General features: G+C 41.0%; 6 protein-coding genes, 3 long non-coding RNA genes, 1 other non-coding gene and 1 pseudogene across 26 annotated transcripts; 3 read left to right on the top strand and 8 right to left on the bottom strand.

Moving 5' to 3' along the window:
• Positions 1-29550: 29550 nt before the first annotated feature.
• Positions 29551-237328, bottom strand: CNIH3 (cornichon family AMPA receptor auxiliary protein 3). 7 transcript variants are annotated; one of them, XM_010992673.3, is made up of 6 exons: positions 127148-127426; positions 84750-84818; positions 79020-79067; positions 39225-39337; positions 35084-35227; positions 29551-30982 (listed from the first exon to the last, which is right to left on the bottom strand). In XM_010992673.3, the coding sequence occupies exons 1-6, from the start codon at positions 127226-127228 to the stop codon at positions 30955-30957; spliced, it is 483 nt and encodes a 160-aa protein (XP_010990975.1). In that variant the 5' UTR covers positions 127229-127426; the 3' UTR covers positions 29551-30954. The 7 variants fall into 7 exon arrangements, 1 of the variants encoding a protein (XP_010990975.1); XR_010377166.1 differs by lacking the exons at positions 29551-30982; positions 35084-35227; positions 39225-39337; positions 79020-79067; positions 127148-127426 and adding exons at positions 146377-146605; positions 147175-147276; positions 154207-154371; positions 184932-185132 and having other exon boundaries at positions 84645-84818; XR_004132155.2 differs by lacking the exons at positions 29551-30982; positions 35084-35227; positions 39225-39337; ... (1 more) ...; positions 84750-84818; positions 127148-127426 and adding exons at positions 133969-136903; positions 146377-146605; positions 147175-147276; positions 154207-154371; positions 184932-185127.
• A 222-nt stretch (positions 237329-237550) lies between these two features.
• Positions 237551-275879, top strand: WDR26 (WD repeat domain 26). Of its 3 annotated transcripts, none has more exons than XM_031438443.2 (14): positions 237555-238332; positions 240247-240346; positions 240447-240551; positions 246070-246206; positions 248573-248670; positions 250027-250183; positions 255189-255327; positions 259974-260114; positions 262841-262960; positions 264842-264987; positions 265296-265374; positions 265623-265752; positions 268553-268738; positions 271386-275879. In XM_031438443.2, exons 1-14 carry the CDS (start codon positions 237914-237916, stop codon positions 271409-271411), a joined length of 1983 nt encoding a protein of 660 aa, XP_031294303.1. In that variant the 5' UTR covers positions 237555-237913; the 3' UTR covers positions 271412-275879. The 3 variants fall into 3 exon arrangements, with proteins under 3 accessions (XP_064333340.1, XP_031294303.1, XP_010990979.2); XM_010992677.3 differs by having other exon boundaries at positions 240447-240503; XM_064477270.1 differs by lacking the exons at positions 265623-265752; positions 271386-275879 and having other exon boundaries at positions 237551-238332; positions 268553-268737.
• Positions 275880-279091: 3212 nt separating this feature from the next.
• On the bottom strand, positions 279092-300095 carry CNIH4 (cornichon family member 4). 3 transcript variants are annotated; one of them, XM_064477271.1, is made up of 5 exons: positions 299986-300095; positions 296688-296756; positions 291906-292018; positions 286858-286998; positions 279092-280890 (listed from the first exon to the last, which is right to left on the bottom strand). In XM_064477271.1, exons 1-5 carry the CDS (start codon positions 300052-300054, stop codon positions 280875-280877), a joined length of 408 nt encoding a protein of 135 aa, XP_064333341.1. In that variant the 5' UTR covers positions 300055-300095; the 3' UTR covers positions 279092-280874. The 3 variants fall into 3 exon arrangements, with proteins under 3 accessions (XP_064333341.1, XP_031294304.1, XP_031294306.1); XM_031438444.2 differs by lacking the exon at positions 279092-280890 and adding an exon at positions 283624-283817; XM_031438446.2 differs by lacking the exons at positions 279092-280890; positions 299986-300095 and adding exons at positions 283624-283817; positions 293101-293188.
• An 8295-nt stretch (positions 300096-308390) lies between these two features.
• Positions 308391-308462, bottom strand: TRNAA-AGC (transfer RNA alanine (anticodon AGC)). Its single transcript has one exon. It is a non-coding gene; the product is annotated as a tRNA-Ala (tRNA).
• A 364-nt stretch (positions 308463-308826) lies between these two features.
• Positions 308827-314916, bottom strand: LOC135318755 (uncharacterized). Its single transcript, XR_010377077.1, has 3 exons — positions 314808-314916; positions 311891-312006; positions 308827-309018 (listed from the first exon to the last, which is right to left on the bottom strand). It is a non-coding gene; the product is annotated as an uncharacterized LOC135318755 (long non-coding RNA).
• Positions 314917-315315: 399 nt separating this feature from the next.
• On the top strand, positions 315316-394622 carry NVL (nuclear VCP like). Of its 4 annotated transcripts, none has more exons than XM_010992698.3 (23): positions 315316-315440; positions 318844-318917; positions 320828-320880; positions 320966-321065; positions 324371-324428; positions 325138-325410; positions 327700-327829; positions 328036-328112; positions 328645-328779; positions 330211-330312; positions 330467-330584; positions 335273-335417; positions 345882-346146; positions 347627-347845; positions 348668-348772; positions 353438-353500; positions 358248-358367; positions 361578-361677; positions 373211-373317; positions 383346-383422; positions 384591-384679; positions 387460-387530; positions 394296-394622. In XM_010992698.3, exons 1-23 carry the CDS (start codon positions 315384-315386, stop codon positions 394338-394340), a joined length of 2583 nt encoding a protein of 860 aa, XP_010991000.1. In that variant the 5' UTR covers positions 315316-315383; the 3' UTR covers positions 394341-394622. The 4 variants fall into 4 exon arrangements, with proteins under 4 accessions (XP_010991000.1, XP_031294300.1, XP_031294301.1 ...); XM_031438441.2 differs by having other exon boundaries at positions 315400-315440; positions 320833-320880; XM_031438442.2 differs by having other exon boundaries at positions 315400-315440; positions 320833-320880; positions 325184-325410.
• Positions 338362-338950, bottom strand: LOC116148644 (ferritin light chain-like; annotated as a pseudogene).
• A 16016-nt stretch (positions 394623-410638) lies between the features above and the next one.
• Positions 410639-414918, bottom strand: LOC135318797 (uncharacterized). Its single transcript, XR_010377168.1, has 2 exons — positions 412298-414918; positions 410639-411638 (listed from the first exon to the last, which is right to left on the bottom strand). It is a non-coding gene; the product is annotated as an uncharacterized LOC135318797 (long non-coding RNA).
• A 5409-nt stretch (positions 414919-420327) lies between these two features.
• On the bottom strand, positions 420328-429428 carry DEGS1 (delta 4-desaturase, sphingolipid 1). The gene is made up of 3 exons (XM_031438438.2): positions 429234-429428; positions 424549-425291; positions 420328-420837 (listed from the first exon to the last, which is right to left on the bottom strand). The coding sequence occupies exons 1-3, from the start codon at positions 429313-429315 to the stop codon at positions 420691-420693; spliced, it is 972 nt and encodes a 323-aa protein (XP_031294298.2). The 5' UTR covers positions 429316-429428; the 3' UTR covers positions 420328-420690.
• A 111-nt stretch (positions 429429-429539) lies between these two features.
• LOC116148643 (uncharacterized) lies at positions 429540-455679 on the top strand. 2 transcript variants are annotated; one of them, XR_004132150.2, is made up of 4 exons: positions 429540-429698; positions 439707-439881; positions 446743-446852; positions 455553-455679. It is a non-coding gene; the product is annotated as an uncharacterized LOC116148643 (long non-coding RNA). The 2 variants fall into 2 exon arrangements; XR_004132149.2 differs by lacking the exon at positions 429540-429698 and having other exon boundaries at positions 434393-439881.
• On the bottom strand, positions 448009-475680 carry FBXO28 (F-box protein 28). Of its 3 annotated transcripts, none has more exons than XM_010993266.3 (5): positions 475379-475680; positions 464491-464600; positions 460648-460786; positions 454351-454546; positions 448009-452622 (listed from the first exon to the last, which is right to left on the bottom strand). In XM_010993266.3, the coding sequence occupies exons 1-5, from the start codon at positions 475643-475645 to the stop codon at positions 452228-452230; spliced, it is 1107 nt and encodes a 368-aa protein (XP_010991568.2). In that variant the 5' UTR covers positions 475646-475680; the 3' UTR covers positions 448009-452227. The 3 variants fall into 3 exon arrangements, with proteins under 3 accessions (XP_010991568.2, XP_064333342.1, XP_064333343.1); XM_064477272.1 differs by lacking the exon at positions 448009-452622 and adding an exon at positions 456209-456290 and having other exon boundaries at positions 454408-454546; positions 475379-475669; XM_064477273.1 differs by lacking the exons at positions 448009-452622; positions 454351-454546 and adding exons at positions 455784-455922; positions 456209-456290 and having other exon boundaries at positions 475379-475669.
• Positions 475681-534920: the final 59240 nt, after the last annotated feature.

Below are 534920 nucleotides of genomic sequence, written 5' to 3' on the forward strand. Positions count from 1 at the left end.
CACAACAGGAGATTATCCATATATGTATTTACATAGTGTGGATTCAAAGAGCATCAGCTGTTGGTAACACTATGGTTGTTACTGTATGAGGCTATGGTGAGACGCATGCAAACAATGTTGAGAAACACTCATACCTCACTGCTTCATTGTCACCATCCACCCTCCTCCTAGCCTTTGCTGGGTAGTCTCCAGAGACAGAAGCCAGGGCCAGGTGTCCACACTGAGCTCTTGGAGTATAAAGAGTCAGAAGCAGGGGTACCAAGCCAAGACCTGAAGAAGAGCCAAGAGTCAGGGCCAGGGGAGCCAAAGCCAAAACCCAAATCCAACCGCTGCTGGTGAGCGGGAGAGGAAGCTATGGGTGAGAAGCCAGGTAGAGCAGAGTAGAAAAGAAGCCAGTTTTGTTGCCGGAGAATAGGTTCTTGTCTCGCACAGGAAAGAATTCAACAGTGAGCCATCGTAAAGTGAGAGTAGATTTATTCAAGGAGATACACACCCCATAGACAGAGTGCAGGCCGTCTCACTCAGAAGGGAGAGCGGCCATGAGGTGTAGGAGTGGTTAGTTTTCATGGGCTGGGTAATTTCATACGCTAATGAGCAGGAAGATTATTCCAACTATTTTGCAGAAGGAGCAGGGATTGCCAGGATTTGGGTCCCACCCACTTTTGGCCTTTTCTGGTCAGCCTGAGGACTGTCATGGTGCCTACGGGTGTGCCCTGAGGTGCAAGGTCTACTTGTTGAATCTTCCACCATCTTGGGCTGGGTAGGTTCTAACCAGTCTATGTCCTGTCCTCAATTGCTATGTCATTCCTTCAATGGTTGTGCCCTGTTCCCTTCCTTCCTGTCTCAGTTTGAAGCAAATCAAGGAAGATCCTGGAACACTGTCCAAAAGGGTGCTGGAATAGCCACAGTTCACCCTTACAGGCCTCCAGGCATGGCCATGTCTAACCATTAGAAAGCTAACAAGCAAGACTGTAAACAATGCTGTAGGTCAGTGTTTCCCAACACAGGGGTCTGAGGTCCAGCAGCATTGACATCACCTGGGAACTTGTTAGAAATGCAGATTCTCAGGTTCCGCCCCAGACCTGCTGAATATGAAACTCTAAGGGTGGGCCCCAGCATCTGCAATAAGGAACTGCAGTAAGGCAAGCTTTATAAATCAGCATTTCTCTACTTCAGCTATCCTGTAAAACCCACCGAGCAACCCACCCTGCATCAATTACATCAAAATCTCTGAAGGATGGGGCCATGGGACATTCGGCTGTTTTTTTTTAAATGCCCTGGGCCACGTGAAAAGAATGTTCAACATCACTAATTATCAGAGAAATGCAGATCAAAACTTCAGTGAGGTATTACCAACACCAGTCAAAATGGCCATCATTAAAAAGTCCACAAATGATAAATGCTAGAGAGGGTATGGAGAAAAGGGAACCTTCCTACACTGCTGGTGAGAATGTAGTTTGGTGCAGCCATTATGGAAAACAATATGGAGATTCCTCAAAAAACTAAAAATAGACTTACTAAATGATTCAGCAATCCTACTCCTGGGCACATATCCTGAGGGAAGTCTAATTTGAAAAGATACATGCACTCCAATGTTCACAGCACCACTATTTACAATAGCTAAGACATGGAAGCAACCTAAATGTCTATCGACAGACGACTGGATAAAGAAGCTGTGGTAATTTATACAATGGTATACTACTCAGCCATAAAATAGAACAGAATGCCATTCGTCGCAACATGGATTGACCTAGAGATCGTCATTCTAAGTGAAGTAAGCCAGAAAGAGAAAGAAAAATACCATATAGTGTCACTTATATATGGAATCTAAAAAAAAAAAAAAAGACACAAACTTATTTACAAAAGAGAAAGAGACTCCAAGACATAGAAGACAAATTTATGGTTACCAGGGGGAAAAGGGGTGGGAAGGGATAGATTGGGAGTTTGAGATTTGCAGATACTAACTACTATATATAAAATAGATAAGCAATTTTCTACTGTGTAGCACAGGGAACTATATTCAATGTCGTACAGCAACCCATAATGAAAAAGAACATGAAAATGAATATACGTATTTATATGGATGACTGAAACATGCAGTGCACCAAAAACTGACACAACACTGCAAACAGACTATACTTCAATAAAAAACAAAACAAACAGATGAAAAAACACCCTGGGCAATTCCAGTGGTGGAAAACACTAGCTTTAAAAACTGCCCTAAGGAGAAATCCCTTTACAAATGAAAGGCATTAATACGTCATCATTTTTACCCAGGCTGGAAACAGTGAAGAGACCGTACGTTCCGATTTTATCAGCCCTCTTCTCTGGGTTTCAGGAAGCCTTAAATGAGATGGCTTATTGGAAGGACCTTTAACTTGAACTGGCTGTAGCTAGCGAGGCTTCCTCCTCTCCTGCCCAACGGATTACTCCAGAGGAGAAACTATAATCCTTTAAAGTGAGTAAGGGCAAGCTTTCCAGAAACCCGGGATCAACACAGCAGAACTGTGTCATCTCATGAAAGACCTGCTCAAGACCAAATGCTTTTTCAGCTGAAATGAAAATTAACTCCGAAGTCAATACAGGTTTATTGTGTTCATTGTAACGGAAGATCTGCTTACAAATATCATTTGCTTAAATCTTTACTGTCTGCTCAGCATTTCGATCTCTTGGTTTTTTATGCTTCTCTACTGAATTTCAGTCAGGAACATTCTTATGCCCTCTCTGGGTTTTCCTCCTTCTCGTCTTTTCTTCTCTCAGTTCCTCCTACTCTTCCCCTCCCTCTTTTCACACGTTCTGAGAAATGCTGGGTAGACTGAATGTGAATTACACATCCTTGGGGCTGCAGCCTGCTTGTGTTAAAACCACTTGCAGTTACCTCCAGCCATAATTGTCATTAAAATTTGATGCAATTATTTGCTAAGTGCACTTACAAATTTACCAGAGAGGCTAGATTAATTGCCATTCATATCTTAAAGATTCCCATCATATTAAGGGGCCGCTTAATTCCTTCCTTCTTCTAAACTAATTACTCCCTCCACAAGCAGTATGTGTTTAGTAGTCTCTGAATAAATACCAAGCCAGTCCAGTCTTTGTTAAGCTCAGCCCAAATCAGGCAGACACGCGGGGTCCCCAGGGCAGCAACACCCACCCTGATCCCTGTGTGTGGAGCTGCCTCCCTTGGCATCTTTCTCTGGCTGCCTCCTTGCCAACAGGTGAACCATGCTCTCTCTCCCCACAGTAATGTTTCTGAACATTTATTTGCTTCTTTTTTGAGTGATAAGGGATGTAGATGCAAAAATAACCTCCCACTTCTACAAAGCCAGCCTCCTCACTGAGCTGCAGGGGATGACTGTAGGTGGGTTGGTGGTAGGGAACTGTGCTGGTTGCATTAAATCCCAAGCCGTGTGCAATTAGGTGAGTGGTGTGAGGATGTCTGGGAAGTTGCCCGTCCCTTTCCTTCTACCCGGTCTGCTTTAGCTCTGCAGATTAATCTGCACCCACTCCCACTCTCCTCCCACCAGCGCTCCCGCCCCCACCCCAGGCCTTGCACTTCGCAGCCATCACCAACATAGTAAGAAAAGCACCCATTTTGGTTCACAAACACCTCCACATCTCGTTTTCACTGAGAACAATTCCATGACTTGACTTAAGAGGTGTGTTCTCCATTTTACAAATAGCAGAAATCGGGCTCTAGGAGTTTCTGTGACGTGCCCCAGGCAGAACTCAGACTCTGCCACTTCCTGCCTGCAGCTCCTTGGGGGAACTGTGGAGCTGGCTGGCACTCTGGAGTCATAAACCGCACCCCCCACTCCTGCTCCTGGGCTCTGTGTGCCTGGAGCCATTGACACCTCAGCACCTACTCCCCACTGGGAGGCCCTTCGCATACCTGCATTTTTGCAAGATATAAAACATCTTCCCTTGAAGTGTGTTTACCCTAACAAAACCCATCGCCCCAGGAGACAGCCCTGCTCACAATACCCTCAGCAGACAGGTCTCACCTCCTGCCCTTATCAAAGTCACAAATCCTATTGTTCAGGGAAGTCCCTGACAGATCTTACAACCAATCAGGTACCTGTGCACGAATTGATCATGCAGCCCCTGCTCCTTGTGTGCACAGCCTCCTCCCCACAATAAAAGACCCTGCCCGCCCACCCTTGGTGCTCACGCAGGCACCTCTCACCTGTGTGGCCCGCTGTTGCTTATAGCAGCGTACCTATTAAATCTTCCTAAACTTTTCTTGGTATCTGGTAATTCTTTATCAGCCCGCATCACTGTCGCCATGTGTGCCCACAACAGGAACTACACAGCCTCTCTGGGGCACTGTAGTCTTCTGGAAATACCCATTTCTCCTGTGAGCTGGTGCTCACCCACCCACCAGGCTCCATGTCCCAAATTAGAGACATTCCATTTGGTTGGGACATTGGGTCTGAGTTAAAATTTACTGCCTTTGAAGGATAGCACCTTAAGTTTCCATCAAATATGAACAGTACCTTGATTAGGATTCATGTTCAGAATGCTTTTAACCAAGCAGAGACTGAGGGTCTAGCAAAGAAGAGGGCAGATTTGTTGAGACCAGAAAAGGAAAGGTAGGGTGAAACAGGCAGGCCCCCAGAAGGGGGCACTGAGAACACTTTGGGATCTGGGTGGGGGACACAAAAGTGGACAGAGACAGAGAAAGGAGAGGTACCAACTCCACATCTTGTTTTAGCTTCAGGGCAGCCCCATCTCCTAGAACCCACATGTGCCATCTGACTTGAAATTTCCTCTCTGCTCAGGTCTGGAAGGCCAGGAACACAGCTCATCTCCACCATAAAAGACCTCAGCAACCAACCCCCCCCCCCCCCCCCCGCCATGCTCTCACAGACACCTCCCATCTGTGTGGCAGCTGTTTCCTATAGCAACGTATCTAGTAAACTGTCCTTTGTCTCTCGTAAATTCTTTTACCACCTGAGACACTGGCCCACCTTGTCCCCCAACAATATGCACAGACACACATAAACATTCACACAGAACAGAGATTTTAAAGCTTCCATTTTAGAATTTCAGCTATATATCAGGTACAATAATACAAAACTCACTAGTTTAAAAGAGGTTGGATCCAAATTACATTTCTGGCAGATGGACTGATTTAAAGTTACCTGCTGAGATGGGTAAAGTTTATTAATTTTTAGAGGAAGACAGATTTTTCATTCACCTAAGTTTCAAAATAACCCTTCCTCCTTTTGTTTTCCTTCTGATAAAAATCACCTCCCTGCAGTTGGTGTTTTAAAGAGATAACCTAGATAAGAGTTCCTGAGGGAATCAAGTAAAACATTTACGTCTCAAAGGCGCGGGAAAAGAATACAAGTTCCTCTAAGAAGGACTTTTGTTTCTTAAGGCTAGAATTTTTGCAATACCTACAAGACTTTCAAGATGAATAGGACAGGTTAATTGTTTAAAAAGATAGATAGACTTTGACCTGTTTCTAGAGCTGCATTTCTGGTTTTGCAAAGATTTATAAGATAAGGACAGTTGCCTTTAATTTCTCAAATAATGGGGTTGCAACTTAAATGACATTGTAATTTGAGCCACCCATCCAACCATATTATCTTCAAATTGCTTCTTTGTATCAGAGAGATTTCCACCTAAGATGGAAATCAAAAGACTTATATGTTCTGGGTTTAAAGCTTTTGTCTTTGGAATGTTTTAATAAAATCTTTCATAAAGACTTTAGAAGGCTTTTCTTTTCCTCTGGGTGCAGAGTTTTATTTTAGCATCGGGGAGGAGGCTTCAACAAAGTTCCCATCAGGTTCTGAATATCAACTTTCTGTTTGGCCATTTTCTCACTATAGAGCTACTTCGAAAAAAAATCCTTTCAAATACCTCATCAGTTTTCAGCTGGGACAAACAGTAAATATTTCTGTCTGTATTGAACAACCGCTTGGACTCAAGAAGCACCCCCAAAGAGGGTAGAAAAGATATTTTATTTTCCTCTGTCTACTGAGTAGTACAGACAGAGATCCAGGAGAGCTGGCTAGGGTGAGAATTCTCCCTCTAGCCGGCTTTTGCCAGTTTCCCAGGATCCCATCTGTAGTGGGGTCTAAAGCAGAGAGTAGCCCTGGTATCTACCAGAATTTGGCAGTTATTTTTTTTTCTCATGAATTTTAATTTTTGTTTCCCCTTGGCTATTTAAGGGAATAACAGCAGTTTACCAGAAAAATCCCTCAGAGTCCCATCAACCCTGGGAGAAGCCCATACAGGGGCCCACTTCTGAGGGTGATATGGGGGCGTCTGTAAAGCCACTAATGAGGTGGAATATTGTTTACAGTCTCTTTAGAGTGGAAAGACAGTTCAGACCGGATTACTAGGCTGAGCATTAAAATAGGGGAGCAGAGGAGTTATGACAGTCTTTTGTTTTAGATACCTCTTGTGTCTTTAATTTTTCTTTAGCCTTTTATAATCTTTCAATGAAGTTATTTTGGAATTTTGAAAGCATTTGGAATTTTCTGCTTGCCAGTTAAAACAGATACCACATTCTGTCTGATTTGGGAAAACTTGCTTTCAAGTGCACTTCTTAAATGAATGAGCTTATCTAATTAGAATGTTCCCTATAATGGCCACTATAATTCTAATTTTTTTTTAGTAAGATTTTGCCATTTTTGTAGATATTTATAGCTTCCAGGACCATAGTTCCTAGACATAAAATAGGCAAGTGTGCCAAAGGTGGAATGCTCAACTCTGGAATTTAAGGGTCCCATTGTTATTATTTATTTATTTATTCAGCTAAGACTTTGGGTCTCTCAGAACCAGTGTAATACTTAAAAGGGCTGTGCCACTGAGTTGGGAATAGTGTTATGTTTTACAGTGCATCTCATTGCATGGAAACTTTCTTGAGGTTGGTGGGTGACCTAGTGTCAATCTAATGCATTTTCCATGACCAACTTATCCTAATGTGAATATTTTTGGTTACGTGGCAAGCACTCTAACAGCTTTTAAATGCTCAACCCATGCTCACCAATTTTTGCAGCTTTTTGGCTTCTAAGATTTCCACTAGATATAGCCTTTAGCTACACAAAATGCATTGGACCCAATACAGCTGAACTCAGTCGAGTTTTTAAGTCAGATCCAATCTGACTCTGGACCTAGTCCAGTTTTTAAGTCAGACTCAGTGCAGCTCTGGTCAGTAACCACCAACAGTTCCCAATGTGGAATCTGAGGACTGGGGAAACCAGCAGACCCTAAAGAATGAGGACTGTACACTGATTTCAAACTAGTGGGGAACCGCAGTTGCCACTGTGGAATCTGGGGAAGCATTCCCCCTGCAAAATGGGGAATTGCAGACTAATCTTCCACTAGTTTTCAACACTGAATCTGGAGACAGAACCAAGAGCTCAGTTTTCCAATCAAACGGGGAACATTGGAAAGCCAATTAGAGCAGGAGCTTGACTCAAAGAGAGTACAGCTCAGAACCAAGAGGAATTTACCCATGGTCCTCAGAAACAGCAAGAAAGACAGAAAACTCAAAGGGTCCACAGGTACACCTATGTTTCTTGTTGTCCCCAAAGCCATCATAAGTCTCCTTCAATCCCACTGCTGCCACAAAATCTGTTTTAAAAAATCAACAGGGTAAATTTAAAGATCTAATTGGCTTTATTCAATGATTCATGAATTGGGCAGCAACCTACCTAGTATATAGAATGGAGCTCCAAGGAGCTGTACAAGATGGGAGATTTTTATAGACTGAAGGGGGAAGAAAGAGGAAGTTTCTAGCAAAGAGTGGATTGTTTTAGTTAAATTTACCTTGCTATGAGGGGTGGCAAGGGGATATCAGGGGGATTATCTTACTAGTGCTGACCAGGTAATTCCAGATTGACTGGTTAAAGTTCACATTCCTGGGAGAGGCTGAAACTACAGTTAGGTTACATAATAAGTCTTGGTTTGCTGACCTGGGACTTAGCACAAGTAACTCCATTTTGGGTATATTGTTTCTCTTTTTAAAACAATGCTAATAAATTTCTGGGTTTTTTCCTTCTTGTTAATCTGTCTTGTTATAGGAGCCCCAGCTGGAATTTAAAAGGATGGAAACAGAATTACTTTTCCTCCCTTACAAAAGAAATGAATGAATTTAGGCTCTCTCCCCTAATGCTGTACACTTTGGTGGTGTCTTACGGAGAGTGGGGACTGGGTTTTACTTCTCTCTGCATCTGAAGCACTGGTATGATGCCAATAGGCAATAAATGCCATTAAAACATTCATTTGATGTTGCTGATCCATGGTCCTTGTCTCATCTTCACAGTTGCTCAGGCTTTCTGCGGATTGTTTTGTGTTCTTGTGTGCATGAATTCAGGACCTGGGGGCTTGAGCCTTTCACTAGGAGGCAGCTGACATTCTCTGTGCTGCTGTGAAGCTGCTTACTGCTAACACGATCTGATGCTTCCCCTGCTTCTACTTCAAACCCCATGTAACATCCTCTCCTACAGCTCCCAATGTCTAAACTCCCTCCTTTAGATGCTTTCTCTGGGCAGTTCCTCATCTCTTACTCTAAGAGCTGACTCCTCTCCACCGCCTCAGTTTGTCTAAATCCTTTACTAACCACTCAGTCATAAAAAAAGAATGAAATATAACAGACTCACGGACATAGAAAACAAACTGTGATTACCAGGTGGGGGAAGTGGGATGGAGGGATAGATTAGGAGTTTGGGATTAACAGATATATATTACTATGTACAAAATAGATAAACAACAAGGACCTGCTGTATAGCACAGGGAACTATATTCAATATCTTGTAATGAGCCATAATGGAAAAGAAACTGAAAATATGTATTTGTATGTGTGTATATATATAACTGAATCACTTTGCTGTACATCTGAAACTAACATTGTAAATCAACTACACTTCAATCAAAATAAGAATAAACCTACAAAAAATAATTAGAATAGCTAGAAAGGAGAAAAAATCTGTACTAATAATAAAATCTATACTCATTTTAAAAAAGAATGAAATAATGCCATTTGCAGCAACATAGATGGACTTGGAGGGCATTATGCTAAGCGAATCAAGTCAGACAGAGAAAGACAAATACTGTATGGTATCACTTACACGTGGGAATCTAAAAAATACAACAAACTAGTGATTATAACAAAAAAGAAGCAGACTCACAGATACAGAAAACAAATTATTGGTTACCACTGGGGAGGTGGGGGTGTGGTTACCAGTAGGGGTTGGGAAATACAAACTATTGGGTGTAAGATGGGCTCAAGGATGTTTGTACGACACAGGAAGTACAGCCTTTATTTTGTAATACCTGTAAATGGGAAGTAACCTTTAAAAATTGTATTTAAAAACATACATACATACATACACACATAAAATCACGGTTTAACTGAGCCAGAGATTTAAAAAATGATGCAGTGCAGATCTTTAAATGTTGACTGCAATAAATAATTTTGTTAATTATTATCTGGTCAACTTAGAATCTCATGACTAATAAACACAGTATGAAATAAAGGGGAGTATTTGCAAAAAGAAAAAGTCTCCACCTCAAAGGATTGCTGTGAGGATAACTGAGGACAAGTACGCAGCATGGGGTTTGGCATAGAGCAAGTGCTCAATAAGCAGTAGCACACCCCCTTGATGTTTCCCTTGTGTGGAGGGAGCTCCGATAGCATCACGCTCGTTAGCATCACACTCCGGGCTCGTCTCCACGACATCAGTCAGGGTGGAGAGGAGTGATACCACATCTATACATGGCAGGAGCAAAATGGCCTTGCCTGGCTCTGTTGCCTTTTTTTCCTCTTAGGAATGAACCGGCCCCAAAGAGTACAAATCCTCCTTGTTCCTCCAGAGACAGACTCTGTCTTTATGGGAGAAAGGGGAGGAGGTGGGGGTGGAGGGGAAGAGGAAGGCTGTGCAACCCTGATCCACCCTGGATCCCTCTTCCCAGCCGCATCTCTGCCTAATCCAGGGTTCGGTAGTAGGAAGCTGTAGTATGTGGCTCCAGTTACTGTCACTGCCAGTGACCCACTGGAGATTTTGCGTTTCCCATCTCCTCGATTCTGAGTTTTTCATGTTTAGAAGTTCAGGTTCAGCAGTTGGGGGCAATGAGGGGAGTGGTCCATTCCCACCAGAGGATATAGCAAAAGAGCCACTGAACTGTAAGTAATGGCTACTGCCAGGGCACTTGGGGCTTGTTGTGCCAAGGAAGTTGGCAAGAAGCAGAGTTACCTTCTTGGCAGGAGAAATTGACCCTGACTGGGAGGAGGCAGGGCTGCTGTGCACAGTAGGGGTACAGAGAAATCTGGGGCCCAGGCCTTCTATTTGGCATCTCTTGACATTCCCTTGACCAGTTTCAACAGTAAACGGACAGCTTCAGCAACTGTGGCCAGAGGAAGATACGATGTCCAGGGATTAAAGTCATCAGGGATGGGAGGCTGAAACACACCACCTGGCCAGCCACTTCTCATTTTCTGAGGATGAGGGAGACGGTGAATATCACTTGTGGCCTCAAGACCAGCTCCTGTGATGAGGGCTATAGTTTGTTCCACTAACATTCTTCTTACATGCTTCTGCCAGGAAAAGAGGCCTGCCAGCATCCTGGAGAAGCTGCTTTCAGAAATTAAATGAAGACATGGATTCGTGAAGTGGACGCACTCATGAGCTGCCAGGCTCTACTTTGAGGACCAAAGGACAGTTTCCCTTCTGTTGAGAGAGCTGCTGGCTGACAGCCCTCAGCCAATAGCCCTCTCTGGGAATTGTCCTTGACTGGAATATCACTGTCTTCCAAGGCCACATCCCTTGCCAGAGGCAGCCTAAACTCCATGACTGACTGACAGAAAAGTACGAAGACCCTGCATGCTCCAGGGAGTCGGCTGAGGCCTCTGACAAGACTGCAGCATTGCTACTTTTCTCTCTGCCAGCCCTGCTTTCATTCCGCTTCCTCCTATGACTGCCGATCCCGAAAGAACTCCCTAAGAGATCTCCCGCAATATAATCTCCGTCTCAGACTTTCTTCCCACCATCCTGCGACAGAAACCCATTTTGCTCTCACTAAGCATGTTCTCCATGTTAGCCCTTATCCACAAATAAGATGCTATCTGGTTTACATCTCCCTTACTCTCTGCCTTATATCTGACTCAGAATCTGGACAGGAATGGAGGTGCTATTTATGGGACTGCTTCAAAACCCCAGTCATTATGGATAGAAAATCCAGGAAAGACCAGTGCACAGAGGCAAGCCAACGGTGTCACTATCATGTGGACCATCACTGACAGAAGAGGAACCCGGCCAAGAGCCCAGGATTCAGGGAAGCGAGGAATGGACTCAACCACAGTGAAAGGAAAGGAAATTTAATTTCAGGCTTTATCCTTCCTAAGCAGCCTCACTATAGAGCATCTTTCAGTCAAGGATCAGGTTGAGAATTTTCTGACAATAATGAGGGACAAGGTCTTAAAAAGCTCTTGATAACCTCATCATCTGGCCAGTCACTGGCAGTGGGCTCTGGTGAAGACAGCACGGCCTCGAGACAAGAGTGACCAGCGTCTGACTCTATCGCGGTTTTTCTAGCTTGATCTGCATGACCCTAAACTGCTTAACTTTGCCTACTTTCCTCATCTGTAAAATAGAATAAGAAGAAGCTTGCAGAGTTGGTGGGAGGATTAAATAAGATAATGTATGTAAAGCCCCTAGCACAGAGCCTGGCTTTCAAGAACCCATAGAATTTTTCCATAAAGAGTTTCCAAGCTTCTCAATGTGATGCGTTATGACTGGTCTCTCTTAGCCAATTCATTTACCTCCCACTGTGCCATTTCTAAATAGGGAGACTATTTACACTTGGGCAGAACAAGATGTGAGTTTGGGGGCAGCTATATAGGGCAGGGAGCCATCTAATAAGCATGGCTTATTTTTATCTGCCACTTCTACATTTGAGATGCCACGATTTTGATACAGGTCAGCCCTTCTGGTAAAATGATATTCTTGCTCACCTGCAAAGGGTAAGTTATATAACGCCACTCGGTCTCAAGGGACAGAAAGCAGTCAGCTCCAAACATAGCGACGTGTTGAAGCACCACTTAAGGACATGTGAGATCGGGAGACCAGAAGGCCAGGGCTGGATTGGACAAGATGGTGACATGGCCAGGACAAGGATCTTTGCCAGGACAGTGCCACCCTAGAAATGAAGGCTCCTTAGTTCAATTCTTGAGTCATTTCCCCCAGTCCATTGCAAGAAGACAATGTCAATGATTCAGGGAAATGCTTACCTTCAGAAGGAGGAAATGCTGAAAGGAAATATCAAAGGGATTAGATAAATCCAGGTTCAAGGTTCCCACCAGGGAGGACTCACCCCTCGGCCCCACCCTTTGGTGCCATATCTTTCAGACTTCTGCTGGCAGCAGAGTCTTTGGCTGGATCCCCCTTTGGCAGACCCAGTATGTTCCCATATCCCTGGGCTCCGGCTTAAAAAAATCCAAAAACAAGAAAATGGGTCTGGCCAAGGGAGGGAGCAAGACAAGCAAGGGGGCCTCCTGAGGAGTCCGGACCCCCAGCCCCAGCTGAGCTGGCTCCGTGGCGAGTCCGTGGGGCCTTAGAACCAGACCCAACTGGCATCTGCAAGGACAAGCCTACCTGACCAACCAGGGAGTGGCCTTGTCAGCTGCTCTGGGCTGTTTTTCTCTTCAGCGCACTGTACAGCAAGCTTTCACCAAACAAATCCAGGAAGCGGGGGAATGTGGATTCTCTGTCCCCAGCTTCCTTTCTCCTCACCCTTTCACTGTCTCTCCGCCTCCGTTCAATGCTCTGAACTGTCTTCTCTGAAATCTCCTCTGGGATGGTTTACTGGCTTATGCTCATCTGACTGCACAGTGGAAGGTTCTGTCCTTTGTGGAAGGTATCCCCAGACTCCGAGAACGGGGAGTGGCTCAGGTACTCCAGAGGGCTCTGGCGACCCTGACCTTCCCACCACCACAGCCCTGGCCACCCACACGTGGGACTGACCCCTTCACTGCCCTTCAAGCCCTTTCCTCCTATTACATCAGTGTATGCATCACATGGGGCCCTTGGGCAGAACTACCTCTGGCCATAATAATAATAATTATAATAATACCACCATCAACTGAGCACCAGGACACAAAGGGTGCCTCATCCATTATTTTGTTTAATCCTCACAACACCCCTGTGAAAGCAGGTACTATTGTTTTTCCATCTCACAGACAAGGAAGCCAAGACCTGGAAAGGACAAATAACTCACCCAAGTCTTGTAGCGAGTGAGCAGCAGAGCTGACGTTCGCCGTCAGTTCCAGTTGACTGCATTGCCTGGGCTCTTAACCACATTCCTCTGTGTAGCTCCAGATGCTTCTGAACAGGAGGAGCCAGGTGCATACTTCAGCTCCACTGCCCTCCTCCAAGAGTGCTCCTTAATCTCACCCCCCGACCCCGCCTGCAGCTCCCCACCCCAAGGCTGCACCTTGCTCACAGCTGCCCTGCTTCGCGTGCTGACGTGTCTGCTTCCCTGAGCAGAGTGAGGATGTTGGATGGCTCTTGAGAGCGGGGGCTATGTCCTACTCGCTCTTACATCCTTGTGTCCTGTGTAGACCCTGGCCCATAGTGGTGCTGAATGTAAAGGCTTCGAGGCTTTCCCAGAGAGTGGAGCAGTCACGTAGGGGCAAGTGGTGCCAGGTTGAGGAGGCAGGTGGCAGCTGAAATGGGACTGTCACTCAGCCAGCCTAGAGCCACATCCCCCCAGAGGGGGTGCCCATTTTTAAGACACCAAAGGCACCCATGGGATAACTCAGCCATTCTCAACTGGAATGAACAGTGTGACAGCTGGAGTCCACATCAGGCAGCCCCAGTGCTTCCAATCTAGTTTGTTTCAGGCATCCACTTGTTACGTTTCATCAGTGGGGATGTGTTACGGACTGAATGTTTGTGTCCCCCCCCCCAACAAATTCATATGTTGAAACCCTGTCCCCCAGGGTGATGGTGTTAGGAGGTGGGGCCTTGGGAGGTGACTAGGATTAGATGTTGTGAAGGTGGGGCCCTCATGAATGGGATTAATGCCCTTACAAGAGTCAGAGAGAACTCACGGCTCCCTCTCTCCACCATGTGAAGACACAACGAGAAGTTAGCAGTCTGCAACCCAGAAAAAGGCCCTCACCAGCACCAGCCTTGCCGGCACCCTGATTTCAGACTTTCAGCCTCCAGAACTGTGAGAAATAAGTGTCTGTTACTTATAAGCCACTCAGTCTATGGTACTTCACTATAACAGCCCGACTGAGGCAGGGTATGATCGGACCTGCCTGGTTTGGCTCAGACCACTTAAACATTTTCAATACTAAATCCTGAATAGGTCAAATGTAGCCTCCCCCATCCTGTCTGGGGACTTGAAGTCTCAAGAAGGAGCATGCAGCTGTGAGTTTCCTGAGGTGAGTTTCTTAGGCCCAAGTCACTCTCTCATCTTCCCTGACAGCCCAAGCTTGGTTCCTTTCAATTATGTGCATGAAAAATAGCATTTAAACTAGTAAACCCTATCCCAGAGTAGTCTTACATTATTCAGCACCAGAGTAATGGTCCTTTAAATAGTACCTTAGAGTCACCTCTCCGCCACTACATCCTTATCTTTACAAATAAGAACCAACCTCACCAACACCAGGATGAAATCAGCTAAACATAAAAGATGCTGGTAATTCGTTCGATTATTTATGTCAGGTAAGGGTGGAGGGCATCTCCTGGACAGCAAGAGAAAATTTAGGGTCTCTAATGCTCATTTCAGCTGCCAGGTTAGCCCAGGCCCAGCGCACAGAACGCAGGCGCTGGGGCTAAACTCATCAGCAGGGCATCGGGCTTACCACAGTGTGATCTCACTTCCCCGACCGTGGTCTCCTCACCTGCTAGTATGGGGAGGGTCTTGGCACCTGGCCTGTAGGATTATGGTGCGGGTTTAGCAAAATAGTCCCAGTGAAGTATTTAGCATGGTGCCAAGCATGGAGAAATGCTTACATGTAATTAAAACCATTCCATTTTTAAAAACATGGTTCCTGCCTGAGATAAAATTAAAATAATTCCAGAGAGATTCGACCCTTTAAAAAACTCTGCCAGCAGAGAGTTAGTCTTACTAACTGTCAGAAATTGTGCCTGACACGTCTTGCGGAAGCCAAGAGGTTGTAATTAAGTTCACTGCATAGCACGAGAAAAACAGAGGGGGCCGGGGCTCCCTCCCTTTTGTCACCCATTTGTTTCCCCAAACTGGGACAACTGGGCAAAAGAATCCATTCATTTATTACCTTTATTTTTTTAAATCTTTTTTCCCCTTAACAGAGGCACTGGGGACTGAACCCAGGACTTTATGCATGCCCAGCATGTGCACTACCACTGAGCTATACCCACCGCCCCCCATCCATTTATCGCACTGTCATCTTCCACATGCCCAGCACTCACTCACTCTCCTGTTTTTGTTCTCCGTGGTGACCTCCAGGTCCGGCAGGTGGCACAGTGGTTCCAGCTGTGCCCGGGATTCTCTGACCCAGGAGACCATGGGGTCTTGAGTAAACTCCCTCTCAGCTCAACTCACCCCTGGGACTGAGGGTCATGGGGGTCATCTTGGGGCTGTGTTGAGGGGAGCACACCTGAGCCTGGACCAGGGAAGCAGCAGAGCCAAAATGTTAAGTACCAAGAGGAGGTACTCTTGGCCCCAGTTTGCCCAGGACCATCCCAGTTTAGGACTGAAATTCCTGGACAAACTGGGGGTGGCTGGCCACCCGAAGAGAATCCTGGAAGTCTTCTCATAGGTGGTGCCTGTGCAGAGGCGTCAGTCATGTCAGGGTAGACAGTAGCCCAAAGCACTGACCCCAAACTTCCCAAAAGTGTTGAAATAGCCTTTTGGGTTTCTTCAAGTGCCTTCAGAAAAATCAGCACTAGTCACCAGCCTCTCGCTGTGTAAGACCTTTGATGTACTTAAGCATCATTTTTCTTTCACCCTTCATTATTCTTTAGTTTGAGTAGTACCTGTCCCTTCAGGCCACGCACTCGTGTCATAATCCCCTTGCCTCTCTCCTCTGAGCTCTCCCCACAGTGGCCCCAGCTGTTCAGTTTGGAACCAGAGAGGAACCAAAGGCTCCGGCCGTCGGGTCCCTCCTCTGGGCCAAATTCTCATCTTTAGAATCCAAGAGGCAGCAGGGGCTGCAGGTTCAGGGCCCATGAGATTCTAACCTGGCCTCGTCCGAACCCGAATGTTTGTCACAGCATCCAATTTCCCTCTGGACCTTCTCAGGGGACTGGGAGGGTGAGACGTAACTCTGAAAACTGTCTGACCGAGGGTGACACCAAATCAGAGTGCTGGGACTTTCTCAGAGCACCACTTCTTCCTGACCATTGGACTCCTATGCCCACTCTCAGGGCTCTTAGCAGCCCCCTTCGAGCGCACCTGCCTCTGTGACACCTCCCCCGAGAAGCCTCCCCAGCTGCTCCCTTCCACTCTTCAGCCCCTTCTATAAACTCCAGGTGCCCCCAGAGATTGTACCACAAAAATTCCCACTTAGTGACTGTCTTAAGACTCTACTTTCAGGGGCCATTCCTGTAATTTGTTACCAGAGGAATTTCTCAGAACATGTGGAACCCAGAAGAATCCACAGAAATCAAGTCTCATGATTTCGGGGAAAAAAAAGACTTTCTTGTTTTGCTTCTTGACTGTTTCATGTTAATTTTGTCTCCTCAATGCTATTTCAAGATCTTTTCAGAACAAGAAGCTCATCTCACTTATTCCCTTTTTTCTTTTTTAACCTTCACAGAAACTATCAGGGCGTCAGGAAGCTAAAAAGCATTCAGTAAATAAAATCAGAGGGTGATGAATGAATTCTGAATACAGCACCACTCAGTATGGCACCTCACCTGCCAAAGCTCAACAGGTGTTTGTTGAATGAATGAATGAACACTCCCCTGTCTCGGAGTTGGAGCCTACTTATCCACATTCCTCTATTCACCCGAATAAGAATTCACCAGAAACAGGATAAAAATATAAAAAGATGGAATGAGACAAAAATACAATAAAGTGGGATGTAGCACTTGGTAATAAAGTGATTCCTCTACTTTCGATGGAGAAATTCTGGCCCCTCATCCTCTCGTTTATCAGCAAAGGGAGCTGAATGTATATTTGAAATACACATCCACCCCTTCCTATGGGATTTTCATTTGTGTCACCTTTCAAAAACCCCTGCTTTTTCAGTAGCTGTCAGGCAAGCCACAAGATGGCAAAATTTAATATTAAAAAATAGTAGAGTACATTTAAACTGTGGATATTCTGAGAAAAAAAAAATCTTTCCTAGTACTTTGAATGCTTTCAGCTGCTGTCTGCACATTGCACAAATAGATTTCTATTTACTAATAGTGGCAATTAAGGCAGTCTTATGCTTAACAAAGTGACTGCTTGCTCTAGCAGATATGCAAATCAATTTGCCTTTCATGCTTAATTTTTTCATCTAGTTTGGTATGTGGTTCCCACAAGCTCAAAAGGAACACCCTCTGTACTATAACATCCCTTTTTCTGTCCACATATGAAAACTTAACTGGCAGTGACCAGAGATTCTGCTTAAAGAATGTGAAATGAATGATACAGAAATTCTAGCCACATGACTTTCAGTATCACTGTTCTCAGCCTCTTAATTTATAAAATAGGCACATGACTTGGAAATTAAATGTAATCTTATGCAATGCACTTACCTTGAGCATAGACTATAACTGCTCAGGAAATGTTAGCCATTGCAATAATGGTATCTGTAAGATATATTAACGAGGTATACATTGTGGTTATTACTGTTGTTGTTAATGCTTAACTGAAAAGAATGTGGGGTTGGAGTCCAAGGGGAACATATTAGGCCATGAACACTTGTAGAAGGAAAGGAACTAAAAGAAGCAGGGATGAAAGCAATCACAACTTCCTACTTTCCCATTTGTGCTTCCACTGGTTTCTTGCCCTCAGGTGTTCATAAAGTGGAATCTGGCCTGCGGCTGCCAGCCTCCAAAATGGCCCTCGATGGTCCTCACCCCTCTTGGCCACACCCATACTCCCCTCCACCTCTGAGGCTTGTTCACAAAATACATGGTGATTTCTCCGTGTCTCTAGATCACTCTGGTGGTAGCCATGTAGCACATTGTGAGACGGAGCCCATGTTATAAGGAGCTGAGGCCTCCTGCTAATAGCCACATAAGGAGCATCTCAGAAGCAGATCTTCCTTCCCAGCCAAGTCTTCCCATGACAACGGCCCTGATCAACATCTGGACTACAACCTCAAGAGACATTCTAAGCCAGAACAACCTAAGCTGCTCCCAGATTCCTGGCCCTCAGAAACTGTGAGATAATGTTATTGTTTCACACGCTTAAGTTTGGGAGGTAATTTGTTACACAGCAATAGATAACTAACACATGCCTTATTGTTTAAACTTGAATGAATGTATTTTTGTACCTGGCAGTGCATGATCTCAGGCAAAAACACTTACTTAAAAAACATTAGCTAAAGAAACAGAAGTGCAAACAAACTGTAATTGTTGAAGTTTTTCATTTTTTTTTTCTGAGGTATAGAAAAGATGATCCTTGTTTTAAGGTACGCTATTTACCTACTTATCTATCTTTCTCCCAGTCATTTCCCATCACACATTCAGCTATCCATTCCTTGCATTAAACGGGAATTTTAAGACAGACTATACGTACATAAATAATACTTAGTAGAGGGGGAAAGAATCCTTTGTCTTTCTAGAATTCCTTTTAGGACATTTTCTTCAGAAAATTGTTTTTTGACCAACTGACTTGGGGTAGAAGTTGAGCCTCCAGAGAATGATTTATTCAGTGTAAGACTGTAGAGTGTGTGCATGTGTTGGGGCAGGGGGGGTTGGAAGTGTCATGTATTTTCGTATCTTTAGAAGAAACACAACAAGAGTGAGAGAAAGGGAGAGGAGAGTGGTGAATGTCAAAGGCTTTGTGATATGACTCTTCCATTTGCTTCTCCCTCATCTGATGTAAAATGACTAAACTCAAAATAATGGAGACACAGGAATTGGAGAGCAGAAACCAGTGGTGGAGCAAGGCTTTGTGTCCACACTAAAGTGTTGGAATAACGACTATCCGGGCAACCCAAAAGCACAGAAGCAGAGAGAAGGAGGAGAAGCAAACATCAGGTTTGACATAAACACAAAGAAACTGTGGGAAGGGCTTTTAGAGTTTCAAGGAGCTATAATATTGGGGGTTTGAGACACAGCTGAATCTTTGACAGCCACTAAGGACCCAATAGGCATCTTGGATGGTTGGATGGATGCATGGATAGATAGATGCACTGATGGAGACAGAGGTAGAGAAACAGAAGGTGTGAGCTCCTTTAAGGCTGAGGGCAGCTTCAGCTTCATCTTACTCACCTTTCTATATTTGGTGCTGTACATGAAAGATATTTTATAAACTCATGGAATAAATGAATGAGCGATATACACAGAAAAACTAACTTGCAAGTACTAATCTTCTAATATACACACTCTATCTATCCATTCACTGTTACGGTTTTCCTGAAATTTGAGTTTATTTCAAGCATACACATGTTTCAGGGTTGTAGAAGATATTCCATCGGCTCAAATATATTTACCATCAAGCAATGCTTTAGTGCTTCCAGAAGGCATAATCTTTCCTTCTGGTACACCATGTTTCATCCTCACTTTCTGCCATCTGTCTAGGGGCAGGGGAGGAGACTGTAGAATGGATGTAACCAGCTAATGCAGCAACACATCTCCAGTCTGAGCAAGGCAGGAGCTACTACAAAGGAGTGGGCTTGGGTGGATGAATGTATTCTGATTCCCTTCCTCAGGTTTCTTCAGGATTCTGGAACTGAACATGTCATTCAGCTCTGCCTATCTGAACTGCTCTTGTCATTGGCTAGATGTGAGCATCTGCTGCCTGTGAAGTTCTAAGTCAGGCACAGATCCTGCCATCCCCACACACATGCACACACAGCTCTGTTGGTCTGCACTGGAGCAACAATGAGTCTGCCAAATTGCTGCTGATTTAGCTGTCTTTTTCCCTAATCACATAGAGAATTTCAATAAAAAGGAGATCATTCCTATACCAGCTGTCAGCTCCGGTGCAGTCCTGGTAATTAGCACCTTGTCAGACCTTGAAAATCCTCCTACATGCTATGTCATAGTTCTGAGTTCATCTGAATTTATGAATTATTTGCAGAGATAATGAAATCGATCAGATTATCTTTCAACTTCATCTAAAATGAAATTAACTGGCGGCAAGGAGACCATAATGACTTCTGGGAAGACTTTCATAGCCTGAAAATAGCAGGCTGATTTCCTCACTTCTTTACCGACTCTGCCATTCCTTCATTCTCCTCTCCAATTAGCTGGCTACTTCCTTTCTTCTTCTCATTGGAGGCTTAAAAGGGCAGGAGACGGGAGGGGCCAGATCATTAAAATAAAATTTTTATAAAAGTGTGTGTGTAGACAAGCTGCAGATTCTAATTCTAAAGAAATGGTATTTCACATCTTCCTGCTCAATTTCTCCCTCGTCAATACCCCATTACTGCTAGTGAGGTTCTAGGAGGCAATCCTCAAAGATGCAAACCAAACAAAAAGGAAATTACAAATAGACATTCTTTTTTTCCTTTTCCTTCCCTTTTCCCTTTTATTGCCTAGAAAGTAGACTTATAAATGTATAGCTCTAATCCAGAACTTTCTCCTCTGACCTCTCTAGCCTACTGCCTTTTAAATATCTCACCTAATGACCAATTGATATTCAAAGTCAACATATAGGTAGTGGGGACTGCTATGCATTCACCAAAACTCACCCAGATGACAGTTCCCAGCCCTCCGTGTGGGTGGCTGTGGCTGTGCACTGAGTTCTATGCAAAGGGAAGTTGGGAAGTGAGTGGACCAGTTTCAAGCCTGACCCCTCCAAAAGCCTATCATGGGAACTTTGCTGCTCTTTTCCTATCTGTTGCCTGAATGGAGAGGATTCTAATAACCACGAGCAGGGGGAGCTGCAAGATGGAAAAAGCCTGGGTCTCTGAATGAGCTCCTGGAAGGCTGTCTGACCAGGAGCTCGTGCATTGGCCTAGGACATGAACCTGAGCTAAACTTCCATTGTATTCAGGGTTTATCTGTTACCGTATTGTTTTGGTTGCCCTGGGGTGGGGGCCAGACCAACCCCCCACCCCAAAACTCGATTTGGATGTTGAGGTTGATGATGCCACACACACAGTGCACAAGAGGGCATGAAGAAATCATGGCTCAGAGAATGAGCCTTGCAGGGGAAAGCACGGCAGGCTCCCAAACAGGTCAAAAAATGGCTTGAGAGCGTGATGGGGACTGGCTTTGGCTTGTATTGTGGTTAGCCGATGGGACAAGGGAAGGCTCCAACACATGGGCCAGGTTTTATGTGGCTGAAACTTCCCTCTGGTGTCAAGGGAGGGAGCAGGCAGACTTTCTTACTGGTTTGCCCAGAAGTGGGAAGAAGGGAAAGGGGACATGATGAGGCTTGAAAGCTGTCAGCAAGCAAACAGTGGAAATGGAGCCAGACTCAATCACACCACAGCTGGAATTACCTTGACTTACACAACATCCAAACTGAACATGTTACCATCCACGACCCAGCTCAGTCCTGCCCTCTCCCTTGCTTCCCTTGAGACCAGACTGACCAACTCCCCCAGAGGTGGACATGAACAAAGGGCAACCTTTATGGACACGATAGATATTAAAGTCACTCTCCCTGTCCACCTACTCTGCTCCCACCTGCTCCCTTCCCTCCACCCCGGCCTCAGCTTGGAGAACTCCTGAGGGGGTGAGGGCAGAGTGGGGCCACAAAAGCTCTGATTCTGCCAGAAGCACCGCACAAGGGCCGAGTCAAAGATGGGCCCAGACACCTGCGTGGTACTGGGTTTCCTGTGTCTTACTCTCCCACGGCTGCTCCATGAGCCAGCCTCTTCACGTCAATTAACAACAGTCAAAGACCTGGCTTTTTTTTTTCCTCAAGGTTTTCTAAACTGTTATGGGTACAAAAGCTGGTGGAGTTTAGTGTCAGTCACTCTGTGACACTGGAGACCCAGTGGTCTTTGCTCCCTCAAGTCTTGGAGTCGTGTGTTTCAGTGATTTGGAGGAGAGTGAGCCCAGGGGGGTTGCAGTGGGAAACAACCTGCAGACATCCTGTACGTGCCTTTGCCTGTTTTCCTGCTACTGGACGTGGCAAGATGTTTCCAGGACACAGGCTGTGTGTTTTAATACTCTTCCCTCCTCCACGCCTCACGGGACACTGATTCCTACTGACTCTGAGGCTTATCTCTGCCTCCTGCTGATTCCAAAAGCAATCCAAAAATCAACTTAATTCAATGTGTATTTACAGTGGTCTGTTAAGGAGTAAGCACAGCTCTGGAGCTATCAAAAGAAATATCTGTCCTCAAAGAGTCCATCATCTGTGGGGTACTGAATTCAACCCTTCCTGTTTATTAAGGAACCCAGCCTTTCCTACATTCCTATGATGTGGATGAATTATCATCAGTGTGGTGTCCACTCTGGAGCAAGCCCAACTTTTTCACATGACCTGCAATGCCAAGTTCCATCTGTGAAACCCATTCCATCACATAATACATACTCATCCCTCGGTCACCATGGAGCCCTGAGAGCTCTGTCCCACGCCTCTCTCTGAGCCTCTGCCGCTGCATTTCAGAGAGACCGTCCTCCCTCGTGATGCTCATGATGGCAGGAGCCCTGCCCAGGTAGGTTTGGGCAAGCCTGCTGATGTGCTCAGCCAGTGGTCCCCACGGGAATTTGACACAGAGCACTCCTTCTGCCTGACACCTCTCCTGAGCCCTCCCAGGCAAGCAATTGCTCTAATTCCATTTGGAGAGGAAGGGGTCTGGGAGGGTCGCTGCCCCTCAATTCCTGCTCTCAGCGCTCTTGGAGCTTTTGGTCTTTGATTCTTTGAAAACAGTCTTCTTGAAGCTTCTCTGCCCAGTCCTGTGAGCTGGACTCTGGATGCCCTGCTCTGGACACAGTCGAAATTCTCAGCATCACTCTCAAAGACCATGACTGTAGACTGAACAGGCTCAGTCTACAGTCTCAGAGAGCTGATGGGGGCTGAGGACACTGGGGCCACCTTCTGCCACATCACTCCAGACTTTGTATAACGAAGCCTAACACTGCCGTAGCTTTCAGGCAGATCAGTTTGCTCACCATCCGCTCAGCGTCAGTTAAAACCCACTGCCCACCACGCGTCCCCCCTTCCCCCCTCCTCCGCCCTCGCCCTCTTCCAGACCCTGCTGCTGACTACTTGGAGCTCAAACTCGAGACCTTCCGTTTATGCCTGTTATATTCCCTCTAGTGAGTCTGGCTTTGTGATTTTTTAAAAAAAAACTCTTCCTTTCCTAATTTAATCCTTTTCAGCTTTGTACCATCCCAGAATTAATCCGCTGCCTTCAAGTGATGGTCACTGATAATAAATGTAGAACAGGACAGGGCCAAGGGCAAAGCCCCCCAGCACCCCTTTCAGGACGACCTTCCACCTTCCAGGCTGATGCTGGTCCAGGAACCAGCACTCCTGGGTTCCGTCTGTTTAGCTCCTGAGAAAGTGTCATCATCCGACTGGCGCTGAACACTTGGGTCTGGCGTGGGCTGGGCTTCCCCAAACTGTGAGGCTGAAACCTGTGATGGGGGGGGTCCCCAGTGACCCCCAACCTAGGTGGCAGATGTCTCAGATAAAAAATGTGATTAGGCCTCATTTTATTCTTTTTCACCTAGAAGTGGTAACTGCCACAGCTGCTACTGGGGCTTTACTGCTAAGGTGTCCACTGCGCTTGTAACCTGTGGGGTAAGGGCTCAATCTTGCGGCACAGTTGTTTTAATTCAACCGTGAAATATTAATACAAAGAATTGCTGATTTTAAAGGCTGGTGGCCCAGGGTGCAGGATTGCGAGCCATCCCTTGGGGATCTGGCCCATCCGCCGGGCATTAGATTATGCTACAGTCTCCACCCCACTGAGAGGGTCTCTGTATCCTGTGGAGTCTAGAAAGTTACTTTAGCATCAAACCCACTCTCAGTTGAGCTATGGGAGAGTAAGAGCAGCATCTCAAGATCCGTCCGCTGATGCCACCAACCCACAAAATTTCCCCCAATGCCTCTAGTGCTGCCCTGCTGTTTCCATTGCTGCAACCAAACCAGACTGTCCCAGGCATGGGGACCTGACGGATGTGCTTGACTGTAATTTAATGTGGGGACTGGTAATTACTGGGTTCTCATTTTCTCTACTTCCCCTACTCTAAAATATCAGAAGATATTCCCACCAGAAAGATGATGTCTTTCTCTCCGGCCAAGCATTTCTGAGAAGGACAGGGTTTACTACGCAGATTCCCGTGACGACACCTGAACAGAAGCACTGGAGTGGCATTTTGGGCTCTCTCCCTGGCTGTCAGGTAGTCACTCCAGGAAATAACACAATCTCCCCCTGACTGTTGGGTCTCTAAACCAAAAGGTGTGTGTCTGGCCCCTGAGGTCCCAGGGTCCCAGGCAGGAGACCAGCTCCTGGAGGAGAGAGTACACACAGAAGAGTGGTTCCCGTAGGCTGCCTAGGAGGGCACACCCACGCTGCGAACTGCCTGCAAAGCCCCGCAGAGGAAGGAGCAATGGTTACTGGGCTTGTACTGTGTGCAAAACATAGCCCCAGGCACCGCACAGGTCTTATCTTACTTATCATCTTACAATCATTCATCCACCTTAGGTGGTGGGTAACTAGTAGGGTACAGTCTGTGTTCCCCCAGCATTCAGACTAGAGGCACAGGCCTGGCTGCATGGGGACCTTGGAAGAATCCTGGGAAGGGACTCATCCTATAGGAAGAATGACGGTCCCCAAGCTAATTCAAGGGCAGTGGCGCTAGGATCAAAGTACAAAAGCATGTCCACACTCAGCAAAGTGTGTTACACTTACATCTCCAAGCCCAAGCCGTCATGGCCTACAGAGCATAAAACTGAAAGTCCCTTCCGATCACCTCTAGGAGACAAAAAGAGCTTAAGTGGCAGCACCACTGGTGTCACTGCTATGGGGTGGGTGGCAGGTCTGGGCATGACAGCAGTGGCACTTCCAGGATCTTGAACATTGGGTTCTGGTGCCCAAGCCTTCATGGAACTCTGGTCACTGGCTCCCAGGGTAGCCCTACCACATGCCAGAGCAGGGAATCGTGTGTACTGGTTGATGTGAACAATGAGTACTAGTAAGTGCTTAACAACTAGCACCAGAAGGGGAGGGGGAGGGGGGACCTAACCTGTAGCATCTGACCATTTCTGTGGTGTAAATACTCCTACTGTGGCTGATTTCAAGCTATTAACGGGATATCGCTGAATACAAAGATGGGAGGAGGTGTACAGAAGTGCCCTGTTGTAGGCTGTTCCCGCCGTCCATACAACAGACACAAGCACAAGAGCACGGATAACAGTGAAACACAGTAAATGTTCCTTAGAAGGTGCTAAGTTGTGACTATGTATTACCTTTGGTTTTAATTTAATTATAAGCTTACATAACCACTGTCGATAATGCCTGCATTTAACAACCATTTAGCAAAACCCCTAAAAATTTAACAACTGGCTCTCACAAGCCTTATAGCCACCTCCAGCACACTACTGGCTGGAAAGGAAGAAAATGTGAGCATCACAAGATGTCCAAGAGATCAAGTTCACAACACAGGAAGACACTCCTGGGGCATCCAGAGCTTTCTGGGTAGAATTTAAAAGGAGCAGAGCTCATCATAGAGAAGGTGGGGGCAAAGCCTGGAAGACACTGTTCTGTGGCTGGGTTGACCCTGTATCTACTTCCGAATTGTGAGCAGCAGCTGAAACCCAATCCAAGATGTCAGCGGTAAGGTTTTATTCCCTCTGCAAATGCAGCTGCACAAAATACCTGCATCACACAGCAGGGCTCCTGGCAACAAGACTGCTCCCGTCTCTTAACGAGGACAAAGCCAAAACCTGTCCCATCTCTCCCTGAAAACACTTGGTTGTGTCCTGAAGAATCACTTTTCTGCTCTGATCATTCTTCCCTCTGCCTGGATTAGGCGAGTCACGGGGCACATTTCAGGATGCCACCTCAAACACCTACAGGGATGACAGCCTTCTGCCTAAGCCTCGGGAGCAGAGGCAGCCCTGAGATGTAAACTTCAGTTTTCGGAGCGCGGTTTGGAAGAGAGCAGCCCAAATCCAAGAAAAGAAAAGGTATGAAACGGATCTGCACGATGACACAGCGTGAGCACAATTAATTGTTGTCAAAGCATTTTGCTGGCTGCGTTCATCTCTTACACAGAAGAGCAAAACTGTCATAATGGTGACAACTTTATTCAACACTGGTGCAATTACCAAGCCTAAAAATAGGAAGCAGAGGGGAGATTTTCCCCAGAAGGCTGAGCTCTGGTACCCACGTCACGTGTCTGAGACAGTCCGCCCCCAGGACTGAGGGAGGCGAGGAAGGAAGCTAAGATCATTGAATGCTGCCATGTGCTACTATGAGAAGCCTTTTACCATTTTGTTCTACATAATCCTCCCTTCAGCTCTGTGCAGGGAAGGGAGTGGAGTGCAGCAGAGGACAAAGCTTTGTTGAGCACCAGTTCCGAGACAGGCTCTCTGTACGAGCTCTAGGCACACAATTACTTTACCTAGCACAACCGCAATCAAAGGGAGGTCTTATTAGCCCCATTTTCCAGATGGGAAAGCTGAGTCTCAGAAAGGTTAGGAAGCTGGCCCAAGATCCTGTGGCTCAAATCCTTCTGATTACAAAGTCATTTACAAGGACTTGCTTGCTCTGCACACTGTCAGGTGAGCAGAGCCACACTTCTGGGACAGTTCCTCCCCTGTGCTCCCTTCTTCATCCCCTTTTCCACTCATCTTCACGTCCCATTGCCCTCCCTGTCCTGTGTCACTCTTTCAGGAATGTAAAAACAGCCAGAGCTAAACAACCAGGGCCTCCTGTTTAACACAGGGAACTAAATTCAATATCTTGTAATAACCTATAATGGAAAACAACTTAGTGTACAGCAAAGTGATTCAAGGGTGTGTGTGTGTGTGTGTACACCAGAAACTAACAGAACATTGTAAATCAACCACACTTCAATCTAAAAAACAGGAAAAAACAGTCAAGGGCCTGGCGTCCTTGCCTGAAGCCTAGGCTCCATGACTTCCCAGTACTTGTGACGTTCGCGCATTTATTTAACCTCTGTAAGCTTTAGTGTTTCAACTATAAACTGGGGTCAGGAATAGTTCCTACCTCATAACACCGTTGTGTGGATTAAACGAGGCCATGCTTGCCAAGTGCTTTGCACAGTGCCTGGCATACAGCAAGCATTCGACGGCAGCTGTTATGATTATTGGCCAGAGAACATGGCATTGACAAGAGGTGTCAGGTCCCAGCCTGACCTCCGCTCAGGACACGACAGATGAAAATGAGGCATCAGGAGGGTAGCTGAGTCCAAGGTCTTCACTCCCTTCCCACTGGCCAGGTGACTTCTCTCCCATCAGAGGACCTTGCCCTGGGTGGGCACCGGGCAGAGGAAGAACGGCGGATGGAGAGGAAGACTCATGTCCTACAAAGAGTTCGGTAGCGCTTACCATGTGCGGGCACCCTTCTAAGTTCTCTGCAAATATGAACTCATTAACTCATTTAATCTTAATGACAAGTCGGTGCAGCAGGTGCCAGCCCTCACCTCACTTAGTGAAGTGGAAAGTAAGTCTAAGGGACCTCCCCTGGCCCCGCTCTGACCCTTGGGGCACAGCCATGCCAGGCCCACAGCTCTGCCTCTCTAAGGGAATGGGAACCAGGTCGCCAGCACCACCCTCATGTGATGTCTGTGCTCCCCGAGAAGCTCCCTCCATGATGCCGGGCACGGGCTGGGTAGGAAGGGCTCTCCATCACCCAAGGGTAACAATTGCTTTGTGATTTCTCCAGCGTGCTTTCTCCTCCACTCTCCTCCCTCCCTTTGATTATTTCTATAGGATAAACAATGAGCGACAAAGAGATTCAAGAAGGAAAAATTACATGAGAAGAGGCAGACCTGGGTTTAGATTCCAGATGTAGTTACTGCACACCTCGCACTGGCCATGGGTCCCTGCAAGTAACTCATCTGCTGGGACCTTCTACATCTATAAAACAGAGAAAATACCAGCTTCACAGTATTCTTATGAGGAGCAGACAAAAAGCATCTGAAATATACAGAACCATGCTCGACACCTCAGTTTATAGCTACTGTTACTATCTGGCCACCTACTTACAGCATCAAGCTCTCATCTGGCTGATTCATCTGGGGAAGACTTACCTGCCCTGAGCCTCCCTGGTTTCCTGACCTGTAAAGCAGGCAGAGGAGAACACGCAACCTGTCTCGTGGGGGCGTTGTGAGAGCTGGGAGAGGTCCGGAGACGTCCTGGCGTAACTCCTGGCGCACAACACGGCTCTGCCAACCGTGCCACTACTCTTACTCTTACCATCGTGACTAGCTTCCCCCGGGAAGTGAAAATCGGCTCCAACTCTGAACAACCGCTGGAATTCCTTCTCAGTCACAGCTCATGTGGGAGAAGTATTTGGATGTCTCTCTTTCATAAAAGCTTTTAAAGCTTTTAGATCACCTTAAAGAAGAACCTCCCACAGTAAAGCAAGTCAGGCTGGCACACAAAGGAAGAAAACCAGGTACTTTCTCTATAGCTCTACTTTAAAGAAACTTCTCCTTTTCTCAAACAGTGAATGCTAATCAAACCCTAACAGGACCCTCAACTACCATGCCGGCTCTCAGGTGTGATGGAAAGGACACAGAGTTTTTTAAGGTCAGACAACCTGGGTTCAAAGGCAGGTCTGTGACTGCTGTGTGACTATAGTGACTCGCTTACCCTCTCTGAGCCTCAGCTTCCTCACTTAGAAAATGGGAAGAAAGACTAGTATCTACTTCATAGGATTCTGAAGAAAGTCAAATGAGATGTGAAAGCAATCGGTAAAATGCAAAGCACTGTGTAAATGTGAATTGCCATTATTTGTTGCTAAGAGAAATGATACTAAACTTAAGGCTCAATCACAGTAGATAAAACACCTCAGGAAGTCAGTATCTCTGCGTCCTCCTCCTTTCTAAGTCTGAATTTCCTATTTCCATTCTAACAGTCTTGGTGTACTTGTATCTGCCATTATTGCAAATCTTTTCGGAAGGAGGTAAAGTATAAAAACAAAACAGTTCCATGGTGAGAAGTAACATGGGCCATCGACCCCCTGCCTCCAGTTGCATTTGCAAGACGGCGGTGGGGTCAGATCTACTGTCTGCAGCCTGGAACCCAGGGCTTGTTTCTCTGGATGAAGGCAGCTGGTCATCTCGGGAATGCAGTCAGAGACGAGGCTAGCCAGCCGTAAAGGAAACTCTCCATCCCAACCACAGTTACTCAGCCAGGATGATGGGTACTGGCCAAGGGGAAGCCTGCTCCCAAAAATACTGCCTCAAATCCTCCAGCTCTAAACCTTCAGCCTCAGAGCAGAAGTCTGCCTTTTTGTTTTCTGTAGAATTTTTAGAAGCAAAATGCCTTTTTAAAACTTTTTCTACCTACTAGTTTACCAACTATATGGAGCTGAAGCCAGCCCGTAATGGGTTTAAATGAGACAGCCAGGTAGGTGAGACACTCAAGTGGTCGCAGCGTTTTAAACATAGCACACGTGTTACACAAACAACCATTCATAAACCTGAGTCACAGACTTCAGATAGACGCTGGTACACGTATAAATAGCCTATGTGTGTCAAACTGAAGAAAAGAAGGAAAGTTTGGGGAATAAGGTCAAAATCACTGTGCCTAATTTAAACGTAATAAAAAATTCTCAGCCTTGTCATTATTTACAACCCCCGAGCACAACTCCTACCCAAAAAGGAGAGAATGTCGAACGGAAAATTCTAAACGAGCTAATGTCCTCGTGTTGAACCGAACAGCACGAATGATGCGGCATCACAAATGAAGCTATAATTACGTTGTCTCGCTTCTTGGCTGCCGGATGCCCACAGTACAGAGCTGCCACTGCAGGTTTTTCTGGCTTTTTCTTGGAATCCTTAAGATTAGGAGGCTTTGACTAGTGTTTTGACCAGTTGGTTTGAATTCAATGGCCCCATGATGTTTTGGGATGACAACGGAATACAGTTTGTGGAGGTGAAGGAGTAACACTTTGAACACGTCATAAATGTTTTAAAAAATCATCTTTTCCTATGACTTCCCTTCTCCTCCCTTCCTCCCTCCCCAACCCATGACTTTGGCCATAACTCCTTACCAACCTACTGCCCCAAACTCAGCACATGATGTCACGGAAATCACTAAGCTGGGCTCTCATAAAGCAGAGCATGAAATAGGCACCCCTGCAGGCTCAGGGCTGGTTACAGCCGGAGGCAAATCTGCACACCTTCCAAGCCCCTCCCATCGAAGTGAAGGGCATGGCCAGGGCTGGAAGAAACAGAAGAGTCTCGGGTAGCCCATGACATCCTTGAGGCCTTCAAACGGTCCCATAGACTCATCCTCGACTCTGGGTCAGGCCGTTCCTTAGCTGGCACCTTCCAGCCTTCCAGTGTCCACCCCCACCGTCCAGGAACTCAGCGTGAACTTGCACGGAGCCGTTGGATAAAGTGGATTCAGCAAGCAGCGGTTCTCGCTCAGGGGAGCTTTAGCGTTTCGTCACCCCTCGTGCACCTGCTGCTCAGGAGGCATGGGCAGCCCGAGTGGGAGGTGTGAACAGTATGAATGGTGTGAACGCCAAGGACCGACACACAGGGCAACGACACGTGCGCGCAGCGGGCTTACTCGGGGGCTGGCTGCCGCCTGCTTCTGGCTCCCGATTCAGAGTGTCTGCCCGTCTCTTTCTCACACATCTCCACACTGGTCCCTTCTCCAATCACCAGCACAAGTGGACTTCTCAGCCTCAGGCCTCTCCCATCCCAGTCTCTGGTGATGTGCGTGGTCTTTGAGTTAAGAGCTCACTAAAGTGTAGATCATGCTGAGTGCAAAAAGAAGAGGAAAAGAAGGCATTAGTGGGAGCCTGCAAAGGACTCAGACGGCCGTCAAAAGAAGGACCTTCCAAAAGCCAGACCGCTTGTTTCTTTCTCATTCCTGTCCCTAGAGCATCTTCTCTACTCCCTGCACTGTTCCCCATCTCCTTGCCCCAACACTAGACTAAACATTTGTGACAAGAGCACACTGTGTCTCTTGGGTGAAAGATGTAATTGGTCTGAGTGCCGATTATTATTCTCATCAGGATGATTATTCTGGTTGTTATTCCTCTTTCCTACAATTGCAGGGCAGGTCCTCAGGGTTGGGGGTGCGGTGGATTCTTTATCCCACCAGCTGTCACATGCATGTATGATGGCTGTGTCCAGGGGTTCCCAGATTCTGCTGGATAATATGTCTGTGCCATGGCAATAATCTTCATCACTATTACAAGGACCGATGTGTAAGCACAGGCCCTCTGGGCGCACGAACTAAATGAATTCTTAATTGGGTAACTCTCTGGTCGTCCTGTTTTTTAACAGAATCCAGGCATTAAACATGCATTAACAGCATGTGTCCTAAGGTGGTACCCTACACTACCTGGGGGGGGGGGGGGTCACGCATCCCTGTGCTCTCAGAAAGGGCTGCAGGCTAATTCTGCAACAATGTGGAAGATGCCACACCAAAATATACACGTTGTCTACCGGGCAGAAAGAAAAACAACCACCTTTTCAAATATAGAGAGTAGAAGGGGTAATCTGGAAAACAAAACAAAAGGAAGCAGAAGCGTTTTCCTTCTAACCCTATCCAGCTGCAAAGCCCCAACGAGCTGTCCTGAGCAGCTGAAGCTGTCTTTGAGAACCTGATACATCTCGTACATCAGTGGTCAGGGCTGGAGCGAGAGGGGTCTTATTCGACACGGGGATGTCGGAGGTTATCTGAAAAGTGGGTCGCTCAAGGTCGCACGGCTAGTGACAGCGAGGCGAGGAGTCTCACCCCAACACCAAAGCCAGTGCCCTTTCCATTACAACGCTGAGCTTCAAGGTACTTGTTTACTCACTTCCATTCCCTCATTCACTCAGTACTTATGGAGTGTCTTCTCCTGCTGCCCGGCACCACTCCAGGTGCTGAGAACAACAGTGAGTGTGCGGCCCCAATCCCTGCCGTGTGCGTGCAGGTACACTGTCGCAATCACAAGGATTTAGCGAGCACTTACAATGCGCCAGGCACTGGCCCGGGCACTGTACATACAGAGGTGGATGAAACACATGGGGTTTCTGCTATCAAATAAACCATCAATTATAGAATTAGAGTGAGAGAAATGAACACAAGAGGAGGCGGGCATGGCCCAGAGTAACTGGGTAGGAGGGTGTGCTACTTCAGGCAGGTATTAATAAACATTATCCTGCTTTACACTCTTGATTTGAAAAGATCTTGACCTTGAGCAGGCAGAGTCCACACTGGACTAACCAACCTGTATTCGTATTAGTTTCAGCATTGGTATTAGTATTAGCATTAGTCTGAGTATTAGCTGGTCCCATCCCATATAACCTGCAAACACCTCCTGGTCCCCAGGGTAACCTGAGAAGAAGGTAGCTCTGGGTGCTGGAATGGTCTGCACAGGAGAGTGGGAAGAGTCCAGGCTCTCGGGCCAGATACACTGCTAACTATCAGCTAGGACCTTGGACACATTGTTCAATCTCCGTGGTCCTTAGGAACCCCTCGGGAATCTCAAATTGTAAAATGCAAACCCCACCTTTACATGGTTCCCAGCTGCTGACATTTGAGTCTTTATCACTGTGCTCAGCTCAGACGCAGCTCTCTCCACACATGGGGGTTCCCTCCCCCTTCATAAGTGGCCTGGGCTGACCTTTCCACAAGCCCTGGATGTAAGGGGCTGGAAGCCCCTGAGGTGGAAGAAACAGGGTCTTTGAGGAGCCCTGAAGAGCCCCAGGAAGTCAGATTCAACAAAGAAAGCAGAGCCCTTGGCTGTGACCCAGGGTCCCAGTGAGGCGGGAGGAGCCGTGATTTCCAATTTTGTTTTGGAAACAAAGTAATTAACAAATGTAACAAGAAGGCAGTTCACCAAAGAGAACTCAAGGACAGATAGTCAAGCAGAATGTGTGGAACATGATCAGTTACAGGATGATCACCACCATCTAATGGGCAGGAGCCCCAACACCACCCCCACAGCCCAGCAAAGCAGCTGTGTCTGTAGATTCCTGCGACCCCCAGGCCTTCTTCCCTCCAGCACCTTGGGCTCCAGCAGTCACTGCGTCAGTACTGCAGGGAGGGGGCTTGATCTGCCTCAGGCTTCAGGCCAACTAAAGCAGATCCCAGGCTAACGGGGCAGGAGCCAGGGAGCGGGCTGCCCTTGCTCTGCAGGCTTTGAGGAGGGGCAGTGCTGCCTCTGGGACAGCCCCTCCCCCACCGCCTGTGCTCAGCAGCAGGGTTGTCTGCAGCCCCACAAGGAGGCTAAGCCCACTCCAGTGAAGATATCACTAACCCCACCCTCTACAGAGTTCCCAAGACAGGAACCAGCTTGAGCCAGCTCTAGTTGCTCAGACTTGGGAGTCAGAGAGACTCGGGCCATCCCTGGGCATTTGGAAATCTCCAGAGAGGCTTCAGAGACCCTCAGGCTCCTTGCAAGGGGCAGGCAATGTCCATCAAGGACACTCCATCGAGAAAGAGGGCGGGGGTCACCCTGAGCTTGAACCAACACTTGACTCCAAGAAGAATGTGGTAGAATATTCTGAACCCCTTCCAAGTTGCATAATTCCAGACGTTACAGCCTCAGGGTCTCTGAGGCTTCTGGACACTGGAGATGCTGAGGGGAGACGAGGCGGACCAAAGCAGCAGATCTCACCCTCGGGTGTGAGGCTTAGCCCTGAGAGCCCTGAGAGAGAGCCCTGAATCAGCAGATCGAAGCTCAGGAATCTGCACTGTTAAGAAGCACACCCTCTTCATCCCGATTCTGGTGCAGGAGGTCCAAAGACCACACTTCTATAAAGACTTTTCTGTAAGTTTCCTGAGGCAGCAGGCGGCTAAGAACTCCATCTTTGGGACTGAACTTGTGATCATGGGGAAATTAATGTCTCCAATTCAGCTTCTTCATTGTTAATATTCAGACGAAGACAGCATTTAGCTCAGACACCAAGCAATCCACACCAAGCTCTTAGCTAGAAACATGGCTCAGTGCTCAAGGCTGGATAAATGCTGCTGCTTCCCAGCCTGCCCCGGCCCAACCCGAACCCTGAGGCGGCCCTGCAGTCTAACACCCCCGCCCTCCTCTTCCTTACCCAGCTACTGTCCACCAGGCCACTTTGCAGACAGCACTGGGATGCTTGGAGATACCACGGCCTGCTACAGGTGGCGACAGGATGGCAAGGAGACAAGTGAGACCCCAGGGATGAGCCCAAAGAGGAACAGGAAGGAGGAGGAGGAAAGGCGCTTTCAGAAAAGGCGCTCTCTGGGGTATCCAACCACAAGACAGTCTGTTTATAGTTAGCTGCTTAGATAGGATGTTCTGAATAAAGAGGCAAGAAGAGGGGAGATTTCTGAAGCAGAATTACAAAGTCAGCATGTTTTACTTAATTAGAATGGTGTTACATAACACTGGGAGAATTGTAAGTATAAGCATTTAATGGCTCAACATGCCCATTTAGGAAGTGTGAATGCCGCCAGGGTCTCTGTTGTGGTCCCCGAGAATGCTTACACAGAGACTAGGGGGCAGGGGATGAAGAGGCTACGCATCCAGGGCCACAGGCGACTTAATTGGCTGAGCTGCGGGAGTTGCTGGAGCCAGGGCGCCCCATAAAGAAGGAAAAAGTGCACCTCACCAATGATCTCCTAAGAGGTGTGGGTAGAATGTATTTTCGCGTGTGGCCCAAAGGACGCACCTGTCAGCAGGCAAGGCCTCCTGGGGACCTTCTGCCCCCTCGCTCCTTCATACAGAAGCCCTTGCTCCCAGACCAGCGTTAGACAGCAGGCGTCACCCTGACAGGCTGTGACTCCCACCCTCAAAGGCCACCTCCCAAAGACCAAGGGGCCGGCCTGAAACCCCCTCCATCTGCTGCAGGAGTCAGCCCCACCGGGAGGGGCAGAAACTCACCAGTAAAGGTAGTAGAAGAAGGAGAGGAGATAGAAGGCCAGCTTACACCAGGCCTCCTTCTGACAGTAGCTCAGGGTGTCTGCGTTCATGACCACCGGCGGGTCGTAGGCCAGCTCAGAACTATCTGCTGGACAGTGGAAATACCTGCAAGGAAAGAGGACACAGCATCATTGGCTCTGAGGCTTGGGCGGGACATCTGAAGTTCTCTGGGCCGAGTCCTCCTAATGCCGGACTTCCCTCTGAGGCATCTCTGCTAAGCAGCTGTCTGCCTTCTGCCAGAATCACTGGTCAGCCGCTATCTCCCAGCAGGTAGTAACTCCCCCATACTCAGATCCACGGGCATCACCGTGATTCCCCCCACAAAGCTGCTCTGACGGAAGGGAAACGTGTCACCTGGTGTTACCAGGAAGAGCCCCTTTCTCGAGGGGCGTGGGAGGGGACCACAAGTCTACCTTAAACATTAATTACTTTGGATTCAACATCTTTCTCTTTGCAGACCATCTTTTAAAATCCTGAATACTCGGGGAGGGACAGCATACTGTCACTTGAGTGTGGAGCAGTTTATAGGGAATTTTCTTCTTGACAGAAGGACCCAGAACAGGAGAAAGAACATTGGCCATCGTGGGGCGAGAGCAGCCCCAGAGGGAAACTGGGGAAGCCCAAGAGCTGGGGATGGAAGAGAGGAGGGAGGGAGGAGGCTCAGGCACTTTGTCTTCTTCAGAACATCACCTTGGCTTAACATGAACCGGCCTTGTTCGCAGGAGGAGGGAAATTGGCTGGGTGAGGCCTTTGGAAGTGGTCAGGGGCTAGGGAAGTCCTGCCCCGAGGCTGAGACTCAACAGGACACTGCCCCCATGTCCTTGGCCAGGGCCTTAGTCAAAGCTGAAGAACAAAGTGTGGCTGAAATCGCTCAGAGGGCTGCTTTTTTGTTAGTCTGGTAAAGGAATCAGGAGGCCTGGTGCAAATTCAGCGCTCCTGTGAGGCTCTGGGACAGGCCGTGGTCCTCTGAGAGCGATGCCCAGGAGAGCGGTCTGACTGGCTTCATCACCCTGCTTTGAAGAGCATCCTGTCGTGTATCAACTCAGTGCTGGTATTTCAGTTTCCTCTTCCTTGCCTTCAGAAGACTTCACTGATGTGATCTGTCATCCACTCTGTGCCAACAGGAAATCCCAAGCCAGATCCAGTGACATCTGCCTGCCAGCTCACCGCCTTCCAGGACATTCACCTCTCCTCTTCCAGGAGCAGATTTCAAAACCTGTCTGCTTTTCTGTGGCCTTATTCCCAGGTGACCTTATTAAGCAGAGGCAGGGGTCGCCAGGTGGCCAAGCAGCTCAATGTACAGAATCAGGTCTCTGATACTCACCTGTCACCAGAGTGAGCTTCCGCGGGTCAGTCATGAACCTCTCTGTGCCTCAACTTCCTCATCTGTAAAATGGGGATGAAACTGCCTACTCCAAAGGGCTGTGGTGACAGTTGTGTGAGGGGATGGATGCAAATCATCTGCAGATAACAGGCACTGAACCAAAGTTCCACAGTTTCACTTGCAGTAAAGCAAAGGAGAGCTAAGGCAGAGGGGCTTCCTGGGCACTAGAAACTTCGCTGGGCTGGACCCACTGGAAGGGGGGGAATGAAAGAAAGGGTATTCAAGATTTTAAAGGGCACTTCCCCTCCTCCTTCCTTTTTCTTTCATTTTCTGAGTACTTATGAATTGCCGGAACTAGGCTAGACCCTGTCAGTGATTCAAAAACATTAAGACAAGTTCCCTGCTGGCAAGGAGACTGCAGTCACCCGCTTCTCACACCCGAAAACGTTCTGAGAGTGAGGATGCAGTTGGCTCACCCTCCCTCCCATTTGGGGGAGCAACAGCCCTGAAAAGCAGGACACAAAAGTTTTGTAAATTAACTGCACTTTTGATACCCTGGACTGACAACACACCATTTGAAGGAACTTGGGATCAATTCCTTCTAGAGGGTGAAAAGCCAGCCCCCAGGGGACAAGGACATGGCCTGCGATTCATACAGAGGTGGCCCTGCCATGTCCCAGCTGAGTGATTTTGGGCCATGACTTAACCTTGTGGGTCTTGGTGATCCTGTGTGTGAAACAGGGAGAGGCAACTCCAATGAACCCATTTGTTGTGGATGCTGGATGAAGTGGGCGTGGACTGTCTCCTAGTGGGTATGCAATACATTTCAACCCCCTCAAGTTTCTATGTGTCTTCTCTCTAACTTTGGCTTTTAGTAGGTGACCTTTACTTAAAGCAGGACTTCCTTATGTAACTGAATCATCTTCCTTCCTCCCTAAACCTGTGACAATTTTTTTCCCTCCTCCTGCTGTTGGTCACCTCCCAGCCACCCAGCTTAGAGACTCTCTCTCCCTCAGCTCCAGCATCCCATTATTGGCCAAGGCCTGTCCAGTTGACCTCCATAGACCCTCTTTTTCTCTCCCCGTTCCAACTTCCACCCCTGGTACAAGCCTCCATCATCTCCCCCTGGAATTTCGTCATAACCTCCTGATTGGATCTCATCCTCAAAAATTTCACCCTCCAACCCACCCTTCCCACTGCTGCCAGGGTCACCTTCCTAAAAACTGATCAGATCAGGTAATGCCATTTTTCTGCCTCGAAAGCTTCTGAGCGTTATCCATTCCCTACGGAAGAAATTAATTCCAACTTCCTATCAAAGCGCTTCAGACCCTCCCTATGTGATGCCCAGCTGTCAACCCCATCTCTGCTGCCTTTCGTCTAAGAACCCTACATCTAACCACACTGAACGCCTGCTGTCCCCCAAAAGCACCGAGTGCTGTCTTACATCAGGGCCTTTGCATAAGCCAGGCCCTCAACCTAGAACATGCTTTTCCAGATTTTCCAGGGTCACTCTTTCATTTCTCTGCACTCCTATATATATTTCTCATATACCCTCAATTAAGAATATATTTCCCTCTACCAAGAGGGTGTATATTCCTTGAAGATAAAGATTATATTTTACATTCATCTTGGAATCCCCCACCAGGTCTGGCATGTATGCTAAATGTTCCATATGTTTGCTAAATGAAGGAGTGAATGCCCTAGATGTGACTAAACACAGGCTACACTGTACGGTAAAAATGACAATGATTCAATGTTTGGGGGAACCACAGCTCTGGGAGCAAAGGGTAGAGTGGGGTTAATTTATTTGCACAATTTGTATTCATTACTACTTTTGGATCCCCCCTCCCTGCCTCTTATATCCATATGGTAAGTGTATTTTACAAAAAGCCCAAATCACATGATCTGATGCATGGTCTTAGCAGGAAACAGAATATTTAAAATCAGAATGGTTCCAGAAAATCCAGCCCATCTGGTAGGTAGATTATTTTTATTAAGATATAATTCACATACCAAAAAATTCACCTTTTAGAAGTATACAATTCAGTGATTTTTAGTATATTCAAAGAGTTGTACAACCATCACCAACATCTAATTTCAGAACACTTTCTTCGACTTCAAAAGAAAACATTGTACCCATTAGCAGTCACTTCTCACTCCTCCTCCCTTCCAGCCCAGGGCAACCACCAATCGACTTTCCATTATCAATAGACTTGCCTATTCCGGATGTTTCATATAAATGGCCTTTAATTTAATTTAACTTTTTTTATTGTGCAGTCAGTTACAATGTGTCAATTTCTGTGTACAGCACAATGTCCCAGTCATGCACATACATACATATATTCATTTTCATATTCTTTAAATGGCCTTCTGTGACTGGCTTCTTCCACTTGTAATTTTTTCAAGGTTCATCTATATCGTAGCATGTGTCAGTACTTGATTGCTTTTACTGCCAAATAATACTCCATTGTAAGGATATACCACATTTTGTTCATTTGGGTCGTCTGTGCTCTTGGCTATGGTGAATAATGCTACAGCTGCTTGTAACACTGATCCATGAGAGTGGAGGCTGGGGTTAACGGAACCTATGGGAAGGGCCTTCCCTTCCTGGACGGTTGTCTGAGAGCAGCTTGGAAACAAGGCTTTGGGGAAAGGGTCTCAAAGGAAGGGAGGAGAGGAAGGCACGAAGTGGCTGGTCCATCTGGGGGACATCGTCTCTGGAGGGCAGGCTGCCCAAGTGGAAAAGGGGAAGGACAGAGCTGTCCGAAGCAGACCTACCTCCAGAAGTGATAGAAAAGTAGAGGGACATTCAGCCCCAGGGTGAGCCACTCCTGAGCACACAGGAACATGATGCAGAAGAGGCTGTGGATGGAATATTCAGGTAGCACCAGCTGAAGAAGGAGTAGAGACACAGGCCTGAGTTAGAGGGAGGAAAAGTCACTCCTGCATCTATGGCAGCTGATGTCTGCCCGGATAACGCCTCCAACATGCTGGTGACACAGAGCCCCTTTCCCCTCACAGAGCATAGGCTGGGACCCATTTCTGGGAAGTTCTCCTCTTTATGGTACCAGAGCCATGCTTTATACCCAACCCCAAGTGGACACAAGCCCTCAGCATCCTACTTACCAGAATAGGGCACTTGCTTCTGGGGCCCCCTGTGGATGACCACTGGGAAGACCCGAAAGAGGAGGTCCAGCCCCAGTGAGGTCTGACCTGAGGCAGGACCCACTAGGAGGAATACTGACTGGGTTCTAGTGATTCTGTAACTGCCCTGCTCCCGGTTTCCCAGCCCCTGTGTATCCTCCTATAGAAAGTCACAAACCTTAAAGCAAATATGTGTGTTTTGTTCAAATATAGAAGAAGGGTTGGGAAAAACTGAGAGACAGCATTTTGCTTGATGGCAGATAGATCAAGAGGAACCTAAGACAAAGAAAATGTAGTGATGATAAAAGAGGGAAAGTTTAGCCTCCAGAGGAAGGGGAAAGAAACAAGCCCAGACCAAGAAAGGTCAGATGTGGAAGGTGACCAGCAGGAAGACGAAGCCCCCGACCCCAATCCACCCACACAGGTGTAAACGGATAAAGAGAGCTTCTTAATAAGATTATGAACCTGCCACCCCCACAAGGAGGTTTACATCTTAACCAAAATCAAAGTTGTAACAGCAATCAAAGTGTCTATAAAGGAGAAACTTGGTCCCCAGGCCAGTAGCAAGGAAACCCAAAAATAGAGATGTAAATTCACCATCTTTCCCAATGATATAGGGATGAATATTTAATGAATGAATATTTAATGAATATATACATATATATATATGGAGGGTTGGGGAATAGCCTCTGTGTATTGTTTAGAGCATGATGAATGCTTTGGTGAATCTAGCAAATTCTAACTATTCTTCAAGGCCCATCTCAAAAGCCACTTTCTAATGGAAGCTCTGCCCATCCTACCCCACCTCCCCCAACCCCACCCTGCAATTCTCAGCCCCCCAGCATCTTTCTGACCCTCACCCAGGGGGACTGTCCCTTAGGGAGTCATTACCCTCTGCCCACCTCCCAACACACGTGGACTTTCTCCACTATTTCTGTAAATGAAGATGGCTAAATTCTATTCTTTTCTCGTCTCCATTCACAAAGAGCTTTTTTGCACTTAGTAGAGACTTAACAAGTATTTAATAAAATGAACTAAACTGACCACATGCATACGTTTGCAGCACAGCTGGCTAGAACACACATTTAAAATAAACACATGCAGAGGCACATGTAAGAAATGCATTTTGTAAGTAAGTGGCATCCTTTTTATTCTCAAGTCCAGTGAAGAATGAACTGCACTGACGCACATCTTAGAATTTCCAGGCAGTAACCCTGGGATCAACGTACAAGAGCTGTCATTTCAGAGGCAGGGACCTCAGTGGGTGAATCAGGCACAGCCAGCCCCTGGGGGCCCCAGCCACCTGGTGGGAGGGGTATGTCCCTATCATTTCTTCTCACAGGACCTTGCAGCCATCCTTACCAACCCCATCAGCGTCCAGCCAAGTCATCACCCTATCCCCTTCTGTTCAAAGAGAAAGCCCACATTCTCAGAGCGGGGCATGCCAGCCCCAGGGGGCGGTGGCTGTGACTTCTGCTATGCATAGCTCTCCATTTTTTAATCATCAGTTTCAGCCACTTAGGTTGAGGTAATTAACATGTTTAGAGACAGCCACCCAGGGGCCTGGATTATCCATGATAGCGCCATCTCGGTCTCCGACTCCGGCAACAAATCTCTGACTCATTTCAGTTTGGATTTCAGGTCCTACTATTAATCACCACTGCTTCCCTCTTCGGGGCCTGATTTATAGTGGAAGCTGCAACCTTCTGAGCAGGGAGGATTCATCACTGTCACCATGCAGAGGAAAACTGCTTAATGGAGGCCAGCTGGTTCCAGAGGTGCCCTGCCTGCTGGGGGTCTGTCCCTGTCACGATGCTGGGGAAGATGTAGGGAACCTGTTCCTCTTGGACCAAACAAAGCTCAGCCAGGCCATTTGCACCAGGCCTGCACAGTGGGCATTGCTGCTGCCCTCCACACACTTTCTGCATCGGGAAGAGTCACTGGGCAGGGCTGAAGGGCTGTGAGCTGAAACAGCGTGGAAAGAAGGCTGGAGCATTTGCCAGCCAATGCAAAGTGCTCCAAGGGTCTCTTTCTTTCACCTCTGACACAGCCAAACACATCTAGAGTGGAGAGTACTCCATCACCCTGAAGCCATCAGTGAGGAGAGAGGCGCTGGGGTAGCTGGTGATGAACACATAGCATGAACTGGAGAGAAACTTGTGTTGTTTTCAGCGACTGAGATTTGGGAGTTGTTTCTTACAACAGCATTATTTAACCCATCTTGTCTGGTACAGGATGAGTAATCAGTGGGGAAAGCAAAGTGGTGTTCATCCCTCTTTATCCTCCCCCTGACCAGCCAGCCCGCCCCTCCTTTCACAAGCGCCGGGCTTGCCGAGGCAGGGGCTGAGTGACCACCAGGCCGGCGTGATGCTTATTCATTCATGTGGGCAGTTGGACTAGCTGTCCTCTCCCAACCCTGTGCTTACCTAACTGTTATATAAAGACCACCCCTGGATCCACCAGGCAAACTACAGAAACACTGAGGGAAGACTGACCTACCCCCACCAAACTGAGCCAGCCCCTCACACTGAAAAACCCTGGCTTTATATATATGTAAAGACAAGCTGTTGAATGGTGTCAATCTCATTCTTTCCTACAATAAACAGAGGAACTGTGCCACACAGGCCACAGTCTACTGAGTTCCCGTGTCTCATATGCCCTGCTTTACAGTTATAAATACTAAATAAGTGGTCTCAATATAGGTGTTGTGGGACTGCTGAAAAGACTGCAATTCATTCCAACCAGGGGGTGGCTCATGGAAGGTTTTGTGATCAAGGTGGAATCAAGAGAACTTGAAAGGATGAGTAAAACCTAATCACGCAAAGAAGCCCAAAGTCAGGGTTCCAGGCAGAGGAACTGTGAGAAAAGCAGAGATGTGATCACCAGCTGGGCGCATTCTGTACAAGCCCACCTACATCACTCAGTCACCATTCAGTGGACTCAGGCCAGGCCTGACGTGAGCCGAGTTCTGGGTAAGTGTTCATTTTATTTGCCTCCTGCTGGGACCCAACCATCTCATCCCCTGGGGCTGAAGCCTTTGTGTGTCACCATCATAAACTGAAGGGTGGGGGACTGTCATAACAGTGTGATGACAACACAGCCTCCTCCTCCTCTTGCCCCCTGCCCAACTGCACAAACAGCAAGTGTAGCCCTCAGAGCCCGCTAGCAAACCTCAGACACTTGTCAGTGAAGCCCTCAAAGATTTCACCGACCCCCCCCCCCCAACTTCCTCCATCACTTCTAAGAGGATGGACGTGGCGTCTGGTGAGGGTCATTTGGTCCTGACTTCCTGCCCAGATTCTAGTCCTCAACTTCCTCTTCCTGGCAGGCATTTCCATCGGGATATTTCACAATCACTGTGTGCTGAAAACTCACTCTCCTCCCAGTACCTGTAAACTTTATCTCCAAATTTCCTATTTCTGCTAACTACAGCCATCTCTCACTTCTCTGTCTCATCTATTTCCTCATTCGTTTGTTTCCAAATCTTGCCATTTCTTCTTCACAGCCGCCTGCATTTGTTTTTTCTTTTTTATTTCTACTGCCCTCTACTGGTCTGCTCCCTCTCCTCCCAAGGCTGGTGCAAGAATATTCTAGCAGGTTTCCGCCCTGTATCCTGCTCCCTCTGTCCAACAGAGCAGCCAGCACCTCCTCTCCCCTCCCTGTATGTGCCACACTCGGCTCCGTCTTCATCCACAACCTTGCTTTTCCAGGGATTTTATTTTATTTGTGTCCAAAATAGTTTATTTCTACTTATGCAACATCTCATTCATTCATGTATCCATTCATTTGCTGCTTTAGCTCCCAAATGATTTGTAACTGACTGGTAATGGTAACCTTTACCTATTATGGGAGGATACTGTAATGATGTATCACCTTCTGTCTCGTTTCATTGTGGTGGAGAGGGGCATCAGGGGGCAGGAGGGGAAGCTCTTCTAACCCCTATAGGGAGAAGAAAGAAAGAGGAGATGCTTGGAGTTGAAGCAAAGGAATGACGCTCTGTGGGGGAGAAAGGGGATTCCCTAAGATCTGGTGGGGGGGAGGTGGCAAAGACAGAGAGGTGGTGACAAGGGCCCCGAGTGCTGGAGATCTGCGCCTGGCTCCCACCATGTATCCCAGGAGGCAGGATTTCTGAGGGGCTAGTATAAGCATGGCTGGAGCCAAACACTAAGAGCCAAGCCCCAGAAGCCACGGGGAAGGTCCCAGGGCTGTGTAGCTTGAAGGGAGTGGCAGCTCTGAGACCCATTATCTCCACCCTTCTTCAGCAAACCTCGTTGACTCAGACAACAAGATTTTTTGCTGTGATCATACTCGGCTAAAAATATTAGCCCACTATCTCGAAGTGTTACATAAATTCTTGCCAGTTACATAATGATCAACTGTGTGATACTGAGAAAAGCAGCTAACCACACTTAGTCTTACTTCCCGCATCTGTAAATGCCACCATTTACAACCTACCAACAAGGCTGCTCTAAGGGACACAAGGATGTCCTATGCATGACAGTGCTCTCAAAGGGGAAGCAGCAACGGAGAAAGGAAGATGCTGCTATTGTGATGAACGTGATCATCATTATTGTTAACAATCACACACCAGCTATTTACCATTCTCAGGCAGGAAACTTGTCGCTCTTACCCTGAAAGTCAATGAAATGGCACAGAACCAATTTTGGTTTCCTGATTCCCCATCCAGTCTCCTCTGAGACCCCTCTGATTAAACCAAACTTCCAGCTTCGCCAAGTGGGAAGAAAAACCAAGAGCTGTTTAACAGCCTGCCTCTCAAACCATAAAAACCCCAATCCTGTTTTCAGCAACAACCCAGTTCCCTCTGTATCTCCCCTAAGGTTCTCTCCAGGAGCCAGTGAATAAGAGGAAGAAGAAAAAGATAATGTCTCTATCATTTGATTCCCCCTCCCACACCAATCTGGCCCTAAAACAGAAGAGTCCTTCTGGGATGAGCAGGGCGGAGGCAATTTTCTTATGTGTCCAGCATGGAGAGCCATTCGCCATTTGTCCCCAGATGAATAATAGTGCACAGGATTCACATTAGGTGGGGGAGAGAGTAGGAAGGAGAGATGGGATGGCAGCTAGGGAACCCGGGATTTTGCTAAACTGGAAGACAATGAGAAAAACATCCCAAGCACTGTCAGGAAACCTCACTCTGTCTGAGTCCCTTTGTTCGAGGGAGGCCACTTTCTCTTTAATTGCTCTGGGCGACACTCTCCTGGAGAGAGCGAGCCTCCCCACGGCAGTCCTGCAAGAGCCTCCCAGGCCTGCCTCGCCAGGGGCGAGGGTTCCCTGCAGCCTCTGAGGCCGAGGGCCAGGCCTCCATGGGCCCTCACCACCAGCTGCGCCATGTGCTGGGGACACTGGCCAACTAGGGAAATCCTCCCGCTTGGATCTGGGAGGAAAAGTGATCATGCACAACACTATGAGGAAGAAGGCTACTTCCATCAGAATTCACAGGGGCCTCAGCTTTGCATCTGGAGAAGTAAACTGGGAAAATAAGTAACAGAACAGGCTTTGCTCACGGCTCTACCATCCTGACACTCCTACCCGGCCCCCTCCTCCACCCCGTTTCTTTCAGCTTCACCATTACCTGGCAGTGATTCTCAAATGTTATGGTACTTCCAAATCACCTGGGGGTTTTGCTAAAACACAGATTGCTCAGCCCCACACCCAGAGTTTCAGATTCAGGAGGTCTGAGTGGGGCCTAAGAATCTGCCTTTCTAACCAGTTCCCAGGGGAACCACTGAGAACCTTGTGCCTCAAAGTGTAGTCCCAGGACCAGCAGCACCAGCACCACCTGGGCACTTAGAAATACAGGAATGTTAGAAATATAGAATTTAGGCTCCATCCCAGACCACTGAATCAGAATCTGGCGGGTTTTAATAAGATCCCCAGGTGATTTATATGCACATTAAAGTTTGGGAAATGGCTGCTCAGCACTGATTCCCAACATAGGGTCCTCCAGGCACCTGCAGCAGAGTCGCCTTAGACATGTATTTTAAAATGCAGGTTTCTGGGTTCTACACCAATCTACTAAGATAGACTCTCTAGCAAGGAATCTGCATTTTCCAGAAGCATCCCAGGTGATTTTGTCAAACATTTGAGCTGAGAGGCATAGACTAAGGGTTTGAAGGGCACTCAGGACAGAGGCTTCCATTCTGAAGACCATGGGTCCCAGTCCCCCAACAGGGCTGTGACAGGCCTGCAATCACTGCGCACTGCTCACTACTGCTCAGTGTGCAGTGGACTCGAGTCTGGGCAGGGAGCACATGCAGATGAGGGCAGCAGTGTCTGGCTGCTGGCTCTCCAAGTCACCACCATAGGAGGACACAATGAGGCTCCCTTAGAACCGAGGCCGTGGTCTCTAATCTTGCAGGGCTGGCCTTGGCATCTTTTGCAGATGGAGGTCATCTCTCCAGCAACCTCCCACCCCCAGAACCTCACAGCCTCTAGTCCTCACCATCCCCTGCCTGTCCTCAGCGCCACCTCTGCCCCTCACACTCTCAGGCTCCTTCTGCCTGTCTCTGGCCTTCCTTGTGTCTCAGTGGACTTTACAGACCTGGGAGGTCACTGGCTCCTTTTAGAACCAAACCTCTGGGTTCCAGCCCTGCCCTGCCCACACCTCCCAGCCTGCCTTTATCACTGTTTTCATGCAGCTTCAAGACACACTTGAATTTCAAAAGCCTCTCTGCCAGTTTCCTCACACACTTGTTAAATTACTGAACTATCGAAGAGCCCACTCAGGGAGGAGGTGAGAATAAAAGCGCTCTCTCAAATAATGCCATATTTTTAAAGGGACAAAATTCTCCTACAACTCACTGGCAATTCAAAGGCATCTTAAGTTAACACTTGCAGCTACCCACTCCTTTCTTCCTTTCTTTAAGCCAGGGATGATTGGGGGGGGGGAGGAACTGTCATGTTCAGAACATAGGGATTGATTCGGCAAAAGTTCAGATCGTTTGAGAGAGGAGATACTAACAGAAGGGAAAGTTCTAGAATGAGAAGGGCAGAGGGGTATGTGATTCACAAGCCTTCAAGTGCTGAAGAGTCCCACTTAGGCACTCAGTCAGCAAGTATTTATTAGAAGCCCTTACTAGGTAAAGCAGTCCATCTGGGGGGAGGCTACAGTGTAAATGAGAATCCACGGAAACGATGGATTCTACCGCACAAAAAAAATGGGAGCCGAGGGACGGACAGAAGCAGACCGCAAGCAACACGAGGCAGGAAGGAAGGAGAAGAAACCATCCACTCTGAAGGAGGAAATGAAGGAGGGCTCCTTGGAGGAGAATGGACTCCAAGCTGAGATTTAGAAGATGAGCTATATTGAGGAAGGCAGGATACTGTGGCTGGGGGCATCTCCAAGGACACTGGGCATCACCTTCTTTGAGGTGTCTGAGATAGTCACTGTTTTCTTTATGTCCTAGAAAAACACCACCTCCAAATCGTTCACAGAAATGACCTTGAGACTGAAAATCCTTTCTACCAGCCTCTTCTTAAACCTATAAGACTTCCAGGGAACCATCATAACGATTTCACCTGACCAGGGAAGGCCACAGTGACAGGAAAGGGGGTCAAGGCCAGAAACAAGTCATCAATCTGAGTTCTGCCTACAGCCCGAGTTGAAAGCCCTGTGCACAGTGGATGATAATTGGTCTTGACGTTGGATCACATTCATAGAATTCATCAATTTCGGCACAGCAGCTGGCCCAGCCCGCCCATCTCCAGCCTGTCCCACCCACTTTGCCCTCCCAGCCCAGCATGAAGGGAAGGAACCCAACTCTTGTAGGGAGAAAAGGGTCCCAAAGCTCCAAGGCCGCATCTTCCTAATTCACTGCCCCCTTAGAGTGTTGGGTTCCACATAAGGCTTCTGACACCACATCTTTCGTGGAACAGGGACCTGCTGTTTTCAGCAGGAGTTTCTCTCATTGCCCCACAGATCATCCTTCATTAGAGCAAACCTAGCAGCACCCTAGGTCTTGAGCAGCACCATTCCAGGATAAAAACAGACGATTATCCTACTTAACAGCTATTAAGTGGTGTTAATTACCTATTACTTTCAACAGGTTGCAGAAATTTTACTGAAAACAAGCAAAAAAAAGGTGACTTGAATGAGAGCACAAGTATTGGCAGCTGGGAAAGGAGAGCAAATCGTCATCGTCACCATCAATTAATATTCACTGCAGAAAACTTCCCAACCTGGGAAAGGAAACAGACATCCAGGTCCCGGAAGCACAGAGAGTCCCAAACAAGATGAATTCAAAGAGGCACATACCAATAAACACTATAATTAAAATGGCAAAAATTGAAGATAAAGATAAAATCTTAAAAGCAACTAGCTACATACAAAGAAACTCTCATAAAACTATCAGTTGACTTTTCAGCAGAAAATTTGCAGGCCAGAAGGGAACTGCATGATATGTTTAAAGCGATGAAAGGGAAAAACCTACAACCAAGAATACTCTACCGGGCAAGGCTTTCATTCATATCTGAAGGAGAGATGAGGTGTTTTACAGACAAGCAAAGCTAAAAGAGTTCATCACATCAAACCAGCCTTACAAGACACGTTAAAGGGACTTCTCTAAGTGGAAAAAAAAAAAAAAAAAAAAAAAGCCACAACCAGAAATAAGAAACTATGGAAAAAATAATCTCACTGGTAAAGGCAAACATAGAATAAAGGTAGTAAATCACCACTTATAAAGCTAGTAGGAAGGTTCAAAGACAAAAATACTAAAATCATCTATATTTACAACACATAGTCAAGGGATACACAAAACAAAAAGATGCAAAATGTGATGTCAAAAACATTAAACATGGGGTACAGGAGTAAAATGCAGGGTAGGTAGAATGCACTCAAACTTAAGCGATCATCAACTTAAAATGGACTGCTATATACATAGGTTGTTATATACAAATCTCACGGTAACCACAAACCAAAAACCTAAAATAGACACACAAAAAATAAAGATAAAGGAATCCAAACATAACCCTGAAGAGAGTCATCAAATTACAAGGGAAGAAAGAAAGAAAGGAAAAAAGGGAGAGAGAACTATCCCCCCACAAAACAAAACAAAACACCCAGAAAACAATTAAAATCGCAATAAGTATATATCTATCAATAATTACTTTAAATGTAAATGGACTAAATGCTCCAATCAAAAGACAAAGGGTGGCTGAATAGATTAAAAAAGCATGACCCATATCTACGCCACCTACAAGAGATACTTCGGATCTAAAGACACACACACACTGAAAGTGAGGTAATAGAAAATATATTCCATGCAAACGAAAACAAAACAAAACAAAAAGAGCTAGGGTAGCAATATTTCTATCAGACAAAACAGACTTTAAAACAAAGACTGTAACAAGAAAAAAAAGGCATTTTACATAATGATAAATGGATCAGTCCAACAAGAAGATATAACACTTGTAAATATTTATGTACCCAGCATAAGAGCACCTAAATACATGAATCAAATATTAACAAACACAAAGGTAGAAATTGAAAGCTATACAATAATAGCAGGGGATGTTAACACTCCTCTTACCTCAATGGACAGGTCACCCAGAAAGAAAATCAATAAGGTTGCACAAGATGTAAATGACATATTAGATTAGATGGGCTTAAATATATACAAACATTCTACCCCAAAACAGCAAGATACACATTCTTTTCAAGTGCATGTGGAACACTCTCCAAAATATATCACATGCTAGACTACAAAAAAAAGTCTCAATAAATTTAAGAGGACTGAAATCAACTCCAAGAAAAAAAACTGGATAAAACACAAACACGTGGTATCTAAACAATATGCTACTACATAACCAATGGGTCACTGAATAAATCAAAGAGGAAATCAAAAAATAACTTGAGACAATGAAAATGGAAATACAATGTTCCAAAATTTATGGATGCAGCAAAAAGTTCTAGGAGGGACATTTACAATATAGGCCTACCTCAGGAAATAAGAAAAATCTCAAATAAACAACCTAGCTTTACATTTAAGGGAACTAGAAAAAGAATAACAAACAAACTCAAAGTTAGTAGAAGAAACAAAATAAGATCAGAATGGAAATAAATGAAATAATGACTAAAAAGCAATAGAAAAGGTCAATGAAACTAAGAGCTGGCTCTTTGAAAAGATAAACAAAATTGATTAACCTTTAGCCAGACTCATCAAGAAAAGAGAGAGGGCCCAAATCAATAAAACCAGAAGTGAAACAGAAGTTACAGTCGACACCAAAGAAACAAAAAGGATCATAAGCGATTACTACAATTATACATTAATAAATTAGACAACCTAGAAGAAATGAATACATTCTTAGAAACATACAATCTTCTAAGATTGAATCAGGAAGAAATAAAAATATGAACAAACCAATTAACAGAAATGAAACTGAATGAGTAATCAAAAGCTCCCAAAAAATAAAAGTCCAGGACCAGACTGACTTATAGATAAGTTCTACCAAACATTTAGAGAAGAGTTAACATCTATCCTTCTCAAATTATTCCAAAAAATTACAGAGGAAGGAATATTTCCAAACTCATTCTGAGGCCAGCATCACCTTGATACCAAAACCAGACAAAGATCCTACAAAAAAAGAAAATTACAGGTCAATATCACTGATGAACACAGATGCAAAAATCCTCAACAAGCTATTAGCAAACCAAATTCAACAATATATTAAGAGGATCATATACCACGATCAAATGGGATTTATCCCAGGAATGTAATGATGGTTCAGTCTCCACAAATCAATCCATGTGATACACCACATTAACAAATTAAAGAATAAAAATCATATGATCATCTCCATAGTTGCAGAAAAAGAGCTTTTGATAAAATTCAACATCCATTTATGATCAACACTCTCAACAAAGTGGGTATAAAGAGAACATACCTCAATATAATAAAGGCCAAATATGACAAACCTACAGCCAACAACATATTCAGTGGTAAAAAGCTGAAAGTATTTCCTCTAAGATCAGGAAAAAGACAAGGATGTCTACTCCGACCACTTTTATGTAACATAGCTTTGGAAGCCAACACAATTTTGTGAAAGAAGAACAAAGCTAGAGGTATCATGCTCCCTGATTTCAAACTATACTGTAAAGCTACAGTAAGCAAAATAGTATGGCACTGGCATAAAAACAGGCACATAGCTCAATGGAACAGAATATAGAGCCCAGAGATAAACCCATGCCCACATGGTCAGTTAATTCATGCCAAGGGAACGAAGAACGTACACTGGAGAAAAGACAGCCTCTTCAATAAATAGTGTTGGGAAAGCTGGACAGCTACATGCAACAGAATGAAACTGGACTACTTTCTCACACCATGTAAAAAAATAAATTCAAAATGGATTAATGACTTAAATGTAAGGCCTGAAACCATCAAACTCCTAGAAGAAAACAGACAGTCTGCTCCTTGACATCAGTCTTAGCAGTTTTTTTTTTTTTTTTTTGGATCTGTCTCCTTAGTCAAAGGCACCACCCTACTCCTGAAGCTAAATCTTCCCTGGAGACGCCAAGGTTACAGTAGAGACAAATGGCTTCTGTGATACCCAAGCAAAACTCATACACATATTCATTGTATTTATTCACTCACTCATTCATTATTCATTATATGCCAGGTCCTTTGTGCTGTGGGAGTTACACAAAGGGGATAAGACACCATCCCTGTCTGTACGAGGCTTGTGTCCTAGTGTGAAAAAGACATACTGTTATGAAGGAGAAGAACATGATATTGTTGGCAAAATAGATGGTCGGAGGTCTAGAGGTCTGGGGGTTTGGGATTCTGGGAAGGCTGCCCTGAAGAGGAAGAATAATCCTCTGGCCTCATCCTTTCTTTGCAGTGGTCCAGGCAAGAGACAGTGGTGGTTAGGACAGAATGGGTGCAGAGGGGATGGAGTCACATAGATGGATTTGGGAAAACTAGGAGGCTCTATCTGTAGAACTTGGTTATTGATTAGTTGAGAGGTGAGCGTGAGGGAGAGGAGGAATCAAGGATCACTCTTAGAAATCTTCAACAGCTAGTGATAGATTTATTGAGATGAGTAGTGTTGGAAGAGGCAAGGTTGTTGTGGGGGGAGATAAGAGCTCAACATCGGCTGGTGTCTATAGGAGAGTTGGGTGTAGAGGATGGGTCCTCAGAAGAGGGATTTGGAGGTTATAGAAACATTGATGGTACATGAAGTTCAGACTGCCTGGTGGGAGAGTACAGAGTGAGACGAGATCACGAACAAAGTCCTTGGGTTCACCAATAGTCAAGGGATGAGCAGACCGAAAAGGCTAAGAAAGGGCAACCAGACAGGCAGGAGGAAGACCAGAGGGCACAGGTCAGGAGAGCCAGGGATCTTGGTGGATAAAGATAAAAGGAGAAATGGGCAGCCAAACACTGCCTAGGGAGATGAACATCATGGGAAGGAAAGATACCTTTGGATTCGGGGACAGGGAAGTCACTGCCACTTCATTCTCCGTTTAGAGAAGTAAGGCTGTGAAAGGAAGGCTGGTGAAGGGCAGGAGCCAGACAGACACATGGGAATCAGAGCTTTTTTTTTGTTTTTTGTGTGTTTTTTAAAATGAGAGCACATGAGATAGACATAACTTCATGTAGAGATAGACAAACTGCGATAACAGTGATCCATCCCTCACCACGTAAAGTGACATGAATCTCTGGGTTGGCCTAAAGACTGAACACCAGGTGGGAAAAAGGTTTTTAAATCAAACAATCAACTTTCAGGTGAATTTCTGGAATGCAAACAATCCATTGATAAGTTGGGGACAGTCTGTGCTTCTCCTGTAGCCCCCGCAGCTCTCTGAGGTGTTCAATAATGACTCAATCAGCCAGTGGATAATGGAATGACCCTGAGGTCCCACAAATCAGTTCTTCCTGGAATTTTAATCGTGGCCATCTCATTCATTCCATCCATTCATTTAACAGACATTATTCAGGGCCCAGCATGTACCAGGGCCCCAGACAAGCCAGAATTTATACCACCTCGCACAGTGAAGGTGTGGGAGGTACAAGCAAGTCCTTCAAAACATGTCCTCCTTCCCCCACAGGAAGTGCAAAGCAAGAAGCTCTCCACACTCTTTGCAAAGTGAGGGTCCAAGGTGTGTTGTTTGGACCCACACTTTGCAAGGCAATGGACCAGCACATGTCTCCTCTTGACTCTGCATTATTTTTCACATTTTCCCTGGTGCCAAGGAAAAAATTTGTTTCAAGAAGGTTATTCTCAGTGAGTTTAAGGAGAGAGGGGTCTTATAAAAATACATATTTTTTTTGTGAGGCTCTGCTGATAGAGAACTCTGGAAATATTTGACTGAAATATAAAGGCTACTGGTGTCATCTTGTCTGAGTCCCAAGTTGGTTTCTGGAGACTGCTTTAATTTCAGGGGGCCCAGACCTTGTAGAGGCTGCTTGACTATATGTAACATTAATGCTATGTGTTTTAGGCCAATTCAAAATTACACTGAAACAGGAAGATCAAAATTCAGATAAAAGTATTAAAATAGACAGATTTCATACTGGGTAGAAAATAGCATATACTTTTCTCCTTTCTTCCAATCAAGCTGGCTATGTGTATATATGTAGGTTAATAATAATAATAATAGCTAATGTGTATTCAACCCCAACCACTGTGTTAAATTACTGCCTTACCTTGTAAGTTTCTGGCGGGCAGTTTGGAGATCTGCTCATCTTGCGGCTGGCTACCTAAGACCCTCGTCAGGAAGTTCCCTTGCTTACTAAACCTGCCACTTACCAGTCTGGAATGGGGCTGCCTCTTGCTTCAATCTCTCCCGGCCCTCCATATACAGGGGCCAATTTATGAACCAACACACACTGGACAACCAAACAAGGTTAAGACCTGTGATAACGACAATACTTCTGGAAACTGCAAAGACTTCATCATGACAGTCAAAACCACATGAGCTTCTTAGCAGTGATCTATTTTTTTCCCTTCATCTGGCTTTTCAGTAAAACCAGAGACATGTCTGGAAGCCATAGGTGTGGTGATTATGTTTTAAATAAACTATCAGGCAGCAGAGGGAGGTCTCCCAGGCAATGTGTTTGATGTGTGGTTAATGCTCTGCTGAAGGTCACATTTCCCTGAGGATCCAGGGTTCAACACCAATACAGAAAACAGACGGATATCCAACAACAGTGCTGCTCAGAATGCCGGGGTGCAGGTGGGGGAGTAGGCTGAAGGAGTAAGGAGATTCAGTTCATTAATTAAGATTATGATTAATCTTTCATTTTGGGCAACTGCTAAAAAATGATGTGACAGCTGGAAAATCTGCAAAGTTTGAAAACTTAGGATAAAGCTTTCCGGAGTTTTCAAGGTGGTTTCCAGAGCAACCTCAGGGGCCAGATCCTGCAAGAGCTGAAACATTCTATTTTAAAAACACCCAGCTGATCATCAGAAAGCCAGAAATGAAATAAACCAAATAATGAGGTCCACATTGGAAATTCTTATAAAGATGAGTATTTTCTCAAAACTGGAAATAATTCCACTTTGGAGCAATATTTTGACCCTGGGAGCAAACAGATTTCAAAGTGACTCCCCAGAGTTCAGATTATCACCTGCATTTTGCACAAAGTATTGAAATTGAAGGCTCCTCTATCCACTTGAGTTTCCTCTCAGCTCCCAGCTGAATTACAGGTTCCTTCCACCCTTCAAGTTTCATCTCTTTAAAGAAGCCTCTCACTCATGCACACAATCACTCATTCAGTCAACAAACACTTGTTGAGTAATTTATCCTGTCACTGTGAGTGAGATATTCAGCCAAGTGATCCAAAGGTGAGATGACTCAATGACATGGTCCTGCCTTTAGGAAGAGTCCAGAAGGAGAGATCAGATAGATACATAAATATTCACAACACAAGGCAGTGTGAGATCCTCTCATGTGATTGTAGGGCCCTGAAAGTCACTGGCTCCCAAAACTGTTCCACACCAGAATCCTTTGGTAGAGCTTTACAAAAATGCAGATTTCCAAGCCCCATTTCAGAATTTGAATCTGGATTTTAAATGCTGTGCATCTGACTCTGATGACTAACCAGGTTTGGAAACAGCTGTTTGTTGACAGTGAGAAGAACTTACTCTCAGCTGAAATGATAAAGATTTCATGGAAGTGGATGGGCTGTAGGTGAGCCTTTAGCATCTAGGGAAGAGGTGGCACTCAACTGGAGGAGGTGTTAGCTGACTGGCCTGGGTTCCAGCCAGGAAGAAACAGGACAACAGCTCAGGAAAGGCCCCTGGGAAGGCCACGAAGTCCAGTCAAAGGAGCTGGGACTGGTGATGAGAAACCATCGAAGGCCTCTGGGCACAGAAGGGACGCACATACAGCAGTATTAGCAGAAATAATTTGGCAGAGTTCTGATGGGTGGCGTGGCAAAAGCTGGCATCTGGTTTTAGCAAAATCTATCAGGACTCCTCTGGTTCTTAAGAGTAAAGAGATAAAAACCTAAGTTGGTGGCAGCAGAAATGAAAAGGGAGAGATGAAGAAACATTATTTAACGTTTTAATACATTGCTTTATTTCAAAATGGATTGTAGCTGGCTCACAAATGTATTGTTAATTAGTCATGACATATTTGTCTCTGTACAGCAATATTTAGTAATACCTAGGATCATGCTTAATTTATTTGTGTTTCTAAACATTTTTCTCTGGGTTTGGAGAAAATGCAATTGTATAAACTCCTCCGTAGACTGCCTCACATGCGCTAGGATGGCATAGGCACCATGGGGGACTCAAGGTTGAGGAACACCCTCAGGAAGCCTGCAGCCAGGAGCAGGACTCAAATACGTAACTAAGACACCACCACGTAGGAGACCATTTAAAAAGCCAGTGAGACAGAGAAGGCAGATATTATTTCTTGTTTAGTGGATTATAAAAGATTCCATGGAAGAGGCTACATTTGAGTTGAAACCGAAAGACAATATTTTAGCCAACAGAGAAGAACATTCCAAGTGATAAAATACTGTATTTCACTGTAAGAAAAAGCCACCAAGAAAGGAAATCACAGTCTTGTCTCTCTACCCACAGGACTTGGCGCAATCCCTGGCACATGGTAAGTCCTCAATAAGTGTGGGGTGAGCAAATGAGTGTTTGAAAGGAAGTAGATTTCCATAAGGTTAAAAGATAGGAAATCAAAGAGGGCCTTAGAAGCAATGCTAAGTATTGGTCACTTATTCTCTAAAATTGGGATCCCAAGAAGGCTTTAGGACAAGAAAGTTATATATGGTAAAAGTTTGCTGAGATCGCTCCAACAATAATGTGCAGGGTGAATGGAGGAGGAGGACTAAGGAGCAAACAAAGGCCAGAGGGGAACAAACCAGCTAGGAAGCCACTGCAACAGTCCAGGCGAAAGAAAACAGTCTGAGCTCTTGAGGAAGTGGCTTGAGCAAGAGAGCTGTAATTCATGAAGCACTTCGAAAACAGAATCCAAACACCAACAGCAGATGGGGTGTTAAACCTGAGTGGCATGGAAGATAGTGTCTCAATTAACCAAGACGGGTTAACAAAGATCAGGCTGTAAAGCGATAATCCGTTTACAACAGGTGAACGAAGGGAGAACCCGACGCCCTCAATTCCTTTCTCTGCATTCCTGCCTCAACTTGTAAAATAGGAATCCGGACCAACAATTTGATTCTTTACATCGTGGAGAAGTATTAGGGATGAAGCCTGTGGCCGGGCTTCTCCTGCTTTGGGGCCTGCCTATGCCTCAACTGTCTGCCTCTCCTTCTCCATTCCTGCAAGCATGTGGCAGGTGTACGTGGTCAGGCGTCCAAAGCCTGCCCTGTGGCAACACAAGCCTGGAGCCCACCCCTCTTTGGCACTCACTTTTTTTCCCCTGTGGTTAGAAATGTAAACTTTATTTTTTTTAATTTTTTATTGAATTACAATTACAATATGCCAGTTAATGGTGCACAGCACAATGTCCCAGTCATGCACATATATACATACATTCGTTTTCATATTTTTTTCCATTGAAGGTTACTACAAGACATTAAACATAGTTCCCTGTGCTATACTGGCACTCACTCCTGAAGGTGCTGGAGTCCTACCGTAACCATCTGGGGAGCTGGATGGATACGACACTGTATTTTAATCCTCATCTAGGTTCATGTCTGTTCTCAGCAGGATCAACCCAAAGTGGTGGGAAAGTATGATTCACAGCACTCCTAAACCCAATACTGAGCTTGAGGTACAAGGAGTAAAACCAGGTAAAGATGATTGATAGATGGTTTAAAATACCTGCCTGGCAGATACAAACTACTATGGACATAACAGATAAACAAGGTCCTGCTGTATATAGCACAGGGAACTATATTCAATGGCTTGTAGTAACCTGTAATGAAAAAGAATATGAAAAAGAATATATACAGATATATATGTGTATAACTTAATCACTGTGCTGTACACCAGAAACTACTACAGCATTGTGAATCAACTCTGCTTCAATTAAGAACAAGTTAAAGAAAATAAAATTAAATAAATAAATAAAAAGAAGCTACCAATAGGATTATAAATTAAATTAAAAATAAAATAAAATAAAACAAAATAAAATAAAATAAAATACCTGCCTGGAAGTCAAAAGAGAGAGCAAGCAAGAGAGAAGATATAGAGGGGGAGGGTATACCCTAGTGGTAGAGTGCATGCTTAGCATGCATGAGGTCCTGGGTTTAATCCCCAGTACCTCCATTAAATAAATAAATAAACCCCCCCAAACAAAAAAATAAAAAGAGAGAGAGAGAGAAGGCATAGGTTTGGGGGCCACTCTAAGATGAATAATGATAGAAATTCTAGTATTGGAGGAGATGAGTTAGGAGAAAGTAGAATCTTACACTCAAATGCATACAGTGCTAGGCAGATGGGGGAGTGGTCAGCATGGAGGTGATCTGAAGGCCACATCCCATAGAAAGGGGTCATCTACTACCCAACTCTAGCTGGTTGCTGCCCTGAGGAATATGGTTCCAATATTGCCAGATCCTTTGCAGTATTTTTTCCCCAAAAGAAGCTGAAAATCCAGTTTTTTTGAGTGAAATTTCCAGATTCTTAAAATGTTAAGTAAGTCAAAGCAAACAAATTTGCAAGCCATGTATGACCCACTGGCTGCTGATTGCAACTCCTAGTACAGAACAAGAAGGGCACAAGGGCAAGGGCAGAAGAGGAATGAACACCTGCATTTGGGGCAAAGAGGAGACAGGTTTGAGCGGGCACAAGACAGAAGGAAAACTAAGATGGTCTTGTGCTGGGGGAGGGTAGAGTTCAGTGGTAGAGTGTATGCTTAGCATGGACGAGGTCCTGGGTTCAATCCCCAGTTCCTCCATTAAAAAAATAAGATGGCCTTGTGCCAGAAACTCAGAAAGGAGATGACCAGTAATATCACACTACAGAAAGATCAAGAGGGGTAAGAATGAAGAAGACGGGTCTGTTGGATTTGGGAACTGGGGCATCACTGGTGATCTTCAAGATATCAGTTTCAATAGGATGAAAGAAGCATCTGGCATATTGCAGGAGATTCTGAGATGTGAGTAGGAGTGAGGAAGTGCAGGCAAAGGGTGTTGATGACTCTTCCCAGAATTTGGCAAAAAATGAAAGGAGAAATGTGTGGGTTGTTAGTATGAAGGGTTACCAAGATCAATGAAATTTTTTAGAACAAGGAAGATTAGACTTGTTTAAAAAGGGGGGAAAGAGCTGGACAGCAATAAGAGAGAAGGTACTTCAGAAAGAGAGAGCTGGTTTGGATACACTCCAGAATGAATTAGAAGGAGATAATCAAGGGAATGCATGAAAGGGGCAGAGAGGGGCCCTGAGGCAGGAGAGAAGGCTCTGAGAGATGTGGATACAAAGCAGAGCAGAAGGAGACAGGAAACCCAGAGCCCATGGCCACCACTTACAGTCATGTTGAGAAAAAACAGAGCAGTTTAGGAGAGTAAAGAGAGTCACCAGCAACCAGTGAGGCAGCATAACAGGAGCAGTGAAGGGATGAGTCAGAGGCCAGCTGCACGCAGTGAGGACCCAGCTGCGGGGAGAGGGCAGGAGCCTGGTGGGCACTGACTGATGTTCACTCGGCAGAGTGGAACTGACGAGGTGGGAAGGGCAGGTCAATGGGGCAAGGTGTTCTATCCTGCTATACCTTCCAGCAAGGTACACGGTGGGCACTCAGTAAATACTGAAGAACAGTGTAGCCAGGCAGCTCTGTATCTGACAGTCAGGGGCCTCAGCCATGCTGCTCAAAGTAATGTGCATACAGATCTCCTGCAGATCTTGCTCAAATGCAGACTGTGATCCTGTAGGTCTGAGTAGGGCCTGAGAGTCTGCATTTATCATAAGTTCCCCGTTAATGCCAGTGCTGCTGTCCCAGGACTCCCAGTGATAGCTGGCCAATTTCACACGGAGGAGAAAGAGAAGAGAAACTGCCTCCGTGAACTTGATGATACACTCTCAATTGTACACGCCAACACAGGTCCCTGAGAGGTTCCAAAGCAGCATAGAAGCCTTTATTCAAGGTTGGGGAGCGGGTTTATGACTGTTGGTTTCTATTCAACAGATTTGCTCTCCTAGTTACATCCTACTTACACTTTCATTAAAATGGACTTCTCTTCCCTGTGGTCAGAAAGGAGAGAGAGCCAACCCGAGTCTGGATATTGGAGTAGGTCACAATGTGAAGGATAATCCATCTGTGAATGATGGAAAGCCAACAGGAATTAGAAATTTGAAATGAATAAATGACCCAATGAAGTTAAGGTAAGTCATAGGGGAAAGGACTCAGGGTCAAGAAAACACAGAGTCAGACTTCACTCTGCCATTTGGGGGCATTGAGTGGGTCTCCGTCTTTCTGCACTTTCCTTTATCTTCAGTGAAGGAGCTAGACCAGAATTCACTAAGGTCCTCTCTAGTGCTAATATTCTAGGAATATTTTTAAAAGCCATGTTCAAACCTCACCACATCATTGGAAACTCAGAGGGTGGAGCCAGGGCTTCAGCATTTTATGAACACTGACCAGAGGGTACATGGTGCAGGCAGGAATGAAACCCACTGCCCTGTTTCTTGTCAGAGCTGGAAACACTTCTGATCTCTAAAAGCCAACCCATCCCAGCTGGTCAACTTTTCCAACTGTTAGAGGTGCTGGGAGATTTAGGGATTTAGGGGGAGCTAATGACTAGGTGTCTGTGCACCTGACCTGGGTCTGCACAAGGGAGGGGAGAGGCAGGGTCTAGGTGGAGGTCGGCCCCAGACCTGCTGGGCCACAGTGGCCGGGCCACATAGGGCACTTCCATGCAGTAATGTACCTGAATGACGAAGCCTGCTTGGCAAAGGGTCTCAAATTTGGCTGCATATTAGAATCACCGTGGGGAAGTTTTAAACACCTTGATGCCCAGGATTTATTTCAAACAAATTAAGTCAGACTCTCTGGAGATGGGACCCAGGCATCAAAGTTTGTTAAAGCTCCCCAAGTGATTCCAACGTGCAGCCAAGTTTGGAAACAAATGCCTTAAAGAGCACTTTGCAAATGTTAGATATCACGGTCAATAATTATGTGGGCCTGGCAATGATGACAGCCAGCTATGGACTTTCCATCATCACCAGTGTCTTTACCTGTCTGCTTGCCTCTTTCAAGTATCCTAACCAGTCCTTGAGCTAAGAACAGAGTTTCTGAAGGAATTTGTTTCCTGAAAGACAGAATCCCATCTTTTTTCATGAAGCAAAACCACTTCTAGAACTTTTTACATGTGAGCTACTTCCTAGCTCTGCAGACTCTGCCAGCCCCATCACCAGCCATGGGCCAGGTCAGCCCCAGTGGGCATTAGGCCAATTAAGTGAGGCTCTCTGTGAGTAGGACCCCTGTACCCGGATTTTGAAAGCGTCCCAGGAGATTCAAATGTGCTGTGAAGACAGAAACTCCGGTCTATGAGAACAAATTCCCAACCACTGAATTCTGCACATTCCCGGGGGCCGCACCTGCGGCTGAGGCCAGCAGGCCAGCCAGTGGGCTCCCCAGTAAAACCCAGTCATGGTGACAACGATGTTGGAAACAGGCACCCTCGTACACTACTCGTACACTACTGGTGGGGCTAAAAACTGCTTCACCCTTTGGGGGAAAGTAACCTGGCAAATTTTTAAGAAGTACAAACTCATATACTCTTTAACCCAATAATCTCACTCCTGGGACAGAAACACATTATTGCAGTTACTGATAGGAGCCAAATAAACAAAACTGAAAAGAGAGAGAATGTCCATGAACATGAACATGACTGAATAAACTGTGTGTACTATGGAATATTATGAGAGTTTGTGTGATTATTTTTAAGAGATTTAGACCTATAGCATGGCACTGACCTAGAGATGCGTCCACAATGTAATGGTATGTGAGGGAAAAAATGTTATAGGAACAATTTTTTTTCTGTTATCGGGAAAAAGAAACAAGAGGCCAACTCTGAGTATATGTTCATACACGTGTGTGTGCGCGCACAGCTGTCTGTGTTTGTGCGTGGAGACAGGAGCTGGACCGAGACCCAAGCTTTTACCATCAGTTATGCCCGAGGGTCAGGAATAGAGAGAGGTTGGGAGCTTATTAATATTCTCTTCATGTTAACTTAGCATCGTTTTCCAGTAAAAATGAGAACATACTGCTTTTATAATTAAAACAATTAATGAAGATGAACCAGAGTGAGCTCTGGGGTAAGACTATCTAGATTCAAATCCTGGCTTTGCATGGGCCAGCTTCTGTTCCTTAAGCCCTCTGCCCTCGTGATGCTCATCAGTGAATGGGGACCACTGTGATGTCCACCTCATAGTGGTGCCCACATCAGAGACAGGCATTAAGTGAGATGACCTTGTCAAGCGGTTTGCACAACTTCTGGCGTATTCTGTGCGACACACAGTAACTTCATAAACATTGTCGTTGTGGAAAAAATTTTCCTAAGCCACTAGGACCACTCTTCTCAGTCTAGGTAAGCTCACCTCCTCCAGCAAAGAAAAAGAACCCAAGCCTCCTTGTCACTCTCCCCGCTGCAGAGGGAGCCTCCTGTCTACCTTCCCCAGAGTTTGGTAATGACTTTTTGTGCAGCCCACAGGGCACTACCGGTGGGCAGTGATCTTTATTACTTTCTCCAGCCCCAGAATGGGTCATGATTTCCCGCTACCAAGTGACAATTTCTGGGCAGGAAAATGCCTGAAATCTCCTGGGAAGGGATGTCCTATAAACCAAAATAGTTACAATAATTATGTAACTTCAGCTTACCTGAGCAATTGGCCCGTCTGCAAAAGCTCACAACACAACGCATATATGGATTTGGTCCTGACCCTGGGCCTGCTGGGGTGACAGGAGCCAAAGCTCCTAATTAGAATGATGAATTATGAAAAGATACATGCACCCCAATGTTCACAGCAGCAGTATATACAATAGCCAAGACATGGAAACAACCTAAATGTCCACTGACAGATGACTGGATGAAGAAGTTGTGGTATATTTCTACAATGGAATACTACTCAGCCATAAAAAAAAGAAAAAATAATGCCATTTGCAACAACATGGATAGACCTAGAGATTGTCCTACTAAGTGAGGTAAGCCAGAAAGAGAAGGAAAAATACCATATAGTATCACTCATATGTGGAATCTAAAAAAAAAAAGGAAAACAAAGACACTAATGAACTCATCTACAAAACAGAAACAGATTCACAGACATAGTAAACAAACTTACCGGAGGAAAGGGGGTGTTAGGGATAAATTGCAAGTTTGAGATTTGCAAATATTAACTACTACGTATAAAACAGATGAAAAACAAATTTCTTCTGTTTTATATATGGAACTACATTCAATATCTTGTAGTAACCTATAATGAAAATGAATATATGTATGCATATGTATGATTGAAATATTATGCTGTACACCAGAAACTGACACATTGTAACTGACTATACTTTAATTAAAAAAAAAAAAAGAATGATGAATGACCTAAGCCTTGTCCAACATGCACTGAGTCAACTGTCTATGCTTGGGTGACTGGCTTTGCACGCTGCTCCCTGCAAGGGGTATAAAAACGTGAAGAGGCCGGGCCCTATCCCTTTTGTCTGGACCATCTGCCCTGGAGAATGATGGTAGCAATTCTTCATGGGCTTTGCTCAAATAAGTTTGCATTTTATTCTGATAAGCATGCAATAAAATCCAACAGAAAAGACCAGAGCGTTGCCTTTTCTTTCAATGAATCACGCCTGTGGGTATTAAGACAATGCTAGTAAAATCTCAATCCAGGGGCTCACTTTTTAGTCTGTTTGCTATTCGCCAAGGAGCAGAATTCAAGGTGAGGCTAATCGCTAACCAAGGGGATGTTGCTTCCATAAAAACTCTTCTCTGGTGCATAGATCCTGCGGTGGGTTGAATCTGTGTCCCCCCAAAATTCATATGTTGAAGTCCTAACCCACAGTAAATCAGAATGTGACTGTATTTGGAGAGAGGGACTTTAAAGCAGGAATTAAGGTTAAATGAGGTCATTAGTATGGGCCCTAATCCAATACGACTGGTGTCCTTATACAAAGAGGACCACGTGAGGACACAGCCAGAAGGTGGCCATCTGCAAGCCAAGGAGAGAGGCCTCAGAGGAAGCCAACCCAGACGACATCTTGATCTTGGACGTCCAGCCTCCAGACTGTGAGGAAATAAACTCCTGTTGTCTAAGCCACCCAGTTTGTGGGTCCTTTGTTTCAGAAGCCCTAGCAGACTAACACAGATCCCATGGGGACCAGTGCTAGAGGATGCAACGTCTTCTGAAGGCTCTTTCCCCCAAGCCATCCGTTTCCGTACAGTCTCTTAAAATGGAGAAGATGTCTTTAGTTAATACTTCTTAGCCTACTTCCAACTTGGAGGATGAGAATCAGCAGAGGAGGGAGAGGAGTCAGACTGGAGAGGAGGAAGGCATGCATGTGGCTGACAGTGGGTCATCTGAATGGATACACACTGGTGTGTCAGAGGGTGGTGTCCACGCGCGCTCTGCAAAACTCAAAAGTAAGGAGCTGTCCTGGGAAATGCAGGGAAACATGTTTTAATCCTGACTGTGAGAACACAGAAGGACTACTAGGAAGGAGGAGGCAGCAGTCTGCAAATCAGAGCTGGATTTGAATCCAGAACCAGCACTTTACCTGGTGAGTGATGTGGGCAAGTGAGGGCTTCGGTTCCCCATCTTCACCTCACAGACTTGGTGTAAGAATAAATCAAAGACTGCATAAAGAGCACAGCACAGTCACTCATCCCCTCCGCCAGCAAAGAATGACTGACTAGGTGCTGTTTTCTAGGTAAAGTGCTGGGCAGTGAACAAGATACACAGACCCTGCCCTCATCGACTTTACAGTTGATTAAGGAAAACAAGCATTTTACAAAGAATCCTACCAATTTTTTTTTACTGCCTTCCTTTTAAAGTCCAGAATATTGGGACTTGAAATATTTTATCAATAACTCGAACAACCCCGATGTCCAAATACCCATAAACAACCCAGTGGCCATCACTTTTGGTCTCTATTGACAGTTGGCATCACGATGATCAAAAGGTATTTGCAGTAGCACAGTCGTGTGTACTGAAGTCTAGTTTATACAAGGGGGATTATACAGACCCTCGCAGAAGATGCATTGTTTGTCCTGTCATCAGTCTGTCCTGCTGACGTAATCTGAACAGTGTATATATTCCTGGGGCAGGAAACTTGTCTAAGTGGCTCCCTTATTTAGTTCCTACCAGGGCACCAGTGGCACTGGCACCATGTTCTGCTGATGCATTGAGTGGTAACAGCAGTGACGTCACCACTGAAAAGGCCGCAATAGCAGAGCTGTTCTTGCTGTATGTTTCCCGCCCACCTCCCTGTGCTATAATCGGTGATCATTGTCCTTCAGAATTTCATCATGGCTTTGACCATTTGGCAGACGCAGAAAGGGAACAGTATGGTTTTTCTGTCCCTTTATAATAATGGCACTTTGCATTTGTATAGCACATTTCACGTATTCAGTGCATTTTCTTGTCTATTGCCTGGTCTTATCCTAATGAAACAAAAACCCCATGTGTTTTGTAATTGTCTGTACTATAAAGACAGCTTAGGAATCAGAGCCAGTGAAACTCTGTGCTGGAGAAGGACCGATGCCCCAAATTGCTTCAAAAATAACAAATCCCATATAAGTTGCAAATGGAGCCAGCAGGATAACACAGCAATACAGCTATTCCATGGGGAGAGGATACATCTGGAGCGTAGGAATCAATTCAGCACAAGCCAGGAGCCCCTAGGAATTCTCATCTGAGTTGCAGGGCTCCTCTGTCGGCGCTGCCTAGGTAGAGGCTGCTACCCGGTTCTAACTGTAGGGAGAGACAGAGACTGGAGAGTGTTACAGGGACTAAGAGGCCATTAGGATTTGGTAATATTGGCCCCTTCTGTGGCCTAGAAATGTGACCTAGAAAAGTTTCTTGCTTTTTCAGCAATTCGGAAAGAGCGAAAATGAGTATCCGGAGGGGTGAGCATCTGGGAGGCTGAAAACAGAATTTTTACTTCTAAAAGCAAAGTGCCCACACCAAGAAAAACAAGCTGTGTGCGGATTACTTGCGATGAGTTGCCCGCTGGGTTGACCATCTCCTGGGAGGCAGGAAGTTAGGCACTCACTCTTTCAGTTCACCTGGGTACCCGCTGGCAAATTATTGCTTTTGCTTTGGTACCATTTAGAAAATTATGGCTCTCTAAACCATACTCTGGGGGACTGAGAAAGAAAAAATGCCTCCCACCTGCACTGCCAAAGCCTGACCTACCCTCCAACTCTGCTTTGCAGCCTCGCCACACATTTGAACCACCTAGGGAGCTTTCAAACCCCCACCCTCACTGCAATGCCCATTCTGCGTTCCAGACCAACGAAACAGAAACTCTGGGGGTGGGGTCCAGGAGTAGTAGGTGCTTAAGCTCCCTAGGTGATTCCAATGTGCAGCCACGGTCGAGAACCAGCCCTCTAACCACACCCATCACCACGCGCACCCCCGGGCAGAGAGGGATGCACTAACAAGACAAAGCACATCACACCTGCCACGGCCCTCTCTGTGGTCTCCCTCACTTGCCTTAATCCCGTGCTCAGCAGTGATCATTCTACCACGCATGTTATCAAAATAATAATCCAAGCCATTCTGTGGTTGCCAGCCTCTCGTTCACTAATCCATTAAGCTAATTAACATGAGTCAGACACCACGCTAGGCAACGCAGCAGATACAAAAATTAGGAGGACATGATCCCTGCCTTCAAGAATACAACTGTGGAAGATACATGTCCAAGTGACTGTAATACAAGGTATTGTGTGATCAGAGCTTTGAGACTCTCGGGCAGGAAAACAGAGAAAAAAATGAAAATCAGTCCCTTTTAGCTGGACTGATGTCTTCACAACTGACACATCACTCACAAACACACACACACACACCTCGGCACATAATACAGGACTATGTACATAGCAGGTCTATGAATGAAGAAGTTCAGATTGGCACCCACTGGAACCCACCAAGGCCAACAACCAGGACTCCTCAGCTCCATTCTCCAACCCTCAGAATGCCCAGGCTCCTCCAGGTACCATCAGACATCACCTCAATCTCTAATGCCTAGTCTCTCTTATCCCCCACCCTCACCCCCCACCTCACACCACCCTTGCAGTTCTGGGGTGCACATCAGTGGCTGGGTGCCCTGCGTTGGCTGCTCTGCAGACTGAATGTCTCACTGAGACCAAGGTCTGCAGCTGTCCTCCAGTGTCTACTTCTTCTTCTCTCTGGAATAAAATGCTTGATTTGGAGCTGAGCATATGGCCCCCCAAAATACCAGATGTGGCCTTTTGCTTAAGATCCTGCCAATGAGTTAAGCTGAAGTGACATGTGCAGCTTCTGGGACATGTCCTTCACAGAGTGGCCCATCTCCTCTTCCCCCTGCCATCCTGCTGCTTGAAAGGACATCATGATGTGGCACCTTTGTGGACCACGTAGACAAGAAAATGACCTAATAATGGCAGAGCTCTAAAGACAGGAGGAGCCTGGGTTCCCCAGATGGCCCTGTGAGGCTGAGTTCCCCTCCCACCCCACCCTCGGCCCAGCCCAGACTGGCCCCTCCTCTAGACAGAGCTCCCTCCCTCTCCCCCTACCCTCCTTCTCTCTCTCTCCCCGCCCTCCTTCCCTCTCAATCTCTCTCTGGTATCTTTTACTCACGGTGGAACCCACAGCCTAACACATGTTCCTGCCTCCCTCACAATACCTGGAGTTCCTTAGTATATTAATGAGAGGAGAAAAGGGTTACAGAAAATCAGATGATCTATCAGAACGGTCAGTGATTTGGTGACTTCTCATAGCAAAACTCCTAGGAGCCCATAAATCTTTATTGCTTAGAAGGTGAGGCTTTGAGAATCTACTTTGCTGATGAATGCAGTAAGTTGACTGGCCTCCTTTTTCTGGTCCACACAGTCTACGGAGACCACAGGGGAAGCTGAGCGATCATCACTTTTGGTTAGTGGCCTGCAGAGGTTGACCCCTAGGGTCAACAGAAGCTCTATAAAAGGTGTGGAAACCTGCCAGCTCCTATGGATGGAAGCAGCAAGAGACGAAGGTAACATCTAGAATAATGTCTGACCACATATGTGGGCACTGTGGCCCAGCCAATTTGACATAAAATTCATCATCACAGGAGGTGGGCATTTATGAATCTGTATTTTCAATAACCTGTCCAGATGTGATGTGAAGCACAGCTATGTTTGAGGACCACTCTCAGGGCTGCACCCTAAGGTCACTGATAGCTTCCTGGTTTCTCCCTCCACCATCACAAGGGCCGCTGGACTTCCTTTGTGAAGCTGGTGGTGCCAGCCCCACATTTAACTCAGATGCAATCTTCCATCATGTCGTGGGTCAGGAAGATGCTCCCTCCACAGGCAGCAGTACCGAGCAGGCTGGGAGATGCGTCTCGAGCCCAGCGCACCCTGGACAACCTACAAAGGAGTCGGCTGCTGGCCACATTTGCCTGCTGACTGCCAGCTTCTCTGGGTTGAAGCTCTCCTTCTTTTCCCTTCTCCCTTAGCGGATCCAATTCTCCAGATCCTGGGAGGCCACTAATGAATCACCAGCACACCCACCAACCACCCAAGTCACCAAATAGTCCCCATGCTGTTCCTCCACCTTGGCCACCCATGTGAAGCACAAATCAGGCATTTTCAAAATATAGATGATGGCACCCTCCCAAGACCTACTAGGGCGGAACTTCTGGAGGTGGCTCCTGAGCACATGTCCCCTGGAACATCTACATGGGGGACTTGGACATGCATGATGATTAGAAACCACCAATCCCACTGACGACAAACACAACAGAACTGTGGACTCCACCACTTGTCACTTCCTGATACTATCCTAGAGTATGATTCGTCACAAGAAAGGCAGCAGAGTTTCAGCAAAAATTCTAAGCCCTCTCTCTGGACAATTAATAAGAATTCTGGGGTACAGGATCATAAGTGGAGAACAATGATCATGTTGAGAAGAGGGTGTTGTGCAGCTGGCAAGGCTCATTCATTAGCTAAGCAAGATGTTCATGCTACTCGCCTAAAATCATGCAGGGTTCACATTCATGACACCATTTCTCTGCAGGTCACTACATGTGGGTGACCTTCAGAGTAGCTCACAAATAGAATTGTGAAAGTGAAGGCCCTGAAGACCTGCAGTACAGATGAGACCATCTCCCATGACGGGAAGGAGCTAAGATACCTGCATAGTTGTCATGACAGGAAGACCACGTGGAGTGTCCACTGCACGAATGTTCATGGAGTTCTCCTCACACCTGCAATGCTGCTGCAGACAACACTACTGCCCGAGCAGGGCCTGCCTCCCACACACCTACATGGAAGAGACCACTTTGCACAAGAGAACTGCTTATTTTGAAATAGTCAAGGATCTTTTCCACAACTTTGGCCTGACCTCCAGAATATAAAGGTGTGCAGCCTTGTTCCCTGGCCTATCACATGCCAAATTGGCAAGAGACTGTACCCAGGGGAAGAGACAGGATTCACGTGTAGTAAATGCTACTCATGGTGAAATGGCCACTGACGTGGGGTAAGGATGGGGGAAAAGTCATCACTCACTGAGAGACACAGTGTTTGGCCCTATAGACACACTGGTGAGCAAGGAAAGGATGGTCCCTGCCCCCAAGAGAGCTCACAGTTGAGTCGAGTCCTGTCCAGCTTCGGTGACCCCAGACTCTGGGGACCAGAAGGGCACTGGGGCCACGCTGGCCAAGTAGCCCAGGACACACTGGTTCTGGTGTCATGTCACCACCAGCCCTCTGGGCTGCAAGGAGGGGTCTGGCCAGATGACCTCTGAAGACAATCCTAGTTCTAGTGTTTCATCTCCTGATCACATAGTGAGCACCAACCTGGTGTCCCACGTCATGCTGACTCTGGGGATTCAAAGATGAATAAGACATTGTATTCCTCCTTCATGGAACTTACAGACTAATGGGAGAGGCAGACATCCAAAGAGACAACGATACAGTGTTGTAAGCCCCACAAGAGAGGAGGAGACCCCCACATCTACAAGTCTATGTTACCCTCCCAGAGAAAATCTGAAAAATTTCCAACCTCTGAACCCTTTTATTTCCAATTTCATTGAGAATAATTGACATACAGCACTGTGTAAGTTTAAGATATATAGCATAATGATTTGATTTACATATACTGGTGAAATAATTACCACAATAAGTTTGGTTAACATCCATCATTTCATATAAACATCAAAAAAAAAAAAAAAAGAAAAGAAAAAGAAAAAGAGGGCTTTTCCCTTGTGATAAGAACTCTTAGGATTTCCTTTCTAAATTTTCAAATATAACACACAGCAGTGTTAACAGTCATCATATTGTACATCACATCCTTTATAAATTATCTTATAACTGGAAGTTTCTATCTTGTGACAACCTCCATCCAACTCCCTCTCCTCCTCTGATAACCACAAATCTGATCTCTTTTTCTATCAGTTTGTTTTGTTGCTATTGCTTTGCTTTGTTTTTAGATCCCACATATAAGTGAGATCATACAATATTTGTCTTTCCCTGACTGATTTATTTCACGTAGCATAATGTCCTTAAGATCCATCCATACTGTCAAAAATGGCAGGATCTTCTTCTTTTTATGGCTGAAATGTGAATATATTCTCTGTCTATTCATCCATTAATGGACATTTAGGTTGTTTCCATGTCTTGGCTATGGTAAGTAGTGTTGCAATGAACACGGGGGTACAGGTATCTCTTCAACATAGAGTTTTTATTTCCTTTGGATATATACCCAGAAGTGGGATTGCTGGATCATATGGGAGTTCTATTTTTAACTTTCTGAGGAATCTTCATACTGTTTTCCATAGTGGCTATACAAATTTACAATTCCACCAACAGTGTACAAGGGTTCCCTTTTCTCCATATCACCAGCATTTGTTATTTCAACTTTTTGATGCTAGCCATCCTAACAGGAATGAGGCGATATCTCACTGTCCCAACCCCTAAATCTTAATCCCTTTCCTATGGTTACATGGTAAACAGATGGCATTTAAGGTGCCAATTAATGTGGAGGCACACCCTTTGCCTTGTAACTCTGTAGTCCCTCCCACTGTGACCATGGGCGTGGCCATGTGACTTACTTCAGCCAATAGGACACTAGTAGACTTGATACAAACCAAACCTTGAAAGAGTGCTTGTATATTTCCACTTCTTCTCTTGCTTCTCTATGACACCATGAGAACAAGCCCAGATTAGTCTCTGGATGTTGAGATGTGGAGCAGAACCAACATTCCAGCTGATGCCATCCCAGCTTAGCTCATTCATGGTCTGCTGACTGCCAGACATACGAATGTGCCCCAGCCAAGACCAGAAGACCAGCCAAGACCTTCTCCCTACAAGCCCAGCCAAGATCAGTAGAACCAACAAGATGGACCCATGAGAAATACGAATCATGGTCATCGTGTCATGAGCTGGTCTGACACTCTATTGTCATGGCAGTGGGGAACTAGTAAGGTTAGTGCCACCAGCTACCCTGATTTGATTGAGGAGCCAGACCCACACATAAGGCAGCTGTTGTGAAGTCCTCCACTTCTGCAGCCTTGGGAGCAGAGTGAAGTGAGGACAGGGCTCTTGCTCCGGCCCCTCCAGCTCCTGGTTCAGCCACCCCGTGACAGCACCACTATGAGTAAAATTTTCCTTCTTCGTCTCAGACTACCAAGGAATTTGCCACAGCAAGCAACTGAAAATAAATTATACATGAGACATGGTTTCTGAGCTAGTTGCAAGTTTTGTTCCAGGATATTTTTACTTTTCTTCAAACATTCCCACCAGGAGTGAACCAAGAAGTTAAACAGAATTAGAAAAGAACCTAAAAGGAATTCACTTGGCCCCATCACTGTGAGCCAAGCATAGTAGAGGGTCCCTGAGGCCGTCTGTAGCTTTGGTATTTGTATCTTCCCTTTGAAAGAGCTGAGCGATATTTCTGTAGTTGTGGTCCTTAAAGAGAGTGTTCAAAGAGAACCAACAATTTCCCCAATCATGTGGTGGAAAATGTGAACTCTGGTCAGACACACCAGCCTTCAAATCTCAGCTCTACCAATGTAGGAAATATGAGACCCTGGGATATATACTTAACCTCTCTAAGCCTCGATTTCCTCACCTGTTAAGTGGGGCTATTCATCATGACTACTTCATAGAGTTGTAAGGATTAAAAAGAGTTAATCCTTTTAAAGGCAGACCACAGTCAATCAAGAAAGGTAAGAAGCCATTACCAGTGTCACACTTTAGAAATCACCCAACAACAGAGAATTCTAATCTGGAAAACTTCTGAGTCAAGGACAGTCTCACAAAGGCATTCCACACAACTGCCTCTGAGTTTTGGTGTCCCTCTTCTCTGCATTATGTCTCTCCACTAAAATATGCCATTTCCTCCAGAGCCCGGCAGGAAGAACTGCATCAACAGCTGAAAAGTCAATCCCTTGTGGCAGGGAGGGCCAGTAACTTGAGAAAAGGCACTGTCTTCAGCATTCTTCCAAGTAGTTAATGCATGACAAATTTTGTGTTCCAAAGTGACAGGGGTCTTTCTCTAGATTCTGGAATATAAATGCATTCAGTAGCCTCCTCTTAGGTCAAAGAAATTGGGACGGGGTTTAAAACTGTCTATTTATAAATTTATAGAGTCAGCAAATGGCTGATCTCTGGCACAGAATAAAATCTCTTTAAAAAATAAAGAATATTTTCCCACTTATAAAAGTGGCAGATGCTGACGGTATCAGTTAGCTGTTGTCATAATAATGCTGCATAACTAATCACTCCAAAATTCAGTGCCTTAAAACAATAATCATTTATACTTGCTCACACATCTAGAGGTTGACTGGGGGTCACGGGATCTTGTGGTCTTGACTCTGAGCTAGAGGTGGGCTCAGGTCTGTATCTCTTGCCTCTCATGCTCCTTGCGCTGGTGGGCTGGCCTTGGTGATGTCAGAAGTGCAAAAGGGAGAGCAGAAACACCCAGTACCTCTTAAGGCCTCAGTCCATGCTCACATGCCTGCCCACATTCCAGTGGACAAATACCATCACATGGCAGAGTCTGGCATCAGCGGGGAGGGGAATTTGCTTCTAGCAGGACAAACTGCAAAATCATATGGCAAAGGTCACAGATACAGGCAGGGCCAGCTTCAGGGACATATCACCTGTGCAGATGCATCTGGGCCCCACACTCGGAAGGGCCCCACCTTTGGCTGAATGCTCTGCTGTCAGCTTCATAACATTCTTAATAACTTTTTGTCATGGAGCCTCACATTTTCGTTTTTCACAGGGCCCTGCAAATTATATAGCCAGTCCTGGATATAGGGGAGCATGAAGAATTAGGAACAATTGTCCTATTTAACAAACTGACTTTGCCCTAGAAAAGTGTCACATCCAGATTCCCCAGCTCCCCCAGCCTGGCTCTCAGAACCACATCGTGGAATTTCTGCAGGGGATCCAGGTTCACACCATTTGGTTTCACTTCACACCATGATGCCTCCCTAAGACAGAGGTGTGGTTCTGATAAGCATGAAACCGGGAGGGGCATAAGTGGTCCTTAGTGGTTACGCTTGTGGCCTTACCACCACCCTGTTCTTCTCAGATTAAACTTGGAACACCTGCTGCCTGACTGGTTATATCGCCCCCATCAACTCAACACCCTCACAGACCCTCAATCCCCACCCACTCATCTTTCTCTTTCACTCCCACTGCGACTACTCCATAGAGAGTGAAAATTATCCATCCACTAGAGCTTTTTACATCCACAAATGTCAGAAAACCTTCAGTGAGACTACACACTCTTGGGGAAATTAGGGAGTGAAATGGAGAATCACAGACTCATCAAGCCCGAAAGGATATCTCACAACTATGCAACCAAGTACCCCATCTCGGGTAGCCTCAGTCTAACTCAAAACCATCTCAGGTATCAGTCTGTCTAACTCCGTCTAAGGGAGGTGAACATTTCTTAGTCCCTAGGATGACCAACCCCAAGGTTAAATGACAGCCAGTTATGAAGAAAATTTCTCTTTACTTTCATACCAATCTCGGGCTCTCACTCAAGTTCATTTCCTCTAACCATCCCCTGAACTTGAAGATGCAACCGGAAGGCCCTGATCAGTCTCCTCCCCACGAGGACCCTTCGTGTGCCTGAGAGCATCCAGCTAACCAACGTCTGCTCTCCACACTGTCCCTGCTCCCAAACCTACGCTACCCACTGACCTCCAGAGTGACAGCACGCTCTGCGGGGAGGGCAGCACAAGAGGCAAGTGGCTTTCGCCATGATAAAAAATGAATCAGAAGCACAAGTCGACACAAGAATCCTGCCGTTCAGACAATTACCCAAAGAACACATTTTCTGATAATTACAAGGCTAAAAACAGATCCACTTTGAAAATCCCTTCCTTTCTCCTGAGAAAGCTGAGGAGGTGGTTTAACAACAATCAGCTGCTGAGATGCATCACATTCAGGGGTGTTTAGGAGATGAGTTCCAAGAAATTTCTTGGAAGGTACAGTTTCCAGAAGGTGGTGATGCTAAGCAAACCCATTCACCCTCCCCACCACCCCACTCACGGCTTGGGAATCTGAACTCAGAAGCCCATTCAGAACGAGCCAGGAGGTGGGGAGGGTATAGCTCAGTGGTAGAGTGTGTGCTTAGCATGTCCTGGGTTCAATCCCCAGTACCTCCATTAAAAACAAAGAAACAAATAAATAAACCTAATTACCTCCCCTCCAAAATTAAAAAAAAAAAACAAAACAGAAACAGAATGAGCCAGGAAGAGGGGAGGCCCAGGCCTTCCTGCCCCCTGACTCTGCTCAAACATCAAATGACACTTCCCCAAGAAAATGGGAGGGAGCGCTAAGGGGGCTGCCACCAGCCAAAGACGACTTCAGCTTGCTTCAGCACCAAAAGTGTGCCTGGGGACGTTATAAGAAGTTTTAGGCAGCAGCTGAGAGTCAGGATAACAATAACAATAACATTTAGTATGTGCTGAGCATTTTTGAGCTATATGTACATGTATTATCTCATGTAATTCTCACAGCTCCATGAGGAGGGCGCTGTACTTACCACTCCCACTTCAGGGTCACACTGAGGGTTACACAGATAATCAGGGCACAGGCAGGAAGCAGCAGAAGCCTGTATACCTCACCACCACCCTACACCACTTTCTAGTGGAAGGAACCAGAATTGGCTGAGAGAATTTATTCATAAGGTTAAAATACAGACTACCAGGAGAGGAGAGGGCATAAACACAGAGAGAGATGGGACAGTAGAAACTGTAGGTTAGAGACCTTCTGTGTCAAAAACAAATAAAATACAGAGTTAAACTTGATTTTAAAATACAAATCTGATGTAAGTAGTAAATGTGGTAAAATACAAGTTTTGTACTACATCATGGATACACCTGAAATGAAGAAATGAAAAGACTATTCTGGGACCTAATCAAACTTAAAAGGTTTTGCACAGCAAAGGAAACCTTCCATAAAACAAAAAGACAATCTACAGAATGAGAGAAAATACTTGCAAACAATGCCACCAACAAGGGGTTAATATCCAAAACATACAAACAGCCCATACAACTCAACAGAGACAAAAACAAACAACCCAATCAAAAAATGGGCAGAGGACCTAAACAGACATTTGAAGACATACAGATGGCCAACAGGCAAATGAAAAAATGCTCAACATTGCTAATTATTAGAGAAATGCAAATCAAAACCACAATAAGATATCATCACACACTGGTCAGAAATGGGTATCATCACAATGTCTACAAACAATAAATGCTGGAGAGGGTGTAGAGAAAAGGAAACCCTCCTACACTGTAGGTGGGAATGTAAGTTGGTGCAACCACTGTGGAAAACAGTATGGAGGTTCCTTAAAAAACTGAAAACAGACTTACCATATGATCCAGCAATCCCACTCCTGGGCACATAACCAGAGGAAACTCAAAATTCAAATTCAAAAAGATACATGCACCCCAATGTTCATAGCAGCATTACTGACAATAGCCAAGACATGGAAGAAACCTAAATGTCCATCAACAGATGATAGGATAAAGAAGTTGTAAAATGTCTTCATTGGAGAATAGCTTGTTTAGGTCTTCTGCCCATTTCTGGATTGGGTTGTTTGTTCTTCTGTTGTTAAGTTGTATGAGCTGTTTATATATTCTAGAAATTAAACCTTTGTCAGTCACATAATTTGCAAATATTTCTTCCATTACATAGGTTGTTGTTTTGTTTCGCTTATGGTTGCTATGCACCAGAACTTGACACATTGTAACTGACTGTACTTCAATTTTTAAAAAAAGTTGTGGTATATTTATACAACGGAATACTACTCAGCTATAAAAAATAGTAAAGTAGTGCCATTTAAAGCAACATGGATGGACCTAGAAAATATTTTACTTAGTGAAGTAAGTCAGACAGAGAAAGACAAATACTATACAGTATCACTTATATGTGGAATCTAAAAAAAATACAAATTAACCTATTTACAAAACAGAAACAGATTCACAGACATAGAAAACAAACTTATGGTTACCAAAGGGGAGAGACAGGGGTGAGAGACAAATTAGGAATATGGATCAACAGATACAAACTACAATACACAAAATAGATAAGCAACAAGGATTTACTGTATAGCACAGGGAATTATATTCAATATCTTGTAATAGCCTACAGTGGAATATAATCAGGAAAAAGCTGAATCACTATGCTGTACACCTGAAAGTAACACAATATTGTAAATCAACTATATTTCAACTTAAAAAAGAAATTAGTGCAGCCACTATGAGAACAGTATGGAGGTTCCTTAAAAAACTAAAAATAGAGTTACCATGTGATCCAGCAATCCGACTACTGGGCATATATCTAGGAAAAAAAAAAAACCTCTAACTCAAAAAGACACTTGAAGCCTAATGTTCAAAGCAGCACTATTTACAATAGGCAAGATATGGAAGCAACCTAAATGTCCATCAACAAATGACTGGATAAAGAAGATGTGGTATATGTATACAATGGACTACTACCCAGCCATAAGAAAGAATGAAATAATACCATTTGCAGCAACATGGATGGACCTAGAGATTATCATACTGAGTGAAATAAGTCAGAGAGAGAAAGACAAATGTCATATTATATAACTTATATGTGGAATCTAAAAAAATGACACAAAAGAACTTACTTACAAAACAGAAACAGACTCACAGACATAGAAAACAAACTTATGACTACCAAATGGGAAAAGGGGGGAGGGATAAGTTAGGAGTTTGGGATTAACAGATACACAAAACTATACGTAGAATAGATAAACAACAAGGTCCTACTGTATAGCACAGGAAACTATATTCAACAGCTTATAATAATCTACAAGGGAAAAGAATCTGAAAAAGAATACATACATATGTGTGTATAACTGAATCACTTTGCTATACACCCGAAACACTGTAAGTCAACTATACTTCAATAAAAAATAAAAATTAATAAAAACAAAGAAAATGAAGGGAAAGACCATTGATTATTCCAGTGTTTCAACCAGAAGAATTTAGATTACAGAAGTATCAGAAAGTTAGCACTCATTCATCAATTTAGTTAATGAATATTTATTAAGCAATCTCAACAAGCTACATTCTACCTTCTATGTCACTAGGTGTGACTGCAAACAGTACAAAGTTGCTGTCCTTCCAGAACTTACGTTCTAGTGGGAGGAGACAGACCCACATGCCCAGGACCTAGGTGTGTCTGGGAGAATACAGAGAGTTACCAAGTTCAGCTAAAACAACGTGTAAGGGGACAGCAAGTTCTCAATGGCCAGATACTCAGACAGGCCAACAATCTGCAATTACATTCAGAAAGAAAGCATGCTGACATCAACAGAAAGGACCTCTTCAGGCACCCAGCGCACAGACACAGAGGTGGAGAACTAACAGGGCCGAGTGTCTAAAGGAAAGATGTGCTTTCAGCAAGAGGACTGGAACAGGAGCAGGTTGCCCCAAGGAAATGAAACTGCAGGCACGTGGCTTATTTCTGCCTCCAGTTAGTCGAGGGGGGGGGGGGGGCTGGCAGCCCCAGTGCACCTCCCCGTGAGAGACAGAAAACCGTTAGGTTTCCTGTGATCGGGTGCAGTTACAACCCCTAAAATCTTGAAGTCAGCATTTCGTGTCCTCTGATGTTGACCTTGAGCTTCCCTCCCTGGTATTTCTCACTAACGAGGAAGAGCTACTGCGTTCACCGAAGCAGCAGAGGCAGTAGCATGGGAAGGAGTCAATGAAAAGGGTGAAAAACAAAGGTCCTTGGAGGACAGTGCTTCCTGCAGTAAAATACCTCAGACTACTTTTTACAGAGAGTAACACAAACTACATGCAAATTTGCAAGTGGTGATGCTAATTCTTGCACTGCCTGTGTCCCTTCATATTCTTGCCTCTGACCTTTGAAAGGTCCAGGGCTACAGGGCAGGACACTGGCAGAGGCCGCCACAGGCCACTGACCACTGTCTGGACAGAGTCAATGGTCAAGCAACACAGAAGGATGAACAAGGCTCAAAGGTGATGGATATAGATGATTGCTCTGCCAGAGAATTCAGGATGGTACACTCGGGATGGTGGATAAGGGCGACCTAGAGTGTGAAGGGCACTCAGGTGTCAGTCTTAAAGTACAAACCAGAGTCTATGAAAGTGACAGCTGGAGCGGGTTATTGGTGTCCGAGATATTATCTGGGAGAATAACCGACAAATTCATGAATTACCCTGAATACCAAATGCCGTATGTTATTTTGTTAATCATTCTTTATTCCTTGGATCACTAGTATTTTCATTATCCGAGGTTACTTCCCCACTGTGACAGAGAAGTGGAACTCTAACATACTTAATTTCTTGGAAAGCACTAAAGGACATGTAATTAGCTAGAAAAATAACTGACTTCTTGATTACACTCTTTCTCCCCATGAAAGGTACAATTACTGAAATACAGAAAAATTTCAAAAGCTTGCAAAATTGTTTCCTTTCTATCAATGTTGGCATGGTGTTTGGTTTCTCTCCTATCCACATAAGGCTCATAAACTCCTTTGGGGTGGACAGGTGGCCTGTAGCCCATAGCTCTGGACAGAGATCAGGGATGTCCTTGGCTCAAGGCTACGTTTTACCTGCAAGTTGCTGTTCTCCACACGTTGCTGCAAAAACCCATGTGCTTTCCTTACTGGTGAGTGACAGACTGGTGTCTCTGCCACAGGGGTCCCCCAGCTACATCACAGAGTCATGCTAAATACTAAGCTTAAGCTGGAAGTGCACACATGAATATGTGTGCACATGTGTGCTTCCTGAATGCGTTGAGGGCAGCTGTGACCTACTGCCCATCCATTCAGAGCAATTCTTTGAATGCTCAGCTCCCCCTTTAATAATATCTCCCATCCGACCCCTCCGACGCTCCCAATGATGCTGTCAATCAAACAGCAAAGCTAAGTGGCAGGTTGAAACCTCAAAGGAAACCCAACAACCAGTTAAAAACTTCTCTGAGCCAGGCAGGAGCATTTCGGAGCACCGCACCAGATAGGAACAAAGGCTGGGAGGCAACACCAGCTGTAAATGCCATCTATCATCACGCAAAGATAAAGAACCTCTAAATTCAACCAGAGGGCACTTGCAAATATCCAGTGTGGTCCTGATACTTTGATTGATGGCCACCCCTTTTAATTAGCTCGTCTTGTCTCTGGAGGTTTCCAAAGAACGGATCACTGGCTCCCACCTCCCCTCCCCCTCCACCATTCGCCTTCCTTGGGAGACGGGACCAAAGCAGGCACCGAGCCTCACCAGCCCCATTCCCTGTGTGACCACCACGACCATGTGACCATCCACGCTCAGGGAGGGGGCTCTTGCACTGACCTTCCGCAAAAGGAAGCAGATGCGCTCGATGTTCCTCAGTCGTTCCCTCTATCAGGGCACACAAGAAAGAAAAGAGAAGTGAGGTTAGACTTTCTGTTGAAAGAACACAAGAAGCCCCATATTCATCCCCAAGTAGGGGAGACAGAACCCACCACAGACCCCTTCCAGCACATGGCCTGTGTGTTCCCACCCACATGGCTTTACCTAACAAGAGTTTCTGCACATACAACTCAAAAGCAAAAAATAATAATAGTCCAATTGAAAATGGGCAGAGGAACTGAACAGACACTTTTCCAAAGAAGACATAATATGGCCAACAGGTGCATAAAAAGGTACTTGCTATCACTGATCACGGGGGAAATGCAAATTAAAACCACAATGAGCTATCACCTCACTGCTGTTAGAATGACTAGCATCCAAAGGACAAGAGATAAGTGCTGACAAGGCTGTGGAAGAAAAGGGAACCCTGGTGCACTGTTGGTGGGAATGTAAATTGGTGCAGCCAATACGGAAGTTCCTCAAAAAGTTAAAAGTAGAACTACCTCATGATCCAGCAATCCCACTTCTGGGTATATCTAAAGGAAACAAAATCACTACGTCATAGTGATATCTGCACCCCCATGTTTATAGCAAGGTTATTTACAATAGCCGAGACATGGAAAAAACTTAAATGTCCACTGAGAGATGAATGGATAAAGAAGATGTGATATATATATGAATATTATTCAGCCATAAAAAAAGAAGGAAATCCTGCCATTTGTAACAGCATAGATGGACCTCCAAGGCACTGTGCTAAGTGAAATAAGTCAGCAGACAGAGAAAGGCAAATACTGTATGATCTCATTTACATGTGAAATCTAAAAAAAAGAAAGAAAACTTATAGAAAAAGAGATCAAGTTTGTGGTTAGCAGAGGTGGAGGATCAGAGGGGAGGTAAAATTGAAGGCAGGTGGTCAAATACAAACTTCTAGTTATAAGTTTAAAAAGTACTGGGGATGTGATAGACTACAGGATGACTGTAGTTAACACCGCCATGTGGCATATTCACTAATTGAATAAAGCCTAAAAATTCTCATCCCAAAGAAAAAACTTTATCTTTCTTCTTCTGTATCTATATGAAATGATGGATGTTAATCTATTATTTTGCAATATATATATGTCAAGTTGTTATGCTTTGTACCTTAAAGACACACTCTCAATAAAATTGAAAAAAAAAAAAGTTTCGAGCTTTTTTCCATCTTCCTTGTCACAGTTATTTGTTCTTAACAGAAACTTCCTAGCAAATAGCATGGGCTCAGTTTCCCTCTCAGCCCAACAGAGGTTTCTGTACTTTTTTCTACAGCTTTCATGTCCCTGTAAAACAGTCAAACTGCAGAACAGGCACCATGTGCTCACTGAATGTCCCAAAGTCCATGGTCGGGCCTCAAGGTGGGTTTGGGGGGCCTTCCCATTCGAGTCTCGAGGAGCATATGTGCCTGATTAGTGTGTAATGTGGGGAACTTCTCTGCCTGTTGGTTTTATTTTTCTAAAATGAGTGTATTTAGATGAAGCAATCTTGCCACTCAATTAGACACCAGCAGTGCCCCTAGGCTAAGATTTTTCAAAACACTGAAGTCCATTTCCAGAGTCTGGCTCAGGGCCAAGGGAAAGATGCCCCGTGGCTGGGCAGGCGATGATGCTCGCATCACACACAAAATGCTGCCTTCCTGCTCTTGCAATGACTTTTGTGATTTTTGAAGCCACTCTGAACACAGCTGTGGCATTTCCTGGTGCTTCATTACCGAGGCAATTTGGTTGCAGTAGATGTGATGATAATGAGATTCCTCATGGATCTGGAGAAGACAGGTGGCTGGGACACTTCAATTTCCCCTAATTAAATCATAAATACAGTGATTCCTGTGCATCCTTTAAGCACAGAGGAAAGAGCCCACATCAGGACAAATTAGTGTCCATGTGGCTAGGAAGACTGACCATGTCCTCTTCAACACATGTGTGTATACACACACACATGCACACGCAAACACACATACAGCTGGGCATCGAGCCTGCATAAATGGAGAAAAATGTGAAAAGGTGTGAGATACCAGGCATGAAATAGGGGGGTCCAGGACACATGCTAGCTCCCTCCCAGGAAGCTAGATCCTCAGAAGGACATTTCTCCTTACTTTACAGTGACATTAAACGCCAGCTAGTAAAAGGAAAGGGAAAAGATTAACAAAAGAAACTAGGAGTAAAAACATTTCTCCTTCTTCCCACCTCCTGGAAGGGGTTCCACCTGGAGGGCCCAACAATATTTGGAACTTTAGGGAATCTTAAATACAAAGGACCAGCAGACCTCACACACATTCATTTAGAAATGCATCGTATCAACTAGCAGCTGTTTGTAACATAAGACCATCCAGGGCTGGAGTTACCAACCTGTGAAGTAGCTTTTTCAAGCCACCTGAGCCTTGAAATGCTTCTCCAGAGGCTCTACAGAGGCCCAAAGAGCTTAAAGATGAGTTAAATGAGGCATCCAAACCATTTAAGTTCCTGCCAGGGAGGAACATAAAAACCTGGGGGAATGTCTAATACCCTCCCATTAAGGGTTTTTATGGATTTCTTTTTTAAATCACAAAGAGTCCTTTACCTAGGGGCTTCAGTCTGTCCATGAAATGTCTGGCCTTCAAAGCCCAGATTCCTTAATTAATTAACTAATTAGAAGTGTGTCTTTAATAACATCTTCTCTGCTCCACAACCTCACCCTTCAACAGTCCTTCATTTTTTCACCAACAAATAGGATTGAACACCTACTGTGTGCAGGTTCTGTTCCTACACTGACTTTTCACAGCAGCTCCCTGTGGAATGTGGTCTGGTCCTAATTTTCTCTGTTCTTTCTGAACTAAGGAACTTGCCATGGCAACCTGGAAACAGGCTCCATGAACGGTCTCATGGTTTCAACAAACCCCTGCACCCTAGTGTAGAATTCACATGATGGAATTGACAGGCAGGACACATTAATTCACTACCATTTACCCTGGGATCACACAAGAAACTACGGTTGTTCTAAGTGAGCCACTTTCTAATTTGAGACCAATCCACCAGGAGGAAGGAAAGCAGGCCCTTGACTCCCTGGCCTTCCAAGACAGAAGCGCCCTCTCGGTCCAGAGCAGCTCCGTGCAACTGGTAGATGTTAATAAGCCAGGTATGTGATGCTGGTGCCAAACACAAAAACCAGAAAGGGAAGAGGCCCAGGGTGCAATTCTTTCAGGCCTGGTGGAGCCAAGTTCTCATTGCTGGGTGGTGAGGCTGGCAGATGGAAACAAAATGGGCTTTAATCGTGACAAGTTTCACAAGATATAGTAGGTTTTCAAGTGGTTCTTAGGGATTCTTCCAACTTGCCACAAAATTCTGCTTTACTCAGTTGACTTGAAAAGAGTTTGGCTCTATTTCACTGAATCAAAGAATTGGATGCCAAAGGGATGATAAAATCAGGCATTAAAACACCAAATCTCTTAAAGGGACAACACAGAATAGGTGTAAGAACATAGTCAGACCTCAATTCCAATCCTGACTTCACCACTCATGAGCTCTGAGTCCTTGGATAATGGTGCCTACCGGGCAGAGTTGTAAGGATTATAGGATATATACATATATAAAATTTCCTAGCATGTAGTAAAAACTCAAAAAAACTTACAACTCCAAAAAGGGAATCTTCCTACACTATTGGTGGGAATGTAATTTGATGCAGCTACTATGGAAAACAGTACGGTTCCTTAAAAAACTAAAAACAGGGGGGACGGTATATAGCTCAAGTGGTTGAGCACATGCTTAGCCTGAATGAGGTCCTGGGTTCAATCCCTAGTACCTTCTCTAAAAATAAACCTAATTACCTCCACCACCACACCAAAATAAAATAGTTAAATAATACAATAATGGAAATAAATAAGATATAAAAAATAAACAAATTTTTTTCAAAAACTAAAAATAGAGTTACCATAATATCCAGCAATCCCACTCCTGGGCATACATCCAGAGGAAACTCTAATTCAAAAAGATACATGCACCCCAATGTTCACAGCAGCACTATTTACAGTAGCCAAGACATGGAAACAACCTAAATGTCCATCAACAGATGAATGGATAAAGAAGATGTGGTATATTTATACAATGGAATACTACTCAGCCATAATAAAGAATGAAATAATGACATTTGCAGCAACATGGATGGACCTGGAGGTTATCATACGTAGTGAAGTAAGTCAGACAAAGAAAGACAAGTATCATATGATATCATCTGTATGTAGAATCTAAAAAAATGACACAAAGAACTTATTTACAAAACAGAAACAGACTCACAGACATAGAAAACAAATTTATGGTTACCAAAGGGGAAGGGTAGGTGGAGGGATAAATTAGGAGTTTGGGATTAGCAGATAAAAACTACTATACATAAAATAAACAACAAAGTTCTACTGTATAGCACAGGGAATTATATTCAATAGCTTGTAATAGCATATAATGAAAAAGAATATATATCTATATGTGTGTGTATATATATATATATATATATGACTGAATCACTTTGCTGTACACCAGAAACTAACACAACATTGTAAATCAACTAAACTTCAATTTAAAAAAAACTCACAACTCCAGTAACAGCCCTGTACTTTATGGAGGCCTGCTCCCCTGGTCTTTGGGATCTCCCAAAGAGCATAGCCTCTTCAGGGGGCCTGCAGCTGAGGAGAACAGACCTCTCTGTCCCAGTCACTAAAGAATGCTATCATAGCCTTCCAGGTTAATAGTCACAGTAATACTCATAATATACATATGTATATTCACACTAGTAAATCCTGGTGTTCTCACCACAACTTCTGGCTGAAAATATCAACAGAACTATTCAAACAAAAACTTGCCTTAGCCCTGAAAACCAGGGCCTGGAAAGAACTGCAACTCAGTGTAGGCCCATCGAGCTTAGACTGAGACACAGACTCCACGGGCAGGTCTGGGATGAGTCTGGAAAAGGCTCTGTCCACAGGCGTGGTTGGTGCCTGTCTCTGACCAGAGGAGCAGAGAGCCAACACCCACCCCACTCAACAGAAGTGAGGTCCTCCTCCTCTCCCTGCAGCGACGTCTCTCTCTACATCCATTCCAGGGCCCGTGGGAGGGCAGCACGCGCAGCCTGGCCAGCCAGACAGAGCAGTGGGTCTCTGGGATCAACAGGTGCTAGGGCAAGGAGGTCTTTCACATACTGAACCCAGAACGGACAATCAGACGGCATCACGTTCCCTGGGGGAAGCAAGCTGACTTCAAGCCCACAGAGCCTCCCAAGATGAATGCCTCCTGGCCGATAGATATGGGGCAAGGAGCTGTGTACATCAACCCCCCTGCAAGTGTCCCTCTGAGAAACCTGGGAAAGTGCAGAGTTGGGTGGACCACAGTGATGCTCCCACACCCTGGAGCCTGTCTCCTTGTTCAAGGATGCAAGGCCAAAAACCAGTAACACGGGGCCTTAAGGACCCCACAGCCACAGCGGGCAGACCTTTCCCACTGCGTATTAGAGTGGCCACACTTGACCTGCAGACCTCAGCAGGCCTCGGGGGCGACCACCCTGAGCCAGGTGTGGAGATGCAGTCAGGGCCAGGTATGTGCCTCACTAATCCTATTCATCGAAACCTCGCCCTCCTTCACAGGCCCTGGGTGGCCCGTGGGGACAACACCCTTCCGGCCACCAGTACCCACTACTTACCGCATGAACAGGGTTGCACTGGTCGATGGGGCTCTTAAAATCTGTCCTTAACTCATCAAAGGCAATTATCTGAAATAGAACACACAGAATTGAGATGTTGGTGCGAAAAGTGAGTCAATACACCATGTCAAAAGCTTCCTGTAGATTTGATCCAAAATAACACTGGAGGCAGGAGGAGGGTATCAATGACACAAGACTGGCCAGGAGTCGGTCACTGTCAAAGCTGGTGATGGGCACTTGGGGTTGATTGCACTCTTCTGTCTACCCTGCATACGCTTAAAAATCCCCACAATAGGGAATGAGAGGGACGTTGTTTAAGGTAGATACAACTAGCAGGTAAGTCCAGGAGACCTAGTACACAGTACAGTGATTAAAGACAACAAAACATATTATAAGCATTAAACTTACTAAGAGACTAGATCTTTTTTTTTTAATTTTCTAAAATGTACTTATTTTTATTGACATATAGACGGTTTACAATGTTGTATTAATTTCTGGTGTAGAGCACAGTGATTCAGTTATACATACATATATATTCTCTTTCATATTCTTTCACTATAGGCCATTACAGGATACTGAATATAGTTCTCTGTGCTACACAGTAGGACCTTGTTGTTTATCTGTTTTATATATATAGTAGTATCAGCAAATCCCAAACTCCTAATTTATCCCTCCACCCTCCCCTTCCCCCCTGGTAACCATAAGTTTGTTTTCTATGTCTGTGAGTCTATTACTGTTTTGTAAATAAGTTCTTTTGTGTCATTTTTTTTAGATTCCACATACAAGTGATATCATATGATATTTGTCTTTCTCTGACTTACTTCACTCAATATGATAATATCTAGGTCCATCCATGTTGCTGCAAATAGCATGATTTCATTCTTTTTTATGGCTGAGTAATATCCCACTGTATGTGTATGTGTGTGCTTCTTTATCCAGTCATCCTCTTTATCCAGTCATCTGTCAATGGACACTTAGGTTGCTCCCATGTCTTGGCTATTGTAAATAGTACAGCTGTGAACATTGGGATGCCTGCATCTTTTCGAATTTAAGTTCCCCCTGGATATATGCTCAGAAGTGGGATTGCTGGATCACAGGGTAGGCTTATTTTCAGCTTTTTGAGGAATCTCCATACTGTTTTCCATAACAGCAGCACCAAATTACATTCCTATCAACAGTGTAGGAGAGCTCCCTGTTCTCCACAGCCTAAGGGACTAGATCTACACTGTTCCCAAAACTAGAAGAAATAACTATGTTATAGGACAGAGGTGTCTGCTAACCATATTGCAATATCAATGTAGCAAATCAGTATGTTGTACACCTTAAACATACTCAATGCTGTATGTCAAATATATCTCAATTGTTTAAATCCCCAAAGTAAAATTTTTTTAAGTTTCCTGTGCCTCACAAAGATGTAGAAAAAAACTCTATTACGGTGAGGGCAGATTGGGGGTTGGATGAAGGCACAAAAAAATTTAAAACTTCAAACTAGCACTTTCAGTTTCCCCCTTAAGGAAAAAGCTGTTTATTTTTTCATGTTTCTTTATCTTGGCAGAGATGTTGATTAGAAGTTAAAGGGCTAGAAGTCAAGCAAAAGGAAGAAGAGAAAATCAAGAAACAGTTGACAGGAATAGAAATAACCCAATCTCTAGCCTTCCACAGGCTGGACAGTAAGTTCTTGGACAGTCAAGTTGTCACAACTGGGTCCACTGGACTGGGGTTTTCAAGGTCATTCTGGACAGAGGCTCGGAGCTCCCCAGAGAGCAATGAGTTCCCCATTTGTCTGAAGGGCAGAGTATCGGTGGTGACTTTCACCAGTCACAGACTGAGGTAAGACCCATCTGCAGAAAGAGCTAACTAGACGTGAAGCTTCCTGACCCCAGCCACCTTGTGCCCAGAAAGGAAACTCCAAGACCGAGCAAGGTGGCATCTGGCCAGTAGAGAGTCCTCTCTTAGGATGTGGAGGTCTTAGGTCCTCTCTTGGGCTGCATACAGATGGACATAACCAACTCCCCCATGAAGGCACGTCCCAGAGAAGCTGGCACCCTTCTCCAACCTCAAATGTCCCCATTCCAGCAACATGGGGCTGAGAGTAAGTACAAAGTGGGGGAAAACAACTTACTTTCCTCTAAAAAGCAGGTATGATTTTAAAGCAGTCACATGGCATTCTGATGCAATATGCCTACAGAATTAGGGGAAAATTCTAATATAACTTGTATTAAATAGACACATTTCTGTTTCATCCCTTGCCAGAGAGTTAATTATCCAGCCTCTACTTAAGCCCTTTAGTAACAAGAAACTCACCACTTACTGAAGATGCTCATTCCATCCCTGGCTCCCACTAATTAATCATCACCTTCCTCTACTGAACTTACACATATGACTCCCCAAGGCTCCCACCCACATTCTAAGCCAGGGTTAGCAAACCACAGCCCGCAGGCCACATCCAGCCTGCCACCCATTTCTGTACAACCTGTGAGCTAAGAATGATTTTTACTCTTTTAAAACAGTTGAAAAAAATTGAAGCAGAGTAATACTTTGTGACATGTAAAAATCATATTACATTCAAATTTCAGTTCCCATAGATAACGTTTTACAGAACAAAGACACACAGGTTCTTTTATACATCGCCTATACTCTCACCCTATGATGACAGAGTTGAGTAGCTACAACAGACACCATATGGCCCGCAAAGCCCAAAACAGTTACTATCTTGCCCTTTACAGAAAACATTTGCCAACTCCTGTTCTGTTCTTTTATTTGCCCTCTAGAGCTGCACAGTCCAATACAATAGCCACATTTGGCTATTTAAATTAAATTTTAATTAGTTAAAATTAAATTTAAAATTCAATCCCCACATTTTAATTGCTCGAAATCACATTTATCTAGTTAAACAGCACAGATACAAAATATTACCATCATCACAGAAAGTTCTATTGTACAGCACTGCTTCAGAGGCACAGAGGACAGTCAAATCACTCTCCTACAAAGAATCCTTTAAGCACTGCCAGCTACTGTGAACACAGCAAATCTTTCTTCTTCAGGCTCAATCTCTCCAAACTTTATTTATATTAATTGGCACTGAATTGCCTCATCATCCTGATTGCCCTTCACTGACATTACAGGTTGTAAATGTCTGTATTAAAACCTGACTGTCAGGATGAATGGGAAGATGCGATATACACACACAATGGAATACTGTTAGCCATAAAAAAGAATGAAATAATGCCATTTGCAGCAACATGGATGGACCCAGAGATGATTATGCTGAGTGAAGTAAGTCAGACAGAGGAAGATAAGTATCATATGATATCACTCATATGTGGAATCTAAAATATGATACAAATGAACTTATTTACAAAACAGAAAGACTCACAGACATAGAAAACAAACTTATGTTACCAGGGTAGAAGCGAGGGGGTTGGAGGGATTAATTAGGAGTTTGGAATTAGCAGATACAAACTACTACATATAAATAGATAAAACAACAAGGTCTAACTATAGAGCACAGGGAACTATATTCAATATCTTGTAATAACCTATAATGAAAAAGGACATGAAAAAAGAATATATATGTATAACTGAATCAATATGTTGTACACCAGAAACTAACACAACTATACTTCACTTAAAAGTAAGTTAAAAAATAAAATAAAATAAAATGTGACTGTCAGAACTAAACATCATACTCAATGTGAGGTCAGGGGGCACGGAGAGTAAATGTATCAATCACTTCCTCTGTTCTCTAAACTATACCTCTGTTAATGTAACCAGATAGCATTAGCTTTTTTTTGTGGACACATCACATTCCTGCCTTCATACTGACTTCACATTGTCTAAAAGCCCCAGGTTTTTTATGTGCTTCAGTTAAACTGTTCACTTCATTCTACATGCCCATTGTTGGATATGGGGGCTGAAGAGCAGAAACTGAATCTGTTGAGACATGATTTATCTCCCAGCTACAAATCTTAATGAACATAGTGTGTTCAACATTCACATCCACATCCACCCTGATACAAATGCAAACCAAGCAGGACTCCTAGCTCCCATGAGGTTGAGAAAAGCAACCTTTCAGCCCATGATCTACCTAATTATAAAGACAATTCACCATGTTTTGATCCAGTGAACTGGAAGTCAGTCTCTGGATAGCGTTAGAACTCCACAACTCCTGGTGTGGCATATAGAAGTTCCCCAAAGTGCCAGGAGACAGGTCTGAGCTGAAAGGAACAAAGGCAGCTGGTGCTTTAAAGCAGCAGGAGAGGAGCCCTGGGGGTTCCGAGCTGCTGAATGAGTCTAAGAGCGGGTACCCACTGCCCACCTCAGGTTCTGACCTGGAAGAAGGCATGAAGGAAGGCCAGAATGCAGCCTACACCTTCCTGCTCCATGAGGTGATGGGTACTTCATGGGAGCTTTCTGATGATAGAGACTTAGTATTATCAGTTTGGGTTTCTCTATTTTAGCCATTCCAAAAAGTATGTAGGGTTAATTATATTTTTATAATTAATAATTTTATAAATTATAGTTTTAATTTGCATTTCTCCAGTAACTAATGATGTTGAGCATCTTTTCCTGGGCTTAATGGCCATCTGTATCTCTTGTTTGGTAAAGCATGTGTTCAAATCAGTTGTCCATCTTTTTAAAAAAATTTACGTTTGCTTTCTTATTGATGATTTTTAAGAGTTCTTTATATATTCTGGATTCAAGTCCTTTGTCAGTTATGCAAATTGCAAATATTTTCTTCTATTCTGTATCTTGTCTTTTCATTCTCAACAGGATATTTCTCAGAGTAAAAGTTCTTCATTTTAACATTTATCAGTTTATCCAATTTATCAGTTTTTCTTTGACTGATTGTACTTTTGGTGTTGGATCTAAGAACTTCTCAGGCCACAAAGATTTTCTCCTAGGTTTTGTTTTCCTAAAACCTAGAGTTTTTTTTTTTTTTAATGGGAAAGTTTAAACTTAAAATTCAACTTCATTAATAGATTTAGGACTGTCAGGTTATCTATTTCCTATTACATGAACTTTGAGAAGTTTGTAACTCTAAGGAACTAACCAGTTTCATCAAAGTTGTCAAATTTACAGGTTGAATTTATATTCAGAGCCTCTGTTTCATTTTCCTTCATGGGGTATCTCCCCTTCTTGTTTTCTCGCTAAGCTTTTGAAATGGAGGTCTGAGGGAGCACAGAAAAGGCTAGAAAAGAGGCAGCAGCAGAACAGTGGAAACAAAGCAAGAGAACTGGGTCTTCCACAAGCTGCACAGCCAGGTTGTCTGTGACCTTGCCTGGGGCTGGGCTGTGGGTGAGACACTGCTCCAGAGGGAGACAGTCAGACGCCAGGACCTAGCGGTGTGCAGAGCTGGAGACTCCAGGAGAGAAAGACCCGGGGTCCCAGGAGTCCACCCAGAAGTTGAAAAAGGAAGGGAGCTACAAGCAGAGAAACACACACTCGATATGAAGCTGTTTCTGTGAATACTGGGCGTGTCCCTGCCACCACTAGGCTTAGGCTAACTCGACCCCAAAGGTCCTGACTCAAACCCGCCAGCTGCTCCCCAGGTCCTGACCCCCGCCCCTGCCCTAGGATCCTGAATCAACAATTCACTGGCCACATGAAGCCCCTGCGAGGGGCCTCACCAAGGACTAGAGACCCGCCTGTAGCACCGTCAGCTGGGCGTAGGTCACCCTCATTCTAGACAGCCTCCATCCCATCGGGCCACATCCCCAGTGTGGAGAGCAGCCTGGACCCACCTCAAGAGGCGAGAAGTTATAGAAATCCTCTACAGAGCATCTCAAGAAGGCTTCTTTAGGCCCCCAGCATTTATAATCAGGAGATTAAATGTTATCTTGCTTGTCTGAAACAGTTATGTTGCTAAAAATAACTATGCTCTACCATGGCAAAATACCTTCCTGGAAGAGTAAGAAATAAGAGAAAATTCAACCTCCATTAGCTAATGAGTCCCCAGGGCTACCCTATCAGAGAGTTTAGCATTCAGAAAAGCCTCTTTTCTCTGGAACAGCTTCTCCCCTGTGTTCACTCCACCGTGTTCTGTGGTCTCTGAAAGATCTTTACTGGTTGAAGCCTCACGATCTTGCATTTGTATCACATTATCTCACTGCAACATTTGATCTGCCCAAGGACTCCGTGCACTGGAGAGGGATGTGCCCCTGCTGTACAGTTCGGGGAACTGAGCGTTGGAAAGAAGTCCTCGCCGGGGCACAATGGGTGAGTAACAAACCACCCCAGGACCCAGGTCTCCGAATCCTAACCAGATAATGCTCCACGCAGCACGGTGTGTTGCCTCTCTCTGACTTGCAATGGTAAAAAGAAAGTGTTGCATTACTGAAGATGCCCCAAAACTCTACGAGGCACCTACGATGTACCTGATACTGCTGTCGGCTTTGGAATACAGCAGTGAGCAAGAAGATAAGGTCCCTGTCCTCACAGATGGAGGCAGGGGAGAGAATCAACAAATAAACAAGAAAGAGATCTGAAAATGCTCAGTTATGTGAAGAAAGTACAACAGGGTGATGTGAATTGGTGGAGGAGGGTGGTCAAGGAGGGCCTCCCGGAGGAGGTGCCATTTCAGCTGAGAAACCAAATGGCCAGGAGCCAGACATGGAAAAGTTCCAGGAGAAGGAAGTTATACTGCAGAGCGCCTCATGAGGAACAAGGTTGGCAGGGGTGAGGCCCAGAAAGTCCCCGGCAGCTGAAGCCCAGTGACCGTGAGAGACAGTGGGAGGGGATGAGGCTAAGAGCAGAATTGGCCAAGAATCCCACCTGCAGGGGACTCATCTAACCAGCTCGGGGAAGAAGACCTGTGTGGTGAGACCCCACTGGGACCAGCTATTCTGTTGGTGATGTAGCCTCTACATGATTTGCAGAACTCAGCGCATTTGCTGCTGTGGTCTCACAATCTAACAAAGGGCTGTGACCAAGGGGGACACTGATGAGACAGGTCAGTGCATGTGAAAGCAGTGTCAGGTGTGCACACGGAGGAGTAAACGGGGGGCTGACAATCTTCTGGGGTTTTTTGCTGCAAGGCTGCTAATTGACCCAAATGAAGTCAGTGGTCAGAAGCAGCAGGAGAAAAGACCAGGAATCCTGGCTAGTCAGACCAGGAAGCCAGGATGAATTTGGGTTAACCCACCCTGGAGAGCGAGTGGACACTAGGAAAAGCTGTCCAAAGTTTTTTAACGGGAGGGCACGTGGCCTGAGCCCCCAGAATTTCTGCCTACGAGCCCATGTATCAAAGGCACAACCCTGTCACCAGGTGTGCAAACTCTGAGCTGCAGCAGGACCACCTGGACACCACCTCTCTTGATTTCTCCATGCTGTGGGTTGAATAGTGTCCCCCTCAAAGTCATGTCCACCCAGAACCTCAGAATGTGGCCTTATTTGGAAATAGGGTCTCTGCAGATATGATCAGTTAAAACGAGGTCACACTAGATTAGGGGCCCTAAATCCAGGGACAGTATCTTTATAAGACACAGAAAAGGACACACAGAGATGGGAGTGATGCAGCTACGAACCAAGGAGCACCAAGGATTGACAGGAACCACCAGAAGCTGGAAGACGCAGGGAAGCTTCTTCCCTAGAGCTGTCAGAGGGCCCAGGGCCCTGCCTTGAGTTCACTCTTCCAGTTTCCGGAACTGTGAAAGAATATAATTCCTACTGTTTTAAGTCACCTAAGTAATTAGTGAAGGCAACTCTGGGACACGAATGTACTCCACTTGCAAAATATCTGAAACTGTTGCTGCTGTGACCTAAGATGTTACCTGGATAGGGTAGCTTTTGGTGCCACCAGTGAATGTTAGTGAGAAAGAAACAAACAGGAGCATTTCTGACCCAAAATAAATACCTCCCCAGGGAAGCAGGCTTTTACAAAAAACTCACCACAAGCCTTCCTGCGAATTCCCTAAAGCCATGCTCAGAATACACCTCTAATTGAGAAAGAAGTCAGTTTTTTTTACTTCCTCTCCATGTCTTGACACAAGAGCAGTTCCTTCAAACCACTGCCCAAGCACTGGGACCATTTTTCAGGGTCAGGAGCGCCACTGGCTCGGAAAAAGACGGGGGATGGAAACAGCTTTATTGGTTGTAATACATATGCCTGAGGTTTAGTACTGGTTTTATGGCTAAAGCAGCAGCAGAAGATTCCTAAAGGTTCTGCTCACTGATCCTCAACTGCTCCGGCCAAGTGTTCACTAAGCCCCGTGTGAGCCAAGCAGACAGCAGCGTCAGCTCTGCACTCCTAGGAACCACAGACGCAGGCCCCACATCCCTCTCCCCTCACCTCCGCAAAATGAGCAATCATTGGCCCCACGCCTCCCTGCCTCACGACAGGTGCTGCCTCTTTAGAGGGAAGGGCCCTGCACCTGGCGCAGGTCTCCGTGACGTCTGGACCCTGCAGGACTAGCTGTGCGACCCTGGGCATGTCACTTCACTTCTCCAGCTGTGGCATCCTTATCCACAAAATGGTACTAATAACCACCCTGCCTCAACTGGTTCCTGTGACTGTGGAATGAGGAGCTATAGATCAGAGCATCAGAGCAGGAGAGAGAAAGATGGTACTGGATGAGGCGTGAACGGCCACAATGTAAAAGGCTCGACAGCACAGAATGGTTAAGCATACGCACGGGAGTCAGAATGCCTGGGTTCAAACCCAAACTCCACCTCATCTGTTTGTGCAGCTGAGGGCAAATTGTTTAACCTCTCCAACCTCAGTGTCCTCATTATAAAGAGGGACAGTAAAGGTTCCTACCTCATATTGCTGTGAGGATTAAATGAAATAATGTCCGTAAAGCACCAGGCACAATGCTGAGCACACAGCTCCGATAAATACTAACTGGTACTTTTATTGCTGGAGTTATTGCCACCATGCAGATGTTCGGGCCCCACTTCTCTGGTCTCCCGCCTTTCCTCCCTCCCTAGCCTTGAGCACAGTCATGAGCATCACACTGTCTGGATCCAGGAATCCAGGAGCACCCAGGCACTTTAGGGGAGGAGGATGTAGGTAGGAGCCAAGGACAGAGCTGCTCTGAGGACACATATGTGAGAAAGGGGCAGGGCCATCCTGTCACAGGTGGGAGACTGAGCACTAGGATGCTGGGAAGGAAACTGGGATCAGCAGGTAAGCTGGACAGGGAGGTATCAGCTGTCCCCAGACCAGCCCCTAGACCTGAATGACCAGGACAAATTGGAGAACACAGGACACGGCTTATTTGCCATTGTTGGTGCCAGAATTTGCAGACACAACTGGTTCTGACATTGCTTCCCTGGTTCCCGTCTAGTTAACAGAAAACAAAGACACCCCAGAGCCATGCTCTTTTGGGACAGGAGCCACGAGAGCAGGAAGAGTCCAGGAAGGCACAGGAGATGTGCTCCCGCTGATGCTCAGCAGGGCAGTCCTCAGTCTGGCCAGCAGGGTCAAAGCCAGAGGGGAGGAGAGAGGAGGCCCCAACATTCTGCTGACTTGTGGTGCACGAGGCAGGCCCTGTGAAGAACACATGCAGGGAGGGAGGGGGGACGGTGGGGGAGGGTGGGGTCTTCCTGGTCCCACTCAGTCAGGCCCCCACGGCCCCCTGCTCCACCCAGCCCCCAACTCAGCCAGCGCCCCCAGCACTCTGGCCCGCCACGCCCAGCAAGTCAGGCTTAGGGTCTGCTCTAAGCCACTGCTGCCAGCTCAAGTCCTCTCTTCCTCCTCCAAGCTCAGGCCTGCTCCAGCATCCTTGGTTCTCAAACATCATCCTTCAGGAGCAATTTCTGGTTCAAAGGGTTTGGAGATCCTCCAGACACCCTTTGGGTCACGGCCATCAGCCTCGCACATGGCTCGTAGAATTGCTCCCCCTTCTGGTTCCAATGACCTCTGCTCCTTGGGGCAAGTCAGGGCCTCCTCCAGCCTCCAGGCCGGCAGCAGCCCACAGCCCAAGCTTTGGGGGAGTGCACACCCAAGGGGGAGCATGACTATGCATCAGGGAGGCTCTCCCACCCCAAAGTATCTTCCAGGAAGATCCATCATTATTCATTCTTAAAAATACTTACTGAGGATCTACCACTTGCCAGGCACTGCGGTAGGAGCTGGAGACACTAAAAGAGAAAAGCAGACAAGGCACTGGGCTGCTAGTGACAAAGCTTCCGTCCTTGACCAAACTCTACTCAGGCTCTTCCGAGCCTCTTCTCACCCAGGCTTCAGCCCTGGGCATCTGTGTCCATCCTGCAGAGTCCAGTTTTACCAAGCATGCTGCTAAGTTGGTTTAGAGACACTCCCCACTCTTGATATCTGATCATCCTGGCCAGCCTCCAGCAAGAACCCTATCAAGTCAGTTTAGCAAAAATTCACCCATTCTTGATATCTCCTCTTAGTGATTTGCCACCACCAACCCCTTCACCCTGCTCCTTGGCTCCAAACCCCCACTGTCCTTGCATTCAAAATCAAGCCCAATCTCTCTCCCCTATTGCAATGGCCCTGAATAAAGTCTTTCTTACCACCTTAACAAGTGCCAGAACAATTTTTTCCTTTAACACCAACCTCTATTCATTCTCTTGCGTTAACTCTGAAAAAGCAACAGCCTCTGGGAGCAGCAGCCTATTAAGCAAGACACTGACTTTTCTGAACATGAGTGTGAACCCTTTCATCAAATTGAAGATGGAATATGTATAAAGGGAGGCCGGACTCCAATCTCTGGGCCAGAATTTAAATTTTTTAAAGTTGCTGGTGGAGGGTGGCGTTTTGGGGTTTGAGATACTCAGGGGCAGAGGGTGAATTAACCTCACTCCTTGGTTCATGACACACTACCATCAAGGATCTGAGCAAGGCTCTCTCTTACTTTATTTACTCATTCATTCCCTTCTTCCTCTCCCATGAGCCCTTTCCCTCCAGCATAGGCAATTACTGGCAAATGTTTAATGTGTATCTTTCTCTTTGTTACATTCTTACAATGTGCATGTGTTTGTGTGCATATATTTTTAATTAACCTACTTCGGTCTCATTTTCTTACTTTTTGTACTCAGCAGCATAGCCATTACAGTTTGTCTAGCCACCTCTTCATTCTTCCGGTAAGACACACAGTCGGATTCGACCTTTGCACCTCAAACAATGCTCCAAAACCCCCACGCATGTTCCCTTAAGGACTGGTCTAGCAATTTCCTTGGGATCTGTACCTAGGAGCGGAACTCCTGGGTGACGCAGTTTATGGTTTTTTAAACTGAGCTAAGTTCTCCCTGACTACCCTCCAAAATGACTGGATCCCCCCAGTGGTCCTGAGTGCAGAGCCCTCACATCCAGGCCAACACTTGGCAGTATCCAGCTTTCTCTCTAGTTTTCGCAATCTGATAGGTTTTAAGTGATCTTTTTGTTGTTTTACCTTGCACTTCTCCAGGTGGGGCCTCCCTCCATATAATGGTTAGGCTTTCAGATTTCCTTTTCTATAAGCTGCCTGCTGAGTGGCTTGGCCCATTTTCCTAAGGGATTGCTGCCATTTTGCTTTTTGATTTGCACTTGTTGCTGGTATGTTGTAGACGTGTTGAATACCTTCAGACCTCTGTTACCTGCTAATGAACTCTGTGCTATCCTTCATTGACTGGGAACCAATTTTTGCCTTACATTGTTGTTTTGTACTATATTACTGTTTCACACTTTTTGAAGATTTTTTTAAAGAAGCTCTTCCTCGCCCCTAAGACCACAGAGATAGACTCTGACATTATTTTCTATTTTCTTTGTGAGATTCTAGAACTCTGGTTGGTCCTTTCCTATCCTCCAATACCAGTACCTGGGACTATGCTGAGTCAACTCAAGGGACCAGAGTGACTACATTCACTGAATATTCAATGAGCACCTACTATGTGAGGCATTGTACTTCAAGCTGCAGGCTGAAGACAGGATATGGTCCCTGGACTCAAAGACAAGATTTAAGAACTCCACGTGACGTGACAGGAGATGAGAGAAATCAGGAAAGGAAAGGAGTCATTCTAAGTAGAAAAAATGAAATTTCAACTTGCAAACTGCCTGGAAGAGACTTGTCTCCGTAGGCATATGTAAATCATATGCAAGCTAGATGCAAATGACTATGCAAATACTTGTACATCCCAAGAATAGCCCAGAGAGGACCATCCTTGGGGCTTTAGAATTCCTTTCCTGTTCTAGAAGGATAGGTACCAGGACTGGAATGTGAGGCTTTAACCATTCAGGTCCTCAAAACCAAATGTGGAATCAACCACTAAGAAAAAACTGATCAAATGCACTCAGCTCAGCCTCCATGGTGCACGTAACAGGCTGACTCCTTCCTTCTAAGTCATTTCTGGGAGCTGTTTCCTCTAAATATGCACACACTCACGAATGAGTTTGGCGCTGGAGGGCTGAGCCATAGCTCTGTGGAAACCTACCTAGGCTGCTATGACACTTCTGGTCGCCAATGTCTGCTGTAGTCATCTCCTGCAGAGAGACTGACCCACCAGGGGAGTTCCAAAACACTTTGCTTATTAAGGTTTTTAAAGTAGCACCATCTGCTTTGAGAAGTCTTCAGAGCCAGGCACCACAAATGTAATAACTGAAATACTTCAATGGAAGAGCATTATCAAGTGAGAATAAAACCAAACTGCCCAGGCCATGCCCCTGCTGGCACTCCTTCCAGAGCAGGGCAGAAAGCGGGATGGATAATTTCACAGCAAGCATAATTTCACACCTCCCAACAATCACTACCTGTGCACCCACAGAAGGCAAATAGCCTGGGCTGATGGAATGGGCACTGCGTGGGAGTTGGGAACTTGCGTTTGGGTCCTGGGTTTGCCTTTGATTATGTAATGCTGGGCAACTTCTTTGTCCCCTTGAGCCTCAATTTCCTCATGTGCCAAATTAATGCGTGGGAGAAGACTGGCATTTCTGAAGATGGGACAGGACTGGTAAGCACTTCAGATTTCTTCAGGAAGTTGTCAAAATACAAGGAAGGGGGCACAGGCCCTGCCCTAGACTGCTAAATCAAAACTGGGGGATAGCGTTGGCAGGGCCAGCTGAGAACTACTCACCTCTCCAGCGCTAATGTGCTGTGTGTGACCTGGAGAATGTTATCATGGCTCGTCACCTGGAGCATCCCTCAGACAATAAAAGCCCAGCGTATTAGTCCCCTTGGGAGTTACAGACACAATTCTCAGGTTTATCACTAAGTCTTTGACTCTTACCTGTAGATACCGTTCTGTAATGTTGAGAGAATGAGGGAAAAGCTATAAATCTCTTTGCAGCTACAACCATCTTTAACATAGTAACTTAGATCTATAAACCCTAATTCGAAAACACAACTTTGATCTCAGAAGTTAGTCCTGGCACATGCCACAGATGCAAAGAACATAAGCAAAGAATCCCATTAGGTTATGAGTGCCTCTGGGATCACAGGTTCTAGTGCTGTGAGAGGAGACACTGTTTTGTTCATTGCTGTTGTGAGATAACAGAAAATACACATATATATATACATGTCAGTCTCTGCCCCTGTTCCTGGCCCAGAGCTCCTAAAACTCTTAAAAATCCCTAAGTGACAAGAGCACCAGTAGCATCCTTTGTTCTACTGAGGTGACTTCTGGTGGTCTCCCAGATGGGGGCTGGTCAAGCAAGCCTTAATTGGAAGCTTGGAACTTGCAGCTCCCCATTCTCCAGAGAGGGGAGAGGGGCTGGAAATGAGTAAATGATTGATCACACCTATATGAGGAGACTTCCAGAAGATCCCAAGAGTACAAACTTTGGAGAGCTCAGGTTGTTGAAGATATCCACACTGGGAGGGGGCACACCTCAACTCCAGGGGGACAAGAACTTCTGTGCTAGGGACCCTCCCAGACCTCATCTGAGGTATCTCTTCACCTGGCTGTTCATCCGCATCCTTCATCACACCCTTTAGTAAACTGGTAAACATAGAAGTATGTCCCTGAGGTCGTGAGCCATTGGAGCAAATTAATCAAACTTGAGGAGGGGGTCGTGGGAACCTCCAGTGTGTGGTCAAGCAGGACAGAAGTTGTGGTAAACTGGGGACCTACTACTTGCAATTGGCATGTGAAGTGGGCAGCAGGCTTATGGGACTGAGCCTTTAACCGGTGGAATCTGACACTATCTTCAGGCAGACAGTGTTAGATTGAGTTATATTATAGGCCACCCAGCTGGTTTCTGCAGAGAATTCCTTGGTGTAGGGGAAAGGCCACTCACTTGGTGACAGGAAGCGAAGTAGTAAAGGAAATAAAACAGAAGAGGAAAACCCCAGTTCTTCCTTATATGGCTGCCTCCCCAGCACTGGGATCAGGGCCAGGCACACAAGAGTTGCTCAATAAATGCCTACTGAAAGGATGAATGAATGATTTACTCATCTGTATCCTTGGCCCAGTGCTTGCAATAAATATAAAATGAGTGCATGAACAAATATGAAACATTTTAAACTTCTCAAAAGACTTGTATAAATACTTCCTTAATTGATCAAAACCCCCTACCCAGTGCTTCTTGCAGACAAAGTAGGGGACATCCTTCTACCCCACACTGCCTTCCTAGGTGGGTTATGTGTGCGCTTAAGGACATCTGATCTCTGTACCCAAGATGGAGCCGTGGAGGACTCCAGCATTCAGGAGGGCAGTTCCCTGAGGGCAGTCACATCATGAGGCAGGTCTTAGGCTTCGGAACCTCCATTCAGGACACTCTCCTCCAGACCTACTAATTGATCAACTGAATTTATCCAACCTTATAAAAAGTTATTTCAAGTGGTTTCTCAGAACTCTATAAAATAGTGAAACATAATTGAGAATAAAAATTAGATCCAGAAAAAAAATTCAAACCTGAATAAAAGGTTAAAGTTGAGAGAAGGAAACACACACACACACACACAAAGATCCCAAAGGAAAACAAATTAATTGGCTTAAAAATTTGGATCTAAGCTTCCAGAACAGAAGCTAAAATAGGAAAAGAAATCAGTTATGTGGTTGTTGAAGTACATAAAGAAAAAGGGTTTCTCAGGGGAAACAAACTCTCCCCAAGCCTCACATCTAAAACTTACTTCCTGCACATATTTTAACCACAGTTAAGGACACACACACAAGCAACACAGCAATAAATATTAGACTTTTCGTTGGAGCCACCCTCAAGGGTGGCTGAAAGAAGTCAACACGTGTGACCAGGTGAAATATTTTATGGAGGCAACACCAGACAATATGTCCAGATTCTGAATGCACCACAAAAAGTCTTCCACGAATCTATCTCCCAAGAAGCCATCAGAGCAGTTAGAGAACACGCGAGAAGAGGCTGGGTTCTCCAGCAGAGACCTCAACCACAGGTGATCTGTGCTTCTGGTCAGGAGCGGTGCCCTACCACATGGCACTCCAGTGGCCACCAGTGACACTGACAATTATTTATGAAAATGGAGGAGTCTAACCAGGCTCCTCCTTCCTGCCTGGATGTCCATTTTCCTTCCACCCAAAGGTGAGCTGTGCTGAGAAGTCTCCACTTACCCCTCTAGATCCCATTCCACCCTCCCACATCTTCTGCTCAGTCTCCAAGAAATGCGCCACCTGGCCTTCCTCGCCCTCTGGCTTCTCATCATGTCAGGCCAACAGGAGGCACCAGCAGGGTACTTATTTCCCAGTTCCCTTCCTGCTGGACCTTGGTTTGGCAGTGTCTCTCTCCTCCTCCTGAGGCCACAGGCCCATCGGAAGGCACCCCAGCCTCATAACCCTCATGAAGTTATGGTGACTGCCCCTCCCCTTGCCTCTCCAGACCTAGGGTGGCAGCAGCTCTCCTTCTGCTAGACCTTGGTGCTGCACCACCCATGTTGGTTTCTTAACCCTGCCCCTCCTCTGTGCATGGTCTTTTCACTGAACACTCCTCAATCATCCCCTGAATGTGCTATCTGTCTTCCACTGGGACCCTGACAGATGCCAATAAGAACCATGAAGGATAGACCAGGTCTAACTAAAAATTAAATAAATAATCCAAATATATTCCAGCACGTGAGCAGATGACAGATCAAGTCCTCAACATGCTACCTGCTGTACCGAATGGCACAGCATTTTGGCCTGGAGAAATTTCAAAGCAGTAACTGCTCGTTACTAGTTGTTCTAGTTGCTCAGTAGAGGGTTTTGTTTGTTTGTTTGTTAAATGTCAGGAACGCTCCTGTGACACAGCTGGCTTTGAACAGCTTCCTAATGAATTCTCTAGGATGAATTATTTGCAAAGCGTGTCCCTAAGCAACCAAAGGAAGTGACCTGCTATATGGAGTTATTGGATGTAACCAATTAAATTTGGCAGGACATCTGCTGATGCTGGTTTTAGAAGTAGGTTTCACACAAGGGCTAAAATAAGTGTCTACTGAGGCCACTCCTAGCTTATGACCAAAGTAAAAAAAGAAGTAAGTTGTCTCATCAGCATAAAGAAAATCCTATTTAAAAAAAAAAAAAAAGACACACTCCATAGCAAGGAGACATGCACCTAGATTATCCAAAAGCAACCTCAAATCTTTAAGCTTAGGTTAAAAAAAGGAAGAGGGGCTGGAACACAGCTGCCTTACTTTGTTCCAAATTGATATCTGACCTAGTCGGGGGCCACTAGAGTCCACAGTGACTTGAAATCATGTTAAAAAGTAACAGTGAGGGATTATGTAGAGTTTATAGAGCTTCGCCACTTACAGAGTGAAAGCTAGTCTTGTATTTCCTTTCACTGATGTCTTCATGAGAGAAGTGTGTAAAAGTGATCAGTAAAAATACCTAAAAACCCAACTGCCCCTCAAGTAAAATACTGGTCTGAGAAATGCAGACCCACAGCTTAAGGAAGAAAAACATGAAATGTCTAATAAATTCCAGTCTCTTCTAATGATGAGGGCCTTCTGGTTTGAAACATGATTAGCTAAAAAATGATTTAGAAGGAAAAGGTAACCTAATCCATCATTTTCTTTGAGCTACAAAAACATGGCTGGTCACTCAACTGGGCCAGCACAAAATGTTTTCCTTTCCTCAGTTTGGCCCTCACCATTAGCAAAGGAAATTTCTGGCAACTCCTGCTTCTGACTCATTTGCACCAGCTCTGCCCTCTCCACTCCTGCACAGCCAGAGCTGCTGGGACCTGCCTGAGTAGGTTTGAGCAGAGAACAGAAGTCCGTATCCAGAGCCAGCCTCACCAGTGACAGGAAGCACATTAGCAGCCCCAGCCCCACCGTCACAGCAACCTGGACTTAGTTTTGCTTCGCTGGGTTTGGTTTCTAAAGGAAGTCCAGAAGGAACCCTGTGGGCCATTTCTGCTTCTTTCCTGCTCCTTGCCTGTTATGATGGTTTGTACAACCAGGATCCGTCCTCAGTCACCTGCCCACTAGAGGACTTGCTTGATGTAATGGGAATGTCCTTGTTGGAGCCCCAGCTCTGCTTAACCCTTGTCTCCCCCTCTTCTAGAGGCCCTGAGTCCATTCCCCTGACCAGCCACCTTTCCTCCTAGACTGAGCAACTGGCTAGAGTCCAGCTGACTGCAAACAGACTGGTTACCCAGAACGGACATTTGTGCCAATCTAACTTTCAGCAGCACCTCCCTGCGGCTGCTCAACTCATCAAACCTGTTGGCTCCTGTGCACAAACCACCCAGCATCCTCTCGGGGACTGGAGCCACGTTATTTCCCGCCACCCTGTGTCTAGTCCCAGGCCAGGCATTAGAGTTACTCCAGTCCCCTCAATTGATCTGCTTCAACACAGACACCATATGCTTCCTCCCATCTGGTGGAGCCTCTAGCCTCAGGCAGCACACAGGGAAGAAGGGTCTGGTTGAGGTCGCAGGTCAGTTATCTGCTCTCCCTACCCAAACCGAGAAATTACAGGTCAAACTTCCACGCAATACTCCTCTGCAGGAATAGCCAACAGGTCGATAATGTTATGGAAGCTTCTCAACCTCACTGATAGACTAAGGAATGCAAATGAAGGTAAACAATGAGATATTATTTTAGATTATAAGATTGAAAAAGGAAATTTAACCATGATAAGTAAATTGCTATTGGGGAAGCAGAGGAAAAAAACCCCCACCCACTACCGGTGAAAATGTGAAGTGGTACAGGCTTTGGAAGGCAATCTGATAACCAGTCGGTTTTTGTTTATTTTTGTTTGTTTGGTTTGGTTTTTGGGGGGAGGAGGTAACTAGGTTTACTTATTTATTTTAAAAAAATTTTAATGGAGGGACTGGGGATTGAACCCAGGACCTCGTGCATGCTAAGCACACACTCTACCACTGAGCTATGCTTTCTCCTCCCACCATAACACCTATTGTTCATGAAAATATCCACATCCTTCAACCAACAGTCCTCCTTCTGGGGCTCTGACTTACTGAAATAAAGATACTACTAGTTAAGACTAGATATTTGAGCTCTGTTTGTGATGGCAGAAAACCAGAAACAGTTAACAGCCATCAAAGAGAGGATGAGGCATAAGCAATGATGTATCCAATCCATGGCTCTGATGCAGCCCTGAGCTGGGTCTACACTGATGCTGTGGGAGGGACTTCCCTGAGCTGTGATTCATCAAGAAAAGCAAGGTGCAGAAAAATGTTAAACCAAAACCAAGGCACACTCTCACAGAGTATTTGTGTTCACAAACAATTACATGACCATGAAGAAATCCATGAAGGATGGACACCAGGCTGCCAACACTGGTGACCTTGAGTACGGGAGGGGTCAGTGAGGGGAGGAGAAGGCCAGTGCCCGCAGGTGGAGGGAACAGTTGAGCAAGAACAGCAACAAAAAACAGAACTTTTTAAAGGGGTGGTTAAAAAAAATAATAATGTTATGACATAATTCCATGTAATTCCACTTACGTAAAATTATGTTATGTGTGTCCATAAAAAGATGCATGAAAATGATAGAGGTTATTACTACGTGGTTTCTTTATACCATTCCTGTATTATCTGCATTTTTATAATAAGTCTGAATCATTCATATAATCAGAAAAATAGCCCTCAAAGCTATTTTACCTAATTTACCATTAATTTTTTTTTATTCCCCTGCTTTTCTAACTCTATTGTCACTCCAAACTCACTACTTCCAACCAAATACACCATACCATAGAGGAAGCTACTCACTGCACTGGACTCAGTGTTGGCTAGTTCTGACCTGTGTGTGTGTGTTGTGTGTGTGTGTGTGTGTGTGTGTGTGTGTGAGTCCTCTCCCTCTCCTTCTCTTCGACTTACAGCAGAAGACCCCATCAAACCAGTGCCTATACTGACTACAGGCGGGGGCTGCATACCTACCTCCTCTTTGAGGGAGGAAGGAGCCCAGATCTTAAACCAGGCTTGGGGAAGAGTTGTCTGAGTTCCAGCAGCAACAACGGGGGCTCCACCAGAGAGCCAAGGAGATGAATCCTCTACCATCTCAGGAGTTGGGTTCTGACCAATCTCCTCCTAACTTCTTACTTCCAAGAAGACAGTTCATAAGGCCTCTAACACATCATGTGACTAGAAAGCTGTTTAAGCACAGCATGTCAATTTGCTAAAAGAATTTTTGTTGTGGTGGCTGTTTAAATTGGAACAGTCTTTCCTTCCAATGGCCATCCTTACCCATATTCTGCCAACACAACAGCCTCAGAGTCCCAGAGCCAAAAACAGAGCTAAATACCGGGCAGCAGGGTCAGGGCCACAGTCTGGAGAGAGGGAGCAGGGCCAGCCCGCTTGGCCCTGGCACTTATTTGCACAGATTTACATGTGCGTCTCAAGAGGTCTAATTCCAAGTTTTTAAAATCAAATTGGTCAGCGTGTGCCACTTCTTGGAAGTATGTGGCCAATTAGCCTCCCTGCTTGGTCAGGGTCCAGGGGCAACTCCATTCCAATGAAAAGTGCTGCTTCCATAGGGAGCGCCGGCCCACACTCCTGAGTCCTCCCGGAGGAGGCGCCCTCACCCTGCCCCACTCCCAGCTCCCCACCCGCCCCACCCCAGCCCAGAAGAGCTCCTCCAGCCTTGGAAGCTAGTGAGGGTGCCGCCAGCATGGCCCCGGGCCCAGCGTTGGGGGATCCACCTCTCTTGGGACACTTAGGCCATCACCCCAACACGAGTCCATGCTGGCAGATGAACACTTTGGGAGAATGACGCACACTGGCCGGTGTGAGCACCTTGGGAGCGGGAGGAACACCTGTTCAACAAGCCCTTCCACGCTGCTTCCCTCTCCTGAGCACATCGCCCATCTGACTCGGACCTCCATCGCAACCTGCTCGCTCTCATTTCTGCTCCTTCCAAGACCTCTCAGATTCCATTAAGGACAGTGTTCCCAGGCAGCCATCACGCCACCTGGCTCTTGAAACTCATCAGGAACGTCCTCGATTAGAGTTCGCGAGGGAGAGAGTGTGAAAGTGAAGGGCAAGACAGAGCGCAGGCAATGAAGCCAGCCCTCGGGGTAGGGGGCCCAGCCGACACTCCGTGGGGTGGCCTGGACTAGAGAACTGATCATTTTGAAATTAACAGAGGAGCAGTCCCTGGGAATTTCCTTGCTTGGGCAGTTTCCCCCAAGTTTCCCACTATCCAAATGAAGCCAAGTAGAGATTCCAGAAAAACACAGTAGAGAACCCTACCGTGGGGCTTAGAGTCCACTATGGGATTCATTATTCACCCAATAAATTAAACTGAGCACCTGTATGTAGATACATATTGGCATTAGGTATATAATGGTATTATTAGTTTCCTGTAGCTGCTATATCAAGTCACCACAAACTTAGTGGCTTAAAACAACAAATATTTATTATTTTACAGTTCTGCAGTTCAGAATTCTAAAATGGGTCACAAGCGGCTAAAATCAAGCGTTCATAGCTCTGCAGGCTCAAGGGAGAATCTGTTCCCATCTCTCTCCCAGCTTCTGGAGCCTCCTGCATCCCCCGCAGCTGTGGTCCTCAGCCAGCAATCGCATCCCTCTTGACCACCGCTTCTATCATCACATCCCCTCTTTGGACTCTGAGTCTCCTGCCTCCCTCTTAAAAGGGCCTCTGTGACTAGACTGAGCTCACCCAGACAACCCCCCATCTCAGGCTCCTTGACTTCATCACATCTGCAAAGTTCCTTTTGCTACATGAGGTAACACAGCCCCAGGCTCTGGGATTGGGTGTAGACATCTTTGGGGCATCTTTCTACCACAATCCATGAGCACAATAAATATGGGAAGCCCCGCCACCTATAGGCTGGCTGCAGCGGCCCCAGTGTGGCTCTGCTGGAGCATTCTGCTCTGGGGAGTCCTAAGCACTGGCCTGAGTCGTGAAGAAGTGAATCCTCATTTCCCAGTGTGCTTTACTGTTCCTTATATCCACATCTCCTTCAGAAACACCCCTGGGCCGGGGATGATGGAAAATTCAGATATTCCTGCGTCGCTAGTTCTAACATCATCTTAATAAGCAAACTTCTCCCCAAGCCAGTGCTCTTGGCTCCTAAGTGACTTTGAAGAATGAGGATCACCTATTACAGTTCCTGGTGCTACACAGACATTGGAGGAATGAGTAAATGAATGGAAAACATTCTCTCTCCACGCTCTCTCCTTTTGGATCCCTTCCCACAAGTTCTGCTACCATGTCTAGATGGATAACTCCTAGCTGGACATCTTCGCTCTCTCCCGAGCTCCAGATCCGAAGTTTCTTCCCCAGGGTCCTCTAAAACCTCAAACACAACGTGCCCAGAAAAGAACTCATCAACACACCCCACCAAAAGCTCCTCCCATTTCTGTAACCAGCACCCCTCAGAGCGGCTCAAAGACTTCAGCTACTTTAAGCTGTCTTCTCACCCACGTGCCTTAAGCCAGCCTGACTCACCCAGACCCCCCACCTGCTCATGATGCTGATCTGGGTTCTCCAGCTGATGTTCTGACCATCTCCGGAGATATTTCCTCCTCTCTCCACCACCTTGATCCTTCCAACCTGCTTTCTCTTTGACTACTCTTGGCACCAAGCCATAAACTCTTGGCTCCGGAGGTCTCGGCCCCTTCCCAGCTTTTGTCCTCTCCAGAATTGAGGTTAACACATATTCTCCCAAGTTGTTTAAGATTTTATTTTTTAGAGTAGCTTTAGGTTCACAAGAAAACTGAGTGGAAGATACAGAGGTTTCCCCTCTACCCCGACCCCTACACATGCACAGCCTCCCCCACTAATAACATCCCCCTCCAGATGGGACATTTATCACAGACAACCTACACTGACACATCATAGTCACCCAAAGTCCACAGTTGGGTTAAGAGTCACTCTTGGTGTGGTACATTCTATGGGTTTGGACAAACATATAATCAGATGTATCCACATTATAATATCACACAGAAGAGTTCCTCTGCCCTAAAAATCCTCCGTGCTCTGCCCATTCGGCCCTCCCCATCCTCAACCCCTAACCACCACTGATGTTTTTGTCTCCATAGTTTTGCCTTTTCCAGAATGCCACAGAGTTAGAATCACACAGTACGTAGCCTCTTCAGATTGCTTCTTCCACCCAGTAATATGCATTAAAGTTTCCTTCAAGTCTTTTCATGACTTCATCACTCAGTTCAAGTTCTCCCAAGTAAGTTCTGGAGCTTCATTTTCTCCTAGGGTTTCTTGTTACGGAAATGACAGGCCAGCCAAGAAACAAGCACCACTCGGAGGGTTGGAGTACTCAGATCTAGTACGCCGGCGGGCTCAGAGGGGCTTCTGCTCCGAAGCTCTGAGCACCTCCAAGACGTGCACATAAGGTTTTATAGGGTTAATTACAAGTATGGGCCATTAGCCAATAAGGTTCAAACAACAAAAAGCAAGGAATCAGTACACTGGAGCTTATCAATTTGGAACAGATCACGTTACTGACACTTGTTGAGCTTGGATTTACGAGTTAGCTTGTTAGCCCAGTAAACTGACACTAAACTTCAGATTTACGAGTTAGCCCCGCAGAACTTATATCAGTAAACCGACACTTATCACATTTAGATTTGTGACTTAGCTCGTTAGCCCATCTGGGCTTTTCCTTCACATTCTGACCCATCTCACTGCTTTGGCTCTTGTCATAACCTTCAGTCTTGGGTGAGAACTTCCCGCCACAGCCTTGGCCACACAAAACCAAGTCTCTGCCAGCAACTGCTTGGCCAGCTTCTGCCCACCCCTCGTCCCCAGGCCCAAGGACTCCTGCCTCACCTCAACATGCCCTTCTTGAAGTTCATAATCCATGGACAAGCCAAGACAGAAGACTTAAGTGCTCTCCCAAATGCATCCCAACCATTTGGACTAATCCCTCCTCGTTTTCACCTGTCAAAACGCTCCAGCCCATATAAATGCCACTTCTCCCTGGTGCCCTGGATCAGAGGTGGACTTTCCTTTGAACCTCCATCAGAGACCTCTGCTGCCTTATGTTACAGAGATTATCTTAGATGCCAAGATCCCTGAGGACTGGGCCTTTATCTTACTCTTTATATCTCCTGTAAGTCCAAACACAGTGACTGACAACGAGTGCGCAGTAACAAGAATAGAATTAAATACAATTGGTTTCCCCGAAGGGCTGCCCTGCACAGGGCTGAAAATAGCCGGCACAGGGCTGAAAATAGCCGGTACATTGCCACGGGCAAGAGACTATCTGATCTATGAATTAAACATGGTCCATGCTCCTCCTTCACATCTCCCCACTGCTTCCTGCCTGCTGGCTATTTCAGCCCTTATTAACTCCTTCAAGGAAAGAGGGAGGGCTGGGGAAAGAGAATATCGTGCTAACACAGAAACTCCTCCATTTCGGGGTAGGGACGGTGGGGAGTGGTGGAAATGATTGGGTTTTAGATGTGCTTTTTCCTTAGATTTTGAGGCTAAAATAGATGCAAACAGTCAGTGGCCATCACGGTTGCTGTACGTGCGGCCACAGCAAAGCCTTCCAGACTGTGCCCTCTCCACGAGTCAACACCCTAAACTGGACCGGAGCCTAAACCGCACTGCTCCCCCTACTCTGGAAATGGGCACATCAGGAGCACGGACGCCGTGTCACACACGTGTTTCTGGGTGAGCTGCATAGCCCTGACTTCCAGGCAGGTTGCACACACCCTACACTGCTGGCTCTGCACCCTCCACGGCAAGCTCCCTGACGGCCGTCCCCCTCAGCACAGCACTGCGCAAAGGGGCAGTGGCAGGGGGGCCACCCCAGGTCTCTCAGCCACTCCTTTTGGGACTTCCCTTCTAGAGCTGGGCGAGTACCCAGAGCAGCACCCAGCAACGTCCAGACACCAAAGAAGGCAACACCCAAGAGAGTAACAGGAGAGAGGAGGAGAGGGAGGAGCAAAAGAAGCAACAGGGAGGCGGGGCAGAGGGACAGGGCGCGAGGAAAGAGAAAAAGGGTCAAACAAGGTAGGGACACGTAGAAAGTGGTCGTACAGTTTTCCTCGACAAAGACCACAGCATCCTGAATCTTCCTTCTCCTTTAAAATAAAAGAAGCCCAGCACTCAAAGAGAAAGAGCAGTTTCAGACTGCTCACGGGTCAAAGTGGTCCAACAGGATCTAACAAAGTCCCAGTTTCTTTAGTGACACAGAGACCTCCACCTCCGCGGCACAGGGGCTGTTGGTCCGGGAGCCATCGCCATCCTCCTGCGCCCCCAGCTCAGAGGTGCACGCACTTGACTGCCTATGTGAGTTTTCAGGACTGGCACTTGCCCGCTCTCCAGATTTCCCAGACCTTTGAACTGGAGGCCTCCCAGCTGTTCCAGAAAACCTCAGCCCTCTAGCGGCCACGGATGAGCATTACAGCGTATTAGAGGGAAAAAAAAAAAAACTGGTCTCAAATTGAAGACAAGGCTGTTTCCAACAGTCAGGTGTCTGTGGCACAAAGGACAACCATCCGCTTGCAGCAGCCAGGAGAAACTTAACGAAGAATGAACGGGAACAAAGATAAATGCGTAAGAATGCTTTTTTAAAATAAGTAAATATGGATGCTTTTTTCCCTTCATAGAATTGTAGAATTCATTTCAACTCCGTTCAGCAAATACATGCCGCTGTATGCCAGGCAGCATGTTAGGGCCAAAGGTCCCTCAGACACCATCTAGTCCAACCCCTCTCTCTCTGATATTCTATAATCTATCTCCATAGTACCACCCTGAATGTGAAATTATCCAGGAGAGATATTTACAGTCTCCTCCACACATTCAGTCGCCAAGCACATGCTGAGTGCCTGTTACATGCAGAGGCCGGGGCAAGGGCTAGAACAAGGCAGACTCAGGGCCCTGCCTTCATGGGGAACGTCCAGTCTAAGAGACCCCCCCCCCCGGCCTCCAGGGTCATTAAACCTCTACCACGGTTCAAACGCCCCATCAGATTCACCAAGGCTGTACCAGTACCCACCTCCCAGCTTTGGAGACACTGGAGCTGCCTCACCTGGGGTAAGTTCTCTCCCCAGGTGCCCCGAGCATCTGGGCCACAGTGAGGAAGCTGTCTGGCCTCCTGCCTCACCTGGTCTTGCTTCCAGGACTCACTATCCTGCCTGGGTCACTCTTGTCAAGTTGATGGGCCTGCAGGGGCCAAAGCAGTACCAGTGTGCTTATATTTAACATCTTGCTGCATGGTCTCCAGTTTCTTTAAGCCTCCACGTAGATGTGGCTGGAGCCAGTATCCAAAAGTTACCACAAATAAGATGCCCTGTGGAGGCAGCAACCAGCACACCAGAGTGCAGCTGCTCATGTTACGTGCACTCTCTCCTGTGGACAGCTATCCCTGTCAGGGCAGGCTGTGTTCTGATCCTTCCTATATTCCCGAGGCCCAGGATCCTCGGTGGGGATTTGATACTTGTGGAAGGAGTAAACGCCTTTGAGGACAGGCATATAAGAGCTCAAATCAAAATGCACACCCTCCAAACGCATGCCTACAGCCACCAACAAGACCACAGAAGGCCAGCAGGTGTGTCCAAGCTGCCAGGTCACAGCTGGTTGACACAGAAATAGGGACCCTTTAGGGGCCTGGGAGGAGGGAGCATTTTGACTTTTATACCCAGCTGCACTGACAAGAACTCCCTTAGGAGAGTTTACAGCTCAGAGTAGCATCCATTTACAATGCCCCACTTCTCCCTAACCGCCAGTCTTTTACCCGAGGCTTTCTATCCCGAGATGGGAGCACCGAATCATCTTTGCATTATCTTTCATCAGAGCTACTCACACGTATGTGCAGTTTTAGGACCAAGAGAAATCAGAAACACCCATTATTCTTCAAAAAAAAAAAAAAAAAAGTCTCTACCTACAGAGTACAGAGAGCTTGAAACAGTTATCCAAAAGGTCCAGCTGGGCAGAGAGGTGGGGCAGCACATGGAAGGGAGCTGTGCTCTGGGGTCAGACTGCCTGGAATCACTCCCAGCTTGGCCATGTACTACCTGTGTGACCACGGATACACTTTCTGCACCTCCACTTCCTCAGCTGGAAAACAAAGCTAACAATAGCATGTGCATCAGAGGACACTGTGAGGGTTAAATGAGTTGCTACAATCAGAACAGTGCCCAGGAGAGTAAGTATTCAATCGATACTAGCCAGTATCCCAGTGAACACCCTCCCCACCCCCACACAAAATAGCAATACACGTTTAAGATCATTCTCTAACAAATCCTTTTGTCCAAACTGAGCGTAGCCAGCCCTCCCACCCAAACCAGAATCCCCAAGGGCAGGAATTAATCTGAACATGGTGCAAGTTTCCTGAGTCACCAGGAAAATCAGATGCACACTAAAGTTTGAGAATCCCTGTAGGGGATACCCTAAAGGGAGCCACAGCAAGATGCAGGAGGAACGAAACCTATAGCTTTCACTGGTTTTACAAAGACAACTCAATGTTCCATCTCTTGTCAATTAACCATCATCAGAGGAGGAGGCAGAGCACGGGAAGAGAGTAGACAAGATGGGCCAGCTCACATCCGCGTCTCAGGTGATGTGCAGGGAATTTGGATGTGACCGCTTCCCTAACCTGCTTGACAAATCAAAAACCACTGCCCCAGGAGTCTCACAACTGAAAACCCACTTCTTTCCATTAACCACTGACGGTAAAGGAAAGCGGGGGCCTGGCAGCTTCAGGAATCCTTGGAGGTGGGGATCGGCCAATATCCCCATCCCGTGAGAGAGATGCTAGAATGTTATAAAGAGAACACAACAGAGGAAAGGGAGAGCGTCATGGGGAGAGGCCTGTAGCCTCTGAGAGCTGGCTGTCCTTTGTTTGAGAAATGTTTCAGGGCCCAGGATAGACCCTGGAATCCAACTCAAGCTGCCAGAGCAGAGGCCATGCCTGCGAACACGGTGCTCTCAGCAACATTCCATCAGACTGCACGATATCCAGTAGTCACAGGGCCAGCAGTTCCTGGCCTCCTTTGGGGCCTAAGAAACTGGGGTCCTGAGCTGGGCCAGTGGCTGGAAGGGTCAGCAAAGGCCAGAAGGTACTACAGGACCCTGCCTCTCGACACACAGGATTGAGGAAGGGAGAGGAAAGAGGAGCTCTCCCAGGGCCTTCAGGGCTCTGAACTGGGTGCCTGGAAAGAGGATGGCATCACTGAATAAAAGCAGGACTCCAGAGAGGCAGCTGGGGAGGGTGGAGAGGAGGATTCCCGGCTGGGTCGTACATGGTCGTGTTTGGGCACTATTCCCAGGAAATGACTGGCGAGCCAGGAGGGGCATTCCCTTGGAAGGGAACCTTCTCGTCCCCTCTCCTCTTCCTCCAGAGGTGCAGCAGGCCTGTCCTGCAGGTGGAGCTCAACGGCTTTCCAAGCAGCAGATGCTGCCCTTCAAGCAGCTGCGGGCGGCGCCTGGCTCTGCAGGGGAGGCTGAGATCAGGCGGCTCCCCTCGGCGGCTGTGTCCCACGCTGTGCCTCGAAGAGGCTAACTGCAGCATCTTCACATCCCAATTACACTGAACATAAGCCTCCAAGGCCCTGGGGGAATTGTATTTGCCTGATGGAGGAAGCAAATATAGCAAACGCAAAGCAAAATAATTCGGTGCAATCGTTACAGAACGTCAACTCTTTCACAGGAAACGTCGCCTCCAACTCATCTTCACGATCTAATGCTCCCTCTTCCTTCACCTTTGGGTCTGCTGCTTCGGAAATGACAAGCAGTGGCCTTCAGCCCGGCCCTTAACGACCACTCACTGTCCCTCAGGGGACGACACGCACAAAGGGCACCCGGGCAGATGGTGGCAGAGCACCATTGTCACCTACACCTCTTGTCCCCGGGCCCAGTGCTGCCCCCGCACCACCAATTCATCCTTATTTCTCTTGCTCCTCTAGCCCCTGCCCACTCAGGGGACAGACACTAATGAGCAGAGAAGAGCTGGAAAAGGCAGTGGGGATGCTGAGGGGTAAATAAATTATTCAGATGATCACAGGAACCAAGGGACCTGAAGGGCTCCGAGAGGCTGAATCACCAGAGAGCACACATGGCTTCCCCAGACAGACTTGACACCAACATCCTTTGCAAAGAATGGGCTTTTCTAAGCAGCACCCATCAAACGCTCCTTCAGGCACCTGCTGTTAAGGGTGCAGAGCAGTGAGTGGGGCATCTCTTCGGCACAAGAGCCGAAAGGGGCTTCAGCTGTCACCATGTCCACCCCCTCACTTCACAGATGGGAAATCCACGGCCCAGAGAGGCAGGCTGAGGCTGGTGAGGTAGGAAGACAGTTGTCACAAGGCAGAGGGGTCCAGCCCGCACTCACAAGCAACACAGAGCTGGAGGAAACTGCAGGCCATGGGGCCAGCAGCAGAGCTCAATCTCAGTCCCGCTCCGGCGTCCCACTCCTACTCACCCCAGCTGGGCCTGGAGGAGGAGGGTGGACAAGTGGACCCCATCGAGGTCTGAATCACAAAAGGCTCAGATAACAGGGCATCTTGTATTTGAAAGTCCACTTCAAGGAGAGTGCTAAGGAGTGGCTGTCAATGTTCCGTAGACGACAGAGGCCAAATGTCAACTGTGTTCACTGGGCCTCCGATTACTGATCACCAGGCTCCCTGCTGGGAGGAGAGGACAGTCAGGAGTTCACCTTGTTATGGGGGAAAGAAAATCCCCAGACCAAACAGCCAAGAGAACATATTTCCTCAGCTAAACAGCAAGGACCGCTCCCCTGTGAGATACGTGTACCACCTGAGGACGTACAGGAGCCCTGAGCCAAAAGGGAAACCAGTGGGTAAGAAGTGAATCATGGGAAACTTCCTGAAGAAGGAAAAGAAATTGGAAATACAGATAAACAGAAAATAGACCTGCAAATAAAAGAAAGGATTAGATGCTAGAAGTACACACGTGGGACCAAAGGTACACATGCTGAACCCAGGACCTCGTGCATGCTAAGCACGCGCTCTACCACTGAGCTGCTCCCCCCAAAAGCAGGGTTTCTATTTTGGAGATGCTACACTAAACAGGAAATGCCACTTGCTGCATTCTTATGTCTTTCTTATTCATTCATTTGAGAGGCGTTGAAGTCCTAAGTAAATCTGACTGTCCTCTGCAAGCCAAGGGTCACACATGCCACTGGCCAAAAGGGGAGCCCCAGGGAGAGACTGGGGGTAGGGAGTGCAGATGGAAGGTGTTAACTGGCCAAAGGGATCAACTGAAAATCTAGGAGAGGGAAAAGCCTTGGTGGGGACCCCCCTCCCTGAGAATGTGACACCAAGGTGCTGTCCACACCCAGCTGAGAGGGTGGTGGTAACATGGTCAGTGTGAACCAGTCACCTTGTTCATGACCTCGTGTCCTTTGAGTTGAGAGGAGAGTGCAGCTCAGTGGTAGCATGCATGCTTAGCAACCCTCAGGACCTCCACTAAAAAATAAACAAACAAACAAACTTAATTACCTAGCCCCACCCTACACCCACCCCTCCAAAAGACTGAGTCAGAGGACAGACACCATGACAAAGGGAGAAAGGGTGTGGCTTCACTGATGGTTTGCAAAGACCTTCTCAAGGCAAGGGAGTCACCAAAGCGAAACCCAATCCTGGAAATGCGTGACCATAAGGTCTTGCACAAAAGCTGTGCTGAGGCAGGAGAGAGGGTGACCCCCAAATTCAGAACACCAAGAGGAAGAAAAGACCCCCCTACTTGGTGATTAAAGAGACTGCAATTCAGAGCAAGGTGAGCTGATGTGTGGGGTGTTTGGGCAATACTCAACGGGGTGGGGGTGGCAGACATTCTGAATCCAGACAGCATGTGGTTATGGGCCTTGCAGATGGAAACCTCGGCTCGTAAGCAGAGAATGCGCCTCTTAAAGAATTTTAAATAAATGAAAAATTTAAAACAACCCTCTAACTCACATCTACTTCAGGGTGCACATATCTTCAATATGGGGATGGGTGGACTATTACACGTGTCCCTGCTTTCTTACTGCAACGCTGTTCTCTTTAGCTCCATCTAAGAAACAACCAAATGTCACAAAATCCTACACTGAGTCGTGGAGGAAGTATGACTGTTTAGTCTGCAGAGCTGCGAAGGGCAAGCAGACACATTTTTATTCTTTATTTCAATTGCTGTGAAACACGACAGGCTGCCTGATGAAGCCTCTCAGGACTGGAGGGACTGGCCGGGGAATTCGGAAACCTAGAGGTGTGCTCTGGACTCTGCCAGAAATGGGCCGTGTGGCCTCAGGCATGTCACCTCCCCTCCACGGGTTAAAGTATCTCATTGCCCAACGTCAAGACAGACAGAAGATCTTAGGTCCCACGGGGGTGTCGGGATTCCAGGACTGTATTATTTTCTCACTCTAGCCCCTGTCAGCAGTGTAAGTCAAATGAAAAGAAAACATATCAGCAAATCATAAACCAAACCCACCCAACTCTGCCCCATTTCCAGAAGAAGCCGGGTGCAGGGCGCCGCATGCCAATGCGGAGCAGCCCACACTCCCTAACAACTGGCTGAGCCCAGACCCAGATCCTTTACTGGCTTGGGTTTTCATTTGTCTTATGGATTGTTTCTTTTCCTTGAATAAGTCGTTCCACTTGGCATTTTGATATAAGAAAGGAAAAACTGAAAAACTCAGGGAGCAGATGGACTAAGAAGTAGCTCCCAGCAACCAAATTCTCTGTGCTGTGCTGTCTGCGCGCCTCTCCCAGCGAGGTCAATGCTCCCGTCCCGGGTCCAGCACTACGCTCGCTTCTCCATGGCTCAGTGGGACTGACTTCTTGAAAACACCATGCTGGTCCCACCGTCATTTCTCCATTGGCTTTAATCATCCTGCCACAACAAACTTTATTTGGTCCCTTCCTGACAAACCCGGAACGGTGGAGGAGCTAATTTTAACAGAGGTGACAGCACACAAAGTAGCTCTGAGCCATAACATCACCTCTCGCCTCGGGAGACAATTGATGCTGCTTCCCACTTACAGAGCAAAAGACCTTACCCTGTACAGCAGCAGAAGTCACTAACTTTGCTAATTATAAGAGAGTGACTCCTGGTGGGAATGCAGAGGGAGGCATATTAAGTGGTACAGACAGGGGCTTGGGAGGAGGCCCCCTGCCCCGGGCTCCGTATGAAGCAGGGAATGGAAATTGAGCACATCTGCTCAGCACAGTCTGGTGGGCAGGGGGGTAATTTTCTCAGGAAGAGGAGGAAATTTGAGGGTAAGGGTTTGCTTTTCCAAGAGGTGTGCTCTAGAATTTGGGGCTAAACAGCCCAGAAGCCACCAAACTGGCGAGATAGCATTTTTCTTATTCTTGATTCACACAACTGCCGTTCCTCCCTTCTAGGTGAGCATGTGCTTTGCTAAATTCCAGCAAAGCCCTCATCCAAGTGGTCTATGTAAAAGCTTCAGGCTCAGAGGGCAAGACGTACACCATCCTGCCTCTGTGGAATGTTCAACCAGTGAGAAGACGGAGGCTTTATGAAGGGGCGGCGGGCAGTCATCACTCAAATGGGGGAAGCACGTTCAGGGCCACGAATCCAGTAAGGCCACCCTCCTGGTCAGGGCACAGCTGCCCCTCACCAAGCTGAGAATGAAGATAAAGAAGATCTTTTCCTACAATCACTTGGGATAATACATCACAGGGTCCGTGGCAACAAGAAGTTAACCTTTACTTTAGGGAAAATGTTGCTTTCTCTGATGACAGGTGAGGTGACAGTTAAACTGAAGAGCTCAAGTAGTGAATACCTGTCATTCTTTGGCCACTCAACATCCGTGCCCCCTTCCTAGACCAGTCTGATTTCCTCTGGAGAATTACTCTCTATCTCCGACTGCAGTCGCGGGAGGAGCGTAAACCTCATTGCCTGTCCTTCCACTGGGGAGACCTCAGAGTGCCTGACAATTTGTCACGCCTCTACTCACCACTCCGGACAGCCAGTAGGGGGCACCGACCCAGGCTCAGCCTGCAAGACTCTCCATCCTTAGAAGGAGTAGCAAGGACAGAAGAAAGAGGGGCAATGGTCTAAATCATGGAATGGTTATTCTGTGTATTTCAAGTCCTGTTTCCCAGACTTCCCATCCATTCTATGAGCACTCCAACTCCATTGCCATAAATCCCTTCTTTGATTAAGGTGGCTTGAACTGATTTTTAAGAACCTTAAGCAATACATTCCCTACACAGAAATCCAACTCCAAATGCCCAGGGAGTCCACTGGAAAAAAAAAAGACTATGACAAGAGAAAAGAAGGAGAAATACAAGATGCGCGTAGCCAGCACTGGAAGAACCAAAGGGTTCTGGAGCAGGACAGGAGCTTAGACATCACTTTGCTCAGCATCTCTGTTTTACACACACGAAAACAGAAGGCCCAGGGAGATGCAGGGACGTGTCTAGAGCCCAGAGCAGCATGCTGAGAGCACCTCTCAGCAGCAGCATTGGCCCCATTAGCTGCCAGCCCTTTATAGGCCAGGCCTTTTGGTTCTAAAACTGCCAGCCAATGAGACAAAAGGATGTCAACCCCAGACACGTTCTCTCCAGTCATTTTTCTCCCGTCAGCACATATGCTCTGCTGGCCTCCGCTCAATTTCCTCATCACTCTCAAGAACCTCCAAGAGAAATTATCCCAGGATCAGTCACGGTCCAGTCATGATGAAGTGGCTTCAAGTTCCCCGGCATCTGGTTCTGATTCCCAGCTCTGGACAGTGATGCCACGTGCTCAAAGAAGCCATCTCAACTCACCCACCGCCCCTCACACACTCCAGGCTCAGTGACAGTCACTAGTCATCCCCCAGCCCACCTCCTCCTCCATCCTCCAAAGTGGCCAATGTCAGCTTGATGCCAGCCCCAGCCCTGGCAATGCCCTGCTTAGGATACATGACAGTGAGAACAAAATTTCTGTAAAGACTTCTGACAGGCCCACGGGATTCGCTGGGCCTGTACCACCTCCCAGTGAGCAGAGGAAGGAGAGGAAAAGCAGGAGCATCTGTATATCTGTTCACGACAGAATTTAGAAACAGTTGGCACAATTGTGTTCTCTTTGGCCCTGGTCTGCCTGGAGCTGCTCTGAAGCCTCCCTGGCTGGCAGGACCTCCAGGAGGACACACAGGCCAGATGTATAGCCCCATCTCCACACACACGTCCAGACTGAGCCCCTGTCCCCATGACACCAAGGGTGGGACACTGCAAGCCTATGGACAGCACAGCACCAAGCTCTCAGAATCCATCCCCCTTCACAGGAGAGATTCCCCAGATCTGAGCCTGACCCCTCCCAGCTCCTCCTTCCTAGTCTTCATGTCCCAGGGGACTAGAATCATTTGGCCATTTCCACACCCACAACCCTTGAATGCCATGGCTGCTAATGCCTTTTCTCAATAAGGTTCACAGAACACATTTAAATATTTTTTAATCCAAGACACAAATGTCTCTATTACATAGAAGACCATCTGGGCCGCTATCGCTAGCTGGCTATGTTGCTATCAACTCTTTTTTTAGGGTTCATGAATCAGTTGCCAATAAGGGAGAAAAAAAAAAAAAGGAAGTCAGCTCCAAGACTCTGCTCTCCTCCCCTGCGTTTTTCCCCAGCAGGAGAACTATATATCCATTCGTCAAAATGGACCATGGGAACACTAAAACAGAAAAGATATCTAAAACTGATGTTCTGGAAATATCAGCCCATGGTTCTAGATGTCTTGGGGGAGGGAGGTGGTGTCAGCTAACTTCCAAGCGCTCAGGCCCTCCAGCTGGGCTAAGTAACAGCGTGCAGCCTCTGGCGGAACTAAGATATATGCAAAGGAAAAGGAATAAAAGGAGGCCACAGAGAAAGGGAAGAAGGAAGGAGAGAGAGCACAATCAAGGCCTGGGAGTCCCTGATGCCAGGGACCATAGGGTCGTCCTGAACTGGCCAGCCCAGAGCACCTGCCGGGCAGCCCAGGAGCTGAGCTCTGGGGGCCAGGAGGCCGGCCAGGGAAGTAAATAATCTAAGTGAGAAGCCAAACCTGGAAAAGGACGTGGATGGGAAAGCTGAGGAACAGAGAAGGGGACAAACCATACATTGATTCACAGTGGCCTGGCCTTCAGTTCCTCCTTGCTAGGAGGAAAAGCGTCCAGAGAAAGGAAATCAGTGTGTCATTCAGGTGGAAATGTGTCCTGAGCACACATCTACAGTTTTTACAGACCCTGCAAAGGACCAGAGGTTACAGCTGCATCCGGCCAGACAGCATCACAGGCACCCGACCTCGCCCCACGGACACTTCAGGTATTAGTCCTTCTAAGGGGCGCCCCATGCAAACAAGGGTGGGGCCCTTGGCCCCAAGCCTCTGCCTGGTGAGAAGCAGACACTGGTGGGGCATGTGTGTGTGGTTAACTGCTCCCACTAAGGCATTCAACCCAAACTGTGTGGACTGCAAATGGACACCGAGGGATTCCCTACCTCTCATACCCATCCTTACCCCAGAAAGATGGAGAAGAGCAAATTCCATCCTCCCAAAATTTATGGCCCAGAAAGTGTGGCCTTTGCCTTTATGGGGAGTATTTTTTGCTGTGGTGGATAATTGCCTGCACATGCATGGATATGTGTGTGTAAGTTACATTTTTACAAATCTGGTTTATCTTTTAAAACCACTTTGGTGACCCAAGGCAGCTTAAAGAAATGAGAAAACGAAGTCACCCTCCAAATTATCTCCCAGCGAGCTGAAACCTGCTTCATTTCTGTGCCCCAGCAAGCCCCCGCTCAGGAGCAAAAACAAACTTGAGTCTTCAGCTCCTCTGCAGCCCAGGTAAGGCTGCCTGGTCTCCCTCCCTGGCAGCCACCAAAAAAAGTGCCAGGCATATGGGCCTCCCATTGATTTGAGAACAGAAATGCAAGGAAGGTTTTAACAAACAACAACAAAAAATTTTCCCCCAAATCCCTTTGTTCTTAAAGTCAGGAGCACGTCTGCATTCTCACACACCCCAAAACAGTCTCAGGCCTAAAAATTTCTTCCTGATGAAATCCCCTGTAAGAAATGACCATGGTCATGGGGTGAATTCCCTGGCAAAGCCCAAGAGTGGTCTTGGGTAAAATCTGTTTAAGGAGCATTTATAACTTCTGACAACCCGGACCCAATGCTAAGACTTGAAGAATGATTCAACTCTATTCACCTAAAAGACCTGAGGATTCCAGAGTGATGTAGCAAAACAGAACAGATATTTAAGCAAGTAAATAAGCCTGGAATGTTTGGGACATTGCTGTCGGTCCGTCCTAGAGGAAGACAGAGAGAGGCAACCGACAGGGCCCAGAGGGTCAAGAAAGGACAAGAGTTGGTGCAGAAAAGACTGAGGGCCAAGAGAGTCCCTGCTTGTAAAATCAGAGGAGGCACAAAAAAATTAAACATAGAAATACCATTTGATCCTGCATTTCCAGTTTTGGGTACACACACCAAAAAATGAAAAACAGGGTATGAAAGAGATTTTTGCACATTCATATTCATAGCAGTACTGTTCACCATACTAGCCCAAACGTGGAACCAACAGATGAATGGATAAACAAAATGCAATATTTTTCAACCTTAAAACGTAATGAAATTCTGTCACATGCTACAACATGGATGAACACTGAAGATGTTATGCTAAGTGAAATAAGCCAGACACAGAAGGACAAATACTGTATAATTCCACTTACATACGGCACATAGAATAGTCAAATTCATAAAGACAGAAAGCAGAATGGTTGTTATCAGGGGTAAGGGGAAGAGGGAATAAGGAGTTATTATTTAATGGGTATGGAATTTCAGTCTGGAATGATGAGAAAGTTCTAGAGATGGATGGCGGTGAGGGTTGCAAAACAATGTGAATATACTTAAGCTGCTGAACTGGACTCTGAAAAATGGTTTAAAAATGGGAAATTTTATGCTATGTATATTTTACCACAATTTAAAAAAAAGCCTTAAATAATTTTAAAAATTAGAGAAGCCAGAGAGAGCCCAAAGTAGAAACTGCAGGGCTCTGTGAAATCCCTTCCTCTCTCAGGTAGCCAGGGAAACACAGAGAAGGTTGAGCAAAAGGTAACAACAGGCTAGAACTAGAGAAAAGTAGATATCTTTACAAGGCAGCCTGAGTTCAGACCTGGGCTAGAATAATTAAATGATGGAGACTGGGCAGAAATACCCAGCCCAATTCAACACACAGTTAATTAGTGTCTATACAAGTTTCGGTAAGACAGAGGTAAAGAAGACAGCCCCTGCCCCCTGTGTGCCTGGATATAACTGAGGCTATTATAAACACTTCAGCTATAGCCATTTAACTGTTCGTTTAAGACCATGGCCTCAAGAGTCGGGTGGTGATGGAAGGTTCTGTCCTCAGCGGCCTGTCACAGACAGGAATGCCCAGGGCTGTGGTGGTGGTGAGTCCCTGGTGGAGTGAAGCCATCCATCCTTACTGACAATGGTGCTTGGCCTTCACAGAGGCTGGTGCATTCCAGAGGCCGCACAACGATGACTCCCCCTGGGAGTCGAGTCTCAGAGCAGTTTGCAGGAGCAGCTGTCAGTGCACACAGCACACTGCGGACAGCCACCCCGCAGGGCCAGGTCCCAGTACTGGGCCCACAGCCGGCCACCGCAGTCCCCAGAGCCACAGGCTCCCTCCTTTCTTCAAGGGCTGAGTTCTGAGCTCGCAAGCCAAAGGAGGTTACAGAGGATGGGACTTTTGTTCCTTTCCCAGCCCGTCCAAAAACCACTCACCAGCAGGCATGTGCTCCCCACGTGGTCACCATGTCAAGTCCTAAGTTCTGCGAACGCACCAAGTGGACAGTAAGGGCCCTGCCCTCCATCAGCTTCTACTGCACTCAGAGAGCCCAGGCGCACACACATGAAAGTGTGCACTCACACAGGGTCGTACATGCACAAGAACAAGCGAGCCATGTGAGCTTTCTTAGGAGGCTGTGGTAGGTTGGAGGGAGCAGGCCTGACAATGGTGAGACTGGAGCCAGGCGGCGAAATAATGTGCAGAATTTACATCTGAGAGGTAGAAGTCGTTCCTTGTGGAAGGAGGAATAAAAGGCACATATCCAGGAAGCAATATAGTCTCCCTGTGTTGTTGGGCCCGCAAGATGGGCAGAGTGGGAGATGCAAGGGTAGGTGGACACTACCCTGCAACAGGCCCCCAACACCAGACTGATGGAGACATTATCCCATGAGATCTCGCGAGATCCCATCCTTAATCTTCAAACTTCACGCCCTGCAGCAGGGATGGTCCCAACTAAAATTCCGAAGTCTTTTAATCCCTATGACACAGGGCACACAGAAATGTCGGTGGCTCCGTTACAGTCTATCAGCTTACTCTTGGTGTAGAGAGCTTTTTTAGTGTTTTGTATTTTGGCTGTATTGTAGCATATGTAAGAACATCGCATGTTTGCCTCTTCTTCTATGCCAAATTCAAAGTATTTGCCAGCCTCAGCATTAAGTTCTGCGGGGACCGACTGAGCCCCTTCTACATGGCAGGCACTGTTCCAGGCTCCAGAGAAACCACGGTAAGCAGAAAGGGTCTCGGGCAGCTTCCTCCCATGCTAACTATGAGGCAGTGGGGAACGAGGTAGGGGGATGGGGAGAGGGGGTGCTGGAGGTGAAAACATCACGTCTAAAAGTGAGATATGGGAGGAAATGGGGGTGTCTCAAACAGAACAAAAAGTGGAGACCCGGTGAGGCAAGGCTAAGGCCTCTGCACCCGCATGTGAAGAGGCCAAAGCAGGTTCCCTAAAGGACTTGCTATTGTTAACCCCAGGCATCCTACTGTTTCACATAAACCCATTTTTTGCTTCCAGATGAATAATTTGAGAAACTAAAAAGTTTACTCTGTTCCCCGTGACTGGCAGGAACGGGCTGAAAAGCTCAACCATAAAGACATTTCACAGAGCAAAACTGCCTCCTCAGTAACTATTATTTGTTATCATCTCTTGGGGCCCATTAAAATTCTGATAGCAAATGCTGCTGGGAATCCAAAGAAATATTACTGGGAATTAATTTTATTTGAATGTTGTCAAAACTCAGAATTTTAAAAAGTGACTTATTAGATATAATTTTTTTTAATTTTAAATTAAAAACCTGAAATAACTGGTATGAATCTTTGATCTTTTCAAAGAATGGTTTCATCTGTGTTTATACAGACACGACAATCTGCAAACAGGCTCAACCAAGCTGGAGCTGAGAGGGCTCTTGCGAGTAGACACTGTTCATTTTATATTGGCTGGAAATAGACATCACTTCACATATGAAATAATTTAGAACACTTTTTTTTTCTTTCCAAACATCTAAACTATGCAGTTTTTAAAAATACACACATACACAACATTTGGAAGAAGAGATGCCCAAATCCTTTCTGGATGATAAGGTTAGTAGTGATTTTGTTCCATTATAATGTCGTATTTCAAAATGTGGGGCAATGAACCTATATATGTTACAAGCAGAAAAATTATTTTTAAAAAAATGAAAGAGAATATCCTCTTTTTAAAAAGGATATATGGGAGCTCAGTGGTAGAGTGCATGCTTAGCATGCTCGAGGTGGTAATCCCCAGTACCTCGTTTAGAAATAAATAAGTAAACCTCATTACCCCCCCAAAAACAAATAAATAAAAAGGATATATAGTATGTTTGGTGTTGTCTTCTTGTTATAACTCAAATCAGAAATTCCAACTCCAAATATTTTATTTACACAAAGAAAGGTAATCCTTTGGATTGAAACATTATTCACTATTATAAAAGTTAAACAAGCCAAAAAGATAGTGACTAGAGTTAGAAAAAGGACATTGGGCATAAGGGTCTCAGATTCAGCTAAAATCTCAGCTCTGATTACATATCAGCTGTGTAACCTTGGGCAAGTTTCATAACCTCTCTGATCCAGTTTCCTCATCTGTAAAATGTCAGTTGTGAGGATGAAGAGGCTTGCCTGGGCAGTAAGGGGCCATGTGCCTGAAGGTATGCAAAACCATTAAAAAAAAAAACCCTCAATTTTATTCTGCATCTTCCAAATGCAACAAATGTACTCAAAGACAGTGACTGATATAAATTAATTGGCAATTTGAAATATTTTCATTCAAAAACAAATGCAGATAAATTTTCAAAGTAAAAAAAAAAAAGACTTGAAAGAAATGTTGTGCTTTGGCCGGCCACATCCATCCTTGCTCCCAGACCTCCAGTGGGAAGAAGGATGAGGTAAACAATTGGAGGTACATCTAAGAGGTCCTCTATAAATGCCTATAACTGGCCTACTATAGACATTCAATAAATAGTAACTACTCTTATTATCCCTCACTAGGTAATTACAATTAAATAAGAAAACGAAGGGGATACACACACACACACACACACACACACATAGCTCTGTGATAGAGTGCATACTTAGTTAGCACGCACTAGGTCCTGGGTTCAATTCTCAGTACCTCCATTAAAATAAATATATAAATAGATACATAGATAGATAGATTAATTTTAAAAGTGCCATCTTCATATCCCACAGCCCAGACATGGCAGTGGGGTAGGTCTTTTAACTGCTATATACTGATAAGTGTCCCATTCATTATTTTGGATGTCAATATATGCTAAGCCATCAGTATGGCTTATCAGATAAAGAAATACATATGGAATATAAGAAGCTAAAAAGAAAGCAAATACAATGTCTATCACAGAACTGACGCTCTTAAATTCTGGTTGAAATAATTACCACCCCATAACCGACACCCATACATACAAAGTGTGCATGGAAATCAAGGTATCTCGGATTTCCCCTTTCAATGTTCAGGAACCAAAGCCATGTGGTAGGGCTTTGGGCTGTTTGGGAGAAAAGGAGAAGGAAAAGTCTAGGAAAGGAAAGGGGGCTGAAACTTGGGAGTTGTTATTGTAATTTGAATTCAAAGAGCACAAATTTCTTTTTATCATTAGAAACTGGAATCATACCAGGTCAGGAATCAGGGCAGGACCTGACCCAGACTTGGAATCTGACTGCAGGGGGTGAGTGTTGAAAACCTTAAGAGTAGAGGCCAACATGGGATCACAGCAATGCCCGGTTTTGATTCAAAGGTCTATTAGTCAACCAGCTGCACAAACCATCCATTTAATTAACCTGCTCTTTAATTATTTGTATTACCTTCCCAAGTGAGAGAAAATTATTCTTTCTGGTTACCTGCTTTGCTTCAGGGGCTAATTTAGAGACCTCCATGCCTGACAGTTTGATGGAGTTCTCTGGTACCTGCCACCCTCGGGCCAAGGCAGAAACGTAAAGAAACAACAAACGAAGTGTTTCTGGAAAAGAGGGGTAGTTAGCCCTCTAGAATGCAAACAACTCCCCAAAGCCGAAGAAGCAGAGAAAGCTCCTTTCAAAACACATTAGCACAGGTCTACTGCACTGTTTGGGCACCATCTGTTCTGCATCCTTTTTCCTTCTAAGTTAGGTAAAGTTTCCTTTTCCCTTCACCACTGTCAACAACTTCAAGGCTCAGTTCCTTGGTCACTGGTTAGACCCTGTATTCCTGGGCAGAGGAAGAGAGGGTGCCAAATCCCATCACCTCTCACTCGCAGGATTTTTGATCAGCCCTGAAATTCCCATGTCTGAACTCCTCCTCTCTCACCCCCAGATTCCTAAGTCAACTGATTCAGTCTTACACCATCTTAGACATAAGGGGAAGCTTGGAGACCATCCAGGTCAACTTTCTCACTTTTGAGATGTGGAAGGAAGCCCAGTAAGCGTCTCCCCTAAGGTGATATGGTTATAAGTCTTCCTCCTCTCAGGGTTCCCGCTCCTCCCAGCCTTGTAACAGGAGCTGGTTCAGCTACTTTAGTTTTATTTTGAGACAAGCTCTCTCACTCTAGAAACCATTTATACAAAACACCTGCATCTCACCCACCCTTAAGTTTTCTTCTGGTCTTCATTCCGGGTCATCGCCCACTGCATTCCTGCTCTCTGAGGCTCACCAGAACCATCCTCCAAGGAATTCATCTCAGGATCCTTTCCTGCCACCTGGACTTGCTGGTCAGGACAAGGTTCTTAATGGCGGGAGACTATGCACCGCCTTGCTCCTTCCAGAACGTTTGACCTTAGCCATTCTTCCCCCCAGTCCCAGCTCTCTGACGGTGAGGGCAGGGAGCTTAAACAACCTCAGAGGACGAAGCCCTGAGAGTTCAACCGACTTGTCCAATGTTGCACCATCGTTATGAGAGGGCGAGCGTTCCTCAGTTCTGCGCGCTCCCTCTCTTCCTACTTCTATTCAGAAGCACCCTGTCCCCACACCACGCAGAATCGGGATTCACCACGACTGCCCTCAACTAGCTGTAGCCCCAGCATGGACGGCAGGCAAGTTGGTGCCCGCTGGGGATGCTGGGGACCTGGCGGAAGGGAGACTTGCCACCTGCAGAGAGTCTTCCAGGAGTTGGATGGCTCAGACCCCAGGAGGGCAAAGGAGGAAACTCGCTCTCCTCCGCCTCTCTCTGCATGATTTTTCTCCACAGCCTCATTCACGCCTGTCTCTCGGCAGTCTCCTCGCCTCCTCGCTTTTCTCTTCCTCGCCAGCCTGCCGCCTTCACCTGGTTTTCCTCCATCCCCCTCGGCTCCGCTCCGCTCCCCGGGCCTGGCCTCTCCCTACTTCCTCTTAGAAGGCGCTCCTGTCGTTTCCACTTTGCCTCCAACTATGTCTCAATGCAGCCCACCACAGACGCTGACATTTTAAATGTTTAGTTGTTATAGTTACTTGACTAATTGCCGGGCAGGCGGTGGCGCTTCTCCTTCGCCTACCGTGTGCAGGAGAGGAGGGGGCAGAGGAAGTAGGTGGGTGGATGGGGCTGTAGACGCCACTCGCCGGGGCCCGGGACGCAAGACCAGGCCCTGGCAACGGTGTCTTGCCCCGGGAACCGGGGGTCCCTCCGCCTGCAACTAGTAGCCTGGGCACTGAAGGCGCGCCGGGCCTCAGGATGATGCGGTCTCCCGCCCGGGACAAGGGAAAGGCAGAGGGTCTAAAGTCAGGTTCGCCGCGGCTGGCCTCCCAACCGCCCACACTCGCAACCTGGAGAAAGTGAGGTGGCATTTTAGAGAAACTGGGGAAGGAGGTGCACAGGGACGCATGTGGGGCGAAAGAAAAGAGTTAGAAGCCGTTGCCGGTTACTCACGTGCCAGATGGCGAAGAAGATGAGCGCAGCGCAGAGCACCAGGGAGAGCATGTAGCAGAAAGCAGCGAAAGTGAAGGCCATGGCCGGCCGGCGAGCCGGGGGTCGCCAGCACCCAATCTCACCACTCACAAAGCAGCCCCTGGGAGGCCAACGACCCCCTTGAGGACGGCACTCTCTCAGATGGGGGGGGGGGGGGCAAAAAGGAGCCACGTCTGCACTGTCCCCTCGAGGCCAGTGGCTCAGAAAAGACACGCCAGCCGAGAGAGCCTTGAGGATCAGCGAATAGGGTCAGGATTCCCAAAGGTTCCGGCGACCTGGGACGCCAGCTTGTCGGCGAAGACGGGGAAAGGGGCGTCGAGTGTCGTTGGCGGGAACTGTCCCCAGATCGAAAAAGAAACCAAATCAGTAGAGAACTCCTGCAGATTAGTGCCAACCAGCGAGCTTCTCGAGACAACACGACGAGGGGTCCGAAGACTCCACGGAGGACCGCGTGAGAAGTTCCCGTGCCCCCGGGATAAGCCTCTGCTTTCCGCTCCTAAGCCGCAGAGGAGAGGCGAGAGCGCCGCTCAGGACCCTCCTGCGCCTCCCGGGAGCAAACCGAGAGCGTCCAGCGAGATGCCCGGGCGGACTCCGAGCTCCTCCCAAATCCCGGAGCCGGCAGCGGCTCTTTCCCGGGAGAACACGTCTTTAGGTAGACGGGAAGAGCCAGGTCCCCTTGGTCCTGCGCCCCGGACGCGGCTTCCGTAGCTGCCTTGCGCTCCCAGGCGTGCCCGGCCCCAGCTGCGGCCCCGGCCCGCCGGCCTGAGTAATCCAAGTTCCCCGAAAACTAGGGGTTGGACTGGGCCGGGCACGGGCTCCAGCTCAGCGGGCCTGCTCCCGGCCGGGCGGCTGGAGTGGCTCTCAGTGCTCGCCGCGAAGCTCGCTCCACCTGCTGCTGCTGCTGCTGCTGCTGCCGCGGCCGCCGCCGCCGCCGCCGGTGCCACTGTGAGAACTGAAGCGGCGCGGCCCGGGATCCCCTCCCGCTCGGCGCCCCACCCTCGGCTCCGGCTCCGCCGAGCACGCCCTCCCCGGCGGGCGGAGACTGCGGCGGCGGGGGCTGGAGAAAGGTGGGCGACGAAGCGCCGCAGGGCGCTCGGTCGCCGCCGCCGCTGCGCTTGTGCGCGCCGGCCTTTCTGAGGAAACTTGAGGCCCGCAGCGCAGGCGGGGCAGGGCGGCCGGGCCGAGGTGGGGCGGGGTGCGGCGGGGCAGGGACTCTTTAAACACGTGTGTCTGGAGGAGGTGGGAAGCTGCGGAAGGGTATGTGTGCACCTCGCACCTAGATGCGGCAGCCGCCCCTCCCGGTTCTCGCGGTTTTGCTGGAGTAGGAAATGTGTGGGATGAGGGGACTGGTTGGGGTTACAGGAAAAAAAGCCTGTGGCCCCCAGGGTTGTTGGCTGGGCTTTCCCAAACTGTAGCTTTCCTAATGCTCCGGAGTGCGTTTGAGCACTGCTCCCTTCCGTGCAAGATTCTCCATTAGCATCTTTCCCTCGCATCCTCCACCCTCCCCCGCCGTCTGACCTTGGGATTGGGGAAACTAGACTTTGCAGACTATTGTGGGTTCCTGGAGAGGCAGCAGCAATGGCTCTGTGTTATTGGTGTTGGTCTAGTGGAAATGGCAAGAGCATGTGCTTTTGGAGTCAGAGCCCTTTCTAGCTGCAAGGTTTTTAACCTCTTTAAATCTCGGTTTCCTTATTTGCGGAAGGGTCAGCATTTAATTGCCTCTGGGTCTACATACTTTGCCCCGCCAAGTGCAAAATGAAAATGTGGGGCTTCTTGTTTTATATATATATAAAGAGTTTCAAGGTAGCAACAGCAGAATATTAAACCAAGGGTGAGGCCCTCTGAGTACCAGACCCAGGGCTACTGTAGAAGTTGCATACCTGTGAATCCAGCCCTGCTCTGGGTTATACTTTTTGCCACTTCCTTTTTTACTTAAGCTTGTCTCCAAGTATAAATTCTCATTGAAGAAAAATTGGAAATACAGAGATGAAAAAGATGAAACAAACACCATAATCTGCCACTCTCAGACACCACCAACACAAAAGTGATGTATTTCTTTCTAGCTCTATTTTTTGCCTTTTATACCAATTATTTCTTTTAACTCTTGTAATTATACTGCATACATTTTTGTAACACCAAAATAATATGATAATCTTAACGTAAGTTGGATAATTCAGCTATGTTGAGTCCCTTTACGGCTGATCTGTTGTCATTTGTTTCTGCTGCTTCTTCCTTAAGGAGTCCTAGCACCTCATCTGTCTAGTAATTTTTTATTGTATGTCCAACATTATTTTGAAAAGTTCATTGTAGAAATTTGAGGTCTAAGATGATGTTATCTTTCCTCAGGAAAATTTTCTACTTCTTTTGCTGAGTGTCTGGGGGAAATGAGGGCTCTAGAGTTACCTTAATCCAATGTCAAGGATTGAGATTTCTGTGGGCAAGCCAGATGACTGCCATCTGTGTAAGGGCTGTTTTGTTTTGTTTTTTTCTGGTTCACCCTTATTCACATGGAGAAGTTTTTTGGATCCTAAGCCAAAGCAAGTGTGTTATCAAGTCCCAAGCCTTGGTGGCCCTTGGACTCTGACTTTGCCCCTACTCTGCATTCAAAACACTGAAAGTACAACCCAGCCTCTCAGCCATCTCCTCTAGGTTAACAAATGCCTCTAGGGCAAAACTGGCCCCAAGTGCAAGGCTGACCTCTCTGGGTTCTCAACCACTCTTAGAACTTGGCCCCAGTAATTCCTTACTGCTTACTTAAGTCTTTGGTGCTTTTAAGAAGATGATTTTATATTTCATTCAGCTTGTGTTCAGTGGAAGGATTGGTCTGAATTATCTAGTCCAGCATTACCAGAATCAGGAGACTACATCAAAAGAAAATTTCATTATCCCACCACTCAGACTTTCAAGTCCCCAACCATATCACAGCCTCTGTTTTTCCTGCCTATTCCCCACTCCTGCTTTATCTTGTTTTATCAGTTACAGAATGGTATCTCAGTAAAGGTGACTGCAGTGATAGAATTTCAGAAAATAAGAACCCCAGGCAAATACTGCTTATTCAACAACTGTTAGTACCTATATGTTGTGGGCACTGTCAGAAATTCACAAGATTCTCAGTCTGATTGGTGAGATAATAAATAACTCCGTCACAAGGCAGTGTCTTTGGGAGGGAAAAAGTGCCTGTGACACAGGATAGGAAAGCAAGGAATAAAGTGATAGGAATGGATGTTGAGTGACCAACTAAATGGTTCTGCACCCAATTCCAATGTGTGTGGGGTCGGGGTGGCTTCCCACATCACCAAGCAATCATCAGACACCAGCTGGGTATCCTACAATTCAATTCAATTCTGACATTATCTACCTGAGAATGGCACAGATTCCACAAGTTAAGGGCTCAGTCTCACAAGACAGCCCTCCATTTCAGATCCCAATCACAAGACCAGGTTGTTAACCTATGCTTCTGGCTGACTGGCTATTGATTGGAGATTCTAACGGCCCCTTCCTTGGGTTTGATTAGTTTGCTAGAGCAGCTCAGAGAACTCAGAAATCCAGTTTGCTTACCAGTTTATCACAAAGGATAATTAAAGGATACGAATGAACAGCCAGATCAAGAAATAGGGCAAGGTCTGGACGGGTCCTGAACATAGGAGCTTCTGTCCCCATGGGGTTTGGGGTGCACCACCCACAAGGTTGGGTTCTGGTTCAGCAACCTGAAAGCTCTCCAAATCTCATCCTCCTGGATTATTGTGGAGGCTTCATTACACAAGCATGATGGATTAAATCACTGGCCAGGGGTGACTGATTCAACCTCCATCCAACTCTCCGCTTTACAGCAATCAGGGAATGGGACTCAAAGTTCCAACCCTCTATTCATGGTTGATTCCCTTCACAACTAGACCCCATCATTGGGTGCTTTCCAAAAATCACCTTATTAACACAAACCCGCTTGTGCTGGAAAGGGGCTTGTTATGAATAACAAGACACCATTTCAACTTTCTGACTCTGAAGCGATTTCAGGAACTGGGGACAAGATGCTCCCATTGCTTTTATCACTCAGGAAATTTAACAAAAGATGCTCCCATTGCTTTTATCACTCAGGAAATTTCAAGAGTTTTGGGAGATATGAGCCAGGATAGTGTACGTCTGAATGGTCAAATATATATTTCTTATAGATCATAATATCTTGCCAACCTATGTTGTTTCAGCTGCTGTTGACACTGAAAAGCCAATCACTTGATTTTTTTTTCCCTAGCCACTGTGCAGGCAGGAATGGCCATGTGATTCAGTCTGAACCTGTGAGACATATACTTCTTTTTGCCTGGAATGTAAGCCTAATGCCTGGAGGTACATCAGCCATCTTGTGACCATGAGGAGGAAATCAACACAATAGGAATGGAAAAGCTAGAAAAGCTAGAAAGACAGAGGGAGCAAGTATCATTGACAACATAATTGTGCCATCCCACCAGCCCTGAACTTCCCATTCTTGACTTCTCCTTGTACGAGATAATAGAATTCACTTTTTAAGTCATGGAAAGAGGTTCTGTCACTTACAGGTGAACACCACTCTTGATGCCATGGTTTAATGGAGGCATGGAAGGGTTGTTTTCCAGCCCCTGAACCCCCTAGCCTCCTTCCTCCACTTATATACAGGTTGAGTTTGGGTTTTCTGCCTTTTCCTATCTTATGAATAGTAACACCTCAGTTTATCAAAAGTGAAGGCAAATAATGTGTCTCCACACGACTAAAGACTTGGCTTATCATAAAGCTTCTTCCAACCCTATCCTGCCCTTATGCCCCCTCTCCACCTCACCTGAAAGCACCCATTAGAGAAATAGCCAAAGCCTAAAGAGGTATGCCTTTGAATTCACAGGAAGCTTAGTTAAGAGGGCTCTGAGTTCCTTCTAGCCCAGCACTAACCCCATTCCACCCACAGGAAAATGTGACCAGAGCTTCAGTTAGCACAGAATTCAAGAGGATCTCCAGACATTTCCCCCCATAAATGAACTCGTGCACTTTTCAGTGCTGGTGTGGTATATCCAATTACTCCCTTGCTTTCCAGCCAAACTAAGTCAGAATCCCAGAAAGCTCTGCCCATCATGCATCGTAAACCCAGTTCACCAACTTCTCCCCCAGTCACCATCCCCATGTTCCTTCAAATCCCCACCAGAAAGAGGTTATGGCCAGCTAATCCATCTCACCATTTCTCTCTCTCTGGTGGGTTTGGTTATTGGAATGTCTTGATAATTTGGATTTTTTAATGGCTTTTTAATAAATATAAACTTTTCAAATATATAGAACAGTAGGAAAAAGAGGGTAGTGAAAACTCAACTACATATCACGCAGATTCAACAACTGTTGACATTTTGCTTTATGTGCTTCCTGTTGTCCCCAAATTGTACTTTATAGCTGGTTTGTTCAAACTAGGATCTAAAGATTTTCCTTTCACTCCTCATCCCCCAAGGTATTATAACGTTTTGCTTGTATATAATTTATTCAGCAAGAATTTTTTTTTTAAAGTTAAGTGCCTGTTATTGACAGCTCTGTGCTGAGCACAGTGACTTTATTCACTGGTAGCCAATGTTTGTTGCTCTGTATGCCCTCATATATCTAAGTTGGCATTGTTTAGCTTAGGGATATGTTTACTTAATTTGCTTGGCACACATTCACATGAGTGGAGAAGCTAGGTATGAACTGCAGACTCATGAGAGCTGGAAAAAAGTTACTTCTTCATTTTCTTTAAAATAACTTAAATCTAACTGGAGCCCCCTTCTTGCTTTCCGGACCAGCAGGAAATTCACTATTGCCTTCATTGAGGCTCCCCATGAGGTTGGGCAAAGCTTCTGGGGGAGCTTAAATAGCACCAAAGCATTCAGAGAATGACCTTCTGCATTCTCCTGCATGGAATGTCTAAGAGCCCCTCTGCCCGGCTCCAGCCACAGCACACTGCCATGTCTCTGAGGTCTTGCCTCTTCCATGAATCTCTAAAATGAAGCAGTGTATGGGTCACCTCTCCTCCAGAACCCCTACTTCAGCCTCTTTGCAGGCTGCAGGAAATTGTTTCCTGTTTCCCTCTTGCAATTGGTAAAGCCATCCTCTCTCCTCTCTCCTCCTCAGGAACATGATCCCAGAATCTTTCCAAAATCAGAAAGAACATTTGACTTCAAAGATCTTCTTTCTGCCTTGCAACTTATTCAGCCAATATTCATTAGTATAACTGCAGTGATTGTGATAACATTGAAAGATTTCTGTTCCAATCACTAAGTAGTATAACAGTTCTTGCAGCAAACAGGAGAATGAATAAATAATTAAAAATTCTAAATTAACTCATTCATTCAGGCCAATTGTCATAGCATGTCAAAAGGCCCATTGATAAAGAGGCTTCTCAGATACTTATTTATCACAAAGCACACCATGCTACTGACATTCTGGTTTATCACGATCCTGAAATCATGTGGTTGCCACTGATTCTAAACAGTTGTTACTTTAGTTGTATTTGTGCATTGTAACGCTTGTGTAAGTGGTAAATATAGTGTTTCGATATTTATAAACCTAAGAATTTATAAATAAAATATTAAAACAAACTCACAGAATAAAGAGACAACCAACTGTGGATACACTTATTAATGTCCATTTAAATATCATACAACTCAATCTTCTGAGTCTGCAAAGAACAAGCAATGATATTAATAGTAAGTGTAGCCTAGAATACCTTCTGTTGCTGTGTGGAAATCCAAACAACCTGAACATATTTTTCTAAGTGCAAGAATCAGTACAAATTCACACAATACTTTTTATTTCTTTAATACAAAATAATTATTTTAACAAAAATATGAACGTCTCATCAATGGTAGGAATGTAAATATGGGATGCAAATGGTGCTCTGAATTGACTATTACAAGATTTAGATATATATCGGCGTGGCAATCACATTTTACCAAAGCTCATGGTTTGATTAAAAAACTGTAATTATCAATAAAAAAATCAGTTTCACACAATAATGCATTTGAAAGAACAAAATCTTTTAAATTTAACAAAATATTGATTAAATGATTAAAAATATTAAGAAAATACCCTTAAAATGTTCACACTAGCCAGCATGAACTTAAACATAATCAAGCATTTCCAAACATGAAATATGCAACAGCCATTAAAAAAAAAGAATATCTATATACGCATACATTACATTCTAGATTTATGGTCCCACTTGCTGGAAACATATGTCCACTGAGAAAACAACTTACTTTAAAAGTTATAAATCATAAGAGTAAAATAGTCATTTTCTATGAAACTTTGACTATTTCATATAAAAGCCTATTAATAATTTATTTTAAAGTGAGAAATTTTAAATTTTGTTGATCTCGTGGAGTTGGAAGGAATTATTTTTGAAATAATGACCAATCTTTATTGTCAATGCTTCAGAAAAATGGTATCAGTGAAATGTACTTTCACAGAAACTTTTTGTTCAAACAATGCTAGTGCCTATATGTTAAAAAGTCTGGTATTTCAGCCAAAATTTTAGAAACATTTCTAAATGTTTTTAATTTGGCACTAAGTCACTGTATTCATTTACCCCTGGATGATGCAATGAAAGATGTAAATTAAATAATTCACTGTAAATCTTTTTCCTGAAGCTTTGTATTTATTATTGTATTAGTCTGCTCCAGCTGCCACGGCAAAATATCACAGACTGAGTGGCTTAAAGAACAGAAATTTATTTTCTCACAGTTCTGGAAGCTAGAAGTTCAAGATCAAAGTGCTGGGAAATTTAGTTCCTGGTGAGAGCTCTCTTTCTGGCTTGCAGATGATCTCTCACTGTCTTCACATGACCTTTCTTCTCTGCACACCCAGAAGGAAGGCAGAGGAAGAGGGGGACAGGTCTGAGTCTTCCTCTTCTTATAAGGACACCATTCCTATCTGGTTAAGGCCCCACCAACATGACCTCACTTAATTTTCATTACCTCCTTATAGTCCTGATCTCCAAATACAGTCACATTGGGGGTTAGGAATTCAAAATATGAGTTAGGGGTGAGGGACACAGTCGAGTCCACAACAACTACCATACATCAAATAAACAATTAAATAAGATCTCTGATGATCTGGGAATTGAGACTAAAACTGAAAGAATTTTTGGTCTCAATGAACAGCTTGTAATGGTATAATGCAAAAAGAATTTAGAAAAAAAATTTTTATTGAAGTACAGTTGACATACAATATTATATTAGTGTCAAGTATACAACATAGTAATTCAACAATTACACATACTATGATCACCATGAATTAGTTGCCATCTGTGACCATACAAAGTTATTTTCATATTATTGACTATATTCCCTATGCTGTATATTACATCACCCTGACTTGCTTATTTTACAACTGGAAGTTTGTACCTCTTAATCCCCTTCATCAATTTCCCCTAACCCCCCAACACCCTCCCCTCTGGCAACACCGTTTGTTCTCTGTATCTCTGAGTCTGTTTCTATTTTGTTTTCTTGTTCATGGTTTTTTTTTTTTTAGATTCCACATACAAGTGATGTGATATTTGTCTTTCTCTGTCTGACTTATTTCACTTAGCATAATAGCATCTAGGTCTATCCACATTATCACAACTGGCAAGATTTTTTATGGCTGAGTAATATTCCACTCTGTATATATATCACATCTTCTTTATCCATTCATCTGTCGATGGACACTTCAGTCACTTCCATATCTTGGCTATTGTAAATAATGCTGCAACAAACACCATGGTGCATATATCTTTTCAAATTAGTGTTTTCATTTTCTTCAGATAAATATCCAGAACTGGAATTGTTGGCTTTTATGGCAGTTCTATTTTTAGTTTTTGGAGGAACCTCTTTTCAATACTGGCTGCACCAGTTAACATTCCCACCAACAGAGTATGGGAGTTCTCTTTTCTCCACATTCTCACCAACACTTGCTTTTTGTTGTCTTTTTGATAATAGCCATTTTGACAAATGTGAGGTAATAGCTCATTGTGGTTTTGATTTGCATCTCCCTGATGATTAGTGATGTTGAGCATCTTTTCATGTGTCTGCTTAGGAGGGGCCGGCTGGAGCCAGAAGCTTGGCAAAGCACACAGCATTAGCTAGGTTGATTGAGAGTGACAGAAATGGCATCTGCCAGCACCAAACCTGCTAGGTGGAAGGAGAGTAAAAAAAATGGCACCCACAAGTGTTCCCCGAGATCCCTGCCCCTCTGGCCCTAAAATTAGCCAGTGACAATCCTTCCCGTATGACCCAGGTGCTTTCCAATATTCTGCCCCTAAAACCAGGCACAGAACAAGTGAGTTTGTGCACAAGCTCTTCAAGTGTCTTGGTTTCCCACAGCTCTTCAGATCTCCCAGATGTAAGCCCCGCTGGTTTTCAAAGCCAGACATTATGAGGGCTCATCTTCACACTGCAGGTCCCCTGAGCTAGGGAGCCCGACTGGGGCTCAGACCCCTCACTCCTTGCGGGGAACCTCCGTGGTTGTGATATCCTTCATCACCACAGGGGGGGATGTGGGTTCTGACTAGACCATGTCTCTGCCTCTTCTTCCTGTCTTGATTTGGCCTTTTGCTTGTATCTTTAGTTGTAGAATATCTGCTCTGCTGGTCTGCTGGTCAGTCTCAGAGATAGTTCTTCTACATGTAGTTGTAGTTTCGTTGTGTCCATGGGAGGAGGTGAACTCAGATCTTGCTACTCTGCCATCTTGATCCCACCCCTGCAGAATTTAGAAATTTTATGTATTTTTTTTTACTGAAGTATCATCAGTTACAGTGTGTTAATTTCTGTACAATATGTACAGCATGTTTCAGTCATACATATACATACACATATTCATTTTCATATTCTTTTTCATTATAGGTTACTACAAGATTTGAATATAGTTCCCTGTGCTATACAGAAGAAATTTGCTGTTTATTTTATATATAGTAGTTAGTATTTGCAAATCTCAAACTCCCAATTTATCCCTTCCCACCTTCTTTCCCCTAAGTAACCATAAGTTTGTTTACTATGTCTGTGAGTCTGGTTCTGTTTTATAGATAAGTTCATTAATGTCTTGTTTTTTCCTTTCTTTTTTTTTTAGATTCCATATACGAGTGATATGGTATTTTTCTTCTCTTTCTGGCTTACTTCACTTAGAATGATGATATCCAGGTCCGTCCGTGTTGCTACAAATGGCATTATTTTGTTATTTTTTATGGCTGAGAACTATTCCACTGTACAAATATACCACAACTTCTTTATCCAGTCCTCTGTCGATGGACATTTAGGTTGTTTCCATGTCTTGGCTATTGTATATCGTGCTGCTATGAACATTGGGGTGTATGTATCTTTTCAAATTAGAGTTGCCTCCAGATTATATGCCCAGGAGTGGGATTCCTGGGTCAAATGGTAAGTCTATTTTTAGTTTTTTGAGGAATCTCCAAACTGTTTTCGATAATGGCTGCACCAAACTACATTCCCACCCAATAACTTGTAAAATGGGAGCAAACATTTTGGAAAAAATCAGAGAATTAACCTTAATAAACAGGATTCTAATAGTGGTATCCATACTCTCTGTGGCTTCACAAGAAGTAAGTTTCTTAACTAAATAATAAATCAATTTAATTCAACAGTCAATAAAAGTAATTAAGCATATAAGGGTAAGTAAACGAAACTATAGAGAAACAAATATATACCACTTGAAACAAAATAAATTATAAATTCTAAGGACACTATTCAAATATCTAGTAAATTATGTAAAATGAGTGATGATAAAAGTAAGAAGCATGATGAATTATTAAGTTGTTTCTATTTATTAAATGATGCAACTTTGCCAAATGATGTTTGCAAAGCTCCATGGATTAAAATTAATAAAAACAAATCAATCTGACTCATTAAATATGGTGTTCCATGGGGACAGAGAGACTCAGCCAGCCCCCAGCTCTCCCCATACATGTGGGGAGGCCATCCTGGCTCTTCCAATGCCAAACTCATGGGTTAAGTGCAGCCAGTACCACGTGGAGCAGAGACAGCACAAAGCTCATGACTCAGCCCAGAGCTGAGTCATGAGCAAATAAAAGGTGGCTAGTGGTTTAAGCAACTAAGTTTGGGGATTGTTTGTTATGTGATGATAAGATAATTGCAGAAGTTCTTTATTTACCAAGGGGCCTTTTTAATTTGGTGTCCACTGTGGCTACAACTCATGACTTCTAGAAAGGGGAAGTGGATAATGAAAGAAACTCTTATAGCTTAGATGAGCTATGCTTCCAGATCCTCTACCTCCATTTGCTCTCATTCCTACAGCCAAGCAAGCCCCTTTCCAGACAAGCAGGGGCACAGGCTTGGGCTCCAGGGATCAGTTATCCTCGGGCCACAGAGTCCTTATCACCCTGTTTGTTTGCAGGGGTTTTTTTGGTTAAAATATACTTAATACAACACATTTTAATCATTTTTAAGGTGTTCACTTCTGTGACATTGAGTGCAGGCACATTGTTGTACGACTATCACCACTAACTATCTCCAGAAATTGCTTTATCTTCCCAAACTGAAACTCCATATCCATTCAACAGTAACTCCCCATTCTCCCCTTCCCCAGCCCCTGGCAGCCATTGTACTTTCTCTCTCTATGAACTTGACTAGTCTATAGATATTTCATATGGGTGGAATACTGCACTGTCTTATAATTCCTTACATGTTGAGTATCTCTCTCCCTCTATAAACTTCATCTTCTTCTTTGCATGGCCATATAACAAATATCCAGTAAGTGTTCATGAAACGGATGTGTATGTGTGTATATATGGATGGATGGATGCTGTTATCAGTCTGACTGATGTGGAAGTTGACTTAAACTAGTCTGTCCCACTAGATAATGAGCAACATGCAGATGGACCATGTCTACCTCTTATTTATTTACTTAAGAGCACTTACCAGTCTGCAAGCCCAATAAACATGGCACCATCCATGCCTATAAGGAGCTCAAAAATGAACGGAGATGCACAGAGCCATCTGTGACTTTGATAAGAATCTCAGCAGAGAAGTGCAAATGCTTGTAGAGCACCTAGCACAAGGCTTCGGACATAGGGTGTGTTGAATAGATGTATTTTTCACTGAACTGAATCAGATGATAAGCTAGTCAGGAAGCTTTTCAGCTTAAATTCCCACTTTCAAGCTGTGTGAATTTAGCCAAATGACTTCTTCTCTCCACGCCCTGCGGATGTGATTCTGTTCTGACATGAACACCAGGTATAAGCCAGCTTGGCCTGTGCAGCAAGCACAGAGCCATATTTTCACCAAAGATGGTGGGAGAGGGACAGAGGGGGACCAGGGAGGGACTGGAATCACAGAACTGACAATTTCAGAGAATCATGGATTAGGGAGGCAGAGTCATGGGATGTGGCTTCCTGCTTGTGTTCTGAACTCGTCTAAATGTCATCTCCCTGACAGTGCTGCCTTCTATGGAAATTAAGTGATCTTCCTATTATTAGCCTGTTAAACAGGCACTGTAAACAGATCGCAAACAATGAGGCTTTGTTAGAAACACTCCATTTAGTTCTGGGCCCTGGCTCCTTCCACACCTGGAGATGTATCAGCTATTTTAACAACACTCCCTCATCATGGTTCTGTACATGTAACTTCAGGGAAGGAGTTGTTTCTGCAGAAAGACTCCTATAAATCTAACAGGAAAATGTAATGTGTACATAAAGCCCCAGAAATCCTACCAAGCTCCAGACACGGCTGTCACAAATTCCGCCAAGACCCATCACCTGAGAAGGGAGATGGAGCGGAAAAGCCAAAGCCATGGAAAGGAAGCCTGTGTCACAAACACAGAACAAAGGTGGAGAGCAGCTACAGCAAGAGGAAGTCATAGCAGTAAAACCACCCGAAGGAACCGATAACCCAAAAATCTTTCCTACAGTCAACAGTGGAATTTGGGCTTCAATTACTTTTCCGTTTGTTTAACAAACATTTATTCATAGTCTACTGTATGCCAAGTCTTGTGTAGGCACTTAAAAGTTGATGTGCTGATTTACTGGTAATACTCAAACCTCCAGGCAAAACAGTAAGTTCCCACTGGCAAACCCCCATTTGGGAGTTGCCAGAAAGCCCCCACCCAGCCTTCGGGGGCCCCCTTCTCTCTCAGTCCCACACTGAGGCATGGAGGTGAGCCAAAGAGACTCAAACAACACCCCAAGGAGCCTCTCTCACTCAGGCCAAGGAGTCCTTCCCCGAGGCTGGGCAGCTGTGGGTGTATTCTGGGTTAAAAATCTTTTCTCCACCCTGAAACTTGAGTTGGGGGCAGAAGTATCACTTTAAGCTACAGACCAGCCATCAGAGATAAAAGTGTCCCAAAGTCGACAAAAAATCCAAGCAAAAAGCAACCCTGGCCAATCCCCCCGAGAGTCAGCTCTGCCACGGCTCACTCAGGACAAAACCAGTTTTGCCTGTACTTAGAAAGGTATGTAACTTATTTTTCATTTAACCCCAGGTATTCCATCTCGTCTGTGACTAAACTGTTGTTTTGATTCAGAATGTAGACTTAGAATACTGATGACCTGTTACACCTTCAAAGTGCCCTTGAATAAGAAACAAGCACAGAGAGGCTGGGAATTCAGCGACCTTCTGTGGCAGAGCCTGTGAATATCCATGCACTTAGCTTCTGCCACTGAGAATGATTCAGTTGCTCTAACATCCAGGCAAAGGGGAGGAAAAGCAGATCCAAACTTAGAAAAGTTTCGATTCGTGCATTTTCAAGTTTTCGGAACAGCAGTGATTGTGCTCGCTCAGCCACCCTCATCCCCAGAGCTCAGACTCTCTAACCGATTCTCACAGAGGTCTGGAAAACTGATAGATAAAATGACCTCCTGTAAAAATGGTTCCAAAAACAAAACAAAACAAAAAATGGGTCAGGAAGAAGCTAGTGGCATGGCCCAAGGCTTAATGCTAAATCAGCTTCAGAACCGAGAGCGGAAGCTTCTAGGGTTGAGCCTTTACTCTCGCAGTCGCTCCCACAGCCTGAGAAGTCGGCCAACAAAATCCAACATCTTTTTTTTTTTAATCCTAGAATCAGCACCATCAAGCCAGAGCTAAGAAATAATGCTGCCAGCAAAATGAGGAAAGTGCAAAAATTACTTAATTACTCAGGACATGTTGGCAGACACTTCTGCTTGTCAAATCCCTGGTTGCCTGTATGGTTATTTACATCTGAATTAATTTACACAGTTTTAAATACTTGTTAAGTAGCAGCAAAGATCCTACCAGAAACTTGCCGGAAAAAATCCTCTCCCTCATCCCTGGTTTATTCACCAGCATACAAGACCCTTCTCCATGGCCTCCCTTGTCCTGATCACTGACTCTTCTAACTCTGGCTCCTTCAAGGTGTCTATATTCCCACTCAGGCCCATGTAAATTCCAATTCCCACTGGCCACACGCCTCAGCTGGGCAATCAGGAGCATAAACCCCCTGCCCCTGCCTGTCCCACTGCTCCACACAGGGATCATTTCCTAGGGCTGCCAAGCAAAGTACCACCAACTGGGAAGACTTAGAACAACAGAAGTTTATTTTCCTCACCGTCCTGGGAGCTCGAAGTCTGAAATCAAGGCCATGCATCTCTAAAGTCCCTGCAGGAGGAGGAGTCCTTGCCTCTTCCAGTTTCCAGGAGCTCCTGGTGTCCCTTGGCTTGTGGAAGCATAACTCTGATCTCTACCTCCATCTTCACATGGCCCTCTACCATGTCTCTCTCTGTCCTTTCCTCTTCTTACAAGGACACCAGTCATGGGATATAGGGCCTGTAAGAGGCTTGCATTGTCCCAGAGAAGCAGAGTACATGCTCTGAAGTTCCCAGAGGCCCCAGGTGTTCTGGCTGTTACTAGATTCCCTTTAGAGGTTTGAGGTTCAGATCCTGATCCTACAAGGGAAAAGCTGATCATTTACATGTAACTGTCCCTCTCTGCCTGTTGTTTTCATGTACGTCATACACAACCCTCTCTGAATACTGCTGCCACTTCTGATCACCAAATGCAGAGATGGGGATGGGGACCGTGGGAGGATTTCCACACATCAGGCAATTCTGCAGAATATTGTCAAATGCTTTTTATGCAGCCCTTGAGATGAGCATATGATTTTTAATCCTTCTGCAGACACTAGCTGGGTGTCCCACAATTTAACTCAATTCTGACACTACCTACCTGGAGATAGTGGCAGATCCCGCATGTTCAAAGCTCAGTTCCACAACTTTCCCCATTTCAGATGCCAAACACAAGTCCAAGTCGTTAACCATTAATTTGCTAGGGTGGCTCAAGAACTCAGGAGACAAGTCTACTTACTAGATTACTGGTTTATTACAAATGACATTAAACGATATAAATGATGAGGAGATATATGGGATGAGGTCTGTAAAGATCCCAAACACAGGAGTTTCTGCCTCCATGGAGTTTGGGGTGCACATGGATGTGTTCCACCAACCTAGAAGCTCTCTGAACCCCATCCTTTTGGATTGTTGTAGTGGCTTCATTACTTAGGCATGGTTGATTAAATCATTGGCCATCAATGATTAAAGTCAATCTCCAGCCCCTCTCCCCTCCCCAAGGTCGGGAGTGGGGCTGAAAGTTCCAACCCTCTAATCACATGGTTGGCTCCCCAGGCAACCAGCCCCCAACCCTAGGTTACCAGGGGGCTTTCCAAAAGTCACCTTATTAATCTAAACTCAGGTGTGGTTGAAAGGAGCTTGTCATGAACAATAAAGCATCCATTTCACCCTTATCTCTCTGAAGCCATTTCAGGAACAGAGGACAAAAAGATGCTCCCACTGTTCTTATTGCTTAGGAAATTTCAAGGGTTTTGGGAGCCGCAATCCAGAAAGTGTGGACAAAGACAAAATATATATATATGTATTATTTTTACAGTAAATTACCAATGCCACACTTCCCCATTTCTCCCCCAGCACTGGGTGAGGGGAGGACTTTTTTCTGTGAGGAGAGAACTTCCCTACATCACACCCTGTACTCATAGTAAAAGTCCATGATCTGCATAGGTCCAGATTGGCTCTTGTTACGTGAGGTGTAGATGTGTGTCTCTAGAAAACCCTTTTCTCTTCTAGCAAAGTCTGGCTCTCAAGACTATTGCCTGCTTATAGATTCAAAAAATCTAATGTGAAATTTAGAACTGAACCATGACTCTTTTGTCCTAGGCTTTTCCTCCTCCCTTAAGACATTGATTCAGTGTATGTGTGTGTGTGTGTGTAGATACAGGACAACCAGAAACTTGGGAGTTTTAGGAATAGAAGAACTGAATTTTGATTTAATAACATTAATATACCTCCCAGCCTGTCCACTGTGTGGGCTATGGAAGCACATATGTGATCCCCTGAAGAGACTGTGTCATCCATCTATTCACAGCATCAGCATCATGCCTGGCATAGGGTGGATGCTCATTATATGTGAGTTGAATGATTGTCGGGGGGTCTGGAAGCCTTCATGATAGAGGTGACATTGAGTCAGACCTTGAAAAATAAATGAGTGGTATTCTGATCAAGGGACATGGGCAGAAAAGGCATTTCAAGCAAAGGGTAAAAGAACAAAGGCAACAAAGAGAGTGACATCTTCAAGAATGGTAAAGAGTCTGGTGTGAATGGTGGGTGGTGGCAAATGAGGCTGGAAAGGTCAGCTGAAGCGAACACTAAAGGGCTAGAGTGATATGCCACAGAGGAAGGAAATAGAGAGAGGTGATGAAGGCTGAAAGCAGAGGGTGCATCCAGACCTGTTCATATAAGTTGTCGATCAAAAAAAACAAACAAACAAAAACAAAAAACACACAACATGAGAGCTGTGAGTTAAGGTTTATTTGGGGCCTAATGAGGACGACAGCCCGGAGACAACCTCTCAGATAGCTCTGAGGGACTGCTCAGAGCAGAGGTAGGGAGAGGGTCAGTGTGTGTATGTGTGTGTGTGTGTGTGTGTGTGTGTGTGTGTGTGTGTGTGTGTGTGTGTGTGTGTGTGTGTGTGTGTGTGTGTGTGTGTGTGTGTGTGTGTGTGTGATTTTAGTGAAGTTTGGCACACATTTTGACAGAAGGTCACTGCTAGTCATGGGAAGGCTGCTGCTAGTCATGAGGAGCTGATGTCTCCGATAATGATTTTAATGCTTTTCTAGATATGAGAAGATGCAAGAAATTGGGTTCATAAAATCTTCTCCTGAAAATATCTAACTATCTGAAGGCCTGTCCTGCCTGTTTTTCCCAGAGCACAGATGCCTCATTCCTGATCTGTGCCCTGAACTCCTCTCAGGGTGTGCTGAAAGTCAGTGACTACAGTGGCTGGTGACTACGTTCTTGTAGAACCAGATGGCGAGTGACAACTTGCAGTTGGCAGAATTAATGCTCTGTTATATTAGCTCCTGTAACAGATTACTGGAGAAGCCAGCATAGCTGGGGTTCTTCCCTGACCTGCTGAGACTGATGTCAGCAGATGTGGCTGTGTGCTTCCCACTCCTAATGATGTCCCTTGGTCCTATTGGTATAGACTTAGTGCTGGGTCAACCACATGGAAGTTTCTGAGAGTCCCGTGTTCTTATCTTACCCGAAGGCTGAGGAAAACACAGTACTGTCAACTAGGCCACAAACTAGGAATATTCCAAATAAATAAATTAAATCACCAAAAAATGCTTCATTTTTTTCAAAATGGTCAATGCAAATCAAAAGGCTGAATCATGTAGCCAAATATACACGTATATATCTCAAGTGATAAATACGTCTGTTCATCAAATTCAAGTTTTGCAATCCTGATGACTGCAACGTGAACATTTTTACCAGCCTTTGTTCCACGACAAAAAAGATCAGCTTCCCAGAAAGGAAGGGTCTACATCAGCAATTTTTCTCTGTCTTTTAATGAAACAGTGTCTGCTCCGACATAAAGGATTTGTGATAAAACCGGTTTTTTCCCCCAGTCCCCAAATAAGATTTTAAATTCAGTTTGTTCAGGATCAGGAAGTACTTTCCTGTCTTAAGTATCATCAGGCGTATTATCTTCTCTGAGTCTCCCTTATTCTAAGGATGTTCAAGGACAAATAATCATACGGCATTTACGAGGATTGTGAGCCTCTATGCAACAGAATTGAGATTTTTTTTTCCTCATGCCTTTGCTCTGTATATTATAACTCTCTTTCACAGGAGAGAACTGGACAAAAAGGAAGCTGGAAATTATAATAAAATGCTTTTGAAATTGAAACATTAAGAGTGATGGTAATGTTAGCAGTAACAGTATGCAAAAATATCCTTTTTAAAAGTTGCCCATAAAGATCTCAAAGAACTATGTATGCTGTGGAATGATTTCCCAGGAAAGGGTTGTAAGTGATGCTAACTCAGGCCCAGGTGATTTGGAAAGACGAGTATGTTCTGGTTTGAAAGATACATAGATAGTGGTGTCAATGAAAAAATTAATCAGTCAACCTAAGAAAGATATAACAAATTTGATTTGGCTGTACATTAAATGACATAGTATTGACAGTTTACACAATATAGATCTAAGCGTTCAACGCGAGTAGTGGGTCATGGGTCATCATGGCCCCTACACGATTAAGAAGGAATGTTATCTTTTAAGGAGTCACCTTGTTGATATGGGGAGAATGCTGCTCTTTATGGTTAAGCAGGTATTTCTGCTGATGGGTAGGTGTGTCAACACATAATGCAGGTACACCAAACACAGAAGAGGGGAGAGAGGAGGCCAAAGGGCAGAGACAATTTTTTATATTTAAATTTTTCTTGTCTTGCCATAAAATACGAATTTTATTTCACAGTGGGGTATGGTTCAGAACATCACATATACTGGAGCAGGGAGTGGTCTAGTATCAATTCGTGTCCTCCTTATTCTTTTCCAAGTCTTTCAAATTGAACCCTTTCCACTGCCATTGCCGCTGCCCTGAATCCAAGTTCCATTACATTAAGAAGAGGCTACCTTAATTACAGGGGAGCAGAATCTGCCACCCCAAAATGTATCTCTTTGGAATGTTATTTTAAGCTGGTTATTTTCTAAGAAACAGCAGACTTGGGACAAACTCTGAAAACCAAGTAGGGATACCCTTTTGTAAGAAACATTTAAATTTGTGAGGAAAACCTCCATTTGTAACCGCTTTTCCCACTAGTGAACCAGGAAGAGGAGGATGGCAACTCTCTAGAAACTTATCAATGGAAAAGACTTAAATGTGCATAACAATCTTACCTGTGTTTATAGTGTGTTTCCTGGTAACTTCCATAACTGACTTTCCCCACCTTCAGTGTCCTCTCTTGTCTTTAGCTGAAGATGGTGTTTAAGGTGAGGACTTCAGCCATGATAATTAGCACGTTACTCAGTTCTCCTGGGTCTCTCCTATGTATGCTAGTTATTAAACTTTGATTTCTCCTGTTAATGTGTGTCATGACAATTTAATTCTCAGAGCAGCCAGAAGAACCTAGAAGGACAGAGGAAAATTTCTTTCTCCCTTATATAATCACCTCCCATTTCAGGGGTTTTTAACCAGGGAACACAACAAAATTCATTGGAAGCTTTTTCCAAATACTGATTTCTTGGGCTCCACACCAGACCTCCTGAATCAGAATCTCCAATGGTGAGTGACCCCGCATAGGTAGTTAGAAACGCTCCCGGGGTGATTCTGAAGTGCTTCTCTGATTAGGAATCACTAAACCAAATAATCCAGTCTCTAAACTCACTCTCCACTGTTGTGTAACATCTCTCCATTTACCTCCCTAGGGCATCTCTTTGAAAATGTTGAAAATCATCAGAAATTCCCAATAATGAACAGGATAGTTGATAGCTGGCTCCCACCCACTGATCTCCATATTGCTGTTCTGATCTTCTCTCACTCTTCCACAGTTTGGCCAAACTGGTCCACTCTCTTATTGGTATTTCCACCCTTGAGCTGGGACTCATGCCACCCTCTCACCTGGCATGTCTCCACCCACCCCAACACACATCCATCAATTGCTCCCTAACAAATATTCCCAGTCATTTGAGACTCACCTCAAGTCCTGCTTCCATAAAGCCTTCTTTGGTCCCTCAGGACTCTGTCCATTGCCAGAAACGTTCTTTGTCCTCTGAATTCTTCCAGCACTTTGTGCGTGCCTGAGGAAAGTAAGCACATAGCGTGATGGAGGGGGGAGTGTCTAGGAGCAATTTCTTTAAAGTTTAATGTTTTTAAATATGTATATGAGTTTTGAATTCTCCACATGCTATGAAGACCACCGATCCATAAGGAAGATGTGTCATGTTTATTCTATAGCTTCTGTTACCTCTGGGCACATGCCATGTATCCCAGCAATACATCCATTAAAAGTCACATGGCTGAGTAACAGAGAGAAAGTGAGACAGGACAGAAGGGGACAGGGCACAACCATTAAAAGAATGACCCAGCAATTAAGGATAGGACATAAACTGGTTAAAACTCAACTAGGCCTAAGATGGCAAAAAAATTCAACTTCCAGAAGAACTTGAGGCCCAAGATGGTGGAAGATTTGACTTCCAGTAGACCTTGAGCTTCATTATACACTCATCGTAATGTATCAGCATGCTAAATGATACTCCCACAGGCACCGTGACAGTTCCAAGGCTGACCATAAAAAGTCAACAAGTGGGCAGTGGCCCAATCCTGAAAGTCCCTACCTCTTCCCCACAACAGTTGGAATAATCCTCCCACTTGTTAGCATATGAAATTACTGAACTCATAAAAACTAACAACACTGTACCAATTGGCCTCTTTTTCTCTTGCCTTCTGAGAAGGCCTGCACTCTGTCTATGGAGTGTGTATCTCCCTGAATACATCTATCTTTATTCTAGTATGGCTCGCTCTTGAATTCTTTCCTGTGCGAAGTCAATTTTTTTTTTTAAAGAACATAAGCATGTTTAAGGTTGAACATTTTTCACCTGGGATCCCTGCAGGTTGAAGGTCTGAGCATTGTGACAGAACCCTCACTTGGCAAAACGCATCCCAGTGACTCGCCTGAGACCTGAGACATGACCATCCTCTCATGCCCCATTTTCCTGCAACAGAAGGACTCAATAAAGATATCTGAAATAATGAACAGATAAATGAAAAATAAAGTCCAGTTCTGCTCCTTTCTATTGTTAAGAGCTGCTCCTAACCTCTGAACCAGCAGACCTGACCATCTCAGTATTCAGAAAAACAAAGTCCTCTGGTCAGCACGACTCACCCTCCTTAGAAAGTATCTGGGACATCTTCTGATTCCGGAGCAGGCCATTTGGAGTCCCCTACCCACCTCAACAGGCTTCTCAAAATAGTTCTAAATACATACTCCTTCTCTCCAAGAGGAACTGGGGTGAATAAAGTTGCTTCCATTTCATTACATATATATGTGAGAGGAAACATCTGTGGTGATTCATCCAGGACACCACCTCAGATATTTCATTATCCATCACCACTATTTTAGATTAAAACTAATCAGTAGCTACATCAGGGAGAAAAAAATCATACGTTTCGGTTTTTTTCTATCTTTAGGTAACATACTTATCACAGCCAAACCTATGAAAGAAAAGTCCAGCCACAACTGTCTCTACCATAAGACGCTAATACTTGCCTCTAAAACTTCATGTTAATACACTAACACACTTTAAGGCCTGATCATCCATGGCTCTCTATCTACTATACATCGCAGTTAAAAGAAAGAAACGCAGGCACAACTGGAGGAGGCACAGAGAAAGGGCAGAGAAAACCCCAGGCCCTCAGGATATCAAAGCCAAGTAGTATGTTAACTTTATGAATGAAAATACAAAGATCATCTGGAGAACAACCAGCTCCCCTAATCCTCCCACATCCCCTTTGCCCAATTTTTGTCATCAATCTTCACTCCTTTTTTGTGCACACCTGCCCCATCATCTGGGTGGATAAATGTTTAATGTTATATCCTGGCATGGCCCGTCTGACCCTAGAGATCTGAAAAGGCATCCAGGACAGGCAGCTCCAGCCCCTTCCTCTCCAGGCTTCCCAGAACCCTGCTTATCCCCTGGTAATTTGGATATGACCAGTCTGTCTCTCAAATTCCAGGTTGAGAATGACTCAAATGTTATCCCTAAAGATCCTTAGCAAAGCCAATGAGCTAAATACAACCTTAATCATCTTTCAAGAAAAGAAAAATGATGCCTGTCACCTTTAAAAAGCCAACCATTCACTAACAGAATAATGGGCTCATAAGAATAATTATTTTCCCCGATGCAAACCATATACAGTAGCACTGTTTCAAAAGAGTGGTAAATTTAGGATGTAAGAACATCCTCACATTAGGAGGTAATCAACATGCTTTGGGCTTTTCATATTATAGTCTCAATAATGAGTAATTTATGAGAGCAATGAGTAATTTATGTGTCTGAATATTATTTGCACCAATTAGCAAAATACATAGTCAGATTAACTAGCAGATAGTAGAGACCTGTGAAAGTGGGACACAAAAGCAAAAGGCTTTTAAATGAGGGATAGAAGGGCATAAACTGGAGCAATGATTTCCAGTCGTTTCCCTATGATGATGCCTCTTTTATTTCAAGAAATGTTAGGACTCTGATTAGACAGCAGATTAGACACTCATAGCTCCTGCTCCCTCAAAAACCTCACAAAAATGGAAAGGAGCCTTGCAGGAAGGCTAAAATCTTGGAACAAAGAGAACGGGATAAAGACAGTAGCAACACAGTACTGGAAACTGGAAAGCAGATGGATAGGTAGTGACTGACTCTGAAGACCTAAGAAAGCTGAATCCTAAACCAGCTCCAGGTACCTCTGGGAATGGAGATGAAGTGGGGGCTAAATACAAAGGCTCTGATTGAAAGTCTATTTAAGATACAGTTAGACCCCCAACCCCCACCCCCATTCCCTCAGCACTGCCTTGGCCGAAGATGAGAGGCTTACTCTCCAGGAAAGGCAAAAAAGCAGGACCCGAGGCACAGCTAAGAATAGGGATGGCAAATTAAAAATATGAGGGGCATAAATTGAACATTTACAGACTTAATTTTGAAACACCATCACCTCCCCCATCTCAGGCCTACTTCTACTTAGTTCCTGGACACTACTGGCCAGACTTTACCCCTTAGACTGGGGACTGCAAGAGACTTCCCTTTAAAATTTGATCCTAAAGAAAAATGACCTAAAGATACTGACATCAAGAGATTCCCCAAAGACATGCTCCAGCCAGATAACACAGGGAAGCCCATTTTGACAAGCCCCATCCAACATGCAGAGAGTTTCCAATAGGCTTTGTGGAGCCCACTCATTCATATGAACAGAGGGCCTAGGATCACTGGGACATTTGAGAAGCTTTCTAAGATGAAAGAGAGACCAAAACAAACAAGCAGGAAAAAGCAACTTGCAGGAAACAAAACTTATAAAAAGAAAAAAAGAGATTACAAAAAAAAAAAAAAAAAAACCCTGTATTATTAAAAACTAAAAATATGATGACAGAAATGAAAACCCCAATAGAAGGATGAGAAGTTAAAATTGAAGAACTCTCTCAAAAATAGAGCCCAAGGCAAAGAGACAGAAGACAGGAGAAGGAAAGAAAAGAAATAAATGAAAAGACGACCAGTTTAGTAGGTCCAGCATCTCAACAGAAGTATTTCTAATAAGGAGGTGTTCTTTGCTTTCTACATGGAAAAGAAGAAACTCACAAAGAAATAACTGAGATTTCCCAGGATAGAAGGACATGAGTTTCCAGATTGAAAGAGCCTACTGAGTACCCAGCACAACAGATGGAAAATAGAAGCATTCACTTTGAAATTTTAGACCATGAGGGATAAGAAAAAATTCTACAAGCTTTCAGAGAGAGAAAAAATGAAGAGCAGGGGAATTTCAACAAAAGTGTAGATAATCAAAAAGATGTTGGGTTTCTCAACAGCAATACTGGAAACTAGGAGACAAGGAAGCAGGGTAAATGTCTTCCAATCCACATATTGATACAGTCAAACAATAATTAAGTGTGTGGGTGGAATAAAGATATTTTTAGACATTTAAGATCTCAAAACACTTACTTGGCATGCATCCTTTCTCAGGGAGGTACTAGAGGATGTGTTCCACCAAAACAAAAGAGTAAACTAAGAAAGAGAAGGACATTGGATCCAGGAAACAGAGCAAACACAAAAGAAAGACAAAGAGAAAATTTAGGGATAATGGGGGAAAAAAATGCCACCTCAAGACGGCAGCTATTTAATAACTAGCCTAGTCTGGAGAAGGTCAGGAGGCTCTGGAATCATCAAGAACATGAAACTGATAGACATACCTAATGTAGTTACATATTGAGAGCAGGTTCATACACTGGGAGCAAGTTGGAAGGATCAATCAGTGGTAAGTGCAAAGAAAGCTAACCAATCAAACACACAGGACAAAAAGGTTTTTGGAAAAGAAAAAGTAATCATAGTATACTATGTGGCTCAGTTGTGAATAGAACTTACTTAAGTCATAGGAATGCAGATACTGAATATTGATCTAACCACATGTGTGACAGAAAGAGAGGGCAGTATGTAAAGAAAACTAAATTCCTCTCTTCCTTGATGGAAAATAAATTATTCCTAACACCCAAAAATCAAGAAAGAGAAATAAAAGCATGTTATTTAGAAACATGGGGGTAAAAACCAAAAGACGGTATACACAAAAGAGCCCCAGACCCCAGAGAGATGCAGGTAATGGTGACATTTTAGTAATAAATCCTCTGACACTGGTCTTCTCCCTGCGGTTTTGCTTTTCTCCTCCAGTAACCATGAAGCAGTTTGGAAAAACAGAAAACACATACGAAGTTTCATTATTTCATCCAAACAGACTTGAGAGAAGTGACATCCAGGTATGACACAGAGACAAACATGGGATTTCTGAGTTAACTAAAATGAGGCGGAGAAAGAAACAGGCCAGGCAAGGACGGCATTTTCACTGGTGGTCTGGAAGAGCGGGCGGGTGAGTGAGGGAGAGGAGGAAAGGAAGAGACGCTGGCCAGACATCAGCTGTGTGATGGACGGAAGCAGGTGACAGCCGAGATGGTTCATCCCTTTGCTCCATCCCTGACTGCCCCCCGCATGCCAGGCTCTGTGCTGGGTCCCTGCCTCGTGGAGGATACAGAGCAGAGAGGAGTGAGTAATAACTGGTGTGACCGGAGAGGCAGGGGCTGCCACAGGCGCACACAGCACCAGGCTTGGAGACTCAGAAAAGCCTTCCCTGGTGGAGCAACACTAACCTCGGGCTTGAAAGAGGAGTTAACCTGTCACGTGGCGGGGGCCAGGGTGGTGGGGAGCCAGGGGAGGAAGCCTGAAGCTGGAGAACTGCAGGTGTGAAGCTAGATCGATGGGAGGGCCTGGAGCAAAGAAGGCAAGAGGGACAGAGCTGGGTTCACACTCTCCGTGGGGCAAGGGCCACAGGACAAGCCCAGAAAATGTACAGCCTTATCCCTTAGGAGCAGACTGCAAGGTTCCTACGCCTCACCTGTGCTGCACTCTTGCAGCGATAATTCACTTGGCTGCGGGTATGATACAGGCCAGGGGTTCGGCTGTGACCTGTCAGTGACTTGGGGACGCAGCTGGACCACGCAAACTTAAACCACAACTACAAGACTGACTTAAAATTTTGGCAAAAAAAAAAAAAATTGCGGTATGCCCCATCCCCTACACACCCTCAGGTCTCCTCCTCCTAGAAAGTCACTCCTCGTATATTGTGTATATTGAGAGAAGCCCCCAAGCATTGCGAAGTCTATGCTGGGGAATGGTTATCAGTTTGACAGCTTGCCTGTTGCAACTGAGATAACCTCTGCAGAATTGAAGAAACTGGACTTTTCATTTCCAAACCTGCTCACACACAGCCTTAGGGGCATTTGTAAGGTGAGACCTAGGATGGGAGTTTGGGATTTGCAGATACTAACTGCTGTTTACAAAATAGATAAACAACAAGGTCCTACAGTATAGAACAGGGAACTAAATTCAATATCTCATAATAGCTTATAATAAAAAAGAATATGAAAAGGAATATATATATGTATAACGAAAAAAAGAGGACTCGGAAGCAGGGTGATGTCTGCCCATCACTTGCTGAGTCCTACACGATCCCACCTGCCCCAACTAGCGCCGCAGCTGCTGCAGGCTCTCTTAGCCAGAGACCTGTCAGGAGCCAATTGAGCTGTATCCATCCAGATGTTGCCATACATTTGTTTCCACTCTAATTATTCCTTCTGGCAGACAGAGGCATCCTGGTGTAAGACAGAGCAGGCCAACGCCACCCAGGCACATGGGCCAGGCAGCAGGCAGAGTGCAGTGAGGTGGCTCTGCCATCTGGTGCTTAGAAGGAAGGGCCTGAGCTCACACCTCCACCCCCGGCCCCTGAACTCCAGACTTCCCAGAGCAAATCGCGTGGTGACGCCTCCATTCAGTTCTATTCAGCCTAATGGGTCTGTGTTGTGACTTCTCATCCTCTTCCAGTGAGCCCCTGACATTCATTTTGACCTGATTTCACCAGGATAAAAATGCTGGGTTGTCAGGCACAAGGGTTGAGAGTAGAAAGCAGAGAAAGTTAAGAGTGTAATTTGTCTTGAAGTCTCCACAAACCCTGGGGACAGCCTGGTATCTTCTATCCAGACACAGACCTGATAGAAATAATGACGGATTATTTTCCTGAAAATAATTATTGTTATGGTTAAAGCTAAATTTTCTCTATTTTTGTCATCTTAGAAAGCAAGAGGTATGTTCTAAATGCTGGTGTGACTCTTTCTTCTACTCTCTTTGTGCCACCAGTGCCCTGCAAACAGCAGGCATTTATAAGTGTTCAGCGATGCTAGATGATGGATAATTCGCACCAGGGCCTGCTTGTTTAGAGAAGGAACTTTCAGGGAACCAAAGATCTAGAAGCACAGGCATGGGCTGCCCCAGATAGGGTGCACCTCCACATCTGACTGATCCAGGGAGCCCCCTCTATCAAATCAAACAGAGACAAGACTCATATCACATGGACCCTTTCAATGTGGGGACTTACTCCTCCCCAGAACCCCACCTAGGGATCCCCTTGTGGAAAAAACATATATTCACCTTACAGATTTTGTCTGAGATTCTGTCTTCTCTCTGGGAAGGTATCTGGAGATGCCACTCGGCAGGAGAGGTTTGGAGAGACCAGATGGCTGGTAAACGAGAGGCTATTCTCAATCCAGGGCCAACAGGAAAGCGGGAAGCTGGAGCTCAAATTTAGATTGAAACCTGGTATCCAACAGTATAAAGTTAGAAACTCCCTTGAACCATCTGGGTCTTTTGAATTAATACCTGTCTGTCCAATCTGAGAATGGAAAGGAACTTGAAAGTCTAGCTTTCTTCCCAGACACAGCATCTGGACCATCAGTAGCACCGAGCCGCCACGGGAGATGCTTGATATGGACCAGCTGACTGAGCCTACATTAATGGCTGCCGATCTTAAGGATCTTAAAGTTCTTTGGAATCTTTTTGATTCCACACCTCTTTCACATTTCTCTTCCATCCACCTAATTCTTTTTTTCATTATACTACCTGAAGCTAGAACACACACACACACACACACACACACACACACACACACACACACATGCACACACCATGCAACCCCATCTAAATATTTCAATATAGCATTGTCCTTCTGCCAACCCACCATCATGGTCTTTCCTTCTCACTGACATACACCTCTCTACTGTCTCTCTCCTCTTCTCTGACAGTGACCCCCTAAAAATCAACATTCCACCCTCCTGCGTGAAGTAACCATCCCCACATGTTATGAAATATGGTGTCACCCAACCAAATCAATGTATACCCCAGCCCCTCCTCCCCCACTTCCAACCATCATATGGCCTTAAGTTCTCTCACATAGGCTTGTCATGTGCTAACACTAGCTCGACCCTTTACTTTGACTAGAAATGGCCTAATCTGACCAATTTCTTCAATTGACTCTTCAGTCCTTGGAAACAGAAGGGAAGAAAGACAATCTGGGGTGGGACGGTTGGCAGTGAAGAACACAGGAAAGGAGAGACAAATAGGACTTCCCTGACTTGTTTCTCCCTTCTCCCCTACTCAGAAGCCCCATTAAAGAGTAAAAGAGATGATGTGCAAATGCACTCAGTAAACTGTCAAGCCCCAATACAAATGTAACTTAACGTTATTAATGTTTTTCTCTCAAAAAAATCCTTTAATTAGCATAGGACTAATGTCACTGATGGTTCCCTCAAATGAGCTCCACCTCCATGACATAATCCACCCCCTCCTTTGCCCTCTACACTGTCAGGCACAGTTTCCATTCCCTCTTTTTTTCAGGAAGTCCTTCAATCCATTCTCCTCATCTACTCTTGTGCCTTGAACTTGGCCCAGTCTTTCATCACCTTGACACCAAAGTACGAATGCCTCTTACTCTAGGATCTACCCACTCTGTCAGTTCAGGGCCCCCAAGAAACAGATGCCAAGACAGGATTAAACATGCAAGATGTTGACAGGGGAGTGAGAGTAGGGGATGGGGGGATGCTTGTGAAGGATAAAGAGGGAGGGAGGAGCAGGAGGCAGGGAAAGACTTTGGACCACAGTGCAGGACTGACACCTGTGAGGGGTGGGAGGAAGACTGGGTAGGAAGAGTCTCAGACCACACTGCAGAAAGTCTCAGTTGACTGATGAGTAGTCTCTCAGCAAAGGTCCCCATTAGAGGAAACCCCCACATGGGACAGAAATGAGGCTTCAGTGCCCTCTCTGTGCTCAGGCAATGACTGGAGACAGCCTGGAAGAAGCATGGCCTCAGTGTAAACATCAGAGTAATGGGGGAGAGACAGTCTTCTCTACAAAGGTACTGGGTCAATTGGATATACACAAGGAAAAAAATTTGAGGCTTAACTCCCTCTCACACTAGTCACAAAACTTAGTTCTGGGTAGATTGTAGATGTAAATACGAAAGCAAAAAAAAAAAGACCAAGAAACATGAAAGACCAAAAAAATTAAGCTTTTAAAGAATAATACAAGAGAATGCATTTATGATCAAGAAAGGAAACCTACAAACCATGTAAGAAAAGAGGAGTTAATTGGGATATATTGAAATTAAGAACTTTTATTTATCAAAACTAAGAACTTCTGTTTTAAAAAGCAGAAGAGAGTGAAAAGACAAATCAGAGTGGGAGAAGGTAGCTGTAAAAAATACAATAAAATAAAATAAAAAATACCAAGATTTTACAAAAGAGGAGCAATATAGATAGCCCTAGCTCCTGCCCCTGGGAGTGGACACCTGATTGTCTGACAGGGACTGACCCCAAGCAACACGTAAGAAATAGAAGACCAATCACAAAGAAGTAAAGTTCATGAGAAGATAAAGCATGACCACCTCTTTTTTTAACAAAAGAAGTAGAAAACAGAAGGTGTTATTAACAGAAACTTCCTTGGAAGCAAAACTGTCATAGAACCCCAACTGTCCATCTAGCACCCCAACTATGTCGAAAGAGTCCAGGTCACGCTGCTCTCCTCCTATCAGGTAAGGACTCCCCTCTCTCCACCTGACTGGCGCTTCGAACTTCAAGGAAAAACAGCATGACTCACCCAGGCAAAAAGTGACTGAGGGCTCATTTTGCCAAGGTACTTTTGGAGCCACCTTGCAAAGTGTGCTTTCAGTACTCTGATAATTAATGGGTAAGCTGGCAGGTACTTTTTCATTCAAAGACATTTATTTCTTAATTAAAACAACATGCAAATGTTAACATTTATTAATTATTTTACTAGCTCATAGCAGTATAATTAATTGACTTTAAAAGCTGAAAATGATCCTGCCATCTTTCAGAAATTGCAGCATTGGGTCAAAATGAAAATGTGAAGTAAGAAAAGTTGTTCTTGGGGCCTCCCTTGCCCATCGCACAGTCTCCTCCCACATCTCACCCTGTGACTGCTTACAAACTGGGCTGGAATGATCCTTACCAGCCCTGTGCACGTGCCCCTCTGCAATGTGACTTTGTCACCACTGCCATCAGGGGCTCTCTTTCCCCACCAGAGGCTCACTAAGGGATAGCAGAGGTGGGAGCAGTTTGCTCCAGCGGGGAGGAGTATCCTACCACATTGTTTAGCATTACCAGCAGAGAGTGATGATAAAAAGCAGACCAACTCTTATTTTCATTTTTTTTTTCACTTCTCTCCAGCAGATGTGTCCTTTTACTACCCACACCCAGGAGTTGTATTCCCACTGCCACAGTTCCCACCCCTTGAATCTGGATGGGCCTCGTGACTTGCTTGGACCAACAGAATATGGTGAAAATGATATTTGGGGACTTCCAAGCCTAGACTTCAAGAGGCTTGGCAGATTTTGCTCTAGCTCTCTTGGAACCCTGAGACCACCAGGTTGGGAAGCTCCATCTGGCCTCCTTGAAGAAAGGAGAACACGTGCAGAGAGAGGTAGTGCAAACATCAGTTATCAAACATGAAAGTGAGGCCATCCTTACAGCATCAGTCCCGGTCCAGCCATCAGATGACTGCAGCCCCATGAGTGACCCCAGGCAAGACCGGAAGAACTATCCTGTTGAGACCAGCCAAACACGGACCCACACATTTGTGAGCAATTCAAGTGGTTGTTTGAAGCCACTGACATGGGTTCTCATCCCAGCTCTGCCTCTCTTCATGGTGTGACCGTGAACAAGTCACTTAACTTTAAGTCTTTTTCCTTTTCTATAGAATGTGGAGAATGACAGCACCTTCCACAGGTGGTTATGGCCAGGACTGAACAGGATTATGTCGTGTACCAGGGCAGAGGTACTAAGATGTCATAGGTACCAGATACCAAAGTATGAACATATTCTGCTAGAAGAATTCCCAATAGACAGCTAAGAATTAGTAAAGGACTCCTGGATCCCTCAATTCTACTTCCAGAGAGTGAAGAAAGAGCCTGGTCAAATGTAAAGCCTGCCAGTTCAGAACAGAACCTATGAGGTAGGTCCTATTATTATCACTTTACAAACTAGAAATAGAAGTCTAGGTTAAGTGATTTGCCCAAACTCATAGATTAGGTGCCAGAGCTGGGGTGAGAACCTTAGGATGTCCGATTCCCAAAGCCTATTCTTAACCACTGTGCTAGTCCTGATTACCTGGTAGAGTACCCAGTAAAGCAGAGAGGTACCATTACACAGCCAAGAGCAAGTGATACAAAAAGACAGGAAAACCTAGCTACAGGCATGGCAGGTTCTCTATAGTCATGATCCCAGGAAAGAAGGTGAATGCCCCATGCCTGCAGGCAATACGCTGGAAGACTGGAATGAGGGAACACTCTGTGATTATATCAACATTCTGTGCTTCCTGTAAGGTACATCCAATCTTCCTCATCAGTGTTGGCTGAATCCCTGTAAAACACCACCAGCAGCCAATGAATAAAGTAGTCTGAGGCAGGAGGGTCTTTACAGCCAGCCCCTTGGTGGGGGATCAGTTATTCTGCCTACTTATGGTCAGCTACAAGAACGGACCAGATGTGGGGTACGGCCAGGAACATGGCCATTTTATTCATGATGGCCACATAGCCATAGTGCTGGAGATTATGTGTGTGTACACACACACACACACACACGTGCTCAGAACTATGAAAAGAACACTGCAAAACCACAATCAATAGATGTTTAATTAAATGCCTAGAAAATATAATATTATGTCAACCTCATTTGCTAAACTAATATTCATAAAAAATTCATTACATTTTAAAAACAATCTGTAGGTTAGACGTCCTTTCTTCACAAGAATTCCAAGCGAGAATGAGAAATCACAACCAATCGTGAATTAAGTAAATTGTTCATAGCCTGATTACTTTAAAGGCAAAATTATTTTTTAAAAGTCTTCCAAGTATTTACAGCAAAAAAAAAAATTACATGTAATGTACCTTTTTATTGCTTTTAAATGATGTAGGATGGAGCCTCCAAAAGAAAGATTTCCTAGGATCTTTAAACTGCCCTGGTCAGTGTTGTCCCGAATCCACAAAGAACGGCCATTAAAGGCATCAATGAACCCAAGTTCTTTGCACCATGACTGAAATGTTATCAGTCCTCATAAAACTGTATTTGAAGGCAACATTTTCTGTGACTATGAGCACAGGATCTGGAGTGAGACTGCCTCGGATCAAATATTTGCTCTATACTTCACTATGTGTCCTGAGGGAAGTGGCTTAACCTTTCTGAGCCTCATTTTCCTCATCTGTAAAGTAAGGAGCATGACAGAGCCCACTTTAAAAGGTTGGGAGAATTAACTGAGTTAATACATGGAAAGCACTTATAATTATGCCTGGCACATAGTAAATGTTGAATAAATGTTATTTATTAACATAAATGTGGATCTGTGGTGAGAACCCCATCCCACAGCCTTGCTGTTTCATCATTTTTACATCTTTCCAAAGTGAAAGAGTGTAAAGACAGGCAGAGAGAGGCTCCTTCAACCAGGTTTCTCCCAGACAAGGTCAGGCCAGTTTCCCCGGCAGAACACTAGTGGGCGCTCAGGGCCAGGGGACAGACCGGAGTTGAGCAGAGACCCAGAGATCCAGGGCGCAAACAGGGCTTTCACAATGGAGTCCCTTGCCCTGCTGGCTTTGAATGGTTTCCTGGCCCCCGTGGTGGATTATTTATGCCTGCAGAGAGAGAAAGGAGAAATTTTGCAGAACTATATGATTGATTAATCTTCAACAAACTGAGTAGTTGACCTGCGGCCAATGGATGTTTCCTATAGAGGTACCAATTATTTGAACGCAAGTTAAGGTTTTATAGGCCCTTAGAAGATCAAGATAATTCCTTACAAACATCCATTTTGTTAAGAGGGAAAGGAAGAGAGACACAGAGAGAGAGAGAGGAAAGAAGGAAGGGAGGAAGGAGGGAGGGAGGGAAAGAAAGGGAGAAGAAAAGAAAAAAGAAAGGAAGGAAGGGAGGGAGGGAGGAAAGAAAACCTAGAACCAAAGAATTTGTGGTATGAACTCATTTGTAAAAAGAAGACAGAAAAGAAATCCAAAACTCCACTTTTGTACATGTTACTATCGTAAATGCATAGGAAAAAAAAGACTAAAAGAATGCACATCAAATAGCCTGCAGTGCTACCTCAGACAGAGGAGCAGGTTTTTGGTTGGGGGTTGTGGTGGGAGGACAGTGGGAGCAGAGGGTACCTACAGCCTGGAGACATGCCTACAATCTACAGAGCAAAACTTGGTGAATGAGCTGAGTCCCCCAGACCTCAAGCAAACTCACAACGTGGCCACCCGCGCCGCCCGCCACCCCCAACTGGAGGTCTTCCAACTAGATTTCGCTGTGCATGTGAACAGCAAGGAATCCTTGCCACGGGAGAAGAAACCCAATCTGCATCTTACAGACTAAGGAGCATCACCAGGCAAAGATGGCAGGAAACAAGCCAGCTGGCCAGAGGCCCACCTGGCCAGAAGGGCTAAACAAGCTCATGAGAGTTCCTGTAAAGCAAGCACACTTTCACATCTCTCTCCAACTGAGTATCTAAAATGACAAAAATCTCAGGGTAGTCTGAACTTGTTGCCTGTGCCTAGCATTCCAGATGTGCAGTATTTGTGGGCTGGAGAAAGCCTCAGCACCTCTGTCATCAAGGACGTGTCTGTCCTAAACAGCCAGGTGAGCCAGCGTCTCAAAGTCACCTGCTCCTGCTCTAATCCTAATGGTCTTCCTACAGCTACGCCTTGAACACTCATTCACCGCCACTTGTGCTGAGCACTTGTATGATCAGGCCGCTCAAGATGGCTGCTCTCTTGCTCTCTGCACACCCTCTGCTCCACCAGTCCCTGCTTCACCCACACCCTACTCACATGACTGACCTTTCCTCCTAATCACAGAGCTTAATCATAACTGCCCACATGCTTGCCCCCTGGACCCAGCGAGTGATTGCTCTAATCTTTAGATCCGAATGGCTCCATTACATCTGCCCCGGTCATTAACTGGAGGGGATATAAGGGATGTGCCCCTCTGCTGGTTTTCCTGGTAACCAATAAGCCAGCCTGACATCAATTCCCCCTATCAGCAGTAGCCTCCTTCTCCCTTCAAGTAGCAAAGACTGCTGCTGGGTCCAGCCTGCCATACACAGTCTGCCACACACGGAGGGAAGCTGCTCCATGACCTTGCTTCAGACATGTGAGATTCCCCACCCAATAAACCACTCGTGTCTCTGTTGCTCTCTGGGCTCTTCCTTCGGTCTTGAAGCTGGGCAATGACAGGACTTGCAGGCCTGCAGGGGTGAATGAAGAAACTAACACAACATTATAAATCAACTATACCTCAATTGAAAAAAAAAAAAAAAGCAGTAATGGTAGTGGCAGCAGCAGTGGCAGGAGCAAGTGAGCGCTCTTGGGTTCCTGCTCTGGCAGCCAGTTCCAGAGCAGCAGCCTCAGCCACAAAGCAGTCATGAGCACCCGGTGACACCGTGTTCTCTTTGTGCGTGAGTGCAGTGGCTTCCTAAAATTACCAGCTCGGTCTTCCCCTTTTTGCTCTTCCACTGTTCCAAGACATTTGTTACCAATCTCCTGGGTTAAATTCCCTCTGCTTAAAAAACCAAGAGTAGTGTTTGCTTCCCCAACTAAACTAATGCTCAGTTCCTAAAATAGCCCCAGGAAACTGACTCAAGGATAAGGATCTGGATTGGTTATCTGAGTTGACTTGGCTTGAATGCAGTGACTACCTCAATGCCAGTGGGAAATGGGATACTGGTCTCCATGGTATGCAGTGGCAAATAGTTACTTAAATTTTCACCACTGGCTGCTTGGGATGAAGTGCTTATGGAAGAAAAGGCTTGAGGAGACTGTAATTGACCATTTTGATGGGAATGATGAATATAAAGGTTCTAGATGGGCTGGCTACCACTGAACACACTGGTGAATTCAAAAAAAAAAAAAAAAAGACAAGCTCAGGGCTTTAATAGTTCAGCTAGTGTCAAGGTTATTGAACCATAAAGCTTCTTTAACAGCAAAAGATAATCTCTTGTCTCTTATAGCCACAGAGCCAATCTAGCTAAACCATCAGACCTCAGATTTGATCCTGCAGGCTGCAGAATCACAATGCACAGACTCATGCAGCTGCTATACTGTCCTGCAAGAGAAAGAGTGGAGCTTATGGTGGCATTCTAACCAGATGGTCTCCGGACAGACACCTTGGCTGTCTCTGGCTGCCTAGTCTCCCTTGGTCCCTGTCCATTCTCCAAGCCTGGTTCTCTAGCCTTCCCATTGATTCTAGGAGCTATAGAATATCCTTGAAATAAACGTTTTCTGCTTAAGTAAACCAGAGCTGGTTTTTAATGTTTTGTACCAATAACCCCAAGTCTTGCACACTCTCTCTTTCTACCACTAGTCTCTCTTCCATGAAACAGACTGTGGCTGACCCTCAGCTCCTTAGTTTACATGTTCCAGCTCTAGCACTGAGACTGGTTTTCAGTTTCATCTCCAAATTTCTTGGAAAGAGAATTTGATCATTTCATGGGGGGTAGTATATACTCTCCTAGTCCAATCAAGGGTAGCTTGGAAGGCAGGGTCATGTAGTGCTAGGGTCTCATGTGCCTAAAACTATTATAAGTAGACTAGGTCTCCCCAAAATTGTCTCCTACATAGAGGTGGAACTTAGAGAGCCGGGGAGAGAAAGCATGAATTTTAAGGAGGAAAACAGGAGTTGGTGATGCATAGAAGCTGGAATGGTCATGGCATTTTCAAAGAACAGGAAAGACTCTGGCCAAATCACAGCAGAGGGATCTGATACGAAGTGGAGGAGGCGTGGGCTTGGCTATGAAGGATGAGGCCACATTATGGAGAAGCTGGGCACTTGACAGAAAAGTTCCCACTTAAGAAATTGGGAAGCCACTGAATTGTTGGCTGGAGAGAGTTGGATTGGAGGTGATGGTGCTGGAGAGTGAGAGATAAATGCAATTAAAAAAAAAAAAGATACAGTCGTTTACTCGATGTGGAAAATGTACGAGAAGTAAATCACAACTAATGAAATCCACAGTAGTTAATGAGAGAAAGAAGTAAATCTCAAAGTTACAAACAACCAGTATATGAATGTCCCATTAAAAAAATAGCCAGTTGCACACTCTGTCCTTTCTATGCTTGTCCCTGTGATGCTCCCTGCCTTTCAGGAGGCCTGATACTGGCAGGGAGCTGTCAAATCTAACAAATAGCTCTTTTCTCCTTGTTAAGGGGGAAATCCTGAATTTTTGCTGACTCAGCGCAACTCACCAATGTGGGAAATTTGTTTTTCATATGCATACATTCCCTTTTTAAGAGCCTCTGCTCCCTCTCTCATCTCATGTAACTTTTGTTCAATTACCTCAGGAAAAATGTCCCTCCCTTTTGTCCCCTTTTACTTCCATTTGTGAGTAAGAGAAAAATGACCCTAATCATGAATGATAAGTTTAAAGTGGCATCAGTGATACAACCATGGGAGGAAAAAGGCCCTACATTCTGAAGTGAAATGTAATGTCATCAAGGACCAATAGCATCAAATTAGAAAGCCTGGGCACAAGCCCAAATTCCCCTTCAGACTCTCCGCTCCAGTACTAATCTATAATTTCATCCTTCTTTAATGAAATCTATTTTTCCACAGGCATTATCATTTAGTAAAAATGAAAACCTTTCCTAGTCAATTTCAGGGAATGAAAGATTAAATTACTTACACAAAAGCTAATGTTGCAGTAGAAGAATTTTTTTTTTACTAATTTTCCTTGCAAATATACAATATAGCATCAATATTATAAGGGCAAATGGCTTTAGTGAGCCAGCCTGGGTACCTAGTTACATTTAAATGGCATTTTGTGAGAAAATGCATTTTATCTTCAAACAAACAGACTTTCAAGTTGATTTCTGAAAATCTAGATTTTGACAGTTGAACACTTCTTAACTCAGTAAGAGTCTCATGAGAAATATGAAGTTATATAACTATTTTAAGTATAGTAATAGAGAATTCCAACATGCATGTTTAATACATGCGATTTCCTTTTCTTGCCATTTGATGTTTTGGTAAGCAGCCAGTTCTTTACTTGTTGTTCTTAAGCTATCGTTATGAATTCAGCTAGCTCACAGAGTGGGGAAAAAAAATGCTCTGGAGGTGTGAGTTTTGCTGCATGAGTTTTCTAAATATATTTATTAATGCTCCTTAAATTATTCTCAAAGCAGGATGTCTCTCTCAATTTAGAGATTCTTCCCACTTGGTTAAGCACCATCACGATCTCACTTTTATTGTCCATATAGCCAGATGCAGCTGCATTTATTTACATTTTTTAAATGAATGAAATCTTAACTTGTTGACACATTGGAGAGTCTAAAAATGTCCCATTTAAAGTCTTCCTCACAACTACATCCGCATGGGTGGCGGCTGAATTAGCTCCACTTTGTAGCAGAGTTGATTTTCAAGAGAAATGTTTACATGCAAATGAAAGGTTTAGAAAGCCTTATTACTGGGTGACACAGAAGAAACTATTTTGGTTGCATTTCAAGTTTCCAACTGAAATTTCAAGTCAAGGCCATGAGATAGAAACCACAGGAGCACAATGAAATGAGAGTGCAGCTGCGTTTCCATTCCCGACTCCCCATAGGCTGCTCCTCTGGTGACTACACTACTTTCTTTTGAACTTTTGGCTCTGGCAAAGAAAGATCAGAAATTGTGAAGCTATGAAGCATACTTCAAGGCCAAGTTCTGAAGGACCCACATTGTATGATGTGAATAGTATTCATTCATTTGCTAATATTTATTGAGAATCCACTATGTGTGAAGGCCTGTGGGATGGAGTCACGGGGAGACAGAAGTGAATAGATTCAGTGGTTGCCTTTGAGAAGCGTACAATCTGGAGGGAAGGCAACTAGCTACAATATAAAGCAATGTTAAGAGAAGCACCACAGAAGAGGAGTAAGCAAAATATCATGGAAAGATGAAGTAGGGAGTGATTAATTCCAACTGGGCGGCTCAGGGAAAGATACATGGAGAGACGGATTTGAATGGAAGCGAGGAAGATTCTACAGACTGTTAAACTTACAGGAAAAACACAGGGGTTTGAATGGCAAGTTCAGGGAAGGGTGACGAGTACACTGTGACGAGGGCAGGGGCAGAGACAGGAACAGCGGCTGAAGAACCTGGAGAGACAGGTCAGGGCTAAATCCTGGAGGGCCTTGAAGCCACAGTAGGAACTGAACCAGATACTTTGGAGAAGGAGCCACTAAAGATTCTGAGGGGGTAGAACTATCGGATCTGTTTATAAAAAGATAACTTACATGGCAATGAAGAAAATGGGCTAGAAATTTGATGTGTCAAAAAGCTACTGAAATAATCCAGAGGAGAGTTAATAAATACTTAAATGAGAGCAGAACAAAGGTATTAGGTTGGGAAGGAAGCTCAAAGGAAGGAAAGAACGGGACCTGGCAGCTAGCTGATGATTTGTATGTTAAGAGAGAATGGATTCCAGAGAGAATTGAGGAACAAGTAATGGAAGGTGACTGAGGTTTCCAGCCCAAATGACATCAGGGGAAGAAGTCACAATAGCCATGATCAGTAAATATAGCAAAAGAAGCAATATAGGGGAAAGTGTGGTGTTAAATTAAGTGTGGGCATTTTTCGTTCCTGATGAGAAATGCATCTGAAGATAACCAGGAGACCATTGGAAATCTGCATTCGCCACAAGAAATTCAGCACTGGATGTAGGTGAGACCTGCCCACACAACAAAAAAAGGGAACCTGAGCAAACAGAAAAGATGAGAATTACATTTTGATGAGAGCTACATGTTTGTTTGTTTTGTGGGGAGGAGATAATTAGGTTTATTTATTTACTTAATTATTTTAATGGAAGTACTGGGGATTGAACTCAGGACTTCGTGCATGCCAAGCATGTACTCTACCATTGGGCTATACCTTCCCTGCAAGAGCTACATTTAAAGAGTAATCAGAGAAGAAATGAGGAAGAATCATGGAGACGGCACCATTCAAGATGCAGTTAAAGAACCAGAGAATGTTCTTCTTGGGAACTAAAGGGAGAATATGAAAGCGCAGGATTTGAAACACCCCCAACTGAAAGCCTTTTGAGATTGCTACCTATTGTTGCTATGACCACACCAAAAAAATTAAACCAGGTCTCTCCTTAGGAATGGAAGTATGGCCCCAGCTCTCCTCCAGACACTTGCTCGTAAGAAACTCAGCAGCATCTCCTCTCACCAGTTAGGTACCGAAAACTACCACGTCCATGAGACTCTTGAAGAAGGAAGTAAGTAGGGAACAAATCCAGGAGTTTGGCAAAGCTGAAGTTGCAAACTTTTCCCTCTCAATTATCTTATTTTTTTCTTAGATCCGTCCTACTTTAGTTGAGGAAATGAAGTCCGTTTTGTTTATTATGGGTGAAAATGATAATGAGAAGTAATACACAATCCATCAGGTTAGGTGAAATTGTTCAGGCATCTCCCCATACCCCCCACTAGACGGCTGTTATTGTGATTGTTGTTACATATTGTCTGTCTGTCTGTCTTTCTATCTATGGTGCTTTATTTTATAGCTGAAGAGCAACTTCCCATGCTTCTTGTTTGCTTCTCACCACAACCTGGTAAGATACTATTTTGTTCTCTCTGATTCTCACACTCAGAAATTCCTTGCACGGATTTCTCTCAGGATTGAGTCCGGGTCACCTTTCCACATCTTTGTCTAGCTTGTCCTCTACTTTAACTGGAATCCACCTCTGCTCCTTTCCCCTAGCATGTGATTCTTTCTAACCCCAACCCTGGTCAATATTTTCCTTCTGGTAATCCTTAACTCTGAGCTAACAATCCGCCATTCTCTGTCCCATTTTTGTTAGGTTTCTCCTCCCTCTGTCTCTGCCCCATCACCCTTGAGCATTAAAAGAATCTGCATTAGCCCCAGTGTTCATAGCAACACTATTTACAATAGCCAAGACATGGAAACAACCTAAATGTCCATTGACAGATGTTTGGATAAAAAAAGGTGTGGTATATGTATACAATAGAATATTACTTAGCCATAAAAAAGAATGAAATAATGCCATTTGCAGAACCATGGATGGATCTTGAGATTATCATATTAAGGGAAGTAAGCCAGACAGAGAATGACAAATATACGATAGCACTTACATGTGGAATCTTAAAAAAAAAATTCTATTTACAAACCAAAAACAGACTCATGGACATAGAAAACAAACTATGGTTACAAAATGGGAAAGGGTGGGAGAGGGATAAACTAGGAGTTTAGGATTAACAGATACATATTACTATGTATAAAATAGATACACAACAAGGACCCTACTGTATAGCACAGGGAACTACATTCAACTTCTTATAATAACATATAAATCTGAAAAAAATATATATATGTATGTATATGTATAACTGAACTGCTTTGCTATACACCTGAAAACAACATTGTAAATCAATTACACCTCAATAAAAATAAATAGATTAAAAAGAATCTGCATTAGAACTTAGCATTCAAAGACAGCTATTTCTCACATAAAAATAGGTGCCACCAAGATGTAAATTGGCTTGAAAGGGGGCCTTTCATACTAGGCATATCCTTGGACAGGCAAATCAAAGCTGGGGAGGGGCAGGCTGCTGCCAACTGGCTCCTGCCCCGTCTGGCATAGTCTGTGCGCATTCCCCACCCCTACCCCCTTCTTTGTAGCCCAGAGAGGCGGACCCTCATAGGCTGCATCCACAGGTTCTCCTGCGGGCCAGCTTCTGGTTGGGTGAAACCAACAGACATCAAAGGGTGGGAGAGGAGTACGATCAGGTATTTAACCCCCTGGCTCCGTCCCTGCCCAGCTGAAGGAGGCCTCCACAGAAGGCGGCAGGTCCCGTTAGGCTGCTGCCTCCTTCAGCCACAGCTGCTGCTCTCCCTGCCCCTCCTCTGCCTCCATTGGACAAGGGGTGGAAATGGCACCCTCTGTTAGAAGCCCAAGTTGGCAGTAGTCATCCCTCACCATCCCTGCCAGTTCCCTCACCTCTGTCCACACTTTGTGCGTCCCTTCATTAAATTCTCCTCAATTACATTTGAGGGTGACCTGTCAGACAAGGTCCCTTTACAGGACACACAGTTCTCAGCAACTCCTCACCCAACCCATGATGCCATCAACAACTGTCATAATTAATTTGCTAAGTTAACCCGAGAGCACAAGGACCTAAGGAAATGAAACTTAAGACAGGTAAATGTTGGTGAAAGGAGTAGTGCCTAAGTTTCCCAGGGCTGCCATGACAAAGCACTACAAACTAGGAGGCTTAAACCAGTAGGAATTTATCCTCTCACAGCTCTGGCAGCTAGAAATCCAGATTCAAGGTGTCAGCGGGGCCATCCTTCCTCTAAGGAAGGGGAGAACACTTCCTTGGCTCTTCCGGCGTTTGCCGGCACCCCTTGGCTGTCCTTGGCTTGAGCTGTATGTAGTACTTCAGTCTCTGCATCTGTCATCACATGGCCTTGTCCCATTTTAGTCCGTGTCCAGATTCCCCTCTTCTATATGGACACCAGTCAGATTGAATTACGGCCCACCCTAATGGCCTCATCTTAACTTGATTACATCTGCAAAGACCCTACTTCCAAAAAAGGTCCCATTCTGAGGTCCTGGGGGTTAGGATTTCAACACATCTTTTTAGGGAACACAATTTAAACCCGTAAGAGATGGGTTCAGAGGCACAGGCTGCTAGGTGTTTATGCGTGCCTGTTTCTAAAGAGGCTGAACCTGCAAAGCAGGCTGCCTCCAGCTGGTGAGTGCCTGCCAGCACAGCCTCTGTGCCAGCCTTGAGGGATCAGCAGGGGATTTAAGAAGAAACCAGCCCCCTGGACTTGTTCATTGCAGATTCAGTCCTACCCGTGAACCAAAGTATCAGCCCCTCTAATGAAGCTGTGAAAAGATGGGAAATGTAATGGGTCATGAAAGACCAGAGGAAGTTCAGGAGGAAGACACTGTCTCTGTGATGATTTATCATCACGGAGGCTATATTTAGACTCTTTCATTCTAGAAAATGATACCACGTTCATGGCTTTTGCCATGTTTGCTTTCCTGAGTCCATTACTTCTATTTTCAAAGACTTTAACTCAAGAAAAATAATCTCTGTTCTGCAACCACAGATTTGCTACTTGGATGTTCCAAGCTGGCAACTGGTATTTTATTTTTAATGGAGGTACTGGGGATTGAACCCAGGACCCCTTCCATGCTAATTAGGCGTTCTACCACTGGAGCTCTTACCCCATCCCCCGCAGCAACTGGCATTTTTAAGAGTCATTTTTTTAATAGAATCAAGGGACCAAAAAAATCTGGTGACATCTTTAGATAGACTGGAGATCTAAAATTCTTAAATCTCAAACTATAAACTATAACTCTCCACTGCTTGGTCCTATAAAATCAACTCAACGTTTCAATCAAGAAGTTCTACCACCCTAAATAAAGCATTGTCCAGACTCCTCCACTTGTCATGTAAGATCCACAGTGGTCTCAGGTACCCATGTACACATCTTCTATCCAATCATATGTCATCCATTTCATTTATTTATTCAGCAAATAATAATTAGTCACCTACCATTTGCTTAGCCGGTGTTATTGGTTGAACTATGTCTCCCCAAAAGATGTGTTGAAGTTCTTCTACCTGTACCAGTACCTGTAATGTAACGGTACCCAGTACCTGGAAGTGCGACCTTATTAGGAAACAGGATCTTTGCAGGTATAATAGAGTTAAGACAAAGTCATACTGAACTAGTGTGGGTCCTAATCCAATATGACTGGCATCCTTATTAGAAGAGGAGAAGAGACACCGAGACAGACAAAACTCGGGGAACACGTGATGACAAGGCAGAGCCTGGAGTGATGAGCCTACCAAGCAAGGAATGTTAAGGATCGCTTAAAAAAAAAAAAAGCAGCTAAGAGAAAGGCATGAAACAGACTCTCCCCTGGAGACTTCAGAGAGAGCCTGGCACTGCTGACACCCTGATTCCGGACTTCTAGCCTCCAGAACTGTGAGAGAATAAATGTCTGTTGTTTTCAGCTACCCAGTCTGTGCGAGTTTGTTAGGGCAGCCACAGGAAACTCATACAGTAGGTAAACCCCTAAGTTTAGCCAGACTGTCTTCCATTCCTTCCTGAATATTTCATCTCTATCCCAACCCTGTGACTTCACAAGAACATTGCCCCCCATCTGGAATGTCCTCTTCTTTACTCTCCACCTCTACAAATGAATGAATTCTAGCCTTTTCTCAAAGCCTAATTCAGGTTTCTTGACTCCTTGAAGCTCCCTGAATGATTCCAGCCCACACAATTCTCTCCTGAATAGACTCATATAATATTTACTATGTAAATGATACTATTTAGTCCTTTCTTATAATGTTATAATTTAACACTTACTATCTACTTCATCTTCCAGAGCCTCAATTTCCTCATCTATAAAATGGGAATAATAACACTCAAGTCATAAGGTGATTCTGATGACTGAATTAGAGGTCAGGTGGGACTACAGAAAACTGAAAAACAGTAAACCTAATATATACATAGTCATTAATAGAGCAGTCAGCATGTAAGAGGTACAATTCAGTGGTGTTACTCCTGCTCCTGTTCCTCCTACTGGCTGAAGTATTTTAGATTTACGTGAAAAACTAGATCATTTGAAAGTGAAAACAAAAATATTTCTATTATCTGCCACTGTGACTATGTTAGGTGGATTCTATTCCATTTCATTTGGCAAACCATAACTCAGTAAACACCTTTGGTTGGCCTGTGAGTTCCAGGCCAGATCTCAGGCCCAGAATCCAACCACTTCTCCCACCATCCACTACCACCAGCCAGGTGTGAGCCACCATCCCCTCCCACCTGGGTAGGATGACTGCAAGAATGTCTACTAGTCTCTGCGCTTCCACCTTGTCCTCAATAGTCTATTCCTAACACAACAGCCCCTTGTCACATCATGTCACCCTTCCTCTTCAAGTCCTCTTTTGGTCCTCATTTCACAGTAAAATCCAAAGCCCTTACAACTCCACAAGGCTCACTGTGCTTAGATCTCCTATTATCTGTCTAACCTCGTCTTGTAACTCCAGCCATGGGGTCTCTGTGCTGTTCCTCAAACACACCAGGCTCACTCTTACCCAGGGCCTTTGCACAGGCCATGTCTGCTGCAGGAAATGTCTGTCCTGGCTCACTCCCTCACCCTCTCAATGAGCCTACCATGATCACCATGTTTAAAATTGCAGTCCACCCTCCCTCCCACCCTAGTCCCCTTAAACTTCCTCTACTTTGTCTTTCTGCAACACACCTTAAGGTAGACATTTTAATCAAGTATCTATTATTTGCTGTCTGACTTCCTCTCTCTACCCTACCCCCTACTCTTCTTATTAGAACATATGCCCCACAAAGCAGGAGTCTTTGTCTTTTTCACTCTGCAGCCCAAGGACCTAGAATTCTCCTAGACATGTCATGGGCAATAAATGTTTGTAGAATGAGGGATACCTTCTCCTTCTACCTTTTCCCCAAGTAGACTTCATTCATTCTCTTGGTTTCACTTATACTAAACCCACTCCCATCTGCCTCTGTACCTTTGATCTTCTCCTGAGTTCTGGCTGCCCACCTGCCCATCAAACATCTGGACGTCCCACAGCCACTCAAACTCACCAGGTCCAAAACCCATGCACATATTCATCATACACAGTGCAGCTAAAAAAATACTTTGAAAATTCAACTCTGATCATGTCACACTCTGGCTAAAACGTCATCAATTGTTTCCCATTACTCTCAGAGTCAAGATCAAAGTTTTTACATTCCTTTCATAACCTGGTCCCAACTCACTTTCATTGGTCTACACTCCTCTCTTTACTCACTGAAGCTGGACTGACCTTCTTTCAACTCTTCAAAAGTGCCTCATTCCACATGAGCTAGAGCTCTGCTTAGCTAATTCTACTCTTGGCTTGAACATCACTCTTTCTAGGAAGCCTTACCAGATACACTGAGGTTGGATCTTCCTGTCTGAGATCTCAATATTGTCTAGAGGTGCCCCCTTCATAACATTCGGTAGAGCAACTAACAACTCATTTAATACTTGTCTTCCCTACAAGGCTCTAGACTGCATGAGGGCAGGATCCACATCTGCCTTATTCCCTCTGTACCCTGCAGAGCCCAGATCAGTGCTTGGCACAGAGTAAATATTTATTAAGTGCTTATTAAATTAATGGATGAAGTAGTGTGGCTACAAATGAACTACGCTATGCTCTCATTCTCCACTCCCACAGTCCTGAATCTCTCCTTGATATGTGCAAGTCACCATGATAGGAAGATGGAAATGGAAGATGCCCTAAGCTCTGAGCCACCAATTCCATGCCTAGAAAGTCTGCCCTACCCAGCTAGCCAGGGGAGCGTTCATTTTAACGCCAAGAGGTAAAGGAGGAGGTGAATGGCAAGATGGAAAGAATGCTATGTTTACAGTAAGAAACATAGGGTTAAAATTCCCAATTCTGCCTCTTATTAGCTGTGTGGTTTTGAATGGGGATCCCCCCACCAGCTTCACTCTCTTCATCTCTAAAGCATGGATAATAATCCCTACTTCATAGGCCTGCTGTATTAAATGAGATACTGCTTATGCAAATGTTTCATAAACTCTAAAACCTATCACATACAAATGTTATTGAGTACTGATTATAGCAACTTGTGAATAATTACATTTGAAAAGCCAAATGCAGTTTGGGACTTGATTTATGGGACTTACTTTACTCCATTTCATTAAATAATTGGACAATCACCCAAGAAGAGAAGCATACAGAAACTTCTCAAACAAAATATAACAGTATACATATGCATATTTTACCACAATTTTTTTCTAAAGTCAAGGAAGTAGAGAGAACATTACAGACAGATGATGTCATCCTGGAAGTCGCTTACATTTCAGATGACGTTTTCTGTGTCATTGATTCTTTTTCCTATTATTTTGCCATTACTATAATGTTTAATTATTACAGCTTTACAATAGAAGTTAATTCCTGGTGTTTCAAGTAAAAAGAATTTTAGACGAATCTCAGGCAGTGCTGATGAAAAAAAGGAATAAAAAGGGAGATGTAACCACAAGAAAATAGTAACAACATATAAATAATTATTGATATAGGCTAGATTTTGCAGCAACTTCTCCAGCCCCCTTCCAGCCTTCCTCCTGGAAGCCACTACTCCACGCTTGGGAAAACGACAGAGGATGCATTTGGCAGAAGCTGTGCTCAAGCTCCAGACTTAACAGAGGTGCAACCTCCTCTGGCCCAGAAGAGAAACTGCTTTCTGTGCCTCCACAGCATGATTCGAGGTCAGCACACAGCAGGCGCTGACTGAGGCCAAGCTGACTCCCCTCTGTGGGTCGTTCTGTAGACATTTAGGATTCTACCTTTAACCCCTCCTTTTGCCCATCATTCCTGGTAAGGCATGAAGGTAGAGCCCATTACCAGAAAGAAGTCTTACTTTTAGCAGATTAGGCCTAACTATAGCCAAAGGATTCTTTATTTTCACCAGAGAGGTCACAGGGAGACCTCCTCCATGGGCACTGGAAAGTAATTTTCCCTGCCTCCCTACCTCATTCACCTCTCTGTTCTCTTCCACCAACTGCCCCCTCAAGGAGAGTCTGAGCGTCACCTTGGAAGGGCAGCATGAGTCACTGAGGTTCTGAGTGAATCTGGAAGAGGCACATCTCCAAGACAACACTTTCGTCTTGCCAGCACTGACCACTTTGATAGCACTCTTGCCTCACAGCAAAATCCCCAGCCTGAGAAGATGGAATAATACAATTACACATCCACCCACTGCCCAAACCTGAATTCATTTCTTCTGCCACACTTCCTCCTGCATACAGACTTTCCTGCAAATACGCTGATACATAAATACACCGGCAGACTGACGCAGATTGATGCATCAAAGTGGAAACAGTCAGTTTCTCTGTGCCAATGAACAATTCCATCTCAGTGTAACACAGGGAAAGAACAAAACTGAACAGTTGCTCTGAACTACAAGCTGGCAACCAATATTCACAAAGCCTGTGACGAATCAGACTCACCCTGCTTTCCACTGCAGGTGGGAGCAGTGAGAGCTGCGTCCCTGGAAGACGTCCACCTGCAGCTATCTCCTGTCCCTGCAAACGACACACAAGCTGTGAAATAATGATGTCAGCAGTCCTCTTCCTTAGGCACGTGGGCAAGGGCTCTCGGGAAGACAGCAAAGACCCTCACAATTCCCCAAACTTAATTCTCAGTCCCACCATTAGCTTCCTGGATGACCATAAACAAGTTGGGTAGTCTCTAAAATGTGGGATGTTTGTGATACGACCCACACGGGACATAATCAAATACACTATTTTCATTTATAGATTTCTAGTTACTATTTTTTAAAAATAATTTCGTCTTCATATTTTGATCTTAAAATATATAATCATGTAGAAAAACAATACATAATCATTATAGAACATATGAAATTACAAAACAAGAAAACCCAAATCACTTCTAATTCCATGACCTAAAGGTAACCACTATGAACACTGGACATTTCCTATTAACTTTGTTTGTGTTTTAAGTATGTAGACATAGACACAGATAAATGTGTATGCGTGTGTGGACATATATGTATAGTTTTGTACAAACTTTATGTATTTTAGCCTGTTTTATTAATTGTGGGGATGAAAAAATGTTGCCTGCCGTATCAGCAAAGGATGCTGCTGCCATCAAGCCATCCGCCACTACTGCCTGAGGGAACTCCAGATGGAGACAAATGGACTGAGCACTGCCAAGCCTTCAGCCACTGCATCCACCCCTAGTGGTGCACCTTGAGGGGACTCAGGATGGGAAAGAGCAGGATACTGGCCCTAGATAGCTAAGGTACATATCAAAGGAATGATTTCAAAGAACCCAGACTCTTGCATCTTCCTATACATAGAAAAAGCACTAAATTCATTAACCTGAGATGTCTGGTTTTCATTAATACAGTAATCTTTTGGAGGGAACTCTAATTTGAAAAGACACATGCACCCCAATGTTCACAGAAGCACTATATACAACAGCCAAGACATGGAAGCAACCTAAATGTCCATCAACAGGTGACTGGATAAAGAAGTTGTGGTATATTTAGACAATGGAATAGTACTCAGCCATAAAAAATAAAATAATGCCATTTACAGCAACATGGATGGATCTGGAGATTGTCATTCTAAATGAAACAAGCCAGAAAGAAATACCATATGATATCACTTATATGTGGAATCTTAAAAAAAAGACAAATGAACTTATTTACAAAACAGAAACAGACTCACAGACACAGTAAACAATCTTACAGTTACCAGGGGAAAAGGGGTGGGAAACGATAAATTTGTTATTTGAGATTTGCAAATGTTAACCACTATATATAAAAATAGATTTAAAAAACAAATGTCTTCTGTATAGCACAGGGAACTATATTCAATATCTTGTAATGACTTTTAATGAAAAAGAATATGAAAACAAATAGATGTATATATATGCATGACTCGGACATTATGCTGTAAACCAGGAATTTACATTGTAACTGACTACAATGGAAAAAAAAAAGCCAGTAATCTTTTCATGTTCCTACTACTTGGTCTTTGTTGAAAAAAATCTCTATATATCCTGGCTTCTCCCTTACCTCTTCAGAGTAGTCCCTCAGCCATCTGGGAGGCTGCCTCCCGGGCTTTAAGTCCTCAGAAAGTCCGCCAAATAAAACATAATTCTCAGCTTTTCGGTTGTGCTTTTTTTTTTTCAGTTAACAATTAACATTATATCAAGGATAATCTGCTATGACTTTAAAAGTCTTTTTAGAAATGACTTTGCATGAAACTCCATATAACATGCCATCAGAGGCTTTTTGTAAAACCATGTTGTTCTATAAATATATAGAGGGGAGTTACTGTGCACAAAATGTTCCTCCAACAGAACCTGCTATCAGCACCTGTTTTACCAGTACCAGCCCCTATTTGACTCAGTATTTATCAGCACCAGCCTCTGTTTTAGGGTCTGCTGCCTTAGTGACAACCATCAGGAAAAGTTCACAATTTTATTCAGCAGTCATTTCGCTGTTGCTTTTATGAAATGAAGAAAGTCAAGTCTCCTGCAGTAAGAAACAGGACTTTTTCTCTTTCTGTCAGGATTAAAAAATCATCTTAGGGGCTCTAATGATTCCTTGAACAGATGGGTGTGAAACAGAAGCAGTTGTTTGTAACGTACATCAGCCCAAGATTGGCAGCAGGAGCGGGCCCCCACCCCAACACCTGCCTGCTCAGCACAAGACCCCGGCAGGCGCATTTGTGCCAGATTCTTCATTCCCCCCCAAGCACCTACCCAACATGCAGGGTGCACAGACACGGAGGGAGCCTTCAGACTCCAAGTTTTCTGAGCACCTACTTCAGTCTACATTGTTTCAGATGCTGAGGAGTTGCAACTTCAAATTTGGTGGGAAGATTAAAAAAAAAAAAAACCACCAGAATGTTTGCATCTTAATTGAAATATAGCCAGTTTGCAATGTTGTGTCAATTTCTGGTGCTCAGCACAATATTTCAGTCATACATATACATACATATATTCCTTTTCATATTCTATTTCATTACAGATTACTACAAGATATTGAATATAGTTCCCTGTGCTATACAGTATGAGCTTGTTGTCTATTCTATGTATTAGTTAGTATCTACAAATTTCAAAATCCCAAACATTCTTAAAAAAAAAAAAAACAACCAGGAGAGGTAACTGTGGGTAAGGGAATCTGCTATGTCCCCACCCTAATCTCCTACCTAGAGCACCCTGTGACATCAGACACGGCCCATCAGCTGAAGTGGAGGACAAGAGGGACACCCGAGTACCCTCTAGGCATCTGGTGATACCTTAGTGGCAGCACGGAGCTCAGGCAGCCACCCTTTGAAATTGCCTTGAGTAGCACCAACTCCATCCCCCAGGAGATGACAGGCCTGCCCAGTGTCTCCTCAAAGCATCCCTGTCTCCTGTCTTCTCTGTCTTGCCAAATCCTGACTCCTGTTCTGTGATTTCTAGCTCCTATGCTGATGCCTCTTCTACCCAGCCTTTGGCTCCTTCGACTTGTACTCCCGGGAATCAACATTCCTTAATCTCACTATTTTACTCCCTTGTTCCTCAGCCTACAGATCCCTGACCCTGACCCTGATCACCACTGGTCTTGCTATATCCCACGTCATCCTAGATCTAACGGTGACGACTGACAAAGCTATTGCCTCCACCCCTCTAACACGGGTGGAACATGCTGCTGTCATATGTGCATGTGTTCAGAACACGCCACCATCACTGTGACATGCATGCATTAATGGACTGACTCAGCTGGAGGTTCACCATGGCGTACCTGGACTGTGGATGGTCAGATGTCACTCACCTGGGAGGAGGGGGGAAGGGGGATTCGTAGTACCAAGCAGTGCGTTAGCGATGTGCTGTAGGACAAGTCCCTCAGGCCTTGGATGCCAAACCAAAGATACCAAAGAATACATTCAACTAGGTCTTCCCTTTACTGCGTTAATTCCTGAAAGTCAGGTGTTTCGGTAAAAGCCACTGTCCCCTCATTTAGTTAAGGGAAGGTGCAGGTCACCACACATACCCAAAGTGTAGGGAAGTGTTTATGCATTTCCTATAGCCGATCATGACTGTAGGAGTCTCAGTTTCACGTGTCAGAAACCCAACTTACGTGGTCTCAGGCAGAATATGAGGTATCTGTGGCTCATGCAATGAAAAGGTACAGGAGTCTAATTGTCATCAGAGCTTGGATGACGACATCAAACTTGGCCCCTCTCCATCTCTTGCCCTGTTTTCATCTTTACTGGCTACATTTAGGCAGACATTTCCCATGCAATGCAGGAGAGCTCCCAATGGCTCTGGGCTCAACGTCCTGTCATCTTAACAACACCAGGGCAAAGGGAGCTTCTCCCAGGAGATTCTCAAAAGTTCAGAAACTGAATTTCATGGCTTGGGCCCCTGGCCTCCATCACTTGTCTATCTCTGAATCAACCACTGTGGCGAAAGGAAAAGGATACACCACACGGTCTGAGGATTCGGAAGGGGATGGTTCTCCAAAAGAAAATCAGCGTGCTATTATCATAGGAAGAGGAAATTGATACTGGAGGCAAAAATAACAAATGTGCTCTACAATCCATCCCTACGCTCTTGCTACCTCTACACAACCTTCTTTCCATTTGTACAATTTCTGTAGTATCCCTAACATAATATAAGCAAGCCACATGCATCCAAAAACTAAATCACTCCCTCTCCAATCATCGACAACCCAAAATTAGGTCCTGTTTTGTACCCAGCTCCAAACCAGGGGCTCTGGGTCATGTGGATTCTTCTCAACATGGTCTGGATAGAACACCTCAGAGTTTGACATCCTTCAGACTAAATGACAGACGTAAACACTCCCAACACATACAACAGTGTTCTCGTATACAAGAGTGGAGAAAAAACAGGATGCTACAATAAAATGGAAAGGAGAAGGGGAAACAGCACACCATGATCAGCAGCAGTCCTTCTCCTGCATTGTTCCTTTGGACAAGAACGGCAAGGACTTAACCAGCCCATCTGACAGCCCTGGTTCTGCTCTCTGAGGGGACCCCCTCTGCCCGCTGTCCTCCATCCCCATCTGAGGAGGGGAGCCTGGGAGGATCCTTTAGGACCCACCTCCAGATGGTACAGGTTGGAGAGTCAACAGCTTGCCTCAGGGCTGAGCCATCACAGGCCCTGTTAGCCATGCTGAGATTTCTCTGGCAAAATAACTCCCTCAGAAGCTCAGTACTTAGCCCTCTTTCAGTCAATTTGCATTTGGTCATTTCATGGGATATTAACCAAAGCAAGAGATACTGTCCTTAATCTAGACTCTGGCCTGGGAGTTCTGTTTCTTAGCAGCAGCTTGAGGGCTCTCCCCTCCTTCTCAACTTAATGGCCTCCACTTTGTCCTCTGCATCAGTGAAATTCAAAACTGCAGCCTGGAATGGGAAAGCTCAGCTAATCTGCCCTTGCCCTGCAGCCCAGGGGATAATTTTTTTTTTTTTTTTTTTTTTAGCAGAACACAGTTTATTTATTGCAGGGCCGAGCAAGGAGAATGGGTGGCCGTGCCCCAAAAAACCTGAATTCTGGTAATTATTATTTTCATGAATCATTGATTTGTACTCCCACAACCATCTCTCTTCTTCCATAGTCTATGATTAGAAGACTTTTTAAAAATGTTATTGACATAGAGAGAAGTGCAGAAACCATAAAGGAATTATCACAAAGTGAACACATCAGCGTAACCATCGCCAGGTCAAGAAACACGACAGCATCAGGACCCTTGGAAGCCCCCGTGTGCCCTCCCAATCGCTACCCCCTCCCCCGCTCCCCAAGGCCTCCATTCACCTCATTACTAACACCATGTATTATTTCTCCCTGTTTTCTAAGCCAACATAAATGGAACCCTACAGGATGCCTTCTTTTATGTCAAGCTCCTTTACTCAAAATTGTATCTGCGACTACTCAGCCATATGCGGCTGATATGGAGGACCTAAAGCCTGTCTTCTAAGTGAAGTGGGCCGGAAAGAGAAAGAAAAATGCTGTATGACATTACTTATATGAGGAATCTAAAAAATAGTAGCAATAATAATAATGACACAAATGAACTAAGTATTATTTTGGTTTCTTGAATATGTGTTAAGCATCTTTGTCCTTTATGATTGGATTACTGCATTCTGTTGATTCTTATTTTGTGGTTGGCTTTATTCCTTTGATAACTATGTTAAGTTTAAAAAGCTAGAGACCTAATCTGTTCTTAGAAACAATAATCAGTACATATATGAAAACCAAAAAAAAGTGCAGCATATTGTATATATGTATTTACATGCAGTATAATGTGTATGTGCAGTTGAACTGCGATAATTCTACATAATAAAACTAAAAAAGGGAAAAAATAAAGTTAGAAACACTGGAAAAAAAATCGTATCTGCGAGATTCAGTCCTGCTGTTGAATGCAGCAATAGCCTGTTAACGTACTGCAGTACAGTGTTCATTACAGTTATTTACTCAGTCCACTGCTGACAGGTATTTAGGTTTTTCCAATTTGGGACTATTAAAAACAATGCTGCTAACATGGAGAGCCCTAGAGATTACCGTATTAAGTGAAGTGAATCAGACAGAGAAAGACAAATATCATAGGATGTTGCTTATATGTGGAATCTGAAAAAGAAAATACAAATTTCATTTACAAACCAGAAATAGACTCATGGATATAGAAAACAAACCGTGGTTACCAGGGGGGGAAAGGGTGGGGGACAGATAGATTAGGAATTTAGGATTAATAGATAATATATATAAAATAGATAAATAACAATGACTTACTGTAAAGCACAGGGAACTATATTTGATTTTTCTTTTATTGAAGTATAGTCAGATACAATGTGTCAATTTCTGGTGCAGAGCACAATGTCCCAGTCATGCATATACATACATATATTCATTTTCATATTCTTTTTCATTAAATATCATTAAAGGATATTGAATATAGTTCCCTCTGCTATACAGAAGAAATTTTTTAAATCTGTTTTTATATACAGCGGCTAACATTTGCAAATCTCAAACTCCCAAATTTATCCCTTCTCACACCCTTTCCTCTATTCAATATCTTGTAATGAGCTGTAATGGAAAAGAATCTGAAATATATATATATATGTATGTATATGTGTGTATATATATATATACACACACACATATGTATGTACATGTATAACAGATTCACTGATGTACACATGAAACTAACATGAATCGACACTTCAATAAAAATTAATTTTAAAAACAATGCTAAGAATATTTGTGTGCCTTCTGGTACACGTGCACACATATATCTAGGAGCAGAACTGCTTGGTAGCAGGATATGCACACATTCAATTTAAACAGCTAATACTGTACTGTTTTCCAAAGCACCTATTTACATTCCTACCAGAAGTGTATGAGGGCGCCAACGGTTCGACATCTTCAACAACACTGGCATGGTCTGTATTTTTTTATTTTAGCTGTCTGGTAGAATCTATAGTTGGATCTCCTATTTTTTTCATTGCATTTCTCTCATGACAAGTGAGGCTGAGCATTATCCCATGTTTATTTGGATATCCTCTTTTGTGAAATGCCTATTGATCAATCCTGCCCACTTTTCTATGGGATTGTCTTTTTCTTATTGTTTCTAGGAGTTTCAGAGATGAGCACTTTGTCGGTTACACGCGCTGTAATGTCTTCTGCCATCCTGTGGCTTGGGTTTTCACTCTGCAGTGATGTCTTTTGATGACCACGAGGATGAGTGGCAGCCAGGCTCAGGCTCCTTCCTGGTTTTAGTCTTATCTTCTGTTCCGTTTCTAGTCTTCCTGCTTTTGCTGGAACAAACTTCATCACAAGACAGAGGATTCACTCTTGCAATTCTGCAAGGTGTATTGTTACCCAGCTCTCAGCGATGAAAGTCAGAAAGGACTGCTTTTATCAGACAGATTTCTCTTTTTTTTTCTACTTCTAGACGGACTGACTTTGAGAGAAGCTTTTCTCTTTCTCATAAAAGCTCACTGAGAACTTTAAGGAGTAGGCAACACACTCCACAGCCTGAAAAGTTCTACCAAGTACTTTAAAGATTCAGTCTCAGATGGCACATGCTCTGAGTCCCCAAAGAGAATGGGCAACAATTTAACTAGCTGCTTTGTCAGAGCATAACGAAGACTGCTCACTTATCAGCCAGGGATAGGAGGATCCTCCCTAACCTTCCATCCTACCTTAGATGGCACATTTTAAAGTCTATCGCTTGTACCTCCTCACTGCTCAGTACTAGCAAGTACCTAGCAGGAATCATTCACAATTCAAAACAGCCTACGTAAGAAAAGAAAAGGAAAAGGAAAATAAAGGAAAGAAAAGAGGAGAAAAGAGAAGAGAAAGAGTGGGGGGCAGATTTATTCCGTCATGTAACTGAATAGTCCCTGTATAAATCTGTCATAGCTGCATACGGGGGGGGACTCAAGCAATTTCATTTGGACCAAGTTTCTCACCATCTTTCCATTCTACTTTCCTCTGTTAGTTTCATTCATGCATTCAGGCAGGCAGGTAAAATAGCCACCAACAATTCGAGTTAGCATGCTATCAGACCCCCAGGGTAAGGAGAATGTGTCTTTTCCCAAAAGTTCAAACAGAAGTCCTGGAATTGAGCCTCACTGGCCTGCCTCAAATCACATTCCTTCCCCTGGAACTTTGGAGAAGTGTCCCTTCCCCCTCCCTCCACACCCAAAGGAAAACCAGTGTGCATCGCTGAAGGAGGCACAGGGAATGTGGCACAGGTGAAAACAAAAGATGTTCTCAACAGTCATTTACCAACTGGAAGCATCTTAACTTGTGGCAAACACTGTGACTTGTCTACCCAATGGCCATTTCCCCTACCCCTTCTTCCTGACTGATGGAATCTCAATTTGTTTGCTTGGCAAACATGCCCAGTTTCAGGCCATGAATCATACACAACTGGTTTAAACTAAGATTAATAAACACATTTCCCTTTTCCAGATTATTTTATGAATAAAATTCATAATAAGCTCTGTTCAATAAGATAGGGAAAAAACCTGCTGGGAGGTGTGGCTCTGGGAAAGATTTTCCTCCCTGAAAGGAAGAAAGGTTCATGCAGACAGCTCACAAGTCCTGGCCACCCCTGAGTTCCTGTCTCTGGATATAGTTACATGGAGCTGCTGCAGCCCTCTTGTGACCATGGGGGTAAGACCAAGAGAATAAGCAGAGATGCCAACTTAGAACCCTGGCGTCATAGAACTACTCACCCAGCTCTAGAGGTACCACATCCAGCCTGCTTGTTAGGAAAACTTACAGCTGTACAATCCTATTCCATGACTGTTCCCCACAAACACTCGTAAACCTCTCATCATGCAGCAGCCGCAGGGAAGGAACAAGCAGGCATTCAGTCTACTATCCATTGTTGATTAAAACTAGCTGTATTATTGCCAACCCACAGTATACAGAGGACCAAGAAAGGAACATGAGCCACAGATGCTCTTCCTGCCCCAGACTCTATCACTCTTTCCCTTTCCCTTGAATTAGGCTGAACCTTATGAAATTGATGATATTCAGTGCTTTCTGATCTACAAAAAGGGCACCTCGTATGGTTCAACCTAACAGAATCTTTTAACCAGCAGGGATGCCTTTTACACTCTTTTAAAAGAGTGTAATGCTCTATGTTGATGAGCATAGAAGCAGAGAAACGGTTCCCTTCATTTCCTAGCCATGGTGAATCTTTGAGCAACATTTTGTAAAAATAATAATAGTAAACGGTCTAGACGAGATGCCACAAAGGTGCAGCTGTTGCCAAGTCACCCTGGGGAGAAAGCTCCCCAGATTCAAAGATTTTTAAATGTGGTATCTGATCTTGGAAAGCTCTTAAAGAGGACAGACTAATAAGTAAATTATATTAAAGTGGGATAAGAACCAGGAACAAGGCACACAGAAAGTGGGTACCTCTGGGAGCAGAGAGAAAAAGCTTCTCAGGGGAAGCCAGCCTGAGCTAAGTCTGGGAGAATGGTCTGAAAGACTGTGCTTCGCAATAGCTCTTAACTGTCACCATGCATGAGAACCAGCTGGGAAAGGGTCAAAGCCTGAGCCCATTCCAGGCCAACTAAATAAGGACCTTTGAAGGTAAAGCCCAGACACAGGTGTTTTCTAAAGCTCCCAGGTGATTCTAATGTGCAGCCGGGGTTTAGATCCACTATTCTTGGAGGTAGAGTGACGAGCAAGTGATACCTCCTTGCTGCTGACATTCTCAGGTTAGCATGGCAGCAACACAATTAAAATGAGACAAACAAAACTGTAGTTCACATTCACTGCAATGAACTAGCACAGCAGAAGCAAATGACTGCTTCACAGCCCCAAAATAGGTATTTACATCAACAAGACCAAGACACAAGAACTTTTCAGCAATGGATGGTTTATGGGGGTGGGGGGATATGGCTGAAATTAAAAGGTTCCGGAAAAACTTGAACCCCTTAGTCTGGAGGAAGTGCTTTAAAGGATTAAATATACATTCGACTTAACCCTGATCTCAACTTTAAATCAAGACAGTATAGCACAGGGGAAAGAATCAGAAGTCCCAGCCTATTCATATACACCCTAAGTCCCACATTCTCTACCCCAGTGAGGAAAATTATACTCAAATGCAACCAAATCAAACGCCTAGAGTTTGAAAGAAGGAAAACAGGGGAAGGAATGAAGTGAAGGACATTTAAGTACAATAAGCAGTTAAATTTCTTTAATTTAAAAAAAATAGATTTTGCATGTAACCCAGCATACTCCTCTTTCTATTTTGTATCATGTACCTTTACAAAAATAGAATTTGCCAGCCGGGATCAGCTGGTGGATTATGTTGTTGGAAATCACGGTTCCTGCAGCGAGGGCCCAAGGCCTCCAGTGCCAAAAGAAGAACGAGAAGGTTCGATGGGGGTGAACCGGGCGGGCTGCAGGAAGAGCCAGCTCCTCCCTGACCCCTCGTGAGGGGCTCCTTCCCAGGCAGGGCGTCGGTCAGCCAGCCCCCATATAAAGGTGCTAATGGTCTCCTATCATTCCTTGGCTCTCTTTAAAGTACAGCTTTAATATTTACACCCTGATCTCCAATCTGTACCTGCCTCAAAGGACTACATCCAGTGAAAAAGACCTGTCATCGGAGTGTTAACTTGATTGCTTTACTTGTTAGCGAGAATTCCTGGTTATTAAGCACCTGTTTCCCCCATCTTAAATCCCGCACTAGGTCTCCGTTTTTTGTCATAAACCTTACCTTCCTGAGTGTACCACAGGCACTCAAGGCGCCGGAGGCCTGGCAGGTTCACGGATTCAGGCAGACCGAAGAACACTCGGGAACCGTAGGTATCTCCTACAAGCCTTTAGCGGAGCACACAGTCTTCAACGGGGGCAGCAACAGAAAAGCCCCGCTCACCTTATACAGCAAGGCGGACCCAGCCAGGATCTCGCCCTCTACAGGAACCACGTGGGCTAACCATTGCGCTTGCGCAGCACGTCATCGTTACATAACACTCCATGGGTACTGCGCACGCGGGATAATACTGCTGAGTCACTGGCCACAGACATCCTGCAGAGGGAGCCTGATTGACTCCACTTTCTCTGCACTGGGGTATGTTGTCTGCCCCACAGTGTTCTTTTTGCAGGACAAAGGTAAAGAGAGGCCCTCTTCCTATCAGAGAATAATGATGACCACAAATGACATAAACTCAGAATCAAAGGTCTTGAATAAAAACATTAATCTCATGTGGTCCTGATTAATTGCAGTGGTCTCCTGCCGTAAGAGGTACAGTGATGGGTAGGGAAAATTTAATAATAATATAACAGCAGTAGAACAGTTGTCATCATTGTCATAATCAGTAATAACACTGATAACTAATAATAAGGCTGCTTTGCTTTCCTCACATAAACTGCAGTCAACTGAGTAATCAGCTTTAGCAAATGGGTACATCCTGCCAGTTTTGAAGGGTTTCACTGAAGTGAGGAACATCGGAACGTGGTTAATGGTATGTTACATGCATTATAGGTATAAAGGCCCCTGGGCGCATCCCTGGTATCTCTAGATCCGGAGTCAGCGAGTCTTAACAATAATAATCATAGTAATAACTGCCATTATTAAGTGCTTACTATATTCAAATGCTGAACTAAACTGTTTCAAACCTTATTTTCCTTTGCAAAACAACCCAAGGAGGTAGGTATTATCATTAACTCCTTTTAGAAAGGGTGAAACTGAGGCCGAAGGGGCTAAAGTAACTTACCAAGGTGATGCATGTTGGATTTGGTGACGTTGAGGGATTCAGCCCAAATGGGCCACGTCTGAACTCGAGAGAAATCCATGTAGAAAGCCAAGAGAGGACTGAATTTGGAATCCGAAGGCTTGCTTCTGGCCCTGCCCAGGTCGTCTTGTGTCTCCAAACTTCAGTTTCCCTGTGGTAAAATGAGGCGAGTCCTCCTTCCCTGCCTGTGTCACAGATAACTGCAGCGACTGAATGAAAAGAAGGGCTTCCAGGGCAGGTACCAAGTCGGTCTTGCGTCCCCAGCGTTTTGCACTCATTAAATGTTTATGGAAGTTATAATGCACCCAAAAGTGCTGAGAAAGCTGCAGAGCATCCTGAAGTACAAACATGTGCGATTCACGCAGCACTACCACGGGTGGCCACCACGGGTGAGGCTGCAGCCTCGCGACGGCTCGTGGATTCATGTCCAAGATGCAGACACCTCAGGCCTCCAGCCATTACAAAAGAACGCCCTCTGCAGCCTACAAACTACAGCAGGGAACCATGATCATGCTGACTCCCTAGAGGACGGCGCCAGATCTAGTCTGTATGCCTCAGCCCCCTCCAAACGGACCCATCGACTCCAGGGCCCAGCGGTGTCATAACATCTTCACTGGGTTGTCAGTAATGACATCCCTGTGTTTCTCCTCAGATTGCTCAGGAATAGAAAAACAAGAACATATTTCTCCTCAGAGAGAAATGCCCTAGAAGCTGAGGTACCAAATGCCTATCCACGGAGGTACTTCCACCCCAGTGAAGCTGCGATAAGCCCAGCCCCAGCCTGACAAATACACCCTGTGTAGTCTGGGGTGGTGGGACAGCTCAGCTACATACATCCCCAGCCTGTCATTTCTGCACGTTCACAGGCTAATGCCCTGAGAACAAGGCTCCCTCTGAGGTCTGTTCAGCACCACCCCACTCTCCACAGCAACTCAGATCTGCAGGGTCCATGGGGGCCACCTGCACCCCACCAGCCTCCATCAGGTCAGGGGAGCTGAGAGGATCCAGGTGGGGAAACACAAGAGACTGAGACAAACGCACAAAAACCAAATAGATCCCATAGCCAGGACACTCATATTTGCCCACCACAACACGCAGGATGCCCCAGCTCCAGGATCCAGCGAAATTCTGCCCCACCCTACTCTAAAATAGCTCCTCACTTCCCCGCCCCTGAAACAGAAGCTGGGATGGGGAAGTGGGTGGAGCCCTCCAGCTTTATACCTATGTCTCCTACAACACCCCTGGGGGGCCCAGGAAGGCCTCAAAGGAAAGAGGGTGTCACCGTAGTGCTGCCTGGGGACAGATCACCTAGCAGGGATGATGCAATGACGGCAGAGGGTAAGAAACTGTACTGCAGTTTTCAGGCTGCCCCAGCTGTTCAGCGCTGTTCTGTCCAGCAGGTGCCAAACTGCCCATCAGCTCCTGCCACACAGACCCATGCCAGGGCCCAGGTGCCTGAAGAAGTCTGTGGAAACCTCCCCCAGGAGGGCCAGACCCCACTGTCTTGGGTGTGCAGAGGGTTTGCACAGCCTCAACCCAAAAGGCCGAAAGCCCATGACTCATCACAGCAGCACTTTTGCTTTGAGATCTAAGAATCTGCCAGCTGTGGCGTTGAGTTGGGCTCTGAAAATACCAGGATGAACAGGACGCCACACCCACCCTCAAAGTTCACGGTCTTCTGGAAAAACCACAGATGGGGCCAAATGGCTGGGTTTGTCGCTGAATATGAACTGAGGCTATACTGTGAAGGGCTTTCTGAGCCAACCACAGTGCTTGGATTACATGTCAACACTTGTGATCTCTAGCTTTTGTGGGTTGCAAAAGATGATCCAGGGAGTGAAGGGAGAAAATATTAACTTTTCCATATGTTTATTTTTATATAATTAGGACAAAAATAAGATTTATTAATATTCACTACAAGCCACGATTTTCATGCCTTCATTCGGTCCACTCGTCAGTGATGATCACACGTCCTCAAGGGTCTCGAGGGCTCCTGGGGACACGTGGACCATGGTTGACAGTGACAGCTTCGTTTCTGTGTTCTCTTTCAGCACAGCGAGACCCACTCTAGATGACTCTAGGTAAGTGGAATTACAGAGTGAATCTAGTTTTTAACTAAACTAACCATCCCAAAAAGGGGCAAGAGACTTAACGTTTTTCTCTAAAAAGAAAACATGGGTGGAACCCATGAAAAAAGTGAACACCAAGAAAAAGGTAACCCTGCCAACCTGTGAGTCAGCCACATTACAAGGGAAAACCAGTGAAATAGCAACAGATCTCACAAGTCAGCTGGAAAGTTTTTAAATTACCCAGAAGACGATCTGAAGTGTCACTTTGTGTTTACTGTTGGTAACGAGGAACCGAATCTTAAGCATAAATGGTGCCTGAGACATGAGTGAATGACAGTAATGAAACCATCACAATTAACAGAACATTCTAACATACTGTCTGCATTATCTTTAATATGTCTTTTTTGAATTTTTATGCATAATACATTGGTACTGTAAGGCACATATCAAATTACAAGTAAATGAGCACACGTCTGCTGGGAGTGCATACTCAACATGTTGCCCTGCCAACAGTGGGTGTTTTGAAAACGTGCTGGAAGCCACAACTTTAAAACATGCAACCCAGAGCTAGCGTAGACCCCCAGCCAGACCCCCCTGTACCTCCCGAGGACTTCCTTGACTCTCATGCTCAGCAGGAAGGAAAACTCAACAGAAGGAAAACTATTAATAAGGGACGCTAGGCACTGGCATCATCACAACTTTGTCTAAGACCATCCCAAAACAGAAGACCTACCAGTTTAACCAACTTCTTTCTACCACAGCCATGTGCCAGAGGGGAAACAGACCCAGCTAGGTCGAGCTCTGTACTCACAGAGGTTTGGGGCAATTCACATCAATTCCACACATGCAAAATAAAGGAGGTGTATTAGGTGCCTTAATTTTAATGTTAATTCTTTACCTTAATATGTAGATGAGGAATATTCATTTTCCACTTATGGTAGTGATTTTCTTTTAAAATCAATTAACATAAGTTTAATATGAGTGGATGTTAAAATACTAAGCAAATAATTTAAATGCAGTGCAGATTCATATGTCAAAAACTGGAGAGATGGGATATAAATGACTGCAGATTAGGAAACACTGGACTAGATAACCTCCATCCAGTGCCCAGGTCTGAAACTCTGATTATTCTTCTCTCATACAGATAAGCTCAAGTACTGTAAAGCTCTTATAGCAAATAATAGGACTTAGACAAGTGTGTTTCAGTTCTGGTTTTGCCCCACGTCTTAGTCCATTCAGGCTGCTATAACAAAAATACCACAGACTGGGTGGCTTAAACAGCAAACATTTATTTCTCACAGTTCTGGAGGCCAGGAAGTCCAAGATCAAAGTGCCGGCAGATCCAGTGTCTGGTGAGGGCTTCCAGGTTCTTCCGGCCACGTCCTCACCTGGTGGAAGGGGTTGGAGCCTCTTTTATGTGGGCACTAAACCCATTGGTGAGGGGTCCACCCTCATGACCTAATCACCTCCCAAAGGCTCCATCTCCTAACACCATCACATTGGAGGTTACAGTTCAACATATAAATTTGGGGGGAACACAAGCATTTAGACACAAGGACTCTAGCTCTTGATTTAAGATGAACAAATGCAAATCAAAAGATGAGGAATGACTTGGCTCTTTGTGGCGACAACTTCTTCGGCTTGGAGGCAGGGCCCCTGATCTCTGAGCCCAAGCCCCTCACGGGACTCTCCAGGGAATTACTACTATCTCTGGGCAGCTTTTTGTTTCTTTTTCCAGAAAGGGAATGGTTTGTCTGTTCTTTTAATAAAGAACACTCTCTGCTGTTCTGCTGCAGAATCTATTATAGAAAGAACTGACCAAATCCCAGGAAAGAGCAAGCAAACTAATAAAAACGTGAGCTGGAGGCCCTGTCGCTCATCCAGGCTCCATTTCCCAGCAGAACTGTGCGAGTTTGGCGCCCCCTGCTGTCCCCTTTCTGCCTGTGTCTGTGTCCTGTGTTCTCTTGTGTCCTGTGTCCTGTTTCCCATGTTCTGCCAGAGACAGGCATCCCAACCACGGGGGGGGGTGCACTGCAAAATAAGCACTAACCATGGAATGAGGGCACAGTCTTGCAAAAATGCATCTGAAACATCAACCATGTAAAATCCATGACTGTTATGAAAATCAAGTGCAGAGAGACGGCTCTGCATCTCCCCCTCCCTCACCACTACAGTGCATTGCTGTGCGATTTCAGAGGCTAGCAGGACCTGGTGAGCGCCCCCAGCTAGACTGTCCCAGTGTCATCTGGGTGGACTGAGAACACAGTCGTGCCAGCCCCTGTATGCCTCTGCACTGAGGCTGGAAGCAAGGCTAGGGCATTCCAATCATTTCTTCAAGAAACAATAAGCTTCTACACCAAGCTAGCAGGCACTATAAATAACAGAAAGGGTATTTAATACAGGCTAGGGGTAGGGGCCTGCTCTCAAAGGTTTTTCATCTAGGGGGGAAGAAAGGGATAAAAACGTAAGTGGCTAAATAATATCAGTCACCATTTACTGCCAGCCACTTTACCATTATCCCCCATATTATCAATGCTGTGACCTAATCGTTGCCAGGTTACAGATGCAGGAACTGGGGCTCAAAAAGGCCAAAGGACATACCTCAGAAGTGGCAGAGGCAGGTCTCTAACCCTGGTCCACCAGACTCCAAACTCCATGCTCTGCACGCACATCCTCTATGGCTGGTCCTGTCATATACAGGGGGAAAACTTCAGCCACCCACGCTGGTGCGCACAGGCACACGCTCAGGGACAGGGACGGCGCATAGCCACAGCAGTGTGACCTCAGGGGGTTAGAGGAAGGTAAACGGGTGGGATGGGGAAAATACAAATGTTTTATTTCTTCTCTTTTAAAAACAAACAAGGTTTAAAACCCACATAACAACTGATGTGTCGTTATATAAAAATATTTCTAAATGCTAATAAAAATTTGTTAATTATAAAAAATGTTGATTCTTGTTCACTTAGCTGGTGGGTTCATTGTATCTGTATAAGCTCCATATTTGTAAAGAGTTGTCCCAAGTAATAGTTTTAAAGACAAAGGAAAGAAACTGGAAGGGATAAGCATCCTCCAAAGATCTGAACACGAAATCATAAAAACCAGTTTACCCACTTAGCAATCACGTCTGAGCTTGGCTGTGAAACCACAGGTTCAGTCCTCGTGGAGAAAATGCAGCTATTTACACAGCCGCTTTCACTGGGGACCTCTGAGCACTTCACAAACACGAATTAATTGCACCTCCTGTCACGTCCTAAAAGATGGAGGAGTACTTTACAGATTGTTAAAGAGAGTCTGGGGAGAAGGCAGTGTCTCGTCTACCAGCACATCATGAGTTGCACACTGAATTGAGGCTAGAGATCTAGAAACCTGATGAGCAGCCCGCTGGCCTCACCGCAGCTGTGAAGGTGTCACTGATAAAGATGAAGAGGCTACAGCATCAGCTGCTCCCTCTCTTTCCCTGAGAGAGTGTAATGCAACGCGTCTTTAAGGAACAGCCTTTACGGAGAGGTCAGCCTCCCTTTCTTCATATTAAATACACTTCATCTGAAAATATCCTTCCATACATAAATAGAGATCTTTTTCAGGGACAACCCAAACCACATCCTCTGGCTTTTATTTTACATGTCGAGCCAGGCTTTTTTAAGCTCTGGGCCTATGGGAGGATGAGACAGCTCACCTTCTCCATCCTGGTTTCCCCTTCTCTCAGCAGACAGGGTGGGGCAGGAACAGGGAAACCCATGGCATCAGGCCTCCAATGCCAGGGGAGGCCCAGTCCTAGTCCCAGCAGAGCCAGTACAGAGACCACTGGCTCCAGAATCCCCTTAGGAGCCAGAGGAAATGTCTCTGTTGTTTCTGGAACCCATCTCCTCTTATGGGTTCCTCTTACCTGTCTACCTGATTCCCACAGCAAGGGACTGGCCAGGACACTAACAAGGTTCTGGTCCTTGTCATCTCAATTGCCTCAATTCTTTTTTTTTTAATTTTTTATTGGAGTATAGTTGATTTACAATACTAGTTTCAGGTGTACAGCAAAGTGATTCAGTTATACATACACATACATATATTTTTTTGTTTAGGATTCCTTTCCACTATATGTTATTACAAGAAATTGAACATAATCCCCTGTGTTATACTGTAGGTCCTCATCATTTATCTATTTTATATATAGTAATATATGTCTGTTAATCCCCACCCCCTAATTTACCCTTCCCTGCCCTTTCCCCATTGGTAACCAAAGTTTCTTGTCATCTCAATTGTCTCAATTCTTAGCCTCGGGTTAGGCCCCGGTGGCTCCAGGATGCTAACTGCAATCGTTCTAAAACACAAATCTGACCATGTGGGGCCCCCACTGAAAACGCGAGGCCTCCCCAGCAGCGGAGGGGGAACCCTAGTCCTTTGCACGTGGCGCGCAGTATGTGCACCATTGAGCCCTCCAGCCTCGCCTGCCTCTGCTTCCCCTTCCCAGAAGCAGAGCCCCCACGGAGAAATTCCTCATGGAACATCCACAGATGCCCCAGGTCAGTCAAGAGAGAAGAGTCCAGGGCTCAGTGATCAAGTTTAAGCCAGGCAGGATGAAGCAGGCAGGCCAGAAGCAAAGCCAACGAAGTCCCCAACTGTGGATGCTACCACCTTCTCAAGTCTCCTTCTGCGGGCAGGTGGTCAGGGCTTCCAGGGTTTGCCCCTGGAAGACACTGGCACAGTCTACTGAAGGTCTGAGGGTGCAACAGGGCCTCAGGACGCTCCTCAGGCCCGGACGTCGCCCTGCAGGCTCAGGCACCGCCACAACTCCAGCACTGAGACTCCTGGGCGAGGGAAGCACAGAGCGGCCCAGAGCCTGAGCATCTGCCTGGTCGTCTGCACACCTCACACTCACAGCTTTGGATTCACCTTGTGGCCAAGAGGGAGGTGTGGAGGCTCTCCCCTGGGGGAGTAACACGAGCAGATGGAGGTTTGCAGAAAGACCACTCTGGCAGCTGTTTGGGGCCAGGGAGATGATGACTGGAGTCTAGGGGGAGATGACAAGAGCCTAAACTGGGACAGGGGAGCAGGAGGCAGGGAGAAGGGTCATCCATACACAATTGGCCCTGGGTCTCCAGGGCGGGGTGATGATAGGTGGGGAGAAACGTGGAGCCAGAACAGGCAGAGGAAACCGAGAGGATACTCAGGCCAATAAACCAGCAGAGATGGGGGGGTCTGACTTACCATAATGTTTGCCCAGCAGTGGACGCTAAGGACTACCCTTCTCTTTTAATATCTGACAAATTTTACCTCCAGTTTTGGCTCAGATGTCTAGTTCTACTACTAAACTGTAAGTTACTTTATGATAAAAAAAAAATCTTATTTTATTTATCCTTAAACCCCCAGGGTCTAACACTGTACCTCACATATAATCAATGCTTAATAAATGAGGTCAATAAGGTCTCATTGCAGACAAGAATATATAGAGGTATAAAATTAGTGGGAGAAGCCGGAAAGTAGAGTGAAGCCATGTTTTAGGACGTTGAATTAAAGGGATCTTTGCGTACTGATACTTTATGTAATGGGGAATCACTGAAGTTTTATGAGAAGGAGAGTAATTTGATCAGAGCCATGCTCAGGAAAACTAAACTAGCCAAGCTGTGTTTAATAGATTAGAGCAAGGAGGGACTGGAAGTGAGATCAGTCAGAGAGCTAGAGCAGTATTTCATCATAAAGAACTCCTGTTGAGAGTGTCACTAATGGTCCATGGCCCCATTCTACAGAGTACAAGTGAAGTCACTGACCATTAAATTGAAAATCACATCTCAGGAATTCCAATTAAGACAGACACCAATACAGTATAAAACCTTATTGTGCTAGTTCGAATATTTGCCTTTGCTGGGAAAGCCTGCTCCTTCAGATGCCAAAAGCATTTACAGCTCTCCTAAGTCTGAGCCCGTGCCACCTCGGGAGTTTGAAGAGGTTCACATCTGGCTTTAATGACCACCGTCTAAAGAGAAACATAGCTAGAGAATTGGAAAGGAAGGAAAAGCTTGTGTTTGAGGGTAAAGGGGGAAAGATATGTTTTAGCTCAAACCCTCTAGCTTCTATTTTATAAAACTCTCCATCGCCAAATGCATTTCAGGCCTGGAGTCTCACAGTGCTTACATATAACATAAAATAGGGGTGAAAACTGAAATGCCTCTCGTTCGTTACTCAGGTATGGCAGATGGCCCACTCCTGATACTCAGGGAAACGGACTTTGCTTTTAGAGAGAAAAGCCTATATAACAATGAAGAGTTGTCCAGGATGTGCAGAAATGCTTAATCCCTCGTGCACAGGCATCAAACGTGTACGTGGAATATAAACAGCATTCCTGGTCCATCAGGGACCAGGCCTTGTTTCTCTTCATATCTCTACAGTGCACATGCGTAGCAAACACCTCTATATGTGAATGTGTATGTAACTAGTTGAAGGAGACATCTCTACTCAAGGTATGCATTTAAATTGATCTCTCGCACTGGTAAGCCTATGAGGTTTTTGCAGTTGAGCATGAATCTAACTGGAAACAAGAGCCAAGACATCTGCTTCTTGCAGACACTGTCAGTAAAAAAGTAGGGACAGCGGTGAGTTTTGGGGTTTAGACTGTTCTTCTCAAAGACTTTTGGTTTAGCAATGGGCGCTAGTTGACAAATCAGGCTGCAGTACCTAACACCATGGAGATATATACCAGAGAAACATCAAATATATATGTACCTTTGACAAACACTTACACAGAATTTATTATATGCCAGGCACTATTTTAATCACTTTAAAAATATTGATTCACTTACTTCAATGCTCATAGTAAACCCAGAAGACAGACAGTATTCTTATCCTCACTTACTGAAGAGGAAACTGAGGCACAGAGAGGATACTTAGCCTAACCGGGGTCACGGTGCTATTAAGCAACAGAGTCAAAATCTGAACCCAATCTATACGGACCCGAATTCTGTGTCTTATCACTAACACCTGGCCTCATACATGCCTCTTTTCTGGGTTGCTACAACCATTCTTTACTTGATTTATTCTGTCTGGACTGAAACACTCGGTATGTTTTGAGAATTGGTGCATCCCTTGTTTGATGAATAAGAGTATTTCTCATGTAGATATTGAACTTGTTGAGAATTAAAATGTGATCATCTTTCTCCCTAGACCAATGCTGGACTTAGTCTGATTGCTAAAGACGTGTAAAATTCCAGTATGGAAAAGGGTCTAATGGAAAAACAACTACTTCCATTTCCCAAGGATGCTGCTGGACTTGGTGACTTGCTGCTCCCCTTCTGGTCTCACATCGTTCTCCTAAAAGGGCTAAATCGGGTTTCATTTCAAGGAAGGCCTTGAAAGTAGGGCCGAGGCAAACCCCATTCTCATTCATCCTCCCCCTCACAAATGGCCCCCCTCCCCCAGGAGTAGCAGGCAGACTCAATCTCGGTCCACCGAGGAGCAGCAGCAGAGACCATGACCCATGACCACCAGCAGATCCTTTGCTGCTGGGGCCAGGAGGAGGGAGGAGGGTGTTATGGAGCAGAGCCCTGACGCCTGGCAGAGCAGAGGCCAAGCCTGAAGGGAGAAGGAGCAAAGACAGTAAAGACAGAATGTGCTCGCTTCAGAACTTTGCCCTGAGTGTTTCACATTCCACTGTTCTTGGACAAAGACGAGTGACTCTGTGTGGAGTGAGTGCCTGTGTGTGCAGTCAATGGGAATTCGGCCCCCGTCCCGGTGACTCACATGGACACCACTTCACTGCTGGGCTTTTGGTTGTGTTTAACACGCAGCTGCCTTTGTCACAAAGGAATTTCATTCCCAAGAGCTTTGCTAGTCCCAGAAGATTCATTCCCAAAAGATCATTACAGGTCAAAACTCGATGAACCAAGATTCTTAAAAATAAGGGAACTTCCCTTAGATCTTGGGCACCAAAAGCTTTCTGACTGGGGGATGGGAGAGAGAGTGTATTTTCAAAGTGACAAACAAGATTAAGCCTAATGTAAGCCAATCATTTCAAAAGAAATAACCAAACTTTTAGTGCAATAGGTCACAGGGATCAAAGTACTCCTTTCAGGTAAAGTTTTGATTTCTTCAAAGTACTTTGCACCTGCAGACTTTTTGTAATGAATTGACAGTTCAACTTTGTTGAACACCAAGAGTTTGTATGGTGTTAGTATAACCAGTAAATGAAATTAAAGTTCAGGATTTGTTCTGCAAAGACAATGTGACTGAAAGGCACAAACAATGAAAATAAAATAAAACAAGGCCTTAGAGTCAAACAGACCTGAGCTCAATTCCCAGCCCTACCAGTTGTGTAATCTAGGTCAACTTAATCTCTTTGAGCCCTAGTTCTCTTGTTGGTAAAGTGGAGATAATTACACCCGCCTCAGGGATTTGATCTTCCTGTGAAAGTTAAATGAGATAAACTGTAAAAAGTGCCCAACACCCTGCTACATACATGGTAGGTGTTTCTCTTCCCTGTAAAAATGCAGAAAAGCAATACACCATCATTGTGAAGTAACTTGAATCTGCAAATTTACAAACAAGTCAACCAAAATGGGGGGAAAAATGTATTCAAGGTATTTATTGATTACCCAACACGTGTACACCACAATGAGTGGTATGTGAGAAAACAGAAGACATGCCCTCTTTCAAGAGCTTACACTCAAGACAGGGAGGCAAAATGTTCCCATTAGGCACTTAGCAACAGAATAGTCATGACCAACCTCAAATGAGCCCTTACCAAGTGAGCATCATGCTGACCACTTCAGGAATTGGGTGTCATCTGATCCTCTAAACAACCCGATGAAGTAGTCACTGTTAGTCCCCATTTTCCAGATAAGCAAACTGAGGCTTAGCAAGATTCAGTTACTTACTCAAGCCAGAGAGCTCTGTATGGGCTTCCACAGATATTGACATCAACACAACTAAGTCTTGGGAGAACTGAGAGGTAGATGAAGATGGAGTTAGGCTAGTGATACAAGACTTTTGGAGGAGTTGAGTTGGGCCCCAGAGGAAAATGGGTTTTGGACTGGCAGAGGGAAGGAGAGAGGAAGCAGAGTGAGTAAATCACAGGAAAATCCTCCCACTGAAGGCCCCAAAGGACCACAGGAAGAAAGGGGAACCTTTCTTAGGGGGTAAGGAAACTAGAAAGGGAATTCCTTTACAAAATAGTGCTTGGAACCCAGCTGATCTGACATATAAGAATGATGTCCCTTATTTTTAAAGAACGCACCAGGATTTACAAAATGCTTACACAAAGTTCTCCTATTTGATGACAAGTGGTAACATTTACTGAGCTACTTAGAATAAACTAGGCACTGTACTAAGCTCATTCCAGCCTCAACACGACCCTGTGAGGTAGGAGCTATTACAGTGCTTCCCAGATGAGAAAACAGATGCCAAGTCCAGCTAACGTGCAGCAACAGCAGGGTCTGAACGCAGATCTGACTCTGGAAGGTATCATTCAACCAGAGTCCTCAGAACAACCTCTTTCGTAAGCAGGGCAAGTATCATTTTCGTTTTTCAAATGAAGAAAGTGAGTCTCAAAGAGAGCAAGTAACTTGAGTGAGTTCGCTCCATTAGAACCAGACCAGGTTTTGTGGCACCTACTCCTGGACACCCGCTTCCCGACCCCACGGGCCGCCCCGTCCCCTTCCTCCTTCCCGTGACCGGATCCCGATGGAGTGTGAACCCGGCCTCCTCTTGGAGAAGGCCCGTTTGCCTCCCTGGGACTGAGGGGTCTCCGGGCTCCCCGCGCCCCGCCCTCCTGGGGCCGGTTGCCACAGCGGCTGCCAGGGCCGCGTGTTTGTGCCTCTGGGCTGGGCCTGTTATTTCGCAGGAGCTGGCACTCCCGCCGCGGCCTCTGCCAGAGGGCTGGGTCGGTTTTCCTGTCTATCTCCTCTGCAACAGCTGTGTTTTCAATAGGGAGCGTCTCCTGCTCGCCTCTCCTCGTGGGAGGACGGCACTCCAACTCCACTTATGAAATACCAGGCTCCCGTGTGTGCGGCCCTGGCAGGGTTGTGCGAGGACAAGATTAGGAGGTGGACCCGCCCCTGTGCGGTGGATGGGCACCGAGGCGCCAGGCTGGGGCCTGAGCTGGACAACCTCGGGCACAGGCCTCCCTGGGCCGCTGCCTGCGCTGCTTTGGGGACTGGGAGGCCTCGGCTGTCAATTTCGGCGCGAGGAGGCCCTGGGGGGCTGCGGGCAGCATCGCCTTCCCACTGCGGGGGACCCCGGGGCTTTGCCCGTGCAGGAGCCTGAGACGCCAAAAGGAAGGAAATGAAAAGGGGGAGCGAGACAGAGACGAAAGGGATGAAGAAAATCAAGAAAGGAAAAAGACAGAGCGAAATTAAGGACCAAAAGACTAACACAGGAGAAGGAGGCTGCTAAATGTGCTGCTGGTCCTGACTTTCAAACACGTGTGAGGCCCATGTCTCACACTCTGCTTAACAAACAGGAATTGTAATTATACCAAATTAAGTTTTACACAAAATTTAGTACATTGTGGACTAAACAGCGTACTGGTTTTTAATACAAAATAAAGACCAACCTTTTTCATAGGTGGTCAAAATAAGGACCTCCTCCCAAAAGGGTCGTGACTTTACCCTTGCAGAAGTCTCCCAGGCTTCCCAGCCTGGGAACCCACCCCACCAAGCTGTGTGCTTGAGGACAGGGGTTCCTCCTCCTTCCCCTGGAATTGGCTCCTACCTTCCTTTCCTTCCCGTCTCTCCTTCCCCAGCCCTTATCCCTCCACCTTAGCATCCCCACCCTCCGCCCCCCCTCTACCTGTCAAACACATTTTTATCATCCATCTCACCCTTCCTGCCACCTTTTCTGTCTCTCTGGCTCTGTTCTTTGCCATTCATATAGTTTTTAAATCCACCACTTCCTTTCAGTGGTTAGAGAAGGAATAAAAGCCTTATGTTTGCCAGCGTTTAAACTGCTTTTGAAAACACCCAGTGATAAAGACTATGAACAGGGGACAGTCTTTTTCAACTGGTTGTTTATGTGGAACTTAGCAGGGAAGATAGGCAGAGGTGCTCAGTCATTACTAGACTCGATCCATCTGGCCCACATCCCGGCCCTCCCCAAACTCTTCTTGGTGGAACAGCAATCCACCTCTCCAGGGCTGGTGAGTGCAAGGTCGCCTCCACCTGGGCAAAGGCTTTCCCCTCTGCTTCCCCAAGTTGGGAGTCTCTGGAAGCAGGCAGAGTGGGCCTGGCTGTGAAGGAAGGAGTGAGCCTCCAGCCTTTCAACTCCCACTGTGCTGCTGCCACCATTCAGGAGCCCTGGGTGTTCTTCTTTTTTTTCTTTTTTTGGGGGGAAGGGGATGGTAATTAGGATTACTTATTTATTTATTTAACACAGGTACTGGAGATGGAACCCAGGACCTCGTGCATGCTAGGCCTGCACTCCACCACTGAGCTTCACCTCCCCTCCATGCCCTGGACATCTGCTCTGACGGATGCCCCTCCTCTGCTCCCTCCGCCTTCTCCACATGGTATTTCTACAAGGAGGGCCCTCCAGTGACCAGCTGTGTCCTCACAGAGCATTTCTGGCCACAGTCTCACCGCTTATTTCATCTTAGCAGATACTCACTTGGGCCTCAAATTTCCATTTCGCTGCACCAGTAAAATGGCTTGATTCCCTCAGTTTGTGAGGACTCCTAGGAGACAAGGGCCTCGCTCAGGGAGCCGCACTCAGCAGCACTTCTGGACTCTGCCCACGAGTGGTGTCCTGAAGGAAGACCCTTTTCGGCAAACCCTCCCCAACAAGACCCAGAGTTGTCGCCACTCGCCTGCCCCCCGCCCCACATTCCTGACACCGTCCGTCCAGTTGCTCGGGAAGACTGGAGCTCCTCTGCCATCTAGTCTGCCTCCTCCACTCAGTGTCACCTTAGCAGGGACTCATCCTCCAGGGAAGTGTCTCTTCACAACTTTCTCTATGAACATGATAAACGCCTGAGAAAATGAACTCTGGAGTAGGAAACATCTAGGTTCAAGTCTCTATGCTGCTGTCTGCTGACTGTGTTGTCAAGACTAAATGAGACTTAAATAAAAGGACGTGGGAAGCGTTCTTAACAAAGTGCCTTCACCCAGAAAGCTCTCAGTAATGATATTATTGTTATGACCGTTCAATGCTACGATGAACAAAGTATGACTCCACCTACCTCAAGGGTCTTTCTGGCCAATGGAGGAGTTAGACAAATGAACAATTGGATAGAATGCTGTAAAACAGTATGATACATGTATAGATATATCTGATCCTGGTTTCTGCTAATATTTGGCCTTCGACTCCTATTCCTGACATAGAGCTCCTAAAACCCTTGGAATTTCTTGAGTGACAGGAGTGGCTAACACAGAGCTCCTAAATCTCTTGGAATTTCCTAAAAGCATCTTTTGTTTTAATGAGGTGAATCTTGATGGATTCCGGGATGGGGTTTGGTCACCAAAAAGCCATGATTAGAAGCCTGGAACTTTCAGCCCCACCCTCATTCTCTGGGGAGGGGAAAAGGGCAGGAAAATGATCATGCCTACATGATGAAGCCTCCACAAAAATCCCTAAAGTACAGAGTTCTGAGAGCGTCCAGGCTGGGGGACAGATCCATGTGCCAGAGGGTGGTGCACCCCAAATCCACAGGGACAGAAGTTCCTATGCTCAGGACTGTCCTGGACTTCACCCTGTGTACCTATTCATCTGGCTGTTCATCTGTGTCCTTTACTACATCCTTTACAATAAACTGGTAAATGCAAGTAAGAGTTTTCTTGAATTCTGTGAGCCATTTTAGCAAATTATCAAACCTAAGGAGGGGGTCATGGGAACCCTGATTTATAGCCAATTGGTCAGAAGTACAAGTGACAGTCTGGGACTTACAATTAACATCTGAAGCGGGACAGTCTTGTGGGACTGAGCCCTTAATTTGTGGGATCTGACATAGTGTCAGAACTGAATTGAACTGTAGAACACCCTGCTGATGTCAGAATGGGTTGGTGTGGGGAAAAAAACACACGTCTGGTGTCAGAGGTAGTGAATGTGAGAGGACAGGTAAATATAGCACATTTTTCCAAGAAAAATGCAAAGCAGCATTAATAAATGCAATTATACATGAGATGGAAGCATGGTGTGCCCTGGGAAGGAAGGGGGATAGAAGGATTAATCTTACCAGGAGAACAGAAGAGACATAACAGTAAGAGGTAGCATTTAAGCAAGGCTTTTAAGTATATGTAGGACTATGATCAGTGGAAACAAATGGTACATTCCAGGAAGCAGCGGGGGGTGTGTTGGGGGGATGGAAATGTGAAGGTGCAGGGTATATGGAGTGAACTACACTGGATGCTTCCTTAGGTTCTAGCCCCCTGCCTTCTTCCCTACAGTCCTAATGTTCATTTAGGTGTCCATTCAGTTCTGCGGGAAATTTTTGATATAAAGAGGAAGCTTGTTGCAGGACATCCCACTGGCCACAGGGGTTGGTGCAGGGGTAAACAGATGACATAAACAAATTTAATCAGATTGAAGACAGGTGAGGAATGCTGGGGCAAAGAGTCTGTCTTTCTTTAGAGACATGAAAAAAGAAGCACAAAGCCCAAGAGTTGCTCACAATTATCTTGGGGCCATGAGAATCAGATAGAAAGAAATTGAGTCCTTGGGGAAATTGTTGAGCTGCTGGATCAAGCCGTGCCTGAAGCTCACACTAATACTGGACTTTTTTTTTATCCTGGAGCACATAAATCCCTGTATTATATAAGCAATTTGAGCTAAGCTTCTCGTTTCTTAGCTTCTCAGTTCCTGATGTTCAAGAAATGACCTGAAATCATGTCTAGCAGGAATTTTGTGGTTCCATAGAGGGATGTAAAAGACATCAAAACTTGAAAGGTATTAGAGGATTAAATCATGAGAAGCTTTCCTCGCCCCGTGGTAAGGTACTGGACTTTATGTAGTCAGTGGGAAACCCACTGAGGATTGTTGAAAAGGGGAGGTGACACGACAGACTCTGTTTTAGGAAATTAACTCTGATGGTCAGATGAATGATAGACTGCAGGGAAGAGAGATTAGAAGGAAGAAAATGTGATTAGTAATGAGTCTGGGAGAAGAACATTTTATCACGTATCCCCAGATGTCAACATAGCCGGGAGTGGGGAGGGGTAAGCAAGCAAAGATACTGACATGGCAAGCTCCCTTATCAGTCCCAAAGGGCTCTCCTTTGCCCTGAAGAGCATACAGCTTACAGCTGAGAGTCCAAATCCTAATATTGCAGTGCCACAGACGGCTATCCGGTTGTCTGAGAAATTTCAAATAACAGGAACTTTTTTAAATGTTAAAACTTAAAGTTAATTTTCACTTGCTTAAATGTTTACACTAAAAATATTTTTAAAGGATGGGGGAAAGAGTATACCCTAAAACAACAAGCTGTAACAAAGTGTCTCCACTCTCGAAAGTTTGTGAATCACTGATCTACAGCATGGTGCTCCCAGCTCCTCTTTCTGATGGGCGCATTCATCACAGCGTGAGTTCCCAGGCCCCTCGGCAGCAGCTGCCAGTGGGCTAGAGCCTTCTAGAGCGTGAGCACAGTAAGGGGGCTCCATCCCTTATATCCATGAGGAAATGCAAATCTCTCCTAGAGCAATGTAAGCATCTTCATTTTCTCATACTGTACCCAGAGAGCCCCCCTCCCGGCGCTGCCCCACCGGTCCAGCGCTGCCCTGGGGCGATAAGGCCAGGGCAGTGACGGTTCCACACCCCCACGTCTTGCCCCCTGCCTCACAGTTTCCTCCCCTGTCCTGCACTACCGCTTGACAACCTGGCTGTTCCCATCCTGACTCATTCTCCAGTCTTTCCCACAGGCAGGCTGCCACCTGCATTCCAAACCGACTGTTTAATTTACATAATTCCAATAGCTTTCATTGCCAGCTTCCTGTTTTTGTAAACTCCTGTACAATTTTTTCGTTTCATAAGGAACAAGAGCCTCGGCTCACCATCAAGCCTTACCAACCTAGTCCCTCTGCATCAAAGGGGACAGGGAAGCTCCTATTCCATGGTTTCCCTTCTTGTTTTAGAAACAGAAGCTTAAACAACACCCGGTGGTTTCCGATCCAGAGAGTTTCATGCAAGTTTTTGACTTCACTGGTTACTGGCTTCCTGTTAACAGAAAGAAGTTTCAAGCTGAGTCAGAGAGGAGAGCCAGGCCCAGCCGTGATTCATTACAGTTACTAATGACACCCCTGCCACCACCACCAGCCACCATCAACACTGCTTCTGCTGAGGCCGCTGTGGCCTCCATGTTAGCCTAACCCTAGGAGAGCAAGAAACTAAAGCTGTTTTCTTGATTTTCTCTTCCAGATGGTGTAGCAGTAGCAGCAGTCAGCACAGGCCGAGCAAGACTGGCCTTGGGATGAGGAGATCAAATGGGCCCTGAATCAGGATGATTTCAGGGATGCCCAGGAAGGCACCACTGCTTCAGAATAACTTCCCACTTCCCCCACCCTTTCTTTCCAAGGCACCTGATGATTCCTCCCTCTGAGCTTTTTGGTCTTCCTTTGAGATACAAATATGGCTTAAACAGGCCACTCACACCCTAATATGATTAATGTGATGAGCTCACTCTGGAAAACACTCATCACTTGAGAAATGCAAATAGAAGAGCCTGGCGAATGATAACCCAAAAGACAACCAGGCCAGGAAAGTGACACACATGTCAACTACTTCTCAGTGTTGCCCAGGACCAGGCGTGGCTGCAGGGTCAGCAGCTGGGAAACCACTCAGCCTTTTGCCATGACTCTGCTTTGGGGATTTCTCCTGATTCCCAGGTGCTCTCAAAAAGCCTCAGCAAAAAGCAATCCACAGAGCAATTCGTGCTTTATAAATGCACGAATAAAAGAAGGGGGCTCCAAACCATGTCATAACCATGACGATAAAGAAATTTTCCAGGTCTTCCAGCCAAGCCTATCACATGGGTTGTACTGTCTCACCCCCTAGGAAACAGAGCTTCTCCTGATTCTGGAGGATGAGAGGGAGGGTGGCTCCACAAGTAAATCTGACCCAGGTTTTCTGACTCAGAGTATCATAATCCATCACAGTATAATTGGTTAAGTCCTAGATTTATTACAAATCAAGAAATAATTCACACAACGTAAAATTCACCATTTTGAAGTGTACACTTCAGTGGGTTTTGGTAGATTCACTACCATCTCATTCTATGTGCCAGCACCTGAATGAGTAAATCACCCCCAAATTACAATCTTTTGACTAGAACAGAAAAACAAAGCACTTATGAATCACTCTGCAACTCATCTGGACACCTGGTTGAGAAACTAAATAAGGAGTTGATTGCTTTCCTGGAAAAAGAGATATGCTGGTTTTCTAGCCCATGTTGATACACTACCACTCCTTGCTAACAAAGGGGATAATCTGGCTTCTTTTCAACCTCTTTGTGGTTCTGTCTCACTTGACACAATAGCTGTGTTCCTGAAAACCTGCATGCATTTTGTGTCTTGTAATCAGTACCGTACTTGGAAGGCTCTAAGGCAGCTTCCTATTTAAAGGAATTCTACATTGAGCAAATATCAAAACTATGGCTACCAAGACTTTGTGGCAACGTGAAAAATGTTTATGACTCCATGTTAAGAGGAAACTGTCATAATCAAAATTGTGTGTACACTGTGATTAAACTTTTTAAATAACATAGATGTACATATGATAAAACTCTGAAATAAAATTTACCAAAAATGATACGAGTTACATTAGGGAGATGGAATATGGGTTAATTATTTCTCATTCTACTTTCCAAACTTTCTGGAATGATGTTTTTAAAACTAAACATACAGAGTAAAAGAATTCTGTGCTAAATCTTATTTAAAGAGTTGAACAATTATTCAGTTGTGCTATCAGTCTGGGTCTTTCCACGATGAACTTAAGTTCAGGCAAATCTGTATTGCCAAAGGTTTTAAGCCCATTGATATTTCCCATTAAAATAAATTTTAAATTTAACAGTTAGAACAACCCTAAAGTCAATCAAAGTTCAGAGGTGGAGAAGAAAATTAATGGTAAACTAGATAAGGACTATTTCACTGCGTACGGCTCCTTAAGCAGTTTTTGTGCACTGGACAGGCTAGAACAGGACTCTCTCTCACCTTTGTGCTTTGTTCTATACAGGGAACTGTCTGCTCTCCCTTCTGCCCCTCCCCAGATGTTTACTTTTCATTATTTTTGCTGACAGCAATCATACCCTCTTCCTTGAGCCTTTGGGGAAGACTGAAACCACACTCAGAGAAGCATCCCAGTTCTCTGCTCCCACTCACAAAATACATGCATAAGTGCGTGTGCGCGCGCACACACACACACACACACACACACACACTTAATGTCAAACCTCAGGTAGATTTCCTAAGGACAATTTTGTAACAGCCAAAACATGGTTTGTAAGCTCCCTTTATGCTCTGCAAATATAAAATTTCTGCATGTCTATTACACAAGTCACCTACCCAACAACCTCTTTATTACCCACCATATCAAGTTTATATACACAAACTAACCAAATAACTTTCAACAAACTGATTCCTTTAAACAAAATAAATAAATAGAAGAAAGATTTCATTACTAGGCTTAAAATGCCCTTGTCAACTGGTGACAGATAAAACACATTATATGGACTGAATTAAGGGCCCAGGGGTTAATGCCCTCACTATCCAGGGAAATCATTGACTAAATCCTTATTAATTGATTAGATGGCTCACTCTCCTCCATTCTGATACTGTTGGACATTATAATGAACTAGCCGAAGTTATTCAGTCTTGTCATAAACACATGGTGTCTGCCTTTCCTTTATACTTGCCTAAAGGCCTCTGCTACAAACTCAGAAATAAAATTGAAACTTTTGGAAGTAACCTCAAAAAGAGACGCAATAAAAACAGTAGCAGGCACTCCTAACTACTGACATTACAGTGAACAGACTCATGAGCCCAGGCTTCCCAGGTGGAGCTGACATTTCTAAGACACACGTCCAGTCTGTACCAAGGACCTCTAGGACTCTTAGCTCAGAAATGGATGATTTTGTTTAAGTAGACTGCTTAGCCCAAGATTGGCAAAATAAAAAATTAATTTCTGGGAATAAGTGAACTGATTTAATTGTGGTTAATATTCTATTTTGAGTAGGTATATGAGGAAAAATCCTTTTCTTTCTCCTTTATCTCTAACCATCAGTTTAGCAGGACATACTTTCATAAATGGAATGAAACATTCTTTAAGTGGTACATTATTCCAATATTGCTCCTTAGAATTCAGGGGGGAAAAAAACGCTTCTTTTGAAAACTCTTAGTATATATTTTCAACTAGGAAATTGAAGAAAAAACTTGAAAATATTGATTCGGTAAAATGTATTAATAGACTTCATCTATTTTATCTATAAATTACCCAAAACAATAGTAACAATGATTAAATATTATTCAAAAGGCTTCCACTAAGTTCCTTTACTTTTTTGTGATCATGTAGTTATTTACTTGGGTAAAAATCTATCTTCTTTCCTATAAGACTGAACTGGATAAATCAAATAAGACACGAACCTCATTTAATTAAATGTGACAAGCTGCTACTAGGCCCAAGGACTGTGCTTTTCTAGGCTGAAGGGAAATGCGTACAAAAACAATATGTTGGTAAACATTTAATAACTGGCTCCCAAAGGAAGAAGAAGCACTGCTTGGTAGTATTTGCCAGTGTCTGTGGTATAAATACTTACATCATGGCCAATTCGTTTTTAATTGAAGTACAGTCTGTATATAACGTTGTGTTAACTTCTGGTGCACAGCATAGTGATTCAGTTATACATATATATAAATTCCTTTTCATATTATTTTCATTATAGGTTATTACAAGATATTGAATATAGTTCCCAGTGCTATACAGTAGGATCTTGTTGTTTACTTATTTTATATATAGTAGTTAGTATCTGCAGCAAATCTCAAACTCCCGATTTATCCCTTCCCACCTCCCTTCCCTCCTGGTAATCATAAGTTTGTTTTCTATGTCTGAGAGTCTGTTTCTGTTTTGTAAATAAGTTCCTTTGTGTTTTTTTTTTTTTAGATTCCAGATATAAGCGATATCATATGGTATTTTTGTTTCTGTTTCTGGCTTACTTCACTTAGAATGACAATCTCCAGGTCCATCCATGTTGCTGCAAATGGCATTATTTTATTCTTTTTTATAGCTGAGTAGTATTCCATTGTATAAATATACCACATCTTCTTTATCCAGTCATCTGTCGATAGACTGTTTCCATGTCGTGGCTATTGTAAATAGTGCTACTATGAATGTTGGGGTGCATGTGTCTTTTCAAATTACAGTTTTCTCCAGATATATGCCCAGAAGTGGGATTGCTAGATCATATGGTAAGTCTATTTTTAGTTTTTTGAGGAATCTCCATACTGTTTTCCATAATGGCTGCACCAAATTACATTCCCACCAGCAGTGTAGGAGGGTTCCCTTTTCTCCACAGCCTCTCCAGCACTTATCATCTGTGGATTTTTTAATGATGGCCATTCTGACTGGTGTAAGGTGATACTTCATTGTAGTTTTGACTTGCATTTCTCTAATAATTAGTGTTATTGAGCACCTTCTCATGTGCCTTTTGGCCATTTGCACCATCATGGCCAATTTTAACATGACATCACTGAACTTGGAGGTGGAAAGAGACATTCAATAACACATCAGTCTATAGTCTTTCCACCACAAAGATACAATAGATACTAATAATCTCAAGAGCATACATTTTTTAAAAAAGTCATACAATAATTATGAAGTAATGGGTATTGAGTAGTTATTATTACTGATTTAAACATAATTTATTTAATTGTAAGTTATAAAATTTAATTTCCAATAATTTAATTAATTAATTAATTAATAATTAAATAATTAACAAGCAGCTTACAAAATTGCCATAAATTGAACAATGAGCTCTCATGAGCCCGTGTGAGCCAGTTCCAGTATACTGCTCCCAGGAAACTGTCCTAGAACTTATTCCACGGCTTAAAGAATATCAATCAGCTTTCTAAGTAATAAAAGTTTTCTAGCATGTCAGGAATTTCACAAACTTGAGTGTCTCAGACAGAGAGAGACAGGCTACAGCAGGTAAACCTCAAAGAAGCAAACTGGAAGGTCCTTGTTTCTTAGCTCAGTAGATGAACTGATAAAGGCAATAAAATAATTCTGATACCAAAAAAAAAAAAAAAAAAGCAAATAACGACTGTAGAGTATTTACAAGTTAGTTCTTAAACCAGAACTGTTCTGGTTTTATCAACATATAACAAGGATGTCTCTACATATTAACATCTCTTAGATACTATATAAATATTTATTTGTTAAATAAAACAAATCAAATGCATTTTGCTGAATCAGAAAATCACCAAATAATTTATGATGTCAAATCTGCATGTTAGAATGGGCCTTGACCACAAAGAATCCCAGAGACAAAACACACATACACCTACGGACACACACACACACACACAAAAACGTGATGATCACTCCGTATAATTCTAGCCCTCAAAATATAAAACCTTGAGTTTTTCCTGTAGGTTACTGCCTCCCTAACAAAATGTCCCTAACCCTAATTTTTGTAATGTTGATGTCTGAAGATATGTCTCAATCTTTGTAAATATTAAAATCATGCAAGAGAACTGTTTTTCCACCATAAACAGACTGACAGTAAACTCAGTTAATTTGGTGGGTTTTTTTCCTTTCAACACCTGCTGCATTTTTTACTTGATAAGCCTGTCTTTCTAAAGCCTGGATTCCCTGCAAACCTCTTTATAAGCAAAGTTCTTTTCTTTTCGAAATGCTTTTGTTTCTGAGTGTTTCTTTGACAGTAACTTGCTTATTAGTCCCTATGTTTTTTGATCCTACATACCCGTCTAGGTTGTGCTCCTAGTCATAGCCACGTGGCTCCTGTCAGACCAACCTTCTCATAGATAACAACCATAACTCTGAGCTAAATGTAAAAACAACTATCTGAAGACATTGAAGAGCAACCAAAAGTAAGTAGATCCTGGAAAAGAGTCAACATTTGGATGAAGAGAAAAGCACTGGTGAGTTTCCCCATTGTTATGACTTTTATCCTGAGGGAAGGCCTCATATTGCACCATGCAATGCAGCTAGAAGTTAGAAAGAAAAACCCAAGGTCTTATTGGCTTTGAAAAACAGAAGAGAATTTGAGGGAAACATAGCTGCTAGAAAGCAAAGGGAGAAATCCTTAAAAAGTAGAGACCAGACAGGAGGAGCCCCAAATTGTGTGCATAAATTCTGGCCAGATCTCTGGCTGATGCTGGAACCACACGCGTGTGAGGCAGACTTCAAGAAGCCTAGGTAAGACTAAAAGAACTGAGCAGAAATTTGAGCCACTGCTCACAGCAAAGAAAATAAAGTTCACACTTTGAATTCAGCCAAGTTAACTGCCTACTGTTAAATAAACAAAAAATACTCTTCAGGGGAACATAGCAGAACTGAGAATCTCTACAACATATCATTCACAACATCCAGGACACAGTTCAAAATTATTTAACCATCAAAAAGACAGGAAGACATTATCTATACTAAATAAAAAATAAAATCAATGAAGGTCAATCCTGAAATGACTCACATATTGAAATGAGCAGACAAGGGTTATAAAACAATTATTATAACTAAGCTCAAGGACATAGAGGAAAATATGCTTGTAATAAATAAAAAAATAGGAAGTATCAACAGGTAACTAGAAACTATTATTAAAAAAAGAACTAAATAGAAATTCTAGACTTTAAAAATACATATCTGAAATGTTAAAAATTCCTGGATGGGCTTAACAACAGAATGAAGATAACAGGAGAAAGAGTCAGTGAACTTGAATAAAGACAAATAGATTAATTATCTAATCTGAAGGGCAGAAGGAAAAACAGATGGAAAAAATTAACTGAGCTTCAGGAACTTACGGGACATTATCAAAAGATTTAACATGTACAGCTGGAGAACCAGAGGGAGAAGAAGGATAAAATGAAGCAGTCAAGATATTTGAGGGAATAACGGCCAAACATTTCTCATAATTGCTATGTCCCCGCCTAGACTGCAGACTCAGTGAAAGCAAGGAATTCTGAGTTATACCTCTTGAGTAGTCCATGTAGCACCTAACAAGGTCAGGCTGCACACTAGATTCTCAACCAATACATAGTTACACATTCAGCATCAAAAATAGTTATTTATTGAGTGCCTACTGTGTGTAAAGCATGATGAAAGGTGCTAGAGGCACCAAGATGCTTTAGTTACAGCCACTGTGCTTAATGAAGGAACAAGATTTTGAAAAAAATAAGAGGGAGAAGCCCCGTTATTTTTGAGGGTTTCCAGCAGCCTCTGTGTTTTATTTTTGCCCAGGCAATTCATCATGATCTGACTTAACTTGCTTACAGTGATCCCTGCAAAAAGGAGACTGTAATTAACACTGTAAATCCAGAGTGAGAGGGGTCTTATATCAGAGGCCGTGGTTACAGGTACATCATTCCAGAGCCTCTTCCAACAGTCCTTTCCTCTGACTTTGTTCAAATAGTCCTCTACTCCCCTAAAAGGAGAGATTCTTCTACACAATTTTCACTAATTTTTTAAGTTTCCCTTTAGCTTTTAGGCAGAACTTATGTCTTCTGAACACTTACAGATGATTAATAATAACATATTTTGATACATCAGTACAATATGGAGGAAACATCTGAGAAAGACTATTTCTCTACTTGGGGAAGAATACACACAGGTGTGCATATCTCTCCAGGACCTAGACAGTATAAATCAAAAGAATTACATGTGTGTGTGTGCGCACGAGTGAGGGAGAGAGAGAGAGAGACAGTGAGACAAAGAGACAGAGAGACCGAAACAGAGAGAGACAGAGACAGAGAAAGAAAGACAGAGTAGGACGCTTAACCTACCTTTCTCTGTGTGAAAGCCTGAAGCACTTCCCACAGTTTAAAAACTACCCACTAACAGTTTGTGATTCTGAGAACCAGCCTGTCCACAAATAAACTCAGCAAAACACCCCAACAGAGATGTACTGGTCTGATACGCTCATTTCAAATATTACTGTGGATGTAAGGACATGGTTTTGGGCACAAAGCCCGAAACTAGATGCCTGGAATCAGAAATTCAGTAAATCCTCTTGAAATGAGCTGCTGGAAATGTACTTGTTTCTGTTATAAAATAGAATTCACCCATAAAGATATAAGCAGAAATTAGATTTTGGTATGTTTGCAGGAGCCTCTGAGTCCAGGGAGTGGCATTTATGAGTTCAGTTATGGATCTGTCTGTGACTTTAGTCAGTATTCTAGTCTCTCTGGTGCCTGTTTAGTCAGTCAATTGGGGATAATGCTCTTTGCCATCCATTTCACCGCACTGCTGCATCTGTCAAAACCATAATAGCTGTCATTTACTGAGTTACTATTGTGCGTCAGGCACTATGGTAAGCACTCTACTTGCATTACTTCTAATCCTAACACTCATCCCGAAGGTGAGTGTTATTCAATTTACAGACGATGATATTGAATCTCAAGAGAGGTTTAGCAACTTTGGAAAAGGCACAGCAGCCAGCAGGTAGTAGTGCCAGGACTCTACCAGATGCCTATCACTACATTATGCTAGTTTGCTTTCATTCATTAAGCACAGTTGATGTATAAGGAACACTCTAGGTATAAATGTACTTGGAGGGGGAAGAAAAAAAGAAGAAAGCTTAGGAAATGCATTCAAGGAGTGTAAACCTAGATGAAAGATGAGATATGGTCTAAATCAACCAGAGACTATAAACAAAGCACAGAGCAAAAGCTACAGGCTACAGTTAAGGACGAGGCATAAAACACAAAGTGAGAGAATATTTGAGATGCCTGGGGCATTCCCAGGAAACCACTGGAGGCCCTTCATTTTTATGTTGTATGCATCCTCACCTGGATAAAACCCAGGAGTCCTACACACGCCCTGCCAGACAAAATGGGTTGTGTATCCCCTACCACGTGATTTCTGATGTAACTTGAAAATTCGTCTCTGACATTTGCAGGTGAGAAGCATTAGAGAAACACAGTTTATACATCAACTATACCTCAATTTAAAAAAAAAAAGAAAACACTTTTTAAAAAAGAAAAATACAGTCTGAATACAAGTTAATGACTGTCGACTGGTACACGGGATTACCACGGTGCCAGTCTCTCTCTATTTTTGCAAACGTAAAATATTCCACAATTAAAGTTTTCAAAGAAAGAAAGAGGAAAAGAGAAAGAAAAAGAAGAATAGAAAAAGAAAGCAAATGGCAGTCTGCCTGAGATGGAAGAAAAGTGATGCCTGAAAACAAAGAAGAAATTCTGAAAAAATAAATGACTTACGAAGGAACGTCTTTCCCCCAGTTCACCAAAAGTTGTAGGATTTCAAGAGGAGAAAACTCAGGGAAGGAAGTGAAAGGTCCTCCTGTTAAAACCTGAGAGTGTTCTTACAAAACACAAGGACTCTAAATGACCAAGAAAAGCCAGTATCTTGGAAGATACACCAGAGTGGCCCAATATGGAGGTGCTGAGAGTGAGTTTAGTAAGTCTGCAGAATGCAAGATCAATATAACAAATCAATTGTATTTCTATATACTAGCAAAACAAAATCAGAAATTGAAATTTTATAAAACAATACCATTTACAATAGCATCAAAAATATGAAAAAGTAGGGATAAATTTGAAAAAATGTATTCAACAGGTAAACTGAAAACTACAAAACATTGCTGAAATTAAATTAAAGAAATTAAATAAAAACTAAAAAAAAAAAAACTAGGAGGAGAAATAGACATTCTTGGAAAACTCATTATTGTTAAAACATCAATTCTCCCAGAATTGTTCTATAGATTCGATGCAATCCCAATGAAAACCCCAGTGGGATATTCTGCACATACTGACAAGCTTATTTTACAATTTATATGAAAATGCAAAGAATTTAGAATAGCCAAAACAATTTTGAAAAGGAATAACGTTGGAGAACTCACACTACCTGACTTCAAGGTTTATTTAAAGGCAGTAAGAGTCCAAAAGTGAGGTTTGGTGTAAGTAAGGCAAATAGATGAATGGAACAGAATAGAGAGCCCAGAAATAGATCCACATACACATGGGCGACTAGTTGACAAAGGTGCCAAGGCAATCCAGTGGAGGAAGGATAGTGCTGAAACAACTGGATACCCATATGGAAAACAATGAACTTTGACCCATACCTTGCACCATATATAAAAAGTAGCTCAAAATGGAGCATAGACCTAAATGTACAACCTAAAACTATAAAATTTCTAGGAGAAAATATTGGAGAAAAGTTTTGTGACATCAGAGCAGGCAACGATTACTTAGATATGACACCAAAGCATGAACCACAAAAAGAAAAATTAGTAAAGTGAACTTCATCAAAATTTTACACTTCAGCTCTTAAGAGAATGAAGACAACCCACAAGCTGAGAGAAAATCTTTGCAAAGCATATAGTTGATAAAGGACTTATATTCACACTATATAAAGCATTCTCAAAAGTTACCAATAGGAAAGCAATGTTTTTAATGGGCAATGGATTTGAACAGATACTTCACCTAAGAAAATATACAGATAGCAAAAAACGGGAAAAAAAATGAAAAGATGCATTAGGGAAATGCAAATTAAAACCACAATAAGCTCCTACTACACACCTATTAGAATGGCTAAAATTTAAAAGATTGATCATCCCAAGTGTTGGCAAGGATATGGAGGAACTACAACTCCCACACACTGTTGGGAGGAATGTAAAATGGTGCAACCACTTTGTAAAACAATTTGACAGCTTTTTAAAAAGTTAAGCATAGCACAGAGGATTTTTCAGGGCAGTGAAACTATTCTGAATGATACTATAATGGTGGATACATGTCATTAAATATTTGTCAAAACCTATACAAGAAACTACACCAAGAGGGAACCCTAATGTAAACTATGGTTGAGTGATAATAATGTGACAATGCAGGTTCATAGATCAGAACAAATGTACCATCTGGTGTGGGATGTTGATAACAGGGGAGGGTGTGTGTGTGTGTGTGGCCAGGGGATTTAGGGGAAATCTCTCGATTTTGCTGTGAACTGAAAATAGGTCTAAAAAATAAATTTTAGTTTTTTAGAAAGAAGAATGAAGTACTGATAAATGCTACAATAATGGATGAACCTTGAAAACATGATGCCAAGTGAAAGAAGCCAATCACAAAGGACCATATATTACATGATTCCATTTACATGAAATGTCCAGAATAGACAAATATAGAGAGACCAAAAGTAGATTATTAGTGGCCAAGAGCTCCTAGAGGAGATTGGAAGGAGAAAATGGGGAATGACTGTTAAAAGATATAAGGGCTGAATGCTCTAACCTTAGAGTGTGGTGATGGTTGCATAACTCTGTGACTATACTAAAGACCACTGAATTGTATACTTTATAAGGGTAAATTGTGTGGCATGCCAGTTATCAAAAATCTTGATAAATGTGTTTTAAAAATTAAAAACTCACTATGATACTTGAGAGAAGAAATTATATATATGATCATTTTGGAAGGCACATACATGTGCAGAAGAAGTATATATTCAGAAACAACCATATATGTCCACAGTCATTAAATTCCTCTTAGTTGTGATCTCAAGTCAGAGGGAGGAAAAGGGAAACAGGGGTACCTTGTGCGTGGGTATTTTTCTATAAAATAGTGATAATGGTTATCCCCCCTTGGAAGAAAGGAAAGTAAAATTCATACTGGCTACAAAAAACATCTCTTCAAAATGTATAATGAATCAGAGATAAATCTGTATTAAACATCTTTTGTTTAAAAGACACAATGAATCAAGAGTAAGTATAATAAGAATACCTGATTAGGAAAAAAAAAAGTTAGGCATACTCCTACCATATGATCCAGCCATTCTTCTCCTCCATATATACCCAGAATAATATGAAGACCTGTACACATATATGCGTAGCAGCTTTAACAGCCAAAACCCAGAAATGTTCCCAACATTCTAGCAACAGGTATGTGGATAAACAAATTGTGGTACATACATATGACTGAATATTATTCAGCAATAAAAAGGAATGAATTGATACATGTAACAAGGTAGATGAATCTTTAAAAAAATATGCAAGTGAAAGAAGACACACAAAAAAAGAATACATGTTATATGATTCCATTTATATAAAACTTTAGAAAATGCAAACTAATCTGTAGTGCTCAGTGGTTGCGAGGGGAGATGTGCTGGATTACAAAGAAAACTTTGGGGGTGATGGGTATGCTCACTCTATTGATTGTGGTGATAGTGTCACAGATGTAAACACATGGCAAAACTCATTGAATTATCCACTTTAAATATGTGCAGTTTATTGTATGTCAATTATACCTTAATAAAGCTGTTTTTTTTTTTAGATGACTCCAAGATCAAGAAATATATGGGCCATATGACACTAACAAGCTCACCTCCCCAGTGGGCAGGAGGACTGAACCAAGGACCTCATCTCTGCTTTTTCTGCACTCAGGACTAGGGCTTTTCACAAGCTCCAAATGTGCATTTAACAAAGGCAATCAGAGCAGCCTGGTTTTTCCCCTCTGCATCTTTAATGCCTTTCTTCACTGCTATCCACCAACTTTAAACCAAAGCTATGAGACACTAATGTGTGCTTATGAAACTCCAGCTCCACCCTACCCCCACTGTGAGAATGATTCCAAATCAATAATTCTAAGAGAATCAACACAACCAGATCTATTTTACTATGTGCACAGAGTCCTATCAGAAGGAACCAGAGATTCAAGTTGTATTGTTTCACTTCATTATTAAGAACTATTCACCCCTATGCCATCGTATAGATGAGAACAAAGAAAACACCTGGATATCACTGAGGGTCGCTGTACCTGTTACAAATAGGTTTGGCTGCATATAACAGAAAGCCCAGCCATATACATACGTGGATTTATGCTCTCCCTTTATTGAGGACCGGAAGTAAGCAAACTGTTTTGGCAGTTTCAGGAAGTTACTGGGGTTTCAGCCTTCTTCTGTCTCTCCAAGCATGTGGTTTCCATTCTTAAGGTTACATGGTGTCTGCTGGAGAGCTTTGATCTGGGCAGTAGGAGGGAGGAAGGAGGAAAGGAGAGGTACCCCGATTGCCCTGGAAGGTAAAAGCAGTGCTACCCAGAGGAAGGAGAGGTGGATCACCAGGAGGTCAGGTACCTGGCTGTTAGGAGTCAGAAAGATGGCAGACACTGGAACCAGTACTGCACCTTGAGGTGCTCCCTGAAAGAGTTAATCACTGGAGCTGAAACATGCCCTCTGGGCATAAGGACCAATAATTGCGATAATTGCGTGTAGTGTGGGGCTGAGATTTTCTTTCCCTGGAGAGCGTCTTCAAAAGAGCTCTACTCCTGTGTTCTGGTCCCACTCCAGACTGCATGACAAGTGCAGGCAGGACCTCTCTCCTCCCGGCAGACCAAGCCTGGCCCTAGGAGACTCTGACTGAGTGCCTTGCCTCTTCCTCTGAGGTCATGCAGCCCCGCAGTTTCTAGGCTACTGGCTGGTAAGCTGGGTGAATGGGCACAGTCAAGCCCGAGGAGTGTTTGCTGCGCCTCCACATATACTTGGAAAGTGGCTACATGCAGCACATTCATAAAAGTAAGTATGTTTTCATTAGGGAGAGTAGTGGGAAAGCAGTGGGAGGTCTGCTCAGTTGTGGAAGGAAACGCTGGTACCACACAGTAAGAGACACAGAGAAGCTAGTCCAAAGGTGGCCGCTTTTATCAGACCCGGCTCTCCCGCCAGCCAGCCCCAGGCCACATCCGCCCCCAGCCCTGCTCTCTGATGTCAGAACCAGAGCCTCGCACCCTAAGTGGCATCCCCAGCCTTGTGAAACTTGGCCCCCAGCGCCTCACACCTGTGAGGCATCAGGAACCTGAATGAGGGGTTGGCTCTCCAACTGGAGCCCCTCCACTTAGCATGACCTTGGGAAGCGGGCAGCCCACACCTGACAGGAGTGCTGCTTCCTTCACTACCATGACCACCAAGGGAGCTGGGGACTGTTCCCGGCTTCAGTGATCTGGCCACACTGCTCCCCCAGACCAGCTTCTGCTCAGCTGCTGGGCTCCCCCATCACCATCAGTGAACAAGATCAGAGGAAATGCAGCTGTACCCCACTCCCTCAAAACTCATGAAAGCTCTACAGATTCCTGGCCACAAAACCAGAGAGGGTAGGAGCCCCTGGGGGGAGTATCCTGGACTTCTGGGCCTCCTGCCCCAAGTCGGGTACTTCGGCCACAGTTAAAGTAATACATCCTTTTTATTTAAAATCAATTTCAGCGAGAACTAGAGGGTGTAGTAAAATATCCCCCCCCCCCCACCCAGATGCACCCCCTACAACATGCAGTTTCTGGTATATCTTTACAGAAATTTTCTATTCAAGTGTATTCTGTTGAATGCACTTGCAAGAATTTTACTTATAAAAATTCAACTAATAACAATAACTAATGTATAAAGTACATCTTATTTATGTTGAAATTGGAACTGGAAAAACTAAAACAACTAAAAGTGATAGAAGTGGACCGTCAATCCTCCCAGAGTGCAGTTTTTGCAGTGACCACCAGGTGTCAGAGTTATCAATAGTATTCCCCAGATTATGACTGGAAAGTTACAGGGAGGGGAAAGCGCCTGGCTGGAAATGAGATGGCGAGATCCTTAAACGCGATTATTTGGCCCTTTGGCCCAATATTTTCTCTACTTAGGGTTGGGTAGGGAGAGAGTAAAGGGAGCTGTGAAAAAAAATATTACGTTATCCCACCATAGATTCCCATTCAGTTGCGTACCCTTTGATCTTTAAAGAAGCTGTGTTAAAACGCTGTTACGTTTTACACGGGAAACATAAAAATGGCTGGGCAGAGTCGGGCCTCTTACAGCTGTGAGGCCACTTTTGGCAGCCAGAGCCATCTCTCCTCTCCTCAACTGGGAGACCAGAGTGGGGATGAACACAAGAGAAGGATGGACACATACACACACACACCACACACACACACCACACACACACACACACACACACACACACACACACACACACACACACGGAGGACATCCTCATTCTAAAAGGGAAAAACCCACTTCTGTATCAGGAATTCTTCCTGCTTAACCTTGACCATCAAGGTCTCTTATTCACTTCCAGTTTGACCTCTTCACATACACCTCCTTTACCAGGTCTGACCTGGCTATTGTCTAGAGCTGCTGGCCGGGAAATCATTCACCCTCCAAGCTTGAGAGCGGAGGGTGGGGCATCTGCCCAGGAGTGGTTACACTGCTCTTCCTCCAGGCGCCCAACCGCCTGGCTGGCACCACCCACCCGGCTCTCGGGGCATCAACACAGTGTGGAGGACTCCAGGCAATGCCCACGGCAAGCCTCAACCTTGGTTAGCGACACCAGTCCCTGCAGAAGAGAGTGCTGAAGTAGTTACAACACAGCTTTGTGCAAGGAGGCTTGACTGAGGCTCAAGAATGAGCATGCCTCTTCCCTGGGAGGGCACAGCTGAAGAGTGTCAAAAAGGAAAGAGAATCCTTGCCACATGTCCCAGTTGGCCCTTGTCGAGGCTGTTCCCTGTACCACATCCCACTTCTGGCTGTGGGTCCTGGGAAGGGTTCAGACAGGGTTCAGACCCACCACATGCTGGGGCTTTCCATGGGTGGAACTTACCATGCTAAGCTTGTAGAAGGGGTAGGAGGTGGTGGAAGGAGAGGGGAGGAAGTGAAAAGAGTTCAACATTTCCTGGACAATGTTACTGATATCTAAATACTACTCAAGACTTGTGATTTCCATGAACTCGGACAGGCAGATTAAGGCGACATTTTGTTCAATTTAAATGACATCATCTGCTAAATTGGTACATTCTATATAGGCCACATGAAGCAACAGCAATTATTTAAGTCCCTATACACCTTAAGTGCTGTATACATAATTTAAAATGATGCACCTGCAGTACCATACACATAATAAAAATACCAGTTATTATTAAAACACAGGTAGTATTCATATTCATATTCAAATATGACTATGCATTATGTTTGATGTTTCAGAATGAATATACAAGCCAAATGCTTCATTTAAAAATAAAAATAAAAAGGGATAAAACAATGTTTATATTGGGATCCATATTAATTTACCATGACTAGTATATTAACTGATGCTTTGATGTGGCCAACATTGGTATGGCAGTTGAGGGGGTTTTTTTTCCCCCATTATCCTATTACCTATGACATAAGAAGTATGAAACAGAAAGAATTTCTCATAATGCTAACCATTGCCTGACTGTTTCAAAGGCAATGCTCTCCAGACTAAGCCAAGGATAGGGAGCATAGAGCTTCACCCTAATCTGCTCTGGATTTATCTACCTGAAAGAGGCTTCCTGGATAATCCTAGATCCACCAGATTCCCATCAACTCAAAGAGCCTCCCATATCCCTGAGAAGTCTTGCGATCCATCACAAGCTGTACCTCATTAGGCCACTCAAATGACAAGGGTTTCATGAGTCCAGGACAGACCTCACTGGTCAAGGTGTATCTTGAGATGCCCAGGTCCTCTGGAAAAGGAACAACCAACAGGGGCTCCCAGAACTGGGGAAGGAAAGGATTCAGGTCCTCACCTCACAAAGTCCTGCTAGCCGCCTGCCCCCTCCAGTTTAATCATGCTTTGTGTAGGTGAGTCAGAGAGGAGGTGGGTGGTTGTGTTTGGCTTTGCCATGTGTATGGTATCCTAATGACACTGACTCCTCCCTCTACTTAATCCTTCTTCCAAGCCATGCACTCAGCCAGGAAAAAAGCCTGATTCAGAATCTTGTCTCCTCACTGGGACCCAAGGCCATTTCCCTTCAATAAAGCAAGGACATCGTTGATGTGCACACACGAAAATAGAAGACTTCCTGAAACAGACAGGAGTTTAGGTGCAGAGGAAGGCCAAGCTGAAGGCTCAGAGTCACTGACCATAATTATCCCTCCCATAGGGCAGCCTTCCTTACCTGTAGCCAAGCAGCTTCTGAGGCAGTGACAAACAGCCGCGTGCCTGTTGAAACTCTAGAGGAAACATTCCTCACCAGGTCTCCCAGCCCAAGCTTCAGAGACAGGCACCAGAAAACTAAACTGACTAAACCCATAGAAACAAGAGAGAACTGGTTCTCCTGCTCTCTACGTGGTTCATGACACTTCAGTTAAGTTCAAATGAATTATTTTTAACCTTTATGGAGCCTCCTGGCTTCACAAAAGAAGTATTAGTTGGTCAAGTTGAAGGCTAGCTAGAAGCAGAGACTGGGGAAAATTCACAGGTAGAAATGAGCACTTTATTCAAGGAACCATAAGTGCAGTAAATTTGGGTGTTGCTTATTTGTCATTTATTTCTCAGGATAATACAGCGCATTTCCTTTAAGCAATTTCACTGTGATTTTGGCAAAGAGCAGAGGAACCTCAGTGCTGACTTCCCCAATAGGTCTGCTGCCGTGATTACCAAATCATAGTTGAACAGTTCAAGATAATCCGGCCTGATGTTAATACAAAGAGATCTTAATTTGGACAACTCGACTTAGTGTCTAAACAAACTGATCTCACTTTTAATAGCTCTGCTATGGGGCAAAGGCGGAGAAGGGGCCCATTTCCTCTCTTTGTTCCACTTTTCTTCTCAGCTCCATGCTATGAAAATCTCCTTTCAAAACCTGTAGGGGGTAGGCTGCAACCTCTGACCATGGTATTAAAATTTAGCACAAGAGTTGCAACTTTCAATGCCTTATAGATGCCAAATAGATTTGTTTCATAATATCATCTTGAGCTGTATTCTTTTGGCCCTGAAATACTTTGCTTTTTTATTTTATTTTATTTTTACTGACGTGTAGTTGATCTATAATGCTAGTTTCAGGTGTACAGCAAAGCAATTCAGTTATACATACACATATATGTACGTACATATGTATTTATATTTTCAGATTCTTTTCCATGGTAGCTTATTACAAGATATTAAATATAGTTACCTGTGCTATACAGTAGGTCCTTGCTGTTTATCTGTTTTATATATGGTAGTGTGTATCTGTTAATCCTAAACTCTTAATTTATCCCTCTCCCCTCTCTCCCCTTTGATAACCATAGTTTGTTTTCTAGAAATACTTTGCTTTTTAAAATATCCATTCTTCTGGAAATTCCATCCACTTTTAATAGAGAAGTGGGTATGAGAAGTAGCTTGCTTTCCTCTTAATTCTAATATCAGAAATATAACAGCTCAAGTTTCACCATGAATGGCAGCTGACAGTCAACATCAATGCTTGGGAGGCAATACGGACTAGTGAAGATTGTGGTGAACTGAAGAGCACAAAACCTGTATAAAGGTAGAAGCCACTGTTAACGCCAACAGTTAGTCTTGCAGAAGTATGGACTCAAGTCTTTCTGGAGAAACCAGAAATCCACATTCTTATGTATAATCTCCCAATTTTTAAATCTGGACTATTAGCTTAGAAAAACAATCATCAGGTAGCCACTCTGCTACCTCCCTTCAATGACAAAAGGCAATGTGACTAGAAACAGAAAAAGCACCATGGAAGTCAGAAAACTAAGACTACTGGACCTAGTTCTGACACCAACCCACTGTCTGTCCCTGGGCAAGACCCCTAACCATCCTGGGTCTCAGTTACCTGGTCTGAAAACTTTAGAGGTCCAAAATGCCTTTCAATCCTAAATTATCTTACTGTATAGTTAAATAAGTTTTCTAGATGGTCAATTCCCTCAAGAACAACCAGAAACATAATTAAAAGAAGAAAACACACACACACACACACACACACACACAAATAGATCATTGTGCCATAGCAGGGTCTATTACACTGTCTAGACATGGCCTTGGTGAGGCCAAGCCACTTGGTTAATAAAACCACAAGAATATGAACACTTTTATCAGGCCAGATCTCCTCTATGACAGCCACCACCCATTGGGGAAGATAAAAATTGTGTATCTCCAGTTTACCATGACTGTGAAACAGAACTCTCTTGGGTCTTTTGAACCCAACCCAGAGTTTCAAGGGAATGTTTCTTGTTGGAAAACAAAGCGGGCCCACAGGCTGCCATGAGCCATGACTGCTTTTTCAAGTTCATGCTCAGCCTACCTGTGATGAGATTTGTTGTTGCCACATCAGGGCCTTCTGCATGAGCCAACTGTACTCAGAACAGCTTTTGTTACATAACCCTCGGCAGCGGCCCACGTGTGTACATGAGCACACGGCTCACCCTGCACTAAAGCACCCAGATTTTCAGATATGGCACCTTTTTTTTTTTAGCACAGGAAGGGAATTTAAAATATATATATATATTAAGCTGGAAAATAATGAGGGATGGGTAAATTAAAGGCCATTCCCCCCTGTAAACTTTTTAAAATAGGCCCATTTCAGAGCAAATAAAAGTGTTCACATTCTTGCGGTTATATTAACTGTGTGGCCTGGGAGAACTGAAGGCCCAAAGAAGAGAAAGCCAAGTGAATTACAACTGGGCAGCTCCCTCACACAGGCCATCTTGACACAGATGCTTGGCTCCAAGTGAAGTGGGGAGGGGTATTCGGCACTTACATTCCTAAGTGCATCAGTTGTGAACAACAGGGCCTTTTCATTTTGCTATTAGCAGCTGCCAATGAGCATCTAGTGTGTTTTAAAGAATGAATTACCTTTGACTCTCAAACCAGTTACGACCTCTCTCTTCAATTCTGCCTCCTAGAGACACTTTATTCACTGAGCCCCCTACTGCCCCACTTAATTTAGGTAACCAGTGTTTATTCTAAGTCAGTTTGTTCTTACCCTAAGGCCTTTGTATTATCTGTTCCCTCTTCCTGGAACGTTCTTTACTCTGATCTTCACAAGGTAGTTCATTCAGACCTCTACCTCCAGGGTGCCCCTTGGAGAGGCCCTCTCTGATGATTCAACACAAAGTATAGACCCATGTATTCTATGTCACGTGACCCTACTTTAATTCTCTGCCTAGCCCTCCATACTCACTGATTTATTTCCTGTTTATTTCTTTATTGCCTGTCTTCTCTCACTAGTATAAAAGCTCCATGGAGATAAGGATTTTGTGTTTTTTTCACTGCATATTTCCAGCAATGAGAACAGTGCCTTGCACATAGCAAGTGCTCAACAGATATTAGTCGAAAGAACGATGGATGGTTGGACGAATGGAAGCATCTATGGTGCACTGGGACTAGATGAAGAATGAAATCCTCCATCGAGGACTCCACAGACAGACACGTATACAGCGCAATATGGTGAAAGAACTGCTTATAGAGGTGTTCCATGCCTTCCGCCAAAGTTGAGCACGAGGACAATCTACAAGGAAAGTTAAGAGTTGGCCAAGAGGGCAAAGGTGAGAAGGGTGGTGCAGGGAAGGCATCCTACTGAGAAACATCACAACAGAGACAGCAAATCTGAAAACAGATGGTGGCTTCCAGGAGCCCCAGGAGGTCTGGGATGGCTGGTATCACAGGTGACAAGATGAGGGAGACGGGGCCTCGGAAGAGAGGCCGGAGTCAGTTCTTAAGGAACCTCGTACACCAGTCTCTGGATGTTAGACTTTAACCCTCTGGGCAATGGGAGCCATTGAGATAATTTTGAGTAGGGAAGTAACATGATGGTTTTATGCTTTATAAAGGTAGTTTTTGATGGCAGTGAAGACAACGCATCAGAGAAAAGAACAAAGCATTCAGGAGGTTATTGCCCAATACAGGTGAAAAAAATGTCAAGGACCTCAACTATTAGTGGCAGTGGAGGAGGAAGAGAGGAGACAGATGTGAAAGCAATTAAAAGGGCAGAATCAATAGAGCTTGGTGACACACAAAATATGGGAGGTGAAAGGATAGGGTTAAAGAAAACCCCAGGTTGTGGTTTGTGTCGTCAAAATAAATGGTTCTCCTGCTTTAGGCTCAGGAAGCCCTAAATTCATTCTATTTGTGATGTGTCTGAATCTGAGTCTTGCTTACATGAGCTCATGGACACTTGCCCAAGTGGCTATCTATGGTCCTAGCACAGAGGCTCGTTTACCTGCTTAACAAGTAGATTTGTATAGAAGTCCCTCTGCTGTGTGTGCATCAAATCTACAGTGTCAATGATTTATCAGTTCACAAAGACACGCGTGTTACTATTTCGTTGCACGGCCATTTTTGGAGGCACACACTGATCCATCACCACAGAAGCATGACTATTGGTCTAAATATAGATGTGCCTGTCACCTCAGAGAAAGAACAGACCAGAAGTCACGATTCCACTTACTCCAAGGAAATTTTAAGGTGATAGAATTGAAAAACAAATTGATGCAGTGTTTCTTAAGTCTATGAATCTGACCTAAAGATCAAATTATGATTACCTCATCTGTGCTTCACTTCTCTTGATTTTAATTGCTAATTTAGCCCCCAGACCCCTCTAAAGCAGCCCTCACCCCCACCACAAGATACTGCTCACAGTCCTCAAGGGAAAGCTCACAGGTGCTGAAAAGCAAGTAAAGTCAGCTCTCTGGCCAGACACCCTGCAAGGATCCCCAGCTTATTCCTTTTCTCCTACCCTAGCCCCCATCTGCTGCTGCCACCTGAGAGCCCATACGATGTTAGGAGATTGGGCGCTGGTACCTGCCAGCTTGAGTTTGAATGCTGGCTTTACCATGTACTAGCTGTGTGACCTAAGGCAAGTTATCTAGCCTCCCTGTGCCCCAGTTTCCACCCTTGTAAAATAGGAATAATATTATCTAATTTACCTCAGGAGGTATTGTGATGATTAAATGAGTTAATATTTATAAAGTACTTAAAATAGTACCTAGCACGTAACAAGCACTCAATACAGGTAAGCTATTATTCCTACTCCTACTACCTACTGGCACTAGGGAAGCCTCTGGTAGGTCCTGCCATAAAGTGCCAAAGCTACAGGAGTTCTGTTACAAGGTAAGGGACAATGCCTTCTTTTTGTAATATGACATCAAAGGGGTCACAAAGCAGTACAGCATATGCCTGGTGTTTTCTGAAATTACCAGTAAAAATGTTCTTTCCATTTTTCACTTACAGCCCTCCCTCCGCACGTCAAAAGACTGAGACATGAGTCCATGGGCACCCAGGCCAGAAGACACATGAGTGACAGACACCACATGGTCTCCCTCCCTGGGGGCGGAGCTTTGTTACAGGGTCAAGTGGGTCCAGCCTGGCTCCCACTCCCTTGGGATGAGTTCTTCCCAAGAGAATCCTTTGTTCTCACCTAAATAGACTTCTGGAGCCACCGTCTTCTTGATTCTTCCAAAGGAAGTACTTAAAGCTTCCAAAGAAAGTATTTAAAGAATTTAAATTCTTTAACCAAATAAAAATCCAGCCATATTGTTAAATTATTTATAAGTAGAAAACAAATATAAACTGGAAAACATATTAAATTCAAGACTAGAGAATCAGGAGGGGGGGATATAGCTCAGTGGTAGAGTGCACGCTTAGCATGCACAAGGTCCTGGGTTGAATCTCCAGTATCTCCCTTAAAATAAATAAACAAACAAACAAACAAACCTAATTACTTCCCCTCTCCCAAAAAAAACACACAAAAAAATTTTTTTAAAGACTAAAGAATCTCATGTATAACTGAAAAATTGTGCTCTACGCTGGAATTTGACACAACATTGTAAAATGACTATAAATCAATAAAAAATGTTATATTGTTAAAAAATAAAATAAAATAAATTAGGTTCCAAAAGATAAAAAAAAAAAACCTTCTTGATTTTCAAAAAAAAAAAAAGACTAAAGAATCTTTCTGATATGGACTTTTAATTTATCTTTGATAATGAAGTACCTGTCAATAGTCTTAACATTAGAACAGGGAGGAAAATCAAATTTTAAATATGATACCATTAATATTAGCATCAAAAACACCCAATACATGGAACAGAATTGACAGCCCAGAAATCAACCCACACATAAATGGACAATGAATTTACAACAAAGTAGCAAAGAACATACACTGGAGAAAGGACAGTCTCTTCAATAAATGGTGTTTGGAAAACTGGACAGCCACAAGCAAAAGCGTGAAACTAGACCACTATCTCATACCATACACAAACATTAACTCAAAATGGATTAAAGACTTGAATGTAAGACCTGAAATCATAAAATTCCTAGAAGAAAACACAGGCAGTATGCTTTTGGACATCAGTCTTAGCAATATTTATTTGGATCTGTCTCCTTAAGTAAGGGAAACAAAAGCAAAAATAAACAAATTTGACCTAATCAGACTAAAAGGCCTTTGCACACCAAAGGAAACCATAAAAAAAAAATGAAAAGGCAATCTAATGAATAAGAAAAGATATTTACAAGTGATATGTCCAACAAGGCATTAACATCAAAAGTATATAAAGAACTCACACAATTCAATAACAAACAAACAAATAAATAAATAAATAAATAAATAAATAAACCATCCAATTAAAAATGGGCAAACTGAACAGACATTTTTCCAAAGAAGACACACAGATGGCCAACAGACACATGAAAAGATGCTCGACATCACTAATCATCAAGGAAATGCAAATCAAAACCACAATGAGCTATCACCTCATACCTGCTAGGATGGCTGTTATCAAAAAGACAACAAATAACAGGTGTTGGCAAGGATGTGGAGAAAAGGGAACCCCTGTGTGCTGTCGGTGGGAATATAAATTGGTACAGCCACTGTGAAGACAGTATGAAAGTATCTCAAAACAATAAAAACAGAACTACTGTATGATCCAGCAATTCCACTTCTGGGTATATATCCAAAGAAAGCAAAAGCATTCATTCAAAAAGATACAGGCAGGGAGGTGCCAAGATGGCGGAGTAGAGAGATTCACAGCTCACCCTCTCCCACAAATACATCAAGAATTACATCTACAGACCCACTGAATTGCACAAAACACCTACTGAACTCTGGCAGAGTGTCTCTCGCTTCGAAATACAGGAGGATTCTCATAAAATCCAATAAACAACAAGTTCATACTGTATAGCACAAGGAACTATATTCAGTATCTTGTAACTTGTGGTAGAAAGAATATGAAAACAAATACATGTATGTATATGTATGACTGAAACATTATGCTGTACACCAGAAATTGACACAACATTGTAAACTATACTTCAATAAAATATACATATACACAAAAAAAGATACAGGCACACCAATGTTCATAGCAGCATTTACAAGAGCCAAGATATGGAAGCAAACTAAGTGTCCATCAACAACACAGAGCTGGATAAAGTCTGCAGTCATTAGGGAGATGGAGGCTATGGCAGATTCCTCCCAGCTCACTCTTTATCCCCACCTCAGTGTGTGTTATTTTTTATGTGGGTAGATGTTTACATACATATCAGATTTTATGGTAATAAATTATCTCTATGGCTATTTAAATTTTTTTTAAAGTATCCATCAACAGATGAATGGATAAAGATGTGGCATATATATATATATATATATATATATATATATATATATATATACACACATACACACGCACACACACACACACACACACATATATACAATGAAATACTACTCAGCCATAAGAAAAAATGAAATTTTGCCATTTGCAACAACATGGATGGAAAGGGAGGGTATTATGCTTAGAGAAATAAGTCAGAAAAAGACAAATAATGTATAACTTATATGTGGAATCTAAAAAATAAAAAAAACTAGTGAATATAACAAAAAAGAAATAGTCTCAGATATAAAGAACAAACTAATGGTTACCAGCGAGGAGAGGGAAGGTGGAAGGGGCAAGGCAGGGCTAAGGGATTAAGAGGTACAAACTACTATGTATGAAATAAACAAGCTATAAGAATGTATTGTACAGCACAGGGAATATAGCCAATAATTTTATACTAACTATAAATGGAGTATAATCTATAAAAATTTGGTACCACTATGTTTTACATCTGAAACTAATATAATATTGTAAATCAACTGTACCTCAATTTAAAAAAAGATATATGCACCCCTATGTTCATTGCAGCATTATTCACAATAGCCAAAATATGGAAACAACATAAGTGTCCATCAATGGATAAAGGATAAAGAAGTTGTGGTATGTATATACAATGGAATACTACTCAGTCATAAAAAGAATGAAATTTTGCCATTTGCAACAACATGGATGGACTTGAACGGCATTATGCTAAGTGAAATAAGTCAGACAGAGAAAGACAAATACTGTATGGCATCCCTTATATGCAGAATCTAAAAATACAACAAATTAGTGAATAAAACAAAAAAGAAACAGACTCACACATAGAACAAATTAGCAGTGACAACTGGGGAAAAGGAATAGGGAGAGGCAACATAGGAGTGAGGAATTTTAAAAGGGGGTTAATATGGGATTATATAAAATCATGTGTTTTAAACTTTTGCAAATTGTAAAGCACTATAGAATTTTTTAAATCTTTATTTTAATTTTTTAACAATCCAATACATAGGAATAAATCTAATAGAAGATGTGCAAGATCTACCCATAAAATTAAAAAAAACTTCTAAGAAAAATTAAAGACAACCTATATCAATGGAGAAACATGCCATATTCCTAGATACAAAGATTCAATACTATGTATATCATTTTCTCTCCAAATTGATCTATAGATTTTAATTCCAGCCAAAATCCCAGCAACTTTTTTTTTGTGTAAACTGACAAGATGATTCTATTTTTTTCTATGAAACACAACAGGCCAAGAATTTCCAAGACAATCTTGAAGAAGAAAAACAGAATTGATTAGATTTACACTCCCAAACGGCAAAACTTATTATAAAATTATAGCAATTAAGTCAGCAAGGTACTAGCACAAACTTGTATCGAGGCAGGCATAAAGATAAACAAATAGACCAATAGAACAAAGAGAGTTTAGAAACAGACCCACACATGTCCAGTTCTCTATAATTTATGACAATGATAACACTGCAGGACAGCGGGAAAAGGGTCGTCCTTTCAAAATGGTGCGGGATCATCTGGATATTCACATGGAAGAACACATTAACCTTGACTCCTAACTCATGCCCCAACACGAAACTGAATTCTAGAAAGCGTATAGGCATAATTTGGAAAAGTAAAACATTAAAATTTCCGGAGGGTAACTTATGAGAATATCATCATGCCCTTGAGGACATGACTGCTAAAGTAGAACACGAAAAGCACAAACCATAACGGGAACAGTTGATGAAGTGGATTTCATTAAGAACTTCTGCTCATTAAGAGAGTGAGGGCAAACCACACAGTGGGAGAAGAAATTCGCAGTACATATATTCAACAAAGGACTCATATTCAGAATATATAAAGAATTCCACAAATCAATAAGAGGAAACAATTTTTAAAGGGAGGAGTGAAAGACTTTAAAAAGGCACTTCATAAAAGAGAATACACAAATGGCTCAAAAAAATATTTAGAAAGGAATTAACATTAGTCATGAGAGAAATACAAATTAAATCTACAGTAAGGTACTACTGGGGTCCTGATACAGTTCTATTTCATGACGTGGGTGGTGACTTCACAGGAAAGACTTTACTGAGTTGTACACTTAAGGATTTGTGCTTAATACAAAACTTTATATCCTTTACTATACACTATATACTATATTACACTCACTATGTACTATATTTCAGTAAAAATGCTTTCCCCAAAAAGTGAGACTTTAGAAATCTATCAGCCAAATGCAATGTGTGGACCTTTTTAGGCTCTTGCTTCATATGAGACAACTGTTAAAAAGAATTTGCGAGACAGGGAAATTTGAACACTAACTACACATATGATGATAACCTAGACATTATTAGATTTTTTAGGTGTGATAATGGCATAGTGGCAATGTTTTCAAAAAGAGTTACCTTTTAGAGCTACATACTGAATTATAAATACATATATTATAAATAAAATATTGCCTTGGATTTGCTGCAAAATAATCAGAAGGAGGAGGATGGATAGAACAAGAACAAATGAGTTGCTAGCTGTTGTAGCTGGGTGGTGGACACATGGGAATCGCTGTACAATTCTCTCTACCTTTGTGTATAATAATAAAGTCTTTTTTAAAGCTATGACATAGCCAAGGTTTTATGCTTTGGAACTATTTATGACTCCTCTCTCCTACCCATCCCCAACCTAATCAAATAATATGCAGTGATGACGGAAACCTGAAACACTGAACCCTTAGACTACGGGGACCTCAAGAAGTAATCTGGGCCACTCCTTCATTATCAAGCAGAGTATCTGAAACAGAGGAGGACCCCTACCACATCTGCACAATGACCGGCCTAGGAGACATAGTGTGCCTACTCTCAAGAGAAGCAGTTAAAAAAAAGCAGTTTTACTGGGGACGCGGATATGACAGAGCAATCATTTACCCATATTCTTTGGGGGTACATGCCACTGCAAGGTCTCCAAGCAATCTAGCTGCCCTCTAGGAAAGATCAGACTCTCAACAGAAGCTCCTGTAACCTCCCTGAGCTGGCCCTTCCTGTCCTATCCCGGATACTAAACTATACAGCCTTGCCTCGTCTCAGTTGTCTGTCTTCCTCTACAGCTGACCTGGCTGGAGCTGCTAATGGAGTAAAGCAATCAAGTATGAATTCCTGCGTAAATCAAGGCTGGCTCTTTCTTATTCCGGTATCCTAAACGAGGAGAGGCTTACACCGTTGAAAAACCCTCATTAGACAGGTACAAGCAGTTGCAAAACAAGCTGGTTACGGCCTCCGGACTTAATGTGTCTCCAAGCCCTCTGGGTTTGGAGCTTTCCCACTTCAAAGGGAAATTAAATTATTCATTCCTTCTGGCCCTCACTCACCTTTTTAAGGTGAAGTCAGCTAAACTGATGAATCTCCAGGTTACACCTAGTTTAGTGTGCTATCCCTCCTAGGCAAAATGTTGCGTTTCAACAAGGACTCCTTGGAGAAATGAACTGTATCTTTGATAAGGAACTTGCTGGCACTCCCTGTGGTAGCTTCTGAAGGAAGGAAAACATTTTACTGACCCTCATGGGCTCATTTACCTACAACTAATTAGGCTGAGATAATGGGGGCTTTACAGGTGAAGGACCAAGATTTCATGTACACAAAAAGGGCAAAGTTCAGACATTAATTTACAGGACTTGCTCTATTTCTTCTTTTGGCCCGTAAGCATTTAAACAATGGGTACTTTTCAGACTAATACCAGCCATCTCTGACAAGTGCAGAGATTGAGCACACAGCTCTGAAGCCTGTGCACCCAGCTCTCCCACACACCAGCTCTGTGACCTCAGGTTTTCTGTGTCAGTTTATCACCTGTAAAATGGGGGTAGTAAGAGCATATAGCTCATAAGGTTGATGAAGTTAAAATAATACAATGTGTGTAAATCACTTCAAACAATGCCTGGTGTTAGCTTTTAGTATTTTTGATTATTACGGAAGCCCTGTCGTGGACATGTGCCATCACAGGAAAGGATAAGAATGGAGAGTGGACACCAGGAAACAAAATGAAAAGAGAAGTGCTGTTGAAACTCTGTGGCTAAGCCTTACAAACACATCTATTTCTATGTTCATAACATTTGTCTATCATTTAGGGATAGAGGAAAAGGTATTCTGAAATAAAGGGTCAGAGATGTAGCAGAAAGCGCTTATACTTTTATTTCAGAAATGTATAAAGAAAGGCTGCTCTTATGTAAAGATACAACCCCATTAGTATTAAAGGAACCAGCAAGATCTAAAACTCTGTTGGTCCTGATTTAGCCGAGGACCGCTCCACAAGCCACAGAAAGAAGCTAAGAGCTATGGTTTTGCTATTTTCTTGTTACTGACTGGCATTCATGAGCTCATTCAGCTTTTTTTCCCCTTAGATTTAGGCTATTATAATGTGTCACATTTGTCTATACATTTAGTATAGTTACTAGAGAGCACAATTTTAAAATAAAATTGAAGAAGTTCAGAGATTCTTTCAGTTTTTCAAACTTTATGAATAATCACCTGCTACAGTCTTTACATTTTTTAATTTGTAGTTTAGTCATCAGACCATTACTTCTAAATGGGCTGTGTATACATATTCAGAAAATATAGTTTCTTGTAATAATTAGAATGTTTCTTTTAACAATCGTAATTGTTTTGCCACTATTATTTACTATTATCATAGTCTGGAAGGATGAATGTATATATGAACCTGAGAAGAAGGAAGACTGCCCCAAGGGCCTGCTGTCCACTGTACACGGACTCCAGGGACTATTAATTATTTATCTATTTTTCAAAATTAATAAATAGGAATGTCTTTTTGCCCTTTATTCCCCTGATGAATTTAACTAAATGAGAGATGGCGGTGTATATATGCAGAGTTAGCATCTGAGAACATGGGAAGTCCAGGTAATGCAAAGGAGATGTTTTAAAAGCAAATATATTTAATGTCATCAACTAAACACAACACTGCTTTACATGGCATGTTTTTATTATGAGTAAATTCCCATGAATATTTTGATAGTTTGAGTGTATTTCTAAAAACATGAATGCTTTAAAAACATGACTTATTAACACACCAAAAAAGCAAAATTCAAATAACCCCTACTGACACTTTAAAGAAATACTTACACATAGTTAGGAAATGCAAAAAAGTATCAAACAGAAAAAATTGGAATCTCCCTCCTCAGCACCGTAGTCCTTCCACCTAAAGGTAAACCACTGTTTTATGCTTTTCTCTCCTACCAGAAAGAATAATGTATGCATATATGTTCATTTATTAACCAAAATGCGTATTATGCACACTGTTTTGTTACAGGCATTTTTTACTTAATATATCTTGATATTATTTCCGTATCAGCACATGGTGATAACCACATTGTTTCTGCTCTTAACAACGCTTCAGTGACTATCTCTGCACGCACAGTGAATGTCTCTGTGCACACGTCTTAGTGTTACATGCATTTTGTTATAGTCAGTGCAGTGAGAACAAGCAGTCTATCCCGGCTGTGTGGTGGGAAAAGAACAACCTAGTTCTCTTGGTTTATTTCAGTCCCTTCAGAAAATTTCCTGAGACCCTGTTATTTGTACCAAATGGGTCTCAGGCACAGCCTGAGATGGCACCTGAGAAAAGGACTGTATTCAGCTGAGAAGACGGTGAATATTCTTCCTCATCACTTCCGAGTGTGAAGGCTCCTGCCCTGCACTTAGATCCATGGGGTGTCCCACCCCTACCCCACTTACAGGAGGATGCTGGATGCTTGTGGCATGAGTGGAATGTTTGTAGAAGGGGAAAAATAAGCAAGCCCTGGAGAGACCTGCAGGCAAGAGTAACTTTGCCAGGTGACTGTGCCCTTCACTCTGTTACACAGGTATTAGAAACTCCTGGCTCACGGAAGCCCAACATGAAGCACGATATTCAGAGCTGTCTGCCCAGAAGTGCACACGAACACAGCTGAGTGGCAGAGTTGGGGTTAAAAAGTGATTAAGAGTCCACAGCTCAGACATGTTCATAATTTAAATCATCATATCTTTGCACTTAGTTGCTTCAAACCTTTTTTGAAATGATGGAGAATTGAAGTTACATTTAGAAAGCTTTCAAGATAGTTTTTCCAAATTTTTTTTATATTTGATATCTCATTTGACTCACAGATCAATTCTCTGAGGCAGGTAGGCCAGTGCCATTATCCCCACTTCATTCATGAAATGACTGCAGGACAGCGAAGTTAAATGACTTGCCCAAGGTCAATCAGCCGATTAAGCGCTCTGACTCCAAGAACAGTGCTCCTTCCCGAATTCTCCCAAGCCCACCCAAGTCTAACAAGTCCAGCTTGCCAGTTTGAGGACCGCCCCCCCCAAACAAAGAAACGCTAGAGATGTAAATATATCCCCCTGCAGGGATGCGTGAGAGCCTGAAAACTATCTCTTCTAATGGAAATTTAATAAATTGAGTAATAGTGATGTTGCTAAGTACCAGGTTGAGACACCAAACTTAAACGCTGACAGAAGAATAACAATCTCTTCTAGTTTTACAAATTCTGTGAAAATTGGCGTTATGTTTTATTATAAACACCCATACTATCTCAGCTTTTTAAATCTAGTAGCTTTTCATTTTTACAGCTGAGGCACTGCCTTGGACAGAACTAGTAATCTGTCATTCAGATATCTAACACCTATTTCTCGAGTTGCCTTTCTGTCAGTCAGGACTGGCCTAAATGAGTGTTTTGCAAACTTTTTCGAGAATGGCCTACAGAAGAAATGTATTTGCTTTGTAAAAGCAAACCTATGTTATCTGTCATTGAAACAAAACCTTCACAAAATAAGAATGATCCTTCCTATGGATGACTGACTTGGATATTTTCTATGCTTTTTTACTTTCCCATTTCATTATTTTTAAATTGTAATCATGACCAATACACTGATCTCTTGACTCACAGATGGATTAGGACCCACAATCTGAAAAATACTGGCTTAGATGAACAATACACAGATGCTGACTCAAAGAATTTATACACATTGGGAGTCTCATATGTACATAATTCACAGACATCTTGTAGTTGGAAAGTCCTTAGCCATCAATTAGTTCAACCATCTACTCTGTAACATCCCTGACCGAGGGTGATCTATCTGAAAGCCTTTGCTTGAATATATCTAGGACAATAAGTTACCTCTTACTTGGACCTAGCACAGGGCTGGTCATATAAAGACCTGTTAAAATAGCACAGAAACGAAGTTAAATGAATCAAATACCTAAATATACATTCAATTTTTTTCCCTAGAAGACAGCATGGATCTTTATTCCTAAATCTATCTCAGTCTTTTCCAGGAGGAAGGGGAAAGGGGAAAGTAAATCAGGGGAACAGAGGTCTAGAAAGGCTCCTCTCTGATGACTTGAAGAAGGGGTCTTAGTCAGTTTAAAAAAAACATTACAAGCAGCCTTCAAACTGGAAGCCTAAATAAGTGATACTCACAGGAGAGCTAGGAGGCTGCAAGGCAGAAAGGCTCTCCTGAGGAGGTGGGAAGAGAGCCGAGTCTTGAAAGACGGACAGAATTGGACAGCATCAGAGGCATGGAGAGAAGGTGGAAGGGTGTGAATGGACTCAGAAGTGAGTCCAGCATATTTTGGGGACAGTAATGAAAGGTTCATAAAGGGAGCAGTAAGAGACAAAGTCAAAAAGAAAGACTGAGGTCAGTCTGTGGCAAGCAAGATAAGATTCTGGATTGTATCCTGCAGGTAATATGGTATTACTGAAGGTTTCTGAGTGTGAATACGATATTACTGAAGGTTTCTGAGCATGTACAGAGTGGTATTTCAGAATTATACATCTGCACATGGACTTGAAATCTAGCTCTAAAAACACCCAGAGTTCAGACAACAGAGTCTTCAGCTGTATTTTAGTTTAGAGAAAAATGTGTGCGCACATGGACTTCATAAATTCAGAATTCTAATGAGAGCAGTCTTGGGCTCATTAAAAATAGAAAAGCTGGGATATACATATTGAGTTTAGACACCAATTGAGTTCAGTTTCTTTTTCCTTGTATCCTTTATTTTTGTTAATGAAGTGTGAGCCTTGTCTGTAGCTACCACTAAGTAATTGTTTCCTTTATGAAAGCAATAGACTTTATTCAGAAGCTTGTCCTCAATACTGCTATGGGTCTAATGCATTATTATAAATGACTCTGCAAAATTTAATTTTATATAAACAATAACAATGCTTTTAATAATAAGGTTGTCTAAAGTTAATATACAAACAAGGATCTCTGAAGTGTTTACTATCTAGTAATTCAGGCTCTGCTGGATACAGTGGCAGTGCCCTATGAACCTTAGTTGGAACTCAGGTTTGTCTCTGATGCATAAAAACATCAACTGTGAGTCACCTTGCAATTATACCTCCACTTGGAAGCATATTTAAGAGATGAGACTAAAAGCTAAATCTCTGTCAGATCTTGCATTGGTCTTCTTCTCCCTTCCTCCAGTCTGAGGATCAATAGAGTTCAGGATTCTTTAATAATTTCTCATAAGCATTTTTTAAAATTATTTCTCTAAATCTGAAATGTAACCAACGGCCTCAAAGTTACCTTGAGTTATTAATATTGCAAATTTCAGAGCTATAAGATGCATTAGTTGAGTCTATGCTTTTTCTCATGGGGAAACTACTTTAGAGAAAGGTATTTTAAATTTCTGAGAAAATGTTTGTACAGATCAGGTGTATAGGTTACCAACCACACACATGTGAATAATTGTTTGGGATAATGGAGACTATTCACCAATGATCAAGATTCAGCCCAGCTCTTTGTTGCTGAATTTCTACATCCACATAAATGGGTAAGTGACAGTGACACCGAAGCTCACATTTCACCTAAAAATTTCAAACCTGGATCTCAAGTTTAGTCTTAATTCTCCTTAATATGCATGTTTTGGAGACAACTACTTCGTCTATATTACTGCTGTCTAAACCGGGCAGTGACTCAAGAGGAAACTGGAGGAAAAAGGAGATGCTGGGCAAGAGCTAAAAAAAGAGTGAAAGCCCCTCAGCTAAGTCCCTCCCCGCCTCTCTACACCCCTAGCCTTTTGGTGACTTCTTGCCCCCATCAGATATTGCTGTCATCCATTATTCCACCTTCCCGGGTGGAGCACAGATTCTCATCATCTCAAACCTCCCGGGACGGCCCGGGCACAACAATTGCGTGTGGCACCTGGCTGTGGAAATTCGAGTTTTCCACACTCAAATGAAGAACTGGTCAATCCTGGTTACCATTAAGTGAGCCGACAGTGCCTGCCGCCGCCCAGTGCCTGGAAGTTCTCGTTACAAAACCTCGCCACCTGCTCGAGCCCATCTTCACCGACGATGGAGGATCTGCGGTCCCTCCGCACGCCCGACGTTTCTAGGTCACACTGAGGCACAGACGCACACACTCGCGCCCACGATCGCGGCCCTCCTGTGCACGCCGGGCCTCGGAGGGCGCTTACAAACTTACTCCTCGCCGAGGCAGCCCCGCCAGGGCGCTGGGAGCGAGGCCGAGCCCGCCAGGCCCGGGCTCCGGGTGGGTCGAGTCGGGTCGGGGTCGGGGTCGGGGTCGGCCCCGCCGGCCCGCCGGCCTCCCTCCCCCACGGCCCGGCCTGCCCCCGGCGCACGTGCCGGGTGACAGGCCCCCTATAGGTTCCATACCTGCCACCGGAAGTGAGTGAGGAGGGCAGTATAGGCATTTCCTGTGACGCGAGCGCCTGGACTCCATTAGGCAGCAGCTGGGGGAAGAATCAACACACCAGGGAGCAGAGCGGAGCGGACCCGAGGACAGAGGCGGCAGCTGCCTCCGCTGCCGCCCGCCGCCGCCGCCGCCGCCACCGCCGGGGCTCAGCCCAGCGGCGGGCCCCGCGCCCCCGCAGCCGCCCCGCGGCGCCCCCCGGCCCGACCCCCGGGCCGCGCTTCCGAGCTGCCTCCGGGAGGGGGGGGGGAAAGGGCCCGGATCCTCCTTCTCCCCCTCCTCCTCTTTTCCCTCCGCCTCCCCCTCCTCTCACCCCCTTACCCTGACCCCCTCCCCGCCTCCCCCGCCCCCCCTCACCCCGACCCTCTCCCCGGCCCCCGCCTCCCCTCCCCCGCCTCGCCCCACCGGCTTCCCACCACGGCCTCTCTCGGCGAGGAAACTCTGGCCTCCGCTTCCTCCTCCTCCGACTCGGACACCGGCGGAGCCTCCCCGCCCCCGCGGAAGAAACCCCGAGCCTCGGCGGCGGAGGGAGCAGGAGAGCCCGGGGCTTCGGCAGGCAGAGCAGGCCTCTCCCCTCCGTCCTCGTCGTCCTCGTCCTCGTCGTCGTCGTCGTCCTCCTCCTCCTCCTCCTCCGTGGTGGTAGTGGTGGGACTCCCCCCGGCTGCTGCCCCTTCCGCCGCCGCTGCCGTCCCCCACCGAAGTAGCAGCCACAGCCTGGTCAGCGGCAGCATCATGCAGGCCAACGGGGCAGGAGGAGGAGGAGGCGGCGGCGGCGGCGGTGGAGGAGGAGGGGGCGGCGGGGGCCAGGGACAGACCCAGGAACTCGCCTGCCTGTCGGCTCAGAACGGGGAGTCGTCCCCCTCGTCGTCGTCGTCCGCGGGGGACCTGGCCCACGCCAATGGGCTCCTGCCTTCCGCCCCCTCCGCCGCCAGCAACAATAGCAACAGCCTGAATGTCAATAACGGGGTCCCCGGCGGGGCCGCCGCCGCAGCCTCTGCCACGGTCGCAGCTGCCTCCGCCACCACCGCCGCCTCCTCTTCCTTGGCCACCCCAGAACTGGGCAGCAGCCTCAAGAAGAAGAAGCGGCTCTCCCAGTCAGATGAGGATGTCATTAGGCTAATAGGACAGCACTTGAATGGCTTAGGGCTCAAGTAAGTATCCCTTACAGGCAGCTGGTGTGGACGGACAGAGGGACGGAAGCTGGCGGGGAAGGAGGTGGCGGGGGTGGGGGGTGCTGGAAAGAGCTCAGGCAGAGAGAGAATTACTGCTGGGCCGCAGGGCCCAGGACACAGGAGGACGCAGCTCAGACAGGCCGCCCAGGGAGGAGGAGCTGACCTGAAGGGAAATAAGGGAAAATCAATCAGTCTGACAAATTGTGAGAGGAGACAGGCCGTTGGGGGTTGGGGAGGGGTCGTAGAATCCAAAAGATTCACCCCTCCCCACACACCTTTAAGAGCTTGTCTGTCAATAAAGACAGATGCGGGAGTGTGTCTCTGTATGTGTTGGGGGAGGGGTGGATTAGAGCTGGTGGAAATAATGAACCTTGGAGGATTTGTTTTTCAAGTGTATCTCAGAGGCATCTTTGTGGGACACCTCCCAACCCCCAACCATGACCGACAACCCAGGCAAACTACCAATCAGGAAGGACAATCACTTACAAGTGTTTATGGGAACTGAGGGACTGGGATAATTTGGAAGGAGGCTGCTGAATAAATCTGATGGGAATAATGAAGTAAGATACCATGTTGATGTCATTTAAAGGCCCTTCTGTGTGTACCAGAGGCCTACCACTAACTTGCCTGAGATACCAGTGTAATACTACGAAGTTGATTGCCTCTGAAAAAGAGACATCTGATCTGGTGAATCATTTATTTTCACATACAATTTGGATGGCCTTGTATACCTGAACTAGGGTGAAGGTAGACGATCTTGGCCTCAAACCCCCGTTTTGTATACACACAAAGAAAAACCAAGGGGGTGGAAGGTGGGATTGGTGGGAGTGCAGTGGAGCCCAGTGGAGGATGAAGCAGAACCAGACAGAATAAGACTAGGGAACAACATGCAACAGTCAGTTTCCAGCTTCAAAGCATAGATTAAAATAAGCCCTTAGGCTTGCCTGTGTATTTTTGGATTTATAGATTTGTTCTGGGGAGAGAGAGAGAAAGAGCACTTTTTAAAAGTGACATAAATATTTTGATTCTCAGGCAGATTATTGCACTGTTTTTTGCTGAAAAATAAATGGAGCTGCATAAGAAAGCATTGAAACGTAAACAAATATGTAAGACTCATAAAGATTCTTAGATATCAAAATATCTGATGGAAGAAACCACATTTGGTGAATCTTTTATGCTCTAAAAGAAATACACCAAAGGAAGATTTCACTTCATTCCCTAAGAAAAAGGATTAGTATGAAAACAGATTTTGTAAATGCTAACAGAACATATTACTGAGACAAGAAGCAAGCTGACAGCAGCAGGAGGAAATAACTCGTGACTGTTTGGAACCTACACCATAGTAAATTTGCTATTTTTAGTATAGAGAGAAAGGGAATGATTTTTGGTGCTGGATTTATTTCAATTTTAAAGTTTGACCTCTTAGAATTTCTTTGCAAACATAATACCTGGATATAAGGCTCTTACCTAAAACAGGTCATCTCCATCGTCTTGTATGGAACTAACAAGACTAACAACTAAAATTTTTATCTTTCCAAACGTAGTAAAGTGGTTAGTATGTAGATCCTAGTTTTTCATTTTTTTTAACCGGTTGGTTAAAAAACACGTTTTTAGAAATTTTATACTTCATTAAAGGCGTTAAATGGTAAAAGTAGGAACAATTTATTTTGATTCTGGTTTCAAGAAGGTTTTTAACTTGACTAGCTATAAATGTAGATGGCAGTTTAAAAATCAAGTTTGTTTAGCCAAGCACATCAAAGCTATTCATTTCTTTTTTCTTCATCATGAGGTTAGCTTAAGAAGTTTTGCAACTGTTTTCATAGGCCGTAGTTTATTTGGAAGAGTAAACCCTGAAGTTGGTCAGGTCTTTTTTACACTGTATCTCTCCTGCAGCCAGACTGTTGATCTCCTCATGCAAGAGTCAGGATGTCGTTTAGAACATCCTTCTGCTACCAAATTCCGAAATCATGTCATGGAAGGAGACTGGGATAAGGTAAAGTAGGGCATATAGAGCTGTGTAACTGCTGCTAAAATTATATATTTGATGTGCATTTTGTGACATTTCTGTTTTTCTCTTATACCAATTTTTGCAGGCAGAAAATGACCTGAATGAACTAAAGCCTTTAGTGCATTCTCCTCATGCTATTGTGGTAAGAGGCGCACTTGAAATCTCTCAAACGTTGTTGGGAATAATTGTGGTAAATACACTTTTGTTCTTAGTTTCACATTTATGCTTATTTTAGTAGGTTATTGATAACTCTAGGCTTCTGCCTCTTATAAAAAATAAGGCCTTAACTTTCAAATAATTAAATTTGTAAGCTAGGATGAGTGTTAGTATTTTAAAATGAGTTTAATATTTTAAAAATCATGTTTAGTAAATGTGTCATTTGAACCTAGTGTATAAATTAAGCATCTGCTGAATTATACTGAAAGATCTTTATGCTTTCAGTACTGTTAATAAGAGTTTTATATTTATAGAATCAAGGATAAATTATACTTGAATATTATTTAAAATAGTGAATGTGCTGGTAAAGAAAATGTATTTGAGTGTGTGTATATTCATATAGCCTTAAGTAGTTGACACATTATCTTTTTTTAAATCTTTGGAAAGTATAATTAATTCAGACCAAGTCCATTGGGTGCTCACCATTTTCCATTCTTGCATTCCAGTTGTGTGAATTGACAGTAGTGTCAAAGTTTGCATAGTCTGTTATCACTCTGGTGGAGGATTTGTATGCAAATTTAACCATTGGGCTCTGCTTACTTCCCTGACAAGATCAGTTTAGTAGTTTAACCTGTTAGCCTCTTTCATAAGTCTTAATGAATCTTTTATACTACTAGGCTTTAATTCTTCAGTAGTTGTTGGTGAGAGAGAGGAGGGGATAAGTTTTTTCTAAGTCCTTGTGATTGGAAACCATGAAGAATCAGCTGCTGGGCTGCTGCTGGCTTTTTAACTTCTAGCTGATTCATTTGTTGTCAAAAGCAGTTTCCTGTCTAGTGGGGGAGGGAAAGAAGGCGAATAGGAAGTGAAGTAGGGAAACCAGCTGTTTGTTAAATATTAGTAAATGGTTGTTACATTTTGATTTTTTTTTTAATTGGGTCAAACATTAATCTTTCTGCCTCTGTCTATAAACCTACTGGAGCCTCCTGTTTCTGTGTTTAGGGGGGTTTTAAAAATCTTAATTACAAAAGAGTTTTCAAATTCTTAATATGATTTTATACAAAAATGTCCTAGAGATTGGACTTCAGGTGAATGAAAGGTGCAAACAATATAAAGAAATATGGATTCATTTAAATTGACTATCATTTTTTGTTTGTTTTCAGTAAATACAATACTAAAAATTTTAACTTACTGCATCAGATGCCTGATAATAAGTTAACGCATGGAATAATCAATTCTATAGTAAATTTTAAAAATGAAAACACAGAAGTTAAAATAAATAGACATCTATATTTAAAAGGATTGCAAATTTTCCAGTACCCAGATTTTCCGTAATCAGTATGTTTGGGGTTTAAAAAAACAAATACCTAGTACTTTTAATTGAGCGGTTTTTCATAAATTGTTAGCTCTGACAAATAAAAGGTGACCATAAAATAAAGACAATTAAAAGGCCAAAATAAGAATTGGGATTCTTTTCCCATTGGACAAGTTAGCACTGCTTATTTGGTGACAGTGAAGAACTTGCCCATGGACAACTTTTAAATAAGTGTGGTTTCTTAGAGGATCATTTCCCTTTTTTAAGCTTTATCCAATTATATCTGTAATTTAGTACGAAAAATTAATAGGCTCACTTCCTATTTTTCCCTTATTTGTTCATAGTAATTTGAGACTTCCGTATTGGATTTAGATTATAACTGTCTCATTAGAAATCTTCATTAGAAGCAGCGTGTAAACTGAAGAAAGGTAGTTGTAGATAATAAGGAGGAATCCTTTCTTTTTACATCCTGTTCAGTCTATAGAATATTCTAGGGTCTAATAAGAGATGAAGATTAAATCTCTGGCTGAGCCTCACACCATCAAACAGTTTAGGTATTTATACAAAAAAAGGGGTTCCAGCTTTATCTCACTTTAAACATTAATGCTTTTAAAGATTCAGGTCAGCATTTTTACCCCTAATTGTGTTTAGATTTACTCCTTCTCCCACTCCATCTCCAGAAGATAATCTAATGGAAGTGTAAATTTGTAATAATACCTTAGAAGACAACTGTTTGGGTTTTTTTAAAACAATTATTTTAATTGTATGCCCAGATACATTTGCTGGCTTAGTTTAGACTAAAATTGTATTTACTTTTTTAGAGCTTAATGTTTTTATTGACCCAATCTACTCCCCTCTTCTCTCCCTCCCACCCTTGCCCCCCAGCCAATATTTTTCAATGGTTTCTAGTCAGATACTAGGAATACCAGAAGTTGTTCTGGGGTTTTAGGAAGTTGAGCTTACAAATCAACATATTTTAGTTTAGGTTCAAATATGCTTAGCTGTGTCTGGGGAATTTGGGTGGGTATTTGAGATCAGTAACAGAAAATTTTTATACGTCTAAAAATTTTTTTATTCTTACATTAATATAATAGAAATATGCTTAACAAAAGTGTTCAAATATTAACTTGATGTACAAAAACTTACCAGTATATTTTAAAGTTAAATAGGGAGGATCATTTCTCCTTTCCTCTGAGTCATGATTTAATTGATATCACTTGGTTATAACCTTATTCCATCGTTAGTCAGAGCCACTAAGTTAGCTGGGAGGCTGCCCTTGATAACCAGACTTCCTATGTATCATAACTTCTGAGTTTCAGAACTTCACGTTGAGCTCAGTGTAATTATATGGGAGGAAATGATAAAGCAATCCAGATACTGGGTAGGATGGGGGACATTGGCAGGATTTACCACTAAACTATCTTTCGAGTATCCTAGTCACTTACCAATTTCAAGTTTTTATTAGATAGTAAAAGAGACAGAGAATTACTACTGGGCCCAAAGATGCTGAAAAATTATCAGAGACCAGGAATAATCTCTTAGAGAGGTCTAATTAGGAGTTGGGGAAAGATAGAAAGGAGAGTCTGTTTTCTCAACCTGTTTTCTTTTCCGTTTAAGAAGCTCGTGATCTTTTAAATAAGTGTAGTAATGCCCTGCCCCAACCTCAGCAAACTTCAGTTTTGCTTGCTTCTTTTAATTTTTTCAGTAAATTATTTACAATTAACATCATTTGTGAAATGTTCATTTTCTTGAAAGTGTATTTATATTTTTCTGCATTAAATTTTGGGAAGTAAAATATAGTCTTTCTCCATCTTATCGTATATGTCAAAATACTTGAACTGCTTATTAAGAGAATAAACATTTTCTCTCTCAACCAAATCTCTAGCTGTTCTTGGCCAGCAGCATGTTAGTTGCCATGTACATTACCAGGATTTGATATCTATTTGAGGATATTCTTTGTCTTAATCTGGGTAAAATGACTCATAGAGAAATGTTCTTGCACTGCTTTTATAGCATTCCCTGTATATACAGAAATACATGTTTATGTTGGCTTCTCTCAAAGTTTTACTCTGCCTTCTTCTTCTCTCCTGCCCTGCCTCTGCCCCATAGAAAGAGAGTAACTTGTTATAGTAAGATCTTGAAGGGAATATAGGGGGAAATAACATTGGGGCACTGTCCCTACACACATTGGAATGAGAAAGGGGGTGGTGTGCATAGGACCTAATGATTGATATATGAAAAATAAAGACTTGTCCTGAACTAAAAAAAGAATTTCCCCAAATTCCCACTTACTAAGGAAGTTTAGTGAAGAAATTAAATACACATACTGCCAATGGCATTTAAGTGAAAAAATTCTGCAACTAAATGATAGTCAAGGTTGAATCAAAAACACTATGTAAAATGAAACTCTTAAAGGTATATTAATAAATGGAAATATATGAACTCTTCATTTCGTAAGGAGTTGGAAGTTTTTTTCAGAAGATAAAATGGTGAGAGTATCCAGAATAACTTTTAAATTCTTTGATCCTTAGATTTTGGGTTTTTTGCTCTTTTGTCTTTTGATTTTTGTCATGTGATGGTCTTCAAAGTATTTAATTTGGCATCTAGAGGTTAACGTTAAGTTACATGTACGGTAACATGTTTTCAGGGAATCTTGGTAGCCGATTTCTGAAGCATTCGTTAGTCAGTCTAACTTTATGTGTAAAATTTGGTAAGTGTAATTTTTCCAGAGTTGTAGGAGCTTATCTCATAGTTTGAAATTTTTTCTAATATTCTTCAGCTTTAGATTTAAGATTAGATTATTACCAAACATAAGTAATATATCTTTTAAAAGATGTATTTAAATGTATGCATAACTTATATGGAAGAGTTTGTTTTGTTTGCTTTCTTTAGAAACCATTTTTATAAGCTTGTAGGTTATGCTTTCCTTCTAAATACTCCCTAATAGAAAAATCTTGTAGAGGAATTCATTGTACTCTTAATTTTATAAATAAATGATGGTTTCTGCATACCATTTTTTGACAGCAGTGTATTTTTAATGTTTTTAAAGTAAGCACCTTACTGAAGAAGTAAAGGCTGTCATTTGGGGTTTTCTTTTAAATGGATTTGAGATCTTTACCACAATATTCCTTGGAATCTCTAAGCATGACTAACATTTCCTATCTACTAACTTTCTACCTGCATCAGTTGGCTTGCTCAAGCACCACAAGTAGCAGATAAGATAAAAGAGTCCCTCCAGGCAGTGGTCTTTAATTAGGTTTAAGGTTTAAAAGAAATTCCAAACTTAATATTCGTAAAAACTCTCCTGTCTAGCAAAAAGCTGCTGAAAGTATGATGATCACCTTCAAGTTAAAAGTAAAGTAATCGAGTAAACAGTATTAAAACTAAACACATTTCAGAAAAAAACCAAGTGTGAAAGTGCTTCACAATAATCAGGAAATAGTTTGTCCTTTGGGGGAAGGAGTTGATAATAATTATGCTTTATAGTGAGATGCATCAGTGATCAAATTGTTACCAATACACAAAGACCTTTGAATTCAACCGTCTATTTTAAACATCCCTTCATTGCCACCCAGAGAAAGTGAGTCCATCAAGCTCATGCTTGTCCACTTTGGTCATAAGAAACTTCAGTACTTTGCACAGCAGCCTCTAGTCCAATTGCTGGACAGCTCTTCTTTCTTTCGATCAGCCAAAATCTGACACTTTGTAACTTTGACCCCATGGCTTTAGTTCTTCTTTCATGGTATAGTTAGTCCTTTCATATTGTGGCATTTAAATAATTCCTCCGTGAGCTATTTTTTTCTGACATCTTTTTAAAACTTGTTGCATGAACCTCCTGTTCCCCCTGCCCCCAGTGCCCATTATAAGTCAGACTTTTTAAAAACCAAATTTAGACTACTTGGAATAGTTCTAAATTTTCACACAAGAAGGAAAATTCTAGGTAAATGTTTTGAGGATTAATAATTAATTATTTTCCTGTGTCGATGCCTTGGTCAGTAATGGTCTTGTCTAATTTGAGATTATTCGTTCAAAACAGTTATATTGTGAAATTAAGCAATAGGGTCACATTTAATCTGCTGTGACCCTCTTAAACCAAAATAATTTGAGTCATTTTAAAGCTTTATAAAAATTATTTTCAAAGGGCATAGTAGAATGGTTTCTACTGTTCTGTTTAGGCACAAACATTTTCTGAAACATCCATCAACTTTTTTCCCCTGACTGCTGCTTTCTGTCATGTCAGAGGATGAAGTTTTTGCTGCTGCAGCAGAAGTACCTGGAATACCTGGAGGATGGCAAGGTCCTGGAGGCACTTCAAGTTCTACGCTGTGAATTGACGCCACTGAAATACAATACAGAGCGCATTCATGTTCTTAGTGGGTAAGGAAGCTCAATTCTTAGACTCCAGGTTGATGAAGGAGCTATTTTTAACAAGGTTACCATTCCAGAGTTGCATTTCTTTTAACATTTTTCCAAGATCTGAGTATCACTAAATTCTTGGGTAGTATTTGTCTGGGTAAATTCACTTATGTGTGTACAAACTATTTTTGTCATCCTAGGACGCCTTCCATATTAGAATAGATATTTAAGTGGGTGAAAGGGAGAAAAAATACGTATTGACAGTGAAATGCTATTACATACTCTTCTATAAAAGCCCTTTGTCATTAATCTTCTATAAAGACACTATGCAGTGAGTATTGATGCAGACAGACATTTCTTTTAAACGTACGCTTATCATGTACCAGGTGCTTGCTAAGCATTTCATATGCAGAATCTCATTTTATCCTCATGTCAGTCCTTTACATGTTAGAGTGCCCAAAGCCTTGGTTGTGGACTTCCCTTCTGTTCTCTGTCTACACACACTTCTAGGTTACCTCATTCTGTACTGTGCCTTCCAATACCATCTGTGTGCCAGTGGCTCTTAAATTTGCCCTCTCATCCAAACTCCAAATGTGTATACCTGATAGCCTACCTGACAGTCTCCATGTGGACGTCTAATAGGTATCTCAAAGTTACATGTTCAAAACAAAAATTCTTGATTCCCATTGTCCCTCCACATGCCCCACCCCCACAAACCTGTTCCTCCTCTAGTTTTCATCTGAGTAAATGGTAAGGCCACCTACCCACTTCTTCCAACAAGAAACTTAAGCCTCATTGTTGCATTTTTATCTTTTAACTTTGACATGTATTGTTCACGTAAGGAAATGGCTCAGAGATGACAAGGTGTTGAGCTGACATCAGAGCCCTGAGTTTCTTCCTCTCAGTCCAGTGTCCTTTGACTTATACCACATGACTTCCCATAAACAGACATTCATTTGAATCCTTAAGGTGTAATGTGTATATTCAAAAGGGAACAGAAGCAATCATAGGTAACTTCTGCAAAATTTTAAAAGTAAATAATTTTTCTGTAAAATTAATAATAAATTTTACTCCCAAGAAGTTACTTTAGAAGCCAAATTTTTGGAATATCCAACATCTTTTAGAAGGTTTTATGATTCTGATAACTCGTACTATTAAAAAGTCAGTTCTTCTCATCAGTTAAGGCACTATTTATATACTAAATGGCAAGAGAACAAGTAGTTCTGCTGTTGGGTAAGAAGCTATTAAATTATTTAGATGCTAAATGCAATATGCAATTAAAAAAAGGAGGAGGTGATACTCAAGTTAACTGAGGGGTTTCTGATACTTACATCATCATTTGTTAAGCTCTGCCTATATACGCAGTTGTAGACCAAGTACTTCATATGCTCCATCTTATTTAATTCTTACTGCCCTACCTAACATCCTTTTTCACAAATGAGAACAGATTGGTCTAAGACCAGAGAATCAGACAAAATAACAGGAGAGTTATTTGCCAGGTCTAATCTCCGTGTTTGAATAATGCCTTCACTTCTTTTACTTTTAAAGCCTTCTTCTGAGAAGAGCCAGAACCAGGTCAGGGTCATACTTCCAGCAGGGGGCCCTCATGTATTCTCCAGAATCCATGAATTTAGCATTTATTCCTCCTCCAGCACATATAGTGAGTAATAAAACAGTTCCCAAATGTTCTGCTTTGGGATCTCAATACCTTTCACAAGATGACACAAGGATGATTATCCAATTACGCCATTTCTTGAATGGTATTTATGATAAACTCTTGAAGGTATGTTGTTTTTGTTTAATTAACTTAGTATAAATATCTTTGAAGGTTTTTGGGGGTTTTGTTTTGTTTTGTTTTGTTTTACTGTTGAGAAGCAGTTAAGTTAGCATAGTGGTTAAGAGCAAGTTCTACAGCTACAATGCCTGGGTTCATTTTCTTACTTTGCCTTTTAACCCTAAGTTAGTCACTTAAGCTTTTTGTGCCTTGATTTCCTAATTTATAAAAATAGAATAATAGTATTTATTTCATAGAGGATTCTTATGAACATTAAATGAAGTAATATGTGCTAAGTGCTTAGTTAGAACAGAGCCTGGCACACAGTAAGAGCTACATATGTATAATGATACATAATAGAATATATTCTTATATTTATTGTTAATAGATAGTGTGGCAATAATATTATCTATTACACTATTGCTATTATATTACCATTTAGTGATTATATCCAGGTGCCAGGTTATATTAATGAACTGGGTCCACTGTAAAAATTTCTTCTTGATATGTATTTCTTTGAACTAGATATCCAAAATATAATCAGTATTTTTCAATTACGTTTAATCCAAAGAAAAGGGTTTGATATTTGGTGCTTTCTCTTTTGTATTTTTAGGTATCTGATGTGTAGCCATGCAGAAGACCTACGTGCAAAAGCGGAATGGGAAGGCAAAGGAACGGCTTCCCGATCCAAACTGTTAGATAAACTTCAGAGTAAGAGTCTTAATTTTTGATGTTTCTGTGTTTTCTCTTAGAAGTAGATACTAGGAATCAATTAGGAAGACACTTGTGCAGACACACTCTTATTAAGTGGTTATATAGGAGTTCGGGGGCAATCCATTAAGAGGCCCTTTGAACCAGAGGCTTCAAATTCTGCCATGGAGTCTAAGGAGCTAACCTCAGGAGTCAGTGAGAGGTTGCTGCTCCCAGAGAAGTTTCCTTACATTTGTTTTATGGAGGGATGCTCCCCTTAAGATTCTGTTTTGGGGGAAAAGTGCTGTGGTTAGAGAAAAACCCCAAACCGCAGCTTTAAGCCACTAGTGTTGTAGATAGAAGCAGGCCTCGTTTTATCGCACTTCACCTTATTGTGCTTCACAGATGCTCCATTTTTTAATAAAGGCTTGTACATTTTTTTAAAGACATAAGGCTGTTGCACACTTAATACACTTCAGTGTAATGTAAACACAGCTTTTATGTACACTGGGAAATCAAAAAAAAAAAGTGTAACTCACTTTATTGCGGTGTCCACTTTATTGGGGTGGTCTGGAACCGAACCCACAATATCTCTGAGGTATTGCTGTTTTTTGTTGATTTCAACAGTATGGCCCAGATTTCTTGAGATAAATTGTTTTACCCTCCCTCCAAACATTTTATATAACTTCAAAATTAGAATAGGGGTTTATTTTTGCCACATCTTTATGATAAAAGATCCTTTTTCCCTCTCTGGTTAAACCATATGATTCTGCGTTTTCATGTTGGGGTGGGAGTGAAGATCCTAAAAATCAGAAACTGTCTGGTTGGGGAGGTATAAGGTATTTAGGGATTAGAGTAGATTGGTATCGATGATCAAAACATGAGTTATTCCCTAAAACTTCACAGTAGCCTTAGCATTAGAAGCAATTTGATGGGGTCTGGAGCGTGACTTGCTCGAACATTTCACTTGCTCTTTAAGTCTGGATTTTTCTTATACTTTAGTGATGCTTAGTCTCCCTCTGGGGCACAATTACCCTTAGATTTTCTTTTTGTCATCACTGCCTTTTTATTTTTTGTTGAGTTCATGGTGGTGATGGTGGTGGTTGGTGGGGTTTTGTTGTTCTTTAGGAAATTCACATACAAACTAAAGCTCCCCCTACCCAAGTATATTCCATTCTAGTGGCAGCATAGTTGTAGCTACTCACAGATGTTCATAAAGCTTACATTTCCCCCAGAAGTGCTCTATTTAAGGGATACTATTATTAGGGTAGGGGCAAGTGCAGCAGAACATGAGCCAAATGTCTTAAATAAAAGTATACTGTTTTGTTTTTTAATTTTGATTTTAATTTTTCTTTTTAAAAATATCTTCTATTAAAGCCTATTTACCACCATCAGTGATGCTTCCCCCACGGCGTTTACAGACTCTTCTGCGGCAGGCGGTGGAACTACAAAGGGATCGGTGCCTATATCATAATACCAAACTTGATAATAACCTAGATTCTGTGTCTCTGCTTATAGATCATGTTTGTAGTAGGTAAGAAGAAAACTTCTTATATTCTAAAGTAGGTTAACATTTTACAGACTCATTTGTTAACTTTATTACAAATTTTTTGAGTTTTATCCTGTTGCTGTAAGACAATTCATGTTTGCTCTAGTATTCACAAGTCAGCTAGAACTACTGAAGTTGACAATTAAGAGCAATGTGTATATATTTATATAGTAAGCCACACCTTGAGAACTGAAGCTGGAAAGCCAATTTTTCCTTTTCTAAGGATTTGTAAGTGATACTTTGTGGGAATGCCAGTGATCCAAGCATTTACTATCCTTGGATGCCAGAAATCACCTAGTGATTTTTTTTTTTCTGGACATTATGGCTATTTTGACTATGGCCCAAATTATTTTCTGCCCACAAAGATCATGGAAATACTTTTTTCATAATGGAAGTTCTGCTTTTCAGTTGAAGGTGACCTTTAAATTAAAAATGTTTAGAATAACAGGTATTTTCTGGTTTGGGTTTTGTTATCATACCTACTCATCTACATAATTTAACTTATAAGAATTCAGGCTTCGGTTTTGATGTTAGAAGTATTTTGAGTACAAGTGTCCCTACTATTTTAATAATGATCTCTGAAATTTCAGCAGGGCTTTAATTTTTAAGATACTAAAAAACTGAAATTTTTCAAACTCCAGGAAAAAAATTATTTGAGTCTGGTGAACAAAATGTAACAGCTACAGTGCACATGCTCAGTTTCTTTTGTCAAAGATCATTGAAGAGCTACTGAGGGTAACATCAGTAGGAGGAACTAAAGTGTTTAAGTGTGAGGCCATTGGCAGAATGAGGAGCTTCTGAATAAGCATAAAAATTACATATGTGTGCACGTATGCACTGTGATTTAAGATAATTGTTTAGTTGTGTATAAACGACTTTCATATATAGTTGAATTTCACACTTCACCCTCCTCCATTGCAATTAAAAAAAATAGTAATAATTGTTTGAACTATTGGCCTTAAATTACTTAAGCCTTATTTATCTTTAAGTATCGGACAGTTACTTGGTGCATGTCGTAAATGTTCTAAAAGAAAGTAATTAGAGATCCTTTTCCTTTATCCCTTTTTATTCTTTAACATTTTTCTTTGACTTGCTTATGAGAATTTTTAAGTCTTTTCATTTAAGTTGAGTAGAGGTAGAAGGAGATAATAGATGAGAAGGCTATATGGTTTCATATTTTGTAGCTCTATTAGTGAATTTGAGATCAATGTTAAAAATTAAGGCAATTGTGAACCTGAATTTTTTTTGATTCATGAATGTATTGCTGATGGAATACATTGAAAGGTATTTATGGTAAACTTCATGGTTCAAGAGGTGTCAGTAAGTTGAGAGCTTGCCTTCCTGTTTAGAAACTGAAATGTATGAAAACCTACATTTTTCTTAAGTGCTTTTAATTTCTATACCAGTACCTGTGAAAGTAAATGATGGACACTATTTAGCCTGACTTTTCCAACGCTCAGATCAGGGATCAGGCTTCTATAAACCTACATAGAAAGCACTCTGAAGTTCTACATAGGAATGAAAGAGTTCTTGCTCCTCAGAAATAACCATTGATGATTGGAAGGCCTTCCCAATAATCTTCTAAAAACAAAACAAAACTTTGAATCTATGCTCTTCTAGTTATTGCTGCCCCCATTCCCCACCACCTCTGCTTTAGAGCCAACTTCTTAAAACAGTTGCTACTGTGCATTCACAATACCTTCTTCCTTACTACTTCTTCACTCTCTATAGTATTAGGGTTTGTGCAGCCAACACAACACAAGAACTGTTGCTGATGTTGGTGAGGACCAATGTCTTTATTAAATCCTGTGGCTACTTTCCAGCCTATATTTTGGGCTTTCTAGAGTATTAGACTAATTTGCCTTGAAACTTTTCCTTTAACTTAACAAAACATTCCAGACTTCTGGTTTTTCTCCTGGCTGCTCCTCAGTTCCTCCTCTTTCCCTTTAATAAGTTTATTTTCCAGAACTAGGCTTTTCTCAGCCTGCTTTTCTGGTTTGGGTTATACTCCCATGGTTCTAATGATTCCTGGGTCTGGGCTAGAGCTACAGAACTATTTCCTAAGCCTTAGACTTTTAATTCAACATGGTGGTTATTGCTCAAGTACCAAAATGCAACATGTCAAAAAAGAACTTCCTTCTCCTCTCACCTATCCCTGCAAAGTCTGCTTTTCATCTTGAATCCCCTGTCAGTGAAAGGCTGCCATCTATCCGGTTTCTCCAAGTTGTAAGCCTTGACTTTTCACTTTGGGGGTAGGTTTTAAAGACACCAAGTGGGGAAGTGTCATGCGTTAAGTCAGTATATATAGTCTTCAGAGTGAGTTGTGCCCTGTGTTGCGGAACTGGGAAAACAGAACCTGAATTTGATGTAGTTACTGGTGTTACCTACTCATCTGAAGGTCTTCAAAATAAAAATTGATACTATTTTCTGTTTTACTCCCATTTAAAACCTAGATTATAGCACTGAAACTAGAAAACTTTATATTTTGCACAGTTAGTACATACATGTTTTTGGTTAAATTTGATCATTGAGGAATAGGGATTTTTTTTTCTTAAAACTTTCTGTGGGGTTTTTTTCATCAGCAATCAATGGGAAGATGTTTCTACAGGTAGCTTTATAAGTAGTATTTTTTAGTATAAGATTATTATAAAATACTCATAGAATGTTAAGATTTATAAAATGTTAAGATTTAGCTTGATTAAAGTGCTGCATTTTCAGTTTGGTTTAGGAAGATACTGATATTTTTAACAAATCTTAAATTTAAAATTTTCTTGGAAACAAAGACATAAACTGTCATTTTGTATACTCTAAAATTAGCCTTTTAATAAACTAGGAGCTGTTAGTCTTTTTAAAAGATTATTTAAGTAATGGTAAAATAGTGACAATTTAAATACCACTTTAACATTCAGATACAGCTGTCAGTAATCTGGATGATATGTGCCCTGTAATTTGGATTTTGAATCAGTCCTTTCTTAGGGATATTTTGCTGCTATTTTAGATGTATCTTTTCATTCATGATCGACTTTAGCTGTTTGAATTATTTTTTTTAATGCCTAGATATAAGGTGTTTCTCACTGAATAAGTGACATCACTATTGAATATTACCCATAGGGTAGTATTCATAGGAAGGGAGAAAAATCGGTTTTGATTTGAAAGTACTTATTCAATTGAAATTTTATCCAGCAATCTTGAAAAATACGATTTAAAAAATATTTGGAAAGAAAACTGACCCTGGAGTCAGTCATAGGTTTAAATTCTAGTTCAGTTATTTGTCTGTTTATGATATTTGTTAAATTATTGCTCTCTTTGAGCCTCATGAAAATGGGGGTGTTACTTCCCTTGCCACGTAGTTTTGAGAATTAGCTGTACTGTTTGTAAAGCATGTAGTGCAGTGCTTGGTATCTAGTAAGTACTTAATAAATGTAAATTTGATATTGATTATGTTTCAGTTCAGATATAGAATAATATTTTAATATCAAAGCAGTTTATAGTTAGACAGTCTAAAAGTTTAAAGCAACCTTCAAATAGCCAACTGCTAAGGTACATTGCCATGTATGCCAGATAAAGAATATTAGTTTATTTTTCATGTGTATATTACATATCACTCTGGTGAACTGACAAAATATATTTTCAAATTACAGATTGGTTTGGGGAAAAAAATAGGGAAGACCATTTTTAAAACAGACTTAAAAGTTTACCCACTATTGTTTAAAAACAGTAGCCACTAATTACCTATAACCATTTAAATTTAAATATAAAGTAATTCAAATGAGAATTAAATGAAAAAATCTTAAGTTCCTCAATGTACTAGCCACCTTTCAAGTGCTCAATAGCCACAGATGGCTAAGACTATCAGATTGGACAGTATAGGTATGTAACATTTCTATTATCACAGAAAGCTCAGGTGGTCCTGATACAGAAGCTGAAAAAGGAGAGAATGGTTTTTAAAAGTGAGTGTTTAATGAGGGTAGTCATTCTTAGGATAACTTTCCTCTTTAACGTGGTAAAGTAATCATAGAATTCTTTGCCTTTAATATATAATAATAATAACTTCAGCTTACACAGTACTAGCTAAGTGTCAAACTCAGTCTAAATGCTTTACATTCATTATCTCATCCTTTTATTTCATCCTTCTATAAGGAATTCTATAAAGTAAGTACTCTTATTTAATGGTTGGAAAAATTGAGATTTTGAGAGATTAAATGTTTCCCAGAATTGTAGCTAGTAAGTGGTCAGGATTTGAACCTAAGTATCTCTAACTCTGCTGCCACCATTCCTAAGTCTTTACTCTTCACCTCTATTGCCTCCCCCATACATTGCACTTCTCCTGTACTATCCCCAAAATAGTGTGAGTAATCACTTTTGAATAGCTATTGCATTCCAGGAATTTTAGGTATCTTTCTTATCCTACCAAGTACCCTAAGAACCCTGTTAGGTATATATTCACCTCATTTTATAGATAAGAGAACTGACATTTAGAGGTATTAAAAGACTTGGCAAAGACACTAAAGCTTCAGACCCAAACTCGTCTGGCTACAGTTCCAGTTCTCTTTGTTATGCCAAGTTACTTTTATACAAGTGAAAATGTACATGATTCCTTCTAGAACAGCCTGATGCCAGCCCACTTATACAGACAAACATGGAGCCTTGATTATTTATTTTTATTTACATGAATTGACTTAATCAGACCAAAAATTCTGTGATGAATACATACTTTCTCTTTAATCTTGAGAAGGGGTAAAAAAGAATAAATTGTAAATTGAAGCAGACTTTAGATTACTGATTTCCCCTAAGACTGCCTTGACTAATGTTATTTTCTTTTCAACATAACCAATACAAACTTGATTCTTAAGATTTATAAATGCATTTGTATCTTATTTTAAAAGTTTTTGATCTTCAGAGAAGTTTCATCAGTTGTTTAGCCTTTTTCATTATTATTACTCTTAATCCGTTTTGCAAGAATAATTATTTGTGGAATTATTTGTTTTAGGAGGCAGTTCCCATGTTATACTCAGCAGATTCTCACGGAGCATTGTAATGAAGTGTGGTTCTGTAAATTCTCTAACGATGGCACTAAACTAGCAACAGGATCAAAAGATACGACAGTTATCATATGGCAAGTTGATCCGGTATGTACTCCAGTATGAGTGTTTAGATTGCAAAAAGAGGTAATTTTTAATCTGATTGAGTACATATTTTTAAAGTATTCATATATAAATAGCATTCTTTTCCAAGAGCATTCTTGTCATCTTTGTCATATTTTACCTCTTTCTGTTGTTGAGATAATGTATATCGATTAATACTGTCAAAATTGTTGATTGTTATATGCTAAGTCTGTGTATGCATTATCTGGCTTAATCCTCTGAAAAACTCTGTAAGATACTAATACTCCTGTTTTCAGATGTGGAAACCAAGGTAAAAGTTAAATGTCCAGGCTCTCACAGCTTGTAAATGGCAAGAGTTAGACTTAAATCCAGGAATTTTTTTACTCCAGACTTGCTGCTCTTAATATCCTTACCAGTTTGTTATCTTTGTTAATACTTGATTTATTTGCAGATTAATACAGTGTCCATTCTGCCACATGTGAGAAAAGACACATTACCATTTTGCCTTCTGAAGGCTTCACTGTCTTCTATAATTTATGGAAAAGTATTATATTCTGGATTTAAAATTCTAAGTTCTCTCTGAACTCAGATTTGTCTTTGTTTAAAACCAGGTGACCTATAGATTTGTAGAATTACGTATTTCCATTTCTTTCAGCCAATTAAATATTTGTCAAGCAACCAAGGAAGTACATGACTCCAATAGGTTAAAGGAGATATATTTGGCTTAAGAGTCATTCACCTAAAATCAGAAAGTATAATCTTATTTTAAAATTTAGAATTAGAGTATATTATCCCACAATGAAGTTTTTAACGCCTGTGTTGAAAAAAAGAGAAAAGAGGCCTTAGAAGGAAATATTTTAAAAAGAAGAGAATCAAATTTGAGAGCATACGTCAATTCTTGTGTAGCTGCAATATGCTGTGAATGATGAAAGGTAAAGAAGATCTACTGTTTGCCTTAAAGCAGGCTTTCTTTCCCACTTTTTGTACCATGTCCTCCTCTGGCCTTCTGACAATCCTGTGGACCTCTCAGAATAATATTTTTAAATGCATAAACCAGAACACATAGGAAGCCCTATTATATATTAATTACAGAGGAAACCCAATTATATTGAAATTAGTTAACAAAATAGTACAAAAACAGATATTGTATGATAATGTTGCTTTTTTTTATTAACATATTAAGTAACAAATTCTAGCAGCAGATCTGATAACTACAAGAATTCTGAAGCAGTAACGAGCATAAATAATATTTCAGGATATCTGCAGCAACTATAGTATGAAGTGAAAATATTTGAAATTTCTATTAACAGTTGCTTGATGCTACCTAATAAATTCCTAATACTACCTTGTTAATTGGCTGCACTGAAGACTGAAGGAAACACTGAATTTCAGCCTGTGATTAGTAAAAATGAAGATGCACATTTTCAAGTTCAAGTTCAAGGACCACTGATTCTATCCCTGATCACTTCTTTAGATCCCAGGTTGAGAACCCTTATGAAAGGAATGCACAGTTTAGAAAGGGATAACAAAATATAAAAAGTGTTACGAAAGCACAAAGGAACTTCGCAGGTAGGAATACTTCATTGAGCCTTGCTATGCATCACACAAGTGGAGACAGGAAAGGGGCATTTTAGGAAGAGAGGGTTCTGTCCATCCCCAAATGAGAATAGGATGTGTAAGGCAAAACATGGGAAATATAAGAAAGTAGGTTGGGATCCAGTCATGGCCTTTGAATACTATTCTGAGTAGTTGTATTTTCATTCAGGAGTTATTTACAAGATGTCTGAAAACAAAGCAACAGTATCAAAACTAGTTTTTACTGTATTTTTGTTCTAGCAGCAGTGTGTAAGAGTCCCTTTTGTTCAAGTATTTATTGAGCACCTGCTGGATGCCAGGTCTTTTGCTAGAAGTCAGACTGGGCTCCTGATAGTACAGTGCAATTGTGCTATAATGGGTGCCACAGGAGGAGCTCAGGAGCTCAAAGAAAAGATCCTACTGTAACTGGAAAGCAAGGGGAAGTAAGACAAGTATGTCTTGGGTGAAGGAGTGAATAATTATTTAGGCAGAACTAGTTACGAGTGGCCTGTAGGTGAAATGGCTGGGCGTTTGGGCAGTTTGGGGGAACAGATTTTGGTATGAGGTTAACGAAGTAACAACCAGATCAAGGAGAATCTTGTATACTTTGCTAAGGAGTTTGGACTTTTATGCCAGTGTTTCCCTAGTGTGTTTTTGTGAGAATACTGGTTATGCAGAATATTAATAGGTGTTAAATGCAAGGGCTTTTATGGCCAGATTAGCTCGGGAAATGTGAAGTTAATGCTTATATTGAAATCTGAGATACAGGGGTTGTTAGAGTTTGGTATAATGGTAATTTTATATGTCAAATACTATTTGAAAAACTTAGTAAGAGAAATTGGTCATCTTTTTGAATGTGTACTTTGTGTATTTGTGATAGATAGAAAAAAAAAGAACTTTATTTAAGATTTGAATTGATGATTCCAATGCCTAGTTTCCTTTAATAGGTTTTCTTACCTTTGCCCCCCAAGAAAGAATTTTACCCATTCGCCTACCCAAAACCCAAGCAAAGTTAAGTGGATTCCATGAACATGGTATTACTGCTTGGAATGAGTTACTGTAGAGACACTGTACTTCTGAAGATATAATATTAATATTCTTATTTATTTGAAATTTTTTCTTTTACAGGGTTGTATTTTTTTTTAGTAATATACACAAAAAAAATTAGTTTTTGAGTTAAATACTTCCATAGTAGTTTGTCATTAGTTTAGAAGCAAATCTTTGTGTAGATCTAAAGCACCACTATGAATGAAAAGTTTCTTCCCAGAAGGCATTGAGCTAGTCCAAAAGACTTTGCTTTTTAAATTATGCAAGTCACTTTGACCTAATAGTACTGTGATGTAATACCCCATATGCCTATTACCATCCTCCCAAAGAAGAATCAGAAGTAATTGCATTGTAAGCTATTGGATTTTTTCAAAACAGATTCCCAACCTAGTTTTTATCAAACTAGTTCCAGACCCTTTTCTGTTTATGGGTTATCACCATTGGAATTTCCTCCAGGCTCAAAACTGTTTTCAATAAGTCTGTAGCCAAATTCCTGTTTCCACTGTCACATCCATCCTTAATCCCCTAAAACAAAAATTTGGGGGTTATCTTTGAACATTTCACATCTCATTCTGTTGTGTCAGTTTTATGTCCCAAATATATTTTGATCCGACCTCTTTCAGTCCTGACCATGTTAGTTTACGGCCTCCTTTCTTAGCTGTATGGCTATTGTGTTGGCTCATTATGGGTGTCCTTATCCTGTGTCTCTTCGTTCTGACTCGTCTTCCACATTGCTGTATGAGTTCTCTCCCCAAAGGCAAGTATAATGTGTATTTCTGATCTTAAAAATCATAAGTGGCTCTTCACTTGCAAGATAAAATTTAACCCCTTAGCCTAAAATAATGATGTCAGTTTTTCCAGTCTTGTCACTTGCCACTTCCACGTTTGCACTATTTATAATTCATCCTGTAGTTTTAGAGTCAGGCAGCCCAAGTTCAAATCCTCACTGTACAATAAACAAAAGTTTCTAACCTTTCTGAATCTTTATTTCCTTCTCTGTAATATAGGGGAGAAGAATAATACATAACCTTTGATGTTTCATGAGGATTAAATGTAATATGGTTTGTGAACAGTGCTAATACTGATTAGCACTTAAGTAAGTGGTAGCTCTGCTGGTGGGAATTTAAAATGGTTTAAACACTTGCAGAACAGTCTGGGAGCTCCTCAAAATGTTACGTACAGAGTTAGCATGTGACCCAGTAATTCCACTCCTTTGTATATATCCTAGAGAAATTAAGACATAGGGCTGCTCAGAAACTCATACATAGTTATAGCAGCATTATTCATAATAGCCAAAAAGTGGAAACAATCCAGATGTCCATCAGGTGATGAGTAGATACAGAAAATATGTGACCATAAAATGGAATATTATTCACCAGTGAAAAGGAATACGATACTAATATGTTCCACAGCACGGATAAACCCTGAAAACATTATGCTAAATGAAAGAAGCCAATTGAAAAAGATTACATGTTGTTATGGCTCCATTTATATGAAATGTTCAAAATAGGCAAATCCATAGAGAAAGTAGTAGTTGCCAGTGCTGGAAGGAGGAGAGGGAGAATGGGAAATAACTGCTAATGAGTATGAGGTTTCTTTTTGGGGTGATGAAATGTTCTCAAGTTAGATAGTAGTGATGGTTGCACAATATGTGAATATACTAAAAGCCACTGAGTCGTATGCTTGAAAAGGGTGAATTTTATGGTAGGTAATGTTTCACTAAAACTGTTTAAAAAGAGGGGTAGCTTTTATTATACCTGTTTTCAGTTTCCTTGAAAGCCTCGTAAGGACAAAGTCTGTGTCATCTCTATTTCCATCTTGCATACAATGCCTTTGTGTATAGTAGATGCTTGATAGATGTGATAGTGTGAATGAGTCTCTGTGAAACAAGCAGTTAGTGCTTCATTTGGGGGGGGATTGGTGAAGTCTGTGAAAACATCCTCGGATTAAAACATATTAAAGTGCATCTTTGCAGCTATTTAAGTTGTGCCTGAAAAACAGTGGCTTTAGGGGTGGGAGTTAACTAAGCTGTCTGTTTTCCCTCCTAGGATACACATCTGCTAAAACTGCTTAAAACATTAGAAGGACATGCTTATGGCGTTTCGTATATTGCATGGAGTCCAGATGACAACTATCTTGTTGCTTGTGGCCCAGATGACTGCTCTGAGCTTTGGCTTTGGAATGTACAAGTGAGAAAATTTCATCCTTGGTTTATAAGTAAAGCATAATCATACTGCACTTGTTAATTATAACTTTATTCTTGATCTATAGAACAGAATCATTCAACTTAAAGTACCATGATGTATTTCTTATAAAAGGTAATTTGTCAAATGGCAAATGTGTGTCCAGACTTACACATTTAAATATTATGTTGAGCATAATACTGTTTTTGAAAGAATGATCAATAGGTATTTTTTGGAATGTCCTAATTTGTACTATTTATTGTGGTATGGAGGACAGATGAATACTCAGATGTACCTGAAGATATGCCATGAATCTAATTCTGCCTAATTATAACAGTAAGATTTTCTTACTGTTCAGTCATTTATGTTTCAACCAGCTTTTTATTAAGAAAATTTCCAAATACTGAGAAAAGTTGAAAGATAAGCGCAGTGATGGACCTGTATGCCTACCACCCTAGATTCAACAAGTTATTTGCATTTTGTTACATTTTATATTTTGATATACACATACATACAAACATACATAGTTAGGTATATATCTGTACCCAAAACCTTTGGAAGTAAATGAAGACGGTATTTTACCCCTAAATATTTAAGCACGTATCTCCTAAAAAAAGTAACATTCTCCTACATAATCAAATGCCATTATCTTATCTAAGAACATTAACTGTAATTCTTTAATATCTAATATTGATTTTGTAATTTTAAAATCCCCAGTTGTTCCTAAAATGTCTTTATGCCATTTTTGTCAAATGCTGAATCAGTGTTATATTTGTGACTGGGTGAGAGGAGTGGCAAAGCACAGAAGAGATGAGATGGCTTCCTCTCAATTAAACAGGCTCGAAGTGAATCTGACCTAAAAGACAATAATTTTTTTTCCATTAATGTTTTTCCCCCCTCAAAGGGAGGAGAGGTATGTAGTCATAATCCTATAAAAGAGACTCAATTAATAGTGCCTGTGTAATCCTCCTTTGAGCCAATTTAAAATATTTGGACAGTTAAACTATGTTCTAACTTAACTGTTTTACTACGCGTTACTTTGTAGACTTGTTCTAAACGAGAGGTCCTTTTAAGTCAGTTTTCAAATTACTCCTTTATGTTTTTAGGTAGAGTCCTAATTACAGATTCCCCCCACTAACTGAAAGTAGAACATTCCTGTGAAATCTTTCATAAGCTGAAATGGCATAAAGAAGCAGTTACCTGAGGACATACTTTGTGCAATGGATGCACAAAATAGATCAGGATAAAGCACAGATGCTTACGTAGTTCAGGGCCCTGGTGGCCTGATGCTGGGACGCTGAGCACTGTTTCTGGGGAAGGACCTTGGTGGGTGCCGCCCTCGCTCTTCAGGTGTGTGCCGCCTCTAACAGCTCACCGTGAAACACTGTGCACTGTTTCACTTTTCTGACTTCTTTTGAAAAAGCAAAACTTTTCTGATTGCTTTTGGTTAGCAAGAACAGGTGCTAATGTAGCATAAAGCAAACTTTCAAAAAGTGGGGGGATACTTGTAATGGCCTCAAATACTCACTGTCCTGAGTATAACAGAAAAAGACCATTTCTGCCTTCAGAATTTAGTGTATTAACATATTTGTGAATAGAAGATGCTGAAAATTTAGCTACTGCGTGTGTATTTGTGCTTCTAAACTTTTATTTTTTAACTATTTATATCGAGTAATGCAAAAAGATAGTGACTTGAGAGCAGTTAATATGGGGGAAGGATTTAAGATTGCCAGAAAGAATTTTTTTCCCAGTGTAAGGAAGACATCTGGTTTTCTATTTTTGTGCCCTCTTTGCTTTTATTACTTGGCCCCATTTCCTGATCATACACTTTTTTTTTTTTTTTTTTTTTTTTTTACTTTTGATTACCCATTTTCTCACAGGAAAATTATGCCCATGTACTTTTTATTATGCCAAGGGCAGCTATTATCTCTCAGATCCTGTTTCTAATCCATGAACAAAATGGAATCAAGACTAGATTAAATGGTATGTGTCTACCTTCTAAGTTAGATAACTTAGAAAAAATAACAGGAGGATATCTGAGGGTTGTAACCAACTAAATAGTCTTGTGTAGTTGGGAATGCTTTAAAATGACTATGCTAAGCAGTACCAAAGTTCCTCTTTTCTGTTACTATTAATTTAAATAAAGTTACATATCAGAAAAATAATTTTCATTTCTCTCTTCCCATCTTTACTACTACATTTTGAGCATCTTGAATATGAAATTTAATATAATTTAGACTCCCTACACTCTTGGCCTAGTTTAAGGGCAATTTTTCTACCCATTAATCATGTTCTTAAGGAATTGCTAATTGCATGAACTGCAACTTTAGAATAAAATTTACAAAGAACTGTGAACTGAGGGGAAGTGGAAACTCAGAAAGAACAGGTTTATGTAGTGTTGGACTTTTCATCATCTTAGGAAAAATCACATAGTTTAATTTATGAATGTAATTGATTTAAAATGAGAGTTTTTTGGAGGTTATCTCCTGTCTATTCTTTGGGTCACCTATGCCAGACATTATTTGACTCTTGGGCTCTTCTTTCAAGTCCTTAATTTCTCTTCTGAGTGCTTTAGTCTCTGTAAGGCTAATTTAAGCAGTTTTTTTCTCTAATTAGGAATACTAAACTAACCAGATAGCCCAGTTACTATTCTTCTTCTTTTTTTTTTTCTTTATACATTCCCTTTAGAAGAGTATCTTGAAGATCTCATCTACAGTTTTATTTCCTTGTAGACGGGAGAGCTAAGGACAAAGATGAGCCAGTCTCATGAAGACAGTTTAACAAGTGTGGCTTGGAATCCAGATGGGAAACGCTTTGTGACTGGAGGTCAACGTGGACAGTTCTATCAGTGTGTGAGTATTTAGTGCTCTTTTCAAATGTTTGCTTGTTTAAAAGCAAATTTAATTTTGTAAAAATAAAGAATTCACTTGATACCTTTTATAAAAATATACTATTTGAAGATCTACTTTGCCATCTTTCTAGATAAGCACTGTCCAGTAGAACTTCCAGTAGGTTTTTTCTTTTAAAAAAAAATGTCTCAAAGTATAGACTTTGAGTTTAGTATAACATTAAAAAATTGTCTTACTAAACATTTTGTCCTTGTAAACAAGTTTGTAATGTATAGGGACAAAAAGATTTATTATTTAATTTCTTTCAAGGTCTTTAGCCCTTTGGATTTCTTTGTATCCAAAAAAAAAAAAAAAATTGCTGAATTTCATGAAGAGACTTAAAATATCTGAGGAATGAAAGTGATGATGAGTGCTACCAGAGAACTTTTCAGTCCTTATTTGCAGTGTCTTCTGATTGTTACCTGCTCTATTAATCTTGGTTTGGGGATTAAAAAAAATAAGTAATAGATAAAAAGTCTTACGACAAGGTAGACTATGATACAAATTCAGTGTTATTTCTCTATCTTGATTCCACATTTCATATCACTACCTAGCATGGTTCCAGTAGGCACTTCTGGATTTATTTTTTTAATTAAAGTTAAATAAGATTAATAAAAAACCCATCAAATCATTCAGTGTAGCTAAAGGTCATTTATCATAAAGACTTTTATGTAGCCATTACAGATTATCAGTGTCTTGCATTAAGATGGCCTTGAGACAAATGGAATCTAGTGTCGATATGAATCTAGTGTCAATATCTTAGCTTGGTTATAAGCCATTTACTTTTTTTTTTTTTCCAGTTGTCCCAGCACTATTTGTTGACATGTCCATGATTTTCCCATTTTTTAAAAAAGCTATTTCAAGTGGTCAATACCATTATAATACACTAATTTAAGCATTTTAACATATTTCTGTACTGTCTCGCCATGGGCTAATACTGTACTGCATTGATTGATACACTTGACATACAATATTATATTAGTTTCAGGTGTACAACTTAGTGATTCAGTATTTGTACATATTGCAAAATGATCACAATAAGTCTAGTTAACATACATCCCCATACATAGTTAAAAAATTTTTTTCTTGTGATGAAGATTTTTAAGATTATTGTCTTAGCAACTTTCACATTGCAATGCAGTATTATTAACTATAGACACCATGCTGTACATTTTTGCATGTAAGCTGTAGGTTCTTAATTCCCAGGGTTCAAGATGACCATGCATGTTTCTGCTGACTTTGCCATCCAATATAGTGTTTAAACCTTCAGGATACGGGACTTGGTAGTACCCTAATGTGTAAAATGAGAATGGGAATGCCTCTCAGAACTTTGAATATTCAATAAGATAATGATCTTAAGAGCTGTGCTCTGTAGAGCATATTACAAATTTGGTGACTTTTTGAAAAATGTCATAACAAATTCCTAAGTTCTATAAAGCCATAATTAATGTTTTAGTAATCTTTTTCCATATCATACTTTGTGACTGTTATAGGGCAAATCCCAGTGTAGCGAATTTTAAGGAAATGTTTCTTTTCCAAAAGTAGTGAGACCTTTGAACTTAAGGATTCTTTCTGTCTTCGTATTTATTGTATTTATCTATGCATCATAGGTTATTGAAGGGAAGATAGATTTACTAAGACTCCCCCACTCCCCCTTAGGTATTGTTGTAATGAAATTTGACCTATATTCAAATTTTCATGATTTAAAGACACTTATGGACCAGTTAGGTGGAAATCAGTCTCAGGAAGAGACAAACTTACAAAAAGATATGCTAAGAGATTCTTTTGGTTCTTTGCTTTGTGAGCGCTGTTCAGTAATGGAGTTAATAGTAGTTCTCTCCTCAGGATTTAGATGGTAATCTCCTTGACTCCTGGGAAGGGGTGAGAGTGCAATGCCTTTGGTGCTTGAGCGACGGGAAGACTGTTCTGGCATCAGATACACACCAGCGAATTCGGGGATATAACTTCGAGGACCTTACAGATAGGAACATGTAACTATTTTTTATATCCATTAAACAACAATTATCTGATCTATATTAAGATAAATGTATAGTGGAACTTGCTTCTTCCAAAGAAGAGTTTTTATTATGTTTTTGGTTTTGATTTGATTGGTAATTTGGGTGGATGATCAAGTGGTGCTTAGTAATTATTCAAATTCTTTTTCTTGACTGAAGTATATTGTATAATAGTAATTACAGACAAAATTTGTGGTATTTAAGCTTAGAATATTTTATATTTTGATAATTTGAATGTCTTGTACTTAGTATGTTGCTTTTGACAAATTACTTTTTGGTTACAGAGTACAAGAAGATCATCCCATTATGTCTTTTACTATTTCAAAGAATGGCCGATTAGCTTTGTTAAATGTAGCAACTCAGGTAGGTTTATTAATATAATTCTCAGAAAAATTTAGCTTAGTTGAAATTTTAATTGTGATTTAAAAATTTTACAGCATGTGTTTGATCCTTAAGTGTATAAAGTCAAAGAGAAATTTTTCAGAACATTGGCATTTTGCATAAATAGAAAATTAAAATGTTCCATCAGGCAAAGGGATATTCACAGATTATCTTTTAAAATTCTTTTGAGTTGAGTTAGAGTAAATACCTATATTCTCTTTTGCCTGCAGGGAGTTCATTTATGGGACTTGCAAGACAGAGTTTTAGTAAGAAAGTATCAAGGTGTTACGCAAGGGTTTTATACGATTCATTCATGTTTTGGAGGCCATAACGAAGACTTCATCGCTAGTGGCAGTGAAGGTAATTTGTGTCACTATCGGTTCACATATATTGATGGGCTGAAAGTTCTATTATTCTCTCAATTTGTAAAGGTAGTCGTGTCTCCAAACAAATTCAGGGTGTTAAATTTAAAATTGTATGAGTTATTTATCCAGTGCACTGTTAATTTCCCCTTTTGGAATGACTTGAGCCCTCCTTGTTACCACAGGTCAGTCGTGCCTGTTGTGGCTCTGTGGAGGTTTGTCTGGTGCATGTGTCATATCAAGATTCAGTTAAATCATTACTCTTTCATATGTTCACTTTTTTTTTTTTTTTCATGAGACTGATGGTTTTCAAAGGTTAGTGGTATCTTAAAAAAAATCAAGATTAATTATGTTTTAACTGATGTTGGGCAATATTGTGTCTACTACCTTTTGAATTAAACTTACTCTCCGGTCTGATAACATCAGTATTTCAGGAAGGCGTGTGCTAAAGTAGTTAGTCTAATTTAAAATAGAAATTTTTTAAAATATGGAAGCACAAATAAGTGAGACAAGAGAATAGTGGTTTGCTTGGTAAGAATTGTGAGTTCACTTTTTTCCAGTCAAAAAATCTTTTTTATCTGTTAGTTTAATCATGTTATTTTTTTCCAGATTCTCCACTGGTTTCTAATTTGATATGATCTAAATATATTAAGCCTTCTACTTGCTTTTTAGCTCCTCCTACTCTAAGATCTTTTTCCCCATGCTCTATTTAATCCTGCTCCTGGGGGGTTTTTTCCCTCTTAATTATGCCTCACAATCCCCTGTAGCTCTTTCTAAAAATAATACTTAGCCTAGAAGTGCTTTAAAAATATGTACGGCTGCCATTATCCCTAGTGATGCCAAGCTTTTTTTTAAGCCCAAACTAACTTTAGAACTAAGCCTGATGAATAATGTAATTAAACCACATTATATTCTGTTTATGGCTAAAAATGAAACATAACTATGAAGGAAAGAGATTAGTGTTCTCATGACTCAGGTGGTTTAGAATAGTTCTAAAATGTTTTGGACACCAAGTGGATACAGTGAATATATTATCTCCCAAGATGACCACAGTAATCCGTTTGTCATTTAATTCTAAGAAATATATTCCAAGGACCTTCCAAATCCCCAAAGATATGAATGCCAGTATAAAATGGAGCAATTAAGAAATCTTTCCCCCCAAGAAGTTAGGCCATTACTCAAGTCTTTTCATTGTGTTGGCAATGAAAATTTTTTTTTTTTTTAACCTCTGCATAAGCACTGGATTCCCTAGACTGATAGAGTAAGCAGAGCTTGATCATAAAGTCTGTCATTCTGACCTTGTCTACTTCAGACCTTAAGTTTTGGTTACTTTTTAACAAATATCCTTCTTGGATATTTGTTCACAAAAGCATTTTTCATCCACATGTAGGCAGATTTCAGTTGCATTCACATTTTTCAAGCCTTGTAACCTTTCTTTGTGGACTTGTTCTGTCCAAAGGGAAACATAGCTAATCTGCACTTTTTCTTTAATTTTATGCAAGGAAAATTATTTTCAAAAATAATTGAGAAATAAATACCTTCTAGGAACGATAAATTCAGTACTTCAGTGAGTGCAGGTTGTTTCACATACACAAAAAAATGTTCAGAAACAGTTCTAGCTTTTTACCTATGTAAGTTTTGAAACCAGGGCATGTTTTTGCCACAAGTTTACCTTTTCAGTATGCTAAAGTTTCTGCAGACGTGCTTTGGCAGCACATCCCACATTAATCACATAGTTGACTTCAGACCTTGAGATAGAACATTTTTCTCATTTACCGTGGGATTCTGCCTTCTGTCTAAGAACCATCACTTATATTTAGTTAACTCCTTACAGTAATACATAGTGTTTACTATGTGCTAGACTCTCTTCAAAACACTTTCATATACAAACTTACTTTATCCGCATAACATTAGGTAAGTGTGAATCCCCATTTACAGAAGAAGAGTTGCAAATAGTGGGTAGTGTGTCCAAAGTTATGTGGCTGGTCCACGCTGGAGGCAGTGATTGGGCGTCTGACTGCAGAGCCTGCGCTTGGAACCACTACTCGGTGCTAGTCATTTGTTTTGTTTTTGAAGATTAGTTGATCACAAAGAAACAAAGTTGTCAGGGTTTTTGGGTTTTATGGTCATTTGTGAGATTATAAACAGACTACTGCAAAGTCATATTATGATGCAGATATGGGACAGCCATCTAGCCTCATAAGTTAAGTCTTGAGCAGGGCCTCCTGGATTTTAGTCCCGGTTTTACCATCTACCAGCTGTTCACCGTGAGCAGATTGCTAAAACTTGCAGTTCGTCAGTCACCATCCATAAAAGAGAGAAGCATGGTATCCACCGCATGATGGTGGTGAAAATTAAATAATACATTTATTTAGTATCTATCACATGGTAAGCACTCTGTATTTAGCTACCGCCTTAATTACTGCTATATTTGAATTTGGGTATGTTGCTTTTCTGTCACCTCACATTTCCATGAAATTTATCGTCTCTATCCTAGATCTGTTTACGCTCAAAGATTTTGACTGTGATTATATATTACGTGTTACAGAATATTGCAGATAGATTTTTCTGGTGACTTGTGAGCTAGTCAGCCACCTTTAATGGGAAAAAATGTGTATTTTATTAAAATGGCTTTTTTCATAAGGTAATTTGTTAAACTATTCATGTTATTTTTGTTGTCCTTTTAAGTTCTAATAAGTTATATGTTCTGTGTGTAATGAGCAATAAATCTAAAGTCAGTTGGTTTCATTAATATATTAACAATTCCCTGACTTTTCTCTGAATTACTGTTTATTTAGATCACAAGGTTTACATCTGGCACAAACGTAGTGAACTGCCAATTGCGGAGCTGACAGGGCACACACGTACAGTAAACTGTGTGAGCTGGAACCCACAGATTCCATCCATGATGGCCAGCGCCTCAGATGATGGCACTGTTAGAATATGGGGACCAGCACCTTTTATAGACCACCAGAATATTGAAGGTAACACCATCGTACGGTATCCTTGTGTTTTCTCCAGATGAAATGTTGCCCTGCTTATTATAAAGTCGTGACACTTCAAGGTGTAGAATGTAATTTATTTTCTCCCTCATTTAGAGACTGTACACTTTCTCACTCCACAGGAGCTTAATTAGTTTAAGACACAGCGGTACTTTGTTTTATTGGTGACAGTGGGGCAAATAAGCTGGAATGTGCCACCTCATTTACACCCAGTTAGTATTGCCACTTTCAAAATCTTACTGAAAATCTTGCTTCATCAGGCAAGAAGTACTTTATACTTTCATACCCATGAAAGCTAGCTAGTGTACAGAATGTGAACAACTTTAGAATGATCTTGATGGTTTTACCCTTAAAAATAATTATCTGATAGTATCGTGTAGCACACTAGCATGAACTCTGCATGATGGGTAGGGAAAGAGAAGGGAGCTAAAATGTGTCATGTACCCACGTAAGAGAAGTGGAGAAGTGCTGTTACTCTCACTTCTGTGAGTGCAAAACTGAAGCATGGCAAGACCGACTTGCTGGGTGCTACCGGCTCTTCAGATCTATCTTCAGATACTTGGAGATGAAGAAAGCCCATAGCCAGAAAGCTAACAGTTAAGGACATAGCTTAATTGAATAAGATATTGGTATTAGAAAGAAGAGATAAAGAGAAATTTTATGTAAATGACTTATTGTTCTTTTTTCAAAGCAAAAATATAAATATTTGCTTAAGAAGAAGGAATTTACCTGGAAACAGATGAACAGATCTTTGTTAACAGTGTGTTCCACCTAAATGTTTTTAGTAAGAAAGTTGACCAGCTGCTGTCAGTTTAGTTATTCTCAGAGGAGGAGGGTTGTCACGGTAGCATGTATGGTTTATAAAAGCATATTCTCTATACTTTTGTCTTTGTGGGACAAACTGTAAAAGACTTGACCACCAGGTCTTACTGGCAGATGAGGACATGCAGCCAAAGATGAGAGTAAAAAGCATGCCATGTACATGGGTCAGAAAGTCTGAGAACTGCTGTTGTTCAGAACGTTCAAGGGCCTTTTTGTATTTGTAGATCACTGCATGACATTCTAACATTCCTCTGTGAAATCAGCTAAAACCAAAAATCTTTTGATTTCCTGTAGTTTGTTGTTGTCCTTTTTTGGGTTTCCAGGCCCATTCTCTTAGATGCTTTAGAGATCTGTAACTGTGATTATACGTGCTTTTCTAATTTTATTAGTCATTTTGGAAGTTATTTCTTCAAATAAACATATTTGGTTTGAAGAAGTAGGAAAGTATTAGGTATATAGTAATGATTTACCTTGTAAGTGGATTTATTTTAGACATACCTTTGAGGATATGTTTATGCCTCTACTACAGTAGGGTAAGAGTTGCACTGCTGTTTGGTAGTTTAATTAATGTGGATATCTGTTATGGTGGGTGAGCCAAACATGGCCCAATTGTAAGAACTGGGTCTAATTCTGCAATTTTCCATTGTGCTTTGCAACATAGGTATTGCCCTAAAAAGATGTCCATTTATACCTAAAATAGGAAAACAACCTCTATGTAACTAGATAGTATGTGGTTATGTGCCTTTTATGCAGGCATCTTCTGAGTTCTTTTACCTCCACTTGAAAACATTTTTTTTCTAAAGGATCCTTGTTTGGAATAGATATTTTGGGAAAATACGGATGAGGCTAAGGAAATGACATTCAAAAACGTAATACCCTAAGATACTCTTAAGTAATTTAAGTAAAAATCATCTCACTTAACTCCATTTCAAAAAAGAGACTTGCTGACCTTTTATTTTAACAGTAGAGATCTCTATTGCATTTTTTTTTGAGAAATGTATAAAATGAAATAGGATCAAGTGCCAATACATGCTACAACATGGATGAACCTTGAAAACAACATGCTAAGTGAAAGAAGCCAGACACAAAAGGGCACTTACTGTGACTCCATTTATATGAAATGGTCCCAAATAGGCAAATCCATAGAGAAAGAAAGTAGATCAGTGGTTGCCTAGAGGTGGAGGTTTGTGTATGACTGCTGATGGGTGATGAAGATGTCCTAAAATTATCTTGATGTTTGTGCAATCCTGTGAATAAACTAATAACTATTGAATTGTCCACTTTAAATGAGTGAGTGCATTGTATAATATGTGAATTATGTATCAGCAGAGCTATTGACAATTACCCCTCCCCTCACAAAAAAAAGTACAGTGATAATGCAGAATTTCAAACTGAGGCACTGAAAGGAGAGTTAAATACATAGTTATGCATGGTTATACCTTGGATTGCCAGATCTTCTTTCCTCTCTTCTTTTGTAAACAACTATAAAGATTTTTCTATTCTGCATAACTACTTCAAGATTCATTTTTAAAGTATGAGATTCTGATATGATTATTCACTTGGGCTCTCCAGTATTCAAAATAATCATAATTTTAGACTCTAATATATAGCCTAATGTGATGCAGATGCAGTTTGAATGATTATGACTAAAGTATCAAGAATTTTCCTTGTTGGGATTGTTTTTTAATATTACTGTATTTTGTAATGTCATGATGCTGATTTTAAAACTTTCTAACTGGTAACTTTTTTCTCCCCCTCCCCTCTTCTTCTTTTCCCCCAATACACATTTCATCTTGTCTTCATTCAGAGGAATGCAGTAGCATGGATAGTTGATGGCGAATTTGGAGCAGACGACTTCTGTTTAACTTAAAATTAGTCGTATTTTAATGGCTTGGGATTTGGTGCAAACAAACATGATTGATAGCTGGACAGACATGCTCGTCATGAAAAAAAGAACCATTTCTGAAGCCCGATTGGGGCCAAACATTTACACCTTGCTTCATAGTAACCAGTTGAGATGAAGCACGTCGTTAGAACGTTGTCGGACACCATGTTGAATTATCCCCCCATCGGTTGTGAAGAACTGTGCTACATTCAGGCTTACCCATTGAACTCAGTATATATATTTTTTTCCCTCCTGCCTTTTGTCTGGCAGGATACCATTCTTGTTGCTCTTCTGTGTAATGAAGTTTAAATGCTTGTTTGGAAAACTTTATTTAACAGTTTAGAAGGCTTGATAGAAAGAGTGCATTAGTCTGAAGAGTACACATTGGATAGGAAAGAATTTCCTTCTTCTGTTTCTCCAAATCTTTCCGCCTTATTTAGCTTGAGATCTTTGCAGCTTGGTTCATGGATTCTAGCCTTGCCCGTTGCGCAGTATATACTGATCCAGATGATAAACCAGTGAACTATGTCAAAAGCACTCTCAATATTACATTTGACAAAAAGTTTTGTACTTTTCACATAGCTTGTTGCCCCGTAAAAGGGTTAACAGCACAATTTTTTAAAAATAAATTAAGAAGTATTTATAGGATTAAAGTGACTTCATTTGTATACATTTGGAATCTAAACCAGCTTAAAAGAGTTTCCTCTGTGACTTAGATACGCAGTATAACTGATGCTCTTCTGGAATACCACCTGAGACATGGTCAGAAACAGTGCTTGGAAGGACATTACACAGGAGATTCAGAGTAGTGCTTTGAAGATTTTCCCCCTTTTGTTTTACTCCTGAATCAACATCAGTACCTGATCTTGAAGAAACTCAAGATTCAAAAAGAGAATTTTAAATTTATACCAACGTGAGAGATCAGTAGTCAGTTTAGGTTTTCAACAAAGCTTGTTTCAGGCTGTTCTCAGCTTGGGAAATCATTTTGGTGTGATGTAGCAAGAGAGAAGTCAGCAGATATAAGCACTTTGGAAGTTTATGGTATAATTGAGCTTGTTAGAAGAATTCAGCAGGTTATAAACATACTTAAACTGGGTTTAAACCTCATAGTCATTTCTCTTAATTGCCCTTAATATTTTGACATAGGGGATACATAAATTTAAAGAATATCTCAGTTTTTCAGATATTGCCATACTGAACCTCATTCTAAACTGGTGCTGTGGATAGTCGTCTCCTCCCCTCCCCTTTTAGTTTAAGGAAAGGTTTCCTTCGGAAAAGCACTTTTAATTTTGAGAATTTCACGTTTAAAATAAGCCAAAAGCCTGATGTTCACATTGTGCTTTTAAATCCCGTAACAGCTGAATACAACACACTTAGTCTCCTTTGAAATTCCCTCCCGCTTTCAGCAGAGGATAAGTGATAGTGACCACAGCTGTTCTGTTGGGACGAGGAATAGGAGTACCCCCAAAACAAGATTCTAGTGAAGACAAAGTCTTGTACTGTTTCCCTCTAGGCCCAGTCAAGTCTATAATATATTATTTCCATAAGCAGACTCCTTCAGGATCCACAAAGAAGGGAAAGGCTTGGATGTCAGGAGTTCTTCTGTCGGGGGGTGGGGGGCAGGGGAATGGTAGCAGGGAGAAATGGGAAAAGTCAGGGAAGGGGAGAAGAAAGAAAAACACAATTGGCCTTAAACTAGCACGGATTCTCCCAAAAGCTCATAGTAAGAGAAAATGACAGATCGTGGTCAGCAGATTATTTTATCAAATTGGTAATGTAAAAGATTTCTTTAAGCTCCATTTTGCAGAGACCACCACTTAGAGAATCAAGAATTCCTGTTTTGATACTTCTAAGTTAAAATAACTATATGTTACAGTTTATCTGGTACTTCATTTTTCTTAACTAAAATTACTTTTTACTTTAAGCTTGAATAAAATCTTCATTGGTAACTGTATATAATTAAGTGGCAACTTCTCTTTACCTCAGTACAGTTAAATCCATTCATATTTTAAGTGATTGATGTATACCCTGAAGCCGTTAATACACCCCAGTCTCTACAGTAACATCACTAACAAAAGGTGGGCATAGAAACTCTACAGCTGTTTACAAATTTGGTTACAGTGTGCCATGGTACATTTGTAACGTTCACTGAGATTTGTGCCCATTCAGGGGCAGTTTGGCACTCAGAGTCTACTGTTCTTCACCCAGCCACCCCTAGATCTGAGTTTTCAGAGTGCTTCTGAAGTACAGTTAAAAACACTAAAAAAGTGGAGTAAAAGTGAGGCACATTTTACAAGAACATAACTCCATTAAAATGGAGTAACAACTATGCAAAGGTTTCTATAGCAGCTAGGTGAGTTTGTTTTCCAAGTCTGTCTTAACTGGCAACTTCCTGTGTTTACTGGTACTTTGCTGTGCCAATTTGCTGTAAACATCGATTTCATGCTTTTGCTGTGCAGTGACAGTGCCAGAAAGGTGAAATAAACGAAACCTAGGGTTTTATGGTATAAAGAGCCTGATAGCAGACGGTCTAACTCAGCTCTGTGAACACTTCTGATAGTGCTGTAGTCTCTAATACAGGCTTAAGGCGAGAATGTATGAGTGAGAATACTATCAAGCCAGCTACAAGATACTAACAAATGTGTAAATTGAAAAGTACCAATACTTTTTGCACATAGATCAAAATAGACTGGAGATATTTGGCTCCAAAAATCAGGTTAGTAGGCTCATTTCCATGTGCTTAAAAATGTTTTTGTTATTATTCATTGATTAAGGGCTGGAGCAAGTATGAAATGTCTTTTTCCTCCAAATAATTGGTTATTACTAGAACAGTGTTGGATTTGGGGGATTCCTAAGATTGGTGTGTGGGTGGTGAATTACAGTGGGGGATTAGCTGGGAGGGATGACAAAGCTTCAGTTTTGGTTTTTGTATTTTATTAGTGTTTGTGCTAGTTATATTTCTGTTATTCTTACTGACCAGATAAATGTGTTACATTTAAACCAGGTAAGTAGTTTAAACAAAGGAAATTTTATTTGCAAATGTCCCTACAAATTGGCCCATTTTAGTGGGTGGGAGAACAAAAAAGGGATTACCTGACTTTAAAAATAAACTAAAACAAGTTGAAAGGAAAAAAATCAGTTTTCGTCAGTATTTTAAGCTGAGATCAACGCTGGTAGTAATAATGGTGATTTTTATTATTAGGCGTGTTCTCCCTCTAGAGTGGCATTCCATGACATTAATAGAAAACCCTTTTTTCCCCACCCCTCCCCATCTTGAAATTTTCTTTTTTAGGATGTTGGTTCCTGCACACAAGAACTGACCCTATCACCTCTGCTCACAGTGGTAAATATATCTATCGTACATCTCTTGAAAGGGAAATATCCATGTCAGTTTCTTTCACAGCAGAAGAATGGCTACTTTTGAATGGGGAGGAAAGAAGACCTTTTTCTTAATATCCTTTTTGTCCCATCTCTAAAATGTATAAATATCTTGATATAGTTTTGATTTCTCATTTGGATTTTAGCAACTCTTTTGGGGTTGTTCTCCAAAATATTACTTCCATTTCAAAAACCATATCTGATTTAATATAACTGCTAACTTTAAAAGAAGAGGTGAATTTGCATTTACACTAAGACACTTTCTAAAAACAGGGTGAACTTAATTAAAAATTTTCAGTATTGTTAAGCTATTGTTATAGTAGCTGCCCTATAGTTGCAAAAACAAAAACTATAAAAACCCATCCCCTATCTACTTAATCCAGATAGCCTGGATTTAATGAAACGAATAGTATAAAAGTGTGTGTGTGTGTGTGTATGTGTGTGTGTGGTGTCTGTATGAAAGAGAGAGAGTACTTAATTCACAAAAAGTCCTGGAAACAGCTGTTCTAGGTTCTTGCCAATTTTACCAGAAGTCTTGTGCACATGTGAAGTACCCTCTCTGAATTTGAGGTTTGGTTAATACTGGTATATTTTTCTAAGATTGAAATTGTATCCCCATCTTTAACTTAAACATTTCATCATCAGGGTCAATGTGCTAAAAACCGAATTGGAACATTTTTAGGCACAGATGGAAAAAAATGTTATTGGCTCCTTGAAAATGTGTGTGTGTGGCGAGGGGAATAGATCCACAAAAGCATGTATGTACTTACAAACCAAGCTGTAGAGATCAAGAAAAGAACTTAAGTGTTGATCTCAAGATTTCTAAATTGTCAAGATTTACATGGCATTGTGGTGGAACTAGTTAACACTTAGAGCTTTTGGTATGTAATAACTATTTGCTATGGACTGATTAAATGTTTCAAAGGATTGTGTTCTTAAATTTGGGGGGTTTTGTGGTTTTTTTTTAACTGCCTCAGATTATGTTTAGTAGTTTAAATTTCTTTGCTTTATTATTTCATTAAAGCATAAAAAACTTCAGGTCTCTGATATATTTATTTTCACTTGTTCTACTAATTATTTACAAAACACCCTATGTTAACTTTTATTTTATAAATGTGTAGTATATTAAATGTCTTTAAATTTTTGTTCAATTGAAACTACATTAACTTTGATTTGCTTTACTGAGTTTTTTTTAAATACACTTTTTCCATGTCGGTGCATAGCACTTAATCGTTTGTACTCCCTTTCAATCCAATAAACAGAATGAATAATTAAGTAATTGTTCCTGTGTTAAATCTCCTAATAGTCATTAATCTGAGTTTTTAAATTGTTTTACCTAATAGAATTGATTTGCTAAATTTGACATCCATAGATTTACCTGGAGTTTTTTAAGCAGTGTCTAAGGAAGCATTCCTTTGCCAGTTGAGGTATCTTTTTAAAGAGCTGTTTTGTGTAATCATGGGTTAATTTAGAAAAATTTAAGGAAGACTTGAATTTTAAAGGGATCACATGCTGCATATTGTTCAAAAATATTACTGTATCTGAAATTATGCATTTAGCCAGTGGATATGCTGACAAGGAGAGAAAATATATTTCCAGTTTGAAATTAAAATTTATTTCACAATGAATAATCATATAGTTCTTTAAAAGATCCCTTGGAAAAAGCATTCAGTGTATACAAACCTATATAGTACATTAGTATTTATGAAAGAAAGGAAAAGAAAGCCAGTTGCCCCACCAAGGTGAATTATAGAAGTAGGCTTTAAGATTTTTCCTGCTAAGAGTTCTGCACAGTGAGAGGAAGTTCAGATGTGAAAAACTAGTATTGGCAGACAGTGGAGAGAGTCAGCTTACGACAGCAGATCCACTAATAAAGCAGAGAGAGTAGTGCTTCCACACTCACTGCTTTTAAAGTTATGGTTTGCCCATTAACAGGTAAGAGAAATGTCCCTTCTACTTGGATTCTTTAAGTACAGCTATACTTAGGAGATTTAGTTGAGATTATTTGTCTATATTTAAAGTTTCGTGCCAGATACCAGCACCAGGTATAGAAAAGTTCCCAACCCTAGTAAACCTGAGTATAAAGTTGTATTTTTAAAACACAATTCAACTCCCTTCCACTTAAGCAAAAGAAAAGTTGATGGTCTTTACATTATTTCATGACTTCTACTTGAATTTTTTTTTTTCAGAAAAAACCCTTAAAGAGCATTCAACAATGACCCCATCATCCTGTCACTACTCCCAAGGATCTTTAGTGTCTGTCATTGATTTCGTGGCAGTGAACTCTCCCTCAAACCTAATCAATTAGCGTGCTTAACATGAGCTTGCTGTGTATGAAACAGTATAATCACGTAGTTAACAAAATATTAAATCGTCATGTAATTTATAGCTATTGCTGGAAACTGAAGAACAAATAATAAATTTCTAATCAAGTCTTAATTTCCTTTTCTGATGTGAGGATTGGTCTTTGGTCAGTGCATTACATTGATGCAACTGGAGTCCATATACAATTTTAAGACTTTTTCTTTTATAGCCTCAGGAAAGACATCTTATTTGGAACATAATTAGCCATGGTGATAGACCATATCTAGAATTCAAATGAACATGCTAATTGTTCTTTTAAGTCCTCCTGTGTGGTGGCTTTTTCCTCATTTTGAATATAGTTTAAAAATGCAGCTACACATTGAATTGGTAGTTGTACGCCAAATAGTTTCAAATAGTGAATCACTTTCCCTCATCCTCCATGTGGAAAAACAGCAGTTTGTGGCCTAATTCAGAAAAGAGGTCTTGATTTTATTATAAATGAAAAAAACTTCAAAAAAGTTCTTTTACACTATGTTTAAATAGGCTCTTTTTCCCCATTAATGGGTTTGCATGAAAAAATTCAGTAAGATTTTACTTCTGTGTCCACAAAGAACTGATATTAATCAACTAATATGGTTTTAATTTCCTTTTTCTTTCTATACTTCCTTCTAGTAAATATGTAATTGGAGTGTTTATTGGGTACCAGGCAGTTTATATACATTATTTAAATTTCTATCTCTGTAAGCAAGTATTGCTCACTTTTTTCAGTGATAAACACAATCTTAAGGAAACAAATACAATTAACAGATGGTAATCCCTGTTTTGATTCCAGAGCCTGTGCTTTTAACTTCTAAATCCAAGTGCATGGGAGACTCAACTGAAGTCTTTTCTAACTTTTAGATTTCTAAGCCACCTTCCAGATCACAAGTCAAGTTTGTTAACAGCAGGTAACTGTATGTTGTCAGCTGGCACTGAGCTACTTCTTGGTGGGTTTTGAGAGCCACGGGACTGCTATATTACTTCAGCAATGACACCAAGAATTAAAAGCAGGAGCATAATGGGTATTGAGAGGGAGTAACCACAACACTACACAGCTACGTGGTCTTTGAGTAGCAAGAGCACAGAACGGTTTCCTTTGGGCTAATACACTGAGTGCTTACTGTAGGCCAGTCTCTATGGATGAGCCTCATTTCATTTCATTCTCACCGAATTGAATTCTTATCTAATCCTCATGATAGCTTCATGGGGCAGAGACTCTAATTCTCATTTTACAAATGAGGGTAATAGGCTTACATAAATTAACTGGTATGAAGGAGCTGGGATTCGAAGCCAGGTACCTGGAGCTTATGTTTTCAGCCACTACACCATATAAACCTCCCTGGGTCTGTAGATGGCCGTTCACCCTGGAACAAAAATTGTTAAAAACTTGTCTCAGGTTTAAGGGCCCACTTTACTGATTCTAAGTAACGGTTTAGTTCATAGAAGAAAATGACACTTTTGGAATTACAAGCAGGAGTTTTTTCTCCATATAGTTGAAGCAATCAATAAAACAGGCACATGAAGTTTTATAGAAGATCTCCACAATAAATCTGAGTATCTTCAAATTGTTTTATAAAGTAGTGGTTAAAATCATGGATTTTGGAGTCATCAGACCCGAATATAAATCCTGTCACTTGGTGTGTCACTTTAGACAGGTTAACTTAGCCTGTCATATCCCTCATCTGTAAAAGGATCTAACAGTGTCTTACCAGACAGATGGGTTAGAATGCACATAGTGAAATTACAAATGATTTTTTAAGAGTGATTTTAAAGTTTATAATAGAGGATTCAGCAAAAGCCAGGACACTGGAGGTTCTACACAACAAATCACTCGTTTGCTATGTCAAATGAGTTTCTTCAAATTGCAAGGGGAAGAAGAATTTAGTAATTAAGAGACATTAACCAAATGAAATGTACAGATCTTATTTGGATCTCAATGTGAACAAGCCAGCTGTGAAACTTGAGCCAGTGGGGGAAATCTGAGCACCAATTGGATATTTAATACTAAGTAATTACCAATTTATGTATGACGCTGGTACTATGGTTGTGTGTGTATGTGTGTTTGTGTGTAAGAACACTTATTTTACAGAGATACATATAAAAATACTACATATGTAATGATGTCTGGTATTTGCTTCAAAATTGGGTGGTGGAGGGAGTGAAGCAGATTATGGATAAAACAAGAATGCTCAGGAGTCTGATTACTGTAGCTGGTAAAATAGAAACTTAACAGGTAACTCAGATTAGTCCTGTTATTCTCTTCCAAAAAGTATCTTTATAGAGAGCTACACCAGAAGACTACAGGTCTCCGACAGAGCAGATGCAGTGGCAGCCAAACTTGTTGCCTTTCATCGAGTTATCAGGTTCAACCCTCACCCAGTTTACATCCAATCTGTGAAATGGGCTGCTGATCAGATCAAGTGATAAGATCAGGATCTAGAACTTGATTCCACGTTATATCCTCCTTCAGAGATGATCAATTTGAATGGAGTGAGCTGTGAAAATAGACAAAGGATCCAAGCTCCTTTGTTCAAGTGCCAGCCTCTTGCCCAAAGAGTACACGGTAGTTAGAACAGCAGGTATAAGACGTGATCAGGTCCCCTAGATGAACAACAAAGTGGGGACTGTGATAAAACAGGGCGCTTAGAAGTGAGCCAGGAGTAAGAGGGCTGGCTGGAGAGTGACGGTGCGGTAGCCTGTGACTCAGGGTCTCGCTGGTCCCCGCGATACCTGCACACGAGGTGCCCCGCTGGGGAACAGCAGTTGAAGTATTTGTTAAACTGACTCACACTTTGACTAGGCTCTAACGTTCAATGGGAACTAAAACAGATGAAACCAAGATTGCTCCAGAACGGATATAGCAAGCCAAACACACAACAGAGGAAGCCACAGTCAAACCTCGGAGGCCACAGCTGATTCTGACCACCTCCCCACTCACTCTTCCTCACCCAGCTTCAGAGGAAGCAGCTGAAAACAAAAACAGCTTTTACCAAGGAATTTATTCTAAAGAGCAACTCGAGCTCAGTACCTGCTCGGCTCGTGCACAATCCCTGTAACACCTACGGTCCTGCGGGTGATGATCAGTAGGATGGCTGCAGCCCCCAGTGCTAACCCTAAGGCTCTGAGTGACCCTCAGTCCTCAGACTGTATTTATTCAGTGCAAAACAATGTGGCTACTGCGTTTTAGAATCGTCACAAAAAGTATGGCTTAAAACCAAAAGACTTCACTAACAAATGCTCAGAAAGCTGAAATAGCCCATTCTTTGAGCAGCTTGTTAACTGTAGTCTCACTACACCAAGCATGTTTCAGTCTGTTACACTACATAGCAAAATAGTATATTTGGCTGAAAGTACATAAACTCAGGTGGCAGTAATCTAGATGATAAGCACAAAATTTCAGACTTACCTTCTCTATCTCGGCCTGTTTCCACATATTAGAACAACTTTATTACATTTGGGAGGTAATTAATTATACCTGGCACACACTTTTCATCACAACTACCTGTGACAAAATACTAGCTTGTCAGTAAAGCTGACTTCCCAAGTCTCAGGCACACCAAACACACACAGCGGTTTCCTTTCCTAACCCAGCCCGTCTTAGGACATCCCACAACGTGACTGCCTCGAAAACAGACGGCGGGCTTTGATTATGTTGCTCCGTTGCTTCTTACTTCTCTGACGTAAAGGACATCAGTTAGACTTCACGCTGAAAGAGCAACAGAACAACACAATCAGATTTACTTGTTCATTCAACAATCATTTATTGTTTGTGTGTGCAGGGCACTGTGTTAGGTGCCAGCAGCAGTAGGAAGAAGACACAAATACGAGTCAGAGTGTACTCTGCCCTCCAGGAGCGTACAATCTAGTAGGAGAGATTAATTGCATACAAGTAATTGTATTACCAGACAGAAAGTGGTAAGTGCCACAGAAGAAAAGTTCCACAGGGGGCTTTCTTAGCCCTCAACTTCAAAGTAAGCCCACAGGAGAGGAAGCAGATTTGGCCTCTTATTCCATTGTCATCCGTGTGGCATGAAGAGGTGGCTGCCAGGCTTTGATGAACTGAGCTGCACCTCCTTAGATCTTGCTTCCTCAGCCCTCTCAGCTGAGAGAGTCCAGTGATTAGCGGGGCACTTGCCACCACTGAAAGGACGGAAGGAAAGGGACAAGGGAAAATGACAGAACACACAGATAAAAATATTTTGCACCAGAAGCACGCCATGGTAGTCTGCACTGCCTGGGCCCTGGGTGCTACCTTCATAGAGGGACAGGGAAGAGGCGTGTTAAGGGAGCGAGAGAGAACACTGAACTAATCATCAGGACCCCAGACGCAATCCCTAGCGCTCAGTTCTGTCTCTAAGATGAAGTTAGAACAAATGATCTCTAAAGGTCCTCTGTAACTCTCCAACCAATAAAAGCATAGAAAATTAACCTTTAGCATCTTAACCACAGTTTTTAAAGTCAGGACATTCCCTCCCCACCCTCGCCTTTTCATCATTTGTAAAAGAGCTCCTAAAACATAAAAACAAAAAACTAAAATTACCCCCTTTCCTGGCTTTGATACAGACAAACAAGAAAGGTGGTTTTGTTTTTAACCACAGTTAATGTTTCAGAAGAGCTCCTGTCTTTTGTTATCAACAAGGCACCTTTCTGATTTGCTCAGCCTTGGCAACCTGAGCCTGACAATACACAAACAGTCAGATGCTCTCAACTACACAGCTTTCTAATTTTGGTTATTAAGAATACATGTATATTCAATATCTTGTAATAACCTATAATGGCATATACTCTGAAAAAAAAAAAAAAACCAACCAAATCACCACACTGTATACCTGAAACTAATACAATATTGTAAAGTCAACTATATTTCAATTTAAAAGAAAACAATACTTGAATGAGAGGATAAAATATTTTGGTCAACAGTTCTCTACCAATTCTGAGCTTCCTAAAGTAGCTTGTTTCTCTCTCAGTTCTAAGGATTTAAATTCTCCAACAGCTTCATTGCTTTAAAAGCTTGAGCGGAATATTTAGAGGCACTGGAAGTTAGCGAGAAAGGCAGAGTGAAATGGCTGGTTTTTTTTAAACAGAGGAAGTCACCTCAGAAGGAAAAGAGATGCAGGCAAACTAACTTCTATGTGAGTTTCTTGTCTCTTTGCTTGGAAGAAATACAAGATAATCACAAGGAGCAATTTCTGAGACCCCCAAAGAGCTCAACAGAATCGAGTTTACTTTGCCATTTCACTGTCCCTTTCACATGTGACCAGGGTACCACCATCCTCAAAATGTGGGTCTGTCGTATAAGGAGTTTTGCTTAGTGGTTCTCTGGCTTCTGCCACGGGTAGATCTAGTCCAGGACTGAAAGGACATGCAATATTTGATGTTTGGTGACCACACACCTTGTGTAGTTGTCCAATTCTGCCTCAACAGAGTGAATAATTCCTTTGGACTCTGCCATAAAACACACATGTTTTTGCCTAAATGCCAACACCTAAGATAGCAACATTAAAACACAAACGAGAACTGAGAATAAACTGCCAGGTTCACTGTACCCGGCAAACAGAGCTGAAGAGGTTAACTGCTCTCATCAACTCTAAGAATTTACAAATATAACTCCAAAGAACCAAGCTTGCGTGGATATTGCTATGTCCATGAAATGGCTTCTATTGGGCCTCTCCATTCACAAAGTGGTCAGCACAGCAGGACTGAAGTGTCAGTTAATCAGGCACCAAGCAGAGCACTGACAGGCTCAATTTCACTGACACTGAATGACTGCTATTCCTGCCTCTAATCTGATGAGCATCTTCTACCAAATCACCTCTCCAAACCCATTAAAAAATACATCAGGGAGATCAAATACAATTGGATCAATCAGAAAACAGAAACAAGACCGGGCAAGAGCCAGTGGGATTGTTTGGGTTTGAGGGTGATTGTGGAGGCAGTGGCTTTTAAATGAAAGCTCTTGATAAAATTTTACTTTTTTGGTTTATTTTCCTTTCTATAAGCAGGAATAACATCGTACCTGTAATGGCTTATAGGGTTTCACAAATTCGGCAAAGAATATGTATTTTTTTAAATGTCATTTTCTGTTAACATTCTTGTGAAAAGACTTTTAGCTTACAGTCCCATAAATCTTTAAACCATATTAAATGTATGAAGCTGCCGCAATACAGGCAAAGAGGAAGTTTAGTTTCTTTCTTCCCTTGCCCAGATTAACAGCGCTGTACCGCGCTGCCTTTTCAGTAGACCTGAAGAGCCACTTGGCTCATCGATTACGTTTTCCCTTTGGAGTGTGTCCTTTATTCCTTTGGCGTGCAAGGCTGGAATGACAGGCCTGTTCCTGCACACAGATCACTATCTTCAACACACAGATGATGAAAAACACCTTCACATGTTGGGGTTCAGGCTAAAGTTGAGAACCAGAAAGCTACAAAAACTCAATTAATGTTTTTTAAATACTTTATATGGTAAAAATACAGCAAAAATACTTTTTGTTCAAAGAGGAAAAAATATACTGCTATGGTCACGGTTCTAAGGATGATTTAAGTAGTCTCTGGCTCCTCAACTGTGCACTGTAGTGTAGGCTGACTGCAACCACGGCTTCTCCGGCTTCAGTCATTTATCAAAGCTAAAATCATACTGTGGAGAGAAGAAATTAATGTTACTAATGTTTCCTCAGAAATGTCCCTGCAGAGTCTGGTCTGTCCAGACTTGCACCCCTAAGGCTCAGCAAGGGACACTCGTTTGAGTAAAAAGCAATCATTTATACCTAAAGGAAAGAACACCTATATTGGAGCACTGAGAGGCCCTAACATTTTTACTAAAAAAGAAAAAGAAAACTGGGGTAGAGGTAGGGTGGGGAGTATAACCTAAACCAACGTTGGGGTATAGTTCAGAAAAAACAAGCAATGCCAGGAAACAAACTTTAATTCTCTGTGGAGGTCTGTGCACATGCTGTCCCTACTCCTGAACGGCTCCTCCCATCCCACCGCCATCAACCGGGTCACTTCCGAGTCAGGCCTGACTATCGATCAGGCTCCAGCACCTCCTCTGGCAAGCCGGCCTCTCAGCCCAGGGCAGTCGCACAGCTTCCTTCCAGAGCTCCTCGTCCTCCCGCACGCCTTGGCTTAAGTTTCTACCCCTGGATTGTGAGCTCTTCTGACACGAGAGCTGGATCCGGGCGTCATCACTTTCATATTCCAGGATAACGTCCGAGAGCTGAAATCACCAGGCTCCCGGCTTTTACACAGGGATTCTGTGCTGCTCCTTTGTGTCACTCGCCTTACACAGTGTCTGACACACAGCAGTCACTCAGAAAACACTCTATTAAAACCACCACAGTTAACAAGAGCAACAAGACTATCATTTCTTTTTACTGGCATCAGCCTTGCTCTGCTGAGCTCAAATAACTACAGAAAAATACCCTTACATTATTAATAGTGTAAGTGATTAGTTATCCAAATTTAACGAAATTAAGTGTACTTGGTGCACAGCAGGAATTAATGGTACCAACTAATATTTTAAGTTTCTTTAGAGCTTAACCAAAAACCAAAGTGCTTTACATGCATTATCTCATTTAATCCACATCACAATTCAACAAGGTAGGTACAATTATTATCCCATTTTCAGATGAAAAAAACCGAGACACAGAGAAGTTAAGAAACTTGCCCCGAGTCACACAGTGAGTAGGTGGTAGAGCCCACATTCCACCAGGGCAGCACCTAACCAAAACACCAAAGGCATAGATTCCATCAATCTCTAAAGAAGACGGGCATTTGCTCCTTTAATTCTGTTTAACAAACCCTGAATGTCTGCTACGTGCAAGGCACCACACAAGCGGTGGCAGGTGATACAGAAGGAGCAGCATAAATCCCTGCTCTAGAAATCGGATGATTCAGAATAAAAACTACTTTTAAAAAACCGCAACCAAAGGCTAAGAGAAAAGTGTTACACAGGCATCCTCTGAGACTACTCTTCCATCCTGAGCCCTTGAGCTATGGGGAAGACCACGAGGTAAAGTAAAATATGGCTAAAAATGACAAGCTGAGAAGGGAAGAGGAAAGGAAGGGAAAAGAAAGGATGCAGCTAGTGAAGAATGCAGCTTCTCAGTCAAACCAGTGATACCAGTTGCCTACCTTTTATTTCAATGTAAAGAACTATACCTTAAACCTGCTCCCAAATTGCTTCCTGATCCCTCCAACCCCCAGTCTTCAGTCCATCTTCCCCATTGCTTTAAATTCAACAACTGAGAGCTAAGAAACTCTTGCCCATTTTTAAATCCTAAGACTTCAAGTCTACTAAGCAGGATCCTGCCCCCTAATCCTTCATTTACACCCAGACGTGTGACTGCACTGGCTGTGCCCCGACTGTCTCGGGAAGCCCATGTTATCAAGACCCAGGGAATGTCCACTCTAGTTTACTCTCCAAAAGCATGAAATCTGGAGGGGAGAAGAGGAAGAAAAAAAGGATAACCACCTTGTATTCTTAATATTAAATTTCTTTGCTATTTATTGTTCATATTAATGCTAGGGTTAAAAATGCTAGGATTTAAATGCTAGCAATGAGATAGGGTATGAGAACCAGAAACCAACACCGATGTGCTTTTTCTGTCCTATTTTTAAAATACAGCATAACAAATAAAATAAATGGTAAAAAGGAAACCATCTAAACTCTAATTTCAATCTAATCCATGCTAGTGGGTGGAATTAGCACAGCAAAAGGATTTTAGGAACCCTGCTTTTTCTGACAGAGGCCAAAATAGCTCTGAGTCCTAAACTATTTCAGACAAAACAGCAATTCTTTAAACTCTTATCTTTGCGTAGTGTCTAATTATTAGGAATCTTTTGAGTGATGCAAGTTTAGTTCAGTATAAGATTTTTCCTACTTGTCTTTTTGCCTATGTGAAAACTAAAATTTACATGTAAAAAACAGGAATGATATGATTAGCTCAGATATAAAAGTTAAGCCTGATTTTCAGCCTCTTAAAGGTTTGCTCAAATCATATACACACGACAACTTTTTTCTCCTCTTTGCTCTATTTTACGGGCCTATGATAGGTAAAAGAAAAGGTGGCATGTCATCTCTAAAACATAAGGTAATAAATTTGTTTAAAACAGGATTGCATAAAGGCTTCCAGTGTCTGATAGCCAATCCTTCATATTAATTCTGACTTTCAAACTGTTATAACTGGAAGACTGATGCAATTTTTACCAGAAGAGACCAATTGCATCCTGGAGAAAAGGCATCACACCTAAATTCCTTACTGCCATGAAAGATCAGCCCAACCTGCATATAAGCTGTTGAGAGCTGCTGCCAGTGGTCTGATCCCCAGAAGACCCATGAGTGGGAGAGGCTGTGGGCGTACACAGGCTAATGCTTGTAACAGGCAGTGAGACCTCACAGCTGGATACTAGGGCAAGAGAAGAACAGCAAAGACAGTTTTAAGCATGCTGACAGCCTTAGCAGCTAAGAAGTAACTAAGAACACTGAATAACTCTACTGCAGGTCAGACGGAAGGCTGATTCAATGACATACGTAAAAAATCTACACAATTACAAGAAATTCACATAATCTCCCAAAGCTCTACAAAGTCAATGCAAAATCCTACAGTACAGTAATATCTCACCCACCAAAAGCAGGCATGGCATCTAGGAAAACACCAGGAGGACCATAAACTCACCTATAAAGATACATAAAGAAACAGAGCAGGTGGAAACCAAGCTTGATCATGGCTTCTTTCATGTGTGACTTCAGCTGCCCTCGATTGTGTATTTCCGTTGGATCAAACACTCCCATGTTACCACTTGGCACCATAATGAGCCTGATAAATTAAAGGATGTACACACATTAGCAGAAAAATCAAGTCATAAGCGTAAATATTCAAATATAAGTAATTAATAATAATCAACCTTTAAAAGTGAACCAATCATAGCAGCCTTAAATTCAGACCAAATATGGACAGAGTATTATAATCATGTCACAGGCCAGGACTTAGCTTTCCTTTGAAAAATATAATACTGTTAATTTTTGGTGAATTTCTGCCCTCTGAAACAAATACAGTAATTCTCTAAAGAAGGGTGTTTTATGCACTGAGACCTTTTTACCCATCTTCTGTAGAAAACTACTGAATTGGTGGCATCTTTAGCTGTTTTCCATGAGACACAAGTGAAGGGTGCCCCAAAACCAAATCAACTTTATCAAGTTCTTAGAAACATCTTTATCCACAAAGTTCTAAGTTAATTAATGCAATTTCCTTCACCTTCGCAACATCTTTATAAGGAAGAGTAGGGTCAAACATAATTATTCCCATTTCAGAGATGACACTAAAAAGAGAGATTCTACGTCCAGAATAGAATCCTCACCTTTGGTGCTCCTGCTGATCAATAGATAATGTCTCAATTTGAATGGTTTATAAATGGTACCTACCTTAAAAGAGCAATTTAAAGAAGACAGAACAGAGATAACTTAGAATAAACCCCACTGTGGTAAAATCAAACTCCCTTTAAGACAGTAAGTGAATAGTTTAGACTCAAAATGCAATGTCTAACTTTACATAAGTCTTTTAAAAAATATAGATTAAATTAAATTAAAATATTAATTTAATTTAAATCTAAATATTAAATTAAGTAATACTATTTTGACAAATAAGAAATGTACTTTTATTGGTGGAAGTATGACCACAGTGGGGAGATGGGAATAGGGCTACAAAGTCAATACAGAAGATAAAGGACACTGTAAGCACACACCTACCTCCAAATCCAGGCCAATTCAACTCAGTGTTCCAACAGACTCAGAGGAGGCTCAAACTTTAAAAATAAAATCCTGAGCTACTATGTTTGACATATTATGGAGTCTTTGGGGCTCTTGAGATAACATACAGCATTTCATATTTATTCAATATCACTGGGTATATTATAGTCACGTATGAAAGTTGTCTTCTTCCCCTAATGATTCCTTTTACAAGTAAGGAAAGTGAGTTATCTTGGGAGGATCAATGAGTGTAAGCATCTGGGTTCTACACGCAGACTGTGCCATCTGCAAGACAAGCATGCCCGAACCTAGCACTGTCCATGACCTCTTCCTTCCCTGTGTCCAGGTTTCTCCTAGTCCATCCTTGGGTCCCTCACTCTTACCACACATTTGGTTTCTCAACTATGACTTCTGTGAAATGCCAATGCCTCTCTGAGTTCCGCAAATCTTAAATTCTCCCCCAAATGCTAGCAGCCCGTCTATAGTTGAATAAAGATTATTTACATATGAATACCTGGATGACATCTCAGCTCAATACTGATCTTCCTCGACTTACAGTGGTGTTATGTCAGGATAAATCCATCGAAAATTGAAAATGGATTTATACACCTAACCTACCGAACATCATAGCTTGGCCTAACCTACCTTAAACATCCTCAGGACACTTATTAGCCTACAGTTGGGCAAAATCATCTAACAATGCCTATTTTATAAAAGAGTCCTGAATATCTCCTGTAATTTATTGAATACCGTACTGACAGTGAAAACCAGAATGGCTATATGGGGTACAGAATGGTTGTAGGTGTATGGGTGTTGACCCTCATGATCACACGGCTGACTGGCAGCTGTGGCTCACTGTCGCTGCGCAGGATTACAGGAGAGTTCCATACCACATATCACTAGCCCAGGGAAAGACCAAAATTCAAAACCCGAAGTACAGTTTCTACAGAATGTGTGTTGCTTTCACACCATCAGAAAGTCAAAAAGTCATAAGCCAAACTACCATAAATCGAGGACCATCTGTTGTCTCTAGGAGTCCTAGCCGTCTCTGAATGCTAGCTTATCTAACAGGAGTGTTACCATTTCCTTGGTGGTCCTTAAAAATTTTCTCTTACTCAATTCTGACTTTTCTATTCTCCACCTTTCATAGGCAGTAGGTCAGACTCTGGCAAGGATCTAGAGAAACTGGAACACTCACATACAGTTGATGGGAATATAAAACAGTGCAGCTGCTTTTGAACACTCAGGTGGTTCCCCAATAGATCAAACCACAGAGTTACCACATGATCCACGCCATATGATCCACACAAAAGTATGCAGATAAATGTTCACAAGAAAATTATTCATAATGGGCAAAAAGTGGAAACAACTCAAATGCCCATCAACTGCAAATTGATAAACAAAATGTAGTATAGCAAAAAAAAATAAATAAATAAAAGGCAGTATAGCCATACAAAGGAATATTATTCAACAACAAAAAGGAATGAAGTACTGATACGTGCCACACCATCAATGAACCTTGAAAATATTGTGCTAAGTGAAAGAAGCCAGTCATAAAAGACCACATATTGATCTCTTTTAAATGGTATGTGTGTCCAGAATAGGAAGTTTTATAAAGAGAAAAGTAGACCAGCATTTGTTCAGAGCTGGAGGAGACGTGGGGTCAGAGTGACTACTAATGGATAAAGGGCTTCTTTGGGGTTGATGGAAATGTTCTCAAATGGGTTGTGGTGACAGCTGCTTAAATCTATAAATATTCTAAAAACATACTGAATGGAATACTTCAAATGGGTGAACTTATGCCACCAGTACTCATATTTATATATAAACTCCTTGGACCAATGTTCAGGGTTCTCTGCATCCCATCCCAATTGACGTCTCTAGCTTTGTCTATTACTACTCCCTCATCTACGTGATTTCAACTTAATTAGTGCTTAAATAGGCCTCGTGTGTTTGCTCAAGCTTTCCCTTCCACCCCTCTCCTTATCCATCACACCCCAGAGAAATCTTTCCCCACACTTCTCTGTCAAACTTTATCTGCCCTGTAGGGCTCTGCTCAAACACCACGATCTCCATGAAACTGTCCCAGTCCACAGAACTCCAACTCCCCTCCCAATCTCAGTATCCTCATCACTCATCTGGTAACTACCTTACCCTGCCTTAGGCCACTTCTTATTTAACTAGCTTATTTTGTTATTTAATGTTTTGCCTCTTTCTCCTGTGGGTAGAGTCCATTTTATATATGTCTGTATCCCCGACAGCATGAAGTACAGACATCTGAAAAGAAGGAATGATCCACCTGTTGATTTTTTTAACCTTTTAAAATAGAAGGTAAATTTGTGACTAGCAGACAATCTGTCATTGCCAGATCTTAGTCTTTATAATTATAGGAAATAGAATCTATGGACTTTATTGCTCCCCAAATAAAACTTCACAGAACTGTCCATAACAATCTGTACTATATACAGTTGGCCCTCCGTATCTGTGGGTTCCGCATCTGTGGATTCAACGAACCAAGGATCGAAAATATTCAAAAAACACTCCATTAAGTTTCAAAAAGCAAAACTTGAATTTGCCACTCACACCAGCAACTATTTACATAGTATTTACAACTATTTACATAGGACTTACATTGTATTCGGTATTACACATAATCTAGAAATGACTTAAAGTAGAAGGGAGGGTATGCGTAGGTTATAAGCAAATGTTACACTTTTTTATATGAGGGACTTGAACACCTCTGGATTCTGGTATCAGGAGTGAGGTGGGGGTCCTGGAACCAATCTCCTGTGGATGCCAAGGGACACTGTACAAAGAAGCCATGCCAAAGCATGCCCTTCCTCTAGGACACTTTCATCTCTAGTAGAGATGACTGATGGTGTGGTGTGGAATATAATTAAGATAAACAGTCTCAGAGGTTCCCACTCTCGCTCTCAAATCTGTGTTTCGAGGATACTGGGCTGTCTTAAAAGCCCAGTGGTATCGCACCTCATCTGAAGTGTAAGGAGTCTGTGTTTCCAGTGCTGAGCTCAGGTTAGGGTGTTAGTATATGGGATGATCACGGGAAAGCATTAAGAAACTTAAAATTCTATCCATCTGGACCCACCCTCCAGAAAAGAACAGAGACTTTAAAATCTTCCTTTACCGCAGGTTCTGGTCCCACGATCTTTATGAGCTCATTCCCCCATTTCCACTGCCTTCCATTATCTTTTCATGGGCTTCCTACTCTATTCCCACTGACCCTTCCTTTATTCTTTTCTATGTCTCTTTTATTCTAACTGCACTTTAAAAGAAAAAAATCAAGCTTAAAAATCAGCTGATGAATGATTTTACCCCAAAAAAACTAAATATAAATAAAATTAAAATAAAACCTAAAAATTTAGCAGAGGAGCAATCCACTAATATAAAAATAATCTCAGGTTTGTCAGGGTTATTCCACAGCTCTTCACAAGAAAATATGCAATGAACAATACCCCAACTATAAATTACAGCCAATCAGTGTTTCCATTGAGCTACGTTTGAACAAACTTCCTAAATTTCTTAAGTTAAAAATTTTATGTTACCTAATATGCAGAAATTAAAATGAACTTTTCTTTGGAGCATTTCAAGTATACGCTAATTAAAAATTGCAGATATAAATAACAAAAACTTTATATTCCCAGGCTTTTGATCATTTTTAAAGAAAAAAGTTATTCAAAAACAATGAAGAAACATTTTACAAGTCTTTAGACATCACAACTAAACATGACATATTTTTTAATTTACACATGTAAATTTATTACAAGATTGAGTCATGCAAATTGCTACTTGCCCAATATACCAAAGTGAACACAAATTCATGCTGATTTAATGAAGCATTCTGCTGTCATTTATTTTATGACTAGCATATGTTTTACTGGCGAAGAGAAAGCTGTCAAAATTTTAAAATTTTTTTCTCTAAACTGCCCTGACACAAAACAATAAACAAATTGTACTCACCGATATATATTCCAAGTGGCAACAGGCAAGTTGAGAAGGAAGATGAACCAGTGCAATGAAATGAGCATTAACACAGTGATAATGGTATGGCCAACCACTTCTGGAATCACCCACTGCAGGGGAAGAACACAGCATTACATCTCACTGATAGGTTCCTCCTCAATGTACATGTTACTTTAAGCTAAATCAAAGAATGTACAGAGAACTTCCAAGCTAGTGTTTCAAGATTATTTTTAGACTCAGATGTTCCAGATTTGCTTACTGCTATCACTACTTACCTAGTGCAAATACATCAGAGCACAGCTTAAAAAATAATGCACTTAAATTTTTAATTACGTTTTATCCTAAGTAAAGGTTCAAAATCATTCACTAAGTAGGTTTGAATGACAACTAGGGAAAAAACAGAGTATTATTTACTTTCAATTCCAGTATCTGTGCTAAAGCCTCTTACTCTAATTTGAGATGGTTTATATCCACATACGTGCTGCCTTTCAAGTCAGAATATCAATCTCAAACATTTTCAAGCTTCAGAATCCTGAGGGAAATCATCTTATATTCACAAAATAAATAAATTAATAAAAATTTTAAATAACAGCTTATATCATCAGCTCAAAGTTGAACAAATCTGATAATGGATCAGGGTAACAGAATTCTAGACTATTGGTTTTATAGCACCCAAGGCCCTTATCTGTGCTCTGTGTTTACTGCACAGTATTCTAGTTCTCATATCAACAGCTATTGTGGCAAGTTCTCAATTCACCAATAGTCTTCCTCTCCTCTGAGCAGAGATTTTTCTTTTTAAGGAAGCTAGTAGCTAGTATTTATGAAGCCAGAAACTGACACTTCCCACTTGTGGAAATGAGGAAAATAAAACTCAAGAGAGATTAAGTAACCTGCCCAAGGTCACACAGCTGCTGAGTGGCAGAGCAACTATAAACCCAGACACACTGGCCCCAGATCTCCTGCATTTAGATTTTAGATACCATTTTTTTTAAATAAACAAAAAAGAGAATTTTCTGGGCCTTACACCTAATTTGCCTAAAATAAACTGGAATTTTTTAATATGTAAATGCATTTTTTAAAGTGTGACCAATGTAACACAACATTGTAAATCAACTGTATTTCAATTAAAAAAAAAAAAGTGTAACCAATTTAACATAATGCTTATACATGTAAATTGCGAAGTCAAACCAACCTGGAGTGAAATCCATGCTCCAGCCTATTTATTAGCTGTGCAATTTCTGGAAAAGTTACCTGCCCTCTCTAAGCCACAATTTTCTTATCTGTAAAATGGAGATAATACTACTTAAACCTCAGAGGTTGTTATAGAGAATTAGATGAAATAACATATGTAAGCCACATGCAAAGTAAGCACTCAATAATGTTACTACTACTTCCCTCCATGCTATCAGACCCAAAAAACAGTAGCTTTCAAAGTCTGGATTTCTTACTGTGGGCTGCATTCTGCTTTACATAAACACAAACCTAAACAAAAGTTTCAGAAAGTAATTCTAGACCTTATTATGCTTGGTTTACTGACTTTCAACCAAATCCTCTGTTCTCTTTCTCTTCCCTCCTTAATAATCTGGTTCCCCTAACATGTTCTCAGAATGCCAGCACTAGGTTTATATCACCCAGACAGGAGTTTGGAGGATTCTTCTCTGGAGTAACTTAATGGCACAAGAGAAAACACCTACAAAAAAATGCCATTTCAGGTAACCTCCAAAAAGGTAGGCATTAATTACCCTCAGTGAAATCTATCTACCAGTCAGTCAAAAGCCTGGGCCACTCAGTACTTCTGGACCACCCAAAAGTATTTTAGTGCTTTACCCTTAAGTATGACTAGATAGCCATCAGAAATTGAGGAAAGCCCACAATATGAAAGAAATAGAAAAACCAAAGTGGAAGGAAATTGGAAGAAACAGATATATCTAATGTAGGAAGCAGAAGGAAATGACAAAACTACTATAAACAGTATTTTCGGAGAGCTAAGAAGTCAAACAGGAACCAAGAGAACAAAAAGCTCTTAAAAATTAAAAATTTAACATAAATGGTAAACATACTAGAAAATTCAGAAGATAAAACAGGAAATCTTAAAACAAGAAAGTAGGGGGAAAAAAGGAACAAAAATAAGAAAAAAAGAAGGACTGGCAGATCAATCCAGCAGATAAATTATCCAGCAAATCCAATTTGTTGAAAGAGAAGAAATAAATAGAAAGGGAAGGCATTAACAAAGAAAAAAAAAAAAACAGAAGAAAGTTTCCCAGATTGAAAGAACCTCTCAGATGCCCAAAATAATGAATGAAAGAGGCCTAAAGGAAGGTATACCACTCCAGAATTCCAAAACACCAAGGATAAAAGAAGATTCTAAAACTTCTGGAGAGGATAGGGGTGGGGGGTATGGGAGGGAGAGATCCCATCAGAAGGATAAGAAATCAAAATGGCATCACACTTCCCAACTTGAACAACACTGGAAGTTAGAAGATCTTGACCAAGTAAACTCTGAAAAAAGAAATCTTTTCTAACCTAGAATTCTATACTCAGAGAAACTATCAGTCAACAGAAAGGATAAGACATTTTCAAACTCACAAGGCCTCAAAATTTAATTCCCATGTACCGTTATCTCAAGAAGCTACTCCAGCAAAATTAGGTAGTAAGCCAAGAGAAAGGAAAACACGACTTTCAAGATTCAGAGGATCCAACCAGAAGTCCCAGGATGAAAGCTGTGGAACAGGCCTAGAATGCAACCAGTCCAGACTACAGCAAGAGGATGGAGGTCTGGAGGAGAAATGTCACCTGGAAAAAAACAACTGATAGATTATTTTAATATATTTGAACCATGTAGAAAATAGTATTGAAGGGCTTCAAAGATGTTATTGGAAAAGACTTAGTAACAGGTAAATAGAAAACAAAGGAAAAATTTTAAATGTAACAATCAATTAACAGTGGGAAAGACAAAGCTATCCAGAAAAAAAAATTAGAAAGAAAAATATGATCAGAGGGGAGAGTATATAGCTCAAGTGGTAGAGAGCATGCTTAGCATGCACGAGGTCCTGGGTTCAATCCCCAGTACTGCCTCTGAAAGTAAATAAATAAGTAAACCTAATTACTGTCTCCAAAAAAATTTAAAAATTTAAAAAGAACTATGATCACTGTCTACTCTAAGGTTCAGCAATAAAAAATACATTACTATAATGTAATAGTACATCCTAATGATGAAACACTGAATATTAATTTCACTGAAAAGGAAAGCAGAAAAACAAGAGAGATGTTTAGAGAAAGGTATCTAAGAACTAAATCTATCATGTTGACTCAGAAGTCAATAGATAATATTTTAAGAGTGATAAATCAAGAAATAGTAATGCAAGCATCATAAAAGAGAAATATGGATATAAATACCAGAAAAAAATTAACAGCTCAAGTGTTAATCAGTTGCCCCTAAAAAGCAAGACAGGATTTACATGGGTCAGGAAGGGACTGCTGTTTTTCACCATAAGCTTTGTATTACATTTGACTTCAATTGTGTGCAAGTATAACTTACACAAAAATAAAAATTAACATTAAAAAACTACTTAACTATTTAATTTTAAAACTACTTAACTTCGAAAGAGCAACTTTCTCAGTAGAAGAATCCAGGTAATCTTTTCTTTGTATTTAGATTTTTATTTTTATAAAAGAAAACCCACAAAAATACTCACCTAAAATAGTAAGAAATATAAAAAGAAATACAATCCTTCTGATAACATATATATAATTAGATGAATCCATCTCCATATACGAAGTCATTCTTCTAAAGATAAGGAGGGCTGATCAACTGCACTTCAATTAAAAAAAGGGCAGGGGTGTGGGGGATGGGGCCTGTTGGGCACACAGCAGGAACTCAATTTTTAAAAACATAATTATTAAAATTTAAATTTAAAAAAAATTAAAAATAAAGATGAGGAGGCCTGAAACTAATATAATGCTATATGTCAATTGTAACACAAGAGAAAAACCAAAAAAAAAAAAAAGAACTCTGAGAGCACTGCAGATGAACAAAATCTTTTATTTAAATCTATCATTGTATTAAACCACGTTCTGGAAAATTATGAATGAATGAATGGATGAATGGAGGAATACAGTTTACTAGAAATTTTAACTTTCCAAGTGTAACTTTATTTCCCTCATGGGCTAGAGAAACTTAAGTACATTGAAGATGTGAAAAGACACATGGGAATCATTTTTAGGTCAAGATAAAAAACACTTCTCAGTATTGTATTTTTATATGAACTTTTACATCCAGAAAGCTTTTCTGTCTGCTAGCTCATAAAACGAATCAGGACCAACTGGTTTCTTCATATCTACACAAGCTCTGCAACTCAAGAGTTTTATTGCCAATATAAAGCTCTGACTATATACTAAAGGTAAAATGGCCTTAAATCAAATAATTAATTCTATTTCACAGCAAGCCACAAAAAGGTCGTCTTTCAATAAAAGAGAGACTGAGCTTTTTTTCATGTGCAGGGAGAATAGGGCTTGGACACAGAAGGCAAAAAGAATTATCCCAATAATGAACCTTTACCTAGACTGAATAATGACATTGTCCATTGCAGACAAAGGGACAAGGAAATAGAAGAGTAAAGAAACAAAATTCCAAGTTGTCTTTCAGTATAGTTTCATGATCTAAAACACTGCAATCCGTTGTAGTTCTACCAACATCACAATGAATATCAAATATACATATATTAACACAGAAAAAGGAGAACTGCCTTATGCCAGAAAATGAGGAAAGAAATGTCTTACCTTGTTCAATTTCGAGCAACATGATCTAGCATTAATGTAATCACATTCTAAATCCGACAACGTAATTATCTGATGATCAAGATAAGGAATTATGAAACTTTTTATAACAACTAAGCATTTGTTTTGGAGTTTCAGAAAGCAATCCCAGTTACAAAGCAGAATTAGATTTGACTTGAAAAAATTTAGTTATATTCTTAAAGTTCATTCATTAGACAACTAAATTTTCTCATTTATGTTCCTTCAACAAATGATTCTCACAGAATAATTCTATTACGCTCAATTCTAATGTGACCTATATCAGAACATTCAATCTGAGTTCCTCAAATGTCAAACAGTGGCTATAAGAAATGGAAAATAAGACCTATAAAAACAGTTTAAATGTTATAAACCTGAATTCCCAGTAGTAGGAAAATAGTGTTTATGATATATCCATAAAATATCTTTGAAAATTTGATATTAAAAAAATAGGATACAAAACTATAAATTCAACATGGTCATATGTTGTTAGCAGCGGTTGTCTTGCAAGATGTATTACAGATGGTTCGTTTTCCTAATCCTTTTCTCTATTTCCCAAACTTTCCACAATAAATATACTATATTGGACTTAAATAAAAAATAGATTTTAGTACAAAATATAAACTCATAGATAAAAATGTAAGGGACAAATAGACATAAAAGGAAAAGTTCTCAATTGAATGTGTGGGATTTACTTTAAAATGCTCCCCCAATAGTTAGGAGAAAGATGAAGAATAGCAAAATGTTGAAAATCACTGAAGGTGAGTAATAGAAACATGATTTATTACACTACTCTCTGCTTTTGTTTGAAAATGTCCAATTAAACAGGTAAAAACTATGTTCTCAACTAAATTCTAAACATTTCCATATGGATAGTCCCCCTATCACTTCAGCATACTTAAAGATAAAATCATCACTTTCTCCACAAATTGTCCCACCTCCAGTTTGTTTTCTGTCAGTGACACAAACATCATTTGCCCAGGCTCAAAATATGGAAAATTATTTCCACCTTGTTTCTTATCTCATAATAGATCATTACCAGGTCCTATCAATCACTTCTTCCTAATACCTCCTTTCACATGCCCACAATTAGCAGCCCATTTCAAATCCAGATGAACCCATCTACCTAATGGTTTCTTACTTTCTAATCTTTCCTGGTTCCAACCCACTCTGCAGACTCATCTTCCTAATACACCACTTTATGTCAAAAATTTTCAATGGCTCCCTATTGCCTAGAGGATTAAAGTGAAGTCCTCCTCTTCTTAACATTCAAACTCTCCAAAGTCTAATCTAATCCAGCCTTTCCAAACCTGACAACCATGTGCTCCATCACCCAGAAATCCCATGAACATACCTGTCTCTGCACCTTTGCTCTTGCCTATTATCTGATTTTAAACATCCACTCCCTTCCTTCTCTGCAGGTTTTCTTCATGGTTCAAAGTCCAGGAAAACTCTTACCCTTACAGAACTTATACCCTGAGATTCTCCACCTCTTGTGGAATGCTAATATTATGCTGGGGCAACCATCCAAAAATACAGTAATACGATACGCTGTATTTCATCAAAACCCACACTGAATGTACCTTAACATATAAGTCTAATATTCCACCTAATATGTTTCTATGTACATAAACTGGTATAAGCCAAGGCTATTTTAAATTATCAAGCCTAGTTTCCAAACTATAACAAGAGAAATTCAAGTTTCATTTCTCTGAATTTAAGCTCCAGTTCCTTATGCCACAAGACGGACATAGGTCATCAGAACTTCCTAAGCGATGCTGCTCTTTCAGTCAGTTCGCTGAGCCTAATAAAACTCAAGGTTCTCCTCATTGGAAATCACCAGTTAAAGTTAAAAACTGCTGCTCATAGCGGGGCATGGGGAGGGAAGACAAAAATATTTACTAAACATTGGCCATGGGGCAGGCATTGTGCCGCTAGGTGCTTAACATTAACACGTCCACATTGCGCACACATTTCTGGGAAGTAAACATTTCCCCCCATTTTAAAGATAAGAAAACTGCGGCTTAGAGAGATGAAGTAATATGCACAGCAAATAACTAGCTAAGCAAGGAGTCCTGATTCCAAATTTTGTCCCTTCCCACTTCCACAGGTTGCCTGTCCATAATAAAGTATGAAGCCACACTGGTTCTGTACAACCATCCTGAAGCCAGAATGCTCCTGCAAACAAAAAGTTTAACTCTGTCAGAAACGGACACGTGTAATTTCCAAGGGGGAAAAAAATGGAGAGTTTCTAATGTTTTTCCGAGCTTATATTTAATTACCTAAAACTGGACTATGCATTAATTACATCATTAGGAGACAACAAACACTAGCTGCTCCGTGAAGAGGAGGGAAGACTTGTAGCCTCCACGGCTTCTAGAGTGCTAGTTCAACAACCATTTATTGGCCTGGAAAATATACTTGGAATACAGTGATATGAACAGCTAAGCTACATAAAATACGGAAGTTTTAAACGGGAACTGACAAAAGCGTAAAAGGTGAAAAATACTGAAAACTAAATCACGTGTATAGTTACTGAATTTACAGATCTGCAACTGATAGGAGCAACAGAAATAATCACTTGCAGGCGGTTTCTAAAATAAACCCTTCCCAACACTCCCTACAAAACGGCATCGCGAAGGAAACACTTCACCCATTTTTGAAATGAGTCAACTCCTGGATGTCAAAGCTCCTTAACAAGTTGCAACACCCGTGAGAACAAAGGCGCGGGCAGCGGGGTGTTGCCCAGAGAATTACAAGAGGCGGCAAATCGCCTCCGCCGGGCTCAGAGCGGGACTGTCCACGAGCGACCGCCCCCGGGACCCCCAGCATCCGACCAAGGGCTCGGCCCAGGAGGGCAGCAAGAAAACTCGAGACCCTTATCTCTCGAGGGCCAAAAGTGGGGGAAACCGCGACCCCACTTCTTTGAGGGCCACAAGGGGAGGCCAAGTGCCTGCCCCGCTCAGAGGAGAGCAGGTCCGGGCGCCGTGGGGGCAAGCGACAGCGGGCAGGCCCGGCCGAGGCGCTTCGAGAGAAAGGCTGGCTAGGACCCGCGGGTGAGGGGCGGCCAGAAGCCCGAGCAGAGCAGGCCGGGCGGAGAAGGGCAGCCGGGCTCTCCTCTCGCCCGGGCTCGCCACATCGGCCCCAGTAGGTACCAGCGCGGGCCACTGGCCGCCTCTCTCGCTCTTTTATGCACCTGCCCTGGTCCCACCAGGGCCCAACCCCAGCCCTGTCCCTCAGCGGCTAGCCCCAGGCCAGCCCCGCCCGCCTCAGGCAAGGATACGAAGTACACTGAGAGGAAGATGAGCGCGCAACAGTCCAGGAGAGAGAAGACAAACACCACCGTCTCCATTCTCCGCCGCCGCCGCCGCCGCCGCCGCCGCCGCCGCCGCCGCCGCCGCCGCCGCCGCCGCCGCCGCCGCCGCCGCCGCCGCCGCGCCGCCGCGCCGCTCCTTCCGTCAAACAGGCTCTGGTGCCCCGCCCCGCCCCGCCCCGATAGGCCCTTGCCACAGCTTGCTGGGGCGTGTAGTCCACTCTGCCGCGGCGCGGCATGCCGGGAGTTGTAGTCCATTTTTTAAAAAACTCTACCACCATAATTCTGGTGCATGCTGGGAAGTGCAATTTGGTAGTACGAATACTCATCAAAGAGGTGGGCAGAGTCTCTACTTTAAACCTAATTGATTATTTCTAGAACTGTGACAAGCAAGCAATTAGTCAACGAGTATTTACTGAACGCTTTTAATCTTCTGGATACCCAATATAACTTCTTTGTCCTGTGCAAAAAAAAAGTTTTTTTAGATTCCACGCTGGACCCATTAGATCCCCTGACTTGGGACTGGTAAGAGGTTTTAATCACAAAGAACAAATGTAACCTCAACCTTCTCAGGTTGGGCCTTGCCCTTTCTGATCTCAGTTTCTCCGGAGATTTCACAATCCCTTGCTTACTCTCGGTTACAGCTACGTTTCTCTCTACTCTAGATTTTAAGATCTTGAAAATTGAGTATGTTGTCTTATCCATTATTTAACACATATTTACCGACTCCACCCCTGCTAAATGCCAAGAACTGCCCTATACTCCAGAGATACAGAAATGAGTAAGGCAGACAAGATGCAGTTCTCATCGAGTGAATGGGTGTGAGGAACAGGCAATAAATTAGCAACTAGATACAGGGGAGAAAAAAAAAAGATCATATCAAAGGGTTATAAACTCTCTGAACAAATTATATCAAAGTCATACATTCATCGAACTAATATTTTCTGAGCAGGTAGTATTTGCTAGGTACTGGACCTTAGAGACACAGAATGAATAAGAGAGGGGAAAAAAATCCCTACATTCCTGTAGCTTACTTTCCAGTGGGGGAGACACACACAAGCATACATACATACATACATACATACATACATACATATCCGTGACAGGAAGTTATAGTACTTTGAAGAGGATGAGGAAGTCCCCTCAGATTGGAGACTGACTAATCAGAGAAGGCCAAGCTGAGGAACTGACATGTAAGTTGAAATCTGAATAATAGCTACGTAAAGATTTGTGAGCACAATGTTTCAGACATTGGGAACAGAGATCACAAAGGCCCAGTTGCTCATAGAAACTTCGTGTGTTTAAGGAACAGGAAAAAAAACCAGCGTGGCTGAAGTACAATGAATAAGAGTCAGTGTTAAGAGGCTACCAGAGGTGGGCAGGGCAAGGTCACATGGGCTTGTGGACCTCTGGCAAGGAGTTTAACTTTTATTCTAATACAATGATAAACTGCTGGAGAGTTTTAAATATAAAAGTGCACTGAATGTGTGAAAGGGTGACAAGTTTTTCTGCAAAGTGACCACTTAGGAGAGAAGGGGATGAACAGGGAAATTAGTATGAAGGCAAAACCAACTGCATGTGCCTGACACAGCTTAGGTTCATAGGATCATAAAGGGTTCATAGGTGAAAGCTAGACTGACTGCTAATAGATTATTTATAAACCAGCTATCATTACACTCTCACTGCACCTTGTACGTACCTCTGTCAGAGCACTTATTACATTAACTTTCTTCCTTATATTCCTCACCCACCATGCTTAAATCATATTTTATTAGTTTCTGCACCCCCAGTATCTTCTACCCTGCAAATAACTGTGTTTAATAAATGGCTCCCAAATCAATAACCCATACTGACTACAGGAGAGATTTTATTAAAATTAGTCCATATTTCATTAAAAACATAAATGTCATCTCACACACATTTCCCTCAAGTTAGAACAGAAAACACAGGCTATCCTATTTTCTCTATCTGCTGCTTTATCTTCAGCAAATTAAAAAGCTGGCACCATAGTCAAAGGTTAGAATTACTTATTTTAATTAAGATAGCCTTTTCTCATCTACTTGAAAACTTAAAACATGGTTGCAATGTCAAAACTTGGGGAATACAAATTTTAAGAGAGAAATAATCAGGATTAGAAAAACAGTAAGTAGGGTGTGTGTTTGTGTGTGTGTGAGAAAGTTATCAAGACTTATGGCTAAAATATATATTATATTTTAAAAGTACAAATTGAACTGTTTCAGTTTCCAGTCTGTCATGTAAGGAGCTTGGAAGTTACCACTAGGTTCTAACAACAAATAAAAAGCCCAAGAAATTGAAAAACCAACTCTTCTTAAGTCTGTCAGAGAAGTGAGGTCACTGCTCCAAAAATGGGTGAGACAGAGAGGCCAATACAGAAAATCAAAATTTACCAGAACAGAAACCCACCCGCAAAAATCACCATGGAACCAGTATTGGAATAGGAAAACTTGAACTATAACCAATAAAAAGCTGGAGGCTCATTGTGGACAAGCATGAATATAAAAACTCAGGGTGGGGTGGGGCTCAGGGGAGCTTATTTTTGTGAATCTTACCTCCTATAGTTTTCTATCAGGTTTTCTTAGTGAAGATCAAAGAAAAATCCTCTGTGCTTCCAATATGGGGAAGCAAAAAGTGGCCATTTGAAAAGTGCCAGAGCATTCTGTTCTTCTTAACAAGACTTGCCCTCAGGAAAAACAATTTTATGAAAGCCTAACCTATTGGGGTTTTGTCAGAGTACAAATGACCTGAGGGAAGAGAAATACTCAACTCTAGCACTTTAAGTCATCCGCCCCAACTCAGGGGGAAGTAGAGGGAGGATTGAGAGGCACTTGTGAAGTTTACAGCCCAGGGCAAAAGGTCACTAAAAGACTAAGACTTAATCATAGGTCTATAGAACATTCTCTCTCCACACCTTACCCCCAAGTCACTAAAGGCCTATTTACTGGACTTCCTTTCACCCAGTATATTATGTCCAGCTTTCAAGAACAACAACAACAAAATTACAAGGCATACTAAAAGGCAAAAACACACTTTGAAGTGACAGAGCAAGCATCAGATCCAGATTCAGATATGGCAGGGATGTTAGAATCATCAGATCGTGCATTTAAAACAACTATGATTAATATGCTAGGGCACTATTTCCACTTTAACTGGAAAAAGTACATAACATGCAAGAATAGATAGATAATGTAGCTGAAGAGGTGGAAATTCTAAGAAAGACTCAAAAAAAAAAATGCTACAGATCAAAAATATCACAGCAGAAATGAAGATTATCTTTCATAGGTTCATTAGTAGATAGAGCATCACTAAGGAAAGAATCTCTGATCTTGAGAATATGTCAATAGAAATTTCCAACACTGAAAAGCAAAGGAAAAAACACTAAAAAAATGTAATATTTAAAAATTGTAGGATAACTCCAGAAGGTGTACTATATGCATAATAGGAATATATTCTCTCCAGAAGGATAAGAAAGAGAGAAACAAACACAAGAAATATTTGAAGCAATAATGACTGGGAATTTCCCCAAATTAATATCAGACACCAAACCACAAATCAAGGAAGCCCAGAGAATGTAAGGCAGCATAAATGCCAAAACAAAAAACCAATCAAAAAAACCTACAAATAGGTATATTACATTCAAAGTTCAGAAAAGCAAACATAAAAAACATACTTGAAAGAAGCCAAAGGAAAACAACATCTTACCTACAGAGGAACAAAGATAAAAATTACATCCTACTTCTCAGAAACTATGTAAGCAAGAAAAGAGTGGAGTGGACTAGCTAAACTGTTGAGAGAAAAAAAACCCCATCAACCTAGAATTCTATATCCTGCAAAATTAGCCTCCAAAATTGAAGGAGAAACAAAGAGTTTCTCAGACAAACAAAAACAAAGATTTTGTTGTCCAAAATCTCACCTTGCAAAAAAATGTTAAAAGAAGTTCTTCAGATAGAAGGAAATTGATATAAATCAGAAAGGAAGATCTGTATAAAGAAAGGAAGATCTTTAGAGAAGGAATGCACAAAGGTAAATAAAACTTTTTATTTTTCTTATTCTTGACTGATATAAAATAAATTTGTTCAAAATAATAATAGCAAGAATGTATTCAAGTATATATATACATATATATATACATACATATATATATATATATATATATATATATATATATACACATACACACATACACACTTGCTTATGTGTAAGTGAAATAATTCAAGGGACAGGAGAGAGGAATTACAAATATTAGAATTTTTTTTTTATTTTGGGGGAGAGGTAATTAGATTTTTATTTATTTATTTTAATGGAGATACTGGGATTGAACCCAGGCCCTCAAGCATGCTAAGCATGTTCCATCCACTGAGCTATACCCTCCCCCAGGAATATTTTTAATAAGGTACTTGCATTAACCACAATAGTATAGTGTTATTGAAAAGTGGACTTGGATTAATTATAAATGTATTTTGCAAACTCTAAGGCAATCACAAAAAAAGTAAAAAAAGAAATAAATGAGAGATCTTTTGTGTCCTCTAATTCTTCTTTTTTTAAATAGCATCCTGTTCTTATATCAGTGATACACAATCTTCTCATTTCTATGAGGATATAAATTTTGGTATACTTAAAATACTCTTTTGCTCTGTGCATTCTCTATTTTCTCTGATTTTTTCCATGACTTTGTTTTGGTTTATACTTCATGTCAGAGACTACCTGCAAACAAACTTTGATCCTTGACAGTCTTTTCATAATGTATTAAAAAAAAAAAACACTAAAAAGGTCATCGAAGCTCAATGTGGATAGGCAGCGCTGTTTGATTAATGATTTCACTGTGTGTTGATCAGTGGTGACCTAGTTGATCAGTGATTAACCTTCACCTCCTCAAATGTGGATCCTTTCCCTACAGCTCTTCAGTTACTCCAGAAAAGAATCCAAGCTTTTGCCTGCAAGAGTGTAAGCCAGGCTGCCAGCGTTCTGAGAGACAAATGAGGAAATTAAACTGTGATTTCATGTTTGAAGACTTTCACTTAATCTTCCTATTTTCAGTGTGCTGGCCTCCTTTCTATTCCCTGCTATGTCTTATCAGTACAATAAGGGAAGAAAAAATATTTATGGGCTGGACAGGAGGATATTAATTTTTTCTATGTAGACTGTTTTATTAACAAGTTTGGAGGACACAAAGGCAATACACAAGAACCAATTGCATTTTTATATACTACCAATTAACAGCGAAAAATGAAAATCTTAAAACAGTACCACTTACAATATCACCAAAAAAGCATGAGATACTATCTGCAAGATCTTTTTGTGATAACTACAAAACACTAATGAAATAAATCAAACACTTAAATGAATAGACAGATAAACTGTGTTGGCAGATTAAATCATTCAAAATTGTTAAAATGTCAATTTCTCCAAAACTGATCTATAGGTTCAATACAATTCTAATCAAAACTATAGCAGGAAAAAAGACTATAGCAGGATTTCTTTTATAAAAATATCAAGCTTATTTTAAAATTTATGTGGAAAGGCAAAGGAAATATAATAGCCAAGACAATTTGAAAAAGAAAAAATTGAAAGGATTCACACTACCTGATTTCAAGATGTACTAAAATCTACAGCAGACATTGTGATATTAATGAAAGTAGAGACACATAGGTAAATGGAACAAAATGGAACCTCTGAAAAAGACCGACATATACATAGTCAATTTATCTTTTTTGATAAAAGTGCAAAGACGATACAGTAATCTTTTCCAGAATAAATTACTTTGTAACCATTGGACATCCATAGGCAAAAAAAAAAAAAATGAACCTCGGCCCATAATCTTCACCTTATTCACAAACTAACTCAAAATGGAATCAGACCTAAACATAAACTTTGGGTAGAAAAAGAGGCATCCAAAAGAAATCAGAATCCCAGGTCAGGGCCATGCTTATACGCATGGTCTTATTGACACTCACATTTACACTACACATATGGGACGAGTTTCTAAGGTCTGCGATTAATAGGGAAAAAATTGTTCTCAAACAAAGGAAACACTGACAGAAGCAAACTACCAATTGAACAAAATAAAACATAAAAAAGAGGTTATTAATATTAAATTAATATTAGTTTTATTATACTATTATTTAATATTTTAATATATTATTATTTAAATTTTAATATATTAATATTTTAAAAGTACACTTAAGGATAGTGGAGAAAGCCAAAAAATGGAAATCACACAACAATTCTGATAGGCAAATGGGTTAAAAAATCGTGGTGTAACCATACAATGGAATACTACCTAGCAATAAAAACAACGAACTACTGATATATGCAAAACATGGATAAAACTCAAAGGCATTATCTTGAGCAAGAGAAATTAGAAACAAAAGAGTACATACTACATGATTCTATTATATGAAACTAGTCGAACTAAAATCAAATATATAGTAACAGAAAGCATTTCACTGGTGACCAATATTTAGAGAACAGTGGATTGACTGTGATGGGGCATAAGATAATATTTCAGGGTTTATAGAAATGATCTCTATCTTTCTACTGCTTATATGGGTTCACATATTGTCAGTACCAATTAATTTGAGTGACATCAGTGAAGCTGGTAGGGTAAGGAACTCCAAAAGTCTCTCTCTCCACAAAACCCCCAAAAATAAACTGGCAAAACAGTCAAAATCAACTTTATCAGAACTTCAGAAACTAATTAAAAGTTTACAGCACCAAGAAAAAGGCTTGATCAAGGAAAAAAACAACTGAATCTCAGCAGTTAAGAAAATCTCTGTTGAGTCACTAGCTGACCACTAAGCTAAAGGAACAGAGAATTTAGGTGCCACACACAACAAAGAATACACAGTTAATAAAATTAGTTCAGAAAATTTCTAAACAAGCACATGACAACCACAATAAGCAGCAACAATAAAACCTGGGGAGGGAGTTGTCACATTACAACATTCAAAATGTCCAGTTTTCAACAGCAACAACAATAATGAAGCATGAAAAGAAAGTACGGCCCATACACAAAATGAAAAGAAATTAATAGAAACTGTCTCTGAGGAGGCCAAGACATTGGATTTACTAGACAGAGACTTCAAATCAATTATTTAAAATATGCTCAAAAATCTAAAGAGAATCACATACAAAAAAACTAAAGGATACTGTGAGAATGATGTCTCAACAAATAGAGAAACTAATAGATAGATATGAAAAGAACCAAACAGAAATTAAGGAGTTAAAAAGTAAAATAACTGAAATGAAAAATTCACTAGAGAGTTGCAACAACAGATTTGAGCAGGCAGAAGAAGAATAAGCAAACTTAAAGATAGGCCAATTGAAATTACTTGGTTTGAGAAGGAGAAAGAAAGTTTCCTTAAAATTTTAAAGTAAGAGTTACCACATAATTGAGCAATTCCACTTCTGGGTATATATCCAAAAAAATTGAAAGTGAGTTCTAGCAGAGATATTTGCACACCTGTGTTCATTGCAGTATTACTCACAATAGCAAAGAGGTAGAAACAAGCCAAGTCCATTGACAGATAAATGGATACAGAAGATGTGGTATATAAATGCAATGGAATATTATTCAGCCTTTAAAAGCATATCCTATCACATGCTACAACATTGGTGAACATTGAGGATACTATGCTACATTGAAATAAGCCAGCCACATATAAGATTCCACTTATATGAGGTACTCTAATAGTCAAACTCTTAGAAACAGAAAGTAGAATGGTGTTCTCCAGGGGCTGGAGTGAAGAGGAAATGGAAATTTTTTGTTCAATGGGTATAGAGTTTCAGTTTTGCATGATGAAAATGTTCTAAAGATCTGTTGTTCAATGTTAATATAGTTAACACCACTGAAATATACACTTAGAAATGGTTACGATGGTAAACTCTATTTCATGTTTTTTTTTTACCAAAATTTTTTTAAAAATTTAAATGTGGGAAAAATGAAGACATTTCTAGAGAAACAAAAATTGAGAGACTCTTTTGCCAGTAGACCTGCCCTACAAAAAAGGTAAAGGATGTTGGTCCTTTTGGCTGAAATGAAGGACATTAACTTGAACCCAAATGAGGAAACAAAGAATTCCAGTAAAAGTAACTACAAAAAAAAAAAAAAAAAGTCAGTATTTATTCAATTTTGGTTTGAATTCTTTTTTGTTTAACTTTTTACCTAAAGTTTTTAATAGTTCATTTTTTATTTTTTGGTGGATGTGAACACCAATGAAACCCCACCACAATCAAGATAGGTAACATTTCCATCACTCCCGAAGAGGTACAAATTTTGAATTCCCAATTTATCCCTTCTCACCCCTATTTATTTTATTTTTGTTGTAGGGGGAGGTAATTAGGTTTATTCATTTTAATGGAGGTGCTGGGGATTGAACCCAGGACCTTGTGCATGCTAAGCACACACTCTACCACTGAGCTATACCTCCCCACCAAAACGGTGGACTTTCTGATTTGGTAACACTTTCCCATAATAGGTCACATAAATTTACCTAATACTCCCCCACTACCCTATAATATTTTGTTACGAAAAAATTTAAACAGAGTATGTATAACATTTACTATGTATATGTATTCATCCCTGTGTCTATCCACTAATCCATCATTTTTTCTGTTTTTCTATCATATATTTTTATTTGTTTATTTTATAAAACTTTCCAGCATCTAGGCATTATCTCATTTTTTCTTTTATTTTGCTCTTGAATCAGCAATTAGTTACTGGAATTCCTTAAAACGTTGTCACTTTTATGAAGGTATCTTCCTGCTTTGCTTTTCTTGAAAATTTTCTCTCCTTTCCCACATCCTGGATGGAGTCAGGCAGAGGTTGATTTCTGGTTTTAGGAAAGAGTGGGACAACAAGACCAGAGAGGATGGGGAAGACTCCATAGATGATCCAGGGCAGGTGGGCAGGATACATCATTAGGATCATGATGAGGGGAGACAGGACTGCCCCAATATTAGCAGCAATTCCCAGGATTCCTGTAGCTGTTATCCCATAAAAAAGAAGGATATTTTGCCATTTGCGGCCCTTCATTCACTTTTTTTTTCATGTCAAAAACCAGAGTTTTATAACTGGCATAAACATTTCCATTGCATCTAAATCAGCAAAATACCTACAAATAAACTTAACCAAGGAGGTTACCTACACTCTGAAAACTGTAAAACACCAATGAAGAAAATTGAAGATGATACCAAGAAATGGAAAGATATCTTGTGCTCTTGGATTGGAAGAATCAACATTATCAAAATGACTGTAATACCCAAAGCAATCTACAGATCCAATGCAATCCCTGTCAAAATACTCATGACATTTTTCACAGAACTAGAACAAACAATTCCAAAATTTATATGGAACCATGAAAGACCCCAAATTGCCAAAGCAATCTTTTGTAGGTCTTTTTCACTCCTTCTTCTTTTTGTTCTCTTTTCTCATGGTTTGATGACTAGAGAAGTCCCTTTAACATTTGTTGTAAAACTGGTCTGGTGGTGCTGAATTCTTTTAGTTTTTGTTTATCTTTTAAGCTTTTGATTTCTCCATCAAGTCTGAACAAGAGCTTTGCTGGGGAGAGTATTCTTGGTTGTAAGTTGTTCTCTTTCATTACTTTAAATATATCGTGCCACTCCCTTCTGACCTGTAGAGTTTCTGCTGAAAAATCAGGTGATAATCTTATGGGAGTTCTCGTGCATGTTATTTGTTGCTTTTCTTTTACTGATTTTAATATTTTCTCCTTATCTTTAATTTTTGTCAATGTGATTACTATGTGCCTCAGTGTGTTCCTCTTTGAGTTAATCCTGTGTGGAACTCTCTGCACTTCCTGGACTTGGGTGACTGTTTTCTTTCCCAAGTTAGGGAAGTTTTCAGCTATTACCTCTTCAAATATTTTCTCAGGTCCTTTCTCTCTCTTCTCTTTCTGGGACCCCTATAATGTGATTATTAGTGGGCTTCATGTAGTCCCAGAGTTCTCTTAAACTATCCTACTTCTTTTCATTCTTTTTTTTCCTTCTGTTCTGCGGTAGTGATTTCCACTAATCTGTCTTCTAGATCATTGATCCGTTCTTCTGCCTCATTTAGTCTATTCTTGGTTCCTTCTAGTGTGTTATTCATTTCAGTGATTTTATTCTCCAACTCTGTTTGGGTATTATTTATATTTTCTAACTCTTTGCTAAAAACTGCTCTGTGTATCTATTCTCTTTCCAAGTTCTCTGACAATCTTCACAATCAATTACTCTAAATGCTTTCTTGTATAGATTGCCTATCTCCTCATCTCTTGTTTCTTCTGGAATTTTTATCTTGTGCTTTGGCCTGGAGGATATTCCTCTCCTGCCTCATATTGTCTAACTTTCTATTTATATTTTTAGTCAGGTTAGTTACTTTCTCGACCTTGCAAAAGTGGCCCTCTGTGGGAGACATCCTATGCGTCCCAGCAGTACACTTCTCTCTTGTCACCCAAGGGCCAGGATTCAGCGGGTCCCAGGGTAGAGTCTGGCAGATTCCTTCCACAAGCTTTGGGATCGTTGTTTTCTTGTTTCTGATATCTGCCTCCTGGTAGATGAGGCTAGACTAGAGGCTTATGCAGGTTGCCTAGCAGGAGGAGTCGGTGCCTGCCCATTGCTGGGTGGAGCTTGGTCCTGGCTCTCTGGTAGGTAGGGCCATGTCTAGTGGCAGGTCTAGAAGTGTTTGAGGGCTCAGGAAGTCTGCTGATGGGTGGGGCTGCGTTCCCACCAAGTATGTTGTTTGGCCTGAGGCTTAATAAAGCTTTTTTTTTTTTAAAGAGTAATGATACAGAGCTCTTTTAAATTGAAGTATAGTTGATTTACAGAGCTGTGTTAGTTTCTGGTCTATAGCACAGTGATTCAGTTACATATATATATATATATATTCTTTTTTATCATAGGTTATTACAAGCTGTTGAATATAGTTCCGTGGTATACAGCAGGACCTTGTTGTTTTCACATTGAGTTCCTATTCAAGAATCTTTTGGCTCTTCTCGGTCATTTGCTCTTTCACATTAATCTTATATTGAACTTTTAAAATTCCTCCAAATAACCTATATTCACTCTAATGTTGGTTGTGAATGGCAGAAGGCTTAAAAAAATGGTGATTTAAATAAGAAAGAGGTTTCATTTCTCTCTTTCTTATTCCTCTCTTTCTGTTCCTAGAACAGGTCAACTTCTTTCCTGCTTTAGGGCCTTTGCACTCTCTCTCTACCTGAAATTCTTTTCCAACACAACCAGTTCCTCCTATCCTCAAGGTCCTTACATGTCATGGTCTCAGAAAGTCTTCCACTAACTTCTCAGACTGAGGTAGGCTGTCTTTGTTATTCTCTATCACAGTACCCTGATTATTGATGTCACAATTTTCATTCCTTTACTTAGCCATTACTCACTGAAAACCTTCTATATGAAAGGTACTGTTCCAAGGGCTATGAACTCCTCATTATTTATCATTATTGTAATTATATGTTTATTGTTTTGCCAGCCCACTGCCTGACTCTCTTACTGGAATAGAAGTTCCAAGACCATATCTTTTTGATCATCACTGCATCCTCTGACTTTAGCGTAGTAACTGCCGTACGGTAGACAATGAACATTTGTAGATTGAATGTATAAAATACCAGCTCAAAATATTATTTTCCTTCTATTCAAGATTAGGGACATGAATAAGGCAATTGTCTCAAAGGAGAAAAAACTTGATAGAAAACTGAATTATTATTATTTACAAAATAAAATAAATCAGATCAAAGATTTTTTTTCCTTAACCTCACAAAACATAGACATAGACTCAGTCTCCAGCTCCCAGCATACAGGCAACCTCCCTCTTGAACCTTGGTAAGGAACCTCTGCTAAGCACACTCACCTTTTCTTCCATGTTCCTATTGTACATAGATGACCATATCATTCATTGTCCAAACTGGAATCCTTATGAAAGATGAAGGTGAGAAACTGAATATACAAATGAACAATGGCCAGACCCTGTTGAAAAAAAAAAAAAAAAAACAGAACTCTAACTTAGAGGCTGCAGCAACTAAGCCCAGGAAACCAGCTTATTATCTGCAGCAACCAAATCAGGAAGCCAGCCTGCTATCTACAAGTCAGACTTGTAGGAAATCAGAACACTATCTCTAGCAAACAATCCAGGAAGCCAAACAATAAACCCTGTAACATTGGCCCCAAATGTCTAGGATTCCATTGACAGCTTCCCTAATTTTTGTCCATGCTTCAAACTTAGGACCAACTAGAGAAAGCTAAGTACATTTTCCTAACTAGTCACATAACTGCTTCCAGTTAGTTCTCCCAGAACTTCCCTGTCCCAACAGACTTCAAGCAAGGCATATCTGAAGCCTTCCCTTTTTCAGCTATAAAGCTTTCCCAGTCCTTTGCCTGCCTTAGAGTCTCTGCCAATATGCAAGTGACGGTGGCCAAGTCCCTTGTTATTATTGCAAGCTCTGAATAGTCTTTGCCTGTTCTCATTTGGGCACTTTTCATTTATTTCCATAAAGGGAATACTATTAATAATCGTGCTGAATCAAGAGGGAAAAATCGGGACTGTCTTGAGTAAATTAGGACATAGGTCACCCTAGTTAAAAACGACAGTTGGACAAGTGGCTGTTTGCTTGAGATACAAAATTTGGGAGCGCAAAGGTGTAAAGAACAGAAGGTAAAATGTGCCATTACCACTAGGTGGGGTTGCACCATCAAAGAATGGAGGACTTTTCAATTACTGCAGGAAGTTCTTGAGCTGGACATGCATTCAGTAATCTTTTTAGTTTAGAGGTATAGTACTGTAAAATCTGAATACTGGAATTGAAGTAAAATTGTCTTCAGGGCGACAATTACTGGAAATAATTCCAATGAAAAAATGTTCTAGCATACCATTATTGACACTTAGTATTAACTCACTTTCAACTATTGCCTTCTGCACTGATGCAGTAAACTCCTTGTCCTTAACAAGTTTGCACTCTAGAGTACTTAAGGTCCAAATGAGCTACCTAACTGGGAGAGCCCAGTGCACAATTAAAATAAGGGACAACTAGTTCAAAAAGTATTAAGAATTTCCTGATAGCAACAGCTAAGCATTAAACCAAGGGTGGAGCCCTTCTGAGCACAAAGCCCTTTGCAACTGCACAGATCACATACCCATGAACCCAACCCTAAATGTAGAACAGTATTTTACAACAAATTATAGACTAACAAACTACACTGTTTATTGTATATGTTGTAATGCTGCTGGAGCCTTCAGTCTCTTACTTTATGTGATACTTTGGCATGCACGGAATTATATTACATTTAAAAAGTTATTGCATATTGAATATATTTGTGCTATTGGCTGTAGGGAATCTTTGCTAAAGTTTAATATAATCAAGCCCATAAATACTTGATCTAATTTAAAATGTTATAAAAAGTTACAACTAGAATTATTTTGCTTTTCCCTACATGACTCAAGGGGAGGGCAGAAATGAATACTGGTATGTACTCAATGAACACTTGTCGATTGAATGAAAGGAGGGTTCAATGGGTGAAGATTTTAACGAGAGATATCAGGAAAGGCTGTAAGGGAGATGGTTAGCTAGGATTCTGAAACTTATAGGCAAGCCAGGATGGACATTGTAGGTAAGGGGAAAAGTCAGTGAAAGCAAAGTTTTGTGTATAGTTTGTCTGTTTATTATCATTATCTTTCATAGGCCCCATAGAAGCAGGAATCTTTTCTGTTTCTTCCTAGCTGTACCCAGGGCCTGTGACATAGTAGCCCCTCAGTAAACATTTATTGACTGAATAAATGCAGGCAATGTTACTTAGCTAAATGCAGAATACCTATATACTGAAGAAGTAAAAAATGAGGCTGGAATCTTATTGATCAATATTTGAATATCAGAGTGAGAATCTATACTTTATCCTGTGTACAGAAAAAGAGCAATGGTAGGCTCTGAACTCTGAACAGAATATAAGTCAGTGGTATTCCCAACTAGAAGATTAAATTATCTGCTGTTGACTGAAAAAAATGCATAACCTAAAAGTTGATAATTATATTTTATCCAGCAGACTTACTGAGGACTATAGCCTGAGAACCAGCCTTTCAAATAGCTCTGAGAAACTTCCAAAGAGATAAGGGAGGGGTAAGGATATACAGGAGTTTTTGCTGGAAAACAAACAAAACCCATGTAGTCGAATATCAAAAGATTACTGCTAATCAAAAAAAACACACATCTCAAGTTAATGATTTGAGTGCTTTTCTCTATACGGGAAGATGCAAGAGTATGGGCTTTTTGAAATTATTCCTTTGATATGTACCTTAACTATCTAGGGCCAGTATCCTGTTTTTCTGCATCCTGAATTCCCTTCAGGTTCGGGGTGGCTGCAGTGGCTGATGGCTTTATGACCACAACATCCTTTATTTACTGAAATGGCAGGCAACATTTTGTCCACACTGTCAACATCTCTCTGCCTTCTCTTAATTTCATGTCCTCGCCTTGCCTCTCCATAGCCCAATACGTGACTTAGACTCCACTATAAGCCAAATAAGACCTCAAGTAAGAAAACTGAAAACGCGATTAAAACAAGCAAACTAAAGCTGGTTAATTTTTTGATAATTGTCCCTTTCTTTGTGTCTCCTTAGCTGCAGGATAAATTTCTCGGGGGCAAATACATACATTAAATACAATTCTGGGCAGTTTCTAGGCCAAGATGGAGTCTGCCACTGGATTTGCTCAATGAATTACCTGTCGAAAACAGCATAAGATCGAATGATTTACAAATGTAACAGATGGTTTAGTTACCTGGGTAAACCAGTCTTTCCTTTTGACACCTAGCTCCTTTGTGGTGCGTCAGTGAATCATGGGGTGGAAAGACAAACAGCAGGATGGTGGTGTTTTTCACCCTAATCTAATCGTCCTAATTATTTGTTTTGATTTTGTAAGATTCTTGGTCAAAACTAACTATGCATGCAAATAAGGTGTGGCTGGAACGCCTGGAAAGTGACAAACGAAACCTGTTATCAACAGACGAAGCGACCAAGCCAGGGCGGGAACTTCCCCGCAGCCGCCGCATGCGCGTGTCCGCCCAATTGGGAACAATAAAGTTGAGCGTGTTCAAAGGGGTCCTTGTCATCCAAGGCCTGTTGACAAGCCTGTAAAATAATACTTCTAAAAACTCCCTACTGTTTCCAAGTCTTCTCCTTGTTCTTGGCAGTTTTTTTCCCCTCACTCGCGGTACAAAAATCCTGAGCGGATCGGCCCGGCCTAGGCCGGTTGCAGGGCATTTCGAGGGCGGCTGGCCCGGCGATCGCCGCGGGCAGCCTCAGGGAGGCCCCCGTCTCCCGTGAAGCCGAGGCTGCGGCGTCGGAGACAGACGAGATGAAGCCCAGACCCGCCAGGTTCGTGGATAATAAGCTGAAGCAACGTGTCACCCAGGTCTGTACCCTGTATCGCAGAGCCTCACAGCGGGCCCCGTTCGCTGCTCAAGGGCACCGGAGGCCCTTTCTTGGGCGGCTCCCAGGTGGAACTCGACTAGCCGCCTACTCTGGCCTGGGTTCGGGTGGGGCTGTTGACACCTCCACTCCTCCTCGGGTGGTTCAAGGCCTTCCCTCTATCCTGTGGGGCGGGGTTTCAAGGAGGGGCCGGGGACTGTGGGAGGCTGCTGCTTGATGACCCGGGCCTGCTGGGATCTGGTCGACCTCAGCGGAGCTCTGTAAGGGGAGAGGTGATGGCCTTTGAGTTTAAATCTTCCTGTCTTCTGAAGTTGGGAGAGAAAGGAAATGTGGAAGGGGCCGCTTTGGGGGCCATAAAAAATACGTTAATGTCCATTTCCAAGAAAATGGGGTCACTTGGAACACCGTAAAAATAAGTATTCTAGATCTGACTTTGTAATAGACACTTTACCTATAGATTTTTTTCCTCCATTTTCATAATCATCAATAGAAAGCATTCTGCGGTAAATGTCTGGGAATGGTACAGTAATGCACGCAATCTTAGAAGAAAGGGAGAGAGACCTGAAGAGCTGTGTATACTCTCTTTGTTTTTCTGCCAGCCTCTATACAATCTCCTTTTTTCCCTTCCTACCATCCCTTCCTACCATCTTTAAATGTTGGAAGTGCTCTGAGACCCTGAGCTCTTACCTTCTCTTTCTTTATCCTCATACTCCTCTCTTACCTGTCCACACTTTTAGGTGGTCCAGTCTAAAACCTTTAAATACTATCTATACATTCATGATTCCTAAATTTATTTTTATATTATAATCCAGTGCAGATTAAACTTGAATTCCGGATTGATATATCCAGCTACCTATTCAGCACCTCTTGAGGGTCGGATAGTTATCTTCAATTTAACATATCCATACGGAACTTTTGATATTCTCCTCCAAACCTGTTCTTTCTTCGTGTTCTCTAATTCAGTAAATCACATCCCCATCCATCCATTTGTTAAGACCAGAAACCTTAAGAATCATCCTGATACTTGTTTCCTGTAACCAATTAAGTAATTAGCAACCTATTTGGCTTTACCTTCGAAATATGTTTCAAACCCAACCACTTTTTACCATCTCCTCTTCTAACCATCCTAGTCCAAACCCCTCTCTCTATCAGGCTATTGCAGTAGCCTTCTAACTCATCTCTCTGATTCTAGTTTTACTTAAAGGCTTTTCCCCGCAGAGCAGCTAGGGAGATCCTTTTAAAGGGAAAATTGGAGTTTGCCAGGGCCCTGCTGAAAACCTTTTGGAGGACTCAGACATTTGGAGTAAAACCCATCCTCAGAAGCCCTCCATATTTTGGCCCTTGTCTACCTTTTTGTCCATTGCTTTTTTTCCCCTTTTGCTCTCTGCCTTGATTACACTGTCCTTTCCACATGGAACTTCCCAGCATGCCGAGCATAGGACTTTTGCTCTTGCAGTTCACTCACTCTCAATTACTGTTGCTTTGAATGTTTGTGCAACTTGCTGCTTCACTTTATTCAGGTCTCTGAGCAGCGACGCCTAATGGCTGAAGCCAGTGGTCTCTTCCCCGTCCTCGCCACACTTGACTGCTCTTCAGCATTTGACGTTAGCAGTTTTCCTCTATTGCTTTTACTTTGGTTCATTATTAAAGTAATGGGTTCTTATGGTTTAAAATAAAAGACGGTATAAAAATGAAAAGAAAAAATTCCTTTCATCTCCACTCCACTTCTCCACAGGTAACCTAGAGAGTTTCTGTTGTATTTTTCTTAAAATTTTGTATGCATACATGCACTTAGTAGATATATTAATTTCATTATAAATCACAAACATGGGCTCATCTGCATCTATTCTGCTGCTTGCTTGTTTCACTAGCAGTATATTTTAGACATCTTTCCACAAGTAGTACATTTGCCTCCTTTTAGCATATTAGTTATCTATTGCTACATGACAGATGACTCCCAAACTTAGTAGATTAAAGTGGTTTTAGTTCTGTTGCTTTTTAGTTTGCAGTGGGTATAAGATAAATATATATATGTATAATTCAGAATTAACTGTAGTAAATGACAGCATGCTATAGGAGTCCAAAGGAGGGGAAGACTAACTAGAACAGTCCAGCTTTGGACACCTAGTCTCTTGTCATTGGAGGCATTTATGCAGACACTGTTACCAGTGTTAGGGATCCTTGAGAAGAAATTGCTGTGTAAAGTGGGGAACCTAAACTGGATAACTAGCAAGTATTGAAACTTGGAAGTTGTTTCATTCCAGATTTGAAATCTGACCCTGTAACTTATGTGCTGAAAGGCAAGTAATTAACCTTCTAAGCCCTCATGTAAAATGGGAGAGACTAACATGAACATCATAGAATTGTGAGTACTTTTTGACAGTGTGTAAAAGACCCCCTAGAACAGGTTTACCAGGCTCTTGGTTTCTCAGTAGATTTTTCATGGTGCTCCTAGGCCAAAAATAATACCTAATAGGTCTGTTTATTAAGTAGTTAGGCTCAAGCAACTTAATAACTATTTAGTCCAAATAACTTAGTAGCTCTTTGAAAAAAAATAATATATAGAAATTGAAACAAAGTTAATACATTTGTATTTATTTCTTAAATAACCACAGTTACTTAGTAGTGGGATTTATGTGCCTGTTGGGCACTGCACAGCTTCTCACACCTTGTGATGAGATTTACACTGCCACTCTCATTTCCTGTTCTACATTTTTCTTACTGAGAATGCTGAAAACCCAGTTTTGCAAAGACAGAACATCATCGAAAGGTGATTTAATATTGAAACCATGTATTGTTTCAGGTTAGTGCAGTTGACCCTTAAATAACGTGGGGGTTAGGGATGCTGACCTCCGCTCAAATCTGTGTATAACTTTACAGTTGGCTCTTCATACCTGTGGTTCGTCATCGGCAGATTCAACCAACCTGGGATCACGTAGTACTCTAATAGATATTTCTTGAAAAAAAATCCATGTATAAATGGACTGGTCAGTTCAAACCTGTGTTGTTCAGGGATTAAGAGTAGTTCCTGTCATGTTGGACAAATGTCAGTATTACTGTGTTCCCTCAACTTTAAAATATCCCTTGGAGTCCATATGAGTTTCATCTTTATTCTGGTATTTTGGGAACCTAGGATATAGTTAAGTCCTCACCTACTACCTTATAGCTATTCTAGTTACTGTTCTTGTGTTGTCATGGTGATTAATAACAGTTAAATTCTTTGATTTGACTTAATTCAGTGATTTTTATGTATATTTCTGGTATGCTTTATTGATGAAGAGTTTACATTAAAGTAAAACATGTTTGAAAAGCTCAATCTATTATTTGTTGATTAAAATCACCAAGTTTGAAATATTATTTCGTATTTATTGTGTTTTCTGTTTTAGTACCTCACCAGTAACAGATGTGGCAAGTATGTGGACACTGGAGTTTTAGCATCTGATTTACAAAGAATGTACAGGTAAAGAAATTTTGCCTCCAGATCTTGCTTTTCTTTCTTACCATTGAAAAAAAGAAAAAAAATTTTTAATGGAGGTACTGGGGTTTGAACCCAGAACCTTGTGCATGCTGAGCATGTGCTCTACCACTGAGCTATATACCCTCCCTCTTCTTTCCTACCATTTTTGAAGTTTTTGTTCTGCCTACATTTCCAATTGATGTTAATAGCTGGCATTAGTTTACCAGTCCATAAGTTTATAATTCAATTTATTAATACAAACATTTGTCAAGCACCTGTTATATACAGTATGCTGTCCTTGTTACTAAGGGGAATGACTCCTTATGTTTCAGTACCTTATTGCCTGTTCAGGAGTATTACTTCTTTTCTTGCTTCATTAAAAAATTAGTGGAGGAAGGGCATAGCTTAGTGATAGAGTACGTGCCTAGCACGCAGAAGGCCCTGAGTTCAGTCCCCAGTACCTCCATTAAAATAAGTAAAAACCTAATTACCCCCACCCACCCCCCCCCAAAAAAATTAAAACTGTCAGGTATGATCTCCCTCAACTTCTTGACTATCTAAAAATGTATCACTTGTTTGGTCTTTCCACTGAAGATTAAATCCTTCTCTTGTGCCTCTAATCCCGCCTCTTCTGATATTTTACCTCATTAATTATCTCTTCTTTGTATATTTCAGTGTCTATTTTCTTCCTCTCTTTAGTCTGTATGTTAGTTTGTTAAGGCTGCCTTTAAAAAGAGACTAGGTGGGTTAAACAACAGAAATTTAATTTTTTAAAGTCGTGGAGGCTTCAAGTCCAAGGTCAAGGCATTGTCAGGACTGGTTTCTTTTGAGATCTTTCCCTGACTTGCAGATAGCTGTCTTCTCCTTATGTCTTCACATGGTCTTTCCTCTGTGTGTCTCTGTATCCTAATCTCTTCTTGTAAAGACATCAGTCATCCTGGATTAGGGCCTACACAGATGACCTCATTTTACCTTAATTACGTCTTTACAGACCCTATCTCCAAATACAGTCACATCCTGAGGTACTGAGGATTAGGACTTAAATGTGAATTTTGGGGGGATACAATTCAGCCTATAACATTGTGCTTCTTGCCCCCCAAAATTCATGTCTTTATTGTTTACAAATTCATTCACTCCATACCAGAGACTCCAAAGGTCTTAACCTATTGACATCAACTCTAAATCCAAAATCTTACCTGAATATCATCTAACTCAGGTATGGGTGTGACTGGAGGTATGTTTTCTCCTGAGGCAAAATTTCTCTCAAGCTGTGAACTTATGACATCAGACAAGGTATCTGTTTCTGAAATACAATAGTGGGACAGGCATAGGATAGACATTCTCATTCCAAGAGGGAGAAATTGGGTCATAATCTCAAGCGAGTCCGAAACCTAGCAGGGCGAATCCCTCTTTAGCTCAATGCTCTGCCAGATGCTCTCCCCCGTGGGCTCACTGGGATGACTGCCCTGCCTGGAACTGAGGAGGAGACAGTGCCTTTCCTTGGGCCTGTGCCTCTGGATGTGTGGTGTCAGTGGTAGCCCTGCCAACTTTGGAGCCTCCTTTGGAGTCCTTCTTCCCTTTTCTTGAAGGATAACGTATTCGCAGCTGCATTGCTGTTTTGGCCTGTCTTGTAGAATCCAAAAAGTCCAACGGCCTTCCTTCATTTCATCCCTTCTCTGTCTTCTTCAGTATAAGCTGGCAATGTTGCTGCTGCTATAACCTCATTTTTAATCAAGAAAAATTACAGTAGTAAAAATACAAAGTCAGAAATTGTTTGGAAATAGGTTATTGTCAGTGTGAATACAATGGCATAATCGTATATTCTTGCAAATTTATGTGATCAATTTAGATTGAGCTTAATGGAAAAATATTGATGAGGACCACTATACTAAACTTCTTGTTATATTTTCCAGTATAGACTATGGTCGAAGAAAAAGAAATGCTTTTAGGATTCAGGTAGAAAAAGGTGAGTCTTTTAGTGGTAGACCTGAATTATTAATAAAATCGTAGAAAGAATTGCCTTAGCTCATGGCTTTTCCTTTTTGTTTCAGTATTTAGCATAATTAGTAGTGAAAAAGGACTTAAGGACCTAGCAGAATTAGAAGATGAACACCTGGCCAAAAGAGCAAGACACAATGAAGAGGATAATGAGTAAGGATTACAGAATGGAGGGTTTTTTCCTAAAACATGAACCTGATCATATTTCATTCCTGCTTGTAAAACTTCTAGTCGCTCTTCATTGCCAATGAGGCCCTGCGTTACACTTTTCTAACCTCTCCAGTCTTTTATTTCAGACGTACTGAATGCTCACTGTTCCCCAAAGAGATTAGATTCTTTCTTTGTGCCTTTGTAGGGGTAGTTTTCTGTAGCTGGAGTGTTTATTTCCTTTATAAGCTTAGCCTCGAAAGGCTATGTTACTGCCTTTTCAAGCCTTTTTGGACTCCTTTCTCAGTGTTTCCTTAACTCCTAGTTGAAGATATTTATTACAATGCTTCTGTCATATGGCTTGGAGATTATTTGTTTACGTGTTTGCATTTCCAACAGAACTGTCTCATTATCTTTGTTTTTGTCTGCCCTAATACAATGGCAAGTACATAAGAATTGCCAATTAATTTTGTGTTTAGGAAATAATATTAAGTTGTTTATAACTGTGTTGCAGTGTAATTGACATACAATAAGCTGTACATTTTTAAAATGTACTATTTGTTGAGTTTTGACGTGTGTATATGCTCATTAAATCATCACTGAAGGCAAGACACTGAACATTTCCATCAACCCCACAAGTTTTCTTGTGCCCATTTGCAATTTATTTCTCCTTCCATCCTGTTCTGAGACAGCCATTGATTTGCTTTCTGTCACTATATATTTGCATTTTCTAGAACTTTATATAAATGAAATCAGTGAGTATATATTCTTAAAATCTGGATTCTTTCACTCAGGATAATGATTTTGAGATTTATCAACATTATGCGTGTCATTGTTCCATTGCTTTTTACTGCTCTATGTGTGTATGTACATGCCGTGATTTTTTATCCATTTATCTATTATTAGACAGTTCATTGTTTCCAGTTTTTGGTTATTAAAGATAAAGCTGCTGTCATCACTTATGTGAAGGAGTTTATGTGGAGAATGTTTTCATTTTCTTTGGTAAATACCTGGGAGTGGAATAGCTGAGTCATATGGTACTGTGTATTTAACATTATAAGAAACTGCCAAACTATTTTTAAAGTGTGTTTCCATTTTACCTTTACATCAGCAGTATTTGCGAGTTTCACTAGTTCCACATATTACCAACACTTGATATGGTCAGTCTTTAATTTTAGAGTCTTTCATTATAAATGTGATGTTAGCTATAGGTTTTTTAATAGATGCCCTTTAGCAGACTGAGGAAGTTTCCTAGTATTCCTAGTTTGCATCTGTATTCATATTGGTCTGAATTCTTTTCCTTTCTTTTTTTGCAGTGTCTTTGTCAGATTTTGGTATTAGGGTTATACTGGCCTCATAATATCCATTGGAAAATGGGGTTTTTTGGGTCTCTAGTTAATGAAAAAGTTTGTGTAATATTACTGTTATTTCATTCTTGAGTGTTTGTTAGAATTCATCTTAAATTCACCCAGACCTAGAGTCTTTTTATGGAAGGGAGTTTGATAACATTTAATTTTGCAAAATTTAGGACTCTTCCTATTTATTTTTTTCTTTTATCAGAGTTGGTAGGTTGTACTTTTAAAGAAATTTGTTCATTTCACCTAAGCTGTGGCATTTGTTGGCATAAAGTTTTCAAAATATTGTCTTGTTTCCTTTTTATAACTATAGGATCTGTGGTGATAGCTCCTTTTAATTCTTTATAGCTGCTGCTTTTGCATTTGGGTTTACTATAATTTTCACAACAGGTTTTGCATTTGTGAACATTTAGTTGTTTCTAGTTTTGCACTGTTGTACATGTAATAAATAATCCTTTAGTGCATATATCTTTGTACACATGTCTCTTTTTTTATGTTAATTCCTGAGGTAGTATTTCTAGGGTCAAAAAGATTTATATTTTTGAGATTCCTGGTACATTTGGAGTTGCCATCCAAAAAAAGTTGCCTCGGTTTATATTCCCAACATCTTTGTATAAAGACTGCATTTCTCTTTACCTTTGCAATCCTAGTTATACTATTATTTAATCTCTGCTAGTTTTATAGACAAAAATTGATCATATAATTTTTATTTGTGATTTTTTGATAACTAGTGAGGTTAAATTTTTTTTATTGTTTCATGTTTCCTTTGTGAATTGCTTGTGTATGGGTTTTGTCTTTCACTTGAGAGCTACTTGAATTTTCCTTGTTAGTTGTCAGAGCTCTTTGTATAAAATAGCACCTCTTTTTGTATGTATTACAGATGCTTGTCACAGTTTGCCATTTGATTTTTATTTTTGTTTTTAGTGTGTTTTGATTAGATAAGTTTTGCATCTTTACCTAGTCAAATCTTTCAGTTTTTCCTTTATGGTTTATGCTGATATGTTTAGAAAAGATCTCTATGACAAGAGTATATAGAATAATTACCTGTACTTTTTTCTTATACTTTAATGCTATTTCATTTAACTCTTTAAAATTAATTTTGTTAACTTATAATTAATTTTATTTGTAGGGCATAGATTATAGGGCAAAATAATTTTTTTCCAAATGTTTGAATAATCCACCCTTGTTACATTGATTAGAAAAGCCCCAAATTATATAAAGTGAATTTAATGAATAATGACAAAAGAATTCATGTCTTAATTATAAAGGTGGGGCATAGCATTTTTTTACTTAGGAAAAGTCCTTATTTATTTTCTAAAAAGCTGTATTAAATAGTAGTGTAGTCCTCTAGTTACTTGAAGCTATCAGATACCAACTCTCAGTAATAATGAACTGAGGCTGCATTCTCAATTTGTAGTTATTAGGATTTAATACTTGGTTTTGGCCAGATTATATGAAAAATTCTTTGTACCTTCATTTCTCATGAATGGTCTTAGAAAAGTTACATTTGGTCACATGGCTTGGCCATGTTGAATTTGTTAGTCAAACTGCTTAATTATGGCTTGTGGGAATATTTCTTCTACTGGCATCTTACGTTCCTAAATGAGACCCGTGGATCTGATGGAAATTTGTATGTCACTTTGCTAGGATAAAGGTAACCACAGGTTCTTAAGCACTTGCTGTGTGCTGAGGACTTTGCAAGCTTTCTTTCAATCCTCTGATAAACCAATGAGATGGACATTATTTATTATCTACATTTTATAGGTAAGGAAGCTGAGGTTGAGTAGAAACTGGTAACTGGTTAAGCTGGATTTTGAATCCACATTTCTCTGATTCCAAACCCTGGGCTCTTAACCACCATAATATTTTGCCTCAGTATATTTTCTCGTTTTGAGTAGTAATTTTTTAGGATGTGGGAGAAAACTTTAAAATATTTCTTTTCTTATTTTTACTAAGGTATACTGAAAGCTATTCTGATGATGATTCAAATGCAGAAGAATACCCAGATCCACAGGTAAGCCAGATGTTTAATGGACAAACTGATTTTTTAAAAATCATTAAGAACCCTCCATAGAAAAGATCAGTAAGGAATAGAATAAGAGACTTTTGACATCTTCATCAGTAGATAATTGAATATTTCCTGGGTACAGCATTGATGAACTCTTGAATTAGCCATCTTTCCAGTATTGGTGTGCATAGCCTATTATACAGGGAAAGAGAGGGGAAGAGAATGGCCAGAAATAAGGACAGACAAGAATAGAAAGGGGGATTAATAATAAAAATGGAGAAAAGTACACATTTTCTGCAGAAGAGGTGGCATTGCCAATAAATAGACTTGGATTAAAGAGCAGTATGAATTTATTAACAAAGTCATGATGATACTGTTAGATTTAATCCAGTTTGAATCGGTGGGGTAGTAGTGACTCATTGACTACCATCTCATTTTCATGCTTGCTTCTATTATATTTTTTTAAAAACAACCACTCTTATTTGGTTTTTAATTGCTAGTTATAAATTTGTACATTAACCTGGACTGGAGGGGGTGCATTCTATTTAATAGTAAAGGTTTGACTATTATCCTGTGTTGAACATCTATATTTTCTGACTGTAAATATTTTGAGAGGAGGTGTTGAAAGGGAAATGGAGAAAGCTTCTTAATATAGATAATCAAACTTTCGTGAGTACCTATTGAGTAATTTATGCTAAACTCATGTTTCTGCCAGTCAGCAAATCATATGAACAGCTCCCTGCTCTCCTTATATCGTAAAGGAAATCCTGATTCTGTTTCAAGTACTCCCGAGATGGAGCAAAGAGAAACCGCCGTTTCAACAGAACGGATAACTTCCAAAACAGGCTCCATTCCTTTGAAGACCTCTGCCAGAAGTTCTGAAGGAGGATGGTTTATTGACAAAACCCCAGGTGGAAGGAAAGACAGTTTTTTCTCGGACCTATCAGATGAGAAAAGTAATCATAAGAAGCCAATATCTGAAATAGAGGTATCTTTATAATGAAGTTTTAGCCCCACGTGGTCAGAGCACATTACAACCTTTTCATTGAATCATTGAATTCAACAAGCACATTCCTGTGTTTTGTAAAAGACACAGGAACTTGGAAATACATATAGAATTTGATCACCTCCCACTACCACCATGATTTTCATCCTAGTCCAAGCCTCTGCTCTTTCTGGCCTTAACTACTGAAATAACCTTCCAGCTGGAGTCTGCTTCCATTCCTTTCCCCCTAGTTTATTCTTCACTCAGATACCTTTTTTTACAAGTTAAGTCAAATCATTGTCATTCTTTTATTAAACCCCCCCTTGCAATGACTTCATTCAGTCTAAAATCAGAGATCTTGCAGTTGCCAGTAAAGCCCCATATGATTTGGCATCTTCTTTAGTCTTATCTCCTGCTCCCCTCCTCCCTGACTTCCTAGATTGCTTCAGCCACAGCTGGGCTGCTTCCTGTTTCTAAAACATACCAAGCACCCTCTCACTTGGGACATTTACCCTTGTACTTTCTGTCTGGGACACCTTTCCCCAGATTCCGGTGGCTCACTCCATCAGCTCTTCACACCTCTCTTCCCATGTAATCTTCTCAGAGAGGCTTTCCCTGACATGTACGCTAACACATTGGATACTATTTCCTAGCCCTTCTTGCTTTTTTTTTTTAAAGTACTTAATAATCACTTTTTTTTTTTAAGTATTTAAAATGACCCTGTATAATTGTTTAGTTGGTTTGTTTTCATTAGAATGGCAGCTCCAGGGGAGGAGGGACTTTGTTTCATAATGTGTTCCTGGCTAAAATAATGTCTAACATATAGTAGTCATTTTGTTGAAATAGTGCCTGATAAACTTCCTGAGATGCGTTTACTAGTGAGAGTTAAAGAATAACTACTTTGGGTGTGTATTACAGAAAGTGGATGGGCGTAGGAAGAAGGGAGGACAGCTGCTGAAACAGCAGTGTGCTTTATTTTCAGTTTAAGATGATGCCTTGAGGGGTCCAATCCAACATAAATGGGTACACTATGAAAATGGATAGAGTAAGTAGACAACTTTTTTTAAACCTTTTTAGATTGAAATATATCATACATAAAGTAAAGCTTGATGAATTATCACAAACTGAACACAGTAGACATCATTCTTACCTAATTCTTTTTGCACCTGGCAGAGAAGGAGTTTAAGGTAATCTGTCTCCCAATAGAGTGAATGTGTCCCAGGGCTCACTGTCCAGTGTGGGAAGTATTAGCTACATGTGGCTGTTGAGCACTTGAGATAAGGCTAATGCCAATGAGGAGTTGAAGACAGTTAAGTTATTAGAAAACTTCTAAGTATGTTTGAAACAAATTGGGTATGAGAATCTGCTTTTTCAGCTGTTAATTTTATGAAATCTAAATACGACTCAAGTTTTGAAACTTTTATCGTCTGAATTGAGATGTACTATAAGCATCAACTACACATTGGACTTTGATGACTTACTACAAAACCAATACAAAACATCTCATTAGTAATTTTTTATACTGACTTTGTTGGAATGGTAATGTTTTAAGTATATTTGGTTAAATAAAATAGACTTTTAAATTTTTTCACCTTGTTTCTTTTTTCCTTTTTTGAATGTGGCTACTAGAATATTTAAAATTACATATGTGGATGGTATTTTTCTTTTGGACAGCAGTGCTCTAAGTGTTTTTCAGGCACCAAGCTCTTTGATTTGGCAAAACCCGTTTCCTCCCCTTTTGAATTATTAATGGACCTTTTCCAAGTCTATTTAATTATTTTGTCTTTAAAGAACATTATTGTGGTTGACAAGGTCAGGGAAAGAGCTTGACTCTTACGTTGGCTTAATACTTTTTTATGGCTGTCAGAGCAACTCTGTCATATTTAATTTAGTGATTGGTCAGACAGCAGATAAACACCAACTATGTAAAAGAGTCAGTGAGATGAACTTTAGTGTCTTAAATCCAAAAGCCCACAATTCAATGAGAGAGACATAGGCATGTGAATACAAGGCAGGTTATGATACGCTTAATAAAGTTGCAAGTTCATTGTTCTGGGAGTGTGAAGAAGTGATTGGTTATAACTAGAAGATGAGAGGAGGTTTTCAAATGTTAGGATATCAGCTGTGCATGACATCCCCAAGCAGAGAACATCCTTAAGCAAAGAGGTTGGAAATAGCTAACAGGGGTGAAAGTGCTAGGGCAGGAATGGATTTTTTTAAAACAATGCCCATCTTTTTAAAAAATTATTGGCATTATAATTTCAAGCATGGCATATTTAAATTTCTTCCCAGGACTCAAAAGATTCTCTTCTGGAGAGTAATAAAAAAAGAAAAGGCAGGCTAAATAGCAAAGGAAGCAAAAGGAAGAAAGAAGATCTTCAGGAGGTAGATGGAGAAATAGAAGCTATCCTGGAAAAAAAAGGTGAGATGCGAGTCTCGTGGTGGGTGGCGACTGTGTTTGCTCTGAATACAAACTGTTTCAGTTAGGGGACCTTCTATGTGCAGTGACATACACGAGAAAATGTTTTAGTATCTAATGGAGCTTTGTTTACTTAAAGATTATTCGGTATAGTTCTGGGTTACTACTGAATCACTAATCTTATCACCTCCTCCTTTTTTGTTTACCAGCCAAAGCCAGGGGCCTAGACCTGCAAATCTCCAACGTGAAGTTTGAAGATGTTGGAGGCAATGATGCAACATTAAAAGTTAGTTCAAATTCAGAATTTCTCACTCAGAGGGAGGGGTATATTGCCAATCAGATAGTCAAGCAAAGCCTTCCCCTTTGTGTCTGTTAGGAACTGAGTGTAGAAAAGGAGTCCCAGAAGGTGAGAAGGGCAAGCCTGACTGTACCTTTCAGAGTGTTGAGGAATAAAAGAACCATAATACTTACATCTCTTTCACCATTTAAATTATAATGTGCATAAGATAGATGCTTTATAAGGAATGTTACTTTCACAGTTATAATAATAACAGTTACCATTTGTTCTTTTGTGTGTTTACTCTGTTCCTTTTACCATGCTAGTTACTTTTCATTATATCTGCAAGGTTGATACTATCACAGCTTAGGAAGTGGAAGCTCAGAGAGGTTCAGATATCAGAGCTGGGGTTCAAACTCAGGTGGAAGTGTAAAAGCCAATACTCTATTATATTTTGCTGCTCCAAAGAATAGGACATTTCATTCCACGTTAATTCTCTTTGAGACTGTGAAGGACATCTTTCCTATTTATTCCCTGCCAGGAGGTCTGCAAGATGCTCATACACATGCGTCACCCAGAGGTGTACCACCACCTGGGTGTCATACCCCCTCGCGGAGTTCTCCTTCATGGACCACCAGGCTGTGGGAAGACATTACTTGCACATGCGATTGCTGGGGTGAGATTTGCTGACACTTGTTTGCTTTTGTTATTTTTATTTTTTCTCTCTGGTCATCTTGAACCAGACTTGGCATATTCTCAGGAGGATTGATCCCTTCTTCATTTTTTTTTTTTAATCTCTTCATGCTCGTACTTGTGAGACACTTTTTTTTTTTTTTAATGCATCCAGTTATTTATGTGGCAAGGATTGGGTGGGAAGCAAAATACTATAGCTGTAAACAACCCTTTTTTTACATTATTTTACATTTCAGTTATTTCTTACTCTCTTTAAGCCAGTGTTTTTCAAGAGCAGTAAAATAAGGAAACAAAATTGTACTGTTTTTTATAGAGCTAACTTTACTCAGAATTTTCATTTTCAGAGTCATGGTTTTTACTTTTTAGTGTTAAAATATCCTTTCTAAAATGGCGGTAATAGATACTTACTTAACAAAGTAAAAAGTTAGCAATCTTAATTTTAGTTCCATCAGATTTCTCAGAAACTGTATTGAGTGGTAAAATGCAAAATGTCCAAGGAACTTCAATTTGAAAAATAGCATACTATACTAATCAGTAATAAATAGTGCTTGATGAAAGAAAATTGTTTTTAGAGGATAACTTGAGCCATTTGTCTCATGTATTCGTTTGTTGAATAAATCTTTTGTGTGACTGCTGCATGCCAGATGTTGAAATACAGTGATAAGTACAACAAACTCACTTGTTATCTTTAAGAAATTTTCCAATCAAATATGAGAGACAGACATTAAACAGTCTTTCATACAAATAAATGTTGTTCATAGTTACAGTTATAGTGGGTGGGAGACAGAAGAAGTGCAGAATGCTGTGTGGGATGTCATTGGTATGTTGTCTTAACCCAAGTTACAAGTTAGGGTCAAAGAGAGTATCACTGAGGAAGTGAAATTTCAAGATAGCCGAAGAATAGCAGGGCTCAGGCAGGGTTGTGACCATTTGTATTGGTGGGACAGCAGTGGTTTCTGTTCCTTTACTTAAAGCACCTGCCTCTTCTGACCAGTAACTGCCTGCTGCTCTGGGTTCAGGGCAGGAGAAATGCCAGTGAGCTGTGTGGGAGACACATGTGTCACAACCCCTGCTGTGTCCTTTCCAGCAGATAAATAACAGATACAATCGCTTTGGCTCAGCTCTAAGTGGGAGGAAACATGTTTCTTAATATTCAGACCCTTTACTCAGAAGAGATAACAACAGTGTTTTATAGTGACGTCTGTAAAGTAAAAACAAGTAGGCATGGTATCCAGTCAATGTGTTTGGATAAAACTGTAGATTTTTAAGTAATACTTTTCATTGGACCAACACAGAAAGATGAAAGTCCTCAGAAAATTAGTCATTTAAAAATGTAATTTTGTGAGAAGTTCTGAATAAGGAAAAAAGTAGGAAAGTGAAAATTTGGTCATTCTTTTATGTATTTGTGCCCTAGGAGCTTGACCTTCCAATTCTGAAAGTAGCTGCTACAGAGATTGTATCTGGGGTGTCTGGAGAATCTGAACAGAAGCTGAGAGAACTATTTGAACAGGCTGTGGTGAGTTAGCTGATGACTGCCAGGTTATTCGGTGAATGATCCTTGAACGTTAAGTTTTTTTTTTTTTTTAAGATTTTTAAAAATGTATGTACATCGCCATGCTGCAGTATGGAATACATTTATGATTGTCTTTCTTTGATATTCTTATTTCTAGTCAAATGCACCCTGTATCCTTTTTATTGATGAAATTGATGCTATTACCCCCAAAAGAGAAGTTGCTTCAAAAGACATGGAACGAAGAATTGTGGCCCAGCTCCTTACCTGCATGGATGGTCAGTTTAAAATAATGAATTCACTTTAAGATAATAATTTTTTTTGATAGTGTAAAGTGTGAAGATATGAAACATTCAAATAGCATAAAACTCAGAATAAAAGACAGGAAGTTTTTCCTTTTCATTAAAGATTGCATCATTAATTTTTTGGAGTATATGTTACAGATTTCTTTATATATATATTTTTCAGATTATTTTTCATTACAGATTAAAACAAGAAATTCTTACTGTTTATCTGTTTTATGTATGGTAGTTTGTTAATCCTATACTCCTAATTTATCCCTCCACTTCCCTTCCTTTCCCCTTTGGTAACCATAAGTTTGTGTTTCTATGTCTGTGAGTCTGTTTCTGTTCTGTATATAGATTTATTTGTATTATGTTTTCGATTTCACATATAAATGATAATCATGTAGTATTTGTCTTTCTCTGACTTACTTAGTATGATATTCTCTGGGTCCATCCATGTTGCTGCAAATGGCAATATTTCATTCTTTTTTATGGTTGAGTAATAGTTTAATACATTTACACACATATGTAAATATACTAACCATATTGTTTCGCTTTTTACAGCACTGGATTGCACCATCCACATTATTCTATAACTTGTGTTTGTATCTTAACAATATGTCTTGGAAATGTTGCCATTTTAATGTATTTATATCTACCTCTTTTTAGTTGCTGCTTGGTATTCTTTAGGATAAATTTATCATACTGTACTTAAATGTTTCCATTTCCATGGATATTTAAGTTGTTTTGGTTTTGTTTTTCAACAAGCTGTCGGCAGTATCTTTAAATGGGCCTTTTTGCTACACGTGTATTTTTCTAGAATGAAGTGATAGTTAAATATTTTGCATTTAAAATTTTTATAGGAAGTAGCAAATTGCCTTCTAAAAAGACTTTGCCATTTACATCTTTACCGATACTATACAAGAGTCACCCTTTCTCCAGATCCTTCACAACATTGAATGTTATCAATTGTTTTAATTTTTGCCAATCTAAGGGATGAAAGTTGATATCTGTTTGTTGTAATTTGCATTTCCCTGATTACCACAGAGGCTGATCATCTTTCCATATTTTCTTGGCTTTTCATATGATTTCCAGAATCCCTTTCCTCATCCTTTTCCCAATGTTTATTGGATTTTTAAAAATTCTTTTAAATGAGTATTATATTTTAATATATTATGGAAATAAATCCTTTGTTAAATATACTGCAGTTCCTTCCTATCTGTTTTGTTTAATGGCATTTGGATGCAAATTTGGAGGAAGGGAATCAGCACGAGTAGAATTTTTGGAACTAGATCTTACCTACTATGAAATAGCCTGTTTTGTGTACACAAGGAAATTTGAAGTAGTACGTATTTTACATTCCTTGTGATGCTAGGTTGTAGGTTGCTTATTCTGCTATATTTTTATATAAAATTTCCTTGCCATGTTTTAAGACCTATGCTCTGAATTACCACTTTATTGAAGCTAATTTATCATCAATTATAACATACACCATTACTTTATGTACCTTCAAAAAGGAAAAAGACAAGACACCAAAGTATGACATAATGCTTACTACATTGATAGTAGAAACATTCCGATTTTAGAGATATTAAAATGTGGAAAAAATGAACAAGTACAGGTTAAAAGCAGATAACTTATTTCTTGAAAATCTTGGAAGCCTGTTTGTTGAGGGTTTTGGCGTATTTCTGTCTGGGTGTTTTGAGGTTCCCCTTTATAAGCCAGAATAGTGAAAACGTTAAACAGTTCAACTTATACAGTTATCCTCTTACTGAACTGAACTTGTGTCTGTTTGGCTGATGCCCAGCGCAGCCAATCTACTGACTCTGGGTCGTGGTGAAGGAAAGTACAGTGCCTTGCAGAGCACGAAGCAAGGAGAATGCACAGCTAATGCTCCAAAGACTCAAGCTCCCTGATGGCTTTCAGGCAAGAATTCTTAAAGGCAACCTTAGGGGTGAGGATGGCAGGGTACATGATCAGCTCCTCGGTGTTTTGTAGAACTTTACTAATGCAGAGTCTACCAATATGAAATTTTAGTAATTTAAAACTTTTAAGTAAATTAGTATGAACAAGATAATTAAAGAGACTACTTAAAAAACTAGTTTTACCTAATTTTAAAAACTTAAACTCAGACATAATTCTGATTATTAAGAGCTGGGAAGGATCTTAAAATATCGTCATTTTGTGTCTGAGGAAACATGAACAGAGAGCTAATGGCCAGGTGCTTACAGTGAGCCATTGGCAAAGCATAGGCCAGAATCCAGATGTTTAATTACACGGGTGCAGGTAGTGAGCTGTCCACAAATGCTTTCTTAATTTATGAGAGCTATTATCCCAGAAACATGTTAACTAGTTTTTTTTTCACTCTGTGTGAAAAGAAGTAAAACTTAATTTCTTCTGTAGTATTCTGAAAGTCATACTTTTGGCTAACATAACTTCAATTTAAAATGATCAAATCCTCTAGAAGAGGCAGAAAGAGAATGGAATTTATCTTGTAGTGGTTAACCAATCCTAGCTGAGCTGAAGGAAAAAAAGGTAGCATTTGAAATGGCACTTACGTTGCTAAGTATTGATTTCCTGTGGAAGGGTTTTTTCATTATGGAGGATTTAACAGATTTTCATAATTGTTCTTGTTGAATTCTGTTATTAACCCTTGATACGTTCAGAGCCTGTCACTGGTACTGTAGTGTTTGAGCAACATGAACTGGAAAAAGGAAGCAAACTCCTACCCTTGGTCACTCGCGCTGTGGGAATAAGAGCATCCGTGAGTCCTCAGTGGGGCAGCTTTGGCTCTATACAGCATTAGCGCAGGGAGGGTTCAGTGTAAGAACATCTTCCTGTGAATGTAGGTTTGTAGCTGATGGTGCTCCCTTAATTATGAGGTATCACCTCGTTTCCTGTAAAGTTCTTTTGCTTGTTCAAGGATTTTCTCTAATAGCACGAATCTCTTCCTTTAGCTGATTCCTTTTATTCAGTTTTCAAAAAGTATTAAAGAGCTTTCCGGTCTCAAACATAGACCTTATGCCTGTCTTCGTTTTAATCCAAAATTTATTGGAAGAGTATCATGCCAACTAAATATATGTTTCTATTTCCATTCTATTCTGTAACCCCAGTCCCATAATTGTCTGTCTGCCTTAACCATTCCACTGAAGCTAATCATAGAAAAGTCATTAACAGTCACTGTTAGCCACATCTTTTGGCTTACTCTTAGCCCTCACCCTTTGAACCTACCTCTTACAGTTGTTGTGAGGGTTAACTGGGGGTGTGGACTGTGCCTGGAGTAGTGCCTGGCACATGGCGAGCACCCAGTGAGTGTTAGCGGTGGTGGTTGTTGAGAGCGTCTGATACTGTGATCACCTGGTCCTTGTCATTGTTGGCTTAACACTCTGTGTCCTGCTTTCCTTGCCTCCTTTTTCCCATCCCTTAAAGGTATCTTGTAAGGTTTACACTTGATCTGCTTTCCTTCTTGCCCTCTACCTACTTCCCAACTACCTCCTGTTTAGCCCTTCATTGGAAAGCTCTTGAATTGCATCCCTAATGATTTCTGGTAAGCTTCAAATCCGCATACCCACCTGCCTGTCTGGGTACTTGGATGTGACTACCCCAAATCCCCTCACACTCAGCATGTCCGGAGCTCCTCTTGCTACCCCTGTGGCCCTTTCTGCCCGTCTGACGTCCCTCCTGTATTCCCTAGTTTAGTTAACAGCATCCAAACTGAGTGGTCTTTGTCTCTTCTTCTCCCCCCACCCTTCACATTGAATCATTTGCTTTTGAGTCCATCTATAACATGGTACTAAAATTGGGTTTTTCCTTTTTATTTATTGTGTTCCTGCCTTACTTCACTCATTTCTCACCTGATAATTATAATTAGATCACAGCAAACTCTTTTTGCTTTTATTCCTCTATACTCTGTTCAGAATTATTACTAGAATTATTTTTCTAAAACAAATCTTATCAGAAAAGCCTTTCATGGCTTTCTGTTGGCTAAAGAATATACTTTAATCGCCTCATAACTTGGCTGTTAGAGGACTTGATTAACATCTTAGTACCTTTTTATTGCCTGTGAAGGGGTGTAATTCAGGCTCTCTACTAGTCAACCCTGGTTCAGTTGAGACAAATAATGCTTGTGAAAGATACATTTTAGTCCCTGCATCCTTTTTATTAATAAAAATCTGTATTTAGAGTAAGCTGTGTAACTGTGTTATATGCCCTATTTCAAATGAATTCTGTGAGTGTGAGACACATTATTAATCTATCCTGCCCAGATGCCCTGTTGTTGGACCACTTACCTTGTCTAAACATGCCACACCTGTTTGTACCTCTGTCCTTTTACTATTCCATTTCTTCCATGTAGAGTTTCATTAACCTGCCTCTCTGCTTATTAATATCCTATTCACCCTTCAAGCCTTTTCTTGAAGGTTGTCTCCTCCCTAACCTCCCCCTGATTCCTCAGTCTGATTTCATAATTCCTTCCATTGTATTACTGAGGTGCTTTGTTTATACTTCCTACACTTCACAAGATTGGTCTTATATGTTTCTCAGTAGATTGTGAACTGCTTGAGGACAAAGTTTGTGTTTATTTTCCTCCATATTTCACATATTAGAAATACTTGTGTAAGCATTATTGTCCTTAATGTCAAGTATCTTGTTTACCACTCATTCTTGTGTCTGCTTCTTACTAGATCTGAATAACGTGGCTGCTACAGCTCGGGTCCTAGTCATTGGAGCTACTAACCGACCAGACTCACTTGACCCTGCTTTGAGACGTGCAGGAAGGTTCGACCGAGAAATATGCCTAGGTATCCCAGATGAAGCATCCAGGGAAAGGTACACTCTTATAGAATGAAGTTTGTATGCTACTACGTCATCTGAACTGAATGCTTTGAAAATGAGGGGTGAGAAATACCATGTAACCTTTTTTTCCTCTCTCTCTTTTTGTGCCAGTGAAATGGATTTGGAAAGGAAAAGCCTACATTAAATGCTTAAGAAAACAATTTACTCTTAATACGGCAGTTGTTTCAGGCTGCTTTTTCAGTAGTGATGATGGGCTTATGTTTCCATACTCATTTGTCTGGTCTTACTAACAGTGTCTTTTGGTTTTTACATGGCTAATCAGCCTAGGACAGTGTCTAGAGCTGTGGAATAGAGCATTGCTCACTGGTCTACACGTAGGTTAAATCTCAGTACTGTAATTTAACCTGTTGCACTGACCCGCCTAAGATCATAGGTTCTGTGACAAATAAATTAATGGAGCCAGAGAGTTGAAAGCTGCGGGACCAGCCTTTCCTAGGAATTGGGGTTGAATGTCCATAGAACAAAGAAACGTCCACCAGTATCTCAGTAACCAGAAGTATCTCAGGAGGCACTGTTCAGGGGGTGGAGTAAAGAAAATCTAGTAAAGAAATATTCTAAAATACCGTATTTATGATGACTCGACTTTAAGTTAGACACAAAATTGCTGTACACAATTGCCAGTGGCTCTTAAGGAAAGTGGTGTGCAGTGAAAGTATAGTCGTGGGACCGGGGAAGAAAGGAAGAGATGCAGAACTCGAGACTTCATGAATGCAGGATGTAAAGTGATCAGGAGGCACTGTGGGTGGGAGGAAGCGTTAGGAAGGAACATGTCATCCTCCCTTCTTCCCGGCGCTTAATGTGGCTTCAACTTTTAACTGTTTGGCAGTTTCTTCTTTAACTGTTGTATTCAGTGTCACCTCTAGGTATGCTAATTGCATTCGCACATATATAATCTTTACATAGTTAATCAGTCATTCAGGCTTGTTTACTAATGTGTTTATATCTGCAGCAAAATATTATTTAATACTTAAGTTGTTTGTATTTGTTCAGCAAACAGGTACTGAGTGTATAGCGTGTGCATACAGCACTGTGACAGGTAATATGAGGAATATAAAGAATTAGAAGTCCTTGCTTTTAGGTTGCTTATAATAACAGTAGGAAAGAAATAAGGCCTGTATCCTGTATCAAGCTTTTTTTTGATTAAGTGCCGAACTTAATGGTAGAGAGAGACAACACAGTGGAGTTCATCATCCTCACTAGGTAAAATTCTTTGTTTATCAATCCACGATTTCATCATCAACAGATGGCCATATTTTGAAAAATTTCAAATCTACAAAAAGTTGAAAGAATAGTAAGTAAAATATCTGTATGCCCTTTAGCTGAATTTACCATTTGTTAACATTTTGCTGTGTTTACTTTCTATATTTGTATGTATATGTATATGCATTTTGTGTATATCTATTTTTTTTCTGCCAACCCATTTGAAGGACAGTTGAAGACATCATGACACTTCAGTCCTAAATACTCCTCCTTCGTAATTATTGTACCATTTTCCACACTTAAGAAATTTAACACTGACAATAATATTATCTTAATATATAGTCTATTCTAATTTTCCCAATTGCCCCAAAAGTGTCCATTGTAGTTATTTTAACCTTTCATTTTGTTTAGCTTTTTTGTTTTACCTAGACTCCAGTTACCTGCTGTTTAGTCTACCTGTCCCTTTAATCTCCTTTAATCTGCCTTTTGAGGGGAGGGAGTACTTTTATGACATTGACTTTTTTGAAGTGTCCAGATAAATCTTTTGTAGACTACCCCACAATTTAAATTCATCTGGTTGTTTCCTCATGATCAGATTCAGGTTAAACATTTTGGGCAAGAGAACTACATAGGTGGTGAGGTGTCCTAGATCATCATTTCAAGAGGTTTGTAATGCCAGTTTGTATTACGGATAAGTTTGATCACTTGAGAAATTTGTCAGACTTCTCTCCTCTGAAGGTTTTTTTTTCTTTTGTACTTAATAAATAAAATCCAGATATTTTTGGCACCTACAGTTACTTACGACTGCCTTTCGTCAGTTTGTTCTTCATGTTAGATTCAGAAAGTAAGTTCTTTAGGCATATATTGGTGTTTTACATAGACTGTAATGGTCTGGCTAAGTCTTAGACGGCTTGGGCAAAAATTCTGTCTGAAACTAAAGAGGGGTATTAAATGTTTACGGTGTTTAAGGTTAGTTGGGAAGAGCAAGGTCAAAGCCTGAAAGAAGATAGCTCTTGAATGTAATTATGAGTGAGAATTTTTTAAGGAAGAGATGGGTTTTTAAAAAAATTTTTTTGTTATAAAAAATACTTACAAAACTTGCCATCTTAACCATTTTTAAGAGTACAGTTCAGTAGTGTTCTCATCGTACAAAACTTAAACTATACTCATTAAACACTAATTCCCCCTCTACCAAGAGTATTTCTGATTGAGTCTTTGACAAAGGCAGAATGTTGTTTTCTTACTTTTATACTTTGGTTTAGCTCTGAATGCAGAAGCGAAATAATTATGTTATCGTATGCAGATGTTAATCAGTTAAATTCTAAGAGGGGGAAATTATATAACTAGAATTAAGGTACATTGATGTTTGTTTTTTTATTTGTAATTCTTAAAAAGTCATTAATTGTGGAAACACTTATTTAAGCACCTGTTGTATACCAGGGAGACACAGTGATTGTCTCCTGTCACTAGTTTGAATAATCAGAAGTGTGGTAAGTCCAAAAAGACAAAGACAGAGAGGATATATCAGCAAAGCTAACATGGTCTGGAGTTTGTTTTTTTTTTCCCGTTGCAAAAAGCTTTATTGTTTCCATTTGGTCCAAGGCTTGGGAGAGGGCTCAAGGATGGTTAAAAAGCTGCCTGGTGAGTGCAGAGAGGCTTCAGGAAGAAGCCCTGACACCTGAGGTGCTCTGTAAAGGCTGCTGGGTTGCAGAGGCTCCTAGTCGCGCTTGAGGGTGAGACTTTTGGAGAGATACTCGCCCAGCCCAGCCTGGGGACCATAGAGCCTGCGGAGGTTAGTCAGGTGGTTGCCCATCTTGATGAGTTTCACCTCCTCACCTAGGAAGTGGTTCTCCAGGAAGTCACAGAGATGTGATCTGCGCGGGCAGAACCCAGGGCATGCAGATCCAAAAGGGCCTGGTTCAGGTTCTTCTCCAGGACAATAGCAGCTTCCATAGCATCCCGGGTTTTACCCCACTCATCTTGAGATGGCTTCTGCAAGTCCTGGAAGAGGGCATGGCCGCCGCGCTGGTTTTCAAGAAACGCTCCACGCCCTCGCGCTTCTCCTCAGCCAATTCACAGAAAAAGTGGCCAGCGCCCTCCAGAGTCACATCGTCGCGGTTGAAATAGAAGCCCAGAGAGAGGTAGGTGTAGGAGGCCCGCAGATGCATGTTGACCAGGTGGCTGACAGAGGCCTCAACTTTGCTGGAATAATTCTGACAAATCTGGGAGCTCATGGTTGATCAGTAATAAGGAGTTAAGCTCACAAAACGGTGTTGGCTGGTCCCAGAGGCTGAAGATAGCACAGTGGCTGGCCTGGGGGTTCTTAAAGGCTTCTCTGAGGAAGCTGAGACTTGAAGAATAAATAGTGGTTAACTGATCAAATGATGATGAGAGTGCTGGTAGGAATAGCACATGTAAAACCCTGAGGTGACTGAGAGCTCAGTGTGTCCAGGGGTCTGGAAGAATATGGCTGTAGAAGAAGACGTAGGATGTGAAAAGGCTGCAGAGGTGTACAGGAGCTGGCTCACATATACCTTGATAAGGATTTTGGTGGGAAGGAAGTAAAGCAACTAAATAAAGCAGAACAGATTTTTGTTTTGAAAGATCACTGTAGCTGCAGTGTGAAGAATGGTGACAGGAGAGCAGGAATGGGTTCTGGTAGCCCAGTGAGGAGGCTCTTGTGAGATCCAGAGGTGATGGGGAGTGGCCTTAAGGAGGTGGGAGCATAAATAGAGATCACTGGAATAGCTGGAGACGTTTATGAAGTAGAATCAGTAAGTTCATCAACAGAATATGTGTGTGGAGAGGTGGCAGCTAAGAGCAAGAGGGAAATATTCCCAAATTTCTTAAATACCTGATGGTTTTCTATTTATTTATTATTTTTATATTTTTGGCAGGGGAGGCAATTAGGTTTGGTTTGTTTGTTTGTTTAATGGTACTGGGGAATCAAACCCAGGAACTTGTGCATGCTAAGCCACTGAGCTATACTCCCTACCTCCAATACCTGATGGTTTTCTTTTGAAGGAATGAGAAATACTAGAGGGATAAGCAGATTTCAGGAGAGGATTTGGGGATAGATGGAATTTAAAGGGACTTGCAGGATGTCCAAATAGGGATGTCAACTTGGCAATTGGACAAATGAGTCTGGAGTTCTGAGGAAGTAAAAATTTGGGAATCATATGTGTATTGATGGCATTAAAGTTATGAAAGTAGATAAGATTTCCAGAGAGAGTGTGAAGAGCAAACGTCAGGTTCTGGGACAGGCCTGCAGGGGCTGATGGTCTAAGGATGTAGAAGGAGCAGCCGAAAGTATTGGGGAAATGAAGAGAATGTGTGTAATGGAAGCCAAGCAAAGTGAACATTTCCAGAAAGAGGAATGAGAGATCAAGCAAGGGAGGTCTGAAAAATTGTCTCTGAATTTAACAACCTAGAGGCCACCAGTGACCTTAACAAAAAGCTGTGTGCGTAGAACAGTAAGGGTAAACTCCAGGTTGGAATGGTTGAGGAGTACATGGAAAGTGAAGAAATGAGGGTAGCAAACTTCTGGTTCATTTTAGGGAAGTTTGCTGTGAAGAAGAGAGAAAGTGGTAGAGAGTGATAGCTACGGGAGGTAAATAATGAGGTGTTGAAAGAGGATTTTTTTAAGATAGGAGAAGCAGGTAGTATCTTTAAATGTTGATAGGAAAGAGAAATGGGAGGAATGGGAAATCAGAGCTTATATATCGGTGCTGGCCTTAGAATGAGGGGTACTTTGTTGAAATGTTAGTAAAGAAAGATAGGATATATATAGGCAAGGAGGTTTATCAGCTTGGTACTGGAAAATTGAGGGCATTTTCTCTGAATTCAAAAGTGAGATCATCTGATGAAAATGAAGCACATGATGGATAGCTTAGAGGTTTGAGGGTGGTAAAGATGTAAAATTATTTTCTTGGATACTTTGAGATGAGCTGGCTAGAATAATAGGATTTTCAGGCAGTGTTTAGGAAGAGGGTATGAAATGGTGCCACTAGGCCTGGTTTTATGATGTTTTTCCCATAGCAATGCTCAACAGTGTAGATCCGGGTAAGGAGAGAGCAGAGATTTAGAATTTTGATGAAGAAAGAAAAAAGTAGACCGTGGACTCTTAAATTGTTAAAATAAGAGTATTTGATGAGTAGGTGGTGACTCCAGGAACCTATTAAGGTTCAAGAACAGGTGTGTGGGAGACTGTGAGCAGAGAGGGAAATGCTTGAGCTAGTGATTTCAGAGGCAGAACAGATCCAGGTGCTGATAAGGTCCAGGGTGTGACAGTAAGTGAAGAGGAGAAGAGGACAGAGATGGGCGAAGCTGGGGTGGAGATGCTGCCAGTAGGTGCCAGAACTTTGAGTCATTGAAGGAAGGTATCCAGGAATTTCAGCTCTGCCATATGTCCTTGTGCCTTTTTCTAGATATTTAACATTTTCCAGTCTTAGTTTATTTAAGTGGAGTACAGTAGTAGTAACAATAATAGTACTTAACTGTAAAAAGATAATGTCTTCACTTAAAGGCTTCTTGTAAGGATTGAATCAGGGCACCTAGCATAGCATCGACCCATAGAAAGAAAAAAAAATTTTTAAGGTAGCTATTGATATTTTCCTGAACTTTAAAAGCATTCTATTATGGCAAATGTGTACACAAAAGGCATCTAATATAATTTTTCTAGTTTCTATTGCTGCAAAACAAACCACTGCAAAAGTTATTGGCTTACAACAACAACAGTCATTTTATTGTCTCTCACCATTTCTGTGGGTAAAGATTTCAGAAAGGCCTCAGCTAGCTGGTTCTGTCTCAGGGTTTCCTGTGGCTACAGAGACTGTGGCTGGAGCTTGAATATTGTGGGGAATTTGAGCAGCAGGGCTGAGCTTATCTTTCTGCCTACCTAGCTGTCTGTACATCTTGTCATCTCATCTAGTCTGTTCCTTACCCTTCCCCAACCCCTTTCTCTTCTTGTCCGCTGAAGGCCTCTCCATGTTGCACCCTTTACAGGATAGTGTGGGCTTCCTCAGAGCTGGGCAGCCTCAGGGTGGAAGGATTCTAACATGGCTGCAGCATGAGGATTGCAGGAAACAGGCTGAAGTAGCATTGCTGTTCTTGATCGAGCCTTGGAAGTGACATCACATAGTGTCCATTCTACTGTAACTCTGTTGCTTGATTGGTCACTTAGGTCAGCCCAGATTCAAGGAGAGGAGTCAGACCCATCTCGCGGTGAGAAGAGGGTTAAGAATTTACAAACATACGCTTTACAACTGTCACAATAATGAACCGCCATGTCTTAATAATTACCAACATTGTCACAGTCTTATTTTCTCCCACTTTTTCCCCCTGAATTAAAACAATGCAAATCCCAGGCATTGTATCATTTCAACCTATAAATACTTCCATGTCTAATGAATAAAGACTTTTTATTTAACATACACACAGTGTCATTATATACCTGACAAATAATAATTTAATATATCTAATACTAAAATCATGTTCATATATTTGTAGTATGTAGTTGTATTATGAATTTTGACTATATCCATATTTAGCATTTTCATTTCTCAGCTACATGAATATTGTTCATTGCTGACCCAAGTCATATATTATGATCACATTTCTTTTATTTACCTTTTTAACTTTTCTGAAATTCATAATTGCCAAATTTTTTCCATTTGCTAATCCTTTTACAACTTTTTCTGCATTCTCTATTTCCTCCAAGTTTCTTTTCTTTGTGTATGTGTATGTGTTTGTTTTGGTCTGTCTTGTACATTACGTTGCCGTGAGAGGCAGCGAGAAATGATGTTTAAAATGCTGATGTTTAAAATTAGAATAACAGTACCTGTCATGTGGTAAGTCTTGATAGTTGAAAGCTATTACTATTATTATTTCATGCTGGCAGCTTAAGAGTGAGGCTAATTAGATGTCTGCAGTACAGGCTCCTTTACCGAAGTGTGAGTGCCACTGTGAAACAATCAGATTGGTCATCTGATTGGTCAAACTTTTTAGCTAGAAAATTCCAAATATCTATTTCTGTAGATTCTTTTGTTGAGCCAATTCAGCTTTTCAGAAAAAGATCTTCAGACAACACCATGGGGGTCTACATCTAGCTGCTGGTCTGCTGACAAGGGCAGGGGCAGGCGGTTGAGGGACTATATACACTGTGCACAGACTTTGACCTCCTTTTCTGGTGGAGTTGGTCTTACTGTTGTCCACAAACCTGGAGCTTCCCTCTCCTGGTTACAATTCACCAGAGAGCACATTCCTCGTATCCTGCTGGTTGAGAGGGTGGAGAATATGTGGGGCCTTCATATTTCTTATGCAGATTTTCAGATAATTTGTGTGTGCTTAGCTTTCTGCTGTGGCCCTCATTTCTATAGTCTGACACTTTGATGCCTCCTGTTCTTGGTCTTTGTAGTTCCACCAGACAAATAAACTTCCTTCTCACTAACGCACTTCTCTTACAAAAGGTTAATTTTGACTTCGTGCCCTCTGCTAGGTCATTTACCATTCTCCATAAATTTCTTCATAGATTGTGGTTCAAGGTTACAGATAATCAAATATCTGTTGGTGTATACTGATATAAATACATGATTGAATAAATAAATAAATGAGTGGGAATAGGCAAGTCTCTGGTGCAGAAGAATTCCAAATAATTTATGAAGAGTCACTGTCCTTATGGAGATGGCGTATGACTCCCTACTCCTTCAGGGTGCACCAGGCATAGTGACTTATTTGAGAGTACAATATGGAAAGGGAAGGAAGAGTCACTCAAAGTGGAAACACTTTTCAAACACTATCTCAAATGTGGAAATCAAGGTTCACACCCACAGTAAGTTGTGTTGATAGTATGTGTCCTTAATGTGATGTGATGAGAATGACACTTTACCTCTTAAGTATTCTTCCCCAAAACACATTGCCCTAGTCTAATCATGACAAAAATAACAAATTAATCCCAGTTGAAGGACATTCTACAAAATATCCAGTCAGTAATCCTCAGACTTGTCCTTTTTTTTTTTTGAAGTACAGTTACAATGTGTCAGTTTCTGGTGTATAGCACAACATCCCAGTCATACATATATTCATTGTCATATTTTTCATTAAAGGTTATTACAAGATATTGAATATAGTTCCTTGTGCTGTACAGAAGAAACTTGGTATTTTTTTTTAATCTTTTTTATATATAGTGGCTAACATTTGCAAGTCTCTAACTCCCAAGTTTATCCTTCCCACTCCCTTTCCCCCGGTAACCACAAGATTGTTTAGTATGTCTTCGAGCCTCGACTTGTCCTTAATAACAGGAGAAGGGTGTGAGATCTGTAGAATCCTCTGAACTGTCTTTGCAGTAATTCTGTAAATATAGAACTTTATAAAAGGTTTATTTTTTAAAAATTAGTTAAAACTTACCTATTTATAGTCAATATATTACTAAACCTGGATCGTTTATTAAGGATTAGGGAATCCCTAGTATTTGAATCTTTATAGGGATTTACAGTCCTTAGGGCATCAGCTAGAGCCGACACAGAGAGCCTCATGTTGGTTGGCCTTTCTCTTCTTTGGTAGTAAAATGTGCATACATCAGAACGCCCCCAGATCTGTTTCCTTCAGTAGTATCTCATACCAGTGTAGATACCTTCTTTATTATAGAGCCTTACTGAATGAAGCCTATAGCCTAGACAAATGTTGATAGCTTTTTAAAGACCTCATAGAGATCAAGACTGATCTCTTGCTGCAAATTTCTTTGCAGTCCTTCCAGAGTAGGCCGAGTGGGTAGGGGGAGAGGGAGTAGAGTACAGATAATTTCCTAGTTTCTTTGACTGTGGATTTTGTGCTCCTGTTTCTTGTTCTGGTTCTTGTTCTGTTTTGTTTTGTTTTGGAGTGGGTGGAGGAAATGTTGCTGAAACACTTCCGCTCAACTGTCTTAAAACTGGAAATCTCTTAATGATTATTTTCTCCTCCTTTGAAGTTTCTATCATATGATTACTGGAAATACCCATATTTTTTCAAAAATAGACTGTAATTGAGAAAAGAATGCTATTTATTTTATGTGAGCTATTGTTCCTAACATTCTAAATTTCTTAGTATTCTTATGCATAGCAGCAAGTCAGGTCTGTATCTTTAGGAAATAGTTGTATGATGGAACTTTTTCTTGGCTTCTATTGTTTATGGTATCTAAGTAAATTATTTTTTATTTGTCAGTAATGTTTGTCTGCTTCCATTTCACTTACATGATCCCAAATGACATTTCTGTAACTTATTCTTCAGTAGCTTGACATTTGAAAATATTAGTCTCCCCTACAAATTTGGAAATTTCAAAATATATTTCCTTATCCAAGTGAATTTATAATATTACAATCTGTAAATAATAATAATGAACTTTTATTGTGTATTTACTATGAATTAGTCACTGTTCTAAGAGCTTTGCATGTATTCATTTATAACATCTCAGTGATTAAGTGCTGCTACTGTAATATATATTTAACACATGAGAAAACTGAAGCACAGAAATGAAATAACAGGCCCAGGTTACACAGGGAGTGGCAGAGCTGGCATTCAACTCAGGTGGTCTGGCTTCAGACCTTTTGTCCTGAATACTTTTACCGCTTTTAAATTGTATTCAGTAGGTCTTACCAGAAGTTGTTTAAGGTATTCCTTTAGTAATAATAATTATCCAGGAGTCCACGTTTCATTTATACTTACCATGTTGCCAGTTCAGTTGAGCAAAATTTTTTATACATGCTGTATAGGGGATGAACAGTAAGTAAAGGTGAAGTGGGAGAAGTAACTGTCCTCAGAGGAAACTGGATATTGGAGTGTGTATCCGCCTAACTTTTTGTGATGAATAAAATGAACGGTTTGAATTTGGAGGCTTTTTATTTCTGGTGGATGTTCATTTAATATACTCTAAAAGTAGAATTTCTGTATCCTCATAAATTATTTATCTTATTTCTCCTGTAATATTGTAAAATTCTTAAAGGCAGAATATTTTTAAGACCTATTTTTTATTCTTTTCAGAATTTAATGTAGTTCCTAACAAAACAGGTAGCTATACCTTAATCCCTAATGGAATAAGGCGGGATATGTAACAGTAATTTAACATTTGTTGAATGCGTGAACTATTTGATCTTACATTGTATCCATTATAATACCGTTGACAGGAATGATTTCAGATAAATGTTCGGTGACTTGTTTTTACTAGTAGATTAGGAATCTGATTTTTCTCCCTTGTCTTTTCTACAGAATACTTCAAACTTTGTGCAGAAAACTAAGACTTCCTGAAACTTTCCATTTTCGTCAGTTAGCACACCTGACGCCTGGCTTTGTTGGCGCTGACCTGATGGCACTCTGCCGAGAGGCAGCCATGTGTGCAGTCAACAGGGTCTTAATGAAGCTGCAGGAGCAGCAGAAGAAAAATCCTGAGCTTGAAGGTTTGCCATCTGAAGGAGGCCAGGAGGAAAGGATTGGAAGCGAACCCACTTCTGAAACACGGGTGCTTTCTGTACAGGTACCTTAAACTGTCTTCTCAATTTAGGTTTTTAGTTTGTGTCATCTTAACACGCAAACAAGCATCAGTGAAGTTGAGGTTTATGGTTTTCTCTTATTGGCCTTGTATCTTTAGAATAATTATCATTTACACTCAGAATGTCTAAAATTTCAAAAGTACAACTTGTTCTACTTTTTTTGGTTGATTCTGAATAAATTCATTTTACAATAATGACTATGAAATTCTTGAGCAGGGGTAGGCAAGTGATGGCCCTCCTGCCCACGGCCTGTTTTTGTGAACTGAGCTACGTCGGCGCACAGCCTTGCTCCTTTACTGACGTGCAGTCTTGTCTGCTCTCACACTTTGCAGCCGACTCCACACAAGGGTCCCGACAGCAGGGACTGCACGGCCCTCAGAGCCAGCACCGTTCACTCTCCCGTTCTTCACAGGGAGAGTTTGCCGCCTCCTACGACAGCATTGGCATTTAGTTCTACTTCCAGGTTACCTTTTGGTTATTAGACTAGGATGGTCTGCTGATGCAGCCTTGCCCTTGTCCCTAGCTGTGAATCTGCTGGAGGACAGTGCTGGGAAGGGGAGAGGGATGTGTATCAGTCCAAGATCTGTTAAAATTTGGAGTTTTGTGAGTATTGAAAACTCAATAGAACATTTATATAGCATTTTTTAGCTTGCACAGGGGCTTTTATATATTATATAGTTTAATCTGTATAACTGTGCCAAGTAAATATCAGTTCTTACCCCATTTTATAATCAAACTAAGCCTAAGAGATTGTAATTTGTCCGAGGCCACATGGCCTCTACTTTCCAGATCAGGAACTTAGGTCCAGGTCTTTTGTTTTCAAATCATTTGTTTCTTCTTTACTCATTTGGAACCACGATTATATCTGTTAAAAATAATAATAAACTCATTCCTTTTATAATACTGCACATAAATTAGGATTTTATAAGTTGAATTACTCAGAGTTACTTTTTACACCTGTTCTTTTATATCCCTCACAAAGCGAGAAATCTGCCTTTGAAGCTCAAGATTCAGTAGTACTAGGAAAATTGCCTGCTTCCTGTTTAGTTGATAAGCCATCAAGGAACCATATTATGAAACTATACTGCCACCAGAGTAACTTTGTTTTAATTTCATCAAAATCCAGTGGTTTCTTGAATATTTATCAATGAAAAGTGGAAGTAATACGGTTGTTGAAATGAATATTTGCCAACTATTTATGTTTGCTACGGCTGGCCCTAGTATAGTATACAAAAATCATTCTATATTTGATTTGTGTCAATGCACCTTTTCTTGGCTGAATCAGATGATCCATTTACAATGAAATAAATGACATATGTCAAAATTATTAAAATACATAGAGGTTCACATAGCTTACAGAAGTATTGCAGTAATAATTTTAACAATTTTAAAAGTACAAATAGTAAATCTTTTTCAACAAACTTTGGAGTTTTTCATTTTTTTCCCTCAATTGCTCCCTTTAAGGATGAATTGCAAAGACTGCTGGGGTTGCTAAGGAACCAGGATCCCCTCTCAGAGGAGCAGCTGCAAGGGCTGTGCATTGAATTGAATGATTTCATTGTTGCTCTATCCTCAGTCCAACCGTCTGCTAAAAGGGAAGGCTTTGTCACTGTCCCTAATGTGACATGGGCAGATATTGGGGCCCTGGAAGATATTAGAGAGGAACTCACCATGGCAATATTGGTAGGTATATCTGCTGCTAACTGTTGTTGGCATCTGTGATGGATAAACAACCATATGTGTGTACTAGGTTGTAGGTCTACATTGGCTTGACTGTGTGTTTTCTATTGTATGTTCAGTTATATTATTAAGCCTTTGGTGATGGTTTTTTCATTCTTCTGAGATCTGAGACTTACTCTTTTGATTGTGCCTGAATTCTATGGCAATGAGTTTAAAAAAAAAAGTTTAGGTTTCAACTGAGACCAAATTGTTTGAGAAATAACTTTCTGATCTCAATCACATTCATAATGGTCAAAGTAGTTTTAATGCCCATGAAACAATGGAGTGATTTTCATTTACTCTTACTTTCCTATTTTACTGATCATTTCATGGTTCATTAATGACATATGATCCATTCAGAGGTGTGTAACTACTGAAAGAGAAAATAGATGGAGAATTATAGTGGAGTATCTCTTGCTTTTGACTGCATAGAGTACTGCTTCTTTTGATTTCTTTAAGAGAAACATTGCCTAAAAATTTTATAACCTAGAAATCTAGATGAGTTTTCTAAAAATTCTTGATTTTAAAATGTTGAAATATTGTATCTTTATATTTTAAATGTTTTCAGATCTTACATTTAACTATGAATTTTTCAAGAGCAGGGATTTTTAAATTTACCACCATTTACCTCATGCTTGGAACAGAGGTAAGCTCTCTGTGCCAGGCACTGTTCTTATCTTCAGGCCTCATGATCAGTATTTAAAATATGCTCCTAGAGATAAATTTGAATATGCAGTATAAAACGGACATTTGTAACAGATCACTGTTGGGATTGTTTTTTTCCAGGCACCAGTACGTAACCCAGATCAGTTCAAAGCTCTTGGATTGGTGACTCCAGCTGGAGTCCTCCTTGCTGGTCCCCCTGGCTGTGGGAAAACCCTGCTGGCAAAGGTATGGTGTAATTCAACTGCATGTATTTTTTTATTATCAGGTAGGGTAATATGAATTTAACTTTTATATGTTACAGTGAGCTATTTTTGCATAATTTCTGTTAGACGTTTATTTTAAGAATGATGGTTTTTTTCAGTAAAGTTTCCTACTTTTAATTACAAAAGGTACCTCACTGAAAATTTGGAAAAGAAAAAAAATTTAAATCAACCATAACCCCATCAATTTTAACATAGCAATTATATTTTCTGTGTATTATATTCTAGCTTTTTAATGAGCATTATTACATAGTTGTAGTTTGTAGCTGACCTTATTTCCTGCTTTGGTAGAATTACCATTTATAACGTAAGTATTTTCCTCTGTGTTCCTTACTACAATTGTTATTTTTAAAATTGGATTTTTACAATAGAAAATAAGGATAAGCAAAAGATAAAAGCATTATTTGTAATCTTCTCACTATTTCCTACTAGTAACCACTATTTGATTTTGTTTTTTGTCCTTCCAGGTGTTGTTCTGGACATACATATCAAGATAATACGTATAACTTTTGCACATAAATTTACAAATAGAAGGTTTTTAAACATGTATTTCTTACTTAGCAATATTTCTTAAACAGCTTCCCATGTCAATATTATACATACACATCAGTATTTTTAATGCCTGCATAATATTCTTCCATAAAGATATTCATAATTTATGGAAATGATCCCATATTAAACCAACAATGCATTAAACAGTCCTATACTTAAACGTTTTTGTATATTGATGGGTAATTTTAATAGAACGCATTCCTAAATAACTTTTCGGTACAAAGAATACATATATTTAAAGTTTTTGATCCATTGCCATGCGATCAAAATGATCCATTACCAAATTGCCTTCTAAAAAGTTTATACCAGATTTCACCCTGTCAATAGGGTATCAGTATCTACTTCCCCACACCCTAAATTAGCAATAGCCATTAGTGTTGTTTTTGATGCTTGACAATCTGATAAGTAAAAATGGGGTCTTACAGTTTTTAAGTTACATTTTAAAAACTACTAGTAGGCTCTTTAAAATATATGTTTATTGGCTATTTTTCTTTATGAATTGTCTGTTCGTATCGTTTGTTCTTTTATTGACATGCGTGATTTTATTTATAATCATTCTTCATATATTAAGATGTTTTATTTGTAGTTTTTCAGTTTATTTTGGCCTTTTTACTTTATTGATCATATTTTTGACACTTTTTGGTGTGGATTTTTTTCGTAGTTACGTGGACAGATTTCTCAGTCTTTATGTGATTCCCCCCTCCTTGGAAGCATCATGCTTATTTTTAAACTTATTTTTGATGTGTATATACTAAAGCCCATTTTTTGTTGTTGTTTTATTTTTGGGGGGAGGTAATTAGGTCTATTTATTTTTTAATGGGGGTAGTGAAGAATGAACCCAGGACCTTGTGCATGCTAAGTACTCACTCTACCACTGAGCTATACCACCTTCCTCTAGAACCATTCTTCTTATTTGTAAGCCATCATTATTCTTGTCTTTATAATATTCTATCTATAATTTGCTTAATCCGCTTCAGCCTTTAAACATATTTGGATTACTTATAAATAAGAATAAATAAGTAATTTGTGCCTCCTCAGTGAATACCCAATATCCACAGTGCCATTTGCTCATGTATATATATGTATGTATATGTGTATATGCTGTACATGTAAATTTTTTTAAACTTATTTTTACTCATCGTACTAAATTTCCTTGCTTAACGCTTCCAGTACTCTTACAAGGCATTGCTATAAAGGAGTTTGGGAATAAAGGAGAACGAGGAGAACACCACAGTTGTTGCTCTACATTGTTTCACAACAGTTTTAGAAAACCATGGCCAGACGGAAGGTCCTGCATGCTAACATGTGAATTCACCAGGTGGATGCACTTCCCTCACCTGGGTACCTTATAATATTTGTGTTTTAATTAGTTAATCTGCCTTTGACTAGTCCTATTCAGAGCAGAAAGGAGATAGCATGGATAATTTGAAATCTATAATATTAAGATGTCATAGATCACTGGACAAAGAAATTGCGATATATTTATACAATGTAATACTACTCAGCCATAAAAAAGAATAAAATAATGCCATTTGCAGCAATATGGATGGACCTGGAAGATTGTCATTTAAGTGAAGTAAGCCAGAAAGAGAAAGAAAAATACCATATGATATTACTCATATGTGGAATCTAAACAAAAAGAAAAAAGTTACAAATGAAACTATCTGTAAAACAGAAATAGACTCACAGAAATAGAAGACAATCTTATAGTTACCGGAGGGGAAAGGGGGTAGGAAGGGATAAATTGGGAGATTGAGATCTGCAGATACTGTTTACTATATATAAAATAGATAAACAATAAGTTTTTGCTGCATAGCACAAGGAACTGTTTTCAATATCTTATAGTAACCTATAATGAAAAAGAATATGAAAATGAATATATGTGTGTGTATGTATGACTGAAACATTATACTGTACACCAAAAATTGGTACAACGTTGTAAACTATGTTTCCAAAAGAAAAATCATAAATCAAATTTTTCCTCTTCTCCCAACTTTCCCCTTCCCAAGTTGCCAGCAACTTGGAACCTCTCTGTTCAGTCACATCTGGTATCTGACCATTTGAAACAGGGAATCTTACCTAGGGCTCCATGGATGGACTTTAGCAGCTCAGTGGATCCGTGAGCTTAGGCAATATATTATGAGTATTGTATTTTTTACAGGGAGAGAGTTCACCATAATGAAATTTTTCTAAACACTGGTACATAGTAAGTATATAAACAGCATCAAGTAAAGACATGTCATTGCTGGAGCTGATACACGGAAAGTTGATGACCAATAAGAAGGCAACTGAAAAGAGAATATTAAAAATCATTTAGTCATCTGGAACTGTATAGTATGGAAGCAAACAGCTCCTAACACTGGGTGCAAGATTCATAATGAAATCCATGAAAAAATTAAATTATGTTTGCTGTATTTCATTTGGAAGACAAGATCTCTGATAATTTCAGGAACTATTGGGCATTTTAATGGGTGAAATCTTAGTTATCTGATATATGGATAGTGAAAACCTAACGTAGATGAATCATACTTAGTTAGATATGTATCCTAACTCTACTTAGATTGTGAGAGGTAGAAAAGTTAAGAAATTGGCAGCAGGAAAGACAGATTGCAAGATGTGGGTAAGCTACACGTTGAGCAATTTTTGCATGGCATAGCATGCATGCATTCATTTGCTCAGCAAGTATTTACTGAACTATTTCCTCTTTGTCAGAAATTATTTAAGATGCTAGGGACAAACAAGTGAACAAGACACCTACTCTAAAGGAATTTATTGTTTGTCTGGAAGAGGCAGGCAGTAAACAAAACAAAATTGCAGATTCAGCTAAGTTATGGTGGGAATATTCAAGGAGTGGTGATATTTAACAGAATCCTGAAGGACTAGCTAGCCACATGAAGACACAGGGAAAGGAGAGCTAAGTATTTCAAATTGTACTGGAAGATAAATGAGAAACATAGTAAAATGGTGTGTTCTGATTTACATTTTTAAGCATTCTCTGACATTGGAGAATGGACTGGAGGATAACAAGAGTGGAAAGGAAGCCAGTTAGGGTATTTTTGGTTTGGTTTAGTTTGGGGGTTTTTTGTTTGTTTGTTTGTTTGTTTGTTTTCCCCCAAGACCAGACAAAAGATGATAGTGGTCTGGGTGGGGGTGATGATATAATGAAGAAATAGGAAGTGTCAGACTCACATATATTTTAGTTTTAGAGCTAATGGAACTTACAGATAGATTGGATGACCTGACAAGCAATCGAGGGAGACACCATGGTTTTGGCCTAGAAAATGTATTTACTGAGATGGGAAGGAAAAGTTTGGGGTATGGGGTTTGAAGAGAGTTGTGAGATTCAGGAGTCCTGGTTTGGAAATGATAGATTTAAAATACGTGTAAGATCCAAATGGAGATGCTGAGAAGCATGTTGAACGTAAATCTTGAACATAAATCAGACATCAGGTTGTAAGAATAGGGAAGAATTCCATTCCCTGATCATTTTGAAATTCTGAGTGATTTTCTTTGAATTTTATCTCTGGATTCAGATTATAATTTTTGGATTTCTTTACACATATAACCATATGTTTCTCCTTTGTTATTCTCTTCAGCTTTGAGCCATGCAGTTTAATCTTCATTTATTAAAAATAATCTGCAAATACTGTAAAGATTGATACTGATGATTTGAATTTTGGTTTATAAATGAATGATTGCTTTCGTTGGGCAGGGCATTTGTTTATACAGAAATTATGACTTCACTAGAATTCTGAGGTAGGGCTTCAGATGCACTTACATATAACATGTTTGTGTAAATAATATTTACATAAATGTTTCATGTCATTTCATTTCAATCTAATTTCTAGTCTGAGTAATTCATAGAAAGTTTTAAGCTAACATTTACTTCCTCTGATTTTCTTTTTATTCATTTCTCCTTTTCCCATTTGTCTTCTCTCCTTCTGATGAGAAAGAGGTGACTGTAAAAGGGGGGAAATAGAGTGTAAACCACAAAAGGCACTTGCATCATCACAAATTATTGTTATTATTATTTTATTGTCTGTTTCCTAATTTGTGTCTTTTTGTTTTCTCTTACTAGGCTGTTGCAAATGAGTCTGGGCTGAATTTTATATCTGTCAAGGGACCAGAATTACTAAATATGGTAAGTTGTGGCATTAGCCATTATTTTTGATTAGGAAAAGTAATAGTCATTCATATTATAGGGCCCTCAGATTGTTGAAACAGTTGTGGTATTTTGGTAAAGCCACTGCTTTAGGAATGAAAAGGTTGAGCTTTGCTCTGCTATACTGTTAAGTGTGTATAAGTGCTTTCTTAATTAAGTCTGTTAACCTCTGAGCCTAAGTTTTCTCACCAGCAAAATAGAAATAATCAAAGTAGTTGACATTTTAAGGCATTAATTCTGTATTTGTCAAGCAATTTACATATATTATTCTTCAGCAACCCTGTGAGATAGGAATTATTCTTTCCTCTGATTCACAGATGAGGAAACTTAAGTTTGGAGGGTTCATGTAACTTGGCCAACGACAGCTTGGGGATAGTAGAGCTGAGATTTAAATCTGGGTTGTCTGACTCCTGACCTGCTTTCCTTGTCCTGTTGTTGTGTAGTTTGAGTGAGTTAAGTATTAATAAATAAAAATGCTTTGGGGGAACTAATGTACTCTATAACAACTCTTTCTGCATTTAAGCAGGTTGCATCTCAAATTTAAGAGACTTTGAATTTCTTATTTCCTGTTTATCTGTACGAAATGTAGTAATATTCAAACAAGAAATGACGGTGTTACCATTTGTTTTAAAAGGCTTTTAAAATTTATCTTCTCTCCCACTTTTATATGTTTCCTACTGAATATATTACTTTCCTCCTAAAATAAGAATTCATTCTTTACTTTTCCTACACTCCATTTTGGCCTTCTAGAGGAGATATTAGAAATAAGCCTCGAAGGGGAGGGGATTGATAGGGGATAAGGCTGGAAAGGAAAGTTATAGCCAGACAGCGAAGGGCCTTCATGCCAAGCTAGAGTTGGAATTTTACCTTCAGAATTTCAGAGAGCTAACAGAGTGTAACATTTTTTTTAGGAGTAAAATTTTCAAATTTCTTGTGAACTATTTCAAACATATAAGAAGTTATAAAGTAATATAATGACCTCCCATGTCTCTGTCACTCAGCTTAAATATATATATATTTGAAGCCCCCTGCAGAACTACCCTAATCATGACCTCTGTTTCCTTTCCCATAGAGTTTACCATAATCCTGAATTTGGTGTTTATTAATTCTGTGCACTTCTTTCTGCATTTACTATATATGTATTTATCCCTAAATAACATGTAGTATTATTTTACCTGTTTCAAAAATAAGCTTATGAGACAATTGAACACATTTGATTATGAGTAAATTTGAACACTTAACTGGATATTTTATATTAAGAAGATAACTTTTAAATGTGTTAATGATGTAGTTATGTTAAAAAATCATTTTCTTTTAGACATAGTAAAATATTTACAAATAAAATTGTGATGTCTTGGATTTCCTTCAAAATAACAAGGAGAAAGAAAAGTGAACAGGTTATAAATGAAGCAAGGTTGATCATGAATTGAGTTGACAGTGAAACAGGGTGATGGATATATTGTGGGTTCATTATACTATTATGTCAACTTTTGTTATATGTTTGGAACTCTTTACAAATGGTAAAGCAAAAACAAATTTCCTTTTATAAATGGTATGTGTTCTTTTGTAACTTGATTTTTTTGTTATTTTTATTTAACATTATATATTTGTTGATAGATTTCCTCTAGTTATTTTCTATGTAGTATTCCATTGAATGAGTATAATCACACTTGTAAAAATTCAGGTTTTTTTCTTTTTCTTTTTTTAATTGAAATATAGTTGATTTACAATGCTGTGTTAGTTTCTGGTGTACAGCATAGTGATTCAGTTATACATATATATGTATTTTATATGTTCTTTTTCATATTCTCTTCCATTATGGTTTATTACAGGGTATTGAATATAGTTCCCTGTGCTATACAGTAGGACTTTATTGTTTACTTTATATATAGTAGTTTGTATCTGCTAATCCCAAACACTTAATTTATCCCTCCCACACTTCAGTTTCCCCTTTGGTAACCATAAGTTTGTTTTCTATGTCTGTGAGTCTCTTTCTGTTTTGTAAATAAGTTTACTTGTATAATTTTTTTAGATTCCACATATAAGTGATACATATTTGTCTTTCTTTTTCCAACTTATTTCCGTTAGTATGATAATCTCTAGGTCCATCCACGTTGCTGCAAATGTCATTATTTCACTTTCTTTATGGCTGAGTAATATTCCATTCTATATATATACCACATCTTCTTTATCTGTTCATCTGTCAATGGACATTTAGGTTCCTTCCGTGTCTTGGCTATTGTAAATAGTGCCACTGTGAACATTGGGGTTCATATGTCTTTTTGAATTAGAGTTTTCTTGGGAAATTTGCCCAGGAGTGGGATTGCTGGATCATATGGTAACTCTATTTTTAGTTTTTTAAGGAAAAACATACTGTTTTCCATAGTGGCAGCACCAATTTACATTCCCACCAACAGTATAGGAGGGTTCCCTTTTCTCCACACCCTCTCCAGCATTTATTATTTGTATACTTTATAAGTATGGCCATTCTGACTGGTATGAAGTGACACTTCATTGTAGTTTTGATTTGCATTTCTCTAATAGGTAGGTAGGTTGAGTATCTTTTCATGTAGCTATTGGCCATTTGTATGTCTTCTTTGGAGGAATGTCTATTTAGGTCTACTGCCCATTTTTTGATTGGCTTTTTGTTTGTTTTGTTTTGTTGTTGTTGTTGAGTTATGTGAGCTGTTTGTATATTTTGGAAATGAAGCCCTTGTCCATTGCATCTTTTGCAAATATTTTCTCCCATTCTGTAGGTTGTCTTTTCATTTTATTGATGGTTTCCTTTGCTGTGCAAAAGCTTATAAGTTCAACTAGGTCCCATTTGTTTATTTTTGCTTTTATTTCTATTGCCTCAGTAGACTGCCCTAGGAGAACATAGCTATGATTTATATCAGAGAATGTTTTGCCTGTGTTTTCTTCTAGGAGATTTACGGTGTCCTGTCTTATGTTTAAGTCTTTAAGCCATTTTGAGTTTATTTTTGTGTATGGTGTGAGGGCTGTTCTAGCTTTATTGGTTTACGTGTGGCTGTCCAGCTTTCCCAACACGACTTCCTAAAGAGACTGTCTTTTCTCCATTGTATATTCTTGCCTCCTTTGTTGAAGATTAATTGTCCTTAGGTGTGTGGGTTTATTTCTGGGCTCTCTATTCTGTTCCATTGATCCATGTATCTGTTTTTGTGCCACTGTTTTGACTGCTGTAGCTTTGTAGTATTATCTGAAGTCTGGGAGGGTAATGCCTCCAGCTTTATTCTTTTTCTTCAAGTGTTGCTTTAGCAGTTCTGGGTCTTTTGTAATTCCATATGAATTTTAGAATTATTTGTTCTAGTTCTGTGAAAAATGTCCTGGGTAATCTGATAGGGATCACATTAAATCTGTAGATTGCTTTGGGCAGTATGGCCATTTTAACAGTATTAATTTTTCCAATCCAAGAGCATAAGATACCTTTCCATTTCTTTAAATCATCTTTAATTTCCTTTATCAATGTCTTATACTTTTCAGCATATACGTTTTTACCTTGGTCAGGTTTATTCCAAAGTTTTGGGAGGTTTTTTTAATGCAATTTTAGAAGGAAATTATTTTTACTTTCCCTTTCTGATGTTTCATACCTTATGATATAATATAGTAAATGTAGAAATAGCTTAAAAGTTATAATAGTAGAAAGTGTTATAAGAGCAAAGAAGAGAGAGCAGTGGGAAGAATGATTAACAAAGATCTTTCAGAATGCAAGGAGAACTATTTGGAGGTAAGTTGGAAAAGCAGTTCAAGTGAGAGAAGCAGAATAAACAGTACAAAGAAAAGTACAGAACAGATATGAGGGGAGGACGTTCTACTCAAAAAGAAAATAAAAATACTTTAATCACTCATCTGTGATATATTCTGCTGCCTTAATTACTTTATTATGGCCATCTGGTCATAAAATAACATAAAAGATACCTTGTGATGTAATTGGCACTGCTAAAGGTGTTTTCAGATTCTGTGTTATTTAGCAGTATTGTTACAAGAAAAAAAGCTTTTCTCAGTTAACTGATTTGAAATTTTACAAGAACAATTTCTTGTGCCTAGCTAAAAGTAAAATCATATTTTGATGTATAACTTTTTATATTATTAGTCCTAATATTATTGCTGTTTGTGAATTGCTTTATATTTTTTTTACCTGTTTCTTTTTTTTAATTGAAGTATAGTCAGTTTACAATGTGTCAGTTAACATCCAATTAACATCCATTATGCATTTTGAAACCTATTAGATGCCTAGCTGGTTGTGCCTCCTGATGCTATATGATCATGTAGCTCTTCCTTTAGCAAGATGAGTTGTGTAGAATTGACAGTTGGACAGTAAATTGACTTGTTTGCATTTAAACTACTGTTGAATTAATGAAAATTACTGCTGGGTATTTTCTATGCATAAAGCCTTGTTTAATTAGTTCTAAAATACAGAATTGTGGGATTTTTGTGACCTAGAGAAAAACTTTCCATTCCATTTGGTCTTCATTTTATAAATTAGGAAATTTATAGGCTTAAGTTATAGCTAATTTTATTAAGTTGAACCACATATAATTGGCTGTTTTTATAGATCAAAATGGTTAAATGTCAGGAGTTGCATATGGTTCAACCTAGCACTTTTTAGACTGTAACATATAAATGTCACTTAACACTAATTTTACTTGATTTGGACCAAACTTCAAAGTTGAATCATCTCTACATTTCATTTCCTTTATGTGGTTAGTACGTTGGTGAGAGTGAGCGTGCTGTGCGACAGGTTTTTCAGCGAGCCAAGAACTCAGCACCGTGTGTGATATTCTTTGATGAAGTGGATGCCTTATGCCCTCGGAGATCAGTCCGAGAGGTAGGTATTATACTTTAATGATTTACAGATTTTTTTTTTAAGGCCCATAAACAGTTTGTAAGTTCTTATAAAATTATATAAAGTTCAGATCGTTCTTAGAAAGTCATTCCTTGAGAACACTGAGACTCTTTAAGTGAAGAAACCTAGTAATTTGAAATCAGGACCTAGGAATAACAGTTGTATTTTTATTAGCCTCTGTGTTTTTTTTTTCTGTGTATTATTTTGATTTTGCATACCTGATTCACACAAATGAGAAGTTGGGAATGGAAATAACATTAGGTTTGCATAGCCCACCTTGTAACCTTATGATTCTGTTAAGGGTTCTTGAGACAGGAGAAAATGTAATTTAAGAAATCATGCACTCAAAATAGGGTCAGATAATATGCTTTAAGACTCAGCACCATTGCTATCTGGGGAAGATATAAAATTGGTCTGCATTAAATACCACTGGCAATGGGTAGAGAGTATAGCTCAGAGGTAGAGCTCATGCTTAGCATGCACAAGGTCCTGGGTTCAATCCCCTGTATCTCCGGTAAAAAATAAAGCAAAGAAATAAACCTAATTACCCCCCCCCCCCCACACCCAGAACAAACAAACAAAAAATAAATACCACTTGCATTACCACACTGAGTCACTGTTCTTAGAAATTTCAGTACCCGGAAACAGTTATCAGGAATACAGTTATAAAAGAGTTTGAAGCATAGTGAAGCATAATATAAAGAATATATAACCTTTTGAAGTAGATAGCAAGGACTGTAATAAGTACATTTTTACAAGATGATTAAGGAAGTGATTATATTTCTTTTGTGATTTAGTTTCAAATAACTATTTTGTATGTGTTCTTGGGTTTTGAAATACTTATTAGTTGCCTCATTTTGCTTAAAATCTTCAGAAGCATTCAAAAGTTACACAAACAAAACGTGACCAGTGTAAGTGTGAGTCACATCATAGCAATTTTGTCTCCTCATCCACTAGTCATCAAAATCACGGAAAATCCCTATTACAGTCTTGTCTCTGATAATGATGTCAGTGGCCAAGGCAGAGATCCTTCCCAGGTTCCCCTGCTGACTGTCATATTCCAAAATCTAATGTGGGATTCAGAGCAAAACCCTACACATTATATCCAGCTGGTGGGGACATGGTATGCTCTGGATTTTACTCCTTTTTATTCCCTTCGCTTTTGCTATGAATAAACCCTTTGTTCGATAGCCTCTTTCATTAGTTTGCATACCTCTGTTATCAACTGGTAATTTAAATAAAGAAGAATTCACTGAGATATATCGAGACAACTCCTTGCCCTCAAGGAAGTCTGCAGCCGTATGAACTACATTTCTAATTTCTAGGTGTCTCTCTCTCAGGTATCAACTACCACACGTTTCTGTACTCAGAAATGTGTTTTGCTTTAACATTTTCACCTGAAGGGGATTCTGAAAATATATTAATTTCAAATATATTCTTCTCTTATGATGCAAGTTATACATGAATATATACTTCTGAAAAATTCAAATAAATACAAGTATAAAGAGAGTAAAGTCTTTCTTCCCATCTCCTCCCTGTTACTCTTCTTGGAGGTTACTACTGCTGACAGTTTAGGTCATTCTAGAACTTTTTCTGTAAGTTTGAAAACATGTATGACTTAAACATCTTTTTTTTATATAAATATGGTCATTCTGTCTTGACAATTTTCCCATGTGATTTCTTAATAACTTATTTTCTTAACTATTGCATAAATATTCCACAGTCTGCATAACGAAGAATTTATTCAATAATTCCCATGTTGGGCATTTACATTGTTTCCAGCTGTTTCCCTTACAAACACAACTGTATTAAATATTCTTATCACATATTTTTGTATACCTGTCAGAATATGTGAGAGTTTTGGAGATGGAATTTCAGGGAAGAAGATATATACATCTTATATTTTGAAAGTTAATACTAAATCATTCTTTACAAGAACTACCAGCCTACCAACAACAGTGTGTAAAAATAAGCATTTCCTACACCTTTGTTAACAATGGATAATACCCATCTTTTTATTTTTCTCAATTTTATTGGCAAAACATGATATTAAATTTTAGTCTTCATGTCTCTGACGTTTTTGCTATTGAAATGTTTTTCTGTGCTTGCTTTAGCAGCATTTACATTAAAACACTGAAATGTCTTTTCTTTTTAATTTATAAAAGCTTTTTATATGTGATGGAAATTAATCCATTGTCATGTGTGTTGGTACTATTTTTCTGAGTTTTATCACTTGTCTTTAATCTTTTGTTACATAAAATATTATAATTTTAATATAGTAAAATCTGGCAAGCTTTTCCTAAATTGATTCTGAGGGTTTGGTCTTGCTTAGGACAGTGTTGGGTTTGTTTGGCTTTTTTGTTTTGTTTTGTTTTGGGTTTTTTTGCCCAGTACTTCTCTATTTTTTAACTCTGGATTATAATTCTGTTAATCTCCTATTAGTGTTATGTCTCCAAGGAGTAATAATAAGGTACACCAATTTTTTTTTTCTGGAGTGATCCTGTGTTAAACTCATTACCACCTCTGTACATAAAATTTATGTTGAAGAAGGCGATCAATGACAAAAAGAAACACAGCACCACTTTTCTCTTTTCCTCTGTTGTACATTTAAAAAATTTCTGTATCTCAGTGATTTATCCCTCTATTCACCAACTCCCTGAACCTTTCCCTTAGATGTTGCCCTGAGGTAGCTATACTTTGTACTTATATGCTTCAGGGAAAAGAGAAAAGACCTCAGTGTCCCAGCTGAAAGATCTGGAGCATCTGATATCCTAGGGAGTCTGATCTGACATACAAAAGCTGAATCTAGATTTGCCCAAAAGGAAAGTCACTGTGGCTGTTAGGTCTTTGAATAACTCAGCGGCATAAGACTTTGGGGTCAGCTAGGCCTGAGATTGAACTTCATCTCTACCCTTATCTGGCTGTGAGGCCTTGGACAGATAGCCTCTGTAAGCCTCAGTTTCCTCATCTAAATTGTGGATGATTGCAGGATTGCTGGGGACGCACACTGATGAGAACATGTTTTGCATGGTGCCTAGATGTTGTGACGCCTCAGGAAACTGTAATTGTTTTATCTTTTGACAAAAGCTTTCATTCAAGTTAGAAAATGTACTAATTTGTATGGGAAAAATAATTGGTGATGTATTTTTCTTTTTATTGGGAGCTGACAGAACTGTATTTATTTCTTTTTAGACAGGAGCAAGTGTCCGGGTGGTGAATCAGCTACTTACAGAGATGGATGGTCTGGAAACACGTCAGCAGGTTTTTATTATGGCAGCCACTAACAGGCCAGGTAAGAAAGAAGAAGATAGAACAAATGAGTCTTAAAGGTTTTACCATTGACAGTGTAATTTATATACATCCTAGTAAAGGAAGATTCAGTTTGGGAAATCCCTTTTTGGTTCATAAGTTGTAAAAAAGAGAGTTTTTATGTAAGCTATAATTAAAAACAAAACGAAACAGTATTATTGCCTGGATTCCATGAGAATTTTTTTTTCTGTGTTAATTCTTAGAAAGTTATCTTATTGGCAGAGAACACTTGCAACATATACTTTTGACCACAAAGTATTATGAGAATATATGTTCTACGGTTTTTCTCAAGCTTACAGGAAGTAAGCACCAGACTCTCTTCACTGTATCTGAAGGTTGAAGATTGGTTTTTAAGGTTTTATACTGGAAGCATGTCCCTATAACTGAACTGCACTTAACTTACTTAAAATTGTTTATAAGCTTACACTCTGTGAGGAAGCTTTTACTCTGGGTCCTAAATTCTCTTCATACTGTTTAGTACTTTGCCACCCTGTCATATAGCTGCTCCTTCATTGATATTAATGTTAATGATGTCTGCCAGCAATGATATGGAACTTGAATTGCTCAAATGGATTTATCAGTTGTGAAACTGAGGTAATTTTTCATTTCTTGTATGTTAATACAGATACTGAAACCTCATGAATTATATATACCGTTTCATTTTAAAATGAAAAGTTGAGAGGTGTTACGATTTTTACTTCGAGTCCTTTTTGAATTAGACATAACTGGTTTTGAGTCCTGGCTGTAGCACTTCATATCTTAACTAACTTTTCTCTTTCAACCCCAGCAAGTCTACATGAACTGAGTAGATTGTATTTCAGTCCTGACACTAACCTCCTGGAGTATGTTAGGACCTGCAGGTTAAGGGAGTCAGTCGTCTACAAGGCTGCCCCATGTCAGATGCCAGCTGCAAGTGGTGTCTCCAGGACACCACACTTCTGACCTTCCTGCTGCAAACTTGGGGATTCCCATGACCCCCTCGGATTCAGTAACTCACAGGAATGACTAACAGAATGCAGAAAAGCATTGTACTTAAAATTGCAGTTCATTATACAGGGTACATGTAGGTTAGGGAATGCAGAACTCCCATACCCTCTCTCTAGAGTCAGGGCACATCACCTTACTGGCACATCATTGTGTTCATTAAACAGGAAGCTCCCTCCATCTCACCCAGCCCTTTGGTGTCCAGAGTTTTATTGGGATTTCATAATATAGCCACAGTTGGTTGACTCATTGGCCATGTGGTTGAACTCAGTCTCCAGCCCAGCCTTATCTCCCCAATTGTCTGCCTCTGAGTTCCAGCCTTCTAATCCCATGGTTAGTCTTTCTAGACTAACCAGCTCTAACCTGAAGTTATCTTGGGTCCAACCTTGAGTCACCTCATTAACATAACAAAGACAGTCCTGTCACCCAGGAAGCTCTGTGCCAGAAACCTGGGGCAGAGACGGAATGGATTCTTTATTATACCACATTAATCCTGGGCTTATATTACTTCATCTTGCTACCAGTTATTTCTTCAACTATAAGATGAGGATAATAATACCTAATAGGCAGTATGGTCACAAAGGTTAAGTGATGTTGGTAATGTGTCTGCCATGGTGTGTGGCAAGGAGCTGTTTAGTAATCATTATCATTGTCATGAGCACTTTTGGTATTAGCAGTAGGATCAGTCATTAGGTTATAAAGTCAGAGTCATCCTAGAGGAAACCTTGAAAGTCTCTCAAACTTGGACAGAATCACATCCTACCCTTCCTGAGCAGCTACAGATCTTTTCTAACAGATTTCAAGAAGGCAGTCAGCTTTTTTCATATTTGTTTATTGCAAACACTCTTATCTTTTAGTTTAATCTCTGTAGATTAGAAAATAATAAGACTGGGTTTTACCTAAATCCCCTCCTTCAAAACAGTTCAGCTGCATTACCTTTTCTCATGAATTTTTTCCCCCCTGATCTTTTTAGTCATCTTTGAATTCTTTGAATTCTCCAGATTCTCCTTAGTTGTAAAACCCAGAACTGATGTTAATCATTTATGTTGAGGTTAGCCAGTGAATGACAAGGTGAATCATCCTGTGGTACCTCTGTTTTGTCCTTTCTAGTGTCCTTGAGTTTTATCTTCCTCTCCGCTATACCTCACCCATCCCTTTCTCCCATAACAAACCCCATTGCAGTGAGAGTCCACATTAATTAAAAATAGGTGTTCCAGATCTTTTTGCTTGTATTGATGCTTATTTGGCCATTCTGTTCTGTTGTATACCATCCTGGGACATTCCGGTTTGATTGTTTATAACTTGTTTTTTGCTCAGCTTTAAGAAATCCCTTCTTGCCTGACTTTCTGGTTAGCTATTCCTGTATAACAAACTACTTCGATACTTAATGGTGTCAAATCACCATTTTTGCATTGCTTGTAATTTTGGAGGTCAGCAGTTCAGGAAGGGCTTGTCCAGTTGGTTCATCTCTGATCCACATGCCACCAGCTGGAGAGGCTGGGCCAGAGGATCCCCTTCGAAGGTGATGTCTTACTCACATGTCTGGTGCCTTGGTTCTCCTTGGTATCTCTTCTTTCTCTCCCACCCCCAATCCCAAGCCATCTCCATGTGGCTTGGCTTCCATTAGCGTGGTTCTCTGAGTATTCGCACTTCTTACATGACAGCTGGATTCCAACAGATGAAGGCAGAAGCTGCCATTCCTCTTGAATTCAGGCAAGGCCCAGAACCAACAAGTTCTGCTGGTCAAGGGCAGTGACAGGAAGGGCCAGATTCAAAAGAAAAGAAGTGGGAATGTAAAAAAAATTGTAGTTATCTTTACTTCTTACATATATTTTTCTTTCATCACATTCTTTGTTGCACAACAATGCAGGTTATGCATTCAGTCTTAGAGTTTGGTGTTGTAAATCAGTCATATCAATATAATTTTCTTTACTTTCTCAAGATTGACTCCCTTACTCATCAAATATTTATTGAATTGTTATTACATGCCTGGCCCTACTGAGCTAACAATTTAGAAAATTTTTTTACCTCTGTATATTCTGATTTGGGGCTGGGGAAAAGGGGGTAAATAATAGACAAAAAATAAAATAAAATAGGGTAAGAGGATGGAGAATGACTGGTGGCTGGGGAGAGGAATGCCCATTGAGCTATCATGGTACAGGAAGCCTTCTTCAGAAGAAGTGACACGAGCATGAACTCAAACAATGTGAAGGGTCGAGCCATGCAAAAATCTGGGAGAAGGCATTCCAGGTAGAGAACAAACAGTAAGTGTAAAGGCCCTAAAGTGAGAACAGGTTTGGTGTCCTGGAGAATTGGCAGGAAGGCTGGTGTGTCTGGAGTGAAATGAGTCAGGGGGACACTGACGGAGAGGTGCAAGGGGCCTTTTAGGCCATTGTAGGGGATGTGGATTTTATTCTGCTGTGCTGGGAAGCCATAGGAGGGTTTTGAGTGGGGGAGTGATGTGATCTGATTTTCCTTTTCTTTTTTTAAAATATGTGACTTTTTTTTTTTACTCTGTATTTTGAAACAATTATAAATTCACAGGATATTATAGAAATAATGTCCAGAAGTTCCATGGACCCAGTTTACCTCAGTTGTTACATTTTTAGTGACTGTGGTACAAAATCAAAACCAGGAAATAGACATTTGTTTGATTTGTATGTCTGTTTATTTCTGTGCCATTTTAGTACATGTATAGATTCCTATAGTCACCACTGCAGTCAACACAGGAACTATTCCATCACCACAGAGATCTTCCTTGTGCTATCCCTGTATAGTAACAACCATCTCTCTCCCACCACCCCTAACTCAGGGCAACTGCTGATCTGTTCTCCGTCTCTATAACTGTGTCACTAAGAATTTTATATAAAAGTCCTCATACAAAATGTGACCTTTTAGGTTGGCTTTATTTACCTAGGCTAATGCCCTTGAGATTGATTCAAATTCCTATGTGTATCAGTAGTTTGTTCCCTTTCAGTGCTGAGTAGTATTCTGTGGTGTGGAGGTTCTGGTTTGTTTAACCAGTCTCTTCTTGGGCGTGTTATCATTTCCAGTTTTTGACAGTTACAGGTAAAGCTACTATGAACATCTACATATAGGTTCTTGTGTGGACGTAAGGCTCCATTTCTTTGGGTTAGATGCCTAGGAGCATGATTGCTGGATCATATAAGTGTATGTTTAGTTCTTTAAAGAGATTGTCAAGCTCTTCCTGAGTGGCTGTAATTTCTATCAATTCTAAGAAAGAACCAGTTTCTTTGCGTATTTACCAGTATTTTCTGTTGTCACTATTTTTTATTTTAGCTATCCTAAGAGATCTATAGTGACAGCTCATCATGGTTTTATTTGGTGTTTCTCTAATGGCTGAAGAGAACTCCCTTTTCATGTGTTTCTTTGCCATCATTATATCTTCTTCAGTGAATTGTTTCTTTGTGTCCTTTGCCCGTTTCATTTTCTAGAAGTGGGACTGTATATATTTTTTTTATTATTGAGTTTTGAGAGTTCTTTATGTATTCTATATGTGAGTCCTTTGTCGTTTATGTGATGTACAATATTTAGTCCCAGTCTGTAGCTTGTCTTTTCGTCATCTTAACCACAGAGATCCAATTTGTTAATATTTCCTTTTATATATTGTACTATGGAGATCATGTCTAAGATCTGTTTTTCAGAACTATATCCCAAAGATTTTCTCCAGTGTTTTCTTCTAAAAGTTGTATGGTTTTATGTTTTACATTTAAACCTGTGATCCATTTTTAGTTAACTTTTATGTGAGGCGCAAAGTTTATTAGGTCAAAGGTTTTTCTCCTCTATGGATATCCAGTTGTTCCACCACCATTTGAGGAGACTATCCTTTCTCCATTGAATCACTTTTGCACCTTTGTCAAAAATCAGTTGGTAAATACCAGCAGTGAACAACTGGAGTTTAAAAATAAAAACACAATACCATTTACTTTGGCACCAACAGGAAAGAAATGGAGAGACAGACAGACAGACAGACAGATGGACTTAGGTACAAATCTAACAAAATATGTGTAATATCTATATGAAGCAAACTATAAAACTGATGAAAGAAATAAAAGAAGATTGAAATAAATGGAGAGACACTCCCTCATACATGATAGGAAAACTCAATATTGTCAAGATGCTAGTCTTCCCAACTTAGTCTATAGATTTGAAGCAATCCTAGTCAAAATCTGAGCAAGTTTTTTTGTGAATATTGACAGATATTCTAAAGTTTATATGGAAAAGTGAAAGACCCAGGAGAGTTAACACAATATTAAAGGAGAAGAATAGAGTTGGAGGACTGACACTGCCCAACTTCAAGACTTACTGTTAAGAAAAAAAAAAGCCTACTGTAGAGCTACAGTAATCAAGACAGTGTGGTTTTGATAAAGGAATAAGAAAAATAAATCAATAGAACAGAAATAGACCCACATAGATAGTCAACTGATCTTTGACAAAGGAGCAAAGGCAATGCAATGGGGAAAGGATGGTCTTTTCAACAAATGGTGCTGAAACAACTTCACACTCACGTGCAAAAAATCTAGACACAGACCTTGCACCTTTTATAAAAATTAACGCAAAATTGTGTTCTTAACCTTGGGAATCTGTGATTAGAATTTAGGGGGTCTTTGAACCTGAATGTGAAAAACTTTCGTCTTAATTTCACAAACCCCTAACTGAAATTTAGCATTTCCTTAAATTATGAATGTTGTCAGCAGGCCAGAGTAGTACTAGCATACCTGCAGCTGTCGCCAACAAAATCATAGATGTTTCTGTGTCACCTTACAGCTGTTGCAGAAATCACAAAATACTATTTATACCCATACTACTACAAAATTACAATTTTATCATACCTGCTGTTTAAGATATTAATAAAGAAGTGCATATATTATCAATATCAAAAGTTTGTTTTTCTAACAGCTTTATAACTTTTAATACCATTGATTTCTTTGTAATCCTGTGTATTTTGTCTTATGCATTGAAAACCATTTTTTTTGAGAAGTCCATAAACACTGCTATATTCCCAAAGGAATCCTTAACACAAAGGATCCTCTAAGTTAGAAGATCTATGGTCCAGGGGAGAATTGATGTGGGCTTGGTGGGAGAAGTAAGAAGCTGACCCCACTTTGGGATATGTTTTGAAGGTAAAACCAAAAGAAAGTGCTGAAATTAGATGTGGTTGTGAGAAAGAAAATAAACAAGGGTTACTGTTAGATTTTTTACCTAAAAAACTAGGTAAAAGATTTTGCTACTTACTAAGATGGAGAGCACTTGGAGATAAGTAGGTTTCTTTTCTGTTCTACAATATCTCTCATGGCATGAAGGAAAATCTGTCCCATTTTCTTTACACGTCCGTATTCTTTAAAGCTCATCATTGATAACAACTGGACTTCGTGGAGTATTGCTAAATGCAATATAAGCACTCTGTTAAGTGCTTCACCTTGTTAAACCTCACAACAACCCTGTGAGGAAAGTACTGTTATATATGCATACTAATGTTGCATAAATTAAAGGTCAGTGAGGTTGTTATTTGCCCAAGGATATAGAGCTGAAAAGTGGTGGAGCAGGGATTTGAATCAATCTGCCTGACTCCAAATAATCATAATCATCATACGAGCACTTTTATTCCAACATTGCTGTAAGTACTTCTGATAATTAGATCATTCAGTCTGCACAGTTAGAGCTCTGAAGCAGATTCTAATTACTTTGCCCCAGATAAGTTAGCAAGAGGCAAAACCAAGATTTGACCCCCCAGGCACTCTCCGAATTATACTTTCTTTAAGCACACGTTCATTCCCTGTTCATTCTATACCATGGTCACCTCTACAAACAAACATTGGAGTTTGTTTTGTTATGTCTCAGCTTTTGAACGGTGTTTTGTGTGACCAGGTTCCTGTAAATTGACAAAACTCCCTAAGAGAGTGGCCGTAACAGGCCTTGAGCTTGTGGATCCAATTAGTGAATGGCATGAAAAAGAAAAACCCACACATGAAGACATCAGTTAAAAGTCAAATGACACTGAAAAGCTTATAACAAAAACTGGTTATCTGCACCCCACTCCCCATCCCCTGCCCAGAGACAATTACTGGTAAATTCATTGAGCTATTTTTTTTTCTGTATTTCTTCCATATTTTCAAATAATATGCTCATACTGCTGCCTTATCAATTTCACACACGACCCATTAACTCCTTTTTAAGATAGATGAAAATTCGTTATCTCATATTCATTCACCCTTTCTCCCCATACACAGCCCACTCCACCATCACTGCCACACCATCCACACCATCTATTCTTTTCACTCCATCCTCCTAATATATTATAATACAGTTTTATCACAACTTTTGGTTAAATTACTAGTCAGCATTTACATTACCATGACTATGTTATATTTCTCTCTGCTGGCCCAAGAATAACACTATGATTAGGTTTCCTTTTTCATATAACCATTTTATTCTTAGATTGAGACTCCTGATTTTTCTTTTGCTTTGTTCTGTGTTCTAATTCTTCACCAGATATGTTATCTACAGTACTCAGTGTTATTTATCAGATGATGTGTCAGTGCCATTTGGCTTTTTGTTCATTCTGGAGCTTTCTGTCCTGTTCCACTCTGGTCTGGTGCCATCTAGGTGTGTGGTACAAGTAGCTGTTATTTCAGGACTTGTTTCCTGCTTTTCTTTGTTTTGTGCTGTGTCTGATCTTACGTTTGTCTCTTGGTTTACTCTCTCACTTTGCTAGAGCTTATCTTTCAGTGACTTTCCTAGGAGAGATCATGGAAGAGGCAAATTTTTTGATTTCTTATATATTTAAAAGTATCTTTATTCTACTCTCATTACTGATTGGTAGCCTGACCGGGTATAGAATTTTGAGTTGAAAATTTTTTTTTTCATAAATTGTAGACATTGCTTTTCTTCTTTTAAACATTTTATGTCATTCTGATCCTTTTTAATGTGACTTTTTATTTGTTTTATATGTATGCTTAGCACTTGGTGGATCTTAAACCTCTTGAATTGATCTACTAAATTTCTTCCCTTCTCCTATTTTCTCTTTCTTTTATTCTTTTTCCCTGATTTTTGAGGTACTAATTTTTAGAAAGTAAATTAAAATCCTGTCCTCACCATTCTACTTTTGGTCATTCTGAAGAACTGTGACAGCCCTCTTCAAATGTGTGGTCTGCCAAAGTCCATCCCCTGATCTGGAAATAAAACCACTTCCCTGTGCTCAACCAGAGGAGATGAAGCTCTGTGTGCAAATTACATCTTGACCACAGATACCCTACATGTAACTTCTTCTGCACACATCTTTGCACTCTCTTCTTTAAATACCACTCCTGTAAAGGATATTCTCATTTGAGGATTAGTTTCCACTTAATCCCCTGTCTAGCTGATTAAAAACTCCTGCGCGACATACATAGGTTATGAAACCCAAATGGCCACACTGGCTTATTCCTTTTTCCTCTATTCAGTAGGTGTCTGTTTCCTACCAGTAGCAATTCAGTATCTAGAAAGAATTTCTGACCTCCATATATGTGTGCAGTCGAAAAGATATGTAAATAAATTGTGACATGTAAGCCTCTTCTGGGCAGGGAGTAAGTCAGTCTGCAGTTTTATATTTGAGAGTTGGCTTCTAGTTCAGGTTTCTACCCATTGTAACACCTTATTATTTATCAGATGAAAGAGTGGATGACTTACAAAGAAGACTGATTTTATTCATAGTAAAATATTCAGCTACTTAAGTTCCAAGTTAAATGCAGTGTTTTGAACCTTACCTATCTGTTTTGAATGGCCTTGGATCATGATTGAATGATCCTTCAAGGTGACTGAACAATCACTTGGTGCCATGGTCAAGCCTGTATGTCTTGCCCTTTGGCGAAGTACTGCCCTTTTAAAGTTAATTTAGGCCCTGGCATTCCTTGTGCTGGCATACAGGTACCCTGGTGCTTGACAGTACTCAGTAAGTATTTTTTTAATGAATCATAAGAAGAGATTTAATTCTGTTCTATGAAGGCTGTCTAATCTTACAATAATTTTTGCTGGACATACTGATAGTCTCATTAGTCCGAGGATCCAAGTTTGAAAAAAAAAACAGCTTTATTTAGATATGTAATATACCATCAGTTTTACCCATTTTAAAAATACAGTTCAGTGGCTTTGAGTATAATTACAGAGGTGTGCAGTCATTCCAACAATCTAATTTTAGGACATTTCTATCACCCTAAAAGGAAATCTGTGTTTGTTAACAGTCACTCCCCATTCTTCCCCCACCTCTAGCCTTAGGCAACCACTGGTCTACTTTCTGTCTCTATAGACTTCCCTATTATAGATGTTTTATATAAATAGAATCATACAGTATGTGGTGGGGTATGGTGTCCAGCTTCTTTTACTCACAAGTTTTCATAGTTCATAGATACTGTAGAATGTATCACTTACCTCATTTCTTTTTATTGCCAGATAATAGTCCAGTGTGTGGATATGCAACATTTTATTTATTCATCGGTTGATGGGCATTTAGGTTGTTTCTACTTTTTGGCTATTATGATACTGCTGCTGTGAACATTCATGTACAAGTTTTTGTGTGGACATATGTTATAGTTTCTCTTGGGCAGATACCAAGAGTAGAATTGCTGGGTCATGATAAATGTATGTTTAACATTTTGAGAAACTGCCAAATTCTTTCCCAAAGAGTCTGTGTCATTTCATATTCCCACTAGTAATGTGACACAGCAGTATATGAGCGTTCAAGTTTCTCCACATCCTCACCAACACCTGTTACTGTTTGTCTTTTTTATTATAGCCATCTAGTGGATACAAGGTAGTACAAGTCAGTAATCATACAAGGGGTTTGCATGTGTATTTTCTCTTCTCAGTTTCTTGATGGTGTCATTTGAAGAACAAAATCTGACTCTTGAGTTTTAGGCCTAAAAAACTGGAAGAATGCGCTGGCATTAACCAAGATGGGAAGGACAGTAGTAGGGCCCTGTTTAGGGAGGCGATGGGAAAAGATCAGGATCTCAGTCCTGTCATGTTTAAGACGCCTATTAGTCAATTAGAAGTGTTGGGTATGAGCCAGCTTTTCTTTGAGAAATTATGTAACGCACAGAATTTTGTAAGAGCTTTTGGTAAATCATAGTGTAAGTCATCGTGTGTGTGTGTGTGTGTGTGTGTGTGTGTTTATATCCAGAATATATAATGAACTCAACAACACTTAACTCAAACTCAACAACAACAAAAAAGACATTAAAAATAGGCAGAAGATTTGTATAGACACCTTGCCATAGAAAGTGTGCAGGTGGCAGATAAACACATGAAAAGGTGCTCAACATCATTTGTCATCAAGGAATTATGCAAACTGAAGCTGCAATGAGCTATTACTACAAACCTTAGAATGACTAAAATTAAAAAGACTGTGCTATGTATTGGCAAGGATGTGGAGGATCTTGAACTCTCATATACTACCCATAGAAAGGTAAAATGGTACAACTGGTTTGGAAAACAGTTTGTTGATTTTGAAAAGTTAAGCATACACCTACAGTGTTATAGCCGTACTACTTTTCATCGCACACTTAGGTGTTTACTGCAGAGAAATGAAAACATACATAAAGGCTTGTACATGAGTGTTCGTAGCAGCTCTATTCGTAGTAGTCCAAAACTGGAAACAAACCAAATGTCTGTCAGCAGAAGAACTGATAAACAAATGTGGCATTTCCATGCAATGGAGTGCTGCTCAGCAATAAATGAGAGTGAAGTACTACTACACATAACAACCTGGGGGGATCTCAAAATAATTATGTTGAGTAAAAGAAAGCAGATAGTACATAGTGTGTGATCCCACTTATGTAAAATTCTAGAAAATGCAAACTAATCCATAGTGACAGGACAGATGGGTGGCTGCCTAGGAAATAAGGGGATTCAGGGAAGGGCAAGGGAGAAAGGTTAAAAGGGGATCCTCAGTAATTTTTTATAGTGCCAAGGTTCCCTGAGATCAGAATGTTTGAGAACCTTTGCCCTGTAAAAAAGGTAGAGTCAGATGACCTTGTCAGACGGTGCTCTAGCATGACAGTGAAAGTGTTGGGCTTCATTCTGCAGAGGGGAGCAGGAATTGAGAGAACTGAACATGTATTTTAGGAGGATAACCCTCCTCTGCATTCTCCAGAGAGGATAAGTTTAGAAACAGACCGGTTAGGGGGACAGTACATTTGGCCTTGACTGAGGGTCAAGGTAATGGGAGGCAGATTTGATAGAATTGATAGAATGTGTCTCCAGTTAGAGGGAAGGGAGAAACCTGCCTGGTATTCGGGGGTCCAGCAGAGATCATTATCTGAGATGGAATCCTGGAGGAAAGCAGGTTTGGGGCAGGAAGGGGGTGGGTGGATTTTTGGCTTTCTTAAGGATGTATTTTAATGGGCAGAAGCTTCTAATTGTAATAGTCTAATATGTCAATTTTTTCTTTTAAAAAATGTGCTCTTCTCATCTCTTGTGTTAGTTGTGTTTTTTATTTTAAAGATTTTATTTATTTAAGGCTTTTTCTTCCCTAGATATCATTGACCCTGCAATCCTGCGCCCAGGCCGCCTAGACAAAACACTCTTTGTGGGTTTGCCACCCCCAGCAGATCGTCTTGCCATTTTAAAAACTATCACAAAAGTGAGTAAAGAAAATGGCGTATTTTTGTGTATGTTTCTTGCATTTTAAATACAGACAAGTCGTAATTTAGGACACCTAGTTACTCTCTTTTTGTAGCTTTAAGTATTTGCCCAGCCTATTATCTCCCAGAGGAGGTGAAATTTGTTTTAATAATTTGAAGAGACTTATCCATTCTTTTTTACTTGCTTAAAATAAAAGGACTATTTAAAGTTCATTCTTATTAACTGATACATGTAAAATATCACTCTAATCACATTTCTGTTCTTTCAAATCTTTGATTGTTGCTTTAAAGGAATTGTCCTCAGAGCATATTTGAAATGGAATAGAAACTTTTGGAGATGAAAAGTAAATAGATTTAGAGCCATTTTAAGTGTCCAGAGAAAAACTTCCAAGTCTTTGCTTCATTTTAGATGGCATTAATTCAGTGTCTGCCCTGAAAATTAGAAAATTCGCATTCTTACATTTCCCTTTTCCCACTTACCAGCTGTTGTTCTCTGTATATTTTTTCTTCATCCAGTGTCATCACATTTACATTCTGTTCTAGCGTCATGTTCTTAGTTTCATATTTAAGCAGATATTATACTCAGGACCAGCACTTTTGCCACAACTTTTATATGTGTTCTAGTTTATTTCAGTTCGTCATGTGGTTGACTATACTTCCTCATTAGGTTTATTCCATTTATTAGTAGTTTGTTTATTCAGCTGTATTTCTTGAGTCACTTTCGTGATTGAGAATGTCTGCCCACAAAACTACCATCTGTGGGATTATGACTGACCGCCCGCCAGGCAGACCGACCTGGCAGTGCCACAGGAGCCATGGTTGGCCTTGGATAGCCGGTCCCTCGCTGTGCCTGCACGTGGGCCGGGCCGGTCCGGTGTGGAGAGCCCTTCTTCCTGGGACAGGGGTGCAGCCAGAAAGGCAACCGTCCCCTCACCCATCAGGCACTGCACGTTCCTAGCTTTGGGTCGTTCCTAGTTCTGGGTCAGGGCTTCGTATGTAACAGAGCACCTCCCTTGCTGCGATCTATTCACAGCCAGCCCTTGACACGAGGGTTGGTAAAAGGAAAAAAAGAAAAAGAAAAGAGAAAACCAAAGAAAAGAATGTCTGCCTGTTGTCTTTATACTTAAATGGCATATTTGCTGGGAATGATTTTTCCTTGATTGCACAGTCTTTCTTTCTGGTCTTTGTAGAAATTGCGACATCATTTTTGAACGCTGAATGAGTTTGTAAAAATGTCTGAGGCCATCTGATCTTTGTTTTTTCCCATTGGTGGGTGACTTGCTTTTTCTGCTTGGATCCCTGAAAAAAGTCTCTGTCTTTGAAATTTAATAAGTGCAATAAGATACGTCACCGTCAGTTGCTTGTTGTTGCTGGTGATGGTGATGGTGGGGCTTTATTTTGAGTGGCAAGGAGCTGGAATCTGGTGTACCTTTTCATTCTGTAGGTGCACTTCTTCCTTCATCCCAGGGAAGTGTTTCTGTGTTGTGTGTATAAATACTTTTTCTGTATCATTTATTGGATGTACTTCTCCAAGATCACCAATTATTCTTACATTAGATGCCCTTTGTCTTCCATATCTTACTTGCTTTAATGTTTGTCTTTTTCTACTGCATTCACTGTGATTAAACCTACAGTCTTCTCTTTTTTTCCTTTTTCCTTCCTTACATTGGAACTTCCTTCCAAGCTCATCCATACCTTCTTTTTGTCCCGATACAGAGTGGGTGAGTTCTCTCATCCCCCTTCTCACTCTACCTGGAACTAGTTTTCCTACCATTCACATATTACAGTTTGAGGTCTGGTTTATTGCTTTCTATCTACATGTTTACAGCCTGGGGGTGGCAAAGGGAGCTAAGCTGGTACTAATTTAATCCTTATGAGGAAGACTGAGCTTACTCTCTTCTGAAAGAGCCCCTGTGAAATGTCTTATGCCTGGACCTGGTCTGTCCGAGCGGAGCACGACTCCTTCCCGTGTGGTTGGTTATGTGCTGCACAGCTCCTGGATTATGACAAACGGCAGTTCTTCCTGGTTCTGCTGAAATCCCCTGAGAGTATATCTGAAGGTTTGTATGTAACTTTTCCTAGGGTTATCTTCTCCTCAGGCTGCTTCTCACCAAATTGGAATATTAATGGACATTTATAAGATTCTGTCAGCTTCTTTCCTCAGTGCTGCTTCCCAGAAATGGAGGCCTACTCACCAGAACAGAATGTTCTCTTTCCTCTGCACCACTTTTCAACATTCTCAACATGCAAGTTTTACCCCTTTCTTTAGTTGCCATTGGTAAATTTTTAAACCTAACTTTTTTAGTGTTTTCTTTCTATGTTGGCAAAGAAAGATTCTGTGTTTCTACTTCCCTGGGCCATCCGTACTTAAAACTGCATATTACAGTGTTCATAACTATCTCCCACAGGAGGGGGAACAGGAGGATAATCAGCTTTGTGGGTTAACAAGATCCCACTGATGGCAGTGTGGAAGCCACCTTGGAGGAGGGGGAAAGTAAAGCCGTAAAATGAAGCATGCTGGAACTAAGGCAGTATCAGGGGAATGGCTAAGAGAACATAGATATGGGAACTGTTTAAAGGTTTTAATTAACAGGACATTGGATTAACTATAGAGTTAGCGGGTAAAGAAAAAATAAGATGAATTCTCAGCTTGGGCAGCTGAATAGATGGTGGTATCTACCAACATAAAGAGGTTGAGGAATGAGAAGGTGATGTTATTTGAGTTTCAGGTGCTTGAGCATTATCCAAGCGGAGACGTTTAGTAGGAAGTTGGTTCTATGGTTGGGAGTTCAGAGGAGTCATCTGGCTGGGTTGTCGTTTTGCCTGTCATCAGCACATACAGTGGTCAAGGGCATGAAAACAACATTGCTTCAGTTCAGTGGCTCTCAACCTAGGGCAATTTACTGGCAACAGCAACCCATTCCCACGCCCAGGACAATATCTGGGGACATTTGTTTATCACCGAGGTAAGGGAGTGATGGTGCTACAGGCTAACAGGTGCTGTGGGTTAAACGCCCTTCAGCACGTAAAACAGCCCCACGACAAATTATCCAACGCAAATTGTCAATAGTTTCAAAGTTAAGAAACCCTTCTTTAGTTGTGTGTACTTGTTTCTTTGTATCAAGTAAGTTTGGTAATGAATGCTTCATGGCATTTCTCTCCCTTTCCTTGGCTTTGTCATTAGGAACTCTGATAGTGAGCTTTGGTTTGCTTTGGTTAATGTATGTGTGTAGGTACATATACACACACAAGCACATATATACAATCCTAATTTGTTTCTATAAATTTCTCATAGTTGTGGTGATATAATGATGATGCTTGCATGCTTGCCCATGGGATGTCACTAATTAAAGGCATATATTGGAGTGATACTCATTTCTAGACATGCCAGACATGAGGTTTGTGGTGTTAAGGGCGTTACAGATTTGGACCCAGAAGAATGATTGGCTCATTCTTCCAGACATATTTCATCCACTGAATGATACTCAGCACCATGGAACAACTTTACACTCCATTCGTCTAGAATTTCAGCACTATTTGCCAAAATTATTAGCTCTCAGACTAAGGGGTAGATGCCCCATTTCAGAGATCAAATCATTAAAAAATAAGATACTAGAATATTAGCCTAAATGAATGATCTTCTAGTTAGTCAACAAGGAGTTATTGTAAACTAACTATATCCCTGATTGCATGTGTACTGTGGAGAGACTAAGAAACACAAGACACAGTCCTTACCTGTAAGGAGCTTGTCTGCTAGATGGAAAGATAATGTGAATGTTTATAAAACAACAAGCATATTAATTCATTCCTAAGGAAGGGGTAAATGAAGGTAAGTAGAGATTTCAACTATATAAAGAAATATAAAGAAGAAAGTCAAGAAGAAAGCATGCCAAAATATGAACAGTGCTTCCCTTCCGGGGATGGGCCTGATTTTTCTGGCTTGTCAGTGCCCTCCAGTCAGAGAGCAGGAACACTTGAGATGCACAGGCGGGCCTCGTTACTCTTCACAGCGAGGGAGGACCCGCACACAGAGAGCTGGGGGGTGTCTCAGTAAGGGGGTGTTAGAGGGGACTTCAGTGACTTGTGTGTGTGTTAGACTGGGGAATATCATGAGCATATGTATATATTTGAGGGAGGGTTGTTTTTTGTTTGTGTGTTTGTTTAAACAAAAGCATAAGTGTAGATGTTAAGGAAGAAGAGCCCAGAATTAGGCCCTTTGGACAGCCTCCGTGCACACAGTTGTGACTATGGAAAGAAAAAAAAAACAGAAGAAGACATTTTGATAAAAATCTATTTGACTTTTAAAAGCAACTTTTGTGGGATTGTGGTTTAGAAAGTTCTCAGATCTGTGCCAAAGGCAAAGGAGGGCTTTGGGCCATTTTATTCTTTTTTTTCTTTTAACTTTGTATCTTTTTAAATTTTTTAAAATTTACATATATGTACTTTTCATTGTTTCTAAGAACAGTTTAGAGCTTTAGCTTTTTAAACTTACGTAGTTATCAAAGGAATAAAGCCAACCACAAAATATGAATCAACAGAACGCAGTAATGCCATACGATGTCACTTATATGGGGAATCTAAAAAAAATGACACAAATGAACTACTTACTATTTATAACTTAGACAACTGATTCCTTGAATACGCATAAGCACGTTTGACTGGCCTTTACGATTGGGCCGTTTATTCTTAGAGTGAATTTTTGCTGCAGTTCTGGGTAGTAGTGTTCTCAGACCCGCAAGAGGACAGGGACCCGCGCTGGCCTGGGTGACGAAGGCACTTTCTGGTGCCCTCTGAAGAGAGCTGCTTGCACTGCATTTCACACCCTTATCTTACTTTTTCCCTCCAGAGGCCTCAGATGTTTTTGTTTGAAGATCTTTGTCGATGGCTGAAGCAGGGTAGAGGGGGGAGGAAGCACAATCTTAGTTTCAGGGCAAGAGTCCACCAGGCGGACTTCCTGCCCATATCTAGTCTTTCGCAGTCAGCCAAAAGTGGAGAAAATAGGCATTTTCCATATTTAATAAACTTTTCTGTTTCAAAGGTTGCTGGCTTTTTACTTAAATTCTCCAATTTTTTTGTTTTTGTTTTTGTTTTTTGTTTGGGTTTTTTTGGTGGGGGAGGGGTAGTTTGATTGATTTTAAGTGGAGGTACTGGGGATTGAACCCAGGACCTCATGCATGCTAGGCAGGCACTCTACCACTGAATTATACCCTTCCCCTAAGTTCCCCAATTTTATATAAAAATTGTTTATGTATACTGCTTCCTCTTTTTCCAGTTAATACCTGAAATATTAGGAGTAGATTAGAATAAAATTGTTTAGTCTTGATCTTAAAAGTCTAAAGATCTGAGGGTCAGAGCCACTTCTCAATATCTTTTGGAATCTGGTTTCTTAAAAGAAAAGCAAGCAGTGGGGATGGGAAGAGTATAGCTCAGTGGTAGAGTGTGTGTCTAGCATGCATGAGGTCCTGGGTTCAATCCCCAGTACCTCCATTAAAATAAATAAATAAATCTAGATATCTCCCCCCACAAAAAAAATTTTAAGAAAAGCAAGCAATGATATATTGCTTTTAAATTTTTGTTTGCTATTTCTGATAATGGTGTGGTAAGAGGTTTATCACTAAAAACCTCCTTGGACAAGTGGAATTTTTTTTTTCTTAATTCCCATTTCTTCCCTATAAATGTTATTAAAACTTAGCCTTATCTCGGAAAACCAGAAAGGTTATTTGATGTCTGGCAAGTGCTTTGAGATAATATGCAGTCTTTAAAACAGCGATAAAAACTACACTGAAAGATCCAAAACTCTCAATATAGTTTTTAAATGTGTCCCAAAAGACTAAAACATATAATAACATTTCACCTAGAAACATTGTGTTAAATTTTCATGAACTAAGATAAGAATATCTGATATAATAATAGTAATATATTAAGCACTTACTGTATTCTAGGTACTTTACATATATGAATATGCTTAATCCTTGCAACTGCCTTTTTAAATGTTTGAATTGAATATTTAAATGTTCAAAGAAATACTATTTCCATTTTACTGACAAGCAAAGTTTATCTCACAAAAGCAGGATACAGAGATGAGTGTTTCTATGTATGTGTTCAAAGACTGGCAAGAAATCACAGAGCAACAATTACCATGTTATGGTGGTATGATTATGTTAAGTTTTCCTTTCTTTATTGTTTTCCAGTCGACTATGTGAATAAAAATCATTACTGATTCCAGACTCTGTTATGTGATTAAAAATAGATTTCATTGACTAAATAGAGATGTGATTATTGAAATAAAAGATAGTAGTACATTTTGAGTAACTTTTTGAACATGTGTGTTCCATAACGTATATTGCTTAATGAGAATTACAGGATTAAGTATCAGAATAATAATATTTACATGGGTCATAACTTCCTTTTTCTTTTAAATTGTAGTAAGATATATTTAACTGAAATTTATGATTTTAACCATTTTTAACTGGACAGTTTTTTGGCATCAGTGCATTCACATTGTTGTACTGCCACTGTCCATCTCCAGAACTCTTCATTTTGCAGCCTGAAAATCTGTACCCCAGCAGCTCAACCCCCAGCAGCCACCATTCTACTTTTTCTCTATGAATTTGACTACTCTAGGTACCTTATGTAAATAGAATCATGATGTTTGTGGGCCATAACTTCTTAAGAGACTGTTTTCCTTTTTCTAATAATTCCTTTGGCTCAGCTTTCTCTGTCACAAAATTATTTGTGATATCCATCAGTGCTTTATTAAAGGATAGTGAAATCAGTAGTGAAGAAAAACCACATTAGTATAAAGCATTCTAAATGTTTCATAGATATAAGTATCATTTCAATAAATGATTCTCTAAAATGTTTATATATTTAGTTTTATAAACTTTCTAATATGCAATTAAACAATTTCTCATTGCTCCCACTTGACAGTGCATAGAATTCACCTTTCATTTCACATCTTACTGCAGGTCAGAAACATGGCCCCATTTCAGTTAAGAATAATTAGATTTTAATGATCCAGAGAGTCATCAGCCCTTTTTTCTGCTAATTGGGAAGTAACGTTGCTGTTGAAGCTTTTGGAGGTCTGCTGTGTGGGTCTCCACACCCACACTCCCAGAAAAAGGCAGTTCATTAGTTTCTTTCAAGTGGAGGTATTTTGGAGATTTATTTTTTAAAAAATTAATTTCCTAAGAATTAGATTCTGAGAATCTAAATTTCTGAGAATTATTTTTCTAAGGTAGTAATTTTAGATAATCATTTATTTATTGTGTTCCCTTATATATTGACCTTTTGCAAAAGATTTAACTTAAAGGGTGCCCTCAATATAAAGAGCTGGCAGTTGCTCCCAGTATGTAGTTGTGAGAAAAATTTCTCCTCTGGGTTCTCATAAAAAGGACACCCAGATGTAATAGCCATTTTTGACAATATCTCTATCATAAACACAGTAGTAAGCCTTTCAAGACCGAAGCTGGTGTTTCTCTTAACTTAAGCCGAGGACAGGACTAAGGGCCAGTTCATTAAAAACAACTTCATGAAAAATCGAAGAAATGTACTTCTGAGAATGTGCGGCCCTTTATGGAAGTCCAGCTTGACCCAAGAGTAGAATTTAGACACTGAGAAGTGTAAAAGAATTATCTCCATGAATCTTTTTCTCATCAATGAGCATTAGGTTAAAACAAGACTGTAGATAGTTTGAGGTAAAATGCTCCAGCCACACATGGAATTGGTGTAGGGAGCATCCATATGCTGGGTGACAGCCAAGGTAAGGTTGGTAGTTTCTTAGAAACATTAAAGAATCTCATAAGGGCTCATGCCTAATAAGGTAGCCCCTCCCCTCTACCCCCTACCTCCTCCCAGTAGTGGATTGAGGGACTCAACAAGGCAGTGTTATCAGGCTTCAGGAATAGCTTGGAAAGTCCAAGCATTTCTATTCTCCATCATGAAAACTCCCTATTAGATGTTCACCAACACCATTTTAAAAAGATTTCTCCTTCCCCTCCCACATATAGCAGCAAATTATCTCTACTTATCTGGAGATAAGATGCTGGGGTAGGGGTGGAGGGGTTGTTACCAAAATAAGCAATAAAGATTTAGGAACTTTCCAAAGGTCCATTCAGTTGCAGATGGGAACTTTAGAACTCAGGTTTTTAAATTTCTAGTTCAGTGTTATTTCCGCTTTTTAGGCCTTTTTATTGAAGTATAATGCAGAAAAAGTATACATATCATTGTCCAACTTCACGCGTTTTTATAAACAGGACCTACAGATCAGTAAGGAGAATATTACCAGTTCATTAAATTCATAGAGACAGAAAGTAGAGCGGTGGTTGTCAGGGGCTGGGGGAGGAGGTAATGGCAGGATTAGTGGTTAACACACAGTTTCACTTTGAGAAGATGGATGGTTATGTTTTAGAGATTGATGGTTGCACAATAGCATGAATGTACTTAATACCACTAAACTGTACATTTTAAAATGGTTAAAATGATAAAAATTTTTAAAGTAAATTTTACCATAGTAAAAGAGAGACCATTACCAGAGTCACAGAAGCTGCCCTCCGGCTTCCTTCAGCCACTGCTCACCTCTACCCCCATGGGGTTAACTGACAAAATTACATTAAAGGGTGGGGAGGGTATAGCTCAAGTGGTAGAGTCCATGTTTAGCCTGCATGAGGTCCTAGGTTCAATCCCCAGTACTGTCTCCAAAAATAAGTAAATAAATAAATAAACCTAATGACCTCCCTCCCTCCCTCCCCCCCCCAATTTTTTAAATTACATTAAAGGGAACCTTAGGAATCATACAGTCTCACCATGTAGTTTTATACACAACTGGAGGGGGAGGGGAAGCACAGAGATTGTTTCCCATGGTCACACAGTTTATTTTCCCATGTTTATTTCACAGAATGTTGAATGGGAAACGTAACCGTTTCTTGAACCTGTCTTACATGAATATTTGCATTTTAGCAAACAATAGCTGCTAACAGATGTACAGTTTATGAAATTCTTAAACACGCCCAGCTGGAAGGACAGGAGAGGACACCACCTCTCCTGAGCACGGGGGCTGGATGCAAGTAAATATTAGCTGGGCAAGTGCTCCAAGCAGAGCATTGGGTCACCTGACCCACCTGCCCAGCTAATATTTACCCTTGAGACAATGACATATGTTTATTTACTTTTTCCGTGTATTTCTTCTTAAACTGTTTATTTCCATGTAGTATTTGCTACCAGGGAAAGATGATATACACTGTATATATAAATTATGAATCAGAATAATAAAGCAAATACTCAAGAACCTACCATCTAACCATGTCAATTACTTTAAATCACTAAAAACTATTTTGTTTGCCTCTGCAGTTTAAGTCACTAAAAATGTTATTAAATATGTACTGTATGCACGCAAGGTACCATGTTAAGTGTTGTTGGAATTCTAAGGCTGTTTGGATACTTGTCCTTTCTCGAATCTCTTGGTATGAGCTGAAGGGGAATTGGCACCAAAGTTGGGGTTGAGTTTTAGATAAAGGGTTGGAAAAGAACACATCGAGCACAGAGGACTCTGGCTTTTATTGCAGAGCCAGTTTGCTGCCTGTTCTCTCCTGGCCACTTTCAGTGTTATTTCTGCCTTCCTAGCCAACCTCACATCAAAACTAAACACATATCCACATCAAAACAAATCACTGCTTAAGGATTTGCCATATTTAATCAGGCAAAGCAAATGTGACTCTTTACCTTCGGAAAGATTGAGGTGGTGGTGTTTGTTCTTAATTGTTTTGTTTTTGCTGTAGTGCTTACAAATTCTTCAAGCTTCACCAGCATCAATTATTTATTTGCCTTTATTTAAGCTTTCCCAAGCCTGGAATCTGCTTCTTAAACTCATTTCTCAAAATTGAAGTTTGTAAAAGTCTCATAACTCTAGTCTGGGAGTCAGTTATATTCATTTAGTCAGGCAGCCATTACTATTTATTAAGGACCTGTTCTGTGGGAGAATACTGATGTTTGAAGCCTCAGTGAAAATGGATTTTTCTCTCTTACTTAGAATGGCACTAAACCCCCGCTGGATGCGGATGTAAATTTGGAAGCAGTTGCTGGTGACCTTCGCTGTGACTGCTATTCGTGAGTATCTCCATCTCAAATCAGTGAACTCTCTGAGCCTCAGTTTCCTCATGTGTAAAACGAGGGAGAATGATGTTGGGAGGATTAAATTCGGAATCCTCTAAATTGTCACCTCTTCTTTCTTCTGCCTTCTTAGAGAAGGGACTGCCTTTTTGAGACTCTGAGGGATTCCCGGGAGTAGAGGGAATCCTCTCGTATGTTGACTCTTGGTACCCAGCTGCCCTGACCACCATCACTGCCCTTCACAAGTTGTCTCTCTGTCGTTCCAGAATATTATAGCAGACATTTCATTAGCAGCTGCAAAATTATCCAGCTGCTTCAGCATTTAAAAGAAAATAATCTTCAAGTTTTTCAAGCCTTGGAATGCATTTTTTCACAGCACACCTGTTAACATCCACACAGTTAATTTCAGCTTTGTGGGTCTTTAATTAGTTTTGTGGATTGTCAGCATTACACATTAAATAAATTTAATGTCTAGAAACGAGGTTTGTTTTAACTCCAAATTCAAACTTTCTCAAAGAAGCTTTAAGAATCCTGTTAAAGATGTCATGTTATGAAACGCCAGTCAGCACCAATGTCTTTCATTGAACTCAGGAACCATGCTGACTCAGCACATTATTACACACAACAGTTACGTGAAGGCTTGTTAGTTTTTTGTCATATTTTAAGTAACTTATGATGTGTCCATTCAGCTTGAGCTTGAATCAAGTGCATCAAAGACTTTTTAGCCATTACATTTTCCTTTTTTGAACCAGGGGTCATAAGTGACTTTTTATATAAGCTTATTTTAGACGTTAGGTAATATGCTAATGGGCCAATCAGCACTTTAGCATGGGCCTTATGGATGAAAATTTTGCAATAAATAATGTGCAGGTTGCTTTCTACTGACTGAACATTTTAGACTTTTTATATTAACATTAGCATCTGTGGGGGAATATTTATGATTCATTGCATTGTCTCCTCCATCACTTCCTTTTTTCTAAAAGTTAGAAATATTTTAATTGAAAGCTAAAAGCTCTTTCATACTGACCATAATCAGTTTATTCCACCTTTATTGGTCAGTTTCTTTCCTGATTATTTAGTATGTGACTTAAAACTGCCTCAGACTTCTTTCTGGTCTTTTGCAGTGTCTAGGAATAAGCAACTAAAAACACTTCTTTTATTACAGGGGTGCAGATCTCTCTGCTTTGGTACGGGAGGCTTCTATCTGTGCCCTGAAGCAGGAAATGGCAAGACAGAAGAGTGGAAACGAGAAAGGTACAGTTCTCTCCAGAATCTCTTAGTCCTAATTAATTATCACTCTGGATACTTAAAGCCACTGTTAACCTGGAAACAGGAATCCTGTAAATGTGGCACCTCTTCTTTCTTCTGCCTTCTTAGAGAAGGGACTGCCATTTTTGAGAAAATGATCATTTCCTGGCATCTGTCATCTGTAATATTAAAACTGACATTTTTCTGGAATATTATGTAAACTTTGTGGCTGACAGCGTAGTACTAGCAAAGTTATTTGGTGCCTAACAAAAGGTATTCTCTCTTATCATCATATGCAAATACTTAGATTTAGGCAAGTGGTTCCACGCACTGTCTTCATCGTAAGTTTGGTCCATTTATCAATTCTGGAAAACCTTCTCACCTTTTGCTAAGGTGATACCTCCTTTCCTATTAAAATGTAATCTCAGTTGAAGAGCCTAGAAAACACACACACATTAGAAGTGAAAACTGAAATAACTTTCCATATACTTACACTTTTCCTTTCAAAACACAAAATCCATATATGTATTATGTGATGTGATTATTGTTACTGTGTGATGTGATTTGGCGCCATCTCAACAGCTTTGCACCATCCTTCACATTTGACAGTATCTTTGATTGTACTATTTGGGGATGTGTGCACAAAAAAGATTCATTTGTCATCTGCAGACCAGCCGTGCCAGTACAGGAATAGCCTCACTTGTCTTGGTACCTGAGACAGTTGTCTGATCAGCTGCAGTGTGTGGCCACCTTCCTCACAGTGCTGTCGAACACCTTCTTCAGCAAGACCCACCTTGTCCTCAAAACCTGTGCTTTCATCTGAAGTTCAAGTCTCTATTGATCCCCTTTTCTTCAGTAGGTTTCCAGAAAGATGTCTTTTTTGATTTTTATTCTTTTTTTTCTTTTCTCTTTTTCCTTTGGCTATGAATACTCTTAGAACTAACTTTTATTTACAGCTATAGCAGCACATGCTTAGCTTAGATTTGTCAGCACACATATATTAATTATGAAGTCCTGAGGTTTTTTTGTCATTTAAAGATTCAGTTATCTGAACTTCTTTTCTTGTAAACCATTTTAAGTTCTTTTGGAAGTGAGTGGGAAATAATTAGCAACATTAGAAAATCTTATTAAAAAAAAACCAAAAAACATGTCGTGGCAGCTGCCTGAGCACTGAATCTGATGATTGTCTTGTTTTGTCACTAAAAATTAACAGGCCTCTGTGTATGTGTTAGCTGCTATTAGTAATTCTGATTGGATGTTATTTTATAAACGTGTGTAACAGATTCTGACATCTCTGCTTTGCTCCAGTTTACATTTCTAGCTGCATGTCCTTCAGGGACTTTGCATTCATATTATACTAAACCAGAAATCAGTAATACCATCCAACTTCCATTTGATGTGTTCAGCTATACACTTTATTTTATTTTTAGGTAAATATATTACTATCTTAATATCTGTGTAGGGAGTTTACTATTTTAAGTATAAATTATCATCTTGTAAGTTGTCATATTAAAATTGTAAACCAAGCCTTATTTAACATTTAGTTATTTGATTTCTCTTACTATGTAATGGCGTAATCGTATAAAGAATTAAAATCCAGTGTTATGATATGCTCCATACATATTACATGACACCACAACTCCATAGCGTCTAATTATGTGTATGCGCTCTTAAATACAGTGGAATTTTACTTTCCATTCTCAGTTAAATTTGTTTGAATTGTCTTAAAAGCGAACAACTGTGGTTCTTCTTCATGAACGATGCTATTAAGTTAAAGCAAATAATGCACAGATTACAAAGGGTTATCTGTTTACAAGTGACAGGTCTCTTTGGATGGTACTGCATTAAAATCTGATGAGCAGAGGCTGGGAGAAATGGTATGTACCCTGGTCAGAGGGTACAAACTTCCTGCTATAAAGAAGAGTAAGTTTCTGAGGATCCTATGCACTAATTAACAGTACTGTGTTCCACACAGTTGACCCTTGAACGTCGTGGGTTTGAACTGTGTGGATCCACTTTCATGTGGATTTTTTTCAGTAAATACTTGGCTACTACACAATCCATGCTTGGGTGGATCCACAGATGTGGCACCGCAAGTTCAGAGGCCAACAATAAAGTTACACATGGATTTTTGACTGTGCCGAGGGTTGCCACTCCTAACCCTCACGTTGTTCAAGGGTCTGGTACTTCCAGGTTAGGAGAGTAGATCTTAAAAGTCATCATCCCCCACCCCCACCCCCAAAAAAAGGTAATCATGACGGGATGGAGGTGTTAGCTAATATTCTCATGGTAATAGTTTCATTTATATCACGCTTTACTCCTTAAACTTAAATATGTTATATGTCAACAATATCTCATTAAATCCAGGGGGTAAATAAGTAAATAAAAGATACACGGACTGTTCTTCTTTTTAAAGAATAAGAATCTCTCTAATTAAATATGGATAAACTTTTTTATATAATTTATCCCAAGATAAATTGTTTTGATTGCTAGGGATAAAAGATTGCACTAAAATGTATGGAACTATAAAATGTAAGCACTTTTGTAAAATTAAATATGATCAGGAATGTGTAAATTAAATGAAAAGGAAAAACGTCTAAAAAATATGATGAGCAGAATATATCTGGCTTGAATGTTGTTCTGAAAAAGGATAGAACCAATGTCTTCACTCATTTCCTGAGTGCTCCCCTTGAATGCTTCTTGGAAGTCTCACAAGAGAAACTAAGTTGTAAATCACAGTTAGCATACTGTACCCAGATCTGTATGTTTATGCGTTTGCTCCACAGGTGAACTCAAGATTAGTCAGAAGCACTTTGAAGAAGCTTTCAAGAAAGTAAAACCATCCATATCAAAAGAGGTAAGAAATGTTCTTAAAGGTATGAGAAAGAAGAGATTAGAATTGAGGCCAGTAGATGTGAACTCATGAAAACAAGTGAAACAGTTGCCTTTGTGAGAGTTCTTGAGAGATTTTAATTTTGAATGTTTTTAGAAACTAGGAGAAAATGACCTCTTGTGTCTGTTCTATCTCAGAACTTGTAATCAGTCTCATTCAAGTATTATTTGACCTGCTTCACTCTTTTTAACAAATAGTTTCTTATCTTTGACCTCAACTGCCCAAACTCAGCACTAGAGACTTAGCCATAGTTTCAGAAAATTAAAATTACCCTCATGATAAGGTCAGCTTAGAAGGGTTAAAAAAAAAAATCACTCTGACTTTTCCTATGTTGAGGAATTCTGTTTATAGTTATTTCCTGTTAAATGAAGGCAGTTACTTGACACTTACAAGGAGAGTTGGCAGGGGAGTGCCCAGCCCTAAGAAATGTCTGAACTGAACAGTGTTGTGATGAGTTTTGTTCACTTGAATATCTTTCATTTCCAGACTCCCAGAAGTATAATAGACCTTAGCCATGAGATCCCGTTTATTGACTATACTAAAACTTCCATTAAATCACTAGCCATTTATTACTCCAGACTCAGTATTTCTCGTTATGATTGTTGATTGAAAATTCTTGAAAGTCCAAGTTCAAACAGTTGTATGAGATGATTGCTGTGTTTCAGTGCCTCCAGTCTTGGTCTAAATGCTCTAAGTTAGTTGACCATCTTATCACTTTTGACTGAAATAACCAGTTAAGGGGTTTGAGCTGGTGGTGGGTTTTTTTGGACATATGACTTAACTCTTCTTCTGCTAGAGTAAAGTCATGTCTGCTGACCTGGACTGGGTTTTTTACCATATTTGAAGAAACAATAGTCTGCTTTGACCTCTCAGGCATTCTTGGATCCTAGAGGAAATGTTTTTATTTACATTTCTCTAATAAAATGGGCTTATTAATTAAAATCAGAAACAGTTTTACAGTTAATCTTACTGGCACTTTTCATTCTGATCACCAAGAGAGTAGTCATATAAGTGTCCTCCCAAAGATTTAGTCATTAAAAAAATCTTTTTTAATTGAAATTGTTTCTTACCTCCAGCCAGATTTTCGAGGCTTTTTAAGAATTGGGACATATTGGCATAGCTCCACATTAGCCACTCTCACCCTGTAACCTTACTTTTTTAAACTGAAATTTAAGTTACCCACAGTAATGCATAAATACAGTTCTGTAAGTTTTGACAGATGTAACCAGCACTGCAGTCACTAAGTAGAACGCGTCATCACTTCAGAAAGTTCCTTGTGTTCCTTTATGGTTTTCAAGTCCCTTTACAAACACTCCTCCAGGTAACCCCTGATCTGACTTCTGTCATCATACTCCGACTTTGCCTGTTTTAGAACTTTATGTAAATGGAATCATACAGTGTGTACTTATTTGTGTCCGGCTCCTTTTGCTCAGTGTAATGTTCTAGAGATTCATCCATGTTGTTGTGTTTTTCAGTAGTTTGATTCTTTCTCTTGCTGACTAGTTTTCCATTATATGAATATACCACAGTTTGCTTGTCCTTTGACTTGTCAGCAGACACTGGTTATGTCCAGTTTTGGGCTTTTATGAATAATGGTACTCTGAATATGTGTGTGTGAGAGAGGGAGAGAGAGAGAGAGAACGTGTGTTTTTATTTCTCTTGAGTAACTAACCAGGAGAAGAATTGCTGGGTCTCATGGTAAGTGTATGTTTAACTATAGGAGACTGCCAGCCTCCTTTTCACAGTGGCTGTAGTACCATTTTGCAATCTATGAGAGTTCCTGTTGGCCCTCTTTCTTACCAACACTTGAGTTTTGTCAGTCTTTTAATTTTTGCCATTCTACTAGATGTGAAATAGTATCCTGTTGTGGTTTAAATTTGTGTTTCCCTAATGACTGAAATGCTGAGCATTTTTTCATATGCTTATCAGTCATTTGGGTATCTTATTTTATATCCTCATCTTTTGCTCTTAAAAAATTGAGTTGTTTCTCTCTGTATTAAGTTGTATAATTTCTTACTTTATCTTGGATTGAAGTCTTTTATCAGATATGCTATTGAGGATATTTTCTCCTATTCTGTTACTTACCTTTTTATTTTCTAAAGGCATCTTTTGAAGGACATGAGTTTTTAATTTACATGAAGTCCAATTTATCATTTTTTTTTAATGGTTTGTGTGTTTCTGTTGTAAGGAATCGACTATCCTAAGTTAGCAAAAATTTTCTCCTTTGCTTTTTTGTAGTAGTTTTACAGCTTTAGCATTTACATTTAGATCTATGATCCATTTCAAACTAATTTTCTAAGTTTGATGTGAGGTTTAGAGGTCATGATTACTTTTTCCCATGCAGCTGTCTGGCCTTGTTTGTTGAAAAGACTTTACTTTCATTGAATTATCATGCCCTCTTTTTGAAAACCAGTTGATCATAGATGCATGAACCTATTTTGCACTCTTTATTCTGTTCCATTGATCTTTATATCCACTCTATGCTACTGTATCTTTTTCTGCCACTCTCTTGATTATTTTAGATATATTAATCTTGAAATCAGCTAGTATAAACCATCCAAATTTGTCCTTCTTTCTCCAAAATTATTTATGTCTAAATCTTAGGCTCTTTGCATTTCCATGTAAAATTTGCAGTCAGCTTATCAGTTTCTGCAGAAGCAGCCTGCTGGAATTCTGGATGGGATTGCACTGAATCTGCAGAAAAGTTGGGAGAGCAGACATCTTAAAAATATTGAGTTTCCCAATCCATGAACTTGTTACTAGTATATAGAAGTTCAGTATGTTTTTACATATTGACCTGGGATAGCTCATCATTTGTCACTCTTACTTTCTTTACCTCTAGAAAGATCACTTAGGTTTTCTAGAAACATGTTTGTTTGTATTTGCTTGTTGTAATGTTGAAAAGCTTCTATGTTTATTATTCAAGTAATTTTATTACAGTTGGGTACAAAAATGTCATGCAGAGTTTGAAAATTGCTTGACCTGTCCCTAAATTTGGCCATGTTTTCATCCTTGCAGCTGTGATATTTAAGGGTTAAATCTTTATTTTATCAGCTTTGCTTACTTTTCACAGGTAAATTTGAAACCAGCATATGTTATGTTTACTGGGGGCTCAGTCCCTTCTTTCTGGTTCTGGTCCTTCACTGTTCAAAGTGGTACAAAAGAGCCTCTTCCTTCTGATTTAGGAGAATTCAGCTGAAATTAAAGAAGCTGGATAGTCAAATAAAATCTATTTCAAAAGTCAAACCAAAGGAAAAACAAACCAAACCAAAAGAAAGATGTGACATTTGTTGAGATGCTTTTCTGAATGTAACATTGAGCAGCTCATTTATGTCACCTCTTTCTACTTTTAATATTATTATGCAAAATTATTTTAATGGATCTACTCTTTATTTTTTATTTTAATTTTTTTGTTTTGTTTTCAGAACTAGACAGGCACGAAAACTCCAAAAAGAAAGTCAAGCTGGGGTGGGGCCTAAAAAACACTAATATAGTTTTCAAAAGCCTCAGTAAAACATTGCAGTGAATTAACTGACGGAGAAATGGAACAGAATATAAAGTCCAGGAATGGACCCTAATATAATATGATATTGGAAATGCCTAATATGTAATGTTCCCCACCCGAGTGACAGAAAGAGGACTATTCAGTGAGTAATATTGGGACAACTGGGAAGCCATCTCAAAAAAGTTGAATTCATACTTTATACTGTATACCAGGATAAATTCCAAATGAGTCAAAGATTTAAGTATAAAAACTAAAACCATCAAAGTACTAGAAGAAAATAGGGAGACTTCTATAACCTGAGGTAGGGGTTCTTTTTTTACTCTGAACATAAAACCCAGCCACCATAAGTGAAAAGATTGAAGAATCTGATACATAAAAATTAAAATCTCTGCATTAAAACAATGTCATCAAAGAACAAGTGACCAACTAAAAAAAATATTTGTAGTTCATATCACAAAGGGCTAATCTCCTGCATGCATAAAGAATGACTAAAAACTGATAAGAAAAAGACCAATATCCCAATAGAAAAATAGAGAGTATGAACAGACCCTCACAGGAAAGGAAATTATCTTGTTAAACATATGGGGAATGTCTTAATTTATTGGTAATAAAAGAAAAGGAACTAAGATACCATTTTTTGCCTATCAGTTGACAAAAGTCTCAAAACTTGATCACACACACTGTTGGCCAGGATATGAGGAAACAGTTGCGATACATAGCTGATGAGGTATTGCTCATTATGGCCCTTTTAGATGGCTCAAATTATAATCACAACAAACATTGACCCAGCAACTCCTTTCTATGAATTTTTCCTCAGAAATACAGTTATTTATTTAAGGGAGCCTTGTAGATAATAGTAGCTAAACTCTAAATGATACAGTGAATTCTGATGTAACTACTCTGAAAAGGCTAAAGAATATCTCCTAAATATCTTGTTAAATAAAAAGAGTAGGAATCAAGTGTATGACATGCCACCATTTATATAAAAAAGAGGAAAAAATAATGAATATTAGTATTTGTATATGCAGAAGGAGGGTGCCTTGATGGGGGCAGGGTAGGAAAGAACCTTTTCCCACTTTATAACTTTATATATTTTTGAATCTTATAAACATTTTATGAATATTTCTTTGGGATAAGTGTATAGGAAAAGAATTGCCTCCCAACACTTGAAATGTTAGTGTGACCATGTGAGTGGTGATCACTTTGTAAGTGTACACCTGCAACTAGTATAAAGTTATATACCAGTTATACCTCAGATTAAAAAAAAAAAGTTTCTTAGGACTCACCAGTGAAGCCATCTGGTCCTGGACTTTTGTTTGTTGAGAGGTTTTTGATTACAGTCTTACTAGTAATCAGAAAAAAAATAGAATAAATGGTGGAGAAATTGATCTGCATCCCAGTGATTGCTGTGCTCTGTTCTAGCCGTCCTCAGTGTCACCTGAGGCCTTGAGTACAGATGTGAATGTCTGAATTCTGTACTTAAGTTTTGCCAAAAAGTGACAGCCACTGCTACTTCGAGTATTTAGCCATATAGAATATAATTTGGTTTTGTTTAAATAGTTTTTTTAAAAAATAACTTTGTTTTCAAAAAATTGAGCAGAAAGTACAGATTTCCCAAATACTGCCATATGCACACCCACCCACACCCGCACATACACACACACACCCCCATTTCCTTTACTATCCACATCCTGCACCAGGAATTTTACATTTGTTGAATCTACACTGACACATCATGATCACCCAATACTTTACATTAGGATTCATTATTTGTCTTGTACATTCTGTGGGATTTGACAAATGTATAATGACATATGTTCACCACTATCACATCATACAGAATAGTTTCACTGTCCTGTGTTCTACCTGTTCAACACTCCCTCAACTCCTGATATTTTTTACTGTCTCTATAGCTTTGCCTTTTCCAGAATATCATACAGTTGGAATCATTCAGTAGCCTTTTCAGATTGGCTTATTTCACAGCAGTATGCATTAAAAGTTCCTCCATGTTTTTTCATGGCTTGATCGTCTACTTCTTTTTAGCGCTAAATATTTCATTGTTAGGATGTCCCATTCACATACTGAAGGCCATCTTGGTTGCTTCCAAGTTTTGGCAATTATGAATAAAGCTGCTATAAACATTTGTGGACAGGTTTCTGTATGGACATACATTTTCAGGTGACTCTGGATCTTCTGGTAAGAGTGTTTAGTTTTGTAAGAAACTGCAAACTGTCTTCCAGAATGACTATACCATATTGCATTCCAACCAGCAATAAATGAGAATTCTTGTTGCTTCACATCGTCACCAAAATAAACAAATAAATAAAGTTAGTGTGACCACAGTGAGATTCCACTACACATCTATCAGACTGACTAAAATTTAAAAGACTGACAACACCAAGTGATAACAAGGATGTGAAGCAACTGGAACTCTCATACAGTGTTGCTGAAAGTGTACAATGATACAACCAAATGGAAAATGCTCTGGCAGTTTCTTATAGATATTATTATAGTGAAGAAGCCTCTGCTTCTGCCCCCCATTCCCATCTGGACCCAGTATAGTTTAGAATTTTGCTTTCCTGACTGATTAGGTATAGGCATAAGAATCTCTCAACATGACTTTTAGGGCAAACTTCAGTCAACAATTGTGAGAGTCCTGGGGCATTTCCTGTAAAAAGTGTAAGGAATATAGATGCCTGGAGGTGAGCTCAGCTCTCTTTGCTCGGGCTTCCATACCAAAGCACCACCCACTGGGCATTTTCTCCCAGCTCCAGAGATTAGATGCCCAAGATCAAGATGTTGGCTGGGAGTGGTTTCTTCTGAGACCTCTCTGCAGGTGACTGTCTTCTCCCTCTGTCTTTACAGGGTCTTCCCTCTGGGCATGTTTATGTCTTAATCTTCTCTTATCAAGACACCAAGTCCTACTGGATCTGTTAGAGCCCACCCTCTTGGCTTCATTTTAACTTAATCACCACTTTAAAGACCCTATGTCCAGGTCCCGGGTTCAATCCCCAGTACCTCCTCTAACAACAGATAAATAAGTAAACCTAATTACCTCCCCCCACCAAAAAAAAATTAAATTAAACTAAAGACCCTATGTCCAAATGCAGTCACATGCTGAGGTACCGGGGATTAGGACTTCAACAGATGAACTTCGGGGAACAGAGTTCAGCTCACATGAGACAGTGATCAGCACTGTGTTCTGTCTTCTCCCCTCCTCTCAGGATCAAGCGTTGTATGAAGCTCTGCAGTGGTCCCTCAGCGGGTGACTTCTCCAGCAGCAGGCCCTGGGGGAGTCCTGTGCATTGAGCTGACAGAGAAGCCCACGTGCTCTGAGCTGCCCACTTTCAACCTGACACGTAGTTTCACGTAAGCGTTTTATCCTCAAATTAATGAGGCCGATTCGGAGCTGAAGATTCTCCCCATCTGACCAGCTGTGTATGGAAACACCCTACCTCCTGTTCTAAGAAGAAGAAAATTTTTATAACTGTCAAAATAATAGAAATAAAATGATTTTTTTAAATAAAATGATTATTTTGGAACAGCCTCAACTGTACTATAGAAAAGTTGTAATTACAGTAAAAAGGTCGTTTTTCCCCCTGAACCATCTGCGAATAGTTGCCAGGGAGTCCCATCACCCCCAAATGTGCATTTAATGTATATTTTCTACGCACGAGGAGATTCCCCTCCGTGACCAACCATGGAAACGACATCAGCAGTGATAACTGCCGCCACCTAGTCATCAGGCTCCATTCAGGTTTTCCAGTTGTCCCAATAATGTTCTTGTAACAACAGGGTCTACTTTAGAATAAGCTGTGGCAACTAGTTGCTGTTTCTCTTTGGTTTCCTTAAAGTCTGGAACAGCTCCTGTCTTGACTTCCGACACTCCTCAAGGTTACAGGCCAGTTACTTTACAGAGTGGCCTCAGCGTGCGTTTGTCGGGTGTTTCCTCACATTAGACTCAGGCTGTGGGTCTTCAGCGGGGCTTTCATGAAGTGCCACGCTCCTCCCCGCTGCATCTTGTCCGTGGTGTGCAGCCTGGATTTGCCCCATTGCCGATTATGTTCATGTTGATTGCTTGATGAAGGTGCTTCTGCCAAGCTTCTTACACGGTGAAGTTACTCTTTTCCTTTGTAATTCATATGTATTTTGTGTGGAGGTACTTGGAAGCTATGTAAATGTTCCATTCCTCATCAAACTCAGGTGTCACTATTTTTTCAGTGTGTCGTCCATTACTGTCATTATATGATGTTCACGTTGTCCCAGGCCCGGCCGGTTGGGAGCCCCTTCATGCTGGCCTCTGTGTACCTTGGACAAGCCTCTGGCTGATATTTTCTGAGGGGCTTAATTTATGTCATGCTTTATCTCACTCCCCATTTTCAGTGCTGCTTACAGTGTATCCTGAGGTGGTCTAGACGGCTTTGGTTTCCTTTTTTTTTTTCTTTCAAAATTTCTACTCCACTTCACTCTCCAAAAATGTTGATGCTACCTTTAAAAATGTAATTGACAAAATGGAGAAAATATAAATAGATAAAAGTAAGTCGGGTAAATAAGACAGTCCTTTTGTTCAAGGAGCCCACAGAAGGACACAGACACCTAAAACAGAATCCCAGTGCCCACGGAGGGGCCGTGAAAAGGAGGGTGCTGCCCAACCCCAGAGGCAGGAACACCCAAAGCAAAAGCAAATCAGGATCATGTCCTCAGCTTAGATGATTAAAAATGAAAATTAAGTGAAATCACAAGTGTGGCCCTGGAGGTCTTAAATAGTTACTAAATTTGAGTAGTACTTTTGACTGTGCTTGATATCAGCCAAATCAAAAGAGAAACACAGTCTGGGTTTTTTTGTCTACTTTTTTTAGGTCTATACTGAACTTTCTAGTTTGGCTTAGGTAGTTTAGCTTAACCTAAACATAAAACGTAGAATGCATCAGAGATTAGACAGGCTGCATGTCCTCCCACTTTGCAAATCAGCTGTGATCCAGGTTGGACAGTAGACAGTTATTGGGCAGAAAGCCAACCAACCAATGTCACGGGTATTGCCAGCACTTCTCCATAAGGAAGGAAAGAGAACATGTTCTAAGCACGATCTGTGTGCTCAGTACGTTCTCTTTAATCCTCCCAACTCTTACTCCCCATACAATGGGGATCAGAGGGCACCCCCATTTTATCATGAAGAATAAGATTCAGAGTTTGTTCAGAGTCACCTGCTAATACTGAACAGTCTGAACTCTGGCCTACAGCTATGCAGCTTTTCTTTCTGATGAAAAATATCCAGTCCAGTGTTTAGAAACATCTGGAGTTATATCTTCTGTTCTAGCATTGTGAAAGATTCAGCAGTTTTAGTAAACGCTGTGTGCTAAGCACTGATAACATAACAGTGAACAAACTTGGAACTCGTTGCCTAATTTGGTAGGTGTGGCAGAAATAGCTAATTGTCCCACAATATCCAATCCCTCCCTCCTTCCTCTGAGTAGATCTGTGAGACCTATCTCACTAGTGTCAGCATTTTTTATTTTCAACTGATTTTACGAAATCAGGACAAAAATATTCAGTTAAACATGCAGGTGTTGCAGTTGTCTGACTTTGGGTCTTCTGCTAAGTTTCATGAGGAGGGGGTCCTGTTGGTCTTGTGTCCTCAGCATCCAGCCCAGTGCCTGAGTCACAGGAGGCACTTCATAAATGTTAAATGAATTATCTTTCTTAGACAACAAGACTGTCAAAATTAACTGCTGGCTGGTGCCCAGTGCCTCTGGATCCATGTGAGAACTCAAGATGTAGATTCATAGGTAACAGAAATCTAACTTTGTCATATGAAAAAAGATAATGGGACACGTGAAGAGCCTGTAACCCGTGGTTCCCACTCCGACGTACATACCCAACAGAAATGCATGCACCAAAACAGCAACAGAATTCATAATTGACCAAAACTGGAAACAACCCCAAAACCCATCAGCAATAGAAGAGATAAACATAGTGGTTTCACGCCCTAGAAGACTACACAGCGGTGACAAACTGTACACAACAGCACGGGTGATTCTCACAGATACTGAGTGGAAACAGCTAGACCAAAAATCTTGTGTGATTCTACTTATTAATGCATAAAATTCAAAAAGGTAACTAACCAATGCTGTTACAGAGTCAGGTTGATGGTTGCTATTGGAGGGCAGAGCCTGAAAGGAGCACAAAGTGGGGTGACCTCTGGGGCACTGGCCATGCCCCTCCCTGATCTGGTGATGGCTGCGTGGGCAGCTTTGCTTTCTGATGATCCACTGCGCCATATGCTTAGCACCACTCCTCTCTGCAAGTATGTTCGCTTCAGTTAAAAAGCTTTTTTAAAAAAGATTAAAATGAAATTTTTTTTCTGTAATTCCTGATTCTTCAACTGATTTTATAGTAAACATTTCAGAAATTAAAACCAATAGGAGTGAAAAAATGTTCTGTCTAATTTAGGAAGTTCTTCACTGAGATTTCCAGTCAAGATGGTGGACTAGTAGGACCACGAGCTCACCTCTCCTCATGACTGCAACAAAACCACAGCTGACTGCTAAACAGCCATGAGGGCAGGGGAGGGGGAAGACTGGAACCTGGCAAAAAAGATCTTCAACTGGAAACATAAAGAGGGAACCACAGTGAGACAGTAGGAGGGGCGTGGTCGTGATAGAATTGGGCCCCATACTCCCTGGGAGGGCGACCCACAAGCTGAAGAGTAAGTCACAGAAGCTCTCCCACAGAAGTGAGAGTTCTGAGCCCCACATCAGGCTCCCCAGCCCAGGGTTCCAGCAGTGAGAGGAGAAGACCCCAGAACATCTCGTTTTGAAGGCCAACAGGGCTTAACTCCAGGAACTCCGTGGGACTAGGGGAAACAGACTTCACTTTCTTGGAAAATGCACACAGAATCTTGCCTGAACCAGGGCCAAGGGCACAGGCAGTGACTTCATAGGAGCCTGGGCCAGACCTGCCTGCTGGTTTTGGAAGGTCTCCTGGAGAGGTAAGGGGCATCTGTGGCTCACCCTGGGGACATAAAAGCTGGTGGTGGACATTCAGGGAATGTTCACCCACATGAGCTTTCCTAGGGGCTGACCTCTTGCTTGGATCATTAACACAAAGACCTAGCCCCACTCAACACCTGTAGGTTTAAGTGCTGGGAAGCCTCAGCCACACAACATACTGAATGGGAACACAGCGCCACCCATCAGCAGACTTCCTAGCCCACCTCTAGACACACCCCCGAGACACAGCCCTACTCACCAGAGGGCCAGGACCAAGCTTCAGCCAGCAGCGGGCACGCAACAATTCCTCCTGCCAGGAAACCTGCACAAGCCTCTAGTCCAGCCTCACCCACTAGGGTGCAGGTACCAGAAGTAAGAAAATAACAGTCCCAAAGCCTGTGAAAGGAATCCGCAAACCCAGGCCAGACTCTATCCTGGGACCAGCTGGACCCTGGCCCTTGGGTGATGAGAGAGGAGTGCACTGCCGGGATGGGACACAGGACGTCTCCCACAGAGAGCCACTTCTCCAAGGTTGAGAAACGTAACTAACCTACTTAAAAATACAAATAGAAATTTAGACAATATAAGAAGGCAGAGGAATATGTTCCAGTCAAAGGCACAAAAAATCCCAGAAAAAGAAATAAGTGATGAGATAGGCAAACTATCCAAGAAAGAGTTTAGAGTAATGATTGTGAAGATATTCAGAAAACTCAGGAGGAGAATAGCTGCACAGAGTGAAGCTTTTAGCAAAGAGTTAGAAAATATAAATGGTAACCCAAACAGAGTTGACGAATACAATCACTGAAATGAGTAATACACTAGAAGGAACCAAGAACAGACTGAATGAGGCAGAACGGATCAGTGCGCTAGAAGACAGATTAGTGGAAATCACTATGCAGAACAGAAAAAAGAATGAAAAGAAATGAGGACAGTTTAAGGGACCTCTGTGACAATATGAAGAGCACTAATATTTGCAAGATAGGGGTTCCAGAAAGAGAAGAGAGAAAGGAACTGAGAAAATATTTGAAGAGAGAATAGCTGAAAAATTCCCTAACTTGGGAAAGGAAGCAGTCACGTGCTGGCCAACAAAGCAAGCCTGAGTAAAATTAAGAAAATTGAAATCACACTAAGCGTCTTTTCCAACCATGCACTGAAGTTAGAAATCAAGTACAAGAAAAAAAAAAAACTGCAAAACCTGCAAACACGTGGAGGCCAAACAATATGCTATTAAACAAGCAGTGGATCACTGAAGAAATCAATCAAGAGAAAATCAAAAATATTTTGAGACAAATGAAGGCAAAAATACAACGATCCAAAATCTCTGGGACACAGCAAAAGCAGCTCTAAGAGGGACATTTATAGCAATACAGGCTTACCTCAGGAAACAGGAAAAGTCTCACATAAACAACTAAACTTATACCTAAAGCAACTAGAGGAAGAAGAATAAACAAAACCCAAAGTTACTGGAAGGAAAGAAATCATGAAGACTGAAGCAGAAATAAATAAAAAAGAGACCGAAAAAAAAATAGAAAAGATCAATGAAACTAAAAGCTGGCTCTTTGAAAAGATAAACAAAATTGATAAACCTTTAGTCAGACTCATCAAGAAAAAAACAGAGGGCCCAAATTAATAAAATCAGGAATGAAAAAGGAGAAGTCAAAACCAACACCACAGAAATACAAGGGATCATAAGAGGCTACTGTGAGCGACTATATGCCAACAAAAAGGACAACCTAGAAGAAATGGACAATTTCTTAGAAAGGTACAGTTTGCCAAGACTGAATCAGGAAGAAATAGAAAACATGAATAGACCAATTACCAGCACTGAAATTGAATCAGTAATTTTAAAACTCCCAACAAACAAAAGTCCAGGACCAGGTGGCTTCACAGGTGAATTCTACCAAACATTTAGAGAAGAGTTAACATCTATCCTTCTGAAACTATTCCAAAAAATTGCAGAGGAAGGAACACTTTGGAACGCATTCTATGAGGCCACCATCACCCTGACAACAAAACCAAAGATATCACAAAAAAAGAAAATTACAGGCCAATATTACTTATGAATATAGATGCAAAAATCCTCAACAAAATACTAGCAGATTGACTCCAACAATGCGTTAAAAGGATCATACACTATGATCAAGTGGGATTTATCCCAGGATGCAAGGATTTTTTCAGTATCTGCAAACCAATCAATGTGATACACCACATTAACAAATTGGAGGAAAAAAAACATATGATCACCTCAATAGATGCAGGAAAAGCTTTTGATAAAATTCAACATCCGTTTATAATAAAAACTCTCCAGAAAGTGGGCATAGATGGAACATACCTCAACATAATAAAGGCCATATATGACAAACCCACAGCTAACATCATACTTAATGGGAAAAGCTAAAAAATTTCCTCTAAGATCAGAAACAAGACAAGGATGCCCACTCTAGCCACTTTTATTCAGCGTGGAAGTTCTAGCCATAGCAATCAGGGAAGAAACTGAAATAAAAGAAATCCAAATCAGAAAAGAAAAAGTAAAACTGTCACTGTTTGCAGATGAAATGATACCATACATTAAAAAAAACCCTAAAGAAGCTACCAGAAAACTACTAGAGCTCACCAATGAATTTGGTAAAGTTGCAGCATAAAAAATTAAGATACAGAAATCAGTTGCATTTCTATAACTAATAACAAAATAGCAGAAAAAGAAATTAAGAAAACAGCCCCATTTACCACTGCACCAAAAGGAATAAAATATCTAGGCATAAACCTGCCCAAGGAGGCAAAGGACCTGTACTCCAAAAACTATAAGACACTGATGTTAAGAAATTGAAGACAACATAAACAGATGGAAAGATATGCCTGTTCTTGGATTGGAAGAATCAATATTGTTAAAATGGCCATACTGCCCAAAGCAATATACAGATTCAATGCAATCCCTATCAGATTACCAATGACATGTTTCACAGAGCTGGAACAAAAATGTTAACATTTATATGAAAACAGAAAAGACCCCAAATAGCCAAAACAGTCATCTTGAAAAAGGAGAACAAGGCTGGGGGAATCATGCTCCCTGACTTCAGATTATACTACAAAGCTGTGGTCATTAAAACAATATAGTTCTGGCACAAAAACAGACACATAGATCAATGGAACAGGATAGAAAGTCTAGAAATAAACCCACACACTTATGGTCAATTAATCTACAACAAAGGAGGCTAGTATATACAATGGAGAAAAGACAGTCTCTTCAACAAGTGGTTCTGGGAAAACCAGACAGCTACTGGTAAAAGACTGAAATTAGTACATTCTCTAACATCATATACAAAAATAAACTAAAAATGGATTTAAGACTCAAATGTAACCAGATACGAACTATAAAATGCCTAGAGGAAACATGGGCAGAACACTCTTTGACATAAATCCCAGCAATGTTTTTTTTGAACCAGCTCCTACAGTAATGGAAATAAAGCAAAAAAACAAATGGGATCTAATTAAACTTAAAAGCTTTTGCATAGCTAAGTGTACCATCAACAAAACAAAAAGACAACCTGCAGAATGGGAGAAGATATTTGCAAATGATGTGAATGAAAATGGACTAATTTCCAAAATATACAAACAGCTCATCCGGCTTAATATCAAAAAAAAAAAGAGTAACCCAATCACAAAATGGGCAGAAGACCTAAGTAGATGTCTCTTCAAAGAAGACATCCAAATGGGCAACATGAAAATATGCTCAACATTACTAATTGTTAGAGAAATGCAAATCAGAACTACAATGAGAGTTCATCTTATACCAGTCAGAATGGCCATCATTAAAAAGTTTACAAATGATAAATGCTGGAGAGGGTGCAGAGAAAAAGGAACCCTCCTACACTGTTGGTGGGAATGTAAATTGGTGCAGCCACCATGGAGGACAGTATGGAGGTTCCTTAAAAAGCTAAAAATAAATTTACCATATGATCCAGCAATCCCACTCCTGGGGCATGTATCCAGAAAAAATGTAACTCAAAAGATACATGCATCCCACTGTTCACAGCAGCAGCACTATTTACAACAGTCAAGACAAGGCAACAGCCTAAATGTCCATCGACAGATGACTGGATAAAGAAGATACGGTATATTTATACAATGGAATACTACTCAGCCATAAAAAAGAATAAAATAATGCCATTCGCAGCAACATGGATGGACCTAGAGATCGTCATACTAAGTGAAGTAAGCCAGAAAGAGAAAGAAAAATACCATATGATATCACTTATATGGGGAATCTAAAAAAAAAAGACATAAATGAACTTAGTTACAAAACAGAAACAGACTCACAGACATAGATAGAAAACAAACTTATGGTTACCAGAGGATAAAGGGGGTGGGAGGGGATAAATTGGGAGTTTGAAATTTGCACCTCTTAGGGAGTTGATGGAAATGTTAGGTATCTTAATTTTGATCGTGGTTTCATAGGTGTATACATTTATCAAAATTTATCAAATTGTACATCTGAAATATGTGTAGTTTACTGTATAGGAATTATTCCACAATAAAATTGCTTAAGAAAACAATAAGAGTATCAGTATTGAAAATGTGAGTTACTTAAAAGAGAAGAAGTGCATAGCTTGCTCAAGGATGAGCCAGCCACCATTTCCTCCTGCTTTTTCCCCTGGAGCCCGAGGCACTTTGCTCACACTGTCCTCCCATCTGGTTAGTGGTGAGAAAATAAGGTTGAAGAGGAGAGTGGGAGCAAATGTTGTTATTTAAATTAGTCCAACACTAATACCCTTCTCTCCTCCTGGGAGAATATGAGCTTCAGGGATGTGTACAGCCATCAAGGTTGTCCAGACAAGAGCTACCTTCTAGAATGCTTCCTTAGGTAGCAGGTTGACCATGCAGTCTGTTTCCACTGTAGGGAAGCCTTGCCCGGGAGGAACTCGGCAAAGTTCGTTCCAAAGAATTCTTTCTCAGGTGTGGAGATAAATGGTCCCCGTTATGTCACAGCCAAGGACATTATATTTTCGAAGACCACAGTCAGTCTCAGGATGGAAAACTCTGAGTTCACTAGCTTCCTGTGCCCCTCTGTCTGAACACCTACTCCTCCTCCCACAGACCCACCATCCTCAGTTCTTCTGATCGGTAATCAGTCAGTTATTACTTAGAAATGTTTGTTCTCACAGACACTGACCTAATTCAAGCTGTTATCACCTTTCATATATTTACTTTGGCTTCCTGTTAATCTCCTGTTCCAATCTCTTATACCTTAGCGCCAAGGTTGCCTTTCCAAAATACTAATTAGTCATTCACTTAGCTTAACGACTGTCTACAGCCTAAACTCATTGGTTTAATTATACATTACAGATTACTTTGTAATCTGACATCAACCCCCTCCTTTGGCACCTGTCCTGCCCCCTTTCCCCTGACTGGATTGACTGCCCTTCCTGTGAAACACCGTGTTCTTTCCCATCTCAGCCTTTGCTCACGGTGTTCCCACTACCCGGCACGCCTCCTCCCTCCACCCAAACCCACAGGGCTCACTTCGGGGCTTGGACTAACCTTTCTTGAAAAGACCTGCCCAATCCCTCACTCTGCTTTCTGCTCAACCTGTGCTCTCTGCTGACCTGGACTGTGGCACTCAGGCTCTCTGCTGAAGGACCAGACTGAGATTCTAAAAGGCAGAGTCCCTACTCATTTTTGCATCGATAGCACTCGACACGTAACAAAGTAACTTGTTAATTGCACGACTGAATCCCTTTGTGGCACAAGGCACAGTTAACACTGGGGACGTTTGGTGGAGATTTTGTTGTTTCCACCCCAGAATCTATCAATCTGGGACTTCATGGCTCATGGCTCCCTGAAGAGAAATCAGCAAAGCTTTGGGGGTGGGGCGTCCTCTGGTATTTAGTTACTGCTGGTCAGATGTCCTTTAGCAATACTTCTCTGTGGCTAAGGAACCCCTGAGTGTGCTCAAGGTGTTCAAAAGAAACTGTTTTTAAGAGCTTGGCCTACACAAGCATTCGCTGAAGCAGAAAGCTTTAAGGAGGAGATTATATATATTTATTACAACCAAAATTCTAATTACCTCCTTCTTTGCACAGACAGGAAAACCTGCCCTCCTACTCTGGCTGATGGTGAGTGAGCCACGTAAATGGACAATGGGTCTTCCTCACAGATTCCAGGAAGTTTTGCAGGCTTGTACTTTCTCAAAACTAATACTGCAGAAAGCTAAATGAATTTCACAATAACCGAGGCCTCTAGAACTGGCTGTACTAGGCGAGGGAAACAGCTTAGTTCTGGGAATTGTATAAGGAAGTCCTTTTTTTAAAAAAAAAAGCCCTATCTGAAAAGGGCGTCAAAAGCAAGTTAATTAGTTCAACAAACACTTTTTGAGCATCTACTTGATGTCTCCTTTTCTTCAATTGCCTCCTGTATTATTCTCAGCTCACTAAGATCTTGGATGTTGAAGCAGCAGTTAGATTCTCTAACCCTTTAATGCCAAACTCGGTTTGTAGTCCAGCTCAGGTTCACTTATGAAAAATGAAATTTTGGGGGAAGAGTAACAGTTCAGTTGTAGAGCAAATGCTTAGCATGCACAACGTCCTGGGTTCAATCCCCAGTACTTCCATTAAAAAAATTATTTTTTAAAATCTTTAAAAAATGAAATTATTTGTGCCACCTTAATTTTGCATCTTGCATGGCACAGGTTTGGAGCATCAGTGCTTTAACACAATGTCACAGGCTTTGTTGTTGCTAGCAGCATGGGATAGGGGAGGAAGGGGAAGGTAGGCTTATAAACTATATTCCTAATGTATCAAAACTGAGACATTGGGAGTTTGAGATTTGCAGATACTACTATATATAAATAGACAAACAACAAGTTTATACAGTTATAGCACAGGGAACTATATTCAATATCTTGTAGTAGCTTATAGTGAAAAAGAATATGAAAATGAATATATGTATGTACATGTATGACTGAAACATTATGCTGTACACCAGAAACTGACACATTGTAAACTAACTATACTTCAATAAAAAATTAAAAATTAAAGAAATCTGAGACATAAAGTATCTTCATTTTATATTTGAGAAAACTGAGGCTCAGAGAGGTTCAACAACTTGCCTTGATCACACAGCTAACAAGCAGCATCTAGGAATTCAAACTGGAGACTGTCTTAACTCTAAAGCCTTTGTCCTTCTACATCCTAGGGGCTTTTGGGGCAGGAAATGGACTTGAGTGTCATGTCCCCTGGGAAACTCCCAAAATGCTTTCTAAGTCATTAACTAGTGTTAATTGTAATAATAGTCATCTGTATTAAATAGTGAATAACATTTTTTTAAAAATTTGAACTCAAGCAACTACTATCAGAAACAGAGTTTCTGTGACAGAGTTTACACAGTTGCTACACAGTAAACTCTGAAGTTGTGACAAACAGACAAGCTTTTAAATGACTGTAGGGTCTTTCTGAGGAGATAATTGTTTTTCAAGCTCTAGACTGCAAAATGTAGCCACAAAGGTAAAAATGAGAACAGTGAGGGTACAGCTGAATGTGTGATTTAACTACTTATGGAAATTTTCAAATATATATATAAAATAGTACTCCGTTAAAACCAAATGAAATTGCCATTTTTGTAGGTCAAACAGATCAAATGTCGCAGTGTCATCATGGTTCAACCAAACAGACTGATTCCCTCAAGTGCCCCATCACCCATCTTCCCAAGTGATCAGCTCACAGCCAATCTCTTTCTATTTCTTCCCTTACTACTCCTCACCCTGGATTATTTTGAAGAAAATCTGAGGCAACCTATCATTTAATCCATATATATTTTAAATAGTGATTTTTAGGGCTGGGGTACAGCTCAGCGATAGAACTCATGCTTAGCATGCATGAGCCTGGGTTCAATCCCCAGTACTTACATTAAAAACAAACAAAAAAAGCCTGTGACTTAAATGGATAAGGTGGAGGTAAAGAAATAGCTATTTTATTGTCTAGCCTCGGGAGTAAAGGATTTAAGAAAACGGGCAAATCTTTAATTCTAGGGCCATTAAAGAATGCTCATGTCCCTCCTTAGGGATAATCAGAAGCCAGTGTTCAAACTGTGTTTTCCTTTTCATTCTTTTTTTTTAATGGAGGCACTGGGGATTGAACCCAGGACCTTGTGCATGCTAGGCACACGCTCTACAAATTGTGTTTTCAAATCCTGTTGAATTCTGGGGAACAATGGGTATTTCCCCACATTGTAAGGGAGCTGAGGTCCTCCAGCAGCATTACCATTTGGGTTTATTTTGCAAAATATTACCTACAGTTTAGTTACCTCTTTTTCAAGACTACTGAATCGTAATGCTACAAAAGCCCTTTGAATCCTCTGTCAGTGTTTCTCAACTCTGAATGACACAAAAAAATCAAGTGAGGCTTTTAAAAACTATGCCACCTGGGCCCCACTGCAGACCTAGTGAACCGGAGTCCCAGAGTGGGGTTGGGGAACTGCAGCTCGTTCAGTCTCCCCAGGTGATTTTTTAAAATTTAAGTATAATCGACATACAAAATTATATTAGTTTCAGGGGTACAACACAGGGCTTTGACGTTTATATACATATGAATCGATCACCACAATGTCTAGTAACCGTCTGTCACCATACAAAGTTATTACAATATTATCGACTAGATTCCATTCTGTATCGAGGTGAATTACATGACCAGGTAAAACTTGAGTCACGTTAAACGGAGAGAAAGCAAAAGTGAGACCAGCAAGCGCTGGCTTCCTGCCAGCATTGACTCACTGAGCAGAAGAGGTGGAGTGCAGTCCAGACATGCCTGTCTCCCCTCCTCAAGGTGAAGGCTGTGGGGAGTTACTAGCCAGTTGACGCCTTTGGTTCCACGCTTTCCCCATCTCCTTCCTTCCCTTCCCCTGCAGCCAAGTCCAGCCAGCTGGCTGGTGGGTGAACTGACACATGACAATTAAAATTTGCTCCGGTGAAACCTCACAGGCTCCTTTTTTCCGCTACAGAAGAGCAGAAGAGAGGCATTTGAGGTTGAGAGGCCGTGCCGACTGGCCCCGGGTAGGGAGCGAGGAGTGATTAGCAGCAAAGGGGATAAGAGACCAAGGCCAGGAACATGTGTAACAAAGCCGGGGAAAAAAAAAAGGGGGGGGGGGAAGACTTCCGGATTTACTTTAGGTCTCCAATTGTGAAGGACTGAGGATTTGTTTTCACTGGGGACCTGTAGCAGGTTCAGACGGCAGATTAAAGTCAAGCCAAGTTCATTTCAGGTGAGCCTAATAATTTTAATTAGCATCAGGGCACAATAAATACTATGGACTCTGCAGTCCATAGTCCACTCATAACTTGAAATTAGAAACTGAAAGGCAGTAATGTAAATGGGAGGAGAGAATTCATTAATTCATTCAACAAATATTTCTGGACTGGCAACAGGGAGCAGGTTCAGTGCTGGTTGCAGGCAAAGTCCCTCACCGGAGTGCCTCTCTCCCCTCTGGGGGGTGCACGGCAGAGTCAGTAAATCCAAGGACTTACATGCGTATGCGCACACATATCAAGCAGAACAAGTGGTGAGTGCTGCGAAGAAAAGGAAGGGGCTGGTGAGGGCCATCTCTGTGCCACTGTCCCTTAACATCCTACTACTTTTTCATCAGAACCATACAAAACACAGTGACACCTGGTCAGCCTCTCCCTGGTGGACGGGAGGCCCCCTCTGCTATTTTCAAGCCTTGTAACAGACCAGGTTAGTGATTTGGTGGTGCCTCTGTCCTGCTCACTGTCCAGGGTAGGATGTCGCTGCATTGCTCCTGTCACAAGCTCCATCTGTGGCATCGATGGCCCGTAACCTCTGCAGAGGAGGGGGTGTGCAGAGCCATCAGCATAGCCACACTCCTGGTGGTCTCACGGGTCCTTACCTCAAGGCTGAGGGACAGCGGCAGTTTGTGAGCCACCTGCCTGCCCACGTTTTAACTGATTCACTTCTCACAGCAGCCCTGGGAGGGAGGTGTGCAGATGACGGAACTAGCCCACGGCCAGAAAGAGGCAGAGTCTGGGCAAGTCTTATCCACTGAAAACCCCTTTCTTTAAGACAACAAAGCACAATTATGAAAAGTTCAAATGTCTAGGGTTTAAATGACGCCCCAAGTGTAGTCACAAGGCAAAAAACAGTGACTCAGGAAGGAGGGAGGACTTAAATGCTCTTAAGTGCTGGCTGTGGGTTTGCACAATAGAGGATTAAGTGAAAGGAGCCAGGATAGAATGACCAACTCAGGTGTGGAGAGCAGTTTAACACACACGTGTGTGGGTAACTTTGTTCCTTTATTTTTCTGTTGCTAAAGGAATTTGGAGAAATTTACAGAAAGATAGATGAGTCATCCATAGTCCTGCTTCTCAGAGACCACTGCTGTTAACAGTTGTCAAATATCTGCCTGGTCAGATGGCTTGGGCTGATTTTTGTCCCTGATCAGATGTCAACATCAGCTCCCCATGAAGCAGGTCTTACTGGGTTTCTGTCCTGTCCTTCCAAATTACCCACCTTCATTCCTACAATGATAGACTCCCAGAGGTAAGAGAGTCCTATGGCGACACCTGACCCCAAGGTCCAGGGGCCAGAATCCTTTTGCTTTATCTCTGACTGAGAGGCACCATGAAGTAAGAAACAGCTGCAGGGAAGGGCACCTCACAGCTTTGCAGGCTAGCCCAGGTTTTTCTCGGGCCATTCTGATTGTCGGCTCGAGCCTGACCCAAGGCTCCAGGTGAGGTCTGATCCTTAACACAGCACGCTGGGTGGGTAACCCAAATTGCATTGTTTTTTTTTGGTTTTTTTTTTTTTTTTTGTCTTTCAAGCCATCTTCCTTGCAGTCAGTAAAAAAAATCTGAGATGTTTCCTCCATGAGCTGCTTGATATCATCTGTCTCAGTCAGCTCTGGCCGCCGTAACAAAATAGCACCAACCAGGGGGCTTAAACAATGCATTTATTTCTCACAGTTCTGGAGGCTGGAAGTCCAAAATCAAGGTGCCAGCCAGGTAGGTTTCATTCTGAGACCTCTTCTCTTGACCTGTAGGAGTCCTGAGACCTGGTCACTGGAAAATCAATACTCAAGGTCCTGCTGCTGGTCACGGGAAAATCAATATTTGAGAGGCAAGTGTTGGTAGAAATAGAAAACATTGCTTTTAATCAGAAAGTCAGCATTCTGGGTGGGGAGACAATAGACTCATGCCTCCAAAACCAACTCCAAAAATTCTGCGTAGCCATGAAAGTTTTTAAAAGGAAAAGGGGAGTTACTCTCAGTTAATCACCGAGATAGGGAATCAGACTCATTGCCATCGCCCACTGGCACAGGCTCATGACTCCTTGTGATCTTTCTTTAGATGCTGTCTGGTTCAGACAGTTTGTTTGCCACATTAGTGAAGGAGAAGATAGGGTAGAGATCTGATTATCTGTTAATGACTTGTTCTTCACTTTCACTTCTTTGCTCTACAGAAAGAACCAACAGGTTAGGCAAGGTATTGTGTGATTAAAAGATTTGAAAGGTGTGCTTGGGCCAGAGAAGAGTAGAGCATGGGGGAGTCTGGTTTAAGGTTAGTTACAATATAGCTCTGCTGAAGTGACAAGACAGAAGGGGTCTCCTGTAGAGAGCTCTTTCCTGCCAAAATCCCCACTTGTCAGAACATCATTCCATTTCTATGGGATCATGGGTGAAGGTCCGTCTTCTGTAACTTCACACTGACCTAGGGGCCTGTATTCTTAGGATGCAAGATGTCAACATGTGTCTGTAGCATCTCTTTGCTGACAATTTTAGTTGCTCACTTACATATTTGGGCAGAACAAGCTACAATTACTTTGATGCCCACAAAGACAGAGATTATGATGAGCAATAATGTTGATCCCGTTCTCCTGGGACCTGTCCTTGGACTTGTGCCAGCCACAGACTTGGTGCTGCTCAAGATGGAGCAGCTCATGCGGAGGCTGCTGTCTGGTCATCATGTGGTTAGCTTTTACAGTGTCTGTAAAACAACTCAGGAATGTGCCTCAGACACTGAAGGACTCTGTGACTTTATTGTCCTAATCATTAACTGTTTGAGCCTGCTCTTTTGTGACTCAGGGAGGCCTGAGGGATTTCAGCTTTTCTACAAACAAGAGGCAGGGGACGTGGAGAGGCCTTTGTACTTGAGGGGGGCCCTGCAGGGTTCTGCTCGGTTCCATAACCTCTTCCTCGTGTGTGTATAGAGAGGAAGCTCTGGTCTCTCTTCTCATAAAGGCACTAATCCCATCATGGCACCCCCCACACCATGACCTCATCTAAACTTCCCAAAGTCCCCAGCACCTAATGCCATCACATTGGGGGTTAGGGCCTCAACATACGAATGTTGGGGATTGCAAACATTTGGTCCATAGCACTGTGCCAGTTCCCCCAACCATGAATGATTTGTGAGCCAACCCTCTTCATCAGAAAGGGATGACTTTTGGAAGGTCTGTAAAGTGAGCGCTGCCAGTCAGCTTCTCATCAGGATTGTCTATCTCATGCCAAACCTCAAGCCAGGCTCCCTGTAGCCCAAGTCCCCTTGGAAGCCAGTTAAGAGTAAGAGAGCAGAGATGTGAACAGGCAGTTTATTTATTTATCATTTACAACAAAAGGTTAGGAAGCCCTGCCAGGCTCTGTCAGAGAGCTGGGGACACTGTGGCAAACAGACACACAAGGCCCCTCCTCTCACAGAGCCCATGTGATGGTTCATGACTGAACCAACCAGTATCTGGCTAGGACGACTTCAGGTAGAGCTAAATACTAGGAAGAAAATAAATCAGTGGAATGGGTGGGTGCAGATCCAAGTTTCGTGGCACCTGAAGCTTCTCTGGGGCCCCTTTTAGAAAAAGAACACGTAGGACCACATGACTACATGGGGAAATTGGTTCCCAGGGCCGCCTTAAGGAAATATCACAAACTGGGGGCTTTGACAACAGCTTTCTCACAATGCTGGGAGCTAGAAATCCAAGGAGTCGGCAGGGCTGGGGCTCTGAGGGTACGTCTGTTTCAGGCCCCTCTCCTTCCAGAAGCCCCAGGCGCTCCTTGGCTTTACCAATCGTCCACCTTCACATGGCATTCTCCCTGCACCTCTGTCTTCACTGGCTGTCTTCTAGTAAGGACACCAGTCTTGCTGGATTAGTGGCCCATCCTCCTCCACATGACCTGGTCTTGAGTTATCACATCCTTGATGACCCCAGGTCCAATAAGATCCCATTCTAAGGTACAGGGGCCAGGGCTTAGCCATTTTTTGGGGGGGGATGCAATTCAACCCCCAACACAAGGTTAGGACTCCTCCCAGGCTTGGAAGGGGCACGTGCCAGCCAGGGGCTCCGAGGCTTCTGCGTCCTCAGCATGGCACCAGCTGTACCCCGGCGGTGAGGATGGAGGATGGTGCAGTGAAGGTGGGCGCACCACCACTGGGGGCAGAGCGGGCCCACCAGTGCCCCTCCCATCCTCTCCGCCCACTCAGGAGGTCCCAGTTCCCGTTTTGTGGAAGCCCTCCTGGGTCTCTGTGCCCAAAGGCTTTCTCTGTCCCCTCCACTCCAGCAGACTCCAAGTGGCCCCAGCAGAGACCTTCAACCAGAGAGGAACAGGGTCCGTGAATGTACACCTCCCCCTCCTCATCCGTCAGAGGGACTTTTAAAAAACTCTTTTATTGTTAGCATAGATAAGGAAACACACGGAAGAAATCTAGAGCTTCATGAGTTACTCAGGCAGGCGCCCTGTCACCTGAGCAACAGGACCGTTCTGAGGCATAGTCCCCCCAGTCTCGGCAGCGGCAGCAGAGACTCCCCTTTCTGACTCATTTTCCCTTCCCATTTTCACAATGCTCCTGGGATCACCTTCCCAGGAAGCTGCTTGTACCAAACTCTTATCTCTGGGTCACAGCTTTGGGTGAGACTCTGAATCAGGCAGTGGGTAAGGAAAGGCTTCTTTAATGGGACCTGAGTATTGAGAAGGAGGTGGCCACGCAGGGAACTGGCCTAGTGCTCCAGGTGGAAGGGCCCGCGGGGGCCCCAGGCAGAGGGGTCCTGGGTGTGTGGGAGCAGAAGGAAGCCCGCTGTGGCTGGAGCACAGGCACAGGAGAGGCAAACAGAAGCTTTGAAACTGTGTGTGTGCTTTCGCAGCTACGTGGGAGGTGAGGGGCCACAGGAGGGAAGGTGAAAGGCCCCGCCTCCTTCTCCCTTTTACCCCCTACCCCCGTCCCTGCCGCCTGACACATCCATACTAACCGGAAGCTGCTTTCAAAACCCAGTTTCATGTGGCCATTCCAGTCCCACAAGACGTATCATTCAGATCACGTAGCTGGAAAACCGAGACATCTCAACACGCGCTGCACTAAGTGCGGAGATCCCTGAATGACCAGGATCCAGCTTGAGGGCTCGGTGTTGGCTAAGGATGGAGATGCAACTGGTGTTGCCTAACCGGCTGCCCTGAAGCTCGGGTGCTGGAGCGGGCGGGTGGCAGACAGGTGCAGCCCCTTCCTCGGAATGAGTCTCTCCAGCTGCAGGGGAGGGTGAGTCAGGGTGTTGAAAAGTGCCCCCACCTGAGGCTGGGCCGGGTGTGGCTCCCGCTCTGACTAAGAAGAACCTGCCCCTGCTGCTCCGACGTGAAGCAGGCCTTCCGTGGAATGCTCGTGTGGGTTGCAGAGTGGAAGCGTTTTGCTAATTTAAAAAAACACAAAAAACAAAAAACCTCAAGTCAAATTCACAGAGACAAGAAATAGAATGGTGGGTGCCGGGGGCTGAGGGGGAGAGGGAGTGGGGGCTGTTCAGTGGGATTAGACTCTCATTGGTTGTCCCACAGTGTGACTGTTCTTAACACTACTGAACCCTCCACTTAAGAAGGTTATGGTAGTGGGGAGGGAATAGCTCAAGTGGTAGAGCACATGCTTAGCAGGCATGGGGTCCTGGGTTCAATCCCCAGTACCTCTACTGAAAAGGCAAATAAACTTAACTACCTTCCCCCCTGCCAAAAAGAAAAGAAAAGAAATAAGAATGGTTAGGATAGTAAATTTTACATTATGTGTATTTTACCACAATTTTAAAAAGATCCTTAGGAAAAAACCGATGTCAGACAATAGTTTAAGCAGCAAGCAGTAACTGCCATGGTCTGGAACAATTGTGACATATCCTTTTGTCTCTGGCACTGTCCCAAGTGACTCATTCCAATACCTTGATGCTCCCAGGGGCAACAGTCACCATCATAACCAAAACTCACAGTGGCAGTGCCTTAAGTATTTGATCTCCACGGCCCAGGCCTGTGGCCGGGAGGTAGATTGATGGATAAGGAAACCAGCTCAGAGAAGCTAGTGAATTTGCTCCAGGCACACAGGCACTGAAGGCCCTGTTTTTCTTTTCCATGGCTATTCTGAGACATCTCGAGGTGATAGCTTCCTCCAAAAGCCACAGAACACTGGTGACCCAGCCGGGATCCTTCCCAGAGCTGCCCTCACAGGTCGGCACTCCGTCCTGGGCCCTGGCATCTGGGTTTTACAGCTGAGGCTTATTAAGTAGCTGCCAGTTGTCCTCCTGATCAAGAGGAGGAGTCGCCTCTTGGAGGAGCTCATGACATCCAGCTGTCCACCTTCTTTTCCTGTTGGCAAACTGGGCCCAGGTTTTGCCTGTTTTTGCTAGAATGGCAACTTTATTATCTAAACCTGGTTTTGCAGGGTGGAATTGTTTGGGGGAAAGAAATATATGCTTCTGAGCCAGCTCTTAAAAATGTTTGGTTCAACGTGAGCCCCAGGTTCCTGTTCCGACATCCACTTAAGCACTCCGTGGCCCAGTCAAACGTGGGAACAGCTTAAGGGGTTTACAGGCGATGCCCCTGCCCCCAGCCACCCTGTTGGGAGCCATCCCTGGGCCTGCTGCCCAATTCCTGGGAGTGGCAGAAGTGATGCTGTCTTTTTTTAAAACTTCATGTTACACTAATTAGGAGAGGGCTCTGGATTCAAGAGAAGTGTTCATTGTGAAGTCCTTTTTAAGCAATGCAAATGTCATGGATTTTGAATTTAGACACTGGATTTGAGTTGACTGGGGCTTTAGACAAGTTACTTATTCTTTCCTATTCGTTTGTCTTCTTGGCTGCAAAATGACACTGATACAAATGTGAGGACTAACCGCTCCCGAAGAGACCAGCCTGGTGCCTGGCACGTGGTAGGGGCCCCATTAATACTGTCAGCTAGAGTATTGTCAGTTAGAATTCTCTGGGAATAAGCAGGCTCATTGTCCTTTCGTCCTCAGAAATAGTTTGGCTTCTTACCATACCCTGTGAAGTAGATTAAAGTTCTTCTTACACCCTTGCTGACATTATTATTTGCTCAGCAAACTTTTTCAGAGCCAGGGTAACTAACTCACAGGACAGCTGGGTCCGGAGGCGACGGGAGCAATGCCACTTTCTCCCTAGGAGTGCAGCCATGGGCCTGAGTCCGGTGCAGAGACGGCTTGCTTCATCATTAGCTGTTTTTCTCCCTGGAATGTGTGGAGGTGGCCTGGGGAGTGGGCGGGGCTCAGCCCTCACCGCAGAGGGATACCCTCCTAGTTACAGCCTGCGCTGGAGCATTCGGGGACCCCAGGATTCCAAACTGGGTGGCCCTGTGGCCCCAAACCCTCGCTTCACACAGGAACAAACAGCTTCTTCAGGGATAAGTACCTGAAGAGATGTGTCATGTTGTGCTGGTGAGGTTCCGGGCTCAGAACAAAGCTAGTGAACATGTGGGTCCCGGGAGATTACACTGGCCAACTTCTTCCTCTAAGTGAGAGCAAGATTACCTACTTTACATTGTGTGATTTAAAAGGAGATAATGATGCCAAATTGAAATAGGACAGTGATTTTCCTAATACATGGTCACCCTTGTCCCAGATCCTTAAGAAAGAAGACAACAAAAGGATCAAAGGATGGAGTTGAGACCGTCTGAGCCCACCTGAGGGGGTGCCCCGGCAGCCCCCAGGGAGCCCCGCCGCAGCGCTCAGGGGCGGGCAGCTTCCCACACACACTTGGAGAAACCTGGAAGAGCAAGGAAGGGCTCTAGATCAGTTAACTAAGAGCCAACTCAGTTCCCAAAGGACCAAGGAGGTTTTTGAATTTTTGACTTTTGCCCTTTCCTCTGGCCGATCCCCTCCCTCGGGTGGAAACAAACAGGACTTCAGACCCGGCTTGTCTGCTGGCCTGGGAGCTTCGGCCCCAGAGGGAATCAGCAGCACTCAAGGGAAAGAAAGATATCTTCAGGAATTTGATGAATTTGTCATTCAAATGATTTTTGGTGAACTCTCTTGCTTTAATTTATCTGTTTCTGAGACGATAGCAGGAGGTGAAAAAAACTGCTTTTATAAAATTGAGGCATGGCAGAGCTTGAGTTAGAATCTGCCATTGTTCATCTCTGAGTCCTGAGGTGGAGGGTGCGGGGTGCAGTGGGATGAGCTACCAGATTTATGACCCTGTCTCTGTGAAGAGAAAGCACTTTCCTCTGGCTGGGTCTCGAGCAGTGCCCTTTGGAAAGCAGAGGTGTAAGCAGCCTGCACAGGGTGCTGTCCTGTGGGGCGCCCACCCCAAGAGGCAGCGTGGGGAGAAAGCAGGACCCTGGCGGCGGGCTGGGCAGCCCAGCCAAGTGGACACGCAGGGCTTGGAAGCCTGGCTTGGTGGGCCAGGACTGCAGGGGAGTCTAAAAAAATGATACAAACGAATTTATTTACAGAACAGAAACACTCACAGTTATAGAAAACAAATTTCTGGTTCCCCAGGGCGAAAGGTGGTGGGGGTAGGCATAAATTCAGAGTTTGGGATTAGCAGATACAAACTCCCATATATAAAGAAGATAAACAACAAGGTCCTATTGTACAGCACAGGGAATTACATTCAATATCTTGTAATAACCTATAATGAAAAAGAATATATATATGTATAACTGAATCACTATGCTGTACACCAGAAACTAGCACACCATTGTAAATCAACTATATTTCAACCAAAAGAAAAAGGAAAGGTGACATGAAAGTGTCAAGACAGCAACAGAAAAGAATCACTTTATAGACATTTACGACCCAGCCTGAAGGGGAGGGCAGCTGTCCAGATGTGCAGTTATGGCTAAGATCGCAGACTGCCGTTCAGGGGGGACGGTCAGCCCCCTTGTGCCAAAAAAACTCAGCTACTAAATGGGAGGCAAAATTGAGGCTTAAATCGTTACCAAACAAATGACTATCACCTCCCCTTTTTGACGAAGGAAGGGTTACTCTGAGTCCAGGGCCTGTTCCAGCAGCCTTGGATAACGATAACCTCGCAGGGGAGGGAGGTTACAGAGGCCCTCTCTCCTTGGATTAGCAATTTCCTGATCCACAAAGATTTAGAACCCAAAATTGAGGGCAAATTAATTCCTCCAGGCCTTTTTCGCAACACGTCTATTCTGTCCCTTCACCAAGGATTGCAAGTACAGGGATGTGTGCCTGGTAACACGTAATCAACCCATGCTTGACTCTATAGAAATGCTGCTTGAGTTTCTTTGGGTTCTGCCTTTAGAAGAAAATTCTAGCTGTGTGCCCCAGATCCCACAATGGGTCTGTTACAGAGAACCCTCTCGGACACGTCCATGACCCCTTGATTTTGATCTGTGTGCCAACTCACACGTGCAGCTACCTTCTGAGCGGCAGCCATGCATTCACTCGTCAGCATCTGAAAGCTTCCCCTCGCTGAGTCATTATTAGCTCTCCTGGGCCAATCGGATTCAGTTTGGCAGAGACAAACTGTCCATTTTCAGATGACGCTCCCCATTCTTCTTCTCTACCGTGTCATTAACTTTCCAACCGAAAAGTACCTGCATGATCTGACCTGCATATCCCTCTATTGTCAAATCCTGCTCCTTTTCCCAACAGGGACTCTCCCGGGGTTGGTCACCACACCCGTTTTGGCTGATCCCCAGCGCTGTCCTCGCCCACTGCCTGGCACAGCCAGGCTCTCTGGCTTTCATGTTTTCAGGCCTCTGCTACCCTCTCTCCTCCACTCTGAGCCCCTCTTTGCCACACTCGTCCTCGTCCTATCTCAGGGTTTCATGCTCTTGGGTTTCTGAGGGTACAGTATTTGCAGGGCCTTTCCAGCTCTGTAATTTGCTTAATTACAAATGACTAAGGCTTCTGAAAGGTTTTCCTAAGACAAGGAAAACACATTTCCTTATCCAAACAAAGATCTTCCAAGTCAGCTGGGCGAGTGGAACAGCAGAAAGAGTGCAGGCTCGGACAGCCCTGGGTTCAGGACCCAGCTCTGCTGCTCACAATGCACGTCCCCAGGCTAACCTCCTGGAACCTCCATATCTTCAAGTGAATGTGGGGGATGATATCTCTCCCTCCCCAGCCCAACAAGGATTAAAATAACCCGCAGGGACACTCTGGCAGAGTTCAGAACCTGATGAACAACACTGCCATGAGCTGTCTACTCAGTTCCAGCCACATCGTGACTCTCCTGCTTTAGGCGCTGAGTCATTAATGAATTCTGATTCCATATGCGCATCCCAGCATAAAACCATCAGCTCCTTAATTTGGGACCATGTTTTGTCTTTGCATCCTCTCTGCCTAGTGCTCTGCTTGGCAAAATACCTATAGAATTAATGAATAAATGTATTAAAAATTTTTTTCTTTGCAGGGGGAGATAATTAGGTTAACTTATTAATTTTTAGATGAAGTGCTGGGGAATTGTACCCAGGACCTTGTGTACGCTAAGTATGCACTCTACCACTTGAGCTATGCCCTCCCCCCTTGAATAAGTGCATTTTTGCTATGGATTTAAACATTAGTGTTTCATATTAGAACTTAGATGGGCCCTTTACTCAGCTTCTGATAAAATGCTCGGTCCTTTTAAGGAAGCCAAGGCAGTGTGGGATTGGGGCCCTCAGGTCTGGTGCTCACTGCCCGTGGCAGCCGTCCACCCAGCACTGGCCTGCTCCATGGCCTGTCTCTGAGCTGCATCCACCTGACCCTCATCCTGCATGATGATGCGGTGCCACTTGTGTAGGGTAAGATCAACGCTCTCATTGAAGAAGCGAGTGTGAATGTTGGACCTTTCTGGCCAGGCTTGTTTGCAAAGACCTTGACCAACATCAACATCGGGGCTCTTCTCTGCAACGAAGGGGCTGGTGGCTGTGCCCCAGCAGGAGGTCCTGCCCCGACGAAGGAGAGAGTGGGAGTAAAGGAAGAAGCATCTGAGGAGTCCGATGATGATATAGGCTTTCGTCCTTTTGACAAACCCTCTTTTGCAACATGTTCGATAAAACACTGAACTCTTAAAAAGATGAAAAAGAATTTCAGATTGTTAAAAGTCAAAAAATCCAAGAAAGCTAGCCAGAACTGCTGGCACACAAGGCAGTGGAATGAACATGAATTTGGCAATGTGTGGGAACACATTTTTTCCCTCTCGCTCCCGTTGCAGGACTAGGCTCATTAGACAAACCGCGTGAAGCATGGTTGAGAGTCTGCGTTCTGGAGTCACAGTTTCAATCTCAGGTCCTGTCTCTGTGACTCACTAAGTGTGACCTTGTGCCAGGTTCTCAATCTCCCCAAGCCTCGGTGTTCTCATCTGTAAAATGAAGATATTAATAGTACCACCCACATCACAGAAGTACTGAGAATGAAATAAGACAATGCATGCAAAAAACTTAGTACAGGGCTCAGTAAATAATAAGAATTCTCAAAAAATGTCCTATGTTTTCAGTACACCACACTCACTCAAAGGTTATCCAAATACCCTCCATCTTTTGCTTTGTTTCTGTTTTCAATGAAAAGCTTCTCAAGTTCAAGGATTACCTCTGTTGGCCTCTCTCCATTCGTTAAGCACTTTCTTCAAGCGAAGCACTGACTCTGCTAGATTTGGGGAACAGAGAAATCAAAGATCATCCCAGCCCATAAGGAGTTACAGCCTGAAGGGGAAACAAACAGCGCTGTTTACAAAATAGTATGTGGACCATGAATGAATCCCAAAAGTGGCAATCGACCTTCTGGGTACAGGGACTGGCTACAGAACATTGGTAGGAGCCTGAACGAGGAGCTACCCAGACCAGGCAGGGAGGAGAGGAAATCTAGGCAGGAGGGAGAACTTGTGCAAAGCCACTGACTGACTTCTCAGGACCTACTCTTGAGCCTTAAAGGCTCTGCAGCCCAGCCTTCCCCCTACACGGGTTCACAGGTCTCTCTTTGGAAAAGTCACCGCCAGTGACGTTAAGTCTAGACGGAGCTGGCAAATGGGAGCCAGACTGGCCCGGAGAGCTGCCAGGAGGCTGGAACCTACATCAGGAAGGGAGTGGAACCAGCAGGTGTGGGGAAGGATGGTGATGCCCCCCTCTACCCACCCAGCAGGAAATGGACCTGAGAGAGGGCTGGGCTGACAGGAGATATGGGGGTTTCCAGCACTTCCAGCATTCGGGCAGCTGGAGCCCCTGGCCAGAGTTCTACAGGCAAGGGGAGCCGAGGGCTTGAGGAGAGCACACGACCCATTTAAAGTCTAGCATCAAATCCATGGGGGTGTTTCACAAATTCTTTTATACTGACTGACCAAGTACATCTGAACTGTAAAGTTGGTTCTATTAGCACTGGAAATGTGAAACCAAGGGGTCTTTGAACAACAGTTCAAAGATACTAGGAATTTTCCCAGGCAAGATCATCCGGAAGGGAAAGCAAAGTACTTTGTCCCCAAAAATTAGGTCTGTGAAAACCAATGCCCCTGAGGACGAGCATGACAATCTCCACTACCAGCAGGCGAAGCTGCAGTACAGAAGCAGGAGTCCTGTGTCTCATATTCAGGGTGCCTGAGGGTTGGTGTTGTGTACAAACTGTAGACTATCTGATTTTTTGATACTGCAGGTAATTTTTTAAACAGTTCACCATATCACATGAAATTTACCCAAGTGACACGTTTCAGGACTTCTAGCCTGACAGCCCACGATACTGGCTACTTGACACCAACTATCTACCATCAGACCCAACCAGTTTCCGCTGCAATGAAATGACATGAGACCCTTTATCAGTTGAACTGCTTCTAACTTAAGAGTCCACACATGAAACGTTGGATGTGATGAAATTCAAAAATGCCTTTACTTACGAATAAGGCTGTACAGGACTCAGCAGTGTCTAACTTGGGCCCCGTGTACAACAGTACAGACTGAGTCATTCTGCTTGCTCTGAAAAGACATTTCTAGGCCATGTTTAAATTGTAAGGTAAGTTCAGCCCAGTACTCTTGGCCACAGTGTAAAGATAGTAAAATGCAAAAATGTGATATACACTATTGTGATCAATAGCTCAGTTTATTAGCTGTTTAATAAAGTAAATCCTTAGAGTGAAAATAACATACAAGAAATAGCTTTGTAAGAGCTTTGTTTATGATACGTTTACAAAATGTCAGACATCAGTGACAACCTCCTGCATGAGGTAACACAACAAACAAGCTTCCTGTGAGTAAAGGTGAACACGGAGCAGACAGGCTGACTGTTTAAAGCCAGATTAGCTTCTTGATACCATGGTGATCATACTTTGAATCTGTACAAGGGCAGCTTCTACACATCACCGGGTCTTAAATTAATAATGCAAAAAGTTCCACTTTATCAGCTATTTTGAAGTCTGAGAGGAATTCCTTTGGCAATAATGACATTTATTCCAGAACCACCTTGCCTTTTTGATGCCTCTTCATTCTCGAATAGGGACTTATTGTATCATCCATCACAAAATCATACAGTACTTTTGCCCAGGAATTGTAGTGGGGAAGGTTGTCGTAGTATTCAGCTGCTATTTTCCTCACCTAGAAGGAAAAAAATACAGCAAGATGAATAATGGGTGTTAACTGAGTTCTTTTAAAGATGGCAGATGAGTGTCTGACAGCAACACTTAGAAGAGAAACCAGGAGACTTTTTGCCGCCTCCTGCTTAAACAAACAAACAAATAAATTAATGTAGCAGCTTTGGGAATTCTAAACAAAAAGCAGTTTGCATTTCAACAGTAAAATATACTTGACCCTCTAGAATCATTGACTCTTTCCAACAAGCTCCAAGGGACTAAATACTGGTTTATTTGTAAAATTTGGCACTTGGAATCTGTAACTACAAATACTTGCAATCCAATCAACTTGATGTTTTTCAAGCATCATACAGCATGGTTGGCCCTGTAGGATGTAAAGGGACCACCTGACCCCCTGCCATTAAGGAATCTGCAAATACTAACAAATTACTGTGGCATGCCAGTTAGAAGTTAATTACTTACCAAGTGTACAATTTGGCCATCTCGAGTTGAGTACGTCTTTTAAAAAATGACTACTGCCAGTGTGACTAGCAAGGAAAACTAGCTAGTGCTGAGTACTGAAAAATTCTGTGGCTTCATCAAAATGTTCAAAAACTATCCTAATAAATCCCAAAGGAAAACAAAGGCACAGAATCCAAGAAGTTCAAGATGTTGAAAATAGAAACAAAAACAAAAACAAAAAAAGTTACAGTTTAAATTACTCCTTCCACTTGGGAAATGTAATATTCTCTGGTCGTGGAAGGAGCAGATTAAGGTACAACACTATGGGAACAATTAAGGCCAAACAGCGCCCTTTCACATGGCTGCTCTAGGCACTCAGAATAAACACAGGGTGATGTCATACCTTTGATCACAGTCCTTCAAAACTTTCTAAAATTCTTTCATGAATAAGGATGATCTACAGACCACACACATACAAATAAACTTGGGTCCTAATCCACATCAAACTGATGACAAAGCCAGTAGCAATCAATTTACAGTTTTCCCGCCTTATCTGCAGTTTCACTTCCCACGGTTTCAGTTACCCACAGTGTGAAAATATTAAATGGAAAATTCCAGAAATAAACAATTGAGAAGTTTCAAATTCTGCACTATTCCGAATATTTCATCCTGGGATGAAATCTGGCACCCTCCTGCTCTGTCTCGTCTGGAATGTGAATCATCTCTTTGTCCAGCACATCCACACTATATATGCTACTGGCCTGTTGGTATAGGGAAAAATTACAGCACAATTAAGGGTCGGTACTATCCATGGTTTCAGGCAGCCAACATAACCCCCTCATATAACTGGGGCCTCCTGTAATTTTAACAGCTAGACTACAAAAGATACTATCTTTCTAAAAAAAATAAAATGACAGAGCCAGTTTAGATCTGGAATAAGCATTCTGAATCAAGTTAAGATACTCCTTGAGACTAAAAATATGTTAAAAATCATAATAAAAACAAAAATGTTTATAATTTATACATTTTAAAAAAGACATAAAGCAAACATTTAATAAATCCCTTTACAGCAGGAATTAGAAAACCTAGGGAATTTATTGGTCATGTGTCCAATTTTGTTCAAACACTGACATAATAAACACCCGGATGTCTGTCTTCATACTTTATGAAGTTGTGAGCAAATGGAAAAATACACACTTAAAAAGTGTTCTATGAAAATCAAAAGCTCAGTTAAAAAAAAAAAGAATCTGGCTACTGTGATAAAAAATGTTCCAAAACTGACTACAGTGATGGCTGTACAACTCTAAACAATCTAAAAACCACTCAATTGTACATTTTAATGAATGAATTGTATCTATGAGTTACATCTCAATAGAGCTGGTAAAGAAAACTTTGTTATACACACCTAGTAACTACCTGTGTGATAGTTACATGAAACATGACTACTGCAACACAGCTACTGCAGAACAAGACACTCCCTGGTGTACATCATAGAAAAAGCAGGAAAGAGTACAGAATTCTGAGAACGTCTGTTTGTTAGTTTAGCTAAGGAACAAGAAGACAGCATGAAATGGAGTGGGAAAGAATACTCACTGATGAAAACGATGAGCCTTAGGTCAAGCAATGTCTTGACTCAACTAAATTTTCAGTTAGGGACTGTTCAAGAAAATTACAAGTCAAAGTATGTGGCTTATGCTGGAAAAAATTATTTCGTTCAGAAGGTGATCGGCTTTCTCCTTAAACTACAACCTCTTAAGAAATAAGAATTTCCTTTCCTAGTCAGGGAAGAGGCAAACAAAGGTGAGTGCACTCTTCTTCAGGCTCAAGTGACACAAAGTAGCCACATGAGCATCACATTACACTGGTTTCAAAGCTCTCTTCTGACAGTTGCCTGGTATTTTCCCCTATTTTGTTTTGAAAACTGCAAAACCTAAAGCAAGGTTGAAAGAACAGTAAAAGCAACACCCTTATGCTCTTTGCCTAGGTCCACCAATTAATACTTTCTCTTCTTAAAGAATACATACCACATACTTCACTTTCTTTGCTGGACCTTTTGAGAATAAGTTGCAGACATTATGTGAAAACTTACATGGAATATTTCACCCCTAAATATTCAATATGTTTCTCCTGAGAACAAGGACATTGCCCTGTAAAACCATTATCACACCCTAGAAATTTCATATTGATACAATATTATCTATTATATGGACCACATTCAAAAATTCCTAACTCAATGTCCTTTCTTTTCTCATTGGGAATCCAGTCAATAATCAAATGCTATATTTAGTTGTCATGTTTATGTGTCTGTGGACAATCAACATTTAAAAACTTAAGAGGAAATCTATACAATTTGGCTGGGTGGATATAATAGTACAAAATATCTGGCTATGGTTCTCTTATACCGCAGCTTAAAAAAATAAAATAAAATCAAGGGGGAGGGTATAGCTCAGTGGTAGAGCTCTGGCTTAGCATGCATGAGGTCCTGGGTTCAATCACCAGTACTGCCATAAAGAAAATAATAATAAAATAAATTAAATTTTAAAAAGAGAAACAGCTGCTTTATAAAAATCAAGAAAAATTAATACCACATCTCATACAACTAGATTTATGGAAACATTTTTTGGTAATGGATTGTAAAAGCTATCAATTCTGAGAAATGGATAGCCTAATAAGAGAATTCATCAGAAATATAACTGAAGTTTGGAGAGGATCATCCTTTTGTGGAGGATGAAAGGATGAGCATCAATGTGTCTTCTCTCATTTACTCCACAAAGAGTGTACTCAGTGTCTACTGTGACAGGAGACAGAGGTCCCCGCCTGTGGGAAGTCTGTCCTACTGGAAATTGATGTTCTTTTATTTTGCAGGTCAATTATGTAGGACGTCTGTATTTCACAACAAACCAACACATAAACCTTAGCTAAGCACATTCAGCTTAAGAGTGATAAAGGTTATGTGAACTTTTGCTCCCTTGGCAGAGGGAATTCATTTTCTATTTCTTTTTTTTTTTTTTTTCTATTTCTGATTTACTGTACACTTTAGCCGATTTTGCAGAACCCCCAACAGTTCTAAGCCCTACGTGTTACCTGTAGGCTTAGGGACCCAGGAGAGTGAAGATTAGGCTGGCCTACTCAAGACTCAGACTCTTGCTGTTTTCTTTGATGAATGGCCTTGATGGACAAAATATACTCAATTCCATTTAAAATGAGCCAGTCAAGTCTAATTTTGATCATATAACCATCAGAAATTACAACATGTATCAAATCCTTTACTTACCAGGGGAAGGCTTTTTCCGGGAATGTTGGGGAAGTCATGGTGTTCATTATGGTAACCCACATTGAAGGTAAGTAAATTCAGAGGCCCATAGTACGAGTACGTTTCATGTCCCTTTAAGAACATGTAATGTTCAGCTATAAAATGTCCAGAAATCGGGTGCAAACCTAGACCAAGTAAGGTTCCTGCCAACATGTAGATTAAAGATTTAATTCCCAAAACGTAGTAGATCACAACGTCAAAAGTGATCTGGATCACTGTATTGATAATTTCCAGATAAGAAATTGGCTTGGGATTGATGAACAGAGGTCGAAAAGCATAAAAGAGAGGTTGAAGAATAACCCATATAAACTTTCTGAAAGCGGTACAGAAGAACCAGCCTTCAAAATCTGTTGGAATATCCACATCAATGCCATCACCCCCGAGGTATCGATGATGATCCATATGGTACCTCTTAAAGGAAATTGAATATGGAACACCAATAGGAAGATTAGCAAATATTCCAAACCAACGATTCCAAATAGATTTGTAGTGGCCAAAGGCATTATTGTGGGAAATTTCATGAATAGCCAGAGTCATTGAATGGGTAATGCAGCTGCCAAAGACATATGCCCAAAATATGACCCATTTCCAGTCCAAGTCCTTCACTAAATAAAAGGCAACCAGCTGAGTGAGAACCATCATAATTATAATCCATATCAAGGTGGAATCAGGTTTCATCAAGGATTTTATCTCAGGATACTTTGCTATAAAGAAAAAACAAACAAAAACAAAATCAGAAACTGAGAAAAGTATAATAGTTCTGCAATTATAATTAAATTAATGTCAATTAAATTAACATTTCAATTAATTTTTTCCTAATCATTATATGTCCTCTATTAGAGACTTTATCAGGTATTTATCTACTACAGGGAAGAAATATATTTTAACAATAAAGTTACTAAATACCATGTCACAACTAATTAAGAATTTTTGCAGGAAAAAAGAGTTTCAAAATCTAGACTCTTCATATTAACAGATAGTCACAAATGAGTAAAGAGTTCATGTTGTCAGTTCCCTTTTCACTCCTAACAATTTTTGTAAATTTATAAGTTTTACAAAGTGGCAATCATAGTTTGGTAGATCTATTCTATGTGTCTGACAGATTATGGACTTATTACAATATACTTTCATGTAATACATATACAATATATACTTATTATACACAATATATTATATACTTGAGAGTTCATAATTTCCTTTATGATGACTAAGTCACTTTTTTAAAACATTTTTTATTGAGTTAAAGTCATTTTACAATGTTGTGTTATGATGACTAAATCACTTTTTACTGCCAGTTATAACTTCTAACCGTTTTCCTATTTCAGACAGTTAGACATGTAACACTTTTGCCAGTGTAGACTCTTTCTGGTCATCTGGATATCAGGATAATTTCCAAAGAATTCTGTCCATTCACAATGCCACTTTCCTATTTATTTTCACATTAGAATTGTACAATGCTAATTTATGTTATAGTCTTATTTTCTTTGTTGAATTTACATGCAAATATCCAAGTATTATGAAAAAGGCCAATAATGAAAGCCTCTGCACATCAGGCAAGCGTCGCCTACAGGCAAATTCAGATTCTTCTCTGTATCCCACCACTCCAGAGATAGAAACCCAGATATAATGAATGTTGTGTGTTGTCAAGTATATCTAACCCAGGATGGCAAAAGGAAGAAGGGCATTTTTCTTGGGACAGGTCATTTAGAAGGTTCTTGAAAAAACTGAGAAAGGAAAAATCCTCTTTTCTCTAAATATGAAATGAGGAATTCAATAAAAGCTTAAAATGCAAGACAGGAAGTTAAGTCCAGTTTTATATACAAAAAATAAGGATAGTGTTAATTCAAGGTAATTCTTCCCATTTCTTTCCTTTCCCCTCTTCTGCCTCCACTCCCTAACCTCTTTGTTGGCATCAGTTCATGTCATCAAATGTTAATAATTCTGTAGGCAATAGGCAAAAAAAAAAAAAAAAAAAAAAAAGCAATCCTACAGGCTTTAGTCTAAAACTAAACTAATTATCCTGGTACAAATGATAGAATACACATTTTGTAGGTATTCTAAAATCATGAAACGTATATAGTACAGTTGTCTCACATAAATCAACTTGCTCCAAGTAATTCTGTACCAAATTTTTGCACAGTGGTAATAATATACAAAAATCAATACTACAAGGGTGCCAATATAATTAAATGGGAAAAGAATAGTCTTTTCAACAAATGGTGCTGAGACAACTGGTGACCCACATGCAAAAGAACACAACTAGACCTCTTTCTTACACCATACCCAAAAATTATTTGGTCGCAAAAAGGAACAAGTACTGATACATGCTATAACGTGGATGAACATTGAAAACATTATGCTAAGTGAAAGCAGTCAATAACAGAAGAGCAAGTTTGTATGATTTCATTTATAAGAACTGTCTAGAATAGGCAAATCTAGAGAGACAGAAAGTAGATTAGTGGTTGCCCAGGACTGGTGGGTGGGAGTGGGGGATATGGAGACTATTAATGAGTACAGGGTTTCTTTTTGGGGTGACAAACATTTTCTAAAAATTAGATTGCAGTGATAGTTAAAAACTCTGTGAATACACTAAAAAGACCCCCCTGAACCGTACACTTCAAAAGGAGCATTTCTTGTGATTATCTGACCCACTAATATTAGTATAGTCCTTAGCCTTCATTAATTTTCAATAGATGCCTTTTGAATGAAATTTTATGATAACTCTAAGTGTAAATTTAGTGTACAGATGTTGGGTATTAAACAACATATCCCTGTTCTCTCATGCATCTCTCTCCCCCAAAACCTGACACATTTCAGAAATATCTCCTCATTTAAGTATAATTTAAACAAGTCTCCAGACTGTTATCTTTCCTGAGGTTATTCAATCTCCACCCCCGAAATGGAACACTGAGCAGTACTCACAGCTCCAGGGAAAATGTATTTTCATTGAGAAATATGTAATCCTTTTACTTTCCAAGTGAAATGGTCCAGTGATAATAAGTTTGTGGGAAAAAGGCTCAGTGTTGAGATAAGCATCAACAAGCACCTTTTTACTTCCTTGATTTTCTTAATATTAAATACATAGCTAAGTGCCATATTCAGGAGTTGGTTTTTACAGGGTGGATCCCACATTATTCTTATGCAACATGTTGATCATGCATAGATTAAATGTACTATATGCTATCACTTTTGCGTAAGTGCTTGCAAAATATATGTTTTAATTAAAAATATAAGTTAAAAAAAGGAAAGCATCCAAGAACTAAAGTCTCTTAAAAAGCTACCCTTAATAGCAACTATAAAGGCTGAGGCTCCTAATTTACTAATTTGATTTTTAAAAATTCATTTCAATGGGATTTGCTAGCTCCTTTTTCTAAGAACATGAAATTTCTAACTTTAGATACCCCAGCAAAATTCAGGGGCTTGATTCTTCTGTACACCGTGTAAATGGATGCTGAGAAGAAAAACTAGGGGAACACTGTATGAGAAAGAATTCCTCTTATTCAACTTACCACCCACCAGTTTCCTGATTTTTGAAACAACAGCAAAGAGGTTAAAAGCATCCGCTTTGGAGGCAATCTAACCCAGATGAGAATCCCTCCCTAACATTTACTTATTCACTCTTACCTCATCTTTAAAATAGAGATAACACTGACTTAGTTACTGGGAGGATTAAATTGGGTAATGTTTGTAAAGCACTCAGCACAATGCGTAGCATATCATTAAGAGTAACCTGGGAGAGATGAGAGAATTCTCTATAAAATACAGAAGCTGCACACTGCTGAGCGCCTTACCACCTCTAGAGAGCTGAATAAGCCCTAGTTAACCCAGTAAAAAGGTCCTACATCTGCAATCAGGGGACTAGAAGGCTAATCTTGGCAAGTCTCTCATACTTCAGCCTTTTCGTACACAAAACTGGGATGGATTAAAAATATTTAAGAATCTGCCCTTCCTGCGTCCCAGCCTTGATATGAGGGTTAGTGAGAACAGCGTGAGCGCACCAGGACTCCGATCCTGGAATGCTCGCTCACCCTTCCGTCCGAGAAGCCCCTGGGGTCACCTGGTCGGGTACCACCGGCCTCCTCCCCGAGGCCGAGCCGCCCGCACCAGGATGGCTTGCCGGCGTCTGCCAACGTCAGCGCGCCCGGCGTGTGGGCCTGCAGATGCTCCAGGACCACGCCCTGCCTCGCACACGCTCGCAACCTGGCTTCCCCCGGCCCGCTCGGAGGAGTGGGAAGAGGAAGAGTGAGAGGGGGGAGGGGAGGAAACGCCCCACCGGCGGCATAGGAATCTCCAGGAGAAAGGCTCTAACCAAGGGTGGCCTAGCCTGGGGGAACTCGGCTCTAAGCAAACTCTGGCCCCGACCGGACGCCCGCGCTCGGGGGCGCGCCTGCGCCTCCCCGCCGAAGGGCCAGGGCCGCGAGGCGGGGCGGGAGCGCGCGAGGCCCCCCCCCGCCTCCCGCGCCAGGCCGGATCCCGGGAGCCCTGGCCCCGCGCCTCCCCCGGCCTTTCCCCCGAGGCTGGGCAGCCGGGACGGCGGCGGGACGCGGCAGGGAGCCGGCTCTTAACGGGCCTCGGGCGCGCAGGGGCCGCGCGCCGGTGGCGGGAGACCGCGCACGCACATAACGGGGCGCGGGCCCGGCCCTCACCCAGGATCTCCAGGCGCCGAGTGGCGTGGGGCTCGTCGGTGTAAACCCATTCGAAGTCTTCCCGCGAAACGCGGTTCCCCATGGCGGCGGCGGCGGCTCGAGGGCCCGTTCCCGGCTCTCGCTCCCGGCCCGGCTCCTCAAAGGCGGCGGCGGTAGCAACAGCTCCCCGACTCGTGTCAGCAGGCGGCGGGCGGGGCGGCAGAAGAGACGGAGGCCTGGGCGGATCCTGAGGCCCCGCCCCGGGCCCCGCCCCCCACCGTCCCCGGAGCGCGGCTGGGCGGGCGGAAGCCCCCGCGCGGGGCGGGATTCCACGGCTCCGTGGCGCGGGGTTCTGAGATTCTGGGACTCGGCGACCGGCTGGCGTGCAGAGTTCCTGCGAGTCCCGGCTCTCTGCGGCCTATCCTGCCCGGTGCCGGCGCCGGAGCCCCGGAAAAAGAGAAAAAGGAAGGAAAGGTCTCAAGTTAAGTAAGACTGCTCTTTAGCACCTCGGGGAAGGCTGGAGCTCGGTCACGAGAATCCTTGGTCGTTAATAAATAGCAGCTCGCCCAGGTTTTGTTTAATTTTGAAAAGCAAACGGCTCACTGAGCCATTTTTGGCTGCCTCTTGGAACTAATACCTCAGGGAAAAATGCGGGGGTGTGGTGATTAAAAGCTAATTATGAAAAAAAAAAAACACTGTTGTTGACAGTGAAAAATGATGAGGAATTTATTGTTTAGCCTGATTTATTCTAGTGTGATCATTTCTGTTACAAGGTGATTGCCCAACCTTACGTCTAGCACAGAAGTGGTCTGAACCGCCACCTCTTCCTGGAAGAGGGGATATTTTGTTTCAAAATTAGATACCAGTTCTCCATTAAAAAAGAAACTTTGGCTGAGATTACAAAAAGGAAGATAATCCACATGGCGTTCTTAATAATAAAATAACACCCTCACGCACACACTGAGGCAGAAATCTAATTAAGCCCCTAGATCCAACTGCTAATGTATAGAAAATAGAGCAGAGGAGCATTTAAACTACACCGTAGAGATAGAATCAGTAAGATCTTGACCGTGGGAAACTGTGGGAAAACATCCTGGGTCCTTTAATAAATAAAATGCAAAGGAAGCAAAGAAAAGAGGGAAAACCTACAGATTAAAAGGGGCTTTAAAAATATGTCAGTCAATTGCAATTTATTGATCTTATTTTGATTATAATGCAAATTGTCAAAAGCTTTAAAAATTGACAAATCTTTTAATTCAAATATCGATTAGATGTGTAATGATATTGAGAACTTATTGTTAATTTTTTAAGTGTGATAATAGTATTACATTATGATTACAGGTTTTTGTTTTTGTTTTTTTTAAAAAGTCTCTATCTTTTAGCATTTCATGCCAGGGGAAAAAACCTCACTAAACTAAAAATAAATTGTGGCACATACAATGAACCATGAAATGTTCTACTATACCACACTAAAAAAAAAAGAGGAAGATTTTATTTGTTAATATCAACTGATCTCCAAAATGTATTGTTAAATGCAAAACACTAGGTATGAGGGGTGTACACATAATATATATGTATATAATGTATGTTTCTTTGGGTATACACAAAATATGTTTAGAAAGATACCTAAGAAATGTTTTATTGTTGGAGAGTAAGAGGGAGTGAAGGGGAAAGTGTTGGGAGGGAATTTTTAAAATCTTAACCCTTTTTTGCCTTTTACATTTGGATTGAATGTGGATTTTGGCATTCTAAAGAAAAGGAAAAGAATTCAGCTACAGTATTTTTGTGGGATTGACAAATATTTTAATTACACATAGGCATGTTTATTTAGTTTGGATTTTTTAAAGTTCTTAATGTGTTGTCTAGCTTTTGTATCTTTTCCTTACTCTTGCCAGGTAGTTTGTCTTGAAACAATTATACCAGTTATTCTAGAAAAACACTAACCAGTCTGCTCTTAAAAGCTGTGGGTGAATCCCAATAGATCCTAATGGCAGTGGGAAATTCCAGTTAAGGTGATTTTCAGGAGAGGGCAGCCATAATTTTGAAATCAAGGTGTTCTTCCATGTAGACTTTTCATTTTTCTTTTCATTGGTTTTTTTTTTGAATGAGCAATTCATTTTTTAAAATTGAAGTATAATTGATTTACAATATTGTGTTAGTTTTAGGTGTACAGCAAAGTGATTCAGATATATATATATATTTTTTTTTTCAGATTATTTTCCATTATAGGTTATTATAAGATACTGAATATATTTCCCTGTGCCCTACAGTAGAACTCTATTGTTTATCTATTTTATATATAGTAACATGTGTCTGTTAATTCCTGACTCCTAGTTTATCACCCTCCTCCCACACTTTCCCCTTTGGTAACCACAAGTTTGTTTTCTGTGTCAGTGAATCTGTTTCTGTTATGTAAATAAGTTCATTTGTATCATTTTTTAGATTCCATATCTAAGTGAAAGATAGTATTTGTCTTTCTCTGTCTGACTTACTTCACTTAGTATGATAGTCTCTGGATCCATCCATGTGACTGCAAATGACTGCTCCCCACCCCCAGTTAGTTCTTTGGCCAGAGGTGTCCCAGCACTGGATCCTACAGGCTGCTGGGTGGGGCACAATCTTGGTGCCAATGACCCAAGCAAGATGTCAGCTTTCACATTGTGGTTTCTTCTTTATGTCTTTAGGTGTAGAAGATCTTTTTTTTGGTAGGTTCCAGTCATATTGATGGTTGTTCAGCAGTTAGTTGTGATTTTGTTGTGTTCGTGAGAGGAGGTGTGCTCAAGGTCCTTCTACTCCACCATCTTAATCCCTCAGCAATTCACTTTTAAGACTACAGCTGATACTTGAACGACACGGGTTTGAACTGCACTGGTGCACTTATACATGGATTTTCCCAGTAAATACGTATTACAGTACCACATGATTTAGTTAGTTGGATCTGAGGGTGAGGGACCAGGAATACAGAGGGCCAACTGTAAAGTTACACACCACTTTTCAGCTGCACAGAGGTTTGGTGCCCCTACCCCCCACATTGTTCAAAAGTCAGCTGTATTCTGATAATGACACAGTTAAGATCTAATAATAGTGTTATTATTAGAATAATTAGAAAGGTATTAGCCTATGGGTAGCTTTGCCAACTTTAATTGTAGAAGAGATTTACAGAAGACATGCTTTATTCAAACTTCAAATGAACCTTAATTATAGTAATAACTTTATGATAACTATTCTTTGACAGCAAATAACAAAAACAACTCTTTCAGTCAGTAGTTAATTGCCAATAAATATCATTTCTTACTTACTTATAATGTGTTGTTTAATCAGTAAACTAGCACATATAATTTGAAAGTTACAACAGCCCATACATTTGTCTGTAACTAAAGCTGACTTCGGGTGGTGCAGGTAACCCTACACCCTGCATGTCCATCATCTGCTCTGCTGGCCTCACTCAGTGTGTCTGGTCTTGCTCAGCTTGGGGGCATCATGTTCTCCTATTTACTGCTGATGTCTTTAGTTCCACAATGCTCTCCAGGCTGAGCCTACACACCAGACCCATTGCCCCGGATTCCAAGTTTCTTCCAGCGGTAGCCTTTGCAAGGCTTTTGGAGGGATGATCTCTCGGCTGACTTCCTCCTCCTTGTGGGGTTGGTTGTGTAAGATTCTGTGTGTTTGTCCTCAGGTCCGTTGGACTTAGACACTTCCCTTAATGATTGCTAAGCTCCTGCTTAAGCATCATGTTGAAAGCAGGGCTTCCCTATGACACTTCAGTCTCTCAGATTATACCAAGAGAGCTCGGCAATCATGCCTTTTTCCTGTCTTCTCTCAACTTACCTGGCATGCAAGATTGGTAAAAAAGCAGACTAAAGGACACTGTATGATTACCTCAAAAGGAACAGAAAAAAGGTTTGATACAATTTATATCTATTGGCAACATCCATATAGAGAAACCAATCTGAGTTATTCGAATCAAATGAGAATTTAGCAAGGTTGTAGATGGAAAATCAGTGTACAAAAATCTTTCACATTTTTTGAAGTATAACTGACATGGAACATTATATTAATTTTAGGTGTACAACATAATGATTGGATATTTGTATACGATGGAAAATGATCACCACTTTAAGTCTGGTTAACATCCGTCACCACACATAGTTATAGAACTTTTTTTCTCATGACGAGAACTTTTAAGATTTATTCTCTTAGCAACTTACAAATATGCAATACAGTATTAGTAACTATAGCTGCCATGCTGTACATTGCATCCCCATGATTTATTTCTTTTATAACTGGGAGCTCGTACCTTTTGACTCCCTTCAAATTTTCTGTGTTTTAATACACCAGTAACAACCAGTTAAATCATGCAGTCAAATAGAAAGATACATTTATGATAACATAACAAAGTACCTAGAAAAAAAATCTAACAAAAGATGTATAAGAAATATACAAATATACAAATTTTCAAAAGAGAATATTAACACATTACAGAAAGACATTAAAGACTTAAATAAATTGTGAAATAGACCATGTTCATGAATTGGAAGGCTAAATACCGCAAAGATGTCAGTTCTCCCCACTCCTACAATCAGTCTACAAATTCAATGTAATTTTAATCAACATTCAAGTGCGTTTTGGTGGAACTTGATAAGCTGATTTTAAATTTATATGGAAGACTAAAAGTGTCAAGAATAGCCAAGACATAATTATAAAAGAACAAGGTAAGGGGACTTAGTTCACCAGATAAAAAAATTCCTATAAAGCTTTAATATATAATTTATGATAGCATATTAATAATATAGTATAGTGTAATAAAGATACCATAGCATTAATTCAGGGAATAATATAAAAATGAGACAGAATAGAGGGTGCAGAAATAAATACTATCAATATATAAAAATATAAGAAAATTGAGGAAAAGGGAAGATTTCAATAAAAATTGTACTGGCATAATTGGTTATCAATATGAGAAAACATGAGATTTGAACTCACGTCATATTTTACACTAAAATTAGTTCAATGTATCTAATAGACTTAAACGTGGAAGGTTAAACTAAGAAAAATTTGAATTGAGAAGTTTAGGAAATGATTTCTTAAAATAAGATGCAAAAAGCCCAAACCAAGAAGAAAATATATTTTTAAAGTAGACTGCTTCATTAACTGTAAGAACTGCTCATCAAAATCTACATAAAGTGTGAAAAGATAAACCATAAACTGAGAGAAGAAATTTCCAATAGATATAATCAAGAAAGGATTAGTATTTAAAATATGTAAAGAACTCTTAAGAATTAATAAGAAAAAAAGAGGGAGGGACTATAGAAAAAAGGAAAAACTAAAGAATTTAACAGAAAAGGAAGCATTAATCATGTATCAGTCAGAGTCCAACCTGAAAAACAGATCCCATTTCAAGTATTTATAGCAGAAGAAACTGAATGCAGGGCACTAGTTATAACAGGTGTTGGAGAAGCTGAGAGGCAAACAGGGGACAGTGAGGACAATGGAGGAAACCACTCTCATTCCCTCAGCTGGGGGGACAAAGGTAGGAGAAAGTGTTCTCGGACCCCAGGAGGCAGCGTTATCCAATGAGAGCTGAAATCCTAGAGGGGAAGTCTGGCAGGACCTCAACCCACAACCACAGCAGGCAAAACCCAGGGTAGAGAAGGGAGGGGGGAATCCTGGCTTCACCATCCTGCCTTCAAGTGTTCCCCTAGTGTCTCCTATTAGCCAGACTCTGCCAGAATCCAGCTGACATGGGAGCCTGGGAAACACAGCCTGCAGGGGTAAGCCCCTCTGCAGTGCAGTACAGGGACACATGAGGCATGCATCTGAGGACAAACAGGCATAAACTGGCACAAATGACCTAGGATGAGGTGAAAAATGTTCAACTTTATTACATACCAAGGACATACAATTAAAACTCACAGTAAGATTCTATTTTAGAAGCTCTCACTTCCAGTGCAGCAACTGTAACACTGAAAGTTTTAGAAAACAACTATAAAGTCTCTGGAAATTGTCCTAAGGGCAAACAGCAAAGTAAGAAATATTTACTCAAGAAAATCTACTAGATCTCAGCAAGAACACCAAACGTCTGTGACCTGCTCTTTCTCCCCTCCACCCGAGGTCGGTATAACAGAGGATCTACTCCAGGCAGCTGTGGCCCAGAAGATAAGGCTCCCTATCTCCCCAGCTCCCAGTCAAGGGCTATAGGGGCAGGTTTCCAGCATATGTCATCCTCCCATCTTACCCACCTCACCCCAGTTCCATGTTGCAGAGGCTAAATTCCAGAACAATGTAGCCAGGAAGTCAAGGGTCCATTCCACCACTCAGCCATTTCATAGAGTGGAAGCTCTACTATAGTTGTGGCAGACGGAGGATACTGGGCTCAGTCATCCTCACTCCAACTTGCTTGTATCCCAGGAAGGGGGCTCGAACTTAACTGGATCATATCGTGGAGAAATTTGCACTCAAGAATATCACCAAAAAACAGTAGATCCATCAGCCATCAGCCAGCACTTAGAGGAACCTAACAGCTGGGTGTAATACCAACAGAAGCAGACAATTTAACAGATCAAGGAAAGGGATAATCAAAATGTGCCCTGCTAATCCCAGAGTGACTGCACTTGCCCAAGGCTGTGCCCCCGATGAGCAACATCAAAGCCTTCACACTGCTGGGGAAATAGAATTCACTAAAATAATCCACCCAAGTCATTTAACAAATAGACAAGCAAGCAGCTACCACAACAAACCCTGAGGGCTAGGGGGAAGAGAAGTCAGCATTGAGAGTTGCTACAATATATTATCTAAACTGTCCATTAAAAAAAAGAACATGCAAAGAAAGACATGCAAGAAGAAGACATGCAAAGACATTCAAAGAAGATATGCAGAGAAACAGGAAACCATGATCCATGCCTAGGGAAAGAGCAGGTGAGAGAAAATGTCTGTGAGCGGCCTGGATGTCAGACTGAACAACACATTAAAGCCATGACAATAAATGTGCTCAAAGAACTAAAGAAAAACATGCTTAACAGAAGTAAAAGAAGGTATGTGACAATGTCTCATCAAATAGAGAGTATAAATGAAGAGACAGAAATCATGAAAAAGAACCAAAGGGAAATTCTGGAGTAGAAAAGAAAAGGAACTAAAATGAAAATTGCACTGAATAGAGGCTCAGGAGTAGATCTCAATCAGCAGAAGAAAAACTTATTGGATTTATAGGTAAATAGAGATGATACAATCCAAAGAACAGAGGTGTTTTTTGGGGGGCGGGTGTTGGGGGGCAGGCAATTAGGTTTATTTATTTAAATTTTTTTAAATGGAGGTTCTGGGAATTGAACCCAGGACCCTGTACATGCTAACCACACACTCTGCAACTGAGCTATACCCTCCACGCCAAGATTTTTTTTTTAAATGAAGAAAAATGAACAGATACAGGGAGAATGCCATGTGAACATAAGGATGGCCATCTACGAGCTGAGTAGAAACTTCTGGAACAAATCACTCCCTCAGGCCCTCAAAAGGAAACAACCTTGCCAACAGCTTGATTTCCGGCTGCTGGGCTTCTAGAACGAGAGAACTCTAGAACTACCCCTGTGCCCCACCCCCAACCTCTCCAAAGTGTCTATAAGAAGAAGCAAAGAGAATGATCAAGAAAGATAATAGAATTTCTTTGGGGGAGTCGTTGGTGAGCTGGGCTTCCTTTCCCCAGTGCACACACCAGCCACATACTCTGTTGGAAGCGAGTGTTGCTGCTTTGTTAATCTTGGCTGAGTGAGGAGAGTTTCACGGAACCACCCATAGAGCTTGACTTTTGTGTCTGGGGAACAAGGGGGCTGGTCCCTGACTTGGACCTGACAATGCCTCAAGGTGAGAGGTGATTGGGAGTTGTCTGTGGACAGAGGGTCTTTGCAGGTAGCGGCTTTGCCAGCAGAGGAATCAGGTGAGATGGACCAGATCATAACCATTTGACAAGGGCTAGACTCGTACCTTAATGGTTGCTGGCATGGCAGGTGAAAACTGTACCAGTAATGTGAGACTCTCCTTTTTCTGTAATCTGCCTATTACACCTCCCCACTCCCCACAGTCCTGCAAGAGGGGGCGGGGGAAAGCAAGGAAGAGAGAAGAAACAGAAGACACCCTCCTCCTGCCCTTCTCCACTGTAAACATCTAAGCCTAAGTCAGGCTTGACTGGTAGAAAGAGGAAAGAAGATTTCAGTCACGTGAGACAGTATCATGTTTATTTGGATCAGACTGGAGTTTTAAACACCCAGATAAAGGTTATTAACTTGTGAGTGGCCAACAGTGGCTGGAAGGCTCTGGGCTCTGCTTGAGACGTCATCTGGGTCAGGGCGGAACAGCTGGACAGAGCAGGGTAAAGGGCAGTTGTCAGAGAAAACATCACCTGCTCCTGTCCACACCCTTCCGCGTCCAGCTCATCCAAAAGCAGTTCTGCTCTGATGACACCTTCATTCTCCAGCAGCGCTGGCCTATGAAAAAGGACAGTCATGATTTGGAAGAGGGGCAATGGGCAAAGGCTAGAAGAAAAGTCCTGGACTTCAGACCTCTAATGAGAGATACGTCACACGCCCCCACCCCCATGCCTCCCGTTGTATGTACCAGGGAGCTGGCAAGTGCTGCGTCTCAGATCACACAGCTTACAAAGTGGTAGACGCTAAGGAGGAACCAAGGGTGTCTGGCTCCACATCCCAAATGGAAGAGGGAATGATCTGGAAGAGACTCACACTGTGGGGAAGGGAGGGCTCAGGACCCACCGAACACCATGAACTAATGACAGAACAGTTCCCAGGGTGAAGGACTTTCATCATCTGTGTAAAGCCAATCATATGAATGAGGGGAGAAAATGGTGTGTAGCTTTTATTCTTCCAGAGTTTGAATTTTGCAGGGTGAGTGTTTGACAATATGTTTGACAATAAATTTGCAAGAGACTGAGCTTTTCGAGGCTTTGGTTTTTCTAGAAAACTGGGGCTGTTTTCTATTCTTTTATAATACATATCCAAAATAAAACCCTAAAAGAGCCATGCCTTCCTAAAAATACTATGTTTCTGGTCCATTGGTACCTGGAGAGGGATTAGAATTGATGTAGACCATTCTGGAGAAAAAAACTAGGAAGCAAGAGAAAAAAAAAAAAAAAAAGAAAGAAAGCTTTTTAACATTATTGCCCATAAAATGTGTAGAGCCTGAACATGAAAATAAAGAAATTATTTCTTCTATGGCAAATGTAAACATTTGGAGCTTCTTTGCTGTTTTTACTCTCAACACTGCTGACACCAAATGAGAGATTTTTTCCCACCTGACACAAAATATGTGGTGTCTTTTCCAGCACTACTTCTTGAACCCTCTGACACTCACTACTCGGAATTAGCATTAGACATCACAGGTTTAATGGTTCAGTCCCACTAAAATTTCCCCACTTCAGCTGTCAGTCACAAGTCCCAGGCCTCTCAAAAGCTTGACCAGCCTCAGCTGTAAGTTGGAGGTTCCCATAGCCTGTTCCTCAGGTTTTAATAATTTTCTAGAATGACTCACAGAATTCGGGAAAGTACTTTACTCACCATTACTTTGTTACAAAGGCTAGAACTCAGGAACATCCAGATGGGAGAGAGGCTCAGGGCCAGGGGGTGGGGGTGGGGAGCCTACAGAGCTTCCGTGTCCTCAGTGTGCTTGGCATCCCAGCACCTCGACGTGTTCACCAATTTGCAAGCTCTCTGTGTTTTTAACTTAAAATATGTAACAGAGTTCTGTTGATTATGAAGGGGCTGATTTCTTCTTTAGTACACAGTGTCTTTTTTGTTGTTATTCTTTATGTTGTAAATAACGTCATACCTACCTGCATTATGCTGTATTTCACAACTGATTTATCATAAAGTAGTACAAGAGGAACTAATTTTATTCATGCTACATTTCACAAGAAATTTAAGGCTTAGTAGAAAATACACTTTTTGATTTAACTTTATTTCATACAGCTAATCTCTGCAGTATTGGCTTATTACAAACCCCCTAGGCAGTAAGCAGAGAGTCAGATCATCTGCAGCTAGACCCTTAACCCGTGAGAGAAACTGTGCAGGAAGGCTGTCTGAGGTCTCTGCTGATGTTAAAGCAGTGGATCGCTAGGGTTATATAGAACTCAATTTGAAGGAGTTCTAGAGGATGCTCTAAATTTCCTGGGCATATATGCAGGATGAAGGCAGAAGGTTGAGAGGAAAACGTCTCATTGTTCACACAGGCTGATGAGAATATGAATATGAGAATATGAGAAGAATGAAACTTCTTCCTAGAGGGTTGCGGTGGCTCTGGCAGCATCAGCTCAAGGGGAAAAATGTCTACAGGAAGTGTGATTGGCTTGGGCAAAATGGGCAAATTACTGTGTAGAACTGCTCTGTATTTCAACTCTACAATCCAGAAGGAGAGACTAGCCCTGAAGTGAGAATGTTTCCATGATGACTGCTAAGAGTTCAGAGTAGCATGAGTATCCTCTTTTAATTGTAGGAAAATCAGTATCCATAAAGAACCTGTCGCTGATAATGTGGAAGCTAAAGTGGGCTTAGGAGACTCAGGAAGGTAGAAAGACCAGAAAATGGAGCCTGGCTGATCCTCAAACCTAAACCTAACTTGTACGTCTTCCAGTGAAGACAGCCTGCTGAGAACCAGTGTGCAGAAGGTGGTGAGTCTTTGAAACAGGAAGATATGGTGGGATGTTGGGTTTAGGATTTTGATCTATATTTTCTGCTGGTATGAATTAAATATGAATCCCCATATATGGAAAGTTCACCTGAAGCTTCTCTTTATTTTTATTTTTTTGCTCTTACAAATGGATATTTTCCTCCAATATATCTTCTGTTGATTATTCTTGAGACTTCCCATTCAATATCCAGAGCCAGAGTCAATACCTAGGCTGACTGACCTGGAGCTCAGAGTTTATAAAATAAACCATGCCGTAGGGAAAAAGGTATACTTTACCAAACTGCTGTAAGTTATAAACACCTTTAAAAAAAGAGAGAGAGAGAAAGATTTCCTTAAGTCTGAGAATTTGATTTTTAGAAATTGCCAAAAATGTCAAAAAGTTTGAACACTCGATTAAATAGGATCACAGATCCTTATGGAAGAATACTTAATTATCTATTAAACCAAAGTGGCAGTACAAGATTTTAAAGGCAAACACAGAAGGTTAAATAGTTGTGAAGAAAATTTAGTTCTTTTAATATTGAGAAAACGTGGTTTTCTTCAGTTATCAAAGACTTGATAAAGACAATGTGAAACACGGGAAATTATTCTAAAATGCAAAATCTTGGTTTCCCAGGTAGATTACTTCCCCCTTCCTTTTTTCTTTTTTTTTTTTTTTTTAAGCCATTTCTTATTAAGAGCAGACCAATAATCGAAGAAAATTAGGAACCAGGCAACTGTGAACCATTTGCCACATATACTATCATTCTGTAGCAAATTTATGAGTGTATCATTTTATCATTTTATAGAGGCATGTCTTTTTTTTTTTTTAGTGGGGAAAGTAATTAGGTTTATTTATTTATTTATTTTTGGTGGAGGTGCTGGGAACCCAGGACCTTGTACAAGAAGCATGTCTTTTTCATAATATAACTTCTCACATTTATTAACAGACCCAACTATATGTAGCTTCGCTATACTCTACACAAATAAGATGCCACAAGTAGACAAACTATGTTTGGCAATTATTTCAATATTGTATCTTACTTGAAAATGATGTAGATACTCAATGAATATCCATCATTTAACTTAACTTAGTATAAGTTTTAAGGTTTCAAAATATCAAAAAGGCTTTGAAATTATTTTTAAGTGGGTATAGTATAGAACATAATCATTATTGAAAAATTCATATATAAACTTTTAACCCACTTATATCTTTTAAATTCACTTGTTCTTAACAATTATGTCTCGATTACTCAGGAAAATTTCATGAGACATTAAACAAAGCTAGCCATCATCTTAAATTATTTGTCTTGTTCACAAATCAGGCAAGAATCAAAAATATCACAAAAGCAAAGAGTGTAAGAAGCTGAAAATATGCTTCTTTTTCTTTTTTACTACTGTGCTCAACATGCATTAAGCAATTCATTTTAGTTGTACATTGTGTTTATAGGTTGGATTTATAGTTTCATAATCTTAAACATCTAGTAGAGATAATAAAAGCTTGCTTGACTAGTAAGGCTAGGTAGAAAATATTGTATGTCTGCATTATGTCTGACGTTAGCAACTCTGAAGAAATGTCCATTTTTATTTTACCAATAATTTAAAAACTCACTATTTATCAAAGATTATCTCAGATCACATGAATTAAAAAAACATTTGGGTTGTTTTCTATATTTCTGAGAGTTTTAGGAATACTTCAATTTATATGAGCACTCATTTATCTCTAAGCCAATTTAAACAGAACTCCTTTAAGGGATTTTATAAATTAATTTCATAATACCATCTAGAAGTAGAAAAATATCACTTATATAACATAGACACACATACACACACATAAACATTCAGGCAGACACATGCAGAGACCTTAAAGCTTTTGTTTTAAATTTTTAACCGTGTGTCAGATATATTAATACAAAACTCACTAGCTCATAAAAGACAGTTGGATCCAAATTGTGTTTCTGGCAGATGGAATACGTTAAGGTTGCTCACTCAGATGGCTACAACATTTCGTTAATATCTGTGGAGAAGACCTTTAAGATTTTTCATTTACTCAGTTTCCAAGTAGCTCCTTTTTTTTTTTTTTTAAACCAAAGACAACTATCAAGTGACTTGAAACTGAAACCAGTAAGCCTTTTATGACTAAACCGTGGATGCAAGAGCCATCCCCAAAGAGAGTGCAAAAGATGCAGCCCTCCCAAGATTTAAAGCTGCTGGAGATGGCCAAAAGGTAGAAGACTCAGACAAGCCTCCACCCCAGCGCAGGCCACAGCCAGTAGGACACTAGCCATGAAATGGGTGAAACCTACATTTTTGCCTCTCTATATTTTGGGGATCCCCACCCCCCAATCTGACAATTGGCCACCTGCACACACAGAACCCTCATGTCCTAATGGGGAAAGCCACATCAAGTTCTCAGGCACAGAATGAGAGAAAGCTGCCCCTGGGAAGGAAACCAGTGGATACCCCTAAATCAAACTTTACCCAGAGTCACAGTCCAAAGAACTAACTTTTTCAAAGGTTTCTCTCCTGCTAATCTGAATCTGGGAAGGAAAAGACTCTTGCCACTTTCACTTGAGAGGTCCCCACAGGCAGAGAACTGAGCAACTGAGGTAAGAATTCTTATCTGTGGCAGTTTCGTCAGAGATCCAATATTTCTTAACTGCAGTTTCCAGACTCAGCAAGGTGTTCCCAGCCAAAGGTGTTCCTGTTTGGGCACCAGAAATTACAGGGGAGGAAAAAGTTTTCCTTGATCCTCTTAGAGTCTGGAAATTAAGCTGACAGTGAAAAAGATTAACAAAAGACAAGCATACACATTTATTTAATATACGTTTTACATGAACATAGCATATTTATTTATAATAGCTCAAAACAAGAAACAATCCACATATCTATTACTAGCTGACAGGATAAACAAGTTTGGTATGTTGACACGGTCGAATAGTACTTAGCAACAAAAAGGAACAAATTATTGATGTGTGCATCAACGTGCACAGATCTCAAAACCATTATATTGAGTGAAGGAAACCTTACTTAAACGAATATATCATATATGATTCTTTTATACGAAACTCTAGAAAAGGCAAATCTAATGTATAACACTAGAAAGGAGATCAGTGAATGTCTGGGGCTGGTGTTGGGATGGGAATCAACTGGAAAGGATCAAAGCAAACATTTTGTGGTAGTGAAAACTACATCTCAGCTGTGGTGTTGGTTACATAGGTATATACATTTGTCAAAACTTAAAGAACTGTACACTTAAAATGGGGTGAATTTCATTGCGTTTAAAGTATTCCTTAATAAAGTTAATCTTTAAAATGATGCAATTAGATGGCAGTATGTTTTTTCTTTCTTTTTTATCTTTTACACAAAAGTTAATATACTATAATATTTTCTGCCCATTTTTTCCCTAGCAATCATTCTTTTAGATCTTTCTATATTAGTATACAAAGATTTTTTCCATTTTTTTATTGTGGTAAAACACACATGACATGATATGTACCGTTTTAATATTTTTAAGTATACAATTCAGTGGTAGTAAGTACATTCATAATGCTATGCAACCATCACCAACATGCATCTTCAGAACTCTTTACAACTTGTAAAACAGAAACTCTCTACCCATTAAATCACAACTCCAAGTTCCCTCTTCTCCAGCCCACTTTTTCTATGATTTTGACTATTCTAAGTACCTCATAAACGTGGAATCATACAGCTTTTGTGTTTTTGTGACTAGCTTATTTTACTTAGCATCATGTCCTCAGAGGTCATCCATGTTGTGGCATATGTCAGAATTTCCTTCCTTTTTAAGTATTCCTTCCTTACTAAGTATTTTTAGGAGTATTCCATTGGATCTATATACCGCATCTTGCTTATGCATTCATTTGTCTGTGGATACTTGGGTTGCTTCCACATTTTAACTATTGTGCGTAATGCTGCTATGAACAGAGATGTGCAGATACCTGCTTTGGATCCTGCTTTCATTTCTTTTGCGTATACACTCAGAAGTGGAATTGCTGAATCATTCGGTAATTCTGTGTTTAACTTTGTGGGGAACCACCATACTGTTTTCCACAGCAGGGGTGCCATTGAACATTCCCACCAACAGTGCACAAGGGTTCCAACTTCTCCACTCCCTTGCCAATACTTGCTGTATTCTGTTTTTAAAAGAATTTCTTTACTGTGTAGTAGCCATCCTTATGTGAGGTGTGTGGTGAGGTAGTATCATTGTAGTTTTGATCTGCATTTCTCTAATGATTAGTGATATTGAGCAGCTTTTCATGTACTCTTTGGTCATTTATCTATCTTCTTTGGAGAAATGTCTATTCAAGACCTTTGTCCATTTTTGAATAGGTTTGTTTGTTTTTTGTTTGTTTGTTTGAGTTTTAGGAGTTCTCTGTATGTTCTAGATATTAACCCCTTATCATGTATATGATATGCAAATATTTTCTCCCATTCTGTGGCTTGCCTTTTTACTCTGTTGATCGTGTCTTTTGATCCACAAACTTTAAAAATTGTCAGGAAGTCCAGTTTATCCACTTTTTGTTTTATGACCTGTGTGTGCCTTTTGTGTGACATCCAAGAAATCATTGCACAGTCCAACATCGTGAAGCTTTTGTATCATGTTTTCTTCTAAGAGTTTTATTTAGGTCTTACATTTAGATCATGGACCATTTTAAGTGAATTTTTGTATATAGGGTTAGGTAAAGGTCCAATTTTGTTCTTTTGCACATGGATATCCAGCTTTCCTGGCATCATTTGTTGAAAAGACTGTGCTTTCTCCATTGAATGGTCTCGGCACCCTTGTCAAAAATCATTGATTTTATATGCAAGTGTTTATTTCTTGACTCAGTTGAATCTAGTTTGTTCAGGAATAGCATAGAAATTGCAATTTGGGACATGCAAACTATGGCAAACCGTAGTAAGTCCAGAGAACAAAGGAGAGAAGCATTTTTTTTGTTTGTTTTTACAGAAAAAGTGGATTGTTTTGAACAAAAGTCCATTGATGGAAAGTTCAGGGTGTGGTGGCTTCTCTTTGGCTGAGTTGTTGCTGTGCAAAGGAGAAAATCTTCCTTTCTCCTGCTGCAGTAGTAAACTAAGCTTCCTCCTGCCCAGGAACATAAAGCAAGCAGTGACAAATGGTATGTGCATGTGTTCTACTGCTTTGAGCTATACCTTCCCCCTGGTAATTGTTTTTATATATTTATTTTGATTGTTGTAGGCTGTCTCTGTGTTGAGGGTCAGCCTGAGGTATAAATGTAATGTCCTCTAGGGTCTTTTTTTGAGACTTTCCCTTAGCATGCCTGGTGGCTTTCTAATTTTCCCTGCATACATAACTGTTTTTGATGTCTTAGTCTTTAATGTCTGGCTCCAAAAAAGAGAAAAAGAGGAAAATGAAGGGGTAGTGGTGGAAAGGGTGCTGGCTCTTTACATCTAGAAGGTACTTCAGCTGGTGGTGGAGAGACTTGCAACACCGGAGCTACAACAATGGCTTCCTGCCATCTTTGCACCTCTGTGATGAGAAGCAGCAATCAGTGATCAGAACACAGACCCCCAATATTTGGGGGACAAGGTCCTGTTTGCCCATCACAGTTTGAGGGTGGGTGGCTGCTACTATGCTAAGCCCTGAAGTTGACCCCAATTAACCACAAGTGTTTCCTTGGAGATGAAAGTCTTCCATAGACTCCAGAGCTCCAAAATAATTACATCAAACAGATTCCGCCAGTGCAACTGTTGTCTAGGTGGGGAGACAGACTCCTGGTGTTTCCTACTCCATCACCTTCCCAGAATCTTTTGGAGTTTTGTACCAACTCTGTGAGGTAGGAAATATTTTACAGATGATGAAATTGAGCCTCAGAAGTCTTAACTACCCAAGCTGGTATTACAAAGCTCATACTTGGTAGAGCTGGGATTAGGAGGCCATTTATTCTGGTTCCACTGTGTATATGCTTGACTCTTACTCTAAGCTGTGTCTTAAGGTGCAGAGAGCTCTGAAGAGGCTCCTTTCTTTTTTCTACCAGGTGCAGCCCAAGGTCCTCCTTCCTTATCAGATCTCTCAGCCCAAGGTGGAGAAGGATGAGCAATTCAAGATTACTTTCTCTCCTGTGGCTCTCAAGGAAGCGTGTGGGGCAGTGTGAGGAGATCTGTGAAACATTAAAAATAGTGAAAATAAAAGTTTTAAAATACTGAAAATAAATTTCCCCAAGAGGCTAGAAAGCCTATAATAGCAAATTGTTTCCTGTGCTTAAAAAAAAAAAAACATTAAATATGCTTAGAGCAGGGACTAAGGGAAGCACATGCAACCAATGCAATGCATACATTCTGTATCTCTATTTCCTTAGTCATATCTATCTCCCTATATATTACCACTATTTATTATTTATTACCTGCTTACTGTGTGCTGAGCACTGTTAACCACCTAACACTCATTCCTTTATTGTCCTCTTACAAGGAAGACACAAGCTGCATTTTCTTCCGGAATGGAAGGCAGCTGAGGGGGGCAGCACCTAGGGGTTATAGAAACTGCTTATCTAGAGAGTGAGATAAGCTTGCTCCAAGCTTTCAAAGGAAGAATAAGCATTTACCGTCCCCCTTTCCTTCCCTTCCTCCCAGCCTTCTCCTTAGCCTTGAGAAGGCAGACATTTTCCCTTTGTCTTAAGACAGAAAGGCACACCTTAGGTTTTGTATTCCCGGAGTGAATACTACAATTTACACTGCTGGATTCCAAGTAGAAACCAACTTTTGTTCAATCCAAAGAACAGGGGGAAAAAAAGAGTTTATTGGGAATCTCCTTTTGTACTGTTTTGCTCAACATCCACCACCCCAGTTTTTTTCTCCTCACAATTTTCTGTAAATTTGCTTTCAGGGAATGACTCACCAAAACCAGAGGAATGGATACAAGCAAGGTGAAACACACTTTTCTGGGTGAGAGAATCAGCTTAAATGGATCCTGAAAGAATTGTTTCAGGAATTAACGTAAGTTCATAAAGACACATCATTTTATTTTTAAAGCAACAATATTGGTAAAGATCCTTGATTTCCCCAGCAATGTGACTTTATCACGCAGCAACTGAGCCACTTGAAGGATATAGAAATACAGATTTCCACCCTGATCTACCCTCTGCAGACTGGGAGATACAGCAGCTGCCTTTACTTTTCCAGGTTTCTGTGATGTCTTGGTGACTAGAACGCAGTAATGGTGTTGGGACAACTGATACCACTGCTGTCACCCTCATCCTTCAGCATAAATTCATCTGTGGTCTCTCTTCTGAACATCTAAGTTGTAAACAAAGTGGGTGAAGCATGCATCAAAGAAGAGTGTGTTTTTCCTCAGAGAATTTTGTTTTCAGTAATTCCCTATCACAGTCACATCTTTATGAAACAGAGGTGAAATGGATTTGCATAATTTTATTTCATTGAAATTCTAAATATTTAGTTTTGGAGCTGGGAGGAATTTTGAAAAGAGAACTAGCATTCTTCCCCAGGAGGGCAAAGGAATTGTGGTCGCTACTTCTGTATTGATCAGTGGCCTGTATTATAGTAAGGTGATTATGCCTTAGTGGCTTCTGACCTCATCTACTGCTATGACTGGCTATTTAAGATTATAGGTTCTAGAAGCCTTAAAATGTTTCCTTTTACCTGTATGCCTTGTGTGTAAATCCACTGCCAAAAAACTTTAGGACAAAAGTTGCCTCCTCAAAGCCTAGCCTTTTCGTAATTTTAAGCTTTGTAAGGTACTCTTAACAAGTGATTTTGGTGTAGACTGCTTCTAGTAAATGCATGGAATGTTCAACCATGTATTTGAGTTAAAGAATTAATGTAATCTAGAGTCTCATAGCTCCCAGGTGGTTTAGGATGTAGTAGAGCATAGCAGATGTACATAAGCTTTGGAGGCAAGTAGGTCTGGCTTCAAATCCCACGTACGCACTTACTTGCGTAACACTGTGGATATGCTGCTTAACCCGAGTTCAACTTCCCTAGATAGAACACAACCTGCTTTATAAAGCGGCTGTGAGGGTTAAAATCACACGTAACACACACTGATTGCTTCAAGAGGTGGTAGCTATGAACATGTCATTTGTTAGAAGGAGAGCTCCATAATCTTTTGTGCATGAAATACAAAGAAAACAAGTAACACTGGTAACAACACATTTATTTACGTACCCTGTTGTGTGACCGGGAGGTGATTTTCACTTTCCAGTAATTGAATTAGGTTATAACAATTAAAATTCCAGAAGGTAGACTAGTAATTTATTGTTGCTCATGACCATAAGTAAACAGACATGGTACCACATAAAGGAATTTTAAACACGTCCAAACTTTTGGCATAGCTTTGAGTATGGACCAGTATACTTTGGCAATGGACCTAATAGATTACCAGTGTGCTTCTAAATCCCATGGTTCTCTTCAGACACAACAGGAAAAATTCAATTTAATGCTTGAATTTCAGGAATTTAACAAAAGATACTTAGGAAGCTGAAAAAGGCCATTACTTAAGCCTATCATATTTATCACAAATATAAATGTATTGCTATTAAAAAATAAAATCATGGCAGGCAGCAGTCAACTAATTTTGTAGACTATTTAGTATTTCTTGAAAATAACTCACCTCAGATGGTGGGCTACTGAAGTTTGTTATTTTAAAGTAGTTTTTAACTTAACCTTTTGAGGACTAGTGAAAGGAATTCAGATCCCAAGTCAAACAACTGAATGGCATTTCAAATTGGATTTTACATTAGAAATAGCCATTTCCAAGAGACCGCATCATACATGGTATTTCCTTTCAGAATGCCTTTATTCCAGGCTTCGAATCTTACTTACAGCATGATTATGTTTAGAGGGTTTGAGAAATGTTAACAAACGGGTACTCATTGCTAGAGCAGACATAAGAATGTGCTGATCAAGTATCAGATTTCACATTACATTAAAATTATATACTGTTGGAAATAGACAAGATAGGGAGTTCCTAGATCCTGGAAAATAGTATGGCTAAGGAAATAGAGAACTCAAAAAAGGAATCCACCTCCAAGAAACTAATTCAGTATAGTAAAATAGAATTAAGTGCCCTGTCTTAGGAAAAAGTTTATCAATAATAAGGAACAATTGGGACATCATACATCGTTTCTTTGGAGATTAAAGTGCAGGCTATGAAATGGCATATAAAATAATGCATAAAATAGTGCAATCGTAAGGTGCCATTATTTTTATTACACATAGCCTATGTTCACATGTCCATTTTCTCTCAAAAATCCAACTGTAGTGACACCTTTTAGCTTATTTATTTAGGCATTATTTATACTCTGTTTTACCCACTTCAGGGGCTACATAGAATATTTTAACATTTTAACAAGTAGAATAATAGCGCATACATCTTGAAACTACTAAATAGAGATTAAGGCAAGCCCCTGTAAAGTTCAGTACTCCAAAAAACGTTTTACAAAAAAAAGTTGCTTCCCAAACAAGTGGCTTTGTACCTGATGGCACCCCAAGTTTTAAAAACAGTATGATTACATTTATATTTGCCCATTTCCAGGCTCTGTACATCGAAAGAGGAGCTTGAAAAGCAACAGGTTCTATATCCTCACGTTCTAAAATAATTCATATTTCAGAATATGTGGAAACCAAGCCAAGTCTATGTGAGAGATAAGCAGAGGACCCTGTGGTGGGTGAGGGGAGGCAGTCCTCTTCCTTTCTTACATATGCCCTTCCACACTGTATCTGTCTGTAGTGCTGTACCATAACGAATTTGTAAATGGGAATGACTCGTTAAACTAGAGACGTCTTCTCTGAAGGACACCCAAGGAAGATGACAGGAAAACTTCCTATAATCGAGGACAGGATGGTTCTCCTGGGAGGCTAATTTACAATTTTTCTGTAATATACGTCAGTTTTAGCTGATGAAGTACTTTGTGATTTGTTGAAATTAAAATCCCATTATACTATCCAGAAGCAAGTACAACAGCTATCAAATTGGCCAAGGCGATATCCTAACACGTTTTAGCTAGTCTAGGTGAGATCGCAGATAGAACAAATTGAACGGTAGTGCTTTATCTCCTCCTGCTATACCGTGTTCATGCACCAAGTGCAACTCATTAACATGGGCAGGTGATTACAAGTGTATACTGCGGAAGTTTGGATTTGAAACAGAAAATCTGCCTTCTAATAGTGTGAATGCTTATTATGGAAGCCAAATACTCACGTTAACTAATGGAAGACTATAGATACATTTAGGGTATCTAGATGTAGTTTAAAAAGAAACCCAGGAAACTTTAAATAATTTATTAACAACTATTAAAAAATCATCTGAGGTCATATCCCTTTGATGCATAAGGATCATCCTTTGTAAGCCTGTAAACGTACTTTGTTACTTTAAAAAGTCTTCCCATTACCAGGAAAGTAGACTATGAAAGGCCATGGGTATTCCGGTAGGCCTCCTCCAAAGTTGTGACAGTATGGCTAAATCCTATGATTAAACAAATGAGACCTGCTGAGAAAATGAGTTCCAGACGGGGACTTTTATGGATGACCTTGGCTGACAAATGTTTTTTTGGAAATTGTTTATTTTAAAATTACCTTCCCAACAAGCCATGAAACACTTGGATGTTATTTTATGGTTTTTCATTGAAAACATACTACATTGTAAATGGGTTTCAAAGTTAGACAAAGAATTGATCAAACTCTAAGGACAATATTATGTAAGGACAATGTTAAAAATGGATAAAAAGTTTCACTTGGTGAGGTTAATCTATAGGATGCATAACCATGTCATGTTGGACGGATAAAGACAGGTGGTGACCTTGTGCTTTGATTCAACTAAGGTACTTACCAACACCTTAGGTTTTATACAGGTATCAAACTCCCACCTGGAAAGGGATAGTACTCTACATTACACCTAAGTTTATCTTAAATAACTGAAGCCCAAGGCAACAGCTGTTTAAAAGAACTTAATAGTCAAATAATAAACTACATAATTTAGTACATTAAAATAAAACTGGGACAGTAATAAGTGAATGTTTCAAAAATGTACAACTGGGGAAAATAACCACTGTACACAATCTGGAGGTTGTTAAAGTGACCACTTAGGAGGCTGAACAGTGCAAGACATGCTTTTCCAGTTACAAGCTCAAAACAGGAGTGCAAACGAAATTAAAGCTTTTGTTTAAAGTTTTAGGATAAGGAAAGCTTGAAATGAATATTAAAAAGCTTCCCCTCAGGTCATTCCCCAGAAATGAAACGCTCAAAATGCTTTTTCATAATATAATTTTCTTCAATGAACTTTCTTTCATGGCAAAACTACATCCCACAAGCTGGGTTCCCTATTCACAACACCGGTCATGACCACACTTGGATCAAGGAGACACGCAGTGGTGAGTAAGGAACAGTACTAGTTACCAGAGGTCTGCCATCAAGAGAAAGAACTTGGGGTTCTGCCTTAGCCAGTGTACCTGAACCCTACAGAGAATAGACAAAGCAGTGGGCTTTAATATTCTCTTATTCCTGTAAAACTGGAGGACAAATGGACTAGCAAATACCGCCCCCTCCCCCAGAGGCAAGCTGTTGTGGTGGAAGATGTCAAGCGCTTCAGTAAACTAAGACGCCGCTCTAAAAAGTGGAGAAGTACAGAGGTTCAAGATCAATACCAGTGCAAGAGCTTTTTAAGTGAGTTGACTAGGCAATGCATGCATCCATCCATGCAAACGTAGGACATGGCCCCCAAAGAGAACTGAAAACATGTATATACCAACTGGATAAGTCCCTTGCCAGTAGTTTATAAAAATATATAGTCAATACTGTAGAGGCCCCTCCTACAGTCAATACTATGGGAGTCCATTTTAGTTACCCATTACTTCAATACCAAAAAGCATTTACTACTTTTCAGACATTCTAGACAAAGGTCACTTATAACAAAAAGTCAACTTTTTTTTTTTTTAAAAACAAGATACTGTCCATTTAAAAAGTAGATCTTTTCTTTCAAGTGAACAGGACATTTTCTGTATTAAACTGAACTTCTTGTCTGTCAAGACTGGTTTGTTTAAGATTCTTATGTAATGTGCATATATGCAGAAACAAATAAACTTAAACATTATCTGCACAGAAAAAAGTTAACTTCTCAAAACATGATAGAACAGGTCTGGTTAGTACAAATCTATTGCAAAGTAAAAAGATTCTGTGCGTCAGTTCAACCAGGAGAAGCGGGAAAAGAATGTCCCAACCACGAGAGTTCAAGTTTCAGCTGTGTTCTGAAAGCCTAGACACCTAGGGGACACCATGTTGCTCACAGGATCCTGATATGCGTAACTGCTCAAGCGACTAAGCCACGTCTTCCTCTGGAGCTAGAAGCACATTCCAATTTACTTTCTATTCCGGAGACGCTTAGATTTCCTAAGAGAGTCTATGGCTTCTGTGGCCTTTTTGCGTTTCCGAGGAGACTCTTCACTCTGCCCAGACCCTGAGGCGTTTCCTACTGCACTTTCCATCACTTCCCGGAGTTTGCGTTCCAGCTCTGCCAACCGTGCGTTCTGTTCACCTATGATCTGGGTCTGCTCTAGCAGTTTCTGGTCCTGGTCTTGAAGCTGTTTCTGCTGTTCCTGCACTTTGGTGCGAAGCTCAGAAATTTCACGCCTGAGAACAGTCACACCAGCACCATTTGTCTTAACCTGCTGCTGGAGTTTGGTAACCTCTTGTCTTGAAGGGTTTTGCTTGGAGAAGAGCTGCATTGTTGTCAGCGCTGCAGAAGGTCCTGGAACTGTGGAGAAATAGTTGAAAGTGGTCAACTAATCACTTAAAATGTCTCACAACCAGTAATATGTCATTAATTAAACTTATTCAAAAACAGTATCCTTAACAATATCACTTCTGATAATTTCTTCTTGGCAATCTATTTGGTTCAACAGATAAATGAGACATCTTGTTTTAATTCTAAATGACTTTGAATTCTGATTCTCATGTTCATGTGGCAATACACGGACTACCAGCAAATGGAGAAGGGCATTCAATGGCATAAACTTGGATTTAAAATATTATAAAACATTTTTAAGACTCAGTAAGAAAATGCAAGTAGTAAACTAAGAGTAGAATTATTTTCCATCCTATTTCACACAAGCACACATAAACATTCAAGTTACCTATCATATTCTTAAGTCCTCTCTGCACTTAGTTATAGGCAAAGGTTTCAACATTAGCCAAACAATAGGGACACCATCAAATAATAGTGGGCTACATCACACATGATGATCATGAAGAATTTCTGACTTGGTGTAAGAAGCTTTGGAACTATTCTGTTTCAGGAATAAGAGAATATAACACAGGCATAAAAATCACTATTTTAAACTAAAAACCTACTTTAAAAAAAAAAACAAAAAAAAACTTTATCTCCTGAAGATTTTCTTAAAGGACCAGGTGGATCCATGCCTACCCTAAATCCATGTGGCTAATATTCTCCTTGTATATGAAAATAAACAATATTCTCCTTGATTAATGCATTCTTTCTTCTCTTTCTTCTTATCTTGAGCCAATCAACAAGGTTCAGATCAATTCTTAAATCTTGTGAAGTCTTAATCAGACCAATGATGATCTTATTTTCCTCAACACTGTTTCTACTACTCGTTTGGCAATTAAATGGACACTTCTTCAAACTATTTCTCTTGCCTACAATAATTTGAGTCTGGATGTCTTACCTTATGAAACAGTAAGATTCTTGAGACCAGACACCATGTATTACACTTCTTTTTAGTCTCCATAGGACACAGTACAGTGCTGTGCACATAATAGATACTCAGTAAATAATAGATATATTAACACTGAGATGTGTAGGCTTTATTGTTACATTACAGAGAGCCATTCAGTTACCCCACTGAGTACTCCAGGGAGCTAATTGATCTGAACAAACAAAATGTTTTACTAAAATTTGTTCCCTGATTTAAAATATTTGCAGGGGTTGAAGTTACTGAACAGTTCAGTCTTTCAGTAGATAAGGGCACAAGTCTCCAGGATCTGACAGTGTTCAAAATAGCCTTAGGCACCCTGTCTTTTAAAGTAGCAGCTAGATACTCCAGGGGCTGAAATAATTAATTGGTTATTTCTATGAAGAATTTTTTGGGTTTTGTCTGGTATATTTGATTCTATTTTAGGACAATGAATACTAATTAGTCAGAAACATCAAAAAACATACACACATATATCCAGCAATTCTGCTCTAATAAATTTATTCTAATAGTTGTGGACAGGGACAGGGATTTAGCCACGAGATTGTTCTTCAGAGTATAGTTTAAATACTGAAAATCTGGAGACAAATGTGCTTAGTAACAGGGGATCAGTTACATAAGTTATGCGTGTAAGCCAACCTGTCATTAAAAATGAGATACAGTTACAGAGTCAGAAAAGTTCGAGATAAACAGTTAAGTGGGGAGAAGGAGCTAGTTATAAAGCTACATAAACATTATTATAAACTGAACATATTATAAACAAGAGATACCTGGAGGAGAGCCCATGAGTCTTCCAGATACATCTGATCCTGGTAATTTCCTCTTTAGAATTGGAACAATCTTTTCATCAAAGTATTCCATTGCCATGGAGGAAATATCCCTTAATTCTTGAAGTACTTCATGAGCTCGCTGAGGGGCTCTGGTAGAATTGACATATCTCAACACACGATAAATCTCATCAATCACCTAAAATAATGAGCTCTCATTAGCACTTCAGTTTAAAAAAAAAAAAGAAAATAGGACTGCTTGTTTTGCAAGTCCTATAAACACCTATGGGATGACTTAACTGATATACTGACAACTGATAACATTATCTGTGACACATGGCTTTGGGCTTATTCTAATACTTTAAACATTTCATATTTATATTTATTAAGCATCTTTTCTGTACTATACTTACTGGGGCAAAGGATTCAGAATGATTAAAATACAGATCCTGCCCTGAAGGAAATCACAGTATAACTGGGGAGAGACATGTGTAAAGAAGTAAAGAAGGATATACAAATTGCTAAAGAAACCTGAACACTAAACTAAGGAATTAAATCTTGAAAGCAAGCAGGGGTAGGGATGGGGGAACTACCCAAACTCATATTCTATTAATCCTCCAAACCCACTTCACTGTTTTCCGAAGCCCCAGGGACTCACCCTGATTTCCTTCTGTCCTTCACACTGCCACTACATGCTCTATCCTTTAAGTTCTGTTTCTCTAAGACCTGCTGTGGATTGGAATGAGGTCTCCTCAGATCCCACTTTCTTGCTATCACTAAAGGGTAGCAAAAGATCCTTTTTCTTTTTAATAATAACGGCAATGGGGAAACACAAGGCATATACACATGGAGAAGAAATAAGCTCTAACACTCCTGATTCCTAATTCTCTTGCTGGAATGGTAACTGAACCTTCCTTAGACATCCTGCCCTCAGCTTTAATCCCTGCGAGATTATTAATACCTCCCATGGCTTCCACGTAGACATAAAGATAATAACTCACACCTCTAAAGGTCTCCAGTCTGGATAACATCTATTCCAATGGGACTTCACCTAACAAGAACTGTGGGTTAATCAGCCAAACCATTCTGTCACCAAAATATCTCATACCCACCCTGAATCCCACTCACTGTCACTACTGCATTTATCTGGCCAGCACCCAACTCTGGAACAATCTTATAATCTGCCTTTTCTTCTCTTTTTTCAGGCTGCTGAGTACTGCTAGAGAAACACATAATCTTGCAGAACAGTACCAGGACAAATCACAGTCCTCAACACTTTCTAGACTCTCAGGGCAATGAGATAATCCTTGTCAGTCTACCATCATGTGTGCCTAATAAATGTTGGCAAAACTGAACTGTTAGGGTGTATTCTTATCGTGAATCTGAGACTTCACAGGAGAGGCACATTAGTGGGCCTGGCGAGATGACTAGGAATCAGCCTGGGCTGCGGTGGTATACGTGTAGGCAAATGTAACAGGAGATGAGATGTGCTGGTTTTGAATTACACGGGACATGCAGATGATACTAGCCAGGCAGGAGTATCTGGAGATGCATATTAGGAGTTCAGAAGAGAAACTGCAAATGACAGTGAGGCCAGAAGATACAGAATAAGATAGTCAAAGGCAGAATTCCGAGGTACTAGTGCTAAATGATACATTTATTTCTGGCATTGCTACTAGATTATGAACTCATTTTAGAAAAAAATACTATTTTCTTCGATAATAACTTACTGAGCTACCATGTTAGGAATTATCACATATATTAAAAAAATGAAAAAAGAGTACTTTCTCTTGGGCTTACAGTTTAATTATACTAACATATGTTAACTTGTAAGATAAACATTCATTATTCAAGCATTTACCGAATTCTCACTATGTATGCATCACTTTTCAAAGCACTGGAGTAAGAACAGTGAAGGTGGCTGACAAAATCTTCTCACGAAGCTGAAGTAAACAAACAATAATTTAAAATAGTGCCATGAGGGAAAAAGAGGAAAATGTGATAGTTACTGTTGGGGGAAGAGGTAATAACATTAGACTAGGTAGTCAGGAAATGCTTCTTTGACATATTTAAGGTAAAACTGAATGATTAAGAGGAACGAATCACTTGAAGATCTGTGGAGAAAAGCATTTAGGCAGCAGTAATAATGGCAATGGCTTCAAGGTCAGAGCCAGCCTGGCTTGCGTAAGGAGTGCAAGGGTTAGAAATATGCAACCTGTATCTGTATCTCCAAATAGTAAAAATGTATGGAAGTTAGCATACGCTCAAAGCTTTGAAAAAAATGGCCTAATTATTTATATATAATTAAGAAATGGTTAATAAAAAATAAGTTAAAGTAGTAATACAGTATTTTTTAAAGGTCCTTCATAGTGACTGAGGTTCTAGGTACTAGTGTGAGGATATTAAGTGATCTACAGTAGTTTTGTGTTTATCAAAGTTTTTACATGTGTGTTATAAGGAAGAAAAAGTCTCAGTAACATTTCACTTTCCCAGAGAAAGCAGTCTTTTCTGAATCCTCTTTCAGTTTAAATCATGTTAACATCTTCATCAAATCCTTTGTTTTCCCCTCAGAATACACATTACAAGTTGTAAATACATCTTTCTGTTCATTTCTGCGTTCACATAATATAGTAAGCTCAATGAGCTAAGAGACCATTTCTAGTTTCACTGTCAGATTCCCACAGCCTAGCAGTGCCTGGCACACAATAAATACTCAATGAATATTTGTTACATGAATGATAAAGGTAGTCAAACATCATAAATTGGTCAATATTGACACACTAAATAAAACTGTTCAGGGACAAGCCACAGGGTTACACTCAATACAAAAATAGGATTTTAGAGGCCAGATTTTGTTTTGAACATAAATGTCATGGTTAACAGAATTTATATTGAGAGGGATTTTAAAAAGATAACAATACTTGAAATAGTATCCACAGCTTTATTAATAGATCTATCCATATTATGTTTATGTACATAAATACTAGTAGACAGAAGAATATTCACAGTATGTCTGAGCTAGACTAGAAATGACTGTTACAATGATTCCAGCGTGAATAAGACATACATCTTACCCAATGCAAGATGACTTAGTGAAAGACTCATAAGCAGCAAAGGGTAGCTCAAACTGTAGTAAGTTCAATGTACAAGCAAAGTGCTGTGTTTAAAAATGAAAGTAGAGAGACATAAGATCTGTCTGAAAGAACTGAGTACGCCTAATGAAGGACTTGGCAGTGAGAAGTAAGAATTTCAATGGGTAAGGGGAGTTAGAACAGAGTGGAGCTGAGTAGATGGATGATGTGGATGGACAGGTGACAGCATAGAAAATCAACATGTATACAGAGCTATCATGTACCATGCATTTATTCTAGGTTTTAAAAAAATTTATTGTGCAGTTAATCCTCTTCCATAACTCTTATCTTCAGAATTAATTTCATATAAAAATATCCCATAGGGATTACTGATACTAAATTATATCTGTAAACCAATTTGTCAAATATTCTTCTCTTTACTATATTTAGCCTTCTAAATATAGTGTGAAACCAAGGTATCTCTATTTGCTCAAGTCTTCCATTAAAAAACTTAATGTTTTCAAATCTTACTATATAGAGACTATTTTAGTCAAGAATCATTATCTATGTTTTCAAGAAAATTAAAAATATTTTCTTTCCTCTGTCCAAAAGTTACAAGTGAAGGACAGGGTAAAGAAAAAAGGACACTGCATGTTAGAACCAAATGGCTTCTAGCATTCAGTCACCAGTGGCTGCAATGGCTTTAGAGACACATATTAAGAAAGCATAGTATTTACCAATTTTTAAAGTATTTCATTTTCTGAGTAGGTTTAATTACATTCTGAAAATTACTTTAGCAACAGGAATGTAATGGCATGAGTCTTGTGTCCAGTGTAAAGATCACAGGTCTTAGGCAAGGTCACCTAAACTCTTTAATTGCTGTTTCTACCCCTTTCAAATAATATGCCGCATACAGAATCCTACCCAGGCTTGAGATATAATAGTTACGAAAAATATTTTTAAGTTTTAAAAAAGTACGGTAAGAAACCAAATGGATGCTGTACACAGAAATTGATACAATACTGTAAACTGACTATACCTCAAGAAAAAAGAATGCAAATTAAAAAAAAAAAGGAAATAACTATCATATTTCTAACACATGCAATTTACTGTCATGCTTTTGTTTAAAGTGGCACAGTAATAAATGACATACTATCAGTATCATTTAAGCGTTCTGACTCTTGTGGACGAGTGATAATTTCTTTGTTTAATGTTCAGCAAACAAAGTTCCTATCAAAATACTGAATCTCATATGTTCTCATTTTCTATTTTTGTCTTTTTGTTCCATTTGAGATATCCTTATTTTTCCTTTCCATCCCTTTTATTTAAATTTTTTTCTTCCATATTTAAAAAACTGAAGTGCATTTAAGATTTTCTGAGTATTTCTTTATACAGCATGGTTTGACTGTATCTGTTATTCTCCATTCTCCATTTCTACCACCTTAGTTGGTACTAGAATTTAAAGTGAAAAGTCAACAAGTGGTTTCCAAAAAAGAGCAGGATTCAACTGGATTTAATCTCATTTGTCTAGACAGTAAATATCATCATTCCAACCACATGATCCTGATGAACTAGAACAAAAAGATGGGCAACTTCTGCAAAGGGCAGAAACGAAAACATCTTTGCAGGCCACAGACTTTGCTGCAAGCTACTCAACTCTTGTTAGTAACAACTGACTAAACTGTCTCTGAGGTTATGAAACATTGAGGGGGAGGGTATAGCTCAAGTGGTAGAACACATGCTTAGCATACAGAAGGCTCTGGGTTCAATCCCCAGTACCCCCTCTAAAAATAAATAAACCTAATTACCTCCCCTAACCAGCCAAATTAAAATAATTAAATAATATAATAATAAATAAATAAAATATAATTAAAAAAAGGGGGTGTGTGTATAGCTCAGTGGTAGAGCATGTGCTTATTTAGCATGCACAAGATCCTGGGTTCAACCCCCAGTACCTCCATTAGGAAATAAATAAATAAACCTAATTACCTCTCCCCACCACCCACCCTAAAAAAACAAAAAAACATGAAACTTGGAGATGTTTCTTAAATATTCATAATCTTAACATTATAAGATACACAATAAAAACTATGAGACTATAGGAGACAACCTATTCCAGTTCAGTGAACATCCCAGGAACACTTGAGAGTTAAGGCTAACACAACATTGTAAATCAACTATATATAATTCAATTAAAAAAAAAGAGTTAAGGGCTATGAATCAGACCTGGATAAAATCTGGCATTGAGAATCAGAATCTAAAGTTTCTAACTGGTCACCCTTTTATAGCCCCCTACAAAAGCAATAGTAGCTAATATGAGGAACGTGAGCTATATCAAAGAATACTTCAAATAAAATAAAAAACAGAACTCCCCTGACTCCCAATAAACATCACAGATTGAAAATGGAAAAAGTACACATAAAATGTTGCCCATGTTAATTATCTATGGAAATAACAAAAAGAGGACGTTCAGATTTTACTAGGTATTACTTAGTTCCAACCATGTTAAGGGAGCCTTTTATCAGTATCAATGAAGTAGCAAAATTACCTTTAATTCCACCTCCATCCCTTCCACATAAAAAGATACAGATACTACTTCATTCTGAATTTACACTCAATTCAAGAAGCAAGATACTAGTGAAGGTATGAGTAGCATGTTGAATGTTGGGGTCTTTATTAACTTAGTAACAATAAATACACCACAATATACTTATTTCTGTGTTAAACAGCACTATTACTTAGCTCTGAGTATACTGCTACACAAAAATTATGTATTCTTGTCAGATCTGGAAGTTTGTAAATTGTCTCCATGAAAGATTTCTCAAAACAAAACCAACCTGTCTCTCCTACTCTGCCTCCCTAAGATTATAACAATCTTGAAGGCAGGGACAATACCTATCGTTTTCATTGCTGTCACTCTGGCATCTTAACAAAGAGTAAAATCTCAACATTTTTTCTTGAGCATGAATTCTTAAAAAGCTCTTCTGAAGAATAGTAGGGCTTCTAAAGAATGTGTATTTTATAATTAGAATTTTAAATATAAAGAGCACATAAGTTCTATATATTTATTAAGTTACTACATAGAAGCTAAACAAATCCATTCATAGAAACTCACTCAAAGAGGCAGGAATAATTCTGTCATTTAAAAAAAAATCACTTTGCAACTTTATAATAATTTAAAGTTTATACAGTGCAATCCAGCTGTTCCAGGTAAGCAATTCTATTTTACCTTTCCTGGGATGAAGCAACAAAGATTGGAATCCACATACTTCATGAAAGTCATATTTAACAGTGATAGCCTTGTTTCAACAGCAGCAAGGATGTCTGCATGACGAGCTAAAGAATGGTTTCTCCTTTCTGACTCTCTTCTACAAAAAAAAAGGGGGGGGCAACCATTAAAAGAAGTATTGTAGACCAAAACGTTAAGCACTCAAAATGCCTTAATGTAAGCCTAACATTTACATGTTAATTTAGAAATCTACAATTGGGTCATAATTTAATTAATTGTAACGAAAAATGAGTCACTGTGTTCAGAAATTCTTACCAAGGACTAGCACTCATTGATAAGATATTTGGAAAAAAGGTTTTTCTTGTTTTGTTTTGTTGCTTTGTACTATATCAATCCTAATGGCTATTACAATAAGAGAAATTAGATAAAAGAATTACACATGGACATAAAGGTAAGAAACCATATATTTTTGCCTTTAAAATCAGCTCATTTGAACTTTTTAAAGTTTTACTGAGAAATAATTAACATATAATAAAATTCATTTTTAAAGTGTACACTTTAATAGTTTTTAGTATAGTCACAGCTGTGTACCCATTAGAACTATCTACTTTCAGAACATCTTCATTATCACAAGAAGAGAGCCTGTAACCATTATCAATCTCTTCCGTTACCTAGCCCCTAGTAACAACTAATTTAGTTTCTGTTTCTATGGATTTGCCTATTCCAGCCATTTCTGATAACTGGAATCATAACAGCATGTGTAGTTTTGTGTCTATCTTCTTTCACTTTGCACAGTTTCCAAGGTTCACCCATGTTGTAGCATGTATCACTAGTTCTTCACTACTTTTTACTGTTGAGTAATATTCTATTAGTAGACATATCATCATTTTGATTATCAATTCATCTAGTGATGCACTTCTGGGTTGTTTCCACATTTGACTATGATGAATAATGCTGCTATGAATATTTGTGTACAAGTTTTTGTGTAGACACAGCCTCATTTCTCCTGGATATATACCTAGGAGTGAAATTGCTGGGTCATTTGTAACCCTGTGCCTAACTTTTTGAGAAACAAACCGTCTTCTCAAGTGGCTGCACCATTTTATAATCCCCCCAGTCACAGATGAGGGATACAATTTGTCCATATCCTTCCCAACACTTGTCTTTTTAAATTTTAGCCATCCATCCTGATGGTTGTAAAGTGGTACCCCACAGTATTCTGATTCCTAATGCCCTGATGACTAATGATGCTGAGTATCTTTGATGCGCTTGTATATATTCTCTGGAGAAATTTCTATCAAATCCTTGCCCACTTTCAATTTGGAGTTATTTATCTTTTTATTGTTGACTAGTAAGAGTTCTTCATACAATCTGGATACAAATCCCTTAACAGATACATGAACTACAAATGTTTTCTCCCATTCTGTGATTAGAATTTCCATTTTCTGGATGGTGTCCTTTGAGGCTCAGAAATTTTAAACTTTGATGAAGTCTGGTTTGTCTACTTTTTTTTGTTACTTATGCTTTAGGTGTCTATCTAAAAAAGCATTGCTTAATGATATGACTGACAAAGGCTTAAATTCCAGAATATAAAAAAGCTCATATAACTCAATTACAAAAAACAATCCAATCAAAAAACGAACATGATCTAAACAGACATCTCTCCAATGAAGATATACAGATGGCCAATAGGTATGCGAAAAAATGCTCAGTATTGCTAATTATCAGAGAAATGTAGATCAAAATCACAAAGAGAGATCACCTCATACTAGTCAGAATGGCCATCATTAAAGTCCACAAATGATAAATGCTGGAGACGCTGTAGAGAAAAGGAAATCCTCCAACACTGTTGGTGGGAATGTAATCTGGTGCAGCCACTATGGAAAACAGTATGGAGATATCTTAAAAAAACAAAAAGTACGCTTACCATATGATCCAGCAATCCCACTCCTGGGTATATATCCTGAGAAAACTCTAATTTAAAAAGATACATACACCTTAGTGTTCATAGCAGCACTATTTACAATAGTCAAGACACGGAAGCAACCTAAATGTCCATCAACAGATGAATGGATAAGAAAGTTGTCACTCACACACACACACACACACACACACACACACACACACACACACACACAGGAATACCATTCAGCCATAAAAAAGAATAAAATTTTGCCAGTTGCAGCAACACGGATGGACCTAGAGATTATTACACTAAGTGATGTAAGTCAGACAGAGAAAGGCAAGTATCATGTATCACTTATATGTGGAATCTAAAATGACAAAAATGAACTTACTTAGAAAACAAAAACAGACTTACAGCTATAGAAAACAAATTTATGGTTACCAAAGGGGAAAGGAGGGAGAGGGACAAACTAGGAGTTTGGGATCAGCAGATACAAACTACTATATACAAAATAGATAAACAACAAAGTCCTACTGTATAGCACAGAAAACTATATTCAATAGCTTATAATAACCTACAATGAAATAGAATATGAGAAAGAATATATGTATTAACTGAATGACTATGCTGTACATGAGAAACTAACACAACATTGTAAATCAACTATACTGTAAGTAAAAAAAATACAAAAAAATTTGCCTAATCCAAGTTCATGAAGGTTTATGACTGTTTTCTTCTCAAGGTTTTATAGTACAGCACTGACATTTACACTTAAGTCTATGATTCATTTTAAGTTAATTTTTGTATATGGTTTGAGAAGGGTGTCAAACTTCATTCTTTTATCCCAGCATCATTTGTTGAAAACACTTCTTTCCCCACCGAACTGTCTTGGCATTCTTGTGGAAAATCAACTGACTAAAAATGTATGGGTTTATTTTCTGGCCTCTTAATTCTATTCCACTGAGCTATATGTCTATCCTCATACCAGTATCACACTATTTTGATAACTGTAGCTTTGTAGTAAGTTTTGAAATTGGGAAGTGGTAGTCTTCCAATTTTGTTCTTCTTTTTCAAGATTGTTTTGATTATTCTGAGTCTTTTGCATTTCCATAGGAATTACAGGATCAGTCTGTCAATTTCTGCAAAAAAAGACAGCCAAGATTTTGATAGGGGTTGCATTGAATGTATATATCAGTCTGGGGAGTACTGCCATCTTAATATGAAATCTTCCAATCCATGAACATAGAATGCCTTTCCATTTATTTAAGTCTTCTTTAATATCTTTTAACAATGTCTTGTGGTTCTTAATGCACAAATTTCAGACTTCATTATATTTATTACTAAGTATTTTATTATTTTCAATGTTACTGTGAATGGAATTTAAAAAAATTGTGGTTTGTTTATTTATTTAATTTTAGAGGAAGTACTGGGAATTGAACCCAGGACCTCATGCATGCTAAGAATGTGCTCTACCACTTGAGCTATACCCTCCCCCTAGAGTTGTTTTAACTTCATTTTGAGATCATTTATCAATAGTGCAAAGAATTATACAATTGATTTTTGTATACTGATTTTGTAACTGGTATCCCTGCTAAACTTGTTTAATTAGCGCTAATAATTACTGTATCTTTTATATAATATCACAGATGTACAGGATCCTGTCATCTATGAATAGAGCTTTACTTCTTCCTTTTCAATCTAGATGCCTTTTATTTCATTTTCTTGCCTAAATGCTCTGACCTTAAACTAAAATGCTGAACAGATATGGTGAGAGTGAACAAACCATAGTAAAATCATTTACTGTGATCTGTGTACCCTTTGCTACAAAAACTTGGAAACCATTTAACATGTAAACCTTACTGAGATTAAAAAAAAAAATTCAAGAAACAAACAAAATAACCAATGATAAATTATGGCCATTGTTCACCATAACATACCTTGGGAGCTGTGCTTTCACTTGTTTCTGACATAGATTATGATACCTTTCCACTTTCAGAAATCCCTGATTCAACATTCTCTGGCAAACCAAGTCCATTCTTTTACAAACCTATGGGAAGAGAGGAGGAGAAAGAACAATTTAAAAAAGAAAAAACCAAACTGATAATACAGAATTAACTTAGACTCATAACTGATGGCTGAAAGTTCTCTGTGCTAGTATTGTTCCCCAGTTTGCTATATGAATCAATTTATGTGGGTAAATCCCTCATTATAACTTGCAATATTGCATTTAAAAATTAGTATTATGTGTAGGCAAGGAATACTTTATTCCTTTACTTTAGGTATTTGTTGAATGTTCTGAATGTATCCCCATTATCATGGTCAGAGACCACAGTTCTGAAGATCAGCAAAACAACATCAGATTTTTTATGGTCTGGAACAAGAAAACTCTCCTTTATCCAAATATACATATTAAAATTTGGGTCTAACCCCTCACGAAGTTTATATGATCTATAACAGAATTAGAGTTTTTCATTATTTCTTCTAGTGATTTGGATTAACTATGACAGTTTACAATGGCCGAGGCCTATATTAGATAGTTTCATATCCTCCAAAATATCTTAACAGGTATAATGAAATCTTAACTATTTTGAATCCTTAAAAAATATGGTATCTTTGTACAATAAAAGCACAGCATCAGAAGTCAGAAACCTAAATTTGAGTCCAACTTTTATACATCCTTGAGCAAGTCAGCTACCATTTGAAACCCTGAATCAGACGTCTGTAAAGTATGGATAGTACCTAGTATATAGGGATATCATTAGGATTAAATGAAATAATGCTTGCTGTATCACTTGGTAAAAAATATAAAGTGCTACATAAAAATTGTGTTAAATAAAGTTTGTCTTAGTACTAATTTGAAAACTTTGCTTCATATACTTAGTTCTTATATTTCTGAGATATTCTAGTATCTGTCATATTTTAATGAAACCAACTACACAAAATGTTTGTTCTTTGTTCCCTGAAAATTTTGCAGTGACTCAAAGTTTATTCTCACTGTGTAGGTGTGGATGTTGAAAGTGCGACACTGAGAGATTATTGAGATAAACCTACATCAAGGCTAAGTCAATTAGTCAGGGGCTATTGTATGCACCTTTCTATTTCTCACAGTCCCCAAACACAAATGCTTGACAAATACTTGTTGAAATGAAATACTGATGAAACTCTTGCTGCAAGTTTGCTTTCGCCCGAGATTACAGGGACAAAAATTCTGGTAAACTGGGTTGAAGCTAATAAAGGTTTTGATACACTAATATTAAACACCAGATATCTCCTAAATCACAGTATGTCAAATGAAAGGTACGAAGGTAAACAGTTCTTTCCAATTTCAAAGTAAATTAAAATATAATAAAGTTTAAATACTAAGAGTAATTTTAATGAATTATATTTAAAAATACAGTGGAATCCATTTCTAACTAAATAAGTTATCAACATTTGTTCAGAATCTACTGAAAAAATAACAATATATATTAATGTAAATGTTTCTAAAAATATTTAATGAGTTACATTTTTACAAATCTCTGATGTATGGTTTAATAGAACACAAGTGAATTTCATTATCTGCTTCTTCTACATTCAATTTACTGAGGTATGCTTACCTTAGAAACTAATTCTAGAAAACACAATACACAAGTGCAGATTTCATTAGCTCTAAGAATGATGACATCATCACGTCACAGAGCTAATTCCACTGTACACTTGTGAAAGACTGAGAGTAAAAAATGCAAATACCTTAATTAGTACAATGAAAATACTTTAGATCTTACACACTCCCTGAATGGGTCTTGGGAACCCCTCTGGGATCCCTGGACCACACTTTGAGAACCAGTGCCCTAATCCTGAATAATCACATTGCCATGAACACTGCTATTGAACTTCATGTGAGGAGAAAAAGAAACTTTTATTATGTTATTGGAGGAAGGAAAAGAGAGTGTGTCTGTGTGTGTATATTATGAAGGGGAATAAAGCAGACTGAATCCTCATCTTTCATAGTAGAAAGTCAACAGATATCATCAAGTAGAAGAAAAACAACACAAAGACTTGAAAGTGGTACCTCTGGGGAATAAAAATTGAGGGTTTTATTGTTACTGTTGTTGCTAAAACTACTTGCTGTGAGGCATCCTCTAACACAACTTCGTAGAAGAATACTACTTGTCTTTGTGGACTCTACAACCTCTTTGATAATTTCTGAGTTGAATAATGGAACTAAATGCACTGTGGTGATCATTTCATAGGTTTTTTTTGCAAATCAAATCCCTATTCTGCACACCTTAAACTTATACAGTGCTGTATATCAATTAAATTTAAATAAAACTGGAAAAATATTCATTTACAAATTAAAAAATTAAAGTCAATTACTAGAATAATAATTCCCAAGGTATTGTCTATACATTATTTTATTATAGTAGAATTTTGCTGCACTGAATCTAGCTAAATACTAGAATTTAGGTATCTTGTAATAATCTAGAAATGCAACTGAATATAAGTACTGACTAGTATGAGTATACAATTGACCGGGAGATGAGACTATGAATAAATAACCAGATAAGGTCAACCAAGGAAGACCTCACATGATACAAGTTTTGAACTAGGCTTTAAAGGAAGCAAGGGGGGGGGGGGAGGGTATAGCTCAATGGTAGCTTAATCCCCAGTACTTCCATTAAATAAATAAATAAGCCTAATGACCCCTCCCCTCCCCCAAAATTAAAGGAAATGAGGACAAGGACTGCTCAGTTAGAGCTGACCGGACAAAGGCACAAAGTCTGTAATGGATAAACCATTAGCAAGCAAACTACTTCTAAAGATAGATCAGATGTACAGGCTAAGCTGAGAGGAATAAAATCTCCCATGTTTTGAGTGGAAAAATCAGACAGTAATGAGAAAAAAGTTTCCATTTTTGGAAAGATCTGGTATTGGGACAGTTGACTGGTCATTTTCTGTAAGCAACTATAATGTCAGGACTACAGATATGGTTCTGGAAATTTCAGATGAAGATAGCTGAAATCACTGCAGAAGAACCCCCAAATGAAGAAGTAAAAGCCAAGAAATAAAGGCTTATAGATGGAGCCTCAACTGACCCTTAAAAGCTGGTAAAAAGATCAGAAAATATATACCTGAAACTAATACAATACTGTAAATCAACTATACTTCAATTTTTAAAAAATCAGAAAATACAAACTAGAATAGCACCACAAAAGCCAAAGAGATTTTAAGCATTAGTCCATATTGTAAGAAAAGAACAGAATTTAATGTGGTATTCTTCCCTTTGTAAATGTTCCCTAAGCATGGACTGACGAATAGCATAAAAACAAAGACACAACAGATTATACATCTTTTGTCTAGGGCTCTGAAAGAAGCAAAGTGACCTCTGAAAAACAGAAATACACTAATCTTCCCCAAGGTGAGCAGTTTAACGATAACTGCTGACAATGTATGTTAACTTGCAAAACAAAGTTATCTCATTTAAAGTGAAGCTCTAAATCTGGGGCTATTTTAACTATTTCCTGGGGCTAAAGGGAAGAAATTTCATTTCCCCAGTGATTAAAATAAAAATCCTAGCAATCTGCCAATTTATCCAAGACAGTAAAATAAAATCCTGGAATCTAATATGCAAAGATGATGACCATGTCAAAAACAATTGTGTATTGAGAGATTAGGAAAAATATACACTATAAAAACAAAAGGAAACTAATGGAATAAATCGGTTTACAATGAAGACATTAATCTTGGTGCCTCTGCTATTTGCTGTTCTAGTATGAAGAACAGATGTGGTTTTTTTCTTTGTCAATTACTTCAAGACTTAAAAATGCCATGTTTATTCTTTTTATTATTTTCTAACTTAAGTGGTCAGTAATAAAAATTCTTCTTCACTTGTATTTATTTAGAAATCTTTTTCGATCTGTTGTGCCACTATGGCCCTTCTTAACCATGCAAGACACATACACCATAAATTTGTGAAACCCCAAATTTTCCTGTTAAACCTAATCTTTAATATCAATTCTTAGTTGATCATAAGATGCACATTTTTCATCTTTTAAATTTTGACAGTGGAACAGTCTCATAATATATGATATATTATAATATAATTGGCAGCATTTCTTTCTCAGATATTTGTCCTAGATGTCTTGAAGTGTAGTATGCTGGACTTCTTTAATTTTGTTTAAGATGCTGTAGAAACTTCAAGATATGTTATCAATTTAATAAAAGCTCTTCTGGAAAAGAAAGTACTGCCGCAATAATATAGATACAATTTGATCAAGATGTATTCTCATTTCAAAAATGTTAAAATATGAACTATATCTGAGAATCAAGGAAATATTGTAATAGAACCAAAATTTTTATGTACTTATTTCATGCTCTATAGTTCTCAAATGAATTGAACGGCTAATGGTTTTCTCCAATTTAATCAGGACGCTATTATCAAAGGTTACACTGCTTATCAGACCCTAGAATTCAAAGGAACTTAGACACTAGAACCTATCCTTTCTTCTTCAGGGAGAAAACTGAGGCCTTAAGAACTTATATGATTTGACCAAGGTCATCCACCCATTCAGTGGCAAAAGTGAAATTAAGAATCCAGGTCTTCCAAACTGTCTTTTAAATTTAGTGATCTGACACTATACAGACTGAAACGATTATCCTAATTATCCTCAACTGATCAGGGTCACAAATAATTCTCTACTGCTATGATGCTAGTCTAGAAAGTAGGACTTCTTGAGGCAATATAGGATTTTAAGGACATTAGTGGGGGTTCTTACAATATTGCTAAAGTTTAGAGATGGAGCTAAACCAAGATCTTCCTATAATCCTTTCAATCAGACAAATCTGCATCGAAGAACATTTGACAAACCATCTGGACTGAATTCTTCAAAAAGTCATGAAAGAATGAAAAAAGTGAAAAAGTGGGAGGAATGTTCTAGATTAAAAAGACTAATGCTTTATTAGATTTAAGAATCTTAACTGCCTCTTCAACCCTTCCAAGCCATAAGAAATATTTTTGGGGACAACTGAAAAATCTGAATATAAAATGTAATATTAAATCCCTCGGAAGTGATGATATTGTGACTATATAAATGTATTTAGGGATAAAATGTCATTATATTTGTACCTTACTTTCAAATGGTGAATGAGCATACAAGCCAAAGAGATAAAGCAAATGTGGCAAAAAGTTAATGACAGGTGATAAAATCATTTTAAAAAGTGAACAAAGAATGAGTCAGTCCTATTTGTCTTTTTAGTGAATTCCTCTTAATTCCCTTTACCTATTAAAATTACGGATACCACTTGACAACTCTTTCATAAGAATACTTTACCCTTTTATAAAAAAAAATTCTATCTACCTGGCATGGATTGTTTAAGATATAATACTATATATGGAGAGAGAGAGAGTTAATTCTCAATTGTCTGTTGGTAAAATTACAACAAATTTAAAATTCTCTGGGTATCTCTCCTAAATATTCACTTGGAAAGAAAACATAAATTTATTTTAATATTAGCCTGAACAAAACAATTAGGAAGAGAAGTCTGTTTGCAGGATTTCTATATTATACCCTAAAGCCAAACAGAAAAGCCTTTCTGATTAATTTTTGTCTATACCATTAAAATAGATCCACCTTATTAATTTTGATTCTCATAAGAGTACTTTTTTTTAGTCAATCAGCTTCTTAAAATGGTCTTATAGAGTGCTGAAGACATTCTGGATGAACTAAAAGCTTCAAATTACAAAATTTTTCCTATCTCTTCTGTTGGAGGTAAATGTTAAGCAACTGATTTTTCAGCACTATTACAATTTATAGAGAAAACACTTTTACTTCACAATGACATATTTTCTGTTGTTTACTCAAAGCAATAAATGTTTTAAGAACCATTTCATTTATTCAACAAATATTGAGCACTTATCATAGACAATCTAAGGCCATAAGGATTCATCATGGAAGGACATGTCCCTGTTTGTGTGGAGCTTAAATTTAGTGGGAAACAGGCACTTCCAAAGATAATTCCAATATAATATGTGAGAAATACTACCTGTTCAGATTACAATCACAGGCTTTACTGAGCTATCAACACTTGAAGTAGTAGATATTTTGTACCTTGAAGGTACAGATATTTTCTAGGTGAGAAAAACAAAGGAGAGGTTGTAGGCAGAAGAAAAAGCATGTGCTTGGAGAGGTCTAAGATGTTTGGGAAACTAAACAACCTGACGTTTGTTTCAACCAATCCTAAGTGTGAAATGCTAGAAGTAGGTAGTTGGGAGAATCCTGGAACAAGAGTTATCTTTTGCTCCTAGTCTCAAAAATCATGAAATTGGATTAGTCCAATTACTTTGAATAGTCCATCCTTTTAGGATAGAAGGTACCTTCCTCAATACTGTAACAATCTATACTATTCAGTTTACCAAGGTATACGAGTATATCTGGCCTTTTTTATGAAATAATGAAGATGTTGAGAAATGGATTTTGTTTTGTTTTGTTTTGTTTTTTGCACTTGAGTAAGGAAAAACACTCGAGCAGGGAGCTGTCAGCCAAGATGACCAGGAGGGACAGCTCCCTGTTTTGTTTTTTTTTCAAACATCATTACTTGTTCCACCCACCAAAAGCTGTCAAACCTAGAGATTCTCAAAAAAAATTTCTTAAATTTGACAGGCCTATTAAATAAAAATGGTGGAAAGTACGAGGGAGTCTGACCACTCATCTAGGACAGTTAAAACTTCACACATCCAAATTCAACCTCATCTTAACCCCTGAAAAAGTCACCATTCTCCAATTACTTCATTACCTTATATGTCATTTTTTTTTTCTGCTGGGAATGTTCTTTTACTAACTGGATGAAAATTAGTTATCCTGAGGAAGCCTCTCTTGATTAACCTCAACATTCCTGTATTTACTACTATGCATTTGTTATCCTGGTGCTTTGTAAACTTGCTCAAGGAAGGTATGTACATTCTGCCTCAATGATGATACTGTGGGCAGAGTTACAGACTAAATACCTTTATTTTGCGAATCTGCAGGAAGAGTGAATTGTCCCCCAAATGTTATAATTTCTTACCTATACTTAAGCACTTGTTAATAAAATCAATAACCTGAAGATGACATGATAGGGAAAAAACCCAGCAATGCAGAGTGTATTTTCTATAATACAGCAATACAGAGCAGTGGTTCTCAAAATGTGGTCTAGGGACCCTAGGATTCCCAAGATCTTTCCAAGGGTTTGCAAAGCCAAACTATTTTCATAAAACTAAAATGTTATTTGCCATTTTCATACTCATTCTCTCACAAGATGCAGCAAAGTTTTCCAGAGGCAACATGACATGTAACAGCAGTCAATGAAATATGTACTGTGTATTCTTGTGTTCTCTAGAATTTTCAAAGGTAAGCTGTTAGGATCCTCAATAACTTTCAAGAGTGTAAAGGTGTCCCAAGACAAAAAAATTTGAGAGCTACTGGTATAGAGCAAGAGATAGGAGGAAGACAGCTTACCTACTTAAAAAAAGGTAATGGCTTCCCATTTTCTTTCATATTTTCTACCATAATCATAATCAACCCTCTGTATTAACTGAAGTTTTCAAACACATTTGAAGAAAAGATTTGAAAGGAACTATATATGGGTAACAGATTTAACTAGCTAGAGTGCTCTAGAGAAGTATCTTGGGACAAAAACACATATTTTTATGTACTTTGTTACCAACTGAAAAGTATCATTCCAAATAATAAGCATGACTTCTGAATTTAACTTTTAGTCAAATTTATGTTCTGAACCCCTAATAGGATTCCATTAAATTTATAGGAGCTCCACTAGAACCACAGAGGAAAAAATTTGACAGGATCTCTAAAACATCTTTTAAGAAGCCTTCCATACTCATTTTTTCAGTGGGTGAGAACACTGTGCTCATGAATCAAAGTTACACATTCAAAGTTGTTTTGATCTGCTCTCTGAGTAGGGGTAGGACCTCGCTTCTTAACCTTTGCCACTTGTTTCAAAAATTCTTATACCTGTCAAGGGGCCTAGGTGACAGTCTAATGCCGCATCAGCACAAATTTGTGTAATTTACCAGAAAACAACTCAAAGTACATGTTTGTCATTTCAGAAGTTATGTTCAAACCAGTAATTTAAAATACACTGGAGGAGTCAAGTATTTAAAGAACTATTTCTGTGTAACTAGAATTTCCAGGCTATGCATATATTTTTGGAGCAATAGTCAGTGGCAGAAAAAACAAAACAAAATCCAATTTAATAAGGCATTTGAACAGTCCCTTGAAAATAACTAGACTGGAGAGGCAAATTTCAATTATTCATGGCAACTGGAAGCAAAGACTATCATCAACTGAACTGTACAAATATTTGAAAAATGTTATTTTAGCAATTTCAACTTAGGGCAAATCTTTTAAATAAAATACAGAGTAGTAAATCCATGGATTGTACACCTGTCCTCTAATTTACCTGCTAACAATAGTTACGATTTGAGGCCCTAATAAGGCAAGCAAACTGGGAAGGAAGGGAAAAAAAACCCTGAAAAATACATAAACTAGCTCAGCAACCACCAAACAGCTGACATTTAGCTTTATGAAACCAATTCTGTTCTTAAGTTACATCATTCTCTCTCAAGTATATCCAACTTTAACTCCACTTAAAAAAATACTTAACAATAAAAGAAACTATGCAATTTATATGCCAGACAGCAGCATACATACTGCTATCAAATTTTTTTTGGGGGGGGCAAACAGTTCATTAGGTATAAATGACCACTTAAATTAGAAAAGGCATGTAAAACATCTACCTACCAGGCAGTGTCTCTAGACTGCCAAGTTCATTAAAAGATCATAATTAAATTAATGCTGACATCTAGTGGCAAGAAAGAATCTTTCATGTTACTTGAATTGTACCTTACGACACCAAACCAATGAACCTAAAACCAGATACTTTCAAATCCCACAAAAGATTATCCATTTAACCTAAGAATTATCCATTAACTTTAAGTAAAGAAAGGAATAAAAAAGCACTTCACCATTACTAAAGAAGAGGGAAAAAAAACCCCATCTTTGAGATGTAAAACTAGCTGTAGAACCTTTCGGGGGGGGGGGGGGATGAGACTGGAGGGGTGGTAAGGGACTCCTTATGAAAAAAAAAATCTTTGAAACTACAGATTTGTATTTTTTTAAATCCTAGAATAGATAACCGCTTAAAGGATTGCAGCTAAATATTTCACTTGAAAGAGATGTCATTTACTAATAAATTGTGAGATGTGTTTTAACTTTGTCCCCTAAGATTCCCCCCTTAAAAATGTTTTAAATTTTTTAAAAAGTAAAATGACTAACAAATGAACAAAACCCCCACAGTTTTCCTCAACACTTACAAAACAGAACTGTGAACATTCCAAGCTGTACAAAGCCATTGTCTGGCTGAAAGGCTCAATTCAATCAAATGTTATGTCCAATTTCCAGACCCAAGGAATGTATACCACGAATTTTGATCAAATATCATCCTATATAAAAATTGAAGGGCTATTTAAGATTCTACAAGAAATTCTAGGATGACATGTTTTAGAAATTAAGGGACAATCATTTTGAAATATCACTTTTCAAATGAAGAATTTTCCATCCTACAGACTGGCATGGTTGATCTGCTGTGTTGACAAGAAAAAAAGCTGTCGACCAGTTTGAATGAATATTTATAAGCTTTCTTTAAAAAATAAGTATACTTTCATTTCAAAAATACAATTATAATCAATTTTAAACTGACGGTGTAAACCTAAAATATGGCATATTGATTATTAAGAAAATGCTATACACAGCACATTCAGAAATACGTCTTTGTCCTGTTAGAAACAACCCCGACCACAGATTCAGCTTCTACACAGAATCGGTTTGCAATCATTTCAAAATGTCCACCTCCTTCAATTTTCTTACCACTTAAAGATAAATGCACTGGAAGGAAGCGAAATATTTGGCTTAACTAAGACATTTATCAAACCTTCAGTCAAACCTCTGAAGTGAAGCAAAATCCCAATGACAAATTCATTTTTATAAATCATGGACTGACCTACTGTGATTTTAAGGTATAAAACCTCTCCTAAAGCTGGCGGGTGGGCGTACATCTCTAGTTAGGAAATGAACTGCAAGAGAGAAAAAAAACCTTGTCAAGGGGCAAGCTGCTTCACTATGGGTGGGAAGTGTCAGGGGTGAGGCAAAGCCGGAATAGTCTCTTCTCAGGGTTCTACTTTATCGGTCAACTGGGGCGCTGGAGTTGAGGCTATGAAACGCGTTCGAATTCCTCAAAACCTTTACCGGCTTTGGGGAAGGACTGACCGACCCGACTGTACCTTCTGCAACAAGAAAACTTGGGTGGTTGGGGGAACAATACGTTATTCTCGCAGACAAACCAAACCTGGCTGGGATCACTTCGCCTACTTCGGAGTTCTCGCCCTTAACTCCGGCCGGGGGCTGGAAGGTGATATACAAAAGGCAGGTGGCGAGACCCCTCCGGCGTCCACGCTCAAGGCTCCCAGCTCCCAGCTCCCGCCACCTCCCGCCACCTCCCGCCACCTCCCGCCACCTCCCCACCCGCGGCCCTGCTTCCGGGTGGGGGGCGCGGAGCCCCCCTGGGCGAAGTTCCCAAAGGCAGTCGCTCCCAGCCCCGAAGCAAGAGCGGAATTCGGACAAGCCCCGTTGACCAGCCCGGAGTGAGACTCTAGGGCGGGAGGGGCGCGCTCGGTGCTCTGGTGCCGGCTGCGGCTCGCTGGGGGTTCCCTCCCCGGGGAACGGTCTCCCCTCTCCGCCCTCCCCAGACCTCGGCCCGGCAGAGAGGGCGGCGGGGGTCCCGCGAGGGCCTCACCAGGCGGAGCTGGCTAATTTCGTCGTAGGACATAAAGCTGAGGATGTTCTCGATGGCTACGATGGGCAGCGCCACCAGCGTGTTGTTTTGAGGCAGCTGGTCAGGAGCCAGCGCCGGGACTGGGGGCGCCTGGGACCCCGGCAGCGGGGGCTGGGGCGGGGGCGGTGGGGGCAGTCGCTGGGTAGAGCCGATGGCCGAAGAGGAGCCGCTGTCGCCGTGGCCGCCGCCTCCTTCCTCAGCCATCCGCTCCTCCGACGCCGCCGCCATCTTGGGGGTTTGATTCCTTCCCCCCAACTGCAAGGGGAACAGGGGCACTTCCGGTGCGTCACTTCCTCCTCTTGAGCCGCCGGGAGGGGCATCTGGAGGAGGGGGAGGAACGTGAGGGGTGACGGAGGAGAGAGGCTCATTGCTGCTGGCTCAACTGCAAATAAGAGAAGATCACTTAGACCCTAGAAAGGTAGTCTTTGTAGGCCCATTTATCTAAAGAGTGGAAACGACTTGACGGCAAGAGAACCCTGTCTAAAATTAACTTCACCATGCAATTTTCTTAAAGTGCTTTCCTAACAAAGGGAGATAAAAATATTAACTAGTAAGTGTAGATTGAATGATGAAGTTAGAGTATCATGTAACTACATTTATACGTTCGTACAACTACTATGATTCTTGACTATTGTCTACTATGGTTTTCAAGAATCATAGTAATAAGTGAGTTAGGCAAAAAGGAGTGACAGATTGATTAAAACTCATGAATGAATCTTGAAACCCTGGTAGATTAAAGTAGCCAGACACAAAGGGCCACATATTGTATGAATCCATTTGTATGAAATGTCTGAAATAGATCGACAAGTACAGAAAGTAGATTAGTGGTTCCCAGGGGCTGGAAAGAGCAGAGGAGAGGGAAATGACTGTAAAAGGGTGCAGGGTTTCTTTCTGGGGTGATGAAAATGTCTTGGAATTAGATAATGGTGATGGTTGCATAGCCTTGTGAATATACAAAAAGCCCATTGAATCGTACACTTTAAAGTTGTGAATTTTATAATATATAAATTATATCTCAATACAAAATTGATTTAGGCAAGAATCATCAAAAGATGCTAAAACTAGAAAGTAAAGATGGGATGTGGGATATAATATTAACATAGTCTCAAAATGATCCCCCAAAATTACTGATCAATGACAAAATAAAAAAGAAGTTTACAACAGAGAAATCTGGTAGACACCACCACATCCAAATGATCGAAATTAAATCAGGAGTTATGGAAGGAATGGACATCATGTACCTCCTGATACGGTATCTTGAAAAGGACATAACATAATGTGGTATTTCTACCAAAAAATGCATAACCTGTATTTGAGATAGACAAATCTAGGTAACTACCCTATAATCTTAAAAAAAATTAATGTTGTGAAAGACAAAGTCTAAGGATTTGTACCAGATTAAAAGAGACTAAAGTGACAACACAAATAAATCCATGGGTGAACCTGGATTGGATCATGAATTAGGAAGAACATAATTATAAGAACAATTATAAGAATTATAAGAACGTTATGACAGTTGGCAAAATATGGACTATATACTAGATAATATTGTAATCATGTTAAGTTCCTGATTTTGATAATTTTATTGTGGTCTTGTAAGAGAATGTCTTTCTTCTTAGGAAATACACATTGAAGTATTTAGGGGTAAAGGGACATGATGTCTCAATTTGCTCTTAAATGGTTCAATATGTAGATAGGTAATGAGATTAATAAAGCAAACGTGATATATATTTATAATTGGTGAATCCAGATGAAGAGTATGTGAGAGTTTGTACTATCTTTTTTTTTTCCTTCCAGTTTTCTGGAGATATTAGTTGACATATATCACTGTTAAATTTAAGGTATACGGTATAATGATTTAACTTACATACATTATGAAATGATTATCACAGTAAGCGGTGTACATCCATCATCTCATATAGACACAAAATTAAAGAAATAGAAAACAATTTTTTCTTGGGGTGAGAGCTCTTAAGATTTACTCTCTAAACAACTTTTGTATATAACATGACAGTGTTAATTATATTTACATGTTGTACGTTATTTTTCCTTTATGTCCTATGACAAAGATAAAGGTGCACAAATTGCTAAATTTTGAAGCTTTCTGTCTTTCATTCTGGGTCTTAATCTTAAAAGTTTCCAATATGTCCTTTCTTTTTCAGCTTTGGTTTGGAATCTAATTGTTGCATGGCAGTAACTACAGAAGAATCTGGACATGACTAATAGCTAAAGGGAAGAGAATGGCATCTAAAGCGACGAGATTGGCTGGAGGTGGTGGTGGCGGTTAGCTTGTTAGGACTGGCAACCTTTCCCCATTCATGGGTATATAATCTATTGGTCATTTTACCTACTGTTGTTGCAGATTATAAAATTCTTTGAAGTTATTTCTTTCATTCTACCCCAAGATTGTCTAGCATTCAATTATGCCTACATGTTCACCTATTTATGATTTGTTAATTTTACCTTCACTAATAGATTGTTATGTCATTTTTCTACCTAGAGTATAGCTGTATCTTAATAGAGCCTATTACAGTTTGGTTTGAAATGAATTCATTTTCTGCCTGGTTTTATTAGAGGTAGATATACTTCCTTGGTAGGTTGGATTGAAATTGAATTTCTGTAAATGGAATCATGCTTTAAATACATTATGAAAACTCATTATAAAGGAAACCCATAGAAAATCGTTAAAAAGTGAATCCTCACTCCCTTAGTCTATTCTGTAAATCCCCTAGTTACATGCAGTTTTGTCTTGCTTGAAATGAACATGTGAAAAGCTTTCCTACTCCCTTATCTCTCCACATGTGGTCAACTAGTTAACATCTAGGGCAGGCTGACCCCTGATCTAAACAACAGAATACAACTTTGGAAACAATTTAAACCACTTCCTGCCAGTAAGCCCATTCAAATTGTCCTGTGTTTATGTGTATTGGACCTGTGCCCCTATATTCCCTCCATAATTTTTTTAAAAGAAAACATTTCAAAACAAATTATTGCTTTGTTTCAATTCTTGAAACCAATGCTTGTTTTTGGAGATGTTTCCCAATCAAAACAAATACTTATAACTAAAACAAATATTTGAACTTTAGGAGTGCTAAATTCTAAATGTGGTTTTGCACCATCAAAGTACCATAGGAGCTTTGCAGAATAGTGATCTCATGTACAAGATGAACAAAGGCATCTTAAGACCTATGTGTTTCTAGTTTCATATTTAAATGAGAGAATAATATTACCTTCCTTCTCTATCTCACAAAGTTAATATGAGAATGAGCTGAGACACCAAATGGGTGGAGTTTTGAATTCCTTAGATTAAAGACTCAAGTCAATTTACTGTAATGTTAATATAGCCCCTGTACATTATCCTGGCCCCCATTATCCATCTGCCTTCCTAGTTAAGGTGTGTGATGGGGGGAAAAGGACTGGGTTGGGTGCAGTGAGGTATGGTGGGGCTAAGCTACTCAATGGCACCTCCACAGGAAGATGGGCTTTATATATGAAAAGAAGAAACTAAAATCAGACATTGTTTTTCCTGTTTGTAAGCAGATTTATAATATATAGAAAGAAGGATGAGCTCATAGCCTAAAAAGAGGTTTGAGAGTTTCTATGGATTCTAATTAACCACATTTTTTTCCTTTTTAATTGCAGTTGAAAAAAAAAAAAAAACACACGTAACATAAAATTTACCATCTTAACCATTTCTAAAAGTACAGTTTAGTAGTATTAAATATATCGACATTGTTCTGCAATCAATCTCTGGAAAACTTTGATTCTGCAAAACTGGAACTCCAAGCTCATTAAACAACAACTCCCCATTCCTCCCTGCCCCCAGCCCTTGGCAACCACCGTGCTACTTTCTGTTTCTATGCATTTGACTACTCTAGACACCTCATATAAATGGAATCATTCCAGTGTTTGTCTTTTTGTTGACTGGCTTATTCACTTAACATAATGTTTCATCCATGTTGTAGCATGTGTCAGAATTTCCTTCCTTTTTAAGGCTATATAATGTTCTGTTGTATGTATACTCCACATTTTGTTTATCCATCAGTGGACAGTTGAGTTGCTTCCACTTCTTGGCTATTGTGAATAATGCTGCTATAAACATGGGTGTGCAAATATTTCTTTGAGATCCTGCTCCCAGTTCTTTTGGATATGCACCCAGAAGTGGGATTGCTGTATCATGTGGTATTTCCAATTTTAATTTTTTTTAGGAACCACCATACTGTTTTCCATAGTAGCAACACTATTTTATATTCCCAACAAGAGTGCACAGGGCTTCCAATTTCTCCACATCCTTGCCAAAGCTAGTAATTTTCTGTGTTTTCAATTGGAACCATCCTGAAGTGTATGAGGTGATATCTCCTTGTGGTTTTAATTTGCATTTCCCTAATTATTAGTGATGTTGAGCATATACTTGTTAGCCATTAGTACATCCTCTCTGGAGAAATGTCTATTCTAGTCCTTTGCCCAGTTTTTAATTGGGCTGGATTTTGTTGTTGAGATGTAGGAGTTCTTTATGTATTCTGGGTATTAACCTTTTATCAGATATATGATTTGCAAATAGTTTCTCCTGTTTTGTAAGTTGTCTTTTCACTCTGTTGATTGTGTCCCTAGATGCACAGTTTTTAAGTTTAATGTAGTCCCATTTATCTATTTTTCCTTTTGTTGCCTGTACTTTTTTTCGTGTCATATACAAGAAATAATTGCCAAATCCAATATCATGAAGCTAACTCCTATGCCTTTTTTTTCTAGGAGAGTTATAGGTTTTAGATCTTACATTTAGGTCTTTGATCTTTTTTGAGTTAATTTTGTATGTGGTACAAAGGAAGGGTCAAACTTCATTCTTTTGCCTGTAGATACCCAGTTTTCCCAGCCCCATTTGTTGAAGAACTTGTCCTTTCTGCATTACATGGTCTTGGCACCCTTGTGATAGGGCATTTGACCATGTATGAGTGGCTTTATTTCTGGGGTCTCTGTTTTGTTCTTTTGGTCTGTATTTCTGTCTTTATGCTAGTACCACACTATTTTGATGACTATAACTTTGTAATAAATTTCAAAAGCAGGAAGTGTGAGACCTCCAACTTTGTTCTTCTTTAATTATGTTTCTTAAGACCCATTTTTGGACTCCATGAGTAGTTTCCTATTAAGGCTAATGTCTGAAATTCTATCATTAGATGCATTTTTTAAAATTTAAAGCTTTGACTCTAGGGAAAATTAGCTCACTAAACTTTCAATTCAGCAAGTGTTTATTGGTTGCTAGATAGGTAAGGTACTAAAATAAATAATGTTTCTCATCCTCAAGAGGCTGTGAATCTGGCTGCAATATTGCCTTACCACATGGATCCACTGAACCGATTCCACTGACCTGGCTGGCTGGACTGATGTCTGCTTATTTCCTCATATATAGTCTTCCTAAAGTTGTGTACTTGGAAAGAAAAGTTGAATGTCGTGGACTATTTTTCATACAAAGTGGTTCAGCTAGCTGTGTTCTCCTGCTGTTAGAAACGTGTGTAAACAAAAATTATGGAAACGTATACAGTAGTTAAATCTGACTTAAATGATCAGAGAAGGATTCACAGAGGAGGCTACGTTTCACCTCGACCTAGATGGATGATGGTATTGGGACACTTGTGGAGGCTTTCTTAATCAAAAAGTGAAGAAGGGCATGAAGACATTTTCAACGAAAGAAACAGTGAGAACAAATAACATGAACTATGTAAACATCCAGAAGGTCAGGGAAATGCACATGCGTATAGGATTTTGGACTTTAATTCTGTAGACTAGTGGTGATTGTTTTTAATTCTTTTTGGGGGGTTGGGGCTAGGCAATTAGGTTTTTATTTACTTATTTTAATGGAGGTACTGGGGATTGAACCCAGGTCCTTGTGTATGCTAAGCATGAGCTTTACCACTGAGCTGTACTCTCCCCTGTGTTTTTAATTCTTTTAAAATGCTTGTGCCAGTTATCAATGTATTGCCTCTGAGCTCTAAATTCACCCTTTTTGCCTGCCTTGTGAAAACAGACACAGGCCCTTTGAATATTTTTCCTCTCTGGAGAGAAGTAGCAACAGGAAGGGGTTTACTTACTGGTTGCAGTGGGCTTGCTTGGCAGGCTCCTGCAGCAGGCATGCGGGTGGCTTCTCCAGCACCAGCTCCTGCTCTGCATAGTAGTCAGCAGCACCCAGTGGACAACAGCTCTTCCTGGCACCTTCTCCTCTCTTGGATGGTTTTGCTGTTAAGTGCCTCCCATGAGACACCTCCCTGAGAACAGCTCTCCTTTTTTGTAACTTCCAGAGGGTGGATTTCCAGCAAGTTCTGCCAGGACAGCACAACACAACAGCCACTTCTCTGCCATCCAGTGGGCCACAGCTGTGCCCTCCAACAGGGTCTGGGTCTCAGCCCTTGAGGCATTTCTTCCTTCAATGCTGTATCTTAGCTCAAAGGATATGGCTGCTCCTCGTATGTGCTGCCCCTGTATTCTTTAGGGTTCTCCTGACTGCTTACTAGCCAATCTCACGCTGTTCCAGTCTGCTGCTAAAGTTATTAAATCTTGATGGTAACGTCTTCCTGTTCAAATTACTGTTTGGTTTCTCTTTTGATTGGACCCAGACTGATAAAGTAGTGAAATTGATTTTTTACAATGAATATCTTTCAGGGTGTAATTGAGAGAACAGATAAAAGCAGATCTTTTCCAGTTAAATTCAAGTGAAAGGGCCAAGACTCAACTCATTCCGTCTTTCTCTTGTTCCTTGAGGCAGCTTTGCAAAACGTACCACCCTGCGAACAGGTCAAAATGATTGCTGTAGGCAATTGGGGGCTATTTTGAGGTAGAGAAACAACTTGATCAGCAGTGTGTTTAGGAAACTGATTCTAGTAATAATGGGAAGACTAGATCAGAAGGCAGAGAGTTGGTAGGTGGGGATACCAGGTAGGAGGATGGTGTAGTAATTAAGGAAAAATAAGATTTTGGATCTGAATTACAGCAATGACTTTTATTTTATTTTGAAAACACCTTTATTATGGCATGATTCCTGTACGGTAAACTACACATATTTCAGATGTACAATTTGTTGAATTTTGATAGATGTATACACCAATGAAACCACCACCACAATCGAGGTAGCTAACATTTCCATCACTCCTCGAGCAATGACTTTTAGAATGGAAAAGAGTTAAAAATTGTTAAAATTGACAGGACTGAAAAAGACAGCACTTAATGACTGGATGTTAGAAATAGGTATTGGGAACAGTTACAGATGACACTTTTATACAAACTCAGCAGGCGGGGGGGGTGACTGCATGTATCATTAGTAGAGATAAACATCACAGAGAAAGGCTCAGTCTTTCTGAGGAGAAAGAGGTAGGAAGAGAGAAAATGAGTTTGATTTGGGGCATATTGAGATTAAGTGCCTGTGAGGCACTCAGAAATTTATAGCAATAGCTCTAATTTATTGAATACATACTATGTGCCAGTGATTCTTTCAGTTGCCCTAATTTGCTCTTTATGCTCTGTTTTTAAATGTATCCAGGATTTTGTTTTAAGCAGGTATAGTAAGATAACAGACACAGAGACAATTACCTTTTTTTAAAAAAAATTATAGTTGATTTACAACGTTGTGTTAATTTCTGATGTACAGCATAATGATTATTACATATTTATACTCCTTTTCATATTCTTTTTCATTATAGGCTATTATAAGGTATTGGATGTAGTTCCCTATGCTGTACAGTAGGACCTTGTTTATGTTTTTATATATAGTAGTTAATATCTGCAAATCCTGAACTCCCAATTTATCCCTCCCTACCCCTTTTCCCCCCTAGTAACCATAAGTTTGTTTTCTGTCCGTGAATCTGCTTCTTTTTTGTTAAGTTCATTTGTGTCATTTTTTTAGATTCCACCTGTAAATGATATCATATGGTACTTTTCATTCTTTTTGTGGATTACTTCACTTAGTATGACAATCTCCAGGTCCATCCATGTTGCTGCAAATGGCATTATTTTAGTGACAGCTTCTTAAATGATATTCTTGTATCTTTCCTGGCTTACTCTCAACCCAGCAACCAGAGTGATCCTATTGCAAGTCAGATCCCACCTCTCTCCTTGATAGTTTCCATCCCACTCAGTGAAGCTAAAGTCCTTACAAAGGCCAATAAGACCTGACAAACTGGTCCCCATGACAGCTCTGACCTCATTGTTTACTGCTCTCCTCATCACTCCTGTGCTCCAGTCATTACTGGGCTCTTGCTCTCCTCACACCCAACGTTCTTCCGCCTCAGGTCACTCCCTCTCCCTGGAAGTTCCTTTGCCTAGATGTTTCCATGGTTCACTTCCTCACGTAAGTGGATTTACTATAAAGCAAATGAAGCTTAAACGTCAGGCTCCTTCGCTCACTATAGTCCCTTTATCTTATGTTCAGAGAACGTTTTAATGGAGGATGGTGAGGGATGATGAGTTGGTAGCAGGGCCGCTGGACATTTGAATTGCGATATTCCAATTAAATCTTGGGACAGCTAGGCACGATCTGCCCTGGTCTCCTGTTGCTCTAGGTCAGTATATCTCAAAATTGTGGTCAGAAACTTGCATCATATGCATCAGGAGGGAGAGAGAGTATAGCTCAGTGTCAAGTGTGTGCTTAGTATGCGTGAGGTCCTGGGTTTGATCCCCTGGACCTATGTTTAAAAATAACAAAAAACTTAGTTGCCTCCCCCACCAAACAAAAGAAGCATCTGGAGCATTTGTTAAAAAATGAAGTTGGTCAGGCTTTACCCAGGATCTGCCAATTCAGAAATCCTGAGAATCTCCATTGTAAATAAGCCCCCCACGTGTTTCTCAGGCATGCTACAGGGTTTGCTTTTCTGTATTTATGTATTCCCCCACCCCACTCAACCGTACAATCTCTGAGGAAGCTGTTTTTAGATCGCATCATTTGTGCTTATAATGCTGTTAGAACTCAGATTTTTCTCATCAGTTCACTATTTAAGAACTCTTTTTTTCATCATTTTTCTCTTGCTTTCAGGCACTGGCCTTTACTTTTGTGATTTTTGTAAAGCTTTGTAGGGAATAGGTCATCCGGTTTTTTGGATAAATCGATATTTTTGATTTTTCTCAAGTTTGGATTTGTAATTCTTTTCAAAACAAAACTTGTCTCATTTGTCTTTATATGCCTCAAGTAGCTGGCATGGTGCATTGGCGTAGTTGAATGATACTGATGCAGAGTTGGGGGGTGTCTACAGTTATTAGTCATTATAATGGAATGAGGGGGTGTCAGACCTTTAATGTCTGCTGGGTTTGGGCAGAGCTGTTATCAGTGTGAGCCCCAGAGGTCTGCAGTCTGAAGGAAATTATTCCCTAAGTCACATCTTGATCTACATAGAGTCAGGATCGAAAGTAGCTCTGATTTAAGACTAACTAGAGACTCCTGCCTACAGAGTCTTCGACAGAAATCATGGTCCTGGAGATGACATGACTCATTAGTAACCGTTTATTTTCTTGAGTTTCAGGGAAATGGGATACTGTAGTTTGGAGTCTCAATCCATAAACAAGATAGAATGGTTCTGAAATTTGAAAATGAGAAAAGCCTGTAAACTTTGGGTGGAAACACCACATACAGCATTTCTAATGTCTTTATTGTCCTCTAGTTATTGTCCCATACCCACTGGAGGGGCGTGCATTAGGGCATCGGTATTGGAAGAAAGTGCAGTAGTGCATCAGAGCCAGATTAGGAAGTGAGGGCAGAGTTAAGGAGCAAAGCCAGTTCATTGAGTGTCAGAACAGAAGATGCCAAGAGCTGAGAGGGTGGATGGAAGAACTGGAGACAAAGGATGGGAGTCAATAGTCAGAAACTTATCAAAGAAAATGACACAGCAAGAGCTGTAGACTTGGGGGTACCTAGCATATTCTTGAATCTAACTGATGAGGTCTGAACCAACAACTGTGATTTAGATCACATCTACTTGATTCAAATACATCTCAGAAAGCAGGAGGCCAGTGAGAGGGGCTTTTAAAGAGCTAGATGCCTGACTTCCTGCTCAGGTTCTGAACTTCTTGAGGCTTTGTTGTCTTGGAAGGGAATAAGAAATTGTTACCGCTTTGAAGGTGTGTTTATCATTGGCCCTGTTACAAAATGTTAGGTACATACAAGTAACTAAGGTCCTCGAGCATCATTCAGATGTCCTTTGTGTATCGGTCTTCCCTAAGGCTGACTCAAGTATAGAGTCTAGAGCTGAGCTGAAGGATGCTAGATGGACAGAGCTGGAGAAACTGCTCCCAAGGATGGGTAACCAGGATGGGTAGCCCCTTGTCCACTGTCCCAAGGGACATGGCAAACTGGGCCACAATTCTTATCAGATGACATTTTGTTTAGTGGGTTGGGGCATTCTGTGGCAGAACTATAGTTCTAAGAAATCATCTCAGACAGCTAGAGGTGAGGAAGGAGGCAGAGGAGAGGAAAGCACATGTCAGAACTCCAGCTGAGTTAATAATGTTCTGGGCTGGACTCGGACACTAGGTGTGAACTTGCAGAGTTAAATGTGGAACCAGGGCAGGCAGGGACCTAATCTTACAGGTTGGACCAGCACGATGAAGAGTAGGAGCAGGAGGAGGCTCTTGTCCAACATTTAGGAGCTCTGCTGCCCTCACTATCAAAGTTGAGCTAAAAGAGAGTCTGCTTCATTCAAGGACTTAGCCACTGAGCCATTTGACCTGTTTTGTCCATTGTTCTTTCTCTTGACTCCCCTGTTATACATCCATAGTTCATTTGACAGGCTCTTGAAACACCCTTCCATGTCATCACATGTTGGGAATGAATATATGAACACCAACTCCCCCTTGGAAACTTTTTCACAGCTTTAGCCTAGTAAAACTTGAGCTGGGACGCTGGATAGGGTCTGCACTATCTGGGCCTCTTATCCTTACCCTGGGCTGGAGGTGGGGAGGAAATGAGAAACAGGCACACATAAGGTCTATTTTATATTCCTATGTATTTCCTTCTTCCATTATTACTCTCTTCCTAAACTATCATCACAATCACTTTAATTGCACTTTAAAAACCAGCTTCCTTTTCTGTGTCCAGTTCTCATCAACAGTGTCTTGATCTGCTTTCTACCAGTAATTCACTGGGTAATCCAAATCAGCCTCCACATTTCTTTTCTGTTACCATGTATTACTTGAGAACATTGCTACTTTGTGAGCTCATAGAAGAAGTATGTTGAGAGGCTTATTAAGCTAGTTTACTGAGGTTCTTTAATAAGAGGGAATGCAGAAGAGTGAGACATATACTTATGGATGGAGCAAAGCAATTGGTGGACTGAAAACTACATTGAATCTTTCAGGTCACAGTGATGTCATTTGCTGCCCCAAATTAGTGGTTGCCAAATCATCAATGCTTGTTAAGAATACAGATTCCTGGGTGCCTCCTCTGGAGTTTTGGATTCAGTGGATCTGGAATGGGTCCCGGGTACTGCCATTAACAAGAGTGCTAAGAAATTCTTGGTTTCCAGCAAGTTTGGAAACTCCTCAGGCATCTCTTGTTGAACAGTCCCATTGATCTGAGGGTATACATTATTTTGTTTTGTATAAACATTTTCTTTTAAAAATTTATTGAATCAACATTAAAGAAAAATTTGAAAACATAAACTATTTCTGTCATTCTAACACAGTAGTTTCACGCCTGGAATTCCTTGTAATTCCCTGCACTCACATTTTACCTACTTGTAAACAAAAAACTGCAAAGTTTTATTCTGCTGGTTTTTTTTTAACAAAACATATCAGAAACATTTTTTCCTTGATGTTATAGAAGGTTGGTAGTTAAAATGTTAAATGTCAATAATTTACCTACCCATTTGCCAAGAATTGGACATTTTGGTTGTTTCTAACATTTTATTTACATTATAGATGATATATAAACATTTTGTGTATATAGTGTTTATCTTTTTAAAAAAACTTTAGAATAGTTTCTCAGGAATGATATTAGTGAATTAAAGTGTGAATATTTTAAGGTCAAAGGGATGAATATTGGAATATAATAAATTTCCTTGTTGGTAGAGATTGGTTAACTAGTTTCAAGTTTAAAATGCTTGCAAAGTTATGTCTCCTCTACCTCTTTTTTTTTTTTTTAAGAGAACAAATCCATACTTTTATTTACTTACTTTTCAGTAAGTTAAAATCCTTGGAAGGTACAGCATCACACAATCTTTGTCCAGTGGCCTTAGCAGGAAGGTGACTTTGATATGTGGTGTGAACCGTGCCACTGTTTCCATGAACACAAGTTACCTTTCCCCAGATTACTCTGGTTTTGTTTGGTTTTCCACCAGGAGTTACTGTGTTGTTTTTTGCTTTGTACACATAAGCAGCACGTCTCTTGCTTTGAAAGAATTCTGTTCCATCTTGAGCATAAACACTTCAATTTTAAGAACTGTGTTCTCCCTCTGTTTCTGGAAACCCTGCTTATAGCCAGCAAAAAATGGCCTTGGACCACAATCTTCCAAACATATTTGTCATTTTAGAAGTCCTATTCCCAGCAGGCCTCCACAGGCTCCGAGATGGCTCTCTTCCACCTCTTTCTATTTAAAAGTGCATTTTCCTTTATTTATATAATAACTGTTTAGTGGGTACCTCCTATACATCAGTTATTGTTCTATTCACTAGGCCATGGGGAATAAGAGAGAAAAGGTCCTTATGGTGCTCATAGTGGAGTAAGACAGACAGTAAATGATACTCAAATAAGGAGACAAGGTAATTTTATATGACAATGATATAGAATGCGACAGGATGCATGTGGCATGTAACTGAGACTGAACAAGTCAGGAGGGGGATAATGGGGAGAGGAGGTCGGGCTGTGAGCTGAATGATAAGAAGGGACTAGGCGAGTGAAGGACTCAAGCAAGAGAATGCCAAGCAGGTGGAAGTGCAAGTGCAAAGGCCCTGGGGCCAGAATAACTTGGTGCTTCTGAAAGAAAACCAGGTGGCTGGGTGATAGTGAGAAGGAGAGTGATAGGTTGGGGAAAGATCACATAGAATCTTCTAAGCCATGGGAAGGAGACTGGATTTTATTCTGAGGGACCCAGGAAGCTACTGTAGCCTTTTCAAGGGGAAGTAACATGTTCTGATTTGAAAAGGTCACTGGCTGCTGTGTGGAGATTGAATTGGGAGAGGTTGGGTGATATGGGTAGAGAAGTCAGGAGCTATTTTAAAAAGCCAGGAAGAGATGATGTTGGCTTGGACTAGTATGATGGCAGTGCAGATTCAAAGAAATAGATGAATTAAGGATATATTTTGGAGATAGACTTAAAGAAGGATCTTTGATGGATTGAATGTGTTAGATGAGAGAAAGAAGAACCTAGGATGATACTTAGATTTTTGAGCCACAAGGTGAATGATGGGGCCATTTAATGAAAGGGGGAGACTAAAGGAGCCACAGGTTTCGGCAGAGAGAAAGAAATTGAGAGTTAAGTTTTAGCCATGCCATGACTGGGACATTGTGCTTTACATCAGAAATCGATACATTATAACTAACTACACATCAATTGAAAAGAAAACTTTTAGCCATGTCAGTTTTAAGATGTTCATGACAAACAGCCCAATCAAAAAATGAGCAGAAGACCAAAACAGGCAATTCTCCAATGAAGACATACAGATGCCCAGCAGGCACATGAAAAGATGCTCAATATCACGAATTATCAGAGAAATGCAAATCAAAACTCCAATGAGGTATCATCTCATACTGGTCAGAATGGCCATTATTAAAAAGCCCACAAACTATAAATGCTGGAGAGGGTGTGTAGAAAAAGAAATCCAGTATATATTGAATAAGAAAGGAAACTTTTGGGGAGTTTTGAGCTAAACGGTCACATGAGCTGGTATATTGTAAATGGATCACTCTGGGTCCAGTGAGGAGAATAGTCATAGTAGAGGAGCCAGTGGAAGGCAGGGTGGGGATGGGGGATGGAAGCAGAAAGACCAGTTAGGAGGTTCTTGCATCAGGCAAGAGATGATGGTAGGTTGGACCAGGGTGGAGGAGGGGAAGACAGTAAGATGAGATCAGATTTGGGGTATCTGTACAATGTAGGTGAAACTAAAAGAAATATAGATGAAATACAGAGAGGAGTCAAAGATGACCACAAGGTCTGAACAAATGGAAGAAGGGAGTAGACATTATCTGAGAAGGGGAACACTGGGAGGAAGGTTGGGGTGAAGGGATCAAGAGTTCTGTTTTGAACATGTTAAGTTTCCTTTTAAAATCAGCTTTATAGAGGTATACAGAGTAAAGTGCCCACATTTTAATTGTAGTTTGATGAGTTATGTCAAATATATATACTCTTGCAACCCCCACCGCAATCAAGATATAGAACATTTCCATCACCCCAGAAGGTTCCCTTATGTCCCCTGTCAGCCTCCACTCCCCATACCCCTTGCTCCAGGCAACCACTGATATTCATTTTGTCATCACAGATTGGATTTTTTTTGTCCTAGAGCTTTGTGTAAATGGAATCACAAGCCCTGGGGAGAGGAAGATGAATTAGACATGGTCCACAGTCTGGCACAACATTTCTCAACTTCTAAGTCCATGTCCTCTTTGATATTGATAGAAATCTCAGGTCCTGTCCTGAGATATGGGGTATGTCTATAGGGAGACATGCCCCCAAGTCCCCTACTTTCTTATAACTTTGAGAATTACTGCTTCACTGTACCCAAGAAGATCTTGTTGAGCATTACTTTCTGACATTTTTTGCAGTGAAAATGTGCACTTTCTTCTTTTTCCAGTGTAAAATAACATAACATTATTATGTGATTTCAGCTTATGAAGTTCACTTCTCCAAATTCTGAGAAGTCCCCATCGTGGGGGGCGATGGTGCTTATCTTTGAGAATCACTTATCTATTCTAACCATTACGTGGAAATGAGATGGCTGACCATTGGCACTGATCTGCCAAAGGAAGTTCTGGGAAGCAGTTGTACAGTGTTTTGCCTCATCCTGCCTCGCTTTAAGTGCTTGGCCTTTTATGGACACCAAACATTGAATGATCACAGACCAAAGCCATTACTCAAGTCTTTGTTTTATATCCCTTGGCTTCCTGACATTATTTTTAATAGTTCTTCCATAATCATATAATAGCTTCATTTATAAGGTCACCGGGATCCAGGAAATATGAGCATTCAAATAGGTTAGCCAGAGACTTCAAATAGCTGCACCAGGAGGACCTTCCCAGCTGGGCTGTTGTAGGATTTCCTTTTCACAGCAAAGAAATTAAATAGTGTCGTACTGCAAAAGGAGAACATAACAGTGTTGGAACCTAGGGCGTCCTACTAGCGCATTTAAATTTTGATTAGTGGGATGGCAGAATGTGGGGCATACATCTGTGGAGGAAAGTTAGTTTGTCCAAATGAAGGAAGCAGTTGATTTCTTTAGGGAACTGCATCCTCCTTTTCTTCTTCCCCTCCTCCTCTTTATGATAGTGATTTTTCATAGTCATAGTGATTTTCACTTGTCATAGTGATCTTCTGCCTGGTTTTCATTTTCAGGCCAAGATTTCACAGCTTTTCCACTAATGCTCAAATTACCAAAGAGCAGGTGTCAGAGAGGAGGAGGAATTAAAAAAAAAAAAACTGAGAAAGAAAGAAATTAAGAGAGAGAGGAACTAGGCATTGCACCCATTTTTCTAGTTGCTCTAAAATCCGTGCATGTGTTGAGCCATCAGCAGGAAGCTACATAATGCTGTTTTAGTTCCTATAGGTGTTTTTGTGGCTGTTGAAGACTGTATTACACAGGATTTCCTTTGTGAGAACCTGCAGGAAAAAAATTTTCTCTGGTTTTAACCGGGAATAGTTGTTCTTTTCCTGTGCAACAAATTGCTTTAATCTTCTGAGAGTGCTGTGCATCATGTAACTGATCATTTTTTTTCTTCGGTCCTAGAATCTTGAACATTCAGAGCTCATAATTTGTGGCTCCCGTCCCTACCCAGTGAATAAGCCCTCCTAGGTTCCTTCTGTTTTTTTTCTACCCTTATAGTCTCTTCATTCTGGTTTTCTCACTAAATTTTACTTTAGTTTCATTACAGTGTATTATAGAATTATTGAGACGCTCTATATCCTCTATGGAAACAATAGCATATAAGTAAACAGTAGTTAAAAACTTGAGGGGGAGAAACTCTTTGATAGTAAGGGACCTTGGGCAGCTATCCTGTGGTTTTGCAGTCTGCGTTTTTATTGGAGGTGATGTAATGCACAAGTTCTGGACTCTGGCCACTGGGGGTTCAACTCTTGACTTTACTACTTCCTGTTTCATCTAAGGTTAGTCACATAATCTCTCCATGCTGGTAGTTTTTTGCTTAAACAGATCCATCTCATTTTTTTCATTTACTTAGCATTCCTACAGGAAACCCATTTGTTTGATTATTCTTCTAGGTGCTGTGTGTTCAGGACATCACCGTCTTTTAGTCACAACATAGTCAGTGTGTTAGTTATGTGTATTCCTGTGTGACAGATTATCCAAAATTTAGCAAGTTAAAAGAACACACATTTATTATTTTATAGTTACTGGGAGTCAGGAATCTGTAAGGGCTTAGCTGGTCCTTTGCTTCAGAATTTCTCACAAGGATGCCATCAAGGAAGGCTCAACTGGGGAAGGATCTGCGTCCAACCTCACTCATATGGTTGTTGACAGGATTCAGTTCTTCAAGGGTTGTTGGACTGAGGCTTAGTACCTTGCCATTTGCTTTGTCAAAACCAGTAAGAGAGATGTTCCGCTTGCAAGATGAAAGTCTTTTGTAACCTAGTGTTGTGTAGTAAAGAATTTGTCTGGTCTTTGCTTCTGGTTCCTGTAAGATAACCTCTAAATCCTTACAATTTCCTGAGTTATAGGAGTGTCTTTGTTATTCATGGTGGGACTCTTGACCATGCCTGAATTTGTGTTGGGGAAATGACCCAGGATGGAAAGTCAGATTAAAGGGTTGGAACTTTTAGCTTAACCTCCAGGGAGAGAAAAGTGTTGAAGATTGAGTTCAACCACATCATGTGATTAATGATTAAATCAATTAGCATAGGTAATAAAACTCCAATAAAAACTGTGGAAACCGAAGCTCGGTGAGCTTCCTGGCGGGTGAACACATTGATGTGCCAGGAGGTTGATGTGTCCTGATTCCACAAGGGGAGGACGTGAAAACTCTGCATCTGGGCCCCTCTCCAACTTTGCCCTGTGTGTCTCTTCATTTGGGTGGTCCTAATTTGCGTCCTTTACAATAAAACTGTAATTTTAAGTATAGAGGTTTCCTGAGTGCTGTGAGTTTTTCTAATGAATTTTTGAACCTGAGAAGGTAGTGAGAATCCCTGGATCTGTAGCAGTTGCTCAGAAGGGCCGGTGGCTTGGTGATGCCCAAACTTGTGGTTGGCATTTGAAGTGCAGGCAATCTTGTTGGGGTCTGTGCCCTTAAATCTGTGGAGTCTGCACTCACTCGAGGTGGTTAGTGTCAGATTACATTGCAGTATTGTACCTAATCATGCAATGACATCCCGTCACCTTTGCTGTATTCTGTTTGTTGGAAGGAGTCACGAGGTTCAGCCCACACTGAAGGGGAGAGAACTGTGTAAGGGTGTGAACACCAAGAAGCAGAGAATATTGGCAGCCTTGTCAGAAGTTTTTGACCACAGTCTGTATAGCCCACAGAGTCAGGTGACTTGTCTTAGAACATCTTGATTGATTAGATACACATGAGATCATGAATTATAAAATTTTAATGCTGGCAAGGACCTTAGGTATTGTTTATTCTAGTTCAACCCTCTTGTTTTACAGATGAGAAGTCACGCTTAGTGTGTGTGGGTGTTTTATTTGAGAGCATGCAATGAGCCAGTGTCAAGGTCAGGATGAGAACTCAGTGCTCTTTTCCCAATACCATGCTGACTAAATTATTTAATCTAGCCAACAAGTAAATTGCAACTGCTATAGATAAATAGTTACATTCATTAAAGCATATCACAAAGCTTATGGACTCCTTAGCAGAGACAGGAAAACTCCAAGGATGAGACGATTCAGATAGGGTCAAAGATTTTGGAAGGCAAAGATTTTTAACTGGCAGAAAATTGTAAAAGCTCTTTGTTTTCAGTACATGAAGCAGTGAATTTTTTTTTAATTAGAAAATCATATTAAGAGAGAAGCATAGGGTTTCAGAAGTTAGAAAGCAAAGTGTAGAAGCAAAAGGGAATTTAGCTTCAGACTAATAGTTCCCAGAGTATTAGGAAGTTCTCTACACTGGTCCAGAAATGAATGCAGCTTCTTGATTAGTGTTGTGATCAGTGACAGGGGAGTTCCAGAACCAGGACTGAGGTGAACATTGCACCGCTCACAACACTCTAGCAGAAATTGTATGATGAGCTGAAGTGGTTTGACCTCCAATAAGATGCGCAGAAAAAATGCTATTTGGACATACTGAAGGAGCTAATTGTGGCTTCTCTAATTGGTTTACAAAATAGCTTCATTTGTGACCTCTGAATAGGTTGCCAGGAAACAGTAGATGTTGTGGGGGTGGAGAGAGTGGGCAGGAAGCAATGGTCAGCTTCATTTTCAGCAAAAATAGCAAGTGGCTTGCAAAGTCAAGTTAAATTTCAAACAGTGATTCATGACTAACAGGGGCTCTAGCTTCCAAAAGGGAGTTTTGGAAGAAAGGACTCCTTACAGCAGAGTGTGGTCAAGTCATGTCACTGACCACAAACACGTCACTAACTCTCTATTATCTTCACCAGTAAGACCATGCCCTTCCATGTGGAATTCAAAACTGATGCTCCCAGCAGAGTTCTCTCTCTTGCCACACTCAAAGCGAATCCTTTGTTCCACTCCAACAAGGTTCCTCAGGGTTCCTTGTCACGCCGTGGCATCCTTGCCCTCATGCCAGTCCCTATTCCATCTAAATCGTACTCATTTTTCTAGACCAGGGGAAGTCTGCTCCGCTCTGAGAAGCCTTCTCATACTGCTCCACTTTGCCATGTAACGAAAGCCTAGCACCGTGCTAAGTGCTTGATAAATATTAATTCAATCCTTACAGTAGCTTTAGGAATTAGGTACTAGTTACTATCAAAGGGAGGCTCAGAGACAGAAGCATTTAGAAAAGGAAAGAAAAAATTCACTTGCAAAGAATGCAGGAGAGTCAGACTCCAGAAGTTCTGGCTCAGCAAACCCAAACAGAGGGATTTAAAAGGATAAAACCTACAAAGTTACCAAGGTTACCAAGGTTGCATATAATTCATGGTAGAAAAGCAACAACTTTCTCACATGATTATCATGTTCTCAAAAGTCATAATGTATCTTCAGATAACAACATAGCAGAAATAAGAGATAAAATTATTTTTTAAGGGAGTTTATGGGAATTATTCAAGATTTTATTATTTAAGGGCTAGACTCAGATTGTTATTTTTGGTTTATCTCAGACTCATAGTGGTTTTCGTTCCTCTGTCTATGGAATGTAAAGTACATAATCATGTTGAAAACAAGGCAAAGTGTCATTTTTTGCTTCTGCATTATCCCCCACCCCTACCTTGACTCATTACAGGTCAGGAAACTGAGGCAAAAAGAGGTAAAGTAACTTACTTCAGGTCGTAGGGCTGGCAGAGGGTGGTACTGGATTTGATCTCTGATAGCTGAGTTCTATCGGGTCAGGAAGCCTCCCCATTCTCCACTGTACCTCCTTTCTCAGAAAGTTACTAGCCACTTCCTGCCTGTCCATTCATTTATCATTTAATGGTGCATGGCCCTATACTATCATTTCATTTTACATATGTAATTATTTTATTTTCCTACTGGCTCAGCTGAAGGACTCTTACTAGCTGGAACTTTGGTATGCTTGCTTTTGACAACACAGCTGTTGCTCTGTAAATGCTCAAGAATGGGTGAATGACCGTCAGGTCCATTGCCACCTGTACAAGTTGGTGGGGGACTGCTCATTATTTCTCAAACCTTATTCATGTTACCGAATCCAAACTCGTTCTGCTTCCTACATGACAGGCCAATAATCAGAAGATGAGATGTTGGGGCAAGGAATATGACTTTATTCGGAAAGCCAGCAGACTGAGAAGATGGCAGACTAATGTCCTAGAGAACCATCTTACTCAAGTCAGAATTCAGGCTCCTTTTATACCAAAAAGGGCAGAGGGTATGGTTGGTTGTTGGTGTCAGAACCCTTTGTTCTTGCAGCTGTCCAGGTAGGTCACGGTGTCCCTATAAACCTCCAACAAGAAAAATGTTATTTTCTATTCTGTGACTTTTTATCTCTTTATGAATGGGAAAGTGTTATACCCTTAAAGGTCAGAGCCTTGAGAATGGGCTGTCCTGTAAATTTCAGGCTATAGGCGACATTCTTTTACTAATGGTGCAGAACCAGCATGACTAAGGACAGGAAACAGAGCACAAGTTTACAGCCAAAGGAACAGATCTAATATGGAGTCAGATTTGTTCTTTCCTACTACACTCATAGTCTTGGTTAGTGGAAATATATGCAGCATTATTTTGAACAAAAGCAAAGTGCTGAAAATTGAAATTGAGATTTCTGTTAGGATCCAGGTAGACCTACTCCAGGCTTGGGAATCCCAAAACTCAAGTTACTTTTCTTCGCGTGTACATTGAAACACTCCCTCAGCCTTCTGAAATGTCATTGAAGGTCAAAATTTGAGGTGGCAGCAAAGGACTGCTCCCATCCAAGGACATGGTTCCAGCCAGTTCCCACAGCAGTAACCAAGGAAAAATGGCTTACTCTTCTAGGCTTTTCTTTCCTATAAAACAAGCTTAAGACTCCATCAGTATCATGATCTCTTCAAAGAGTTGAGGTGAGAAATGTCAGAAATAAGCTTTTCAAGTGAAGAAGATGCACAATAATAAAGTTTTTCTAAAAAGCTATCAATATACTTTACAGGCTAGAAAAAGAACCACGTTTTCTTTTCCAGTGAAAAATAATTTGTACACTTATCGAGAGCTGGTGCTGGTTAGGCATTCACTATTCGTGGGTCATTTTATGACCATATTTTAAACCCTTGCAATAAATGTTTTCTGTCACAAAGCTTGACCTGTCATCATACCGCAGAAGTATTCCCAACAGTATCACCTTCATTCTCTGTAGTTTAAAAAAAACATCTAACTCCCTCTAAGTATTTACATAGTGCATAGTATTCTTCCTCTGCAAAATGTTGGCTTCAGAATGCATACTTTGGATGTCATTCTTTTGACGCAGAATTTCTTAATGTTATTTTAAAATACCAAGATATTGTTTCTCCTTTCCTACTCAGATAATTTTGTTCTCCAGTCAGTAGAAATCCTTTTTTATGAGAAGGAAACTACACAGACTGTTCGATTTCTTTCTGAAGATATTATAGTAGCATGCTACCCAAAATGTTTTTTGGGTGGAATAAGCCAGGTTCTAAACAACACACAAGCAAACAAATTAAAAAAAAAAAACTACTTATGGTACAAGGAGGACCTCTCCAAAGACTCCACAGGAATACACCATCATTCTATTTTGGGGTAAGTCAAGAGATGTGGATTTCCCAGCCGATAAAAGATTTGGTTCTAGGCTTAGGCAGCTTTTGAACTTGTTATGTTTTGCCACTGACTGTTGGTTTTGGGCTCTTATTTTTTCTTTATTTTTCCTCTTTCTCTTGAGGAACTAGTTCCTGTTTCCTTACCATGGTCAAGGATTCCTCCAAATGTTCTTGGAAATAGGGTCTCTCAAGACTGGGTTTTTTGACTGCCCTCGGTCCTAGCTTGTTGAGTGTTTAGGCTATGCTCAGTTTTACCACTGGCCATCTGATTATGGCTCAAGCTGCTCCATGGAAAAGATCTGATGATCTGGGAGACTGCAGGGTACACAGCATGAACACCTACAGCAAAGTTCAGTGGCAGGTGTTGTTCTGAAAACACTGCTATCCTTTCTACCTTCTGATAACAGATCCAGAAATGGCCCAATGCCTTTGGCCACAATAACTCAGGGCTGGCCAGAGAATTCTGTTCTTTTGTTCAGGGATTGGTATATACCTCAAATAAGGAAAATCAGAGCCTTTTCAGGACTCTTCTCTGGAGCCAGTAGAGAAGACTGCCTCCTTATTTTGAATCCGTGTGGAGAAAGCCTGTCTGTAGTAGGAGAGAATAAGACCAATCACAGAGAGAGTCTGAGCTGATAAGTGTAGAGGATGAGAGCTGAAGACTCCAGCTCTGGTGAGCTCCTGGACACTTAGGAGCCAATAAATTCCCATTTGTGTTAGCTGGTTTGAGTTGGAGAGCTGTCATTTGTAACAAGATAAGTCATGACAAATAGAAGAATTAAGGATTAGTGGGAGAGTTCTAGAAACTGGAGTACATGTGCTAAGTGCTGTGGTAGGGTGCTGGAGGAGCTGCCAGTAGGGGAAGCCGCCCTAGTTCAGGAGTCAGGAATGTTTTGCAGAGCCACATTCTGAAGGATGTGTAGGAATGAGGAGGCGGGTGAAAAGGGGCAAGAGCGTGGAAGCTCAGTGGAGAGAGAGCAGGGCAAAAGGGAGAAAAGATACCATTTTCCTGTGGTTGAGAAATGGGGAGAAATGAGGCTGGAGAGGCCATTCAAAAAATATGTAGTTCCTGTCAAATTACTTGGCCTTATGCTAAAAACAGTGAAAGGCCATGGAAGCATTTTATCAGGGGGATATGATCAGACTTCTGATTTAGAAAGGGTCGTCTAGCTGCTATGTGGAGGGTGCACTGGAAGGGAGGGGACTAAAGCGAGAGGCAGGAGGCTGTTGCTCCATAGCCTGTGAGAGTGATACTGGTTGCCTTGGTTAGACAGCAGGAATGGAGCTGGATAAAAGTGAATAAAATCAAGAAACATCCACTAGGTGAAACTGACAGTCCTTGGTGATTGGCCTATGTCCTCTCTGTGTCCCAAGTCCAATTATATTTTCAAGTGATGGTCTTTATTCCTTTGCTTCATTCCTGGTCCCTTTTCCACTTGGCTTTGAAGTGTTGGGTGAGTTCTGTTCCCTCTTCACCCATCATCAAAAGATTTTCTTAGCAAGGCTAAGTGACCGTCTCAATTCTTCACTTTCTAATTCATTTATTCATTCTTGTTTCAAATTAGTTTTTAATATTATTACAATTTTTGTGCACATAAAGAGTCAAATAATTCTGCAAGGCTAGTTACCAAAAAATACTGCTTTCCTCTGCATCCCATTTCTTTCCTCAGACACAATGACTTTCAAATCTTTAAGTTGCTTCTTTTAATATATATCTTCCTATCTCTAAATATTGTCATTTAGAGATACTGTTTATATTGTTAAAATTTCCATTTTAAACATCATCTGTTGACTTCCTACCATGGAAGGTAAAGATTTAATTCTCTTTCATCACTGCCCTCCGCTGCTATATATATTCACACACTTCCCATCAACCCACCCCATCCCATCCTGGTTAAAGGGTGATTCCATGTTTTCATTATTATAACTATTCACAGATGAGCCAGGGAGCATACTCTGATTATTTACCCTTTCTTGCACAACTTTTTATTTTCCCTGAGGTTAATAATTGTCTTTTCAAAAAATTGTTGTTGTTTTCTTTATACTCGTAATAAATCAACCACAAACATCCCGCAATTGTCTCTATCTCCTCTCAACACTTTCAATCTTTTTCTATCATATTTATCTTCTTGAAGAAATCTTTCCCTGAGCTTTCCAACTTGCTCCAGTTTAACTTGGCTTCTCTCTGTGCCAGGATATCTCTTCATCATCATTCTAGGGGAATCCTTTGCCTTTCTCTTGAGTTAGAAGTTCTGTTTCTTGTAACTTCCTCTCCCATTGTTGACTCCTTGTTCTGGTGGCATACATCCTTCAGTAGCTGCCTGAGAAACTGTACATAGGAGGGAAAATTGTGAAACTGTTCATATCTGAAAATGTCTTTATTTCACCTTTACACTTAATTGATAAATAAGTGAAAAAAGCTGAAATCATTCTCCCTCAGAGTTTTGAAAGCAGTGCTCCATTTCCTTCTGTCTTCCAGGCATTCTGACTCCTGAATATATATGGCCTGTTTTCTTTTCTGAAATCTTTCATGAGTTCTCTTTATCACCAGTGTTCTGAAATGTCATGCTCAGGTGTTTTTCTGTGGTTTTATTTTCAGATATTGTGCTAGACATTGGATAAGTCCCTTCCATCTGAAAACTTATGCCTTTCAGTTCTGGGAAATTTTCTTGAATTATTTCTTTGAAGATTTCCACTCCTCCTTTTTCTCCCTATTTTTTCATTATAGAACTCTTACTATTCAAATATTAGACATTCTTGAATGATCTTTTTGTTTTCTTATCTCCATACTTCTATTTTCCATCTTTTTGTCATTTTGCTCTACTTTCTGGGAAAAATCTTCAACTCTGTCTTCTAAACCTTTTACTAAGATTTTCATTTCTGCTGGTGGTTTCTAAATATTCTTATTTCATGAATGTAACATCTTCTTAACTTTCTGAGGTCATTAATTATAGTTTTGCAATGTTTTATCTCTGCAGTTTCTATTTCCTCCGAGTGTAGTATGTGTGTGTGTGTGTGTGTGTGTGTGTGTGTGTGTATGTGTGTGTGTTGTGATCTGTTTTTCATGCAGGAAATTTTCTTCAGATGCCTGGTAAGCTTTGGAAGTCTCCTTATATTTAAGAGAGGCATTCTTGCAGGTTGTTTGAAAGTTCTGAGGGTGTGGGTGGAGCTTGTTTGTGGACTTCACCTCTAATGACCTGGCTGAGGCATGTCTTTGAAGAAGACTGAAGTCTAAATTCTTGAGTCTTTCCTCTTGGACTGGTTGGATTCTGTACAGAAGAAGCTGCTAACATTTTGTCTGTAAGAATGATGTTGAGCTAAATATATTCCCATTAATTCTCTGAAAACTGTATGCCAACCCTCAATGATGCCTTACTGTCCAGATAATATACCTCTTATTAATGGTGGTGGAGGGGGGAACATCAGGAGTTGGATAGCTTCTTAAAACAACTTTCATCCAATTAACTGTTTTAGCCCACCTTCTTCTTCACTTCCAGTAGAACCTCAAGCATCAGTTCCTGAAGCTCTTAAGACTTTGGTGGGTACACATTGAATTGTGTATTTCCCCACTGCTGGCTTAGGAACTGGCTTTCTCTGATATGCTAAGTTAGTCATCATTTGTCCATCAGCTTTTCAGATGCCAAACTTTTATTATTGTCATGACCTCTCCATTCTCTTTATCTTTGTGAGTTTATGCCTCAAACCAAAAATTCTTGTTTTGTTGATTTATTGGGGTGTTAGGAGAAAGCAAAAGTAAATTCAGGGTTCAGTTTGCCCTCTTAATTTAGAAGTCACTCAACTAGGTTTCTTGGTTAACTCTTTGCTTCTCTGGACCTATTTCCTTTTTCCTTTCCTTGAAGGTCCATTAATGTTCCCTTTTTGCTTTGAGATTTTCTTATAGAATCTTTCAACACTAACAAGATGAAATCCAACAGGCGTAAACTTTTAGGTTCTATACTTGGACTTAAACCCGTAATTAAAGATGGAACATAAAAGGTGTTGCTTAATGCCCACACATGTGAAAAAGACTATGTGAGCAACAAAATTCAGTGATGTGATATGACTGTCCTTCAATTACTAATTCATATGTGGGCTGCATTAATGGAAGTCAAGTGCTCAGATCAAGGGGGAGGAGGTGATGTCCTCTCTTTGTTATTTATCTGTGGATGCCCTTGTGTCCCCTACCTTTGAGAAGGATGATGACAGCATAGAACTGAACCAGACAAGAATAAATGAGTGGCAGTGGGACTTGAAAACTCAGAACATGAGGAACATGTGAAACAATTCTTTGCTTGAGATAGAGAATGTAAGAGGGGAAATGTAAAGAGCTGTCATGTGACTGAGGATTAAATTTGGATTATGTTGTCTAGGAGGCTAGATTTGGACTAAGGGTAGAAAATACAGAGAGGAGGGTGGCCATTCAAGATAAAGAAGACCTTTCTCCTGATCAGAGTTATTTGGAAAGAGGATGGGCTGGCTGGGGAGAGGCTGTTTTCTGTGTCCTTGACAGGGGTGGTTGAATTAAGAAACTTCTAAGATCCTTTCCAGACTTGTGATTCTATCTCAAGGTCAAAGAATCATTCAAAACTGGAAGTGCTAGAAATGTGATTTTGAATCACCTTCCTTACTTTTTATAGACAGAGGAATTGAGAGCCAGCAGATGAGTGTCTGAGCAAGTTCTCCAGCCAAACCTTCTAATTCCCCACTGAGCACTCCTCCTAGTCTTCCAAGGCTTCATTGTCCAAACTACTTTTATTTTAAATGCCCTAACAGATTTAAACATTCTAGTTTCCCCATGGAATGGAAGTAATTTTACATATAGTGTTTTTGTGTTTGTAAATAACAAAGAGCTTCCCAGAATTTACACACTTCATATAGCCTCGCTCTCTCATGGTCAGCCCAGCAATCCCGTGACTGAGTATTTTTTGCTATGTGATCCAAGGTACATTCTGAGGCCTATACAAGGTGTTCTGTGACCTAGGTTTGAAAAGTCTCTTTCTCATTAGTGTTCTGGAACTGGCGATAGTATATGAACCCCGTATATATGTATATATATATATATATATATATATATATACATATATATATATAATATATGAAATCTAAGGCCTTACAGCAAGCCATATGCCCCCCATTTGGACATTTGTGTCATCACTGAGTCCTTGGGTGGTCTGTCCTTATTAATCATAAACTCTGGTCTTGACCGTTTCAGTCTAAGAACATCTCCATCCTCCCCACTCTGTAAGGATTGGCCTGGTGCAGGAACCCAATAATCAGAACTAAGAATTGGGTGGAAGGCAAGAATATACACAGGCAAAACAAGTGTTAAGGAATATGCTGCTGCCAGAGGTCAAGAATGGAGCAGGAATCTGGGGTGGGGCAAGTCACAAGTTAAAGGGCAGGCTCAAATCTAGGCACACTGGGAAGTCAGGCCCAAAAGCCAACACTCAGAACAGGGTGATGGGAACAACCTTCCAGAGCAAATCAGAATCTGGGAGTGTATGGGCATAAGGTTGAAAGTCACTTGTTACTGTGATCATACTTGGTCAGAGAGGGGATCAGATTCTTGACAGGGAGATCTGATCTCCTGATTGGGGAATAGCTTTAAGAATGTCATACCACTTCCTAACTGACCATCTAAGAAAAAAACTGTGTGGTGATACTTTCATAATACTTCATGATTGTGGAACGTCCCTGCTGGAAACTCCCATTAATCCAGTCCCTTAAACTTCAGTTGGAGAAAACAGTTTCATTCTTGGAAGATAGAAGGCAGTTATGATGATAAATTCCTATGCTGCAATTTTAGGAACTGATAGGGAAAATTCAAAACAGCTTTTCCTGTCTGACCATCAGAAATGAGCCACCACCCCCTAAGAGCAAGGTCCTGTTTTGTCTTCTCCGTGTTCTTTCTCTGTAGATAAAAACAGAATGGCCCCAATCTTTTTGGTCAAGGGTCAGGAGGTTATGGTAGAGAATAATATTCAGTGAGTAACATGTTCAGTGAGTAACAAGAATAGACTAAATATTAATTTCTTCCTGGGCAGAATGGGCGACCACAGATGAAGTGCCCAGTAACCCATGACCAGACCACTGAGTCATCCAGTTTGAAGGGACAGGCTACTATTAAAATAAATCACACAGTGATGAAAGGAGACCAAAAAAGAAGTTCTGACCTTCTAGCTTATAAACCTTTTCATTTTCTTAGCTTAGGTTCATTTTATTTTTAGGAAGTATAATTGTTTCTCTTGATCCAATCAAACATAAGTTTCTTTTCTTACATTTTTGGCAAGACTTGAATATAATAACCTTATCCTAGGAGCCTTCCTGATTATCTTTGAAATGAGAGGAGGGGAAAGCATAAGAGAATTTAAAAAAAACAAACCATGGTTGGAAAAAACTTTTAGAGGTTATTTAATTTAACTCTCCTGAGTAACAGCTTCACTTGAAACCCGAACTATTTCAGGAAACTGAATTTCTCTTCTTAAAGATTCTCAGGGAAGAACTTATAACCGTTTTAGGCACTTAAGCAAATGCTTAAGGATTGGGTTTCATTTAAATTCATCCCAGTGTTTCTTGCTTCTATAAAGGATTAAACCCAGTGGTTATCTGTAGAGCCCTTTTGGTTTTAAGTAATTCAATAGGGAAATTAATTCTTAAAGGGGGCAGTTACAGGTTGTCCTATGCAAATGACATTTTCATTTGGAACTCATCTTAATATTTGTAGTACCCTTTAAAAAACCAGTACTAGGGCATTCATACAGCTGTGTATGGCAGGTACAGATGGGGAAACTGAGGTCCAGAGAGCTCTGGTAACACTATTAGACAAGCTTGCTTTTGTAACAAAGATGATGCTTTGTCTCTGAGTAAAGATGTGTCTAGACAGTGGTTTTGGAGATGGAAAATGAGTTCAAGAAGACCCCTTAGCTTTTCATCTGCTTCTGGGATCAGAATCTAGATATAAACCTGGCAGTGTTATGAGTGAGGTTTGGTGTATGCTGTTGCTTGGAATAAACTTATATTTCAGGGAATTTTTCACTATAAAGGTCAATAGCTAACTTTGAAAAGATTAAGTAAAAAAAAAAAAAAAAAGGAAAGGAAAGAAAATTACCCTAAAAAATGATCAAATAGCAATGGAATTTTCATAGACCAGCTGCCTGTATTTGGGATGGTTTAGTGGTTTGCTTAGGTTGTAACTTCCTCCTAATGCTCTTTTTTTTTTTTTAATTGAAGTATAGTCAGTTTACAATATTATGTTGATTTCTGGTGTACAGCATAGTGTTTCACTCATACATAGACATACATGTATTCATTTTTATATTCTTTTTCATTATAGATTACTGTAAGATATTGAATATAGTTTCCTGTGCTATACATAAGAAACTTGTTGTTTATCTATTTTGTATATAGTAGTTTGTATCTGCAAATCTCGAACTCTCAATTTATCCCTTCCCATCCCTTTTCTCCTCTTAATGCTCTTTTATCTTTTACTTCCTTTAAATATCCTCCCAAAAAGATGGCATGAGGAGGCTTTCTGGAAAATGAGAACAAGCTCATTGTCTACTTTTGGCAATCTGTCTCCTACAAAAGGAGATTAGATTCCCTTTTCGGCTTCTGAAGTAACTGCCACCCTCTTTTTATATCTTGACCAATGGGCTTCTGCTTGACCAGTATCATTTTGTGCTTTATGAGTCAAAAGCTTAAAAAATAGATTTACTGAAATAGCTCTCTCCTTTGCATTAGTTTGTATTCTGCATAGCACAGTATTGGAGGTAAAAAAAACCCGTAATCGTTATTGTTGTCATAAAGGTAGTAATAATACCATCAGACAGACTTTCCAGTCACTATTCAAAGATATGTGTAGCATATTTTTACAAACAAAAAGCCAGGGAAACCACTCTTGCTGTCCTGGTAAATTGACTGGCAGTTGCTCTGTGTTGGGTTGGGAGGTCTGCCTTTACTAGCCATTGTTCAAATCCTATGTGAAATCTCACTTTGAATCTCATTTTTCCCAAGCCTCTCTCCCTAGGTTCCTTGGTATCTGAGCTACTGAAAGCTGCAACTGGCTTTGAAATCCTTCGGGATTCTCTTCCCTTAGTAAGAGTACCAAAGTGATATTACTATAATACTTCTTGCAAAAACGAAATTAGATTAAAAATTAAACCTGCCTTTTTAAAAAAGAAAAAATTTAAGTCCAAATGCTCACAACGAAGAACTGCGTACGAGCTGTGGAAAAAGTTATGTAACAGCCCATGAATATTAGTGGATGTGAGTTCATGCATTAACCATGAATGTCAATGAATTTGCCTCTTGAATTGGAAACCTAATACATTAGATTAGACAGTTTGAAAAAGGAAGGCCTCAAATAACACAAAACAGGAGCCCAGGACAACGGCACTTCCCCTCCTCATTTCTAACTTGGGCGTTGATAGTCACATTAACCGGGAAGGTGGGAACCCTGGATCCTCCACAGTCATCCCTTCCTTTGTTTCCCCAGCAGTTGCACAATGGCCTCTCCCCAGAGCTGCTCTTTTAAGAAGATTTGATTCAGAACTCATTGCCTTAATTTGGTTTCTTTATTCTGTTCTGCCTTGGGTTGTCCGTTTATGTTTATACAAACTCTCTGATTCCACTGTCCTAGTAAAGTTTTCTATTCTTTCACATATCACTGGATTCGGAAGAGATACCCTCTTTGATTCTTTAGTTCCAGTTCTTGCTCCACCTTATGAACAAATTTACCACTTTCTTTTTTTTTTTTAACCTTTTAAAAATTGAAATATATCTGCCAGGTAATGCTGTGTAAATTTAAGGAAATTTAAGGTGTACAGCGTGTTGATTTCATACACTTATATATTTCTTTTTTTTTTTTTTTTTTGGAGGGGGAGGTAATTAGGTTTACTTATTTATTTTATTTTTAGAAGTGGTCCTGGGGATTGAACCCAGGACCTTGCATATGCTAAGCATGTGCTCTACCACTTGAACTACACCTTCCCCACCCTGATACACTTACATATTTCAATATGATTGCTGTTGTAGCTAGCACCTCTATCACCTTGCATAATTATCACTTCTTTTTTGTAGTGGAAATAATTAAGATCTAGGCTCCTAGGAACTTGGATGTTTTTCTTCTTTATTCCTCATATCCGACTGGGCTCCTTCCGCAGCTCTACTCTGTAATAGGTGCTTGATAAATATTTGTTAAAATTTGAGTGGAATTAAGTCCGAAAGCTGGAATAACAGGAGCTTATTACCTGTGAGCTGTTGACAGCTCTGATACAACAGACGAAAGTGGAAACGTGAGCGGAGTACCAATGAGTGATTATATGGCTCACAGGCCAGTCCATTTGGTTTTGCACAGTTTACAGATTTTTTCCCCCTCCTTGGTAATTAGATGTCAGCCCTATAAAGCCCACACATTTCTTAAACCAGAAAGTCAGAACTTTGGTTCATTTAAAAACATCTCAAAGCTCAACCACACAATGTTCAATAAAAATGTTTTATTGGTAAAAGTTTTTCTTAAACTGCAGAATGAAATGGCTTTGTAAAAACACCAAGAATGATGATGATAATGCAATCTTCCATCCTCTTTGATAACTGTCCTACAGGTAATTTAGAAGGTTAATAAATAACCATGTTTGTGTTTGTGGACTTGGAAAGCCTCTGTAGGTAAGAAAGTTGGAGAGTGGTAAAGGGCTTTTTCTTGACGATGAAAATAAAACTTCACAGAACATCAGAGAAAGGGGAAAGATTGCAATTCCTTGCAAATCAGAGTCACTCAGAGAGTTCATTGCAGCCGCCTGAGTTTCTCTGCTTCATGGAAGACCATTATGGGAGCAGTATTTGACACTAAATATATTCATGCTTTTCTAAATGGGAGGAGGCAGAGGTAGGAATAACAGCACTGGGGGTCCTAACGCCTTTAAATTGGACGCCCCCCCATGGGTGTTTCTGCTAAGAGCCACACACGTCTGTCCAAAAGTGTTTTAAATGTTCAGAAAGAAAAAGGTATATTTTCATTAACAGTAAATTTCTGGAAGGGACAAAGGGTTAGATGTAAATTTCCTCCCCGATCCCCTTCATCCAAGCCCTGCCTTCTTTGCTAAGCTCTGGATTCTTTTTCTGCAACACCCTTTCCCCTCTGAGCCTGTGAACGTATTCAGATGTTCTCCTGTCTAAAACAGCAGCTTTCTCCTTGCTGCATTTCTCTGTTTTCTCCTTTACCTCATACTCAAAACGATAGTCTAACTGTTTGATACAGAGTAGGGCACAATATATTTTTAGAATATTGAATGGATATAAGTTTTGGAAAGACCTGTGAGGAAAAACGTTCTTTCCTTGGAGAGTAGGCACTGACCAGGAAGGGAGGGGAAAGAGGAGTCCTGGTGGTGTTAAAACATGGCCTCCCACATTCTTTGACCTCCCCCACCTTGAGTGGCGGGGTCCTTTCTGAATCTGGGCTTTGTGACTGCTTGACCAATAAAATGTGGTGGAAGTGAAAGGTGCCAGTCTCTGGGCCCAGCCAGGCCTTAAGAACCTGGCAGCTTCATTCCTGTCTCTTGGTCGCTTCTCCCTCTTGGAACCCAGCCGCCATATGGTGAGGAAGCCCAGGTCACACAGAGACTGTGCTTTGATATTCCAGTGTAAGTTTCCAGCCAGAGGTCCCGGCTGACAGCCAGCATCACCTGCCAGGCTTGTGAGTAGCGATGACTCGAGGTGATACAAGCCTCAGTCATGGAGTCTTTCCAACAGAGGCCCCAGGCTTTCTCGAGTAGAGACAAGCCTCCCTGATGTGCCCTGGCAGAGTTTCTATTCCACAGAGTTTGTGAGTATAATAAAATGGTTATTTTATGACATGTAGGTTTTGAGGTGGTGTGTTATGAAGTCCTAGGTCACTGGAATTTAGCCCATCTGTTCTTTTCCTGATTCACCTCCCTTTAATCCTGGCTGGCAGGTGGAACTTCTTTAACTGGCCTGTTGTCTCTCATGCTTCACATCTTCAGCCTTATCTTGCTTCTAGGCAGAAGCCATGGATCCAAATGACTGCACGGTGTGTAGGGCAGAGTGCAGGAGAGATCCAGATCACAGGACTTTCTGTGATGATGGAAATGTTCTAAACCTATGCTGTCCAATATACACACTGTCTGGTGCATGAAATGTGGCTAGTGCAACTGAGGAATTGAGTTTTAAATTAATCTGAATTTAAATGTAACAGCTATGTATAAAGCTAGTGCCTACCATATACACCAGCACAGCTCGAGACATTAGGTGATAAGCTGCTTGGACCAAGGATGACAATTGTCTAATTCCATTGCTTTAGCATTTTTTTAATCAAAGTTTTATTGCACTTAGAGTTTTAAAAATTGCATTAATGGTACTAAAAACAATGAACCCCTGCCCTATCTTTTAATCTCACTCCCCAGAGGCACCACTTTCATTTCATATAGGCTTTACTGCTGGTGTTTATCTCCATATATGTAAAGAGTATACTAAAGTTATTTTTTTTTGATTAATTGACTTTGGACATTGCCTATTGATTTCCTATTATGATAAATGAAGATTTTTGTGAATACTAGGGAACAGAAATGGAAAGTATCCAGTCTTTTTAGCTTCATCAAAAGGGATCCCATCTTTCACTGTATTATATTCTTAATGCTGCTGAAACAAATTACCACAAATGTAGTGGCTTAAAACAACAAAAATTTATTATCTTACAGTTCTATAGGTCAGCAGTCTGAGACAAGGCCAACTGGGCTAAAATCAAGTGTCAGCAGGGCTGTGTTCCTTTCTGAATACTCTGGGGAAGAAGCCTTCTCCTTACATTTTCCGGCTTCTAAAAGCTGCTAGAACTCTTGACTCAGAATGACTCGTGCTCACAAAACATGATATAATGCTCGTGTAAAGATGACGCCTTCCTCCATCTTTACAGCCAACAATGGTGCATGTCTCCAACTATTCTGTAGTTACGTCTCCCTCTGACTTTGAACTTGGTTGAGAAAGGGTCTCTGATTTTAAGCCCGATAATCTAGGATCATCTTCTCACCTCAAGAGTCGACTGAAAGATGAGAACAATGTTCTATAACGATCGAGCTATTTGAAAAAAGGGCAGTGAAACGTAACGTGTATTATCTTTGTAAATCAAGTGCTGCTTTATTATTTGTATTATTTAATAGTAAAATATCCTGCTGTGTTTCTGGAGAAGAATTAGAGAATGTCCTGGGGTAAAGGGGTGGTTCTCAAGTCGTTAAGTATTGAATCTTGATCATTCATATGCAATAGTACTGTATCGGCACAGGGCATTTCCAGAGGAAAGATGATAAAGGGAGATATTATATTAATTGAGGGTGACAGATGGCATGAGTGAGAACCCTGGAAAAGATGAGAGGAAGTAATAAGATTTGTAGGAAATAGTGGTGATAAACCATGAACCAGTAAGATGCTTTTGTGTGCATGTAAAGCTGACCAGTAAACGGTGGTCAGTCCAACTCCTACTTAGCTCTTCTTACTGCGTCTGATCTCCAGGAATCAACTGAGGTGTAATTTTCTGATACAGCCGCCAGGTGGCCTTTAATTCCGAGTGCGCATGGGCCAAGTCTAGCGGGCCAGTTGGGCTGCCCTGGGTGGCAAAGGCGGGACATCAGTAACCCTATGGAGGTATTCTTTCCTCTGCTGATACTGACCCATTACTGTGCCCATCTGCTATTCCTTGTTCTGCCGTAATGCCTGCCAGGTGGATGGGCTGTTTTCTGAGAACTGAAGCAACCGTTTACTCAAAGACTAATGAACAATTCATTATAAACTGTTTCTATTCCTCCAAATTAATTTTTTTATCTTTGATAATGCCTCTTCATAGACTTTATATAATTATAACAGGTGTTTACTATTTATTGTTCTGCTTTTAATTTAATGTTATTTCACATATTAGTCTACATATATACATTTTAGAGAGCTAAATAATATTTTGATGTATTTTTCATGTTTCCATTATTATGAATAGCATTGATATGAGCATGAGGATTTTTGATCCCAAAGGCAAAGTAAAGGATAAAAGAATGATTTTACAGTTTTGGTTGTCTATTCACAGGTTGCTTTACAGAAAAAAGAAAGTTTTTTTTTCCACTTGCCAGTTTTCCTAGATTCTGTAACTCCAAATGAAAACTGCGTTGCTGGTGGGGGGAGGGTATAGCTCAGTGGTAGTCCTGGGTTCAGTCCGCAGTACCTCCACCAAAAGTAATAAATAAATAGATGAACCTAATTACCTCCGCCCAAAAAAATTTAAAATAAAAAAATTAAATTAAAAAAATAAGTTACTGGTGTCATGGGAAGTTGAAGAATGCCCCGCCTTCCCCCATTTCATGTACCACTTGCCACCTTCTCTTTTTGATTGGCTGTGAACTTGTTCCTTCTGAAAGAGTAAGTCGGATGAGAACTTCAATGTATATCAGCAGATATATATCAACATTATTTGGGGAAAAGAGCTCAGACACCATTCGAATAGAACCATTTCAAAAGTTCCAAGTTTATCGATTTTCTGTTCTAATGTTTTCTGATTTGCCTGAATCTCTGTTTCTTTCATTGCTCGTGTGGGTTGGCCCCGTCCTGTGGTGACGATCTGCTTTCCATTTACTTATCTGAAAATGACTCACCACCTCTGACCACTCATCAGGGACATCTAAGCACTAACTTTGTTTTTTGAATATTTTGTTGATAAGTTATGTTTCCCACATTCTTTTCCCAATTTTCAATTTTCATTCAAATTTTTAAGTTGCATTTTTCTTGTGAAGAAGCTGTTTTGAAATTAAAAAGCTAATTACTTTTAAGTAGGTTAATAAAATCCAAAAGGGTCAACAGAGTATAAGTGAAAAGTAAGTGTCCACCCTCCACCAAGTCTCCCAAATTCCTTTCCCAGAACCAACCACTGTTACTGATTTTTTTTATAGTCCCCTGATATAGTCAATGTATAAACTATGTGTATACATTTACATTTATATATGTGCTTTTGTTTTTAAACACTTGAGAATGACTACATACACACCATTTTAGTACCTTGCTTATTTTTAAATTTTATGATATTTAATCTTAGAATGGATATGATATTAATCTTGGAAGTCTTTCCATATCAAGATGTATGACCTGTCTCATTGTTTTAACAGCTGCATAGTAGTTCATTGCATGGATATACCATGATCTATTAAACAGTCTCCTTTGGATGGGCAGTCAGGTGATTTCCGAACTTCTGTTACTACAAATAGTAGTATAGGGAATATCCTGGTGTATACATTTTGCATTCACTTGCAAGTGTGTCTGTAAGATAAGTGTTTAGGGGAGGAATTGCTGGGTCAGAGTATTTGAATTTAAAATTTGATAGCTATTGCTGTTTTTCTCCTATAGAATTTTTAATTTACATTGTTAACATTACAAGTAAGGTCAGGCATTTTTTTCAATAAATTAAGAAACCATCTGTTTTTTTCTCTTCTGGAAAATATCTACTCTTGTCCTTTGTGTTTTATTGGGTTTTAAAAATTGATATAAAAAGGTGAGGGTATAGCTCAAGTGGTAGAGTGCATGCTTAGCACGCACAAAGTCCTGCGTTCAATTCCCAGGACTGCATCTAAAGATAAATAAATAAACCTAGTTACCACCACAGTCCCAAAAAAAGTGAATTAAAAATTGATATAGAGGAGTTCTTTAAGTGTTAAAGAAATTAGCTCTTTGTCATATGTGTTATATTTCCTTCAATTTTTCACTTGTCTTTTGTCTTTGCCCATTATATTTTCCTGCAGAATTTAAAGATACGTAAAATTAAAAGACATGTATGTATATATATATATGTATTATGCATATCATGAGTTTATATTACCATCCAAATCTGACATCACAAGTTTTTTCCCCACCTTACATTATTCCCTATTATGTCTTCCTTTTTCTACAGAAAACCTTGTTCTGTAAAACATCAGTGAATTTACTCATTACTCTATCCTAGAGTACACACAAAATTGTTTTGGAGCTGTATCAGTAATGCAACTACTAAAAATAAACCTATTAAGTAAAGTTCAATGTAAAACTAGAAAGTTCTTTTATTCTTTAGATGATGTCCCACTAATTATGTTTTGTGTTAGTAATTTCTTTGAATACATCTCTTTCTTTATGTGAAATGGAATCACTTTTTAAAAATGTAGTTTATCAATTAAAAAAAATGGCATCTGGATTTTGTGTCATGTGTAGGATCGTGTCTCCCACTAAGATTATATAGAACTTTCCCCATGTTTCTGTAAGTACTTTTAATTTTTTATTTTACATCCAGCTGTTGCCAGAATACAAAATTTAATAGACTAGTAATGGAGGGAAAAGGTGAATTTAAAAAATTATTGGGGGAGGGTATAGCTAGCTCAGTGATAGAGTGCACGCCTAGCATGCAGAAGGTACTGGGTTCAATCCCCAGTACCACCATTAAATAAACAAACAAACAAACAAGCCTGATTACCTCCCCCCACCAAAAAAAAATCTGTAAAAAAAACAAAACCCAATAATTACTAATAAGTACAGAAAATGTATAAATAAGGCAGACTTCCAGTCTTGCAGAACCATGGTAGTGATGACATGAATAGAGTGGGGATCTCGGGGGAGGAAACATCTGACTCTCCCTGCCAGGAGCAGGTGGACAGGTACAGAGCCCTGTCCCAGGAATGGGTCAAGCCTGGGAGATGTGAAGGTTCGAAGCTCTAACAGCTATGATACGATGCATAGGTCTCCTCAAGTCATACTTGGCCAGCTATTAAGAAATGTAGGCCTAGGGGGAGGGACAAATTAGGAATTTGGGATTAATACTACTGTATTAAATTAGATAAACAACAAGGACCTACTGTATAGCATGGGGAACTATATTCAATTCCTTATAATAAGCTATCTGAAAATATATGTATGTATATGTATAACAGAGTCACTTTGCTGTACACCTGAAACTAACACTGTAAATGTGTGGGACCACACTTCATAAAAAATAAAACTTTAAAAATTAAAAAAAGAAATGTAAGCCTGGGTTAGTATTGGATCTCTTCCTCACCAAACTCTCCCAGACAAACAGGGGTTTGCTTTTTCTCTTTATGGGTTTGATAAAGGCATGAAGGCCTAAGTATCAATCCCAATCAACCTGTTACGTAAACCAAAAAAGATGAATGATTTTCAACTAAAAGGAAGAGAAGCCACCACATCAAGCAAAGGTGAGGTCCCAGCTGTGGGGGCTAGACTGGTTACAGGGATATCAATCCATCCTCTTGTCACCCTTGCACTTCATTAAGGGGTCAGCCTTGGCCTTCAGACTATAGGCTAGAAAGACCTTTGGAGGTGGGTGTGCTGTTGGGAAGGTGGTATTTGGATCTACTGTTCCTCGCCCTTTGCATGCAAACCTTTATTTTGGAGATCAGTTTTAGTATTTTTTTGCAGATCAGGGAGGCAGCCACTGAAATGGGCCCCTGGCCACCGACTCACCAGTCAGACCGGACATTTTTATTATATAGGGCTCTAAATTTAGTGTGCATGAAAAATATTTTATTTATGTAAATATTACATTTCATTTGGTATGTAGAGTGTTTGTTTATACTGATACTGACAATTGTTAAAAATTAGATTCTAAATTACCATTCTGTCTTGCATAATTATGCGAAAGATTACAAAAGAGCAGTCTGATGTGCACACTTTACAAAAAGAACCCTGTTTTGGGGTGATTAAGATTGGAGGTAAGTAACTGAATGACTGTGGCCTTATTTCCTGAAATGCTGAGGTACCCTGCTGTGATGGGCAGAATCTCTATGAAGACTCAGAAATTGGCTCCAAAGTGAGAGGATCATTCATTCATTTGACAAAATATTTAGACTCAATTGTTGCCAATGTAGTATGCTTCTAAGTTGGGAACAAAACCAAGATAAATAAAAAATAAAACCTAGGTTTACCAAGCGTGAATTCTCATGTCTAGAAAGGAGGTAAGCCAAATACACAGAAAGCTGTAAAACGAAGATAAAGTGGCAAGAGTCTCAATGAGAGGAAGAAGTCAAGTGTGTGGGCTCCAGATGACGGTGGGGGGAGGCGGGCACCTTCTTCCTGAAGAACGTGCAAAGAATTGATGGAGGAGGTGGCGTATGAGCAGGCGCTGGAAGGATGGGGAGGATCTGGACACGTGGAACTGAGGGGGAGGGATCCTGTCATAACCCTCAGTTTCAGAGGGAGCTGGGAGTATCCATTCCCGAAGGTGAGATGGACAGAGTAGCAGGAAAAACAACAAAGGTGAGCTCGAGTTGAGAACGAGAAAGTCTTCTGCAAGAATGGAAACCTTCCCAAAGGGGAAATAAGAGGATGCTTATTGGTAGTAGCCAGGGGAGGGTTGAGTGTGTGCTCGCAAAGGGTCCTAGCATTTTAGACAGACTGGTCCTAGATGTGCCCAGCCACTGGGCAGCAGGATTGCTGGGGCTGGGAGTGACTGCTCTCCTTTGCTGCCTCTTGGTGCTTATTCAGTGTCTTAAAGCAAACAGTTCCTACGCAAAATGCTGCCTGACTGCTCCAAGGGAAGGGGACACAGGAGCAAAGTTCTGAGAAAGGGCTGCTTGAGACCTGCTTAGAAACAGTGAGCAGCTCAGTTTGGTGTGCAGCGGTGTGAAGGGAGCCCAGAGACAGGCTGTGTGGCTGTATGCTGTACCCATGGGGAGACCATGCAGGGCCTTGGTCACCAGGCAAAGTACTTGGTTATCTTTTCTGAAGGTAATAAGATTCTTTTAAAGGTATATTTGGTCTGTGCTGGGAACATCATTCCGACAGCTGTATAATAATGACCCTGTCCCCATGCCTTTGACTGTTTTTGAAAGTTTTTGCAGCCAAAAGCTCTCATTGTAGCCACCACTTTCTACCATCACCCTCTTAGGAAGGACATGATCCACACTTTGTAGTTTCTTCATGTCTACATTCCCACCCTCGAGGCCAAGGTGAGAAAGAGAAAGGAGTGGGAGATTTTCTGGGAGCAGGGAAAGGGATTTGGGAGCCATATTCTGGTTGAGCCAGGATGTAACAGGATTATGTTGGTGGCCTGGGCAGGCAGCTTCAGAGAGGAAGCCAAGGGCATACCCAGGAGGACTGTAGATGCACAACTCCAGAGGGTGAGCCGAGGATGGAACGGGGACCCATTGAGTTGAGAGTAAGGTAGATCGAGATAATCAGTCTGACCTGAACAGACTGGGACTTTGCAACTTTTTACTTAGGCCTGTATGTATGACTTGTGTCAGAGACTGTGGTTGGTATCTTGAACACCCAATTTTGGATCCTGATGCAGAGATATGTTAAAATGGGTGGTAAAACAGGGGGAAGAGAGAAAAATAAGTGTGTATGTGTTACACACACAGTAAGAGAGAGAGAGAGTTCATTGTGGATGGAAGGGAAAATATCATTTTGTGGGCAACCAAATACTTACAAATTATTTCCAAGCAAGACCTTTACTTATGATATCATTGTAACACAGGTGTGATTTCTAAGCATTCTGATGTGTACAATGATTTTTTTGCTGAGGAGGGTAGTTGTCACTGATAGAAATCCAGAGGGTCACACAAGTGGCACCTCTGAGAGGTCCCTGAGCTCAGGGCTCAGCTCAGCCCTTGGATTTTTAGGTCCAGCACCTGGATTTTCTTTGTCCACCGGTGATAGACTCATACCTGTTAAGCTGGCAGCAGACCGACTTGTTCATTAGAATTCCAGCAGAATGGCTTGCAGCAGGGCTTCCCCTGTCCAGTGACCAGGACGCCTGCGTGTCTGAGCCATGCCTATGGGAAGAGGGCCGTCATTTGTAGTAGAAGGGCTCTTGGGTGACTGCTTTATTAACCAGAAGGCCGTTTCCTGTGAATCGAGTCTAGACAAGAAAGCGTTATGACTGTGGGGAGCTCTTCACCCTGTTCCTGTAAAGGCTGATGAAAACCCCCTTCTCCTCATCAGAGGATACTTCTCCAGCGACAGGGCTGTTTGTCCAGTGATCCCAGGTGCAGGATAGAAATAGATGCTGTTGGTTTCTTTTATCTCTGTGAACCCGTTCTTTCTCCTGAGCTCACCTCCTCTCTGACACTTTCCTCTTTAGATGGCTTTAGTGTCACTGATTGAAGCTACTATCAAGGGCTATATCTGTCGGGCTGGCAGATGATGAAAGTCAAGGTTTTCAGAAGTTGAGGGATAGATTACTGTCTCAGCTAATAGCGTTTATTTATTTATTTATTTTTATTGAAGGATAGTCCACTTACAATGTTGTGTTAATTTCTGGTTTACAGCATAGTGATTCAGTTACATATATATAGATAGATATATAGATAGATATATATATGTAACTGAATATATATATATATATTCCTTTTCATATTCTTTTTCATTATAGGCTATTACTAGGTATTGAATATAGTTCCCTGTGCTATAAATAGCATTTATTTAATCAGGAGTTTGGGAAGGATTTCAGCTACTATGAATTTTTTCCAAGTTGACTAATCTGTTATTTGTGTTGGGAAATCACCATGACCCCTTTTCCCAGCAGGCTTGACTGAGCTTTTCTCTACAGCTACAGTAAGAGGGGATACGCCAGACAGATGGAACGTTGTGGCATTGATACAAACTCCTACAACACACCTTGTATTTCCCTTCCCCTGATTTCCTATTTCTTCACCCACAAAAGGAGTAGCTGGCTTTGCTGCCAAGAGTGGGTGCGGACATTTCTCTTGACCATTGCTTCCATTGTGAATCTTTAGTTCATATTGCTCTGACCCTGCTCAGGGGCTTCTAATGAACTCCTAACTTTGAATGCAATTTATAGTTATTACTATTTTTAAAATTCTTTCTCACATTTAAAAAAATTGGAGGTACTGAGGATTGAACCCAGGACCCCGTGCATGCTATGCATGCACTCTACCACTGAGCTATACCCTACTCCCCAAACTCCTAACCTTTGAAACTACTTCCAGCACTCCACTACGTTGCAGGATTACGTGTATGTGTGAATATTTTCTCTATGAGGTGTCCCCTTTCAGTCTCACTGCACACGCCTCCTGGGCACCAGAGAGTGAGCCTGCTGTAGACACTGAGGCAGAAGATCTTTCAAGTGGAAATCCCAGGGGTGGAAGGAGATACAAGTCAGTGAATGAATGGCTCTGTGGGTTGATACCTGGGTGAGAACCAGCGAGGATTAGTCATCTCGGGAAATGTGATAACATGGGTGGAGATGGGAGGTACGGTCACAATGGGCACACTTGTTTTAGAGGTAACTTATTGGTATTGATCCACAGGGATTTAGGCAAATCATTTGCCTCTGTTTTTCTGGAAAACAAACATGGGAAACTCCTTGTAATCACCAGGATGAGATTAAGGGTCATTGACCCAGAGGGAATAGTGCTGACCTGTCCTCTCCTTTGCAGCCTGTGACTCCCACGTGCCAAGCCCCCAGGTAGATTGGGGTTACATAGCAGAAAGACTGGGATTCGGAATCAAGCAGACCTGGGTTTTAATTACAGCTCCACTTGCCCGATTCACGTTACAGTACCTTTTTGAGTGGTTGGGTTTTTTCCCTTTGTAAAATGTAGATCTAATAACTACTTCACAAAGTTGTAAGAATTTAATAAAATAATATCATAAAAGTGCTCAGTAAGTTGTCAGCACTCAAAGAATGAAAGCCCTCATTATTTGGGGGACCTAACAATGTCATTTTGTTCCTTTAGTCACCTGGGAGAAAAGACATTTGGCAAGACTTAAGGTTTCATCTTTGGTTTTGACTATTAGAATCTTCAGTACTAGATTTCCTATTTATGTCCACATAATTGAACTTAAGTTATAATATTATAGTTTTGCTGGAGGCTCAGAAAACACACACTTTTTTTCTTGTTACTATTTGTTTGCAGGTAAGGATAAGACAAAATCTTGCATCTTCCTACCCAAAGAAGTAAGCTCTACATTGGTTCTATAAAGTCTGGTGCTAGGTAAGTAGCCATGCAGAATTCCACTGGGCATGTGACAGTGGGCAGAGGCCAGGAAGAGGATGTTACCACCACAGACAGAGCCACCAATGGCGCCCATGGAGGTGTATGATATTTTGAGACCTGTTGGCACCCTCTGGGGCTTTTTTCTGTACTCCCACCTCTTTACACAAATAATAAGCATCTATGACTTAGTTTTTGATGACAAAGGGCAGTGGGATATAGGACGTAAAACATGACATTAATGATTATGGTATATAGTCTATGATTTGTATATATAAATATTGATGTTAGTGTAAATGTTGGTTCAAGGACTGCACAAATTACACATTTCCACTCCACACTTGATTTTTCCTGTCAATGACCCTCAGGTATGAAATTTTGGTATCCTCTTGGGCTCTTCTCTTTGTCCTCTTGACATCCCCAAATGTGCGATCTCCTGCCCAATGAGGTACAAAGTGTTTCTATCCCTTTCTCATCCCCACTACCAGCCTGGGTTAAGCCCTCTTTGCCTGGATGTATTAGTGTGGACTTTCCCCAAAGAAGAGCCTGATACGAGGACTGGGCTGCAGGGAGCAGGAGTGAGGGGGATGGGAGAGAGAGAGGAGGAAGAGCCAATACCAGGGCGCATTAGTGAGGGTCCGGATTGCTTTGAGCAATGGAGATGTGATTCCACTGGGACCTTTTAAGAAGGGTAGAGAATGCCTCCCGGTACAGTCCACCTGAAGGACAGAAGACAGACATTTATTCAACATGTCTGTCTCCCATGAGTTGAGGGAGACCCTGTACATCTGAGCTGCACTAGCCCAGAGCCTGGTGGGGTCTCAGAGCCTTAGAGAAAGCCTAGGAAATCACAGGTGGGCTGAGGGGATGGGATGTGGGCACCACGGTGTCTAATTCTCTGGGCACTAGTGATGACTTCCTAATCAGTTTTCCTCCCTCTGTATCTCTGCCTCCAGTCCAGCCTACATATAATGTCAGTTTAGTCTCCCTAACAAACAGCTCTTGCCTCTGCTGGGAAGTCTTCAGTGTCGCTTCGTGATATCCTGGAGGAAAGATCAACTCCTCGGGATGGCATTCCAGATCCCTGTGAGCTGACAGCAAACCCTTCAACCTTACAGGAAACCTGGCACGAGGGGTGTTATCAGCTGCCCCTTGAAAGCTTTTTAACTCTTACCTTTTGCCATGCTGTCCCTCCCCTCTGCCTCAGGAGCTTTTGCCTCCTCTTCTCTGCATTTTGAAATCCTATCAACCCTCAAGGGAAAGTTCAAATGTCACTGTGTTGGTTTTCTATTACCGTGTAACAAATTACCATAAACTGTGTGGTTCAAACCACCAGTCATTTATTACCTCCCAGCTCCATTAGGTCAGAAGCCTGAGCAGGCTCCACTGTGTTCACTGCAAAGGGTCTCATGAGGAGGAAATCAAGGTGTCGGCTGGGGTGAGCTTTTATCTGGAGGCTCTGAGGTAGAATCCATTTCCCAGCTCATCCAGGTTGTTGGCTGAATTCAGTTCCCTAAAGTTGTAGAAAGAAGGTCTTTTTTTATGCCTGGCTATTGGCTGGGGTTGCTCTGAGCTCCTTCCATGTGGCCCCTTCCATCTCAGCAACAGAGAACCTACCTCATCAAGTCCACCTCACATTTCAAGTTTTCTTCTTCTAGAAGATTCACCTGGTTAGATTGGGCCCACCTGGATAACCTCCCTTTTGCCAAAAAGGTAACATAATCATGGAAATAATATCTCACCATATTCACAGGTTCTGCTCACACTCAAAGGGGATGAGATTATATAAGGGGGAGGGGTCACTGAGAGTCATTCTCACAATTCTGTCCACCATACCACCTTTTCCAGAAAGCCTTTTCTGATCCCTTCTTTTTTGTTTTTTCCTATTTTTTAAAAATTATTTTCTTTTATTATTGAAGTATAGTCAGTTTACAATGTTGTGTCAATTTCTGGTGTACAGCATAATGTTTCAGTCATACATACACATGTACAGACATATATTCATTTTCATATTCTTTTTCATTATAGGTTACTACAAGATATTGAATATAAACTTGTTTTTTAGCTTTTTTATGTATAGTAATTAGTATCTGCAAATCTTGAACTCCCAATTTGTCCCTTTCCATCCCTTTGCCCTCTCTGTAACCATAAGTTTGTTTTCTATGTCTGTGAGTCTATTGCTGTTTTGTAAATAAGTTCATTTGTGTCCTTTTTTTTTTTTAAGATTTCACATACAAGTGATATCATATAGTATTTTTCTTTATCTTTCTGGCTTACTGCATTTAGAATGACGATCTCCAGGTCCATCCATGTTGCTGCAAATGGCATTATTTTATTCTTTTTTGTGGCTGAGTAGTATTCCATCGTTCATATATATGTACCACAACTTCTTTATCTAGTCATCTGTTGATAGACATCTAGATTGTTTACATGTCTTGGAATCATACTGCTATTGAACATCTTTTCAAATTAGAGTTCCCTCTGGATATATACCCAGGAGTGGGATTGCTAGATCATGTGGTAAGTCTATTTTTACTTTTTAAGGAATCTCCATACTGTTTTCCATGGCTCTACCATTCTGATCCCTTCTAATGAGAACTATCACCTTCCTCTGCTCTTCACAGCATGTTGTGATAATGAATTCATGGTGCCTCTACTGCATTTACTGTGATCTGTTCTCTCTTCACAGAGAGTGAGAGGCACTGGCCTTGCTTACCTCCCATTTGTCTTTCTTAGTCTTGGTTCTTCAACGTCCCTGAATTACTTTTGTGTCAGAATATAGTTTGGTATTGTACTATATTTAAGTACAGAAAGACACATAAAGGGCAAAATCTTTTTTTTTCTTTTTTTTTGGGGGTGGGTAGGTAATTCAGTGTATTTATTTATTATTTTATTATTTTTTAATGGAGGTACTGGGTATTAAACCCAGGACCTTGTGCATGCTTACCACTGAGCTATACACATCCATCCAAGGACAAAATCTTAAAATGTTAAGAAATAATGTACAGAGTCATGAAATAAATGAAGTTCTATAGAAAAGGAAGTTCCTGAGTATAATTTTTATGAGAATTTCCCATGACATTTTTAGTTAATGTCTTCTTGGTGGGTTAAGTATGAAATATCCCTCTTTGTTCCTTTTATTGTTAATTCCTTAAATTCTGTAATGTTTTTATTAAGATATTAATTTTCTTTTCATAAGTAGTAAGCTGTAAGTCTTATAAAGAGCATTTAGTTGGAATTTTAAAATCTAATCTGAGAGTCTGTCTTTTATTTGGTGTGTTTTACCGTCTACATTTATCATGATTACTAATATAAGTAGACTTGTCACTGCCATCTAATTTTGTGTTTTCTTTTTTCCATGCTTTTGTTACTTTTTTTCTTCTTTCCTGTCTTCTATTGAGTTAATAAATTTTTCTTTATTCTTCTTCTTATAATTCTGGGTGCAATATTTTTGTGATTATCTTAATTTTTAATGTGCATACCTATTTTTTTCTAACAAAGTTTTAAGTTAATCAGTATTTATATCCCCTTCCTGAATGAAGCAAGAAGTTAGTACATTTCAACTTTCTTGCAAACTCTATTCCTATATGTAACCTGATATTGATATCTGTTTTAGTTTGTTTTTAAACTTGCAAAAACTATTTTTATTATTGCTATTAACGATCAATACAGCATTAGATTTAGATGTATTACCATACATTATCCATTTCTCTGTGATTCCATCCATATAAAATTCTAGAAAATACAAGCTAATCTGTACTGACAGATTAGCTTAGTAGCCACATGAGGATGGAGGGGGAGATGGAGAGGAAGGAGGTAGGGGTTATAAAGGGGCACAAAGAAACTGTTGAGGGTGATGGATTGTTTTTTATCATGATTGTTGTGACATTTTCACAGGTTTGCACATATGTCAAAACTCATCAATTGTACACTGTAAATATTGCAGTTTTTAGTATGAAATCACAAGGGCCCTTAAAAGTCACAACCCTTTAAATATATGAAGACTTTTCTAGCATTTTCCTATGGAAAAATGTAAACTTATAAAAAATATAGAAAATAATATAGTGAAACCACATGTACCCATCACTTCCCTTTAACAATTATCCACTTCAGGCAAATCTCAGTTCAACTGTACTTTCATCTACTCCCTCCATCCTTTATTATTTTGAAGCAAAAGCTGATATCATATCATTCTACCCATATCTATTTCAATAGAATTAGAAAATAATTAGAAGATAAGGATTTTAAAAGGTGGCCACAATAATACCATGATCACTCTTGTTTACAATGATCTCATGATATCATCCACTCTCCACTAACTAATTCTTAAGTGCTAGTTTGGTTGGACATAGGACCTTTTAATTTTTTTGAAATGATTCACATAGATAGAACTTTCTGATTTTTTTTTAAAGAAAATCAGACACTCAAGAGGTTTTACTCAGTTTCACCTCTTAAGTTGCATGCATGACTAATTTTGTGCATATAATTAGGAAAAGGGCTCACTTGGAAAGCTGAGGAGCCATGTTCAGTTTGGCATATGGTAAAAACTTTATTCAGACTTGCAAAACAATAATATTAAAATTTAAATCTAAGTCCTTTACAGCATTTCCAGTTACCTAAAAGTATGTTATTTTAAATCCAATGAGGGGAGGGTGTAGCTCAGTGGTAGAGTGCCTGCCTAGCATGCACAAGTTCCTGGGTTTAATCCCCAGTACCTCCATTAAAAGTAAATAAAGAAGAACCTAATCACCACCCCACCAAAGAAAATAATTTGTAGCTACATTGCATGAATAGATTATTGGCAATAAAAAGTTTCACTTTCAAAAAAAAAATCCAATGAATGTCTGTTTTTGCAAATGGGTTTTATTAGGTTATAACTTAATTTTTAATTCAGTTTCTTATAATCTGACTGAAACTATTTGTATGATCTTATACCATTTACCAAGTGTTTCCACATCTATAACAGGTATATCCCTAGGCTCTCCGGCCTCTGGAAGCACTCAGACAGTGCTAGAATAATAAATCTGTTATTCCCCGGAGCCATCTTACAAATCACCAAGTCCTGCACATCCGGACTTGCCTCTTAGCTGCCAGGTCTCTGTGGGGTGCCCTGGCTGCCCCCAGATTATCTTAGTATGCAGTGAAGCATCTGTCATTTGCAGCTGTGACACCAACACCCAGAGAGTCTGCCTGCCTTCTCCACGGCCCCTCTGGGTGGAAATCGCCTGTGCCCTGAGGTACAGAGAATGAGCAGCTGGGTGACATCATCCCACAACCTTCTTGTTACCTGTTTGGGTCCTGGTACAGAGCTGGCCTTGTCCTACCCATCCTAGCTTAGTCTTGGGCCATTTTGGTCATGAGGAACCATGTTCTGTTCTCTTTCCCTCTTCCAGTGCTGTGTCAGGTGGCCGCCTCCTCACTGAATTTCACTCACTCGCTTGCTCTTTCCTGGAGAGCACCTTTTCATTTTTTCCCACCTCTCCCCAGCTGCTGGTTCTAGAGCTGAGTCAGTCATTTTGACCTAAGTCTCATGTTTCCCTGTGAGGGTTCACTTCACCTATACATAAATAATAATAATATCCGATCCTCCTGGCAATCCCTTGAAGTAGGCAAAGCAAGCATGTTGATCCTCATTTACAGACAAAACTGAGGCTTAGAAAGAGTCAAGTGGAGCTTTGAGAGTTCCAGTGAAGGAACAGCTTGAATCAAAAATTGCTTGAGGTAAGACTAGAGAGTTACTTTGCTTCACAGCCTTGAAGGACTGGGGTCTCTGAGCCGGGAGAGCCAGGGTCCCCAGACAGAGATATTCAGATTTTCCCAGAGGGTTTGCGCTATGTAATCAGCACCCACAGCCCATGGTCTGGGGTGGGGAAGGCCTGACTTTGCTACTGTGTAAAAATACTTGTAGCTACCTTACTGGCTCACTATGGGCCAGGTTCTGGGATAAATCTTTCACATGTACTATCTTATTTAATTCTCATGGTAACTTGAGAGCTAGATAACATTTTCCTCATTTTCCAGATGAGGAAACTGAGACTTCCAGAAGTTTAAATAAATTGTCCAATGCCACACAGCTACTGAGGGGCAGAGGTGGCTTTCAGTATGGCCCTCTGTGACACGGAGTCTATGATTTGAGCCACCCCACTGTATTTTCTTACAGGGACTGAAGTTCTTAGACACTAAGTAGGCTTTATTTCAAGGGCAGAGTTAGACAGGTAGACTCAGCCTGTCTCTAGTTGAAGGGACTAATTTCCCTTGCTTGTGGCTGAGAAACGCTTATTTACAGACACTCAGTGACTCTTTGATTTCTTGATGAATCACTCTGTGGCTGCCCTGCAGTTCTTGATAGCCAAGAACCAACATGCTTGGTGAGGCTGAAAAGTCCTATTTATTATTGCCCTGTACTTTAAAAAAAATTTTAAAAAGCAACCATATCCTCAGTCTGACTTAAGATCCATGACTTAGGTTGCTGGCATTATCAGGAAGGAGCCGTTTACCAGATTACTGTCCACCAAGATCTGCAAACATCTCTCGCCATCCTTAGGTTCAGCTGGTGTTGGGGTCATGGGCCCAGCTTGCCACTTGGTGTAGGGCTGAGATTTGACACATCTCCCGAGCATCCCGGCCTCACAGGCTGTCTTCTCCGAACCCACCTGCACACATCCCCAGAGATGATGGTGTCCGCCTGCCTGCTGCTTCTCTGTGTAACTGTAAGGCCCCAGTTTTATCCCAACTTTGCCACCTGGGAGCAGTCAGACTGTCATCCGGGTCAACAATCTATTGGTTAACCTCAAGTCCAGGAAGATACTCCCATATAAAGAACCAGATAGGCTGATCCAAAGAGACTTTTTCCAGTCCTCATGGAATCCTAGGAGATGGTGAAACCCTTCTTGAGGGTTCAGTGCATCAACCTCATCCCAGTGGAACACACTTCAAGCTTTGCAGCCTTGAGCTACTAACAAAAGTGACAGACTTCAGGCCTTGTTCGGGACCCACCGGGTTGCATTGCTGCTGTTACTGCTGCCCTGGTTGCTGCTCAGGTGATCTTCCAAGCTGTCTTTACTTATGGTTAGAAGTGTAAGCTTTCACTTCTGCTTCTGGCCAAGATGTAGTAATTGGTATTAGACTAGCCTCCCTGCCACAAACAAGTACAAAACTAAACAAAATATATGAGGCAACTGTTTTCAGGCATTTAACAACAGACAGTATAGGACTGGAACTGTGGGACACATAAATCAATGGGACAGAGTGGGGAGCCCAGAAATAAACCCACACATATATGATTAACTGAGTTTTGACATAAAAGCCAGGATAATTAAATGGGGGAAGGATAGCTATTTCATTGGAGCAGACTGGATATCCATATGAAAAAAGAACTTTGACCTTATTTCATAACATACACACAAAGTAACTCAAAATAGCTCATGGACCTAAATGTAAAAGGTAAAACAATAAATTTCCTAGAAAAAAATATAGGAGAAGAATCCCTGAAACCTTGGGTTAAACAAGGTTTCTTAGGACACAAGAAGCACAAAACATAAAAGAAAAACATGATAAAATGAACTTGACCAAAATTAGAATTTCTCCTCTTTGAAAGACACCATTAAGAAAATGAAATAACAAGCCACATAATGGGAGAAAATAGTCTCAATACACACGTCTGTCAAGGGATGTTTTCCAAGAATATTAAAAAATTCTTACAACTCCGTAATAATGAAACAAACAACCCAATTAACAATGGGCTAAAGGATGGATACTTCAAAGAAGAAAATATATAAATGGCCAATAGGCATATGAAAAAATGCTCACTGTAAGTCATCAGACAAGACCAAGTGCTCTCAAATATGTGGAGCAACTGGAATCTCATACATTGTTGGCGGGAGTGTAAAATGGTCTAACCACTTTGGAGAAGAGTTTGGCAATTTTTTAAAAATAAAAGTTTTTGGTTAGTGTATGCTACACTAACCAAATGACCCAGCAACTCTATCGCTAGACATTTACCAAATAGAAATGAAAATACATGCTCAGAAAAAGATGTATACATGAATCTTCATTGCAGGTTAATGCATCATAGCCAGATTAGGAAACAACCCAAATAGCCATCAACAGGTGAAGGGATTAACACAAGGGAATGTTACTCAGTACTAATAAGAATGCGCTATCGATATATGCGGTAACATAAAGGAATCCCCAAAATATGCTGAGCAAAAGATGCCAGACACAAAAGAGTTCAATGCTATGTGATTTTATTTCTCTAACACTCGAAAACAGACCAAACCACCTTCTAGTATCAGAACGTAGATCAGTGGTTGCCAGGTATGGGAAACATTGATGCAAAGGGGTAGGAGGGTGGGGGGAGTGTTATATAGCTTGATTTGATGGTATTTACAAAAGTTTATACATTTGTCACAACTAAAAGGACTGTTTACTTCAGGTATGTGCAATACACTGTGTGTAAATTATACCTCAATACAGCTGATTAAAAAACAAAGAGCCTAGACCTCGGACAGTAAGGACATCTGTGGTTGGCTTCCCACTAATATGTGACCTTGCACAAGTGACTTACCTAAGTCCAAATTTCTCTGTCTGTAAACTGGGACTGTCAATAGCACTAACTTCATAGAGTGGTTGTGAGGATGTAATAAGATACCACATGTTGTTTCAGGGTCTGGCATGGGACTTAAAATCAAAGGTGGTTCTTATTACTATTATTCATAGATTTTTTCCTAATCAAATCATGAAGGAATGTAGTTCATGATTTCTCTCGTTTTTAGAAGAGCTGCCTCTACAGATCTCAGTGTAGAGAGAGCTGCAGCTTGCCCACCGCCCACAGATCACACAGGCAGAACATACAAATCACACCCTAGAAAAGCATCTTTTTTAATGCCAACTATTGGCAGGAAAATTGGGCTAACCTTCCTCTCCCAGCTGAACGCTCTGGGTACCTGGTTACAGAGGAGAGTCCCAGCCCTTTAAGACTAAGAGAGATCTTTTGGGGACAGGGCTGTCCAGGCTGACTTGTATTAAAAGGGGTTCATCTGACTCAGCAAGGTGTCAGAAAAACCCATCGCTCTCGGATTCACATGTGGTGTCATATTTTGCTAAGGTTTTCTGCTCTTTGTCTGGGACAGCTTGCCTGACAACTTGAGCCTGCCCTGCCTACAATTTGGCCCTCTGCCACTTACCTGATGATTGTGATCTCAGTAACAACTCCTGTGTGAACTACCACCCTCTCCCCTACGCACACTAGTTTAACACACCTGACCAGCCAGTCCTGCACAGTCTCCTGGAGAACCTCCTGCCCGGGTGGTACCTGCCTGCCAAGGGCTCTTCTCTTGGAGCCTTTAGAAACAGGGACCCCCCTGGACTGAGCAGTTCTCTGCTGGCAACTGTGAGAAGTGGGAAGAATTTTAACTTATGCTTATCTGAACTCCTAATCTTCAGTATTAGAGCTGCCTCCCATCACCCACCAGGGATCTCAGTCTAAGATAAGAACTGAGGACGCATAATGGGCTGAGATTAAGATCGGGGTTAAATGAAGCTGGGTTTGATGCGGCTTGGGCAATACAACGCTTTATTTATCTTTGTAGCTCATATCTTTAGGGAAGCCTTTCTGCTCTCAAGACTTAACGTCTTTTTTGACTTTTGTTTCCATATGTTCCTGTTTCTTTGGATTTTCTTTGGATTTTTCAAGTTAACTTAAGAACACTCAGTGATGACAACATGTAGAATGTTCGATTTGTTCCTTTAGGCAATGAGTTTAGTGGTAGAGGTGGGCTTTGGCCGTAGGCAGAGCTGGATTTGATGATCATCTGTGCTGTTTATTGGCTGGATGACTTGGGGGAAGATCCCCTGCTCCAGCCACTTTGGTTTTCCTTTCGCTTATGGACAGGCCCAGCTCACTTCCCCCTCAGGGTCTTGGCATGTGCTGTTTCCTCTGCCTGGGACCCTCTTCATCCAGATTTTTCTGAGGATTGTTTCTTGTTGTCATTCAGATCTCAGTGCAAATATCTCTTCAGACAGAACTTGCCTGGCTGCCATTTCTAAAGTACCTACCCCACTCCGGTCACTGTAACATAGTCTGATTTTAATTTCTTCATAGTATTTGTCCCACTTACTTATCATCTCCATCCTCTATTAGAACAAAAACTTCTAGAGAGAGCAGAGCAGGACCTTATCCACTGTGTTCACCACTATATCCCTAGAGTTCAGAATTGTACCTGCACACACACAGTATGTTCTTAGTAAATAGTTATTGAATGAATCAATGAGTTAGCATCTCTAAGCCTTAGTTTCTCCATCTGTAAAATGGAGATAATAGTACCTCCCTACATAGTCGATGAAGATTATACGAGAGAAAGTTTGGAAAAGGCTTAGAATGATGAGGGGCGATTAGTAAGTGTGGTGTAATTGGTGGGCCTTGTTATTCTTATTTCTACCTGCATTTCCTCCTTCCCCAGTTTATAAGCTAGTCAGGGGCCTAGATCAAGTCTTATTTGTTTATTCCATATTGCTATGCATATAGTGGGCCCTCAAGAAAACTGAAGTTTAAGTGAAATAATAAAATTTCCTTCCAGTTGATCATGACTTCAAAGAAATGAAATAGAAAATACACCAACTTCAGGTAGCTCATCTTTTAGACTCAGCTCCTGAGCCCTCCAGAAGGCTTTCCAGACTGTCCTGACCTGGGAGGGTCAGGGGATTAAGTAACGATTCCCTGTGTGGACTTCAACCAAGCACCAGTATGTTTGATTTCACTCATATGCTCAGAGGGACATTTTCCTCTGCTAGGCCGCGTGTGTTCTGAACCTTACTTATCTTTATATCCTCACTGTCTGGTCCCGTGCCCCCAGGCACTCAGTGTAGAAGCACTGAAGGACAGGAGGGCATAAAGGAAAATGGCATCATGGTTAAGAAGGCAGACGCTGGACTCAAAGTTCCTGGGCTCAAATCCTAGCTTCTGCCTCTCATGCACTGTGAGACTTCAGTCAAGTTATTTAACCTCTCTGTGTCTCAGATTCCTCATTCATAAGACAGGATAACAGAAGTACCAACCTCACAATTACTGTGGCAATTAAGAGAGTCCCTACATTGGGAAATCTCCAAATAATGCCTTCAATTCTATGTGTGTACCTCATTTCACAAAGAGGTAGCCCAGTTTGTGGCTCATAGTAGACATCCATAGTGTTTATTAAATTAAACAGAAAAGCTGTGTGTAAATTGGAGGTAAATTTGGGGGTAAATGAAAACATACTTAAGTGGACAGGGAGAACTTGCTAAGGTCTGCCCATTAATTGATTGGGCTTTTTCAATTGCATGTTTTTTCTATTAGATGTGGTAAATGTGAAGTATATTTAAGATGAGATTTATAACTTTTCTCCCAAATCAACTTGTAAACACTTTCAGAGAGCAAATTACTTTACAAAAACAGAATCTTCAGTAGTTACAGCTGGGGACTCATTAATTTGAAGTGCACATTCTCTCTAACCAGATAATACTCTCCTTTTTCAGTTTTACAGTCTTCTAAGTTGACCTTCTCTGTGGGCCTTTTTTAAGCTTTCTCTGGGCCTTAACTGAAGCATTACTGTTCAGCCAAGAATTTTAGAAATGTTAGAAATGAGTGTTCTCAACTGTCAATTAATAACCAATTCAAATTTTACACGTGACTGTTACTAGAAGTGAGTTAAGGACTCTACATAAATGGGGCTTAAATGACAGCACAGAAAAAACCTTTTGATTAATTTCTCCTTTTCTAATTATTTGGCTACTGGGAAAACAATTTATAGTAGTAACATGATGACATTGATTTAATACATAATTGATGGTGAAACATTGTGTGCTAGGCGAAAAGGGATACTAAGAACTTTGAGAACTGGTCCTTTCCCCAAAGGAACTTTGGCCATGTGTCTGTAAAACCAGTGTTTTTCACAGGCACTCTTGAAAAATACTTGAACAAAGCCCAAATTTAACAGTGGTTTTAAATCGTTTGGAAATGACTAGAACTCAGTTCATTCTGATCTAATAGAGTGCATTCTAATAGAGACCAGAAGAAATACACGTACAGCCTCATAGTGAAATAAAGACCCCTTTGCACAGGGGAGAACAGAAGCCACAGGAGGCTCTGTTGATGGCCAAGTGGCCTTTGTGACACCTCAGCACTTGAAAGTGTCTATTTTCAGTAGTTGAGGCAAGACTTCTCTTGCTTGCTAACAGGGAAGCCTGACTTTTATCTTCTGAAATCTCATCAGGTAGATTTTCTTTCTTTTTAAATGCTGCAGAGTAATTATCAACATAGTTCTATATGGATAATGACATCACAGACATCAGAAGGGCAAGCACTTAGGGTTTGTATTCCAAGAAATGGGTTTGAGTCCCGTAGATTCTTTCATCTTCATTCCAACAGAACCACTTAGAGGCATTTATGAGATGGCTTTTGGGGGTGGTGATGAGTATCACATACGGACAAAGAATTGAGAAAACGTGTAAAATGCTGGCTGTTATGGACTGAACTGTGTTCTCCCCAAATTCATATGTTGAAGCACTACCCCTCACCCCTGCTGCCCAGTGTGATGGTGTTGGAGGAGATAATTAGGTTTAGATGAGGTCTTGAACGTGGGGCCCTCATGATGGGATTCTTACCTTTATAAGAAGAGACATCAGAGAGCTTGCTCCCTCTTTCTTTCTCTGCCATATGGGATAAATGCTAAGACAGCAGGAAGAGACCCCTCACAGGGGAACCAAATGGACTGAGCACCTTTGTCTTGGACTTTCTAGCCTCCAGAACTGAAAAAAAATTCCTGTAGTTTAAGCCACTTAGTCTATGATATTTTTTTACGGCGTCTTGAGCTGACTAATACACTGGCTTTAATCATTTGCATTACAGATGAACAACACGTTTGTGTATTCACTCTTGTTCATTCAATTATTCATTCTACTACTATGTTCTGGGCCCCATGTTAGGTACTGGAGAATGAATGGTAAACAAAGATGAGTAGAAATTGCTACCCTAGGGTTTAAAGTCTTGTGGGAGAGACAGACATTAATTGAATAACACCAGCAACGCAAACGAGTCTGTGATGACACACGGCATGAAGGTGAAGTCCTTGGAGCTTCGCTGCAGCATGTACTGGAGGGAGCATGGCGGGCAAAAGGGCCTAAAAAAAGATGGTTAATCTGAGGCTCAGAGATGGAGGGGGCTGTCATACCTTGTAAGGATAGAGGATGGACAGGGACAGACATACAGGGCTTGGAGGTGATGTCAGGAGAGACTTTAAGCAGTGCTGTCTGTTATGGTACGAGTGAGAGATGGTGGTAGCTTCAACAGAGTGGCCGTGGTGATGGAAAATGGGGAGTTTGAAGACATGTTTAAGAAATAGAATGACCAGACCTGGATGACTGAATAGATGTTAGCGATGAAGAAATACAGTCAAGCACGAATAAGGAAAATCAGTGGGGAAAAAAACCCCACCTCGCTCTACCTAGCAAAGAGAAAAGAGAGCATGGTAAACATTAATTCAGTTCCATCAATTCTACATTTACTGAGTATCTACCGTGCCTGAGGCACAATGTTAGGGCTGAAGATACACAAATAAATGAATAACAGATAGCTTTGCCACTGAGTCTAGTTGGGGAGTCAGATGTGTTTTTTTGTATCATATCGTAAGTACCATAATAAACTATATATGGATATACAATTATATATATGGCTATGGAATATAGATGAGATATTGATTAATTCTGTTTAAGAAACATCAAACATGACTTCCAAGAATGACACTTAGGTAGGCACTTAAAAGATGAGTAGAAGTAGGGTAAGTGGGGAGCTATTCAAGGCAAGGAGAAAACCATGGATGGATGCGAGGAGGCTTAAAACTCAAGCTGCTGCCCCATCTCTGTCTTTTGGATTACTGCTCATTCGAGGGGAATGAAAAATGGAGCATCTGAGGTTTCAAGAGGGAGGATAACTGGTGGAATATGAGGTGGTCCCACATCATCCAGCCCCTGGCTACATCTTCCACCTCCCTTATGACTCCCTTCCTTGTTCACTCAGCTTCAGGCACACTGGCCTTTCTGCTGTTCCTTTAAGATGCCATGCACACTCTGGCCTCAAGCTCTTTGCCCTTGCTGTCCCCCTGCCTAGAGTCTGATTCCCTTGCTTGCTTCATTCCTCGGAGGCCTTCTCTCACTACCTTATCTAAACCAAACCTTAATCTCTTGATCTACCTGGTTGCTCCCCTCACCCTCATACCCCATGGTATTTATTATAACCTCATTCATTTATTGTCTAACTCCCTGACTAGAATAGATGCTTCATGAAGGCAGAGTCTTTGTTCTGCATCTCTTGAGTCTGGAACAGTGCCTAGCAAAATACAAGCTCACCGGAGTATTAATAAAATGTATCAACAGAAGGAGAGGGAAGGAGGGAAGGAGAAGAGAGAAAACCAAGGCTGCAGGATGAGTTGGAAGTGGGGGAAATGATATTGCAGGAGTGCAGGCCCCAGTCACCTTTATTTTATTGGGTAAGCAAGATGGGAGTTCATCTTCTGAGTGGGGAGAGGGAGGTGGGGTTTGGAACACCTGTGGGAAATGGGAAAGAAAGTAACATGGGGAGGAAGTTGGGAACTTAAACATCTGAACTCCAGCCAAACAAGTAATTAATGGTTCTGTGCCTGAGGGTGAGTGAGATCCAAAGAGAAGACAGCTTCTCCGCACCCAGCAGGTGGGGATTTGGTTTATCTTTCTTGAGTTGAATACAGAATTATAGAGGAGGGGAGCCGGGGAGAGGGTCTTGACAGAATCAGCAGGTGAGACTGGGATTGAAGAACGAAAGCAGAACTTGGAAGGGAGAAAACAACTCGTCTGAGAGCTATATGTGAGTGGCATAGAATTTGAAGGAATGAAAACAATGCATAGACAAGCTTTCTATTAAAAAAAAAAAAAAAAGGAAAGAAAGAAAACAAAACAAAACCCTCAACAGAAACATACCTGCTATTTGGCAGCAGGAAACTCTCAATTGGCTGAAAGTGAGTTTCGGGACAAATTGCCAGCTACTGTCCTGCTGTCCTGCTTTCCTTCCTCTTCTCGAGAGAAACGGGCAGTAAAGAAATGGACCCAGGCCATCTTAGTCCAAATTCTTCTCTCCTTTCTTCTGTGTCTGTTATTGTGTTATTAATAAGCCAGGGCTGCCAATGCTCACTCTAAATAAATACTGGTGTGTGTGACCAATTTTTGGATAGCAAAGAGATGTTTTTTCATTGTTGAGAACAGGAGGTTTAGTGACCAATATCCACAATTCTTTTTCTCGATGACTGTAGATCACGATATCTTATGTTGTTTCTGAGTTCTTTGCATGCAAGAAAATGAAAGCCAGAGGAATGTGAGGTAAGTTTTTTTGTGTCATATAATCCCTTTATGAGCTGCAGGTTGCCAAAAAGGATTCCTGCTTTCCACAAATGTGCTAAATTCCAGGATTAGGGTTTCTTTTATTTTTAAGATTCTCAAATTTAACATGATTGCCTCTTCCCTACAACTTGCTCCACTAGGGTCTTCCCTGTCTCTGTAGCAACTTCTGTGCTTCAGGCCAAAAACCTTGGACTTGCCCTTGACTTTTTACTGTACCTCATCTGCTGCTCCTCTTCCCCTCACCCAGTCTGCTTCAGCCCTCCTGGCCTCCTTGGTAACCCTGGAATACACCAAGTAGGCTCCCACCTTGAGGCCTTAGCACTGGCTATTCCCTCTGCCTGGAAGCTTTCAAGAAGGCTGTAGTTCACTCCATCTCCTTCCAGTCTGTGCTCACACATCATCCTTTCAGTGAAGTCTACTTTGACCACCCGATTTAAAATTGCACCAGAGTGCCTCATCCCCTTAACCCCTTTAATTTTTTTCTTGTAACTATATTTGGTAATTTATGTAATTATTAATTATTAATATACTTAGCTATCGGTTTTATTATCCATCCAATTTTTGTTTTCTTCATTAATGTATCCCAGCACTTAGAATACCCAGCACATGACAGGTATTTGGTAAATATTTACTGAATGAATGAAAGGATGAATTCCCTTTAATCAGGACAATCCTCTTAACATCGCTAGACTTTAAACTAGATTTTTGGAGAACTTCTAATCGAATTAGCCATAGTTAGTGTTTCCAGTTATGTAGCTGCGAAGAGTACAATAGGAGTTTGATGGAGATCCTGGGAAGGGACATGTTGGACTAAGAATTGTCCATCCTTGACGCTAGATAAATCCAGGTGCTTTACTCCACTTAACTTTTTGGAATCATAGAGAAAAGTGATTATGAGCTCGCTTATACGGACAGCCTTACCAGAACTGAAGCTTCCTGGAGTCCGGGTTCTCGGAATCTCCCTCCCTGGAAGGTGGAGAGGATACCTTAACCAGCTCTGCCACTCTTTCAAAAGGAGCCACTGCAATTCTCCTAGGCCTTCGCTTGGCCCCTTGCAAAGGGAGCACAGTGTGTACAGTGTACCGTGTACCGTGTATTCGGAGACCGTCCTGAGGTGTAACGAGCACCCTTCAGAGGGGAAATCCAGGACATTCTAGAGCAGCAGAGAAGCACCTCGGAAAGCTGCTTGACACATTTTTACCTTTTTTTATTTTATTTACTTATTTTTATTGTGGTAAAACACCAAATGTACCATTTTAGTCATCTTTAAGTGTTTGCTTTTTTTTTTTTTTTAATTATAGAAAGTCACATAGGAGTTGTAAGGCAGAATTTGGGGGATGGCAAATGAGGAGAAAGGCGACAGCCCGGGGGCTCCTTCCCCGAGGAACTCTCGGAATGCGCTGCGGGCTGAAACGGCATCGCCGAGCTCCATCTTGCTGGGACCGGGCAGTCCTCGCCGCCTCCAGGGACGCCGGCCTTCCAGCCGCGCGGCCGGGTCCTCCCATGAGGTCCGATAGCACGGCTCGGGCCGAGCTCAGCGGCGCTGCGGGGACAGGACCCATCCGGGAGCAGAGTCGCGGCCCAGGATTCAGCCCCTGGCACAGTTCGAAACCG

This window comes from Camelus dromedarius, chromosome 21 (assembly GCF_036321535.1).
Source record: "Camelus dromedarius isolate mCamDro1 chromosome 21, mCamDro1.pat, whole genome shotgun sequence".
NCBI classification, from domain to species: domain Eukaryota; kingdom Metazoa; phylum Chordata; class Mammalia; order Artiodactyla; family Camelidae; genus Camelus; species Camelus dromedarius.

Bases quoted from the DNA above. Each gene is read 5' to 3' on its own strand.
- DEGS1 (XM_031438438.2), bottom strand. From the start codon at position 429,315: ATGGGGAACCGCGTTTCGCGGGAAGACTTCGAATGGGTTTACACCGAC. The intron at 425,292-429,233 runs GTGAGGGCCGGG...TTTTCTTTATAG, and splicing joins TCGGCGCCTGGAGATCCTGG to CAAAGTATCCTGAGATAAAA. The intron at 420,838-424,548 runs GTAAGTAAAGGA...TTTTCCTTCTAG, and splicing joins CCGGAAAAAGCCTTCCCCTG to GTGAGGAAAATAGCAGCTGA.
- FBXO28 (XM_010993266.3), bottom strand. From the start codon at position 475,645: ATGGCGGCGGCGTCGGAGGAGCGGATGGCTGAGGAAGGAGGCGGCGGC. The intron at 460,787-464,490 runs GTATGTTATGGT...TTTTTTTTGTAG, and splicing joins GTGAAAGCACAGCTCCCAAG to AAGAGAGTCAGAAAGGAGAA. The intron at 454,547-460,647 runs GTAAAATAGAAT...TCATTATTTTAG, and splicing joins GTTGCTTCATCCCAGGAAAG to GTGATTGATGAGATTTATCG.
- NVL (XM_010992698.3), top strand. From the start codon at position 315,384: ATGAAGCCCAGACCCGCCAGGTTCGTGGATAATAAGCTGAAGCAACGT. The intron at 315,441-318,843 runs GTCTGTACCCTG...TTTCTGTTTTAG, and splicing joins TGAAGCAACGTGTCACCCAG to TACCTCACCAGTAACAGATG. The intron at 387,531-394,295 runs GTAAGAAATGTT...CCCTCCTCTCAG, and splicing joins AACCATCCATATCAAAAGAG to GATCAAGCGTTGTATGAAGC.
- WDR26 (XM_031438443.2), top strand. From the start codon at position 237,914: ATGCAGGCCAACGGGGCAGGAGGAGGAGGAGGCGGCGGCGGCGGCGGT. The intron at 238,333-240,246 runs GTAAGTATCCCT...TCTCTCCTGCAG, and splicing joins TTGAATGGCTTAGGGCTCAA to CCAGACTGTTGATCTCCTCA. The intron at 262,961-264,841 runs GTGAGTATTTAG...TTCTCTCCTCAG, and splicing joins GTGGACAGTTCTATCAGTGT to GATTTAGATGGTAATCTCCT.
- CNIH4 (XM_031438444.2), bottom strand. From the start codon at position 300,054: ATGGAGACGGTGGTGTTTGTCTTCTCTCTCCTGGACTGTTGCGCGCTC. The intron at 296,757-299,985 runs GTATCCTTGCCT...CTTGATCATCAG, and splicing joins TCTTCCTCTCAGTGTACTTC to ATAATTACGTTGTCGGATTT. The intron at 283,818-286,857 runs GTGAGTTTATGG...TTCTCTCCACAG, and splicing joins TTCTTTATGTATCTTTATAG to TATGATTTTAGCTTTGATAA.
- CNIH3 (XM_010992673.3), bottom strand. From the start codon at position 127,228: ATGGCCTTCACTTTCGCTGCTTTCTGCTACATGCTCTCCCTGGTGCTC. The intron at 35,228-39,224 runs GTAGGTCTGCTT...CTTTCCTTGCAG, and splicing joins CTTTTCTATCACTTCTGGAG to GTATTTCCACTGTCCAGCAG. The intron at 30,983-35,083 runs GTGAGTTTCTGC...TTTTGCACTCAG, and splicing joins TTCTTCTACTACCTTTACTG to CATGATCTACACTTTAGTGA.